Source organism: Cervus elaphus, chromosome 28 (genome assembly GCF_910594005.1).
Source record: "Cervus elaphus chromosome 28, mCerEla1.1, whole genome shotgun sequence".
NCBI lineage: Eukaryota > Metazoa > Chordata > Mammalia > Artiodactyla > Cervidae > Cervus > Cervus elaphus.
In genome coordinates this window covers 22871461-23448176 of record NC_057842.1, presented here as the reverse complement: position 1 = coordinate 23448176, position 576716 = coordinate 22871461, and the positions used below count along the sequence as shown (strand labels likewise).

Here is a 576716-nt window from a genome sequence, read left to right as displayed (position 1 = left end):
TTTATAAAATATTATTAAAAAGTATAATTACAAATAATTATAAAATACGCATCACATCATTTTGTTCTTTTCCTTTTTAAATTTTTATTTTATTATGGAGTATAGTTGATTTACTATGTTGTATTAGTTTCAAGTGTACTGCAAAGAGATTCAGTTGTACATATACATATATCTATTTTTCAGATTCTTTTCCCATATAGGTTATTACAAAATATTCAGTAGATTTCCCTGTGCTATACAGTAGGTCCTTGTCGATTATCTATTTTATATATAGTAGTGCATATATTGGAGAAGGCAATGGCACCCCAATCCAGTACTCTTGCCTGGAAAATCCCATGGATGGAGGAGCCTGGTGGGCTGCCGTCCATGGGGTCGCTAAGAGTCGGGCACGACTGAGCGACTTCACTTTCACTTTTCACTTTCATGCATTGAAGAAGGAAATGGCAACCCACTCCAGTGTTCTTGCCTGGAGAATTCCAGGGACGGGAGAGCCTGGTGGACTGCAGCCTATGGGATTGCACAGAGTCAGACACAACTGAAGCGACTTAGCAGCAGTGATTTATGTTAATCCCAACCTGCTAATTTATCCCTCCCCTTCACCTTTCCCCTTTAGTAATCATAAGTTTGTTTTCTAAGTCCATGAATCTTTTCCTGTTTTGCAAATAAGTTCTTTGCACAGGTTTTTTTTTTTTCAGATTCCACATATAAGTGATAGATGGAGCACAAATACACAAAAGAATACTACTCAGCCATAAAAATGAATGCAATAATGCCATTTGCAGCACAACATGGATGAATCTAGAGATTATCACACTGAGTGAAATAAATCAGGCAGAGACAGACAGGTACCATTTTGTTCTTAAAACATCCCTATGAGATGTCTGCAGTTTGTTTTAATGAATAAGGAAGACAGGGCGCAGCAGGTGGAGTTCCACCCCCAAGGCCATCCTAAATGCCAAGGTTGGGGTTCAAAGTCACAGCTACCTGAGACCAGACTGTTTCTCAATTTCAAAAGGAAAGCATGCACAAGCAACTAGTTCAATGCAATTCAGCTTTATTTTAGTTTAAAGAAATGGAAGAAGACAGCAAAATTGGGCAAAGGTCTTTGGGGATGCCTAATAAATCAGGATTCATCATGATGAAAAGTCTTATTTCACACTCTATAAAGTGGGCAGATAACATAATCCCCAAGAGACTCAAGTCTAGGACAATGCATTTGCAGTATTCAATAGTGGCATCTGTATAGGAGGCACTTATTCATAGTAAATATGCATGTATGAATGAATAAGTGAATGAATGCTGACTATTAGGGTGAGTTAGGAAGTACACACGTGAGGATCAGTTCAAATTAATTCTCTGAGTAGCCACGGGAGGCTCAGGTAGCCTGTAGTACGTCAACTGTATGTTGAATGAAGGAAGGGAGACAAGGAGAGAAAGAGAGGGAGGCAAGAAAGAAAGAGCCTAAGAGATGGCACTATCATAATTGAAAGGCAGCCATATACTAATGTTGAAGCTGGTCCAGCTCCCTCTCATCACTCTCACTGATTTTTAGGATCCCAGTTACCACATAGACAATACTTCAGTCCTACCTTCTCTGATGGTGGCTTTCCTGATCTTGGCTTCTGATCTCCTTGATCTCCAAAGGCTGGAGACATAACCCTACAATGAGGCCTCTTTGATGCCATTTGCTTCCATGTGAGCTTCCGCAGATGGTTACTATTTGGTCATGGACCTGTCTGCTCAGGCTTATATAAATTTTCTGATTCTTGAGTCTGTATTCACGACTTTAGTGTAATATACTCCTGTCCTTTTTACCTTTATCCTTTGATTTCTTTCTCCTGAGAGTTGTTTCTGCACCTGTGTCCCAGCATGTCCTCAGGTATTGTATCTCATTCCCATTTGCAAAGGTCTGTCCATCCTCCCAAAATTCACATGTTGGAGTCTTAATGCCTAATATGGCGTTATTAGAAGGTGAGGCCTTTGGGGATGATTAGATCATGAAGGTGGAGCCCTCATAAAATGTTAAGAGTGCTTTTATAAAAGAGGTCTCGCTGTATCCACTACTATAAGTATCTGGTGGCTCAGACTATAAAGAATCTGCCTACAATACAGGAGACAAGGGTTTGATTCCTGGGTCAAGAAGATCTCTTGAAGGGACTGGCTACCCACTGCAATATTTTTGCCTGGAGAATCCCTTGGGCAGAGGAGCCTGGCAGGATACAGTCCATGGGGAATCAAACTGTTGGACACAACTGAGCAACTAACACTTCACTTCATGTATAAAATAGATAACTAAGAAGGACCTACTGTATAGCAAGGGAGCTACACTCAATAGCATGTAATAACCTATAATGGAAAAAACCTTGAAAAGGAATACACACACATGTACATATGTGCGTGTGCGCGCTCAGTTGTGTCCAACTCTTTGCAGCCCCGTGGATTGTAGCCTGCCAGGCTCCTCTGCCCATGGAATTTTCCAGGGAAGAATACTGGAGTGTGGTGCCATTTCCTCCTCCAGGGGATCTTTCTGACCCAGGGATTGAACCCACATCTCTTGCATCTCCTGCATTAGCAGGTGGATTCTTTACCACTAGCTCAACATGGGAAACCCATACACACGTACATAACTGACTCACTCTGCTGTACACATAAAACTAACACAACATTGTAAATCAACTATGTTTCAAAAAAAAATATTTTAAGAGAGAGAGAGCCCACTGAATTCCCTAGCCCCTCCACAATGTAAGGATACAGTGAACAGTCTGCACCCTAGGAAAGGGATTTTATCTAATCATGCAGATATCCTGATCTTGGACTTGCAGCCTCTTGAACTGTGAAAAGTAAATTTCTGCCATTTATAAGCCACTATATCTGTGGTATTTTATTATAGCAGCCTGAATTGATGAAGACATCATTCATTTTCATTTAAGGTGTAGCTTGAACCTTAGGTATACTTAGCTAAAACACTCTAAGGCAATGGTTCTCAGGACTGTGGTCCCAGAAACAGCAGAATTAACATCACCTGGAAACTGGTTAGAAATCCATATTCTTCTTTGCAGCCAATTAAGCCGACTGTGCTCTTTTCCCCATGGGGGCCCAGTGTGCAATGGCTGCAAACAGCAGCCTCCTTGGTAGTGTATGCAACCTGTTGCCTGTACAGGTAGCCCTAAGGGACCTTGGAGACAACTCTTTCTAGTGGGCATTCATGACTGGCCTGCTGTTTCTCAATCTAGACTCCAGACAGGTATGCGCGGTGCCTTTGGAAAGCCCCAGGGCACAGTGGCCAGGGTCCACATTGGCCAGGTCATAATGTCCATCCGCACCAAGCTGCAGAACAAGGAGCATGTGATTGAAGCCCTCCGCTGGGCCAAGTTCAAGTTCCCTGGCCGTCAGAAGATCCACATCTCCAAGAAGTGGGGATTTACCAAGTTCAATGCGGATGAATTTGAGAACATGGTGGCAGAAAAGCGACTCATCCTGGACGGCTGTGGGGTCAAATACATCCCTAATTGTGGTTCCCTGGACAAATGGAGGGCCCTGCACTCATGAGCATCAGCTCTGTTCCCTCCTTAATCACGCTCACCAATAAATGCTATTTCCTGTCAAAAAAAAAAAAAAGAAATCCATATTCTTAAGCTCTACCTCAGATACCCCAAACCTACTGAATCATGGGAATAGGGCCCAGTAATCTGTGTTTTAACAAATCCTCCAACAGATTCTCATGAGTTCTAAAGCTGAAGAACCACAAATGATACTGACAGATATTTATTTTGAAAAAAACACATTTGTCACTATCTTTCAGGTTCAGAAACTATGAGAAACACTTTCATTCAGTTCAGTTCAGTCACTCAGTCATGTCCGACTCTTTGAGACCTCATGAACCACAGCATCCCAGGCCTCTTTGTCCATTACCAACTCCCGGAGTTCACCCAAACCCATGTCCATTGAGTCGGTGATTCCATCCAACCATCTCATCCTCTGTCGTCCCTTCTCCTCCAGCCCTTTATCTTTCCCAGCATTAGGGTCTTTTCAAATGAGTCAGCTCTTCCCATCAGTTGGCCAAAATATTGGAGTTTCAGCTTCAACATTAGTCCTTCCAATGAACACCCAGGGCTGATCTCCTTTAGGATGGACTGGTTGGATCTCCTTGCAGTCCAAGGGACTCTCAAGCGTCTTCTCCAACACCACAGTTCAAAAGCATCAATTCTTCAGCACTCAACTTTCTCTATAGTCCAACTCTCACATCCATACATGACCACTGGGAAAACCATAACCTTGACTAGATGGACCTTTGTTGACAAAGTAATCACTCTGCTTTTTAATATGCTATCTAGGTTGATCATAACTTTCCTTCCAAGGAGTAAGTGTCTTAATTTCATGGCTGCAATCACCATCTGCAGTGATTTTTGGAGCCCAGAAAAATATAGTCAGCCACTGTTTCCACTGTTTTCCCATCTATTTGCCATGAAGTGATGGGACCAGATGCCATGATCTTAGTTTTCTGAATGTTGAGCTTTAAGCCAACTTTTTCACTCTCCTCTTTCACTTTCATCAAGAGGCTCATTAGTTCTTCTTCATGTTCTGCCATAAAGGTGGTGTCATCTGCATATCTGAGGTTATTGATATTTCTCCTGGAAATCTTGATTCCAGCTTGTGCTTCACCCAGCCTGGCATTTCCCATGATGTACTCTGCATATAAGTTAAATAAGCAGGGTGACAATATACAGCCTTGACATACTACTTTCCTATTTGGAACCAGTCTATTGTTCCATGTCCAGTTCTAACTGTTGCTTCCTGACCTGCATACAGGTTTCTTAAGAGACAGGTCAGTTGGTCTGGTATGCCCATCTCTTTAAGAATTTTCCACAGTTTATAGTTATCCACACAGTCAAAGGCTTTGGCATAGTCAATAAAGCAGAAGCAGATGTTTTTCTGGAACTCTCTTGCTTCTTTGATGATCCAGAAGATGTTGGCAATTTGATCTCTGGTTCCTCTGCCTTTTCTAAAAACCAGCTTGAACATCTGGAAGTTCACGGTTCACATATTGCTGAAGCGTGGTGTGGAGAATTTTGAGCATTACTTTACTAACGTGTGAGATGAGTGCAATTGTGTGGTAGTTTGAGCATTCTTTGGCATTGCCTTTCTTTGGGATTGGGATGAAAACTGACCTTTTCCAGTCCTGTGGCTACTGCTGAGTTTTCCAAATTTGTTGGCATATTGAATGCAGCACTCTCACAGCATCATCTTCCAGGATTTGAAATAGATCAACTGGAATTCCATCACCTCCACTAGCTTTGTTCTTAGTAATGCTATGAAGGCCCACTTGACTTCACATTCCAGGATGCCTGGCTCTAGGTGAGTGATCATACCATCATGATTATCTGGGTCGTGAAGATCTTTTTTGTACAGTTCTTCTGTGTATTCTTGCCACCTCTTCTTTATTTTTATTTTTTTTTTAATTTTTTTTATTAGTTGGAGGCTAATTACTTCACAACATTTCAGTGGGTTTTGTCATACATTGATATGAATCAGCCACCTCTTCTTAGTATCTTCTGCTTCTGTTAGGTCCCTACCATTTCTGTCCTTTATTGAGCCCATCTTTGCATGAAATGTTCCCTTGGTATCTCTAATTATCTTGAAGAGATCTCTAATCATTCCCATTCTATTGTTTTCCTCTATTTCTTTGCATTGATCACTGAGGAAGGATCTCTTATCTCTCCTTGCTATTCTTTGGAACTCTGCATTCAAATGGGACTATCTTTCCTTTTCTCCTTTGCTTTTCGCTTCCCTTCTTTTCACTTTTTTAAAAATCTCCTTTGCTTTTGGCATCACTTCTTTTCACACTTTTATTAAATCACTGCAAAAGATTTATAATAGACTGAGTTACTGGGTTTAGTTTGGACTTGAAAGGAAAGCCTGAGATGAGAACGAAAATGCAGATAGTTTTTCTAGGAAGTAAGACCAGGAAGTAGGAATTGAGAAGAACTGAGGTCACTGTCATTAGCAGCAGAAATTCAGCTTTGCCAGGTCCTTTCAATAGAGGGAGGAAAAAAAGCACCATAAACAAAACAACCTACAGATTTGGAGAAAATATTTGAAAATGATGCATCTGGCAAGAGCTTAATTTCCAAAATGTACAAATACCTCATACAAATCAACACAATCAAAAAAATAAACAACACAAGCAAAAAATGAGCAGAAGACTTAAGCAGATATATCTCCTAAGAAGACATAAAGATGGCCAATAGGCACATGAAAAGATGTTCAACATTGCTAATTCAACAGTGTCTAATACAGTGTGTTAGTAGCTCAGTTGAGTCCAACTCTTTTGAAACCCCGTGGACTGTAACCTACCAGGCTCCTATGTCTATGGAATTCCCCAGGCAAGAATACTGGAGTGGGTTGCCATGTCCTTCTCCAGAGGATCTGCCTGACCCAGGAATTGAACCCAAGTCTCCTGCATTGTAGGCAGATGTTTTTCCCATCTGAGCCACCAAGGAAGCTAATTCTTAGAGAAATGCAAATCAAAACTACAATGATATATCACTTCAAACCAATCAGAATGGCCATCATTAAGAAGTCTATAAACAACAAATGCTAGAGAAAAGACAAACTTCCTGTACTGTTGGAAGGAATGTAAACTGGTTCAGCCACTCTGGAAAACAGGATAGAAGTTCCTCAAAAAAATTTAAAACAGAATTGCCATTTGATCCAGCAATCCTAGATATTAATATATCTGGACAAAACTATAATTCACAAAGATACATATACCCCTATGTTCATAACAGCACTACTCACAATAGCCAAGACATGGAAGCAAACTAAATGCCCATCAAGAGGTGGAATATAAAATGTGACAAAAATGTGCTTATCTATGAAACAGAAAACAGACACACTGACATACAGAACAGATGTGTGGTTGCCAAGAGGGTGTCAGGTTAGGGGAGGGATGGATTGGGAGTTTGGGATTAACAGATACAAACTACTCTGTGTACATAGAATTGAATCACTTTGCTGTATACCAGAAACTAACACAACACTGTAAATCAACAATACTTCAATAAAACAATTAAAAAAAAAATACAGTATTTCATCCAAAGTCTAGAATTGTGGAACATTCATCTACAGATTCCTATCCCCCAGTAATTTATAGTTTGCCCAAGGACTACTAATGCCTTGCATTATGACTGTACCTGTATGGACCTGAGGTTGACAGCTTTGATTGGAGGAAGTCCTGAGGCAGAAAGGTGGAATGAAGCTTGGGAAGCCCCTGAGGCAGGACCCTTGCTATACACAGATACGCCCAGCACAACTAGGACTCATTCCATGTGGGCTGAGAGGTTGGAACAAAGTGGGCATCAAATACTTCTGCTATTATTTCTGTCAAAAATTACCCTGAAGTGTTTTTAGGGCTGCAAAAGGGCAGGTTTTAGTAATAGAAAAGATTGATACATTGCTTTTGTTTGTTTTTAACTCATAGTAGTTTGATTTTTACTTTAGTTATATTTGACATGACTGATGAGAGGTACACCTCACGAACAATTAATATTTCCTACATGAGCCATGTTTTATAATCAACCACAGTTATCTGATACATGTTTCACAAACCTTGACAATCAAACAAACTTAGATGGGATTCAAGGTTTAAGAACCTGGCTTGGACAATGGTGGATAGTCACAAAACATGAGTAATAAGTCTATTGATTAAATTTTTTTTTACTACTTAAAAATTTCAAGTATTTTCCACTATTGTATATAAAATAGATAAACAAGGATCTACTGTAGAGTATAGGGGAGTATATTTAATACCTTATAATAACCTATAATGGAAAAGAATGTGAAAAAGAAAAGATATTCCTCTTTCCTATGATTTAAAAAAAAAAAGAATTCAGTGACAGAGTAATCATGTTCAATCATGTAGTAAGTACATGATTGTTTTTCTGCCTCTTCACCTCCACACTGTACACTAACCATCAGAGCCTGTTTGTTGTCCTGTAGTGTTATTTTCCCCTTCTGCCACAGAGAAAGAACCTCCAATTTTTACCAGGCATTTGACTTATCAGCATGAAGTCTGCTAATTCCAGCTTCCCTTGCAGCTATGTATGGCCATGTGATTAAATCTGGCCAATGAGATGCAAAGGGAAATATCACATGGCAGTTCTTGGCAACCTTTCCTAAAATTCAGCCTGAACATGCCCTTTGCTCCCTGTTTCTTCCTCCCTACCTTCCTGCTGACTGATAAATCTGTAATGCTTAATTAGCAACCATTCAATACTTTAGATGATCTGGGGCAGGGGTCAGCAAACTGCAGCCCTGGAGACAAATTCAATCAGGTGTCTATTTTTACATAGTAACAAGCAAAGAATGAATTTTACATTTTTAGATGTTGAAAAAAACTCAGAGAAGAATAGTGTTTCATAATACATGAAAATCTTTTGAAATTCAAATGCTAGCATCCATTTTAAAAAAAGTATCGGGATACAACCGTATTCATAAGTTTACTTACTATTTATGGCTGCTTTCACACTACAATGGCAGCATTGAGTGGTTACAATAGAGACCTTATGAGCCACAAAGCCTAAATATATTTGTATCTGGCCCTTTTTAGAAAAAGGTTGTTGACTCCTTACTTTTGGCAATGGAGGACATGCCAAGCAGAGTAATAAGACAGAAAATAGGAAGAGCCTGGGTCCTCCAGGACTTCATGGAGTAAAACCACCATGCAATCCTGAATCAGGTACCTCTATACTCTCTTGTGGTAGTGAAACAAACACCTATCTTTTTAAGCCACTGTTCCATAACTTAGTAGACTCAGTAGTGGCCCCAATTCCTCAACCCTTCTTGAATCCCACCTGTTATGCATCTTTATAGCTCCTCCCACAAAAGACAGAGGATTCTTCCCCAACCCTTACCTTTGGTCTTCATCAACATTAACATCAGAGACTTGAAATGTATTTGTGCAGTCGAGCTTGTTCTACTGTGCTTGTTATTGCCACGAGGAGAAACTGGTCTATTAACCTGCAGATTCCTGACTAATTGGGCTTCCTCGTGGCTCAGCCATAAAGAATCCATCTGCCAATGGAGAAGATGTGGGTTCAATCCCTGGGTAAGGAAGAATACCTCAGAGAAGGAAATAGCAACCCACTCTAGTATACTTGCCTGGGAAATCTCCTGGATAGAGGAGCCTGGTGGGCTAGAGTCCATGGAGTTGCAGAGTCAGACACAGCTGAGCAACTAACACTTTCACTTTCTTTTCAAGAGAAATCATCCTTTGCTATCTGATAAGCCAAATTCACCACCAAATGTTGACTCTGAAAGCAGAGAGTCGATCCCCACCTTTTTTAAGAGCAGACTCGGTAGCACCCAGGTATACCTCAAACTAATGGTATCCTGGTAAACATTTAACCACTAACTCACCTCCCCACTCCCCACCATTTATAGCAGTTATAGATGTCCATGGTGTAAATATCACCAGGAATGATTTCAAACTACCAAACTAAGGGTCCCTGATCATGGTTGAACAGAACGTGCACAATGGACTGTCATATTTGGTTGGCATACTGTTGCTTTCAAACCCACTGTTAAGAGACTATTCACATCTAGAAAGAGTCAAAGGAATGAGTGCAGGCAATTTAACTTTGTTTTGGATGCCAGAGGCAGAAATTAGCCTGATTGGACACAAGTTTGCAGATAAAAATGCTTCAAAATCTACACAATGAATATCATTGTATTGCAAAGCAAAAGTGTTAAGATAGGGAACTCCTTGGCAGTCCAGTGGTTGGCACTCTGCGCTTACACTGCAGGGGACCCAGGCTCAATCCCTAGTTAAAAAGCTAATCCTGCAAGTTGCGTGATGTAGCCAAAAAAAAAAAAAAGACGGGAGAAATGTATGGGGCCAGGGATGAGCCAAAGGATAATCTCAGTTCAGTTCAGTTCAGTTGCTCAGTCGTGTCTGACTCTTTGAGACCCCATGAATCGCAGCACACCAGGCCTCCCTGCCCATCACCAACTCCCTGAGTTTACTCAAACTCATGTCCATTGAGTCGGTGATGCCATCCAACCATCTCATCCTCTGTCGTCCCCTTGTCCTCCTGCCTCCAATCCCTCACAGCATCAGGGCTTTTTCCAATGAGTCAACTCTTTGCATGAGGTGACCAAAGTACTGGAGTTTCAGCTTCAGCATCAGTCCTTCCAATGAACACCAAGGGCTGATCTCCTTTAGGATGGACTGGTTGGATCTCCTTGCAGTCCAAGGGACTCTCAAGAGTCTTCTACAACACCATAGTTCAAAAGCATCAATTTTTCGGCACTCAGTTTTCTTTATAGTCCAACTCTCACATCCATACATGGCCACTGGAAAAACCATAGCCTTGACCAGATGGACCTTTGTTGGCAAAGTAATGTCTGGCTGGTCATAACTTTCCTTCCAAGGAGTAAGCGTCTTTTAATTTCATGGCTGCAGTCACCATCTGCAGTAATTTTGGAGCCCAAAAAAATATAATCAGCCACTGTTTCCACTGTCTCCCCATCTATTTCCCATGAAGTGATGGGACCAGATGCCATGATCTTAGTTTTCTGAATGTTAAGCTTTAAGCCAGCTTTCTCACTCTATCCTTTCACTTTCATCAAGAACTAGGCTACTACAAAAAAGGCTTCCAAAGTCATATTTTTTAAGACACATGATGACTGTATACACTCACACAAACACACACACACTAAAAATATATACAGGAATGAATAAGGTGTTTTCAAGTTCTGCTTCTCTGTGACTCAAAAACTGAGTAACTAGACTCTGTGTTTGAAGACTGTGTGTAAAACAATTATTCAGGAATCTTCAAAATTAATTCTGTCCATGTAGTCTTTATCATGAGCCTATGAAACAATATTATCTTCTCTGTAACAAAACAAACTCTTAAGTGACAAAATTCTACTGATGTCTGCATTCCCTGTTATCCTTAATTAACCCAATATAATAAGCCAAATGTCTGCTTTGAATTTCAAGTGTTTTGGTTTTTTTTTTGAAGATTCTATATTCCTTGCGAACAAAGGTGCCCTGCTTGAAAATGTTAATCTCCAAAGCAGTATTAGTTACTAAGCTACCAGCTCTATTTCCATGGTTTTTAAAAAATACCTCAGACAGATTTGGAATGAAGATTTCCAAAATCTGGGACCAATCAAGAAATCACTCCCTAAAAATCTTGTTAGCTCCATTAAGAGTTTCCATCTAAAAAAACGAGTTTTACTTTAGAACAATGCCAAATCCTCTGAATTAATTTTCCATTTTCCCTTTTCACTGTTCCAGGACTTCTTTTCATATATGCCTCTGTTTTTTCCAGCATGGCAGATGTTTAAAAATTTTAATGAGGAAATTCAAGTCCTTAAGTTAATTCAGAAGGACAGGACTATACCAATCTATTTTGGCTAGTAAATTATCAATTTAAATCACTAAGCAACCAGAATCCATATTACTATAAAAAAAAATCATCAAAATACATCAGAGACTGTCTAAACATTTCATAACGTGGGAGGAATTTGCTGTTGCCAGTTTTCAGAATCAATATAAACGCATGGAATTTTGCCAGTGAATACAATTTTGAATGGTCTGCTGTCCAAATCTTATCAAACTCCATGTGAAGGAGAGTGATACTTAATGGCATATGGTTTGAAGCATAGGCATAGGCAGGCACCTACCCCTCTAAATCAAGACCTTCCCCATTGTGTTCTAGAATTCTATGGTTGGGTTTCAAGAACACAGACAGGCCAAGGTGGTGGATTTCAAACTCACTCCCATGTCAATCAAGGGAGCTTGGTTTTATACATTGACATTCTGCTAAAGATTTCACTTGAAAAGAGAGGAGGGATTCTGATACTTTAATGAAATCTAGTGCTATTATAATGTCAGACTTTATACTTAAATCAATCCCAAGCATCATAAATCTGTACCACACTGATTTCAGGATAGTAATAATCTTGATTCTGTTATTAAGGAACACACCAAGAAACAAGGTTATGAAACCTTAATATAATTACTGAGATTAGTTACTGAGGTCTCTGTTCACTGCATATGTCATGGCAGTTTGTCATATGTCATGACATTTGTCATATGTTAACTAGCAACATCTGAAAAAATTGTGTTAGATTTAAGTCATAGCCGAGCTTTCCCTTATAATTGGAGAAAATACTTTTAACTATATATACCTTTTTACTTCTACTTCACAGAAACTTGGAACCAAGTGTGTGTCCTAGAGATAACGAGTTTGTATAAATAACTTTGTATAAATTACTTAATTTTTGTATAAATGACCAGTTTGTATAAATGACTTAAATGTTCTGGTTTCTATTCTGATTGTCATATATTAATTTATATTTTCACCAGACTACATGCTTTATTTTATTTTTTACAATTTTATTAAATGTTATGCTATTTAAATATAGCTTGATAGCATATGATAGAGATCTGAAATATAAGAACTGGATATAATGGCTCTTTCTCTCTCTTGTAAAAGGGCTCTAGAATATCCAGGGACTCAGACTCCCTCTATTTTGTCGCTCCCTCAAACAACGGTGTGGTCCTCATTTGCATGGTTCATGATGGTGCACCCACCATGTCTACATCCCATTCATGCAGCAAGATGAAGGCAGGGCCGGAAGAGTGGCTCAGTCTGTCTCTTCAAAGACAATACCAGGAAGTTGTACACATGACATTGGCCATATCTAGTCACACGAACAATTTTTATAACCATCTTCATCTGTAGGTTTCATTGATATAAAAAGGAAGCAGAGAACAGATACTGGAAAAAGAAAAGAAACATTCATTTTCATAATATTTTAACCTAAATCATTGATTCTTGAACACTAGCAGGCACCAGATTCACCAGGAGCTTGAAACACAAATTCCTGGGCAATTAACACTGGCTTTACAAACTAGGATTTCAAGGCAAGAGGCCTGGTAATCTGCATACTTAACAAATATTTCAGATGATTTTGATCATTTGAGAAACTGAAGAGTAAATTATCTTTCTTGCTTTCAGTAAAATATCTGTGCTGAACTAGGTAATTCAGGTATATTGTTATTCCTTTAAGTCATGTTGGAAGGGAAAAAATAACATGATAAATAATACCCCCACCCCCAGGCTGATCTGCAGCAACCAACACACACTCTTCAAAGGGTCTCTTCCCTTTAGTTTTTTTTTTTATGCATGACTGCCATTTCCTCTTATATTAGGCTTTCTCATTCAGTCCTACTTGAGTCCACCTCTTTACTTCCTAAAAGCAGCCCCACAGTTTCTTCAACATTACCCTTGACAGTATGTGGTATCTTGAGAAATTTAACAAATAATTACATTGCAACATGACAACTTCAATTTTGGAGGCAAGGGTAAATTGCCCAAGATAATGAATAAAGTGGTGGTATCATGAAAGCCTCAAAGTGGAAGTCCATATGAAGCATGGTTATAGGAACTGGAGAGAGGAGGAAAGAACAAAAAGCCCAGGCTATGTGGACAGCAGTCACAGAAGGCCAAAGGGGAACCAAGGCTTTTTGCAGCTCACAAGGCTACACCAAAATCCTGATCAGACACCTACAGGGAAAAATCAATATGCTCCTCTAATATCATTTTCCTGCTATTGTCAGGATGGCTCAGGGACTGACATCTCCCTAAAAAGCCTCTGCCTCAGCTCCCCATGGTGCTGACAAGGTCATCAGCAGAATGGATCATCTTTCTTGTCTGAGTTCTTAAGCCAGACCATTCAGAGAAGTCAAAGGAAAAGTTCCCACTGGCTCTTAGGAGCCTCCCAAATCCTGTGGGTTCTACACAAGCAGATGTCATGGCCAGAGCAAATAGTGCTCCCTCCCAGTGCCCCGTTAGCCAATTCCTGATTTGCTTCAGTAAGTTTGTACTTAATCACATTGATTGTGTTTAAAACTCCACAGTATTCTAAAGTTTACTTACATTTGAAAATTATGTCTCATTTCTAACTTTACAAAGAGATCATGAGAAATCTGAATAGTATTACAGAGATACATTTAATGTCACATTTTTAGGCTCATACACCCCAGAAAGATCAACTTATCCTTCTAACCTCAGACAAGAAACTGTGCAATGCACTCTCAAAACCACACTTCGTATAGAGGCTGATTTATGCATTGTATGTATGGAGTTAAGGTTGTGTTACTAAACAAGTGACAAAGGAAAAAAGATTCCCATTCTAGATGTCCTAATAGACCTTAGCATAAAAAAGAGTCATGAAAGAGGAAAATTTTATGAAAAATACAACCTTTTTAACCAATATAGACAGAAATGATAAAAAGGATTTGGGAGCTGATGCCCAGGGAAGTACATTCAAAATGCTGTCCCTAGTATTAAAAAACAATATTTGACTTGAGTCATTTCTTTTTTTTTTTTTTAATTAATTAATTTATTTTTTCAGTGGGTTTTGTCATACATTGACATGAATCAGCAATAGATTTACACGTATTCCCCATCCCGATCCCCCCTCCCACCTCCCTCTCCACCCGATTCCTCTGGGTCTTCCCAGTGCACCAGGTTCCAGCACTTGTCTCATGCATCCCACCTGGGCTGGTGACCTGTTTCACCATAGATAATATATACATGCTGTTCTTTCGCAACATCCCACCCTCACCTTCTCCCACAGAGTTCAAAAGTCTGTTCTGTACTTCTGTGTCTCTTTTTCTGTTTTGCATATAGGGTTGTCGTTACCATCTTTCTAAATTCCATATATATGTGTTAGTATGCTGTAATGTTCTTTATCTTTCTGGCTTCCTTCACTCTGTATAATGGGCTCCAGTTTCATCCATCTCATTAGAACTGGTTCAAATGAATTCTTTTTAACGGCTGAGTAATATTCCATGGTGTATATGTACCACAGCTTCTTTATCCATTCATCTGCTGATGGGCATCTAGGTTGCTTCCATGTCCTGGCTATTATAAACAGTGCTGCAATGAACATTGGGGTGCACGTGTCTCTTTCAGATCTGGTTTCCTCAGTGTGTATGCCCAGGAGTGGGATTGCTGGGTCATATGGCAGTTCTATTTCCAGTTTTTTAAGAAATCTCCACACTGTTCTCCATAGCGGCTGTATTAGTTTGCATTCCCACCAACAGTGTAAGAGGGTTCCCTTTTCTCCACACCCTCTCCAGCATTTATTGCTTGTAGACTTTTGGATAGCAGCCATCCTGACTGGCGTGTAATGGTACCTCATTGTGGTTTTGATTTGCATTTCTCTGATAATGAGTGATGTTGAGCATCTTTTCATGTGTTTGTTAGCCATCTGTATGTCTTCTTTGGAGAAATGTCTATTTAGTTCTTTGGCCCATTTTTTGATTGGGTCATTTATTTTTCTGGAATTGAGCTTCAGGAGTTGCTTGTATATTTTTGAGATTAATCCTTTGTCTGTTGCTTCATTTGCTATTATTTTCTCCCAATCTGAGGGCTGTCTTTTCACCTTACTTATAGTTTCCTTTGTTGTGCAAAAGCTTTTAAGTTTCATTAGGTCCCATTTGTTTAGTTTTGCTTTTATTTCCAATATTCTAGGAGGTGGGTCATAGAGGACCCTGCTGTGATTTATGTCAGAGAGTGTTTTGCCTATGTTCTCCTCTAGGAGTTTTATAGTTTCTGGTCTTACATTTAGATCTTTAATCCATTTTGAGTTTATTTTTGTGTATGGTGTTAGAAAGTGTTCTAGTTTCATTCTTTTACAAGTGGTTGACCAGCTTTCCCAGCACCACTTGTTAAAGAGGTTGTCTTTTTTCCATTGTGTATCCTTGCCTCCTTTGTCAAAGATAAGATGTCCATAAGTTCGTGGATTTATCTCTGGGCTTTCTATTCTGTTCCATTGATCTATATTTCTGTCTTTGTGCCAGTACCATACTGTCTTGATGACTGTGGCTTTGTAGTATAGTCTGAAGTCAGGCAGGTTGATTCCTCCAGTTCCATTCTTCTTTCTCAAGATTACTTTGGCTATTTCTTTATGTGCAATTGTAGCACCGAAGAAGGTGATACTTTATATATAAATATATGTGTAAGGTGACATTTATATACAACTGAAATTAGTTTGTGATACACAATTTAAAAACACACAGGTCTTTTAGTAATAAAGCTTCATCTCATTTTCCACTGTGAATTTGACATACAAGATACTCACTAGAGCTAAAATAATTCAAAAATATTTTGCCATTACTATTTCTCCAAAAATATACAATGATTCTTAATTAGGAATGAGTTAAAAGCATCATCTTTTTAAGATGATATAATTATTTAACAAAAATTTCATATAATCAACATAAAATTATTAGACAATAAGAAACGTGATTAAGTGATTGGATATCCAAAAAATGAACAAAAGTAAAGAATTTTGCTATCACTATTTAGAATATTGAGTATGAAATACTAACCTAAATATGAAGAAAATACAAAACAATTATATAAAACCCCTGGGATAAGAAACATATTAATTTTAAGGAATCTATAAAAATAAAAGTCTAATACTTTACTGATGATGTAAAAAAGATTTCAATAAGTATTGAACCAAACTATGTTGATAATTTGAACATTCAATGTTGTGAAAGTATTGATTCTCTATGTATTGGTTTTATATATATATAAAATATATATATATTCCAGTAAAAGTCAAGATGGGACTTTTGGCTTATATTGAGTTGATTCTGAAGTTTCTCAGGAAAAAAAGACAATATAAAGGAAAAAAATAGGTGGTAATGAGCAAGGAAATGTTAATTACCACTTTAAAAGATTTTAAAGTATAATATAAAATCAAAATATTATTACTATGGTCAATAATATACAATGAAATAAAGGAGATGCTGAAAATATAATATAAAAGCACATATTCAATAAATGTTATAATAAATAAGACTGGTGACAGATAACTGATTTTAATATAGAAAAATGTAGCCTTCATATTACTTATGTTTTTTAGTGTTGCCATATGTTATGGGGTTTTTTCTTCCCATTTTTATTGAGGTATAATTGACATACAGCACTATATAAATTTGGGGTTTCCCAAGTGGCACTAGTGGTAAGGAACCTGCCTGCCAATTCAGGAGATATAAGAGGTGCTGATTTGATTCCTGGGTCAGGAAGACCCCCCAGGAGGAGAGCATGGCAACCCACTCCAGTATTCTTGTCTGGAGGATCCCATGGACAGAAGAGCCTGGAGGGCTACAGTCCGTGGAGTTGCAAAGAGTCCGACATGGCTGAAGCGACTTAGCATGCACGCACATACTGTATAAGTTTAAGGTGTATAGCATAATGATTTGACTTGTGTACATCATGAAATAAGTTTAGTGAACATCCATCATCTCACATAGATACAAGTATTAATAGAAAAAACATTTTTTCTTGTGATGAGAAATTTTAGGCTTTACTTTCATAGCAAGTTTTACATATAATATAAAGCTATGTTAATTATATTTATCATGTTGTACATTACATCCCTAATACTTATTGATCTTGTAACTGGAAGTTTGTACCCTTTGACTGCCTTCATCCAATTCCCACATGCCAACCCCTGCTCTGATAACCATAGATCTCATTTCTTTTTCTATGAGTTTGTATTATTGTTTTTAAAGTATGATTGACCAACAACAGTTAGTTTCTATTATACAACAAGTGATTCAATATTTCTATACATTTCAAAATGATTGCTATGATAAGCCTAGTTATGATATGTCACCATAGAAAAGATTATTACACAATTATCATTACACAGTTATTACACTCTATATTCCCCATACTTGCCTCCATGACTGAGCTGCTACATCTCACTCATTTCTCCAGCACCTGCACTGGAATGTTCACCATTTACCACCCTGGTTCTCAGACCTTCAGATTTGAACTGACTCACACAATCAGCCTGCCAACTTTCCTGGTGGCTTTGTTTCCCTGAAGAACTTTGGTCCATACAACACCTATAAATCAATCTAAACACTGGAGGAGATGCATAGATTCCTGTGCTCCTAATTTAACCAAGGAAGTTTAAAAAATGGTTATTAAGCTTAAGCAATTAATCCAGACATTTAGCACCACTTAAAAATAAATATCTAAATAGCTGGCTGGGTTTTCCACTTGAAAATTGTTGGTCTGATATTATTTAGGCACAAGCTGACCTGGCAGTTCAGAATGTGTCCAAGTACCACTGACCATCTGACTAGATCCACGTATGAAACAACACAGTCCAACAGCTAACATTTTCCCCATCACTCTGTTGTGCTTAAAGAAATCACATAAATCATTTCAAATCAAAGTGGGAGCTATTCTCAGCAGGACTCTGCTACCAACAGGGGAGCCAAGGGAGGTGATGACTGAGTAAACAACTCAGCAACAAAAGTGCAAGAGTAACACCCATAGGATCAAGCGGAAAGTTTACATGTTATCAGTTCTGGAACTGTTGGAGATACACGCTCTGTGCTACAGCTGCACAGAGTTTCTTCTGCATTAGCTGATGCTTATGCCGAAGAGTGAGAAACTCTACAAATTTTATCTTCTATGTAACTCCACTTCCCCTGTTCTCATTCAGGAGATTTACTTTTTACCTACTTTCTGCCATTACCTTCTCATCCATCTCCCTTCCACACTCTATCACATCCCTAATCAAGGGGTCTCCAAAGTGAGGCCCATGTAGCCCATGGAGGATGAGGTGAATCTCCTAGAGTATCAGTAGAAATATAAAATCTTCTCTTTACATTTACTTTTTACCCTCCCCCCCAAATTTAACAAAAATAAAATTAAAATGATACATTACTTTATATATAATAGGAGGATAATATTAGTCCTTTTCTCATTAAAAGAAAGAAAAGCTGTGAGAACTGATTAATCAGTCCTGAATATCATTGGAAGGACTGATGCTGAAGCTGAAACTCCCAATACTTTGGCCACCTGATGTGAAGAACTGACTCATTTGAAAAGACCCTGATGCTGGGAAAGATTGAAGGTGGAAGGAGGATGAGATGGTTGGATGGCATCACCGACTCAATGGACATCAGTTTGGGTAAACTCCGGGAGTTGGTGATGGACAAGGAGGCCTGGCGTGTTGCAGTTCATGGGGTCACAAAGAGTCAGACATTACTGAGCGACTAAACGGAACTGAACTAAGATTATCTATAATTATGAATAGGTAGGGTTTCCCTGGTAACTCAGCTGGTAAAGAATCCACCTGCCATGCAGGAGACCCTGGTTCAATTCCTAGGTTGGGAAGATCCACTGGAGAAGAAATAGGCTATCCAATTCAGCATTCTTGGGCTTCCCTGGTGGCTCAGACAATAAAGAATCCACCTGCAATGTGGGAGACCTGGGTTAGATCCCTGGGTTGGGAAGATCCCCTGGAGGAGGGCATGGCAACCCACTCCAGTATTCTTGCTTGGAGAATTTCCATGGACAGAGGAGCTTGGTGGGCTAGAGTCCACGGGGTTGCAAAGAGTCAGACATGACTGAATAACTAAGCCCAACACAGCACAGCACATGAAAAGGTAAGTAATGCTAGTACCAGACACCACATTTGCCAGCTCTTTCCTCTGATGCGGTAATTCTCCTTCGGGAATAGAGGGTACTCAGGAGCAGAGAAGTTGACTAGTGATGGTCCCTTCAGCATATTGTTTTGCAAAGTACTTAAAGTAGGGTTTTGATAATATTCAGATTTTTTTAAAGATTTTTTTATGTAGATCATTTTTAAAGTCTTTATTGAATTTTTAGCAATACTGTTCCTGCTTTATGTTTTGGTGTTTTGGCCCCGAGTCATGAGGGGTCTTAGCTCCCTGACCAGGGATCAAACCCACAGCCCTTGGATTAGAAGGTATTAACCACAGGGCCATCAGGGCAGTCTCATGATGGCATTCAATTTTAATCACACTGTTTATCACGGAAGAGCAGTAAAAATATTTCCACATCAAAAATAAATAAAAAGAAAATTAAGCAGTAAACTGAAGAGAGCACTAAACTGTCAAATGCCAGGACCAGAGATGAAAATTAGAACATCAGTGTATTTAAGCAGCCACATTCTGAGATAGAAACACTATGAACTAAACAAATGTAGCAAGATTATATAATTTTCCCACAGATAGTAATACCAAAAACTATAAAAAACTTTTACCACACATTTAAAAATTCAAGATGAGTCTCACTTACTTATTAAGAATTTTTATAAATAGTATCAGTGGGTACAGAGCTATTTTATTAAAGCTTTAAAATCCTACAACTTCCAATTAGCTTGTAACAACTACCCAATACTAGGAAATATGGAAATGTCCTAGTCAAATTTTAATACAAAATTTTTCTTAATTGGAAGACAGAATTCAAAATTGAATGAATATGAAAAGTGAATAAATATAACAACTGTGACATCAGTGGAATTAAAGCATCAAGACAAACTAAGACGAGCACTTCATATCAGCTCTGTGACCAAGTGCAAACTGCAGAACTGTTGGGGTTTTATTTAAGAAATATATTCAATCACACTGATCGCAATATAAACACACATAAATTATATATAGTAGCAAAACTATATGACTATCTTAATTTTATATTAAGCAAAAATATTTTACTGTTAGTAATAAAATTTTAAAGAATTTAACATGTAATCCTTTTTATTTCTCTTGTATAATTTGTAATATTGTGAGGCTGTCACGGCTAATGCCATGACAGGCAGCCTAGATTAGGAGTAGGCCTGGTTTCCCGGGGTAACATAATTATCAGGCCTCCTGGAGCTAGCCAATCAACATATGCCTAGCAAGAAAAAGGGAACCTATCAGGGGAAAGCTGAAAGCCCCACGTTGGGCCAACAAAAATTGCCTTGCAACTGTGTAACCAATCCGCTTGCGCCAACTACCTGCTGTGTAACCAATCTGCTTGCGCCAACTACCTGCTGCTTTTTTTGACCTAATAAATACCGGAGAGAACTGGGGCTCGGGGCCTTTTCGTCCTCACACCCTTGGTGAGGGCGGGAGGCCCTGGCTCGAGTCAGTAATAAATTCCCCTATTGCAAGTTGCATTGTTTCGAGGAGTCTTCTTTCCTGACCAGGGACTCGGACTACGGGCAGAACAAATATACATAATTTTAATATTATAATATAGTAATATAATTTACAAACAGTAAATATGTAGTGGGCTCATGAGCAATCAAAACAGCCAGAAAAATAAACACTGTTCCAGTCTTTAATTCTCACAGCTGCTAAAGTTATTCTCTTAATACACAACTGAACCATGCCTTGTGCTTCTTTAAAAATCTGTTAATGGCTCCCTATGGCCTAATGAACAAAATGCAAACTTCTTAGCAAAATATATGAGTGACCAGGTCAAACGTTTTCAGCCTAATATCTATTTGGCCTTTCTCACTCCCTCAGACATGATTAATTCCCCATATTTCCATAGCTCTTCACCTGTAACTCCAGCAAAGAACTCATTTCACTTTGCAGTATTAAAAGAAGTCTGTGTGGAGTAGTGAATAGAACACAGGACAGAGTCAGGAAATCTCTGGGTGCACACAGTTCTACTATTGCTAAACCATGAGACCCTGACTTGGCATTTTATCTGACATTCAGTTCCTCATCTGTAAAAATGGGGTAATAAGAGATTGTTAGCAATAATATACATACATTTTCTAATTAAGTTGTCGGTTTCCAGAAGTCACTCAATAGATACTAGTTGAATCAATATATAAATGATTCAATAAATCATTCAAGAAATGATTACTCAGTAAATCAGTGATTCATTTTGAGAAATGGATTTATATACAGAATTTGACCCAAAGTAAATTACATTCTTATTTTTATAGATCTCTAAAGGAATTATGGATACCAATTAATTAAAATGTTTAATTTAATAGAAGTACTTACATGTTATGTGGGACAATAATTTTCAAGAAATGTAAATGTAACAAACTCACAGCATTTGCAACTTCATTTAATCATCTTTCATTATTTACAAATTGTGTTGGCATTTAGGGATTAAAGCATTTGATTCTACTTCCTATTTCTGATAAATACTTCCTGTTTCTGATAAATTTATTTTAGGATTAACAGAGAGGGATTAAAGCATTTGATTCTACTTCCTGTTTCTGATAAGTTTATCTCAGGATTAACAGAGGTTTTTACCAGTTTGGTTTTCCAGAACTTTTACCACTCCTCACCACATATCCAGAAAAAAAAGGGGGTGGGTGGGGGGAAGTGTGGGTTTTAAACCATCTAGAAGTCTGTCTACTATACAACTTCTCTCTAATGCTCCTCAATAAACAGCAGAAATCACTCTAGATGAAAGTAATCTTAGACCATTGCTAGGAAATTTAGCTAACAAAGCAGTCAAAATAAGTGTGACTAAATTTTTATAAATATATGACCATGTAGCCTGGCAGATGAAGTAAGGTTTTGGGAAATGATTAGCTCCTTTACTGATGCAAAGCACTAAAGATCCCACCTGTGGGCTAGGTTAATTGGTGATGCTTTGAACCTCTAAAAAGAGCAATGAAAGAGAGCTGTTTCTGACTTAAAATCACTGTGGCTTTTCTCTACACTCCATAAACTAAGAGGAGAAACCAATTTAACCACACCACTCTTCCCAAACGCATACATATATTAGAAATGAGGGAAAAAATACAATAAGCACATATATGACTTAAAGGACAAATAAAACTTTCAAACTTTTGGCTGGGCTTACGTTGATGACTAGAAACAATGTTTATGGCATGCCATGAAAGCCTCTGTTTATATATATTTATGTATTAAACAAATGCACGTGCTTAGCCACTCAGTCATGTCCGACTCTTTGTGACCCCATGGGCTGTAGCCTGCCAGGTTCCTCTGTCATGTAGTGTGATCCATATTTAGAGTAGGATAAAATATGAACATATGTCTGTAAATGTTACAGAATCATTTCTATAGGTGTATTGCATGGATGCATTTTGCAGAAAAATGTAACAGGAATTCATACATGGGTGGGGTGGATAGAAAGAGAAAAGCAGTAACTCAGTTTCTATAGAACACTGAATGGTTTTAAGGTGCCTGGTGGAATCCAAGCCAGGAATATAACTGAAATCCTCTGGCTAAAGACATTATTAAGAAAATTATTTGTTTTGAAATCCTTTCTTGTTTCTAAAAAATGCTACAATACTCCAGCAAGCCCACCATGAAACTTCACTAGCATCCTTCAGATTTAAGAGCACTCATCTTCATTTATCTACCCAGCAGAACAAACACAAATCCTGAAACTCATGGAGTTTGGAAACAGAGAAAAAAGATGTGGAGAAAGGAAAATAGACAATAAGATTTTGATATCATTTACAGATTTCAACTTTCACTTCAGTAAGTAGATAGAAAAATCTTTGACCACAGATTGAAGATGTACCCTTTGCTATTGGTCTTCCCTGGTGGCTTAGCTGTAAAGAATGCACTATCAATGCAAGAGTCACATTTTCGATCCCTTGGTCAGGAAGATCCCCTGGAGAAGGAAATAGCTACCCATGTCACTATTCTTGCCTGGAGAATTCCATGGACAGAGGATCCTGGCAGGCTACAGTCTGTGAGGTCACAAAGAGTCAGACATGACTGAGCACACAGCACGTGCGCACACACACACAAACACACACACACACACATTTATGTATATATATATATATATATATATATATATATATATATATAATAGAGAAATTTATTGATTTTCTAATGCTGCTGTAACAAATAGCCCCAAATTTGGCGACTTAACAACACACCTTTATTCTGGAGGTCAGAAATCCAACGCATGTCTTACTGAGCTAGAATCAAGGTATTAGGTGTGTTATATTCCTTCTGTGTGTTCTAGAGGAGAATTAATTTCCTTATTTTCTCCAAATTTCAGAAGCCATTTGAATTTCTTGGCTCATGGCTTCTTCAACATCTTAAAAGTCAGCAGCAAAGCATCTTCAAATGTTTCTCTTACTCTGAGTCTCCTGCATCCTTCATGGATGATAAGGGGCCCCTGTAATTACAGTGAGTACACTGGGATGATCCAGAATACTGTTCCCAACTCACAATCCTTACATTAATCACATCTGTAAATTCCCATTTCCCACATAAAACAGCATATTCATAGGTTTTGGAGATTAAGAGATTAAGGTGTGAATATATTTGAGATGGAAGCATTATTCTCCCCATCACAGATATACACGTATATATTTTTCTAGAGATATATTAAAACTGGCAATACTGGATTCATCTGGGGAGAAAGGCTATGGCACTGGTGATCTAAGATAGGAAAGATATTTGCTACTTGCTGTGTGTCATTTTGCCCTTTGAATCTTTTCCTCGTGTATGCATAATTTTAAAGCATTCTGTTTAAAAGATTCCCATTCAGATAATGTTTTAAGAAGTTGTATTTGTACCTGTCAAAAAACTCAAGTAAAAAGTTATAATTTTTAAAAAACTGCTTTCATACAAAGCAGACCCTTAAGAGATGGCTATTAATTTTAAATACTCCTTAAATTCTGAATATTTTATAGCCTTTGTCTCCATTTATTTAAAGATGATCACGGTCTCTTTAAGCTGTAATGGACATTTAGAAGATCTAGCCACAAGCTTAAAAATAATAACCCTGAGGTTAGGATGTACTTCTGAAGAAGTACCACCCACTAAATTATTTACTGCTTAATTAATTCAAATGAGTATTATTTTCTTGGAAGCACGACAAAGGAAAAGTTGAGTAATAGCACAAAGGAGTTTATTACAGTCTGATGGATAGGGGGGCCTGGCGTGCTGCAGTCCATGGGGTTGCAAAGAGTTGGACACGACTGAGTGACTGAACTGAACTAAACTGAACCCCAGATATTACCGCTACTCTCAGATATGCAAAGTGGTAGGTGCTAGGGTTGAAAGAGCAAAAATATGTTCTCATTGGCGGTGAAGACAATGAAGTGTTACTAACAGCTACTCTGGTTATGAAGATGGATGGCATATGTGGAAGTAGTCAGGGTAGCTGAGGAGAGAACTTCCTGGGTCAAGATTATAGGGAGAAGAGTCAGAACCATGAGCTGCAGTGGATGGACCATTGGCAATACTAACAGGGCATGTGCACAAGTGTGAGTTGCTAAGTCTTAATGGAAAAATAACCAGAAGTCATGTATTTTATTTAACTTCCTTTAATTCTTCAGTTCAGTTTAGTCACTCAGTCATGTCCGACTCTTTGTGACCCCATGGACTGCAGCACGCCAGGTTTCCTTGTCCATCACCAACTCCCAGAGCTCGCTCAAACTCATGCCCAGAGAGCCAGTGATGCCATACAACCATCTCCTCCTCTCTTGTCCTCTTCTCCTCCCACTTTCAATCTTTCCCAGCATCAGGGTCTTTTCCAATGAGTCAGTTCTTCACATCAGGTGGCCAGAGTATTGGAGTTTCAGCTTCAGCATCAGTCCTTCCAATAAATATTCAGGACTAATTTCCTTTAGGATGGACTGGTTGGATATCCTTGCAGTCCAAGGGACTCTCAAGAGCTTTTTGCAACACCACAGCTGAAAAGCATCAATTCTTCAGCTCTCAGCTTTCTTTATAGTCCAACTCTCACACCCATACGTGACTACTGGAAAAACCATAGCTTTGACTAGACAGATCTTTGTTGGCAAAGTAATATCTCTGATTTTTAATATGCTGTCTAGGTTGGTCATAGCTTTTCTTCCAAGGAGCAAGTGTCTTTTAATTTCACGGCTGCAGTCACCACCTGCAGTGATTTTGGAGCCCCAAAATATAAAGTCTCTCAGTTTCCATTGTTTCCCTGTCTATTTGCCATGAAATGAACTTAGTTTTCTGAATGTTGAGTTTTAAGCCAACTTTTTCACTCTCCTCTTTCACTTTCATCAAGAGGCTCTTTACTTCTTCTTCACTTTCTTCCTTTAATTCTTAGTACCTTTATTTTTTACAATGGCTAACGAATTGCCAAATCTTGTTTCTATTGCTTCACTCCCATTTCCCTAGATGTTGAATGATGCAATAAAAACATCCATTTTAAAGGTTGTTCTATTTCTGTTTTTGATCATTAACATTCTACACAGCATGTCTCAGGAAGCATAAAATGAGATGTTCAGATTCTAATTTGCATGAATGAATTAATGAGGGAGCCAGAAAAAGGTGGTAGCTTAGATACCAGATTCAGGAATGAAGAATGTCACATCTCAGTGTAAGGCTGATATCTCAGCTGCAATTGCTCTTGTTAACTTCATTCTTAAATCTTATTCAAATATTTCCCATGTTTTAGAAAAGATAAAAATTCATTCATGGATTTAAGTAAAGCTTGGACGGATGCCAATTTTGTATTCTAATGTGAAGATAAGCAAATCTTGTTCAGATTTTAAAATATCATCCAACATTTTTGAGATTTTATAAATAGTACTTAAATAAGTGAAAGCGAAGTGAAGTCACTCAGTCCTGTCCGACTCTTTGCGACCCCACGGACTGACTATAGCCTATCAGGTTCCTCCGTCCATGGGATTTTCCAGGCAAGAATACTGGAGTGGGTTGTCATTTCCTTCTCCAAAAGATCTTCCCGATGCAGGGACTGAACTCGGGTCTCCGTCATTGTAGGCAGACGCTTTACCGTCTGAGCCACCAGCTCCCTCATTAATAGTACTACTTAGATAAGTAGTATTTAAGTATTTAAAGTATATAAGTATTTAAATCTAAGCATAGTATAATCTAAGCATTTATTTGCATAAATCTAAGCATTCAATTGAAAATACTTTCATTTTGTTTCATCCTATGGGAAGATGGGCATATCTTAGTGGCATACAGTTATTTTTCATTAATACATTCTTTTCCCACTTATTAGTAAATTCAGTCTATAAGGGATTCTACCCTAGAGAATAAAATGGAAAATAATATTTTGAGCCCATGTTAGGTGCCAGTACTATGCTCTGCTATGAAATACTCATGAAAGCTTGATGAAGTTAGTGTCATCATCAATTTAAAAATGAACAGTACAAAACAAGGGAATTTACTTGAGAGTGCTCAGCTAGTGATTTAAACCCAATCTAAAGAAACTCAAGTCCTCACATGTGACATCTAAACACCATACAATCATCCCCATAATATTTTTCATGTGGAACCAGAAGTATGTCTACCAAGAATCATTTAATTTATTCAAGATTAAAACACACACCCATGCACCTATACAGGTAGTCAATAATTTTCTGCTCTATTAAAATTTTAGATCTTAATCATCTTTAAAGTTTTTATTAATAAAGAGAATAGGAACATAGTAATGATAATTCCATCTTGATATCACTTTAAAACATTAAAATAATCACTGTGATTTAAATTATACCTAGAGTGAGCATTATAGTATACAATAATCTAAACAAGAGACTGAAATTTAACAGCAGATGGCTAAGGTTGAAAATTTCAGTGAACTGATGTATTTTCTAGAGGTTCTTGGTTGAAGGCACAGAAATTGCTGACTTCTACCAGGATAAAACCACTGTCAGACAAGACCCTCTTATCTCTACAGAGGCCATTCGGACTTATTCCTTTTATCTATTTGGGCTATCTACTTGGGCTATTCCTTTTATCTATTTAATAATTTATCTATTATCTATTTGGGCTTTTCTGAGCCAAACAAGAACCACCCAGGCAGCACTTTCCTTAAGAAGTGAGCAAGTAACATTGTAAGATGATCCCTAGACTGCCAAAAACTTGTTTCAATTAATGGTTCCTTACTATTTCTATTGTGTTTGGATTATTAGCTTTTACTACTCCCTTTCGTATTGGTTTCCTATAGCCTTTGAGAAGACTTGCACTAAAAGCCTGCTGAGAGAGGCAGGCTGGGAAAACCACAAGCATTTCCCACAATCACTATGCCCAGAGAGCAGGGAGAATCTTCCAGCTGAGATCTGAGCTGAAGGGCCTAATGTGTCTGCTGGCAAACAGGCTTCAATGTTTTACCCTTTCTCATCCCTTCTCTCCTGGCCCCAACCATGCAGTGACATTCCAAAAGTGTCTCATCATACTCTTCAATTCTAAATCAGTCTTCATAAATCTCTTTCACAGCTTCATCTACTTTCATCGGCAATTTGGGACTGCCCTTTCAAAACCTCTTGACACAGTTCTTTCTCATTGCTGAGCTCAGAGTGATGAGATGAAACCCAGTGAACCTCTGAATGCCAGCCCTTCTACCAGATTTTGGTGTCATTAGAGGTAGACACTCATCTACCCAGTACATACTCTCTGTGGGCAGGCAAAGGAAATAATTTCCAAGCGGTATTTACGAGTTGCATGTGAAAGTGATATGCATGCCATTATTTGAGCTATATTTTTGTTCAAGCAAGCTTTCCATGAAAACTATGGTCGCCATTACATTTGGAAGAGATGGTCAACATGTAAGTAATCACACTGTGAGTGCAGGCATGCTAAGTCGCTTCAGTCATATCTGACTCTTTGTGAGTAGCCTGCAAGGCTCCTCTGTCCAGGGGATTCTCCAGGCAGGAATCCTGGAATGGAGTGCCACACGGGCATCTTCTGGACCAAGGGATCGAATCTGCTGTGTCTCTTATGTCACTTGCATTGGCAGGCAGGGTTTTTTTGTTTTTTGTTTTTTACCATGAATGCCACCTAGAAAGCCCAAGTAATCACACCAAAGAATGTGTAAATAACAGTAGTAAGAACTTGACCAAACTTATCTTCCAAGCATTATCTAATAAGTAGGTAGGGGCTAGTTCCCACAAATTGCCATCACCTAAGTAGCTTGAAATGTTCTGAACCATCCTTCCAGATACTCTTATAAAAGAGACATAGGGAGGAGATGAATTGAAAAGAGGTTCTTCTGCTATGTCCACATCAGACCAACCCAAAGCCTTGGTTCTTCTCACTACCAGTTCAAATCAGTGCTAATGAGCTTTGTTACTCAGTCAACTTCTCACACCAAGGATGAAGCTAGATAACCATGGATGAAGGAGAGTTGGCTTTTATTTTAAGGTCCATCTTGGATTAACTCTCACCTTTCCCCTCCATCCTACTTGGATGCCATTATTACCTTCAAGATTCATGATATTTTGCTCTTTGGGATGATTATAATGATAATGAAGGGTAACATTAAATTTTCCCATATAGAAAAATTTTTATTTATTTGAGCCTCCAAGTAACCTAGTTGGAATTTTCATCATCCATGTTAAGCTAAAGTCACTCAATCATTAAGTATAGAGTCAACTCAAGCCCATATTTTATTTCAAAATTCTCTACTGCTTCCACTATGCTATACAGCTTTCTTTAGTGGAAGGATGTGTGATCCACTCAGCTAGATTCTTATTGAAAACTGAATACCTTTTGATTCTGAATGTGAATCTCTATTTGAAATATATTTAGTTCAATAGTTCCTAAATATGGTAATAGTATTTTACTATATGTTAATATCCTTAATTAATGTTGATTTTAAAAAATCTGTTCAAAATGTTTAAATGACTTGTCAATGGACTAGAAAGCTACTGTGCTTTTCCTGTGCCTGTAATGCCTACAATACAATCTGCTAAATTTTTTTCTGAAGACTCATAACTCCTGAAGAGAAAATATATAGCAGATAAGCAGCTTAGTTTCCTCAAAGAACTTAGATATCACAGTTGAACTTGTTCACTGAGACACTGGGAAAACTTCTTATAAAAGCCAAGGTAAGAAAATAAATTTAGAACTTCACTGCTGCACTTTTATAAAGCCTTAATGACTCAAAGCTAACATTAAAAAAATTGTACTCTAGGAAACAAAGTAAGGACTTATGATACTACTGTGTCGTTAATGAAATGGAACAAACATCTATTAAATCCATATTAAATAGACATTCATAAACAACCCTAACAGATGGGGCTTCCCAATTTCAAAGGAGTTGAAGAATTTTCCAATGGCCTTATAAATCGTTAATGGCATATCTCTAATTAACACATAGCTCTAACAAGATTCTCTAGGGAAGGGAAAGGCTACCCATTCCAGTATTATGGCCTGGAGAATTCCATGGACTGTATAGTCCACAGGGTTGCTAAGAGTCAGACATAACTGAGTGACTTTCATTTTATTTCACTTCTTTTTTTTTTCCAGTTTAATATTCTAACTTTTATTAATGATTTAGCTTGATTCTTCTTTTCTACTTTTTCCAATTGAATTTCTGAGTTATATTTACTTTTATATTTATTTCTAACAAGATTAAAAACTATATGCTCTTTTAAAACTATGGCAAACCTAGACAACATATTAAAAAGCAGAGACATCATTTTGCCAACAGAAGTTTATATAGTTAAAGCTATGGTTTTTCCAGTAGTCACATATGGATGTGAAAGTTGGACCATAAACAAGGCTGAGCACCAAAGAATTGATGCTTTCAAACTGTGGTAATGGAGAAGACTCTTGAGAGTCCCTTGAACTGCGAGGAGACCAAACAAGTCAATCCTAAAGGAAATTAACCCTGATTATTTATTGGAAGGGCTGATGCTGAAGCTTAAGCTCCAATATTTGACCATCTGATGTGAAGAGCTGACTCATTGGGAAAGACCCTGATGCTGGGAAAATCGAAGACAAAAAGAAAAGTGAATGTTGAGGATGAGATGGTGAGATAGTGTCACCAACTCAATGGATATGAACTGAGCAAATTCCAGGAGATAGTTAAGGACAGGGAAGCCTGACATGCTGCAGTACATGGGATTGCAAAGAGCTGGACATGACTTAGCAACTGAATAACAAGATGCTCTTTTTTTAAGTGTCTTTAGCCATGGTGCTAACACTGTTTCCTCAAATATTAAGTGTTTTACACTCTGCAAGTGAAAATAAACAAGTTCCACAAAGTGGCAGACAAAATTTTTCTTTAGTTGGTCCCTTCTTTCTTCTGGTATGCTTCTGGCTACTGTCACCACACCTCCACGCCCTACTTTTGCCTTCCTGATGTCTATTTATGTTATCAACACAGTGACTCTTTTAGATACGGTCTGTTTGGTTTATTATTAGAGTTCAAGATCAAGTTTATCTTCCCAGAAACTTAGCGCATTAAAAACTTGCTCAAGCTAAGTGAGAGTTTAATGGTGGACATTTTATATGCCACAGCCATCTAAGTAGACAATTTGCTTTCAGAAAGCCTTCTGGAGAAGGGATGGTGCTATTCCAGCCTCTTCTTCACAAATATATGCATGATTAGTCACTCATGCTTGTGTCCAACTCTTTGTAATTCCATGGACTGTAGCCCGCCAGGCTCCTCTATCCGTGGGATTCTCCAGGCAAGAATACTGGAATGGGTTGCCATTTCCTTCTCCAGGGGATTTTCCCAACCCAGGAATCAAACCCCGGTCTCTTAAGTCTCTTGCATTGGCAGGTGGGTTCTTTACCTCTAGTGTCACCTGGAAAGCCTTTCCTTCACAAATACAGCCAAGCTGAATACAAAAACGAGGGGAACAGGGCCTGAGTTAGTGAGTTTCACAGACTACCATTTTCCAAAGTCATTTCTGGGTCATAGTCATGTTGGAAGCTAAGTGATGTTTTTATTTATCTACTTATCTTTAGAGAGGCAAGATGGAGTTACACATATTTGGGGTTAAATCTCAGCTTTAGCTCTTATCAGCCAGGTTATTAAAATAGTCATTAGTTTTCTCTCTGTCTGTCTGTCTCTATCTATCCCCATCTCTCTTTCTCTTTCCATCACTTTTTCTCTTTTTCTGAAATTCTATTTTGCTTTGATTTGTAGAAAGATGATTAAGACCACCTACCTTGCGTTGAAGCTTAAGCAAGGTCATGTATATAAAGTTTCTAGTACCTGATCCATAGAAGATGTTTTAAAATGGCCACTCTTCATATCTGAGTTTGCATATAAGTATTCTGACAACTCACTGACAAAATGTAGCATATTGTCTTATTTTCATGATGCCTATCCTACACATTGAAGGACATTCATTTTACTTTTTTATGATTTTTCCAACACCAAATTTATAATGATGATCATTAATAGAAACCCCTTAGATTTATAAAGCACCTTCACCCTAAGAATCTCTCTTCTAGAGACTGTCTTATTTATCCTCATGGATCCCAAGGGATCAAGGTGAGGCATTACTATCATTTTTACATTATGGATGGCCATGATCAAGAGGTTTTCATTGCAGTATCTATTTTTAGGTGAAATTCTGTTAGGTACCACAAAAAGAGATTCCACTAGTTCATCCAGTATTGTTTTGAGTGACTTTTATGTGCCAAAATAACCATGTGATACTGACATTATATTATCCCATGTTACAGATGAAGAAATAAAATCTCAGAGAGGTTAAACACCTTGCTTATCAGTATATACAGATAACTGAATAAAATGTGGTCTCTGCTCTCATGAAGAAGACAAGTCTTTGCTGAGCATTTACTATGTGCCAGGTGATATGCCAAGAAAACTATAGGAGTTATTTTGTACATTCTTTTAACAGCCCTACAAATTTGTTATACTTTAGTGATCTATGATTATTATCTCCATTTAGCAAGTGAGGCACAGAGAGGGTGAGGACCTTGCCCAAAGCTGCACAACTGGTAAGTGGCTGACCTTGAAGGGGAAAAGAGCAGAATGGAGCCAGGTTGACTGAATAGGATTCTAGCTCCAACAATTTCTGTGTGATCCTGAGCAAGCTGCTTAAACTTTCTATGTCCCAGCATCCTCACCTGGAAAATGAGAATATAAGTATCTAGTTGATAGGTTTGTTATGAGGATCAAATACAAGTATATGTATATATATACATATATATAATTCTGCCTTGCATGTGTTAACTGTAAGTATCTGGGATTCAAATCTAAGAACTCTGATTCTAGAACTATTATATTATTCTGCTCCAAAAAGAATTCTTCCAGGGGAAGAAGCAGTAACACTTGAGCTGACTTTCCAAAGAATACACAGTCAAAAGCTTGGTTCTAGGAGTCTAGCTCAAATTCAGTCAATGGAGAGCTGCCTGTAAAGACTCAGATGTCAGGAGGCAGAGGCATTTTTCTTTTTTCAACTTGTACTGGAGAATAGTTGACTGACAATGTTGTGTTACTTTTGGGTGTATCACAAAGTGATTCAGGTATTGTTGTTTCATTGTTCAGCCATGTCTGCCTCTTTGTGACCCCATGGACTTAGCCCGCCGGGCTCCTCTGTCCATGAGATTTCCCAGGCAAGAATACTTGAGTGGGTTGCCATTTCCTTCTCCTGGGGATCTTGTCTTTTTAAAATATTTTAGAATTTGGATGTGGGGATCTAAGTATCTGTATTTCCTCTGTCCGGGTTATTTACTTCCTTAGATACATGGAAATTCTGCCATCCATGAATGTTTTCATCTACCCTCTAGTTATTCAAAGATTTTTTTTTCCCTTGAGGAGATTCCAAAATTGTGCTTAACTGTGTGTTGACAAAATGATATTTCTTTGAAGATTCAGCATTACGAACATGAGCCAATCCCCTCATTACAAACAAACAAATTTTAAAACCCCCAGAAATTGCTGCATTACCTTCAGAGAAAATAACAGAACAACTTAAATATGGAGGCCTTAAGCTTTGTGGAGGGCATTCATTTTAAATGATTAGTTTAGCTTTAGGAATGAGTACTCATTTTTTTTTTCAACTCACTATGATAATTTAACTTCAGATACAGAAGTGGAAAGTAAAAAGAAAGCAATCTGGGAGAGAAGAAAATGTAGGATTGTGAAGATGGATTCATAGTATTGGCAATCAAAATGATTTTGGAAGTTACAGAATCAGTGAAGGAACATCGTCCTGTCTAAGCAAATATTCTCTAACTGAAAACTACTTGTGTATTTGCAGATCATATTTAAGCCATCATGGATTTCAAAACTGAAGACCTTAAAAGCAGAATAGTTGTTCAACTGCTATTATTTTAGTGTGAGATCTTACATATGAACCATAATGGAAAATTCATGTCTGATTATAATATAATTAAAAATGCTAGGAGATATCCATGCCCTTTGACATAAGACCCAGCAAAAATGCAAGAGCAACTATCAGTACATGCCCGTCAGTGTTCAGTTCAATTCAGTCGCTCAGTCATATCTGACTCTTTGGGACCCCATGGATGGCGGCACTCAAGGCCTCCCTGTCCATCAGCAACTCCCGGAGTTTACTCAAACTCATGACTATTGGGTAGGTGATGCCATCCAACCATCTCGTCCTCTGTCGTCCCCTTCTCCCACCTTCAATCTTTCCCAGCATCAGGGGCTTTTCCAAGCAGTCAATTATTCACATCAGGTGGCCAAAGTACTGGAGTTTCAGCTTCAGCCTCAGTCCTTCCAATGAATATTCAGGACTGATCTCCTTGAGGATGGACTGGTTTGATCTCTTTGCAGCCCAAGGGACTCTCAAGAGTCTTCTCCAACACCACAGTTCAAAAGCATCAATTCTTCCGTGCTCAGCTTTCTTTATAGTCCAACTCTCACATCCATACATGACTACTGGAAAAACCATAGCTTTGACTAGATGGACCTTTGACAGCAAAGTAATGTCTCTGCTTTTTAATATGCTGTCTAGGTTGGTCATGACTTTTCTTCCAAAGAGCAAGTGTCTTTTAATTTCATGGCTGCAGTCACCATCTGAAGTGGTTTTAGAGCCCCCAAAAAGTATCTCACTGTTTTCATTGTTTCCACATCTATTTGCTATGAAGTGATGGGACTGGATGCCATGATCTTAGTTTTCTGAATGTTGAGTTTTAAGCCAACTTTTTCACTCTTTTCTTTTACTTTTATCAAGAGGCTCTTTAGTTTCTCTTCACTTTTTGCCAAAAGGGTGGTGTCATCTGCATATCTGAAGTTATTGATATTTCTCCCGGCAGTCTTGATTCCAGCTTGTGCCTCATTCAGCCCAGCATTTCACATGATGTACTCTGCATATAAGTTAAATAAGCAGGGTGACAATGTACATCCTTTCCCGATTTGGAACCAGTCTGTTATGCCATGTCCAGTTGCTTCTTGACCTGCATACAGATTTCTCAGGAGGCAGGTAAGGTGGTCTGGTATTCCCATCTCTTGAAGAATTTTCCAGTTTGTTGTGATCCACATAGTCAAAGGCCTTGCCTTGGCATAGTCAATAAAGCAGCAGTAGATGTTTTTCTGTAACTCTTTTGCTTTTTCAATGATCTAGCAGATGTTGGCAATTTGATCTCTGGTTCCTCTGCCTTTTCTAAATCCAGTTTGAACATCTAGAAGTTCACGGTTCATGTATTGTTGAAGCCTGGCATGGAGTATTTTGAGCATTACTTTGCTAGCATGTGAGATGAGTGCAATTGCCCATCAGTGTGGAAACAGCCAATGAGGCATCATAGGTGATGAATTGCAAATACACCTCTTGGGACATTCAATTGCCATTTTTCTAGTCTCTAATAAAGAGAATAAGCAATCAAAGCCTTTAAGTTTTTCTGGGTGAGGGACTTCTCTTTTAGCCCAGTGGTTAAGAATCAGCCTTGCATATTCAGGAGACATGAGTTCCATTCCTGGTCAGGGAACTGAGATCCCACATGCTGTGGAGCAATGAAACCCGTGGGCTGAAACTACTTAACCCAAGCATCACAACTGGAGAGTGTATGCTTATTTGCTGCAACAAAAGATCTCACATGATGCAACAAATTTCCCACATGCCACAAGTAAGATCCAACACAGCCAAATAAATAAATTAAAAAAAAAAAAAAAACAGTAGTAACAAGAAAATAAGGTGATTCCCTGGTAAAGAATCCAACTGCCAATGCAGGAGATGTGGATTTGTTCCTTGAGTTGGGAAGATCCTCGGGAGAAGGAAATGGTCACCCACTCCAGTACTCTTGCCTGGGAAATTTCAAGGACAAAGGAGCCTAGTGGGCTGCAGTTCATGGGGTCACAGAAGAGCTGGATATGACTTAGCAACTAAAAAACAACAGCAAGAAAATAAATTGACAGAAATAATTATAAAAAATTGAGTTATGAAAAAAACTCATTTTTTTTTCTGAGTGAGTTTCATACATTAGGGAAGTGGAAAAAAATTATCCCTCTGCATAATAACTAGCAAATAACCCTTCTTAATGTCAGTGGAGGCTAATGGGCCAGGACCTAACAAAAGCATTCAAGTACATGAGAAAAGACAAGGAAAAGCAGAACTCTTGAGTTCACTATTCAAGCCCACAGAACAATTTAGCAGACTTCTCATAATGTTCTAGGTCACACCAGTATGCACGTACAGAGAAAATGACATCATGAAATTTCACACCACATCTGGATGTGCTAGATCCTCACAGCTGGATTTCAGGAGTTAGAACCACATTCTAGAAGATGTTGATGTTTCTGTTTGTTCACACCTTTCTCCTTCGTAATCCAAGAGCAGAAGAAGTGAACTTAGCAGGAGCACCTTTGAGGATACATAGGCCAAAGGAAGATCAATTAAGCCCTTAGTTTAAAACCAGAAGCTATAAAACTCCTAGAGGAGAACATAGGCAAAACACTCTCCGACATAAATCACAGCAGGATCCTCTATGACCCACCTCCCAGAATATTGGAAATAAAAGCAAAAATAAACAAATGGGACCTAATTAAACTTAAAAGCTTTTGCACAACAAATAAACAAATAGGACCTAATTAAACTTAAAAGCTTTTGCACAACAAAGGAAACTATACTCAAGGTGAAAAGACAGCCTTCTGAATGGGAGAAAATAATAGCAAATGAAGAAACAGACAAAGGATTAATCTCAAAAATATACAAGCAACTCCTGCAGCTCAATTCCAGAAAAATAAATGACCCAATCAAAAAATGGGCCAAAGATCTAAACAGACATTTCTCCGAAGAAGACATACAGATGGCTAACAAACACATGAAAAGATGCTCAACATCACTCATTATCAGAGAAATGCAAATCAAAACCACAATGAGGTACCATTATACGCCAGTCAGAATGGCTGCTATCCAATAGTCTATAAGCAATAAATGCTGGAGAAGGTGCAGAGAAAAGGGAACCCTCTTACGCTGTTGGTGGGAATGCAAACTAGTACAGCCGCTATGGAAAACAGTGTGGAGATTTCTTAAAAAACTGGAAATAGAACTGCCATATGACCCAGCAATACCACTTCTGGGCATACACACCGAGGAAACCAGATCTGAAAGAGATGTGTGCACCCCAATGTTCATCACAGCATTGTTTATAATAGCCAGGACATGGAAGCAACCTAGATGCCCATCAGCAGACGAATGGATAAGGAAGCTGTGGTACATATACACCATGGAATATTACTCAGCCATTAAAAAGAATTCATTTGAATCAGTTCTAATGAGATGGATGAAACTGGAGCCCATTATATAGAGTGAAGTAAGCCAGAAAGATAAAGACCAATACAGTATATTAATGCATATATATGGAATTTAAAAAGATGGTACTGATAACCTTATATGCAGGACAGAAAAAGAGACACATATGTACAGAACAGACTTTTAGACTCTGTGGGAGAAGGTGAGGGTGGGATGTTCTGAGAGAATAGCATTGAAACAAGTATACTATCAAGTGTGAAACAGATCACCAGCACAGGTTGGATGCATGAGACAAGCGCTCAGGGCTGGTGCACTGGGAATTCCCAGAAGGATGGGATGGGGAGGGAAGCGGGAGGGGGGATCGGGATGGGGAACACATGTAAATCCTTGGCTGATTCATGTCAATGTATGGCAAAAACCACTACAATATTGTAAAGTAATTAGCCTCCAACTAATAAAAATAAATGAAAAATAAAAACTAAAAACCTGCACTGGTCTCTCATAAGTGTGTTGTGATGACCTCACAGCAGAGAGTATGCTATTGTCAGAAACATCCACCAAGATACTGTTGCCAGAGCCTTCAATTGCCTTATTTACCAACCTTCACAAGACTTCACCTTTGGCAAATTTGGGTTAAGCAGAGTTGGCATCAAGAGTTAGCTGTAGGATAATCTGTAAAGCACGTGAAATTTGACTGCAAACACACTCAATTGTCTTTCCATCATTATCTTTCACATCTATATTTCGCAACCCCTGCCGAGCTTTTATGAGCCTTCTCTTTCTCCTTCCACATACCCAAAAAAATGCTAACTGTCCCGGGTTTCATTCAGTAAGCAATGGAGTACATTGGTTTAATCAACAACCTGTTTCTAAGCACTTATGTTCTGAACCCATAGGAAACAACAGGAATACAATGTTGTTAAGACCTCCCATCTACCCTAAATGACTTTTACAGTTAGTTTGGAGAAGAAGGTTACTCATGAAAGAATTAATGAGCAACAGTGTACAGTAAAATGTTAATGTCACTCATGTCCCAGGCACAAAAGGGCTTAGAGAAGCAAGAGATCGGTATGAGATTGTAAAGTGAAATAATTTTTTGGCAGAAGTGAGACAACAATTGAACTCGGAAGTATGAGGAAAATCACATGATATGTGAAGAAAGAATTGTCAGTGGGAAACAATTAAATCATGATACGAATATAATAGAAGCTAGTGGATTTGATGCTATTTTTGCTTGAGCAGAAAATGTGGCTTTATATTGAAGTTTCATTTCTTCAACTCACACGGATACTAAAGGCTAGCACAATATTTTGGAGGTGAGAGGTCTTGGAAATCTTTGAATTCATGCCTTGTTAAGGTTTGTCCAACTCTCTTGCCTATGCAAACAAGCCTGGAGAGCTTTGAAAACAGAGTCAACTTTTGAAAATGTCTGAAAATGTCTGAAAATTACCCCACAGAAGGTAATGTGTCTTCTTAGGATCAGATGTGTATCTAATCCTATCTGTTTTTGTTGCTTTGCCAGGAGACGGTGCTTTCTCTCTTAAACCAATGCATGCTCACTCACACACTCACACCACACACACGGACATATAACACACACCCATGTTTTATTAAAGATCATGTCCTAAAGTATCTGGACAGGGTGAAAAACAAAAACCTTTGAATAATATGACATTTTCACTTGCAAAAATATTAATGCCTTGCTATGTACTAGCCATATTTGCATGCATGCTAAGTGGCTTCAGTCGTGTCCGCCTCTTTGCGACCCTATGGACTGGAGCCCATCAGGTTCCTCTTGTCCATGGGATTCTCCAGGCAAGAATACTGGAATGGGCTGCCATCCCCTCCTCCAGGGGATCTTCCCGACCCAGAGATCAAACATGAGTCCCCTGTGTTTCCTTCATTGCAGGCGAATTCTTTACCGCTGAGTCACTGGGAAAGCCCCACTAGCCATGTTTATATGAGACTAAAACAATGAACTGAAAGGTGAAAATCAGAGTCAAAATAGCTGTTGACAGCAGTGGAGAGAAAAATGAAAAATGTAGTTGTTTTCTGCATTCAGAATCACTCCAGAGGTTGGTTTATTTTTAAAGCTGAATTCAATCAAACAGGTATTTGTGTGAAAACTCTTTCCCTATGGAATTACTTATAGGACCAAAGGACAGTTTTTTTATGAGGAACTTGGTGAAATGCAGAGGCCAGTGCAGCAGGTCTGAGAGTCTACAGATTTCACATGCTCCCAGGTGATCTATGCAGCTGGTTCATGGGCCATACCTTCAGCAAGGCTGGAGAATATGGAGCATGGGTTTATTTTCTTTCTTATTTATTTATTTAGCTGAGCTGGATCTTAGTTGCAGCACACAGGATCTTTGGCTGCAGCATGCAAATTCTGAGTTGCAGTATGTGGGATCTAGTTTGCTGACCAGGGTTCAAACCCAGGTCCCCTGCATTGGGACCACTGAGTCTTAGCCATTGGACCACCAGGGAAGTCTGTGAAGCATGCTTTTCAATCTTTTACACTGATGTTCACTTTACAAGTTGTTTATATTTCAGCATAGATAGATTTGTAATTATACAATCACAATAATAAGTGTTGTTCTTATTGTTCAGTTGCCAATTCGTGTCCGACTCTTTGCAACCCCGTGGACACCAGGCTTCCCTGTCCTTCACTATGTCTCACAGTTTGCTCAAATTCAGAATAAGCAATGCTATCTAACCATCTTATCCTCTGCTGCCATTTTCTTTTGCCTTCAATCTTTCCCAGCATCAGGGTCTTTTCCAATGAGTTGGTTCTTCACAACAGATGACCAGAGTATTGGAGCTTCAGCTTTAGCATCAGTCCTTCCAATGAATATTCAGGGTTGATTTCCTTTAGAATTGACTAGTCTGATGTCCTTTCAGTTCAAGAGACTCTCAGGAGTCTTCTCCAGAACCACACTTCTAAAGCATCAGTTCTCTGGCTCTCGGCTTTCTTTATGGTCCAGTAATGTGTATGCTTTGTCAAAGTACACTTCCTTCAAAATATTTCTACTGCATCTTAGTGTGTGAGGAACACAGAGAGATCCCCTAAGTAGATAATAGCCAAAAGCAGATGCCCCAAAGGTACCTTGAGGCCCAATTCAATACCACTCACCAGCTGAACCTCCAGAAAGCACTAAAGTAAATGTTATGAAATATTTCATTCTTGTCTCCCACTAACTCCATTTAATGTAAGCTCTGTGAAGCCAGAAACATTCTTGTTTGTGACTTTTTCTCAGCACAGAAAACACAGCTGAGTATATCACTGGTGATATGGACGGGTTGATTGAATGAAAAAATGGAAAGCAAAATTAATAACTCAGTGCCTTCACCTTGCTAAAATTTCTTTCATGTTAGTAATTATTATCCCTTTCTAAGACTGCATTTATTTTTTTTTCAATTATTTTTATTAGTTGGAAGCTAATTACTTCACAACATTGCAGTGGGTTTTGTCATACATGGATCGGGATGGGGAATACACGTAACTCCATGGCTGATTCATGTCTAAGACTGCATTTAAATCCAATTCTTCTGATAAAATCTACTGTAATGGAGGCAGCTTGTGTTCCTTTAAAGGTTGAAAATCAGTGGCGACCTCTCTTCATTTCTATCGGGCAAAGCAAAAACAGAAACATAATCTAGACTCTGTTTTTCCTTGAGTATCTCAGCACAGTGCCCTAAGCCGAACACACAACTCAATTTCCCTAACATTTCTTAACTAACTTATAAAAGTATGAAAACAAGTTAAGCAAGTTTAATTTATCAAGGAATTCAAGATCCACACATATCTAATATTGAGCGCAATTGTTTCATCTACACTTGATTGAACACTTTCTCTGCACTCTCCTACTTGACATGATGGAGGTTTTGTATTAAACTTCTTTTTTCCTTTTTGCCACAACTCCAACCCAACAATGAACCCATTTTCTCAGTTTAAAATATTTAGCCAAGTTTTAAGAGTTGGGTTTTTTTGTTTGTTTGTTTGTTTTTGTCACTCCATATTTTTAGATAGCAGAAATAAAAACGTGAAAAGACATTTGAACATTTTGGCCAGGGGCCATGTCTGACCCAGAAGAAAGCAGAAATGAAACCTACAGAACTGCATAAATACTTCTTTTCCCCCTAACTTAGTATCTTCTTTGCTATTAATAGTATGAGGTGATGCTGGTAAAAGCAGTAAAATGTCTTGGTTCAGAACATGAATTACAGTATCAGACAGACTTGAAACACTTTTGGTTCAATCCACTGACCAGTTAGTTGTGTGCCTTTGGGTTACCCCTTTATCCTCTCTTCCCCAGCTCAGCTGCCTCACATTTTAACATGAGACAGACACCAGCCCCACATTAGGGTGCTGTTGTGAAAATCAATATGATGGTACCTATAGAGCACTAAGCTTCACGCCAGGCATGTGATGGTGGTAAGCAGTCAATAAACACGAGCTTATGTTAGTAGTATCAGTAATAATATAATAAATAGCTCTATAAAAACAGGACAAACCAGCAAGGCAGTCACCAAATATTAAACCACACATCAAACTGGTAGGCAATTATAAGTGTGATGCTAGCGCTATTTGTTAGCATAAAGCTCCAGTGTGAAAATGATTATTGTCTTATTTAAAAGAAAAATGACTTGCTTGAAAATACTGGCTCCTATAAGTTTTAAAACCACAGTTCCAATTTCAAGGAAGAAATGCATCTTGACAGAGGCATTTACAGTCTATTCATAATGTTGACATCTAACTGTCCATGTTTCTTTTGTGCTCAAAACGTTGAGGCTTCAGAACCACCAAGTTCAGTGAGAGTCAATACAGGGTCCACTTCCTAAGGCAACAATTCCCTAGATTTGGGTAGGTACAGGTATTGACTGTGATCAAAAGACTCCAAGCTCAGTGCAGTACAGACAAGTTACAGGACTGCTCCCGCAGAAATCTGGATGTACCAACAGGGTCATAGATCTCAGCTACTCTCCCTGCCTTTTACCATAGATAGCCCATATGCCTGTACTTCTGATTGAACTGTTCATACACCAGTCAATAGAGCTAGCACAATCATTTTGATAACTTGATAATTAATTGCTTGCTTAGTCAATGAGTTTAAGTGATCCGTGTGAGAAATCCAACCAGGTGTTAGGAGAAACTCCATAGGAGAGACTCCCATGTAGAGTTCTTCATCCTAATGTTGGAGAGTCTAATGTGATCGTTTCACTTTACTGACTAGGAAACTGAGAGCCAGAGATGAGCAGTGACGGTTCAAGGTCACCCAGCTAGTAAGTGCATAGCTGAAATGATGTCTTGGTTTCCTGGTTTCTAGTCTCAGAGAAGTTTTTTTTTTTTTTTCACCCAGTTTCTATATCCTCTATATATCAAGTAAAATATGTCTATTTTACTTGCTAAGTAAAATATTCTTTTAGTAGACTATAACAAAACTGTGCAATGGTACAACAGTTGCAACTGCTTACTAATGAGTATTAAAGACTTCTCTGCCTTATTAAGGTATAATTGACAAAATTGTAAGATATTTAAAGTATGTATAGTAATGATTTGATATTCATATACACTGTGAAAGGATTATTTACATATAGTCTATTAAAACATCTGCCCTCTAAGCAAACTTCAATTATACAATACAATATTATCAACTACAGTCACCATGTTATACATTAGATACTCAAGACCTTTATATATACACACATTTGCTTTATCCATTCATCCACTGACAGACAACTGTTTCCATATCTTGGCTGTTGTGAATAATGTTGCTATGAACATGGGGACACAGATGTCTCTTCAATATCCTGATTTCATTTTCTTTGGATTTAAACCCAGAAGGGGACTGCTATATCACATCAAGTTCTAACTTTTTCTTCCAGATTTACTGAGCTATAATTGACAATATTGCACTGTATAAGTTTAAGGTATACAGCATAGAGATTTGATTTACATACATCATGAATGATTATCACAATAATGTTTAGTAAACATCTATCATCTCATATAGACACAAAATTAAATTTAAAAAAATACTTTCCTTGTGATGAGAACTCTTAGGATTTACTCTCTGAGGAACTTTCATGTATAAAACAGCAGTGTGAATTATATTTATCACATTGTGCATTGCATCCCTAGTACTTATTTATCATATGCAAGTTTGTACCTTCTGACTGCCTTCATCCAATTTCCCCACCTCCCACTCCTTTTGCCCGTAACCACAAATCTGATCTATTTTTCCATTTGTTTTTGAAGTGTTATTGACCTACAACACAATGCTAGTTCCTATTACTTGACATAATGATTCAATATTTCTATGCATTTCAAAAGGATCACAATAAGTCTAGATATGATCTGGTGCCATACAAAGCTATTGCACAATTATTAACTATATTCCCTGTACTGTGCATTTCATACTCGTGACTCATTTATTTTGTAACTTAAAGTTTGTGTCTCTTAATTTCCCTCACCTATTTCTTTCCCTGCCTGCATCCTGCTTCTTTTCTGACAACCGCCAGCTTGTTCTGGGCAGAGAGTCTGAATAGACATTTTCCAGGGAAAACATACAGATGGCCAACAGGTAGAAAAGATTCTCAATATCACTTATCACTGCTGCTGCTGCTGCCAAGTCACTTCAGTCACGCGGGACTCTGTGCAACCCCATAGACGGCAGCCCACCAGGCTCCCCCGTCCCTGGGATTCTCCAGGCAAGAACACTGGAGTGGGTTGCCATTTCCTTCTCCAATGCATGAAAGTGAAAAGTGAAAGTGAAGTCACTCAGTCGTGTCCGACTCTCCCGCGACCCCATGGGCTGCAGCCTACCAGGCTCCTCCGTCCATGGAATTTTCCAGGCAAGAGTACTGGAGTGGGGTGCCATTGCCTTCTCCAATCTCTTATCACTGCTGCTGCTGCTACCTCGCTTCAGTCGTGTCCGACTCTGTGCGACCCCATAGACGGCAGTCCACCAGGCTCCTCTGTCCCTGTGATTCTCCAGGCAAGAATACTGGAATGGTTTGCATTTCCTTCTCCAATGCATGCATGCACGCTAAGTCGCTTCAGCCGTGTCCGACTCTGTGTGAACCTATGGAGAGCAGCCCACCAGGCTCCTCCATCCACAGGATTCTCCAGGCAAGAATACTAGAATGTGTTGCCATTTCCTTCTCCAAGACTACCATATGATCCAGTAATTCCATGCCTAAGTATCTATCTGAAGAAAATGAAAACACTAATTAGAAAAAGTGCTTGCACCCTTATGTTTATTGCAGCTCTTTTTTTTCAATAGCCAAAATATGGAAGCAACCTAAGTGTCCATCAATGAAGGTTAGGTGTATATACATATCAGAATACTATTCAGCCATGAAGAATAATGAAATCTTGCCATTTGCTGCAACATGGATGTACCTTGATGGTATTATGCTAAAAGTGAAATAAGTTAGACAGAGAAAGACAAATAGTGTGTGATTTCACTTGTGTGTGGAATCTTAAATAAACATAAATAGAAATAAAGTTATAAAGAACAAACACGTAGTTCTATCTTTAGTTTCTTGAGGACACTTCATGGCTGCACTAAGTTACATTCTCACCAACAGCCTACAAGCGTTCCCTTTCTCCATGTCCTTTGTTACACTTCCTGTCTTTTTCAGGATAGCTGTTTTAAAGGTATGAAGTAACATTTCACTGTGGTCTTAAGTGATTTCCCCTGATGATTTCAGTGATGAGCACCTTTTCACATAGTATGGACACCAGTATGTCTTCTTTGGAAAAATATCTATTCAGGTTTTCTGTCCATTTTTTAATCATATTATTTGGGGTTTTGCTGCTGAGTTATGTTAAAGTTTTCAGTAACTGTTTCTGTGTTATTTGTTCAGATTGAACACAGATTGCATGAAAAACTCTATTATTCCATTTAATCTCTCTCTATTTGCCTTCCCTCCCAAGTGGAGGAGCAAAAACAGAAAGAGAGAAAAGAATCTTGGCTTAGACTGTGGAAGGAAGAGTCTGACTTCATTTTGGGGGTTTGCCGACAGTGGTCAAGAGCCCCCCACCCACTCGCCTCCTTCTCTTCTGCTCCCCAGTAGGCAAGCTGATACAAAAGCACATGTGTTTCCTTCTTTTGTGCCAACAGGAAGTTCAAACCACATAGGCCCCTATTCTCAAGGAAACCGCATCCCTGCTCCTCTCCCTAACCACAATGAAAACCCCAAACCACTCTCCTTTCTCTGCTCTCGTAAGTCATTTCTGGACATGCTTGGAGCTTCCTTGGCCTCTCTATAAAGCCTCATCACATTGAACTAAACTCCTGGTTCATGTGCAGAATCACCACTCTGGACATCTGAACCACACTTGGGGTGAGAGTCGTTTTGTCTCTGCAGAATGTTAACAGACTGCTTCCAGGCATTTGTGTAGCCAGTAGCAAAAAGGACTACAGTGAATGGATCCCTAAGATGCAAAAGTGATAAAAAAAAAAATTTATGAAATCTCATTATTTCACCAAAGGATTAGAAGCAAATAATTTACCAGTGCAAAGCTAGAAACAGGATTAGACAAATATATATATATATATTTTTTACTCCCTCTGGGCTGTGAATCCTCAATTAAAAAGTTATATTTATATTAGGAAGAAAATCAATTCCAGTCCAAGTGATTTGATGTGTATACTTTTAGTATGACAAGCACTCTGTGTAACTTAATAGTGTAAGAAACGTATCTGACAGACGATCTACATTTTCAGTCATACCAGAAGTATTATGCTTTTGAATAACATATCTCAACTAAAAAACCCATCCACAAATCAAGTTTTTCCAGAATTTTTAGGTTTTTCTTTATAAATCTATCATACTCCTCCGTTTGACCCTCACAATATATATATAAGCTATAAGAAGGAGTTTGTTGTCTTAACTTTCTAACTTATCCTGAAAACCTAATACAATTCTTGGAAAATAACATTCATTCAACTCAAATATTTATTGAGTGAAACACATCCAACCAGATGTATCAAATACCTAAGTGTCAGGCACTGTTCCAATTACATCTGCTAAATATTTTGGATTCTTTATAAACACAGAATATTATAAATAAAAATTAACTGGATACATTTGGTTACAGTGATTTTCCTTTTACTAAGAATGTTCCAGAAACACACAGAGATGTGGTGACCAGAATCAAGACTTATTCCATGACCCCAAATCCGTAGCCAAAATGTTGAAAGGGGGAGGTTTAGACTGATGGCCAAGTCAGCCCAGTCAGAAACATTTGGCAGAGATTTTTCTAGCAAGAATAAAAGGAAGATGGCCAGCCCAACTCTGATGTGGAGGCTACAGGATGTAAAGTTCAAGAGTTAATGATAGCCGTGTTTTTTATCCTGTGGAGGAAATCTCAAGTGAGAGAGGATAAAATCAGCTAAAGAGAAAAGAGCATCTAGACCACATTAGTAGCCTCCTTCTTTATCCATGTCAGTAATGATACCCTCTACTTTGTGACTCTGCAGTTCTCACTAAAGGGGCCAGAGTCTTCAGGGCCCATCCCCTGAATCTGAGCTTGACTATATGGTCAATAGTCAATAGTCCATACAATAAACAGCTTACCATGCACTAGTTCCAAAGCCTCATGTATTCTTATTCTCACTCTTGTGACTCTGTTCCTCCTGCAAGAAAAGTTTCAGACATGCCACAACCTAAATGTGCATCAACAGATGAATGGATAAAGAAGATGGTGTGTATATAGAAGAAGATGGTGTGTATATATATATATGTATATATATACACACAGATGTGATGTGTATGTATGTATATATATTATATATATATGGAATATATACTCCATATATTCCATATATGGAATATTATTCAGTCAATAAAGGAACAAAATTGGGTCATTTATAGTGATGGGGATGAACTTAGAATCTGTAATACAGAATGAAGTATTTCAGAAAGAGAAAATCAAGTATTATATACTAATGTATATATATATGTAGTATCTAGAAAAATAGGACTGATGAACCTATTTGCAGGGCAGGAAGAGAGATACCGACATAGAGAACGAACTTGTGGACATGGCAGGTGGGGAAGGAGAAGGGAGGAAGAACTGAGAGGAGCACTTACATACACACGCTACCAGGAGTAAGGTAGATAGTGGGAAGCAGATGTGTAGCACACAGGGAGCTCAGCCTGGTGCTCTGTGATGACCAGGGCGGTGAGATGGGTGGAGGGTGGGAGAGAGGCTCAAGAGGGAGATTTTATATATATATATATATAGCTGATTCATGGTGTTGTACAACAAAAACTAACACAGTTTGTAAAGTAGCTATAGTCCTATTAAAGTTTTATTTTTTAAAAAAAGAACAGGTTCAGGTTAATCAGCTATAGCAGAGTCAAGGGCCCCAGTATCCTCAGCTGACAGCCAGAAGCCCTCAGACACAGAAGTGAGCCCAGGCAAGGTGAGCAGAGCTTCCTTGCCGTCCTGTAGCTTATCCCAGACACAAAACCAATAAAATAAACTTATTGTTAAGGAATCCTCAATTGGTCTAGAACAACAATACTGCACAGTATTCTTGTGGGCATAACCATAACAATACTGCCCACATTCTTGTGAGCATAACCAATAAACTCTCCTTTCCCTATGTTTAGGGTCATTTGGATATCCTTTTGTATGAAGTGTCTATCCATTCAAGCTCTCTGATGGCTTCAAGAAAATCTATAGACGTGATTTGTCGGGCTTTTCATTATTGCAAGGATGGGAGCTAGGTTCTTGCTAGTCTCTCCCCTCCTGAATCAACTACAGACACCCTGATGTTTCATTCTCTCCTAAATTGAATATTTGGATGACTCTTGAGTCTGTCTGTATCACCTGTGCTTTTTTATCTTGATTATCAGCTATATGTTTTTGCCTTCTCATATGCCTGTGAATATTTATTAGATGCAGAACACAGCATAAATTTCAAAAAGGTATAGGCTCCAAATGGTATTATCTGTTATAATATTTGGGCTTCCTGGGTGGTGCCCAGTGGTAAAGAACCTGCCTGCCAATATAGAGACACAAAAGATGTGGGTTCTAACCCTGGGTCAGGAAGATCCCCTGGAGGAGAGCATGGCAACCCACTCCAGTATTCTTGCCTGGAGAATCCCACGGACAGAAGAACCTGGTGGGCTACCGTCCGTGGGGTAGCAAAGAGTCGGACATGACTGAAGTGATTAGAATACTACCAGACAGAATTCCCCCACTCCTTTCAGATACACAGAAGAAAAGGCTGAGGAACTGAAATCACATTAGACATTGAGCTTGCTGGGACTGAATTTCAGTTGTAACAAATCTCTGTCTATACCTAGCTTTCTCTCTTTCTAAGATGGAAACCTTCCTGGATTCTGATTAAGAGTGTGTTAGAGAGCCTTCTCCTCAGCACTGAGATTCTGAGGAAGATCCAGACCTAGATCATCCCTTCAAGGTCTCCCAGTTCAACATTCTGTCCTCCAACACCCAACCATCTTCAAAATCTAGTGTCTTTAAAAGGATATTGGCTAAGTCCCGATTCTCGACACCACTTGGGGTAAGTCTTGTTTCCTCCAAGCACTGTGAGCCTGGGAGCTTTCACTGCTCCTTGCAACGGTTCCAGCCTAGCTCCTCATGGTACGAGAACTCTGCAGAAAGGCCAGCTCTGCGGGCCTATTGTTTCCAGTTTATGACACCGGCCCTGCATGACCAATGAAAGCATGGCTGATTTCACTTCCTCCCAGCAAGTCCTAGGAGGAAAACCAATGGACATCGGCTCACCTCGGAAAATCCTATCACCTATTTAGTGTGGCTCATTTAGTCCTTACTGTTTTCCATGTTCTCTGCTGCCTGAAAAGTATCATGTTATTATTTACCTGGCCTTTTATAGTTGCTTCCATGAAAGCAATCAGTTCAGTTCAGTTGCTCAGTCTTGACCAACTCTTTGCAACCCCAGAAATCACAGCACTCCAGGCCTCCCTGTCCATCACCAACTCCCAAAGTTTACCCAAACCCATGTTCATTGAGTCGGTGGTGCCATCCAACCATCTCATCCTCTGTCATCCCCTTCTCCTCCTGCCTTCAATCTTTCCCAGCATCAGGCTCTTTTCAAATGAGTCAGCTATTCGCATGAGGTGGCCAAAGTATTGGAGTTTCAGCTTCAACATCAGTCCCTCCAGTGGACACCCAGGACTGATCTCCTTTAGGATGGACTGGTTGGATCTCCTTGCAGTTCAAGGGACTCTCAAGAGTCTTCTCCAACACCACAGTTCAAAGCATCAGTTTTTCAGCACTCAGCTTTCTTTATAGTCCAACTCTCATATCCACACACACAGGAAAAACCATAGCCTTGACTAGATGGAACTTTGTCGGCAAAATAATGTCTCTGCTTTTTAATATGCTATCTAGGTCGGTCATTACTTTCCTTCCAAGGAGTAAGCATCTTTTAATTTCATGGTTGCAATCACCATCTGCAGTGATTTTGGAGGCCCAAAAAACAAAGTCTGACACTGTTTCCACTGTTTCCCCATCTATTTCCCATGAAGTGATGGGACCCAATGCCGTGATCTTAGTTTTCTGAATGTTGAGCTTTAAGCCAACCTTTTCACTCTCCTCCTTCACTTTCATCAAGAGGCTTTTTAGTTCCTCTTCACTTTCTGCCATGAGGGTGGTGTCATCTGCATATCTGAGGTTACTGATATTTCTCCCGGCAATCTTGGTTCTATCTTGCGCTTCATCCAGCCCAGAGTTTCTCATGATGTACTCTGCATATAAGTTAAATAAGCACAGTGACAATATAAAGCCTTGACGTACTCCTTTTCCTATTTGGAACCAGTCTGTTGTTCCATGTCCAATTCTAACTGTTACTTCCTGACCTGCATACAGGTTTCTCAAGAGGCAGGTCAGGTGGTCTGGTATTCCCATCTCTTTCAGAATTTTCCACAGTTTTATTGTTATCCACATAGTCAAAGGCTTTGGCATAGTCAATAAAGCAGAAATAGATGTTTTTCTGGAACTCTCTTGTTTTTTCGATGATCCAGCAGATATTGGCAATTTGATTTCTGGTTCCTCTGCCTTTTCTAAAACCAGCTTGAACATCTGAAAGTTCACGGTTCACATATTGCTGAAACATGGCGTGGAGAATTTTGAGCATTACTTTACTAGCGTGTGAGCTGAGCGCAATTGTGCAGTAGTTTGAGCATTCTTTGGGATTGCCTTTTTTGGGGATTGGAATGAAAACGGACCTTTTCCAGTCCTGTGGCCACCGCTGAGTTTTCCAAATTTGTTGGCATATTGAGTGCAGCACTTTCACAGCATCATCTTTCAGGATTTGAAATAGCTCAACTGGAATTCCATCACCTCCACTAGCTTTGTTCGTAGTGATGCTTTCTAAGGCCCACCTGACTTCACATTCCAGGATATCTGGCTCTACGTGAGTGATCACACCATCGTGATTAACTGGGTCGTGAAGATCTTTTTTGTACAGTTCTTCTGTGTATTCTTGCCACCTCTTCTTAATATCGTCTGCTTCTGTTAGGTCCGTACTATTTCTGTCCATTATTTAACCCATCTTTGCATGAAATGTTCCCTTGGTATCTCTAATTTTCTTGTTGAGATCTCTAATCTTTCCCATTCTGTTGTTTTCCTCTATTTCTTTGCATTGATCGCTGAGGAAGGTTTCTTATCTCTTCTTGCTATTCTTGAAGAAGCGTGCTGGCTGCGACGGACCGCGCAGAAGCGCGGCCGGGAGGAGCTACCCTTTGCTCAAAGTCAGGGGCTGCGATGGCACAGGAGGGGCCGAGAGGAGCTACCCCACGCTCGAGGTCAGGGGCAGCTGCCGAGAGGAGCAACCAAACGTCCAAGGTAAGGAGCAGCGGCTGTGCTTTGTTGGATTAGCCGTAAAGTGATACCCCACGTCCAAGGTAAGAGAAACCCAAGTAAGACGGTAGGTGTTGCGAAAGTGAAAGTGAAGTCTCGCAGTCGTGTTCCGAGTCTTTGCGACCCCATGGACAGTAGCCTGCAGCAGGCTCCTCCATCCACGGGATTTTCTAGGCAAGAGTACTGGAGTGGGTTGCCATTTCCTTCTCCAGGGAATCTTCCCCACCCGGGGATGAACCCAGGTCTCCCACACTGTAGACAGACGCTTTACCGTCTGAGCCACCAGGGAAGTGGGCAGACACATTGAAACCATAATCACAGAAAACGAGCCAATCTGATCACAGGGACCACAGTCTTGTCTAACTCAATGAAACTAAGCCATGCCGTGTGGGGCCACCCCAGAGGGACGGCCATGGTGGAGAGGTCTGACAGAATCATAGGCTTATGAACAATTAAAACGATCTGCCTCGTTCTTAATTAAAAAAATGAAAACATCTTGTTTTCTGACAAAATTTTTTAAGCTTAATCATATCCACTCCAGATAAATTTAAGGGGAAAGGCACTCTTCCTCTTCAGGTTGGAATATGATTTAGATTAAACATTTTGGAGGAAATCTTTGATCAAAAATTTTTATATAACAGTCGTATTTCTATGACTTTACTATATATATTCTCAAAGTTCATCAAGACCCAGTACAAGGATATTCATTATATGGTCTCTTATAATAGAAAAAAATTTAAAACAATCTAAATTTATATCAGTAAAGCAATGGTTAAATGATGTTTAGTGTATCCAATTAATGTAATTATATACAGCCATTGAAAGAATGACCCAGGTATATATGCACTTTAGCATTGTAGAAAGAAGTCCAAGATTTGTTACTAAGTGAAAGAAAAAAAAGACACAAATAATATGGTGTACTTTATTGGTACTATTTTCAGGAAATAAAAGAGGAATAGAAACAGATATTGAATAAACAGGTGGAGGAGACAGATAAGCTTGGTATTTGGGATGCTGAAAAAGGGAGTGGCACCCCTTGGTGCAGCCACAATGGAAAAAAAAGTGTATGAAGATTCCTCAAATGCTAAAGATAGAACAGTGAATTTGTTCTCTATAATTCTTCTTCTGTTTTATGCCTGTTCATTTTTTTTTAGATTCTACGTATAAGTGAAATCACACAAAGATATTGTCTTTGTCTTTCTCTGACTGACTTATTTCACTAAGCAAAATACTGTCTAGGTCCATCCACTTTGTTGCAAACTCTTCCAATCCTCCTGCATAAAAAGAAAAGGTATCCCCTCTTGGATGAGGTCTACTTAACTCCCAACTGGTCATCATCATCATCAATGGCTCCTTTCCTAGCCCACACCCTTACTCGAGATGAACATTTCAGTTGAGTTCAGTCGCTCAGTCACGTCTGACTCTTTGTGACCCCATGGACTGCAGCACCCAGGCCTCCCTGTCCGTCACTAACTCACGGAGCTTGTTCAAACTCATGTCCATTGAGTTAGTGATGCCATCCAACCATCTCATTCTCTGTCGTCCCCTTCTCCTCCTGCCTTCAATCATTCCCAGCATCAGGGTCTTTTCCAAGGAGTCAGTTCTTCACATCAGGTGGAAGTATTGGAGTTTCGGCTTCAGCAACAGTCCTTCCAATGAATATTCAGGACTGATTTCCTTGAGGATTGACTGGTTTAATCGCTTTGCAGTCCAAGAGACTCTCAAGAGTTTTCTCCAGCACCACAGTTCAAGAGCATTAATACTTCAGTGCTCAGTTTTCTTTATAATCCAACTCTCACATTCATGCATGACTACTGGAAAAAACATAGCTTTGACTAGACAGACCTTTGATGGCAAAGTAATGTCTCTGCTTTTTAATATGCTGTCTAGGTTGGTCATATCTTTCCTTCCAAGAAGCATGTGTCTTTTAATTTCATGGCTGCAATCAGATGCCATGAAGTGATGGGAGTGGATGCCATGAGCTTCATTTTTTGAGTGTTGAGTTTTAAGCCAGCCTTTTCACTCTCCTCTTTCACTTTCATCAAGAGGCTCTTTAGTTCATTTTTGTTTTCTGACATAAGAATGGTGTCATCTGCATATCTGAGGTTATTGATATTTCTCCTGGCAATCTTGACTCCAGCTTGTGCTTCATCCAGACAGGCATTTTGCATGATGTACTATGCATATAAGTTAAATAAGCAGAGTGACACTATATAGCTTTGATGCACTCCTTTCCCAACTTGGAACCAGTCTGTTGTTCCATGTCTCATTCTGACCGTTGCTTCTTGACCTGCATACAGGTTTCTTAGGAAGCAGGTAAGGTGGTCTGGTATTCCAATCTCTTGAAGAATTTTCCAGTTTGTTGTGATCTACACAGTCAAAGGCTTTGGCATAGTCAATAAAGCAGAAGTAGATATTTTTCTGGAATTCTCTTGCTTTTTCTATGACCTAATGGATGTTGGCAATTTGATCTCTGGTTCCTCTGCCTTTTCTAAATCCAACTGGAACATCTGGAATTTCACAGTTCACATACTGTTGAAGCCTGGCGTGGAGAATTTTGAGCATTACTTTGCTCTCATGTGAGATGCATTACTTTGCTCGCATGTGAGATGAGTGCAATTGTGTGGTAGTTTGAACATTCTTTGGCATTGCCTTTCTTTGGGATTGGAATGAAAACTGACCTTTACCATAAAGAGATACTGTTATCATATTTTTATGGTCCTGTAGGTATGGTTGAATCCATCCTCCAGGTTGTTTTAAAGTCAGCTGAAGTGGCAAGATAAAAGTTGCATGCAGGATAAAATAAGAGAAAAATAAATGGCTGATTAAGCATCAGCGTTTATATGCACAGCTAGGTCCATGATGAGTTTCAGTCTAAAATGATTCTTGTACCCAAAAGAAAAAGAGAACGAATTGGCAGGGGTAAAGATAGAGTGCATGCAGGCTAAGTCACTTCAGTAATGTGACCCCATGGACTGTAGCCCACCAGGCTCCTCTGTCCATGGGGATTCTCCAGGTGAGAATATTGGAATGGGTTGCCATGCCCTCCTCCAGGGGATCTTCCTGAAATACAGAGATTGCCTCACAAATACTGAAGCAGCTCCTTTCAGTTTAGACTGAGAAGTTAAATAAGAAGAGTGAAAAGAGCTGTGGTTCAGGGTTGCTTTGCTTTGATTTCTCTGAGAGACCACAGTTATAACTGCCAGGGAGGCTTTGTATTCACAAAAGGCCTGCTTCTTAAGCCTACCCATCTTTGCAGTATTGAGTAATTTTACCACTGCTCAATTTAGATTGATATGTCATTTGTCATATGTCATTAAGTTTCCTTTCCATTAATGTTGCTAAATATTTTAAATGTTTTTAATACCACTGATATGTGGAATATAAAAAATAAAGCAAAATACAGCAAACTATATTCACGTATAACAAAAAAGAAGCAGACTCACAAATATAGATAACAAATTTGTAGTTACCATTGGTGGTGGGGAGCAATATAGGAATAAGAGGTACAAACTATTAGGTGTAAAATAAGCTATAAGGACATACTGTACAGCATGGGGAATATAGACAATATTTTATAATAACTATAAATGGAATAAAACCTTAAAAATTGTAAATCATTGTACACCTGTAACAAATAATATTGTACATACAGCAACTATACTTTAAAATAAAATTCCTTCCATTTAGATTTACTCCCATCTGGGAGTGGGCTACTTTGGTAGGCATATTTAAGAATAACTTTTGGCACTTTTAGGACTACAGTGTTAGTCATCACATTTTCAAAGTATGTTCTTCAAGAAATTAATTAGAGGTGATACCCATCAGGCTCAAATATTTATTAGTCAGTGTCCCTCCAAACTTGTAAATATTTATTAACCTTTCAGTCAAATTTTTCTTACTACACAGTGTAGAATAACAGTGCTTTGCCTAAGCAATGGGCTTGTTTTCATCCTACAGACACTGAAGGAATAACTCATCATGTTGTCCTAAAAGCTGAAGTCCTAAAAGCTCAAAGCCAATTCCATGGCCCCTCTTCTGTGCACATTAGGGCAACCTCAACTATGCAAAGTGAAAACTAGCCTCTTTCCATATTCATTATTTTTCCATCTTTCTCTTTTGCTCAACTGGCTCACTTAGTTGTATCACATCTTATTTCAAAAATTGGCTTAAATAACTCTGGAAACCAAGCAGAATATAAGTAAAAAAATTAGACTCCAGCATTGCAAGAACTCCCACAGAAGCAAAGTTCTTCCTTACGATGCTCAAACTCCTCCTGGTTGATAAATATCATTCTCCAAAATGAAAGTGTCCCTCGGTGAAGATTTAGCCATCCCTCAAGGCTTCAGCATCATTTGTTCAGTAACACAAACTTGAAATCACCATTTGTTTCCATTAATAGCCCAAGTACACAAAATATTTCACTGCCTTCCCGCAGGCTAATCAGAAAGCTTTGTACCAGCTGCTGCTTGCTGACTATTCAATGCTGTGGAGCTTTCCTAGGAAAGCCCTGGAGCCACAAATGTCTCCTTGCTTTCTGCCATTTGCAGCATCTGTGATTAGGAATGGACCAAACAAAAATAAATATACAAAATCCCACCGAGCAAAGCTCCCATGGGGCAGCATTTACTGATGTCCTACTCTTAGCTGTTCAGTGATTCCTGCCTTACCAGGCTCTCCAAGGCATGTTTCATTATATTTGTACCAAAAAAGCAGGCTTGTTCTCAATTCTATTTGTTTGGCTTTCTGTTATCAATCAAGCAATATCTTTAAAAGGGTCTGTGCTCTTAGTTTAATCTTATCATTGAAGAGCATTTCAACCTGGATGATCAAACCTCAATAGGAGGAGGTATGTGCGAGGATGATTTCAGGAGAACAAATCAGTGCATCCTTTTAATGGAGCACCTTCCGATCAGCTGTCTCCCAGCAGTGGACAACTGCCAACCATGACTTTTGCTCAGGCCAGGAAGGAACAAGTGTCAGTGCTGACGCAGGAGGCCAAGCAGGCTAAATGGACAAGTGACTCACATCCATTTGCGCACCAGCTCGCTTTCTGTTTGCTCATTAGCATCAGCTCTGGGGGCTAATGGATACTTGGGAGGAAGTCATTTTTCTCTGCAAATGCCTGGTGGAAAATGGAAACGAAAACCTGATGAGTGCTCTGTTCCTGACAAAGCTTTCCAAGGCTGATAGGGATTGCGTTTGGGGAGGGCCGGTTACAAGGTTCACCTGTGAATTTTGTGTTCTTAGGACAGTCTTCCTCCTGAGCTAGGCCTTGAATCACAAAAAAAAAATTGTATGAAAAATAATCATAGCTATCAAAGAGGATGCATTTATCTCAGTTTTCTGTTTGTTTTGCTTAAAATTATCAGAGGGAAATTTTTAACTGCTGGGTATTTGTTATGTATTCCAGCACCTAGTGGTGTGCTCATAAATATTGACAATTACTCTGGGGCAAAAGAAAAGGCCCTGATTTCCACTGTTTCCTGATTTCCGTGGTGTGAATACACTCACCATGGCCAATTTCAAGCTACAGCCATGAGTCACTAAATGTAAAATGGAAAAAATTGCAAACAGTCAGCAGTCTTGTGAGCTATAAGATCCAACCCCTCTGCCCCTCTAAATGCAAATGGGGGCTCATCTTCATGTAGAGTAAAAGATCATTATCCTTTTTTACAGAGGTACCCGAAAAATCAAACTATGATTCTCTCTGTCTAAAGGAGATAGATAGAGATATACAGAGAGATACATATAAAATAGAAACTTTTTCAAGTTATGTATATGTATATCGGGCTTCTCTGGTGGCTCGGTGGTAAAAGAATCCACCTGCCAATGCAGGAGACTTGGAGATGCAAGTTTGACTCCTGGCTGGGAAGATCCTCTGGAAAAGGAAATGGAACCCACTTCAGTACTCTTGCCTGGAGAATCTCATGGACAGAGGAGCCCAGCGGGCTACACTTCATAGCATAACAAACAGTCAGACATGACTGAGCAACTGAGAGCACACATATGTGTATACATATATAGGTATAGAACTTGAAAAAGTTTCTATTTTTTTATTCTCATTCTTGACTCATTCAGCTTTCTTGGGTCCTTCTAGTTGCCCTACAAGTAATACTTTAAAGGTTATAGAAACAGTCAATTCACTGAATATAAAAACTGAAGTGTCCTCTGATATTAGGATACTTTTTAAAATGTTTTTCTGCACAATTAAACTTATCATGGGAAAAAAACCATTGACATACTAACCATAGGAAGTAATGTACTGCCTGCCATTCCAAGTTTTTCTTCAATTTTTGGTTTTGTATCCAAATATTTAACTTTGGGGTGGTAATTATTTTCATGAAAGTTATAAGAGTTGCTGTTGTTTAGTTGCTAAGTCACGTCTAACTCTCTGCAACCCCATAGACCACAGCTTGCCAGGCCTCCCTGTCCTTCATTATTTCCCAGAGTTTGCTCAGACTCATGTTCACTGTCAGTGATGCTATCCAACCATCTCATCTTCTGTTGAAGAGATGATATAATTCTGGGGTATATCCCTGTGTTTCTAGAAACAGAGACTCTATGTCCTTATTTGCCTTTAGAAAGTGAAGTGAAAATATTGCTACTTGAATAAAATCTCACCTGATCAATTTGATATCATGGCTGTGAATCTATTGTGCAGAAACAAGTTGAGCTGCATGTAAAGTACTATCAACATACTCTATGTTAAAATTCTAGAAGGCAGAGGATTTTAAGATATAAGACAACTAACAAGATTCTGTATCAGTCTGACTGTTATGTTCCGCAAGGCTTAGAGCAGTGGCTTAGGGCTTGAACCCTGGAGTCAGACTACCTGGTCTAAATGCTAATTCTCTCGCTTGCTAGTTCTGTGATTGTAGGCAGGTTTCTCATCCTTTCTGTGCCTGTTTCCTCCACTGTTAAGTGGTGATCATGATAAAATTTAATTCATTGGGCTATAATTAAATTAAATCTGTCAATATTTTAATAAAAAGGCATTTTATAAATACCACATTGTGTTTTCTAAATAAACATAAGGAAGAATTTTCAAGGACTACAAAAAACACATGGAGATCTAACCTACATCTTTCAAGGGAGCTGATTTGTAGAAGAAAGTGCAGCTTAGTCTAACAAATTACATGACCACTCAGCATTGCTTCCATCCTTCTAACTATGCAAATTAATGCTAATGTCACACTCTGGGTTGTAAGTTTTTAACAGTCTAGGTGAAAGAAGTTCCCTCTCTCTTTCAATCAACCTGGAGAAATGTCTTCAATGTGAACATTCGGGCAGTCTACAGGGTACCATTCTGATGATCACGAAGACATTTACATAACCTTGAAACATTCCCATCTCCGCAGTGTGTAATGGCAGTAGTGGTGGGTAGGGGAGGGCATGGATAAGGCTCTAAGGAGTTCTGTGGTATTGCTATCATATCTGGAATGGTAGTCATATCTGGAATGGTCCTCGAAGTATTTCATGGAGCAATGATTCATAGTTCCTGTCAAATATCAGAGTCCTTGTGTTGGATTTAAGCCAATCATTCTTTCTACTCCATGAACCAACCCTAGGTGATAACAAAGTACTTAAGTGTTAGTATTGCACCTGAATGCACTGAAAGAAGAGATAAGCTATGACGTCTAGGTGTTTGACCTTTCTAATTATTATCTGCCCTCTTTTGTTTCCTCCTAATTGCTTCATACTGCTGACCTCCCCCTAAGTTTCAAATCTTCCTTTCTCCAACCAAACAAAATGGACTTTGTGTCTACTCAGGTCACAGCAATCTATTCACTATGGAACTGAGGAGGACCCTGTGCCTAAGGGGCCTTTCTGTTCAGCCTCCATGACCTTCCTTGAGCTCCAAAGGGAAGGTTCAAACAGTTGCTAATCAGGGAAGAGAGGGAATGGAAAGACAAGGAAGGAACAGCCAAGAAACAATAATGCAGCCTTGGGAAGGGTCCTGGTTTTACCTCAGTTCAGTTCAGTTCAGTCGCTCAGTCATGTCCGATTCTTTGCGACCCCTTGGACTGCAGCATGCCAGGCCTCCCTGTCCATCACCAACTCCCAGAGTTTAGTCAAACTCATGCCCATTGAGTCGGTGATGCCATCCAACCATCTCATCCTCTGTCATCCCCTTCTCCTCCTGCCTTCAATCTTTCCCAGCATCAGGGTCTTTTCAAATGAGTCAGCTCTTCACATCAGGTGGCCAAAGTATTGGAGTTTCAGCTTCAACATCAGTCCTTCCAATGAATATTCAGGACTGATTTCTTTTAGGATGGACTAGTTGGATCTCCTTGCAGTCCAAGGGACTCTCAAGAGTCTTCTCCAACACTGCAGTTCAAAAACATCACCTCTTTTGTGCTCAGCTTTCTTTATAGTCCAACTCTCACATCCATACATGATTACTGAAAAAACCATAGCCTTGACTAGACAGACCTTTGTTGACAAAGTAATGTCTCTGCTTTTTAATATGCTGTCTAGGTTGGTCATAACTTTTCTTCCAAGGAGTAAGTGTCTTTTAATTTCATGACTGCAGTCACCACCTGCAGTGATTTTGGAGCCCAAGAAAATAAAGTATGCCACTGTTTCCACTGTTTCTCCATCTATTTGTCATGAAGTGATGGGACTAGATGCAGTGATCTTAGTTTCCTGAATGTTGAGCTTTAAGCCAACCTTTTCGCTTTCTTATTTCACTTTCATCAAGAGGCTCTTTAGTTCTTTTTCACTTTCTGCCATAAGGGTGGTATCATCTGCATATCTGAGGTTATTGATATACCTCCCAGCAATCTTGATTCCAGCTTGTGCTTCTTCCAGCCCAGAGTTTCTCATGATGTACTCTGCATATAAGTTAAATAAGCAGGGTGACAATACACAGCCTTGACGTACTCCTTTTCCTATTTGGAACCAGTCCATGTCTAGTTCTAACTGTTGCTTCCTGACCTGCATACAGGTTTCTCATGAGGCAGGTGAGGTGGTCTGGTGTTCCCATCTCTTTCAGAATTTTCCACAGTTTATTGTGATCCACATAGTCAAAGGCTTTGGCATAGTCAATAAAGCAGAAATAGATGTTTTTCTGGAACTCTATTGCTTCTTTGATGATCCAGCAGATGTTGGCAATTTGATCTCTGGTTCCTCTGACTTTTCTAAAACCAGCTTGAACATCTGGAAGTTCACAGTTCAGGTATTGTTCAAGCCTGGCTTGGAGAATTTTGAGCATTACTTTGCTAGCATGTGAGCTGAGTGCAATTGTGCGGTAGTTTGAGCATTCTTTGGGATTGCCTTTCTTAGGGATTGGAATGAAAACTGACCTTTTCCAGTCCTGTAGCCACTGCTGAGTTTTTCAAATTTGGTAGTCTGAGCATTCTTTGACATCGCCTTTCTTTGGGATTGGAATGAAAACTGATCTTTTCCAGTCCTGTAGGCACTGCTGAGTTTTCCAAATGTGCTGGCATATTGAGTGCAGCACTTTCAAAGCATCATCTTCCAGGATTTGAAATAGCTCAACTGGAATTCCATCACCTCCACTAGCTTTGTTCATAGTGATGCTTCCTAAAGCCCACCTGACTTCACATTCCAGGATGTCTGGCTCTAGGTGAGTGATCACACCATCGTGATTATCTAGGTCGTGAAGATCTTTTTTGTATAGTTCTTCTGTGTATTCTTGCCACCTCTTCTTAATATCTTCTGCTTCTGTTAGGTCCATACTATTTTTATCCTTTATTGAGCCCATCTTTGCATGAAATATTCCCTTGGGAGAAGGAATTGCCAAATAAAGTACTAAGTAGTCACACATAACAATATCTTTACTTTTCATAGAACTAAAACTCAACAGATGGAAGATGTCAGCACTCTTCATACCAGAGAAGACAACCTGAGGCCATAATTAATGGAACTAGAGAAGCTCATCAAGAGGTTACTTGAGGCCAGATTAAAGGAGCATAGTCCCTACAAACACCCTAATCTTGTCAGCAGGCCCACCCTTGAACTACTGCTATGAAATTCTTCTTTACATCTTCTCAGGTTGGGACACACAGTTTTCCAGGGCAAGAGCCTGCTGTGTCCCACTTTGCCTGGCAAAGCACTGAAGCAGTTCTTTTCTACTTCACCCAAAACTCTGTCTCTGAAATTTGATTCAGGACTGGTGCTCGGAGGCTGAGTTTTCAGCATCAGCTATAATTGATAATATTTTTTAAACATGTGTTTGTGTGTGTGTGTGTGTGTGCTCAGTCATGTCTGGCTCTTTTATATATCCTTCCAGATAACACATTTTTAAAGGACACTTGTGGAAATATATTCTCATAATCATTTTAAACCAAGGGCATATCAGATATGCAGCAGACTAACAAAAGGACTAGGGGAAATCATCTTGGGTAAGGAGGCATTTCCAAAGAAAATATGCTCTCCAATTTCCTCTGAAACCGCACTACACAAGGGGTCACTCATTCTAACTGACAGGATTTTCTCCCATATTAAGACTCCCCAAAGTATTAAACATTTCCCCAAGTTAATTTGATTGTATTGTTCATTTAAATTTTTCACATTTGCAAATAATACATATTTTTGTAATCTATTTATTTCTTTTTATTTTTAATATATAACAGATTCAATGAAAATGAGATAGGTACCTGATTCTTGAACCACATTGGCTAACAAAACAGAACTGATGCAAAATAGCTGGGAAGCAGACATTTCTTACAATTTTTAGACATATAGATTTTCAATATAAAGTAATTAAATCACTCAAACACCATTTTCATGATCACTGCAAATAGTCACTTCAGCATAAAATAGTAATAACCACAAAATTGGAGTGGCCATTCTTTGAGTGCCCAATGTGTATTCTGTATCTCATACAATATGTATTCTGTATTTCACTTGTGTGGTTTCATATAACTTCACAACCAAAGGAAGTTAAGTTTTCCTGATTTCAGGCATCAGTGTTGCCTACACATTATCTATTCCCACCTTGTTTCTGACTAGCCAAACTCAGATTTTATCCAGGATGTCAATATGTTCAGAAAAGCTATAATGTCCTAGATTTGCTCATCGCTGAGGATAACATTGTGTCACAGTTCTGGCCAGTGAAGCAGAAGTGGAAGACTCTTGGGCTGTGAGATTTGTTTTCCCCATGAAAATTCACCTGAAATGCCCCTTTTGGGTTCCACCCTTCCCCTCTTCTTGTATAGAATGTGGATGCTGCACTTGGTGGTGCCGTCATAAAGATCAAAACCACACACTAAGGATGGTAGAGCAAACACATAGAAACAGCCTAGGATAATAACTACATGAAAGAGCAGATGCACTAACTCTAGACTGCCTATTTCCAGACACATCAATAAATGAGAAAAATAAACCCTTTGTTTGTCCTGTTCCATGTAACCAAACACAAAAACATCTCTATCCTCTTTTTACCCATAAAAAAATACAAGCTTGGAGAGTTCTGGTCCAACATGGCAACCTCAGAGGATGCTGAACACACCTCCTCCCACAGACACACCGAATCTACAGCTACACATGAAAAAATCCTCTCTAAAAGAATTCCCTCTGATGACTCCTGCACGTTGGGTGAACAAGAAAAAACCCACATGGAAATGGGTAGGAAAAGCTGAGACACAGGCTTGCCATAAACCCCACTCCTGGCACAGCAACATACAATTGAGAGGGAACTCACAGTTCCTAGTTTCTCCCTGAGGAGTGAAGGATTTGGACCCAACATCTAGCATCCCAATTTTTAAGACTTCCACCTCAAGAACTGAAGCCCAGAACGCCTAGCTCTGATAGCCAGCTGGGCTTGCATCCATAAGACCCAGAAGATGACAGCAAACAAACAGTTCATAACAGATTGTAGAAGATTTATCATGGCTATCACCCTGAGGCTCAGCACAGAGGGACAAGGAAAAAAAAAAAAAAATCCTACCTCCCAATCTTTCCCTGAAAATAGTCTGTTCATTTATGTTAAAAGCTGCTGCCTGAAGATGAGGTTTCTAGAGCACACATCTAGGAGCTGATTGCCATCCTTCTTGGAGACCAGAGCCTGGGGAGGCCAGCAGAAGTCATCTCTGTGATCTGTCTGCCCCATCCCATGTCACTGGTTTCTCCCTAAAAAGAGTTTGTGCCCAGGTCTGGTGCCCCAACTTTTGCTCCTGCCACCCAGAAGATGCACCTTTGATCACATGACCCTGGTGGCCAATGGGACTTGTGTTTCCAAGTCCCACAGGACTGCAGCAAACAAAGAATAAGTTCTTAACTGGTTATCTCCCCCAGGGCTCAGCACAGAGGGTGAAAACAGAAACTCCCCAACTCCTCTTCCTTTAAAAATATCTATTTGCATGCTTTTAAAAGCTGTTGCCTAAAGGTCCAGTTTCCAATCGGCCTTCATCTAGGTGTTGACTGAAATCCTTCCCCTTGGGATAATGACAGTCTTGACATACCCTCAAGTACTGGGAGCCACCAGGAAAGAAGAAGGTGGTTTGGACAATCACAAAGGTGTGAAAGACAAAAAAAAAACTAAGGTCAGGTTGAAAGATAAAGTTCATCTTCTATACAAGATCTCTCCATCAAAACTGGGAGGGGTGGCTCTTTCATCAAAGGCACCGAAACTAACAGAAGAGAATAAAAGAAAATGAAGAAACATAGGAATATGTTCCAAACAAAAGAACAAGATAAAACCCCAGAAATAGACCTTAATGAAATAGAAATCTATTATTTACCTAATAAGAAGCTCAAAATCAGGAGAATGCTCACTAAGGTCAGGAGAACAATGCATAAACAAAGTGAGAATTTCAACAAAGACATAGAAAATGTAAGAAAGTACCAAGCAGAAAACACGGAACTGAAGAAAAGAACTGAAAAATTCCAAAGAGGCATTCAACAGCAGACTAGATTAGGCAGAGAAAGGATCTGCAAACTCAAAGACAGGGCAGTGGAATGCATTCAACCAGAGGAGCAAAAAGAAAAATCAATGGAAAAAAAAAATTACACATTTGAAAACAGTAAGCAGCAAAGTTAGTCACGGAGCTCCAAGATTTGCACTCAGCTTTCTTTGATGCAAAGCCTGAATTCTTTCCATTCTTCCATACTGCTCTTACAGACATACAGGCATTCCATATTAGCTCTGGAAAAGGCCTTAGGGAAGATACAACCAAAATCATCCTTTTAATCATAAGGAAACTGATATCTAAAACAGTTGAGTGATCTGTCTTCTAAAGCATGATCAAAAATGAGATAGAACAACTCAGTACATCATCACTGAATATACTCAGAAATCATTGAGATAAAACAGATGGAAAGTTCAAATAAATGTTCAGGAAAAAGTCAGTGAGATTAAGAATCCTGAAGAACACTAAAAAAAAAAAAAAAATGCAAGTTCATTACAACAGATTATATTGGCACTGGTAAAGTGTGGTGTTGCAAGAAGCAGATATTTTGGTATCACAGAGGAGGATCTGAGGATTTCCAGGAAACAAAGAAAGCTGTGACTGAGGAGCACAGCCTCTGAATGACCCAGGTTGGGTCTTGCCAGGAAGGCCCTGTTAGTAATTCCACTTGTATGCTCTTACACAGACAAAGCCAAACAAAAATTAGTTTCTTAAAAAGTCAGCATTTATGATATATCTTTTGAACATGTTCACAGTCCAAGGCCCTTTCTTGCTTCATAATCACATCACTATACATACCCTGTGTATACCTGTGGATGATTCATGTTGATGTTTGGCAGAAACCAACAAAATTCTGTAAAGCAATTATCCTTCAATTAAAAAATAAGTTAATTAAGAAAATAATCAGTTACAGTATACTTATTCACCACGCTTTTTGATAAGAAGAGAAAAATCAGATATTGTTAAAGATTTTTTTTTTAAAAAATCAAATCATTATTGTTTTGTTTAATTTTTCAAGATTGTGAGCTAAAGTACAATCCTTTGTTATATTTAAACATTTATATGCCACACAAAAATTTAAAAGCCATCTACTCTCATATAAAATAAATTATCATTGATGTAATTTATTAAGCTTTAAAATCTTTATTAGTAATTGTTTAGAAAAGTGCATTTGACCTTAAAATCTCTAACCTAATATTAAGAAGGAAGTGATCATGGCATATTCTAAAGGAATCTTGTCTCAAAATATTGAAAGTAATCTTTTCATCTAAACAGCTTGAATGTTTATTATAGAAAATATTTACTATTGAGAAAATAACCAGGTGAATGTCAGTGAAAATACTATTTAAATCTAAAAAATTACATTCAATTCATAAACTCACAGATTCAGGAATATTTTATTTTCAAGAAAGTGGCATAAAGTATAAGGAAAAGGCAATAACAAACTTTTAAAAACCCTCTAAATATTGATGCAAGGAAAAATATGCTATGGTAGACATTTATCATTTTGGACTACCCAGATATCTTCCTATTTGAGGGCATCTCAAACAGACTAAAGGAGCAAAAGAAGGTAAAATATTCCCTTTTTCAACTCCTAGGTTTGACATGTCAGATGCTCAAACCTAATACTTTATTTTGCTCTAGGTGACTCACAGACTTGACACTGGCTGCATTATTTGTAGTGCCTGATGCTGAGTGCAAAACATTTTGCCATGATGCTGAATTTCTCTGGGGACCCAGGTCCAGAGGCTTCAGCAAGTGGTTATTAGTGATGGTACTAGTATTGGCATCAGAGACAGGTTACTCCTACATTTTTAGTTGATTTTGTGTTCATTCGTTCCTGACATTTTCCAAGTCTCAGTTAAGTTCAGTTCAGTTCATTTCAGTCGCTCAGTCATGTCCGACTCTTTGCGACCCCATGAATCGCAGCACGCCAGGACTCCCCGTCCATCACCAGCTCCCGGAGTTTACTCAAACTCATGTCCATCGAGTCAGTGAGGCCATCCAGCCATCTCATCCTCTGTCGTCCCCTTCTCCTCCTGCCCCCAATCCCTCCCAGCATCAGGGTCTTTTCCAATGAGTCAACTCTTCGCATGAGGTGACCAAAGTACTGGAGTTTCAGCTTCGGCATCAGTCCTTCCAATGAACACCAAGGGCTGATCTCCTTTAGGATGGACTGGTTGGATCACCTTGCTGTCCAAGGGACTCTCAAGAGTCTTCTCCAACACCACAGTTCAAAAGCATCAATTTTTCAGCTCTCAGCTTTCCTCACAGTCCAACTCTCACATCCATACATGACAAGTCTAGCTCCCATCAATTTTGTGAACTACTCAACAAATATTATTCTCCTATTAAGAAAATGCTCATGCACTTTTAACTGTCCTGGTCAAGACTAAATACTTAACCATGAGCTATCTAACCAAGTTGCTTCTGTCATTTCTGACTCTTTGTAACCCTATGGACTGTACCCTGCCAGGCTCCTCTGTCCATGGGGATAGTCCAAGAAAGAATACTGGAGTAGGTCGCTGTGCCCTCCTCCAGAGGATCTTCCTGACCCAGAGATCAAACTGCATCTCTCATGTATCCTGCATTGGCAGGCAGTTTCTTTACCACTAGTGCCACCATAAAACCCTGTAATCCAAATTGTGCCAGATTAGGCAAAAACCTTTGGATGCAGTGGAAGAGGTTATAAACAAAAAATGATGATGATTGGGGTAGCCAAGGCAGTGGACTGTGGTAAACACTTGTCATTTTGGAAGCCCAGCAAGCAACACCCTTTCTTTCTGGTGTCAATCCCAAAACAAATGGGAATCAGAGCCTCAGTTCCCTATAGTTAAGCCAGAGAGCCTACTTTCAGATTCCAGACAACCAGTACTTAGGCTCAGCCATTCAAATACTGCCAGCTAGGACTTGGAACATGGAAGTCATGACCCCAAGCCTCAAAAAAGTCATAGCTTACTGATTATGAGTTTGGCAGAGTTGAAAGTACATCCACAGAGGGGCAAGTATCCAGGAAGAGCAGAGTTGAGTCATGGCAGCTGCCCTTCAATGCAAAAGCGCAAGTGGTGGTGCCCTGAACATTGCTGTGGAACGATGATAAATTCTACTGGCCTCCCTTGGTGCTTGCTCGTTTTCTGAGCTTGGTACTCCTTGTCCTGTTGTTTTCATGAGTTACCCAAGTTTCTTACACAAAATTCCTCTCCATCTATTTAGATGGCTATTTCCATTGCTTGCAATCCTTATCCTTTACTTCTCATCCGATCACTGACCCATTAATGAGTTTCTTGCTCATTCTTTTCCATCTACCCAAAGTGCTCTTCCCTTTCTTTATCCTCTGATTAATGTTTATTCATTCTCTACTCTTAGCTCAATGTTTACATCTTAGGAAGATTTCCTGATATACCCAGACTAGGTCAAGTCTATCTAGTCTATCTATTTGTATACTAATAGCCCTAAATCCTCTTAAGCATAGAGCTTAATTATTCTTTCATTTAACAAGTATCTAATACATGCCAAACACTATTCTGGTCTACAAAATAACTAAAGTGTAATGGTCTACACAATAATCAACATCTCAGCTTCTGTATATTATGTATTCTAGAGAGTGACTGCCCATCAGTAAGGAAACAAATTTCACCTAGGAATAAATGATGTAAAGACATTTTAATAGAAGATGAGATTAAGAATGAACAAATCTTTATTTGGTATATGACTTTGCATATACCATGAGCATACACATGCTCATCTTAAAAGTGACTTTTGAGCTGAGACATGAAAAGTGGAAAGAAATAAGAGACGTTCTAAAGGAATAACATTTCAGGAAAGGGAAATAAAATATACAAAGACCCTGAGGCAGGCATGGGTCTGGCAAGTTCAAGGATCTCAAAGAAACAAGTGTGACTGGAATGTAGTGAACAAGGAGACCAGTTTGAGATAAAATCAGATAGAGAGAACATAGAATACCACTGCCCAACAGAAATACAATGGGAGCCAAAAATTCCAGTTATATTTGTAATTTTAAATGTTTTAGCAGTTATGTTTTAAAAGAAGTGAAAAGAATCAGGTGAAATTCATATTAATACTCTATTTCCACCATAATTCCAAGATATTATCCTTTCAGCCTGTAACCACAGTTCAAAAATTATTAATAACATATTTTACATTCTTATTTTGTTACCAAGATTTAAATCTGTGGTAGATTTTCTATAAACAACACATCTTGTTTTGGAGTAGCCTTATTCCAGGTGCTCAATAGCCATCTGTGGCTAGTAGCTACCCTGTTAGACAGCACAGGAGATCAAGTTGGCTTTCTAAGTCATTGGAAGCTTTGGAATTTAGTCTAAATAGAATGAGAACCCATTGGATGATTTTTCCATAAGAAGATAATGCAACTTATGGATTTTTTTTTCCTAAAATTCAAACATAACTAAAATAATATGCTAGAATGTATTTTGGTATGGTATATGAATCTAACTTTTTTTTTGGTTCAAAGTATGGTCAGTGCTAGTGTACCACTTATTTGGAATAATACAGTATATGAAGACACCCGCCAATTCTCACCACCCCCACCACTGCTATTCTGGGCCAATGCCCATCATCAAATCTTATTAAATATCTGAATCAGAGGCCTTCCTCCCTGCTCTATTACTCTCTGCAGTCTATTCCAAACTCAGGAGTCAGAATGATCTTATTAAAACCTAAATCAGATCCTAAAACCTTCAATGCCTCCCCATCTCCCTTCCTACCTGCCTTGGCATTGAGTTACATTCATGACTTCATCAGATACATGTTTCCTGCTTGCTCGCTCTTCTTTGGCCTCTCTGGCCTTCCTGGCGCGCTGTGAATCCACCAAGTGTCGCCTGCTCAGGACTTTGCCCTTTTCTCTTCCCTGGAAAATATGACTCTTGCCCTCACTTCCTTTTCTTCTTTGCTCAAATGTCACATTTTCCATGAAGCCTTACTGACTCCCTTATTAAAAACTGCAACCATATGTCCTACCACTTTCTATATCACCACCTGCTTTGTTTTTCTCCATTCTTTTATTATCACCTGACATCTTACCTTTTTTTTTCCCACTGTTTTTTAATTCTTTTTAGACGTTTGCCTCTCATAAGAATATAAGCTCAATGAGGCAATGGATTTTTTGTAGATCTTTTTTAATCTCTACATCCTCAGTGCCTGAAAAACTGCCTGGCACATAAATGTACTTGGTAAGTATTTGTTTAATAAATTATGATTTGACCAATGTCTATCATCCCACTACATTCTAAGCTTCCATGAGGAAAGGACCATAGCCTCTTTGGTTCACGATTCTCTCTAGGGACTAGTGTCCAATAAATATGTATTGATTTTGTAAAAATGTAATAAACAGCTATTAAACAAACAAAACAGTAACTCTTCTGTTATATATATATTATATACTATTATCAAAAATAATAATTCTTCAATGAGAGGTGGACAGAATGACTAAAAACATGTTGTAAATAGGAATTAAATCAGCTTTCAGTTATGGCACCTCGAAGATGTTGTTGTTCAGTCGCTAAGTTGTGTCCGGCTCTTTGCAATCTCATGGACTGCAGCATACCAGGCTTCCCTGTCCTTCACCATCTCCCAGAGTTTACTCAAACTCATGTCCATTGAGTCTATAATGCTATCTAACCACCTTATCCTCTGCCTCCCTCTTCTCCTTTTGCCTTCAATCTTTCTCAGCATCACAGTCTTTCCAATAAGTTGGCTCTTCCCATCAGGTGGCCAAAGGATTGGGGCTTCAGCTTCAGCATCAGTCCTTCCAATGAATATTCAGGACTGATTTCCTTTAGAATTTACTGGTTTGATCTTGCTCTCCAAGGTACTCTTAAGAGTGTTTCACAGTATCAAAATTCAAAAGCATCAAGTCTTCAGCATTCAACCTTCCTTATGGTCCAACTCTCACATCCATACATGACTACTGGAAAAACCATAGCTTTGACTATATGGACCTTTGTCAGGAAAGTCCCATCTCTTCAAGGATTTTCCACAGTTTGTTGTGATCCACACAGTCAAAGGCTTTTGCATAGTCAATGAAGCAGAAGTAGATGTTTTTCTGGAATTCCCTTGCTTTTTCCATGATCCAACAAATGTTGGCAATTTGATCTCTGGTTCCTCTGCCTTTTCTAAAATCCAATTTGTATATCTGGAAGTTCTTGGTTCACATACTGCTGAAGCCTAGCTTGGAGGATGTTGAGCATAACCTTACTAGCATGAGAAATGAGTGCAATTGTTCAGTAATTAGAACATTCTTTGGTACTGCCTTTCTTAGGCACTGGAATGAAAACTGACCTTTTCCAGTCTTGTGGCCACTACTGAGTTTTCTAAATTTGCTGGCATATTGAGGGCAGCACTTTAACAGCATCATGTTTTAGGATTTGAAATAGCTCAGCTCGAATTCCATCACCTCCACTAGATTTGTTCATAGTGATGCTTCCTAAGGTCCATTTGATTTCACATTCCAGGATGTCTGGCTCTAGGTGAGTGATCACACCATCGTGGTTATCTGGGTCATTAAGATCTTTTTGTATAGTTCTTCTGTTTATTCTTGCCACCTCTTCTTAATATCTTCTGCCTCTGTTATATCCTTATCATTTCTGTCCTTTATCATGCCCATCCTTGCATGAGTTGTTCCCTTCATGTCTCCAATTTTCTTGCAAAGAGAGCTAAATGCAGAGTTCCAGACAATAGCAAAGAGAGATAAGAAGGCCCTTCTTCAATGAACAATGCAAAGACATAGAGGAAAACAATATAGGTTGGGAAAGACTAGAGATCTCTTCAAGAATACTGGAGATATCAAGGGAACCTCAAAAATAGTGGTGGTTAATTTATGTGGACTATGTGTTATTTTGGCTGCAAAGGGGAAAAAAAGAGTCTGAAAAATATTAACCTGAGTTTCCTTATTTTCCTCTAATTACAGCAGCTGTACTTCAAGTATGTGAAAGTGAATCTACTATTATTCACCTCTGATTAAAAGAATTTTAAGAAACAGGAAGATGTGCACACTCTGAGTAAAAATACTCTAATAGCTGACTATTAACCATTCCAATCTAGATACATTATATTTTTCTTCATAAAACTGAAGCTATCAGTATAGTTCCTGTTCCATTTTCACCTAAACTTGTTCTCTCTCCTAATGTTTTATTTTTTTAAATTCAGTTAAAGCAATTTTATTAAGTGGATTGAAATCTGTATATGATTCATGGCATTTTGTCAAATAAGGATGTTTTCAGAAGAACTGAAAACAATCAAAGGTTTATTGACGACTTGCCCAGCTTCTCTGCCAGCGTCAATAGGACATATCTGTTGGGCAATTTCTTCCAAGTGTAAAGAGGGATTTGCTTTTTTCCATTCACATTGCACTTTGCCTTCAGCTAATAATATTCATTAGCAAGGATAGACTGAGGTCAAGGGTGCAGCATGACCAAATAAACTGGCCCACACAGGCACTGAACCCATAAATGTGACTTAATTCAACTGAATTAAGCAACCACAGTTCATTAAAGATCTAAACGTCTCTGTCACTCACATATGTCTGACCTACACATCAATCCATATGTTGTCTCTCTGCACCATTGAAATACTTGGTTTTGGGATAAGCTTAATTAACAGTCAATACCAGCAAGGAACCATAAAAAACTATGTCACATAGTTTTCCCTTACTGTTCTATGCAGTGGAACAAGAGTATTTTTTTTTTTTTTAAATTGCTACTTTCCCAAACTGACCATTTCATAAGTGACAGAAACATCACAATGAACACAAGTTGTAACATGATCTAATTAGATCTTGAAGAAGAAGTGGAGTGGAATAGAGAAGCAAACAGGGTTTCAGAGGTTGAGGGTTCAACTCTGTTTCTGCCTCTTCTTACTGTGTGAACTTTGGGCAACTTGGTTTCTCCTAGCTATACTTTCCTTATCTAACAAAATGGAATAATGATATCACCATGAGAATTAAAAGGACTGATGAATATTAAGTGCCTGGCATATAGTAACCAGTCAATGCATTTTGTTATTATAGACATTTACTCTGGAAGCTGTTTCAAGAACAGATTCAATAAATCAACGATGGAGGAAGAGGAATTAGAAAAGTGTTGTTGTAAGAATTCTGGTCTCAAAGACAGATTTGAGAGATGTTGAATGGACAGAATTGATCACTGTCTGGCATGTGGTGGCAGGGAGTGATAGAAACTGAAATTCAGGGAAGGGGTGAAAAAGAAAGAAGAGTCTGAAAAGGCTTTCCTAAAGAGGGTATTTTACAGAGTTCTGGAAGAGAAAGGTGATTCAGCCAGCAAAAGGAACAGTGTTGTCTTTATGCTAAAATCCAGTCTTTCCAGACTCAGCTCTGAATCCTTGGGAGCTAGATTCATCATAAGAGATATATATAAATCTATAAGAACTCCAAGCTATCTTTGTAAATGAATTAAATACTATTCTTTTCATATAATTTGCCATTATTTTTCTAATTCATGTCAATGCTGTAGTGATTAATAAATGATAATTTCTTACACAGATGTTTTAAAGTAAATTTTATCCTTATTTATACTTTTTAATTGTCAAATATGTCATATTTTGGTAAATGAGCCAGAATATAATTCTCTTATTTTCTTTAAGAAGAATCCTTATCTTAAAATATAATAGTAACTATGTATAGCCAGTTCTTGGGAACCACTTCTCAATCTCAGAATTTTTTTTCTGATTGAGATTTAATAAATACAATCATAAAGGAATTAAAAGAGAAGCCATGAAATATTCTGCTATATCCAAACAATGCCATTTTTGCTTCATAATTACTCCTATTTGCATCTATTCTGTGACTATTCCCAGAAATATTTGTATATCAGTTCAGTTCAGTCACTCAGTCATGTCTGACTCTTTGCGACCCCATGAATCGCAGCACACTAGGCCTCCCTGTCTGTCAGGAGTCCTCTAGCCCTTATTAATTCCTGAATAATCAGGAATTAAGAGGAGAGGCACGCCTTTCCCAGAGCTGAAGAATCCAGGCATTTCCTTTGTTAGTTTCTTATTGTGGTGATAAGTAACCTCTTCTCTCTTTAATAGGGATCACCTTGTGTTTTGTAAATCTGGAATTTTAATCTTTATCTTTGATGAGAATAACTACCTTGTAAAACAGTATGTATGCCCATGCCATGTTGATTAAAACACCTTTGCTCCATCAGAGCTTTGGTCCCCGTGTCTTTCTTTCTTTCTCTTCCTCTCTTTCTCTTTATCTCTCTATTTCTGGCTGATTCCCTGGAGCATGAAAACCGGCTGCATAACCCAGGGAATATTAGCCTCTTGCCTTCTTCACTCTCTCGTCAACTCCGGACAACCAGGTTCCAGTCCATTAAAGGATCAACACCTGTCCATCACCAACTCCTGGAGTTTACTCAAACTCATGTCCATCGAGTCGGTGATGCCATCCAGCCATCTCATCCTCTGTCGTCCCCTTCTCCTCCTGCCCCCTGTCCCTCCCAGCATCAGGGACTTTTCCAATGAGTCAGCTCTTTGCATGAGGTGGCCAAAGTATTGGAATTTCAGCTTCAGCATCAGTCCTTCCAATGAACACCCAGGACTGATCTCCTTTATGATGGACTGGTTGGATCACCTTGCAGTCCAAGGGACTCTCAAGAGTCTTCTCCAACACCATAGTTCAAAAGCATCAATTCTTCGGTGCTCAGCTTTCTTCACAGTCCAACTCTCACATCCATACATGACTACTGGAAAAACCATAGCCTTGACTAGATGGACCTTTGTTGGCAGAGTAATGTCTCTGCTTTTAAATATGCTATCTAGGTTCGTCATAACTTTCCTTCCAAGGAGTAAGCGTCTTTTAATTTCATGGCTGCAGTCACCATCTGCGGTGATTTTGGAGCCCAAAAAAATAAAGTCTGACACTGTATCCACTGTCTCCCCATCTATTTCCCATGAAGTGAAGGGACCAGATGCCATGATCTTAGTTTTCTGAATGTTGAGCTTTAAGCCAACTTTTTCACTCTCCTCCTTCACTTTCATCAAGAGGCTTTTTAGTTCCTCAATATTTGTACATAGCTAGATATAATTCTGCAGTGCTTAATTCTCTCTTAAAATCTCAATTTAACCCAAAGGGCTTCCAACAAATATTTGAGAGGCAATCCCTCCAGTTAATTGCAATAGAATATGTATCTGTCTGTGAAAGGACTTAGATTGATGAGTTAAGAGGACACTAACATTAATCTAGAAACAGAGGGAAATCTAGAAACAGAGTGATGAGTTATAAACGTTGCCTTCCTGCCATTTTTACACACCCAAGACATTAGTCATTGGATCTGCATTTTCAGTTAGGTTGTACACAAATAAGAAAAGCTAGTATTATCCACGTCAGTAAGGATATGAGGAAATAATTGCTACCAGCTCAACTTTCACCACCAACTTACTTCGCAGCCTATTTAAAGCTCTCTAGAAAAGGAAACGAGTATGAAAAAATACATAACAATTGTTCAAACAGGATGATATTTCTACTTATTTTATTCATTTTGTTCCTGAGGCACAGAACAAGTGTATTCTTAGTCTAAACTCAATTAGAGTGTGAATTTCCCTTTCTTGACCACCCCATCACCACCACCACCACCTACACATACACACACAGAGACAGCACACATATAGGACAAACAGACACTTTATGTTTAGAAATATTTTGGTGAAATTTGATATTTGGGGGAAAATGTTTACTACATGCTATGCATTGTCAGGGAGAAGACAATGGCAACCCACTCCAGTACTCTTGCCTGGAAAATCCCATGGACGGAGGAGCCTGGTAGACTGCAGTCCATGGGGTTGCTAGGAGTTGGACACAACTGAGCGATTTCATTTTCAATTTTCACTTTCATGCATTGGAGAAGGAAATGGCAACCCACTCCAGTATTCTTGCCTGGAGAATCCCAGGGACGGGGGAGCCTGGTGGGCTGCCGTCCATGGGGTTGCACAGAGTTGAACACAACTGAAGTGACTTAGCAGCAGCAGCATGCATTGTCAGCTCTACAGCTGTGCTTTTCAAAACCAAGGGCAACAGCTGTGGGCTCTTGTTTTTGGCAAGAATAGCAGAGGCGAATTTGCAATAAGGTACACTATACCACCAGAGATCTAAGAGGCCTCAAATTTAGCAGGAAAGTTAAAAGACTAAGAGTCAGGAGACCAAGCTTAAATCCAGCTCCATAATGACTGCAGCCTAAGCTGAGGTCAGTCACCTTGGTAACCTGGACCTCTGATTCCTGGCAAAAGATGGAACACTCAGCCTGGATGGCATCTAGTCTCTTGCAGTCACTGAGTTCATTGCTTCTCTGAGGTGCCTGTCTCACACATTTTGTATTTTGCCAACAAGAGACAGCCAGGCTCAGCACCATCCAGATCCTAAAATAATCCCCAGGCCTCACCCAAAATACACAAGTTCAAATCTTTTCTACGTTTGTCTTTTTGCCTTTTCATACAGTTTATGGGGTCCTTGAGGCAAAATCAATCCAAAGAAATAAAGAAAAACAATAGAATGGGAAAGACTAGAAATCTCTTCCAGACAATTGGAGATATCAAGGGAATATTTCATGCAAAGATGGGCACGATAAAGGACAGAAACAGTAAGGACCTAACATAACCAGAAGAGATTAAGAAGAGGTGGCAAGAATACATAGAACTATACAAAAAATGTTTTAATGACCCAGATAACCACGATCATGTGGCCACTCACCTAGAATCAGACATTCTGGAGTGTTAAGTCAAGTGGACCTTAGGAAGTATTGCTACAAAGAAAGTTAGTGGAGGTGTTGGAATTCCAGCTAAGTTATTTCAAATCCTAAAAGATGATGCTGCAAAAGTGCTGCACTCAATATGTCAGCACATTTGGAAAACTCAGCAATGGTCACAGGACTGGAAAAGGTCCGTTTTCACTGCAGTCCCAAAGAAAGGCAATGCCAAAGAATGTTCAAACTACCAAACAACTGTGCTCATTTCACATACTAGCAAGGTAATGCTCAAAATTCTTCAAGCTAGGCTTTAGAAGTACATGAATCAAGAACTTCCAGATGTACAATTTGATTTTAGAAAAGGCAGAAGAACCAGAGAACAAATCTCCAACATCTGCTGGATCACAGAGAAAGCAAAAGAATTCCAGAAATGCACCTACTTCTGCTTTATTGAGTACACTAAAGCCTTTGACTGTGTGGATCACAACAAACTGTGGAAAATCTTAAAGAAATGAAAATACCAGATCACCTTACCTGGCCCCTAAGAAATCAGTATGCAGGTCAAGAAGCAACAGTTGGAACCAGACATGGAAAAGTGGACTATAGTTCAAAATTAGGAAAGGAGTGTGTCAAGGTGTACACTGTCAGCTTGTTTAACTTATATGCAGAGTACATCATATGAAATGCCTGGCTGGATGAATCACAAGCTGGAATCAAGATTTCTGGGAGAAATAGCAACCACCTCAGATATGCAGATGATACCACTCTAATGGAAAAAAGCAAAGAGAAACTAAAGAGCCTCTTGATGAGGGTGAAAGAGGAGAGTGAAAGAACTGGCTTAAAACTCAACATTCAAAAAACTTAAGGTCATGGTATCTAGTCCCATCACTTCGTGGCAAATAGATGGGGGAAAAGTGGGAACAGTGGCAGATTTTATTTTCTTGGGCTCCAAAATCACTTCAGATGGTAACTGTAGCCACAAATTAAAAGACATTTGCTCCTTGGAAGGAAAGCTACAACAAACCTAGATAGTATATTAAAAAGCAGAGACATCACTTTGCTGACAAAGGTCCATGTAGTCAAAGCTATGTTTTTTCCAGTAGTCATGTATGGAGCTGGATGATAAAGAAGGCTGAGCACCAAAGAATCGATGCCTTCAAATTGTGGTGCTGGAGGAGACTCATGAAATTCTCCTTAGACAGCAAGGAGATCAAACCAGTCAATTCTAATGGAAATCAACCCTGAATATTCATTGGAAGGACTGATGTGGTGCTGGAGGAGACTCATGAAATTCTCCTTGGACAGCAAGGAGATCAAACCAGTCAATTCTAATGGAAATCAACCCTGAATATTCATTGGAAGGACTGACGCTGAAGCTGAAGCTCCAATCCTTTGGCCACTTGTTGCAAAGAGTTGACTTAATAACAAAAAGATCCTGATGCTGGGGAAGATTGAGGGCAAGAGGAGAAGGGGTTGAAAGAGGATGGGATGGTTGGATAGCACCACCGACTCAATGGACATGAGTTTGAGCAAACTCTGGGAGATGATTAAGGACAGGGAAGCCTGGCATGCTGCAGTCCATTGAGTCACAAAGAGTTGGCACAACTTAGCAGCTAACCAACATTTGTGTTACCCTGTGATGAGAACCTAAGTCTATTTTGCCATAGAAGGATGCATGAGAAATACATATTAGAATGTGAGTAGAATGAAGTTAGAATGAAGTAGAATGAAGTATAGACCATGCCAAGACCTTTGTTGACTCAATAGAAACAGTGAAATACCTGAAATACATAGGGAAGAGGAAATTGGAATAAATGACCCATTCTGTTCAAAGTTAGAGGTTACAACAGAGCAATAATTACCAAATGTGTTCCACAAGATGTTAAAAGTGTTCCTGTTAGAAAGATTGGGTGTGGTTATTACGATCAAGTTAGTTTGGGAGTAGATGGATTAAATGAGTTAAGCTGATTATTTTTGCTCTAGAACCTCTGAGAATATGGTATGAAGCCTTTCCCAAACTCACTGTCAATGGAACATTTCTTTCCCAGAGAATATCACAGGATAACTTTGAAAGAAAGACACTTTAGAATATACTGTCTAAGATAGATTAAGGAAAATAAAATGTATTGACAAAACCTGTCAATTTGCTTTCTGATACTCACTAATGTATTGACATATCATCTTTTAGAGATGCATCCAAATTTGATGTCTCCTTGAAATTTTACCCAGCCAGGAATAAAATCATTTGTTTCAGACTGACATTTGTCAAATGTCTGAATGGTTCTCAGAATCCCTGCTATTATAGTCCAATACAAATATGGTATGTGTACCTTTTGAAAGTGGGCTTTGATATTTATGGACTGAAGAGCCAAAAAGAATTGGGAGAAAAATGATTTTTAAAGTGATCTATGTTCATCTTCCATGGAATTTTTTCCATCTTTTTAAAAAGGAGCTCCTTGGCCAATTCTGGCTTCTCTCGGGAAACTACAAGCCAGGGTAAACCAGGAGCCTGCTATAACACTTCATTCTTATGCATCATTTAAAAGGCATGCACCCTTCCTGTGATTCCAATAACACGAGGAATCAGAGAGCGAGGGTTATGTTGGGACCCCATAAATAATGCTTCATCTCGCCTTTTAGGTTCCACGAACAAAGAAACCTTGCAGAAGAGAGTAGTTACATTTTAGAATAAGCCATCTTACTTTGTGAATACACTGAAGAAGTCTTCAAGCCTACAACCACAAAGATGCACAAAAGTCTATAAAACAACAACCTTACTGAAAAACGTTGAGATAGATGTTTTTGCCACGATGATCGCTGAAAGGGCTGTCCGGGACCCATACATGTACAAAGTATTGTATTAACATACACACGAGAGTCCTCTCTAAGAATCAAACTAAGGGAAAAACCTCGAAGTTGGCATGATCAAAAGATTTTAGGAGGGTAATCGGGTAAGAGTATCAGTTTTAGCTAGACAATATTCGCCTGTGTCTGGTAGGGCACTAGAGAGTGCTGGTGGGAAGTATTACATGGGCCATTAAAACCGCTCCTTGGATGAAACTCAAAGAGAAAAAGAACTGCAAACATGTTTGGTTCAAGGATGATGTGCCAGAATCAAAGGAGAGAGGTAATTAGGAGGACAACACAATGTCAGTCTCTCACACTTCCATCTCCCCAGAGCTTGCAGACTTGTATCCAAGTTCCAGACTGCAGACGCATCCACTGAAGAACAAGTGAAAACAAGAACATCTGGCACAGATGTGCAGCTCTCAAGCAACGGCAGCCCCGGGGCCAGCCTCACCCCCACAGTAGGAGACATTGGTGGCAGATGCTCTGACAGATCCATCAAGATACTCAGCAATAGACACTGGCAGCCTAGATGCAGACTCTATTGCTCCTAGAATCATCTCCATAGGGTGACGTTGGCAGCAAAGTTGCTGCTGTTAATACCGCAAGGCAATGAGCATCCTCTACAGAATCAGGGTAAGAGAGAAAGAAAACAGAACAGGGGATGCCACTAGGTGGTTAAAAGGATAAATTTGCTGATGGTATATGATGTACATCTTAAGAATGCTACAACTATTTAATACACATATAAGGGTGGTCTAGAGTTCTCATATAGGGAATAGAAGCAGAGCCAGAGAAATTCCATTGGCAACAATCCTAATATTCTATTTTTATCTTAATGCAAGTATGGCCTGAGAATCAAGAATTACATAAGGAAAGATTGCATAATATCGAAACTGCTTGTATTGGAATGGAGTCCTGGCTGACTGTGGTCATCTTTGTAAACAATGGAAAATCTCATTTAATTGAATTGGCTTAAACTTGGTTCATTGTGTGAGGTTGTGAATTTGATAGCCTTTTAAGGTCATCTCCCTAATCATTACAAAGGTTATGCTTTGTACAAATGAATGCTGCATTTTTTTCATCTTATTCTCAAAGATTAGAGCACTTTGGTATAGTCCTAGTTAAGTTTTATTATTTTCAAACAATAGATTGTATTTGAAAAAGCCATATGATCATCTTCTTGAGTGTTTTTAATAGCAACAAGTAATTTTTATAAAGGTAGCTCATATTTTTATAGGTATTTTCAAAGTTCCTCTGTCTGATCATGTTATCCTATAAAAAGAGGTAAGATATTTGGCAGGTAAGGAAACTAATGTGTTGAACTGGTCAAGGATGATCAATTATTCAGTGATAAAGCTGGGTATAGAACTGACACCTCTGGACTGTTAATCCAAGCCAACTCACTGAATCACACGAGACCACCTTTCTCTTCGTACTTTCTCTCAATCTTTGCATCACTTCAACAAGTTCAAATGTTATCCCTGCCGTGTCCTCCAAAAAACTTAAAACAATGGGCTTATCTAAGCTACATTTAGCCAAGAAATACCAGGCAGTTATATTTCCCGAGGGCTTTAAATTCTTTTCAAGGAAAAGACACTTTTTGACTTTGAGTTTTCAAACTTTGCTTTATTAGTGTCTTTCATGAAAAGAATGCCAACATTAGTTTATTTAATTCTGTTCTGGATGTTCTTACAAAACACTCTATGGAGTGTTCTCAAGCCATACGCTGTTCTTTCCATGAGCTGCACAACCCAGCTACTCCGCCAAAAGACAGACAAGGTATCACCCATAAAGTTTCAGTTACTCTGATTTTATGCCTCCAGCACAAGGAATGACCACATTCTAATAAAAACTAATTCACTACAGGATAGAAAGAAACAACAGAGGGAAAAAGACTCTCACAATAATTGTAAAGTTTGTTTCTTTCTTGAGGAAGCAAATATTAAACTTATTTCTGTTGATCAGTCACCCTGCGCGCGTGCACACACACTTATTCAATTTACTTCCTCATAAAAATAATCTCATTAGTATCAGTCAGGGGAACCTTTGTATGACTTGTTTTTTGAAGATCAACTTAAATAACTAAATCTAATCTAATTCTACTTAGAGTAAAAAAATGATAAGAGTGATGAAGATGTCCACTAGGCCAGGATATCTGGAAATTCCCAAGTTTATATTATATTTTGTTGGTATAAGACTTTATACATCCCCAACACAAAAGAAGCTACACAGACATTATTTATAATTATTTTCTCTTTAAAAATGAAACACTTCCTGTTTCTCATATCCTTCAGCAGATGAATAAAATGATTCATATTAAACTCACATTAGCTCTGCATTATCACAGATTTTTCTTCTTTATTTTTGCTTCTTCACTTCCCTGGTGGCTGTGCTTTAATATAACTTTATTAAATTCAAGGAACAGTTTGGGAAATTAGATCTTATATATCCAAGGAGTCTTCATGTTGAACTCCCCCAAAGAATTCAAGAAATGACATTGCTGAAGCTTTGCAAGGGATGCTGTAAGCCACACAGAAGTCTTTGGCCATCTTCATGATTATACATGACAATTATATAAACCAAAATGCTCAGGACAATGAGAAGCTCTTTTGGCCTATAATGTTTTGATAGACATTTTAAATGGGAATATAGACAACATATATAGTATAGGTACTATATGTGTATACATATAGTATAGGTACTACGTGTGTATACAATAGTATAGGTACTCTATGTGTATACAATAGTATAGGTTCTACATGTATATACAATAATATAGGTACTATATGTGTATACATAAAGTATAGGTACTACATGTGTATACATGTGTATATATACATACACACTTAAATACATCATTTGAAAGATTCTTTTCAGAATTACCTTCTCTATGTTATTTTCCTAATCACACATAAAGTGCAATTTTATCATGAACATAGTAAAATCCCCAATGCAGAGTTTGTGTGCAAATCTCTTCAAAAGTTTTAGACAACATGTGCGAGCGTGCTCAATCCCTTCAGTCATATCAGACACTTTGCAACCCCCTGGGCTACAGCCCTCCAGGCTCCCCTGTCCATGGATTCTCCAGGCAACAATACTGGAGTGGGTTGCCATGCCCTCCTCTAAGGAATCTTCCCAACCCAGGAAACAAACCAACATCTCCCATGTCTCCTGCATTGTAAGGGGATTTTTCAACCACTGAGCCATCTAGGAAGCCCTAGACAACATAGATCATAGCAAAAATTTATTAAAATCATTTATCCTAGGTAATAGCTAGAAAACTAATGTTTTTAATTCATTTAAAATCCCTCTGTCATCATTTCTAAACTACCTAGAATTTTGAAGGCCTAAAATGTTAGGCCTGAATTTTTACCTTGTACCTTCAGAGGTTTTCATGGGACTCAAAATTGTAGAAAGAAATCCTTTAGGTAGAATCTCTTAGAACTGACTTCACAGGTGCATGGTAATTATAAAGCAGCATTTCTGCCTTGGGATTAGGGGGAATATATATTTAAAACACAACCTAGCTCTAGACAGCAATCATCCTGGAAGGTCCGCAAGGACACTTAAACATCTCTTTTGCTCCCTCTGCTGGTTGCTTTCTGAAATAAAAAATGGGTGTTTTGACCTCTTTCCAGAAAGGCTGATGTATTTTAACTTTTCTAGACTTTGGGTGTCAAGACTTATCTATTTGGTCTATTATGACTAAGTATTCGTGACTGAGTTGCTATGATTGAGTTGAGGCTTTACTTGTCAAAGTAACAAATGAGTATGAAATATTACATAAAAAGAGATTATGAAAATGGAAGTTCCATTATATTAACAGCTCAAAGATTTTGAACATGGTACAAGAGAGAATATAAGATATCCTCATCTCAAAATAATATATCAAGGAAAATATAAGCACTTACATATAAAATTAGTTAAGAAAAAAGTATATAATTAAGGAATAAATTATTAGCTATAATAGTGTTATAGACTTCAGAGACTGGAAAAAATTTCATAAACAAGAGACAGTAGTTATACTGAGACTCAAAAATGACTGATATGGAACACAAGCTGGAGTGTGATAGGAGTGATTACTGTCACAGCACAATAATAAGTACCATCAATAATCCAGTCCAATATTCCAATAGAAACATAGCCTTCTTCCTATACATGTAATTGTAAGCACTAGTAATAAAAACAACAGCATGCTCATACCTGGCATAAAGAAAAAAATCTATGTTCCAAATTAAAGTATGTGCCTCTTCTCCCCAAAAGTGAATATCCACAATCATTCAGCCATCATAGCTTTCTAAACTGGAGGGTAGTCAGCCCTTCTTGATCAAATTCAATCACAAGCCCATTTTGACACTCAGCTACCTACAGCTTAAATAATAAGTTTAATCACTAGTAATACACTCTTTATAAAATGCTAAAAAATGACTAGAAGGGAGATATATTTGAGACTACTGCAGAGTTGTTCCTCAGTAAGACAGATCTTTCCCTTCATTCAAGGATCTCTGAGTCTATGATTTGTATCATGTCAGAGAAGTGCAGGGAGGACCACAAATGTCTATTGTTCTGAGTCACTCAGGTCACTGTCAAACCTAGAGATGTTTTAAGTAGGACCTTGGTAGGATATCATCAATTTCAGTCTTAGAATCCCTCATGATCCATTAGCTACTTCCAAAGTCTTCTGCATGTCAAACTTCATTATTATCACTCTCACCCTGGGGATTATTACAGGCACAACACCACTCTAATTGGCTGATGAAGTGCTGCTAATTTGTCCTCGATAGACATGAGCTACAATGTACCTGATAGTATTATCCTATTCTAGAGAGGCTAGCCACTGCAGTCTTTTTCAAAGGTGCTGCACTCTCTTCACCAATGAATTTCTTCACGTTTACAAGTATTTTCTTTAAGTTAATTTTTTTGAAGGATAATTTCTTTACAGAATTTTGCTGTTTTCTATCAAACATCCACATGAATCAACCATAGGTATACATATATTCCACTCCCCTTTGAACCTCCCTCCATCTCCCTTCCCATCCCCCCACCAGGTTGATACAGAGCCCCTGTTTGAGTTTCCTGAGCCATATAGAAAATTCCCATTGGCTATCTATTTTACGTATAGTCATGTAAGTTTCCATGTTACTCTTTCCATACATCTCACCCTCTCCTCCCCTCTCCCCATGTCCACAAGTCTATTCTCTATGTCTATTTCTCCACTGCTGCCCTGTAAGTAAATTCTTCAGTACCATTTTTCTAGATTCCATATATGTGCATTAATATGATATTTCTCTTTCTCTTTCTGAATACTTCACCCTGTATAATAGGTTCCAGGTTCATCCACCTCATTAGAACTGACTCAAATGTGTTCCTTTTTATGGCTGAGTAATATTCCACTGTGTATATGTACCACAGCTTCTTTATCCACTCATCTGTCGATGGACATCTAGGTTGCTTCCATGTTCTAGCTTTTGTAAAGAGTGCTGCAATGAACAATGGGATTACATGTGTCTTTTTCAATTTTGGTTTCCTTGGGCCATCTGCCTAGGAGTGGGATTTCTGGGTCATATGGTGGTTTTATTCCTAGCTTTTGAAGTAATCTCCATGCCATCTTCCATAGTGGCTGTATCAATTTACATTCCCACCAACAGTGCAAAAGCATTCCCTTTTCACCATACCCTCTCCAGCATTGATCGTTTGTAGAATTTTTGATGATGGCCATTCTCACTGGTGTTAGGTGATATCTCATTGTTGTTTTGATTTGCATTTCTCTAATAATAAGCAATGTTGAGCATCTTTTCATGTGTTTGTTAGACATCTGTATGTCTTCTTTGGAGAAATATCTGTTTAGGTCTTTTCCCCACTTTTTGAATGGGTTGTTTGCTTTTCTGGTATTGAGTTGTGTGAGCTGCTTATATATTTTGTAAATACATCCTTTGTCAGTTGTTTCATTTTCTATTATTTTCTTCCATTCAAAGGGTTATCTTTGCACCTTGCTTATAGGTTCCCTTGCTGTGCAAAATATTTTAAGTTTAATCAGGTCCCACTTGTTTACTTTTGTTTTTTCCATTACTCTAGGAGGTGGGTCATAGAGGATCTGGCTTTGATTTATGTCACCAACTGTTCTGCCTATGTTTTCCTCTAGGAGTTTTATAGTTTCTGGTCTTACATTTAGGTCTTTAATCCATTTTGAGTTTATCTTTGTGTATGGTGTTAGGAAGTGATCTAATTTCATTATTTTACATGTAGCTGTCCAATTTTCCCAGCACCATTTATTGAAGAGGCTGTCTTTGCCCCATTGTATATTTTCACCTCCTTTGTCAAAAATAAGGTACGCATAGGTGCATGGGTTTATTTCTGGGCTTTCTATCTTGTTCCATTGATCTATAGTTCTGTTTTTGTGCCATATCATACTGTCTTGATGACTGTAGCTTTGTAATATATTCTGAAGTCAGGAAGCTGATTCCTCCAGCTCCATTCTCCTTTCTCAAGAGTGCTTTGGCTATTCAGAGTCTTTGTGTTTCCATATGAATTGTGAATTTTTTTGTTCTAGTTCTGTGAAAAATGTCATTGGTAATTTGATAGGCATCACATTGAATCTGTAGATTGTGTTTGGTAGGATAGTCATTTTCACAGTATTGATTCTTCCTACCCAAGATCATGGAATATCTCTCCATCTGTTTATGTCATCTTTGATTTCTTTCATTAATGTCTTATAATTTTCTGTATACAGTTCTTTTGTCTCCTTAGGTAAGTTTATTCCTAGATATTTAATTCTTTTTGTTGCAATGATGAATTCCTTAATTGCTCTTTCTGATTTTTCATTGTTAGTATATAGAAATGCAATGATCTCTGTGTATTGATTTTTTATCCTGCAACTTTGGTAAATTCACTGATTAGCTCTAGTAATTTTCTGATACTGTCTTTAGGATTTTCTATGTACAGTATCATGTCACCTGCAAACAGTGAGAGCTTTACTTCTTTTCAAATCTGGATTCCTTTTATTTCTTTTTCTTCTCTGATTGCTGTAGCTAGGACTTCCAGAACTATGTTGAATAATAGTGGGGAAAGTGCACACCCTTGTCTTGTTCCTAATCTTAAGGGGAAATGCTTTCAGTTTTTCACCATTGAGAATAATGTTTGTGTGAGCTTATCATATATAGCCTTTACTATGTTGAGGTAGGTTCCTTCTATGCCCATTTTTTGAAAAGTTTTAAATATAAATAGGTGCTGAATTTTGTCAAAGGCTTTTTATGTATCTATTGAGATTATCATATGGTTTTTATCTTTCAATTTGTTAATATAGTGTATCATATTGATTAATTTGTGTATATTGAAGAATTCTTGCATCCCTGGAATAACCCAACTTGATCATGGTGTATGAGCTTTTTGATGTGTTGCTGAATTCTGTTCACTAAAATTTTGTTGAAGATTTTTGCATCTATGTTCATCAGTGATTTGGCCTGTAGTTTTCTCTTTTTTTGTTGTTGTTGTCTTTATCTGGTTTTGGTATTAGGGTGATGATGGCCTCGTAGAATGAGTTTGGAAGTGTTTCTTCCTCTGCAATTTTTTGAAAGAGTTTTAGAAGGATAGGCATTAGCTCTTCTCTAAATGTTTGATAGAATTCTGTGAAGCCATCTGGTCCTGGGCTTTTGTTTTTTGGAAGATTTTTGATCACAGCTTCAATTTCAGTGCTTGTAATTGGGTTGTTCATAATTTCTATTTCTTCCTGGTTCAGTCTTGGAAGACTGTACTTTTCTAAGAATCTGTCCATTTCTTCCAGGTTATCCATTTTATTGCTAATAGTTGTTCATAATACTCTCTTATAATCATTTGTATTTTTGTATTGTATTTTGTATTGTATTATTTTGTATTTGTATTTTTGCATTGTCTGTTGTAACCTCTCCTTTTTCATTTCTAATTTTCTTGATTTGATTCTTTTCCTTTTTTTCTAGATGAGTGTGGCCAAAGGTTTGTCAATTTTGTTTATCTTCTCAAAGAACCATCTTTTAGTTTTATTAATCTTCATTATTGTTTCTTTCATTTCTTTTTCATTTATTTCTGCTCAGATCTTTATGATATCTTTCCTTCTACTACTTTTGGGGCTTTTTGGTTCTTCTTTTTCCAGCTGTTTTAGGTGTAAAGTTAGGTTGTGTATTTGATGTTTTTTTTTTATTTCTTGAGGTAGGATGTATTGCTATAAACTTTCCTCTTAGAACTGTTTTTGCTGCATGCCATAGGTTTTGAGTTGTTATTTCTTCCCAGAAATTTTTTATTTATTCAGTAACCTGTTGGTTATTTAGAAACATATTGTTTAATCTCCATCTGTTTGCGTTTCCTACAGGTTTTTTTTTTCCTTGTAATTGATATCTAGTCTTATAGCATTGTGGTTGGAGAAGATGCTTGGTATGATTTCAGTATTCTTAAATTTACTGAGGTTTGATTTGTGACCCAAGATGTGGTCTATCTTGGAGAATGTTCCATGTGCACTTGAGAAGAAGGTGTATTCTTCTGGATTTGGAATGTCCTGAAGATATCAATGAGCTCCATCTCATCTAATGTATCATTTAAGACTTGTGTTTCCTTACTAATTTTCTGTTTTGATGATCTGTCCATTGGTGTGAGTGGGATGTTAAAGTCTCCTACTATTATTGTGTTACTGTCAATTTCTCCTTTTATGTCTGTTAATGTTTGTCTTATATATTGAGGTGCTCCTATGTTAGTGCATAGATACTTACAATTGTTATGTCTTCCTCTTGGATTGATCCCTTGATCATTATGTATTGTCCTTCCTTATTTCTTGTAATCTTCTTTATTTTAAGGTCTATTTTGTCTGATATGAGAATTGCTACTCCAGCTTTCTTTTGCTTCCCATATGCATGGAATATATTTTTCCATCCTCTCACTTTCAGTCTATATGTATCACAAGGTCTGAAGGGGGTTTCATGTAGACAGCATATATATGGGTCTTGTTTTTTTTTTTTTTTTTTTTTTTTTTTATCCATTCAGCCAGTCTGTGTCTTTTGGTTGGGACATTTAATGCATTTACATTTAAAGTAATTATTTATATATATGTTCCTATTGCAATTTTCCTAATTGTTTGGGGTCAATTTTGTAGATCTTTTATCTTCTTTTGTGTGTCTTGACTGTATTAGTCCATTTAACATTTGTTATAAAGCTGATTTAGTGGTACTGAATCCTCTTAACTTTTGCTTGTCTGAAAAGCTTTTGATTTCTATATCAATTTTGAATGAGATCCTTGCCAGGTATAGTAATCTTGGTTGTAGATTTTTCCCTTTCAGAACTTTAAATATATCCTGCCATTCCCTTCTGGCCTGAAGAGTTTCTGTTGAAAGATCAGCTGTTAAGTGTATGGGGTTTTCCCTTGTATGTTACTTGTTGCTTTTCCCTTGCTGCTTTTAATATTCTTTCTTTGTGTTTAGTCTTTGTTAGTTTGATTAGTATGTGTCTGGGCATGTTTCTCTTTGGGTTTATCCTGTATGCAACTCTTTGAGCCTCTTGGACTTGATTGACTATTTCCTTTTCCATGTTGGGGAAATTTTCAACTATAATCTCTTCAAAAATTTGCTCATACCCTTTCTTTTTCTCTTCTTCTAGGACTCCTATAATTCAAATGTTGGTGCCATTTGATATTGTACCAGAGGTCTCTGAGACTGTCCTCTGTTCTTTTCATTCTTTTTACTTTATTTTTGCTCTTCAGAAGTTATTTCCACCATTTTATCTTTCAGCTCACTGATTCGTTCTTCTGCTTCAGATATTCTGCTATTGATTCCTTCCAGACTATTTTTAATTTCAGTAATTGTGTTGTTTTCTCTGTATGTTTATTCTTCAATTCTTCTTGATGTTTGTTAATTGATTCTTGCATTTCTTCCATTTTGTTTTCAAGGTTTTTGATCATCTTTACTATCATTATTCTGAATTCTTTTTCAGGTAGTTTACCTGTTTCCTCTTCATTTATTTGGACTTCTGTGTTTCTAATTTTTCCCTTCATTTGTGTAGTATTTCTCTGCCTTTTCATCATTTTTTTTAACTTCTTGTGTTTGAGGTCTCCTATTCCCAGGCTTCAAGGTTGAATTCTTTCTTCCTTCTGTTTTCTGTTCTCCTAAGGTTGGTCCATTGGTTTGTGTAAGCTTCGTATAGGGTGAGATTTATGCTGAATTTTTGTTTGTTTGTTTTTCCTCTAATGGGCAAAGCTGAGTGAGTTCATAATCTTGTCTGCTGATGACTGGGTTTGTATTTTTGTTTTGTCTGTTGTTTAGATGAGGCATCCTGAACAGGGTGCTACTGGTGGTTGGGTGATGCTGAGTCTTGTATCCAAGTGGTTTCCTTTGTGTGAGTTCTCACTATCTGATACTCCCTGGGGTTAGTTCTCTGGTGGGCTAGGCTCTTGGAGTCAGTGCTCCAACTCCAAAGGCTCTGGGCTTGATTTCAGGGCCTGAATGACTCCACACAGCAACCATTCCCGTTTTTCAGCCAGTCTCTGCCAACAGGAACATCACACATGCAGTGCAAGTCAACATCTGTGCTTTACCTCCCATATGCCAGGCACTGGGTTTGGTTCTATTCAAAGGAAGTGCTCCCTCTACCTATGCAGGTCATGCTTTCAATGTCAGTGTTATTAGCCTTTGGTTTCATATATTTAAAACAAAAATAGCAAAAATAGGAATGGTACTATAATCCTGGTACCCACTATCTCACTTTAAACCTTCACTGTACCTGTGATGCATAATCACCCCAGGTGAGAAACAGAGGCTCAGAAAGGTGAAGTGACTTACTCAAGATCACCTAGCCAGCAACTGTCAATGTCTAGAAGTATTTTCTATATCTTCTTAAGGAACAAAGTTGGGATATACCAAACCTCCCTAAATTCTTTGGCTTTATCTTTCCACAAGACACCAATTTATTGAAATTCTCTGGTAGCCTAGTGGTTAGGACTTGGCATTTTTCACTGCCATGGTTCACTAGGTTCAATCCCCTGTGGGGGAGTTCCTGTAACCCACACCATGCAGCCAAGAAACAAACAACAACAACAAAAAAAAAAGATAGCAATTTATTTCTGGCACTTTAGTGGCATCAGGCACATTCCATTTGATAAGTCCAGGTTTGAGGCTATCAGCCAAATAATCAATTAGAACCATTTCCAGGTGTTCAAGCTAGTCCACTGAACCTATTTATTGAAGCATTTTGCATTCATTCAAAATATTTATTCAGTTTTCATTAGGTGTCTGGTATCTGACAATATTCTAGGCCTGGAAAGATGACAGCATTGAATAAAGCAAATAAAAGTAAATTAAATAAATAAAGTAAAAGTACCTGGCATTCTAGAGTTTACATTTGATGGGGATATTTGAGAGGAGAAACAAAAAACAGAAGTGTTTTTAAATGCACAGTGCTTTAAATGATGCTTAGATTGGGTCTCTAGAATGAAACAGAACAGACTAAGGGAAATTAGAAGCACTGGGGTGTCCAATTTTAAGTAGGGGGATCAGAGGAGGCAACTCAGAAAATGACCAAGAGCAAAGCCTTGAAGGACATGAAGAAATGGGTGGTGCTAATATGCGAGAGGAGGGCAGGCCAGGCAGAGGCCACAAGTACAAAGCCTCCAAGGCTTATTTAGGAACAGAGAGGAGTTTGTTCACTCTGTATAATGAGCTCTAGTTCATCCAACTCACTGGAACTGACTCAAATTCGTTCTTTTTCATGACTGAGTAATATGCCGTTGTGTATATGTACATCTTCTTTATCCATTCATGGACATGGGTGGACGGACATCTAGGTTGCTTCTATGTCCTGACTGTTGTAAACAGCGCTGCAGTGAAATTGGTGTACATGTGTCTTGTAGAACTGTGATTTCCTCAGGGTGTATGCCTAGTAGTGGGGTTTTTGTGTAACACAGGGGTCCAGTCTGGTGCTCTGTGGTGATCTAGAGAGATAGGATGAGGGTAAAGGAGGGAAGCTCCGTAGGAAAGGGATATATGCAAATTGCGGCTGATTCATGTCGTTGTATGGCAGAAAAGAACATTGTAAAAAAAAAAAAAAATCTTTTTAAAGAACAGAGTGCAGACCAGTCATGCCAGAACAGACTGAGCAGATGGAAAATGACTGTTAGCATGATAAACTGTTAGCATGATAACTTCAGATAAAATAGATTTGGAAACAAAGGTGACTAAAAGTCAAATTTTCCTCAGTCTCCCAACTCAGTTGCAGGTTTGTTAATAACAAGTGCAAAAACTTACAATTTTATATTAGCAATTACTTCATAGCAACCAGTATTTCTGGTTCTCTCAAGTATACGGCTTAAATTAACTAGACTAATTCAAAGTCATTTTTTTCCATCGTAGTCAACTCACAGCAAGTTTATAAACTGTCTACTACAAAGCCCCCTAAGCACCACAACTATGGGGGAATCATCAGTGAGAACTGGGTGTGTATTACTAAGTACGAATATAATGCTAAGACTTAGGCAGCCTTTTCAAGAGTAGTTGAAATTTCTTAAGTAAAGCAATGGTCTTCAGAGAGCTTATAAAAAAAACCTAGCAACATCTTCCAATTTGTCAATAAACAAACTTTTTATAGTCTGGCTTTTCTATTTTTAACTGGCATGCTTTAAGGGACACACCCAAGTCATAGCTTTTAAGTGGGTAAATTAATTATTGATCTCCCTCGAGGCAAATAATTAAATCTGTGTGCTAATTGACTAGTTAGTTTAAGAAACTGGATGCAGAAACTCACTTCTTTTTTTAAAAATTGTGTGATTCACCTCAATTATCAAAGCAGATTACATGTTATAAAAACAATGGAAAAAGCATGCACTAATAAGCAATAACAACAATAACTCCTTTTTTTTAACAGAGCAAAGCCTCATTCCCTAGAGAAGGGAAAGGCTATCCACTCCAGAATTCTGGCCTGGGGAATTCCATGGACTGTATAGTCCATAGGGTCACAAAGAGTCAGACACAACTGAGTGACTTTCCAAAGAAAAAGCCTCACTGGAAAGTCAGAACTGCAACTTCACATTAATGGATTAAAGAAATGACTCTGAAGTTTTCTGAAAATAAACTCATGATTTAGGTCTAGTCATTAATATAGAAAGACTAAGTAAATCAAGACAAAAATAACAGAACTTCTTATACTCCATTTCAGTGGAAAGGTTAATTTTCACTTTATTGGTTGACTCTAGTGTGTTTACCTGTCCCTGTTATTATATTAAACTATTTACAAATGCAATCTGATGCCATCATCATAACAGTTTGCAGGGGCAGGTATCATTATCCCCATTTTACAGATGAGGAAATTAGTTTCCAAGTTAGCTAGACAGTCCCAAGATCACACATATAGTAAGTAGCAGAACTTTTGATGCTGGTTGGATGACATCACCGACTCAATGGACATGAGTTGAGCAAGCTCCAGGAGTTGGTGATGGACAGGGAAGCCTGCCGTGTTGCAGTCCACGGGGTCACAAAGAGTCGGACATGACTGAGAGACTGAACTGAACCACACCTCAAGCCACCCCTGCCACTCTCTCTGCCTCCTGGAATCAAGTGCATTTCCCATAATGCCTTTATCAAACTATCACTTAACATCTTCCTGTAACATTTCCTACATATTTTTCAGGTTGATATTAAGTCATTGCTGCAGAAAACTATTCTGGCTTCTTGCAAGCACTATATTGGTCTAAGTTATAGTAAAGAATTTAACAATCAAACAAGCAAGCAGTCTTACTTGAAATTTAAACAATGGGAAGCAATCTTTTGCTCAAATACCAAAGAAAATACTCATTTATAAATGTTCATAAACAAAATATCATGAAATATTAAATTAATGTTTTGGCTACAATAATATCTAAGAGATTCTATTCTATATATTTTCTTGGGCTTATATGTCTCTGTATTGTTAATTATACTATAACTGGTGCCATTCCTAAAAAAACTATTGGTTTTTTAGTCTTTGAGTATCATCATTATTATTACTACCAGTATTATTATTAAAAGTTAGACCTATGATTTAGATATACTGTTTATGTAATTTTTAGTTAAACAGCTTCCTGACTGTATCAGGTCAAGAAGCAACAGTTAGAATCGGTTATGGAACAATGGACTGGTTCCAAATTGGGAAAGGAGTATGGCAAGGCTATATATTGTCACCTTGCTTATTTAACTTATATGCAGAGTACATCATGCCAAATGCTGGCCTGGATGAATCACCAGGTGAAATCAAGATTGTCAGGAGAAACATCAATAACCTCAGATATGCAGATGACACCACCCTTATGTAAGCAGAAAGTGAAGAGGAGCTAAAGAGTCTCTTGATGAAGGTGAAAGGAGAGTGAAAAAGCTAGCTTAAAACTCAAGACTCAAAAAACAAAGATCATGGCATCTGGTCCCATCACTTCATGGCAAATAAATGAGAAAACAATGGAAAAATGGAAACAGTGAGAGACTTTATTTTCTTGGGCTCCAAAATCACTGCAGATGGTGACTGCAGCCATGAAATTAAAAGACACTTGCACCTTGGAAGAAAACTGATGACAAACTTAGACAGCATATTAAAAAGCAGAGACATTACTTTGCTGACAAAGGTTCGTCTAGTCAAAGCTATGATTTTTCCAATAGTCGTGTATGGATGGGAGAGTTGGACTATAAGGAAAGCTGAGAGCCGAAAAATTGATGCTTTTGAACTGTGGTGTTGGAGAAGACTCTTGAGAGTCCCTTGGACTGCAAGGAGATCCAACCAGTCCATCCTAAAGGAGATCAGTCCTGAGTGTTCATTGCAAGGACTGATGCTGAAGCTGAAGCTGCAATACTTTGGCCACCTGATGCAAAGAGCCGACTCATTTGAAAAGACCCTGATGCTGGGAAATATTGAAGGCAGGAGGAGAAGGGGATGACAGAGGATGAGATGGTTGGATGGAATCACTGACTCAATGGACATGAGTTTGAGCAAGCTCCAGGAGATAGAGAAGGACAGGGAAGCCTGGCGTGCTGCAGCCCAAAGGGTCGCAGAATAGGACACGACTGAGCGACTGAACAACATACAGAGGAAATATGTATGCCCTACAAGCATTATGCGTGTGTGTGTGTTTGTATTACAAAGTAAGAAACAAAGGTTAAGGGAAACTAAGCAATGTGCCCAAAGTTACACAGATAGAGACTGAATCAGAATTTGAACTGAAGCCTCTCTGATACCAAGTATATGCTTCTACCACAGCAATGCACTGCTTTCCTCAAACTTTAATGAATCCTTATAGATATCTCCAGCTCTATAGATATCTCCAGTTACAATCAATGGTGTAGATTTAGAAGGCAATGTTACACATATCATTTTAGCAAAAATAAAGGGCCAGCTGATGTTTGGTACATGTATTTACACTGAATTTACAATATTAGATTATATGTTTATATTTGGAAAAAGCTATCGATTTGTCTAAGACACAGTCACAGTTTGCTTCATAATTTATTTTTTATTAACAACTAAACATTTAAGGAAAGTTTAGGAAAGGAAATATTGTTCCCAAAGATTTCAAGCTTCTATAAAGAAAACGCAAATGGAGAATAAATTTTAAAAAAGAAAAAGAAAAACTTAGGTCTAAATATCAAGGGGAAAAAAATCCCTTAAGAAGTCAACTGTCACTATTAATAACACCAAGAACCACTTTCGGTCGATGACCAGCAACTCATGTAAGAGAAACTCATTTTCTCTCCTTATCTTTCACCTACATCCACCCACACACAATAATTCTTTTGCATCCCACCCTTCTTTCAATTCTTTCTCTCTATGCATAGTAACAATATTTTGTTGGTCTGATGCCTTCTCCTCTTATCTATGCTTCATTTCAAGTATGACTTTATTATTCCAAAGTCTCCTCCAAGTCACACTTACTCCTTGTTCAGACCTTCAATCTCTGAGATGCCCATCAATCCCTGTGCCTGGCAATATGCAGCCTGTAAATCAAACGAGACTCGGTAACCATACACACTTTGAAACCTGTGCATGTGATCAGATGAACTTGAGAAAGAAACAGATGTGTAGAAATCTGGGAGGAGGTGTAACCCTTGGGAAAATAAAAATTGCCTGTGCCAATCTGTTACTCATAGCAACTTCTCCACACAACCTGTAAATTATTGCCAGAGGACTTCATTTTCCTTGGAGATAACACTTTCCAAATTGCTCAGACGTGATTTAGGCTACTTATATGTTTTTTATCTGACTTCATTAAATGAACGGCTAATGAGTCAAACCATCATTATCATTTCTTTCCATCATCATCAAAATAAAAGCTGGTAGTTTCCTGGACAAGAGGGTGGAGATTAGGAACAAAATATCAGACAGTATTAGCCTGACAACAGTGGAGGATAAAACAAAGTAGCCTTATACTAAGTGATGCTTAAACACAGCTCCCTTAAATCACTTATTAGCACCATTTTTCTTCAGAAAAAAAGCAACCTTCCCAAAATTGACTAAACAGACATCACAGACAATCCATAACAAAGAAGCAGTAAAACAAGATAATCAAGATAAACAGTAGAACTTACATGAGTGACTGGTTTACACATAAGTAGCGAAAAATAAAGGTGTTTGTATTGTTTTAATGTGGTAGTTATAAGTAAGTGCATAGATAGGAAAATGCATGTGTGTGTGTGTTAAGTCGCTTCAGTCGTATCTAACTCTTTGCGACCTCATGGAGTGTAGCCCGCCAGGCCCTTCTGTCCATGGGATCCTCCAGGGCAAAAATACTGGAGTGGATTGCCACGCATCACCCTAAACCCCAAGTAATATTTATCACAACTCAGATGCATCTTTGGGAGGAGTAGGGTGTGCAGGTGGTTAAAAGGTGAAAACAGCTCTTGTACAAGATCTGGCAAGGGTGCTGTTAATTTAAGTGCAACCAAGGACCTCTAATTGCTTCTGAAAAGGACAGGTAGCAATTGAGTACATTAACTGCCACCAAATATCTGCTACAAGTGGTAATTAACATCTTAAGGCTCATGGAACTCAAGACAGACACCAGCTCAGGCATGTAACAACACAGTAAATGTTTGCTGGGACATCAGACCGTCTTAGCCTGAAATTTTTTCTAATTAAATTCACCTGTTTAATAATCTAAACTGCTTGATTCAGAAAAGCATGACGTATCAAAAGTCCACACTATTGGGTGTTTTTAAAAACTAAGGTCACTGGAATATTTGCAGTCAAATACTAGGTGTCATGAAGAAGGAAACGGCAAAACACTTCAGTACTCTTGCCTGGAAAATCCCATGGACGGAAGAGCCTGGTAGGCTATAGTCCCTGAGGTCGCAAAGAGTCAGACACGACTGAGCAACTTCACTTTCACTTTTCACTTTCATGCATTGGAGAAGGAAATGGCAACCCACTCCAGTGTTCTTGCCTGGAGAATCCCAAGGACGGAGGAGCCTTGTGGGCTGCCGTCTATGGGGTCACACAGAGTCAGACACAACTGAAGCGACTTAGCAGCAGCAGCAGCAGCTAAGTGTCATGTTTCCAAAAATAACCTAATAACAAAAAGGGAGAAGTAACTAAACAGTCAAAATGGTCATCACATAATCCATCTTCTAAAGCCCTAATGTAATCTTATCAAGAAACCACTAAGCATCTATTACTATTATTTTAAACACCTTTTCAACAGATTGTCAGTAGAGAGCTTCAGGGCCCACATTTGAAAGTGGATTATTACACTCACAAGAGAAAGAAAAGTCAGGTGACAGCTTGTGTCTAGTCTGGAAGAGAAGAAAGAGAAAAACCATAATGACCATAATGAGCACTTAAAGAGTTATTGAAGGCAGTCACCATGACAGCTACTGAAAGACCCATGTTTTTTCAGAAAGTCACTCAGGTCTGTATCAATCAGCTGAAAGTTCCAACTTCCCAGATCCCTCTTCAACTTCCACACTGCTATTGTTGCAGCTTAGTCACACTAAATCGTTTCTGACTCTTGGCAATTCCATGGACTGTATCCCACCAGGCTCCTCTGTCCATGGGTTTCTCCAGGCAAGAATACTGGAGTGGGTTGCCATTTTCTCCTCCAGGGGATCTTCCCAACCCAGGGATCTAACCCATGTCTCCTGCGTCTCCTGTATTGCAGGTGGATTATTTACTGCTGAGCCACTTGGGAAGCCCTTAATTTCCATGAGACTATTTCATATATGCCTGTGAGTATAAGTAACTGGAATTTTATAGGAAATATACACATGAATGTTACAGACTAGAAATTGCATCTTATTGACATGGTGTTTGTATAATAATATTTGTTTACATACCCTGCTTGAGTTTTCTGTTCAATTACATTTGGTACTTCATTTAGCATAAAGGTGTAGATGAAAATTGGTATATACTCAACATCATTAGTCATTAGGAAAGTACTAATCAAAACTACAATGAGATAGTCTCCAGAATGGCTATAATTTAAATAAAACAAAATCAAATAAAACAGAAAATAAATGTAGGGGAGATGATGGAGAAATTGGAACATTCACCATCATATATTGCTGGTGAGGATGTAAAATGGTTTGGCGACTGTCCAACTGGACAGTTCCTCAAAAAGTTAAAAATAGAGTTACCATGTGACCCAGCAATTCTACTCCTATGTACATAACGAGGAGAACTGAAAACATATGCTCAGATGAAAACTTGTACAAGAATGTTCATGGCAATATTAACCATAATGTCAAAAAGCGGAAGCAACTCAAATATTCATCAATTGATGAATAAATAAATGAAATGTGGTGTATACAACAGATTATTATTCAGTCATAAAAAAGTAATAAAGTATTGATGCATGCTATAGCTTGGATAAATCTTGAAAATAGTATGCTAAGTTAAAAAGGCTACATATTACATGATCCCATTTATATGAAATGCCCAGATTGGGCAGATCCATAAAGACAGAAAGTAAATTTGTGGTTGCCAGGGGGTGGGGGAGCTTTGGGTATAGAATTTATTTTAAGAGTTCTGAATAAAAGAGTTCTAGAATTAGGGCAATAGATGCACGATATCACAGGAGAGTACATTTTAAAATGGTTAAAATGGTGAATTTTATGTCACATGAATTTTATGTCAATAAAAAAAGAGGAAAACAAAATATGTGCATTTTGTTTCCATGATATCATTTTCTAAGTCCACTGTGTATAAATGCTCCCACAGATAAATGCATTCAAAAAGTCAATCAATGTCCATCTCTCTGAACTGACAAGCAGGATTACTTCTAGATACTTCATAATGTTTCAACTTCCAAATGAATATACTTTACTGAACTTTATAAAACAGTTAAAGGGATACAATGTAGATATAAAACATTTAAAATAGAATGTGTTACCTACATAATAATCTACCATGATATTCCTATTCTTCTTGACAAAGGGCAAATTTCTCAAATATTCCATACTCTTAGAAACAGAGGAAAAAAGATAAAAATCATATATGATAAGATATATTAAAATGATATATTATTAGATATTAGACTTGTATAATATAGGTCTAATATAGGTCTAATACAGTTGGTCAGTATTGATCCTTCTATATGATATACTTTAAAGGATAGCAACTCAGAATGGAATTTTCTAAACAACACACTCCAGTTCCCCTTCTTTAGATAGGCAATTTGTTTCCTTTAAATTTCAAATTGTTTCCAAAAACATTTTTTTAAGGATTTTATTATTAGATGTTGTAAATCTTACTAAGACAAAGAATGAAGCACTACAACACATTACTGGGTTAATGGATATAGTTGTTTTGCTAACAGCTTGAATTTTAATAAAACAAGAATAGTGATTACTTAACAATTTATTAACAAAGGCCAAAACATTACCCTCCTTTGTGCTTTTAAAAATCATCAATGAATAGAGTTATTCAAGTAATCAAATAAATAGAAATCCCTGGTTACTACTGTATTGCATGCTGGTAGTATTTCTTTAGCTTCTTCAGGATCACCAAGCTCAGTCACTCAGCAAACCATCCCAATTTCTGGAGAGTACCCTGACCCATGGGTAAACTGGGACACACTATGCTCCCTTCACCTCAGTAACGTCCCTATTTGCCATATGCTTTCAGATCAAAATTGCTTCTCAACTCAAGTGGCAACAGAGTGACAAGAGAGTGCTTAGGTTTGACTCTCCATTTGCAGTTCGGAAAGAGGATCCATTTTATAGCCTCGGGATATGTCTTTTGTCTTACTTGGCTTAGTCTGAGTCACTTCCCTTTGCTCCTTGCAAAGAACTTAACTCGTGTCTCAGGACTCACATTCAGAGCATTCTGCAGCAGTGCAACTGGTAGGAATGGCTCTGGACTTGGTTGGGGTTGCGGGGGAGAGCACAGGTAAAAAAAAAAAAAAAACAATCCCAGTCTTGGCTGAACCCGATTCCTTATAACACTAAGCAATCGGGACACTTCTCTGAGGCCTGTGTCTCGCAGCTACCAAATAAGGAGCTGATCTTAGAGATGCTTTCTTCCAGCTCAAAAATTGGACAATTTTATGAATGAAAGGGAATCGAGTGACGGGACAGGGGGGTATGGTGTAACATAGACCTGCTTGACCAATACGACTTCAAAGGACTTGGAGGAAATTTTTTGAGGGTATTGTGGGGCACTTAGCACTAATGCCTTCTACCACCGAGAGGATTCAGCTATGAGCTAATCTGCTGAAAGCTGCTGCGAAAGGGCGCCTGGCCAACAGGGCCTGGTGCCCCAGGCAGAGGCCTTACCCACTGACCAAAGTTGCTGCCAGTAAGGGGCCGCCGCCTCAAAACCTTGCTGGGATCTTACCAACAGTTACCATTTCTAGAAGGGTGTCAGCCATGGTGACTTTAGCCAGCTCTGGCCACCTTAGTGTGAATCACTCTTAAAATCTGAAGGAGAAAAGTGACTGCTGGCTTTTGGCATACATTTCCTGAGGAGAATAACAGAAATTTCCTACCAGAAACACTTTGTGAGTTTGATTCGGGGACGATGTGTGCAACCATCTGTGGATCTCACCAGGCCCTAGGGTCCCAGTATGCTGTGCCCAGATTTTTTTTCTCAGGTGGCTCACGATGTGTGACCGTGGGACACCATACCACAGGAGCACAAGAGAAAAATCAGGGTTGGTAGAAGCTGTCACACCTTCTAAAGAAGAGCCTGGGGAAATGGAAGGAGAAGTCTGCCCAGAAACAATGAGCCAACTTGCTCCAACAAAGACTATTAGCCCCAAGGAACACTTAACTTCTAGAAAATGTGTATGTGTGTGTGTATGCTGGTTGCTCAGTGTTCTGACTCTGTGACCCCATGGACTGCAGCCCACCAGGCTCCTCCGTCCATGGAATTCTCCAGGCAAGAATACTGGAGTGGGTTGCCAACCCCTTCTCCAGGGGATCATCCCAACCCAGGGACTGAACCCCAGTCTCTTACATTGCAGGTGGATTCTTTACCATCTGAGTTATCAGAGAAGCCCCTAGAAACTGTGTAACAGAATGGAAATAAACAAATGGTTATTCAGGGCACCAACCAACTCAGGTTCTGCTGACCACTTGGTCGGAGAAATTCTGAAGAGTGAAAAGATGGTTTGGAAAGTAAGTCTTCTCAAGTTAACTGGGACCCCCAGAAAGCAAGAATCCAAGAAAAGGATATAGTACATTTTAGACATGTCTCCTGTACATTTCTCTCTTCCGTTGTTGTTCAGTCGCCAATAGAGTCCAACTCTTTTGTGACCCCGCTCCTCTGTCCATGGGATTTTGCAGGCAAGAATGCTGGAGTGGGTTGCCATTTCCTTCTTCAGGGGATCTTCCCCACCGAGGGATCAAACCCACATCTCCTGCTTGGCAGGCGAATTCTTAACCACTGAACCACCTGGGAAGCCCTATTCTGTTGTTAACTTATTCCAAAGCCCCATCGAGGTATAATCAATGAGCAGAAGGCTCATTTACAAGCCAAAGATAAAAGTGTTTGTTCAAAGCAAATTGTGATGTTACCTATGAGGCCAGAATAGCCCTACTTGAAACTCATCCATAACTTTTGAATCAGGTATAAAAGACAAAACTACACAAAGAAAGACAAGAAAGAGTTAAACAGCAAACAACAAAGAAGAAGATGGACAGATCTTTCTCTTCCTTAGTCCCAGCTACTGAAAATGAGTAAGAAGGGATAAAAGAGACATATATTTGTAAGTATAACCTACACATCAACACTAAGGGATTTCTAAATATTGGAAGGAAAGTTAAATGTCACTCACCCTGAATATTGTATTTTACCACCAAAATTCAAATTACAGGAGTTCCTTCAAATTGGGGCAGCACAGAAAAGAAAGTATTTTGCAGTAAGCAATAACCAGAGTGCATTCTCATGGAAGTATCATAAACTCCCTGCACTCTATGAACCTGGGTAGTATGCTCATAGGAAGTGAAATAACTAAAGCATCATTTCTAAAACTGTGCTCTATAAAAATTAGTTCATTGAAATATTACTAGGTGTTTCACAACAGTCTCTCCACTGATAAAAATAAGTTGAAAACATTCACCTCCTGCAGATGTTCAATGCACATTAGAATTATAAAGACTTTTAAGAAGCCCTGCATTCAAATAGCTTATTTATCTTCATATAACCTAGTGTTTCTAAAAATTATTTGGCCATGGGACCATTTTTTGTATAAAAATTGTTTAAAATGTTCTGGTATAGTTTTCCAAAGAATATAATTTAGAAAATATATATCTACAAAAATTAATGAAGCTGGTGTAAAGGCTAAATTTTTAACAACTGTAGACAAGGAGATTTCTTTTTCAGTTTGTACATGATACTAAATGCAAGAAAATTACAACTTCAGTCCAAGCTTTACTGAAGTTGTCTGCAATACGGCATCAGTCATGAAACAAAGTGCTAACTCTGTTTCGGTCACTCACTGGCTTGTACATTGGACAACCTAACCTCAATGACTTTCAGCCTTCAAAACTGAGAAAATCAGATGCCCAGCATTGCTAATTATTAGAGAAATGTAAATCAAAACTACAAAGAGGTATCACCTCACACTGGTCAGAAGGCCCATGATCAAAAAGTCTACGAACAGTAAATGCTGGAGAGGGTGTGGAGAAAAGGAAACTTCCTACACTGTTGGTAGGAATGTAAATTGGCACAATCACTATGAAGAACAGTGTGGAGATTGCTTTAAAAACTAAGAATAGCTACCATATGATCCAGCAATCCCACTCCTGGGCATATATGCAGAGAAAACATAATCCAAAAAGATACATGCCCCCAGTGTTCACTGCAGCGCTGTTTACAATAGCAAAGGCATGGAAGCAACCTAAACGTCCTTCAACACAGGAATGGATAAAGAGGATGTGGTATATATATACAATGAAATATTATTCAGCCATGAAAAATAATGAAATAATGCCTTTTGCAACAATATGGATAGACTTAGCAATTACCATGAGTGATGTAAGTCATACAGAGAAAAACAAATATCATATGATATCACATATCATGGAATCTAAAAAATGATACAAATGAAATCATTTCCAAAACAGAAAGAGACTCACAGGCAAGGAAAACAAGCTTATGGTTACCAAAGGGGAAAGGTAGGAGGGGAGGGAGGGATAAATTGGGAGTTTGGGATTAACATATATATACTACTATATATAAAATAGAGTGTCAACAAGGACCTACTGTATAGCACAGGGAACTCTACCCAACACTGTAATAATCTACATGAGAAGAGAAGCTGGAAAAGAATAGATATATGTATAACTGAGTCACTTTGCTGTACACTGAAACTCACACAGCATTGTAAATCAACTATACTCCAATATAAAATACAAATTAAATTAAGAAAATAATTTTTAAAATACTGATTTCTCAGCAAAAAAAAAAAAGACTGATAAAATCATTAAGTAAGATATGTGTGTACATGGAAATGTAAATTGGTACAGCCACTATGGAGAACAGTATGGAGGTTCCATAAAAAACTAAAAATAGAGCTGCCATGGGACCCTACAATCCCACTCCTGGGCATATATCCAGAGAAAAACACGGCCTGAAAAGATCCATGCACCCCAGTGTTCATTGCAGCACTATTTACAATGACCAAGATATGGAAACAATCTAAATGTCCATCAAGAGGAATGGATAAAGAAGATGTGGTGTATATATATACAATGGAATATTGCTCAGCCATTAAAAAGAATGAAACAAGACCATTTGCAAAGACATGGACGGACCTGCAGAGTGTCATGCTGAATGAGGTGAGTCAGATGGAGAAGGAGAAATATCATATGACATCCCTTATATGTGGAATCTAAAAAGAAATTATACAAATGAACTTACTTGCAAAACAAAGAGACTCACAGACTTAGAAAATGAACTCATGGTTGCTGAGGGGAATGGATGGTTGGGGATTTGGGGAAGGACATGTACACACTGCTATGTTTAGAGTGGATTAGAAACAGGAAGCTACTATATAGCACATGCAACTCTGCTCACTGTTACATGCCAGCCTGAATGAGAGTGGGGTTTGGGGGAGAGCAGATATATGTATATGTATGGCCGAGTCCCTTCACTGTTCACTTGAAACTATCACAACACTGCTAATCAGCTACACCCTGATACAAAATATTTTGCTGTTAAAAAATAAATAAAATAAAATAAATTTTTTAAAGATATGTGTGTACAGAATTTAGCACTATAGGCTTCCTTTGTGGCTCAGTGGTAAAGAATCCACCTGCCATTGCAAGAGATCTGAGTTCAATCTCTGGGTCGGGAAGATCCCCTGGAGGAGTAAATGGCAACCCACCCCAGTATTCTTGCCTGAAAAATCCCATGGACAGAGGAGTCTGGCAGGCTACAGTCCACGCAGTTGCAAAAGAGTTGGACACCACAGAGCGACTAAACAGAAGCAACAATTTAGCACTATATTCAGCACATACTAAGTACTCAAAAACAGTTTGTATTAAGGTAAGAAAATCAGTGGGTAGCAAAGAACTAGATCCATGAAAAAAGAATAAGTCCTACACAGAACTAGGACAATTTCTCTAAGAAAGCCCATTTCTCCAGTGCCCAATATAGAAGAATTCACACTTAACAACAGACCTAGAGGCAGGCATGCCTAGTTACTCTTTACACATGTTAACTAATTTATGTAACACTCCAGCAAACTTTTTGAAACAACTGTGTGTTCCTAAATCAGGCCAAGTTTTTTCTTGACTTAGAGTCTTCATACTCCAGCAACATCATGGATGGACCCTGAAAGCATTATGCTAAGTAAAATAAATCAGATAGGGAAAGACAAATATTGTATGATATCACTTACATGTGGAATCTAAAAAAACCAAACTCAGAGAGTAAAATGGTAGTCACCAGGGGAGGAAGGCCGGGGTTTGGGATGAAAGTGAAAGTGAAAGTCACTCAGTTATGTCTGACTCTTTGCGACCCCATGGACTTTACAGTCCATGGAATTCTCCAGGCCAGCATACTGGAGTGGGCAGCCGTTCCCTTCTCCAGGGGATCTTCCCAACCCAGGGATTGAACCCAGGTCTCCCGCATTGCAGGCAGATTCTTTACCAGCTGAGCCACCAGGGAAACCCAGGGGTTTGGAATCGAAGCTGTTTAAGGATACAAACTTGCCACGAGTAGTCAGTAAGTCCCAGATATCCAGTCCACAGTGTAGTGAATATGGACAACAGTATTGCCTTAAAATCACCAAATTGTGAAAAGACTGGAACTTAATTATTCCAACAACTAAAAAGAAATGATAATTGTGTAATGCATTAAAGCCTTAATTATACACTACAATGACAATCTTCTTATATAAATGGATCAATTTTTTAAAGTCTTGATCCTCACATGTATATATGGCCTGTACCCTCAGCTCAGAACCCTTATCTGTGAGTCACCTACCCTCTGAGGTTTTCCATGATAACTTAATATAAAATTAACAGTCCCTACCCTACCCATCCACCCAACCTAAAGAGTAATGTTGGCTATTGTTCTCCACAAGTATTTTCTGACACCGTCTGACATACTCCATATCAACTTGACGTTTGCCTATTGTCTGTTTCCCCTACAAAAACATAAGATCTATGAAGGCCTTGTCCATTTTGTTCATTTCTATGTCTTCATCTCCTTGAATGGCTCCCGACCCATAGTGAGAATTCATAAATATGTGAATAAACAGTATGAAGATAAGCATCTTCCCTTCACCTCCTTTCATTAGTCTTCCAGGGACAAAAGGAAACACTCGATGCCATTTCTTAAGTCATTATTATTATTCTTATGTTCCATTTTTTTCTAAGAATGTTTTAAACTGTCAAGATGCAATTTAGAGCCTTAAATTTAAAATACAAACCTATGACATTAATGTAGAATTTAGGCCTTATAAATCATGAAGTTATTCTTGATGCTTTTACTCCATGCAGTGCACAAAGCACCCACCATTAATTAACTCAAAAACAGTTTCCTGAATTAAATACACTTATTCTCATCAATCCCCTTACATTCCTTAAATTTGAAACAGAACAGTGATTTGGGGCTTTGTCCTGAAAATCATTAAGCTTCTCTTTATCCTATATAAACTCGTAACCCTGTGAGTTAAATCAATATTTATAAACAAACTGTCCCATGAACATGGTTTATTATCGCCTTACCTAGAGAACACTTTGGTCTTCAGTCAGGCTAATATCTCACCTGACCTTCTTCCAACCCTTCTAGTCAGCCATTCTTGGCATAGACTGGGTTCTGTCTAAGAGAGATTACCAAATTTTGCTTAATGTTGCAAATACTCTCCCCCTACCCAAATTAACACATCAACATTAAATATACATCTATATCATAAATAGATTTAAAATATCTAAATAAGGTCATTTCTCTTACACACTCACACAGAATATCTCTGTCTGGATCAAGAAGCATGCAGTTTTCACAATAAGTAGTTGGGTACTTCATGAAATGTCCATGAAGTTAAGTGTGAGTTACTGCTCTTATCCCATCAAATGATAGTTCTAGTCTCTGGCTTCAGGGGAAAAAAAAAAATGGAGAAGATATTTTGGAAACATTCCATGTGATAGAGAGAGAGAACTGCTAATATGTGAGGATCAAGGCTGCAGGGTGCCTGCCTCCCTGGTGTCCTGAAGCCTCAATAAAGATAGATTCTGGACCCTGTCAAATAAAACGGGCTGGCTTTTCTGTGGTATCAGCCTTATGTGCCAGCATCTGCAGGGTCCTCACTCCTTTCTGCTGCATCTCAGAGCCTGAATTTTCACAGAGCAAAGTCCAGTTTATACAATCACTGGCTTCACATTACAGAATATCAGAGAGACTAGCAAAGGGTCTGACTTCTAAAATGTATTACTGCCATTTTTGTAACAATTGAATAAGACTATTCAATATCCTACCCTGGGCATAATGAGCTAATTTACAGCACACACTAGTCTGGTGCAGTAATAGAGAAGAAAAAGTAAAGACAAAATTTCATTCTTTTAGCTGTCTGAGAATATTGCCATGCCAAATGAAAAATGCCTCTTAAGTTCAGGGCATTTTGTGTAATGCTTGTATTTTTTTATATGCTCAATTTCAACATGTAATTTAGAAATCTGAAAATCAGGCTCAGGTCTTTTGTTCTTACTCTTTTGTGCCCAGAGTAATTCATGTTGTTGAAGTCATATTTGCCATTACTTGGTGGATTTTTTTGTTGTTGTTGCTAAAGGCAGGTTATTTTTCCCTTCTCTACGATCTTCTGGTCCACAGTTAGTGTGCTAAGGAAATAAAAGCATCAGAAATAAAGCATCAGAATTTTTGCTAGAGAATATGCTCAAATCTAAATTCTAAATATGTAAATATGAAAGTATTAGATTGAAAGACAAATCCTGGTACATGACTACTAACCACATTCATAATAAATAGGATATATTGTAACCTGGTTTTATGCCAGGCACCTGCCAGGCCACTTCACATAAAATAAACTTACACTTCATACAGGGCCTTTCTCTCCAGACATTTCTGCAAATATTCACTTAGTTTGTATTTCCATGTGATAACTGGAAGGCAAGTACTATTTCTTTATCATTTACATAAAAAAAATTGTGACAAAGTTCATATTTTGCTTCTGATAAATTCAAGTAACAGCTTAACGTTTCAAGGAAGTCCAGTGTCTTTATATGCTTCTACTTTTCCCTCATAAAATATTTTCTATGAAATTATATTTACCAAGTATTAGACATCTCAAGTGTTTTCTTCTACAGTATCTCATTGGAACCTCACAATCCCTCTCCAGTTTGAACAGTAATATTTTGCCCATCTTCCAAAAGTAAGCATAACTCTATTTTGTGTGTGTGTGTTAAACTTTTTAATCCATTTGTTTGAAGTAGTCTTTCAAAGGTCCAGGTAAGCTGTAGTTTTCATATTTGTTTATAATAAACACATTTCTAAGGTATCCAGAACCCCCATGTTCCATCACATAGAAGATACTAGCACAGACTGGAAAATGAGCTCTATTTTGATAAATGAATATATTTGCAGGAACATGGAGTTACAAAGAGTCAGACATGACTTAGCGATTGAACAACAGGAATGCATGCAGATTAGCAGATGTTCTTCAAAATTGCCACACTTGAAAATCTGCTATTTATTAACATTTCATTTTTTGTTTTTCTTGTATTTGTCAGTTTTGTAAGATGTGATATATCATTAATTACAACTCCACTAGTCTTAAATTTATGTTATAGTGAAGAAAGAGTTGGCTGCTGCTTTCACCTACCTTTCCTTCCCTCCTTTTTCTTTCTTTTCTTCATTTTCTTTCTTCTTACATTTTCCCTCTCTTTACTTCCCTCCCTCTCTCTTTCTGCTTTCTTTTTTATAATTTTTAAAAGTTTTTCACTTTGACTTTTTTATTTCATCTTTATCTTTGGAGTATAACTGATTTACAATGTTGTATTAGAGTCAGTTGTATAGCAAAGTGAGTCAGTTACATATACACATCCATTCTTTTTCAGATTATTTTCCTATATAAGTTTATTACAGAATATTGAGTAGAGTTCCCTGTGCTATACAGTTAAATCCTTGTTGATTATCTGTTTTATAGATTCTGGTATGTATATGTTAATCCCAAACTTCTAATTTATCCCTCCCCAACCTTTTTTGTCAAAGTAACTGATCTGAGTTTCACATAGCCCCAGCTCTGGCCTTCCAATAGGTACCACACTCTTTCCTCTATATATACTACATCAAAAACTTGACTCTTTATTGTTCTATAAAAATTTAACTGTGTATTGCTCCATGTCTTAAAATCATCAAGAAATTTTCACTAGACATCAACACCCTCTACTTCTCTCTCTTTATAAGTTAAAACCATAAACACCATGAGACTGGCTCTCTAGCCAACATACTGGAACTTATACTAAATTTATCTTTCAAAGCCATCACCTTGAGAATCCTTCGTCCTGTAACAACCATACCTCACTGATCAAAGTATGTTTCAAATGCTTTGGGAATGACTTTGAAAACCAGATTACAAGCCACAAAAGAATGTCCCTTTCTTGACTTAATAGTTACACCCCGTTTTTTAAAAAATTAGTAACAGTTTAATCTCTCACTTTCTTTACCAGCTGAGACTCTGATTTCTTTGGATCTCTCCCAAATGTAATATTTGCACTCAAAGTATGAACATTTTTCTCTGTTAAATATAATTTTTGAAGCTTGCCATGGTCTTGTGGGACAATTCCACAAGAGAAATTCCAAGAATGACTTATCCAAAGGCAGGATCCCTGAAATGAATATAGAGGCTGCCAAACTGATGTCTCAGATGGGACTGTTTCCCTTAGCTTTGAAATTTTATTAAAAAATAAATTTTTGAACCTTATATCACACATCAAGTATAGTATGAGTCTGCCTATACACTCAGGGCTTACATCTATTCTACACTGATGTCTAGAAAGGAGAGACTGTTCTCATGGCTGCCTAAACAAAATCCTCTAGAGATAGACAGTGATTTTCTGAACTAGCAATGCTTCAGTTGACAAATGACATCTGTTTCTTCCCATTAAGCAAGTTTCAGTTCAATCTACCCATTTTCCCATTATGCCACTTTTAAGAGAAAGGATCGTTTTAACCCCAGTAAAGCATGTCAATAAATTGCCCACTATCAAAATGCAAAGGATGTATTATAACACCTCTTTCCTTCCTCAGAAATAATACCTTTCTGACATTTTGACAAGTTAATGAAGCATCTCTTTCCCATCTAAAAGAGTCAGTTGGCATTCTTTCATCAAATAAGTTTCCAAGTGTTTCTTCATTTGACCCTCAAAACACCTTTTAACACATTTTTATGAGTGATGTCAACTGGTATGCAAGCCACTTGGTATATTCCCAGACCCTTTAAAATAATTCCATCATATTGGCTAATCCTAGGGGGTCTCTCCAGAGCTAAGTGCACTTGTAAAACTATTCATAAAAAAGAGTCTCTTATTTCTGTCTCTACTTCCTTTAACACCCTGGTTTTATTTTACTTGGACCAAGAAATACATCAAATCGCAAAGCTTAGAATATTGGTCTATTTTTCAACTGCTTCAAGGAGCCTATTCTCTCTACCCTCATCCTTCTTACTAATAAATTTGATTAAAGCAAATTCCCCTTTGTGAAACCAGAAACCAAATTTTTCTGCTATACTCCCAATGCTTGCATTTGGCTTCAGTCTTCGTTAATTAACCACTTGAATCTTTAAAAGTCCTCACCTCTTTTTCCCATATGTATATATTCTTCAAAATTTTCTCAGCACTTGGTTGAAATGTTTAGTCTTGCTTGAAATTAATTTTCCACTTTTATTGTTCCAATTATTTGGCAGGTTTTAGGTCTTTATAATAAGTCCCCAGAACCCTTTGAACTTGTTATGCTTTTTATGTTTGTGCTTGATATGTTTCCTTAGCAACCCTTGAATTCTGCTAACCCTATTCCAAGAGATTTAAAGAGTGAACATGTCTGAGATATGAATATGAAGATGACTGTCATAGGTTTTGATGTTTTGATGAGCCTCAAAATAGTTTTTGAGTTATGGTTGCAATCAGAACATATACTTTTATTTCAATCCTATTTTTTTAAACCAATGTGCTTCCCATATTTCTTTGATTCATTTCTAATTCCTTTACTAAAACAAGTTTTTAAGATTTGGTTAATTAATAAGGTCATGGAAATATTACAATAGGAAGATTCTATCAATTCTAGAAAATACAATATTTTCCACAAATCTCACTATTTAGCTATTTTAAACACATCAATTAATCAAGAAGACTTAATTAAGACTTCAACAATAAATTAACTGAAGACTTCCCTGGTGGCTCAGACAGTAAAGCGTCTGCTTACAATGTGGGAGATCCGGGTTTGATCCCTGGGTCGGGAAGATCCTCTGGAGAAGGAAATGGCAACCCACTCCAGTATTTTTGCCTGGAAAATCCCATGGACAGAGGAGCCTGGTAGGCTACAGTCCATGGGGTCGCAGAGTCAGACACAACTAAGCGACTAAACTTTTCAAGCCCTGACAATATCGTTTGACAGGAGAAATAGCATCTATTCATTCATTTAGCAAATATTGTGCTGTACTGTGCTTAATCGCTAAGTCGTGTCCAACTCTTTGCAGCCCCATGGACTGTAGCCCGCCAGGTTCATCTGTCCACGGGATTCTCCAGGCAAGAATACTGCAGTGGGTTACCATACCCTCCTTCGGGGATCTTCCCAACTCAGGGATCAAACCCAGGTCTCCCGCATTGCAGGCAGATTCTTTACTGTCTGAGCCACCAGGAGAAACCCTGACAAATACTGGGTTCATCAAAATGTTCATTCAAGTTTTTTCAAACCATCTACTTACAACTATTTTAACAGCGTGGAAGAACTCTTAAACAAACTTTTTGGTCAACCCATTATTAATACGGTAGTATTCCATGTCCGGGCTATTATAAACAGTGCTGCAATGAACATTGGGGTACACATGTCTCTTTCAGTTCTGGTTTCCTCGAAGCAACCTAGATGCCCATCAGCAGACAAATGGTTAAGAAAGCTGTGGTACATATACACTATGGAATATTACTCAGCCATTAAAAAGAATACATTTGAATCAGTTCTAATGAGATGGATGAAACTGGAGCCCATTATACAGAGTGAAGTAAGCCAGAAAGATAAACACCAATATAGTGTACTAATGCATATATGTGGAATTTAGAAAGATGGTAATGATAACCTTATATGCATGACAGAAAAAGAGACATAGATGTATAGAACAGAATTTTGGACTCTATGGGAGAAGGCGAGGGTGTGATGATCTGAGAGAACAGCATCAAAACATGTATATTATCAAGTGTGAAACAGATCGCCAGTCCAGGTTGGATGCATGAGACAAGTGCTCGGGACTGGTGCACTGGGATGACCCAGAGGGATGGGATAGGGAGGGAGGTGGGAGGGTGGTTCAGGATGGGGAACACATGTAAATCCATGGCTGATTCGTGTCAATGTATGGCAAAAACCACTACAATATTGTAAAGTAATTAGCCTCCAGCTAATAAAAATAAATGAAAAAAAAAATACAGTAGTATTAAATATAGACTTTTAAAATCATAGTATGCTTTCTGGAAAATTTTTCATGGTTTCTTGTAGGTATTTAGACTCTGCTAGTTGGAGAAGGAAATGGCAACCCACTCCAGTGATCTTGCCTGGAGAATCCCAGGGATGGGGGAGCCTGGTGGGCTGCCGTCTATGGGGTCCCACAGAGTCGGACACGACTGAGCAACTGAACTGAACTGAACTGAACTGAATGTGAATTATTATGCTAATTAATATATATGAAGTGTTTGGTATGTAGTTGGCACATATTAAATATTTCTTGAGTAAATATTTTAATTAATACTCCTGAATGCATTAATGTTAGAAATTAGATTTTTATCTTCACAAAAATAGTACAAGTATTAATGGTTTAAATATTATATAGTAAATCCTTCTCATCCATGGAATTTAGATTTATGAACATTCCAGTAGTAAGAGAATCTCTGTTGAGAAACTTAAAAGCTTACAATAAAAAGTGTTCGGTTCTATCTATTTTTGCTGTATTTCGAAGCTGAGATGTTAGCTGCATAAACATTTTGGGTAGTTGGATTCTTTGGATAAATCAATTATCAAAATGTGATCTCTCTTTATTCCTGGTCATATTTCTTGTTCTAAAGTCTACTTTGACATTAAAATAAAGTTTTCTGGTTCCTTTTGACGTGTTTTCATGATGTGTCTTTTCCTATCCTTTTCCTTTAATGTATCTATGATCTTATATTTAAAATCAGTCTCTTGTAAACAGGACATAGCCGGGCCTTACTTTTTAGTCAATCTGCTTTTTACATGTGATACCATTACCTACATTTATATCTAATCATATAAATATAAATATGATTTGGTTAAAAGTCACCCATCCTTCTAAAGGTTTCTATGTCCCATCTGTTGTTTGCACCTTGTTTGTCTTAAATATTTTTTATTCCCTTTTATCTTTTCTACTGACTTACTAGCCATGCTTCTTTGTTTTCTCCTTCATAATGGTTGATCAGGGACTGCAACGTAACTCTGTAACCTATCACGTGCTGATCTTATGTCATTTACCATTATAAGTACTGTAAAAAAGTTCATGGCAGTATACTTGCATCTCCCTTTTCTAACTTTTATGCTGTTATTATCATGCATTTACTTCTATGTATGTCATAAATCCCATAATTCATCACTGTTGAATTTAAAAATAAATTATTCTTAAAGATTTTTTAAACAAAGAAAAATGTCTTTTGCTTTCACCACTTCTAGAATTCTCAATGCTATTGCCCTTCCTGCAATAAATGTACAATCCCATGAGCAAAAATTAAAGTTATAAAATTTGTATTCAGACTCAATATAGGTCCACATCTCATCAAATAATCAGATGTCCAAGATACAATATGGCATACATTGGTAGTTGTTTGAGATTTTCAGGATATTTCCAAACCTTTAAAATAAAATCACACCACAACAAGAAGTTTGCTCAAGTGAAGTCTAAATTAGTTTAAAACAAGCAAGCATTTATTAAACTAGGTCAAATCTACCATTACAGAATCACTGGTGTGTTTAACCTCTAAAAGAGCAGTGAGAAACAGGGTCCTTTTCATCTCCCAGGAAATCCAATTAGTTTCTCACTTTCTACTGTTTAGAACAGCAATATATGCCATCATTTCTGATTCTAAACTCCCAACTTGTTCATGATTTTTTTTAATTATCTTCATAGAGAGACAAGGATGAGTCTGACTTCCTGTATCCATCCCCTTTCTAAAACTTAAGAAGTCAAAAGCAAGAGAAAAATCTGTTTTCTTCTTTAGTTACCCAAACTATAAAACAAAAGCAATTCTTTCTATGAAATAATATCCTATCAGCCAAATAAACTGAGCAAATTAGCACCTGCTAATATGGTGGTCATGATAGTGTATATGGCACACTTTCATTCAAGTCTGGATATTATTTGAGACATTCAGTACCAAGATTAATTTTGTTTTCCACCCAGAGCTTTCTGTGTATTAAAAATAGTTATATAGATTTTGCTAAATGATCGATGAAATAATAGTGACTTTTAATTATATCCTGGTGAATTCTGATCATGTTATGGTAGAAAATAAGGTGGAGGCTGGGGCGAGGAGACTCAGGTGATAAGTATAGAAACATGGCACAATATTTCTAGCGCCTAATTCCATTGCAAAGATTAAGACATATGGTGAGGCTGTTTTCAGTCAATAATCACTGACTCAGAGCCCACAGTGCTCTGGGTGCTGACAAACACCAGTGAATAAGACAGACAAAAATCCCTTCCCTTAAGGAGATTTTAATTCTAATTTTTATGAAACACAAACACAAATCCTTCTCTAACATTTCACAGTACATAATGAAAAGTAACCAGGGTAACCATGTCCCAGTCTGAAATTTCATCCGGTGCCACTTAGGAATCTTGACATAATAAAGAGGAATAAATCTTTTCAGACCTGTGCTTGGATACGTGAACAAACTAGACGCACTCAAAATAGTAACCACCTTTTAAACCATTCACAAATCATAGATCTGATCAACGTATTTTTCTACTCCACTGTGCATGAAAATAATAGAACTGTTTCCATTACTGAAAGTCCAGGTACATGGACTGGTTTTAGGGCCAATGGTAGTGTGTAAGTGTGTCGAGATGTGTTGGAAGGTTGGTACCCAAACAGGTGGGCACCTAATATTTAGATGTGGTGAAATGGAAATGTCATGGTAATGGAAACCAGAAGATTTACCACATCTTAGGGAAGTCTTCAATTTGGGGTTTGCATGAACTCATTCCTTTAAAAAAAAGTTCTGAACTATCGTCATCTTCATCTCTAAAACTGTGACTCCAGATTCCCTGGGCAAAACCTAAACTTCCAACTCTTGAACTTTACCTACAGGGTTCAGAAGACAGTCCTGTACACTAAGAAAGGAGTAAACAATGAGGGTAAAGGATCAATAGTCCCAGACATACTCGTCTTTCCACCACTCAGTTCATTCCCAGAGTTTGTGTATCTGGCAAGTCTGATCAAAACACAAGTTGCAGGATTAGCATGTGCAGGAGATGATGAACTGAGGAAGGAAGGGGATTAATGAACAGGAGGGCATGGTAGGGAATCCTTAGCACTTTGATGAGGCAAGTGGAAGGCTGCAGGGTACTATGAGGAAGTGGGGTGGGCAGTGAAATTACGGCAATGACAGGCAAAGCAATGATATGAAATAAAAAATGACTGCTCTTGGGGACTTCCCTGGTAGTTCAGGGGTTAAGAATTTATCTTCCAGTGTAGGGGACAGGTTTGATTCCTGGTTGGGGAACTAAGATCCCACATGCCCTGGGGCCACAGTTCACCCCACATGAACTACAAGGGCAGCCACAAGAGTGACACATCTAGAGAAAACCCGTGTGCCACAAAACAGACCCCGGTAGAGTCAAAAAATTTTTTAATTAATCAAAAAAAAAAAAAAAAAGACAGCTCTTTATCATAGCACCCTCTTAAGGATCCATAGCACCCTCTTGAGGCTCTATGGCACCCCCCAGGTTCCATCAGACTTCCTCCCAGTGACTATTCATCAGTGTCATTCATCATAGTCTATATCCTTCTCTAATATATACACATATATATTAATATACATATTCTACCTGGGGAAGAATTTAATTAGTGAGTGCTCACTAGGTATTAGTGATTAATTTGATTATTAATCCCAGGAGGTCGTGCATTTTAACAGTCATTACTTTCCCTCAAAGAGTGTTAAAAGTGGGAAAGACTTTAATTTACAAAGAACTGAAGCCAAATTCATCTTCCTGCCTCTCCACCTTGTTGGCACACTACTGCCTGCCACACTGGTCCTGACGCTCTCTGAAATAGTCCTTCTTGTACTACACCGCCTCCAGTGGATGAGTTCCCAGCACCAGGAGAGGGTGTTAGGGATAATTTGGAAATAAGAAAGTCTTTCCAGTAGCCTTAAACACTCCCTGTAGGTCATCATCTTCTTGACTCACACATTAGGCTTCTCTGAAAAATCAGACTAAAGCACACTGAAGCAGGATCTTTAGCCCAGGATATAAAAACTTACCTGTAAAACCAAATCAGTCTGTCGTTGCTTTAAATATCTTGCTAAAATTTTGGATAAATGGTTTTGATTAAATTATCTACCCTTACATTGTTTACTACAGTCTAAGTTTGCAAAAGTCTTCCCATTCACCAACTTCTTTGTCTCTGAACACAATCACATGAGATAATTGGGGAATTACGAACATCAGACTTATCACTCTTCCATATAAATAGTGTGGGTTTCAAGAACAGTACTTAAACTAAAACACCTGGGGTTCAATCATACCTCTACCACTATTACTATGTGACCTCAAACACATTATTAATAATCTCTGTTTCTCAATCCATTTGTAAAAATAGGAGTAAAAATACCTACCTATTAGTGGTCCTTGGGGATCAAATGAATTAGTGCAAGAATAGGGCTTAGAACAATGCCTGATACCCAATAAGCACTTGATCAACGATACTTGGTGTTGATATTATTACCAGTATCACCATCACCGCCACCACCACCATCACAATCATCACCACCATCATTATCTTCTGAGGTGGTATTTACTCTGAGAAAATTAGTCATATGATCACCAGACTGTCACCTCACTTTCTGCCCCTGTAGATACAGTCATAATGTTGATTTTCATGGCTAGTATTTCCCTTTGTCAGCAATTATTTTCCTCTTTTTTTTGCACAACTGGTTTCAAGAAACGTTGAGCTGTTTCATGAAACTAAATGAATTCAGTCATCTTAATATTTGAAGTGGAAGCACATTCAAAAGGTGTGTAAAAACTCTACCATGAATGAAATACAATATTAAAATACTTCAGGACTGTACATAACTGTTATAGAACATACAAAAGTTTCTAAGTAGCCTTGTATTTGGGCTTTTATTCTTAGCCATAATATTCTTGTTATATGCTCTTTCATACTAGAATGAGTAATATATTTTTTAAGGTTTCAAGCAATTAGACCCAAAACAATAGAAAAATTCACTAAGTTTATGACTCTTGGACATTAAAACACCAATAACTCACCATTAGCTCCACTGTAACAATGGTACCAATAAAAATTGTCTTTATTTAACAAAACTAGAATTTGAAAAATAAAACTATATCAACTGATGTTTCCCATTAGGGCTGAAAGATTTTATGGGAACTGTTTGTTTGGTTTTTTCCTGATTTTTTGATGTTTAACACAGTTAAAAAAGATAGTTGCCAAAATATATTTTTCTTATGAAGGACAGGTAATATGATATCATATGATAATATGATGTTATTGATAATATGATAATATAATTGATATAATATGATAATATAATTGATAATATGACCTAGGAAAATCCATTCAATCAAACTACTCTTTATGGCCCATAATCTAAATACTTCTATTTTCATCAAAGACACACATCTGGTATTAGACCCTTTTCCATTCTTAACCAACAACCTTTATAAATTATCTAGGTAGTGATCATAATCCCAAGGTCAGATTATTTTGTCTGCATATAGTAATATTCTTTTGGAAAACCACCTTCTTATTTTAGGTTGGAAAATGCACATCTTCTCAGTTGAAGAGAGGGGACATCTTTCTTGACTGCTTTTATTTTCATTTGACAATGTGAATACAAAACCAGTGCCTCTTTCTATTAATGTAAATGCCTCTGACACCTATTTTCTGGGTACTTTTCAGAAAACCTAATCTTGAACATGGTGTCTTACAATAACTATCAAAAGCCAAGAAAAGCAATATTTATTAATGTTTGAGAGATGCCAGGAGTCAATGCCACCAAATGCTCTAAAACCTGTCCTTGGATTAAGACTAACCAGCAAGTAGTACATTGCCCACTTAGACTGAACTACTAATTTGCACATATTTCCCTTTCTCCTTCCTAACTTATTGGCTTCTACTGAGACATAGTTTAAGAAACAGCCTTATAAGAAGTATTTTTTACCATCAGAATGTTGAAGAGGTTATTGTTTAATGCATGACAATAAGCCTTCATGAGAAAGGTAGAGAATTTGATGCAAGCTGCTCAAAAAAACTAAAATCAGAGTAAATTCAAGACAGCACCACAGCTTTATATAGAGGGATTCATGTCCCCAAAGTCAGACCCTCTAGCTTCCCTGGGTGAGAAAAACATATCCATCCCAGACTTCCTCTCTGGTCTTAAGGTGCTACCACACTGGAATCCTCCTCTGGATTCATTCTTTACTTATAGTCTCCAGTCTGCCCCGTGGGCCTTCAGCCACCCTAAAGAATTATCTGGAGAAAGTTTTCTAATTTTTGTAAATTTCACTCTCTTCCCAGGCTCAATGTCTCATCAATTAAAGTAGGTTCTATCTTTAAATGAAGTGGATTTCTTACTATGATACTATAAATGTATTTCTGACCCAAATGCCAGTGACTATGGCCCCAAGGCAAATACCACATTCCTAGAAGTTTTACTGCCTTGTATATTATACTTGTAACTTTTCTCAGTCCAATGTTTTTTTTCTGGTTCACTATAACTTTTTCCTGGATGTCCCATAGTAATCAGAATGTTTCGATGAAAATAAAAGTGTGTGTGTGTGTATGTGTGAGTGTGTACGTGTGTCTATCAAGAAAGAGTTAACACAGTATTTTTGAGGTTGTTATCTTTGGGAAAGACTGAAGGCAAAAGGAAAAGAAGGTGGCAGAGGATGAGATGTTTGGATAGCATCACTGATTCAATGGACATGAACTTGGGTAAACTCTGCGAGATGGTGAGGGACAGCGAGGCCTGGGGTGCTACAGTCCGCGGAGGCGCAAAGAGTCAGTCATGAGTTAGCAACTGAACAAGAACAACAAATCTTTGAAAGGGTCTGTTTGCAGCATTGGCCTTTGGTTAGTATCTGGGGACTTGGCTTTTGGAATGTTCCCTACATTAATAAGGGCATTTTGCTCACCTTGGGCACTGTATGTACACTGTTGCACCAGGCTGCCACGACATACAAAAAATGTGATTGATGGTGACTACCTACTTTTCTTCTCAAATTTTGGTACTATGGCTGGTTATGTCAGCAAAGAGTAGCTATAAGACTGGCCCCATATGGAAACTGTGGACTCTGAGTCTCAAACAAGCTTCTCTGGACCAAAATGCTGCACATACACTGCTGCATCTCAGTACTGGTGAAAGGAATGTGTTGGGTGTAATCCCTCCTAAGAGGAAGCATTTTGGAACTCTGCATCAGGTTCCTCCAAACTACCTAGTACATCCTTTTCTATTGATGATCACTGTACTAAAACACACTCATGAGTACCTCTGACTCTGCATCCTGTGAGTATTCCCAGTGAATCACCAAACGTGTGGGCCTCTGAGTTACATACAGGAAAATTTTAAAAGAGTTTAACACATACTGTGTGAAATATATATGGCAATACAAATACCAGGAAATACAGGAAAAGGCAGGCAATACACATATAGGAAAAGATGTTCAATGTTATCAGTCATTAAGGAAGTACAATTAACACCACAATGAGATACCACTATTCAGCTATCAGACAGGCTAAAATTTTAAAAGCTGACCATACAAAGTGTGGTCAACTACCAGCAGTGAGCAAGTGGAATTTGAAATTAAAAGCACAACTTCATTTGCACTGGTACCCAAAAAATGAAACCTAAGGATAAAGTTAACAAAATAGGTACAAGATCTGTATGTGGAAAACTGCAAAACTCGGATAAAAGAAAGGAAAGCACTGAATAAATAGACTCCATGTTCATGGATAGGAAGGCTCAGTACTGTCAAAACATCAGTTCTTATCGATCTGATCTATAGATTCAGCACAATCCCTGGAAATGAAGAGAGAAGACAGCGGAAGGCAGGAAGGAGGTGCTGTCAAAAGACACAGGGCAGTCTCGAACATGATGAATATGCTCACTGTCTTCACTGTAGTGATGGTTTCCCAGGTGTACACATATTACAAAATGTTCAAATTTTACACTGTAAATGTGTGCAGCTAATTATACATCAACGATACAGAGGACCTTATCCAGAGGCCCAGTGGTTAGGCCTTTGCCTTCCAGTACATGGGATGCAGGTTCAATCCCTGGTCAGGGAGCTAAGATCCTATATGCCTTGTGGCCAAAAAAAACAAAACATAAAAAAAAGAAGCATTATTGTAACAAATTCAATAAAGACTTAAAAAAGAAAAAAGTGGCCCACATCAAAAGAAACAATCTTTAAAAAATACATAAATAAAACTTTTTAACTTACATAATTCATCCTTTCAGGCTCCAGTTAGAGGCTATTAGAAACATCATCCATCTTAGGTTTCCCATGATAATACATGCAATTTTATTAATAGTAATTTTAAACCAACAGGAAGTAATCTTTAGGAATTTTAGCAATAAGCATGATATAACTCCTATAAGAAAGTGGATCTGAAAATGGACTCTGAGAAAAAAGAGATTAAGGTTAGAAAGACAATGACTGGACACATTCCAAATTTCTAGTCAAAATCTTGCAAAATAATCCTTAGTTACTATGGGTTATATAAATTCAGAAGGTACCCTAAGTCACTGAAGTCTCAGAGCATAGAGCTTGTCTAGACATAAATCTCCAGGATCTATGATATGTATTATAGTGCCCATTGCAATTCTGTGATTGGGGAAAGCCATCGAAGTCATAGACATATTCAGAACTTTGAGGTCTTCAAAGCCCTCTCGGAAATTATTAATTACCAGGTATGTGAAAAAAATGCATCCTTAAATGAAATTCTTACTAAAATTTTTGAATTTAATTACACTGAAAAGTCACAAAAGTTAAAAAAAAAAAAAAGATAGCAATTTAATTCAAAAGCATACTTTTTATTTCATTGGTTTTACACCTACGAAGAAAGTTAGGATATCAGAACCAACTCCAAACACTGTCCACAAAACAGAATCTGCTATCTTAAGTGGCCATTTCTAGAAATTGACAGGCAAAGTCCTGAAGATTTTGTGATGGATACAGGCTTCCCAAGTGGCACAATGGTAAAGAATCTGCCCTCCAGTGCAGGAGACACAACGGACTCAGGTTCAGTCCCTGGGTCAGGAAGATACCCCGGAAGAGGAAATGCCAACCCACTGCAGTATTCTGGCCTGGAGACTCTCATGGACAGAGAAGCCTGGAGGGCTACAGTCCATGGGGTCACAAAGAGTCAGACACGACTGAGCACACGCATAGAGAGAAAGAGTTGGTTGATCTTGGTGATTTCTTACTCAAAACAGTAATTACTTTACATATTTCCAATTAATTGATAGGTTATATGAACATTTCTGAGCATATCAACATCTGGTAATTAACTTCTCTCCACTGAATCCATTAAGGGGACTTTTGTAAAATAGTTTACATTCCTAACTATGAAGCTGATTCTAGTGTCAAGCAAGTGCTCCATAATCATTTTCTGCATATACACAGGAAATAAAGCACATTCCCTGAAGTCATGGCAATCTTTGGAAGTACACTATTTTTAATTAACAAAATTCAGATGTGTAACATAATGTATCTCTCTCTAATGGAGCTCAGTTGCTGGATGACTGAAACTTAGCTAAATCCATTCCAAGTTTGTTTTTTTCTCAGCCACTTTAGAGTTTTCTTACTCAAGTGAGACACCAACTTAGTCAATTTACGCCACATGGGGTGTCTAGTTATGGGAAGGGGGGTGGAGTAGTCTAGAATGAGGTTGGCGTTCGGCCTCTTGCTTGATCGCCCTCCGCTTCAGCATTCCTCCCTGGCATCCCTTCATCCCCACTGAGAGAACTCTTCAGGGACCACTGGCTTCTAAGTAAACCTTGCCTCATTTTGAGGGCCAAATATTCAGGTATCTTGATTATATGACAAGGTTGCCAGGCAGGGCTCACAGTCATTTTCCCAGGCTCCATGAAAGAGGCAAATAATGTCCTCCAACCTCTCATGTTCCCAAACATCTTTTTATCTGGTGGGAGTTTAAAGGGCTGAGGGATTTTATTGTCCCTCTGAGATGCCTAGCCTCTGAGAACTTCGGAGATTTACTCTCTTGCTTTTGAAACTTTCCCCTCCTGCTCCCTTCCCCTGTCACTGAGAGTTCCCATCCAATCCCTTAAACGTGACTGATAACACAAGTCGTTTTTCTGACGTCACCTGTAAGAAAGACACTCAACAAACAATTCCTGAAAATGAAATAGCCACTGTTTGAATGATTAAAACCTTTATCAAAACACATTTTGAGCAAGTACTTGATGCATTTTGCCATCAGGTTTGAAAACCACTACTAAAAATGGTTAACTGCCTTTATATTTTTCTGAAAGTAAAATTTATCACGTCTAGCAGAAATTAACACAACACTATAAATCAACTATACTTCAATAAAATAAAGCTTTTTAAAAAGTCAACACCTCTCAGTAAATTCCACCAAATTTAACTTTTCTTGATAAAAAATGTAAACGCTATTTTTCTTTTTTTCATAGTGCCTCATACATGGTAACTCCTCCATAAAAGATTCTTAGCTGAATAGCTTTTCCTTAAAGACATTCTTTCCAAGTAATTTATCATAGTGTTCTATTTGGAACCTGAACAAATGATATATTAATTTCTGACAGTGTTACCATCACATCTAACAATTCTAGTTAGAGGTCATACTAGATCTAAAAAGCTTAGTCCTCTAAGTAAACAAAGTCTCTGGTGATTAGGTAGGCACTCCTTTTGTTTACACCTGGAATAAAAATGAAAGACTGGGCATTTTCAAATATTCCAGGTGTTTCCTAAAGAAGAAAAGATTCTGCTGTCATCCTAAAAATATAAATCCTTTAGGGAGCACTTTTTTTTATTTTACTGTAATACAAGCTATTTTGCCTTGTTGCTCACATAGCCAGAAATTATAGGCACCATGAATTGGAATCAACTGGATGCCAAATGAGGTAGTTATGCCCACATTCCTATTCACGGTGGCCTTAGGAACTACAGTCCTTTCATTAGCTGTTTAATTGTCCTGGGAACATCCCAAGTCAATATTTTTATTTCCTGTTTTCACCTGCCAGTGGTGAACATTTTTCTCCATTTTCTGAACATATGACTAAATTTAACATAGTAGTTATAACAAGACATGCAGGAAGCTGCCCAGGCCAAACGAACTGGAAAACCTGAACAATTTAAAATATGCTTTTCTATTTTGAAGAAAGTCTTGAAGTTCTGAAGATCCTTCCTCCTCATGCCCTAATTTCATTGTGATGCCACCATTTCTTTGAAAATCTTTCCAAACATGTGCAAAGTTAAAAGCTGTCATTTCAGTTCTTTAACCTCATTAAATAAATAAAGCAAAACATTTTATGGATTGATTTGGATGAACTAATTAGAAAACATCTGTGTTTTTTTCTAGATATTTTCTAGAAAGACAATCCCTTTTTATTTTAGCTTAATGAAAGCAATAACTAAACCTTTTTTTTCTCTTTTTTAAAAATTTTTACTAAAATACAGTTGACTTACAATGCTGTATTAGCTTCAAGTATACAGCAAGTGAATCAGTTGTACATATGTACCTGTTATACATATGTATAAATGCATTTTATATATTCTTTTTTATATTCTCCTCTATTACAGGTAATTATAAAATAGTAAGTCTACTTCCCTGTGCCTATACGGTAGTTGGTTATCTACTTCATATATAGTAGTGTATATATTTTTATTCCAAACTCCTAATTTACTCCTCTTCCCCTTTGGTAAGCATAACATATGGCAGATAAACTTTAAATGAAATCAAATTACACAATATTAAAATTTATTTTCAATAATCTTTGAAATGTTTACAGCTTGTTTTAGCATCTTTTTATGACCTAAAACCTAATTATATTCTGAAAGAGACATTAAGCCATCATACATGTATTATCTCTCAATAAACTATTGTTATCAATCCAACAACATGTGTTTCTTTTCATCTGAAAATAAAACTTTGCTAACATAAGACACAAAATACATTGATTTTCATAATCCGTTTTGCATTTCTTTGTTCTTTTCAAACAAATAGATTTCAAAAAATGCGTGAAGAAAAGTGACCAATGCTCTTCTTGTAAAACATCTCAAAATACCAACCAGCAAGTGTACCTGCAGTGGATTGAAGGCCCAAACTTGTCGGAACAGTGTAATAATAAATAGATCATCCTTTTAAGGCTTTTAAAAACATGCATGCTGTAAATGAGCTTGAGGTCTCAGTCGGAGTAATATAGAAGAAAACAATTAGAAATTAATAGCTAGTTTAAGAGGAGATGAACGAGTTCATAGGGTACCATGGGAACATACATATTACCATATGTAAAATAGATAACCAATAGGAATTGCTGAAAAGAAGCAGGGAGCTCAAACTGGGGCTCTGTGACAATCTAGAGGGGTGGGAGGGGGTGGGAAGGGGGAGGGAGGTTCAAGAGGGAGGCAACATATGTATACCTATGATTGATTCATGTTGATGTATGACAGAAATCAACACAACATTGTAAAGCAATTAGCCTCCAATTAAAAATACATACATTTTTTACAAATAAATGTAAAAAGTAGACTACATCAAAAAAAAGAGAGAGAGATAGGGATTTGGGAGGGATGGTCCGTGGGGGTTTTTCTGGGGGTGGACAAGGCCATGTGTAACTTGACATAGCTCCAGCATCAGGAGGGCAGAGTAGAAAGAACCAGAACTCACCTCCTCCCACGGGCATACCAAAATTACAGCTACTTACAGAGCAGCTGTCTATAAAAACAATCTATAAAACAAAGACTGTAAAAACAAAGTCTATCTATAAAAGTTTATCTACAAAAACAAAGACAAGCAGAAAAGCTTTTCCGTAGCTAAAGACATTAAGAAGGAACCACAATGAGATCAGTAGGAGGGGCGGAGATGCTGTATAAGCAGGATCCACACCCCTGGATTGATGACCCACAAATGAGAGGAATATCCTAATCATAATGTCCTCCCCAAGGAGCAAGGGGTAAAACCTTCACACTGGGTTCTCCAGCCCAGGGATCCTATACCGAAAACCAGCAGGGCTCATGTTGAGGAGAGCTGGAAGTTCTTTGGGAAACAAGACTCCACTCTTTTCGGGTATATACATTAGCTCACATGATCCAAGTCCCAGTGCAGAGGCAGTAGTTTGAAAGGGACCTGGGCCAGACCCACTTGCTGATCATGGAGTGCCTCACAGAGAGGCAGAAGGAAACTAGGATCCCCCCACCCTCATCCCGCTGAGGATAGAGACCCTGGCAGCAGCCATTTGGGGGAGCTCACATATGTTCAGACACTCAGTCATGTCCGACTCTTTGTAATCCGATGGGCTGTATCCCCCCAGGCTCCTCTGTCCATGGAATTTTCCCAGCAAGAATATTGGAGTAGTTTGCCATTTCCTCCTCCAGGGCATCTTCCTGACCCAGGGATCAAACCTGCATTGCCTGCATCTCCTGCTTCACAGGCAGATTCTTCCACCCCTGAGCCCCTGGGGAAGCCCTTGAGGGAGTTTATTCTACTACAATAACAACTTGCTGGCAAGTGTTATTTTGGAATTCCTTCTCCAGCCTATAGTGTCAGGATCTTACCCTTCCACCAGCGGGTCAGCTCCACACTTGCTAGGTCATTCAAACGGCTCTGTGGGGACCTGGCAGCATCCATCAGTGGGCCAGAACCAGCTCCACAGCCCCCAGGCTGCTCAGACAGCAGCTCCTCCAAACACTGGGCCATCATCAAACCTCAGGACCCCCAGGCTTTGCAGTTAGCAACTGGGACCTGGCCCTGCCCTCCAGCAGGCCCAGAGACACCTCACACAGCAGGGGCTCACAGCCAACTGCTAGAGAGACCAGACCTGCCTGCCGGTTGGTTGCCAGAAGGGAGTGGTGTAGAGGTAAGGGCAAAGTAGTAAAGGGGATTAAAAGATTCAGACCTCGGATTATACAATAAATAAGCTATGAGGATATAATACACAGTATAAGGAATATGGTCAATAATATTGTAATAATTGGGAATAGATGGTTACTATTGTGGTGATTATTTCATAGTATAGGCAAATGTTAAATTACTATGTAATCAGTTCAGTTCAGTTCAGTCACTCAGTCATGTCCGACTGTTTGCAACCCCATGAATCGCAGCACACCAGGCCTCCCTGTCCATCACCAACTCCCGGAGTTTACTCCAACTCATGTCCATCGAGTCAGTGATGCCATCTAGCCATCTCATCCTCTGTCGTCCCCTTCTCCTCCTGCCCCCAATCCTTCCCAGCATCAGGGTCTTTCCAATGAGTCAACTCTTCGCGTGAAGTGGCCAAAGTATTGGAGTTTCAGCTTCAGCATCAGTCCTTCCAATGAACACCCAGGACTGATCTCCTTTAGGATGGACTGGTTGGATCTCCTTGCAGTCCAAGGGACTCTCAAGAGTCTTCTCCAATGCCACAGTTCAAAAGCATCAATTCTTCAGTGCTCAGCTTTCTTTATAGTCCAACTCTCACATCCATACATGACCACTGGAAAAGTACATGACTATGTAACAGTACACCTGAAATTAACATGATATTGTACATGAACTGCATCTCAATTTAATTAATTCATTAATTCCAGTGTAACTTTCCAAATGTGCCTGCATGCTCAGTCTTTCAGTCATGCTGACTCTCTGTGACCTGTGGACTGTAGCCCATCAGGCTCCTCTGTCCATGGGATTCTCCAGGCCAGAATACTAGAGTGGATTGCCATGCCCTCCTCCAGGGGATCTTCCCAACCCAGGGATTGAAACTGCACTGCAGGTGGAATCTTTACAAACTGAGCCACCTGCTAATTGTAGAGCCGATCATTTAGAGTCATTGTAGAAAGGGAACTTCAGTTCCCAGGTGTATATATAACCAAGAGTTTCTGACATTCTTGAGCTGTGACAGTTTCTCTTCAATTACTTGATTTCATTAGACCCAATTCCTATCTACATACATCATAAAGCATGTGGGCAAGTTTGTATACACTTTTCTTGAACTTTACTCAGCTCAAAAACTAGACCAAACACATTGGTCTATTTTAATAAGTGACTGTTTATATATCTGAAATAATTTCTCAACATATGGAAAACAGAAATTACCCAGATCATGCAATAATTTAGGGCTTTTAAGAGTTTCTATATAGTATTGATGCATTTATAAATGCTGCACATGTATGGAATGAACACACAAAAAATTTCTCTGCTTATAAAAGTATTTTCACCCTCAAAATTATCGTTTAGCTAAGTAATTAAGTAATTGAAATTACTAATATCTAAGATACCCAACATTATTCTATGTGTTCTGCCCATATAGTCTCTCTCTTTTTTTAATTTAATTTTACTGGAATATAGTTGATGGGCAATATTGTGGTAGTTTCAGGCAAAGTTACTTTCACAACAAAATGATTCAGTCTCTTAATCCTGACAATAACTCTCTAAGTGGATTCTATTATTATCTCTGGTGGGCTACAGTCCACAGGGTCAGAAAGGGTTGGACACAACTGAAGCAACTTAGCATGCACTTAGCAGATCACAGAGGGAAAGCACTGTGTTCAAGACCAGCTAGACCAGCCAGCTAGAAAGTGGAAGAGCTAGAGAAGGAAATGGCAGCCCACTCCAGCATTCTTGCCTGCGAAATCCCATGGACAGAGGAGTCTGGCAGGCTACGGTCTATGAGGTCACAAAGATTCAGATAAGACAGAGCAACTAAACCACCACCAAGCAGAAGAGCCAGGGTTGAATCCCAAGCAGTCTGGCTCTAGAGAACCTACTCTTATATGCTTATACCTACACAATACAGTATCTAATCTCATCTAGTTAGGGAGGGACTATTCTATCCATTTTGAGATGAGAAAATTGAGACTCAATGGAGTTAGTAACTTTCAAGTTTATTCAGCTAACATGTGATAGATACTCTCTGATTCCAAAACCACTGACGAGCTCATAAAACCACTACATACTCCAAAACACAGGCCCACTGTGTAAAATGTGGAAGTTACCATGATCATGAACAACAGAAGCAAAAACAAGCAAATGATAGTAGTGGCCTGATTCACATCATCTCAGGAGGATGTTCACCCTTGATGGGATCAATGTACCCACTAATCACAGGGCCACAGTCCCAGGCTAAACCTACCCCCTGGCCCAGAGCTATAACTGTCAGCACCAGAGATGGCCTTGGTATTCCTGATCTTTACAGATCCAGAGAGTAACTTCTCTGCCTCCAGGAGCAGCCACAGGGTTAGCCAGAAGGAAATTCAACCCAGAGACCCAAAACTGGATTCAAAATGGGAACTTCCCACAAGGCTGAGTCAGGAATCGGGAGCCCAGTGACACAAAGAAAGAGAAAAGCAGATCACAGATGAAAAAACCTTTGCCACTGAAGGTGTTTTCCTCCTAGATGAGCATTTTGGATTTCCAAGTGGCTGCTTCCTGCTGAGCTTAAAAGGGCCTGGCCTCTGCTCTGTGCTAACAAGTAGGAGAATTTTGAACTCAAACATGAAAGCACAGCAGCAGGTCTCAGAGTCCACAGCTCAGGCCCACTGGGAGGCCCGCTCAGTTCACACAGCATATGTGCCCTGCTTATCATCCTGTTTAATGGACGAGGCCAAACCAAACAGCAAAAATAAATGGCGGAGCAGAGTCTTCAGCCCTCATCTCAAAGTGCATGCTGACCACACCTTGAAGTTTTTCTATAAGTCATTTGGGTTATACTAAAAGTATTAAAAAGCCCAAGTTATGCAAAACTTTAAAAGGGAAGGAAGTTTCAAAGTTATAGCTGATTAACAGACTCATCACTTTATTTCCATCTTCCCATTTTCCTCCAAGAAAATCCTGAAATTCAGTGAAACCATGGAGACATGTAGCTTAACCACATGTGAACCCGAACAAAAATAACCAGAATTTACATGACCACCACAAAAGCCTGGGCATTATTAACATACGTCTTAGGCTGAAGATTGGGTTCATTTATTTACACAAAACTCAAACCAGAACATTTAAGTATAATAAGAACCTGTGGCTTCCAGTTCAAGATGGCAGAGTAGAGGACGTGCGCTCATCTCTTGCAAGAGCACCAAAATTGCGACTAGCTATTGAACAGCCATTGTCAGGAGGATGCTGGAACCCACCAAAAAAAAAGACCCCATGTCCAAAAACAAAGAAGAAGGTCCAATGAGGCTGTAGGAGGGGCACAATCATGATAAAATCAAATCCTATACCCGCCAATGGGTGACCCACAGACTAAAGAAAAATAATACCAAAGACGTTCTCACACTGTTGTGAAGGTTCTGAACCCCATGTCAATCTTCCCAGCCTGGGGATCTGACAAAGGGACTGGGAATCCCCAGGGAATCTGGCCTTGAGGGGCAGTGGGATTTAGTTATCGAACTTCTAGAGATCTGAAGGAAACAGAGACTCCAGTCTTGGAGGGCACAAAAAAATGTTCTGCACACCAAGACCCAGACAAGAGGAGCAGTGACCCCACAGGAGACAGAACAAAAATGACCCATTAATTTTGGAGGGCCTCCTGTGGAGGTGTGGGTCAGCATGGGCTCACCACAAGGACAGGAGCACTGGAAGGTCCCCCTTGCCATAAACTCTCTTGGAGTTCACCATTAACCTTACCATAGAGCCCACAGACCCCAGGGTTGGGTCGCCTCAGGCCAAACAACTACCAGGGAGGGAGTGCAACCCCACCCATCAGCAGATAATTAGATTAAAACTTTACTGAGCAAGGCCCTGCCCACCAGAGCAAGACCCAGTTTTTCCCATTGCCAGTCCCTCTCATCAAGAAGCTTACGTAAGCCTCTTAGCCTCATCCATCAGAGAGCAGACAGAAGAAGCAAGAAGAAGCACAATCTTATAGTAGTTAACACAAAAACAATATTAAAGAAAGTTAATCACAATGAAAAAGCAGAAAGTTAAGTCCTAGATGAAGGGACAAGATAAAACCCCAGAAAAACAACTAAATTAAGTGAAGATAGGAAACCTTCCAGAAAAAGAATTCAGAATAATGATAGTGAAGATAGTCCAGGACCTCAGGAAAAGAATGAAGGCAAAGACTGAGAAGAAGCAGGAAATGATTACCAAAGACCTAGAAGTACTAAAGAACAAATAAACAGAGGTAAATAATACACTAGAAGAAATCAATAGCAGAATAACTGAGGCAGAAGAACAGATAAATGACCTGGAGGACAGAATGGTGGAAATCACTGCTGCAGAACAGAATATAGAAAAAAGAATGAAAAGAAATAAAGACAGCCTAATGGCAACCCACTCCAGTATTCTTGCCTGGAGAATTCCATGGACAGAGGAGCCTGGTGGGCTACAGTCCATGGGGTCACAAAGAGTCAGGCATGACTGTGGGACCTAAGAAAATGTTTGAAGAGATAATAGTTGAAAACTTCTCAAACATGGGGAAAGGAAAGAGCCAACCAAGTCCAGGAAGCACAGAGAGTCCCAGGAAGGATGAACCTAAGGAGGAACATGCCGAACAGTAATCAAGCTGACAAAAATTAAAGACAGAGATAAAATATTAAAAGCAACAAGGGAAAAATGACAAATAAGATACAAAGGAACACCCATCAGGCTATTTCTCAGCTGATTTCTCAATAGAAACTCTGCAAGTCAGAAGGGGATGGCATGATATACTCAAAGTGATGAAAGGGAAGAAACTACAACCAAGAAAACTCTTCCTAGTGAGACTCTTTATCAGATTTGATGGAGAAATCAAAAGCTTTCCAGATAAGCAAAAGTTAAGAGAATTCAGCACCAGCTTTAAAGCAAAGGCTAAAGGAACTTCTCTAAACAGGAAACACAAGGGAAGGGAAAGATCTACAGAAAATAAACCCCACAATATTAAGAAATGGTAATAGGATCATACATATTGATAATTACCTTAAATGTAAATGGACTAAATATACCAACCAAAAGACATAGACTGGCTGGCTGGATGAAAACATGTGCGTGTATGCACTTCCACTTACTCTGCTTGATTCCCACCCACCAAGTTGTATGTAATTATTTTATATTGTTAAGCTAATCATGTTCCCATTACGGCTTGAAATTATAATTATCTTTTATTTTTTGTCTGGTTATTGATTGTGAAAACTTATAAACATCTTTTACTATTGTGACTATGTAACTATTACTCACTTAATGCCATTGTATCATGATTGGTCAACAGAAAAATAACAGAACTCTATATTACCAAAACTAGGATCTAATAAAAAAACCTACTGTCACTTTTTGAAATCCAGATGTATATCAAAATTATCTTGAAATTTTTTGAAAAATACAAATGCTCAGGTATTGCTTTTTTTCTCCAGAGCCCCAGGTATGTTTCTAATGAGCAGTCATGTTTAAAAACAACCGGATCTTTACTTTCATCTAGTTTGTTTCACTTCTTCTATTTCATATGCAGTGCTCCCATTTCATTGTTTATGATCTCCAATTTCTCCATTTCTTCTCTCTTTTTTTTGATGTTCTTTCTCAAGTCTTTATCAAGTGTAGGAAAAGCTTTTGTACAAATATATAATATATATATATTAGAAAACTTATGAATTTTTGCCTAACTAAAAAATTTATGACATTTTGATTCCACTTTTTTGACTTAGTATGAATAGAATGGTAGATTTCTAATTAAAAAATAGATATGCAATAGGCAACAAAGGTTTTCTGTATAGCATAGAGAACTATAGTCAGTATCTTGTAATAACCTATGATGGAAAATAATTTCACAAATAATATATGTGTATCGTATAACTGAACCACCTTGCTGTGCACCTTAAACATTGTAAGTCAACCATACTTCAATAAAATATATATTAAAAAAGAATTTGCAGTCTCTGAAAGGTCATTATTCTACATCTTAATTACACTTTATGTAATGTGTACTTTGGTTAACTTTAGTTTACTTTCTGAAACTAATAAATCTCTATGGCTGATCATTTCATTTAAAAATATATATTATATACATCATATTGTATATATGTTATGTGCAATGTATGGATATTATATCATATTTATTGTATATATTTTATATTATATTTTTAAGTATTATATATATAAAGCATATATATAAAGTATTTTATATATATATATATATATATATATATATAAAGTTAATTTCAATAGACCAAACATTAGTCTTGGTCTATATCCAGTTTCTCAGCCTCAGCACCATTGACATTATGGACCAGATTAAGTCTTTGCTGTGGGGAACTGGCCTGTGCATTGCAGAACATTTAGCAGTACCTCTGGTCTCTCCCAACTAGATGCCAGTAACATCACCCACATTTTTGAAAGCCTAAAATTTTTCCAGACATTGTCAGATATACCTTAAAGGCAAGTCAAAATCATTCCTGGTTGAGAGCCACCGATCTCTATAAAACTAAGAATAAGTTCTGAATATTGATCAATCCCTTCTCATTCATAGGCAATCATCCGGTAATTGCTATCACTCTAAACTAATGGTTGACAGTAATGAGTACACCTATTGTTAAACATTTTAATCCAAGTTAATTGTTTGCCTTTTAAGTTCACAATAAATTATTTTTTCATGGTTTTGCCTCTTCTAAATATCATAAAAATCCAATCATACACAAAAGTCTTTGTATTACATAGCAGGATAAATATTCAGTTGACTCCAGAACAACATGAAGTTGAGCACCAACCCTCTGTACAGTTGAAAATCCACATATAACTTACAGTCAGCCCTCCATCTATGCAGTTCCTTTGTATCTGTAGTACCATATGCAGTGGTTCAACCAACCAAGCATCATGTAGTGCTTGGTTGGAATCTGTAGTAAATTCTACAGAATTTACTATTTTAAAATGTCCACATGTTCATGGACCTGCACTATTCAAACCTGTGCTGTTCAAGGGTCAGCTTTACAATATACATACAAATGATATGCAACTAAATATTAAAATTCTGAAAAATCTGAATTTTTCAAACTATTCTTGTCTACTGATAAGACATCAGAGTTCATTCAAAAAGTATATGGGGTTTTCTTCAAGTCCGGTAAAGTCTACAAAAACTCAAAATGTGTAAATGAATGTGACTTTGTAAAATAAAGATAATGTCAAAGAATAAAGTCAATAAATTTGGTCTTTAAAAACCTGTGTTTTTGTCTTTCCCACTATGTTGGGCTTCACGAGCAGCATTAAGATGAATCATACCAACATGAGGCTTTGCTTGAAAAGGCATGTCAATGGTACAGTCGTTAAAAAAAGAGAAAAAATAAATTACCGCTAACATTTGGTATTTAGGAATGGTTTCTACATAATGGGAAGACAAGAAGGAGAAGTTTTTGAAAAAAGCATCAAGCCGGTAAAGTATAGGGTGTGTTCAGACAAAGAAGAATATTTAACTAGTCTGGATTATGGAATTGTAGGCTATTGACAAAGCAAGTTGGGGGAAGAAGATATGATAAGGAAAAGTGAAAAATGAAATAATTGAAACCAGATTATAGAAGGCCTGAATTTCAGATTAATGAGACTGATTTATTCTATAACTGATAGGAAAAAAATTGAAGAAAATGGATCAGAAAGACCAGAGGTAGGTGTTAAGATGATGTGCTTTATCTGTATATCAGACATTGCATCCATCTTCTACCTACATCTAAAACGATTGACCATCATCACCTATAAGTAAAACATGGCCCCTTAAGGAACTCTGGTCTGTTTCTGAGACCTAGGAAAAAGTCATTTTTGTGACTGACCTGCCTCTCAGGTTTGTGCCTATTGGCTAATAATTGTTTGTCTTATTTTAAGACTACCTTCACCTTATTCTCAATTCTAGTAATTAAGCCTTGGCTTTTCCCTTTATCTATAGCCCTACAGACACCTTAGGACATGTGGGATAGAAGCTAACTTCTGAAACAACCCTCATCTACCCCCAGAAGTAAAATCCAACTGCTATGGCCATGGCCTGTCTGGGGTGTATCTTCCAGTCTTGCTGGATCTGGTTGCCACGTGGTCATGCTGTTCCAGCTTCCACGGATACCCAGTGGCTGCCATCAGATGGTTCCCTGTTGCCTTGCTCTGTAGACACTGGATTCACTGGATTTTGTGAGACTCTTCCTACTCCCTGTGCCACCCAAGTGGGCACATTCATTCCAGGTCCAGGGCCATGTGTGTCTTGTCTCACTGAGGTTAACCCTCCCTGCACAACCGGGGTAAGTGATGACAGACAACTGGTAGGCAGAAAGGATGGATGGGAGGAAAGAAAAAAACACCAAAAAGGTTAGCAAGGAATCTATGAGCAGTACTGAGGGTGGCCCAAACCATACTAATCATGTTCCTTAAGAAAGTTAGAAAAATATGTTTTAAAGCAAAAGCAAACTATTTTTATAATGTGTCTTGTACGAAAAAAAAGTTTTTATAATTAAATATGGTACATAAAATTCCCCCTTTTACTGCTCTACACTTACTATTTTAACCTAGAGCCATTTTCAGTCCAATCTCTTATAACATCCCTTTACTTTCCTCATTATAGTCTCTTTTTTTCCAGATGTTACACTTCTTTTAAATAACTGCAAAGATGTCAAATCAGATTAGCCCTTCCATTTCAAAAGTGAAAAGCTCCAGCAAGTAAAGACAAACTTTATGGCAAATTGGTTAATAAAGTGCTGTCTCATGAGAATTGGACCTTCAGCTAGAAAAGTGATTCTTAATGCTTAACATCTCCTTCTGCAATCTGAATTCTTCCTGCAGTCACTGAAAATTCTTTCTGGTCTAACCACAACTCATCACAAGTGTACACATTTGGATTGGATTGCTTTTTTACTCCCCTACTTAATTAAAAGCTAAAACAAACAAAAAATATAGACTCTGCTAACGTAACCCAGCTTAGTTCTATCATTCTGTGTCATTATTCTACTTCAACCTCAGTGATTATATTTTCTAGCCTTTTAGCCAGACTGTAGTGGTTCTCAACGTTGGCTTTCAAAGAAAAAATGCTTATAAATTAATGCAAATGAAGTGCTTAAAACGGTGCCTGAAATACTGCCTTATATAGTAAGAACTATGTAAGTGATTGCTATTATTATTAACAGTCTCTGGACTCCACTTAAAACCAACTAAATCCAAATCCATGAAGATTAGGTGTGGTCAATGTCCCTGGGCTCACACACCAGAAATTTTTCCAAAGCTCTCTGTGTTCCAGTGAGCAACCAGTGTTGAGAAACTCTGAGGTTTAACCAAGCGCCAATGAAACAAATCCTATGGCTTAAATCTCAAAAAAGCTGACCAGGTCCATTCTATTCCCCATTGATAAGAAAAAAATCAACATCTGCCAGGCACTGTGCATGTCAAAGAAGATGTAAAAAAATGAATAAGACAATCTCTACCCTTAAGCAACTAGCAAACTGTTAGGTCAAGTAGACCATAGCCAAATAAATCCAGAGTGATTCTTTAAGGTAAGAATAGTGATATTAACTAAAAATGTGAGTTGGACAAAGAAAGGATCAGCCAGTTCTACTTGGATAAAGCAAGAAAGGCTCCCAGAAAAAAAGAATCTTGAACTGACCCTTCAGGGATGAATGGGATTGTGTTGAACAGAAAGAAGGGATAGACATAGGTCTAAAATATACAGCAGAGGTGAAGGCCACAAAGTGTCCAGGGACCTATGAAGAAGTAAAAGAGTTAAAGCAGAAGATGTATGGAAGGAAAAGCTGGACAGAGTGGAAGAGCTTGTAAAATTTGGACAAACAATTGTGACTTTTCTCTTGTTTATCAAAGGGATCCAAGGAGGCATCTTAAGACTTACTCAGCCACAAAAAGGAATGAAATTGGGTCATTTGTAATGATGTGGATGGACCTAGAATCTGTCATACAGACTGAAGTAAATCAGAAAGAGAAAGAGTATTGATATTAACATCAAATATTGAATATTAACACATATAAGTGGAATCTAGAAAAATAAGAATAAGAACCTATTTGCAGGGTAGGAATAGAGACACAGATGTAGAGAATGGACAGGTGAACATGGTGGGGGGTGGTGAGGGGGAAAAACAGGGAGATTAGGACTGATGTATATACATCACCATGTATAAAATAGATAGCTAGTGGGAAGCTGCAGCATAGCACAGGGAACTCAGCTTGGTGCTCTGTGATGAACTAGAGGGGTGAGACGGGGTGGGTGGGTGGGAGGGAGGTCTAAGAAGGAGGAGATATGTATACATACAGCTAACTCACTTCTTTGTACAACAGAAATTAACACAACATTGGAAAACAATTATACTAAAAAAGAAAAATAAGACAATTATATCTACAATGTATGTCTCTCTCTTCTTCAAATATTGAAGGCAGCAATAAAGCTACATATTACATGTAGGCTCTCAGTGATCATGTTGATACGTTCAGATGAAACCACATTATCCATTGTGCCTTTACCCAGTTCTCTTGAGGAATAAAGACAAGATGTTTTAGAAGTTAAAATTTTAACCATAAGTCAAACTAAGCTAAGTAAATTATTCTACAAATCTCCTTTTACTCATTTCTTTCCATGGATACAAATAAAGGAAGTGTTTTTGGTTTTGGTTTTGAATGTAAGTTTCTACATTAGATCCATCCAAGATTTTACACAAAATTGTGCTGTGAAAACCTGAGAAAATAAAGTGTGAATCTCACAGATGAAAGAAATTGATTTCAAAAGTAACTATACTTGAGGAGGAATATCTTGAAGTTATACATTTCTTAACAGAATTTTGAACAGAAGTTTTCTTTCAAAATAAGACTACACATAAGAATTGATACATTTGAGGTAGAGGGTGAATGTATCACTTTAATAACAATGATAGTGAATATTTCTTGGGGGCTTCTTAGTATAAGATTGTGTGTGTGTGTGTGTGTGTGTGTGTGTGTGTGTGCACAGTCACTCAGTCCTGTCTGACTTTTTGCGACTCTATGGACTCTAGCCTGCCAGGCTCCTTTGTCCATGTGATTTTCCAGACAAGAATACTGGAATGATCTGCCATTTCTTACTCCAGGGTATCTTCCCAACCCAAGGATCGAACCCACATCTCAACATTTCCTGCGTTGGCTTATTTTCCTCACTACAAATATATCAGTACTGTTTAAATCTGTTTTACAGATGAGGAAACTGAGGGTTAATGTTTTAAAAAGGTGTCCAAAACTGTCCAGGGTCTGATATGTTACTATGTGTGAAAGCTAACAACTTAGACTAGTTTCATGGAAGCTTGCAGCAGGCAGGAGACTTCTGGGTCAAAGAACATTATTATGCACAGTAGACAGAATACCAGCATTTTCTTTTGCCAATTTTCTGAATCCCAGTCCCACAGAGCAACACAGAGTTGGGTGAAACCTGCACAGTGTAGATTGAGTTATAAGAATTGCATAACACGTTACAGAAATTTTTGTAAAATATGCCAGCTGTTTGTTCCAGAAGGAGCCATTGTCTCTTTCTTCAAAGGTTATTTACTAACAAACATATTTGAAACAAAGTCTAAAACAAAAACAGTCACTCCCTCTGCCTGAAAGATGTGAAGACACAGAGAACCAGGGAGAACTGTCTCCCAACAATAAGTTGCCCAGGTTCACACAATCAGGAATGGTAGAACCAACATTTGAACTTACACCCAAGTAATGTGAGCAGCAGAGCTCTATGCCAAAGCTATCAGGAAACAAAGTATACTGGACACCCTGAGTTTTATGGAACTTGAGAATCTAGATCTTCTAATCATTTCAGAAGACAATGAACCCAAAAGACTTCCAAGGAGCCTCAACTGTCAACATTGGTTAAGAATTTCTCCCTTTAAAGGTAGGGAAATGAAAGAAAAACAAAACAAAACATACCCTCTGGAGGATCTTAGATCTATTTATGCACTGAGACAAATTTTAAAGACAATCTTGCCGGGGGGGGTGGGGGGGGGAACCTAGGATGTTCTTGGATGTTGTCTGCAGATGCTATCTTTTATTCTAGCCTGACATAAAGAGTAGATGAACCATGTTTCAATACTAGGTTAATAGTGGAGCTAAATATGCTTTTTTTCCCCACCATAAACTATTTTAGACCTTTAGGTTCTCTGTTCAGGAGATCTCACAGAATGATTATGATTTTTGTCTTCCTTCAGTATAAGGACTCAGAGAACTTCTTATTTTGCTTTTCAGGGGAGAAAAAAACCACTGGCTTAAATACAACAAAAGCCCATGTCTACTCCTTCTGGCTGCATCAGGCTTGTGGATGTGTATGTAAAGCCACACCCTACCCTGAGTCAAACCCAACTGGCATGCATGTCTGTCTCATGCTGGCCCTCGCTGGCCACTCAGGAGTTCACTGTGGAGGAGACTGTGCTGCTGTAATCTGGGATCAAACTCAATGAAAACACTACTCCCTCATCCAGGTCTACTTGTGTGGATACTCAGCCTCCTAGAGGCTGCTAAATGAGTCTCCATCTGATCAGCACCCATACCCAATTTTTCGAGGGCTGCAACGTCCACTGCTAACAGTAAACACTGTTTACTGACTTCTTAGCACAGCAGTGCTGACTTGGAAAAGGGAAATAGTTTCATCTGGTCTTAACATGCAAACACTCAGAGTAAGTCTCAGCGGGAATGCCGGCTTTGAGAGATTTGAACAAGACCATACACCCAAGCCAAAGATTTGTTTCTGCACATTGCAAAGGCCAGTTTCCTGTTTTGTGCTCTGTACACAGCCATGCTCAACAAGTGAGACCTGCTGGAGATCCCTTTCTGTGTCAGAGAGACAAAGAGTTAAGTCGGCCATGGGTCAGTGAAATCACTGTTTGCTCTAGAGCATGCCCAAGAAGAGAGGGAGATTGAGTCTCTCTTCCAGGATTTCAAAGCTGTCCTGAATCCACAGCCCATGCAGATACTGGTATGCTGCTTGGTATTTGGGGATTTCTTGCTGATGAATATAATATGGCCAAAGCCTTGCTTGGCTGCAAAGAGAAACCAGAGAAAAATAAAGATGTGCTTTTGTTGGTAACATACTGTGGGGTCAGGATGTTGTTCTAGTGACTCACTTGAAAAAAAGATGTGGTAGGAAAACTAAACTCAACCCCATGACAAAGTGCTATGGCTTTTGTTTAATAAGAATTCCAGCCAACTCACTGGCCAGGATTTTTTTTTTTTTTTGTATAGGCTGGGTCTACATAATTCGAAAATATCCAGTACACTTAATTCTAAAATTTGTTTCAGTGACCTGGCTAATTTTGCTTGTGAAATGTTAAATCTGAATTTAACTGCTTTGAACAAATAATACAAACAGCATACACACTGAGTGTCTATTGGATTGACAGTGTCCTGAGATTTTTGGATGCTTTGGTGTTTTATTGACAGATTGATAGAGCTCAGAGTTCCTGGAACCCATGCCCCAATGACCATCTCTGCCTTTTGGCTTCTAGACTAGACAATGTATTTCTCAAGTAGAACAGTGCCATTGTCATTGGGGTAGAGGAGATGGTTGAGAAGGTGTAACTAACCATCTCAAATCCATGCTGTCCATCTTTGAGGTTTTCTGCCAAACACTTAGCTTTTTATTGTCTTTTTTTTAACCCCTTTATTAAAGTCTTTGTTATAGTCTGAGTTTTTATCTTTAATGATTCGTCCACAACCATAAATCATGACATATACATTTCTGTCTAAGCCATGTTATCCATCTTTCCTACCTTCATGTGGAACAGGGTGTCTTTCCATCATCACCTTTCAAATATGGTCTCTAATTTAAGGTCCAGTTCTAAACCATCTCTTCTATAAAACAAACATGCATTCCCTCCATACCATGGAATGAGACCACGAAACTATGTCTGTAGTTTTATTATAGCACGCTCTGCCCTGGGTTATAACTCTATGCATCTATGTCTGCATCAGCACTGACTTGTTAGCTCCTTGAGTTCTGCACTTCTGTTTACCCTCAGGATCCCACTTTTCTTCCACTTCATGGCTTCCTACCCAGCTCAGTTATTCACTTATAGCAGGTAATTTTTGAAATGAATGATGCCCACATCCTCCAAGTAAATAGGCCAGATGACAAAGTGATGTAAGGGATAGGTGATGGGGAGGTGGGCAGTGGGAGAAAGGAGGAGGGAACAATGTCAAATTGGAAATCCAACCTGACTTAGCATCTAACACATAATTAGTCATGTTGGCAAATACTATAAGGAAAAGACTCAAACACAATTGCTCTGCATTTTAAAATGCCTTATTTTTCCTTTAGTGTATTTATTCATACACAAACAATATTTACTTTTCTCCTGATTGAAACATGAATATTTCTACTTGGCTTCCTTTTGGATGAATTGCTTCAGAACAATCCAATTCTGGTAATAAAGAAAATCTTCTCACTGCCCCTGATCAACAACCCCATCCTTTGTTTTAAAACAATAATTTGATGCCTAAATACCACCTTTCCCTCAAGGCAGTGAAAAGAGAAGACAAAAGCTAGCAAAAGCTAATATAAAACAGCAACACCAGCTAAAATTCAATTCACATCAGGATGCCAGTGACTCTGAGTGGCTGGTTACAGCTACAAAAGAAAAGACATATTCAAAACAGAACTACCTAGAACATAGGAGCGAACCTTTTTCATATATTGAAAGTTGCAGCCCTCATCCCAAATGCACTTTTAATAAGAATCAGTATTCTTGGGGGATTCAGGAACCAGATTTCTTTAGAGTCAGTCATTGACCCACTGGGAATTTTATTTTCAATTTTGAGAATGTTCATGATTCATGCTTTGTCATCTATATTGACAGTTGACATCCTTTCAAATGTATCACCCTGGATGTCTGATGGTCCTGTTTTGTGTGTTTTTTTTTAATAGTGATTTAAATGGTCCCACCATCTTGATTCAGTTTGATTATTAAAAACAGAGTCTAGGGATTTTACACTATGTGTCACAAATTGTGAACCTCTGCACTCTGCCAGTACTGTACTTGGGATTTCTAACACTTGGCAATTTTCTACCATTGTGGTTGAGGTCATCTTAGGAAGACCTGCATTTATATTTTCCCTTTGTGATGCAAAATCAATACTTTGCTGTCTGAGAAAAAGTGAAGCACACCATTCATGTTAGCCTGCTGGGTGACAATATAAACATGTAAACAGCAATCTCTACGTGTTATATGAACACGAAAACTAAATAAGTCCTGCTGATTGCTGACTCTTGTTGAAAATATTAAATTTGTTCAGGTTTCAGTTTTTTAAAATCCCACCTTTCTGCACTCTTTTTTTTTTTTTTTTTTTTTTTTTTGAGGAGTTTCATGAAGAACATGCAGAATGACAAAATACACTATAACGTTCTTAGAACACTCCACATAAAAATTTCCATTTATCTTTCCACATGCTTTCTGCAAAGTCAAATCTCTTTCTTTCTTTCTTTCTTTCTTTTTCTTCCCTCCTTCTCGCTCCCTTCCTTCATTCCCTCTCTCCTCTCTTTCTTTCTTTTTTACCAGTGCTAAGACAATCAAATAACACTCAGCATAGATCAATGAAAATACTCATGATACATTAGAAAATCCATTCACTGAGAAAATGTGGCAAGGGAGACTAAAAATACAGTGAAATCTCTAGACTTTAGGATTCTCCTGAAAAGTTGCTCAGGAGGTCAAAACATTTAACAGTGGTTGATGTATAGAGGAAATTAGCTGCAGTTTTTCTAAGAGAGTTGGAAGATTTACTCCTGTGTTAGAGTGTGTATGTTTTTCATAAAGAACAGCTGTCCTCTGACCCCAGGGGACGCCTCCTTTTGCTCTCTGCCATGGGACACTTCATTCTTTGAGGGCTTCCTTTGCCAACAGAGGTTCTCAGACTCCAGCAAGCATGTGAGTTCCTTGGAGGGCTTGTAAAAATGCAGACAGTGAGGTTCCACCCACAGTCATCTGACTCACTGAGTCTAGGGTCTGGCCTGAGAGTTTGCATTTCTAACAAGTCCCCAGGGACTGCTGACCCTGCCGGTTTGATGAGCACACTTTGGACACCAGCCTTCCGAGGGAGTGTTTTAGAGCAGCTAAGGGGCCAGAGTTGTGGGCAGTGAGTAGAGGGACAAGAAGAGAGTGGCAGAAAGAAGGTGAGTCTGTGAGACAGAATCACGGGGCCTCACTGACAGCCCAACTATGAAGGAGAATTATGGTCTTAGAAATGCTCCCTGTGACCACACTGAACCAAGGCATCTGAGAATGAGGAAGACATCAGCAAAGGGAAAGGACTGCCAGAAAAATTTACAAAAGAACAGAGAAGTCACAGACCAAGTCCTTCAGCAAATGGCAGCAACTGAGACAGATTACAAGGGAAAATAGGATCATCTTCCAGTTTTCCATTCTTCTACTCTCATGGAACATGGTGGAAGCTTCCTTCTGCAAGAAAGTCAAACAAGTGGCAATCTCTGTCCACTGACTGACATGGACCTGAAACACCATTTTCCCGATTAGTCAGGACTCAGGGCGTGTGTGCATAAGTCACTACAGTCGTGTCTGACTCTGCAACTCCATGGGCTGTAGCCCACCAGGCACCTCTGTCCATGGAGATCCTCCAGGCAAGAATACTGGAGTGGGTTGCCATGCCCTCCTCCAAGGGATCTTCCCTACCCAGGGATCGAACCCGCGTCTCTAACATCTCCTGCATTGGCAGGCGGGTTCTTTCCCTAGTGCCACTTGAGAAGCCCCCAAGTATGCAGTGGAACTGCCAAATCCAAGTGCTATGCCAGCTGGCAAAACACACCCTCCCTGATATGCAACAGTATCTCCCTGACCTCAGGGTTATTGTACAGAAAAGTCTAGGATCACAGGCCAGGTCCAGGCATGGCCCACAGTGTAGTACTCTGTGATCTTCAAATATCAATCATCAGTCCTCCTGATAGTCATGCCATGGCCCCATCTGCTGTACTGCGCAGGGCTACATGGGGAGGATCTTCCATGACCTCCCTCTAGACCAGGCTGACTGATGGCCCCACGGGGCCATCTTCCTCCACATTCCTATGACTCCCTCCCCAGAAGCAGAGCTGCCCAAGCCTGTTCACTCCTCCCTCTCCGTCGGGCTGGAGGGGAACCTCTTTCCAGTCTATGCTTGGGAAACACATTCCTGACTTCCCCTATCCTTCTCTGGGATCCAAGAACCCTTCTCTCACTTGTCCTTCCTTCACAGCTTTGTAAATGCTCAGGATTTAAGTCCAAGCATCTGAGAGTCCAAAACCCCCAGGAGCCACAAGTGCCAAACAAGAGAAGCAGGTCAGGCATATATGATGAAGGAAGATGCAGAGGACCATGCTGGAAAGGGAGCAAAACTTGAAAAACAAGAATATTAATCTTTTCAACCATCGAGGCCAAACAATACATATTGAGGCCAATGGAGCAGCAGGCTTCTTGTTTGTGAACATGGCTCCATTTCATTGTTGTTTAGTCGCCAAGTCGTGTCTGACTTTTTGTGACCCCATGGATTGTAGCAAGCCAGGTTTCCCTGTCCCTCACCATCTCCCGGGGTTTGCCCAAGTTCACGTCCATTGCATCGGTGATGCCATCCAACCATCTCATCCTCTGTCTTATATGGCTCCATTTTACGGAAAACAAAAATATAATGCTTATTTTTTCTTCATTCCTCTTGGTTATTCCTGAGGCACTGAATATAGCGCAGACACTATTTTCTTGTAAGCAGGGATACTGGTCTGTCTTAATCAAGGCTGCATCCCCAGCAGATGGCACACCATAGAAGCGCCCAGTAAATATCTGAATGACTGATTAAATAAAGAAATACTTGCATGCATAACTGAAAGAAGTAAAGTGTTATCTTAAAAGGTTACCCAGCTCTATTGTCTTTAGCCTGCACAAGTTACACTGCTGAATAAATGCCACACTGCACTGAAAATCACATGGCAGAAGATCAAGAAAAAGGGACATTTACAAGTTCATATATTTCCATAAAGTGGGCTTCCCAGGTAGCATTAGTGGTAAAGAACCCACCTGCCAATGTAGGAGACATAAGAGATGTGAGTTCAATCCCTAGGTCAAGAAGATCCCCTGGAAGAGGGCATGGCAACCCACTCCAGTATTCTTGCCTGGAGAATCCAATGGACAGAGGAGCCTGGCGGCCTATGGTCCACAGGGTCACAAAGGGTCATAAGCACTAAGACCTTTTCTTTGCACTGTTCACCATACAACTGCCTGGACATGGTAAGAAATTAGAAACACCTCATGAAATGCTGAATGTATTGATCTGAAGCTGCTGTTGCTGTTTAATCGCTAAATTGTGTCCCACTCTGTGACTCCATGGACTGTAGCCTGCAAGGTTCCTGTCCATGGGATTCTCCAGATAAGAATACTGGAGTGGGTTGCCATTTCCTTCTCCAGGGGATCTTCCTGACTGAGGGATCAAACCCAGATCTCCTATTTTGCAGGTAGACTCTTCACTGCTGAGCCACTAGGGAAGCCTGAATTCCAGGCAAGGATACTGGAGTGGGTTGCCATTTCCTTCTCCAGGGGATCTTCCCTACCCAGGGATCGAACCCAGGTCTCCTACACTGCAGGCAGATTCTTTACTGACTGAACCACCAAAGAAGCCTGAATGGAAGCTAAATGAGGTAAAAAAAAAAAAAAAAATTCTATCTGACTATGGCCTGTGTAGTGGCTAAAATAAAAAGAAATCTGAATAATATGAAGTGTTATTATAGATACTTGTGATTTCAAAGGAAGTCAAGAAATAATCTAAGAAACCCAAGTTTAGAAGCTGAAAACTTGACCTGAACTACTCTGCGTGGTGCTTCTCACATTCTTTGAAAAGCTTTCAAACTTGAGTTTCCCTTGGGGAGAAAAAAAAAAAAGATAGTTGTATTGCTACCACCTATTTACCTTTCTGCCTCGGCCAACCTCCGGAGTTCATGGTTTTCTCCTTGCTGCTTCGTTCTTTATCTAAGGCCATTCTACAAGCCATTGACCCACTGGAAAGAAAGCTGATCATCTCTGATCTGCGAGGTTGCTTCCACCCACGGATTGCTTCCCTTGGTGAAGCATTTAGCACATGAGCTCTGACAGAATACTCCAGAGGAAGAAAAGGTTTGCTATGACAGCTGTGCATTATTCATGAACCCCTGAAATGTTTGTCCTTTTAATATTGTTCAGTTTGAAGAATAGTTTAGAAGAGAAAAGATTATTTTGGAGTCCATGTGTTTATAAGCATGAATATCTGGGGACCCTGGTTCATTCCTGCACTGTAGCAAGGATCCTCTTTACCGGTTTGGACCCCATGGTCTCTGTTTCAATTAGGTGCATATGATACACTCTCTTCCCATGGACCCACTAATCCAAGACTTTTCATCACTTGACTGCTACTGCTGAGAGGCAATGCATAAGAAGAGCTGCCACTTACAACATGGGTAGAAAGATCATGAGAAGTGGGGTTAGGAGAACTGGGTTGAAGTGAAAGGTCCACCCCTTGTCTACATGCATTTAGTCACTAACCTCTAAAACATATGCCTTAGCAAAGATTTAAGAGAAAAAAACTGCAGCATTGTCATGAGGTACCAATAAAGGAAAAGTTTGAGGAAGCACTTTCTGAGGGGTAAATAACAATAAAAATGCTAGTCATTGCTGTAGATGGTATGAAAGCTATTAATAGGGATGGAGTGGGAAGCCAGAAGGAAGATGTGATGGAGATTACCTATGACAGTAGCAGGAAAGAAGAGAGCAGGCATGTCAGGACCCTGTGATCAGAGACAGTAGGGGAAGAGGAGGATGTGAGATGAGGGAACTGGGGCTGACTAATCATGGTATGAATAATCTGCTAGTCACTGCCCCATAAGGAAGAGAATAAGCAACCTGGCCTTCAAAAGTGAGGAGGTGGAAAAATGAGTTCCACCTTAACTGTTCGTGCCATCTTTCTAATATAGCCGGCTCCAAGAAATCATCAGAAATGGAGGAGAAAACAAGTTTGAACATCATGTAAGAAGATAAATAAGCCTGAGAAGAAACAGTGAATTCCAGCTTTGGTTTATGGTGGCTAACAGAGAACATTTTTTAATCCCTTCTGCAGTTAGCTCCAACTCAAAGAGATCGAGGCTGTGACAAGGACTGCCAGGAGCCCACACAAACTTCTGTCCCCCCCATCCAGGCCCCCACCTGGCCTTCTCGGGACCCTGATGTTCCTGCTGAGTACATGGCGACTGAGAACAAAACTGTATTTCCAGTAACCTTGACACCTGGGTGTGAGGATGAGACTGACTTCTGTCAGCGACGTTCCTTAAACGGTGCTGACCCAGCAGAGACGTTTCCCTTGGCATCTTGTGTCACTTCCTTTCTCTGGCCAGCTCCCTGGGCATGATGCTGGACACCCAATCCTCCACCACGTGTGTTCCCTTTCTTACGTCAGCCATAGTTGAGTTCCTATCAATCCAGCTACCTTTGCTCAAACAGTGCCCTCCAGAAGTTCAGTTCAGCTCAGTCGCTCAGTCGTGTCCGACTCCTTGCGACCCCATGAATCGCAGCACACCAGGCCTCCCTGTCCATCACCAACTCCCGGAGTCCACCCAAACCCAAGTCCATCGAGTGATGGTGATGCCATCCAACCATCTCATCCTCTGTCATCTCCTTCTCCTCCCGCCCCCAATCCTTCCCAGCATCAGGATCTTTTCCAATGAGTCAGTTCTTCGCATGAGGTGGACTCCAGAAGATAAGAGGGCAATTATGATCATCTTCAGCGTGCTCAAACCAAACAAAAGACGGGCAGTGGGGGCTCTGATGGAAATATGTATTCCGTAAAATACAGCTCCTACAAGAATCGGGCTGTAAAGATAGAGAAGATGGAATCTACAGAACACAGATTATTCTAGGGGAGAGGAAGTTGATAGAGCAAAGAGAACAGATATGGAAAATAGAGACCGTGGTGCCAACATTCAAATACGAATTGTTACTCAGAAGGAAAGCAAATAAACTGAACCAAAATAATAATCAAAGATATTACAGGAGAAAACTTTTCTGAGCTGAAAAAAAAAAAAGACCATTAAAAAAAGAGCCGGTGATGACATAGTATTGGAAGTCCTAGCCACAGCAATCAGGCAAGAAAAATAAACTGGAAGGGAAGAAGTAAAACTGTCACTATTTGCAGACAACATGATACCATACAAAGAAAACTAAAGAATCCATCAAAAAACTATTAGAACTAATGAGTTAATTCAATAAAACTGTGGGATACAAGATTCATATACAGAATTCAGTTTCTTTTCTATACACTAATAATAAACTATCATAAAGAGAAAAGAGAAAGATGTCCTTTACCATCTCTGGGAGAAGGTAAAGGACAGGCAAGCTTGGTGTGCTGCAGTCCACGGGGTGGCAAAGAGTCGGACTGAGTGAACAGCAAAAAAGAAAGCAAGAAAATAATCCCATTTAAAATTGCACCAAAAGAATAAAATATCTAAGAATACACTTTAAAAAGAGGTAAAATACCTATACTCTGAAAATTACAAAACACTGATGAAGGAAATTAAAGAATTAAAAAACAAAGATATGGAAAGATATTCTGTTTCCTTGGGCTGGAAAAATCATTAATGTCAAATTGTCCATACTACCCCAAACAACTGAATACAATCCCTATCAAAACATCCATGACATTTTCCTCAGAACTAGAACAAGTAATCCTAAAATTTATGTGGAACCACAAAATATCCCAAGTTGCCAAAGCAATCTTGACAAAAAAGAACAAAGTTGGGGGTATCATACTCCCTGACTTCAGACTACCCTGAAAATCTACAGTAATCAAAACAGCATGGTACTAGCACAAAAACAGACACATAGGTCAATTCAACAGAATAGAGAGCTCAGAAATAAATCCATGCACTTATGATCAATTAACCTACCACAAAGGAGGCAAGAATATATAATGAAGAAAATATACTTTTCTCTCTTCAATGAGTGATACTGGGAAAACTGGAAAGACACATACTAAAGAATAAAATTAGAACATTTCCTCACACCATATACAAAAATAAACACAAAATGGATTAAAGACCTAAATGTAAGACTGGAAACCATAAAACTCCTAGACGAAAACATAGGCAGAAATTTCTTTGACATAAAACATTTAATATTTTTTAGATCTGTCTCTTAAGGTAAAAGAAACAAATGGGACCTAATTAAATTTAAAAGCTTTTGCACAGCAATGGAAATCATTAACAAAACAAAAAGACAATCTACTGAATCAGAAAAAAAAATTTGCTAATGATATGACCAGTAAGGGGTTAATATCCAAAGTACATGAACAGATCATACAATTCAATTTGCCAAAAATAATCTGATTTTAGACATGAGCAGAAGACTTGAATAATTTTTCCAAAGAAGATATACAGATGGCCAACAGGCACATGAAAAGATGCTCAACATCGCAAACCATCAGAGAAATGCAAATCAAAACCACAACGAGATTTCACCTCAGATCTGTCAAAATGGTTTTCATCAAAAAGTCTACAAATAACAAATGTTGTCAAGAATGTGGAGGAAAGGGAACCTAGTACTTTGTTTGGTGGGATTGTAAATTGGTCCAACCATGAGGGTAACAGTATGGAGTTTCCTCAAAAAGTTAAAAATAAGAACTACCATATGATCCAATAACCCTACCACTGGATATATATCTGAAGAAAATGAAAAGACACATGCACCCCATGTTCACAGCAGCATTATTCACTGTAGCCAAGATATGGAAGCAACCTAAACATCCAGCAATAGATAAATGGATAACAAAGATGTGGTACATACACACACACAATTGAGTATTACTCAGCTATAAAAAGAATGTAATTATCCCATTTCCAACCATGTGGATAGACCTAGAGGGTATTATTCTTAGTGAGATGTTAGATAAAGACAAATACTGTATGTTATCACTTAAAAATGGACTATAAAAAGCAAAACCAAACGCATATAACAATACAGAAACAGACTCACAGATACAGAAAATAAACTAGTGGTTACCAGTAGGGAGAGGTAAGGGGGAGGGGCATGATTAGGGGTATGAGAATAAGTGATACAAACTGCTGTGTATAAAATTGATTAGCAACAAGTATATATCATAGAGCACAGTGAAATAACTATTATAAAACATTATTTTGTAACAATTTTAAATGGAGTACTATCTATAAAAATATTGAATCACTAAGTTGTACACCTGAAATATATATAATATATAAAATAATATGATATTGCAAATCAACTATAATTTTAAAAAAGATGAGTAATGATACATCATACTGCTTTTCTTTTTTCCATTTTAGAAAAACAAGGGGATGTAAAAAAAAGATCTATTTATTTTACACATGATAATGTATACATGTCAATGCTACTTTCTGAATTTGTCCTATGCTTTTCCTCCCCCACTGTGTCCATGAGACTGTTCTCTATGTCTGCGTCTCCATTTCTTCTCTGTAAATAGGTTCATCAGAATGATATTTCTAGTTTTCCTATATATGTGTTAATAAATGATATTTGTTTTTCTCTTTCTGACTTACTTCACTCTGTATAACAGATACAGGGACCCCAGCTTGACACTCTGTGATGATCTAGAGGGGTGAGGGGGTAGGGTTCGGGAAGGGGGTATACAAATAATTATGAGTGACTCCCATTGATGTATGGCAGAGACCACCACAACATTGTAAAGCAACCATCCTCCAATAAAAGTAAATATTAAAAGATAAAAGACTAATAAAATAAATCTAGGTAGAAAATTTTCATGTCATATACAAAAGCACAAAATTGAGACTAGTTTCATATTTCCCTCTAAAATATCAAAAGCCAAAAGATGATAGTGAAAATCTATACGTTTGAGGAGGACAAAAAATATCCATAAAATACTTACCCAGCTAAAATGTGAGAAAGCTATTCTAATTTATACAAATTCAGTTCAGTTGCTCAGTCATGTCCAACTCATTGCGACCCCATGAACCGCAGCACACCAGGCCTCCCTGTCCATCACCAACTCCCGGAATCCACCCAAACCCAGGTCCACTGAGTGGGTGATGCCATCCAACCATCTCATCCTCTGTCATCCCCTTCTCCTCCTGCCCTCAATCTTTCCCAGCATCAGGGTCTTTTCAAATGAGTCAGCCCTTCTCAACAGGTGGCCAAAGTATTGGAGTTTCAGCTTCAGCATCAGTCCTTCCAATGAACACTCAGGACTGATCTCCTTTAGGATGGACTGGTTGAATCTCCTTGCAGTTCAAGGGACTCTCAAGAGTCTTCTCCAACACCACAGTTCAAAAGCATCAATTCTTTGGTACTCAGCTTTCTTTACAGTCCAACTCTCATATCCATAAAAATTTAAACCAATAAATAAAGAAGAAAATTAATATATTAGGAAACAGGGAGATTAAACTTAATATCAAAATCTAAACTTTTGTCTTTTGGAAAGGTCAGAAAAAAATAACAAAATTCTAAAAAATGTAATGATTTAAAAGATGCAATACAAATATGCATATGAGAAATGCCTATAAACACAGAAAGACCATAAAAATTTGAGAAGCCAAATATGGAAAACCTGAATGAAATATGCCATTTTCTAGGAAGTTACCAAAATTAATCCTAGAATCAAAACTATACTGATAACCATGGAAAATGATGAAACAGTTATCAAAATATACTCCTGAAGTGGCTACTGGGACCAGACAGATAATTGAGTGAATTGAACAAAACCTGTAAGAATAAATAATTTCTATGTTGTTTAAACTTTTTCAGAATGCATAAAAATATTTCAACTTCCATGTCTTTATATAAAACCAGCATAATTCTGATAGCAAAACTGACATCAGTATCTCAAAAAGAAACTGTGGTCTAATGTGTTAGAAAGATAATCATACAATCCTAAATAAATGATATAAAATCTATTTCAACATACTACTCAATTTTTAAAATAAATAACCAAATAGATATATGTCCATGGTAGAATAAATTTAAATAAATAAACATACATTGGCCTACATTTTTTTAAAAGGGAGAAGAAAAAGAAAGAAAAAATGGCAAAATAGTTCAGACTTCCAGTTAAAATAGACAATGAGGGAATCTGCCTGCTTCAACATTTAATGAACGGAACAAAAATACATGACATAGATTTTGAAAAGACACGGCCAAGCAAATAAATAAAAGATGCTTATTTGGTTCAGGAAGTCCTTTCATCTTATCTGCATCTCTCAGAAGAGATGGTAGGGAAAGCAGATGATTTCGGCCAAGTCCTCAAAAGTGTTACTAATATTCCTAAAAATAGATAGAAGCTGAGAAAACAGGCTGCTCATGGGAAAGTCAAGAGAACATCTTTGCAAGCATCTCCACCAAAGGAACTCATAAAGAAAAAACCTGCCAGGAAAGGCCATCTGCCTTCTTCCAGCCAAAGTAGAAAAAGAGGGCATGAAAGAGCTCCAGCAATAAGCTGCAGAATTGAATACAAATAAGAAAAAATAAAAACTGTCCACAAGAGCCAAATGTTTAAGAGATTAAGCAGAAGGTGAAACCCCTCTGGGCCCCCAGTTACCATAAGATGAGGCTAAATCCCACAGGAAATATTATTTTTTCCTATTCTGACTGGGGAGGAGGAGTGAATACACAGAAGATTATTGGGAGAAACATGTACAAGCAACAAGGAAAATCTAAAGGAATTCTCTCTACTGGAAGCATCCCACATTGAAGGGCTCAGGAAGAGAACACATCCCATTAAATGGAATGGATTGTAAAACAGGAAATTGACCCAAATCCAAGAAGAAAAAGCAGAGTCTGAACTTTCTACCTTCTCCACTCTCATGACTTGAGGCTAGAGAAAAATTGAATGATAATATCCAAACCCCAGACAATAGCTCAAAGAGAGAAAGACAAAGTGGCCAGATCTTGAAAATTCACATAGACAAGCTTCCAGAGCAAATCGAAGTTCTGGGTACTGCCCTTGTTAGGCATGAACAACATTTTTTTTAAATGGCATTACCATTATGTATGGGCTTCCCTGAGACTCAGTGGTAAAGAATCCCCCTGCCGATGAAGGAGATGGGAGTTCCATCCCTGGATCAGGAAGATCCCCTGGAGAAGGAAATGGCAACCTGTTCCATATTCTTGCCTGAGAAATCCCATGGAGAGAGGATCCTGTCAGGCTACAGTCCATGGAATTGCAAAACAGTTGGACACAACTGAGTGACTTAACAGCAACAATCATGCATAAACACAGCAAATATATAGGAAGAAAAAGTGGCATGGCCTACATGACTGATAGAAAAATCTCATTTAGAAGGCATACTGGACTTCCCTAGTAGTAAGTGAAAGTTGCTCAGTTGTGTCTGATTCTTTGCGACCCAATGGACTGTAGCCTGCCAGGTTCCTCTGTCCATGGTGACTCACCCAGGCAAGAAAACTGGAGCGGGTTGCCATTTCCTTCTCCAGGGGGTCGTCCCAACCCAGGGGTCAAACCCAGGTCTCCCGCATTGCAGGCGGATTCATGACTGTCTGAGCCACCAGGGAAGCCCTCCCTGGTGCCAGTGCAGGGGACACGAGTTCAATCCCTGGTCTAGAAGCTGCTACTTGCCATGGGGCAACCAAGCCCATGCACCAGAACTCCTGAGCTCATGTGCTGCAATGACTGAAGCCCACGCATCTAGAGCCTACAATCCACAACAAGAAGAGCCACCACAATGAGAAACCCATGCACCGCAACAAAGACCTAGTGCAGCCAAAAAGAAAATAAAAATGAATAAGTGAAAAAAAATTTAAAAGAAAGCATGTTCTAAGAGCATAACAGTTTCTCTGAATATGATTCATAATGTGCAAGAACTTCAAGAGATATGATGAAACAAAAGACACAAAACAACAGAAGTCGATAAAAAAAAAAAAGAAAGCCTGCAGAGATCAACTAGCAAGAGCACCATTAGAAACACTACACGTCTCCCGATAAATTAGAAAGAGCAAGAAAATAAGAGTTAAAAGTTGTATTAATTGAATGGAGGAAAGCCTTGAGATAAGAGGGGATTAGTTCAGCTCAGTCACTCAGTCGTGTCTTTGTGACCCAATGGACAGCAGCATGCCAGGGTTCCCTGTCCATCACCAACTCCTGAGGCTTGCTCAAATTCATGAACACAGAGTCAGCGATGCCATCCAACCATCTCATCCTCTGTCGTCCCCTTCTCCTCCTGCCTTCAATCTTTCCCAGCATCAGGGTCTTTTCCAATGAGCCAGTTCTTTGCATTGGGTGGCAAATGAATATTCAGGACTGATCTCCTTTAGGATTGACTGGTTTGCTCTCCTTGCAGTTCAAGGGACTCTCAAGAGTCTTCTCCAATGCCACAGTTCAAAAGCATCAATTCTTCAGTGCTCAGCTTTCTTTATAGTCCAACTCTCACATCCATACATGACCACTGGGAAAACAATAGCCTTCACTAGATGGACCTTTGTTGGCAAAGTAATGCCTCCGCTATTTAATATGCTGTCTAAGTCAGTCATAGTTTTTCTTCCAAGGAGCAAGCATCTTTTAATTTGATGGCTGCAGTCACCATACCCAGTGATTTTGGAGCCCGAGAAAATAAAGTCTGTCACTGCTTCCATTGTTTCCCCATCTCTTTGCCATACAGTGATGGGACTGGATGCCAAGATCTTCATATTTTTAATGTTGAGTTTTAAGCCAGTTTTTTCACTCTTCTCTTTCACTTTCATCAAGAGGCTCTTTAGTTCTTACTTTATGCCATAACGGTGGTGTCATCTGCATATGTGAGGTTATTGATATTTCTACCGGCAATCTTGATTCCAGCTTGTGCTTTATCCAGCCTGGCATTTTGCATGATGTACTCTGCAAATAATTTAAATAAGCAGGGTGACAATATATAGCCTTGACGCACTCCTTTCCCAATTTGGAACCAGTCATTCCATGTCCAGTTCTAATTGTTGCTTCTTGACTATGAACAAAGCTAGAGGAGTTGATGCAATTCCAGCTGAGCTATTTCAAATCCTAAAAGATGATGCTGTGAAAGTGTCACATTCAATATGCCAGCAAATTTGGAAAACTCAGCAGTGGCCACAGACTGGAAAAGGTCAGTTTTCATTCCAATCCCAAAGAAAGGCAATGCAAAAGAATGTTCAAACTACCACACAATTGCACTCATCTCACACACTAGCAAAGTAATGCTCAAAATACTCCAAGGAAGACTTCAACAGTATATGAACCCACAACTTCCAGATGTTCGAGCTGGATTTAGAAAAGGCAGAGGAACCAGAGATCAAATTGCCAACATCTGTTGGATCATTGAAAAAGCAAGCAAGTTCCAGAAAAACATCTACTTATACTTTATTGACTAAGAGAGGATATATGTATACATATAGCTGATTCATTTCATTGTACAGCAGAAATGAACACAATTTTGTAAAGCAAAGCAATTACACTCCAATTTAAAAAACAGCAGCTTATAGAGAAAGTTTTTAAAAGAATAAAAATGTAAATAAACCTGCCTCAAGAAGCACAGATGAAAGGACAGGCCTTCTCTATGAGGAAAAAGATAAAGATCAACATTGTAACATATCCTGGTGTTATTAAGATTTAAGAACATAGAAATATTTTTTTCAGCCATCCAGATAGAAAAAGCGAGTCAATTTAAAAGGAAGTGAATCAGGTTGGTTGCAGACTTAACATACTAAGCCTATGATACCCTGAAGGAAAAACAATTATAATATACAAAATATATTACAGCCAGACACATTGGTTTCAGAATATGGGCAACAGGCAGATGTTCTCAAACATGAAAGAATTTTGGAGATATAACACATGAGACCTTCTGAAGGACAATAAAAGCAAATAAATCAAGCCTCCCAAGAAATGAAGGAGGAAGTCGTAGTAAAATTAACTAGTTCAATACTTGGTGCCATGAAATAAGAGAGTAACGTCAAAAAAATTCTAGGACTGAATTTGCAAACTCTGATGCTGTCAAGAATGGGGCAGGACATGTAAGTGATCGGACCCAGTGACTGAGGAGCACACAAAGCTATCAAAACAAGACAGCTCCAGCCAGTTTTGCCTTAAGAGGACGAGAACACTGTAAGCAATTATCCTCCAATTACAATAAAAGAATAAAGGCTGACAAAGGGCAAACAGAAAATAGACACACACAAAAATACGGCAATTTGACATGAATGGGCATTTCTCAAATTTCCCTGTAAGATATACTACAAAAAATTCTTCTCAAGAAATGAATTCTATGGTAAAAAATGTTTGGGAAACATTGCTTATCCTGACATTGCTTATTCTATTTCTTGGCTACCTACGATACATTTTGAAAGCCTAAGAAATTCTGCAGTAGTCCATTAAGTTTTTAAACCCAGATTTTTCTAAATATGTTTGATCAATAGACACAATTCCAAACCCTCCCAAAAAAGAAAAACAATAAGAAACAGTTAAAAGGATGTTATATTATCAGATCTTTGGTATGTTCAAGAAAACCCAGAAATCCAAATTTTTGTTTTGATTCTCCCAACATTAAAATTTCAGCAACAAAATCAATTTTACTAAATATCACTGAGGGAGACAGAACATGTCTGTCAGTGTAGGTTTGTAAACTGGAGCCTGTACATGGAGGGCAAGGAAAGGCTGAATAAAGAGACAGATGGCTCCAGATGAGTAGGTGGCAGGTGTAATAAGCCAGGAAACTTACCTACAAGGCTTACCTTTGGCAGCTGCAAGATGAGTAGATTTCCATATCTGTCCCCCAGAATCTTGAAAGTTTACATGGAGGACTTAACTGGGGTCACTCACATATTCACTCCAGATGATCTGGCCATGTAGCATGTGAGATCTCAGTTCCTCGACTAGGGATCAAGCCCATGCCCTTTGCAGTGGAAATGAGGAGTGTTAACCTTTGAACTGCTAAGGAAGTCCTGGAGGATCTCAACCACACCTTACTCACAAGGCTGCTTCCTCCAAAGGACTGCTAGCACAGGGATAGTAGGTGGAACACACATTCTGGGACTGGGAGGGAGTTAGGAGTCTCAATTGCCTGGGTCTAACTTGACTCAGTGGTCACATCCTCTCAATAACCACCTTCAACAACTGGCCAGAATAGCCAGCAAGTAACCATCCTATCACCTATGGGCAAGAAATAAAATAAGCTCTAACAAGGTGTGCCCAGTCATTTTGATCTTGAGAAAGGCCAACAGTCTTCCCTGTGAAAGATTCACAAAATAGTAGTACTTGTCAACCCTCCTTGAAAATTCTACCTGGGCAACAGATAAAATAGCGAAACGAGGGGAAGACTAGTTTCTTACCCTATCTTACCTTATTCACGTCACTGACTCAAATGACATGAGTTTGAGCAAGCTCCAGCAGTTGGTGATGGACAGGGAAGCCTAGCGTGCTGCAGTCCACAGGGTCGCAAAGAGTCGGACACGACTGAGCAACTGAGCTGTCTGACAGTAAGACTGGTAATGGGCTTTGAACTAATTTAAATAAAAAGCACGAGAGTTCCAGAAAAACATCTGTTTCTGCTTTATTGACTATGCCAAAGACTTTGACTGTATGGATCACAATAAACCATGGGAAATTCTGAAAGAGATGGGGATACCAGACCACCTTACCTGCCTCTTGAGAAACTTGTATGCAGGTCAGGAAGCAACAGTTAGAACTGGACATGGAACAACAGACTGGTTCCAAATAGGAAAAGGAGTACATCAAGGCTGTATATTGTCACCCTGCTTATTTAATTTATATGCAGAGTACATCATGAGAAACGCTGCTGGAAGAAGCACAAGCTGGAATCAAGATTTCCGAGAAAAATATCAATGACCTCAGATATGCAGATGACATCACCCTATGGCAGAAAATGAAGAGGAACTAAAAAGCCTCTTGATGAAAGTGAAGGAGGAGAGTGAAAAAGTTGGCTTAAAGCTCAACATTCAGAAAACTAAGATCATGGCATCTGGTCCCATCACTTCATGGGAAATAGATGGGGAAACAGTGGAAACAGTGTCAGACTTTATTTTGGGGGGCTCCAAAATCACTGCAGATGGTGATTGGAGCCATGAAATTAAAAGACGCTTACTCCTTGGAAGGAAAGTTATGACCAACCTAGATAGCATATTAAAAAGCAGAGATGTTACTTTGCCAACAAAGGTCCATCTGGTCAAGGCTATGGTTTTTCCAGTGGTCATGTATGGATGTGAGAGTTTGGGTGGACTTCAGGAGTTGGTGATGGACAGGGAGGCCTGGCGTGCTGCGGTTCATGGGGTCGCAAAGAGTCAGACATGACTGAGCGACTGAACTGAACTGAACTGAGGAGATATCTTGAATGATGTTCATTTACTGCTAGCAATGATTGTTTCTGTGTTGGGATATTAATTGTACCTTTTGTTCAATTGGATAAATCTATAATGTCATTTTTTCTAATAATAAAACAAAAAATATAATCTCTATTCACCTGGAAAAATCTCATTGCTAAAATCCAGTATAGGTCATTCTCAGTATATACACACACAGATGGATACATACACGCAGACACATTTTTGGACACATTCATATACTCCCACACAAACACACTCACAGACTCAAACACTTACACATACATAACTTTAAAATGGTCCCATTCCATACTTGCAGCTTTTGTACCAAATAATATAGACATACTAAGACATACAGTTTTATAATATCTTTATGAAGTCTACTCAGTCTCAGTTGGAAATATATGCTTTAATTTATTTAACTAACATTCTAGTTGTGAACATTTACTTTGTTTATAGTTCTTTGCTTTCTTTTATACTGCTGCAATAAGCAGTCTGTAGTTACACCTCTGTCTACATTATTTTTTTGGGGAAAAAGTTCAGCACAATATTAAAAGAATAAAACACCAGGACCAAAAAATATTTATTCAGAACTATAATTATGATTTAATTAAAGAAACACTTTAATTAAATTCATCATGTAAGTAGATTTAAAGAATATGATTAAATATGATTATTTTTATGCAAGCCAAAAAACATTAACTTAATTTTCATATCCGAACCTCTAGTAAACAAAATAAAATACTTCCTCAAAGAATATCTATCCTAACTGAAGAACTATTATAGTTACCAAGTCAAAATAACTAAAAAATAAGTATACAAAAATAGTTTTTCTATATACCAGCAATGAAAGTTTAAACAAATTAAGAGAAAAAAGATATTCCTCACAATAGCAACAAAGTATGAAATATTTTAATAAGAATGCATGAACCATATAGAGAGAAAATGGTAAAATTTTGCTTAGACATACAGAGATTAACTGAATAATGAAAAAACATATACTATGATCCCAAATGGCAAAACTCAATATAGTAAAAATAAAAATTACTCCAAATGAATTTGCACAATGGTATTATTTTGGAACTCAAAGTGTGACATTTCTTTTAACTTTTCTTTTGTACTGGGGTATAGCAGATTAACAAACAATGTTGAGATACCTACAGGTGAACAGCAAAGGGACTCAGCCATATATATACATGTATCCATTTCCCCCAAAGTCCCCTGCCATCCAGATTGTCACATAATATTGCTACATATAGAATTCCATATGCTATACAGTAGGTCCTTGTGGTTGTCCGTTTTAAATATAGCAGTGTCTACATGTCCATCCCAAACTCCCTAACTATCCCTTCCTTCCATTCTTCCCCTCCTCTGGCAACCATAAGTCTGTGAGTCTGTTTCTGTTTTGTGAGTCAGTTCATTTGTATTATTTCTTTTTAGATTCCACATATAGTGGATGTCATATGATATTTTTCCTCTGACTTACTTCATTCAGTATGACAATCTCTAGGTCCCTCCATGTTGCTGCAAATGGCATTATTTTATTATTTTTAATGGCTGAGTAATATTCCAGTGTATATATGTACCATATCTTTTTTATCCATTCTTTCATATCCATTGCTTCCATGTCTTGGCTGTATAAACAGTGCTGTGTGAACACCAGTGTACAGGTATCCTTTTGGATCATGTTTTTCTCTGGAGATATGCCCACGAGTAGGATTGCAGTGTCATATGGTAGCTCTATTTTTAGTTTTTTAAGGAAACTCCATGCTGTTTTCCATCGTGGTTATATCAATTTACATTCCGACCAACAGTGTAAGAGGGTTCCCTTTTCTCTACAACCTCTCCAGCATTCATTGTTTGTGGATTTTCTGATGATAGACATTCTGGCTGGTGTGAGGTGATATCTTATTATAGTTTTAATTTTTATTTTTCTAATAATTAGTGATAGTGAACATCTTTTCATGTGCCTATTGGCCATCTGCATGTCTTCGTTGGAGAAATGCATGACAGTCATTTTTGGAGAATGTAATAAAACAACATATCTCTGGTAGGAAAGTTCACAAGGATAAACTTTTCTGAAGATAATTGTGAAAATTGTATCAAAAAGCCTTTAAAAATGTCCAAGCTTTGCCCATCAATGACAGATAAGTTTATATATATGTAGAATGATTTATCCACAAAGATTAATATTATATAGGAAGCAACTCTGAGATCAGTCTTGAAGAAGGAAGTAAATACATGTAGTTAATAAATATATATGAATGTGTATGTGTGTATACATATTTTTTTCACACTTAAATATTATAGACAAGACAGTGTAAGATAGGATGAATGCAACTGGAAGACAGGTGTTACCAAATGCAAGTTAATGTGCCTGAGGCACAGTGAGGTCAAACAAACTGAAATGTCAGAACATGGACCAGAGAAAGGTTTATTGCAGGGTCATAAAAGACTCTGAGAGATGGCAGATGGGTGGCTCATAGCTCCCAAAACCCCTCAACTCCACGAAGGGTTTCAACAAGGCATTTTTAAAAGCAAGGTGAGGGAGGGGCATGGTTAGCTTTTGCACACTTGTTGGTGCAGGAATCCTTTGTTCTTGTAGCTGTCCACCTAGGTCAGCTCACTATGCTCCTGTAAATCTCCAACAAGACAAATATTATTCTCTCTTCTGCAATGTTTTATCTCCATATGAATGAAAAGGCGTTACACCTTCAAAGGTTAAGAGCCTTGAGAATAGGCTATTCTGTATATTTCAGGCTATAGGCAACATTCTTTTACAAAAGGTACAAAGCCAGCATGGCTAAGCCCAGGCAATGGAGCACAAGGGTTAAAATAGAAGGAACAGATCTAATGTGAAGTCAGATTTGGTCTTCCCGATGACACAGGTTCAAGCAACATACTATGAAGGTCTATAAGACCATGTCAGTAGGAAAAAAGGGTAAAATCCAATGGTAGAAAAGTGATCCCCTTCACAGATCACTGCCTTGTCATGGAAAAGGGGCTTGTGTAACTCAGAGAAGCTATGAGCCATGACATTCAGGGCTACCCAAGACGGACTGGTCATAGCAGAGAGTTCTAACAAAACACGATCCACTGGAGGAGGGAATGGTAAACCACCCCAGTGTACTTTCCAAGAGAACCTCATGAGCTGTATAAAAGAAAAGTGAATTTACCATGAAGCTAATGAAACTTAAGCCTCAGGGTTCTTCACTTATACAAGACACTTCCAAGGCTCTGGGAGGAGGCTTAGGAGTGTGTTCATAGTCATACAATTTTTATAAATTGGAGTGGCCATGGGTCTTTGTGCTTCAGATAAGAAGAAATTAAGTTGGGGGCACATTTGTTGGGCTTAGTGATATACATTTCTGTGATCTGCAGTCACCTCTGTGTACTATTGTCACTACTCTCCTGCATAGCATAGGAACCGCTTCCAAAAATACTCCTCCCACCATTGTACTAACACTCTAACCCATCTCTAAGGACAGGCTTATAGAACATAAGCATGCTTACAGTTCACAACCTAGGAAACCTACGGATCCTGTAAGGAGAAACAAGTCTTGATATGTATAGATCCAGAAGCGAATCTGCAGAAAAATCTTCCAGTCATAAGACTTCTAACATTGTACACAGAGGAAATGAGACTTCAGTATGCCTCAAATGAAGTTCTTTCCTGACAGAAATATACTTGATGACATAGAGCAAACAGTTATAAGTACACTGAACTATTTTTTTTCCTTTTTTGGACGGCAATCATGAGACAGAATTTATCAGACCTTCTGTAGGACACAAACCTATAACACAGCTACTAGCAAGAAGTACATCTGCATATGAAATTACCTGTTTTATGCATCCTAACTCTCTTTGATAAGAAAAAAATTTTTCATTCGGTCATATAAGAGGAAAGACTTAATTACTCTCTCCAAAGAAAATGACATTATAAAATTGTTATCATATAAAGAAGCAAATGACGTTAGAAAATTGTTGTCATGTAAAGAAGCAATCAGATCTTAAAAAGCCAAATATACTCTTATCACATGATCCATCAATCACTGCTCATTAGTATTTTCCCCCAAAGTTGAAAATGTATATCCATAAAAATCCTGCATACAAATACTGATAGCAGTTTTATTCATAATTGCCAAATATTGGAAGCAACCAAGATGTCCTTCAGGAAATGAATGTAAAAATAAACTGTGATACATCCAAACAGGGAATACTATTAGTAGTTGAAAAGAAATGAGCTACTGAGATATGGAGGAACCTAAAACACATACTACCAAGTGAAAGAAGCCAATCTGAGAAAGCTAGGTTCTATATTATTCCAATTACATATGACTTTCTGGAAAAGGCAAAACTATGGAGACAGTGAAATGATCAGTGGTTGCCAGGGGATGAGGGAAAGAGGTGAATAGGCAGAGAACAGAGGATTTTTAGGACAGTGAAAAGAAACAGTATATTCTGATATTAGAATTATGGATATATGTTCTTATATTTTTGTCCAAACAAACAAAATATACAACACCAAGATTGAACCCTAAACTAAATTATGGACTTTGGGTGATTATAATGTGTCAGTGAGCTTCACTCTTGGTAAAAAAAATTTAAAAAGTGCCACTGATGAGTGATGTTGATAACGAAGGATATAAGAGAAACCTCTGTACCTTTCTCTAAATTTTGTTATAAACCGAAAACTGCTCTAAAACCTTGTCTTCAGGAAAAAAAAAAAAAAGGAAACCAGAGATCATAGAGCCAATAATAATAAAAAGAGGGAAAAAGCATAGTGGAAATGTGTCCGGCAGTTTATCAATACAAATATTGTGCTATTTTTCTGAATTTATTATGCTTTCAGTGATTGTCAGCTTTTTAAATTTTCTGATGCACTGTACTGTCTTTCTACCTTCTAAAGATTTAGTCACTATTACACTTTAGTCTGTATTTGTAATTTTGTGCTATTTTCTTAAAGAGGGCTCCAAAAATTATAAGCAGTGAGCACAGAAAACCTGCATCTGTCTCTGTTCAGGAGAGGTCATTTTTGGCAAAAAAAAAAAAAATGATTTTATTAAAACAATGAATAATATTATTGAGAACCATCATCAAACCATAAAGAGTGCTAAATAGCCTCAAATGTGCTTAACTTCAGTAACTTAGGATTACTCAAGACCCAAGTGTCAGCAGAAGCTTGCATCTGCATATCCTAGAGAGGGACTGAATCCCAGGTTTGGTCTTTTCCCCAAAATAGTTCATCAAATCCTCTTCTAGCCACCTACCCAACAGAGACAATCACCATCCTATGAAAGGCCTTCCTGAATAGTGTTTGTGCAGGTCTTTCTCAAGCTCTGAACAGGATCTGACATATCTTGTTTGCTGAACATCATGCATAATATATGGAGATATGTTCTTAAACATCCTATCCTCGTATCCTTATCCTCTTTCCCCCCAAAATACAGCAGAGCAACAGAGCACATGTCTTCCACATGCTACACCTGTGACTGACTCTTTATCTTTGCTCCCCCTTACACACCCCGCCCAGTTTTACAAACCTTTAAGAAAAGCCTAGAATGTCTGAGTAGGGAGACATTCTCTGTCGTTGGAGATGTACTTAGATGAAGTTAGAGGCAGAGCAAGCAGACTAAGCCATACACATTTGCCAGTACCCCACAGTCCGAAGCAACTATCAATGGACCCCTGGGTTTCAAGCTTTTTCCAGACCTTTAGAGTCACTCACAATATAACTTAGGCAGATCTAGCTCTAATTCCTGGTTTAGAACCCAATAAGCTCAACTTATGATACCCATTTCTGCCCTCTACCTCCTGAAATGACCACTTAAGTGAGACAGGCTTGGGACCTGAGATCCTTTGCTGCAGTGCTGCAATGCTTGCAGCTAGACACACCTCTTCTTAAGCAACAAAATACAAAGAAATTATATGGGACTAAAAATAGCTGCATGCATGTACAGTAAGAGCAAATTCTGGACAAAAGATACAAAGAGACCAAAAGATCCAACTGCCACTTCTGAAGAGTCCTGAGCAAAAGCAGTGTACGGCTCATGCCCCTGTATACACCACCACCTAAGAGGTGGACAAAGCATCTAAGCCACCCCTCCAGTGGGACTCCTGGGCACACCCCTAACCTCGCCCCACATAAGGGAAAAGTTCATCTCCTCCTCAGGGAGCAAGCAAGCAAGGGGGCCTGTTGTTTGTTCTCACTCTCCCCTGCTGCAGCAGGGACCCCAATAAAACCTTGTCTGAATTTCCTGTCTGGCCTCTGATCAATTCCTATTGATTAAGGAGACAAGAACCCCTTGTCAGTAACACAAGGGATCAATGATATGGAGACTACCACTATGAATCTTAAATAAAGATTAAAAACTCAATTGGCATTTTGTTCTCCATTGTATTTCTTACTGTTATTCCTTTCAACATCCAGGCAAGGATTTTGCCAAATTCATTTACTAAGGAACAGGAATTTAAAGAAAGAAACACAATTCAACAGGAAAAGAATTATGAAAAGTCTCTCACTTACAGTTTTTATTTCTGTTTTTGATCTTTTAATCCAGGCAGACAACCAACAACCAGGGTGAGAATGTGATCAAGGATTCAGTATGTTCAAGAATCCCAAGCCTGGAAACTTCCTTAGTGTAAGCTGCTATTTACATAAACACTAAAACATTTAAGAGACTTGATATGAACTAATAATAGAAATGAGCAATGATAAATAATCAAATTTTAAAAATAATTATAGCATTGTTGAAAGTTTTTTGGCTTCAAAACATAACAGGAAGCCATTCTAAAACTTTCTAATATAGATAGTATTATAAAATCAAGCTAGATATCAGATATAAGAATGTTACTTTGAATAGTCACTGATACATGAAAGCTGACTATAATTACTTGAATGTTTTCCAGGATTAAAAAATCACCATTAGTGGGAAAGAAGTATTAGTGTATTTCTAAAATGTCAACACATAATATTTCCTAAATTCTTCAAGATATTCTAGCAAAATATTCTTAGGATTATATTAAACCAACATATATAAATGGCTCAGTTACTCTTTAGTGTATTTTTTAAACTGTCTTCTGTTTCTTATAACTAAAAACAGAACTACCATATGACCTAGCAATCTCACTCTTGGACATATACCCAGAGAAAACTGTAATTCCAAAAGATTACATGCACCCCAATGTTAATTGCAATACTATTTACAGTAGAGAGGACATGGAAGCAAGCTAAATGTCCATCAACAGAGTAATGGATTAAAAAAGATGCGGTACATACATACAATGGAATATTACTCAGCCATGAAAAGGAGTGAAATTGTGCCATTTACAGAGATGTGGATGGACCTGGAGATTGTCATATAGACTGAAATAAGTTGGAAAGAGAAAGACAGATAACTTATGTTAACGCACTTATGTGGAACCTAGAAAAATGGTACAGATGAAACTATTTGAAAGCAGAAATAAAGACACAGATGTAGAAAACAAATGTATGGATACCAAGGGGGAAAAAGAGAGAATTGGGAGACTGGGATTGACATATATACACTACTATATACAAAACAGACAACTAATGAGAACCTACTGCATAGTACAGAGAATTCTACTCAATGCTCTGTGGTGACCTAAATGGGAAGGAAATCCAAAACATAGGGAATATGTATATACACATAGCTGATTCACTTTGCTCTACCGAAGAAACTAATACAGCAATGTAAAACAACTATACTCCAGATTTTTTTTTTAAAAACTATCTTCTATTATTTGACTAAAAGACATAGGTGTATTTCTTAAATCACTGCACCCACAACTTCAAAGAATGTTTATTAGTGAGGAAGTTATTCAATTTTATAGGTTTCAGGACATGAATTTCTAGCTGGAGTTGTCTAGTCCACCACTCTGCTTCCAAGAGCATGGAAACTGACTATCCAGTCCAGAGTGTAATAGAGAAGAACAAAACTGATTCCATATTAGACTTGTTACTTTTCCTTTAACCTTTTTATTCAATTGCTTATGTTACAGGTTAAGAATGTTGCCTATAGCCTAAAATATACAGGACCATCCATTCTCAAGGCTCTCACTTTTTAAGGTGCAACAATTTTCATTCATATAGATATAAAAAGTTTCAGGATACAGAATAATATTTATCTTCTTGGAGGCTTACAGGAACACTGTGGCTTGACCTAGGTGGACAGATGCAAGAACAAAGGGCTCCTGCACCAAGAAGTTTGCAACAACCAATGACACCCCATACACCCCCTTATTTTGGCTGCACCATGTAACATGCAGGATCATAGTTCCTCAATCAGGAAATGAACCCATTCCCCTGCAAAGGAAGCCCAGAGTCTTAACCACTGGACAGCCAGGGAAGTCACCCCCTCCCCCTTTTAATATAAAAGAAGCCTGAATTCAGACTAAATTATGATAGTTCCATCTTCTGGGCCTGCAGCTTTCTGAATAAAGTCGCTATTCCATGCCTCAACAGCTTGTCTCTTGATTTATTGGCCTGTCGTGAGGCAGACGGTACAAACTTGAACTCAGTAACAAGAGCAAAGGATGATGAATGGCAGGATGCTTGGCTAGATATCACATCAGGAAACTAATGCAATTTTGAAGGTAACTCTATCCTTCAAACAATATTCCCTAAATATTAATTGGGCATCTGGTATACCCCAGCTTGGAGTTGAAGCTAAAGATAGTTAAAGGGAATGTAGATGTGCAGTTAATTGGACCTGGCTCTGTCCTTACAACCTTAGTGGCTGGGGACAATTTGCTCAGCCCTTTAGGGTCCTGACTTACATTTCATAAAACACTATTAATAACATCTACCAGGGAATGTCACTGTAACAGGGAAATAAATGGGATACGCATTATCAAGAGAAACCCTTACAAATGGTTTCACTTATTTAAAGATTTTGCTCAGCAGCTCTGATCCTAATAAGAATCAGACTCAGCATTACTTTTAGGGTGCCCCAAGCATCCTCCAGCACCACACACTGAGTGAGACCCAGACTAAATTGTCTTCAGAAGTTGAGAAGAGAACGTGACCACAAGGAAACAGGAGAAAATAAAACATGGTTGGGGAAGAAAGAGGGGAGAGAGAACAAATACTTTATTTTGCTCTCTTCCATGTCATTCACAGCAAAATACACCTCCAAATATAGATTACTATGATGTGAAAAATCTGGAAGGGGAATTTTAGCCCCTCTCTGAAGTCTATTCACACGCTGCGGTAAAACGTATTTATCTGTGTGGAAATTACTGCAACTTTTTTTGAATGTGCTCAGATTTCTCCTTGGAGTAAATGGCTTATTAATACATAAAAACCTGTTGAAAGCTCGTAATTATCCACATATTCTGCATACACTTTGTAGGCCATCCGCAGCCTATTTTAAATTCAAGCTGGCTTTGCCCCAGCAACTCACCACAAATATGGCTAACCAACAACTCGTGTGTTCTCAAGAAGGCCAGATTTTAACATGAGCACAAAGGAAAAGAAGCCTTTACAAGACCAAAGAGAAACAATTTGAGAATCATCTATCATTTTGTTTTATCTGGGCCACTATGCTCTTCTCATACTTGGATACTCAGAGTTGTCACTATTTGCCCTAGTTCCCTCTAACACCACCATACAGACAACAAAGATAACTGCAAAGACCAAACGGAGAGACCACCTATTGGGACACAGAAAGGCCTGAAGTAGTTCTTTTGCTTTTGACTCTCTAGAGGCTGTGTCTAAGTGTGTGTGTATGCTAATGCTTATTGTAGTAAGAGGGTTTCCAAGGCTCTTCTCAGACTTTCTAAGTCTATAATTCAAAAAAGGTTAAAACTTCAACTTTTTATGAATCCTGTGGTTTTATCTCCTTTTTTTTATTCTTAATTACCATGACCAACTTCATGAAGCTTTTTAATTTTTACTATTTGTTGTGTAAGCCTATGGTATCCTCAAAACTAGATTTTTAGAAATGTAAAACAAGAACAAAAATATCATGTAATTCGAAATCATGCAGAAAGTGTTTCTTGTCTACAAAAGAAATCAATGTAATTTATCCTGGAAAACCTTGAGAAGTTATTTAAGTTTGAGCAGTTCAAGTATCTTATTCATAGTGCCAGCAGCCCTCAAACTTTTATTAAAGTAAAAGTTTACTTGTGTGATAACACAATATTGTAATAACTAAATAGCATCCAGAAATGTGGTATTATTTCTAACCAAGTCTGATTGGAAAGCAGAGGACAGAACTGAAGTGATACCTCTGCTTTGTTTGGGGTGTTCTTAGATCTGGAAAGTTAGCAAGTATCTAAGCAGACATTAAAATTTTCATCTTTGGTAAACCAAGGCCCCTACAATTTAAATAAATTTTCTTCCAATACATTATTTGTTAGTAACAAAATCATAATTGTAATTCACTTTCCTTTCTTCTAGCACAGTATTTGTAATTTAAAATATTAAAACAAAATATCATCAAATACAGTGCCTCATTTATTAATGCAAAGATTAATAATGTTAAATTCACTTCTAATCCAGTTTGCCAAAATCTGTGTTCTGAAATTATACTTGTAAGTACATACTCTACTCCAAACCACCCAACTTAGAAAACGTCATATCTGAACACCCATCTTAAGTTTTTCTAAACCAGGAAATTTAAGCCTACCAGCTACTGATTCTATTCTTGTGACCTACTGCATGGATTTTCTTTGGCAGCCCAGTGAAAACCTCACATGTTGAAATAATTTATTTCTGAACCTAATATCCCTCCACAAATTCTTCCATTTAATTAACTTTTTTTTCTCTTTATCATTTCATAGACATTCTAACAGAATAGGAAAATGGCTCACTTACCAATTACAAGAATAAATCAGATGAGGGAATTTGAGAAGGAAGGGTGGTGGGAGAGAGAGATGGAGAATGAACTTTCATAAATTTCTTGAACATTATACACAAAGCAAGTTTAAGACAGCTTCTTGGGGATTTTCCTGATAATCCAGTTACAATCTATTTAAGAATCTATTAAGTTTCATAAAGCTGTTTCTCAATCTATTTGTTTGAACCTTCAAAGTAACCCTCAACAAACAGCCCGTGACACCATCGGGGGTGGGGTGCTTATAGAGGTCAGGTTCCTTTTGCTGGGCTCTGTAGGACTTTTAATACCTGTGAAGTTTGCAGGTTAAACATTTGTAAGAGAGCAGCTTTTATTCTGAGTACAAACAAGGGACAGAGTATAAAGGCTGTTGGCACTGAAATTAAGGGAAATTTAACCAGGAACAGATACAGGCCTTGGCTCTCCCTCTCTCCTTGACTTTCAGAAGCACTTTTCCATCACTGGAGAAGCTGGCAATGCTTTGCACAGGGGTTACTGGTTTGTCTTATCTTCACTGTAGCCACTCCAGAAAGAGAAGAGAAAGGAAATTGTCTGCAAACTCTGCCCCCATTTCGCATCTCTCAACACCACCCATATGTGGGTAACGACAGACTAGCAATGGAGGTGTTGCTGAGACACAGATCAGAGCATCCTATCTCTCTCGGAGCACCGCCAGAAGAACCGGTAGTTAGCACAAAATGCCTGAGTATTGAATGGAACTAATTGACAGTTCTGCAAAGGGAGGAGGAGGATTATAAATATCTGATGACGTTAATGGGAAACTCCCAGAAAGAGAAGCAAACAGCGTCACCCTGGTAGACACACGTACCTCCTGGGACATTTTCCACTTAGTTTTGCCTTTTAGAACCTTGGGTGCTAGGCATCCATCCTTTTATTTTCTGATCACCATGGGTAGGAGGTCTGTTTCACTGTTCACATTCCTATCACCCATGGGCTTGCCAGTACCTTTTTGGGAGAAACCAAGACTACAAATTTTTGACCTCTGACCCAGGGTGTATCTACAGAGATGTCAAAATCCATGTTTACACACAAAGGTATGTTGTCTGCGTAGGATATCACCTAAGCGACTATCATGTCATTTGATCCTGGAAGGGAACAGAGGATGACTATTTACTCTGCTCCATCCCACTTGCATTTTTGAAAGTCCACGCAGGAAGCGCTTTCAAAGACAGCACTGAACCAGAGTAGGTGGCCTGCTGGTGATGATGACGTACTCAAGTGTTGTGCAAATTTAAGGAGACTTCAAAGTGTTTTAACACATTTCCTCTACACAAGAGAACTTTAAACTTTATAAAGTCAGCAACATTATTTTACATAATTCATCTGTCCAACTGCACCCATAAGAAACATTAAGCCGATGCAAGGCTCAGCATCCCTGTCGAACCTAAAACCCAGGATCTACTCCACAGAACGCATTCAAAGGGCAAAGCCAGGAGAAAGTACTACATGGGAGGCCTGTTCAGACATCCAAGTGCTGGGTGATATTGACAAGGCTCATAAATTTGGAGGGGAAACCCAGAATATTTCCTGAAAGAACTCTTTGGAAATCATTGAAAATGATTTTAGTACAAACTGCGATCTAAAATCAAGAATTAATCACCCAAAGAAAGAAGAAATTCAGCCAAAGTAATCAAACGAGCATGGTTTGAAACTCAGACCAGCCCATTTGCGAAGAAAATAAAGAAAACAGACCTAAGTTCAGGCCCAATCTCTCTGTCCAACTTCCATTTGTTATTTACACATTGAGAGCTCTTCAATCATAAAAGAGTAAGGACCTGGCAAAAAAAAAAAAAGAAATTGGCCCAAGAATGCTGGGAGGACGGGTCAGCAGGGGGTCTTTTGTACCCGTCATGGACAATTTGGAGTCCAAGAAAACCTACAGGTTCTGACCAAAGCTCAGTCTGTGAATCCTTTCGGCGCCTTGCTGACACTTCTTGAGGAACAAATCCAATTGTGTTACAGGGGGTCTTGCCAGAAGAACAACAGTCCCACATTAAGATCACATATGCTGCACTTAAGGGGCCAAGTTTCCTGGAGTTTTTATTAAGCATTTCAAATAGCCCAGAAATTGCTTTCAGTTGCCGCTGTCTCTAGCGGCACTGTGCTCTTTCTAAGCTACAACAAATGAAAAGGCCCAAGGGCCTTTCCAGATTCTCTGGAGAACATGCTGAAGGGTAAAAAGAAAGTCCATCAGTCCATCATTGATGCCTTCACCTAAGGAGTTCCAAGGTGAGAATGAAAGTGTCTGGTGGAAAATATTGGTAACTCCAGTGTTGATTTTATTTAGTGATTTCAGAGCAAACAATTCATTGCTAAAATAATGACAAACATCATTATCTTCTTTTCCCAGGAAGAGATACTGAAGCCATGAAAACATGGACAAATGCCCTTTTCTTTAGGACCTGATCAACAATGTGTCTGTTTTCTTTATTTTCTTCACAAATGGGCATGGTCATCCATGCTTCTTACCTGGGGGGTGAGCCGCTATCCTCCAAAAACCCCCTGCTCTGGCCCCCATCACATCACAAATTATGCCATGGGATCTTCCAAAATAATATAGTTGGGGAACAACCTCAAGTGTCTGGTGGACAGTAGAGATTTCCTCACCTCTTAGTTCCAGTCCAAAAATTTATAGTGTTATATATGACTATAAATTCACAAACATGCAAATGTCCACTATCAGAAAAACTATCTGCTGCCCCGTGTTCCATATCACTTTCAAGCCCCTTATTCTCACATTGACAAGGCTCATAAACTTGGAGAAACCCAGAATGTTCTCTGTAAGCTAAGAAGATTCCCTGAACGATCTCTTTGGAAATCATTAAAAATTATATTAGTACAAACTACCATCTAACATTAAGAATTAGTCAATGAAAGAAAGAAATGCAGCCAAATTAAGCAAATGAGCATGGTTTGAAATTCAGACAAGCCCATTGGAGAAGAAAATAAAGAAAAAGACCTAAGTTCAGGTCCAATATAGGCTTTATATTCCTATAGCAGTTTTTTCTTTCTTAATATTATAGATGTTTTTTATATCTGCTTATTATCATGGCAAAGACATTCACTGTTCAATGTGAATAAAAATACATCTAGAACCTAGTTATGCAAGGTGCATATTAGTTACTCAAAATAGTGCCTTGGAATAAATGAAAACAAGAAATTTATATCCTCATTCTTACTTCACAAGAAAACAAAGGAAAAATTAAAACCTGAGTCTCAGAGAGATAAAGTAATTTACTCAAGGATACCCAGCATTATGGCAGAACCATATGCTTTTCCTCAGCTGTGAAAACTTCAGCTACTGGTAGAAAAACCTATTCGTGCTCTCTTCTGGGAGAATACATAGCTTAGATATCTACTTTTCACTACATATTTTAAAACCATTGAGCATTTATTTCCTAGTTCATATAATCCATGATGTAAAAGAGGGAGGCCTCAACAGGAATGATCGGCAGGAACATTCTAGAACTGATTTTTAAACCTTTGTTTTGTGAGCTCCTTGAAATGAACAGTGATCTTGGGTTGCCACACAGGTTCAATACCAACATTATGACGGGCTCACCAATTGTTTAGTGAGGATGACGACGTGGATGACAGCAAACGCTTGGATAGCAGTGACTACAGACTCATTGCTCATTTCTAGGAATACACACTTGTTGCTAGCACATCTCATTCACACAGAAACCCGAGGAGGAATACACTACCATCTGCACTTTACTGATGAGCAAACTAAGGCACAGAGAAATTAAGTAACTTGCCCAAGGACACACAGCTAAAGTAGGTAGCTGAGCCCAGATTCAAACCCAGGTGGGTTGCTTGAAAGTCTGCGCTTCAGGAGCTCAGTTCTGTTCTCTGTGATGACTTAAAGGGCTGGGTCAGGGAAGTGGGGTGGGAAGGAGGCTCTGGAGGGAGGGGAAATATGTATAAATATGTATACTTAGAATTGATTCACCTTGCTGTACAGCAGAAATACCAAAAAAACATTATAAGGCAATTATCCTCCAAATAAAAAATAAATACCAAAAAAATTAAGAAAATAAAGTGGAAATCAATCATATGTGTGTGTGTGTGTGTGTGCGTGTGTATAAAGAAAGTCTGTTCTTTCATACTCTATTGCACTGCCTTGGGGAAAATGGCAAAATGTACCATTATTCAGCAAGTCACTTGGCAAGTCTTGGTCCCATAGATAACACACAAGAAATGCAAGTTGAATTAAAGCAATTAGCCAGACTTGTATTTTAACAACTATGTCAAAGAATACAGACTAATGACACAAGGTCCCCTCAGAGGAAGATTCCTTGATACATACCCATAGCTCCCTTTCTGTTCAATATTTACATCGCTTGAATGAATATACAGAAGGTGCACTCATCCAATTTACTGACAACAAGATGAGGGATCTTGCAAAGGTGCAGGATGAAATAACTTGAAAGGCATCTGTGGAGCACAAGTATTGAAAGGAGAGCAACTCGATAAAACATTCAGAGGGCAACATAGCCCTTCCTGCATTCTCCACCAGCATCACTGCTTTTCTCCTCCTCTCCCTCCATAAGCCCTGCTTCCTTTTCTTTATTTCAGGCTACCACCTGAATCATGGCATATTGACAACTTGCCATTTGCAATGTGTTTGCTATAATTCAGGAATACTGAAGACAGTGACCTTTGTGGTCCCTGCCACCTTCTGAATACTAAACAGTCCCCCTATTGCCCAGGGGGATAAAAATGAAACAGCTAGGACAAAATTATCTTTCTAATTCCCCACCGTCTCATGAGACTTTTGAAATCACTCTATTACAGTTATATAATATAGTGAATAATATACTTAATGCCAGTAAGCTGCCTTCTGCTCATCCTCTGAACACATTCAAATGTAACTGCTCGGTCATTTTAAATGCATGGAGTGGCAATCTGCACGTATGAATTCTCGGTAGTTCCTATTTAAAAACAGAAGATGACTCACCAGGCTTTCCTGTTTCTGTAAACACGGCTGAGTGCAAAACACTCGAGCCCTGTGTGTTTTCTCTGTCACTTCCAAATGGTCCCACCTGATGGGGCGGTTTATCGGTTTAAGCCAAAGAGCATCTCATTGAGACGAAGGCCAGCGTCTGGAAGAAGCTGTTTGTGCATTTCCGGTGGACCGATGCCCGCCTCGTTGCCTTCAGATTCAGGGAGGTGCCCGGTGCTGGTACTAGGCCTGCTCCGGCTCCTTTCACGGCATCCACAACTGAAGTTGGAGGGCACATATGTAGCAAATGAACGAGAGACAACAGTTAACAAATCCCCCAAGTTCTATCCTTTCCCTAACAGAGGTCAGCCTATATCATAGTGCTGTCTTCCCCTCTACGTCAGCCCTGCTCGCCTGCCTGACCCCCGAGTCCCGCACCGTTAGGAAAACACACCCGCAAATCCCCACGTGGACACTGCAGACAAATATGCTAGACTTGGTTTATCAATAGGTTTGAATTGACTTGGGGGTGGGGGTGGGGGTGGAGGAGGCGGAGCAGGTAAGATACCTTGAACAGACAGCATCACTTATTCATGCTCCTCCATGCCTAAAGCAGTGTGTTGGTTACAACGCCTGCGAACACTGCAGTTGAGCTCATTTCGAAAGAAAAAAAAAAAAAAAGGAAGGAGGCCACTGGAAAATGTTTCCTCCCGGACAGACACACTGATGAAAAGTTGTTTGGTGCACGTCCAGATTTCTGTCTCTGGTTGAATTTTTCGTCTTGTTTCTCTTGGATGAGCCCCACTCTCTGGGTTTGACCATTGATCCATGCGCGCGGCTCACTCTATTCCGAAGCTGTAGATTTTGTTTTGAGAGGGGCAGACGTTGCACCTGGAAAAACTGCCTAGGGAAACTGCGGGATTGTTTTATTAACTCCCTAAGCACAGTTTCTATCCTTTACAACTTGCTTGAGAGATTGTGCTAATCATCAAACACTTTTGCAGTGAGCAATTATAGTTCACAGACTTTTCCTTGCTTTGCTGCAAAGGCATTACAGCTCAAATTGATGCCAAAACGCAAGGCTAGGCATTCAAATGGGGAAGGGGAGTTAGGGATTTTAGAACTACCTCAATCACTCCTGTAATTTGCAATGCCAAGGAGGGAGCAAATGTCCTCATGTAAAATTCAAAAGAAGTACTGGAACAATATCTCCCATGGCAACAGCTGTTTTAGAAGTTCCAACATGATTAACAAGCATCTGTTTCATCTTTTCCTTTGTTTCAAAAGCACACCACAGCCTGTTCAATCTGCAGGTTGAAAGAGCTCAAAGACTAGTCACTAAAGCAAAATGTGATTACTATAGATTTGTTTTACTTTTCTGATGAGTTCAATTACTTGCCATATTATTTGTCAGCTATCCATGATGAAATGAAGAAGCTGATTGTTATAGAGAGTCCAAAAATATGAGCAAAATCAAGATGCTCTATCTTCATGAATATTGATATTGATTCAGTGACCAGAATAAGCGTCAGTGTAGTAATGGCTGCTAGAACTTGCTGTCAGTGTACAATTGCCATCAAGACCTTTGACTTCTGGGCAGATTCCACAGCTTGAGCTCCCAGGAAGCAACCTCTGAAAAGGAGGGTTTCTTTCGGCATGCTTTTGGCACCAACACCTGTGGAAATGAGTAGATAGCAGAGAAATTTATCTGCACTGCAATTCCAACCCCACAACAGCCTCAGCTGACCCCACAGGAGTTCTGGAGCTAGAAGATACTGGAGAGACCAGCTGGGTCTTTATACCCCATGGTGCTTAGCCAATGGCTGTGAGCTGCTCAGGGCAGGGAGTTTGATATAGTCCCTAAAGAAGGATGCTAACTGGTGCCTTCTTCCAACATCACTTGCAGCAGCTAAGAGAGTATTTCCTGTAATCCAGAAAAGGGATCTGAGTGGTACCTCACACAGTCCACCAAGCATGTAGGCAGAAAATGTAACACTCATGATCTTTTCACAGAGGGACACAGAATTGAAAGAATGTAACACCCAAACCAAGCTCAGTCCATCCATATAACACCAAAAATTATCAAATATATCTCAGCTGGGAGTAAATACAGCTCAGAGTTATAGTATCTACTAGTTACTTAATATATCTGGAAAAAGAACAGATTTAAATGTACTGAATTCTTATAAAAAAGTAAATGAAATAACTACTTCAGAGAAGAAAAAGATATTAAAATACAATTACTCAAAGCATATGGAAATGAAAATATTTCCCTGTGTCAGTGTCTAACATAAACTCTCATGCAAATGTTATTTTAATTAACCAGCAGCCACATGTGCTATAATTGTGCTTAACTTGATAAATGTACCTTCTATAAATGTCCTTTGTTAATGCAAATGCCAGCTATATTAATTATCATTTTAGAGTGAGCCCTTGATTAAAGTGTGTGTGTTTAAAGCACAATTTGGATATACAAGCATTCTGTCTCATTATGAATATTTATAGACAGTATTATTTAGCAATTATTTGTATCTTTACTTGACGGAAATAAAATGTAAACCTTCAAAGACACTGGGAATTAATGTACAGATTTCTTTTCAATAAAGAAACATTTCATAAAAGCTAAGCATAATATTTTGAATCACTGCACGCTTGAATAGGTCATCATTTATGTGATATAATTAATAACATACATATATACATACTATGTTGAAAGTAAATTATGTGCAATTATTCTGTAAATTGCACTGCAAGATTTAAAAAAGAGACATGAAGAAAATGTATGACTATCTTTTGTAAGCTATAGAAGGCCAGAGTAGGACCTGAATCTCTTCTCACCACTGGGTCTCTGGGTCTTAACAAAACATTGCACACCTTCAATACAGATTTGGTGAATGTTGAAAGGATTATAAATCTGCTTTTTAAAATGGCAAGTTGGCTTTCCCTGGAAAACACGAAGGAACCTGGTTATTGGCTGTTTTCCAATTTAGATTAAAAGGTGAAATAAACATTTTTAAGTGGCATATTTAAACTTACATATTCTGGTTGGTGTAGTCTTTCTTTCTGTCTTATTTTATAGACTGGGATGGATTCTTCTCTCCCTTAAATACAAAAGATTTGTTTCCATTGCAAGAATATCAAAATAAAGCCTAGTTCCAACTTTAATACCGTGTTACCTAGTGGACATGTAGACAGCAAGAGCTAAATGTTTTGAAGAAAGAAATATGGAAATGTTGTTAGCAAGGTTAACAAAAACAACACCTAGACGTTTAACATGCTTGCTCTACACCTGTTCATTCTCAAATTTCCCAGAATGTTTTTAGAAAACAAATGAATCTTTCCCCAAAAAAAGTAGGAAATATTTAAAGGAAAAAAAATACAAAATGCATATGTACACAGAATTGCCAAAGTCCAGCCATGTTCTGACAAGGCACCAAGATAAACACAGAATGAACATGATCTTAAAAAGTTGCAAATGAGTATGTTTTGCCAATTTGGAAGTACCAAAATCCAACCACCCCCAGGACCTCAGCACTATAGTTACTCTACTCTTCTCTAGAAATAGAAACATAGCCACTCTGTATTTATGTCCTATTAGTGGCTAAGTTTTGGAAGTCTTGCCAAGAGGATTCCAGAAATGAAAAGAAAAAGAAAAGAAAGAAAGATTTTGTATGAATCATCTGTTATAATCCTCTATAAATCTACATCATTACCAAAATATGACCAAAATTGCTATATAAATACCCAAGAATTGGAACTGAAGAAAAGAATGGGGTATTATGTCAGAATTCAATTAGTTCTAATATGGTAGGAAAACCACATTCATCTGAGAGTCCACCCAAAAATGAAAAGGGTTTCTGTTTTTATTTGTTTGTTTGTCTAATGGTACACTAGCTTGAGCATAAGACTGATTTAGGAAAAGATCCATTGCACAGGTTTACACCTCTTATTGTGACCACACCAGTGTGTGGAGATCTGCTTCCACTTTTCCTCAACCTGCATCTCAAGGTTCATTTTAAATGGTCAGGGGACTTCCCCGGTGGTCCAGTGGTTAAGACTCCATGTGGTTAAGACTTCCAATGCAGGGGATGAGGGTTTGATTCCTGGTTGGTGAGCTAAGATCCTGTAGTGCCTGTGACCAAAAAAATTTTTTAAATAAATACATCAATAAAATAAATAAAAGAGTCACTACTTTTAGAACATATATAGGCAAGACTATCATTCATCTCCATCATAATCCTCAAGAGAAAAATTGCATTTATTTGTAATATTTATGTTGGTCTAATTTTCCTCTGGGAAATTTTTCAGCCAAATTATATACTCTTTATTACAGTTTTGGATACAAATACACTTTTTATTTCTTTGAGTTTGAAAGTGACTAAAAGTCACTCAGGAAAAAACATAACTTGGTATTTTTTCTAAGATTTTACTTCTAATCTTATTAGTTTCACAGATTTTACTTTAAAAAAAAAAAAACTACTCTAGATATTTGGATAGTAACACTTTCTATCATACCCAGTAAGTTACCCAGGACCCAGGTGATCGAGTAAAATGTTAATATGGCACAAACACATCTATCACAGCACTAGCAACTATAAAGAGCCCAGTCAATGCTACATCAGAATTGTACATAAGCAATTCCTGCTAGTAGCATGGGTTAAAACCAATATGTCAGGCCCTGAGTAGGAAAGAAAGTTTTTTTAACTGATCATCTAAAAGATGTGACTCTGAAACAATTTTCTGAGGTATAAGTATATAAACACAATTCACTCACTCCATCCTAAAACCAGAACAATTAGTGAAAGTGTGATAGAATCACATATAAAGGATGGTTTTTCAAAAGATAGGACTGAACAAGATTGAAAATCCTAGTCAAGACAAAAGTGCTGTATATACATGTGCATATATATATTCACATATATATAAAAGTATATGCATGTGCAAATTCTGCCATGAACTCCGTTTTACAGACAGTAAAATCAAGTCTTAAAAGTAATGGCTCAAAAACCCATTCTCAGGCTGTCTGACCCCAGAGCTCACATTCTAAAACAGTGATTATGTAACAGCGAGAAAAACATACATGCATGGTGTCACTCATTTCTATTCAATGGTATTTATATTATTCCAGGTTTTAAAAAATAACAGATCAATCTGTCTTTCATTGGCACATGTAATTTTTTAGAAGGAAGACACTACAAATATGTGGAACAGCCAAATACTTAGAAGTACTGTATGATTAATGTCCTTGCTAAGTATTATAGACTAAGAGCTACGTGGAGGTCGGAAAACAAGGCAATAATATGAACTGGAATAGTTATGAAAAGGCTTCACAGAGACAGTGAACTTGAACTGGCTCCTCATATTGAGTGAAAATTGGACAGAAGAGAGGATATTCTCACTTGGAAGAAAATTACCCAAGTAGCTTTCAGCACAATAAATAAAATTACAGGAACCACCTTAGTTGTATAAAACACAAAGAGCACAAAATGTTGCATAACACTACACTACCATTTGGAATAATACTAATAACTAAGTTAAACAATACCATTTTTAATACTGTATGGTTCCATGTTGATGAGGTACAAAAATAGGCAAATCAAATCTACTGAAATAGATGTCAGATTAGAAGACGATCTTTAGGTAGGGGGGCATTGATTGGGAAGGGGCATAAAGAAACCTTCTGGGGTGCTAGTAATGTTCTTTGTCTTGATTTTGTAATTACAGATGTACACGAAAATTCACAGAACTTAACATAAGATTTGGGCATGTAAAAACTTACTATTTGTGAGTCACACTTCATTCAATACCTGAGTAAGGGTAGTATCTACGGTAGACCTCAGGGTTCTTAGTACAATGTCTATTTAACACTAGAAAAATCTTTCAAGGGACTTCCCTGGTAATCCAGTGGTTAAGACTCAGAGCTTCCAGTGCAGGGGAGGCAGATTTTGGATGTCTGGTTGGGGAACTAAGATCCTACATGTCGTATGGTATAGCCAAAAAAAAGGGGGGGGAGGAGAAAGAAAGAAAATGCAAAAAGAAAAAAAAAAGGAAGAAGAAAGAAAGAAAAATCCTGTCTCAACTCTGTTCCTCACAGACGAAGCAACTGGTATACCAAACAGATACAAGGACTTGCCCCAAATCACCAGGACATTCAGGGACTATGATGGTTCCTATTGTTAAAATTTTTTCCATTCTTTGGTAATGCATCCAAAATATATTTAATGTGTCAGGTATTCCTAAAAGAGAAGATCCAGATGTACCATTGAATTCTCAGTAATATTTGTTTACCATTTTCCATATTGCTTATCACATTGGTCACATTTATTTTTCCCCATTATTCTTGACATCTCTATACTAGATTATTCAAAATTTTCCTTTATTCTTCTTCTTAACTTTCATACCTATAATCAATCTAACATATTTTCCCAGAAGATGCTTTTTAACATGTACAAATCTAATCATATCCATTTCATAGAAATACCTAGTAACTATACCTGTCTTCAGATTTCAAAGAAATTTCCTCTATTCCTGAGGAAATTGTCTGGAGTCATTCTATATTTCTTATATTATTAATTAATAGATATAGCCTTTGCTCTTTCACTCTATAGATAGAGAAGGAAATGATGTAAGTAGCAAATACAAATACCTAGCTTTGTTTAGTTAAGAATCTTCTCTCTCATCCTTTCATCTAATTGACTTGCCACTGATCTTTTCCTGAAAAACTGTTCAGATAGCATTCCTCATTCTATCCCCCAACAAACACCCTCCCCCTATTGTCAAGGACTTCTGACACTGTGGCAACGAAATCTACCAATGAGAAAATTGCTAGGTGTTTTTCCTTTGCCTGTTTTTCCATTCAAGTAGCTCTCAGTTCAAAGCTACATTCTCTAAGTTCTATACATGATACACAAGTGTATCTTTTTGCAGGGGTCTTGATTTTACCTAGCTATGTTAAGGTTTACTGAAAATCTTTAGATCAATCCACATGCCATAACACAAGTGCATAACCTCAGAACAATCCTTTGGGATGTTCACAAACAACTGTAAAATGACCCAAGTACAAATGTTCCGAAGATAACTAGACAGAAGGTATGGGCATACTTGCGGTCATATTCACAGATGATTGCAATCTCAGTTTCTGTTAACACAGACTATTATTTTACCTGTAATTGGAAACATCATATTCTGGCAAAAAGCCACTTCAGTTATCTTCAGAAGGATAGTTTATGGTCAAAAGCAGCAGATGCCAGAACATTGCTAACCATGGCAGATTTTTCTCTGGTTGAATTTGGATCATGTTCCTCTGTGTTGGTGTAAGTATGACAATTCAGAGAAGGTAAATTCAGAGACCTCTTATGGGCTGTGTCAGATTTCTGCCACTGCCCCTTCAGGCCTACTTCCTTCCAGATCTTCCCTGTTCTTTGTCTCACAAGGCTGACTAAAACAGACCTTATCAAAGAGCTCCCTTGCCCTATACCTTCCTGAAGGGTTGACCAATGGGAACAGCAGTAAAATACTGGAGGACTAAAGGAGAATGAAGTCTGGACACCTTTTTTCTGGCCCCGTCAGAGGAAGATCACCCCAGCTTGCTCAGCACCTTGAATGAAGATCACTTCCACAGGTTGCCCTTCCCACATTGTCTCTAGATTCTACCAACATGCCACCACCTGACTCCTTCAGGCCTAAGAATCATTACAAAGTCTCCACCAGCCCCAGATCCTCAACTACCTAAATATTTACTTGTATGCTACCCACTTCTGGAGAGGGAGACACGCCATGTGGCTTGCAGGATCTCAGCTCCTCAACCAGGGATTGAACTCTCACACTCAGCAGTGAAAGTGAGGAGTCCTAACTACTGGACCACCAGGAAATTCCCTCCACATCTTTTAAAATGACCTCTTTAAATGAAACAATGCCATTTGCTGCAACATGGATATACTTGGTTACCATACTAGTTGAAGTAAGTCAGAGAAAGACAAATATCATATGATATCACTTATATGTGGAATCTAAAAAAATTATATAAATGAACTTATTTATACAACAGGAACAGATTCACAGACTTGGAAAACAAACCTATTGTTACCAAAGGGGAAAGGTACAGGGGCTTTGGGGGGATAAATTAGGTGTTTGGGGATGACGTATACACACTACTATATTTAAAATAGGTAACAAACAAGTACAAAGAACTCTACTCAATAGTCCATAAAACTTATATGGGAAAAGAATCTGAAAAAGAATAGATATACGTATATGTATAACTGAGTAACTTTTCCGTACACCTGAAACTAACAAAACATTGTAAATGAACTACATTCCAATATAAAATGAAAAAATTTAGAACAGACAATGAAGTGAGCGACTCCAAAAAATAAGCTCCCTATTACCCTTTCTTGAAACTACCCAATTTGGGTGTGTTATATGCTTTGTACAGGAACCTTTACTGATCATTGAGTTCCATTGAGTAAGTAAAGGTCATTGTTGGAAATCTGGTCCCTTGGAAGAAAAAACATTTGGTTGCTCTCTCTCCCTTCTTCCCACACTCCAAGCAAGCAAAGTAGTACCATGCCAAGTGAGACCAGGCTATTGCATCAACCAGATTGCCATTCCAACCCTATGCCCTAAATCTCTTGTTTCTACCCACTGAATAAAAAATTGGGGTGCTTTATCCACACCCAATAAAGTGACTGACATATTATAAGCTTATCTGTAACTCTATTTTAGGGGAAACTACTTTAACCCATAAATCCTTGAAATTAAGTACCAATACACTAGTTATTCAATTTTCCCTATGTAACAGGATTTATGGACTAACTCATGATGGTGATGATTAGTGAGAAAGTGAACACTGGCCCTGCTGATCATTAAACGGTGATGCTTCTAACAGAATATCAACAATGCTTCTGTTCAGACACAGACAAAGTCAACAGAGATTCACTCGCTTCCTTTCACGGCTGGAGCATCAGCTGTGGAGAGTGAGGGCCCACCCTGTGCCAGGCCAAGAAAGGCTTTTCGTACAACCTTAAGGGTTTGGACTTTATGCCATGACTGAGAGCAAAGTGATCGGATTTACATTTCAGACTCACCACTCTGGTAGTTATGCAGAGGATAGATCTAGTTATACATCTACTGCAAAAATTGCACACACAGAAATAATAATAATATCATGCAGTGAAGGGGGATACAGGTTAGAAGAGACATATTTAAGAAATAAATATGAAGTAAACTGTCAGATCTCAATGAAGGTGGATACTGAGGGAAGGAAGGAGCCACAGATAACTCCTGTTTGTCAGCCAGGTGATAGGTGGACAGAAATCATACTGAGAATCGACCAGAAGCAGGGGAAGGAGCTGAGTTAGTCCCATGAAGGTTTTACTTTGACACGGACTAAAAGTAAGAAGCCCATGAAACTCACAAGAAAATATAAACAGACAGTGGGAACTGTATGATCCAGTGATTCCAACCTGACTATATATCCAGAAAAAATCAGGAACACTAATTTGAAAAGAAACATGCTCCCCAATGTTCATAGCAACAATTTACAATGTCCAAGGTATGGAAGTAACCTACATATTCATCAACAGATGAACAGATAAAGAAAATTTGAGACTTATTGTAGATATACAGCTAGTAGTAAAAAACCCACCAGCCAATGCAGGAGACATAAGTGACATGGATTCAATCCCTGGGTCAGGAAGATCCCCTGGAGAAGGGCATGGCAACCCCCCCACCCCCCCAGTATTCTTGCCTGGAGAATCTCATGGACAGTGGAACCTGGTGGGCTACTGTCCATAGGGTCACAAAGAGCTAGATACGACTAAAGCAACTGAACACAGCACACACACACACACACACACGTGCGCGTGTGTGTGTGTAGATATATATATATAGCCTGGAGTACCACAGTCCATGAGATAGCAAAGAGTCAGACACAACTTAGCGACTGAACAATAATGGAATATTATGTATATATTGTCTGTAATGGAATATTAACTTCTATTTATCTATAATGGAACATTAAACATTTATATAATGAATATACTTATATATAATAGAATATCCTATGTTATATATTGAATATTACTCAGTCATAAGAGAATGAAATTTTGCCATTTGCGGCAATGTGGGTGGACTTGGAGGGCATTAGGCTAAGTGAAACAAGTCAGACAGAGAAAGACAAATAGTGTATGATGTCACTTATATGCAAAATCTCAAAAATACAATGAACTAGAAAATATAACAAAAAAAGCAGATACAGAGAAAAAACTAGGGGTTCCAGTGGAGGGGGAGAAATATAGGGGTGAGGGAGTGGGAGGTACAAACTATTGAGTATAAGATTGCCTCAAGGATGTACTGTACAATACAGGTAATATAGCCAATGTTTTGTAATAACTATAAATGAAAAGTAACCTTTAAAATTGTATAAAAATAAATTTTAAAATTAAATAAGTAAACAAAAAGATCCCAGACAGAGATGAAGTTGTTCCAGTGTGTGCAGTAAGAACAGCACTTGTGTGATCAAAGAGATCTGGAAACCCCAGTGTTTGAGATACAAGGGCCAAAACAGGACTGTAAGAGAGTTGGGGCCCTAACACCCAGAGAGGTCTGAGGAGAACCAGGAAAGACCTTCTGTCTACTTTTCCAGTCACCAATCTGCCCTTTATCACCCCTCACTCAATGTCCAGAAATTAATGGGACATTGACTTGGGATAATGGCAAAGTTTCTTTAATATAATTGTGCACTGAAATTTTCTCACGACCTGCAAACTGCTTCCCCTCAATTGGACAAAGTACTGTCCTCTGATCAAAGAATAGCTGGGTCCACCAACTGGGAGGACTTCCCAACAATTTCTGTACAGATGAATCCTAAGTGTGAGAGTAAGCAGTGTCATTTATGTTCCAGTATGCGGACACTACGGGCTTCCCTGGTGGTTCACTTGTAAAGAATCCACCTGTCAATGCAGGAGACATGGTGGGTTTGATTATCCCTGGGTCAGGAAGAGCCTCTGGAGGAGGAAATGGCAACCCACTCCAGTATTCTTGTCTGGGAAATCCCATGGGCAGAAGGGCCTGGTGGGCTACCATCCATGGGGTCACAAAAGAGTCCAACATGACTTAGCAACTAAACAACAAGCAGGCACACAACTAATTCATCTTCTAAAATCCTCATACTAGTTTGTCAAAGCCCAGCTTTCCCTTTAATATCCCTTTAAAACTAAGTGGGGACCAATTCTGCAGAAGACCCATATATTCTGGAAGGACTTAGAACCTGCCTTTGTCCCCAGCCATCATCAAATTAGTTCCCTGTCATACTGAGTTATGGAAGAAATACATCAGAAGCCTGAAGAAGTAAACTGAGAAAGGGAGAAGTTGGGCAGGGCTAGAGTGATTCTGACCACAACAGATGTCAATAATATAAATTAAAACAACATTGCCACTGAACCAGGTGGCAGTGAGCTATTCTATACTGAATAGAATAGTACTTGCTCTAGGCCAGTCATTATTCCCGGTGTTTTACTCATATTTCCTCGTTTCACATTCAAGAGAATACTTTGAGTAGGAAATTGTCTAATCCTATTTTTAAAAATAAGACTGCGGGTCAATAAGAATCAAAGAGTCACATAGCTAAGGAGCAAAAGAGCATGGATTTGAATTCATACTTTGTCCAGCACTACAACTTACCCCTTAACCACCAAGCTACACAGCTCTCTCCCCTTCTCCACCGTGCAGGTCTCAATGCCAGGGGAAGGTTGGAGACTGAGAAAACGAAAAGAGATCCCGACTCTAGAGCACTAAAGATGGACCTTTGCTGTTGTCTTGCACAAGCCCAAGAAATAACCATAAAGCACAAGAAGGTTATATGGGGAAGCTTCCTGTCTAGTTTTATTTTTCACCTTGCTGGACACAAATACTCACCTCTATGCCTTTACCGTGGGGCTTCCCTGATGGCTCAGATGGTAAAGCATCTGCCTGCAATGTGGGAAACCCGGGTTGGACGCCTGGGTCAGGAAGATCCCCTGGAGAAGGAAATGGCAACCCACTCCAGTACTCTTGCCTGGAAAATCCCATGAACGGAGGAGCCTGACAGGCTACAGTCCAGGGGGTTGCAAAGAGTCAGACACGACTGAGCGACTTCACTTTATGCCTCTACCGTCGTTCTGTGATAGAACTTAATACAATCCAGATATTTTAAAAATGAATGTATAAATTTTAAACATATGATGAAGTGTCAAGTTAAAACAACAAACAGCTATTACATCAGGAAGGAAATCCGGATTCGTGTTAAAGTTAACGGAGACAAGGAAATTTAAGCTTCATCATGATGATGAAAAAAAAAATTAATAATGTGAACTATATATAAAGGAGGTGTTTAATAAAGGATTACAAGAAAAAGGAAAGAGGAAAAATAATTCAGGGCATGGAAAAGACGATTTTTTTAAAGCAATTGGTCATGAGCTTTGGGCAAACCAATGATGAAAGAAAAATAAACCAACACTCTTAGTGCCCCATCAGACCAAGTGGAGTATAAGTTAATCCATTTGGAGACTAAAGTTCCAGCTTTCATGGTGAGCCCTATGCTTTCTTCCAGTGTTTTTGTCCAAACTACAAGCCTTTGCAAGACATATAAAGAACAATCACACTTTTATGGTCCAGGAAGATCCTTCATGTGAGAACACATGCTACACCCTCATTACCCTGGAAAGACTTCTGTTCTCATAAAACTGGAGGAAGCCTTTCGACAGCCTAAAATCCAAGCCCTTATGGGAGGAGAGGTGTTTTTTAAGGAACACATCAGCAGTCTGTTGTTAGCCTCTTGCACGCTGACCCTTCTTGGGTTTAAGATGACCATTTTCCGAGAATAGAAAATCTGGTCTAAATGAGAAATACTCTTTAAAATTGCTTTATTGCTGTGTGGGTTTTTCTTTGTAATTATGGTTAAGTTATTCCATAAAATTTCCTGCTATGATAGTCCTGTAATGGCAATACAGTCCAACCAATTTTTTTATTTCACAGGAGAAAATGGTAAATGGGCCACAGAATCTTAAACTTCTTTTGCTGGAGACACTGGTTAGGTTTTCCAGAAGCTTTTGGTTGGGTTTTCCATAGGAATTGGCCTAAAGGCAAAGCTGAATTTGAGGTGTCCTAGAAATAGCATGAGAAAATGCCTTTCTAGCCTTATTTCCATCTTAAATAATGAGCAGAATCGTGTGTTGAAAGGGAACCGTTTGTGTTGGACTTGAGCAGTGAAGGAGTGAAAAAGGGAAAAAAATGGAACGACCAGAACAAAAGTAGGCAGAGTGCCTGGAAATAAATATGAATATATATAAAATATTTTAAAAACTTTAAAGATTTGAAAACTACTGAGCTCCCAAACTCTGAAAACAGGCATAATTTTGCCTCTCAAGATGGTATTTTAGAAAACACAGTCCATTACTACTTAATTTGAATCTGAATTATAACATATTATCATATGAAGCATTCTAAAATTCTCCTTAGCTCATTAAAGAAAATTAATTAGTTCTCCATCTTCATGATCTTCTTAGTTCTTCATCTTCATCAATAACACTTTAATTGTGCCCATGTATCCATGCCCTACCATAGTCTCCTGATTTCTCTTTGTTCTCTTTACTGAAATCAGGTGAAATAGTGGGTTTAATATAGTGTCCAGCTTAAGTTATTTAATTAACATTAAATGAATGTTAATTCACTCTCACCCTTTAAATTTCAACTTTAAACGTTCAAATGCAACTTCAGCTTCAAGTCCAAGTCCATAGCTGGTAATAAAGAGAGTGTGGTAAAAAGTGAACAGGTGACAACAGGCAGGCCAAATACCACTGGATGTAAAGTAAGTAATAAAAATATCATCCACACCCTCTCTGAAACTCGGTTTCTGTCTGTTATTATACGTTTAAGACTTTTCCATCTCATGGCACAGTGTTTCATTCATGAATGAAGAATGAAAATGCCTGGGTCAGACATAAATATAGCACCTGCTGTATACAATGAAGGAAGTGCTGTGTAGACCAGAGATCCTCCTATTTCTAGACAAAATGTAACCTTTACTTCTTAATCCAGCTCTCTCATGCTCAACCATGCCAGTGTTCTGATTTTGTCTCAAATCTACCTCTTCTTCAACATTTTTCAACCTACTGTGTGTGTACAACACGCCAATCAGAATGGACATCATCAAAAAAACCTATAAATAATAGATATAATAGAATAGAATAGAAATAAATGCTGGAGAGGATATGGAGAAAAGAGAACCCTCTCGCACTGTTGATGGGAATGTAAATTGATATACCCACTGTGGAGAACGGTATGGAGGTTCCTTAAAAAATTAACGATAGAGCTGCCATATGATTCAACAATCTCTCTCCTGGGCATATATCAGGAGAAAACTATAATTCAAAAAGACACACGCACCCCAGTATTCACTGCAGCAACTATTTACAATAGCCAAGATATGGAAGCAACCTAAATGTCCATTAACAGAGGAATGGACAAAGGTGTGGTACATATATACAATAGAATATTACTCGTCCATAAAAAGGAATGAAATTGGGTTATTTGAGAGAAATGGATGGACTAGAGTCTGTCATCGGAGAAGGCAATGGCACCCCACTCCAGTACTCTTGTCTGGAAAATCCCATGGATGGAAGAGCCTGGCTCTAGTTCATGGGGTCACTAAGTGTCAGACACGACTGATCGACTTCACTTTCACTTTTCACTTTCATGCATTGGAGAAGGAAATGGCAACCCACTCCAGTGTTCCTGTCTGGAGAATCCCAGGGACGGGGGAGCCTGGTGGGCTGCCATCTATGGGGTTGCACAGAGTCGGACACGACTGAAACGACTTAGCAGCAGAGTCTGTCATACAGAGTGAAGTCAGAAAGAGAAAAATAAACACCGTATATTAAAGTATATATGTGAAATCTACAAAAATGGTATAGATGACCTTACTTGCAAAGCAGAAATGGAGACACAGAGATGGAGAACAAATGTATGAATACCTACAGGGAAAGGAGTGGGGAGGGAGGTATTGGGAGATTGGGATTGAAACATATACACTATTGATACCATATATAAAATAGACAAATAATGTAAACATACTGTATAAGACAGGGAACTCCACTTAATGCACTGTGGTGTCTTAAATGGGAAGGTAATCCAAAGGAGAGGGGCTTAAATGTATATGACTGATTCAGGGCTTTCCAAGTGGCTCAGTGGTAGAGAATCTACCTGCCAATGCAGGAGCCTCGGGTTCAATCCCTGGGTCTGGAATATTCCTTCCCTGGAGAAGGAAACAGCAACCCACTCCAGTATTCTTGCCTGGGAAATCCCAAGGACTGAGGAGCCTGGTGGGCTACAGTCCCTGGGATTGCAAGCAGTCAGACACAACATAGCAACTAACAGCAGCAGCAGCGTGACTGATTCATTTGTTGTGCAATAGACGCTGACATTGTAAATCAACTATACTGCGATAAAAATAAACAAATTAATAATAATAATAAAAGAAAATGCCTGGGTCAGACATCAATATAGCACCTGCTGTAGATAATGAAGGACTAAGAGGGGATTCCCAGAAACTGGTACCAGGACAGACAGAATTCCCTCTTGCTCTTTCTTGTTACATCATGTAGGTGAGCTTAGGTAACTACTCAATTCTCTGAGCTTCAGTGTGTACTAGTATCAAAAGAGAATAATAATATCCATTGCTCAGGGTTGTGGTGAGGATTAAATAACATCATGGATGGGGAACCCTACACTTACAGATCCAAGTGTGGTCCTGCATCAGCAGTTTCTACAACATCTTATTAGAAATGCAAGTTCTCAGGCCCCGCTCCAGACTTTTTGAATCAGAAACTCTGGCAAGGGGCAGTGCTGAGCAATCTGTGTTTGAAAAAGTCCTCCATGTGTAAAAAACACTTCCTTTTTTTTTTCTTGTTTTTAAATTTAACGCGATCCTGTTATTTCCAACACAATGAATTCATATGTGGAACATGTCGACATGGATATCCGGATAATTCAGTTATAAAGTGAAAATGAAAATGAAATCGCTCAGTCGTGTCCGACTCTTTGCGACCCCATGGACTGTAGCCCATGAGGCTCCTCCGTCCATGGGATTCTCCAGGCAAGAATACTGGAGTGGGTTGCCATTTCCTTCTCCAGGGGATCTTCCCGACCCAGGGATCAAACCCAGGTCTCCCGCATTGCAGGCAGATGCTTTAACCTCTGAGCCACCAGGGAAGTAATAAAACTTTTCAAATATTTGAAGGTTTGCATCACTTTATAAATGTGAGAACTAAAATGTTCAAGTGGGTTGCCCAAGTTTACACAACATTTTAAGATAGATAATATCATAAAATTATACACACATAAATAACTTTCTTATTCCTTGGCTTTGTAAACTTAGAGCTATAAGCCCAAAAGAAGTAAATAATACCTGAATCTACTAGGTTGAAAAGCTGTGGGCCAGTGTCATAGTCTTCTGGGCACTAGGATCCATAAGCTGTAGATCTTTCTAGTTGACAATTTGCTTTGCTGGGGTTTACAAACTTTAGAGTCTCGTCTCTCTCAAGTATCCCATTTTCCTCTCCATTGATTTTTTGGGGGGAGCCACACCTCAAGTCATGTGGGATCTTCGTTCCTGACTGGGGATCCAAACCGAACACCTGCAGTGGAAGTGCAGATTCTTAACCACTGGGCAAGTCCCTGATGTGATTTTTCCTGGTTCTCAGTGACCTCAGTATTTTACTTTTTGACCTCTATTTGCATGTCATTTTAGAAAGAAATGGGCTTCCCTGGCTCAGACAGTAAAAAATCTGCCTGCAGTGCTGGAGACCTGGGTTCCATCCCTGGGTCGGGAAGATCCCCTAGAGAAGAGATTGGCTACCCACTCCAGTACTCTTGCCTGGAGATTTCCATGGACAGAGGAGCCTAGTGGGCTACAGTCCATAGAGTCACAAAGAGTTGGACAGAACTGAATGACTAACACTTTCACTTTCTTTTTTGGAAAGAAACTAAAGAACCACAGAAAAGATGTCATTTTTTAATCTAGGCTGAAAAGAAAGCTTAATCTATTAAGCTTTAATATTAAAAGAAAGCTTTAATATACTACTGAAAAGAAAGCTTCAGGCAAAATAAATAACATCCATACTGCTCCGTGCTATAGGTTTATCAAACAAATTTATCATTCAGCAAAAATTTTTTCACTGAATGTTGAATAAATAAGTTATTTCCATATAATGACCCTTGCCATCAATTTTTCTCATTCCTTTTCAAAAAAAGTATATACAGAAAGTTAAAGGTTCTTTTTAATGTAATTTAGCAATTATAACACAGACTTGAAAAGAGTCATTTGAGTTTTAAATATAGGTATTGAAATTACATAACATAGAATGGAATTCTATCTCCAAAATCAGGCAAAGAGCAGGAAGAACGTGAAGAACAATGGGAAAAATCAGAATCTGGATTCATTGTCAAGTTTATGCTTTATTTTCTAATGTCAGAACAGAAAGAGCTAGCAAATGCCTATGGATACAAGTGCAAGGACTGTAGCCCACCAGGCTCCTCTGTCCATGGGATTCTCCAGGCAAGAATACTGGAGTGGATTGTCATGCCCTTCTCCCAGGGATCTTCCCAACCCAGGGATGGAACCTGAGTCTCTTACCCCTCCTGCATTGGCAGATGGGTTCTTTACCACTAGCACCACCTGGGAAATCCCAGAAGAAGGTTAAAAAAAAAAATAGGTAAACTAAGAATCACTCTATATCACCAGGGTTTCTTTTTTTTTTTTTTTGTCATACATTGATATGAATCAGCCATAGATTTACACTTATTCCCCATCCCGATCCCCCCTCCCATCTCCCTCTCCACCCGATTCCTCTGGGTCTTCCCAGTGCACCAGGCTCGAGCACTTGTCTCATGCATCCCACCTGGGCTGGTGACCTGTTTCACCATAGATAGTATACATGCTGTTCTTTCGCAACATCCCACCCTCACCTTCTCCCACAGAGTTCAAAAGTCTGTTCTGTACTTCTGTGTCTCTTTTTCTGTTTTGCATATAGGGTTGTCGTTACCATCTTTCTAAATTCCATATATATGTGTTAGTATGCTGTAATGTTCTTTATCTTTCTGGCTTACTTCACTCTGTATAATGGGCTCCAGTTTCATCCATCTCATTAGAACTGGTTCAAATGAATTCTTTTTAACGGCTGAGTAATATTCCATGATCACCAGGGTTTCTTTTTTTTTTTTATTAGTTGGAGGCTAATTACTTCACAACATTTCAGTGGGTTTTGTCATACATTGATATGAATCAGCCATAGATTTACACTTATTCCCCATCCCGATCCCCCCTCCCATCTCCCTCTCCACCCGATTCCTCTGGGTCTTCCCAGTGCACCAGGCCGGAGCACTTGTCTCATGCATCCCACCTGGACTGGTGATCTGTTTCACCATAGATAGTATACATGCTGTTCTTTTGAAACATCCCACCCTCACCTTCTCCCACAGAGTTCAAAAGTCTGTTCTGTACTTCTGTGTCTCTTTTTCTGTTTTGCATATAGGGTTATCATTACCATCTTTCTAAATTCCATATATATGTGTTAGTATGCTGTAATGTTCTTTATCTTTCTGGCTTACTTCACTCTGTATAATGGGCTCCAGTTTCATCCATCTCATTAGGACTGGTTCAAATGAATTCTTTTTGACGGCTGAGTAAAATTCCATGGTGTATATGTACCACAGCTTCCTTATCCATTCATCTGCTGATGGGCATCTAGGTTGCTTCCATGTCCTGGCTATTATAAACAGTGCTGCGATGAACATTGGGGTGCATGTGTCTCTTTCAGATCTGGTTTCCTCAGTGTGTATGCCCAGAAGTGGTATTGCTGGGTCATATGGCAGTTCTATTTCCAGTTTTTTAAGGAATCTCCACACTGTTTTCCATAGTGGCTGTACTAGTTTGCATTCCCACCAACAGTGTAAGAGGGTTCCCTTTTCTCCACACCCTCTCCAGCATTTATTGCTTGTAGACTTTTGGATAGCAGCCATCCTGACTGGCATGTAGTGGTACCTCATTGTGGTTTTGATTTGCATTTCTCTAATAATGAGTGATGTTGAGCATCTTTTCATGTGTTTGTTAGCCATCTGTATGTCTTCTTTGGAGAAATGTCTGTTTAGTTCTTTGGCCCATTTTTTGATTGGGTCATTTATTTTTCTGGAATTGAGCTGCAGGAGTTGCTTGTATATTTTTGAGATTAATCCTTTGTCTGTTTCTTCATTTGCTATTATTTTCTCCCAATCTGACGGCTGTCTTTTCACCTTACTTATAGTTTCTTTTGTAGTGCAAAAGCTTTTAAGTTTCATTAGATCCCATTTGTTTAGTTTTGCTTTTATTTCCAATATTCTGGGAGGTGGGTCATAGAGGATCTTGCTGTGATTTATGTAGGAGAGTGTTTTGCCTATGTTCTCCTCTAGGAGTTTTATAGTTTCTGGTCTTACATTTAGATCTTTAATCCATTTTGAGTTTATTTTTGTGTATGGTGTTAGAAAGTGTTCTAGTTTCATTCTTTTGCAAGTGGTTGACCAGTTTTCCCAGCACCACTTGTTAAAGAGGTTGTCTTTTTTCCATTGTATATCCTTGCCTCCTTTGTCAAAGATAAGGTGTCCATAGGTTCGTGGATTTATCTCTGGGCTTTCTATTCTGTTCCATTGGTCTATATTTCTGTCTTTGTGCCAGTACCACACTGTCTTGATGACTGTGGCTTTGTAGTAGAGTCTGAAGTCAGGCAGGTTGATTCCTCCAGTTCCATTCTTCTTTTTCAAGATTACTTTGGCTATTCGAGGTTTTTTGTATTTCCATACAAATTGTGAAATTCTTTGGTCTAGTTCTGTGAAAAATACCGTTGGTAGCTTGATAGGGATTGCATTGAATCTATAGATTGCTTTGGGTAGAATAGCCATTTTGACAATATTGATTCTTCCAATCCATGAACACGGTATGTTTCTCCATCTGTTTGTGTCCTCTTTGATTTCTTCCATCAGTGTTTTATAGTTTTATATGTATAGGTCTTTTGTTTCTTTAGGTAGATATACTCCTAAGTATTTTATTCTTTTTGTTGCAATGGTGAATGGTATTGTTTCCTTAATTTCTCTTTCTGTTTTTTCATTGTTAGTATATAGGAATGCAAGGGATTTCTGTGTGTTAATTTTATATCCTGCAACTTTACTATATTCATTGATTAGCTCTAGTAATTTTCTGGTAGAGTCTTTAGGGTTTTCTATATAGAGGATCATGTCATCTGCAAACAGTGAGAGTTTCACTACTTCTTTTCCTATCTGGATTCCTTTTACTTCTTTTTCTGCTCTGATTGCTGTGGCCAAAACTTCCAACACTATGTTGAACAGTAGTGGTGAGAGTGGGCACCCTTGTCTTGTTCCTGATTTCAGGGGAAATGCTTTCAATTTTTCACCATTGAGGGTAATGCTTGCTGTGGGTTTGTCATATATAGCTTTTATTATGTTGAGGTATGTTCCTTCTATTCCTGCTTTTTGGAGAGTTTTAATCATAAATGAGTGTTGAATTTTGTCAAAGGCTTTCTCTGCATCTATTGAGATAATCATATGGTTTTTATCTTTGAATTTGTTAATGTGGTGTATTACATTGATTGATTTGTGGATATTAAAGAATCCTTGCATTCCTGGGGATAAAGCCCACTTGGTCGTGGTGTATGATTTTTTTAATATGTTGTTGGATTCTGTTTGCTAGAATTTTGTTAAGGATTTTTGCATCTATGTTCATCAGTGATATTGGCCTGTAGTTTTCTTTTTTTGTGGCATCTTTGTCAGGTTTTGGAATTAGGGTGATGGTGGCCTCATAGAATGAGTTTGGAAGTTTACCTTCTTCTGCAATTTTCTGGAAGAGTTTGAGTAAGGTAGGTGTTAGCTCTTCTCTAAATTTTTGGTAGAATTCAGCTGTGAAGCCATCTGGTCCTGGGCTTTTGTTTGCTGGAAGATTTTTGATTACAGTTTCGATTTCCTTGCCTGTGATGGGTCTGTTAAGATCTTCTATTTCTTCCTGGTTCAGTTTTGGAAAGTTATACTTTTCTAAGAATTTGTCCATTTCATCCAAGTTGTCCATTTTATTGGCATAGAGCTGCTGGTAGTAGTCTCTTATGATCCTTTGTATTTCAGTGTTGTCTGTTGTGATCTCTCCATTTTCATTTCTAATTTTGTTAATTTGGTTCTTCTCTCTTTGTTTCTTAATGAGTCTTGCTAATGGTTTGTCAATTTTGTTTATTTTTTCAAAAAACCAGCTTTTAGCTTTGTTGATTTTTGCTATGGTCTCTTTAGTTTCTATTGCATTTATTTCTGCCTTAATTTTTAAGATTTCTTTCCTTCTGCTAACCCTGGGGTTCTTCATTTCTTCCTTCTCTAATTGCTTTAGGTGTAGAGTTAGGTTATTTATTTGGCTTTTTTCTTGTTTCTTGATGTAAGCCTGTAATGCTATGAACCTTCCCCTTAGCACTGCTTTTACAGTGTCCCATAGGTTTTGGGTTGTTGTGTTTTCATTTTCATTCATTTCTATACATATTTTGATTTCTTTTTTGATTTCTTCTATGATTTGTTGGTTATTCAGAAGCGTGTTATTTAGCCTCCAGGTGTTTGAATTTTTAACAATTTTTTTCCTGTAATTGAGATCTAATCTTACTGCACTGTGGTCAGAAAAGATGACTGGAATGATTTCAATTTTTTTGAATTTTCCAAGACTAGATTTATGGCCCAGGATGTGATCTATTCTGGAGAAGGTTCCGTGTGCACTTGAGAAAAAGGTGAAGTTGATTGTTTTGGGGTGAAATGTCCTATAGATATCAATTAGGTCTAGCTGGTCCATTGTGTCATTTAAAGTTTGTGTTTCCTTGTTAATTTTCTGTTTAGTTGATCTATCCATAGTTGTGAGTGGGGTATTAAAATCTCCCACTATTATTGTGTTACTATTAATTTCCTCTTTCATACTCGTTAGTGTTTGCCGTACATATTGCGGTGCTCCTATGTTGGGTGCATATATATTTATAATTGTTATATCTTCTTCTTGGATTGATCCTTTGATCATTATGTAGTGTCCTTCTTTGTCTCTTTTCACAGCTTTTATTTGAAAGTCTATTTTATCTGATATGAGTATTGCGACTCCTGCTTTCTTTTGGTCTCCATTTGCATGAAATATTTTTTTCCAGCCCTTCACTTTTAGTCTGTATGTATCTCTTGTTTTGAGGTGGGTCTCTTGTAGACAGCATATATGGGGGTCTTGTTTTTGTATCCATTCAGCCAATCTTTGTCTTTTGGTTGGGGCATTCAACCCATTTACATTTAAGGTAATTATTGATAGGTGTGGTCCCGTTGCCATTTACTTTGTTGTTTTGGGTTCACGTTTATACAACCTTTCTGCATTTCCTGTCTAGAGAAGATCCTTTAGCATTTGTTGAAGAGCTGGTTTGGTGGTGCTGAATTCTCTCAGCTTTTGCTTATCTGTAAAGCTTTTGAGTTCTCCTTCATATCTGAATGAGATCCTTGCTGGATACAGTAATCTAGGTTGTAGGTTATTCTCTTTCATTACTTTCAGGACGTCCTGCCATTCCCTTCTGGCCTGGAGGGTTTCTATTGATAGGTCAGCTGTTATCCTCATGGGAATCCCTTTGTGTGTTATTTGTTGTTTTTCCCTTGCTGCTTTTAATATTTGTTCTTTGTGTTTGATCTTTGTTAGTTTGATTAATATGTGTCTTGGGGTGTTTCGCCTTGGGTTTATCCTGTTTGGGACTCTCTGGGTTTCTTGGACTTGAGTGGCTATTTCCTTCCCCATTTTAGGGAAGTTTTCAGCTATCATCTCCTCGAGTATTTTCTCATGGCCTTTCTTTTTGTCTTCTTCTTCTGGAACTCCTATGATTCGAATGTTGGGGCATTTCACATTGTCCCAGAGGTCCCTGAGGTTGTCCTCATTTCTTTTGATCCTTTTTTCTTTTTTCCTCTCTGCTTCATTTATTTCCACCATTTTATCTTCTACCTCACTTATCCTATCTTCTGCCTCCGTTATTCTACTCTTGGTTCCCTCCAAAGTGTTTTTGATCTCATTCATTGCATTGTTCATTTTTAATTGACTCTTTTTTATTTCTTCTAGGTCTTTATTAAACAATTCTTGTATCTTTTCAATCTTTGTCTCCAGGCTATTTATCTGTAACTCCATTTTGTTTTCAAGATTTTGGATCATTTTTATTATCATTATTCTAAATTCTTTTTCAGGTAGATTCCCTATCTCCTCCTCTTTTGTTTGACTTGGTGGGCATTTTTCATGTTCCTTTACCTGTTGGGTATTTCTTTGCCTTTTCATCTTGTTTAGATTGCTGTGTCTGGAGTGGACTTTCTGTATTCTGGAGGTCTGTGGTTCCTTTTTATTGTGGAGGATTTACCCAGTGGGTGGGGTTAGACGATTGGCTTGTCAAGGATTCCCGGTTAGGGAAGCTTGCGTCAGTGTACTGGTGCGTGGAACTTGATTTCTTCTTTTTGGAGAGCAATGGAGTGCCCAGTAATGAGTTTTGAGATGGGTCTATGTGTTAGGTGTCACCTTGGGCAGCCTGTATGTTGACATTCGGGGCTATGTTCCTGTGTTGCTGGAGAATTTGCGTGGTATGTCTTGCTCTAAAACTTACTGGCTCTTGGGTGGTGGTTGGTTTCAGTGTAGGTATGGAGGCTTTTGGACAGTCACTTATTGCTTAAGGTTCCATGTAGTCAGGAGTTTTCTGGTGTTCTCAGGTTTTGGGCTTAAGTTTCCTGCCTCTGGATTTCAGTTTTATTCTTCCTGTAGTCTCAGGACTTCTCCAACTATACAGCACTGATAATAAAACTTCTAGGTTAATGGCGAAAAGATTCTCCCCTGTTAGGGACACCCAAAGAGGTTCACAGAGTTACATGAACAGGAGAAAAGGGAGGAGGGAGATAGAGATGAGCAGGAGGAGAAAAAGGGGGACTCAAGAGGAGAGAGACAGATCTACGCAGCTGTCTGTTCCCAGAGTGTTCTCCGTATCTCAGACACCTACAAGGATTCACAGAATTGGATTGGGAAGAGAAGGGGAAAGGAGGAAATAGAGGTGTTCTGAGGTAGAAAGCAGAGAGTCAAGATTGGGAGAGAATAATCTTTGGTTTAAAGATAGGGCTTCTCTTTTTTTTTTTTTTTTTTTTTTTGGTAAGGTTATAGTGTAGTGAAAATGAAAATGAAGAGCAGTAGAGGAGTACTAGAGGACTTTAAAAGAAATAAGAGAAAAAGAAAAATAGAAAATAAAAGAGAAAACGGAAAGGAAAAAAAAGAAGAAAAAAGAAAAAAAAAGAGAAAAAAAAGAAAAAAAAAAGAAAAAAAAAAAAATTTTTTTCCCCTAACTAAAAAAATCGTAAAAATCTATGAAAATGAAAGTTAAGGAGTAATGGGGGAGTAATAGGGAATTTTAAAGGAAAATAAAAGAGAAAAAATAAAAAAGAAAAAATATAAAAAGAAAAAAAAATTTTTTTTTTTTTCCTTACTTAGAAAAAAAAAAGTAAAAATATATCTAGGAGTTTCTCTGGAGCTGTTGCGGTCAGTGTGGGTTCGGCTCAGTTTCAGATAGCTCCTCGTTCCAGCTTACACTTCTCGATATCTACAGGGCCCTTCCGGTGAAGTCGGTGTTTTCTACAGGGATTTTAATCTGTTGCACCAGTCCCTTCTGAAGCGGTTCCCTTTGTTTACTTGGCTTCTGTTTGCCTGTCTCTTCAGAGCCTCATTTCCGCCCTGACACAGGCGGGCGGAGGTGGACTCTTATTCAGGTAGCTAGTTCCGTTGCGCTGCTGGGAGGGGCTGACGCTGCGGGGATGGGCTGGCGCTGCGGGGCGGGGCTGACGCTGCGGGGAGGGGCTGGCCCTGCCGGGGCGGGCTGGCGCTGCCGGGAGGGGCTGACGCTGCTTTCTCCGTCTGCGCTGCTCAGGCTCCCGGCTGTTCTATATGGAGCGCGCCCCGCGCTGCGCTAGGTTCCAGCCCTCGGGTGTTACACAAAAGCGCGGAAGGAAAAGCTGCGCCTGCTCTCTGTGCCTTCCCCGTCAGAGCGGTCCAGGCAGCGAGGGGCTTGATGGGCGCACTATCCCCAGGTGTGGCGCACTCACTCCCTTCCGCGGACCCAGTCTCAGTTTCCGCTGGCGCCAGTCAGGTGCGCGCGCCTTCCGCTCTCCGCATCCCCAGCCCCAGTCCCCGCCCGCGCCGGTCGGGTGCCTGCGCCCTGTGTCTCGCCGCGACCTTCCCCTACCCCCTGCCTCCTGCCTCCGGCGGGGCTGGGCGGGTCCGCAGCCTGCGACCTCTTCTTGGGACTTTCTCCGTCCCTTTGTTCTGCGAACGGCCGGCAGTGTGTTCCGGCCGGTTAATTTTCTCTTTTGGTCTCCCACAGTTCAAGTTGGCACCTCACAGAAGCTCCCTCCGATTGTCCTCAGGGCACTCAGGCCCGGACCCTAGCCCAAGCAAGGCCGCCTAAGACTCCCTTCCCGGGACGGGTCTCCGTCCTTAGCTCTTTTGTCTCACTTTTTATCTTTTATATTTTGTCCTACCTCCTTTCGAAGACAATGGTCTGCTTTTCTGGGCGCCTGATGACCTCAGCTAGCGATCAGAAGTTGTTTTGTGAGGTTTGCTCTGCATTCAGTTATTCTTTTGATGAATTTGTAGGAGAGAAAGTGGTCTCCCCATCCTACTCCTCCGCCATCTTGGCTCCTCCCCCACCAGGGTTTCTTAACCTCAGCACTATTGACATTTTGAACTAGCTAATTATTTGTTGCAGGCATTATTCTGTGTGTTCATTGTAGGATGTCTAGTAGCAGCTTTGATGGTGGTATCCTCCTCAGTTGTGAAAACCAGGAGTGTCTCCAGACATTGCCAAATGCCCCTTCAGGGAACAAGTGAGTAAAAGCCGCTCAGTCGTGTCTGACTCTTTGTGACCTCATGGACTGTCCATGGAATTCTCCAGGCAAGAATACTGGAGTGACTAGCCTTTCCCTTTCCAGGGGATCTTCCCAACCCAAGGATCAAACCAGGGTCTCCAGCATTGCAAGTGGATTCTTTTCCAGCTGAGCCACAAGAGAAGCAAAACTGCCCCCAATTCAGGACCACTCTATTATATTAAATAATTTTTTCTTCTCCTGGAAAATAAAGGTCAAGTTAGAGAGGACTTCCTGGTGGCCCAGGGGTTAAGACTCCATGCTTCCACTACAGGTGGTATGGGTTCTATGTCTGGCCCAGGAAGTTCTACATGCTCTGTGGTGCAGCCAAAATAAATAAAGAAATAAAAATAAGCTTTAAATAAGAGAAGTTAGAGAAAGCTTGCAAAAAGGTAACACAGAAAACATACCACACATTTTTACCTTGGTTCTATAAAACACAAATTTTGTGAACTGCATAAAAAACAAACAGTTGCATATAAATCTGCTGTTTCAACGGACTACTTGTAACCCAAATGGATAAAAAATGTGGTTTCAGTACTTGTTCTGTAATCAGTGTCTCAGAAGCACAGCTGAGGAATGTCTTCACCATATCTTTTTATTTCCTGTATTCTGATGCTTTGACATTTGGAGTCTTGCTGTCCCCAGAGGGGCTGTCCCATCCAGGGTTAGCCAATTCCTAGAGATGGTAAACAACTCGCCCACATGCGTGCTTTTCAAATACAAACCAATTCAGAGTTCACACTTACACCATCTCCTTTACACTTTAGTCTTTGCACTCTAGGCCACTGTCCATCGTTCCTAATCCCTAATCATCAGGGCCAGGTACCAGACACCTAGGGACATGCCCCAGACAGCAGAGCCTGCTGAACTTGTTCAGACTCACCAGCCGTAAGGTGGTTCACCATGCCTTGCCCATTCTTCCCACCACAATACAGGTCCTTGACGACAGTTCTGCTCCCTCCTGCTGCGTGGTAACCCGTCTGCTACTTCCCTGCGTGGCCCCCACTGGAACGGTAGTCCCCCTTCTCCTGAAAACTGAGTAAACAACCATCTTCTTCATAGGAATTGTCTACTGATTTGTTGGTCTTACTCTTCTTCAATTTGTTATTAATATACTCTATTTTGAATCAAGGAGCATAAGTCACATGATAGGGTCAAACTCCAATTCTGACAGTTCCAAAGGAACAAGAGTGATCTGATCCCCAAACAAAAATGATACCTTAAAAAAAAATCTTCTTCTTTTCTGCTCTGTCCATGTTTGTTTGTTTGTTTTTTAAATTGAGGTTAGTTGCTTTATAATCTCATGTTAGTTTCTGTTGTACAACAAAGTGAATCAGTATACATATATTATGTATACATATATACATATGCATACATATATTCCCTCCCTCTGGGAACTTCCTCCCTCTCCTCCATCCATATTTTAATTGATTCTTTTTTATCCTCTTTATTTGCTACTGTTATAGTTTATCAGCTTTGTTTCAAGGGTGTTTCTGAGCAGAGACTTAGTGTGCATATAGGAAAATGTATGAAGTTTGGGTAAAAATTAATCTAGTTTTGAATCCAAAGTGTGTTTGAATCCATAGTGTGCTTTGGGGTCTTCTTTTTTCATCCACCTGTTTCTATTTTCCTATTTGTAAAAAGAAAACAACACAAAAATAATAATTATGATATGTGGTTATTTTAAGAATTTTATGAAGTACTGTTAAACCCTTATTCATTTAATAAAATGTCACTTATTGTGAACCAGTCACTGCCCTGCTCTTATGTGATACACAGGATCATGTCAGGGAGACAAAAGTAAATCAGTAAATAAGTAAATAAAAGAGAATTTCAAATGAAGGACACAGAACATGTTAAAGTGTCATAGAGGGACAGGCCTGCTTGGGATGTGCTTTAGCTATGATGTCAGGTAGACCTCTCTGAGACCACCGATAGGCCACCTGACCCCAAACAAACTTCTTCTCCTTTTTAAGTTTTCAATTTGGTACCTGTACAGTGATTAGTAATTATGTACAGTTGTGAGAGTTCAACCATAAAGAAGGCTGTGCACCGAAGAATTGATGCCTTCAAATTTTGATGCTGGTAAAGACTCTTGAGACTCTACTGGACTATAAGGAGATTAAACAAGTCCATCGTAAAGGAAATCAACCCTGAATATTCATTGGAAGGACTGATGGTGAAGCCAAAGCTCCGATACTTTGGCCACCTGATATGAAGAGCTGACTCATTGGAAAGGACCCTGATCTTGGGAAAGACTGAAGGCAAAAGAAGGGATGGCAGAAGATGAGATGGTTAGATAGCATCACTGACTCAACAGACATGAATTTGAGCAAACTCCTGAAGATAATGAAAGACAAGGGAGCCTGGTATACTGCAATCCATGGAGTCACAAAGAGTCAGACATGACTTAGCGACTGAACAACAACAAAAAAGTGTAATAAATGTATAGAATTGTTTTTAGCACATAATAATTATAAGTACTTAGCACACAATAAAGTATTAGCTATTACGATGGCAATATTAAAGCTTATATAATTCTCAATGCAGAATGTGGGGTTTCTCTCTCTTAACAACTTCTTTTGCAGATTTTAGCAAGTTCTAATCTGAAGAATCCTTCTCTGGAATGAACCAATAAGTCTACCTTTAATTCTATCCTTAAGCAAGACATTTTTAAAATTTTTCTCTTATTTTGGAGTATAGTTGATTTTAAATGTTGGGTTATTTCCAGGTGTATAGCAAAGCGATTCAGTTATACATATACATGTATCTATTCTTTTTCAAAATTTTTCCCATTTAGGTTATTACAAAATAATGAGTAGAGTTTCCTGTGTTTTATAGTAGTTCCTGTTGGTTATCTGTTTTAAATATAGCAGTGTGTACATGTTAATCCAAAACTCTCGATCTCTCCATCCCCCTCTACCCTTCCTTCCTGGTAACCATAAACTCATCCTCTAAATCTGTGAGTCTGTCTCTATTTTGTAAATAAGTTCATAGCCTTTCCCTTCTCCAGGGGATCTTCCCAATCTAGGGATTGAACCCAGATCTCCTGCATTGCAGGCAGATTCTTTACTAGCTGAGCCATAAGGGAAGCAGAAAAATGGTATAGATGATCTTATTTCCAAAGCAGAAATAGAGACACAAAAGTAGAGAACAAATACCAAGGGGTGAATACCAAGGGGTAAAGGTGGTGGGAGGAATCTGGAAATTGGTATTGACACATATATACTGTTATTACCAAGTATAGAATAAATAACTTGTTTTAGCATACTGTATAGCTCACAGAACCCTACTTAATGCACTATGGTGACCTGAATAGTAAGGAAGTCCGAAAGGGAAGCGGTATATGTATATGCTTCTCTTGTGGCTCAGCTGGTAAAGAATCTGCCTGCAATGCGGGAGACCTGGGTTCGATCCCTGGGTTGGGAAGATCCACTGGAGAAGGGAAAGCCTGCCCAACCCAATACTCTGGCCTGGAGAATTCCATGGACTGTATAGTCCATGGGGTCACAGAGAGTCAGACACGACTTATTTTCACTTTCACTTTCATACGTGTATGCATGGCTGATTCATTTTTCTATACAGTAGAAACTAACACAACATGGTAAGGCACCTGTACTCCAACAAAAAGTAATTTAAAGAAACAGACACCTTGAAGACAGGAAGTAGCGTTTGCCACTCATTTCCTAAACAGTGTTTTAAAAACCACTGGTTGAACGAAGAAAAGATAGAACTACTGATGAAGAGATTTTTAGCTACGGTTTTTTAAGACTCACCTCCATCTCTCTCCAAATTTTTCTTCCTCTCTTGTTTTTTTCACTTGGCCAGTTCTTTTTTTTTTTTTCCATTTATTTTTATTAGTTGGAGGCTAATTACTTTACAATACTGTAGTGGTTTTTGCCATACATTGACATGAATCAGCCATGCCAGTTCTTGCAGGTGAAAACAGTCTCTATCCTTAAGTAGATTAAATAACTCTCTTAAATTTAAAAAAAACACACTTTAGTAACAAAATATTTATTTGCTAAGAGTTTCCAGATACTTCCAGCTAAGGTGCTATGTAATCAAAATAGGAAAAAGAAATTTAAACAGTGTAGAAATTGTTAAGTAGCTATATGCTTGAAGTAAACAATTTAATGTTTAATACCATTCTTATGAAAGAAGAGTAATCCTTTAGGTAATCCATCCTATTCACCTGTATATGGAATGACAGGCACTTTAGGAAAACCCTAATCTTAAAAATAATAACTTGGAAAGTAGTAATATTAAACACATACAACTTACCAAGTACCAGGAACTTCTCTAAATATTTATATTAATTGAGCATGTGTGTGTGCATGTGTGCTCAGTAGCTCAGTCGTGTCCAGCTCTTTGCAACTCCATGAATCATAGCCCAGACTATAAAAACCAGATTCCTCTGTCCATGGGATTCTCCAGGCAAGAATACTGGAGTGGGTTGCCATGTCCTCCTCCAGGGGATCATTCCAACCCAGAGATCGAACCCACGTCTCCTCCTTTGCAGAGGAAATCTCTTACCATTGAACCACTGGAGAAGTCCAATTAACCCATGAAGTAGATACTATTATTATCTTCACTTTATTAACTGAGGAGACAAACAGAATACTAAATACTTAGTTCAAGTTCCGATAGCTAGAAAGTGGCAGAAAAGAAATTGATTCAAACCTAGGCAGTTTGGCTCCTGAGTCCATTATTTAGCTCCTGTACTCTTCTACCTTCTAAAGCAAATAGCCTCAAAATTCATTTCAGGTCTCAGGGTTATACAAATCGCAGGACTTCTACAACCAGTAATGATATTTAGGATTTGGGTCTGAAAAAACTCTAAAAACAACAGGTATCAACTTTCATGCACAATAAAACAATCACTTAAAACTGAATGTTTCTAAACTCTCAAAAAGACCTCTGTATGCTATTTCAATTTTGCTTTTTGTTTTGTCTTAACATGTCATATGTGTAAATAAATTGCACAGGACCATAAGTAAATTGCTTTGGGATTATTTGAAGGGAGGCTTTATTGAAAGCATCAAGTAACTGCTGTACTTGGAAGTACTGGCTTGGAGAGGGAAGAAAAGATAATGAATGTGAGGGCAAGAGAAATACAAAAGAGGTGAAGTTTAACATTTACTCATGAAAGACAAAACCAGACACTTCCTTCAAGACACATAAAAAGGAGAATAAGACATTGATGGCAAAGATAGGATGAGGGAAGACATATAAAGAAGGAGTTCTACAGAAAAAAAAAAAAAAAGAAACTGAACTATTATTGAAAAAAAAGTTCAGAAAATACATTTTGCTTTTTATTCCAGAATTTTCTATGTTTAATCATCTATAGCTTCAATGCACTATAATATGCATAAAGGACTAAGCAATGCTGCAGACCTCCACACAGTCATTTTGTTTTACAAACGTTTGGGATATGAGGTAGGATTGGAATGACAGTTCATCGTTTTAACAGATCCTTTTCAGCCTTTCTGGGAAAAGCAGATAGGCTGGCATACTGTGTTCAAATGATAATTTCTTTATATAAGTATTTTAGGAAAAGGAATAAAAACTGGTCCACTGGACAAAATATTTCTGCATAAAACAGCAAATTTTTATGTTATGTAAATATCACTGAAAGGAAAGATTTCTGCTGCAAGGAGAGCAATTCTGATGATTTTGGAGAAATTACCTTTGAGAAAGTTACTCTGAAGTTAACTATTGGGAATCTCACTGTTATTGGAGATGTTAGCATCCAAATGGTTTGAAGAAATTGCAAGGTTGAAGGAAACTAAAGTAGAAGTTCCAATTCAATTAGAAAAAAAAAAGAAAGAAATGAAGCATGGAAGGGGAGAATAGCAAATATTCCAAAAAGAGAACGTTTTCTTCCAAAATTCATGGCCGAAGGGAACTTGGCTCCAAGGTTGTTCGGGCATGTGACCTGTGGCCTGTGGCCTGTCGCATCCCTATACAACTTGCACTTTTAATAGTTCAGTTTCAATGGTATGACCAGCTTAGGCAATCTATAGAACTCTTGTTGCCTAAAATTAACCCCAAATTAAGTTTGAAGATTTCAATCCCTACTATTCTCTACTTGTGCATTGCTGCCAAATTCTTAGGTTTATTGCAAAATATTTGTAAAGAAAGGAAAATAAGTGACAAAACAGATAAATATCCATCATCCTGTCAACTCAGACATAACTAAAATGAACTATTTCCCTCCAAGAAATGTTCAGTGTATTTGTCTCACATAAATGAGATCACACAAAATGAAAACTGTGAAATGACTTTTCTATATTATTTAATTCCTTTTTATATTAATCATTTTCATGACTGAATAACATCTCATGTTCTTCTAATAGAACCTTTGGTCATTTTCAATTTTTGCCTATAACATATAACACTGTCCAGTTCAGTTCAGTCGCTCAGTTGTGTCCGACTCTTTGCGACCCCATGAATCTCAGCACGCCAGGCCTCCCTGTCCATCACCAACTCCCGGAGTTTACTCAAACTCATGCCCATCGAGTCAGTGATACCATCCAGCCATCTCATCCTCTGTCTTCCCCTTCTCATCCTGCCCCCAATCCCTCCCAGCATCAGGGTCTTTTCCAATGAGTCAACTCTTCACATGAGGTGGCCAAAGTATTGGAGTTTCAGCTTCAGCCATTAGTCCTTCCAATGAACACCCAGGACTGATCTCCTTTAGGAGGGCCTGGTTGGATCTCCTTGCAGCCCAAGGGACTCACAAGAGTCTTCTCCAACACCACAGTTCAAAAGCATCAATTTTTCGGCGCTTAGCTTTCTTCACAGTCCAACTCTCACATCCATACATGACCACTGGAAAAACCATAGCCTTGACTAGACGGACCTTTGTTGGCAAAGTAACGTCTCTGCTTTTTAATATGCTATCTAGGTTGGTCATGACCTTCCTTCCAAGGAGTAAGCGTCTTTTAATTTCATGGCTGCAGTCACCATCTGCAGTGATTTTGGAGTCCAAAACAATAAAGTCTGACACTGTTTCCACTGTCTCCCCATCTATTTCCCATGAGGTGATGGGACCAGAGACCGTAATTTTCACATATATTACTTTGCGCATTGTCATTTATTTCCTTTGTGTAGAATTCTAAAAGGGAGGGGGAAATGCCTATGTATTCACTTGGTGACAGGACCCTTTTAAAATCTTACACTGATGAGTTAATGTTTGTCTTCAAGTAAATTTCAAGAGGGCGCAGTTAGTATATTTCTGGAGCCTCTGAGTATCTGACAGTGTTTTTCTGTTGCCTTCACACATGAATGACTCTGTGGATTGTTACATGGTTCTCTGATATTTACTGTTGGATGGGGTAAATTTTAATGTCAACCTGAGATGTTTTTTAAAATCTCTGTCAACTCAAAATTTTGCAAGGCTGGAATAGGTCTACCCTCAGGGTCGCAAAGAGTCGGAAACAACAGTGACTTCACTTTCACTTTTCACTTTCATGCATTGGAGAAGGAAATGACAACCCACTCCAGTGTTCTTGTCTGGAGAATCCCAGGGACGGGGGAGCCTGGTGGGCTGCTGTCTGTGGGGTCGCACTGAGTTGGACAGGATTACAGTGACTTAGAAGCAGCAGCATTGTATACCCACACACACACCCCACCTCTAACCTGGAATTCAGTAAGCCCTTCTGATTTGCATCTCTAGGGCTTTTCCACTTTGGGGGAAAAAAAAAGGAAGAATCTGCTCCAAGTAAATCTTTCATGACACACTCTCCTCTCTCGTGGCTACTTCCTCATAAGTTCATATAATTCTCAGGCTGTATCTCCATTCTCTGCCCACTGCAGCTGTCATCATGTCCCTTAATAGTTTTCTCTTTTTGTTTGTGGTAATAGTTTCAAGGAGTCTCCACATCACTGATTCAGATTTTTAATACTTTCAATTGTGCCTTTATTGCCTCCTTTGCAAGTGTTCATTCATATAAATTATTTCCACTTTCGCTTTTCAAAAAAAATTTTTATTGGAGTATAGTTGTTTTACTCTTGCTTTTTTATTAGTTTTTAGTTTTCTTGGACTCCTCCTTATATCACAAATTTCACTGGAATGTAGTAGATAAGCATGCAGGTTCTGTAACTCACTATATGTATTCTCATCTAAGTGCTACCACTTGCTGTAAGACCATGGAAAAGGCTTTCTTAGGTTTCTAAAATTCTAAAATTGCTACCTCCCTAGCAAATTTGTTGTAAAGATTACATGAAATAATAATCTATGGAAAGTGTTTAATCCGGTACATAATAAATAGTTAGCAAATACTAAGTCTTACCAGTCATTATCATCATCATCATCCCAAGGTGACTTTTCATCTCAGAAGATTCTCTCTGTAAGGATTTCTTCTATTTCTGCTCAAGAGTACACATCACAACACAGTGATTCCATATATGAAGTTTTTATTCCTCTTGTTTCAAGCCTATTCTGGTTACTAAATCTAAACAAAGAGATTAGTTTCAGTTCAGTCACTCAGTCGTGTCCGACTCTTTGCGGACGGCAGCACAACAGGCTTCCCTGTCCATCACCAACTCGCGGAACTTGCTCAAACTCCTGTCCATCGAGTCAGTGATACCATCCAACCGCTTCATCCTCTGTCATCCCCTTCTCCTCCTGCCTTCAATCTTTTCCAGCATCAGGGTCTTTTCTAATGAGTCAGTTCTTTGCATCAGGTGGCCAAAATATTGGAGCTTCAACTTCAGCATCAGTCCTTCCAATGAATATTTATGACTGATTTCCTTTAGGATTGACTGGCTTGACCTCCTTGCAGTCCAAGGGACTCTCAAGAGTCTTCTCCAACACCACAGTTCAAAAGCATCAACTCTTCTACAACTTTTTAAAGTTCATTTTGACACTTTCTTATCAGAGAGTGGATTTTTTAAACATACATAATGTGTGATTTTATTCAACTAGTACTTACTGAGTATTCACTATGTGCCAACCTGTTAAATGAGCTTCCTGCTTGCACCAATCTTTTTTGTTCTCAGTCCTTCCTAGAATATAAAATTCCTGAGAGGCTTTAAATCATGTGACTGGCCATCAGGATACAAAGTGAGTCAATTATGTTTTTCTAAACTTTGCTTCACCTGGTTCAATCAGTGATATGTACCTTTTCTTAGAGAAGGAAGAATCTCACCATTCAGATGGTTTATCAACAATAACACTTCAAAGGGGAGTGATAACCAGAGACTAATAAACTATGCTTCTGAAGTTAAGCAGGCATACATACCCTTACTTTTGAATGACAGAGAAACAGACTTGAATAGTGATGGGGTAAGGGAGAAATAGACAAAAAAGAAAGAATCCAGTCTTATAATGAGATTTAAGGACTTGACAAAGTAATGACTGTTCCAACAATGATAAAAACTAAAATAAACTAGAAGATGATAGTTAGTTCCAAGACTTTGAAAGCCTAAAGTTGCTCTAAATTGAATGAACATCTAGGATCCAAAAATATGTGAAGTTTACAATAATTTTGCTTTAAACATCATCAGGACCAAGGCAGAAAAATGTCTTGATTGCCTTATGAAACATTCTAAGGTCGTCTCAGATAGCATCTGTTTCCCTCAGTCCAGAGTCAAACTTGTAAATAAGTTTTCTCAGTGAGAGAAGTCCTCTGAGAAGCGTACATGAAGAACCATTTTTATCAGGAGTAAAGAAAATTCTTCTGAAAAAAATTCTGCTAGAAATATGCTCACAGTTTAAAATGTTCCACCTTAGAATCAAGGCAAATGTCATGTAAAAATGAAATTTGTGAACCAAACGTTCCCTTTTTAAAACCTAATCTTTTATTTTGCATGTGGAGAGCCTGAAGTAGCCAGGTATAATCACGTCCCTTACTTAAGTTTTCTCACATTTTGAATGGACCAGAGCACTACACAGCGTTTTCAAGACTGCAAAATATAGACTACAGCTCAAGCCACAACGTAAGCATACACAACACCAGCATGTACATCTAAATGGCCAGTGGTCAATGTCCTCAGTTAGATTATTAGAATCAGTTCTAGAAGAGGGGCTGGTAGAGAATGGGCTTCAGAATAAGCTGAAAATTTTACATTGTTCCAGAATATTCTGTAAATAAATGATTCATAAAAACAGAGAATACTCTAAATAAATTTATCTAAACATGTTTATGTCAGTTATCTCCAGCTCAGGCTTCTCCCCAGTAATTCAGACTTCCAAACCCCAATCACTTCTCCTCAACAACTGTTCTTACTATGCCCCTTCCTTCAGATGTTTGCTCACCTGGCACTTTCTCAGGCCTTCCCTGACCATCCTACAAAAGTTGCAACACACTACTTGACTCTCCAACTTCCTCCTCAAATTAACTTTCCTCCAAATTTCTCGTCATCATCTTACATATTGTATATTTTATTTACTTAATTTGTATATTATCTCTTCCCCAGCCTATATTTCTGCACCTAGTATTGGTTTCGCTATCAGTGTGAAATAAATGTTTTAAAAACATATGAGAAACTCTCAGATGTGTGCAGTTTCAAAAATATGAGAAACTCTTGAGAGGTTCATAGCTGAGAGCATATGGGAAGACCGGAATGAGGTCTGAGTGAAGCAAGTTGCAATCAGTTGTATGTGGATATGTATGATCTGTATTATGCTTCCCAGGTGGCGCTAGTGGTAAAGAATCTGTCTGCCAATGCAGGAGACATAAGAGATGTGGGTCTGATCCCTGGTCAGGAAGATCCCATGGAGAAGGTTATGCCAACCCACTTCAGTAATCTTGTCTGGAGAAACCCATGGACCGAGGAGCCTGGTGGGCTACAGTTCATGGGGTCACAGAACTGAAGGCAACAGCCTGTGCATGTGTCTACTAAAGAAAAAGATCCAAAACTGGCATAGAGACGTGGGCTGGAAAATTCGATCCAGAAAGCTAAGACTTAGTGATCAATTATTCCCCGGTGGCTCAAATAATAAAGAATCTTCCTACAATGTAGGAGACCCAGGTTTTGAGCCCTAGGTTGGGAAGATCCCCTGGAGAAGGGAACTGGCTACCCAGTCCAGTATTCTTGCCTGGAGAATTCCATGCACAGAGGAGCCTGTACACGGTGCATGAAGAGTGGGGCAGGCCTGTACAACTAACACTATTCTGGACCAGATAAGGCAAAGTTCTTTATATTCATGCTCTCATTCAATGCTCTCACTATATCTTTGATGGGTTGGTATTATTCATTTTACAGATGACATTTCTGTTAGTTTCTGGCTACTGTAACAAAGCATCACAAACTTGATGGATTAAAATAATAGATTTGTTCTTTCACAATTTCAGTGGCTACAAACCTGAATCAAGGAGTCTGCCGGTATGACTTGATATCCTAGTTGATTAAAGGATCTCAATAGTAAATTAGGAAATCACTGAAATTAACAGAACTGAAGACAAATGTAAAATATCAACAAAAAATATCATTGTCGGCTGCTGAGTTAGGTGTCCCATTTCAGATTCTCCCTCAGAACTTTCTGATAATGGAGGCTAGCCTGCTTCCTACATAATGTGTGCAGTAAAAAGCAGCTTTCATTTTATCCAGTTCTCTGTAAAAGGATTCTAGACTTTTGTCAAGCCTCTGAACTCAGAATACAAGTTCGTTAAGTATTCAGCTGGTACATATACGCTCAGTCTCTCAGTTGTGTTAGATATTTGCGACGCCATGGACTGTAGCCCACCAGACTCCTCTGTCCATGGAATTTTCCAGGCAAAACTACTGGAGTGGGTTGCTATTTCCTACTCCAGGGATTTTCCCTACCTAGGGATCAAACCTCCATCTCCTGCACTGGCAAGCAGATTCTTTACCACTGAGGTAGGCCCATTTAGGTAGTGAATGGGTAGAAATTTTGTTGAGAAAACATGGCCAAACAGGAATTGGTTCCTTATGACTTAGACTCTCATGGGAGTTGATCTTCTGGGTGGTTCCTCTGACTGGTGAGGTTCTTTTGAGTGCAGAATCTGCACCACTGACTTCAGTCCTCCACAGTTCTGAGGAGCCCTGATTTCACTTGCACTTGGAATCATCCGGTTAGAGAACATTAGAGATTGAGGCATCCTCAGTTGAGCTGCTTCACGTTTCCTCCATTATGGATCATCTTTCCTATCTTCCCTATATGTCCAATCATGCCCATCCTTCAAGGCCTAGAGCAAATACTCCCTCCTTCATGAAGACTAAGTCCCAGGCACATACATGAAGCTACTATATCTCTTGAATATCTACTATTCATTTTCTGCTCCTCACTCACAGCCTATTACTTTACATCAGGACTTACACTCAGCATTTGTAAGGAAGTGCACCATGTACCATTGCATCTTCAGAGACAACCTCAATAGGCAAAACATGCTCAGAAAGTGTTTGCTGAATGAATAGCTAAACCATGGGTGTGTCTTAGCATCCTTGAGAGCAGAATCCATGGCACAGTTACCTTTGTAACTATAGAGTTCATGAACTTGACTCAAGTATTATATAAACAGACTCCAGTTGCTCTCATTTTGATTCTAAAAGAACAACTTGGTTTACCCCAAAATCTCAGCATCAGATGTTGCAAGAATGGTTGCACTCAGGTCTAAAGTCAATAATTGCCATATTATTTTTTAATTCCTTTTACTCCCCCATCCCCAATTTTACTAGCAAGCCCTGCATAAGTAATGAGTCAGGCATCTTGCTACAAAAGGAAAAAATGAAGGCTTCAAGTCCACTTGATGACAGGTTCACTGGGAATATACATTTGGATGAGGTAATGCTCTTGCAAAGTGCAATTTCCATGAGAGATCAGAAGCCTAACACCTTCTTGTTAGAAAAAAAAATAGATTTTAATAGGAAGTGAATATGTTGCATAGAAAAATTATGGAGCAAACCTGACCCCAAAATGCCCTAACCTTTAAAGTTTGAGCAAGATGTATTTAAACACAGCCAAAAAAAAATTATTTCTTGGTTCATTAGTTGATAAGTCCATTTGAAGCACGTAAGTAAGCACATTTCTGAAGCTGACCCAAGATAGGAAATTAGAATTTCCATAGCTACAGTGAATTCATCAGAGAGATGAAAAGGCCATTAGAGAGGTTGCTGGCAAAATATCCTTCTGGATTCTAATTTTTCACTTTTACTCAAAGGGAGTTTTCTATAGAGGAGAGATTCAGTAACAACATGAAGGAATGATGACTCCCTCAGACTGGGTCTCTGATAAGTAGGTGTTGACAGTAGGAATGGAGAGTCTTTTTTTTTTCTTTTTTACTGTTTTCAAGAAGACAGCTTTCATTCACCATTTTTGTCAACGTGTCCAAAATTTTCAAACTCCCAAATCTGACAAGCTCTTTCTCTTAAAATCCCAGGTGCCTATGTATCTTTTCCCTCCATTCTTCCAAAATTCCTTCATTAATAATATATGTAAAGAGGAGAACCAGATGAGCTTTGTTAGAAATATACTTGACTTTCTCCTAGAATTCATCTCCTGCTTTATTGGAGAAGGCAGACATTACCCAGTAAGAACTTAAGAAATTTTACAAGACCTCAGCACTGGAATGAAGGTCTGAGGATGAGGTTCTTAACTTGAGATTCATCCATTAAAGCTTCCATTCATCCATCTTAACTCTGAGATTCATCCATCAAAGTAGGTGATTATGACAAGTAATATTTCTAGTATCCTTTCAATGTCCTCCTGGTTTATTACCAAATACACCTGCAGTTCTAATCACAGTGCCTGGTGATGGTGTAATGATATCAGGAAGCAACCAGGGACCTGAAGTGCCTAACCTATCTCTTAGCAAAAGTTTCTAACTGTGTGAGATGTGACTGTTTTGTGGCAAAAATCATACTTGGTTTTCTGATTTCTCTATTTCTCCTCCTCTTTCTTCAACAGTAAAAAATCTTCCCTGCACAAAGACAGCAGTAAACTGAAAAGCAAAGACATCCATTTATTTTACTCAAACTCTTGCTGAATGTGTGATTTGTGTCTTAGAGTGTTCTTGTTATACTGCTGGGGATTTGCAGATATGTTTACATAATGGAGCTTGCCTGGTGGCTCAGACGGTAAAGCATCTGCCTGCAATATGGGAGACCTGGGTTCGATCCCTGCATTGGGAAGATCCCCTGAAGAAGGCAATGGCAACCCACTCCAGTACTCTTGCCTGGAAAATTCCATGGATGGAGGAGCCTGGTAGGCTATAGTCGATAGGGTCACAAAGGGTAGGACACAACTGAGAGATTTCATTTCTTTCACTTTATATAATGAGTAGTCTTCCCTGGAGGCTCAGAGAGTAAAGGATCTGCCTGCAATGCAGGAGACCCGGGTTTGAACTCTGGGTCAAGAAGATCCCCTGGAGAAGGGAATGGCTACCCACTCCAGTATTCTTGCCTGGAGAAGTCCATGGACAGAAGAGCCTGGTGGACTACAGTCCAAGGGGTCACAAAGAGTCAGATATGACTGAAGCAACTTTCATCATCATCATCATCATCATCATCATTACATAATGGACCTTGCCTAGATGAGGAAAGAGGGATGGAATCAGAGATGACTCTGAAGTTTTGACCTGCATGACTGTAAGTGTTAATGTTTCCATGAAGAGAAATGGAGAAAACCAGGAAAGGGAAATGTTTGAATAGAAAAGTATGACATGAATTGGGGTTTAGACTTGTTGTGCTGTGTTTGACTTACCAGCATATCCTACAGGTCCAAGACATTTGGACCAGCTAAACCACAGTTTGGGAAAGTAATGGGATTCACGACAGAAAACAGTGCAAAGAGAGAAAAGAATTGGATGGACAAGGTGGAAATGACTGGATATGGCTACGTGCCTCTTCAGGGTCTGTCATCCTTACTGGTTTTGAGTTCTCAGCTGTTTATCCATCTTTCATCACTAATGCCACATATGTATCCACACAGGCCCCCTGAGTCAGCCTTTTAAAGAGTATCACTCCACGCTTAGAGTCTCCACTCCTTCCATCTCTTTTAGATTTGCAGAAGAGCCACCATATGGATTCCCAAGTTTCTGCCAAAGGAGCTCGATGACCCAACTTGTGAAAGTAAAAGTCTTAGTTGCTCAGTGGTGTCCAGCTCTTTGCAACAGCATGGGCTGTAGCCTGTCAGGCTCCTCTGTCCCTGGGATTCTCTAGGCAAGAATACTGGAGTGGGTTGCCATTCCCTTCTCCAGGGGATCTTTCCAACCCAGGGATCAAACCCAGGTCTCCCACATTGCAGGTGGATTCTTTACAATTTGAGACACCAGAAAAGCCCAAGAATGCTGGAGTGGGTAGCCTATCCCTTCTCCAGAAGGTCTTCCCAACCCAAGAATTGAACTGGGGTCTCCTGCATTGCAGGCAGATTCTTTACCAGCTGAGCTACCAGGGAAGCCCAATATCATATAATAGGTACTTATGGATAGTTGTTAGGTTTCCCTGGTGGCTCAGCAGTAAAGAATCTTCCTGCAATGCAGGAGCCACAGGAGACACAGGTTTGAACCCTGGGTCAGGAAGGTCCCCTGGAGGAGGGCATGGTAACCTTCTCCAGTATTCTTGCCTGGAGAATCCCATGGACAGAGGAGCCTGGGGGCTACAGTCCATGGGGTGGTGGAGAGTCAGACACAACTGAGCACACACACACAGGTAGTACTTATTTTTCTTCTAAGCCTTAAAGTATCCAAACCACTTTTATTCTACTATTTATGAAGAGGAATTTGACAACAAACTGCAAGGGATGAGAAAATCCAGTAAATTTTGCAATTCAAAAAACATTGAAAATCAAACTATAAAAAGCTTCACATCTCAAAGCCTTTGATTGGAAACAATTCCTCTCCTTGAAAATCATCATTGGTTTGCTTCATTTTAAGATAAATCTTGCCCTCATCTATAGATTCCCTCCAAAGCTCTGTATATCATAAGGACTACAAGCTTGCATGGGAACCTGCTTGAGATCTACCAAGTCATAAGAATTTAACATGCTTTTCCTTTCCAAAGGAAAATATATATATATGTTGCCAAACCCAAATACAGCTTGAATTCAGATGGAGTGTTCTTTAAATTCTGAGCAGTTTTTCAATTTGGCTAAAAAGCCTCATATCCCCTCAAAATCCAATACTTACTAAAGACAAATATCCAGCAAAGTAAGTCTCTTTTTACCTCACACATAAGGACAAAGTAAAATGAGCTATCTAATCCCAAAACTGTAGTTCATACCAGATCATTCAAAATATGTTTGCACATATTTAAGCTTACCAGATAAATCTAATTTAGAAAAATATGTGATTCGCAATTCCTCACTTACTCATCCTTCTTTTCTGCTTTAATTGTGGGTGTGTGTTGTTCCAAGCTTTCTGAACAGTCTTGTAGAATTCAGAGAATTCGGCTCTGCTGCATGTTTGATAAGTTCCATTTCTCACACAACAGCAGCATGATGGAGACCTGAGAGTATGTTCACGGTGGTTTGTTCCCAACGAATCACCGCCCCTGGCAGAACTATAGACAAATAACCCCAAGGTTCATTTGGAAGAAGAAAACTTGATGGAAATATCAAGCCCTCTTGGCAGTCTGAGCCACTGACAACCTTTATTTGATTCCCACAAACTCATGGAGTATCAGATCCAACATTCTGGATTTCACATGAGTTCCCAAAAGCCATGAATGTGGAGTTAAATATTTCTCTGGTTTCAGAAACCATGCGGCACATAATGGCTTCAAGAATAGTGAAACATTTTTCTTTTGTTTCCTTCGAAGGACATGGAGATGACTCCTAGAATTCAGGCTTTTGAAGCCATCACAGCCTCATCAGTTCATTTCAGTTCAGTCGCTCAGTCATGTCTGACTCTTTGCGACCCCATGAATCACAGCACGCCAGGCCTCCCTGTCCATCACAGCCTCATGTCGGTTGTCAATTATCTCTTTAATGCCCTCATGTCTAGAATGTGAGTGGAGGGTACAGAATTATAGAAAGTTGCCCAGAGAGCCTTATCTAATGCTTGGTGTTTCCAAAATAAAGCAAGATCTTTGAATCACATCCTTCTCCATGAGTTGTAATTCAGCAATTAAGTAGTTATTCTAAAGCATATGTATTGGGGACTTCCTTAGCAGTCCAGTGGTTAAGACTTCTCCTTCCAATCCAAGAGTTGCCTGTTCAATCCCTGGTTGGGGAGCTAAGATCTTATGTGCCTTGAGGCCAAAAAAAAAACAAAACATAAAACAGAAGCAATACTGCAACAAAGTTTTAAAGTCATTAAGACTTTTCAAAACCCTCTCTTTAAATAAATAAATAAAACATATGTATTGAGTGCCTTCTATGTACCTAGGACTGAGGAGAACATTAGGGATACAATGTAGCAAAGATATGTTTCCTGACCTCAAATAGATCTTGGAGAAGAAAGATAAGTAAATAAGCATTGACAATAATTTTTGATAAGGAGATCAAACCTGGTAAGGAGATCAAATCAACCCTGAACAGTCGTTGGAAGGACTGATGCTGAAGCTGAAGCTCCCATTCTCTGGCCACCTGATGCAAAGAGTCAACTCATTGTAAAAGACTCTGATGCTGGGAAAGATTGAAGGCAAGAGGAAAAGAGGGAAACAGAGGGTGAGACAGTTAGATAGCCTCACTGACTCAATGGATATGAATTTGAACAAACTCCGGGAGACAGTGAAGGACAGAGAAGCCCAAAGTGCTGCAGTCCTTGCGGTCGCAAAAAGTCAGACACAACTTAGTGACTGAAGAAAAACAAACCTCAGAATATAAATGCGTCGGGTGCTGTAAGAGGTGACAAGGAGGAACATCTAACTCAGATCTGGGATTGGAAAGAGGATCAGAGAAGGTTTCCCAGATGAAATGCCCTCTCAGCTGAAAGGATGGGTGGGTGTGAGCTGCACAAACAAGGGGAGCTTGTCCCAGGCAGAGAGGAAAACATAGTGAAGGCCCAGAGGAAAGGCAGAAAATGGTCCATTCAGTAACTTCAAGTACTTCAGCATGGCTGGAGGGTAAAGTTCAAGAGGAGAAATGTCAAGAGTTGAAGTTAAAGAAGTTTAAAAAAAAAAAAAAGGGAATCAGAGCATAGATGATATTTTATGCTAATACTTACCCATTTGAACTTTATCATAAGGATGATGGCAAATTTTATAAGGGTTTTAATTGGACAAGAGAAATGATCCAGTGTCTACTTTGTAATGCTTTATTACACTCTAGAGCATGAAGAAAGGAGTCAGGGAAAAACCAGGAAGGCCTCTGAGGTAGTGATCGAAGAGCCAAGTGATAAGAACCTGGACTCAGACACTGAGTTTGGACAGAAATGGATAATCGTGAGAGAGGAGTAGCGTGTGGATACATCAGGTCTTGCAGATCACTCTTTGTAGAGAACTAGGGAAATAGAGGAGTCAGAGATGACACCTAGGCTTTTTTAATTAGGCAGTTAAGTAATAGTATTCATTGAGAAAGGAAGACCAGGAGAAGTAGGACAGAAAATTATGGGTTCAGTTGGGACACGTTAAATTTGGGGTCCTAGAAGAACAGTCAAGAAAAAAAAATCTAATAAGAAGGTAGAAATATACATTTTTGATCCTTCCCGTCTGTGTGTAGTAGATGATGCCTTAAATGAATGACATCACCAGATGTGGAGTGTGAGATGTAACAAGATCATAAAAAATATTGCAGAAAGGCTAACAATTAAGGGATGAACCGAAAAAGAAGAGGTATCACCAGGCAGAGTGGAGAATCACAGAAGCCAAAGAAGAGAGATTCACAGAGGACAATCCAAATCAACGATGTCAAATGTTATAGAGCGGTCAAGTGAGATAAAGCCCGAAAAGTGTCCATCTGACTCAGAGCAAGTTTAAGCCAAGAAGACATGTCTTGGGCCAAAAGTAGTATCTCAGCAGAGTTTTGATTCACTCTGGACCAGAGCTAGCCAGCTTTTTACAACAGCAACCCATTTTTCATATTTCTTATTATTCATAGCTGAAATATACCACTCAGCCACAGAGCTCCAAGTCCCTTCAGCTTCAAAGTACTGAGGATAAACCTGAAAACTGAAATTTTCCTAAACAAAAGGGGCTTGGAGTATTTTTATTTTTCTTCCTCTATCAAGTAGTGAGCCAATACTTGTGTAGTCCATCCTTGGGATGTAATACATTCATTCTCTGTTTAGGGTGGGGTATTCTAGCTTTTCTGCTGTGTGTCCTTGAAGTAAAGTTCAAATAGAGTTCATGGGAAATATAAATTAAGAAGCAAGTGCTCCTACATTAGCATTTATTCTGTTCCAGAAATACCCATTTCTTATGAAAAAGCTTCTCTCCAAGCTGGCTTTTAAAGGATATTGTGAGCAATTTTAGTATTCATTAAAGTATGTGATCTTTGACTTAGCGTTATATAAGACACAGTCAGTATTATTTCTAAAAGCTCAACTGGAAAAATAAAATGTGATTTTCCCAGAAAGTTCAAAGCCTTTTGCTATAAATATCTCCCCATCATTTAGCTAATTTTGAAGACTTTAAATGTATAAGCAGTGAACATATTTCTCGCATCTATTTTCATTTGGAAGCCATCGGGGTAAAATCAATACCCAGATAGCTCAGTATGGACAGCCCTCAAAACCAAGGGACCACATGAAAAACTTATTTTCTCCCAATTTTTAAAACTTAAATCCCAGTTGTATTGACAGTAGATGATCTTTATCTATTTGGAATGGCTAGGGAAATGGCTTATAGATCCAAGTTGTCACAATGAATTGCAATCTCTCAAATCATCGAGTTATTCCATGTGGTTACATAAGCTTGAAATTCAACCTTTGAAAGAGTCTGTAAGAACACCAGTTACATATTTGGGAATAAAAGTGGTGGAACAATTCTGTCTTCCACCAAGTCCTTATGTAGCCCGCTTTCCAAAAGGTAAAGCATCAACAATAAGCCAAGGAGAGTGCAGTAGACACTTCTGTTTAGTTTACTGTAGCTTTGTTTTCCATGAGGGTTTGGTCATTTTTCCCTTTTCTCTCGGTTGGAAGTGCTCAGAAATTCAGGTTAACATTAGAAACAAACTAAAACCTGGATTATCAATCTTACTGTCTCATCCTTCAAATCCTGCATTTTTAGTCAAACATCATTAATAATATTAGCTACTGCTGATTGGGTATTTGTTGATTATATCAGCTACATGGCTAGGCACTTGGTGTTAATAATATCATTGATTTCTAATCAACTCTATGAGGGGATTGCTATGACACACACTTGATAAATGAAGCACCCAAGAACTAAAGAATAAAAGTGATGTCACACATATTCACTCAGCTAGAATGTGGCCTCACTAAGTTTCAGTCTCTGAATCCAGAGCCCAAGATCTTTTCTTTTTTCTGAGGTTCTTTCTTTTTTTCTTTTTAATTTATTTTTTTACTGAAGGATAATTGCTTTACAGAATTTTGCTGCTTTCTGTCAAACCTCAACATTATCTTATCCACTGTGTACACTGCCTGTATTTACAGAGACCCAGCTGCCTCTTCCATCTACTGAAGAATAACTGGAAAGTCTAAGTATTCATACCCAAGTACAAATTCACAGAAAATACCCAGCCTCTGCCATGTGCCCAGATGCCTACAAACACTTTTTCTTCAAAATTTCACTCTGGCTGTTGGCTTAACCCATGAGGTGAAATTAGGTTACTGCAGACTGACTTATTATGCATTTTCTCTCATCCAAGAATAAGAAATGCTTTCCTTTGATGGTGTAGAAAGTGTGTGGAAAAAATTAATATGACTGGCAAGCCAGCCCTTCCTTCAACACGCTTGGCTTTTCTATGGCAGTTTGTCCCATTCATTCTTTTGGGAAGCCTAGTTTCAAAGGCTTCATTAAACCCAACCCTAAACTAGGCTCTAGGGAAGGTACAAAAGACCCTGGAGACTGGAACCCTGCTCTTGATGAAGAAGGGAGTCTAGTTGGAAAGATCGGTAACTTACAAGAGATGTAGGCCCACCTACAACTTTCAGTTAATGATCTCCAAACTACACAAAAGTGCCAAGGACAGCAGAGCAGGGAAGAAAATTGCCCCTATTTCCAGACTCACAAGCCCTTCATTTCTAGAACACAGATGAAAGAGGACAATTTGCCTTTGATTTTCCAACCACTGGCACTCTCATGTCTTTGCCATTTGTGAGGTTTCTGAACACTGGGAAACCGGAAGAGGGCCACAAGGAGGATTAGTAAGTAGCAACAGGTAGAGAGCAGGAAGGATCCAGGTCTGAAGTTCCCACAGATGTGATGGCTCCCAGGCCGCATCCTCGTGATAAAGAGAGTCTTGCGCTTTTCGGCAGGCCTCTGCACAATTGCACATCAGTTCAAGCCGCTGCATTAGCACAGGAGTGCCAAGCTGTTCCAAAGAGAGAGGGAGCCAGCCAATAGCTACAGCTGGCAGCCAGGGAAGGGAAAATGTGCTCTGAACCCTCAGCGAGTCACCCGGACAGACAGGAGGGAGTATGTACAAGCTTAGCCTGGATGCCGAGCCAGAGCTCACACATTCCACCGGGTTAGGACTTGCCTTGGAGGTGAGTTCTCAGGAGTCAGACAGTGGCTGTAGGTGACTGGGTGGGTGGGATAGTCCTCAGGGGCACCAACATTAATTTCCCCTAGTTCTATAGGTCCAGGGACCTGCTTCCAAACAAGGCACAAAGCTGAAATCTAGCAGAGGTGGCTGGCCATTGGAGGCCCCAGCTGCAGGTCCCATGCTCATATCAGGGGGACCATAGTCAGTACTTCCGGTGGCAAGCCACATTCCAGGTGAGGTTCCATCCCCTGGCTCATTTCCTCCTGTGGTTTTGAATACCACCAAATGCATCCATGCACTTCATATCTGCTATCAAGCTACATATTTGAAAGCAGAGTATGTTAGATACATTTGTCAACCTCAGAGGAGGTTGTGCATGGTAATCTGTTGATGATGAATAGGTCTAATTGGATTATTCTCAAAGAAAAATAAAACCGTTGGTTGTAGCCAACACAGAAATAAAACAGGAAAGTGTATGACTGTCAGCACAGCATAATAAAGGCAACCTTTCCTCCATAAGAAAACAGGTGGTTCAAATTAACAAAATTAGAAATGAAAATGGAGAGATCACAACAGACAACACTGAAATACAAAGGTTCATAAGAGACTACTACCAGCAGCGCTATGTCAATAAAATGGACAACTTGGAAGAAATGGACAAATTCTTAGAAAAGTATAACTTTCTAAAACTGAACCAGAAAGAAATAGAAGATCTTAACAGACCCATCACAAGCAAGAAAATCAAAACTGCAATCAGAAATCTTCCAGCAAACAAAAGCCCAGGACCAGATGGCTTCACAGCTGAATTCTACCAAAAATTTAGAGAAGAGCTAACACCTATCTTACTCAAACTCTTCCAGAAAATTGAAGAAGGTAAACTTCCAAACTCATTCTATGAGGCCACCATCACCCTAATTCCAAAACCAGACAAAGATGCCACAAAAAAAGAAAATGACAGGCCAATATCACTGATGAACATAGATGCAAAAATCCTTAACAAAATTCTAGCAATCAGAATCCAACAACATATTAAAAAAATCATACACCATGACCAAGTGCGCTTTATTCCAGGAATGCAAGGATTCTTTAATATCCACAAATCAAACAATGTAATACACCACATTAACGAATTGAAAGATAAAAACCATATGATTATCTCAATAGATGCAGAGAAAGCCTTTGACAACATGCAACACCCATTTATGATTAAAACTCTCCAGAAAGCAGGAATAGAAGGAACATACCTCAACATAATAAAAGCTATATATGACAAACCCACAGCAAGCATTACCCTCAATGGTGAAAAATTGAAAGCATTTCCCCTAAAATCAGGAACAAGACAAGGGTGCCCACTTTCACCACTACTATTCAACATAGTTTTGGAAGTTTTAGCCACAGCATTCAGAGCATAAAAAGAAATAAAAGGAATCCAGATAGGAAAAGAAGAAGTGAAATTCTCACTGTTTGCAGATGACATGATCCTCTACATAGAAAACCCTAAAGACTCTACCAGAAAATTATTAGAGCTAATCAGTGAATACAGTAAAGTTGCAGGATATAAAATTAACACACAGAAATCCCTTGCATTCCTATACACTAACAATGAGAAAACAGAAAGAGAAATTAAGGAAACAATACCACTCACCATTGCAACAAAAAGAATAAAATACTTAGGAGTATATCAACCTAAAGAAACAAAAGACCTATATGTAGAAAACTGTAAAACACTGAGGAAAGAAATCAGAGAGGACACAAATAGATGGAGAAATATACTGTGTTCATGGATTGGAAGAATCAATATTGTGAAAATGAGTATACTTCCCAAAGCATCTATAGATTCAATGCACTCCCTATCAAGCTACCAAAGGTATTCTTCACAGAACTAGAACAAATAATTTCACAATTTGTATGGAAATACAAAAAAAACCTCAAATAGCCAAAGCAATCTTGAGAAAGAAGAATGGAACTGGAGGAATCCACCTGCCTGACTTCAGGCTCTACTACAAAGCCACAGTCATCAAGACAGTATGGTACTGGCGCAGAGACAGAAATATAGATCAATGGAACAGAATAGAAAGCCCAGAGATAAATCCACATACCTACAGACACCTTACCTTCGACAAAGGAGACAAGAATATACAATGGAAAAAAGACAACCTCTTTAACAAGTGGTGCTGGGAAAACTGGTCAACCACTTGTAAAAGAATGAAACTAGAACACTTTCTAACACCATACACAAAAATAAACTCAAAATGGATTAAAGATCTACATGTAAGACCAGAAACTATAAAACTCCTAGAGGAGAACATAGGCAAAACACTCTCCTACATAAATCACAGCAAGGTCCTCTATGACCCACCTCCCAGAATATTGGAAATAAAAGCAAAAATAAACAAATGGGACCTAATGAACCTTAAAAGCTCTTGCACAACAAAGGAAACTATAAGCAAGGTGAAAAGACAGCCCTCAGAATGGGAGAAAATAATAGCAAAGGAAACAACAGACAAAGGATTAATCTCAAAAATATACAAGCAACTCCTACAGCTCAATTCCAGAAAAATAAATGACCCAATCAAAAAATGGGCCAAAGATCTAAACAGACATTTCTCCAAAGAAGACATACAGATGGCTGACAAACACATGAAAAGATGTTCAACGTCACTCATTATCAGAGAAATGCAAATCAAAACCACAATGAGGTACCACTACATGCCAGTCAGGATGGCTGCTATCCAAAAGTCTACAAGCAATAAATGCTGGAGAGGGTGTGGAGAAATGGGAACCCTCTTACACTGTTGGTGGGAATGCAAACTAGTACAGCCACTATGGAAAACAGTGTGGAGATTCCTTAAAAAACTGGAAATAGAACTGCCAGATGACCCAGCAATACCACTTCTGGGCATACACACTGAGGAAACCAGATCTGAAAGAGACACGTGCACCCCAGTGTTCATCACAGCACTGTTTATAATAGCCAGGACATGGAAGCAACCTAGATGCCCATCCACAGACGAATGGATAAGGAAGCTGTGGTACATATACACCATGGAATATTACTCAGACATTAAAAAGAATTCATTTGAATCAGTTCTAATGGATGAAACTGGAGCCCATTATACAGAGTGAAGTAAGCCAGAAAGATAAACACCAATACAGTATACTAACACATATATCTGGAATTTAGAAAGATGGTAACAATAATCCTATATGCAAAACAGAAAAAGAGACAGAGATGTACAGAACAGACTTTTGGACTCTGGGAGAAGGCGAGGGTGGGATGTTTCGAGAGAACAGCATCGAAACATGTGTATTATCTATGGTGAAACAGATCACCAGCCCAGGTTGGATGCATGAGACAAGTGCTCGGGCCTGGTGCACTGGGAAGACCCAGAGGGATCAGGTAGAGAGGGAGGTGGGAGTGGGGATCGGGATGGGGAATACATGTAAATCCATGGCTGATTCATGTCAATGTATGACAAAACCCACTACAATATTGTAAAGTAATTAGCCTCCAACTAATAAAAATAAATGAAAAAAAAAAGAAAAAGAAAGAAAACAGGTGGTTCATGATAGAAAATGTGCTTGTCCTAAGAAGGGAAGAATTTGCTTCTCTTCAACACAGAGATGAAAAAAATGCATGCTTTTAACCATAAGAATCCCCCCACAGAATTTATTAAGAAAACAATAAGAATCTTCATAGATTCTGATGCAGTAAGAGTCTATTTTCAACAAATATGTAAAGTGATTTTGATACAGGCCTAAGAACCCACTTGGAAAAATACTGTTTTATGGTATTTGGGCCACTAAAGAAGTGGCATTTAAGGGACATTTGGCAGGAGCTTCTGCCCAACTATCATCTTCATAGTGAAGCACTTAGCTGCTTTGCTTTGGATCTTGAAGAACTTGCTGATTTCTGTTGAATGACTGAAGAAGAAGAGAGTGGTAGACATGCCATCAGCATTATAAGGCAGACTTTTATGTTTTAATATAAAAGATGAGGAACTTTCCAGGTGGTCCAGTGGTTAAGAATCCACCTTCCAATGCAGGGGATGAGACTTCAATCCCTGGTTGGGGAACTAAGATCCCACATGCTACAAGGAAAGAAAGCCCATGCACCACAACTAGAGAAAGCCCACGCACCTCAACAAGAAGCCTGAGCACAAGAGAGGCGCCAGCTCTGCGCAACTGGAGAAAGCCAAAACTGTTGAATTTCTTTGATTTCCCTCATAATATTGCTCACACAGAGCATTTGTAGTAGTAGAATACATTGAAGTAGCCCTTAGACTCCTTCTGGCAGCACATAGTAAAAATAGGATACTTGATACAGCCTTTCTTCAGGGTCATTTCAGCACCTTTGACAGGAATTTCTCACGAACTAAACTTTCTCCACAAGACCTGACCCGTGCCATGAGATGGGCCCTACACACCTATACCCCTTTCCTGTCCACATCTCCAAAAGCACATACATCCCCATTCCCCACATTCCTCTTAATTTCTTTTCAAACTAATTCAGCTGTGTCTTTTCTGACTAGTGCACCTCCAACCACAGGCTGGGCACCTCACTTGTCACACCCAAAGCAAAGTAGCAGGTCAAGGTAGCATGCTAAAGAGAAGCTCGTCAGCTACTCATGCAGCTCAAGTTAGTCCTTTAAGTAGCAAGCTTTCTATTCATTTCTATTCCATTCATTTCTATATTCATATCTATCTTTTTTTTCTTTCTCATATCACCAAGCATAATGCTTTCACAAAGCAGATAATCCTCATCAACTTCTACATGTTGAAAGAAAGAAGGACTGAGAAACAGCAAGGTCCTACTGGATAGCATGGGGAACTATATTCAATATCTTATAATAACCTATAATGGAAAAGAATCTGAAAAAGAATTTTATAGATATCCATGGGATTTTCCAGGAAAGAATACTGGAGTGGATTGCCATTTCCTTCTCCAAGAGATCTTTCTGAACCAGGGATTGATCCTATGTCTTCCATGTCTTATGCATTCTGCATTGCAGGTGGATTCTTTACCCTCTGAGCCATCAGGGAAGCCTGTGTGTGTGTGTGTGTGTGTGTGTGTGTGTGCTAAATTGCTTCAGCCGTGTCTGACTCTTTGTGACCCTATGAACCATAGCCCACCAGACTCTTTTGTCTGTCAGATTCTCCAGGCAAGAATACTGAAGTAGGTTGCAAGCCCTCCTCCAGGGGATCCTCCTGACCCAGGGATCTAATCACCATCTCTTACGTCTCCTGCATTGGCAGGTGGGTTCTTTACCACTAGGGCCACCTGGGAAGCCCATATATGTGTGGTTGGTGCAGAGTTGAGACAAAGTAAACTCTCTAGGAGATGGGTGAGATTCTGGCAAATAGGAAATGGAAATGAGGGTGAATAATTACAGGAATGAGACCTTAAAGAAAGGAAAGTGAACGTGTTGGTCATTCAGTCATATCTGACTCTGTGACCCCATGGACTGTAGCCTGCCAGGTTCCTCTTTCCATGGAATTCTCCAGGCAAGAATACTGGAGTGGGTTGCCATTTCCTTCTCCAGTATATGTATATATATGCCTTCTAGCAGGAGTGATTGAGGAGGATTCATGGGTGAAGTGAGATCTGAGCTCAATCCTAAAGAACAGGATCAGAATGAAACTGAAGGGATAATGCGTGAGGAAAGCTCAAACAACAGTGGCGGGTCATTAAGGACAAATTGGGCACAAATGAGGAAGGACAAACCAGAGCCAGACGACAGAATAGCTCACAAACACCTCTGAAAGGCATGGAACTTTGGAGGATCTGGCTGGGCAGGGCTAGAGATGTGTAGAGGGCGACCGCTGACATTGTGTGTGGTCTTGCAGACAGATCCGTGCTCACACTCCAGAGGTCTTCTGGGCCCTCATCTCCTGAGGACACATCTGGAAAGAGAGTTAGGCATCCGCGACCTTGCAGACAATGCTCAGCTCCATCCAGGTCTCTGTGGAAGAGCGGAGGCCGTGAGGTCAGCGGTCCTGGCTTCTATTATTTAAGAGACTTAACCAACACACAGCACATTCTCCCACAAGTGTTTCACACTGGAGATTCCCGCAGCCTCATTGCCTTATTAAACAGAAAGCAAAGCCCCCCAGGAGTGGAGTGGGCCAAATGTGTGAGAGCAGAGGTATCTTCCAGCTCTGTGAGTTCACTTATGGCAATGGTGTGCACCCAGCACCTCCATCAGGCCACCAAGGAAACGAGTGTGACTAATTGCAATCGGAAAGAACGATGATCCGGAAACACCCTTTGCGGGAGGACCAGAGCAGATGGTGAGGTTCTATTCTCAAGAGACAGAGCACATTTTCAGTTTCCTCACTGTGCGATCCTCCCAGGGAGCCGTGGCCTTTTTACCACGGGCTCTGCTTTATGAATTCTCCTCTGCGCTTGAAGTCCTACCTCTTCTGTGTTTCACAGTCTCGGCCTCTTGGACACCCCCTGAGCTCAATCCTGATCTCAAAGTCACATTTGCCAAAGTTAAATGGAAATTGGGCGGGTGGAGTGAAGGAAGCAGATTTGTTCAGGAGTTAAGGCTATATAAATTCATGATCCTCTAATAGGAGCCCAGATCCTCTCATCATTAAAAGTGAAAGTGAAGTCGCTCAGTCATGTCCGACTCTTTGCGATCCCATGGACAGTAGCCTACCAGGCTCCGCGGTCCATGGGATTTTCCAGGCAAGAATACTGGAGTGGGCTGCCATTTCCTTCTCCACCTCATCATTAAGCTCCCTGGAAAGAGAAGGTGGAATACTGAAGCGGAACATCACTCAGACTTGTGCTTGTGGAAAAACAAGGCAGTGGGGTGCAGCAGAGGGTGAGGAGCCAACTGACCCAGACACTGTTGGAGGAGAATGGAAATCGGGGGACAGGGGACTACTATGAGGAGCTCAATGAGTATCTGGGTAAAGCAGGAAGAGATTTGGAAAATGTTGAAATACACAAAAACGTTTGAAGCTTTGGGGACGTGCTCCCTCCCCAAGGGTGAGAATGTCTTTGTGTCATATATATAGAACCCATGTCTGTTACATCCGCTTCATTGGCAGGTGAGTTCTTTACCACTAGTGCCATCTGGGAATTATGAAAGATGAAAGTACTGTTAGTCGCTCAGTTGTGTCTGACTCTTTGTGACCCCATGGACTGTAGCCCAGGCCTTCCCTGATGGCTCAGACAGGAAAGAATCCACTTGCATTGCAGAAAACATAGATTTGATTCCTGGGTTGAAAAGACCCCCTGGAGAAGGGAATGGCAACCCACTCCAGTATTCTTGCCTGGAGAATTCCATGGACAAAGGAGCCTGGTGGGCTACAGTTGATAGGGTCACAAAGAGTCAGACACGACTGAGTGACTAACACTTTCACTTTCTGGATTGTAGCCCAGCATGCTCCTCTGTCCATGGAATTCTCCAGGCAAGAATATTGGAGTAAATACTAGAGTGGGTTGTCAATCCCTTCTCCAGAGAATCTTCCCGACCCAGGGACTGAACCCAGGTCTCCTGCATTATAGATTCTTCCCTGGTGACTCAGATTCTTTACCATCTGAGTCACCAGGGAAGCCTCTTTGTGTCATAGGGAAGAACAAATCTGACTCCATATTGGATCTGTTTCTTTTACTTTAATCTTTGTAGTCTATTGCTTTTGCTTCCAGTTGAGAATGTTGCCAGTAGCCTGAAACATACAGGATAGCCCATTCTCAAGGCTCTGACCATTAAAGGAATAACACTTTTTCATTCATATAAAGATGATAAGTAGCAGAACAGAGAATAACCTCTTGTCAGCAGTTTATAGAAAGATCCTGACCTGACCCACATGGACAGCTGCAAGGACAAAGGATTTTGACACTAAGAAGTTTGTAACAACCAGTCACATACCCTCCCCTTTTAGCATCATGACCAAGTGGGCTTTATCCCAGGAATGCAAGGATTCTTTAATATCCACAAATCAATGTAATACACCACATTAACGAATTGAAAGATAAAAACCATATGATTATCTCAATAGATGCAGAAAAAAGCCTTTGACAACATGCAACACCCATTTATGATTAAAACTCTCCAGAAAGCAGGAATAGAAGGAACATACCTCAACATAATAAAAGCTATATATGACAAACCCACAGCAAGCATTACCCTCAATGGTGAAAAATTGAAAGCATTTCCCCTAAAATCAGGAACAAGACAAGGGTGCCCACTTTCACCACTACTATTCAACATAGTTTTGGAAGTTTTAGCCACAGCAATCAAAGCAGAAAAAGAAATAAAAGGAATCCAGATAGGAAAAGAAGAAGTGAAATTCTCACTGTTTGCAGATGACATGATCCTCTACATAGAAAACCCTAAAGACTCTACCAGAAAATTATTAGAGCTAATCAGTGAATATAGTAAAGTTGCAGGATATAAAATTAACACACAGAAATCCCTTGCATTCCTATACACTAACAATGAGAAAACAGAAAGAGAAATTAAGGAAACAATACCACTCACCATTGCAACAAAAAGAATAAAATACTTAGGAGTATATCAACCTAAAGAAACAAAAGACCTATATGTAGAAAACTGTAAAACACTGAGGAAAGAAATCAGAGAGGACACAAATAGATGGAGAAATATACTGTGTTCATGGATTGGAAGAATCAATATTGTGAAAATGAGTATACTTCCCAAAGCAATCTATAGATTCAATGCACTCCCTATCAAGCTACCAAAGGTATTCTTCACAGAACTAGAACAAATAATTTCACAATTTGTATGGAAATACAAAAAAAACCTCAAATAGCCAAAGCAATCTTGAGAAAGAAGAATGGAACTGGAGGAATCCACCTGCCTGACTTCAGGCTCTACTACAAAGCCACAGTCATCAAGACAGTATGGTACTGGCACAAAGACAGAAATATAGATCAATGGAACAGAATAGAAAGCCCAGAGATAAATCCACATACCTACAGACACCTTATCTTCGACAAAGGAGACAAGAATATACAATGGAAAAAAGACAACTTCTTTAACAAGTGGTGCTGGGAAAACTGGTCAACCACTTGTAAAAGAATGAAACTAGAACACTTTCTAACACCATACACAAAAATAAACTCAAAATGGATTAAAGATCTACATGTAAGACCAGAAACTATAAAACTCCTAGAGGAGAACATAGGCAAAACACTCTCCTACATAAATCACAGCAAGGTCCTCTATGACCCACCTCCCAGAATATTGGAAATAAAAGCAAAAATAAACAAATGGGACCTAATGAACCTTAAAAGCTCTTGCACAACAAAGGAAACTATAAGCAAGGTGAAAAGACAGCCCTCAGAATGGGAGAAAATAATAGCAAAGGAAACAACAGACAAAGGATTAATCTCAAAAATATACAAGCAACTCCTACAGCTCAATTCCAGAAAAATAAATGACCCAATCAAAAAATGGGCCAAAGATCTAAACAGACATTTCTCCAAAGAAGACATACAGATGGCTAACAAACACATGAAAAGATGCTCAACGTCACTCATTATCAGAGAACTGCAAATCAAAACCACAATGAGGTACCACTACATGCCAGTCAGGATGGCTGCTATCCAAAAGTCTACAAGCAATAAATGCTGGAGAGGGTGTGGAGAAAAGGAAACCCTCTTACACTGTTGGTGGGAATGCAAACTAGTGCAGCCACTATGGAGAACAGTGGGGAGATTCCTTAAAAAACTGGAAATAGAACTGCCATATGACCCAGCAATCCTACTCCTGGGCATACACACTGAGGAAACGAGATCTGAAAGAGGCACGTGCACCCCAGTGTTCATCACAGCACTGTTTATAATAGCCAGGACATAGAAGCAACCTAGATGCCCATCAGCAGATGAATGGATAAGAAAGCTGTGGTACATATACACCATGGAATATTACTCAGCCATTAAAAAGAATTCATTTGAATCAGTTCTAATGAGATGGATGAAACTGGAGCCCATTAGACAGAGTGAAGTGAGCCAGAAAGATAAACACCAATACAGTATACTAACACATATATATGGAATTTAGAAAGATGGTAATGATAATCTTATATGCAAAACAGAAAAAGAGACACACATGCAGACTTTTAGACTCTGTGGGAGAAGGCGAGGGTGGGATGTTCTGAGAGAACAGCATTGAAACAAGTATACTATCAAGGGTGAAACAGATCACCAGCCCAGGTTGGATGCATGAGACAAGTGCTCAGGGCTGGTGCACTGGGAAGACCCAGAGGGATAGGATGGGGAGGAGGCGGGAGTGGGGATCGGGATGGGGAACACATGTAAATCCATGGCTGATTCATGTCAATATATGGCAAAAACCACTACAATATTGTAAAGTAATTAGCCTCCAACTAATAAAAATAAATGGAAAAAAAAATTCCTGAATTCTAACTAAGGTGAGATGGTTCTTTGGGACACTAGTTCACCATCTTCTCGCTTTGCTGGCTTTCGCAATAAAGGCGCTATTCTTTGCCCCTTGTCTCTCAATTTATTGGCCTGTCATGCAGCAAGCAGAATGAGCTTGGACTCAGTAATATTTGGGCTTCCTCTTTGTACCACTTGATACCACTCTTTTTATTTTGCCATGTCCCATCAAACCTCACCAACCAAGCAACCCAGGTTCTCAGGGCCTTGCATCTTTCTGACTGGCTATTCAGCTAAGTTGTTCTGTGTTTCCAGGAGGCCCAGACACATAGGTTTCATTGTGCTGGTCCTTAACACCTTTCACTAAATATTTCTAATTCTTCCCCTTGGACGTACAGCACAGTCACAGCTTTCTGCCCTTGAAGGGTCCTGTGTTTTCACATTGTTTCTTCCTTTGTTCTTGAAGTGGTCCCGTGAATTACTTTCGCCAAGAAATGTGAGGAAGTGGCATGTGGCCCTTCCACACAGAGTCTTCCACACTTGTGCCTGACGCACCGTCTGCCACTTTGCTTCTCCAATCACGGTAAAGCCAAATCAGGTAAAGGTAAATCAGATGCGACCTTCACCAGCCAAAAGCCCTGGGTAACTATGATGAGCAGCCCCTTCCCCCAAAACACACACTTAACCTTGTTGGAGATGAAGCAGGAAAAAGGAGTAAACCTCTGTTAGTTTTATTCACCAACGTTTTGGGAGTTGTTTGTGACCGCAGCACAACATCGTCTCTCCAAACTGATGTACATATGTACCCTAACAGTGACTTTTCTGAAAACAGGAGACAAATGCATGCGATTTTCATGTATGGGGGTCTATGGGTGCATGTTTGTGTGTATGTCTGTGTATGTGTCTTGTGGGGAAGGGAATGTACTTTGAAACACATGAAGAAGGGAGAGCCCGACAGTAAATGAGAGTTTCTTCATCTGCCATGGGGCATTTAGGTTATTTCCACATCCTGCCTCTTAATAATGCTGCAGTGAACCCTGGGGTACATGCATCCATTTGAATTATGATTTTCTCAGGGTAGAGCAGATGTGGAGAATGGATATGTGGACCTAGTGAGGGGAGGGGAGGGTGGGATGAATTGGGAGAGTGGGATTGGCATATATAACTACCATGTGTGAAACAGACAGCTAGTGGGGGTCTGCTACAAAGAATAGGCAGCTCAGCTTCCTGCTCTGTGACGACCTTGAGGGGTGGTGTGGGGGTGGGGTGGGAGGGAGGTCTGAAAGGGAGAGGATATATGTATGCATATAGCTGATGTACATTATACAGCAGAAGCTAACACAACACTGTGAAGCAAGGATTTCCCAATAAAATATATATATATGTGGCAAAAAAAAAAATTTTTAAGAGAGTTTCTTGTATGCTAAATGGTATTAAGTTGCACAAAATTGCTTGTTTCCAAGTCATCCCAAATAGCTCTGATTCCTGACAGTCTGTTTGTACTTGATTTAGTTACTCTTATGACTGACTTCCTTTGCTATCAGCTGTCCTGCCTTCTTTTTGTCACTGTTTGCCTTCAGAGTGCTCCCTGTCCGAAGGACCGACAACTTTCTACTTCTAACGTGCGTCTTAGAATTGTGGGTAAATGAAGAGCAATTAGATTTTGAATGGGGGACTGAAGGTACCTCTGTGAGAAAGAAGTTAAGGAGTCACATGTGCACATTCCAAACTAATAAAACTAACATTTCATAATCCTTTATGGCATATGAAGGATTGCATTGATTTTTACATTTGTGACCACTTTTCATTCTTACAGCTCTGCATCTATTTTGACCATTTGGAAAGCATGTTTGCATACTGCCATATTATATCTCTATTCCTCTTTTGAAAGATGTCACATAATGACAGTCTATGATAGACTGCAATCTTTTTCTCAAGTATTTGCACCAACCGCCTTCCCTGTAATAAAACTTTAATTTCCTGCCTTTGCCATATGATTTGCAGTGTCTCCTCTGTCAGAGAAATGTACATCATTACCCCCGCAAAATGGGGCTTGGATCTATGATACAGTTTCATCAATGGAATGTGAGCAAATGTGGTATAAACACCCCTGGAAGATTTAAGAGAAGTCCTCATTTCCTGCAGCTCTGCCGAGTTTTCAGCTTCACCACAAGACTGCACCAAATAGTGACCACTCCTACAGCCTGAATCCCAGAAGGGGAAGGCACTTGGAGTGGAGCTGAGCGGATGTCCACCAGCCATAGTCAACTCATAGCCAAAGACCATATTATGAGAAGGAACAGATTGTTGCTTCAGTCCACGGAGATTTGGGGATTGTTTGTTATCACAGCACAAACTGATTAGTATCCATGCTAAGCAGGATATTACTAAAGAGTAATGTACTTTTACATTTCCCTTGTAGAAAAAACTGGGCGTAATGGAAGGAGAGTGGGCGTTGGTATCAAGTAGACCTGCCACTTTATCAACTACTTCATCTTGGGAACTATGAAACACTCCCCCAGGAAGGATTTTGTTTTTCTGCAACTCTTTCTATCAAAGGCAATTTTCCCCTTCCACTCCACCCAGTCAACAAACTTGAACGCAAAAAGACTACTTGACTGCAACAGTTTGAAATATATTATTATATTAAAATCCATGAGTTCACTGTAGTACTCAAAAAAAAGGAAAGCCAAAAATAAACTTATTAGTCACCACTGAGATAGCCTGGGAACCAAATTTTATTGGAAACTAATGGGAAAAATTACACAGTTAAGTATTTCAATATGGACTACATAAATTCTTTTCCAGTAAAACAAATAGTACTGTTTGATGAGGGAAGGTTCTTCTTGACAGGAGAATTCCAGGTAAAGAATATGCAATAGATAATTATTTATTAATATTATTCAAGTGTAATCTTACAACCCCTAATAAAATAATATTTTCAGAAAATGATTAGCAACAAATTCTAAAACCACTTGGTATTTGCAATGTGACAAACTATTATTGTATGGGCTGATGCCTTGTTATAAAAAGTGAAATACAACTTTACACTGAAGGAGTCAGATTGTCCATAGCATCATCTCTAAAAATGTGACATAGGAAACTATGAAGGATTTTTGAAAGGAAAGTTGAACCTGCATCTAATCAAGACTTCAGATGTTACTCTGAGCTTATAGGTAATATGAGGATAGAGAGCAGGTAGAATCCATTTGATATAATCTTGTTTTATTTTTTAACTATCCATCTGCCCTTCTGAAATATAAACTCCAATAGCACAGGGACCTTTTATAGCTGATCCACAACTCTATTCCCAGGGTCTATTACCATGTTTGGCACATATTGGGTGTTCAATGGGATTCCCAGGTGACTCAGCAGTAAAGAATCTGCCTGCTAATGCAGAAGACAAAAGAGACACGGGTTCATTCCCTGGGTCAGGAAGATCCCCTGGAGTAGGAAATGGCAACATACTCTAGTATTCTTGCCTGGGAAAGCCCATGGACAGAGGAACCTGGCAGGCTACAGTCCTTGGAGTTGCAAAGAGTCAGAAACTACTCAGCAACTGAGCATGCACACGTGGGTGTTCAATGCAAATGTGTTAAATACACACATGAACTGGTGACTTTAACTTTGTCAAACTTGTTTCCACATCTGTGGAAGGGAGAAGACAATACTCGCCTTAAAGAGTTTATACAAGGGTTAAACAAAGTAATAAACAGAGTCCCTGGTCCAGTTGGTGGTGCACTATAGGTGTTTGATAAATGGCCTCTATTTCTTTCCTGATCTTCACAATAACATCTGATATGCAATATGTTATCAGGCAGGAATTATTGTTCCCATTTAGCAGATGAGAAAACTGAGGCACAGAAGACAGATCAGAAACATGACTCTCATCTGGACTTTTATCTGAACACAGCCAATCACGCCCAGAAAAACCTGACTTTTACTCTCCAACACCCGCTATGATCCTCACCCAAGTTTGCAAGCTTCACCACCGTCATCCGTCCCTCCCACTCTGGACCTGCTCGCTCTCCACATTCTGGGACCCAGCCAAGTGCTGCCTATCAGACCACCGAGCTCTCCTAGGCAGAGCAGGTCTGTTTTCCTGGCACCAACATGCTGTACACACACAGGAAACCATGTACAATGTGTTCTGAACCTTCTCAGGAAGGGCTGTGGTGGAGCAGCCCAATTATCCCACCACATCAGACAATGCCCAGGGGTCAGGCTGTGGAACTGGCAACCTTACACACACAAACACAGTGTCAAAGTTGAGCGACCAAGTCAACATCTCATACACAACTGTGCAGTCAATGATCCATCTAAGGTGCCTTCATCTATGGAGATCCTTTAACTTTAACTTATTTGGATTTGCGGGGAATGAGCCAATGTTTACTTGCTTTGACAGATTCACTTTTTATGCCACTGACTCCAGAGATTATTTTCACTCCTAGTGCTTTCTTAACTCTCTGGTGCAACCACAGCCAATAAACCCGGCAGTCACTCAAATTCTCCATAACCCATCTTTCCAAACAAATCTCATTCTTCAGCTCTTTGTGCATCTTACATTCTACTCAGTTTCCTGGACATTCCTTGGAGCATTCCCTTCTCCAAACCCTTGCTCTCTTGAATAATACAGCACAGAGATGGCCCATTGTATGCATTTTTTCACTTAAATGATTTACCTCAAACCTAAAAGTTTGATGAGGCTGGTTTGCAGAAAGAGGTAATAAAATAAACGTGTGCTGAATTTTAAAGAGCATATATTGTCAAAGGGAATGGAAATGTTGGGATGTTCCCTTTTGTTGGCCTCATCTCCAAGTTGCAGAAAGTGGGATCCTCAGGGCCAATTCTATAGTCTGATATCAAGACATGTATGCCACAAACCCTTATGGGCTTTTGATATATCAGATGTGGTCTCCTTAAAATCAGTTGCATCAGGTCCTACACTCCATGGAGTGTTGAAATACCCTTTGTTGACCTGAAATGAATAGACTATCAGGTATTTCTCCAACAAAGATGAGTTTATTTGGGAGCAACTGAGAATTGCAATTTGGGATCTGCCTCCCTGGTGAGCCACATGCAAGTCTCCACACAGAAAGGGAATGTGAACACTTCCATAGAGGGAAACAGAAGTGGGAGGGCAGGAGTAAACACGAGGTCGTAGCTTTTCACGGGCTGAGTCCTTCTTCATTTGGGGCTCTGCTGTTATCTCAGGGCATGAGAGCTCCCCCTTCTGGTTTCCCAACTCTATTTGGTTGAGGTTTCTATTTACTGGGGATTTTCTTACACTATTTTTTTTTTTTTAATATTTTACATCCTTGTTGGTTTTCTGTTTTAAATATAGCAGCATGTACATGTCAGTCCCAAACTCCCAATCCATCCCTCCATCTCACCCTTCTCCCCTGGTAACCAAAAGTTCATTCTCTAGGTCTCTGAGTCTATTCTGTTTTGTAAGTAAATTGATTTGAATCATTATTTTTAGATTCCATATATAAGCGACATCATATAGTATTTGTTTTTCACTGTCAAAATTTACTTCACTTAGTATGATAATCTCTAGGTCCATCCAGGTTCCTACAAATGGTATTATTACATCCTTTTTAATGGCTGAGTAATATTCCATTGTATATGTGTTACCACATCTTCTTTATCCATTCATCTGCCAATGGACTTTAGATTTCTTCCATGTCTTGGCTGTTATAAACAGTACTACAATGAACATTGGGCTGCAAGTATTCTTTTGAACCATGCTTTTCTCTGGACACATGCCCAGGAGTGGAATTATTAAAGTCTATGGTGGCTTTATTTTACACTTTAACATATGTATAGATGCAGATATGTTTATAACATGCTTGTTTCCTCTCCCCAGTGCTTTCTTTACATGCTGTCCCCTCCACTGGGGGAATCAGCACTCACCAACAGTCTTACTAGCTCTGTGAATGAATCGTCATAGGTCATGTCCTTTAGGAAAAAGGGGCAATCACAGCAACCAACACAGACTTACTTTAGGCAATAGTTTGATCAACTTTTTATGAACTACTTTAATCTTGGCAATTAGAGGAGATGTAAACAAGAGGCAAGGGGGTACATTTTGCACACTGAGGGTGATTACAGATTGAAAACGAAACCTTACCGGTTAGAAGGACTCAAGTGATTATTTTAGGATACTCATTTCTATATATATGTATACCTGTGACATAGAGAGTTGGAGGTAATTTTGTTTCATTTGTCTCTATGGCAAAAAGGCAAAGAAACTGTAAGCAATGTGATCATTTGGATAATTTCTTAAGTTTACTAAAATATAAGAATACAGACTAACATTTCTGAAACAAAAATTGAAACATAATTTGACAAGGATAAGTATGCTTCTGAGGATGATAGATCACAAAATTGAAAGCTTACATTTGCCTCAGAAAAGCTGGGTGTTATAATGGTCATATCTAGAGACAAGATGTTAGAAAAATTGTTTGCAAATACAATGAAGAGGTTGTTGAATTCAGTTCGGTCAGTCATTAAGCAGTTTTTGTGCACCTGCTGAGATGAAGACAATACCTACAAGTTCACATAAACTTTGATTTTAAAATTTAACAATCATGTGGTTTTATTTAGTCATGAAAAAGAAGTGCTAATAGCAAATATTTCTATTATATTAAAGTAATTTTAAACAAAGTGTTAAATTTTGAGTTTTTGTCATCTGTATCTGATATTTCATATGTTAGCAATGTTAAGCAAATTCAGAACTAAAGGTTAAATTCTTTCAAAAAGTATCAATGATCATATTTCAGGCATGAATTAACATGGAACTATGTTAACTTCTTTATAATTCTCACCATCCTTGTTCTGTTTCCCCTCCATTCTTCCTTCTGCAGTGTTACCAAAAAAATCCTCCTAAAACACAAATTTGGTATTAATCTCGTATTTCAAACTTCCCCATGGTTCTCAATGACTTATAAGTCAGATTTTATTTTTTATTTTAACTTCTAGTTATTTTTTAATATTGTTATTGAATTAGTTATTTACAATGTGTTAGTTTCAGGTTTATAGCAAAGTTATTCAGATAAATGATAGGTAGATATTCTCTTCAAAGTTCATTTTAAAATCAAGTTGCTCTTGAAAATATGTGGATTACTTTCAAATGTCTTTTGATATTGATTTCTAATATAACTCCACAGTGATAAAAGAACAGACTCTGTGTGATTTCAATACCTGTATACCATGAAGTTTTTGCACCTTTTTCTGTCCCTGGATATGTTCCAGTGTCTTCTGGTTTATGATCTATGAGAACTTGAATAGAATTTGTATCCCACTATTGTGTGAAAATTGTAGAAATCTTTATTATGTTGAATTGGTTTACAATGCTTTTCAGGTCCACTATATCCTTCTACTTTTCTGTCTGTTCATTCTATTAATTTATGAGTTTGATATTAAAACGCCAACTAAAAATCTTTAAAAATAGCTATAATACATAGTGGAACTATATGTAACTTTGTACTTTCCAAGTCTTTTGTAAATATGTTATCATACTTTCATAATTTAAACAAATAAAAAAGAAAGAAGATTCCCTTTTTAAAAAAAAAAAAGTCCACTTTTAAATTGCATAAAAATTTCTTCACAATCTAGATGGCACTTAACCTTACCTCCAATCCTAACCCCTCACACCAAAAAAGAAAATATTTTTCCAGCTCACTAAAACTCGTAATTCCTAAACATTTTATGATAGGACCATCAACTTACCCATATTATAATCTATAGAGTAGTGGAAAATATTATTTCTTTATTTTTGCTTTTAATACTACATAGAGAGAAAGCTTGCTTCAATCACTCTTAGAAAACCAAGTCTGGGCTTAGATGACTCTAGCAGAGACATCCGTGTTCTGCGTTATCTACATATATGAGATTAGGGGAGGATCTTGCATGCTGTTCATTAGACAGACTCTCAGTGTGCTTACATGGCTATCAGATAGTAAAGTTTTTGGTAAAATTTTGATGAAAAGGCTGAAAATGATAGATCAGATGATTACCTGTGACCTAAATAAAGAGGAGGGGCTTAGCAGGTGGTGCAGTGGTAAAGAATCTGCTTGCCAATGCAGGGGACACAAGAGACATTGGTTCAATTCCTGGGTTAGAAAGATCCCCTGGAGGAGGAAATGGCAACCTGCTCCAATATTCCTGCCTGGGAAATCCCATGGACAGAGGAACCTGGTGGGCTACAGTCCATAGGGTTGCAAAGAGTCCGACAGGATTGAATGACTGAACACATATCCACAAATAAATGGCAATTTGCTGTTATTGTTGTTGTTGTTCAATGACCCAGTCATGTCTGACTCTTTGTGACCCCATAGACTGCAGCAGGCCAGGCCTCCCTGCCTCTCACCATCTCCCAAAGTTTGCCCAAGTTCATGTCCATTGCATCAGTGATGCCATCCAGCCATCTCATCCTCTGACACCCTCATCTCCTTCTGCCCTCAGTCTTTCCCAGCATCAGGGACTTTTCCAGTGAGTCGGCTGTTTGCATCAGGTGACCAAAATACTTGATCTTCAGCTTCAGCATCAGTCCTTCCAATGAGTATTCAGCGTTGATTTCCCTTAAGATTGACTGGTTTGATCTCCTTGCTGACCAAGGAACTCTCAGGAGTCTTCTCCAGCACCACAGTCTGAAAGCATGAATTCTTTGGAGCTCTGATTTCTTTATGGTCCAGCTCTCACAACCATACATGACCACTGGGAAGACCATATAGCCTTGATTTCTGGACCTTTGTCACCAAGATAATGTCTCTGATTTTCAACACACTAAGTTTGTCATAGCTTTCCTGCCAAGGAGCAATCATCTTCTGACTTCATCGCTGCAGTCACCATCTACAGTGATTTTAGAGCCCAAGAAGAGGAAATCTGTCACTACTTCTACTTTTCCCTCTCTATTTGCCATGAAGTAATGGGGCCAGATGCCATGATCTTAGTTTCTTTAATATTAAGACTTAAGCTGACTCTTTCACTCTCCTCCTTTACCCTCACAGAGGCTTTTTAGTTCCTCTTCACTTTCAGCCATTAGAGTGGTACCATCTGCATATCTGAAGTTGTTGATGTTTCTCCCACCTATCTTAATTTCAGCTTGTTACTTATCCAACCCAGCATTTCTCAAGATGTGCTCACCATATAGGTTAAATAAACATTGTGACAGCAGACAGCCCTCTGATACTCCTTCCTCAATCAGTTGTTCCATACAGGGTTCTAACTGTTGCTTCTTGACCCGTGTACAGGTTTCTCAGGAGACACGTATGATGGTCTGGTATTCCAATCTTTTTAAGAGCTTCCCACAGTTTGCGGGAAGTTTATGATCCACAATCAAAGGCTTTAGCATAGTTGATGAAACAGAGGTAGATGTATTTCTGGAATTCCCTTGTTTTCTCTATGATCCAGAAAATCTTGGCAAATTGATCTCTGGTTCTTCTACCGTTTCTAAACCCAGCTTGGACCTATGTAAGTTCTTGGTTCACATAATGCTGAAGTCTAGCATGCAAGATATTAAGCATGACCTTACTGGCACGGGAGATGAGTGCAATTGTCCAACGGTTAGCACATTCTTTAGTACTACCCTTCTTGGGAATTGGGATGAGAATTGACCTTTTCCAGTCCTGGGGCCACTGCTGGGTCTTCCAGATTTGCTGACATACTGAATGCAACACTTTAATCGCATCATCTTTTAGGATTTTGAATAGAAGGAGGGGGGAATGGCCAACCACTCCAGTATACTTGCTAGAGAACCTCATGAACTGTATTAAAAAAATTTGTTTTTCCACACAAGAAAGCCAAAGTTTAGCAAGTGTTATTCTTAGTTTATCTGTTTAGTAATAACATGAATGAGAGGTTCTTTCTGGTTTTCACTCCACACCCTTAACATATTGGCTTTTTCCTCATGTATCTAGCTTCATGGACAAAAATGGAGGCTTCAGGCACATGTTCACAGTTGAAAAAATAAAACAGGGTGCTCCTCGCCATATCTCTATCTTATCTAGATAAACAATCATTATACAAAAGCCACCCCTCCCACCCCAGCAAATTCTGCTTACATCTTATTGATAAATACTTGGCCAAATATTCATGCAAATCTGTAAAAGAGGAGCCAGAAGAGATTATCTGGCTTTCTGACCCCATTAATGGCAAGGGAGGATGGGGTTGGCATTAGAAGTTGGTGTCTTTCTCAGTGCTTTTCAGGAGCTGGGAAAAGTGATACTTAAACCCCTAGTGTCTTTGCCAATGCTCTGTCTGCCTGCTCTCTGTTGACTTTATACATTTTCCAGGACAATTGGGGTCCTCTTAGCTCTGGTCTCTCTTTGGACCCCAACCATACAGAGGTCTGACTGAGGCAGGAAAGAGGCAGGGCACAAACTTTAAAAGAATGACACAGGCGGAGGACATGACATAAACTCATTAGAACCACATAGGTCCAAGATGGCAGATGAGTTGTCTTCCACTAGACCTTGATCCCCAGTACACGCTCATTGTAACACATCAGCGAGCTCCAGGACATGCTTACAGGTGCCACAAGAGTCCAAGGCTGACTATAAAGATCAAAAAGTGGGCAATGACGCAATTTCTGGAAACCCCTACTCTTCCTCCTAAATAGTTGGATTATTCCTCCCACTCATTAGCCTATGAAATTGCCCACCCCCCTAAAAACTGAAAACCCCATACCCTCCTGCCTCTCGAGATGGCCTGCACTCTCTCTGCAGTGTATTTCCTCCCTGAATAAACCTTCTTTCTCGTCACTATGGCTTGTTCCTGAATTCTTTCTTGCACAAAGCCAAGAACCCCCACTTGGCGGCCGTCCCGGGGTCTCGGACGCGACCTGGGAGGCGACCATCCTCTCGCACCCCACTGTTTCCTGCAACACGACTATGCTATCCCCCGGCCCCTTCCCAGATGGTACAGCCCAATCCATTTGCTGTAGAATTCCTCATTTCCATTGCAGCAACTTCTACCCACATAACACAGGAATCCAGAATGTTCGATACAGAAGAATAAAATAACCCCCTTCTGCTTAATCACCCTCTGCTATCATGTTTATCTACAATATGGAAATGCCCCTCAACTGATCTGGAGGCAACCTACAAGTTACCTCCTTCTAGAACAGATCTTCCCTCCCAGCTCAGTTGGTAAAGAATCTGCCTGCAAGGCAGGAGACCCTGGTTCAATTTCTGAGTCAGGAAGATCCTCTGGAGAAGGGGTAAGCTACCTACTACAGTATTCTTGAGCTTCCCTTGTGACTCAGCTGGTAAAGAATCCGCCTGCAATGAGGGAGACCTGGGTTTGATCCCTGGGTTGGGAAGATTTCCTGGAGAAGGGAAAGGCTACCCATTCCAGTATTCTGGCCTGGAGAATTCCATGGACTGTATAGTCTTATGGGGTCACAAAGAGCTGGACACAGCTGAGTGACTTTCACTTTCAGAACAGAGCTAAGTCTCCCTGGTTCTTGAAGTTCCATATCTTCTCCAGTATTCAAAGGCATTCTTTCCCCACTAGCTCAATTCCATTCTCACGGCTAAGCTTAACACTGGTTAAAGTAATCTCTTCTATACACTCAGAAAAACAGCTATGGTAGCCATCAGACTCAGTCTTTGATGTTAAATAATAACTAAAATTAAAAAAAAAAACTAAAATAATTTTTAAAGTCCTTATTATCTCGATCTATTGTCTACTGGCAAAATTCTATTTTGAATGCAACAGTCTAATTTTTCAAAATGGTACCCTGTTATAATTTTACATTTTTACCTACAAATATTTAACACATGCTATGTATACATGCCTATACTTCACATATCTCTTTCTATATTTGGAGATAATACTAGACAGATATTTAACACATGCTATGTATACATGCCTATACTTCACATGTCTCTTTCTATATTTGGAGATAATACTAGGCACCCTGAAAAACTCTTTTAAATTTCACCTCCTCTGTGAAACTATTAGCAACTCTGAGGGAGGTTTCTACCCTTACTTAAGATCCCAAAGAATTTTAACAGTGTTATTTACATGGTTTTCACCTTATAAGTATTGGATTAATACTCTCTTTCCTTTTGAGGTAAACCTACAGCTTATTAAAACTTTGTTTCCCTAAATCCATGCCAGGATTCAAGAATATGTGTTGAATAAATGTCTGATAGCAGGCTTGCTTTTTCTGACAATATATTTTACTCTTATACTAAGACAATCCAAACTGCAGGTTGATTGTTACTATTCTACTGAATGCTTTGGCAGAACAGTCCAGAACCACTCATGCCAAGCACTGGTATTTTCCAGAGCAGTCTGTGGAAATAACCTTTGGATGTAAGCTTCTTTTTAACTTATTTAAATGATTTTAACATACCCATCCCTAATATTACTAGATGAGGAAAGGAAGATTTGGGTATTGTTTTATTTTCCTTAGTGTTTAAGAGCATTTGAAATAATATTTGATTTGATATGAGTCTGAATTTCTAACCTTCTGAAAAATCCTACTGTCTCAGAAGTTGAGACCTATCCAGTGTTCACATTATAGCTGGCCCTGAATAAAATACTTAAAACCATCACAAAGTTTAGTTTTAAAAATATATATGTATACATTTGCTATATTTATATATGTATCATCTATTTATATCTATATATCTACTTATGGCACAGCAAACATGCTCACTCGTGTCCAACTCTTTCTGAACCTAAGGACTGTAGCCCGCCAGGCTTCTCTGCCCGTGAAATTTTCCAGGCAAGAATACTGGAGTGGGTAGCCATTCCCTTCTCCAAAGGAGCTTCCCAACCCAGGGATCAAACTTATGTCTCTCCCATCTTCTACATTGGTAGGCAGATTCTTTACCACCATGCCACCTGGGAAGACCATGTATATACTTATAGATGCATATATAAGTGTATCCCTAAGCAGTTAAAAATAATTGTCCAAGCTGTTGCTGCACTTCAATTTTTGTTTCTGAAAAGGAAGTTTCAAAGCAGTATTAATACTAAAGAATACTCATTTATGGATACTCATAATACTCATTTATGGAAGCCCATGGGATTCTCTTGCCTGGAGAATCCCGTGGGCAAAGGAGCCTGGTGGGATATGAGCCATGGGGTCACAAAGAGTCAGACGTGACTGAAGCCACTTCCCACACAATAGCACATGCTCGCTTATACACTTGGCTGTGCAGCAAAAATTAATGCAACATTGTAAATAAACTCTATTTCAATAGAATTTAAAAAACAGTAATATTCATTAATCTCTTCTTTGAAAACCTAACAAGGGATGTGTGTCTACCTCCATCTTTGCAAAGGGCCTGACTATTGAAAAGTCGCATTTAGCAGGCTCCTCTGCTTGTTAACCTGCTGTTTTCTTCAGCTCTCTTTGCAATAACAATCTCCCAGCTGCAGTGAAGCCTTTAGCTTAGAAACTCTCAGCCCGCAACACTTTCTCTATGATTCCCAAGTTTACCAACAGGAAAGCTGCAGTGTTCTCCCAGAAAAAAAGCCAAAAGTTGCTTGAAGAGTTACAATATAAGTCATATTTTCCATTTTTATTTTCTTTCTGATCTGGATCCTTAGATCAAGACTAATTTCTTTGAAGCTGGTGGTTTTTAGAACCACCACAGCATCTGACACTCTGGAAAAACTATAGTGCATACATTTTCACCAAACACTTTAAATGTTTTGTGGTTCTAAGCATTACGCTATACTTGAGTTGAGGAGCCCTGGGGCATAGTTTAAAAGTTAAAGGAGAGAGCAGTATATAGAATGGAAAAGTGATAGTTCCCCCTTTGTGTTCCAGTCTATGCCGCAAATCCCTTTCACCTCGACAGAAGGAAACTTGCTACGTCGCCTTCCTGTACTTTTCCCTATTGACTCACGCGGAAGCAGCTTTTCACACTTTGGCTGATGGGGGAGATGAAGCTCATTATATCTGGGTCAACATCTGGCTTCCATTATATGTGAGATACTACAGAAAACGAAGAAGCACAAAAGCACATTATCTCAGCCTTGATTTCTTCCTCTCATCATAAACACACTCGGAAACACACAAATGCACACATACATATGCATACACACAGAGAGGCATTTGTACTGAAGTGGGGTCATTTTACACACACAGTTCTGTGACACATTTATCTTATTATTTCCTAGTCCTCTCACCATGTCAGAACCTGTGACTGTGCCTCATCTCTCTTAATGACAATCTCAAAGCATAGCTTTTCCCATAACCTATTAATCACTTCTGTATTGATAGATGCTTGGGTTGTTTACAGCTTTCCTGTTACCAAAAAAAAAAAAAAAAAAAACTTCTCAATTCTTATCTTTTCACATGTGCAAACATTTCTGGAATGCGGGTTTCAAGAAGTAAAACCTAAAGGTATACACTCTTGTTTTTGATAGATAACCACAAAATAGCTTCTAAAAGACTGCGATAATTAATTACATCCCACACTGTATGAAAGTCCAAGATTCCTCATACTCTCATCAATACTGAATAATAAAGGAGAAAACTTTATATTATAGATATATGAAAAATAAATTATGAAACATGTATATTGTTGTTTGCATCTCCAATTCAAGAAGAAACATTTTTGAAGTCTATTCATTTCTTAAGTTTTAAAACCACAAACTTTGATATAAACAGACCACATCATTTCCCAATTAAATGAAGTTATAACTGTGTTAGTTATATTAAAGAGTTAGCTCCTCCAAGAAAGAGAACCCAAAATATAATGAGTTACAGAATATAGAAATTCCTTTCTTTTCTATTTAACAGAACTGAAATGAACAGCTCAGATGGACAGGACAGATCAACTACGTGCAATCATTCAGAGACCTTGTTGTTTCTCCATCCTCTAGAACACAAAAGAAGCTGGATCCCAACCATATCTAGAAAGAGTCTGGAGGAGGTTTGCCCATGTTTTCATTTCCACACCCTGACACATCACTTCTGCTCACGTTCTGTTGACAAGAACTTGGCCTTCTAACTACAGCAGGGTTGGGCAATGTGGTCCAGCTAAGAGGCCTGGAAAGTGAAAGTGCTTGTTGCTCAGTCATTTCTGACTCTTTGTGATCCCATGGACTGTAACCACCAGGCTCCTCTGTCCATTAAATTCTCCAGGCAAGAATACTGGAGTGGGTTGCTATGCCCTCCTCCAGAGGATCTTCCCAACCCAGGGATGGAACCTGGGTCTCCTGCACTGCAGGCAGATTCTATACCATCTGACCCACCAGTCCCAAAAGGCCTAGACTCAACCACAATTCCATTTTCATGACAGAAGGGGAGAATGGATTTGGTGGAGCTATCAGTCTTGCCTCACTTATTAAACCCCCAGATATCATAATAGTGATTCAAGCAACTAAACTAAATTAAGGAGAAAGCATTTCCTAAAGTCAAATCCAGGAAAAGATAGAATTGCTATATTCAAAAGGTAGTGTTTTTATATATATGTGCTTTAAATACACACAGACTTTGATATAAACAGAGCACATCATTTCAAATTACTCAGAAATTTTCTTCCAATGATTTTTGTGTTGAAATGTTTACTACTGTGTGGTTCATCTTATGCCATCTAAAGGTAAAGAATCCACCTGCCAATGCAAAAGATGCAAGTTCAATCGCTGGGTAAGGAAAATCCCCTGGAGAAGGAAATGGCAGCACACTCCAGTATTCTTGTCTGGCAAATCCCATGGACAGAGAAACCTAACAGGCTACAGTCCATGGGGTCCAAAAGAGTCAGACACAACTTAGTGACTAAACAACAACTATGTGGTCCATCCTATGCCATCTAAAGGTGATACTGACTAGGGTTCTTGACTTGCCCCAATCAATAGAAATTGAAAAGAGGTCAGACAAGAAACTCAGGCAGGTCTTTACTGGGGCTTCTGCACTGGCTGCAGGAAGGAGCAAAAACAAGTAACAGGTTCCCTTGCTCCTTCCCCAAGATGAGGCGCGTTCACTCCTTACACAGGGTGAGGGTAGGGGTGTGTCCAGGGCTCAAGACTGGAGCAGTGGGTTAGGTGGTTTGCCCTCACCTTTGTGGTGTTGAGTGGAGGGGGGCATGCACAGTACCCTATTTTATGCCCCTGACACCCATTTTGCTCCGGGCTCTTTAGAAATGGCAGTTGGGTTTTATATATATACATATATCTTTGGGTCCAGAATTTGCATGTGCAGTCAGTTATTTTTAGTTCTATACAGTTTCTTTGTATGTTGTAGCTTGAGAAGAGGTGTGTCCAAGTGCAAGCTTTGCAGCACTGCAACAAAAGGTCCAGGTCCCAGCCTGTCTCAAAAAAAACTAGTCATTTATCCTTATCTGCAGAAAAGTTCTCTAAAAATTGCAATGACTTAGAAGGGGAGTCCCAGGACATCCCGCTCGTCACTCGTTTTTCTTCAATCTGTGACAGTTTCTTCTCATGACTGTTCAATTCTGGGCCACATTTCAAAAACGAATTTGCAATAACTTATCATTTTGAAAAACAGACACAAACAGGCCTGAAAAGAATTTAGAGTCTAGAAGAAAAGCCACCAAAAGTTCGCTCTACTTATAGCAAGATGTCAGTTTCCAAGCAGGATCTGGGCTAGAGAAAGAATTGAGAAAACCGTAATCCTCTCTGGCTGGACTCAAGCCTGCCCTGGAAGACAGGCCTAACTCCAGTCTTGCTGGCGCACTGAACACATTTCACTAAAGGCATACAAAAGGTCCTTTATTGTTTTCTGGAACATGATAAGACCAGCTGAATTGTTTAATGCCTTTTTTGGCAGTGAGAGATGGAGTCAGGGAACTTTGGCAACTCGAAGGGAGCAATAAAATGGCCATGTGAAAAGGGCATTTTGGAAATATAGTAATGACAGTAATATCAGATGCATAAATGTGATCAAGATTTACTGCTGGAGATGTTACCAGAGCTTCTGATGTGCTGTCAGTCTCTACTGAGCCTGGCAGGCCTGTTTATTTTTAGAGGAAGAAGGACTCAGAAATAAGTACCAATCAAGGTAACTTCAGGACTTGAGCCTGCAGCCAGCTTCATTCTGACCTCATAAACAAGGGATTCTGTGGAATGCAGGTACGAGCCAAGGACCATATAAAAGGTGATACAATGACTAAGTTCTCAACATAGAACAGAGGAGTAGGTAGTTTACCATTAAATTTACCAGATGGCTTCTTTAAGCACGGCCATAAATAATAAGTGAATGTTATGTAAAAAGAATCAAAGGAAGAGAATGAATGGACAACTACTTCAGCATGTTTCTTTCTCCTATTTTTTTTTTAATAGGACTTCTAATGTTTTAAAGAAACTTTGCTCATTTTTTTTCTGGAGATGCTCACACCTCCATCCTCTGCCCCTTGTAGATTCCACTGATTAGTCTCTTTCATGCTCACAACCCTCCCACATGCCCAGGTGTGTTACCTAAAGATATATTTTACTCATGTGTTTGGCTTGGTCCATTTTCCTTTCCAAAAATGTGTCTCTGGGACTTCCCTTCACTAGTAATCATTCTCTTTCCAGTTGAATGCCACTCACCTGTGACAAGGACTCATTAGTTGCTTAATGGGGAGCATGATACAAAGAGAAAAGTATGTCCAAGCCAACTGCCTGCTCAAGGATCTGGCTTTAATTTTCTCACTATCCCAACTCCAGTCTTTCTCTAGGAGACCGATGACAGGGTTCTGAGTGGACCATTGGTCTGACGGCTTTCTAATAGGGGGACGGTTCCAAGAGAGTGCGGATGGAGAGGACCAATCTTCTGCACACGTGTGACCCACGCCAAACTACAGTCCAGAGGGTCAGTGATGAAAGACAACACATTAGCCTGCACTGACACCTGTTCATCTGACACACCCTTTTCTGACTCAAAAGGTCTGTTTCCTTTGAAATATTTATGGCACTGAAAGTAAAGGTCATGCCATTCTGGTCTTTCACTTCGCATGATGATTAAAACTGACGCTTTAAACAACGAAATCAGCTTCCAAGACCGAGAGTCAACACACAAAGACATGTCCTTTCTGCCAGAGGAGAAGTAAATAAAATGTACATATCGGGTCCTGAAAGGGACTTTTAAATGGGATTCTTATTCAAATATCCAAATGATCATTTCTCTGGAGCCTCTTCAATTAGTCCATAGTAACCATATTGAACATATTGCCTTATTCTATTATGCCATGTCCTCTTCACTGTCAAATTCTGGAGCATTCAAAACAAATGTGCAAGTAAAACTGAGAGAGATTAATATTACGACGGCACTTGCCACTTATTAAGAGCTTCTGTGTGCTGATTCTCAGAGACATGTTAATGATTAAATTAATAAAAATAATTTTGTGATTTTTTTTTACCTGACACTTTAGATTTAATTTTTGTAATTTAAAAGAAAAAAAATAATCAAGTGTAAAAGGAATCTGTCATTCTGAAATAAAGGTAGTAACGGATTTCTTTTCTGTTCTCAATGCTTTTTGCAATATGCACTCACCTGTGGTCCTATGTCTTTTCCCATCAATCTACTGAAATTGCTATAAACATGAGTGTTAATGACTTCTTTGTTATTAAATCCAAGTGACATTTCTCAGTCCTTACCCTATTTTACCTCTTACTCATACATCCAAACAATATTTACCAAATATCTACTAAGTGTCAGGCACTGCATTAAATGTCAGACATAAATGTTGAAGCAGAGTTTATTCTGGAATCGAGGAGCTGGCTACTAGTGAATTATAGAAAGTGTGTTAGCCACTCCGTCATGTTCAACTCTTTTGCAACCTCATGGACTGTAGCCCACCAGGCTCCTCTGTCCATGGAATTCTCCAGGTAAGGGTACTGGAGAAATCATTATTCTGTTGTTGGCTCAAAAAGAATATGTATGTTATGCAGTAAAAGAATATCTCTTTGTGACCCAGTGGACTGTAGCCTGCCAGGCTCCTTTGTCCATGGAGTTCTCTTGACAAGAATAATGGAGTGGGTTGCCATTCCCTTCTCCAGGGACTCTTCCCAACCCAGGGATCAAACCTGGGTCTCCTGCATTGTAGGCAGATTCTTTACTGTCTGAGCCACCAGGGAAGCCCCCCAAAAAATATAGTTGAAAAATATAACTTGTTAAGAAATGTCAACAACATTTCCCTGAGGAAATGACTTCTAAGCTGAAATTTAAAATCTATTTACTCAAAAATAACTGTGCACAACTATGTAGCCTACTTATCCTCCTTTTAGAAATCATTAATTAACCAATACATTCACAGATAACACATAATACTGCTCAATACATCTTAACTGGGATAACTTAAATTGATAAACTGAGGCTAGAACATAGCACTGTGCCTGCTACATAACAGATTAGTGGGTAGGCTGGGGCTGACTGGTTTACAATAGCTTAACTAGCATAGGTAGGACAACCAATGTGTCTTTCTCCTTCATCATTCTTTGGCATGCCAGCTCAGATCTATTCACTTGGCAGGCACAAGGCTTTAGGAAAGAAAAGGGAAACCTGCAAGGTCTCCTAAGGTCCAGGCTTAAGAACTCACACGCGTCACTTCGCCCACAGGATACAAACCCAAACAAGTTACAGGTGAGCCCAGATGTAATGAGTAAAGGAAATTTGTAGAAGAAGCTGCAAGTTCACATTACAAGATCACAAAGCAAAGTTGGAATAACTTGTGGCCATTTCTGCAATCTATCACAATGAAAGTGAAAGTGAAAGTCTCTCAGTTGTGTCTGACTCTTTGCGACCCCCACAGACTGTAGCCTGCAAGGCTCCTCTGTCTGTGGAATTCTCCAGGCAAAAATACTGGAGTGGGTAGCTGTTCCCTTTTTCAGGGGATCTTCCCAACCCAGGGATCAAACCCAGGTCTCCTGCATTGCATGTGGATTCTTTACTGACTGAGCCAGCAGGGAAGCCCCTACCACAATAAGGTAGGTGTTATTTCTCCCTGTGTTATAGATGACAATCTAAGGGTAGAACATAACCCAATGCCTGGCACAAAATAATACTCACTATTATAAAAACAAAAGAATACTGTCATGAATAAGTTGAATAATTAAATTAATGCATATTTAATGAGAGAGATGATTAAGGTCTGGATTGTCTGTTTCCATGGCCTGATTCTTTCTCATTACTCTATACTGGCTCCTGAATATAAGAAATCAAATGAGATATAATAGTTGAGAAATGACATGACGGTCTCCAGCTGCAGATTCCTGTTGTTAGCCATGAGACAGCTACATATGAAGCAGTGGTTTTAAAACACTGGACAATAAACAGCACAGAACTATGATCCCTAAGAGAAGGGAAACACATGAGGAAAACTGTACAAGTGCTCCAACTGGCTGCCTAGAAGTTTCCAGGCTGAAGTACAGGGTAGGGAAATCCAAATAGAGCCTGGCAGTCTTTCTAAATTTGAGATTAGCGTTCAAGAAAGTCAAAATAGATAGAAATTGTAGAAAAGAGTACTGGAGAGGAGAAAACTATAAAGAGAAAAAGCTCCAAAGAGCTACAGAAAAATACAATTGAGTCTATGACTAAGCACAGTTCTGGGAATGCAAAAGACAAAACTACCCAAAGCTGGGGGGGAAATCACTGAAAAGCAGAAGGTAAACAAGTTGTGGAGTTCAAATAGGTCTGGAAATAGTTCATATTCCTTCCAGCCAGAGTAGAAAAATTGTATAATATACAGGAAAATGAGTAGAGGCCCCTAAGGGTATTGCTTTCGTAGTAGGGCTAAGTTAGCTTGAGATAAGAGGCTTCTCTGGAACTCAGAAAGCCTCAAAAGAATTAAGCTGTTTTCAAATAACTACATATTAGAAGAAAACCAACACTCTTTAAATAAATTTTTAAAAAATCTAACAATGAAAAGAATAACAATATTCAAATGAGTAAAAAATTATCATCCTGCAAGGATCAGGAGAGGGAAATGGCAAGTCACTCCAGTATTCTTACCTAGAAAACTCCATGGACAGAGGAGCCTAGTGGACTATAGTCCATGGGGTCACAAAGAGTCAGACACAACTGAGCACACATGCAAGGATCAGGAAAATATTTGTCCCATAATCAAGAGAAAAAGCAATCAACAGAATCAGATCCATATACAAAAGAAGTGATGAAACTGCAAAGACTTTAGAACAGTTGTTATGAATGTTATAAATGTTTCATGTATTCACAAAGTAGAGAAACACATTAAAATGATAAAGAGGAAAATGGAAGACATAAAAAATCACCCAATAGAATTTAATTAAAGAAAATAAAAAAATAGAAGTTCATGAGATGAAAAAAGCAATATTTGAAATTGAAAAAATTATATTGGATGCGATTAACAACAGATTATAAAAAAGATCAGTGAATCCAAAACATGGGAATATTAACTATTCAAAAGGAAGCTAGAGAGGTAAAAAGACTGAAAATGATATTTCCCCCTCCCTGCAAATAGAGCATTAGTAACTTGTGAAACAATATCAAGTGGTCTCATGTATGTGCAATTGAAATCATAGATATGGGAATGCAGGGAGAAGAGAGAAAATATTTAAAGAAATAATGGCTGAAATGTTTCCAAATTTGATAAAACCAATTAACCCAAATAGCCAAGAAGTTTAATGAATCCAAAGCAAAGAAAGAAAAAAGAATCTCATACAACTACACATCATACAAAATTACTGAAAATCAGTGATAAAGAAAAAAAAAAAAAGAACTTAAAATTAGCCATGATGGAGAAAACACGTTTTTCCAAGCAAAGACAAGAATTACAGCAGAATTTTTGTCAAGAAGTATACAAGCCAGAACACAATGGTATAAGATCTTTGAAGAACTTAAGAATTCTGTAATGAGCAAAAATACCTGGCAAAAATGAGACATCATAAAGATTTTTTTTCAGATGAAAAGGAAAGAAAGAAAAAAGAAAGAAAGAAAAATAGCTGAAAAAATTCATTGTCACCAAACATGCATAAAAATAAATATTAAAGGAAGAGCTTAGACAGAAGGAAGATGGTAACCAATGGAAACTAAAATCCACAGAAAAGAATAAAGAATGCTGAAAATGAACTATGGTGCTGGAGAAGACTCTTGAGAGTCCCTGGGACTGCATGGAGATCAAACCAGTCAGTCCTAAAGGCAATCAACCTTGAATATACAATGCAAGGACTGATGCTGAAGTTGAAGCTCCAATACTTTGGCCACCTGATGCCAAGAGTTGACTCACTGGAAAAACCCTGATGCTGGGAAAGATTGAAGGTAGGAGGAGAAGGGAGTGACAGAGGATGAGAAGGTTGGATGGTATCACTGACTCAAAGGACATGAGTTTGAGCACACTCCAGGAGATAGTGAAAGACAGGGAAGCATGGCATGTTGCAGTCCATGGGGTCACAAAAAGTAGGACATGACTGAGTGAATGAACAATTTGTGTGTGTGTGTGTGTGTGTCTGTGTGTGTGTGTGTGTGTGTGTGTAGGTTTCTCACATGACGCAGTGATAAGAATCAGAAAATGATAAATACATGGCAAAAATATGGTAAATGTGAAATCCTTCTAAGATTATTTTTCTTATTTATAAATATATTCAAAAGATAATTATTTTAAGCAAAAATAAAAATGTATTTTGAGATTTAGAGCATGTAAAAGCATAGATCACTGCAGTAGAATGTCAGGAGGAGGGAAATGAAAGCATACGATAGTAATAAGCATGCCATAGTAATCACTAGGTGATTCCTACACTCTATGTAATGGTGCAACATTATTATTTGAAAGTAGACTATGATAAGTTAAAGATGTATACTCTAAAACTTAAAGCAATCACTAAGAAAAATAAAAGCCAATAAAAAATAAAATGAATGATAAAAATACTTAATTTAAATGAAGGCAGAAAATAGTAATTAAAGTATCAAGGAGTAGATGGGACAAATAAAAAATAAGAAACAGCCCTATGCAAATGGCTAAATGCTCCATTCAAAAGTCAGAGATCACCAAACTGAACTTAAAAGAACCACCCAATTTTATTCTGCTTATAAGAAAGCCAGTCTAAATATGAAGACACAAATAAGTTAAAAACAAGAAAATATAATAAAACATACTATGCAAATATTAAGCATAATAAAGTTGGAAGAGCTATGTTAATTTCAGATGAAGTTGATCTTAGAATAAGAGATGTCAAACAGGAATAATAGGGGATACTTCATAATTAATGTGGGATCAATTCATCTAGAGGATGTAATAATTCTAAATGTGTATGTAACGTATATACAAATACATTTTGAACTTTAAAATACATGGACCAAATATTGAAGAAACTGAAAAGAGAAATAGACAATCCAAAATTAAAGCTGAAATATTGCCAAAATGTTCTTGCAATAATATAGAGCAATTAGACAAAAAATCAATAGACTATAGAAAACACAAACAACACTATCAACTAACTTGATCTAATTGATAGTTATAGAATATTCTCCCCAATAACCATAGAATAAACATTTTTTTTCAAATGAATACAAAACATTTACTAAATAGAGTATATTCTGGGACATAAAAAAGGCTCAATAAATTTTTAAAAAGTAAAATTCTTATAAAATATGTTTTGTGACCATGAAATATTAAACTAGAAGTTAAAAACAATAAGATGTTTGAAGAATCCCCCAAATATTTGGAAATTTTTAAAAACACACTTCTAAACAACCCAAGAGACAAAGAAGCCTTCTCATGGAATATTTTAAAGCATCATGAACTTAATAAAAATTAAAATATGACTTTCTGAATGATGGAGAGCAGCTAAAGCAATCCTTAGAGGAAAATGTATAGCATTACATGATTATATAAGAGAAGAGATTCTTAACTCAGTGATTTAACTTTTCATTTTAATAAACCAGATGGAGAAGAGAAGTTAAACCCAAATTAAAAAGAAGGATGCAATTAATAAAGGTGAAATAAGAGGGATACAGTAAAATAATGAAGAAAACAAATGAAGCTAGCTCTAGTTTCTAGAAATGATTGTGCCCAGCCAAGGAGGCAAAATGAGTTCAACAGATTATCTGGTACAGTATCAAGTCACCTCATACAAACGTTATCATTAACCACAAAGAATTCCTCAGTCCCAGGCAGACACAGTCTTACTGTTTATCCTTGTTACTAGAAAACATTTTTCTTTCTGTTTTCCAGAAAATCCAGCACAGATATAAATAGCCCATCTTTACTTTGCCTGGTTGCAAAGCAGGGTGATTATGCATGTGGGAGCTGAATTCATAATGCGACTCTGCTAAAGTATATAACCCAGGAAGAAAACACCAGCCTGTTCCAGACCCGTGTCAGCAGTAAGTCTTTGCCAGGAAGGTCTGAAATGAAACAGAAAAATAGGTTCATTTTTCTTACATACAAAGTAGAAGAAAATGTTTCTGTCAGCATCTAAACTGAAAAAGAAATCCTCTTGCTTTCAAAACAGCAATATTATATTTGTCTCATTTGATTTTTCAAACCAAGAGAAAGAGGTTTCAACTCACAACAGTACCTAACCCTTTTCCACGTACAAAACACAGGACTATTGAAACCAAGCAGGACCCTGTGGGACCCTCTTGGGGTACAAAAGCCTTGCTATGTCCTCCATTCATAGTTCGTAGGAAAAAGGCTTCAGCCACCTATATCTTTTCTCCAAAGGACAGATTCAAACAGTGACTAATTAGGGGGAAAGGAAAAGTAGGCAAGAAACAACCACTTCAATTAAGTTCACTCACTGAATTGTGTCCAACTCTTTGCAATGCCATGGAATGCACCACGCCAGGCCTCCCTGTCCATCACCAACTCCCAGAGTTTACACAAACTCATGTCCATCAAATTGGTGATGCCATCCAACCATATCATCCTCGGTCATCCCCTTCTCCTCCTGCCTTCAATCTTTCCCAGCATCAGGGTCTTTTCAAACTAGTCAGCTCTTCGCATGAGGTGGCCAAAGTATTGGAGTTTCAGCTTCAGCATCAGCCCTTCCAATGAACACCCAGGACTGGTCTCCTTTAGGATTGACAGTTGGATCTCCTTGCAGTCCCAAGGACTCTCAAGAGTCTTCTCCAACACCACAGTTCAAAAGCATCAATTATTTGGCACTCAGCTTTCTTTATAGTCCAACTCTCACATCCATACATGACTACTGGAAAAACCATAGCTTGGAGTAGACGGACCTTTGTTGGCAAAGTAATATCTCTGCTTTTTAATATGCTGTCTAGGTTGGTCATAACTTTTCTTTCAAAGAGTAAGCATCTTTTAATTTCACAGCTGCAGTCACCATCTGTGGTGATTTTGGAGGCCAAGAAAATAAAGTCTGTCACTGTATTCATTGAATACGATGAAAAAGAAACAGTCAGTCAGTTCAGTCACTCAGTAGTGTCCAACTCTTTGCGACCCCATGGACTGCAACACCCCAGGCCTCCCTGTCCATCACCAACTCCCAGAATTTACTCAGACTCATGTCCATCCCATCGGTGATGCCATCCAACCATCTCATCCTCTGTTGTCCCCTTCTCCTCCTGCCTTCAATCTTTCCCAGCATCAGGGTCTTTTCAAACGAGTCAGCTCTTCACATCAGGTGGCCAAAGTATTGGAGTTTCAGCTTCAGCATCAGTCCTTCTAATGAATATTTGGGACAAATCTCCCTTATGATGGACTGGTTGGCTCTCCTTGCAGTCCAAGGGACTCCTAAGAGTCGTCTCCAACACCACAGTTCAAAAGCATCAATTCTTTAGTGCTCAGCTTTCTTTATAGTCCAACTCTCACATCCATACATGACTACTGGAAAAACCATAGCTTTGATTAGATGGACCTTTGTTGGCAAAGTAATGTCTCTGCATTTTAATATGCTGTTTAGGTTGGTCATAATTTTTCTTCCAAGGAGTAAACATCTTTTAATTTCATGACTGCAGTCACCATCTGCAGTGATTTTGGAGCCCAGAAAAATAAAGTCAGTCACTTTTTCCAGTGTTTCCCCATCTATTTTCCATGAAGTGATGGGACCAGATGCCATGATCTTAGTTTTCTGAATGTTGAGTTTAAGTCAACTTTTTCACTCTCCTCTTTCATGTTCATCAAGAGGCTCTTTAGTTCTTTGCTTTCTGCCGTAAGGGTGGTATCATCTGTGTAACTGAGGTTATTGATATTTCTCCCAGCAATCTTGATTCCAGCTTGTGCTTTATCCAGTCCAGCATTTCTCATGATGTTCTCTGCATATAAATTAAATAGGCAGGGTGACAATATACAGCCTTGACGTATTCCTTTCCCAATTTGGAACCAGTCTGTTGTTCCATGTCCAGTTCTAACTGTTGCTTCCTGACCTGCATATAGATTTCTCAAGAGGCAGGTCAGGTGGTCTGGTACTCCCATCTCTTTCAGAATATTCACAGTTTGTTGTGATCCACACAGTCAAAGGTTTTGGCAGAGTCAATAAAGCAGAAATAAATGTTTTTCTGGAACTCTCTTGCTTTTTTGATGATCCAAAGGATGTTGGCAATTTGATCTCTGGTTCCTCTGCCTTTTCTAAGTCCAACTTGAACATCTGGAAGTTCATGGTTTACGTACTGTTGAAGCCTGGCTTGGAGAATTTTGAGCATTACTTTACTAGTGTGTGAGATGAGTGCAATTGTGTGTTAGTTTGAGCATTCTTTGGCATTGCCTTTCTTTGGGATCGGAATGAAAACTTACCTTTTCCAGTCCTGTGGCCACTGCTAAGTTTTCCAAAATTGCTGACATATTGAGTGCAGCACTTTCACAGCATCGTCTTTTAGGATTTGAAGTAGCTCAACTGGAATTCCATCACCTCCACTAGAATTGTTCATAGTGATGCTTCCTAAGGCCCACTTGACTTGGCATTCCAGGATGTCCGGCTCTAGGTGAGTGATCATACCATTGTGATTATCTGGGTCCTGAAGATCTCTTTTGTACAGTTCTGCTCCTCCTCTTGGGTTATATATAACAATCTGATTCATATCTCTGAGTTCTTCTATAAGAACTAAGGGCCCCACCCAGGTGGAGATGGTAACTTCAGGCTGAGCATAAGCATATGGACTCCAGATGGTTGGTACCAGAGAAGTGAAAGTGTCAGTCTCTCAGTTGTGTCTGACTCTTTGCAAGCCCATGGACTGTAGCCCAGGCAATTTTCCAGGCAAGAATACTGAAGTGGATTACCATTTCCACCTCCAGGGGATCTTCCTGACCTAGGGATCATAGTTGGGTCTCCTGCATTGCAGGCAGATTCTCTACCCTCTGAGCCACCAGGGAAGCCCCTGGTTCTAATCAGAAGGCTAATGATTGGAACTCCTGCAAGCCACATTTTTACTTCCATAATAATTAATCAGAAGAAAGTCATATGCTTTGCACTGCTCACCCCAAAATTTGCCTTTACAAAACTCTTCCCTGAAAACCACAGGGGAGTTCAAATCCTTTTGTTGCTGAGAAAAACCAATTCTGACTCTGTGTTAGAACTGATTCTTTGACTTGCTTTTTTGCTGTTGTTATTATACTCATACATAATGGCAAGCCTCAGAGGACCCTGCCCCTCTGCCTGACTGTTGGACTAAAGTGCCTTTGTTCAGCTCACAGGGAGGTAATTGACCCCGCCCACCTGTGAATGGCTACAGGAAAGAAGAGATGAGCACATCCCTTCCCTGATGCTGGCCATTCCCAGAAATGTTTTGTAAGACTAAAGACCTTTTTCAATTTACTTCCTCATTGCTTCTCCCTCTCTAGTCTGCCTTTTGATTTTAGTTACTCATAGCTCTCTCTCCCTGGTTCTATAAAATAATCTGGCAACCAGACCCCAGGAAGATGGTTGAGACAGTAGTTTGCCATTTTCTCAGTCAACCGGCTTTCTGCATAAAGTCGTATTCCTTGCCTCCACACTTTGTCCTTTGGATTCATTGGGCTATCATGCAGAACATCTTGAGCAAGAGGTGCCCATTTTCCTTGCTTGATCCTTGCAATAAACCTTTCTCCAAACTCCAACGCTTTGTTTTGTTGGGCACATGAACTTGGGTTCGATAATACTGTGAACAAGAAGAAAATGAAATTCACTGATATGTGAATTCATGAGATAGGACTTTTAAGACCCTTGCAGAAGACCATGCTAAAGTGATTGGGTTTCTTAGGTTTCATTGTCATCACCTGCTGTGCTAAATGTCCAAAACTATCATGCCTTCCTGGGAATAAAATAACCTAACCCTATACATGATATTTTAAAATCCTTCCATTTCATCCTGCTTTTGCAATGACTTTTATTTTCAGGCACTCCAGATGTAATCCCTTCACTGACCACAAAGTGGTTTATTCTGAAAAATGCTGTAAAGAGCAAATTCTTTGAATCCATATTTTCTCAGTTGACATGACCAAGCTGTTACGATTTCTCATGACATGTGGCAATTGCATCTGTAACAAGTCATAACCAGAGGAAACTCTGGCAACGCAGTGGTTGCACAATTTATACTCAACCATTGGAGGAGTTAAGTATTTGGTCTTGATTCCAGTGTGGCCTAAGGAATGTTAGCAGTCTCTTTTTCCAAAGTTGTGGTGTACATATAACCCACTTAATTCCCTTACACAAGCCTTAGTCATTATCCCCTGTACATTTTGAGAATGTTTTGTGTGTGGCAAATTAATGTAAACTCATCTTTGTTTGGCTTCTTCCAAGCTGTAATTCATTAAATTCTCTATCAGTGAGTTGTTCCATTTCTTTAGTCTGGAAAAGTCTTTACCAGATAGTCATCTATAATGTTAGTCCTTTCTCTGCTTTCATAAGTATAACTTAATTAGTCATAAAAGACCACAGGGGATCCATCGAAGCTCCCTTGGAAGCTTTGAAGCCAGAAAGACACAAGGACAGGCTTTTCCTGAATTCCTTTCTACTCTCCACTGCAGATCACAGGGCTCTCCATGCTAGGGACCCAACCATGACTTCACCTCCTGAGTCCTCCTGTCAGCCTGAGAAATGGCCCTAGTTTCTTACAGTCTTAATTGTTTGTAACAGTCTAAGACTTTTATGGGACTCACTAGAGATGAGGTCAACCATATCTCTTGCAACTGAAGATACTTTCCTCTTTCAACAAGGGGACTGATGAAAGTCTCATTAGTTTCCAGTACAAACCTTCCATACCAGGAAAAAAGAGACACTTGATGCTTAAAATACAGTTTTCTGGTAAATACAGCCAAGACTTATAGCTTGTTCTATGTCTGTTTCTGCTGGGAGGGATTAGGGGCAGGAGGAGAAGGGGACGACAGAGGATGAGATGGCTGGATGGCATCACCGACTCAATGGGCATGCGTTTGAGTAAACTCCAGGAGTTGGTGATGGACTGGGAGGCCTGGCGTGCTGAGATTCATGGGGTCGCAAAGAGTCGGACACGACTGAGCGACTGAACTAAACTGAACTGATGTCTGTTTCTCACTTACTTGCTGGTCTTATGTAAAGCTCCTCATCTCTCAGGGTCTCACATCTCTAAGAGCTTTTGAGATCTCAAAGTCCTTGATTTCAAATGATATAAAATTCAAGGGTTAGAGTAAGGGGATCACTTAATTATTTCTACTTGTTTTATATTAAAAAATGGTAAAAGATAAAAGATACATAATAAGAAAGTGGCAAAAGTGGTAAAAGGTACATAATATAAAATTTGCCAACTGAGTCACTTCAAGTGCCTATTTCAGTGGTATGAAGTACATCTACATTGTGCAATCATCACCATGAACCATCTCTAGAAATGTTTCATCTTCCAAAACTAAAATTTTTCAGTCCTTAGTAATAACCCCGTTTCTCCCTGCCCTCAGCCCCTTGCAACCACAAATATACTTTCTGTTTCCATGATATATGCAAAGTAACACAATGTTGGTCCTTTTTGTGACTAGTTTATTTTACTAGCATAATATTCTCAAGTAACATAGAAATTTACACCATATGTAAAATAGATAGCCAATGGGAATTTTCTGTATGACTCAGGGAACTCAAACAGGGACTCTGTGACAGGTTGAAGAGTGGGATGGGGAGAGAGATGGGAGGGAGGGCACATGGGTGTACCTATGGCTGATTCTTGTTGATATATGACAAAAAACCACAAAATTCAGTAAACCAGTTACCCTTCAATTAAAAATTTTTTAAAAGATTCATCCATATTGTAGCATGTATCAGAAATCCCTTCCTTTTAAAATGTGAATAATATTTTTTATATAAATACTACTTATCTGTCAATGGAAACTTGTGTTGTGAGAAAATTGATTTTTTAAACAGATTATCTGCTATAGTGCTAAATTCCTTCCAAATCAGGTTGTTAGCTACATGTCAAAATCATGTAGTAGTTTTTAGTACAGATTACTGAGCTTAACCCTAGATTTGCTAAATCAAAATTTCCATAGCAGGGCTTAGGAATCTGTATTTTAAGAAAAACCAAAGGCCTAAGTTCATATCAAAAAGTAATTGTGTATCCGTCCCCTCTTAAAAAAAATTGTGTGGTGATCTGAGTACCAGTCTCTATACCACATCCAATATAGTCCTGGCAAGTTTTGGATACAATAATACATATGTGTGGAGGGAGTGGGTGGGTCACTAGTTCTGTCCTGAGGTAACGCCTTGGAGCTGCAGCAGAAACAAGAAAACCCTGGCAGCAGTGCATGCTGGGAGACTTTGCTTTTCAGTGCACTTTTTTGGCTCACAGATTTTAGGACCAAATCATGGGAGTAATATAGAATTGCACCTTGATGCGTTAAAGCAGCTCTATATGGATGTTAATGAGATACTGAAAAACCTTTCAACAGATAAAGATCCTAGAAAGAGATGCCTCCATAAAAGTAAGTATAAGGTTAGCATAGCCATGTAAAAACAACACTGTCTACTGACAATCTCCATTTTGCAAAAATTACTACCTTTTAAAGAATGAGTCAAGAGACAAAAATTAACACTGAACTTACAAATGAGACAATGCAAGGAAAAGAGAACAGAACAAGACTCAGATGACAGAAAATAAGAGAAATTTGGTCTTTCTCAAAATGATGTCAAAGATATATGACTTTTACAAGAAAAGCAGGGGAGAAAAAAAAGAAATGCATAATGAACAAACAGGCCTTGGATATTAGCTAAGATAATACTTACTGCTATGACAAATGAACCCCTACATTTCAGTGGGACAAGAAATAAAAGTTTATTGCTCTGGTATGTGAAATCCAAAACAGATGCTCCTGATTAGCAGATGGCTATCCTCCAACTGGCAATTCAGGGACTAGGCTCTTTCTACCATGTGGCTCCACCATCTCCAACACATGGCTTTTAAGGTTGCCGTGGAATGAGAACTAGCATAGGAGATCACACATGGGAGATTTTTATGGGCCAGGTGTGGAAGTGATTTTAAATCTGTTCTTCATTTTTTACTTCTTTGGTAAAATATGATCACATAACTTCAAGAGGGGCTGAGAAATGTTGTCTAGTGGGTGTGAGAAAGGAGAAGCAGGTTAGGCAAACAGCTAGTCTGTCTCTAGCACCATGACTACAAAAGGCCTACAAAACAAAATGCGCATACAACAACCTAGGGAGGATAAGGGGCTGAGGGAGATAAGGATAGAAATGAAAGAGCAACAACAAACAAAAGCCAATGCAGGAAGCAAAGAGGAAAACTGAAATGGCAGGATGGGGAACAAACTTCTGAAGCCTGCCCAGAATACAGGAGAAAAAGATCTGAAAATAGTAAAAGAAAATGACCGACATGGAAAGCAGAGATGTGAGAACAGAGATTTTAATTTCACTCTCTAAAAGAAGAAACCAGAACAAAGAATAGACAGGAAGTAGCAAAGATGCAACTGAAGAAAAAATTTAAAACAAGAGGCCCAGATAGGCAGAAGTGAGTAGCCAACCATGGTCCAGGTAAATGTAGCAAAAGATACTCATGCAAAATACATGTGGAGGAACTTTGGAATTAGAAGGCTAAGAAAAAAAAAACCCTACAAGCATACATGAAGGAAACAAATCAATAATAGATTATAAACAAAGCAACAAAATTAGATTAGCAACTATTTTCCTCTGCTTCTTGAGATGCCAGGAAGCAATGTTGCAACATCTTTTGATTTGGGGGAAGGAAAAAAGAAAAAAGAGTGAAAAAAGAAAAAAATTTTATATGAAGAATCAATGTTTCAATGCTAACACAGCAGAATAAAATTCTCAAAAATGTGAAATTCAGAAATATTTGACTCAAGTAATAATTTACAAAGTAAAGAAAGGAAATATAAAACAAAAACAAAATGTTTTCACTGAATAGCATATTCTAAATGAGTGCAAATCAAATTAAATGCCTCAAGAATGAGATTCTTATGGGTAAAACCTAATATTGAAAGTAAATATTAAAACACATGAAACATAGCTTAGAATTTTTAAACTGTGTCTTTACAAAACTGAATGCAAATGTCCAAGATGATTATTAAAAGGAAATATATAATATAAAAGAATGTAGTTACATGAATCTGGCCTATATTACCAAAAACTAGGAAGTGGTGATAGGAATGAGAGAGAGGTGAATTGCAGAGTGAAAATTTTCAATATTCTTTAAAATGCACCTTTCAGTCTTGGTGTTAGAAAGAATAGTAGGGAACTTTAGGCTAAAAAGATGCTTTTAAAGTTTAAAGTTAATGACAAGTATATTTTCAAATATGGTAAGAATTCTGGCTCAAAGAGAATCTGGGTGGCAACCCCCATCATCCTCTTTCAACTTCTAACTTAATAGCTGTTGAAAATAAAATTTGATGAAAATTCTCAATAACAATGAAAACAAAGACTGAAAGACATTTAGAATCTGGGAGGAATTAGCACTTGTTAAAAGACAGTTGGTGGAGCTGTAGTTTCTGACACATTCTAACTTGGCTTCACGGAACAGAATTCCAAAGAATGAGCTTCCTGCCTCTGCCACCATCCATGTGTTCAGAGGCCCAGGACCTATAACCACCAGGACACTGCAAATATCTCTCTACCCACTGAGAGATGGTCCCTAAACCAGAGTACCCTCTGCCTAACTCCAGATGCTGCAAACTCCTGCAAAAACTCAGACACAAAGTAAAAGCCAATCTCTGAGTGCATTTTATGAGACAGGTAGCCCCGATAGTAGACAAAGCACTTAGGGAGGAAAAACAAAAGTGCAGTGCATGCCTACAGTACAGTCCTTCAGACACTGTTATCAGTTCAAATGAACAATAAGTTAATTAGTGGGGATAGAAGGAAGAAAGGAGAGGGGGTGGGGAGGAAGAAAAAGGAAGCCCACTAGAACAGAGCAGAGATACACTCCATCAAGGCAAACAATATTAAAAACTGGGACAAATTCATGAGGTGTGGAGATGAACCTGCTATAAATCTATAGATCTGTGTGATGATGAGCAGAGTGAGATGATCGTGTAAGCCAGCTGGTGCCTGCAAGTTATAAAATATGGAAGGAGAGAAACTAAAAGGAAACTGACAACAAAGAGCTGATTTAAAAAGCGCTGCAGAAGAAAAAGAACAAAGTCACATTTGGGACTTCAAGGTAGATTGAAAACACAATTACCTCTGCTTTCTCTTGATACACCAATCAAATTATTTAAAGGAATTTGAAACATATACACACGTACACATGACATTAACTTAAATTCAAGAGGACAAAGGGAAAAAGAGAAGATAAGAGTAGGCAAGAAATAAGAATAAAAATTTGAAAACTGAAAAGCAGAGAAAGTATCTGACCCTCCAAGAGTGCAGATCATAGGGAGCAAGTAAATAAATACAAGCCAGTTGGCACCACGGGAACCAGGAAAGCCTTTAGGCTTCTATAAGTTAGAATTAAGAGCAGATATATTGCTTAAAAGTATAAAGGGAAGCAGATAGACCCCGAACTGTGTGAAGCCTAAGCCTGGCCAACACTCACCCCTGTTTGGCCAAGTAAGCTCTTTGGACAAGCTGAACTAGAAATTCTGGAATTGGAAATTTTAAGAGCGGAGCTAGAGTTCTGTACTATAAGACTTAGAAGATCAAACCAAGAGGTCCAGCGTACACAGCTGTGACACTCAGGCCCCCTCTTCCCACTTGGCTCTTGGCTCTAAACGTGGCAGCTGCATTTATGCCCTGTAGGCAGGGATTGGAGTCCTCACTGGGGAAACACACCTGCACCAGAGGCAAGGTGTGCAGGTACAGACAGTTCAGGATCCCTCCCAGAAAACTGTCTGAATCTCTGTCCACCCAAACTTCAATGAAGCTGTTACTTGAAAAGCCTCTCTCACACTGCACACAGCTACAATCAGCTTTAAGTGGCCTAGGATCACGGGAGGTTGTGGAGAATCTCAAATATCGAGACTGAAATACACAGACAGAAACAAAGATCCTCAGGAGAGCTAGAGACAACAGAAGTAAGATTTTTGGGAAAAAATGATTAATTTATATTCTCAGGAAAGATGAAAGAACTATTGACTCCAAAAGGAAAAAAAAAGTAGAATTCTATTTTTAAGACATGTTCAGGGAAACACGAAGAAACTTCTGGATATTAAGGATTTGATATGATAAATGCAAAATTCAATTAAAATGTTAAAAAAAAATCTGCCAGGAAAAAACAAAATGGTAGGGAAAACATAAGAATGTTAGAGATACTAACCATGATGGTAAATAGCCAAGTAAAAGAAGGACATGAAAGATTAAAGGAGACAAGAGAAAAAAATATCAAATTAAAATAGAAGTTTCTAGAACCAGATAGCATGATCTTCCAAGTTGAGGGCCTGCTTCACATATCTCAGTGAACAGACACTTCCCAAGTTATTTGGTTGTGACACTCAAGAAACCTCAGAGATATAGATCCCCAAAGCCTCCTCAAAGTAACATTAGACTCCACAAATAAACAGAAATGTCAAGTTATAAAAGAGAAATATTTAGAAACTGCAATTCTATATCCTGCCAAAGGAGCAAAAAAGTGTGAGAGTAGAATAACAGCAACAAAATTTTTTTAGACCTTCAAATTCTCCAAATTTTACTTCACTTATACCCTTTCTTAGACGTTCCTAGAAAATCAGCTTTACTGAAGCAAGGAAAGAAGCCAAGAAAGAGAGACACAAGAGTCCAGGAAAGAAAGGGTTTGACACAGGAAAGAAGTGAATTCTGATGAAGGGGATGAGGATGGTGATGATGGTAAAGGGGATTTTAATATAGTGGGGAAGCAGATCCTTCACAACTGTGCTGCTGGTCCAAAAGAAGAGAGTCCCAATCAAAGCAGAAAGGACACCTCCAAGAGACACATCAGACTGACAAATTAAGAGGAGATTGATCTTCAGTGAAAAAGTCGACGTATGAATTAATGGTAGATATATGAAAATGGGAGTAGGGAATGGCAACCCACTCCAGTATTCTTGCTTGGAAAATTTCATAGACAGAGGAGTCTCGTAGGCTACAGTTCATGGTGGTTGCAAAGAGTCAGACTTGACTGAGTGACTAAGTACACACACATATGAAAATTAATCAAACAATAAATAAGCATTAGGGAGAGCAAAACAGTTGTATTTATGCTATATTACATGGATAATAGGTTTCCTTGGTGGCTCAGTGGTAAAAGAATATGTCTATAATGCAGGAGACATGGGTTTGATTCCTGGGTCAGAAAGATCCCCTGGAGAAGGAAATGGCAGCCCACTCCAGTATTCTTGCCTGGAGAATCCCATGGACAGAAGAGAATGGAGGGCTACAGTCCATAGGATCAACAAAGAGTCAGACATAACTTAGCAACTAAATAACATGGTAATGAGGAAAGTTTACCTAATCAAAATAAGGTAAACATTAAATACTGATTAATGGAATAACTATGAAAATACACTTGTGGGATACCGAGGGAGGAGTGTATTAGAGAGATAATACTAAGGAGGTAACCCTTATATTCTAGTATGAAGATACAGGCAAACAGTAAAGAGATAACAATATAAGCATGCTATTTAAACTAAGAAGGTAATTAGAAGATACTAAAAGATGATGTTCAGAAGTGTTATCCTTGGACGGGGGAATGAAATGGTCAGAGTTAAGTGAATGTGAGGCAGATAATTGCTTTTCTTTGTGGTAAACTTGTTATAGGCTATCTGTCATTTTAACTAGAATATTAAGTATCATAGCTCAGTTGGTAAATCATCTGCCTGCAATTCAGGAAACCTGGGTTCGATTCCTGGGTCAGGAAGATCCCCTGGAGAAGGAAATGGCAACCCACTCCAGTATTCTTGCCTGGAGAATCCCATGGACAGAGGAGTCTGGCAGGCTACAGTCCACGGGATCACAAGAGTCAGAGACGACTTAGTGACTAAACAACCACCACCAATAAGAAAAAGGAAATAATTATATGATAAAAACATCTGAATTTTACAGAGGAAGATTCTAAGTCTGAAAACAATATACAGCAGGATTCAGAAGAATTTTTCAGGAAAATGCTCAGCATCATCAATTAAAAATAAGATAAAACCTCTATAAACAAGATTCCAAAAATCATACATAACAAACATGATAGAAACGAAAACTTGCAATTAGAAAAGACTGAAGCAGAGCTAACAACATGAATATAAAAATCAATATTGGAAACTGTAAGGAAGATAAGAACTGCTGCAGAAAATGGAAGCAATATTATGAAGGCCAAACCTAAACAGCCATCCAGGAAGATGGAGGAAAGGGATGATAGGATGAAAATGATGGGAAGATCATGGAGATGTAAGTCAGAGAAGAGGACCTATATAAGACACAATTCATAAAGAAAAGCTCAAAACAAAAGTAATGATCAGAGCCTGCATCAGGCTGAATGTTTATTTCCCCCTCAAGTTTCATATGCTGAAATTAAATCCCCAATGTCGTGATATGGAGGTAAAGGGCCTTTGGGAAGTGACTAGTGATTAATTTTGGGAATGAGATTAGTGCCCTTATAAAACAGGACTACAAGGAGATCCAACCAGTCCATCCTAAAGGACATCAGTCCTGGGTGTTCATTGGAAGGACTGATGCTGAAGCTGAAACTCCAATACTTTGGCCACCTAATGCAAAGAACTGACTCATTGGACAAGACTCTGATGCTGGGAAAGATTGAAGGCAGGAGGAGGAGGGGATGACAGAGGATGAGATGGTTGGATGGCATCACCAACTCGATGGACATGAGTCTGAGTAAGCTCCGGGAGCTGGTGATGGACAGGGAAGCCTGGCGTGCTGCAGTCCATGGGGTCGCAAAGAGTCAGACACGACTGAGAGGCTGAACTGAACTGAAAAGAGGTCTGGGAACACTCTGGACCCTTTCATTATGCAAGGTTTCAGCAATGCCATGGCTCCCTATGAACAAGAAAGCATAGAACCAGAAAGACATCTTTCTTCACCAGACACCAAATCTACCAGCTCCTAGATCCTGGACTTCCCAGCTTCCAGAACTGTGAAAAATAAATTTCTGTTGTTTATAAACCACTCAGTCTATGGTATTTTGTTACAGCAGCCTGGACAGACTAATACAAAACCCTCATAGAACAAAATATTCTGAGCTGAAGGAAACAATCTCTGTACATTGAGAAGCTCCATCTATTCTAGAAAGTTTATCAGTAAAAAGAAGTACAGCCTTGAAAAAGTTTTGACTCCCATCCCCCCCCCAAAAAAAGAAAGGCAGAAGAAAAAAAGATCTTACAAATAATCAGGAAGAAAATGTATGTTCCCTTAAAAAGAATGATGGTCAAGAATAATAGTCACTAAAGCAATGTCCAGAGAATATTAGCAGAATAAGGGTGTAACCTCTGAGTTTTATGTGAGTGTGTGCTCAGTTGCTCAGTCTTGCCTGTCTCTTTGAGACCCCATGGATTGGAGCCCACCAGGCTCCTCTGTCCATGGAATTTTCCAGGCAAGAATACCGGGTTGAGTTGCCATTTCTTACCCCAGAGGATCTTCCCAACCCAGGGATCGAACGCCTGTCTCTTGCAGCCCCTGCATTGGCAGGCTAATTCTTTACCACTGAGCCACCTGGGAAGCCCTCTCTCAATTTTATAACTTGCCAGTTTGTAGTTCATACATTAAAGCAGAAAAAGACATTGTCACTTCTTTTCTTTCTTTTTTTTTTTAATTGAAGTATGGTTGATTTACAACCTTGTTTTAGTTTCCAATGTATAACAAAATGATTCAGACACTTTCCATATTCTTTTCCATTCTTTTTCATATTCTTTTCCATCACAGCATATTACAGGATATTGAATATAGTTCCCTGTGCTATACAGTAGGAACTTATGGCTTATCTGTTTTATATGTGTGTATCTATTAAGCTCAAACTCTGAATTTATTCTTCCCACACCCCTTTTTGCCTCTGGTAACCATAAGTTTGTTTTCTAAAGACATTCTTATTTACTATACCCTTGCTTATATAACATTACCTTATTAGTTTCCTATTACTTCTGCAACAAATTACCACAACCTTGGTGGCTTAAAACACCAGGAATTTATTTCCTCAGCATTCTGGAAGCCAAAAGTTTAAAATCAAGGTGGCGGCTAGGCTATGCACCCTCTGGAGGCTCAGAGGAAGAATACGTTCCTTGCCTCGCCCAGCATCTGATGGCTTCCAGGCATCCCGGGTTTTCCTTGGCTCATAGTTTCGCCAGTCCAGTCTCTGCCTCTCTCTTCCTATTTTCTTCTATTCATGTCTGTTGAAACTCCCTCAGCCTCTCTCTAATAAGGACACATGTGATTGTACTAGTTCACCCAGATAATCCTAGATAACTTCTTCAAGTTCTTCATCACATCTTTTGCCATTCAAGGCAATATTTGATCTTTTGCCAAATAAGGTAATGATCACAGGTTCTGGGGATTAGAATATAGATATATCTTTGGAGCCACCATTCAGCTCACTGTATCACCTATATTAATTTCTTTAAAAAAATTACTTGTAAATATCTTCCAGCTGATTAAGAGAATAAAATCAAGTGCTCATGAATGAGGGAATTGTGGTTTAAAGTACTGGCGATAAAATATGATTTTCTAAATAATTATTCAAAGTCTTTCATCTTGTTCAACAAAATACAGAAAAATAATTCTCAAGATAGAATGTCTATAAAGAAAAGGCAACAAGTGTCTGTACATTAGGTCCATGTTATTTTACACATTTAAAATTTTGAACCCTATCAATGTACTCTTATCCAAAAATTAGTTTAAAAGAGATGAATATTTTGGAAAAAGAACTTAAATCCTCACCTCATATTATAAACACACATTTTAAGTTAATTGACTACTTCAACACAAAATGTGAAACTGTTAACACCCTTGAAAATTATTAGTGAACTTAATTTTATTATGCAAAGGGGCATTTAAACTATATAGTCATCTGAAGAATGAAGTTTTTATATAATTAGTTGCTTAAAAAAATTATTCTCTATGTGTTTAAAGCCAAATGGCAGACTGGAAAGCAAACAAAACAGGGAAATATTTATAAAAGTGATGGCATGTAATACAATTATTATAATTATATGTCAAAGAAAGAGAAGACTTCCAGGGTTGTGATGGAGAGAAGGGAGAATTGAGGAAGATGTAATACCCTGGAGAGCAGGATGGACATTTGAATAGATGGGAGGTGCAGGTCAGGGCAATAGTTTGGGTGCTGAACTAAAGCATCTACAGAGATTCTATGCAAACCCAAGGCAAGAACATATTTCACTGATGCCAAGTGAAAGTATTTTATATAGAGATTTTCAGTAAAATGTATCCATAGAGTAGATGTTAGTAACACAAAAAATATATATATATATTTCAAATCTAATGGAGACAGCCCCTGCATGCATGCATGCATGCTGCATGCTAAGTTGCTTCAGTCATCTCTCTTTGAGACCTCATAAATTGTAGCCCACCAGGCTCCTCTGTCCATGGGATTCTCCAGGCAAGAATACTGGAGTGGGTTGCCATGCCTTCCTTCAGGGGATCTTCGCGACCCAGGGATCCAACCCACCTCTTTCATGTCTCCTGCATTGGCAGGCAGGTTCCTTACCACTAGCGCCACCTAGGAAGTCAAGACAGTCCCAGGCTCCATATAATCAGAATCGTAGGCTCTCTAGATGAGAAGGGATTTCAAATACCAATTGTTATCTCAATGCTATTTCAATAGCTTTCTTACAGTTTTCTTTCTTACACAATTTTATCAAAGTCAGAAGTGATAAACCACAGTTTATGTCTTGATACCTCCAGAATCCTGAATATTATAAATTAATTTTGTATCTTTAAAATCTTATTAAATAGATTTGATGGTTGAAAGGAATACAAATGAGATTCTTTTCAGTCTGGAGTTCATGATTGTCAAAAATGCATCAAGGATGATGGTAAAGTTTTTCAACTTTTGCTTCCTCTTCCTGGAATACACTATCATTATCAAAAGAAATATATTGACCATTAATAGGCTTTTTACTAGATGGGCTGTAATTTACCACAAGTTAGACTGAATTTGAATATGAGGGCTCCCTCAAAGCTCAGTTGGTAAAGAATCCAGCTGCAATGCAGGAGACTCAGGTTTGATTCCTGGTCAGGAAGATCCCCTGGAGAAGGAAATGGCAACTCACTCCAGCATTCTTGCCTGGAGAATCCCATGGACAGAGGAGCCTTGTGGGCTACAGTCCATGGGGTTGCAAGAGTCGGACACAACTTAGCGACTAAAGAGAGAGAGACTGAATTTAATAAAAACATAGCAAATAATATGTAGAAAACATATGACATGTTTACCTTTTTAATCAGGTGTTAGAAATTTCCTCAAGCCTCAGAGGATTACACTGAATATGCAAAATATGAAACACCTTTTCTAAGAATATAGCCATTGCTAATAAAATAGATGCTATGGGAATTACAGAGCTCACCATTTTGCAACTCAGGAAAATGAAGAATAAACCTTATAAACCTTATAGCTGGTGGCTAGAAATGTTCTTTAACAGAGAAGTGATGCAGAATTTATTTTAAATATTTGGTTATCAAAAATAACCACAGAAGAATAATTTAGTGGGGTGTTTTTAGACATTAAAGCTGCTGAAAGCATGAAACACAAGATATATCTCAATGAAGATCAAGGAAAATGTTCTTGTTAGAAACCTGCTGACCTCATTAAGTGAGTTTAATATTTAAATATGATGGACTCGGGGGGAAATGAATAACAAACACTGTGTAACTGCTAAAAGTAACAGATGGTGAGAAAAAACATCATGCATAAAACTTTCCTCTGCTTGTGGCTGTACAGATCGTGAATGAAAGGCGAACTATATTTATCTGCAACACAAAGAGAAAGGGATCTAATATATTGAACACCTGGAATCATCCTAATTCTGGGTCCAGGGTTACGGACATACACTAGCATTTGGTAGTTCTATCCTCAGAGGTGTCATTGACCTTGATGAGATGGGGTCTATCCAGTGTAGGAGGTGATTCAAAAGAGATGTTAGAATAACAATGGATGTCACAAATGCAGGCATCTCTACAACAGGCCATATAAATAAGGTGAAATGAGACTAGAAAACACCTAAGAGATACAGGGCGGGAGAAAAAACAAAAATTTTGTATTCCTGGACTGTATACCTACCCTCCAGAACTAGGATATCAATCATATTTTCCTGATAGAGATTGAAAGGGAAAATGGAAAACTCTCTATTAGCAGATGACATTATCCTGTATGTTGAAAATCCTAAGGAATCCACTAAACAACTATCCGAACTAATCAATGTGTTCAGCAAGGTTGTAGGCTATATCAATAAGATCAATACACAAAAATCAGTTGTACTTCTACAGAATAAACAGTCCAGAATCACTTTGCTATGCACCTGAAATTAATATAATGTTGTAAACCAGTTATATTCAAGTATAAAATCAGAATTTTTAAAAAACAGTCCAAAAATAAAAGAAAACAATATTATTCACAATAGCATCAAAAAGAATAAAATGGGAATCAAAGTTATCAAAAGAAGTATAAACATATACTCTGAAAAGTACAAAACACTATAAAAATACTAAAGATCTAAATAAATGGGAAAATACCCATGTTCAAGGATCTAAAGATTTAATGTTGTTAAGATGGCAACAAAGAAATAAAAAAGATGACAATAACCCTTCAAAAAACTAATCTACAATCTTTATCAAGAATCCCAGCAGATTTCTTTGTAGAAATGGACAGATTCCAAAATTCACGTGTATTGTAAGTGACTTGAAATAGCCAAAACAATCTTGAAAAAAAAAAAAAGTAGGAGGAATCACACTTCTCCATTTCAAAACTTACTACATGAATAATCAAAACAATGTGGTGCTGGCATAAGGACAGACAGAGAGACCGATGGAATGGAATTGTGTCCAGAAATAAACCCATGCATCTACGGTCAACTGGTTTTTTGACAGTGGTGTCAGGGCCATCCAATGATGAAAGAATTATTTTCTCAACAAATTGCACTGTAACAAATGAATAACCACATGGGAAAGAATGAAGTGAAACTCCTCCTCACACCATATACAAAAATCAACTCAAAAATTGATAAAAGGCTTAAAAATAAGAAATAAAGCTACAGTTCTTAGGGAAAAAACAACATGGGAGTAAATCTTTAATGGCCTTGGGTTTCAAGTGACTTTTGGATATGATACCAAAAGCATGAACAACACAAGAAAAAAAATAGATAAATTAGATTTGAAAATGTAAAATGTTCATGATTCAAAGAATACTACACACACACACACAAAGTAAAAAAATAATCCACAGAATGGGAGAAATTTGCTTTGTGAATCATATATCTGATAGACTTATATCTAGAATATATAAAGGACTCTTCCAACTTAATATTTAAAAAGGAATCCAAATAAAAATAGAGTCTGAATAGACCTTTCTATGTCCCTCTGCCACCTTACTCCCATCAAGAAGCAGTTTTTTACTATATCAAGACAAGCTACACTTTCAAAATCTTCAATTCCTCTATAATCGGTCACATTCCAGCTCTTCGCTATTCCACACTGCTTAGTCTTTGAAAATGTCTTAGTCATTTACAGCTAAAGAAATGCAAAATATCTTGCAGCATCTATCAATGTCCAAAACCCTTGAGGTATTTTGTTTTTCACAAGTCCTCTGAAGATGCCTTCTCTGGTCTTTACAAACTTTGCAAGGAGTAAGACTATTTAAGCTTTACTTTTTCCTCCCCATAGGGACAGTTTCTTCCTCTTCTGACCCCATTTTAAATACTATGTTGTTCTGTGTTTTATACAATATAGAACTATACACTCTACTGTATTATCCTTTAATTATTCATCTACTGGGTTTCCCTGATGGCTCAGACAGTAAAGAATCCTCTTGCAATTCAGGAGACCCAGGTTTGATCCCTGAGTCAGGAAGATCCTCTGCAGAAGGGAATGACAACCCACTCCAGGACTCTTGCCTGGAGAATTCCACAGACAGAGGGGCCTGGCAGGCTACAGTACATGGTGTCACAGAGTTGGAAACTACAGAGCTACTAGCCCTTTCACTTTGTCATGTTTTTAAACCTCAAAAGGATTGACTTTTGTTTTTTTAAGGTAAGAGCTATTCATTTTACTGCTCTTTTATACCTGTGATAGATGCATCAAAAGTTCAATCAAGTTTACTGAACTGATTAATATCTTGCTTTATTGGCTTTGATGTTACATAATGAAATGTCACAGAATTGTTAAGACTGCCTAAAGGAGTAGTGTAAAGTAGTTTGGGATATCCTCAAACTAGAAGATTACCATAAATTAAATCTATCTTAGAGCAGCCTAAAAGTAAGTCTTATTTGAAATCTGACTTTCAAATTTCACAAATAGCTAGCACTTTTATTTTCGCCAGAATGCATATTTGGATGGAGTGGTTGATACTGGATTCAAAGTTGGCTTCCTATTTCTTGTGCCTAACAGCTCTCTGGGTCACTTTTGGAAGCCACATGTTATTTTGGCATTTCTTTGGATTTATTATACAAGTAGCACGTTGTTTCCAGTGCCTGAGCCATCTGAAATAAGTAAAAATTCTACCTCTGTGTTGCAGGCAGTTAATAACTGGATTAGCCCCAGTCAAGCAAGAAGGCAGTTTAGCCATTCCACTTGCCAAACCTAGAGCAAAGATGGCTAGGAATTGGCTTGAAGGGTCCTATAAAAACAGAAACTGACTTGAACTTCACTTAAATAGAAACCAAATACCAGCATAAGGTTTGAAATCATCCAAACCCCCATCTTACTTTATTCTGTTTGTCTTTTTGTTGTTATTGTTCTTTTTAATACCATTGAACCTTTTCTGGGTTTTAGCCTGAACTGGAAGTGCCAAAAAAACAACACCAAATACTGCCATTGTATTTCTGTCCTAACCAGAAGTGGAAAGCAATGGAAATATCAAGACCCCATAATTAAAATCCACCCAATTACAATTCATGCAGCAAAGAATACAAATAACAAAACAGTAGCCAATGTGGCTTTGAAAGGATTAAGTCTGAGGCCCACTGGCATTTTTTTTAAACTGCAAATATATATAAATCTGGAAATAGAAAAGAAGAAATGAAACTGCTTATTTGCGAATGATTGAAAGGCAAAGTTGTAAGCATATGTAAGTGAAATCCACTCCAAGCCCCAGGACCCATTTAACTATTAATATCAATGCTTTTTCTGTTAAAAGACTTCAGTGAGGGTTAAGTACAAATGGATAGTTAAATTTTACACTAATTCATCGTTTCTGTACAATGACTTGAAGATACAGTGTAAGAATACTTTTTAAAGTGGAAGAGAATAGAAATAGAGACATGGGTCATCTACCACCAGAACGATCAACTTCTGAGTGGTTGATACTGAATGCTGAAAATTGGTAACTAGGAGCAGATTTTCAAAATAAACAATAAACTGGTGTGTATTGGGCAGCCACTGCATTATCAGCATTGTGTACACTGAGAACCAAGTGACTGACAGTTTTGGTTTCAGTAGCAGAAGCAGGAAGGAACAGCTTTAGGAGGAACATGGTGGCTTTTACTTGAGATATGTTGTGTGTTGGGATGAATTGGCACTTGAATATTCAGAGCCTAGGGGAAAGCTGGGAGCTAGAGACAGTAGTGTAAATTGAATCTCTAAGTGTGAATAGAATCTACAAAGAAAAGATGATGATGATGATGACCTAAATGGGGAGGGAACCCAAGGAAGAGACAATATATGTATACCTTGATATAGGGATAAAGTGTGGCTGGTTCACTTTGCTGGACATCAGAAAATGACACATTGTAAAGCAACTATATTCCAAATAAACAAATACATGAGGAGGTGATGACAGATTACACATGACCCTTGTAGGTGGACAGGATGAAAGAGAGAAATCAGAGCGTCTAGGGCCAGCTTCATGGCTGTGACTTGAGGTGTCTCAAGGGCTCCAAGTCTAGTGAAAGGCTGTACTACACTACAGTCTCAAAATTCTTCATAATCTGATCTCTGAACTTGCTTTGTAAGGAAAGTTGGATGGGTCTATGGAGCACCTGAGTAAGCAGAGGAAATACACACCCTGTACATGTTCACCCCTCCTCGCCTTCCCATGGCATGCAGTGCTGTCCCCCAACACAGAATACCAATACCCAAGATGCACAGAAGGGAGTTCGGTAAGATGCAAAGTGAGGACCAGGTGGCCTTCAACTGGGGAAGGGGGCCATGGGGGAAGACTGAAAGCCCCAAGAGGCCGTGATTTCTGTTCAAACCAGAATTTGCTGGTTTGAAAGAAATTGATGCCTTTCTGAGAAACATGAATTACCATGAAACCTCCTTACATCTTTTCTTACTTGTGCTGCTTCCCTGAATTAGCCAGTTGCTTGCACTGACAATGACAGAGAAGGGAAGGGCTCAATCAGGTGACCCACAGTTCCTTGTCCTTTTAGTCCTTCCTTACTCACCGTGGGAGAGTGTCAATAGAATGCGTGCATATCAATAAGTGGACTTTAAAAAAATAGCAGTTTGCGTCAATAGAATGCGTGCCTATCAATAAGTAGACTTTTAAAAAATAGCAGTTTGCTTTGCACAGTGATTCCACTCTTCTGATAAAAATCAAATTAATATGTGTGTATCAGCTAAAAAAAATCCTAACTGTGCAATTTCAATGATTCTACATATAAGCTAAATGCTCTTAAATTTACATTTCAAATTGGTGTAGAAAAAAAAAAAAATGAATGGTAAAATTCACACTAAAAATTTTTATTTTTAATTTTTCTTTATATAGAATGACATTAAGTAGCAAATTAAAAGACACCATCACAAGTGAAGAAACTCCATGAGAAAAGAAAAGCCTTTTTTAGTATTTTTCACAGTACTTTTCCCTCTTTTCTGAACAAGGGAACTCATATTTCCATTTTGCACTCAGCCCCACAGATTTTGGAGCCGACTCTGAGACAGTCATTAGGTTGAAGAGGAACCAGCATCATCAGTCATGGAAGGAAAAGGAAATGTGTTTGAGAGAAAGAGAGCTTTGGGTCATTTGCTCAAATACAGCCCTGCAACAGATCTCTTGCTGGCAGTGGGTAGGACAAGACTTGTCATGCCTGCCCTCCTGCCAGCAGAGGGCTAGAGGTCAAGGAAGATGGCTCACCTCTGAAGTCCACCTCCCTTCCCTTCTGTCTCTGGGCTGGGGATTGAGAACAGACACAGGGCATGAGGTTAATCTGGTAATCTTTGAGAGAACAACACGGGGAGAGTAGTTGGATTGGAAGCCAGTTTCAAAACACTAAGGAGTCAGCAAAGAGAACATGAGTGCAGCAAGGATAAACTACACCCTCAGGAAGTGTATTGGAAATCTAGATAGATGGATAGGTAGAAGACTGAAATGGATGGCTGGATGAACAGATAGCTGGATGAACAGGTAGATGGGTGAAAAGGTGGATGGATAAACAGATGGATGGATAAATTGACTTAAATAATTTCCATTCTACTCTATAGATTTAGAACTAATATATTATGAAATGGGAAATGGGAGATTATTGTAATAAAATATTTGAAAGCCAAGAACATCACTGAAAATGAAGGAGGAAGCAGACAGAACAGGCTCCATCTTGAAAGCAGGACTCCATCTTGGGCCAGACTGTGGACTTTGAGCTATATGCCCAGTGTCTATGGAAACGACATACCAACTGGAAAACCAGACCCCCCGGATGGAAAGCCCCAGGGCTTGTCCCTAGACTCTCCATCACCTAAAGGATACCCTTATTACCTGTGTAACCAAACAGAATCATAAATTCTATTATGCTCATTGTGGTATGACCACAGGCCTATTGATAATTGTCCACTGTTAACTACCTAGGCTGAAGGCATATGAATCATGGGTTAAGTTTGATTGTATCTTCCTTTTCCTTTGCCCAGACTAGTTTCAGAGAATTTGGGGAGGTGGGTTTGGGCACGTACACTCTGGGTATATGTGGTTTTCACAAAAACTGGTCAGGTCCTTGGCTAAGAGGAGACTCTGCCTTGGGCCCCCTGGTGTAATAAACTGCACTCCACCATCTGCACTGTCATTCTGAGTGAGTTTGTTTCCCAGAACATGTGGCTATAATAAAAATATTGTGCAAAAACAATTCTATGTGGAACAAAATATCACTTTTAGGTCAACAGGACATTGGTTTATAAGTGAAAATTGGACTTTCATAAATAGGTAACTTAGTCAATTCCTTTCTGTTTGCTAGATTTTCCTCTCACCATGAAAGGGAAATGCTGCTGTCTATGCCTATGGACAAGCAGCAGAGCTGTTGTAGACAGCAGGCCATATTTGGTGCTTTTGGTCCAGTGGTAGGTACGGGCTACAGTAAACTCAACATCCATAGTCTTCCTCAGGATCAAATTGCATCCCATGATAGGAATCTGCCTGATGTTTGCCTAGAGATGGGAATTCAATCTGTGCCTTTGAAAGATGCTTCCTTCAACATAAAGCCAAGCAGCTCACATGGGACTTGGCCCTACAACTTCTGCCTCATTAACAGCTAATGAGTAGAGCTCAAGGCCAAACAACAGGGAAATTCCTGCTTTGATTATTCCAGGTTCAAGTTTATGGCACTGGCCTCCAGACTGAAACTGGCTTGCAGAAAACTGAATCACACTCTGTACTAATAAAAACACAAACTGCACATACCACAAGGCGTCTCTGAATGATTACACCTGAAGGACTAATACGAGTTGTAGTGAGATCATTTGCTTTTCAAATATTTCCAAGGGCGTCGTATTATAGCTTCCCATTCAGAACGAATTCCTGGCCCTAACTTTGCTTTCAACAGGTTCACTGATTATACAGGGAAAGCCACAGTAGGAACCAATCTGTCTTTCTCTGAATTGCCAACTCTTGGTCCTGTTATCACATCTGTTTTCACAGCGTGAACAAGTTTGGGTTTTAATCTCAGTTGAGAGCCACCGAGTTTGAGGCTCCTGACAAATGATGGGCTTTACCTATTGTGGTGTCTGGCTGTAACAAAGAGGCTTGAGGCGGGGGAAAAGGGAAGGAAAAGAGGTTCTACTTACTTTTGAAACAGAGAGCTTCTACTTCTTGTAGAATAATACTCATCTGACAATTATTTTGAACTATCAGCAGAAATGTCCTGTTTCCACCACTTCATGCCTCAGGACCTCCCCACGCCACATCAAGATAGATAGGACTTGGAGCTCCTTTGTCCCCCTATCCATCAAATACCCATTTCAGACCCAACAGTACTGCCCAGTTCAATGATCTGTGCATCTTTGCAAGCCAGCAGTCTATTTTAGACCCCTGGTTAGTTGAGGTGTGTCTTGAGGATGCTAGCTAGCTGTTCTTTCTTTCCTCAGTTGGTCCTGTTAGTTTCAGGTTTGAGTCATTGCATGTTTGAGTTCACAAAAAAAAAAAAGAATATGTCAATGATAAATACTTTCTAAATCCAAGTGCACATGACTCATACGCATTCAGATTTTAAAAAGGTGCATAACATCACTGTTGTACAGCTTTTAGTCATTCCAAACATCATAAGGAAGGCTGGGTGTATTCATGAATTCTTTGTAACTCTCACCTCACTGCCTCCAATGTGTGTCAACGGTAGAACTAACAGCCATACTGGAGTTCCCAGAAGTAGCTCCAGTGGTCTCTGTGAAGTCATATCTCTCTATCAAGCACAGGGTCCCCCAAATGTCAGCCACCTACAACATATTTGCCATACTAACATACTCTTTATACTCTTCATCTCAGTATTTTTATGTAGACCTTGAAGGAACGCTACATGGCTCGAAATAGCCTGGAGTTAAAACTCCCCTCCAGGTCCTCCCCACCATTCTATATAGAATAAAGAACTTTCTCCCCTGAAGAAAGGAACAGACATTAAGATTGATAATGTTCAGCTCCCAGCCGAGCCCAGTCTCCTGCCGGTCTCAGGAATTCCTTACCTCAGTTGTTGAAAGCTAACTAATCAAAAATAATCATGAGGAAAAACAGATCCCCTCAAAACGATGCATCTCTGCATATATAGGTTTTCTATACATACCTACTCTCTTCTTGACTTAGCGCTGCAGCTCACTAATCAGACTGCTGCCCCTTCTTGCCTCATTAAAGGTGATCTGTTCCTGTAAAGTGCCAGTCTCATTCTTTTTCTGAACCTCATCTTCTCTAACTCCCTTACCTTACAGATCTCCTCAGAGTTTTAGAAAGTCAAGTTTATTTATTTTAGAAGGAAACAATTTTTACTTAATTAAATTTTATCAGATTTTTTCTTTATTTTCAGATGGAGCTTTTAAAAAATTTCATTGAAGTATAGTTGATTTACAATATTGTGTTAGTTTTAGGTGTACATCAAAGTGGTTATATACATATATACACACACACACACACATACACACATATAGAGTCTTCTTAAAAGAAAACTTTAATAAGAGAAGGCTGTACTCCTGCTACTCTGGATTATATGTTCTGGAAGGCATGGACTTGATACTACATTCCTTTTGCAATCTCCTCGGCCACAGCCCTATGCTAGGCTTGCAATAATACAGTTTGTACGACAACGCTCAGAGAATGAGGTCAGCTTTTCTAACTTCAAGGAGATTAGTCCATGAAGAACATTCTACACCCAAAGCATAGAAAATTCAAAATATTAATTTTCATGTGTGATGGAAAGAAAATGAGAAAAAAATTGCATCCAAGACTCTGAGGACTTCAGAATTTCACATTCTGCATGATCTTTTATTTGAAGAGACAAGAAAATAAATGTTTCCCGAAGATAGGCTTTTGAAAACATAATTTCTGTAATCAAAACCATATTAGCCCTTGACATGGTATAGTAGTCTCAGCCTTTTGAGAAAGGCTCATGTCAATATGCTCAATCATGTCTCACCAGTGAAAAGCCAGAGAAGTGGGAAAGGCAGAATAGAGGCCGAAATAAAAGTAACCTTTTGAAACAACTCTTGCCTTCACGTTTGTGCTCAGATTTGAAGAGCAGTCATTATTTTCTTTGCTAAAAATTTTCCAAGTGTCATCAAACTGAAAACTTGGGGCATCTTGTCTGGTTTTGGGTAGAGAGTAATTACCATCTGCACCCTACAAATGTGGGTAAGCTTGCACTGAAATAAACCATCCAAATCCATGACGAACATCAAAATTGTAGACACAAGGAGCAAAGCGGAAAATTGTAGTATGACAAAATAGCTACAGTTAATTATGTAAAATTACATAGAATTGTAGTCTTCTTTAGAGGTGCTTTATTTAAACTTACATCTAAAAGGCACGTCTCTGGTTAATGCAACTTTCATTTCAAGTGAGAAAGTTAACAACATTTATTAAGTTTAAAATTAAAGCAGACTTCAATTTTGGAAAGTTTCAGGCTCTTTTTTTTTTTTTTTTTTTTTTTGGAGAAAAGTGTCATTTAACACTATGAGGCCAACTTGATCTCCTTATTTTCACATCAAGTTTCACCCGTGATCCTATCTACCTGCTCTCCCCCACTGTACACTCATGCTAAGTCACTTCAGTCATGTCCAACTCTTTGCGACCCCACTGACTGCAGCCTGCCAGATTCCTCTGTCCATGGGATTCTCTAGGCTAGAATATTGGAATAGGTTGCCATGCCCTCCTTCAGGGGATCTTCCCCACTCAGGGATAGAACCTACTTCTTTTATGTTTCCTGCCTCTGAGGCGGGTTCCTTACCACGAGCTCCACCTTTGGGTTGCAGAGTCTACTAAAGTTTTTGTCCTCTAGAAGAGTATCCCAAGAGATCATGTCCCTACCATACACGATTTGGCAGGTCCTATGACAGTCTTCCAGTGTCCTTATCCCCAGAGAATTTACAATAGCAACCCTGTGCTATTCTAACCCCGGGAGTGAGACTGTGGGAGGCTTACTGGCTGAAGGACTGAAAAATCAATGATAACAACCTTTGATTACATAGGGAACTCATTAAGCACTATCACACCTACCGCATACCCTGACTTCTTATGACTCCTTTTGGAGGAAAGCATTGATGTACCTTCTATAAAACCACTCCAATCCTCGCTACAGGAAACTGAAGAATTGGGGGGCTCAAGATTTCAGTTTGAGTCAAAATGAAATCAGATTCTCCTGATCTGAAGGACTGAAGGTAAGAGAGGAAGTAGGAGAGCATGAAAGGAAGAATTAAGCAGACCACCACAAAGAAGAAATAGGAAGTCAATTTCCTAGTGCTGCTTCAGAGCCCAGACAGGCTTCCTGTTTCAGTCATGCCTATCCTTGCAATTAATCATCATTTTTCAGAGACATCCTAGCACACAGAGTACAATCTAAGTAATGATACAATAAATAAATAACCAAAGGCTTTGGTTTGACTATGTCAAAGCCTTTGACTGTGTGGATCACAATAAACTGTGGAAAATTCTGAAAGAGATGGGAATACCAGCCCACCTGATCTGCCTCTTGAGAAACCTATATGCAGGTCAGGAAGCAACAGTTAGAACTGGACATGGAACAACAGACTGGTTCCAAATAGGAAAAGGAGTACGTCAAGGCTGTATATTGTCACCTTGTTTATTTAACTTATATGCAGAGTACATCATGAGAAATGCTGGGCTAGAAGAAGCACAAGCTGGAATCAAGATTGCTGGGAGAAATATTAATAACCTCAGATATGCAGATGACACCACCCGTATGGCAGAAAGTGAGAAAGAACTAAAGCACCTCTTGATGAAAGTGAAAGAAGGGAGTGGAAAAGTTGGCTTAAAGCTCAACATTCAGAAAACTAAGACCATGGCATCTGGTCCCATCACTTCATGGCAAATAGATGGGGAAACAGCGGAAACAGTGGCTGACTTTATTTTTCTGGGCTCCAAAATCACTGCAGATGGTAACTGCAGCCATGAAATTAAAAGACACTTACTCCTTGGAAGGAAAGTTATGACCAACCCAGACAGCATATTAAAAAGCAGAGATATTACTTTGCCAACAAAGGTCCGTATAGTCAAGGCTATGTCAAGGCTATGGATGTATGGTCATGTATGGATGTGAGAGTTGGACTATAAGGAAAGTTGAGCACAGAAGAATTGATGCTTTTGAACTGTGGTGTTGGAGAAGACTCTTGAGAGTCCCTTGAACTGCAAGGAGATCCAACCGGTCCATCCTAAAGGAGATCAGTCCTGGGTGTTCACTGGAAGGACTGAATTTGAAGCTGAAACTCCAATACAGTCACCATCTGATGCGAAGAGCTGACTCATTGGAAAAGACCCTGATGCTGAGAAAGATTGAGGGCAGGAGAAGAAGGGGACGACAGAGGATGAGATGGTTGGATGGCATCACCGACTCAATGGACATGGGTTTGGGTGGACTCCGGGAGTTGGTGATGGACAGGGAGGCCTGGCGTGCTGCGGTTCATGGGGTCACAAAGAGTCGGACACAACTGAGTGACTGAATTGAACTGAATTGAAATAAACAACCACTTTTTTTATATGTCACCACACAAAGATATTACATAGCTACTGACTATATTCTTCACATTGTACATTGTCTTAATTATGCAATATTCAGGACCACTGTTTCTTTACAAAAGGTGACCTTGCCTCCTTGGACCAGCTCTCCAGCTCGCCAACATGCCAGGTGCCTGCTTCTCTCTCAGAATCTACCTCCTATTCTAGTCCCTTTTCCAATCTATAGTGCATGCACCTCACACCAATCAGAAAGGCCATCATCAAAAAGTCCACAAACAATGAATTATGGAGAGGGTTGGATAAAACAGAACCCTCCTATTATATTGTCAGTGAATATGTAAATGGGTGCGGCCACTATGGAGAACAATATGGAGTTTCTTTTAAAAACTAAAAATAAAATTGTCATATCATGCAGCAATCTCACTTTTGGGTATACACGCAGAGAAAACTAATTTTAAAAGATACACGCACACAATTGTCATTGCAGCACTGTTTACCATAATCAAGACATGAAAGCAACCTCAATGTCCATTGACAGATGAATGGATAAAGATGATGTGGCTTACTTTTATACACAATAGACTATTACTCAGTCATAAAAAGAATGAAATAATGTCATTTACAGCAACATTGATGGACCTAGAGACTATCATAGTAAGTGAAGTAAGTCAAAGACAAATATCACTTACATGTAAGATCTTGAAAAATGACATAAATGAACTTATTTACAAAACCGAAGTAGACTCACAGACACAGAAAACAAACTTGTGGTTAACCAAAGGGGACGGCAGGGGAGGGTTAAATTGGAAGTTTGGGATTAATTTGTACATATATAAAAAATAGATAAACAACAAGGACTGTAAAGCACAGGGAACTCTACTCAGTAGCTTTTAATAACCTCTAATGGAAAAGAATCTGAAAAAAAATATGCATAGATAGTAGAAAACGGAATCACTTTGCCTGAAAACTAACAACATTGTAAAAATTCATTTCAATTTTAAAATGGTTCAAATATTCTAAAAATATCTATACATGTGACCTCTGTGCGCCAAGATGGCATTTAGAGAGTCACAGAGTCGGAAACTTGCTAATCCCTCTGTCCATGTGAGACTCCCAAAGCCTGGTGTAACAGAGGCTCCATTTTCCTAAGTTTTAGTTGCCAATTCCTTATTAGCTGCTAGAATCTGAATGACCCTTTCAGAAATCTAGCTGAAGCAGAGAACAAGCACTGCTTCTTGTGCGGTATGAGCTCCTATTTGACCACAGTATAAGCAGCACCAGGGGCTTCCCTAGTGACTCCGCTGGTAAAGAATCCGCCTGCAGTGCGGGAGGCCTGGGTTTGATTCCTGGGTTGGGAAGATCCCCTGGAGAAGGGAAAGGCTACCCACTCAAGTATTCTGGCCTGGAGAATTCCTTGGACTAAGTCCATGGGGTGGCAAAGAGTCGGACACGACTGAGCGACTTTCACTCACTAAGCAGCACCAGATGGGGCTTCAAAGAACCCCCACCCCCACCCCCACCCCTCAGGCGCCCCTCTAAAGGAGAATTTGTCATTCACCTGTCACCTAACTTTTATTCACCAAGTTCTGGATAAAATACTTACGAAGAAACCGGAACAAGGACAATAGTAACAGTCATGTCCTTCAGAGAGAGGGACCGGTCAAGCACACTCTCCTGGAGACGCCATCTTTCCCCGGCCTCCATATGCCGGGCGCGGCACACCCGTCCCCACTGCGGACCAGAAGACACCTGACCCCAGTTGGCCCACTTATTACTACTCCTGGGAACCTGGAATTAAAATGAACAAATATCAAGCGCATTAATTATGTGAAACCAAGCTAGAAAGCCAGGTAGAGGCTGCCATTTTAAGGCAGCCAAGCATAAGGTGCTGAGTGAATTGAGGAGGTCAACAAAGAGAAAAAAAAAAAAAAATGAAGCTGGCAAGTGGCAGAGAGGAAATACCCAAAGTCTCCATGGAAAGATAGAAAGGAGGGGAATTATTTTAAAATGTGTGTAATTTTCTAATTCTTCTAAGTCCTAGAGTTCTTCCTGCAATTAGATTCCTTAGTACAAATTCCCCTTTGCATAAATTAATGTGAGTAGATCTCCGGTCCCTGCAATGAAACATGCACGTATCAGTGGATTTCTTAAAACTAGTGCCACTAGATAGTGACCTGTGAACATACAGCTTTTAGTGTTCGTCACAGTTGATAAGAAGTTCTAAGACCATGTTACATTTACCAACTTATTTTCTTCCATTTAAATTGCTCCTATAGCAGGATTTCTTCCTGCTGGAGGCTGGGGGGGCGGTCGAAGGCGTAAACAGATCAGTGACAATGGCATGTGAGAAGCCTGTCCTGGAGGCATGGGCTGAGGTTCTGGGCCTCAGCAGACATTTCCTTATTTAATTTTCACCTACATCAAAGAGAGTTATGAGAATTGATACTTTGCAGGAACAATCACCCAAGACAGGCAAACATTAGTTTAATCTCACTAATTTTCACCTGAAGCCTGAGGAGGTACCATGCTGTCCTCTTGGCACAAAAGTGGCATTTAATAAACGTGGGCCTTTCCATATCCTGCCACTTCTTACCACCTTCCATGACCACTTTAACAGTAAAAACAATCGGCATAAGAAAAGATCAGCAAATCATTAACTTGGCTGAGAACCCAGTCTACTGCAGAGCTGACCATTCTTTTCATTCTAAGGTAAAATTTGCCCTGAAAAGTTTTGCCAAAAAAAAAGGTTTGAGTTAAACCAGCTTATTTAACAACAAACAGGTTTTTCACCTCTCCTTCCTGAGAGGGCATTAACATGATAATGAAGAAAATGTTTTTAAAAAGTATAAGCCCCAAGGACAAAGAAAACAGGAGAGGGGAGATGAGTGTTAGGTCAGAAGAATGAAATAAGAGGTGTTGCATCCAGGAAGGGCTTCCCTGGTAGCTCATCTGGTAAAGACTGCCTGCAATGCAGGAGATATCGGTTCGATTCCTGAATAAGGAAGATCCACTGGGGAAGGGATAGGCTACCCACTCCAGTATTCTTGGGCTTCCCTCTTGGTTCAGCTGGTAAAGAATCCACCTCAATGTGGGAGACCTGGGTTCGATGCCTGGGCTGGGAAGATCCCATGGAGAAGGGAACGGCTGCCCACTCCAGTATTCTGGCCTGGAGAATTCCATGGACTATATAGTCTATGGGGTTGCAAAGAGTTGGACATGACTGAGCAACTAAGGAAGCCTCAACCTGTAATGGGAAAGACAATGGAGAGCAGGACCAGTCACTGAAAGAGGCTGACCTTGGAGGGTCTTGGTGTGGTCCACAGCAGAGGGGAGGCCAAGGGAGAACCTGGAGGCATTCCCTTCCTTCACCCCTACAAAGAGAATCAGTGTCTGCCTGCCCTGTGGAAACCAGGGGTTATCCTCTGAACAGGTTGAGAGAGACAGCCTCTGGGATCAGGAAAATGTGGTCCAGAGTAAGAATGGAATGATGCCCAAGGTAGAAAACATGGAACTGAATGTGACATCCAGACTCCACGTCCAAGTGGTGCTTAGTGAACTAGGCTGTCACCCTTTAGGCGGGAGATTAGGACATGTTTTCTGGGAGAAAGCCCCAAGGACACCCTTTCCTATGCCAACAGTGTTAGGGTGCTCTCAAAGTGGGGGACTATCTGTCTTTGTTGTTGTTGTTCAGTCACTGAGTCATGTATGTCTCTATGCGACCCCATGGACTGCAGCACGCCAGGCCTCCCTATCCATCACCAACTCCCAGAGCTTACTCAAACTCATGTCCATTGAGTCAGTGATGCCATCCAACCATCTTGTCCTCTGTTGTCCCCTTCTCCTCCTGCCTTCAGTCTTTCCCAGCATCAGGGTCTTTTCCAATGAGTCAGCTCTTTGCATTGGAGAAGGAAATGGCAACTCACTCCGATGTTCTTGCCTGGAGAAACCCAGGGACGGCGGAGCCTGGTGGGCTGCTGTCTATGGGGTTGCACAGTGTCAGACACGACTGAAGCGACTTAGCAGCAGCAGCTTTTTGCATCAGGTGGCCGAAGCATTGAACTAATCATCTGGAAATGAAGGCCACTGCTCATCTTGCCACACACACATCCACAATTCTCCCAGTCAGCTTTAAAAAAGTAATTTATTGATGTGATAGTCACATGACAAAGTAAACAATCTGGTGGCAGTTAGCATGAACCCTCTTCTTCCACTTAATCCCACAACATGTTCATCGCTCCAAAGTAAGCCCCCTTACTTGTACTCATTAAGCACTTTCTTCCCATTCACTCCTTCCCCCAGCCCCTGGTAACCACTGATCTGCACTCTGTCTCCATGGGTTTACCTATTCTGGATCCTTCGTATGAATGGAATCACACGTGACCCTTTGTGTCCACAGTCTCTTACTCAGCATGCTTTGAAAGTTCATCCCTGTTGTCATGTGTATCAGAATTTCATTCATTTTTATGGTTGAATAATATTCTATCACAGGTATATGTCACAATCCAAGTTGACTTCAGCTGCTCAGTCTTAAAAAATATCAACCGGTAATCACCATACAGAAGACTAAAGAAAGAAACCCCAAAAAAAGTAGAAGAACGGAAACCAGAGGAAACAATACAATTCAGAGAACACAATAAAACTCATAAAAAGCAACAACTCACATATCCTGAGCAATTAAACATACACAAGAATGTTTAATACTTGCTAACAGTTTAGTAAAGTATGTATTCAGTACTTTTATTACTTTGCATAATCAACATGGTAAAAAAATACCTTTTTATTATGATATAATTAATGGCCCTCATTCCAACACTGCTGTTATAGTCTCTATTCCTACACAAGAAAAATCATAAGCTATAATGGTCATAATCATACAAGATAATAGTTGTAATTGTAATAAACATATAATTCCACATCCTGATTTTTTCACTTAAAAGTATACATTGAGCATGCTTCCATGTTGCTACATAATTTTAATATTCATTGCTTGCAAATTCTATATTGTACCTAATCATATAGATATACCATAAATCACAAACCACTGTTATTCCATTTTCCAAGCAATTTTTCTCATAATCTCTATGAAAATTGTTACTATGCACATAATAAGATCAAACAAATCTTAACACGCATGAGATCCTTCCTTGAAGAGTAAACCAAGTTAGGACTAAAGTACACTGCCCTGACTTTGATGGGTTTGCAGGATAGGAGGGCAAGTTGGCCAACGGTTTCCCTGTAAGAGAAAAGAGGAGCCCTGCAGAGGAGCCTGGTTTCAAAGAAGGAGCTGGGGAACCCAGAATGGGCTAATAATGCTTGAGCTCCGGAGAGGGACAGAGCTTCCAAGTACAATAGCTGGTGAATAGCGCATGGCCTGTTTCACCGAATATCCATGAGATGTTGGGGGCATGTGGCCACACTCTTTTGGGATCCATGTATCTCAGTGGGAGATGAGACTTTCCTGCTCCCAGGAAGAATGCAGAGCACCATCTCTGTTCTAGGGGCGCAAAGATGAACAGCATCCTCAGCATCCACACCTAGACCTCGTCCCTGGGGGAGGGGGGTCTCTGAGGGTTTCAGGGGAGGGCGCGCCAGCTGCAGGTGGCCCATCACAGCAGCAGCCCTGCGGTGCCTTTCGGAGCTGCTGGCAACAGACACCTCATCAGAGACCTGGAGCCAGAGACCTGTGGACACCACAGGGTGGCTCAAGCAATTCCAGCAATTCCCGCGAATAATTAGGGAAAAACCTTTAGGAGGCTGTCTCGCAGTTGGAATAGAATTAAAAAAAAAAAAAAAGATAACCACTGCTGCTATTAATGTTAATTTTTCCTCTGGTTAGAGTAGCCTTAGGGAAGATGAATTGTACTTTGCAATCTTTACATTTGGTGAAAGGTACACAAACAGTCACTATACGTATATCCTCTGAACTCCTTGAAACATTTCACATAAAGGATGAAATAAGGTGAAAGTAAACACATGATTCAATGGGAGGAGAAAAATATGGGGAATTTAGATAAAGTATTCTCCGAGACACATTGGCTATTAGAATGACCACAGGCATATTAAACTTCTTTAAAAAAGAAAATTCTCAAGGGCTGTTTGGGGCTATCTGGATACGTTTAAAAACAGTTCTAAGGTCTCATGACTTCAGTAAAGAATTTTATATGAAAAAGCCTCCAAAAAGTAAGGCTTCCCAAAGACAGATGCTCTGTAACTGCTGGTTTTCTTGGCCTAAGGGAAGGTTACCAGTGTTCAACTTTCAGGCTGGAAGCCTGAATTCATTTATTTTATGGCTAAGACACTTTATATTAACACAACAATATCTGCATCTAATTTGCATGTCGTAGATAAGAAAAAAATCAAGCATGATACACAGACTAGTCCCAAGGGTGGAAGGTTTTCCCCAAGTATATTGTATTAAAAACATGTGGACTTTCTTCTTTCAAATGGAATATATTCCAAAGCATTAGAATGACTGAATTAGGATGTTTCTACTTGCAAGCAACAGAAAGAGAATGTAGAAAAAATTAAGCGGAAGGATCCTGGGGTGGTTCCTCACAGAATGAAAGGGATTTGAGGCTGTGCACAGCAACTGTGGAGCTGGCCGATCGGCTGTGGGCATGACTGACCCCATCTTGAATAGCATCTTTGCTTGGTACATTGGTTCCTTTCTTTCTCAGATAAAGATGGCCTTCCTCCACAAGGAAGGCAGCAGTAGGTCCTTCCAGAATAACATCATCCCAGATCTGTTTGCTTGTTTGAAGAACCCTGAAAAGGGTTTGGATTGGTTGGTTTGGGTCATCTTCCTCCACCAGTCATTGTGGCTGAGGAGATGGTGTCCTACCCTTGACCCAGTCCTGAGTCTGCAGACCAACAAGAAAGGTGAACAGCACAGATGGGACCATTGAGACAATAACTCTGAACCAGGCTGTTTCTCCATTTGTGCCCACAAGAACAGAGATGAATAAAATTTCATCCCCCTCAAAGGAACAGTTTTGAATGAGCATTCTATTCTTGTTTGTCCATTCATAGATACATTTTAATATATGATATTATCCTAGAACCCCTTAAAAATGCACGCTTTTGAAATTTAGCTGAAGAAATGGACCTAAAAATATAGGAACAGTGCTCATCTCTTGGGGACTTTTGAGGTCTAGCCCTACACAAAAGAAAGCTTCTAATCCTGAAATGCCTTAAGAAATAAAACATAACCCTATGTCTCTGATGGTCTAGAATATCAACTGGCATAAAACATCAAACACTATCAATATATTACTTTAAATGTCTATACTCCTCAAAGAGGGCTCCACCTAAGTGCTTTTCAGGTACAAGCCTGATTCAGGTATAGGGCTGCATTTCCTTTCATTGGTTCATTCAGCAGCACATTGAGAGCCTCTGTAGATCAGGACTACTCCAGGCATTGCAGAATTGTAATAAACAGACCAGCGCTCCCTGCCTTGTGGAACCATTAAAACATGTGGAATCTAAAATATGACACAAATGAACCTATCTACAAAACAGAAACAGACTCATGGACAGAGAGAACAGGCTTGTGGTTGCCACTGGGGAGGGTGTTGGAGGAGGGGTGAAGTGGGAGGTTGGGGTTAGCAGATGTAAGCTTTTATATCTAGAAGGGATAAATAACAAAGTCCTACTGTATATAGCACAGGGAACTATATTCAATATCTTATGAGAAACCACAATGAAAAAAACATTAAAAAAGAATGTATATATTAAAATGTGTGTATATATATTAGAGGAAGAAATGGCAACCCACTCAGTATCTTTGCCTGGAGAATCCCATGAATAGAGGAGCATAGTGGACTAAAGTCCATGGGGTCGCAAAGAGTCAGACACGACTAAAGCGACTTAGCATGCATGTGCGCGTGTGTGCGCACACACACACACACACCTGAATCACTTTGCTCTACAGCAGAAATTAATACAACATTGTAAATTAACTATACTTCAATTTTTAAAAATTGGGAAAGCAACGGGAAAACCCCCAGGATAATAATTAGGTAGATAAAAAAAATAATTAGGTAGATGTTCCAAATGATCAAAAAAATTTTTTCAAGAATTATTCAAATTCTTTATAACATGAAATAAAATTCATATTGTATGGCAATATATGGCAAGAAAAATTTAAACATAAAAATGTTCTCTGCCTTTTGACGTTTCTCCCTCCACTGTGCATTATTAATTTGGGTTTTGAATCGATCAAACCTCTCCCATCAGGAGAAATGTTGCTCCTAGCATCAACAAGACAACTTCTTTTTTCAAAAACCATTACTTATGTGGCTGCATCAGGGCTTAACTGCAGCACTCAGGATCTTTATTGTGGTGCTCAGACTCTCTCCTTGTGGTGCACATGGGGCTCGGTAGCTCTGCAGCTTCTGAGACCTTATTTTCCCAACCAAGGATGGAACCCCCATCCCCTGCATTGCAAGGCAGGTTCTTAACCACCGGACCACTAGTGAAGTCGCTCAGACAATGTCTTAAAGACAGCATTACTTCTTGGTATTGTAAGGAGCAATAATGACACATAGATCTGAATTGTGTATCTTTCAACAATACATCATTTAATGTACAGCCCTCTGCCTCAAAAAACTGATACAACTGTGCTTTGACTTCTAATGGGCAGAACAGTGAAGACTCTTCTTGACCCCATGGATTGTAGCCCGCCAGTCTCTTCTGTCCATGGGATTTTCCATGCAAGAATACTGGAGTGGGTTGCCATTCCCTTCTCCAGGGGATCTTCCCGACCCAGGGATCGAACCCAGGCCTCCTGCATTGCAGGCAGATTCTTTACCATCTGAGTCACCAGGGAATCATCTCCACAACAGTTCTCAGAGATTTCTGAGATGCTCTTCCCAGTTATAAAATCCTCAAATTTGACTTGAATAAAATTTTCCAGTTCTTTCTTAAATTGACTGATCAAAAGTTCTTCGACAACAGTCACTGTATCTTATGAAAATTCATAGTTAACATAATATTTATAGTAGCCAAGTAGGCCACAGCAAGAAACTGAAGGACTTAGGAAAACAAGCTCTTAATAATTATTTTATTAAAATGATGGAGTAAAATATTGTAATAACAAAGATCTTTGCTTATCAATACTTTGGATAAACAATTAGGTTTGACCAAATTTTTTGCTATCCTCAAACAAAGGACCCTGGGAATTATTAACTGATATAGGAACAGCCATTATGTAGCCTTTATTTGCTTTCATTCATGCATGCATGCATGTTCAGTTGCTTCAGTAATATGCGACTCTTTGCAGTCCTATGGACTGTAGCCTACCTGGCTCCTTTGCCCATGGGATTCTCCAGGCAAGAATACTGGAGTGGGCTGCCATGCCCTCCTCTAGGGGATCTTCCCCACCCAGGGGTCAAACCCTTATTTCTTGTGGTTCCTGCATTGGCAGGCAGGTTCTTTACCACTAGTGCCACTGGAGAACACATAAAAACTTCCATCTTTGTAGGAAATAGACATTATAAAATGAAAGAAAAACTTTCATTTTTGCCAAAAACAAAAAAAAACTTTTATGATTTTATTTTTCTCATTTGGAATGTGCTGCTTTTAACTTTATTATTCTTTTCATTCTTGTTGTGCGTCTTTATTCTGCATCCCTGTATTTTCAGTTATTTTTTTTTTTAAGATTTAAAGTCTATGAATTTACCACTGAGTAAAATTTTGGCTGAAGCACATCAGTGATCTTACGTTTTAACTATGCCGTGACTGTTTTCCTTCTTGGTTTCACAGTTACTTGGCTAGGTGCTTTTTTATTTCTCAGTGGGATGTGGTACCTTTGGATCTTTTTTTTTTGAGGAACTTACTTTTATTTTTCTTTGTGCCTTAATACAGTATACGGTCAATTTTTTAAAGTGCTTTGCATAGGCTAAAAAGCAACATATTCTCTGTTTATGAAGATACAACTTTAAAATATATTTCTATTGACTTAACCCTATTATTTCTTCTTGTCTACCTCACCTATCAAATTGAAAGCAGAGTAAAAAGCCTTCTACAATCGTTCTGTTCACAGCTTTTGCATTTATAAGCTATTTTAATGGTATGCATTTAGAATGTAAAGAATTGTTATATTTTCACTGTGATATAGTCCTTTTGTCAAATATAGGACGTTTGTTACCCATAAAAAGTGCATTTATGGGAATTCCCTGGAAGTCCAGTGGTTAAGCTCTGCAATCTCACTGCTAAGGGCCTGCATTCAATCCCTGACTGGGAAACAAAAATCCCACAAGACATGTGGCTCAGCCAAGAAAAAAAAATGGTGTACTTATGACAATTATTGATGTGTATCTTTTCATCTAGCTTGTTTCCATTTTCACTTCTAGTCTTTTCTACCTATGACTTCCTCATTCTTGTCCTAATTTTATTTCTCATTATCCTGGCAAATATCTTTAATTACTATATTCAGGGAGGTATCAGGTGTCTTCCCTTGTGACTCAGCTGATAAAAGAATCTGCCTGATGCATCCAACCTGGGCTGGTGATCTGTTTCACCCTAGATAATATACATGTTAAATTTATGGGGAAAAAAAAAGAAGACAAAGATTAAAAACAAAACAACAAAAGAATCTGTCTGTAATGTGGGAGACCTGGGTTTGATCCCTGGGTTGGGAAGATACCCTGGAGAAGGGAACGGCTACTCACTCCTGTATTCTGGCCTGGAGAATTCCATGGACTGTATAGTCTATGGGGTTGCAAAGAGTTTGGACACGACTGAGCGATTTTCACTTTCACATCAGGTGTCAGGGTTTCCAAATTTTTGCCCCTATATGAATGTTTCCTATTTCTTTCCAAGTTCAATGGCCTAAGAATACATATCAGAGTCTCCAAACCTCATGTTTCTCTAGAAGTTCCAATTTGATGCTTTGAGGTCATGTTCCTCACCCCATCAGCCAAGCATCTCTGCTAAGGCAGGGGCTGTGTGCCTTACCTGGGTGTACACTCATCAGTTCTACCCCTAGTGTACAAGGAACAGGTTAAAGTGGGAGAACTTAGAATTTAGTGTCGTTGACAAGGCTAGGCTGAGACTCATCACGCTGTGCTTTTGCATGAGTAATCCGACTTTCTGATCTGTGGTACCCAGCGAGCCTGGGCCAGGGCCATCTCTGTGGCTGATCTGGATGCCCTGGGATTGGCAGCCCCCCCACAGCCACATGCATTGGGAGAGGGAGTTCTCTAAATAAACAGCAGTGCTGTAACTAGAAGTGGGGGCAGGGAGGCCAAGCAGCCAGAAGCCACATGAGCCCAACAGGGGCAGGCTGACGGGAAGGAGGCTTCACAAGACTGAGTGTGGATGCCCCGTGGGACATCTCAGGATCCCACAAGAGATTTCAGCTTCCGTGACTTAAATTTTAGGCACTGGAATGAGGTCACTGTCTTGCTCCTATGCCTCATTTTCTCCCCCTAATGTTTATTTAGCTTGGATGACATCTATTGATGGTATAGAACGCAAATGTGGTTTTTTTTCTTTAACTCTAAAGTGTTAGTTGCTCAGCCGTGTCCAACTCTGCGACCCCATGGACAGTAGCCTACCAGGCTCCTCTATCCATGGGGATTTGCCGGGCAAGAATACTGGCCTAGGTAGCCATTTCCTTCTCCAGGGGATCTTCCTGACCCAGGGATCAAACCCAGGTCTCTTTCACTGCAGGCAGATTCTTTCACCCCTGAGTCACCAGGGAAGCCCTGAAGGAACTGGATAATTGGAACTATAGAAGATTACATTGACTGTACATTCTTATTGTCACATGGAGCAGACTATCCTGAAGCTGGCAGTAGTGTGGAGTCTGGAATTCCTTTAACATTTTTTTAGTGTCTTCTCATTTCTATTTTCTTATTTTTACAATATGGAACAATTTGTTTCATGTTAAAAAAAAAAAGTGTATTTAAGACAATTATGTAGATGTATATGTACACCAAGTGCCATAGACTGAGTTTAAGGTGAACTGTGAGCTGTTTATTTTGGAGGGGAGGAGTCATTTACTGGTGGGCACTGCAGTGCTAGCTGGAGGAGGAAAGCAGAGTCAAAGAAAATAATTTTAAAATAGCTAAGGGAAAATTCTTACAATAACAAATGAATTTTAAAAATAGTATTTAAAAAGGATACCAATGGCAATAAAACAAGTAACTTCAACTGAAATCATAAATAATATCAACTAAAAGAATAAGTGCAACTAAAAGATGTTCTTAAAACATTATCGGCCAAGAGGTGGATGACCAGCTCACATTCTCTGTTCTGCTGGACTGGCCATGTGAGCGCAGAGCTCCCTGCAAAGAAGCTCGGAGACTCAGTGGAGCGTGAAGGACAAAGCCAAGGTTCATACTGAGTTCTGGCTCCCTCAACTCAGAACGTCCTGAACCTAAGTCAAATGGATTCCCTAAATCTTCCAAACTTCTCACTGACAAGTACATCTTTTCCTGTCTTATCCTGTACAGGTGTTTCTATTTTTAAACCAAGGACAGGGCCTTATTTTCACCCCTAACAAATGCTTTGCTTCTTTATTTCAGCCCCTGCTTTCTAGAATCTGTTCCAACGTGCCTTTACTTTCCTCCAAGTTTCTGGCAGTCTGCAAATGTCACTTTCCATATCCTCCTCCAAATATTTGATAAAAATAAACAGAAGACAACTTTTAAATTGCAGTTTTAAAGTAACATATACATTTGCAATCATAAAAAAACAGTCCATTTTCTTCCAGTGTTCATAGAGTAGGGAAAACACTACACAACGTTATTTCTCTGCTTTTTGGAGAAGGAAGGCAGGGATCTTTCCACTGGAATTGGTGAGGAGCAGCTCTTCTGGGGTAAATGGGAGGGAAGGCAGGCCCTTTGGGGACAGGGCTGGGGGTGAGGACTCTGCAAAGGGGCCCCGAAAGATACAGACGGAAACAAGGGGCCCTGAGAAAGCCCTCAGCAAGGAGGCTTCCTCCTTTCGTAGCTGTTAATGTTGTTTTTCTCTTTAGCTGCATCACAATATAAAGGACATGGAAAAAATATTTGCTTTGCAACACCAGGGCCAAAACCAAAAGAAAACAAAAGCTTGGTGATTTTGTAACGAAAGACAGGCTGAGGATGTCCATCTCCCGAAAAAGGAAGCGAGGCAGCAAAGACGATCCTGCCTCGCTACGCGCAGGACAAAAAGTGAGTTCCCCTTACTACACCACCTAGTTGGAATGAGACGGAAGAAAAATAAAAACATTCCAGAAGTTTCGCCAACATACAACCATCTTAGCCATAAAGAACGAAACCAAAACCAGTAAAGTTGAAAAATCAACATTTCTGAACATTTCACTTTCATTCAGATTTAATTAACAAGTTACTAGGACTCTTTCACTCTTCCACGAAAGTTCTTTTAACTAAATGGAAAAAAAAGAGACGCACGCTGAAGACAATCTGATTTTTGCTTTATTGAATAGTGTCCCACATCCAGTATTTACAGACATAATTGAATGAAATTTATAAGCCTACCATGGGGACTGTTTTTAAAAATGAATCTGAAACACTCAATGGAAATGATCAATTCATATGTGTGAATACAATAATTAATTCATGATTTTTCAGCCAATATCCAAGTTGGTTCATTTCATAAAAACTCTATTTTCAAGAAGAGGGAATATAAAAAATTCAGAAAAATATTTCCATATCTAGTCATAATCTTCCAGTTTTTCTGCAAAAGAAATCAATAACAATTATAGACATTCTGGCCACTGTGAATTAAACACAGATTTTCTCAATTACATGACTACTTTCTTTAAGGCCACTTTTAATTTTTAGCATTGAAGAGCAGTCTTATCATAATTTCATGAAAGGTCTAAACTTTTTTTTTTTAGATTTAAAAAGAAACACATACTCAAATTTAAAATCAGCACCTAAATATTACTTTAGAAGAACGAACAAGGCACAGAGGGGCACTTATTACCTGGACTGTCCATAATGGATGGTCCATAGAAGGAACAAGATGTACATAAAAGTGAGGAAGTCCTCCAACCAGACCCAAGCGAGACTGTTGATGCCAGGTGCGCTCACAGACATTGAGAGGACATCAGAAATACAGCCTCTACCTCTGCATGTCTGAGAGACTTCCGGGGCATGGAAACTAATCGCCCTACTAACAGCCCTGTGACAATATCCGCAGAATGTGTTAGTTGCTTAGTCATGTCCAACTCTTTGTGACCCCATGGACTGTAGCCCGCCGGGCTCCTCTGTCCATGGAATTCTCCAGGCAAGTATACTGGAGCGGGTAGCCATTCCCTTCTCCAGGATCCTCAGAACAGAACTACAAAAAAAGGTGGGGATCTCAGTGGCAGAGAAGGCATTATTTTCTCTATACGCCCAAATGTAAAGGTATCTCTCTGGTTTGAGGTGAGCTGATTTACTACCCACACACAGAATTTAAGAATCATAGTATTTTCTAATCTTTAAAACATATGGGCTTTATTATATGAAGCGCATTCTCACTTTTCCTTTCAAGGATCGTGGCTCTTCAAAATGTATTAATAATATTATTATTTGGATAATCTAGATATTAAAATGTAAAGCATTTAATCCCTAGCTACACATTTTGAACCATTTCAAAAATGCTAGAGATAAATAAATCAGTGTATCGTCAATAGCACCTTCTATATTAAAACCCTGAAAACTAACTTAATGGTTTTTCAGTTTTTGCTAGAATAACACTGTTGGAGGGACAGAAAAGCATGACCTAGAAAATCACAATGAATAAAATATCATGCATTATCCCCCATTTTAAAACATTCACTAGCCAAGAAAGGTTCTGGAAATGGTAGTGGTACTGGATTTTTCTCTCTTTTTTTTTAAAGTAGCAATTACACTTATACATAATAAATAGGTTTCCTGCTCAGCAAACCTATCTTTCAAGATAATATAAAGGCATATTTCAGAATGCTATGGATCACACCATATGGAGTCCAAATGAACGGTGCTTAATGTTATCTTTATATAACAGAAATTAGCTCTATTCACAAATGGTTTAAATTGCTGATAAAAATATACAGAAATGATGGTAAAAGTCAGAAAAACGAGGCAAGGTGTATTTAGAGTCATGGCAGATGGCATGTTCATCCTATAATTATTCAATGGTAACATATGAATATATGTTTTCTAGAAATCAGATAATGCATATGCTTGATATGTTTCTATTAAACATAAACATACTATCATAAGTTAATTTTTTTTTCTCTGAAATCCACACTTTGTTCTGGAAGTTGCCATTTATGAAAAGACAGCACTGATGACAGCTTCTTGGCCACCCGGACACTAGCGTCAGGGGTGCTCACTAGCTTTCTTAAAACACAGGGCTGGCTTACCCGTGGTCAATAGTTGATCATTTTGCGAAGGGCATCATAGCACTTCCACTTGTCTGGGATGTAGAACGGTTCAAAAATGTGAGGGAATGGTGTGTCATACCCACACACCCTTGATATAGGAGCTTCCAGGTTCAGGAAACATTCTTCCTGCAGAGAAGAAGCCAGATGGTTGACTTCAAGAACTTTTTATTCACAGAAATGAAACATTTCACTTCCAAATACAATGGCATTAAAATAGTTACGTATATTATAATGCAAAAAAAAACAGGTGAAAAAAGGAGGTAACACACAGTATGTTTAGCCTTATCCAAGTTTTACTGAGGATATGTTTTCATATATGTACGTGCACTTTATGCCTACATACATATCTGTGGCTTAAGAAAAAAGTGATCATACCTAACAGGTCAGTCTACAAATATAAATGTAATGTATGACAAAAGCCTGACAAATGCTCACAGTAAACTCTGCAGCTTGACATGAGTGATGGCATGTGTCTTCTCTTGCTTCTTGCATTTTTCAAATTTTATATACCACGAAGGTGTTACTTTCCTGAGTGTGCGTGTGTGCTAAGTTGCTTCAGTCACGTCCAACTCTTTGCAACCCAATGGGCTGTAGTGCACATCAATAAAAAGTAAATTAATTAACTGAAAAAAATGTCAGATCTCAACCACAGGAAACCTATAGAAAGTTATCTTCAAGGAAAAAAAAAGGCTATTAAAGTGACAAATTCAAACTTAAAAATAAAATTTTTAGTGTTAAAAAAAATCTAAAGAGAGATACATGATTAGACTATTCTTAGGAAAATGAAATTACCATTCACAGCTATTACCTGAAATCAAACCTTTGGTTGTTTTTTTTTTTTCCCCATTTATTTTTATTCGTTGCAGGCTAATTACTTTACAATACTGCAGTGGTTTTTGCCATACATTGACATGAGTCAGCCATACTATCAAGGGTGAAACCTTTGGTTTTTATGTATCCACTTTCTACATTGCTTTGTGTCACAAACGCTTTGAAAAGGTCCACATTTTCTTACATATTTCACTAACTGTATTTTGACATTTTCATTTGAGCAGAAAGTTTTAAATGAAGTAGTGCTGATGCGCTGTCCCTATCTTCTGTATATATTTCTTCCCGTGACAAGGGCATCCAGGCAGAAACAGTCAGCTCCCTTACACCGTCCCTGCCCCCCAAAACCACTGCGACTTAAAGCATCAAACACCATCATATGACATTCCTTATATGTAGAATCTAAAAAGAAGTAATACAAATGAACTTACAAAACAGAAAGAGACTCACAGACAGAAAATGAACTCACGGTTGCTGGGGAGAAAGGATACTTAAGGACTTTGGGACGGTTATGTACACACTGGTATGTTTAAAATGGAGAAGGAACCAAGCCCTACTGTATAGCACATGGAACTCTGCTCAATGTATGTGCCAGCCTAGATGGGAGGGGGTTTTGGGGGAGAATGGATACATGTATATGTATGGCTGAGTCCCTTCACTGTTCAGCTGAAACTGTCCCAACTTGTTAATCGGCTATACCCCAATACAAAGTGTTTTTGGTGTTAAAAAAATAAAAATAAATTTTTTTTAAAAAGCATCAAACAACAAATAGTGTTGCCTTTTCCAACAGAAAATCCTCATCAATAACTTGAGAATGTTGCAGACACAGGGTTTGAAGAGTGACCTAAGAAGTTCAATAAGCTCAAAAGAGACGACAGACTGGGTAGACTGCTCCTTGATTGAAATAAGTAATTTTAAAGGGATTTAATTGTCAACTTGGGATTAACTCAGTTTATTACTTTAGTTGACATAAGCTGTTTTTCTGCCTCCCCTGAATACTACCTTCTTCATAAACAAATTACCCATGGGTGCTGCAAATACAGAAAAGCAGAGGCAAAGCACTTCACTTAAATACCCTTGATTCTACACCTGTTATAAAATATTCTTCTTTCAAACTAGTTCCCTGGAAAGCCGGTTTATGAGAAAGTGATGTTCCAGTGTTTGTGAAAACCACTCCTTTTAGCAGAAAGACCAACATCACCAAACTAATTTTTTTTTTTTTTTTTCAAATAAGAATGCTTCTAATTCTGCAGGAATGTGAGAATCACTCCATAGGAATAAATCTACATGTTTTCAGGGGCATAGAAAAAGGTCTGTGAGGTCAGTCTTGAACTGTCAACAGTGGTCACCCTCTGAGTTTAGGAGTGACAAGGAGGGGACAACAGACTCCGTGTGTACATTATACGTATTGTTGAAGCTTTTATGACACAGTATTCCTTTTGTGGGCTTTCCAGGGACCACAGTGGTAAAGAATCCACATGCCAAGCAGGAGACACAGGTTTGATCCCTGGGTCAGGAAGATCCCCTGGAGAAGGGAATGGAAATCCACTCCAGTATTCTTGACTGAGAAATCCCATGGACAGAGGTGCCTGGTGGGCTATAGTCCATAGGGTTGCAAAGAGTTGGACACAATTTAGCAACTGAGTGATTACTTTTGTAATTAACTGGCACTGATATAAAAGAGTAAGAAGAAGAATCATTTTATGAGACTAAAAGTTCCCATTTTATGTTACACAAATTTGTGATTTTACACATAGCATTTTCTTAATTTGGAAGCAATTACTGTTAGGTATGCAGAATTAAGTGATTATAAAGTACTATATATAAATATATAAGATATAAAAATCACAGAAGATAAGTCAAGAATATATGATTCCATTTTATAAAGGTGTGTGTGTGTGTGCTAACTCACTTCAGTCATGTCCAACTCTTTGTGACCCTATGGACTGTAGCCCACCAGGCTCCTCTGTCCATGGGAGTCTCCAGGCAAGAGCACTGGAGTGGGTTGCCATGTCCTCCTCCAGGGGATCTTCCCTAATCCAGGGATCAAATCCAAGTCTCTTATATCTCCTGTATTGGCAAGAGGATTCTTTACCACTAGTGCCACCTTTATAAAGATATATCTTAACTGATGAAAACAGTATGAAATTTTAATGCTTTGCTAACTAAAGTACATTAAAGAGGCAAATCTCTTCTATAGACTTGTGTTAAAACTTCCTTTTAAAACGATTGGAAATAACATGTTTGGGTCAAGCTGCTATACAGTTACTTCCCACTGAACTGGCTCACATACAAATGATTTATATGTGACTGTATGTTTTTCTGGTCAATGATCAAAATGAGCATCCTTTTTCAAGCTCAGTTTATTTTCCATATTGAAGCTGTACACACATACACAGAAAAAGAATATTGGAAACTCACTAGCAGATTTGTAGATCAATGGGCCAGATTAATCCTGCACAAAGTATATCTCTCTTCATTAAATACATTATGATACCATTACTATAGCAACCATAAGCTCTGAATTCTCAAGATACTCTAAATTCATCATATTCTTCTTTTCCATAAGTACACTCATACTTTTCAAACTGTAATGATTTTTTGATTCCAAAATAGTAATCCGCATAATATTAGGAATAAATAATTACCTAACTCACGGGGCTGTCGAGAGGATTACAGGTAGTTTCCAACACTGGGGCTAAGATGAGCAGTACCAGTCTCTGGTCTCTCTTCCTGGAGAGCCTGTATGTGGACTGGCTCGATTGACGTAGAACAATGACAGATGGGATGGTGAGGTTCCAAAGCAGATCACGGTGGAACAGGTAACCAGGGGCAACAGAAGAGAACCCAGGCAGGTGCCAAGAGAAACTTTCCTCCAGCTATTCATGATCCAAAGTTTCACCTTGGATCCAGTGAAAAGAACTGAAAGTAAATCCTAATGCTAGCAGGTAGCTAACACTTACATATACTGTGCTTGTGGAATGTGCTTTCACATAAATACTCAGATGCTTTCAGAAAAACAGATATTCCTTCCAAAAGACACTTGCATGAAACTGCAGTACGTGGTATTTGAAAATGTCTTTCTGTAAGTATGAAAATTTTCTTTCCAAAATATGTTAACCATAACAATAGTAACAAGTACTTCTGATGTAAACGAGTTCTATTTTATCTCATTTAAACATTTCAACAAACCTATGAGGTAGGTATGATATCCCATTTCACAGATGAGGAAACTAGCTGAAGGAACCTGCCCAAGGTGGAAGAGCTGCATACAGACCCAAGACAAGATTCCGACCTGACTACCTTCATTCTGCAAAATTTGAGGCACAACTACTGCGAACAGCAACAACAGGAAAATAAAGCAAGAAATAAAACAGGAGGCAGGCTGGGATTCAAGTTTCACAACAGAGCCTCAAGAGGGTTAAATTCAGTCTGAGAAACTTTTCTCATACATAAGAGGAAGTTAGAGGTTAAGACATGTGAAAAAGCTAACAGCACACATCAGCGTAAGCGTGAAGGTAATACCCGGAGCAATAAACACATGGTCCTGGGTATCAGGAAACTCCGAGGCTATCCTAAATGATTTTAAAAAGCATAACTCAAATTATTTATATACTAGCCATCTGGGTTGCTATGCCTGTTATAACCAGAAAAGGAAGCAAACAATGTGAAATAACAGTTCCAAATCATAAAAGTCGTAGATGCAGGCAAGGGAATTTCTTTATCTGCCTATCTTCTGAACCAAAACGAAATAAAAATTTAAGTGTTTTGCAGAAATGGCAGAGGACAGAGATCCTGTAAATTTTTAAGGCAAATAAAAATGAATAAAATAGGATTCATGGTTGTCTTAAATTATTGATAGGTTTTAAAAATTAAATTACTTAATAGTAACTATATTAACACTGTATTGCATCTTTGCAAGTTGCTAAGAGAGTAGATCTTAATTAATAGTCCTCATCACACACAAAATAGAGTACTGCATTTATTCATATATTTTTCATAAATACAATACAGTTTATATATTATTATATGTGCATGTAAATACATATATGTTACGGCTTTCATGGGATCGCTCAAAATGTCTCAACACTAACCTCACTTCCCCATGAAAGTTTCATGGACATCCAGCCATAAATTTTCCTGTCACTGTGTCACAGGAGTTACATCACTGAAATCAGTCTCAGGCATTCCGCACTGTAGCTGTGGTCACTCCCAACAAATCTCTTTGTTGTTTTCATGGCAAGGCTGTATAATATAATTGATACAGCATGTAATTTGGAACTCTATCTGAAGGGAATCTTTGTTCTACTAGGATTTAATCTTTCCAAGGCTCTGTTTACTCAACAGCAAAAGTATTAAAAATTCTGTCCCTATTGTTTTTATACTCCACTGTTACCTTGCCTCTTTGCCTTTGCTGCTTGGGCAGCAGCCTATGAGAATTACCTGCTTTTCATGCCTGACACAGCACAGTGTTCAGTAATTGTAGGGTTTTTTTTTCCCTTCTAGTTTTACTGAGCTATGATAGACACACCGCACTGTATATGTTTAAGGTGTACTGCATGGTGATTTGACTTACATACATCATGAAATGATTATCCCAGTAAGTTTAGTGAATATCCATCATTTCATCTAGACACAAACTTGACAAAATAGGAAAAAAAAAAATCTTTTCCTTGTGAGAGAACTCTTAGGATTAATTCTTAACAGCTTTCATGTATAGCAAACAACAATGTTATTTATAGTTATATTTATCATGTTGGTCATGGCATCCCTAGTACGTAATTATTTTAAAACTGGAAGCTTGTGTCTTTTGACCATCTTCATTCAATTCCCCCTCCCCCATCTCCTGCCCCTGGTAACCACAAATCTGATCTCTTTTTCTGTGAGTTTGTTTTTGAAGTACAATTGACCTAATAATTGCTAGGTTTTGTTCTCCTCTTAAAAATTTTCGAGTGATAATAAACACAAGGTATCAGAAACAGCCCAAATCATCATTGAAGATAAAGATTTGGGTACACAGAACCGTCAAATAGACTGAGATGTAATAGCCATCATAGCTCAGTGACTGACAGCTACCATTTATTGGACACTTACTAAGCCTTAAAAAATGTAAGAAAATACCAAAACAAGTTCCAGTGCTCATGAGGAAGGAGGGTGGGGACCACTGAGGTTATTGAAGGAGCCAGGCTGCACCCAATGAAAGACAGGATCTGGTGCTGCCCCCTGGTGGGGAGCAGGGAGCCTACACCCTGTCAGTTTCTGGGCCTAGAAGCACAGATTAAGTGTGGCCAGATGACTGATTAAGTCAGAAACTCAGGAAATGGTTGAAAAATGCCCCCCGCACCGGGCAAAAGAACATAATTTCCAAGCATGATTACTGTAGAAAAGTAGCCTGTCAGTTAGGTACTGGAGGGTTCCACGTGAAAAAGTGCCCAACAGGTAAGTGAATGTAATCAAGGCACACACACTCAAAAATACAGTCAAGGATAAAGATCATATAATATCATTTGATTTATTTTTAAAGCAATCCTTTGGCTTTTTGTTTTTTTTTTTTAATTCAAGGCAATTTCAGACTCATATTGCTTTCTAAGAGCAACTTTGCAATAGTTTTTATTCAGTTCTTCTAATGACAGAAAGCTGGATATGGCCCACTGTGTAAGACTACAGAGTATCATGAGCTGGAATGTTGTGAAGTTTAAAGTCTGATAAGAAAAATTTAGGTCTTGCATACATGTTTCTAATTTCTTACAGTTGATTACAGGATGAAGAGTTCCTTTCACTTTCCTGAAAAACTATTCAATTAATTTTCCTAAACATTTAATGGGAAGGTAGACATGCAGGTCACTGCAAAGAGAAACATATCAAAGTCGAAGTACATTGCCTATAGGATTATCTTATAAATCTGGATATTATGTTCTTTCTTGGAACAATGAGAAGCATTATCCCACAATTTAATTTCAAGTAACCATTGAGAAAATTGATTTTTAAATGACTTTAAGGTCCAGGTTACATCACATAAACATTATGTCATCATAACACATTTAAACTAAGAGAACATTTTGTTTCTAAGAGTGGGATGGGGTGAGGGTAAAATAAGCTATACATGTGATAAGTACTAAACAAGACATATAGATCATAGAGTTATCATTTCTTCTCTAGGAGAAAACATTAAGAAATAGCTTTAAGTGTTTTGTGAAGTTCTAAACCTAAATTCCAATACCATTTAGTCCTTGTTAGTTATTATTAGCAATAATGTTTATGTGATGTAACCTGGATCTTAAAGTCATTTAAAAATCAATTTTCTCAATGGTTACTTGAAATTAAATTAAGGATACTTTCTTCTAAATGCAATACATTGTCTAGGGATCATAATGAGCAGCACAAGAGTTAAACTAAAAAAATATGAGAAAAACTAAATTAACATATCAAAATGAGGCATATTTGATAGCTTGGAAGTCCATGAATTTAGAGACTTACATGTTGGTTTTAGGTTGATTAGTTCTAGTTATTTATGTAAAATGAGACATCATCTGGCTTCCAAATACTATCAGAGAATATTTGTTATTAATAAATGTAAATTTAATCTACCATGAAAATGTGCCCATAGCCGAAACAGTTTCAGCAGCAAAGAAAAAAATGATGCTGGTGTCTTGAATGACAAATGTCACAGAAACCTGTGAAGGTACTATGCCAGCAACTGCAAATTAATTTCACTACTGGATTAAATAAATACAACTTTACTAATGCAAAATGAAGTAGATTTCATTTAAGTTAATGGTTTAAACAGAAAGTATCACATTTTTAAAATGGAGCTTAAAATATACATTTTACATCTATACCAATTTTCTGTACAGACCTATGAAATAGACCTTTGAAATTTATTCTTCACAGACAGCACAGTCCCTAATCTACCTCCAAACTAACAGGATGCTTCCCATTAATACAGCTTTTTATTTTACATTTCTAATACTATGCACATGAGATGCATTCAACAAACACTGGTTGATATGATGTCTCTCACCTTTAAAACACAGTTGAACCAATATAACTAAATAAAACAGTATATGAATAATATAATTCATCCAGATTTCTATAGCAGCTAAAACATTACACTCAATCTCAATTATTTCAGCAAAGCTTTCATTTAAAATCACAACCTTGACTATATTAAAAGCTAAGATCTAAGATCTCTATTACTTAACTTTATTAGAACACCTTCAATGTCTGCTGACTTTAATAATAACAAAGAATGGAACTGAATTCTAAATAGGATATTCACTGAAATTCAAACTCCATTTTTCCAATGGAAGCTTCTTTTTTGAAGTTAGACAGAAATATTATTTCTGATTTAAACTGGATACAGTCTAGCTACCTAACACAAGGTTGGAGAATGATATTAAGATATATATAGAAATGATTCATGGTTCAAATTCAATAGCTGTATTAGAATATAAAAATGTTAATATAAAATTATCTATGAATCTCACTGCATTAACTCTATATTATTGTAGAAACTGAGGTAGAGCAAATTTTAAAATCAAAATTTAACATTAAAATCAATAATTTGTTATATAATAGAAACTGCCTTTTTTCCCTCCAAATGATACTTTTGTAAATTTCACTATTTTAAAATAGGAAAGAAGTGAAAGCAAGTGAAAACTTTCTATAATTTATAATCTTATCTGAATTCACTTTTTAAAAAAGTACACAGTGCTCATTTTGGCCCAGGGGCTATACCAAATATTTCACAAATATTAACTCATTTTAATTTTTCATAAACACTAAATTAGCAATCACAAAGGTAAAACTTAGCATCCCATCCAAACCACTTTGGTTTGGTTCTGTTTTCAAACTTTCCCCCAGATATACTCTTGTGCTATGACCTGAAGCAGCTTCACCATTTATAATTTCTTCATTAAATCTCCCTGCAACACAGTCTATTGATTTGCTGCAATCCATCTTCAATGATGTTCTGAGGTTTAAAAAGTTAGAAGTCTAAATTCTTTTGAGATATACTATGGGCAAATTTGGACATTTACTATGTACTGTGGCTATAACGCTTTTGTTAAAACACTTTACATTCAATAGAGAGAGGGGAAAAAAAAGGCAATGCTCTCAAGTTTCCATAGACGCTAAAGCTTCTCAAATTTTATAGTTCAAAATTCTTCCTATAGAAGAAAGCATTCACACAGCAGCAAAGTTTGAAAGTGGAATTTCCCTAGAATGTGAATGCAGAATGATAAACATAAGCGACTAGCAGCACTGGGTCGTCTCATGAACAAATCGCCCTCTGTAAGGTAGGACTTTTGCTTTGCTTGGCACTAGGAAATTTAAATTACTCTTGTAAAGCAACTTTTGATGATCCTACAAAGCATTCAACTTTTCTGCTTGTTTTGCAACAAAATTCTTTGTATAGCATTCTCACTCCACCAAATGGTGCTCGGCAGGCAGAAATCAATTCTGGCTAAAGTGACTTGATGATTCTTTTGTTTCATGACGTAGAAAATATATTCTTTGCAAATCTGGGGGATCGAACCTGCACTCAGAAAATTTCCAGTAGGATCTGTCACTGTCCCAATTTTGCAACCTGTTTTTTAAGTTTCAACACTAATTATAAAACGAAACTACTAAAATAGAGTGATTTCTCCCTCTTTGGCACCTTCTTTCTAAAAAGTTTAAGAAGCTGGATTTAAAATTAAAAGGAGGGGTTCTAAAATATTTGCTATCTTACAAATGGTACTCTTTTGTTATAATATAATGCGTTCTTCTTTACTGCTTTTTCTTATTCTTCATGTTAAATTTCTAGTTTATGTTTTAGTTTATGTTTAAAAGAATGCTAAAACAACTTGCTAAATGTAAAGAAAAAGTTAAGGAAAAGGGGAAAATCAACTTTATCTACACAATGCCAAAAGAGATGTGTCAATGTTTCCAATGAAATTAAACCTACTTTTTTTTTAAAGTTAATCTTAGGTGTCACAGCAACACAGCCTTTAAGGTTGGTTTTGCTGAATGAATAAATCAGAGCAAGTTATTTTTCAGCAGTTTAATTCTGTTCACCAGATCACTGTGATTTTAATAAGAAAAGCACAGAAATAAATGTTTTAGGCTACCATCAATTATTAGGGAGATTTCTTCCCAAACTTGTTAATTGGATCCCAGTTGCAGTAGCATTCTCAAGCTTTAGTAATTGAATAAATTAACCAAGCAAACAAGTTTTGGGAGTCTCTGACCTGAGTAAAGAAAAAGGCTTGTAAGAGCGCTCATTATTGATATGCAGATAACTTTTGCTAACTGATGAGTTTAATCTATTCATAAAATAAATCTAGCCATTGTAATTATTGCCTGCAGCCAATAAAAATATACAGAATCCAAAATATATTTTCCTATTTACTGTGTTTACATATGTATGTTTCTACCTTTAAAGTTAGTTAATATTTCTTACAAAGAAGTTTTCCTGGTTGAAAGTCTATGCATTTGCATACAGTTAAAATTTCAAGAATCCAGAGAGATTTGAGAATTAAGGGGATAATACACATGTCCTCCTTTTCTACTTCAAATTTTGTATAAACGGTATGCTGAGTCTCACAAAATCTGTATTGCATGCTCAGAGTGGACAAATTTCTAATGAGCCTGATTAAACCATAGATACAACAGCGAAGGTGTGGTTAGTAGCAGAGACCTGGTTCTGGTTACTTTTAGAGTTAAGCGCAAAAATTTAATATTAGAACTGCCCAGAGACACTGTTCACTAATGCATTTTTGATGAACTACATTTATACATTTCCTATAAACAGGCAATGTTCACATATTTTATCTGAAATATAACCAGAGCATTTACTTGCCATTCTTTATCTCCTTATTTGAATCTGAGCTATATAAAACTTCAGTCAGGTCCCTCAATTAGGCACCACGCTAAAACACACAGCACTGATCCCCCAAAGAGATCACAGGAGATTCCCTATTTGTCACACAGCACAGATAACAATGCAGGCAAGCACACACAAACACAAAGAAATAATTTTGGCTTTAGTCAACACATGATGAATATCCTAAGAAACAACACGGAGGCTACAGGAAAAAAACATTGTCGATATGTCCTCTCGTTCAGGAAAAGGAGTATGTAACGTGTAGACAGAGCACAGAAAAAGCCAGAGACTCCCGAAATAGAAACCAAGAGATATTCTTCTTTAATAATAAACAAGTGTAATTATGTATATCGTCTCACTTAATCAACAGTCTAGGTGGCAGTTGCAAGTGAGGCGCTAAGCTGGCGAAGGTTAAGTGAGGTAAAGGAGGTCACGTAAGTGCATGCAAGCTCTGGTGGTATTTGAACCAGCTGGCATGGTTACCCTTGGGTGCAGCTGCAAAAGACTTTAAAAGTGGGCGAAAGAGTCTTGCTTGGATACAAGGAAAATGTGTAGCCAGTGCTACCATTATACCTGGGAAACAGAAACTGGTGGAATTGTCGGCTTGTTTATGTCAAATCTGATCAAGATTTTTTTTTTTCAATTTTAATAAAAAGCTTAGCAGTTTAGGGCCTTTGTGTGTGGGTGGGTGCGGGGGGTGATGTGAAATAGATGGATCTCTTCGAGTTACAGGAAGACAAGCTCAGATGTATATGTTTTGAATGTTTTAGAGACTCACTGGGGGAGACATCGAGGGGCAGTGGGGACTAGACTGGAACTTGTTTCTAGTTAATTGCCAGCAGCTTGCTTGAGTTTAGGGCATAAGCTGCCACTTTGGGGTTCTGAAGCTGATCCTACATTCTTAGGAAAAACTGAATGTTCAGTCCACGGTAGGCTATACGTCTAAAGTTTCTTCTTCGAAAAGTTCCAAAAAATACACGTATCATTAAAGTGCTTCACCAGGAAATTAAATTTGCTTGCTTTCATTTATTTCCTTATCGCTGACAGCGTCTAGATGAACTTAAGGCAACTAAGTCATTGGATAAAGAATGCGACGGCTTCTTGATAGATTGAGAAAGTTGTTTCAGTAAACATAGGCTACAAATTGTATCCTAGACTTAAGCTGGAATATGAAACGTAATCCTCTCCTCACAGTAAATACTTTATGGCTCTTCTCCATGATTAAGTCACTTTGTAGAACTCTAAAACTACAGAAGAAAATTTCTAGAGCATTTAAAGAAATGTCTGTTGAGAAGAAAAGTAAATTCTTTTCCTGCAGTGAAAACAACAGACCAGACATTGCAATGAAGTTCATCTTCAAGTTAAAAATGTAAATGTAAGTGTGGTAAGGGGTCTGCCGGCTTCAATTAGTGGTAATTGGCACAGTCTACACAGCTGGCCCTGGGATGTTGATTAAATAGCCAAGAGCTCTCACTCTAGGTGTAAAGCTTGTCACACACACATACGTGTCCTCAAGTGGAACTGGCCGTGTGCAGAGGGGTCCATCTCCTGTGTGGAAGCGGAGAGGTCCCCGTGGTCTGAGACAAGCAATTTGGGCATCCCTGGGAAAGTATCACTTTGACAGCTGGATTAAAAAATGATTTATGTAGAGAATAAAGCTGGGTTATGCTACATTAGAATGTCATCGTTTTCAATGAGCGTGCTTCTATGTGACCTTGCAAATCACCAACCCACAAGGATTTTCCTTAGGTTTCCTCAAATGCTAATGATGTAGCAAATCTAATTAAGTTCGTATGATTCACTTCAGCAGTAGGTATTTCAGGGACTCCAGAACTGCCAAAAGGAAATCTGAAGCGTCTATTCTTGCTCCAAAACAATCATGCCGCGCGCCAAACTGATAACCATTAAACACAGCTGCAGAGCAAATGTGGTGGGGTTTTGGTCCTGTAAATACAGTGTTCACACATCAATCTGCCCTGCGAGCAATTTCGGAGGCAGACCCAACGATTGCTGGTTTCTATTACAGTTATATGAAGATTATATGTGAGTATTAAGTCACTTGTTTCGCCCAGCACAGCTTGGGCAGATTGCGACATGCCGTGAGTTTCTTCTACCTGAGAACACTCACAGAAACGCCAGAAACCCCAAATAGTGATAAAAGCATCTGATCAGCATCTTGCTGAAATGGCTTTCCAGTTCTGCAGCTCAGGTGAAAAAGAGGAAAGGTCGCTTTGGGTGTTTGAGAGCCTATTTAGGGAATAAAGAACATGCCATAGATTGAAGTTCATGCCTCAAGAAAATCCCATATCCTGTGTTTATTATAAATGCTTTTTTTTAAAAAAAAAAAAAGGTCTTTAAAATAACACTTGCTTCTTAAAAATTAACATGGGTAAAACACAAGAAGCAAAACAATGAAGTCTTCCTTCATCACAAGCGGGTTACAGTTTGATATGTCCTTCTAGGTCTCATTTTTGCATTCACACAACTAATAAGCGCTTTTCTTTTTATCACAGTAAGTGTACAGCACAAGCCTATGGACACATCTGAGCTACAGAAATTCAACTCTTTTTATTTCAGTAACGCAATTTCCATGAAAGGAAATTCTTTTCAAAGGGGCTCTCTCCAAACTGGGTGGGATACCGGAAGTGTTAAGGCCATGACCACACTCCCTCCAGAGGCTGTCAGATTGCTATGGCAACCACTCTGATCCTATCAATAAGCAACAGCCCTGAACACTAATATTCTGAAAAACAAACACACACAAAAAAAACAGTTTCCTTTTCTGTGGAGATAACAACACGAACTAGTTTCAAATGACCACTCTTGATGCTTAAACGGTATTTTTGCTGACTGAATTATTTCCCCAGAATGCAGCTTTGTAAATAAATGCAAAAATAGTGAAGTCAGCCATTACACTCCAGTTCCGTTTTAAAACACGGTCAAATCTGTGGCGTAAGTAATCTCAGCAAGTTACAGCTGGAGTGGGTTATGTGTGGAGGTCTAGGCAGGAGAAGAAAATCAGATTTCCAGAGAGCAAATGCTGTGTCAAAAGCAACACTGGAAGCAAGGAAACAACACAGGCTTCCAAGCAGCTCTTGGAAGTTTCGGAAAAGAAGCACACATTTCAACAGTTCTGTTTCTTATCTGTGGTTGTCTCCAGACACACAATGATTATGGTATAAGGTAATTACCTAAATTGATCACATTTATGAAGTTACATACAACCCACTCCTATGTAAGGAGATAATTATTTGTCTTCACGGGCTCCAGCATCATAGCTAAATCTTTAAGATGTGAATCCTTTTATGTTGGTAAAACCACCACTGCAAAGCACCCTGTATGCTGGCTTTTACAGCCCACAGTCCTAGAGGTACAAAGCGTGACACAGGGTAGGCATCTGTAAACATCGGCTAACCCAACCCTTCCGGTTTTTACTTCCATTCTGTCTCACTCTGGGGTGTCAAGGAGCCTAGTCACGGAAGAGGCAGAAAAATCAACAAGACAGTAGGTGGGGTGTGGAGATTTTCACTCCTCAGAGATTCAAATGGAAGCTTCTTACTCACCCACCAGATGCCATACTGCTGCCACTGAAATTGGGTCCCTCCCTAGGTTCGAAGCTTTTCCTGGCTCCCCAGAGCTTATTCTTCTTTATCCTCATTTCCCTTCCAGCCCAAGGGCAGACATACACAGGCCCACCTCCATTCCAAAACTTTTTTTTTTTTCCTTTTGAGGCCAAGCTGCATGGCATGAGGGATACGAGATCTTAGCTCCCTGACTAGGGATCGAACCCATGTCTCCTGCAGTGGAAGCTCAGCATCCTAACCACTGTATCATCAGGGAAGTCCCCAGACCGACTACTTTATGACACTATCCCCTGCTATCTTCACACAGATCACTTTTCAAATTCAGTTCAGGTATCGATTTTCAAGGAGCTTTGGGGACTTTGATATTGATTTTTTTTTTTAATTCATGCATTTGGACTTGTTTGGTGGTCCAGTGCTTAAAACCCATCTGCCAATATAGGAGACATGGGTTCAATCCCTGGTCCGGGAACTAGGATCCCACATGCCGTGGAGCAACTAGGCCCATGCACCACAACTAGAGCCCCTGTGCCTAGAATCCAAGCTCTACAACAATAGAAGCCACTGCAACGAAAGCCTATGTATCACAGCCAGAGAGTGACCCCAGCCCACCACAATGAGAGAGTGACTGCGGGCAGCAAGACTGCACAGCCAAAAAAAGTTTTTTAAATTAATGTATTCCATCATTCATCAATCAAACATTTCAGAGCCTACCTCGAGAGAGCTTTGCATTCCAGTGGGAGAAACAGGTATGAGGAAGTGTTAGAAAGGGAGCAGGCACAGTGGTAAAGAATCCGCCTGCCAATGCAGGAGACACGGGTTTGATCCCAGATCCAGGAAGATCTACATGCTGTGGAGCAGCTAAGCCCTGCACCACAAAAAACTGAGCCTGAGCACTTGAGCCTGGGAGCCTCCACTACGGACGCCTCCGTGCCTAGAGCTGGTGCCCTGCAGCAGGAGAAGCCACGGCAATCAGAAGCCCACACACCGCAACTAGAGAGTGGCCCCCGTTCACTGCAACTAGAGAAAAGCCCAGGCAGCAGAGAAGACCCAGAACAGCCAAAAATAACTAAATTAATTTTTTTTAAATAAAGAAAGGGAGCAGGCAGAGGTCTGTAACAGTTAGCAAGCTGTTTGTGCTCAGGGAGGGGTTTCCTAAGGAGGACACGTTTGAAAACTATGGGGCACCAGGAGCATCCCCGCCAGCTCACAAAACAGGCCTGGAGGCAGGAAAGAGCTCGTGTGACCCAGAGATGGAAAGATGGCTGGTGGGAGTGTGGCCTGGGAGGAGGGGGGAGAGTACACACCCAAAGGGAGATGACGGAGCAATAAGGGAAGGGGGCCAGATGGTCGGATGGCCAACAGACCAGCCCTGGCAGGAAGACGGTGACAGCTGACCTATCTGTGTCCTTCAGAGAACATCGAAGAGCAGCTATGGAGACTTAGATTCTTCAGGTAGACTCAGGGCTCATTTACAGGAAATCAGAAGTATCGTTAGAGATGAATGCTAGGGCTGCTGATGACGTGAGTGAGACACAGTCAGACAGGGATGAGGGCAGTGAGTCAGAGTCCACAACAGGAACGGCGTTTCTTGTGTATAATTTGGAGGAAACTATCACTTCATTCGCTAAGACGACTTTTTAAGGATCTACACAGAAACGCTCACTTCTGAGGAAGTTTGGAAAATAAAAACCAAAGATTTTAAAATTGAAAATATTTGACTAGAGTTTGCAGCTACATGGAACCCCATCTTGGCTAGGATTCAAATATCTTTTCTAGGGACACATTTATTACCATATCCAGTGCCTTAGTGATAATATCAATTTCCCATTTATTCACCCTACTGACTTCCTCTCCCTGTCTCTTATCTCTACATCTCTCCCAGTGGCTTTTTATGATTATGTACTGTAAAGAAAAAAGACTCCAAATTGAGTAACCTAGCAACGTGTACAGAGATCATATTTTATAAACGTTATCTACTGTTCCTTTGGCAAGAGAAGTAGAAATCCACTGCAGATAGAAACAGATTTTTATATGCTTTATCTGCGGGCAGTAGAGAGAAAACTTTCCCCCTTATCACATCCCCCTCACCACAACCAGGACTTTCTGTGACCAAAGCTGATTATAATATAACAAATTCTGAGCTAGTCCCAAAATAATTTCATGACCTAGCCTCTTAAGATGTTAATAATTGTGGGGTAATCTAAAAATAAAGGTGAAATATGACTAGAAAGTTTTCTAGGCACCCATTACCCGATGTTTAGAAGGGTATATTTTTGCTTAGGGTTTATTTCTGATTGAAAATTCTGATTGTTTAAAAATTCTATTATTTGGGGCCTCTTAGAAAGTTAAATTCTAATTAGCTATCTTTTGTGTTGTGGAAAAAACATTCTCTGACAAAACATCTCAACTTCTTTGGGTTTCAAATTAATACTTTTCTAGAGAGAAGAAGACCTAGGTCCTTGTCCTGAACCTGGTAGCGGCGAGATAAGTGACAAGCCAGGGTGGCTCTAGTTTTTCCCCATCATTCATACTGCAGGTACACATTGATCAGAAAGATAATAAATGCAATCAAACTCCAGTTCTGAAAGAGAAAATGCCCTTCCTGAATCTTTTTAACAGAAGTCATCCTAGCATGCAATGTCTGGCACACTGCAGGCACTCACTAACCAGAAGTAGTTCACCTGAAAAATTTCAGTTTTTACTTATCTTCACATCTCTCCAGCTGGAGAGAGGCAAGGATTTCAGAGCTGCTAGCCTTTCAACACTGATAACGGAGGTAACAGATTTCAAACCAAAAGGACTTCACCCTGAATTTCTGACAGAGCTTAGAATGCTATCTCTGATGACCGTTTTGACACAGTGGCAAAAAGGGACAACAGAATGTAGTTGGCCACAGAGCAAAAACAAACAAGCAGAGAGGAAACCCGAGGACCTCACCAAGTCACAAATGGTTTTTGTTTAAGGTATTACTCTGATAAATACTGAAGAGGGCTAACTGCATAGTAACAAGATCAAAAAGTACATGAGAGCTGACCATCTTGGTCAAAGATAGTCCTATCACCATAAACAAAATGGGTGAGAAAGACATTTGCATAGGAAGCAGACAAATTTACTGAATAGAGAGTACAGAGAAACAGGAAACATCATCTCTTTTGTAATAAAACCCCAGAAAGTTTGACAAAATGTTCGCTAATGGTAAAATGCAAAAAAATAATTTCCTGGTTGAAAAGTAGGAGCTATCTCCTCAAGGGAAGATCAGAACCTCTAGAAAATCATCAAATGTAACATGTTTAGTCAATGTAGGTACAGGACAGGCTAGAAGCAAATATCAGCAAAGTACAATATCTGAGAGAGGTCTTATATACAGGAGATGTAAACAACTCTCAAAAATCAACAGTGAAAAAAGAAATGATTCAATCGGACAGTGGGCAAAAGACAGAAACAGCAGACATTTCATTAAAGGGGAGGTGGATAGATAAATAAATACATCAAAAGATGTTCAACATATTAGGTACTGGGGAAATGAAAATTATAACCACCATGATGTATCACTACACACTTATCTGAACAGAAAAAAGGGGGGGAGGCAACACCAAACCCTAGTGATGATATGGAATCTCAAAGATATCAGTAGTGGAAAGATAAAATAGCACAGCCACTCTGGAAGACAGTTTGGCAGTTTTTTATGAAACCAAACTTACCATCTAACCCAGCAATTGCACTCTTGAGCCTGTATCTCACAGAAGTGAAAACTTACCTCCAAACAAAAATGCGTACGCAAATATTCACAACAGTTTTTTCATAGTAGCAAAAACTGAAAAAAACTCAAGTGTTCTTCAGTGGAAGAATGGTTTAAAAACTGTGGTACAATCATACCTGTTTCCCTGATGGCTCAGAGGGTAAAGCGTCTGCCTGCAATGTGGGAGACCTGGGTTTGATCCCTGGGTCAGGAAGATTCCCTGGAGAAGGAAATGGCAACCCACTCCAGTACTCTTGCCTGGAAAATCCCATGGACGGAGGCTCCTGGTAGGCTACAGCCAATGGGATTGCAGAGTCTTACATGATCAAGCAACTTCACTTCACCATGAAAAACTAATCAGTCATAAATAGGAATGAACTATTGACATACACAACAACAGGGATGCAGGTCAAGGGCATGATAATAAACAAAAAAAGTCAGGTCTCAAACAATTCCGTTTAATATAAGCCTTGAACTGACAAAACTATATAGATGGAGAAAAGCTTGGTGGGTGCCAGTAAATTGGGGACGGGGAAAGGGTATCATGATGGATGTGGTGATGTCTATTCAAGTCTGCATATAGGATAAAACTGCACAGAACTACACACACACACACACAAACACAGGTTGGATAAATGGTGACAAGTTCTAGTTAACACTGTAGTATTTTCTGTATGCCATTCAAAATGTCCCCCCAAAAAACCATCAGTAATTTACGTAGATAAAGTAATTCATTATACTGAATCACCGTGACTTCTATGTCTGTAGTGGGCAGTACTGGTTGTCTAGGAGAATCCATTGCCATCTTTTCTTCTTCTCATAATTTCAGGGATTTCCCTGGTGATCCGGTGGCTAAGACTCCACGCTTCCAGTGCAGGGGGCCCAGGTTCCAACCTAGTCAAGGAGCTAGATTCCCACAGGCCGCAGCTAAGACCCAAGGTAGCTAAATAATTAAATAAACAAATACTTGTAAAAACTCAAAAACAACAACAACACACCTAGGATGGGTTCTACAGGTTCTGTTCTTAAATAATAAAAATAATATCTGGATTCCTAGTAGGGTTCCATTCTTCCTACACCCTCCCACGTATTTGGCAGGAAGCTGACATTTCCTCCAGCTAAAGGGAATCTCCACTGACTTAGCAAATGGGCATATTCCATTCCCTGACTTTCAGTCACTGGTTCAGGAAATGTGACCTCTTTGATCTAATAGGGCTGAATCTAGAACTCTTGCTTGGAATTGTTACAGATCTTTGACCACCAAGAGGGAAGCCGACTCTGAGATCATGCATCTGATACCCAGCCCCCTCCTATCTGATGTAAAAGAAAATGGAAAGATAGCCAAAGGCAGGAGGGGAGGCTGGAGAGAGAAGGAAGGGGAGAGAAAGGAGGGAAGTGAGGAAGGGGCAGGTGTATTAAAATTACCTAGAAGCTTTCACAAACTACTGGTGCACCTCCAACCCCTAAATGGTTGGCTCCCTGCCCTAGGGAAGTGGCTGAGCCTCACTGCTATATATGCAAGCACAGACAGGCTAGTGGGTTATCCCTGACACGAGCAATCAATTGCTCAGTCATGTCCGACTCTTTGTAACCCCATGGACTGTAGCCCACCAAGCTCCTCTGTCCATAGGACTTTTTCAGGCAAGAATACTGGAGTGGGTGGCCATGTTCTCCTCCAGGGGATCTTCCCAACCCAGGGATCGAACCTATGTCTCTTCCGTCTCCTGCATTGGCAGGCAGATTCTTGACCACTGCGCCCCCTGGGAAGCCCCATTCCTGGTATGAAGATGCTGTATTTCCTGCTGGAGATCCTTGAGGTACAGGCCCATCCCTCTTCTTCCCTTCCCCACCAAAACATATCAGCATGGCAGCCCACAGTTCTTGCCATGATTTCCTGACGGTTCACTTGCTCCTACGACAACTCCAACCTAATCGGGCCTCACAGAACCCTCTCCTGGAGCAGGTCTCACTGACTGAACACTAAAATCACTTGAAAAGCTATAAATACAGATGTCTCATTCCACTCCTGTCCCAAAGCTCTGATTTAATTATTCTGGGATAAGGCCAGGGTATTATGGGATCTCTCTCCATTTACATCAGGAATTTTTTTTTTTTTTAAACCCTGGAGATTCTAGTGTTTAGCTAGGATTGAGATTCAGCTCACTGCTAAACGGCTGGTACAAGTAACCTCTGAATCACTGAAATCAAGGGTTTTTCCTCTGCTGTCTCTACTTTAAGCTGACCTGGTGGGGAAAATAGTCACCAAATAAGAGAAATATTATGTTTCTCATGAATAAGATTTCGTAAAGTTGGAAACAGAGGAGTAGCAAAATCGACGTGCAGGAAAGAACTCTAGGCATGTAGAAGTGAGTATGGTGGCCAAAGTGTGAGAATTTAAAGATAAAAGACAGTTTTTGAGAAAGTATGTGTTAGGGGAATTCTGATGGGGAAAGAAGAAAAATAGCTGTGTACAAAACTATTGACAACTTTCTCTTTACTTTAAAACACTTTGCAATATGTCTCTATACTGGGGTATAAACCCACTTGTTAAATTCTGATTAAGAAAATCTCTTTAAGGTGTCTCAGTGCCTTAAAATTTGTGTTGGGAGGTGGTGTGTGTGTTAAAAGAAAATGTGAAGTAACAGAATTTATCACTTTTTTGTGCAACTTCAGAGAAAAAAGTGATCATTCTAAAAAAGGGAGATCAATTTGTATTATGTGTTTGCACATAACACAATAACTCAGAAAGCATTACTAGCAGAAGACAAAATAAGAAGTTGTGTTTCTATAGCTAAAATAACACTAATAATATTATGAGCACATAACAGGAGCAGAATTAAATATGTGACTTGCATTACCTCATTAATCCTCATGAACCCTATAAGTAGGAAGAGGCTTCATTATCTCATTTTAGAGATGAGAAAACTGAAGTTTAGAAAGGCAGGCGAGTGGTCCAAGTTTGCATGTGGCACAAACAATATTCGAAACCAACTTTTCTAATTCAAGAGCCTGAGGCCTTAATTGTTACGCTCGTCTATAAATTGTTATAGATTCACCAAAATTAGTTTAATTTTTTTAAAACCCACAGACACAATGGCCTATATTTTTTAAATGTCATTGGCAAATTAACAGAGAACATTTTGGGCAACTACAGGACAGCAAGAACAAAAGGCAAAGGCAAGTCTAGCCCAAGATGTAAAATCCAGAACAGTCACGCTGGGGAGCCCCCATAAAGGTTTATTGGTAATGATGGAGAAATTATGATTTTATACTCTTCTTGATTCATGCTATTTTTGCAATTTTAAAGTCCTCCCTTTGTGACTATATTTCCCAATAACTCTGGTTTTCATTTCCACACAAATACAAGTCACTAGGCCAAAGTCTTCTCTAGCTAAAGATGGTTAGGCAGATCCTAAAATCCTAATGGATCCACTTTTGTTCAGAACACATACACCACAGGCTGGCTTCCATGGCATTTGAGGACGATAGCTTTATAGTAAACAAAAGATAAATGATCATAGTATTCTACATAAGTACTTGCTTTGTAGGTGCTAATTAATGTATATATACCTGCTTTAATGTACCTGCTTTACAGTGATGATCCAAACTGGAAGATCTCTGATCTTTGTTCGCAAATAAATGCTCCCCAAGGCAGGTACCATTTTCTTTCCATCACCGGCTCCCTATTGCCCACCACACGTGGTCCACTTCATGTAAATATCCACTGAGTTTATTTAAAATTCAATGCTCACCAAAATACTATATAATATATATATATATATAAGGTGAGAAGATACATTTGATTCCATGACTGTTCTTTTCCTACTGGAAACCCCAGATGTAATTATTTATATTTTATAAAATGTTACTGGTAGTACAGAGGGACAGAAAATCAGGAGAGGTACACCTTATGTTTTAATTTCTACTGCATATTTTACATCTCCCAGGGATATTAGACACTAGTTTCCTATTTCTTGAGATACATTAAGGATGATACTCCATCAGAAAAAAGAACTATTCTTTAAGTGTGACCCCTTCTTTAAAATACAGGCAAGCTGGGTTCACAGAAAGTTTCAGAGGATTCAGTCAATTATGGACATGTTAATGAAAAATATAAACATTCTTAGGTTTGAAAAGAACATATTAGGAATCTAACATCATTCTCACAACCACAAGGATGGCAACTCATCTACTTCCTGGTAGATTAATTGTCATTGTCATTAATTGTCATGACAGTTCATTTCCCAGGGATCCTGTTCAGGGCATCTTCCTTGAGGAAGGCTGTGCCTACAGAAGCAGGGTTTTAAAGGAAAGGGCGTCATCCAGCAGAATTGGGGAAAGATCCCAAGTTATAAATCAGAAGATGAAGATGAAGGGACTACTGTTCTTTGCTTCCCTTCCCACCTACTCATTTAAGGATGGAAAACACGTGCTGCTCCCCATTCAGGGCTAACAGTCCACACCCACGGTGGATGTCACTAACGGATCCTCCCACCCTTCTTCTCTGAGCCCGGGAACCTTCTCAGCCCATACTCCAGGTAACTCCTACCAAGAGGCTGTACATGGTGCGGGAAAGGCTGTCTGCCCTAGCTTAGCTACAGACGACCCTCGAATAACAGAGGTTTGAACTGTTTGGGTCTACTTATACACAGTTTTAAATAATAAAAACAATGGAACTACACATACCCTGATGCGGAGCCACAGAGAGAGAGGAGAGCCACGGATATGGAGGGCCAGCTCTAAGTTATATGCAGAGGGGCAGCGCACCTAACCCCTGCATTGTTCAAGGATCAACTGTGTATTGTCTAATTTTTTATCTGTTAAAAATGTTGCCACTTTCACAATGTAAATTTACTTAGGTCACAATAGACTCTATCCTGTGGGTACTGTGTGCCTTGGTATTTTTACTAGATTTTTATAAATTACATACTTTTTGGGGGGATCCTATTCCAGGAACAATGAGAAAATATCTCATTTTTGGGAGTATAGAAGGTTTACTTGAATCAGTGGCCAAAGAAATGCTCTCTGAGAAGGCATTACATTTTGATTAATATTTCAAAAATATAGTCATTTTTGCATATGTATGTTATAAGAAAATATTTATAGACATTATGAAGGAAGAAGCTGGAAGAAAATTAGATAAAGACATATATGCCACTAGTCACAATATGATACTGTAATATTTAAATTTTAAAAGATTAACATACTCTATCAAATTTGGAAGAAACAAGGACTGACTCATTTATAATAGTTTTATAAAAGTTGAATTCAAGCTTTACCTATTAAAAAAACAAACGTGTTCACTTTGATATGACTTAGATTTCATTTTGTTCATTGAAGAGTATGGAGAAAGTATTCATATTTAGTACATCTTAAATTTGGCAATATCTACATTCAGCAACATTTATACAATGTTTTCTATTTCATTAAAGATTTATAAGCAAATACAACATATGGTTGATAACCCCCTCAAAACCTGATTCTACAACTTTGTCTATTAATATTTTAAAAGAAGTTACTTCAAAGATCACTTTTATTTAAGATGATAATTATATAGCTTAGAGTAAAACTCAGTGTCTTTTAAAAGATCATTCTCATTATCTCTTAAAAACAATAATTACATAATTTAAAGAAAAAAAATGTGAAGTCAACTTTCTAATATAAATTGAGCATTATAAATGATCTTAGAGAAAATTGACAATTTGTTCAGCTACTCAGTCATGTCTGACTCCTAAACAAACACAACCCCTCATTTGGAAGTGGTCTCCACATGGCTCCATTACACACCCACTTACGTAATATAACCAGAGGACGACAAGTTGCCTTAGACATCCTAGAGGATAACTCCTGAACCATAAATAAGAGAAAATCTGGCCTGAATCAAGACATTTCTTCCATATGATTACGGCAGGAAAGTGATTCAAAAGAGATCATGATGATAAATGGTGACAGCAATACTTTACAATAACATTACTGAATGTTTTCTGCATGCTGTATGCCATTCTAAAAGCTCAACATTATGAACTCATTCAAACGTAACAATGTGGTGGCCTGGGTACCGCCAGTGGGAAAACAGGAGGGAAAAGAAATGTGTGCAAGACCATACTCTTAGCAAGGTGTCAGCCAGTATTCTGATTTCCTAATGATTCCCCCTAAAAACAAGGGGTGAGAGAGAAGAAAAATACAGGTTGTGACTTGTAATTTTCTCCATAGCGAAAATTCCACAAGCAGAACTCTTTCCATAAGGACTCAGAGAAGAAGACTTCTCTGGTTAGGATGGTCATGCTATTGGCTGTCCGTTACTTGAATCCCCCAGGGGAACCTGAGGGCTTACCTTTCCTGAACTCCCATTATAACACACACATATGTATAAACTCATATGCACACATATCCATCCTGTACACAGCAATGATCACACGGCATATCTCACTCTTACACTGTTAGCTTCTTGAGGTCAGGGACCGCCTCTTTTCTCTGATTATCTCCAGTGGTAAAGAACCCACCTGCCAATTCAAGAGATATAAGAGACGCAGGTTCGACCCCTGGGTTGGGAAGATCCCCTGCAGAAGGGCATGGCAACCCACTCCAGTATTCTTGCCTGGACAATCCCATGGACAGAGGAGCCTGGCGGGCTATGGTCCATAGGGTTGCACAGAGTTGGACACAGCTGAAGTGACTGAGTACACAGCACATTTGAATGATGAACTGTTTAAATGCCTCATCTGGGTTTTAGGAACTCCAAACTGCCCTTTAAAAGAGCAAAGCTGCATTGGGAAGGAGCAGGGGCTGGTGGGGTTGTGGACTGCTGCCCAAAGCCCCCACTGCTGGGACACTACTGCCCTGTCCATGGAGGACAGAGTGTGTGCCCGGTGTGGGAAGGTGAGGAAAGCTGCAGGAAGAGCTCCAAGTAAGATCTAGAGCTGCCGGAGGAACGCAGAGGGGGAGAGCCAAAACTCCAGCCTCCTGTGGAACAGAAAGGAAACAGGCAGACCGAGACGCCCTGGTCTGGAGCCAGACGCACTGTTTGGGGCTTTGAGGGAGACTACATCCTGGCTTGCTGTGAGGAGGGGGAAGGGAGACAGGGAGTCTCTCCTTCAAGTCCCCGGCCTCGAGGGGCCCACTAACAAAAAGGAGGAGGTCAAGGCAGGAAGAATAACTGTTCTGACAAATGCCCACATCCTAGAACTCAGCAACTCTATGTTCCCTTAAACAGCACAAAGGACCTGGCAGAAGTGGTTCCAGACCTGAGATGGGAAGGAGTAATCCAGGGGCGGGGTCCCTTTGAATTACATAAATTGGGCTTCTATAGTGGCTCAGATGGTAAGGCATCTGTCTGCAAAGCAGGAGACCTGGGTTCGATCCCTGGGTTGGGAAGATCCCCTGGAGAGGAAAATGGCAACCCACTCCAGTATCTTGCCTGGAAAATCCCATGGACAGAGGAGCCTGATAGGCTACAGTCCACATCGCAAAGAGTCGGACATGACTGAGCGACTTCACTTTCACTTTCTTCAATTTGGAGAACCTTCCCCAACTGTGGTGAGTGAGGGGGCGATGTGATTCCAGAGGGAGACAGAGAGAGGCAGTGCCACAATCCAAGGAGTGCAAGCAGACTCCAGGAGCTGGGAAAACAAATGTGAGCCCTAAAGAATCCTCCAGAAAGGAATGAGGCCCTGCTGACACCTGTGGGCCTCCAGACCTTCAAGTGAAAAATAAGAAATTTCTGTTGTTTTAAGCTCCTAAATTTGGGGTCATTAGTCATGGCGGCAGTGGAAAAGCAAACAAGACTCTTCCAATTCTGGGTCACGTCTGCCCCCCTGGAGGGCGGAGGGAGAAGCCACAGAGACCCCCAGGCTGTGTGGGAGAAGGCCAGGCCCAGAGGGAAGGCCACTTCGGAGCCCGACAGCTCAAGGAAGGCTGAAAAGACCTGAAGGAAAATGTTTTAAAGAATTAGAGCAAGCCCAGAAAGAGGGCCTAAAGTCAAAGGGTGACAGGGTAAATCGTCTTCATCTTGGGAGAAATGCTGCTATAATTCTAAACCCCACTCCAAGCCTCTCTTCTGGGAAGCCTGATTTGATCCAACTGAGAACAGGGAAAAAACAAGCAGAATAAAAGCCACACTGTTACCTGCTCCTAAATGGTTTCTGCTGTCCCCTGTGATCCAAGGGCAGAGGGGTTTGTGCATGGCTTTCTGTAACCCAATCTGCACCCAGGAGGCAGAAAAACAACAGCTAGCCACTGAGGGATTAAAGCCAGTACAATCACTTTCCTGTCACTTCTGCCAGAACTTCTAGGCAAAGAAAGCAGAAATCACAAGACAAAAGTTGGTGCTATGAAGCAGCTTCAGAGCTCTTTGTGGAAAGTTATCTCGATTTCACGATTTTCTCCTTTAATGACAAGGAAAGTTGAACTGCATGAAGGATGGACATCATATACACATGTGCTTATGCTTTTACCCTGCATATAATTATATGACATGAACCTAGTGGTTGTTGGGAAGTTAAATTTTAATGGAAAGAAGTATATTTTTATTCCTGTAAAAAGTCAGAATAATGACTATGTAATGCGGAAAAAAAAAAACTAATGTAAAATGAGAAAAAAATAACTGGTTTATGTTTGAGTTTCATTGAATATTTTGTCTCCTAAGGATACAGAACCAGAATTACTTTTATAAACAAATTAAATTATTATGATTCAAGGAAACTCTAAGACAAGAATAGCTTAAGTTCTTAAGATGATTGGACTCTCAATTAAAAAAAAGCTCCTTGAGGTTTGTAAATGCTTTAACATCTGTTTTATGATTTAACTGTCAAACTAAATTATCCTCAACTGGGACTGTACTACCTAGTGAAGTTACTTTGACTGTTTCAGAACCTTGAAGTTACAGAATATGTAGGAAACCTTATTAGTCACTCTAGTCCAGCAACTTGCCTGATGGGAGCAACATCCTTGACAAATATTTTCAGTCTTTAAAAGGTTCCAATTGACAGAGCATTTTTCCTTATAGAATCTTCTCCAGTTTATGGTTTACCTTATACTACAGACAGAAAGGAAAGAGAATGAAGTGGTCACTTCTGCACCTACAATATGTCAGATATTGTGGTGGGAGCTTTACATATTTTTTTAAAAATATGCTCTTCACAGGCTTCCCAGGTGACTCAGTGGGTAAAGAATCTGCTGCAATACAGGAAATGCAAGAGACTCAGGTTTGATCCCTGGGTTGGTGAGATACCCTGGAAGAGGTCATGGAAACCCACTCTAGTGTTCTTGCCTGGAGACTCCCATGGACAAAGGAGTGGCAGGCTACAATCCGTGTTGTCACAAAGTCAAACATGACTGAAGTGATTGAGCACACATGCATGCCCTCTTCACTTCATTCCAATGAAACATTCTGAGCTGCGTCTTATAGATGAAAAAAATGACAGGATAAAATACAGAATAATTCTACTTCCTCGCTAAATAAAATAACTAAAAGCCAATGATAGATATATGACAAGTAAATATTTCAGAGAAATAATGTCATCAAATTAATGATGAGGCTACCGAAAACAGACAAAAATAGTAGGCCAAACATATTCTTACTTTTCAAATTTACTGTCAAAGATCCATATTTTTAATGAAGTGGAAGCCTCTCAGTTGTGTCCAACTCTTTGTGACCCCATGGACTGTATAGTTCATGGAATTCTCCAGGCTGGAATACTGGAGTGGGTAGCCTTTCCCTTCTCCAGCGGATCTTCCCAACCCAGGGATCAAAGCCAGGTCTCCCACATTGCAGGTGGATTCTTTACCAGCTGAGCCACAGGGAAGTCCAAAAGAACACTGGAGTGGGTAGCCTATCCCTTCTCTAGTGAATCTTCCCGACCCAGAAATCGAACCAGGGTGTCCTGCATTGCAGGCATATTCTTTACCAACTTAGCTCTCAGGGAAGCCCATATTTTTAATAATAGACCAAAACTAATCAATAGGAAATATTTTAATAATAATAAAATAAAATAATAAAAAACAAGTAATAAAATAATATTATAATAAATAATAGCAGGCATAAAACAAGTTATGTTATTTAGTTTGAGTAAAATTACAAAAGTCATGTGAGAGTATGGATATATATATATATATACACACATACATATATATACATGAATGGCAAGCTAAATTAGTAAATAAGAAAACCTAGCTATTTTTGTCATTTGATATGAACAGTACTGTTTAACTATTATATGTATAAGGTATTTAACTTTATTGTTGAAATACAATGTAATGATCAAAGGTAGGGAACTTTGATGTATATAGTAGAAAAGATATCTGAATATATTTTATGTCAAAAATAAACATTAGCAAAATTCTGCTTTCATTTTTGCTCAGGCTTGAAGTGATGGACAAAGTAAATGGTCAAACAGAAGGGTTACATTATTTTTATATAGTGGAACACCTTATAGTCATTAAACATTTTTGAACATAAGAATATAAGACATCATGATTTAATGCTAACGGGGCGGAGGGGCGGGGAACAATAGGAAACAAAAGACACACACAGGAAAATCCCAACAGCGTAAAACTAAAATGATACACATACATGGTTAGGTGCATAGGAACTAATATGATAAGGAATAGTCATTGCTTCGTGAACTTTAGAATTTAGTGTAATCTTTTTCAATTTTGATCATTTTATTCTATTTTATGTTATATAATTAATGTGTGTTTTATTTCTCATTAGACTGCAAACTTTTGTGGGGCTAGGAATCATCCTTTACATTGCAATTGTAGAGACCTTTTCAGTATTTGTCATTCACAAAGTTTTAAATTAAACTGAATGAAGTATAAGGTAGTCTATGATTTTACTTTAAGAAGGGTTTCTATATCTTTTAAAGTTTGTTTTTATTTGGAGGCACATTTATAGCAATAAGTGTGTCCAAAGCACACCTGGACACAATTCCATTTGGATAGACTGCCTACAATTTCAGTAAATTTCTTCCCTTTAAATGGGTTTACATCCTCATTTTTTAAAAAAATCTACTTCATTGTGGTGTGTAAAATTCACATTCTGCTAAAAAGAATAAGACAATATATAACAAATGTAAATTTAGACATTTAGGTCATGTTCCATATTAAAATTCAATATGGCTTCCCAGGTGGCGCAGTGGTAAAGAATCTGCCTGCCAATGCAGGAGACTTGGGGTTGGATCCCCTGGGTGGGGAAGATCCCCTGGAGTAGGAAATGGCAACCCACTCCAGTATTCTTGCCTGGAGAATTCCATTGACAGAGGAGCCTGGTGGGCTACAGTCCATGAGGAGTAAGTTTCAGAATAAGTTGCTAGTTACATCGTTTAAGGGCTTCTCTCATGACTCAGATGGCAAAGAATCTGCCTGCAGTGCAGGAGACCCGAGTTTGATCCCTGGGTCAGGAAGATCTCCTGGAGAAGGGAATGCCACCCATTCCAGTATTCGTGCCTGAAAAATTCCATGGACAGAGGAGCCTGGTGGGCTACAGTCCATGGGGTCGCAAAGAGCTGGACACATCTGAGAAACTAACATTTAACACCTAACTACATCATTTAAATGATAGGAGAGACTTGAGGACCAAGCTTCTGCTTCAAGGGTAGAGAAGGAGTTTTATGGACAGATCTAGATGGGGCTGATGAGGAATGCTTCTGGAAAGTGACCTTCACCTCACTCCGTCTCACAGTAAACAGCAGTCAGAAGTGTATCATGCTTTACTTATATAGCAAGTCCCCTACATATGAATGAGCATCATTCTGAGACTGTGTGTATAAGTCCAATTTGTTCGTAAGTCCAATAAAGTTAGCCTAGGTACCCGACTAACACAACCAGCTATATAGTGCTGTACTGTAATAACTGGTTTAAAACACTTTGCACACAAATAACACATAAAATAACACACAAAAAGAAAAGTATTTTAATCTTACAGTACAGCACCTTGAAAAGTCTAGCAGTAGAGTACAGTAGCTGGCATACAGGGGCTGGCATCGAGTAAATAGGCAAGAAGAGTTACTGTCTGGGGGAGAGAGAGGAGGTGGGAGATGGGAGAGCTGAAGGATCATCAGCAATAGGAGATGGAGGGCAAGCTGCCATTTCACTCATGCCTGATGTTGATGGAGTAGGTCCAGATTTCTTGCTAGATTCAATTCTATCTACCCTCTTGGAAAAATGATCCAGTGATATCTGGGTAGTAGTGTACCAGCTACATCACTGCTTTTACTCTTGCTTCCAGACATGCTGGGCTTCATGTAAAAATACACTACTGTACTCTATACGGCAAAGTACACAAAAGTACAACCCCTTGAAGAGGATGTACCCACAGGACAATGTCAGCCAGACACATGAACAAACTTACAGGGTTGGACATGTGAGCACAAGTTCGCATCTTTGAAAATTTGTAACTTGAAGGTTTGTCTGTAGGGGATTTACTGTACCAGCCACTAGTGGCTACTTGCAGACAGACCTGGAGCCAGTCTCCAGAGGGACCTCTAAGTGGGCAGGGAGCCAGCTCTCAGGAGGAAGCTGGGATCAGGAGGAAGGCAAAGGGCATACTCACACACCTGATGTCAATCCACAGCGGCATGACTTCAAGGGAAAATGCAAAACTATACCTCTATGTGACAGCCTGCTGTGTCATCACCTGACTTATTTGTGTCCATAAGTACCTGTATCATTTACCGTTAATGAAACTAAAGTCTTCACCTGTGTCTGATGGTGTCTTTCTATCAACACACATCCTATTGCCCCAACCTTGTAAAGGTCATCAAATACCTACTTCCTATGAATGGAATTCTGGTCATATCAGCCCTGGCTTCTCTGCTTACATGCCCAGGACACTTTTTCCTCATTCTTCAAATCTCAGAGAAAATCCTACATTGTTTATGAGTCTTCAGGCAGGACTGATTTTCTTAGGTTCCTTCAAGCACCTTGTCTCTGTATTTAGATTGTGTTGAGTACCTATTCCCACTGTACTGGTATCTCACTGACAAATATCTCCCCCCCACTAAACTGATCTTTGGACTGACAGTTCTGTAAACCCCCAGCTTTTAAAGAAGTTTCCATATTCATTTCTCAAATAAACCCACTAGCCATTGTTTTTAGCACTTAAGGAACATATTGTTTGAACACGAGCAATTTAACATTGAATTAAACCTGATGCAAAAGAGGGCCAAAAAAATGACACATTGATGAAAGCTTTTTACGCAAAAGAATAACGGTGTAAAGAAATAAAAACACAGAGTGGGGGAAGGGAAGAGTCGAGGAACAGAGAGAGTAGCATCGATATATATACACTACCATGTGTAAAAGAGAGGGAGTGAGACCCTGCTACATAACACAGGGAGCCCAGCCTGAGCCCAACACAACACTGTAAAACAATTATCTTCCAAATAAAAATTAAGTTTAAAAAAAGAAAGAAAAACAGAAATATTACTGTCTACCAGATAACGCTCTGCTAGTTTTATGCGTTTTAGTTCATTTGATCCTAACACTGACATTATGCAAAAAAGTAGTTATTGCCCCCATATCCCAGATGAAGAAACTGAAGCAGAGGAAGATGAAATTACCATGAGATCACCCAACTAATAAGGGGTGGAGCTGGGATTTAAATCCAGGCGGTGTGGCTCTAGAGTCCTTGCTCTGAGCTACTGACAGTTGGTCATGTATATACTCCTTCCCGTTTATATATCCCTGGAAGCAGACTGTAAGACAGGAGGAAGCTGCGAGGAGAAGTCAGGGGGAGCGTCCTCGATCCGGTCCCACGGCTCTGCAGGTGAGCGGAAGGGCACATCTATCAGGGCTGTGTCGTGTCTGAGTGCCTTGTGGCACAGACATGCGCAGTGCAGTGTTATCCTCACGTGGGCTGCTCTTCACATCAACAGGATATCACCCCTTGCCCCACTTGACCTGTTTGTAGTATTTGGGGCTCTAATTCTTCCATACTTGACAAGTTTCAAGGAAAACACCTACTTGGATTCTGTCTGAAGCTGAACTCAACCTACAGATCAATTAGACAATAATGAATGTATCTGTGAATATAATGTTTCTAAAAAATCACTTAAAATTGTTCTTCTAATGAGTTTAAGTTTTACAATTATTCCAAAAAGGTCTCAGATTACTTTTTTAAAGATTATTTCTACATATCTATAACTGCTAGTGTAAATACTGATTTTTTAAAATTATATTTTCAGTTGTGTTTGATGTTTATCTATAACATGTTGTTATTCCCTCCAATTAATTCTAATAAGCAATGTATAAATTTTCTATATAGAAACTCATACCCTTTGCGGGAGACCTGGGTTCGATCCCTGGATTGGGAAGATCCTCTGGAGAAGGGAAAGGCTACCCACTCCAGTATTCTGGCCTGGAGAATTCCATGGAGAAGTCCATGTGATTGCAAAGAGTTGGACACAACTGAGCAACTTTCACTTTCACCCTTTGTCAATATGACACTTCCTTTCTTTTCTCCTTATAGATTTTTAATTCTTATTCTCATCTTGCTATCTTGCCTTGGACAGCCAGTCCAACAATAAATATAATTAGTCACAGTGGATTTCTTGGTTTCTGATTTTAAAAGTAATGCTTCCAATACTTACCATTAAATATAATGTTTGTTGTAGGTTTTTGGTAGATAACCCTTATCAGGTAAAAGAAGTTACTAATTTGCTACAAAGTTTATTTTCTTCTTTTCATTAGTATCAGGTACTAAAAATTTTTGACTGTTCTTTCTGTATTCACTGAGATGATTATGTAGTTTTTCTTTTTTTAGGCAGCTAATGTAACAAATTATATTAATAGATTATCTAATGGTAAACCAATCTGCCATTCCTGGAATAAATTCAATCTGGTCTTGAATATTTCTGGCTTTAGTCTGCTATTAAAAAAAAAAAAAAAAAAACTGCCTCTAAGGTTATGAGTGAGAATGGCCTACAGTTTTCTCTTGTTGAATTGTCCTTGTCTGGCTTTAAAGTTACACTAACTCCATAAAATGAGAAGGACCATGTTCTTTCTTCTATCCTCTTGAAAAGAATTTGTCTGTAAAACTGAACACCAATAGAATTCACCTATAAAATCAATTAGGCCCAATGCTCTCTTTAAGGGAATATAAGCTATTGACTCAATTTCTTTCATACTAGAATATTTGAGTTTTCTCTTTTTTTCTTGTGTTAATTTTGACAGCTTTTTACTTTTCTGGGAAAATCAGAAATACAGTTAATTGACATTCACAAAAATCAAATTCAGAAGTTTGGGGGATAGTAAAGAAGAAATTAAAATGCATAGAAAATCCACTAAATCAGCTCCAGAAGTCCAAAGTCCAAAATGTGCCAATGGTAAAAGACGATCAACAGGTATCTATCCCACCAAAGATAACAGAGACAATCAGAGCTGCCAAAAGCCCCTTATAAGTAAAGAACCAATGAAACGACCATGACATTGATAACATCTCCACTTTCTTAGACTTCTTGACATTTTTATAAATGTATTCAGAGCATTTAGGATAGTAACTACTTTTCAATTTATCACTTATTATTATCATAGCCTTCCCTATCTTCTGCAAATTATAGATTATTTTCTAAACTTTACTTTTTTCCCAACATTCCTTTCTGTTTCCAGGAAACAATCTTTAGCTTGGTTCCATTTTTCACTTTTTTTCCCATTTCATTAGTATCCCAACTTAAGGAAGATGTGGGTCAAACTGCATAAAACTATGACACCAAGTGCTTCCCTGGCGGCTCAGCGGTAAGGAATCCACCTGCCAATGTAGGCACTGCAGGTTTGATCCCTGGGTCAGTAAGATCACCCGATGGAAGAAATGGTAACCTACTCCAGTATTTTTGCCTGGAGAATCCCATGGACAGAGGAGCCTGGCAGACTACAGTCCATGGAGTCGCAAAAGAGTTGGACACAACTTAGTGACTAAACAACAACTATAAAGAGCTAAGTAGAGTCATGCCTTGGTCTAAACTAAAGCTGAACATTAGGTCTCCACATATGTCAACCAGAGAAAAAGATTATAAATCCATACATGTACGTAACTGATGTGTGTCAGCAATCTACCTTTTCCTCCTTTGAATTTATGAAAAGAAAGATGAGGTACAACAAATAAATCTAAGGAATTTATAAGTTAAAAATGTACACAGTATTCCTTTATGACACCTCCAATTAACCCCCTCTCCATTCAAAGCTCGTGCTAGAGAACTGTTACCTTAAAGAGTCCTTTAGAATCTTGGAATAAAAAAATTACTTCTTGCTATGGTTTTCTAAAACACCATAAGTGACTTGGAATATAAAACTTATATTGTCTAAAAGCCTTATAAAAAGGACTCCAGTTAACATTTTCAGACAATAGCTGTCTTAAAAGAACTGACACCTTGTTCATCTTTAAGACCAAGGTAAAATCGATCAGTGGCAGACTGAGCTCCCAAACTGCTACCAAATAACTCAATCACCAACTCCACAACAGAAGGGAATTTTAAAGACAACTAAGAAGCCCCCAAAAGGATACTTAAATGGCCTATAAAATACTTTTAAGGCTTATGAAAGAAACAGTAAATGTCAAGAAGGTGTAACGTGAGGAAAGTGTGGTTTAGAGAGAAAGAGAAAAAAGTAGGGGAGGAATTCATTAACTGAGAAAAACAAGAAAGAATAGTAAAGAAAGAATATGTGACAGTCTCAAAAGCATTCACAGATGGTTTTTAATTGCATCCAATTTACCCTGAGCTGTTAAAGGATTATGTCCAATTTTTTCACTTTGACATCTTAGAGGTTCCTACAATCTCCACCAGGTGTAGGCTGAGATAGAGTTAGCCAATTTCCCTAAAATATCAGCCCAGGCAAACAAACTCATCTAAGAACCTCTGCGTCTACCCTTTCTTCTCCATTTAATAGAAAATATAAAGACGGTACAATAACAAGAAGGTTAGGGCAACAGGAAGTTGAAAACAAAAATGAGAGTAAAAACAGACCTGAAGTTAAGACCTTGCTCCTTTCTCCCTTTCCTAGAGGGAAGCTTCCAGCTTAAGGATGTACCCACATCCCCCTGTGAGGCCAAGTTATAAGCTCTGTCTAACCAGCAAACAAAGTGCCATCTCAAAGTGCTCTGAAGAAAGTAAGGTACACTTTCCCCAAAGGTTTTATGAGTACTTCCAAACTATTCACAATTAACTCAGATAAAATAATCACTAGTAAGACGAAAAACTGGGCACAAAATGAGTCCAAAGAAATCAGTTAGTGATTAGAAAGTACTTGGCACAGAAAAGTCAGTTGTGCTTTATCGATGCTGTTATTTTAACTGAGGACTTTGAACTGAGTAAACAATGTAACAAAAATAAAAAAACCTATAATTCTTTCCAAAGTATAAAGTAAAAATGTAGAGTATAAAGATTCACAATGAATCTTATTTATCTAGCTTCTTGTTCACATTTCTTGAGAGTGTAAAAGCAAGTTTTTAAAAAAAGAAAAAAGCATACAACAAACTCGCTGTGTATTTCACTTCTTTTATAGTGTAGATTTTAAATTACTGCTTTTCCATAAAAGCAAAAACAAACAAATGGGACCTAATTAAAATTAAAAGCTCCTGCACAACAAAGGAAACTATAAGCAAGGTGAAAAGACAGCTTTCAGAATGGGAGAAAATAATAGCAAATGAAGCAATGGACAAAGAATCAATCTCAAACATACACAAGCAACTCCTGCAGCTCAATTCCAGAAAAATAAAAGACCCAATAAAAAAAGTGGGCCAAAGAACTAAACAGACATTTCTCCAAAGAAGACATACAGATGGCTAACAAACACATGAAAAGATGCTCAACATCACTCATGAGAGAAATGCAAATCAAAACCACAATGAGGTACCATTACACGCCAGTCAGGATGGCTGCTATCCAAAAGTCTACAAGCAATAAATGCTGGAGAGGGTGTGGGGAAAAGGGAACCCTCTGACACTGCTGGTGGGAATGCAAACTAGTACAGCCTCTATGGAGAACAGTGTGGAGATTCCTTAAAAAACTGGAAATAGAACTGCCATATGACCCAGCAATCCCACTTCTGGGCATACACACCAAGGAAAGCAGATCTGAAAGAGACACGTGTACCCCAATGTTCATCGCGGCACTGTTATAATAGCTAAGACATGGAAGCAACCTAGATGCCCATCAGCAGACGAATGGATAAGAAGGCTGTGGTACATATACACCATGGAATATTACTCAGCCATTAAAAAGAATTCATTTGAATCAGTTCTAATGAGATGGATGAAACTGGAGCCCATTATACAGAGTGAAGTAAGCCAGAAAGATAAACACCAATACAGTATGCTAACACATATATATGGAATTTAGAAAGATGGTAATGATAACCCTATATGTGAGACAGCAAGAGAGACACAGATGTATTGAACACTCTTTTGGACTCTGGGGGAGAGGGCAAGGGAGGGATGATATGGGAGAATGGCATTGAAACATGTAAATTATCATATGTGAAACAAATCGCCAGTCCAGGTTCGATGCATGATACAGGATGCTTAGGGCTGGTGCACTGGGATGACCCAGAGGGATGGGATGGGGAGGGAGGTGGGAGGGGGGTTCAGGATGGGGGAACACATGTACACCCATGGTGGATTCAAGTCAATGTATGGCAAAGCCAATACAATGTTTTAAAGTAAAATAAATTAATTAATAAAAATAAAATTAAATAAATAAATAAAATTATTGCTTTTCCAGTCTTCTAGAACATAGAAAAATACAAATTTTATAGGATATTAAAATATAGAAAAGATTCCTTGAGTTATATTTCTATGTTTTAGGCGAGGATCTGGTCATCTAACAAAGAAGGTTATTAACCAATGGTGTGAAATAACAATACAAGGTGAACATGAAATTAATGGTCAAACTCTTCATACTCAGTACTCACAGCATACAGACAAACCATCTAACAATTAGTTAACTATACAGATCAGTGGGTAAAGAATCTGCCTGCAATGCAGAAAACGCCAGTTCAATTCCTGGGTTGGGAAGATCCATTGGAGAAGGGATAGGCTACCCACTCCAGTATTCTTGGGCTTCTTATGGCTTAGCTGGTAAAGAATCCGCCTGCAATGCGGGAGACCTGGGTTGGAAAGATCCCCTGGAGAAGGGAAAGGCTACCCACTCCAGTATTCTGGCCTGGAGAATTCCACGAACTGTATAATCCATGGAGTCACAAAGAGTTGGACACAACTGAGCAACTTTCACTCACTCACTGCCTTTGAAGAATTGTGAACAAAGCCAGACACTCTGCTAACCAAATTTCTCCTATCAGTAATACAAAAGTTTATTAAAACTTAGATTACCTACAACTTTTTAAAAAGATAATTATATCTGTTAGTTGTTAAAGAAAAAAAACAGTATCACAGACACGATGTTATACATAATGCCTCCTTGTGGAAAAAAAATTCACCAAAACTTGTGACAGTATCAACTGTTGCATAATATGATAATTTTTGTAATGCTTACTCTGACAAAAAAGGATTATTCAACTAGAGATTCTTTATAGTATACGTTTAACCAATAAAACTTGTATCAGACACATATTAAAACAAACTGAAAAGCCATTGTAAAACCAATTCCAGGGGTCCAAATGCTCCATAAAGATTCTCATAAATATTTAATACAAGCATTTTTTAACTTTTACCAAGGATACAGCCTCTGGTTTTCTGTTAAAGACAGATTTTAGGGAAATTCAGTAATATGGAATCAGGTGGCCAAAGTTCAGTGCTACCCACAGTCCAGGGGGTGGCAAAGAGTCAGATACAACTTAGAGGCAAACAACAAAACTCACTGTGTGACCTTGATCAAGGTGCTAAACTTCTTTGTGTTTTAGTCCCTTCATCTGTAAAATTGGAGATGACGGTGGTTCCTATTTTACAGTATTGGTTTTTGTTACAGTTTTGTGTTAACAGTATTTTAAATGAAATAACCCAAGTGAAGAGTTTAGAAAGGGGTTTGGCATAATAAATGTTGGCAAAACATTCTTTGCTATATTTTCACTTTTCATTGGTTGTCATTTGCCCTAAACAGACTACTGGTCAATGAACAACAAATGGTTAAAAAATGAATTTAAGGGGGAAAAACAAGACATTACTTTGCCAACAAAGGTCTGTATAGTCAAAACTATGGTTTTTCCAGTAGTCATGTAGGGTTGTGAGTATTGGACCATAAAGCATGCTGAGCGCCAAAGAATTGATGCTTTGAAACTGTGGTGTTGGAGAAGACTCTTCAGAGTCCCTTGGACAGAAAGGAGATCAAACCAGACAATCCTAAAGGAAATCAACCCTGAATACTCTTTGGAAGGACTGATGCTGAAGCTGAAGCTCCAATACTTTGGCAACCTGATGCAAACAACCAACTCATTGGAAAAAAAACCCTGATGCTGGGAAAGATTAAAAGCAAGAGGAGAAGGGGACGACAGAGGATGAGATGGTTGGATGGCATCACCGACTCAATGGACAGGAGTTTGAGTAAATTTCAGGAGATGCTAAAGGACAGGGAAACCTGGCGTGCTGCTGTCCATGGGGTCGCAAAGAGTCAAACACAACTGAGTGACTTACAACAACAAAGGGGGAAAATCCTTTAGAAAAGGAATGCATCTCTTTCAAATTAATTATCTAATTTGAACTTCAAAAACCCAATATTGTTACCTATAATTGAAAGCCTATGACTTAGCTCGAACATTTTATAACCTTGAAATATATAAGATTTTTAAGAAGTTATTAAAAATCTTGAACATTCCTGGAACACTTGTTAGGACAGGCTGTTTCTATTAATTATTTTCTTGGAACCCACCTAAGTGGACCTTTTAACTGCGCAAAAAAGCAAAGACGAAAGAGAGACATAGTTATGAAGAGTTAAAACAACTGCACAATGATGAAAAAAATTGGTCTACAGCATCACCATATGAATTGATACAATTTCCTAAACAAAAACAAAGAAATGGGCAATGTACATTTCATTGAATCATTGACAAAGACATTAAAACCAATTAACATAATCAGTTAATGAGGAAAATGTATATAACATGAATAACAGAAGATGAACAAAATTATAGAATAAAGGACTGACCTTCCAAAGGAAGTATTTAAGTATCTGAACGGTTTCTATTTCCATGAAATAAGAGAGAGGAGGCAGCCCAAAGTGGCGGGAGGGGACAGGGAGGCAGAGACAGCACTCATTATTCTCATTTTATCATGAACTGATTTTTTGAAAAAGAGATCCTGGTACAGGCAGAACTGACTCTGCAGAGCGTCTTCTTAACTTACTCTAGAGCTAAAGACCCTTGCTGATTTTTATGCAGATACCTGTCTGCCCCACAGGTAGTTTTCTGGGGGCAGACCTGTGGGTGTGCAAAGAAATTACAAGGGGATCAAGAGAGATTAGAGCAGAAGGGGAAGCTGAATTGAACATTCTCTAAGATTCTTTTTTTTTTTTAATATCATGTATTCTATCCTAATTGTCAGTTCCTTTTGCCTCTCATATATTTTTACCAGACAACTCAGTTACAACTCAGAAGCGGACTTGGCTAATTTTGAAAAGTACCTATTTTTCTCTATCTAGTGTGCTAGATTTATTACAGTAGCCCTACCTCAACACTAAAGGATCTTGATTTAGGATTATGTAAATACCACTAACTGAAGTCATAAAATATAACAGAACTATCCATTGAGTTCAGGCAATATCAGGCAATAGTAAAAACTTGTCCCTGTATAATTTTATTTTAAGGCCCTATCCACACTGGAAACACTACCTTCTTTTTTTAATTCCAGTCTTCTGCAAATATAATTGACATTTATCACTGTATAAGTTTAAGTGTATAGCATAGTGATTTGACTTACATATATCATGAAATGTTTATCATAGTTTAGTGAATAGCTCATATAGACACAAAATTAGAGAAATGGCAAGACTTATTTTCCTTATGATGAGAACTCTTTGGATTCACTCTCTTAACAACTTTCATATAAAACATATAACACTGTTAATTACATTTATCATGCTGTACATTATATTCCAAGGATTTATCTTTTAGCTGGAAGTACCTTTTAACTTCCTTCATCCAATTCCCCCTCCTCCCACTGTCCATCTCTAGTAACAATCAATCTGATATCTTTTCTGAGTTTGTTTTTGAAATATAATTGATCTACCACACTGTTAGTTCCTGCTATACAACACAATGATTTTGTATTTCTGTAGATTTCAAACTAATCACCACGATAAATCTAGTTAGCAAAATGTCACCATACAAAACTATTATATAGTTATTGATTATATTCCCCACACTGTATATTTCATTGTTGTTTTGTCAGTAAATCATGTCAGACTCTTTTGTGACCCCATGGACTGTAGCCCACCTGGCTCCTCTGTCCATGGAATTCTCTAGGCAAGAATACTAGAATAGGTTGCCATTTCCTTCTTCAGGGGTCTTCCTGACCAAAAGGGTCAAACCTGCATCTCCTGCACTGGTAGGCAGATTCTTTACCACTGAGCCACCTGAGAAGCCTGTATATTTCATACTTGTGACTAATTTACTTTGCAACTGGAAGTTTGTACCTCTTAATCTCCCTCACCTATTTCTTTCTTCTATCCATTCCTCTCCCCTCTGTTTATTTTTTGTATCTAAAACAGTTTCTATTTGATGTTTGTTCATTTATTTTGCTTTTTTTAGAGTCCACACAGAAGTGAAACCATACAGTATTTGTCTTTTCCTATCTGATTTTTCACTTAGCCTAGTACCCTCTAGGTCCCTCTATGTTGTCACAAATGGCAAGATTTCATTCTTTGTAAGAATGGCTAAGATTTTTCATTCTTTGTAAGCTGGGTAAGATTTCATTGTATATATAGATATACCAGATCTTCTTAGTCCATTCATCTATTGATAGGCACTTGGGTTGCTTGCTTATCTTGACTATTGTAAATAATGCTGCAATGAACATAGGGGTGCATATATCTTTTCTAATTATCGTTCTTGTTTTCTTTAGATAAATACCCAGGAGTGAAACTGCAAGATCATACAGTAGTTCTATTTTTAACTTGTTGAGGAATCTCCAAACTGTTTTTCATAGTGGCTGCACAAATTTATAGTCCCAGCAACAGTGCATGAAGGTTCCTTTTTCTCCACATTCTGCTCCTTTTCTTTTAAAGCATCATCTCATTTAAGCTAGCAATGCTATTTGCGAAATTTAAATATAAATACTGCTGTCACACCACAGATCCGAGTTTTCCAACAAACGCTACTTCATTCCATATGTGCACATTGCAATGTTTGTTTCACAGCAGAGCCCATATTTCATTTTATTCCAGAGCTTTGTTTCCACACAACTGCATATAATGTTTTTCCTATCAAACATAACTGAAGAAAACAATGAATCCAAAATATAGTTTATAGCAAAACAAAAACAAAAGCGCAATTAATGGTAGAATTGGAGGCTGTTTTCAAAGTCTGCCTAGCTAGAAAACTCAAATTCTTTTGGATTACAATGACATATAACAAACATAACTTGAGCTAGCTGTATTAGAAAATATGACAACATATGGCTTTGCTAGAGAAGTGAGCATTTCAAACATCCAGTCCTCCAATGTTTCGTGCTAATTATATCAAGATTACAGAAATACACATCTTACAAAATAAAAAGGTGTGTAACAAGCTTTCAGCATTCACAAGAGATCATTTACAATACTCGTAAGAAACACTCTATGGTTTATACTCAAAAATAATTTAGAATAATAGCTTTAATTATGTAATTAACATGAAATATAGTTCAATACATGCCAAGATACTGTTCTCCTAGAGTTTTCAACATGAGCTTTCCATGCATTTCTGGGATGGCTCATGGAAACACTATTAATTCATTTCCTAATAAATTCTTCAAAAGTATAAGCTTAAGCAGACTGTAAAAATAAAACCTACAAAAATGTATCCTACTTTACCTTTCATTATTTTAAAATATGTCCCAAAATATTTTACATTCAACTCGCCAGATTCAAAGGGGGGGGAAGAGCCTCCTTTTCCTAATGTATCAGAAAAAGAGTTGTAAAAAAGCTTAATTGCCACTTTTAAAAATAACAGTCCCTAGAAGAAGGCAAAATAAAATGTATTTTTCAGAGTGTTATTATTCCTCCTTTATAAGATCAACATTTAAATTACTAAAATGATGTTCATATCCATGGTGCAGGTGGGCAGTAGGGGGGCACTTGCATCTTTAAGGCAAAGTAAAAGTTTTCTTAACATTCAATATATTTTGTAACAACCATCAGCTTAATTTAAATGGATTTCATTGTACAAATAGAGAAAATGGGTATTCAGCATACTAAACTTGAACAATTGTGTTCTGGATTAAATAAACAAGAAGAAACAACGTGGTCATCAGAAAAAACACTGAGTAACACCCACACAGGAAATCCAGCTTCATGTGTTCCATGAGCTTTGTACTTTATTCCCTGAGATTAACTATTGCTATGTTCTCCACACATTAAAAGAGTCAGGGGAGCATACTGGGTCCTTCTCTGAGATAGACATGGGGCAGTTTTCAGTTCCTCTACTTTCCTGCTATCTAGCCCCGGGTAAATTAATTACCTTTCTTGAACCTCAATTTCCTATCTATCAAAATGAGCAGAACAGATACTGTATTAAGAAGCGGAAAGGATTAAATAACAGAAGGTGTGTAAATTCCCAGCAGAGCAAGGAACACACAGTAGATGTGAAGCGTTATCTCTCCTCCCCTGCTTCTGGCGCTCCCCCACTGTTAAGAGCACCAGGTAAAGGCATGCCCAGTACACAAAGTCATTCCTAGGACTCCCTTACATCATCTAGATGTTTGTGAGGTCTGTGATGATTTTCCTACTTTCACTGCCAATACCGGTGATTTATGTTTTCTCTCTCTTTTCAATGGTCAGTCTTACCAGCAAATTATTAATTTTATTAATCCTTCCTAAGAACCAATTTTCTTTTTCTGCTTTCTTTGCTTTTTTAATTCCTCTGTGGTCTTTTTTCTATTTTATTGATTTCTGTTCTTATCTTTCTTTTTTCTACTTACTATAAGCTGTATTTTGCTCTTCCTGAAGGTGGAAACTTTGAACGCTGATTTAAGGTTTGTTTCTTGTTGTTGTTCTTTCTAATATATATATATATATATAAAATACAATTTATGGTTATTTATATTCCTCTAAGCACTGTTTTAGCTGCTATGCACAGATTTTGTGTAACATGTTCACTATCATTCATCGACTCGATGGATGTGAGTTTGAGCAAGCTCCAGGAGTTGGTGATGGACATGGAAGTCTGGTGTGCTGCAGGCCATGGGGTCGCAAAGAATCGGACACAACTAAGTGACTGAACTGAACTGATCATTCATTTCATAAGAGTATAATTTCTTGTTACTTCTTCCTTGACCCATCATTATTTAGACTTGTATTTTTAATTTCCACATGCTTGTTTATTTTCTAGGCTTTTCATTGTTATTAATGTCTCATTTAATTTCATTGTAGTCAGACAACATTATGAACAATCTAAAATGCTTAGGCCTTATTGAAAGTTGTTTATGGTGTAACATATGGTCTATCTTGGCAAACATCCTATGTGCACTAAAAGAATGTACGTTCTGCAGTTTTTAGTTACAGATTTAACAACTGGTGTTCCTTTCAACATGAATTCAAAAGAATTTCCTTTTGTATTACATTTCTTGCAGTACAGGTCTGATGGCAGTGAATCTTATCATTTTCCATTTATCTGAATTTTTCTTTTTCCTCTGTTTTGAAGGACAGTTTGACTGAATGTAGATTTTCAGGTGATTAGGTTTTTTTTTAATTCCAGCCCTTTTAAAATGTCATATGTTGGCTTTCATTGTTTTTGATTAGAAATAAGTCACCACTTGTAGTGTAATTCCCTATACATGATATTTTAGGTTTTTTTCCTCTGGCTATACCGTATTTATCTACAGATTCTGTCTATGTTTTTGGATTTCCAATCTCTCTCCTTTCCCTCAATTACAACATGATCTTTGCAACAGTATTAATAGAATGTAATTGAGGACTACTCCTATCATCATTTGAAAGAAGTAATAGCTAATACAGAACTAAAAAGAAAATCATATACTAACTTTCTGTTCAATGATTACTGAGTTGGTGATTAAAATTACAGGAAAATCTGAATCACATGCGACCAAATGTAACATTTATCCAAGAAACTAAAAGAGAATTTGTTCCTAGTTACTTTCATAATTACATAATCAGCCTTGGCTATAGAAGTTCTAAATGTTATACAAAATATGGTGTCAAGAAAAAGGTAAAGAAAAATAATAATAGCATCACACCATAAGACACTGAAATCACTCATCAGGGCATTTTTGTCCTATCTGATCAATTTTTCTATTTTTGTCTGCTCAGTAAGATATTCTGAAGCTATGGTCAGAAGTACATGTTTTTAGACTGGTGTTTTTTGACCACAATTACATTCATTCAAGGAACAAGAAGATCCCTGAGGACAGAGAAGAATGAAGAGGGCAGAGAGGGCTAGAAAATAAGGAGTTAGAGTTTCACTGTGAGGGTGACGGGACACCACGGGGACAAGGGACTGCCATGATCTCATCTGCATTTTGAAAAGGCCATTCAAACTACTCTGTAGGAAGCACTTCTGAGAAGAAGGGTGGTGGTTTTCACTGATGTAACAAAGTGAAAGTGTTAGTTGCACAGTTGCCTCTGGCTCTGCGACCCCACGGACTGTAGCCCACCCAGCTCCTCTGTCCATGGGATTTTCCAGGCAAGAACACTGGAGTGGGTTGCCATTCTCTTCTGGAGGGGATCTTCCCGACCCAGGGATCAAACCAGGGTCTCCTGCATTGCAGGCAGGTTCCTTACCACCTGAGCCCCCAGGGAAGCCTGAGGTAACGGAGGTATTAAGTTAAATGGTTGGGTTAGAGACTTGTTTTTAAGAGTCCTGCTCCACCAGGTGGACTGAATGCAGGGTGTAAGGGAACGTCAGGCATTAATGAGGCATCCCAGGAGGCTCGGATGATAAAGAAGCCTCCTGAAATGCACTTTCTTCTCACTTTCCAGCTTCTGAGGGGAACACTGAGAAAATAGCAGGGTTGGGGTTTTTTTGACAGACTTAATAGACAGCCACATTGAGAAGGAAGTTAAGCAACTGGAAATTTTGGAAAATGGAGAAAAGGATAAAGGATAAAATTTAAATAATTCATAATATAAACCCTCTACCTAGAAAGAAATATCTGCTAATATTTTAGAATATTTCTTTTGAACCTCACTATATGAATTTGAAAAGTAACCTTCTTTAAATGATTTTATCAAAGAGTGACTATAAAAAGCAAATATAACTACAGTATACAGCAGAAATTCTCTTTGATGAGTTATTTTAGCACGATGGTTTCCCTGAAGAATCCAATAAGAATTATCCATCAATGAAAGTACTAACATGTGGGATAGTATCTGTCATCCCTAAAAACATTCAAGTAAGTTTTCTACTATAGCAAACCAAGATGCTATATGAACTGACCAACTATACCAAGAGACAAATTATTTGTTAGCTATTTATAACTTAAGATTACAAACGATCACTATTTTATAAAATTTATTATTATCACTACATGTTTATTCATTGGTCTTGTTTGCAATTAATCAGTGCAATTTGATAATTACTCCACCTGCTGATATAACTGGCAGGCTTACTATTTTAAAGAACAAAAAGAACAAATTCAACATTGTACTGTATATAACCCTTAAGGGACTCATGGAATCAATGAAAAGGTGACTGTTTTTAGCTTAAATTTTAGACTATGCAATGAAATGTTATATGCAACTCTATTATCTAAAAATGCCTTACTAGAATCATAAAAAATATCACTTCAAGAAACTTCCCTCCCTCACCAAAAAAAAAAAAAAGGAGGAGAGGATTGAAAGTGCTAAACATATACAGACTGGCCATTCAATAATCCATTAGCAATGAGGATTTCACCAACTCTTGTTTTGAGAAAACAACTTCATACTTGTTCACCTGAATTTTAAAACGTGAGATCTATTTATGACACACAGTTATATTCTGCCCCTTAAACAAAAGGACACTTAGCTACTCATGTTCCCTAAACCTCTACCCCGACCTTAGGCTCCCCAACACTATGTGTTACTTCAGCCACTCCATAAATGAACAAAGGCCAGGAAAGGAAAACCATAACCTTCAGTCCCAGAATAATTTGTAAAAAGGCTGGGCAGTTTCACAAATATTTTGCCTGGATTTAAGGAAAATAAATGTGTATATATATACCAAAAAAAAAGGTGCAACGCAATAAAAGTTGGTCTAACAAAATCCTTAAGATGAAGTATAGTCTGTACAACACAAAATGCAGGAGAATGTACTTAATGCCATGTACCTTTCAGCAGCACTTTATGAACTGAAGATCATTCAGGAGAGGTACTTACGCCATAGTCTTACACCCATGATTTCAGTGTCTTTTGGAAGCAGTATTCTCATTTACCTTATTTTAAATACATAAAGTATTTTATTCATTTACTCCTAAATTTCTGTTTTCTATGAGATCTTGATCTTGCCAACAGAGTTTCTCTCACCAAGGCATTTTTCAGAAACATACATCCCAAAGTCAGTGTGCCATTGAATAAATTATTATAGAATCATTTCAGTTTTTAATAATACAATTCAATGTAATGAAAATAAAATTTACTGAAAGACTAAACATACTGAAACAGTTAGTGGATCTCTCCGGATCCTTAATTTACTGTTAGGGAACAATGAAATTTTTTTCCCTTTGGCAACTATTGCAAAAAGCCAAACTTGCAAAAAACCAAAAGTTGTTATTGATATAAAAGGTCATTTATCATTCACTGATTGGTAGAGCAGCAAAAAAAATTTTTTTAAGGCACATAATTATATTTTCGGAGAAGGCAATGACACCCCACTCCAGTACTCTTGCCTGGAAAATCCCATGGACGGAGGAGCCTGGTAGGCTGCAGTCCATGGGGTAGTGAAGAGTCGGACACAACCGAGCGACTTCACTTTCACTTTTCACTTTCATGCATTGGAGAAGGAAATGGCAACCCACTCCAGTGTTCTTGCCTGGAGAATCCCAGGGACGGGAGCCTGGTGGGCTGCCGTCTATGGGGTCACACAGAGTTGGACATGACTGACATGACTTAGCAGCAGCAGCAATTATATTTTCATCTCCATTCTGTACATAACACAAAAAATTAAACACCTAGTTTGGGGGAATGAGACATGTTTTAAATTATTTTCAATATGTTTGGTACTTGTTGACATTTTCAAGCTATTAAAGATGACAATTTCCAACACAACAAATACCAAGTCATTTAATAATTTCCAGGTAGTTTGCCAATAACTAAAAATAAATTACATGTAAGAAAAAGCTGCAGCAGCCATTAGCAAAAATAACCCATCTTAAATTTTTCTTTAACATATTTAAAATAAATAATCACTGAACAATGAAATGGCATTTATGTTCTTGAGTTTCATTATGTTTTTTATCTCTTGGACATTTATGAGATCTAAATTTGATTTGATTTAATTTAATAAGAATCCTTCTTATATACTTCTAATTCCACTATCACTAATAATGTACTTAAGATTTAATTGTAAAATGTAGTAGGTAATGTAGTCCCATAAAGTAGCATAAATAGGTAACAACTTGGTTTTCTATCTTGGCTTGCATGAAATTAGTTGACTCCTGCTGTCCACGTTTGGAAGATAAAGTATACAGTAACCTTTATTCCACTACCAGCTCAAGTCTTGTCTGTTTCTATGACAGTCTTCCTATCCAGACAATGGGAAATGAGAACTGATAGAAACAAGAACAACTATTTTAAGAGCTGGCCCTAGTGGGCCAACAGAAGTGGATCTAATTTCCCAACTCTCTGTCAGTTCCTCTCTCTCCCTAGCCTGACACAGAAGCTGGAACTCTATGGTCACTTACTCTACATACTGAGCATTTCTTCAGATAAATATACCCTAATACAAACGCCAGCTCCATCTGATGTACAGATGACCAAGGGTTTCATGAAAATCAATGCAAATATGAAGTCACACTTAAAATGCTTGACTTGCAGATGGCACAGAAAGATCAACATTATTACAGGTCATCATACCCCACACCTGTGACCCCCCAAAACAAAAAAAATTTTCACTAACAAAATCTTCACTGATAACAAAGGTCTTTATATTTTATCTATGAAACAGTTATCATTTTTAAAATGCCAGAGACAATAGACTGTTGGCTTTACTGTTGTAAGGGAAAGGACTTTCAACAAACAAACTAGTATCCACCTGATAAGTCCATCTTTCCTTTCCAGTATCTCGAGGGAAGCATCTCTATTTGTGTAACCTGAAATTCTGTCCTCTCAAGAAACACTGTTTTAAGGGTATTTGTCTCCAAGGAAAGCAAATTTATTAGCCAGGTAGCAAATGAGCTAAGGCTTCCTTCTAAAAGAACTTTTTCAATAGAAGCAACACAATGATGATGCTAATTATAACTCTATTTTCCATTCTTAGCTAAATGCTGCTTCGGCAATGAACAAGTAATATTTTGTCTCAATTTTGAGTAATAAGGCAAGCAGTAAGAAAACTCATATTAAAGGAACTTTTCAACTACTTAGCAAATTTCTTCAAATGGCATAATCAACATTTCAAAGTGGGTTTTTTTTCTTTTTTGGAAGAGATTTGTTCTGAAGGAAAAAAAATCAGATTGGGCTTACTCTTTGGAGAAATCATTACAAAATGTTTTATGGGCTCTGCTTGTTTATGTTCTTCTCTTGATATTTGAAAAGGACTGTCTTTCTTAATTATGTGTCATAAAGATCCCCCTCATTTCAACTTTAGCAAATTATCCTCCAACAGTATCATTAAAACTACTGTTAGCTATGCTATCCTTGGAGGAAATTAACAATGTAGGCAGAAGTTTCACATATAACACCCTACTCCACGATACCATTTTAAGAAACCGTCGGTAAAAAGGTGAAATCAGATATTCTTTGGTGGGAAGCACATACACACACTTTGTATTGATAGATGATCAAATTTTAAAATGCTTTTCAGATGGTATTAAGTAATTCTATAATTTTTTTTAATATCATTTTTGATTAACCATGTGAAAAGAAAATTTATGCCTACATCCGACCTCAATCCTTTAACTTCCTCTAGTATTACAGGGCACTTCTGATTCTTGTCTAAAAGGATAGTGCAGAATTATAACTTTGCTGCAAAGATCCATGGGCTTGCTGAGACCAGCATGGAGAATACTGTCAAGAAAAGCAAAGAGGAAGAAAGGGAGGGAGGAAGGCAAGAAGGAAGAAAAGGAGAGAAAGAAGATACTGTAGTTCTCTGAAAGGCTAAGAAGATATCCAGGTAGCATTCAGACCAACAGGCGTCTTCCAGCTTCAACTGTACCTTCCATGACTCAATGTGAATATGGGTTAATCGATGTACTAGTTTTCTAAAGTATATGGATTTTATTAAAATGAACATTATTTATTAGGCAAATTGATAGCTGCATACATAATAAAACATTCCATCATCATAAAAGACTATTTTTACCTACATCTGTATAGTACTTCATTATTTTTAAGGTACCAGAATTATGTTTTTGGAACTGCCACAGGAAAGCTGGTTTTAATAAAGTATAGGATGGTGTGATGTTGAAATATTATTCACAAAATACATTCAACTGGGTCTGCCGTGCACACTGAGGTAGAAATCTATGCCCAGAAAAGTTCATGGTTAAAAAGCGAAAGCATAAATTTATTGTCAGAGTGCAGAGGCTGGAGATTCTTCCATAATGAGCTGCAAAGGTAAGACTAAATTTCAATTTTCTTAACTGTGAATACAAATTGGAATAACCATTGGTACTATTTTTAAAAGGCAAGTAGAATAAAGGAGAAAAGTGGTGCTAGAACATTTAAAATTACAAGTCATCTCAGGGAAAACAGATTGTCTGACTGGTCCAGAAAGCATTCAACAGTACAGGCATAGCAATTATTTCATATTACCTGCATTCTAAGCTGCATATTAAGAATTAGTTCAGGAAAGAAACACAAAAATGTAGTTATTTTGATGGTGAACTAGTCCTATCAAGAGACAGGAAATAGTCAGAACTTGCTTTAAACAATGGCATAACTATAATTGTGGATGTTATAAATGTAAATTTTGAAATGTTAGTCATCTCAGTGCACTTCTTAAAACACAAATAATTAGATGCTTTTAATGGTATACACATGAATTATCCTTTCACCTAGCAATTTTGCTAAAGACAAATTGATTCATGGTGCCATCTGCAGTATGAAACTATCTTTAATAGTAAACATCATTGTATGATCCTTTCAAGGATTAAAAACAGAAGGTAGATCTCTTCAAATGGATCAAGAATTAAAAATAAAATCCCTTCTTCAAAGTAATTTTAAAGAATATAATCAAATACTCAACACTTCCCCAATCAAATGTAATTTTTCAGACATTTCTGCAAATTAAAACAACCTCTTGAACGCTTTCATTAATATTGATAGATTTTTTTCAAATCAAAACAATTATAAATTACATGATTTCTGTTTATAGATTTCATTTTCAACTGCTTGCTTTGGCAGTTAAGTGTTGATTGTAACTTGCCTTAATTTTCATAAGTGTTTAGATGCAAATTGAGCAGAAAATTCATTAGCAGTAGTTAATCTCTATTTTCATGTCTATTTTCAACTCAACCATGTTTCGGCGAGCTGTGAACTCTTTCATGGAAAGAGATGACGGGCCTTGTAACAACAAGTAAACTAATTTGAACTATAAATTTAATTACTCAAATTACCAAAATAAAACGAACTTTCAACAGCAGCAACTTTACTGCCCACCAAGAGGCTGACAAAGTAGCTGAGAAATTTAGTTCTACCTCCAGAAGGCTGACCAGCCCTTGATGGTGAATACAGTGCAGATAAAACCTGCCTAAACTATCTTGCCTGACTTAATATGCTTCTCCATATTTGCCCAGGACATTGTACAAGGTGGCCAAGAAGATTGACCACATCGTGGATATATGCTCTGCTGTCTCTCATTTACAAATTTTAAATAACCTTATTGTAATTTGAAAAATATTAAGACAAGGCCATACATGACAAAATTATTTTTTTAATATGTGAGAAACTATTTGACACCAAATAAGAAAATGAAATATTTAAATCAGCTGTAATTCTTTTTGATAATACAACCAGATGTTCAATAATTACTGCTTCCGAAGGCAACTACAACTCTCTAGGTGCTGAAATACAATTTAAAGATATCAAATCACAGAAATCAGCAACTTTTAAAACATTTTTTTTTTGAGTATAGCTGAGTAACAATGTTATGTTAGTTTCTGGTGTACAGTAAAGTGATTCAGTTATACATATACATGTATCTTTTCTTTTATAAATTATTTTCCCATTTAGGTTATTGGAGTGTGTTGAGCAGAGCTGCTTGTGCTGTACCTGTAGGTCCTTATTGGTTATCTATTTTAAATATAGTAATGTATAAATGTCAATCTCAAAACTAAATTTTAAAAGAAAGTAATGCCTTAGGTTCTGAGAACCTATGTTACTCATTAAATAGTCTGTTCATTCTATGAAGCTTCATTGGTAACTATTTAAAAGTAAATGTTTCCTTTAGCCTCACCAGACAATTATGAGGAGGAAAAAAGCACCAGCAGATTATTCAAAAGAAGTAACTCTCTGCCAAAAGGACAGGAAGTAGAAATGTGAAATTCTACAGTGCAGAATATCAGTGCTCATTTCAGAGGTTAACTCAACAAACACAAAGCAAATCTTTTTTTTTTTTTTTTTTTTTGTGGAGGGGTAGGGAGCAGAGGACAACAAATTGGAGTGGAGATATACAAAAAGACAACATTTCAATCTAGCAGGCTTTGTAACTAGGATTTCTATATACAAGGCAGCAAGAATATCATTCTTCAAAGAAACTGTCAACAACAGTGATGCCTGGGGACAAACAATTTATTTAAATTATTTATTGAGCACCTGCTTAGTGTCAGGCAAGGTTCTCAGGCACCAGGCTTACGGGAGCAAACATGACGCTTGCCTTCTTTGGAGGTAAGAAAGACACTAAACAAATCAACAAGACACCTGCACACATTTCCCAGGCTACGAGGGCAGGAAGACAGAGCCGTGTGATGGAGGAAGACTCTGGGTTGTGGAGCTCCTGTTCACACGGCCCCAGGGACCCTCTGCGGAGATGCTATTTCCAAACTGAGGTTCCTGGAGAATCCATATATTCCTGTAAATAATGCCTACCTCGTGATTTAGGACTACATTTTTGTAACATAACCTTTCAGTTGAACACATTTATTTTCAAACATTCCAGCAGAATTAATTTTTCCCATCCAACTGGAAGATCTCTTGGTCTTAAGAGGGAGAGACAGGAGTGGTCTGGGACATCACCAAAAGGACACAACAAAATACCAACCGGAGTTTCCAAAGAAAGGGGTAAAAATGTGCAGGAAGTTTGTTGAAGATGCACCTCTGAATTCAAAGGGTACTACTTCTGACTGGAAAAATATTAAGGATTGTATGAGAGAAAGTGAGCACTTTATCATTGCCCAGAGAGATGGAATGTGGATAATTTTTTTTTTCTGACTGGCTTACGTCCAAAAAGATTTCAAAAAGAAAGATGGCAGTCCAACGTAAAGCTAATACCAAAGAAAGGAAAAAAAATCAGCAGGGGACCCAGTGTTGGTATCATTTACATACTATTAATGTTAGTTTCAGTATCATTGACTGTCTAGCCTGGGAAAATGAAATAATCTGAATGTCCCAATATTATGCTGCTTTCACTTTTATAATAAGAGTAATGAATCAAACATATCATGCATGTGGGGAAAGAACTAACCTGAATAATAACCAAATCTATGTGCTGGGGTTTCACTGGTTTTAAAACTATCCCACATCACAAACCTGAGTTAAGAATTACCACTATGAATGACAAGTCTCAAAACTCAAACGTACATGATGAAGAAACCACACCAACGTGAAATATGAAATTTTAAAAATCAACTCTATGAGCAAGCTCCGGGAGTTGGTGATGGACAGGGAAGCCTGGCATGCTGCAGTCCGTGGGGTCGCAAAGAGTCGGACACGACTGAGCAATTGAGCCGAACTGAACTGATGAAAGCAAAACAAGCTTTCTTATTTAAAACAATTTAGGAAGAATTAAAAGACTTACAATGTCTTGTGAGAGAGGTATCTAATTATAAGAAAGCTCTTAATTATCAATACTATAAATTATGATATATATACATAGAAAATAAAGAAATTATAAGGAAGAAACTAAAAGTAATGGAAATTTTTACTTTTATTTTTTTCCTAAGCCCAAAGGCTCAGTGGATAGAGAATGCACCAGCATTGCAGGAGACACAGGAGATGGGGGTTTGATCCCTGGATCAGGAAGATTCTCTGGAGTAGGAAATGGCAACCCACTCCAGTATTCTTGCCTGGAAAATCCCACGGACAGAGGAGCCTGGCCAGCTACAGTCCAAAGGGTTACAAAAGAGTCGGACATGACTGAGCAACTAAACATACATATATGTATATTTTTTTTCTTTTCACAGAATTGGGCAAGTAAAGCACCTGTAGGCTTGCCTAGTGAGTTGTTCATTATGCTACAATGTTTTAAACTATTCTTTCAACGGTTTTAGTAAATCCACAACGTCCGGTATAACTCATTCAACTAGGGCTTCCCTGGTGGCTCAGTAATAAAGAACCACCTGCCACTGCAGGAGATACAAGTTTGATCCCTGATCTGGGAAGACTCCACGTGCCTCAAGGCAACTAAGCCCGTGAGCCACAGCTACTGAACCTGTGTTCCAGAGCTTGGGAGTCGCAACTACCAAGCCCATGTGCTGCAACTACTGAAGTCGGTGGGCTCTAGGGCCCGGGCACTACAACAAGAGAAGCCACTTCAATAAGAAGCCAGTGCACTGCAAATAGAGAGTAGCCCTGCTCATCGCAGCTAGAGAAAAGCCTGCAAGCAATGAAGACCCAGCACAACCGAAATAAATAATTTATTCAGCTATATTCCTGTTGCAATTGATAACTGCTTCTAGTATTTTACTAATCAAATGCATAGCACAGAGAAGAATGCCCTCATCCATTTCTGTGTGTAACTATAACCTGAGGAGGCGTAGAATTCCCAAGTCAGTCTTGATACACATTACCAAACCGATTTCCTGGAAAGATGAATCGTCAGTTTCTACATTCACCCTGCACCATCTCAACAATAAAAATAATTTGTGTTTAAGTAGTGCCACTTTTATGGGTAACAAAGAATAGCAATATCCCATTTTGAAATTTGCATTTTTAACCATAAAAGTGGTGTATAGTTTCATGTTCTAAAAATAATCTGCCTCTGACCTTTAAATACAGGGCTATTAATTTCCTTATTGATATTTAAGAATGTTTAGCACAGTACACATATTTACCTTTTGCCATATGTTCCAACACTTCTTCAGATGTCATTCTCCTTTTAACTATGCTTGCTTTGGTCACACAAATATTTGTCACTTAATGCAAATACTTTAATCTCTGATAATATGATTGACCCTATGGCATTTTAATTTTTGCTCAAAAAATTTCTTGCCCACATCAAACAGTTATTTTCTACATTTTTCCTTTAAAGTCTGTAGTTTGGTTTCCTTTTCTTTTTCTTTTCCACTTTATTTATTTAATTAATGTTTTTATTGGAGTAAGCTGCTTTACAACAATATGTTAGTTTCTGCAGTACAGCAAAGTGAATCAACCACATGTATACAAATATCCCCTCTGCTTTGGATTTCCTTCCCATTTAGTACAGCTCCCATAGAGGAGAGCTCCCTGACCTATGCAGGAGATTCTCATTAGTTATCTATTTTATACACAATAACAATAGCATATACATGTCAATCCCAATCGCCCAATTCATCCCCCCACCCTACCTGGTGTCCATACATTTGTTCTCTGTGTCTGTGTCTCTATTGTGATTTGGAAATAAGATCATCTATACCATAGCAACCCACTTCGGTATTCTTGCTTGGAGAATCCCATGGACAGAGGAGCCTGAGGGCTACAGTCCATAGGGTCACAAAGAGTCAGACATGACTGAAGCGACTTGGCACGCATGCACGCATACCATTCTCCTAGATTGCACATGTATGCATTAATATAGGATATTTGTTTGATTCATTTATAGTTTTTCAGGGGAACAGAAAACAAAGGGCAGGTTTCAGACATTGAAAACCCAATTGCTAGCTGGATGGAGGTGGAGGGAGAGGATGTGGATGGGGAGAAGGGAGGTTAAGGAGAACACCAAGAAAGAATTCGAACTGAGAAAATGGCAACCCATGATCAGCAAATAACACTGCGAGAGTGAGCCCATTTCTAACAACTTTATTCCTCCTCTTACTATAAGTTATATTTCTTGAAATAGTCATCTCTATTTAATTCTTCACCATTCAATCACCAGACCAAATACAATGGGAGCTACATGTGCTTTTTTCAAAGTCACCAGTGTCTTCTGGTTGCCATACCCAAGGTATGGCCGTCAGTCTAGCTGACAAACTGGGAGGCAGTTAATATTGTTGGCACATGTTCCATGGTAAAAGTCTCCAAGCTGGTCTTCGGCAGTGGCTCTCCCCCTTCCCTTCCTTCTCTCCAGTCACTCCATCTTACCCTCCTCTGCAGCTCTCCCTCTCTGCTCATAAATGTTGGCAAGGACTGCTTTAGTAACTCCCCTTCTTAAGACTATCCTTTTCCTATGTGATCATACCATATCTATATGACCTCAGCCATCAACATAAGAAAATGATTACTTAGTCCTATCCTATATGTTAGAATCTCTTTGGAGCTTCCGAGACACACTTCCCTTCCTCATCCCAAATCATACAAGTCTAAAATGAATTCATCATCTTCCACAGGTGATATGCTTAAACCTGTTTTCCAATGATATTCCCTGACTCAGTAAAAGGGCACCTCCATTCAAAATTCACCCAAACTAGAAATCAAGCTAAGCCTTCCCTGCTCAACTCCTCCTTAATCAGTCAGCAAGACTTTCTTTCATACTCTCCTCCTCTCTCTAAAATTCACCTTTATCTCCAACCTCACTTCTCTGTCCTTGTTTTAGAAGACCCTTAAATCCCTCATCTAAATTACCCAAATAGGTTCCTAATCAATCTCTGTGACTTCCTGTCTCACCCCTCCCAATGCATCTTCAATATAAAATGCCGGAGGTTTTTCTAAATTGTAAATCTGTCTGTGTTAACCTCCTACTTAAAATCCCTTAGTTACACTCCTTTACCTTAACTAATGATAATTGTGACCATTGTTCTTTGAATTTGTATAACTTCCTTTTTGTCAGGAAATTTATAAGGTGTATTTTACATACATATATGATGTATTTAAACTGGAATTTATATCTATGTGGCTGGTTCTACTCTGTCATGTTTATTTCCTCTACACAAAAACAAGCTGCTTAGTATTACATGTAAGATTTTCCCACTTACCTATTGATCCTTACCTCATGCTACAAACATCACATACTACATTTCAGTCATATCAAAACCATTTTAATCTCCTTATCAAATATTTTTCCTGCCTCTTTATTTATATTGTTCCTTCTGCCTAAATCCTCACCCATGTTCACTTCTCCAAGTTAACTTAGCTATCACATCTGAATTAGGTGATCAAGTATTTTATAATCCCCGCATAGTCTTCTGAATATTTCTCTATCCTAATATGTACCACAGTATAATTATCTGTTTAGCGTCTATTTCTTCAACTGAATGTTAAGTGTCTATAAAATAAGGACTCTATTTCTTGAATGAAAGGTCCAAATTAAGGATATGCTCAGAGGATTCAGTAAAGGCGGGTTGCAAAAATTATCATTCAGGAAATGCCTAGCAGGCCACTGTGATTGAAATAGGAGGGAGGGGGATAGGGCACAACCTTTAAAAGAATGATATAGCGATAGGATATGACAAAGACCTAGCTGGTTAGAGTCAACAAGGTTCAAGATGGTGGAAGATTCGACTTCTAGTAAACCTTAGCCTCAGTGTATGCTCATTGTAATACAACTGCATAAGCTTACAATAGCATAAGCTTACAATAGCATAAGCTAAGTGACATACTCACCAGCACCATGCCAATTCTGAGACTAATCATAGAAGGCCAAAAATGGGCAGTGGCCCAATTCCTGGAAATCCCCGCCCTCATCCCCAAAATAATTGGGATAATCCTCCCTCTCACTAGCCTATGAAATTACCCAGCCCATAAAAACTAACCCACCACATTTCAGGCTCTCTCACCTTCTGAGAAGGCCCACATTCTGACTGTGGGGTGTGTTTTCCCCAAGATGTTTCACCTTCCAGATGGCCCACATTCTGTGGAGTATGTTCTCTCTAAATAAATCCACTTTTTACCTATGACTTTGTCTCTCACTAAATTCTTTCTGTGATGAGACATGACGAACTTCAAATTCACCAGCAACATGATCACTGTGGTACCAAAACCATAAAAGGATGTGAGAAATAACATTGCAAACGTTGGTTGGGGGCAGATAGGGATCGTGACCTAAAGATCTCATTCCTATAGCCACAGAACTTCTACTGGAGGTTTTCAAACAGATGAGGGACAACCTTTGATGTGTGTGTTAAGAAAATAATGCATAGTAAAGTGATACAATGTGAGAGGCATAGGCACAGCGATAAGAAGACAATTTAATAGGCCCAGAAAGAGTTGAGAGAAACAGAATTCATTTTGAGATAAGCTGATTTCCAGAAACTGGCAGATATCCATATGTCGATGTCTACCTTTTCACCTTGTCTCATGTTAAAATCTTTCCACATAAACCATTTTATCATACAAATTTCTTATCCTTAACAAAATCAGCATGAAGTTGGGATTTTCAGTCTAAGGCCCCACAGGCAGAGTCAATCATGACGGTTTCAGATTTGAAGCCTCACAAATGGTTGAGATTGCCCAGGGAAGAAAATGGGGAGAGGAAAAAGAGGGCTGACGGGAGAAGCCTGGCCACGTGGACACTAAGGAGCAAAGGAGAGACACCGAAGGAGACACGGTGTGGGCAGAGCAAGGGGGAAGACCAACAGAGCAAAACACGCGCTTAACCTCTAATGGTGATACAGCAGCTTCACCCATAATGCATCCCCAGAAAGACTGTCTTTGGTTTATATTTATGACCACAGAAGCTGTTTACTGAACATTCAACAGGCTTCAGGGCAAAGTTCCATTTTAAGAAGGTCATCGCATATCTGAGTACTCTATTCTGATGCTTTGGCTCCATCTAGATAGACGTTAGTACATAAGTACACTTTTCCTGATTGCTATTTTTGTTGTTGGCCAGTGCTTTGAATCACTCACAGAAAAAGAACAGTAATAAGATTATGAAATTGTAGTTAACTGTTCATCCGATTACTGCCTTGACAGTTTTCTCTGATGACTCTTTATCAACACAGTAATTTTATTTCAACATATTTTTCACAATGGTAAAAACTCAAGACCATTTAGGATGTTTTCCCTCTTCTTCAGATTGATGTTTTTAAGCCAGAGGGTTGGTAAATTTGATGGTAATAATAAGTTTGTAAGAAAAAAATCTTTCTGCATAATCCTTTCTAACATGAAACAGTGAGAAAGACAAAATTCTTTACTTGAAAATTATGAAAGATTCCTTTTACATGGGCTAATGTAAACCCTATGAAAGCCCTCTCAAACTTTCAGAATATGATTACCTTAAAAATATATGCCTGTATGCACAATTTCTGGGTTCTCATCCTAGGAACAGAGACTGAACAGAAAGGATGGAACAATGGTATGGAAATTCACCATCCTCTCCAACTGGACTCTTTATTGCAGACTTATTGCTTCCATGTGTTAAAAAAAAATAAAAATTCAAATCTTTAAGCCAGCCCCAATCCCTAAAATTTTTGGCATTCTTATTAAGCACTAAATCCAGAGAAGAAAAAAAAATGTATTATTATCCCAAGCTTATCTGAGTCAAGATTTAGTTGATCATTATGGGAATGTATTAGAAATTAATAATAAAGTTGGTTTCTACAAGGCTGAAAGAAAGTACACTATTTAAAACTACTAAAATACCAGAAATTATTTAGTCTTTAAATATTGATAAATAATCCCTATTCTGAATATTGTATTATAGGATATATGATACATATAAATTGGGGGAAATATTTAAATGGATTTGAAGTTAACATTTTCTGCACAGTAAAATTTGTGAGTGTTTTTTTTTAACCTGTGATTACATAAAGCTGAGGAATAGAAACATCACATCAAATTAAGTCATAATTTTCCAAAACAACACAATCTTCGCTCAGACTCCACAATGAGGTCAATGAATTAGCTAAACTCTGTTATCTCTGTGCTTTTCCACAAATCAGGGTACAGAATGGAACATGTAACTCCCTAAAAGAAGCTCTCCTCCAAGTTATGGTATGTGTCAAAGGAAAGAAGGGGAAAGTTCCCTCACCCCAAAGTGAGAACAGATGGGAATGTAAAGTTAGATGGGAAGAGACAATGAAGTTTTGGATGACCAACCCAGAAATTGTCCCCCGAGGGAGCCAGATAGACCAGACCTCACTCAGCTTGTTCTGCCCCTCAGTTAACTTTCAAATTAATCCAGTAGGAATGCAAAGGAGTGCTCAGCTTTGATGGATTGGTTTTGATTTTTCTAAGCATTTACATGAATTTTATGAAGAAACTACTGAGAGATATAAGGTTCAAATGTTAGATTTAATTAATACAAAGTAGTCTCCTAAACACTTTTGTGACTTTAACATTACTTCCAACTGAGACTGGTAACGATGAATATTTATTGAGATAATAAAATAAATGGCTTTAGGAAAAAGAGGCAATGGGCATAAGAAAATCTGTGTACACTGAACTCCTTATACGATAGAAGAACCATCTGCTATAAATTGAAAAGTTATGTAAATAAAATATGGACATATTTTATATTCATTCTTTTCATATTTTATCAGTCTAACTAAAAATCATCAGAAGGAAAGCCAGCAATACTTCCCATACTTGCAAAAAAGTTCCTTTACTTGACATTCAATATTATACGTGATATAATTTTTCCATCAAAAAATATCAATTAAAAACTTAAAGAAATATTGTCTAAAATGCTGTATTCTCTTCAAGATTTTTAACTTTTAATATGGGAAATAATTTAAAATTTGAGGAAAATAGAAGATGGTGATCTCAGTTTTGAATTTAAAACAATAGTTCTGTTGTTAATACTCGTTCTCTCAAAATATTACATTTTTAAGAGCAATTTTGTAAGATTAAGCATGAGAACTACCAAATATCTTCCACAAAACAACGCTTGGGGAGTACATTTTATTTGTGTTTGTTCACTTTCACATAAAATTTAAATTTTTTGATACAACGAGAATAACTCAGCATTTTAATCCTTAGTGCTCACATGTACAGATCACTCTCATCCCTAATTTCGAACTTCTTTTCTAGGACAACAATGAAAAGTTCTCTATGTACCTTTTCCCTGCGTCTCAGAAAATTGCTTTCAAAATCTTAACCCTGCTTTATCTTTTTTAACCTTACAAAGTATACACAACAAAAAGAAATAGAGAAGCATGAACCATTCCAAGTGGTGAAAGAAGCTGCACCTCACACTTAAGTGATTTCAGTTTAAACAAACCCAGGCACTGGGTAATGTGATACAGGCTTCACTTACAACAGGGAATGTGACAGATCTTCCGTAAAGATGCTCAATACGATAAGCTGCATTTATTTGAATATGTGCATGAAACAACTACTGAAAAGTAGATTATATTATTCAGATTACTCTACATTATATGCAGACATTATCACCAAAAGTTTTTTTAAAACCCTCTCAACGTGTTTAGCATTTCTTTTCTTCCTAGTCAATACACAAAAGCCACAACAGGTAGACTATTCAGAGATACTATGCTGATTATATTTTGCTAAAATTCACTTTCTACCCTTTGCATTTGTACAAGTAATATCTGAATTAGTCAAAAACAACTGTGAACATTTTCTAAATCTTTTTTGTATTAGTAAATTCAAATTTTAATTCCCCAAAACATCAAACAAAGATCCCTCTACAGATTTTACATTGTTGCCTTATATCATTTTGTGGTTAGTTGGTGGAAAGGTTCTCACATGGGAAACAGAGAACATTTTATAATGAATCCAAAACTTCTATCTTCCTCTATGGGTGGTGGGTACTCTGAATAAAGAATGAGCACTCAACATTTATTTACTCAAGATTCCTATCCTAGACCCAAATGTTCCACTTAATTTTAAAATTGGTCCAACCACTCATCTGCTAAAGGAATACAGTTGGTGTGGCTTCAAAATTTCTCAGACCTCAGACACTCAAGATCAGTGGGCATTTTGGGAGTCTGATTATTACAAGTCTTTGTTTTGGTGTCTTCATATTATGATAAAAAATATGACCATATTCTGGATCATCTCTCTCACAAACTTGATCCCTGATTATTATAACTTCAGGATCTGATTTTGATACAGTGTTTATGACCTTGGTGTTAACTTCTTACACTGATTGTATTTAGCTCATAATATGATACTCCTCAAACTAGAATTCACTGGTTTACTCTTGGAGCCCGAGAGACAATTTTCCTTCTATATAAGTCCACATATTTTTCAAGACCAGTAGACACTAGACTAGATAATCTTTCTAATTCTTTTCCACACTGAAACATATGCTACATTCTATTTCAGCTTATAACAACTAATGGAATTCAAATTTTAAAAGAATACTTAGAGAAACCAGATTTTAGTTATAATTTCTAAATTTTATGTTCTACTTATTTTCCTTTTACCTTTAAATGGTAGTGAAATTTTTGAGATAACAGTAAGATGATATTCAGTGGGCAAAATGAAACAAGGCTGTCAGATAGAGGTTCCATTAGTAACAGCTAATTCTTCTCATTCAAATGGGTTTAGTGGACCACATATTAAGTAGGAATCAGAAAATCCTAGTTTCTTTTTCCAGTTTGCCTTTGACTTGAAATGGAATCTTGGTGTTAGTGATTCATTCTTGCAAGCCCCATTTTTTTTTCTTTCCAAAGATAGTGCATTACATTACTCATGAATAAAATGTACAGTACATATCAGGTATTCATATTACATAATGATAAGCAATATGCTTCAAACTGTCATCTCTATAAAAAAGAAAAAAATCTACAAAACTCAAATATTTTCTTAAGTTTGTTAATGATAATATACACAATATGTAAAAATAACAGCATAATTTTTATAATTATGAATTATTTTGATCTAGTTTTAAAAATATTTATGCTTAAATTTGATTCATCTAATTTTAAAATATTTATAACATTGTCAATTCATATTTAAAGATATTTTATTGGTAGAAATGATCAAGGTTCATATCTCATAATTTCATATCAAGGTTTTAAAACTTATACTCTTAAAAGAATTTTCAATGTATATGTATCTCAACAATAGAATCATCTGACCACCAGTAAGGTAAAATGTTTGCCAGCTACAAAGATACTCTAACTTTAAAATTGATGCAAATTTCCACTTAAAATATAGTTATTTAATTTTTTATTTTAAAAAATTATAAAAGATGAAACATTTAGATAATCTTATTCATATCTGTAATATAAATGTGAATGAAAGTTTCAAATAAAAATCCTCTAAAGAGGTCTATAGAATTTTTTCCTGATAATCAGCATCTAAACAATACTTTTTAAAAAGAGATGCAAAAACAAAACAAAACAAACAAACAAAAATAAATAAATAAAAAGAGATGCTTTTAAACCATTTCAAAAGTGTTCAATAGCATAATGTAATGCAGTTAATCAAATTAATAAATTAATTATTGACTGTAAAATTATTTGCTGAATTTAAATTGCTGGCTTTTGACAGATTCATTTTTTTTTGTAAGGTGAAGGCTATTAAAACCAATCTTATAAACCATTTCCTGATTAGCTTTATCAAAAAAAAGTTCTATCAAAAAGTATCAAAAAGTTCTATCAAAAGAGAAACATCACATTCAAATTTAAGAGTTTGCTTTTCCTGTTATCCTAGCAAACATAGCTGACATGAGTTTCTTAAGATTATTTCAAACTTCCTTCTTCCTATTAAGGAATTTTTCAGCTTTTAAGATTTCTTTTTAAGAAGATGTAATCAGACCATTATCTGAAGGACAGTGAACTGGAGTCAAACACAAAAATGTACATTTCTAAACAGTGCATTCTTTTACATATTGTGATAAGTAATTTTGTTCTTGGAATAGACATATGCAATTGTACAAATGCTTACATCAGTGCCAAAAAGTTACTCTACCTGAACCGTTGAGCTGATCTCGGAGGCAAAGCCGCCGGTCAAAGGAGCCTCGTGACTTACTAGCAGTCGCCCTGTTTTGATCACAGACTGAAAGAGAAAAGGAAGTCTGAAACTGAGGAGAACACATATTTCAAGTATACAATGGTAGTTTTAAGTAATAAAAATAATTTGTATCCAATAAGCAATTTAAAATTAGCATTTCAATTTTATGCCAAATAACTTGTAACTCCCTTTCAACCAGACAGTTGTTTGATTTTTTGCACTGCTAAAACAGTTTTCAGTAGCTTTTAATCCTAGAGCAAAAGAAAAATGAGATTTGTAATTCTATGTATGTCATTAAAAATGTACTCCATCATATTTTTGTGTTATAAATTGAATTATTGTATTTCACATTTTCCTATCTGAGTATCATTTCTTTTCATAATGTGACTTTAAGAATGAAAGTGTCTTTATGTCCATTTGGGAATATATGTGCACATATATAAGTAGTCTTAGGACATTTTTGTGTGGGTGCTGAAAAGGAAAACATAAAAATAGCATGTGAAAACTGTAGTGAAGGAAAAGCTCAAGCCACTAGACATTAAAGAAAACCAAGCAAGAAGAAATCACCAGGAATGTAAAAGGCAATTACAACTCTCCTCGTTCAAGTGCACTGAAATTTGGTTAACGACCACAAGTCCATTTTAAAGTAGAAAATGTCACAGACCGTAAGGACATATTCTCAACACTGGCTTGGTGTGGTTGCTCCCACTGTGCATGACATACTCTGTACAATAATAAATCAAAAAGGAGAGCTATGATATCATAGCAGGAGGTCAGGGTGGCAGAAGGTTAAAAAATATTAAAATCAACAGCAAGTTACTGCTTAAAATATGTTACACAATTACCATATTACAAAGGAGAAGTTATAATTTCTCCTCTACATTTCCAATCATTTGATATCATCTTCTTTAAATTCTACATTACTATTTTAGGAACATGAAATAAAAATCTTCCAAACAAAAAAGCTTACAGGCAGAGCTCATTTGAGTGCCCTTCACTTTACTGCGCTTTGCGCGTAATTGCAGTTTTTACAAACTGAAGTCGGCATTGTCAGATGATGGTTAACATTATTTTTTTAGCATTAAAGTATTTTTTTAATTAAGACAACATACATTTTTTAGACATAATGCTATTACACACTTTATAGACTACAGTGTAGTGTAAACATAATTTTTATATGCATTAGGAAGCCAAAAAATTCATGTCACTCGCTTTATTGCAATATTCACTTTATTTCGGCCGTCTGGAACTGAATCCTCAATATCTCCAAGGTATGCCTGTGTATAAATTAAAAATATTTCCTTCATTCTAGGCAATTAAAGTTTAGAATTTCAAGAGCATGCAGCAGTTTCAGCCTGCAGATGTAAAATTCCAAGATATGGCCAGTAGCCGCGACAAAAATAAGTTACTATATCTACTATGTAAATAGTGACTGAAGAATGTAAAATTTTATGAACACTTTAAAGAACACCATCGCCTACTAATGAAATATTAACCTTGGACTATGTTGGTTTTTGAATTTTATGACTATGATTAATTATGCCAGTGTGAAAGGCACAAATTAAATTTTAAAGTACCTGGTTAGAAATATAAAGCCAAAAATATTTCACAATCAAGAAAAAAAAATGCATTCTCAAAGTATTTCCTAAAAAGATGTCCTGACTTTAAAGATTGCCTATTCAATAAACAGATTTGACAATCAGACCTTTCTTAAAGCTCTGAAACCCAGAACTCTGCCAACATAAGAGCGTCTAAGAATGATACTGTCAAAATCCATCTCAGCAAGATGGTGCAACCTAGCTAGAGGGTAGAAATGAGAAGCATCTATAAAAATTCTGGAATTATGTTCAAACCTCATACAACAGAGCTGGTATTTTTTTATGTGAACTGAGGCTTATCCAAGATCAAATGACAAACTTGAGGATGGTCTCAAAAGGCTAATAAGCAGCCAAGGCCAGTGGCCTACCCTTCCTCTAGCCTGCAGAGGGTAGTAGGGACGCTGAGTGCACACAGGTACTCAAGATAGAAGTTTCCAACCTGTGGCATCCATGCAACAGGATGTGTAAGCAGATAAAATCTGCCAACAGGAGAAAAGCTAAATAAACCGAGACACATCAATACAGCAGAGTATTATACAGTCATGAAAAAGACTGAGGACACGCACCAGTGCCTGTGACAAGTCAACTGATAAAACAAGCAAATTGCAGAAGAACATCATCGCATTTTTCTGAAGAACCACCACCTCAATAGTGGGGACACCAGTTAACATAGCTATACACATTGAGCCAACATGTATAAATAGTCTCGAAGAATTCATTTCAAACTATCAAAACTTGTTTTTCCTGCAAACTGACAGTGAAGGGATTGTGGGGAAAACACTTTTGTTTTTTTTTACTTTATGTGAAAAGTATATTTATGTTATTGAAAATATTCTCAATAAGTCTAAAATAAATAAAAACAAAAGGAAAGATCTTTTGAACTGATGCTGAAGGTAACAAATGCATGTGATGTTACAGTCATAATCTCAAAAAAATAATATTTTTATGTTATCTTAGGAGTACCTTCAGATACAAGGGAACCCTAAGACCCCAAACTCCACCAGCAAAGAGGAACAGTGAAAACATAGGGAGTCAGCCAGCCCCGTACCAGGCTCTGCATGACTAGCTGAATGCCAAGATCATAACCAGCCCATCTCTTGACCTTCAAGCTGGATCCCAGACAAAATGGGAAATCAGCTATTAGCATCAGAGAAGGTGAAGTTCTTCAACACCAATGCAAGTATGTTAGGTAAAAATGCAAGTTCTTGAATCAGGAGTTATGCTGACAGTTCTGAAAATAATTCTAGAAATTTTTAAAACACCAAGACTTAAAGGGTAGACACAAAATGAAATGCTAACAATGCTGCGAATCTATGGAAATTGTCAAAGCACCCAAACCAGTGAGAAAGTGAAGCTACAGCAACAAGAGAGGAGTCATAATAATAATAAAAATTCCTAAACCACTGATTGTCACAGGGGTTGCTCTGTGTTAGGCGCTGAGTTGAGTCTTTTAATTTATTTAATTGTGATAGCACCTAAATTTCATTTCTACCTCTTTAATTCATCTAGTACCTGAAAAGTACTAAAATGTATAAAATAAAATTACATCAAATTCTGAAAAATGCCGAAGTATAGACAAAACATTGATATTTTCAAAAAATTAACATCCATCATAAAAGCCTGAGTCTATAAACAGAATTCCAAGATTTTGTAAGGTCCATAAAGAAGGCTGAGTGCCAAAGAATTGATGCTTTCAAACTGTAGTGCTGGAGAAGGCTCTTGAGAGTCCCTTGGACAGCAAGGAGATCAAATCAGTCAATCCTAAAGGAAATCAACTGAATATTCATTGGAAGGACTGATGCTGAAGCCGAGGCTGTAATTGCTTGGCCACGTTATGTAAAGAGCCAGCTCACTGGAAAAGACCCTGATGCTGAGAAAGATAGAAGGCAAAAGGAGAAGGGGGCAGCAGAGGATAAGATGGTTAAACAGCATCACTGGCTCAGTGGACATGAATTTGAGCAAACTCTGGGGAATAGAGAAGGACAGAAGAGCTTGGAGTGCTGCAGTCCATGGGGTCACAAAGAGTCACACACGACTTAGTGAATGATCATTGAACAAATATAAATTCAACTTGGGATGTGCTTTTTATCATTCATAATTTTAATTTACTAAAATTTCTGAAGATAGCTTCTTTTCTATTTTAGAAACTATTAACACTGTTAGTATTACAATACTGAGATCATTGCAAATATACAAAGTAGAGTGTTACTCTTTCCACGTTTGGTGATTCAACTAAACATTCTGATTAAACTACATCTTCTGTCAACTTTAACAGGCATTTCATTTTCATACATGAAGGCACAATAATATCCAACTGCTGGGAATTTTCTAGCCAAATTTAGCATTCTGACCTACTTAGATAGTAAAAATATGGTGCCTTTCAACAGGGATAGCCAGTAACCTTTTAAAAATAAATCACTGTAGATATAAACACTAATAAGGGTTTAATATTCCTTTTCTTGACAAAAAAAAAGTGATATTTCAAGTTTCGAGTTTTCTTCTGAGATAAATGTAATGCTCCACTTGAAAAAAAAAATTTAAGAGTTTTTAAACAACTTTTCAATAGGAAAGCTAAACCTATCACAGCCAGGAAAGATCACGTAAGGCTGGATTTTCCAGTATCTGCTTCTGTAGCTTCTTGCCACTGAGACCTGTTCCAGGATCCCGGCCTCAGCCAGAGAGAGCAGTAATGAGTTGGAGACGCTAATGGCACCAGGAAAAACTGAGCCAATTCAAGATGAGGACCCCAAATAACATGTCAGTGTCCCCTAGTAGTCATACTTAAGTTGCTAAATCGTGTCCGACTCTTGCGACCCTGTCAGGCTCCGCTGTCCATGGGATTCTCCAGGCAAGAATGCTGGAGTGTGTTGCCATTTCCTTCACCATCAGTGCCCCCTACCACAAAACGAAAGAGCTTTCCCTGTGAGAGCTGGAGAAATTTGTCAAGAAAACTTAAAAACCAATTCTGAAAGGCAAGGAGTGAAACAACCTATGGCCGTCTAGCCTGCCCTGGGTTTCTCCCAGAGATTCTCACTCTTTCTGTCGTCCCCTCCCCCAGGGCATCAACAACAGGGGATCTAAGAGGAGCCACCAAAAGCTTAATGCTGAATGCGCAAGGACATTGCAGCTCAGACGGCAAAGAATCTGCCTGCAATGTGGGAGACCTGGGTTCGATCCCTGGGTCACGAAGATCCTCAGAAGGGAATGGCTACCCACCCACTCCAGTATTTTTGCCTGGAATATTCCATGGACAGAGGAGCCTGGCGGGCTACAGTTAAAGAGTCAGACACAACTCAGCAACTAACACACACACAACCAACAGATCACAGCAACCCTGCTCTGATAGAACCTTCAAGATACCTTGTTCTTAGTTTGGCTGCTCCATGACTTTTCCTCATCGTCCATCTTTTGCCCAGACATCACTACTAATGACCACAATGTCAAGTTATCTATGTGGGATACCTAGCCCAAGGCTCAGACTATGGGAGACACTCCAGGAAAGTCAACTAGCTAAAAATTCATTAAAATAATTAAACTATATTAAGCATGTCCTTTTTTAATGTCTTGAAGCTACTGCTTTCTTAGCAAAATTCACTTTTAAGACAGCACAATGGCATACTTCAGCACATCCCAGAACAGTGTCTATACAAAATAACAGACTCTAAATTGAGGACATTTTAATGGAGCTTTAACAATAAGATATCTGTAGTAATAGCAGAGTAGTGAAGTTAAACTCCATTAAAATGATCGCACAGATTTTGGCTTGCCCAAACACAGGACATATGTTTTAGTGAATGCAGCCTTTAAAGATTTTAACACAATCCAACCAGGAAAACTGTTAAGCTGTCATTCCAGGAGAAAATGATACAGAAAGGCAGACCATTAAGCTTGAATATGCCTGAAAGTGCAACACACATTCAAAAAGCAAAAGTGTATTTTTTTTTTTTAATCTCTGATTCAAAACCTATAGCAAGATCCTCTTCCTACAAAGTAAATCAACCGGAACCTACTGAATCTACACCAAGTTCAGTGGCCTATTCTGATGACTGACAAGATAAAGTAGGAATATTACACTGCATAGGCAATTTACAGCCCTTTCAACATTTTTTTATCTGAATATAAAGATAATGAAAAGCAAAAGAAACCTCAGAGCTGGCCTTTACTAGATCCTTTTGAAATAAAATCTGCTTATAAATACATATGAGCAGAAGTAAGAGACAAGTTGCATCTTTGTTTCATCAATCAAGAGCACGTCCATAACAACTATATAATCTAGGAGCATTAAGGACATGATTTTAATTAGCCCCAAATATCACTAAGATAAATTTTTGAGATGTTTTCTTGTTTAGTAGCCAAGTGCATTTGTCACATTAGCTAAAAAAAAACCTCACAATCAGTCACAGGCTAACAAATGCATTCATATATGCCTAGTAACTACGATTAATCTGCAAGAGTGTCACACACAATCAGACCACTGGCTGATATTCCTCTGGAGAAATACCAGTGCTGAAAGAGAAAGAGGAGTCATGAACTCCAGAGAAAGTTCGGAAAAGTCCATTTTGGCAAGGCTGTTAGTAATGGGGTTAGAAAGAGTTTGGTATCATAGGAAATTGGTGTAAACGGAGAAAAACTAAATCCTTAGAGCTTTCTCACCCATGTGGAAAAAGTAGGTAAGGGAGCAAGCGGGGCATAAAGAGAACTGAATAAAGTCAACAGAAGAAGAATGAGCAAATCACTCTGACAAAGGCATGAAGGGCTTGGGAAAATGTCAGACACCCTCACTGGTTCACTCTTGCCTGAGTTATTGGCATAATCGGAGCTGACAAGCCTAGGAAAAAAACACTTTTGCAAAAATTAAAAGCGGACGTCTTTCTGAAAGTTACTTCAAAGCATGTCAGACGAACGAGCTGCCGTCAGTCAACCTTACCTTCCCAGCTTGCGCCCTCATAGTCTCTCCAGGCTCCAGGCACGTCAGGCTCCTCACTAATCCATGACTGTGACCCATGCTTTCCTGCCTCTGACTTTGTTCCCCAAACTCTGGAGGCTAACCCTAACCTAACCCTCTTTCCAGCATCATCTCACACAACCCCTCCCTCCCTGATCCCCCCAGCTAGCTAGGCTTTTCCTTATTTTAAACCCTATGTTACCCTTTTGCTTTTTTTCTGATCATGTTATACACATATTGTATATTCTTGAAACTCCCCTGGACAGCAAGGGGATCAAACCAGTCAATTCTAAAGGAAATCAGTCCTGAATATTCATTGGAAGGACTGATGCTGAAGCTGAAGCTCCAATACTTTGGCCACCTGATGCCAAGAGTCGATGCATTGGAAGAGACCCTGAGGCCAGGAAAGAGTGAGGGCAAGAGGAGAAGGGAAGGACAGAGGATGAGATGGTGGGATGGCATCACCAACTCAATGGACATGAGTTTCAGCAAACTCCAGGAGTTGGTGAAGGACAGGGAAGCATGGAGTGCTGCAGTTCATGGGGTCGCAAAGAGTCAGAGGCGACCGAGCGACTCAACAACAACAACACTATTATACACCTCCTAGTAATCATTTCCTAACAGAACTTAAGGTGGCCAACAAGGCAAGGATACTCTGTGAGTCCGAAAACCAGGGTTCAAGGGCAAGAATCAAGCACTAGGTCAAGGCAGCACTCACTGCCATCCCTCTCTTAGAAGCATCAGCAATTTATCTTGTAGGAGAGCCCTGAGTCCATCTGTCCCATTACCCCTTCCAACCACACTCAAAACCATCAATTCAAAGATGGGGACTCATTTAAACCTGTGTCTACTACAGAACACAGCACATGACAAAATCTGCATTAAATTGAGAAAACTGTGCCCATTGTATTATTTGGGGACAAACGCATATGTTATTAAAATTAAAAGTTTAAAAAATTACCTAAGCATCTTTTTTGTTTCTTCGTGTGGGGCTTATTTATATATATAGAGAGAGAGGAGGTGTGTGTATCTCTATACTGTCTCCTCCAGCAGACTCCAAATCACTCAAGAGCACAAAGTTTAGAAGGTATTAAGTATTCTGGACCCAATCACAATATCTAATGTGTGATTATAAATGTGGATACTCAATAAATGTTCTTAATGTTGATTTTTTAAAGCATTACAGAGATTTAAATGAATCACTAACAAGTTCCAATTTTCAGTTGCCTTGAAGCTGTTAGGAGGGACTAACCATGCTATAAAAGGCATTGAAAGGGAAGTCCTAAAAACTAAGTTCTAATCATCACTCTAATTCTTATTAAAGACTACCCTGGGCTAGCTCTGCCTATTTCTCCTACTCTAGATTGGTTTTAGAATAAGAAGTTAGCAGTACTACATATATCTCTGCTTTTATATACATCTTTTGTAAATGCATGACTGGAAGAACACACAGAACATTTCCTTTCCTTGGTACTGAACATAAATTTTGAACATAAATTTTCTTTCCTGGTGACAAGAGCTCACATACCATGTGAGAAAGGTATTGGACTGGTGGATGTTTATTAGATATGTAGTGAAACATAGGTAAATTTAAGTAAGTGTGTCTTAAAAGTTCTTTTGCTTTTCCATTTTCCCCTTTAGCTTAAACAACCACCTATAGGGATCAACATAATTTTTGTGTGTGCCAAAACAAATTCTGAAAGGTTGAGGCAGCCATTTGCCATGTTGTTTTCTAATCTTCATTTTCATCACTGTCCTATCTTTTTTCAGTGAGACTTAAAATATTTCCATAAGCTTATACCCAATCTCCACTTCAACTCCATTTCTTTTTATGAAAAGGAGAAATTACAACATGTCACTGGAATATTTATTGACCTCCATGTTGTAGAATGTTAGAAAGTTGTTCACAAAGACAATTAAAAGGCCAAGCTGAAGGACTTCTCTGGTGGTGGTCCAGCAGTTAAGAACCCGCCTGCCAAGGTAGGGGACACGGGTTTGAGCCCTGGTCTGGGAAGATTCCACACACACTGGGACACCTAAGCCTGGACACCATAGCTACTGAAGCTGCCTTTAGAGCCCATGAGCTGTGACTGCTAAACTCACAGGTCATAGCTACGGAAGCTCATGCACTCTAGAGACTCTGCTCCAACAAGAAGCTCCCACAGTGAGAAGGGCCCACACCACAACTCGATAGTAGCCACCGCTCCCTGCAACCAGAAGTTCACGCACAGCAACGAAGACCCGGTGTAGCCAAAAACAAAATAAATTAATTTGTTTTAAAAAGCCAAGCTGTCCTTTGACACACAATCAGGGTGTCGTGTCTCCTACGGCTTCTATTCTTAGAGCATCCTTAGCTCTTCCAGGCTTCTCTGAAGTGTGCAATACGCGCGTGCTAAGTCACTTCAGTCGTGTCTGAGTCTTTGCAATCCTATGCACTCTAGCCCACGAGGCTCCTCTGTCCATGGGATCCTCCAAGAAAGAATACTGGAGTGGGTTGCCATGCCCTCCTCCAGGTGATCTTCCAGACCCGGGGATCGAACCTGCATCTCTTATGTCTCCTGCACTGGCAGATGGGTTCTTTACCACAAGAGCCACTCATCAAGCCCACTAGCAGGAAACATTCAGAAGTACCATGTAATTAAATCTTACTGTAAATTGCTTATATGCTTGTAATACATGAAAAAGTGGTAGTATGATTTCTGTACACACTACTTGGCAAATCAAGAACCTGACTCAGCAATAAAGACCATTGGTGAGGCCATTTCATTACATTTATTATTCACTAATTTAGGGAGCTTACTTTCATTCAAGTAATAACTTGTTACCATGCTATTATATACATATTGAGGGAAGAGGTTGATAATTCACAGACAGCTTATGTATCTAGTTTAGCCTCTAGGTTATGATTATGAGCTGAATGAAAATTCCATATACAGAATTCTATTTGCTTCACCATTTCCACCATTTTTAACTACAGTTCTGTGGCATTAAGCACATTCACAGTACAACCATCACCACCATACAACACCAGAATTTTTTTCAATTTTTTCCCAGTTGCAACTCTGTACCCATTAAACAATAACTCCTTATCCTTCCCTTCCCCCAGAACCTAGCAACCACCATGCTACTTTTGTCTGTATGAATTTGTCACTATTCTAGGAACCTCACATAAGTGGAATCACACAATATTGTCCTTTTGTGACGGGCTTATTTTCCTTAGCATTATGCCTTTAATGGTCATCCATGTTAAAACCTGTGTTAAAATTTCCTTCCTTAAGGCTGAATAGTATCCCATTAGAGTTATAAACTATATTTTGTTTATCCACTCAGCTCTCAGACTCTTTTGGCTATTGTAAATAATGCTTCTACAGACATGGGTGTACAAATATCTATTTGAGTCTCGGCTTTCAGTTCTTTGAGCTATATACCTGGAAGTGCAATTGCTGATCACATGGTAATACTATGTTTAATTTTTAAGGAACAGCCATACTGGTTTCCACAGCAGTTGAACCAATTTACATTCCCACCACCAAAGCACAGGGGTTCTGATTATTCTACATCCTCACCAACACTTGTTTTTGGTTTTTTACTTTTTTGATAGTAGCCATCCTAATGGGTATGGGGTGTTAGCTCACTGTGGTTTTGAATTGCATTTTCCTAATGGTAAGTGATATCTAATAATCAATCATTTTTTAAAATCTTTTTAATTGTTGAATCAGGCTGTTTGATTTTTATTGTTGATACAGATAGTGTTTTCTAAGTGCTTAATGCATCGAATTTCTTAAATTGGTCCCTTCTGGGGACCAGAAATAAAATCTTCTCAGAATATGATATACCCTATGGAAAAAAATATATAAGCAAACTCAATTGTTCACTATGTCTTTTTTGAAAAAGCATTACATCTGGTTTCCTCATCAACCTCTATTTTGAAACATACACAAGGACATCTTTTCCTAAGATGATTTATAAATCCTTTGCCCAGTTGATTATCTAAGATAGCACTCCTCTCCTGAAAAATCTTTAGTGGTAAGACAGCTAATTGGAATCACAAAGATAACTTGTAATCAGTAATGGGACCTTGGTAATCACCATCCAAGGGAACAACAGAGTCTAGTTACATATTATATAAGCTCAGAGTCCCATCTCTTTGCTCCATATTCTTCCAGCAACTAGAAGATAGAATAATGTCAACCGAGACAGTTTGAAACATTGGTACAAACCAGAAAATCACTATCATCATCATATTTGAGTATTACACACAATTTCCCAAATATCTTTTAATGTTGTATGAGTTCCAAAGGTCACTGGTTCATGTCAAAGACAATTTATTGAGCCACTCACATGTGCCAATACTAGGAAAACACAGACGAGTAAACACAGGTCCCTACAGGACTGTAAGACGGGTTGTCACAGTGTCCTAGAATAAAACATTCTCAATAAAGAAAGAAATTAATTTAAAGGTTGTTAAGGCAGAACATGAGAATTAATAATCAAGTTATCTTTGGTGAAAATAAATTTTTTTACATTTTAAATTTCAACCCCTAAGGTCTTTTTAAAAATAATACTGAAAAAATGAATTTTTCTCTCTTAATATAAACAATTACTAATACTCTTTCCCTTTCTATTCCTAAGTCTCCATTTGGCAAGCTTTGCTCAAGTGTTGACGACAGAGGGAAATACTATGTCTGGCCATCATAAGAGTCTTAAGGGTAGAGACTGACATCATCCCCTGAGTTCCCAGCATACCATGACTAAAAAAGTGGCCCTAACCAAAACCAAGATTGTCAGCCAGTTACATTTTACACTGCTGTTTTAGGCATGTATCAAGGGTACAATTTTCCCTGAATCCATCTGGTTGTCTACTAAGGTACTACTTCTCTAAGGAATGATCAAAAGTATAAACACTGCTACACTCTGCATCACCATGGATAAATGCTTTTATTTTCTAAAACCTGGCCCAAAGCTGTTGGACTAAATGGATTTTTAGTCCATTACGAAACAAAACTCATGTGTAGCTCATAATACATGGGCAAAGTTTAAAATCTTTTGGGTCTTTTTTATGACTCAAAAAGGTGATAAAGGAAAATTCATACAATATTTCAGCAAAAGTTATACATATATTTTGAGTATCTATAACTAAGATGGTGCAGAGAGATATAAAAGTACATAAATTTCATACTTTCCTTTTAACCAAGATGATAGGGAGAAATTATTTCTATGACAGGTGGATTCAGGAAAATAATTCTTTTAGCAGAAATAATAATATCTGTCTACAAAACATTCATTAATTACTCGATAGAGTAGCTGAGGGGCAGAGAGGCATAGAAATCTCCAGGTCAAGAATTATAGCATCAAATTTCAATACTGATGGAATATGCATAAGAAGCTAAGGTGCAATAATAATAGTTGTCCAGAAATATAATTCAATATCTAAAAATAAATTTACACCTGGACTTAAGCCTTTTTTTCAGGGAAATAATTCTGAAATTTTCTTTATTTTCTTTCCTTGTAAACTACAAAAATACTAATAATCCACTCCTGTTGGATTTACAAATCTCTATTCTGCAACTCTTTTATTGACAAGAACTAATAAAATAGAATAAGATGATCATGGCCATGATACCACACAAAGTGAGAAATACCTATTATAACTTAGGCTGTAAATGATTTTTCAAAAAAAAAAAAAGAAACATTTTTTGAAGAGTAATCCAAGATTTTATGCTTGGTAACTTACTTTATCATAAGTTCATCATTTTGCTTATCCTCCGACATCACCAATCATCAGGGAAATGCAAATCAAAATCACCATGAGATAGCACCCATACCTGTCAGAGTGGCTACTTATCAAAAAGAATACAAATAACAAACACTGGCAAGAATGAGGAGAAAAGGGAACCCTCTACCCTGGTGGTGGGAATGTAAATTGGTGCAGCCACTGTGGAAAACAGTATAGAGGGTCCTCAAAAACCCATAAATAGAACTGCCACGTGATTTAGCAACTCCACTCTTGGTATATGTCCAAAATACACAGAAACACTGATTTGGAAAGATACAGGAACCCCAATATGTATAGCAACATTATTAACAATTGCCAAGATACGGAAGCAACCTAAGTGTTTTCAACAGGTGAATGGATAAAAAAGCTATGGGGTGTGTGTGTGTGTGTGTGTGTGTATATATATATATAATGGAATACTACCTTGCCAAAAAAAAGAAAAATTTTTTTTTGCCATTTGCAGCAACCTGGATGGACTTGGAGGGCATTAAGCTAAGTTAAATCAGACAGACAAAGAAAGACAAATAATATATAATATCACTTATATGAAGAATCTAAAAAAATACAACAAACTAGTGAATATAACAAAAAAGAAGCAAGCGTGCAGATATAGAAAACAGATTAGTGGTTAGCAGGGGCATGGAAATACAGGGGCAGGGGAGTGGGGGGTACAAACTACTAATTGTAAGGCTACAAGGATGTATTGTACAATGTGGGGAACAGAGCTAATATTCTGTAGTAACTGTAAAAGGAGTACAACCTTTAAAAATGATATGTAAAAATAGAAATTTTTTAAAAAAGGAAAAATATTGAAACACAGTTGTATACCTGAAACTAATATAAATCAACTATATGTCAATCCACATAATTAAATACTACTCTGCAATTTTTAAAAAAAACTATTCATTGTAAAGCTATTATACTCCAATAAAAAATTTTTTAAAAAGAGTTATTGAGTTAAACAATAATTTGACTATATCTCAAAGGCATTAGGCTAAATGATAGAAACTAGTCTCAAAATATTAAATACTGCATGATAATGACATTCTCGGGAACTCAGAGTTATAGTGACCATGAACTTGGTCACTGCTTGGTCATGAAGTGTCACTGCTTCCAGAGGTTAGATGTAGAAGATGTGGTTACAAAGAGAAATGCCAAAGAAAATTTTTTGAAGTTATGTAAATATTATGTATCATAAAAATATTGGTGATTACAGGAATTAATACATGTGCTAAAACTCATAAAACTATATACTAAGACTATATTCACAAAATGCTTACATAACCAAAAATAAAAGGGAAAATGAACCAAAGAGAAATACGATTATTATTATAGAAGAGAAAATCATTACTAATGAAAATGTTCCAGTGCTATAATAATTTTTTAAAATAAGTTAAGAAAACAAAAATAAAATGTAAATTGGATTTTTTGTAAATGTAATAAAACACATGTAATTGGTAATAAAATAAAATGTAAATAAATGTAATAAAATAAAATGTAAATCATCCATTAAAATCACAAAATAATTTAAATTTTAATTCTGGAAAGCCTATCACAAAATCTTGCTTATATTGCCTGACATAAATCTTGTGAGGAAGACTGGGAATATATTTACCAAAAGCTAATAACGGTCCAGATTCCTAGATAAGCAACATCAGTTCTAAGATTTATCCTCAGAAAAGAATTTAAAAAGTTATAAAATATTGGACATCTTGGTTTTAAAATGACCATGTGCACAGCTATTAGATAAGCAAGGAATCCAAGTTGAAAAGAAAGTAGTAAAACTATTGCAGTTTGCAGATAACATGACATTGTATATAGAAAATCCCAAAGATGCCAACAAAAAAAACAATTAGAACTAATAAATGAGTCCAGTAAATTGCAGGATACAAACCTAATAGGGAGAAACCTGCTGAGCTTTCATACACTAACAGTAAACTACCAGGAAGAGAAACTCAGAAAACAACCCAATTTAGAATTGCATCAAAAATAACAACATATCTAAGAATAAATCTAACCAAGGAGGTAAAAGAACTATACTCAGAAAACTAGAAGACACTGATGAAGGAGACTGAAGACAGCACAAACGAAGGAAAGCTACACCATGCTCATGTTTGGGAAGGAGTCTATTGTTAAAATCACCACACTAACCAGGGCAATCTACAGGTTCAGTGCAATCACTAACAAAATAACAATGGCGCTTTTCACAGGACTGGAACAAGTAATTTTAAATTTGTATGAAAACACAAATGACCTTGAATAGACAAAATAATCTTGAGAAAAAACAACAAAGCCAGAGATATCAATGATATCAATGATATCATGATACTCCATGATTTCAAACTATACCACAAAACTCCACTAATCAAAACAACAGGTACTGGCAAAAACAAACAAACAAAATACACGTGAAAGAAACTGAACTACTGTCTCACACCACATACAAAACTAAACTCAAAATAGATTAAAGACTGAAATACATAAAACTCCTAGAAGAAAATATAGGTAGTATGCTCTTTGGCATCACTCCTAGCAATATTTTTTTTGGATATGTCTCCTTAGGCAAATGAAACAAAGCACAAATCAAAAAATGGTACTACATCCAACGAAAAAGCTTTTGCACAGCAAAGGAAACTATCAACAAAACAAAAAAGTCAGCCTACTGATTGGAAGAAGAAATTGACAAACAATACATCTGATAAGACGTTGACATTCAAAACAGACAAACAAATCATAAAAAAGTATGAAAAGTGTTGGTTGCTCGGTCATTTCTAACTCTTTGTGACCCCGTGAACTGTAGTCTGCCAGGCTCCTCTGTCCATGGAACTCTCCAGGCAAGAATACTGGAGTAGGTAGCCATTCCCTTCTCCAGGGGACCTTCCCAATCCAGGGATCAAACCCAGGTCTCCTGCATTGCATAAAACTCAACATCAGAAAACTCAACATCAAAAAAACAAAAGCTCAGTTTAATAAATGAAACTTGAATAGACAGTTTTCCAAACAAGACATACAGATAACCAAAAGACACACACACAAAAAATGCTCAGTATTACTAATCAACAGGAAAATGCAAATCAAAACCACAATGAGATATCACTTAACACCTGTCAGAATGACTGTTATCAAAAAGACAAGAAATAACAAGTGTTGGTGTGGATACGGAAGAAATCTGCAATCTCTTGCAGTGTCAGTGAGAATGGAAATTGGTACAGCCACTATTGAAAACAGTGTGGAGGTTCCTCAAAAAACTAAAAGTGGAAATACCATATGACGTAGTAATTCCACGTCTGGGTATTTTCCCAAAGAAAACAAGAATGTTAATTTAAAAATATATATGCACCCCTATGTCTGTCACAGCGTTATTTACAATAGCCAAGATATAGAAGCAACCCAAGTGTCCATCAATAAATAAGTGAGCAAAGAAGATGTGATATAGATAGATAGATAAAATGAAATATCCTCAGTCATAAAAAAAGAATAAAGTCTTGCCATTTGTGACAATATGGATGGACACAGATGTATTATGCTAAAGTGAAAACGTCAGAGAAAGACCATAGGGTTTCACTTATAAAGCCAGACAAACAAAGAGAGTTCCGGGTGCATGAGTCCATTTATATAAAATTCTAGGAAATGCAAACTAATCTTTAGTGACAATTTGCCTGGAAATGGGGGGATGGGCGGGGCAGGAAGTGAAGGGGACCCATGATGGACACGCTCACTATCTTGATTGTGGTGATTGGTTCACAGATGTCCACCTGTCAAAACTTATCAGATTGCACACTTTGACCTGTGCTAGTCATCATTTGCCAATAATCCTTTAGTAAAGCTGTGAGTTAAAAAAAAAAAAAAAAAACTAAATTAAATTAAATTTTAAAATAAAATAAATTTATACTAAAACAAAATACAAAATAATCTTATGAGGACTTCCCTGGCAGCCAGTGATTAACACTCTACATTTCCAGTGCAGGGGGCACAAATTCCATCCCTGGTTAGGAAACTAAGATCCCACATACCACGCAGTGTGGTGAAAAAAATATATTTTTAAATTAAAAAAAAATAACATAATCTTATATATCATGTGTATGTATTGGATCAACAAAGTTAATTTTGTTTAAAAGAACAAAGCACTTTAGAAATATTCCATTTAAATGCTTTCCACAGCTATTATACATTACACACCATCTAAAATCAGGGGCTTCAATAATTCAGGCCCTTGAGTTGGTGGGGCTGGCAGCATAAGAGAAGCTCTTCCCCATAAGCAGAGCTTATGTCTTGAATGACAAAGCTGGAAGCTGCAACAATTTACCCTCTGGCTTGAAAATTTGTGAAAGGGAATCTCCTAGCGACAGAAAGCAGAATCAAAGTAAAGCCTCACATTGCTTTTTGGCAGAGGAGTCTGGACAAAATGATATCACCCTATCTATTCAAAGGTGAATAAAGGAAGCAAAACATACAATAAACTATACAGCCTATTCAGGGAAAAAATGCTGGAAATTATCCTCATCACTCAAAGAAAAAGCATGCCTCTGAAAACCATCTACTGGAGATCTAGAAGAACATGTTATCTATTGTGCATTCAAGAGACTATAAGACCTAAAAAAAGAAAAAAAAATCTGGATATATGTATATGTATAACTGATTCACTCTGCTATACCCCTGAAACTAATACAACATTGTAAATGAATCATTCTGTTGTTGCTGTTATTGTTGTTTAGTCATTAAGTCATGTCCGACGCTTTGTGATCCATGGACTATAGCCCACCAGACTCCTCTGTTCATGAGATTCTCCAGGCAAGAATACTGAAGTGGGTTGCTATTTCCTCCTCCAGGGGATCTTCCTGACCAAGGGATCTAACCTGCATCTCCTGCCTTGGCAGGCAGATTCTTTACCACTGAGCCACCAAGAAAGCTCCAAATCAACTAGATTCCAATTAAAAGAGAGAGAGAGAGAGAGAGAAAACCCACAAGATCTAACCGCCAAGAGACAGGGAAACTACAGATAAGACCTGAATGTCTCTTTCGGGAACTAAAAGCACACTGTGTTTGTGTGTGTGCTAAGTCACTCCTGTCATGTCCTAACTCTGTGACCCCATGGTCTGTAGCCCACCAGGCTCCTCTGTCCATGGGATTCTCCAGGCAAGAATACTGGAGTGGGTTGCCATCCTTTCTCCAGAGTATCTTCCTGACCCAGGGACTGAACTTGCATCTCTTACATCTCCTGCATTGGCGGCCAGGTTCTTTTACCACAAGTGACACCTGGGAAGCCCACTGGAATAACTAAAAACCACACTGGAATAACTGACACATACAGTGGTGGTAGTTCTGGGTACCTGGGTCTCTGCCCTCTACTAGCCCAGTATCATGCTACCCACTCAGTGGAATTCAAACCTACCTGAAGAATAAATGAGTACAGATAAACTTGCTTCTTAAAAGTGTCAACAACAACAACAACAAAAATATAGGGGCAAGAGTTAAGACAGGATGGCAAGATGACGAAGCAGCACAACAGACAGGAGCCCTCCACGGGTTCCCCACGTCCCTGCAGACATCTGAGGACCACGACCAGAGAATCTGGGGCAAGCATCCTCCTCATCTCCATCCGCTGTCCCTTTTCCCAAGAGCCTGCTGTTGCTTGAACTGGAGCCAAGAGGAAATAAGCATGAGGCAGAAGTGATCCAAGTGTCTGAGTCTGACAGAAAATTAAAAGATAAGGCACAGAAATCACAGACTGCCAACAAAGCGATTTCCTTTAGCAAAAGACACAAAACCAATGTTTCAGAACCCCAGGAAGGAATGTGAGTAACAGTCAATAAAAAGTAAGGGGTACTATGGACAATCAGAGAACACCATCTCTGATTTAGGTGGTCAAACTCTTTTCTTGTTTGTTTTTAAATATGTGAAAGCCAAGCAAAATATGTCTCCAAGCTGGATTTTGCCCAAGAGCTTGCAACCTATACTTTAAGGAAACATCTTTCTGGCAAGACGACACTTCTTTTCAAATGTCAAGATGTTCTCTCTGCCATGTTATCTTTACCCACAAAATTATACACTGAATTAGGCAGCCTTCCATTCTGGTCTTTCCAAACATTTTGTGGATACTGACCCGTGTAAACATCCATTTCACTGAACGTAACATTTAGCAGAGCAGACCCAGTGTTTCAAAAGAAAGATATCTGAGCGTTTTCTTCATCACGTGTTTCCAAAACCCAGAAAAACAATAAGCTATCCAAGATGATGTGTAAGTTTCAGCTTTCAGACGTCCTGCTGTAGGTTCCAAAATGACATCATAAGTGGACAGTTGCAGCATCTGAAATTTTAAATGTACAGGAAGAGAGTACCTACTGCTCTGAAACTCTTCTGCACGATGCACTTGGTAACCCTGCACCTGAAGCATTCTTAGAATCCTTCAAGGCCTTCCCAGGCGACCTCCAAGGTGTGCACATTCTAGTGAAATCATAAATGCAGTTTGCTAACTAAATATAGTCCTCCACAGGAGAAACACTACACCAAGAAGTCTGCCATTGATGAGATGTATTTTTGTTTACAAAGTTTTAATAATTCTATCAGAATATAATTTTCTAGCACATTTTCTTACAGAAAAGGCGACCTATAGAATTCTTTTTTATTACCCCCACCTACACACTCACCCACTACCACCACTCTCACCAGCTCTGGGAAATGTAAATTGCTAACCTCAGCCATCAGTACTGGGAGCTGGGCCAGGCCAACAGCAGTGAAAAAAGCCCGGAGCTGGTGTGTCTGTCTCAGGCACAAGGAACAGGTAGGAAGGGGAAGCACAGATGTCATGGCCAACATTTTAAAGCAGAAGAAGAAAATGAAGGTGCCACCATGAAAATAATTGGGTTTCTCCCGGACCTACACAGAAAAAGGACTAGAAAATCCAAAGATCAAAATGATGAGGATAAGACTATGGGTTCCCTCAGAAGATCATGGTGTGGGCTCAGGAAAACAAATTTTTATCACTTTGGCCTCACTGTTACCATCTATCCTCCCAAAGGTTACCAATCCCCTAATTGGCACATCTTAACTAGACCAAGACATGATCAGATTGGATCTTGGTCTTCACTAATCATAAATTCATTCCTTAAGTAGATAAGCTGATGTTTTTAAATCTATGATACACTACTCCTTCAGTTCTGATGGTGACTCACATTATGATTACTTCTAATAAATTAAGGGAAATACACGAGAGTTCTGTTATTCTTGTGACTATCCATAATCCTAAATAACTTAAAAGAAACCACTTCTAAATCTCGGTCTCAAAGAAAAAACAAATCATTTCTCACATCTACTGTAAAAAAAAAAAAAAGTATGACCTTTAGAATATGCACACTTGTGTTTATATATGCACACCTTTTCCACATTTTTTTTTAATCTACACAATTTGAAGTTCATGTATTTTAAACCTCAGCCCAAGTGGAGCCAAGAAACCTCAACGAAGGTGGCATATTACCATAACCTTCTGCTCCCTGATCCTACAGTTTCAGGATGCCGGAGCAATCACCTTATGCCAGGACAGCCAACCACAATTCTGAAATCAGAACACAGCTGGCTCTGCATCACTGACACTGAAACCATAATATTGAAGCTGGCCTCCATCAGGGAGTTATACTGCTCACTAAGCAAGGCAGTGGGGCTGGGGAAAGGCATTCGAGACATAAATCTGCAAATTCTCAAAAAGCTGCAGTGATTCAGAGCCATTCAACATGAAAAAAATGTCAAAAGGCCATTCCTTTGAAATTAAATGTGGTGAGATCAGTAATATTAATAAACATATTGGTACTACCTTCGATACTGAACTGTTTCAGCACTACCTTTTCAAACCACAAGATAAGAAGTCAACCAGAAAATGAGATAAGGAAGCTGGCAACTATTCTGAAATCATCATTTTAAAATAAAACACTCTAAAGAGAAGTACAAGTCTCAAAGAGGAATCCCTAGCATACATCCCCATCTCTTAAGAAACATACATTTAGTTTTGAAACAGAGACACTGTAAACAGTGAAAAGCATACAGGTGGTAGGGGACTGAAGGTAGCTGTTGCCATTATTAACATTATTTTTTTTTCTTTGTTTTCTGGCCCTTCCACATAGCATGTGGGATCTTACTTCCCCGACCAGAGATCAAACACACATCCCCTGCATTGGAAGCATGGAGTCTTAACCACTGGACCACCAGGAAAGTCCGGAGTATTATCATCATCACCAAATTATCTGGGCTTCCCGGGTAGCTCAGTCGTTAAAGAATCCACCTGCAATGCAGGAGACCCAGGTTTGATCCTTGGGTTGGGAAAATGTCCTGGAGAAGGAAACAGCAACCCACTCCAGTATTCTTGCCTGGGAAAACCCATGAACAGAGGAAACTGGCTGGCTACAGTCCAAGGGGTCGCAAGAGTTGGACACAACTTAGCGACTAAACCACCACCATTACCCCCAAATTATCCTATCATAAACTTAAAGAATGTGAAGTTAGTCATAAGGCAGGATGGCCTGACCAATACAAACTTGGAGATTCAAATAAAAGCTACTATGCCTAATCAAATTTAACCTCATTTGAGTTAACTATTTCTAAGGTGACTTTTGGGCTCAAGTAGGTTCCAAGCCCTCACTGAGGGCAGAGGGTATACCTGCAGGCCCCAAATCACCATCTGGCTTCAAGAATGAGCAACAGTGGGGCCCCAGGAGATAGGAGTCATCAGACAGAGGTTTGCTTTCCCAGCGCCCATCCTCCAAGCCAGCATTGTGCAACCTGCACTCACAAAGGCCTGGTCCAGTGTTTTTCAACTTGAATAATGTTCTGAGAAAACCCTCCTCTAGAAGAAAATTTCTCAAAACTAGTTTATAAATTTAAACTATTCTTACGAGAGAGTGGGGAGGAATGTCCAGGAGGAAAGGGATACGTACATACATATGGCCAATTCACGGAGATGTACAGTAAAAAACCATCAAAAATTGTAATTATTCTCCAATTAAAACAAATAAATAATTTTTTTAATTTAGATTATTCTTACAAATGCATACAAAATAAAAATATGTTCTTTGTGCCTATAGCTCATAAAGAATCATAAGCCAAAGAAATTTCAAACAAACATTAAAAAAAAGTGATAAAATTTCTAACATCAATATTAATTTAATGTCACCTCCTGAGTCTTAGCTCCTGAGATAGCCTCAAAACAAGGATAAAATGGCATGTCTGTGTGCTTAGTCATGTCCAACTCTTTGCAACCCCCTGGACTGTAGCCCACCAGACTCCTCTGTCCATGAAATTTTCCAGGCAAGAATACTGGAGCAGGTTACCATTTCCTACTCCAGGGGATCTTCCCAACCCAGGAACTGAACCTGCATCTCTTTGTGTCTCCCTCACTGGCAGTTGGTTTCTTTACCACTGCACCACCTGGGAAGTCAAGTTTTTTTCACAGATATAGCATATTCAGTTCAGTTCAGTCGCTCAGTCATGTCCGAGTCTTTGGGACCCCATGAACCGCAGAACGCCAGGCCACCCTGTCCATCACCAACTCCCGGAGTCCACCCAAACCCATGTCCATTGAGTCAGTGATGCCATCCAACCATCTCATCCTCTGTCATCCCCTTCTCCTCCTGCCCTCAATCTTTCCCAGCATCAGGGTCTTTTCCAATGAGTCAGCATTTCGCATCAGGTGGCCAAGTATTGGAGCTTCAGCTTCAACATCAGACCTCCCAGTGAACACCCAGGACTGATCTCCTTTAGGATGGATACAGCATATCAAGCATATTCTTTATGCTCAAGAAGCCAAGAGAGAAACAGTGCCAAGAACATGGACAGGATCTGACCTAAAAGTGGTTAACAATCTTGGCCCATGTAATAATATAGGACATTCTCCATTCTTAGTGCCCTGGGCATAGGATACTACCCCAGGACTTCTTAAAGTAATGGCCCTCTATTAAGGAAAAAACATATGCAAATAAAGTAAACCATAATTAGAGGAGTAATGACATCTGCTCTAATTAGCTCCAGATTGAGAGAAAGTTTTAGGGATGAGTTCGGGAGAGCGGTACACCCAGAGACTTACAGCATGACTGTGAAGAGTGCGGTTTATGGCTTCATGTGTTAACCTGAGGTTCAGTGACAGAATGGTCCCAGTGCTGCCAAAATGTTGCTTTTTCTGCTAACTCTTGTCCTCATGGAATAAATGCTGATTGTCTACTGTATTCTTATCAGGTTCACGAGCCAGGAAACCTGGGCTGGGAAAACGTACATCTTTATTCTCCTAGTGCTTGGGTGAGATTGAGAGCCATATAGGCAGCTTGCCTCTTTTTTGTGTGTTGTTTTTTCTTTAACTTTTTATTATTAGTAGGAAGTCTCAGTTATGCAGCATTATCATTCAACATCTGTATACAGTACAGAATGATCATGACTAACAGCAGTTGACTCCCTTCACCCGTTTCACCCCCCACCCCTTCCCCTCTAGTAACTACTAATCAGTTCTCTATTTCTTTGAGTTTCGGTTTTGTTTTTGATTCCACATATGAGTGAAATCACAAGGTATTTGTCTTTCTCCAACTGATTGATTTCACTTAGCATAATACATTCAAGGTCCATCCATGTCATTGCAAACAGCAGGACTTCATGCTTTTTAAGGCTTGGTGATAGTCCGTTGGATATACATACCACATCTTTATCCATTCATTCATCAACAGACGCAGGTTATTTTCCTATCTTGGCTATTGTAAATAAAGCTGCAATGAAGGTAGGGGTGCATATATTTTTCTAATGAGCATTTTCATGTTCTTCAGAAAGAAAATTATCTTCAGACAAATACCCAGGAGTGGAATACCTGAATAATATGATAGTTCTATTTTTAACTTTTTGAGTAGCCTATACTATTCTCCATAGTGGCTGCACCAAGTTACATTCCCACCAGCAGTGTAGGAGGGTTTCCTTTTCTCCACATAATCTCCAACATTTGTTGTTTCTTGTCTTTTCAATATTAGCCATTCTGGCAGGTATGTGGTGACATCTCATTGTGGTTCTGCTTTGCATTTCCCTAATAATTAGTAATGTTGAACATCTTTTCATGTGCTTGTTGGCCATGAATACGTCTTCTTTGGAAAAATATCTATTCAGATCCTCTACCCATTTTTAACCAGCTTCCTTTTTTGCTATTGTTGAATTGTATGAATTTTTTACCTATTTTGGATATTAACCATTTGTCAGATATATCATTTACAAATATCTTCTCCCATTTACTAGGCTGCCTTCTTGTTTTGATGATAGGTTCCTTCATTGCACAGCTTTTTAGTTTGATGTAGGTCTATTTGTCCATTTTGGCTTTTGCTCCTCTCAGATCTACACAAACTTCACTAAGGCTGTCAATGAGGTTACTGCCTGGGTTTAGACTGCCCCCTCTCTGTAACCCCAATGCATCAATCCAACCACAGGAGGAAGGCAGAACAAGTTTCAACGTGCATAAGAGTCAGCAGTCACTGTTTGCTGCTTCAGAATTTTTGATCTCACAGAACTATAGGTCAATGATGAAAAGATAAAGTATGTCCACAAGGCAGAATTTTTAAAGTAAAGATAAAATTTGTTGAAGCTTTTCTCTTGTACCATTCTAAACAAAGAATGGAGTATCTTAACCCAATGCCATGGCCTCATTTTGCAATCAGAGTCCCACCTGTTTTTTTCCGAATTAGATTAAACAAATGCCAAAGTTCCTTCAAGCTCCAAAAGCTCTTGAAAACACGAATCCTTGGCTCAGTCTAGTGACCTCTTCTCAGCTGACCAGAAGCTGGGGAAAACAGACTCTGTCCCTGATCTTTGAACACTTGTGGACTTGCAGGGAGAGAGAATGCAGCTTTATTCTTGTAGCCACAAGGAAAACTACAAAGTCTATGAACAAAGAAATATGGAAAACAGACATACTATAGAGCCAAAATATTTACTGGAAAATTTGAGATACAAAAGAGGGAATATTTAAAGGCAGAATTCAAAGTCTTAAAATACACATTATAGTTACACATAATTAATTCTCTGATTATAGGTTTAAACACAAAAGCAGAAAAATATATGTATGGGATGTGCCACACAGGATATGTTGCTATATTATATGTTATCATATTCTTATATATTATCTTTCAGATTATATAATATGTAATAATTATATATCATATGTATAATAATACATAATATAACAGTATATATGTATATGTACATAGACACTATCATATGTATAATGTGTGCATACATATGCATACATTTGGGGGATGGGTATGAAGGTGTGATGCAGGCATCACCGATGCAATGGACATGAACTTGGGCAAACTCCAGGAGATGGTGAGGGACAGGGAGGCCTGGCATGCTGCAGTCCATGGGGTCACAAAGAGTCAGACACGACTGCACAACTACACAACAACAACGTGCAGGTGTGAGTGGAAAATGATGTTAAAGACAAGAGAAATCAGGATTTTAAATCAAAGGGAGTCAGTCAGCCCAATGTAAGAATATAAGCCCCATGACAGAAGAGACTCGTGCTGTGTCTTAGTGCCTTGGTACATAGCTGATCAATAAACATTTATTGAAGAGTTATACATTATAAATTTTTTTCATTTTAAAAGCAGTCTCATGAATAACATTAAAGAAGCTATAATTCTAAATTCCTACACTATTGTGGGAATGTAAATTGCTGCAGCCACTATGGACAACAGAATAGAGGATCCTTCAGCTCAGTTCAGTTCAGTCACTCAGTCGTGTCCGACTCTTTGCAACCCCATGGACTGCAGCACACCAGGCCTCCCTGTCCATCACCAAATCCCAGAGCATGCTCAAACTCATATCCATCAAGTCAGTCATGCCATCCAACCATCTCATCCTCTGTCATCCCCATCTCCTGCCTTCAATCTTTCCCAGCATCAGAGTCTTTTCCAGTGAGACAGTTCTTCGCAACAGGTGGCCAAAGTATTGGAGTTTCAGCTTCAGCATCAGCATCAGTCCTTCCAATGAATATTCAGGACTGATTTCCTTTAGGATAGACTAGTTGGATCTCCTTGCAGTCCAAGGGACTCTCAAGAGTCTTCTCCAACACCACAGTTCGAAAGTAACAGTTCTTTAGCACTCATCTTTCTTTATAGTCCAACTCTCACATCCATACCCAACTACTGAAAAAATCATAGCTTTGACTAGATGGACCTTTGTTGTCAAAGTAATGTCTCTGCTTTTTAATATGCTGTCTAGTCTGATTATGGCTTTTCTTCCAAGGAGCAAGTGTATTTTAATTTCATAGCTGCAGTCACCATCTGCAGTGATTTTGGAGACCAAGAAAATAAAATCTGTCACTGTTTCCACTGTTTCCCCATTTATTTGCCATGAATTGATGGGCCTGGATGACATGATCTTAGTTTTTTGAATGTTGAGTTTTAAGCCAGCTTTTTCACTCACCTCTTTCACTTTCATCAAGAGGCTCTTTAGTTCCTCTTCACTTTCTGTCATTAGAGTGGTATCAACTGAGTATCTGAGGTTATTGATCTTTCTCCCAGCAATCTTGATTCCAGCTTGTGCTTCCTCCAGCCCAGCATTTCTCATGATGTATTCTGCATATAAGTTAAATAAACAGGGTGACAATATACAGCCTTGACGTACTCAAGTACATACAGCCAAGACGTACTTGACTTTACCAATTTGGAACCAGTCTGTTGTTCCATGTCTGGTTCTAACTGTTGCTTCTTGACCCACAGATTTCTCAGGAGGCAAGTAAGGTAGTCTGGTATCCCCATCTCTTTAAGAATTGTCCACAGTTTGTTGTGATCCACACAGTGAAAGGCTTTGGTGTAATCAATAAAGCAGAAGTAGATGTTTTCTGGAATTCTCTTGCTTTTTTGATGATCCAGCAGATGTTGGCAATTTCATCTCTGGTTCCTCTGCTTTTTCTAAATCCAGCTTGAACATCTGGAAGTTCATGGTTCACATACTTTTGAATCCTGGCTTGGAGAATTTTGAGCATTATTTTGCTAGCATGTGAGATGAGTGCAATTGTGTCATAGTCTGAACATTCTTTGGCATTGCCTTTCTTTGGGATTGGAATAAAAACTGACCTTTTCCAGTCCTGTGGCCACTGCTGAGTTTTCCAAATTTGCTGGCATATTGAGTGCAGCACTTTCACAGCATCATCTTTTAGGATTTGAAACAGCTCAACTGGAATTCCATCACCTCCACTAGCTTTGTTCACAGTGATGCTTCCTAAGGCCCATTTGACTTCACATTCCAGGATGTCTGGCTCTAGATGAGTGATCATGCCATCATGGTTATCTGGGTCATGAAAATCTTTTTTGTATAGTTCTTCTGTGTATTCTTGCCACCTCTTCTTAATATCCTCTGCTTTTGTTAAGTCCATACCATTTCTGTCCTTTATTGTGCCCATCTTTGCATGAAGTGTTCCCTTGGTATCTCAAATTTCTTGAAGAGATCTCTAATCTTTCTCATTCTATTGTTTTCCTCTATTTCTTTGCACTGATCACTGAGGAAGGCTTTCTTATTTCTCCTTGCTATTCTTTGGAACTCTGCATTCACATGGAGGATCCTTAGCAAACTAAAAGTAGAGTTACCATAAGATCCAGCAACCCCACTCCTGGGCATATATCGAAAAAATATGAAAACTCTAATTCAAAAAAAGACAAAGGCTCCCCAGTGTTCATAGCAGCACTGTTTACAGTAGTCAAGACATGGAAGCAACCCAAGTACCCATGAACAAATGATTGGTTTATCACGTGTTATCCGAGGAAACCAGAATTGAAAGAGGCATGTGTACCCCAATGTTCATCGAAGCACTGTTGACGATACCTAGGACATGGAAGCAACCTAGATATCCATCAGCAGATGAATGGATAAGAAAGTTGTGGTACATATACACAATGGAATATTACTCAGCTATTAAAAAGAATGCATTTGAATCAGTTCTAATGAGGTGGATGAAACTGGAGCCTATTATGCAGAGTGAAGTAAGTCAGAAAGAAAAACACCAATACAGTATATTAACGCACACATACGGAATTTAGAAAGATGGTAATGATGACCCTATATGTGAGACAGCAAAACAGACAGAGATGTAAAGAACAGACTTTTGGACTCTGTGGGAGAAGGCAAGGATGGGATGATTTGAGAGAATAGCATTGAAACATGTATATTATCATATGTGAACTAGATCACCAGTCCAGGTTCGATGCATGAGACAGGGTGCTCAGGGCTGGTGCACTGGGATGACCTTGAAGGATGGGGAGGGAGGTGGGAGGGGGGTTCAGGATGGGGGACACATGTGTGCCCATGGCTGATTCATGTGAATGTATGGCAAAAACCACCACAATATTGTAATTAGCCTCCAATTAAAAATAAAAATAATAATAATAATTTTTTAAAATATGTGTTATATATACATACATACACCCATGGAATATAACTCAGCTCAGCTGTAAAATAAATAAGTAAAGTGTTGTCATTTCCATCAACATGAATGAACCTAGAGAATATCATACTAAGTGAATTAGATCAGGCAGAGAAAGAGAAATGTTATATATCACTTATATGTGAAATCAAAAATGTATACAAATTAATCTATATACGAAACAGAACAAACTCACAGACTAAAAAACAAATTTATGGTCACCAAAGGGGGAAGGCAGAGGTAGAAGGATAAATTAGGAGCCTGGGATTAACAAATACTCACTACCATACATAAAATATATAAGCCACAAAGATGAACTGTATACACAGGGAACTATATTCAATATCTTGTAACACTGTATAATGGAAAATAATCTGAAAAGATGCATATTGATATAAAACACTGAATCACTTTGCTGTACACCTAACCTAACACAATATTGTAAATCAATGACATGTCTATTTTTAAAAAGTTAAAAAAAAAAACAACTAAAACTCCAGTGGGTAGACTTATTCTGTTTCCCCCAGGTTCCTTGAGATAAAATTGACATATAATATTAAGATGTGTAACATAATGATTAGCAATTACCGCAAATAACTTAGTTAACACGTCCATCACCTCACATAGTAACAATTGTTTGTGCGTGTGTGTGTGTGTGTGTGTGTGCGTGTGTGTGTGGTGAGAACTTTGAAGATCTAGTCTCTTAGCAACTTTCATGTATACAATACAGTATTGTTAACTATAGTCACCACATTACATCACATCCCCAGAATTTATTCATCTTTTAACTAGAAGTTTGCACCCTTTGACCACCTTCACCTATTTCCCCCAACTCCTATTTCCCTCCGCCCTAGCAACCATCAATCTGTTCTCTCTCTATGAGTTTAAGATTTTTTAAATTTCATATAAAAATGAGATCTTTTTTTGTCTTTCGCTGTATGAAATCTATTGTTGATAATGTAGGTATTCACATTTGTAAGCAACTTTAGAAATTATCAGATTGGACTTCTCTGGTGGTCCAGTGATTAAGAAGCTGCCTGCCAACGCAGGGGGCACAGGTTTGCTCCCTGGTCCGGGAAGATTCCACATGCCGTGGGCAACTCGTGCCCATGTGCCACAACTACTGAGCCTGCACTCTCTGGAGCCTGTGCTCAGCAACAAGAGAAGCCGCCACAAAGAGAAGGCCATCCGCTGCAACTAGAGAGTAACTCCCAGCTGCCTGTCAGTAACTCCTCTTGCTTATTCGCCCAGTGCCAGCCCTTATATGCCAGCTGCTATATTGTACCCTGTAGTTTTCAAGGTGCGAAAGCAACAATACTTCGGCCACCTGATGCGAAGAGCTGACTCATTAGAAAAGATCCTGATGCTGGGAAAGATTGAGGGCAAGAGGAAAAGGGGACAATAGAGGATGAGATGGTTGGATGGCATCACCAACTCAATGGATATGAGCTTGAGTAAACTCTGGGAGATGGTGAAGGACAGGGAAGCCTGGCATGCTGCAGTCCATGGGGTCCCAAAGGGTCAGACACGACTGAGTTAGCTGCAGTCCATGGGGTCCCAAAGAGTCAGACACGACTGAGTTACTGAACAGCAACAATTTTTCAACAATGTTTCAATGTACTGTAAGATTAAAAATGTTTTAATTTTTTGTTTGGTTTTTTTGTGTGTATTATTTCTGTGAAAAGTACTAGAAACCCATTACAGTACAGAACTATATAGCCGATTGTATTAGTTGGGTTTAGTTTTAGGTTAACTTTGTTGGACTTAAAGTGGACTCGCGAATGTGTTCTCAGAACAGAACTTGATGGCACGTAAGGGGCTTACTGTAGTGAGAAAGTAAAGGAGACCCAGAAGAAGGAAAAATGAAGGTGCTTCCAATATGGGTGAAATGAACAAAGGCACACAGCATCAGGCACAGATCAGGTCCCTGACGGCAGAGTCACGCTACCAAAATCCAGAAGTCAAATTTCTGCATCTGGCTTATTGTCTTATTAGTTGGCCATAAATAATTTTAGTGACTAGGATAATATATTTAAGATTTTTACATCCTTTGTGCTTTCTCTAATAAGAACGAAAAACATTATGCACAGTACATGAGGCATTTCCTTTATGCTCAGGAGCTTAAGACATATCCCACAGGAAATTACACAACACAATTCAATTTGGAAAACTAAATTTCCATTGTTCTCTAATCACATGGAGCCAAACCCACGCCTTGCATCACTATATGTTGTAAGACAGGGGTAAAAGCCTTCTAGTTTTATGACCCTATAACATGGAAAATTGTTTTCTCCATAATGGAGATTTTCCCTGCTGCATACTATACAATAATGGCAGGTTCCTTAGTGAGAAACTGTCTGGGCTGATCTGAATTTTTATCCTTCTAATTTTTTGTAAATCAAAGTATTGGAGAAATTAATGCCAGAGCAGTTTTTAAATACAGAAAAATAAAGGCCACTATTAATAGCAAGATGGCACAGCTGGTAAAGAAGCCGCCTGCCAATGCTGGAGATACAAGAGATGTGAGTTCGATCCCTGGGTCGGGAAGATCCCCTGGAGGAGGGCATGGCAACCCACTCCAGTATTCTTGCCTGGAAAATTCCATGGACAGAGGAACCTGGTGGGTTACAGTCCATGGGGTCAAAAACAGTGAGACATGACTGAATGTGTGCGTGCATGCACACACACACACATACACACATGCACACACAAATGACAGGAAAGGAATAGGATATAAAAACCCTGACATGGAAGATTGATTTTTGGAAAATTGTAGAAGGATGGCTCTTTTAAACTGACCTTGAAAAAAATTACAATGGTTACTATGCTATAATTCTCACAAAGGATTGTATATGGCACTTGTCTCTTTTCATGCTGCAGTTAATGAAAGCACAATTCAAATTAGTGAAAACCAATAAGGTACAAAATCAATACAAATAATAATTGGGCTCCACCTTCAAGGAGCTGACAATCTAGAATTTTGCTGAATATATTCTTTAAAGTATATAGAAAAAACAAATATACCCTGGAAGGATAACATAATGCAACTCATTTTTTAAACAAACAATGAATATTGTTCTTCAAAAGACTTACCCAAAGACCCTGTTATTCTAATCATAAGGCTTTTGTAGAATATTTAGAAATTTTCTTTTGGCATTATTTTTAAAACTTAGTTCAGTTCAGGTCAGTCACTTAGTTGTGTCTGACTCTTTACAACCCCATGGACAGCAGGCTTCCCTGTCCATCACCAACTCCCAGAGCTTACTTAAACTCATGTCCATTGAGTCAGCGACGCCATCCAACCATCTCATCCTCTGTTGTCCCCTTCTCCTCCCACCTTTAATCTTTCCCATCATCAGGGTCTTTTCTAATGAGTCAGTTCTTCACATCAGGTGGCCAGAGTATTGGAGCTTCAGCTTCAGCATCAGTCCTTCCAATGAATATTCAGGACTGATTTCATTTAGAATTGACTGGTTTGATCTCCTTGCAGTCCAAGGGACTCTTGAGAGTCTTCTCCAACATCACAGTTCAATAGTATCAATTCTTCAGTGATCAGCTTTCTTTATGGTCCAACTCTCACATCCGTACATGACTACTGGAAAAACCACAGTTTTAACTATATGGACCTTCATCAGTATGGTAATGTCTCTGCTTTTTAATATTATTTTTCATATTATTTATAACATTTATGAACAATTAAAAAGATCACTAACACAACTTTATAATTGTACTTCATAATGCAGAAAGTGGAGAGGAAAATCACACCTCGAAAAGAATCTAATTTTTAAAAAAATGACATGTCAGAATGACTGTCTATAAACAATAAATGCTGGAGAGGATGTGAAGAAAATGGAATCCTCCTGCACTGTTGGTAGGAATGAAAACTGATATAGCCATTACAGAAAACGTGTGGAGATTACGTTAAAAACTAGGAATAAATCTACAGTATGACCCAGCAATCCCACTACTGGGCATATAATCTGAGAAAATCATAATTCTAAAAGACAATGTACCCCAATGTTCACTGCAAAATTTCTATAGTAGCTGAGACAGGGAGGCAACCTAGATATCCACCAGCAGATGAATGGCTACAGAAGCTGTGGCTCACATATACACTGGAATATTACTTGGCCGTAATAAGGGATGGATTTGAGTCAGTTGTAGCGAGGTGGATGAAATACAGAGTGAAGTGAACTGAAGTGAAAGTCATGTCCAACTCTTCACGACCCCATGGACTGTAGCCCGCCAGTTTCCTCTGTCTGTGGGATTCTTCAGGCAAGACTACTGGAGTGGGTGGCTATTTCCTCCTCCAGATGATCTTCCTGGGGCTGAACGACGACCTTCCTGAATGACCCAGGGACTGAACCCAGGTCTTCTGCATTACAGGCAGGCTCTTTACCATCTAAGCCATCAGGGAAGCCCTGACAGAGTGAAGTAAGTCAGAAGGAGAAAAGCAAGTATCATGCATTAATGCATATACATGGAATCTAGAAAAAAATGGTACTGATGAACCTAGTAGAGAACAGACTTGTGGACTCAGCGGGGGAAGGTGAGGGTGGGGCGCATTGAGAAAGTAGCATTGACATAGATACACTATCATGTGTTAAACATATAGTGAGTGGTAAGTTGCTCTATCACACAAAGCTCCCAGCCTGGTGCTCTGTGATGGCCTAAAAGGCTGGGGTGTGGGGAGGAGGTGAGGGAGGCCCAAGAGGGAAGGGATATAAATATATAATTATGGCCAATTTGAGTTGCCATACAGAAGAAACAAACACAGCTTTGCAAAGCAATTTTCCACCCAATTACAAAATTTAAAAAAGGAAAAAAATGACGTGAGGAAAAAAACAAGTTTACACTAAAAGAGATGAGGATAGGATTAGGAAAAAATAGACATAAACTACTAATATGTTAGGATACTAAGAAATCGGAGAAGAAATCAGAGCAGAAATTATTGCTTTTACAGATTTGATTCTGAAAAGAGAAAAGGCACTTCTGTGGCCCATCCTGCTGACCCTACACACACAGTATATAAGCCTGAATCAAACATAGGCAATGTCATTGATACAACAACCTAGACAGTTATTTTGTAATAACAAAGAACCACGATTATTTCAACAAAGAAATAATGACTTATGAAATGTTGCCTAAAGATAATTTGATTCAAGTTTTAAAGATTTTTACAAACATTTCTATTTTCATAATAATTTTAGGAAGCTTGACAGAAATCGATGATCTAAAAAAGCTAAAATTACCCTCTATTTTCTCATTTAGACTTAAAAACAAGATATGGTTGAAAATCTTCTTTCCCCAAGGTTTATTATGAAAACTACATAATATTCATAAAAAATTATATATGTAGTCACGAATTCTAGGCCAAAGGTCATCTGTGATTAACATGTTAGGAGCGATATTTTTACATATGATAAAGTAAGACAGCGCATGACGTGGGACCAGTTCCCTGTCTGCCATCCATGCCCTCTCTCCCTCAGGTGACATTCCTTTTGGAAGTTTATCCTCCTCCATAAGATGACAGATTTGAACGGACTCTAAACCAAAGCACCCAACATTCTCTGGACCAAGGAATGGACATATAGCCCATTCTAGCTTCTGTCCTATCTATCTGCTATATCTTCTGTCCTAAGATACTTTTCAGGCATTCTTAAGTCTTAGTGTATGTAAAAATCTCACATCTGCATGGAACACTGCGGTTAGAGGGCTAGACTGCTCACAGGCCAGAAGTGATGGCCCAGGGACCCACCCAGCCGACCTCAGACTGAGGAATCAACATGTACTCTGTCCTAACCTATTCTAAGCACATTGATGTGCCTTGGCACGCTCCAAGAGGACTGAGTGTTCAGTCTGTACTCAAACTACAGACTACAAGGTGTCCTTCCAAACAGACTACTCCTTGCTTAACTGAGCCTGAGTAGGTTTTGGTCACTTGGAACTGAAGTACTGATGTAGATGTTAGGATGCAGTTGATGGAGAGGATGCTGGTGACAATGATGCTGGTAAGAGGAAAGGGTGGGGAAGGAGAAGAGGAAGAGGAGGAAAGTCAAGTCCACAGCGTAAGGAACTTTACCAACAAATATATTTAAATGACTCTGGTTTAAATTGTGTGATATTAGGTTTTAGTTGCCTAATTACATTTTTAATGCCTAATATTTATGTTACTTTTAGTATTTGTTCTTCTCTTGGTATCTCTTAGATTTATCAATATATGTAATCATTCTCTGCATAAAATTCAATAATAAGAAATTCAATTTAGATTGTTTTAAATTATTAGATATTACATTTTCATGGATAAGTAACCATCGAGGATGGCGGCCATACAACACCCTAGTTTTATACAAAGTACATCACTCATACTGGCTTCAGCTCATCTGATGCTTTTATAAAACAAATTTTAAAAACTGTCTCAGTTTCTATCAAGTTCAGAAGATTTGGAAAAATTGTTAAAATAACGTCTGGCCAATAACCTTGTCAAACTGTGGTTTCACAATTGAGACGCCAGTGAGTGGAAGACTAATGTACTTTCCTAATTCTTCTATAACCACGTCCAGTTCGTGACACTGTCTCATTCATCAAACACTAGTGACAAAAATAATCTGAATGATCTCAGCAATAATGTTGTTTGGACCTGAACTTCTCCAGAAACCACTCAATTTGCCTCTTCACTTGATACAAACAAAAATAAGTCTCAATGTTGCATGAAGGAAATTTGGGAAATTAGATTTTAAAAACAGCTTCATCATGAACTTTGGACTTGGACTTGGGCAGCTGGGATCAACCCCTAGCCCTGCTGCTCACTAGTTGTGTGAACACGGGCAAGTTTCTTACTCTGAGCCTGTTTCTTCATCTATAAAATGAATGAGATAATAACACCTACTTAGAGGCATTGTTGAGACATTTAAAGCTCTTATGTTTTAAAAAATTTTATTATAGAGTATAGTTGCTTTACAATGCTGTGTTAGATTCTACTATATAGCAAAGTGAACCAGCTACATGTACACATATAGCCCATCTTTTTCAGATTTCCTTCCCACTTACGTCACCACAGTGTATTGACTAGAGTTCCCTGAGCTATACAGTAGGTTCTCATTAGTTCTAATACCTATTTTATACATAAGATCAATAGTGTATATATGTCAACCCCAATCTCCCAATTCATCCCACCCCCATCCTTTCCCCTTTTGTCCATACACATGTTCTCTACATCTGAGATGTTTAAAGCTCTTTAAGAAATGCCCAGAACCACAGCAAGCATTCTAGAAACATGAGCTATTGTGAGGGCACAGAACTGAGTTTTTGTTCTGTGTTTATTTTCTTTGTTTTTTAAATTCTTACATGATAAAATCCCTACTTTTCGTTAGTAGCAGCAAAGTCCAATAAGCTAATGCTGAAAGTATTTTTGTGGCTTAGATTTGAGACTTAATAACTTAACTCCCTATCATTATCTTTAAAAATATTATATTTAAGGGAATCCACCATCTGTTGATGTTGGTTGCTGCACACACTATAAACAAACAGAAATACATAAAAAGACAAGTCAGTCATTTCAGACGGTAAGAGTAGCCATGAGCATAGACAGAATGAGAGATCCTCAAAACTCCAGGCCTGGAGTGAGAGCTGCTGTCTCTTACTGGCACTTACTCTCCTTGGATTTACAATACACATATGGCAGAGGAGGGGAATCTAAACACACGAGGGACACATGATATCCCCTCCCAACCCGCCCCACAGCAACAGAGCAACAGAGTGCTTGGAAATTAAGAGCATTTGGTTACAAATGTCTCTCAGTAGAATTTTCCCTTTGTCACATATTCTTGAGACAGGCTGAGTGTTCTGGATACATTTTAACTAAGTTTATACCATACTGTAACCTTAAATAGGATTCTTTAATATATAATTAAGTGGTAAAATACCAGAAAAACCATTTATTCTATTTGTGAGTACTTACCTAGAAAATGATAGGATTATTTGTCAAAGGCTACTTAACCTAGCAGATAGTCAAACTCCAGTTAGTTAATAGGTGTATCTTTTTTAGGTTTTTAAACAGCTGAACCAAATAGAATTTCAGAGCTTATAAAATGAAAGGTCATCAATTTTAATGGTTTTTGAACACTACAAGCAGGACAGGGGCCACAAAATGAACTGACTTCACCAAGGATATTACCTAGTTAGCGGTGAAGCCAAAATAGGAATCTTGAACAATCAGAGAACAATTCTTAAATAGTTATTATATGATTCCTAAGCGAGCAATTTATACATTCACCATTTAAACTATAAAAACTGTGGCTACAACTACAAAGTACTTTATGTAATAATTACATTAGATCCACAGAATCTTGAATAGGATTTATAGACAAGGAATCAGGACCAGGTATACACAGGGAGAAAGTAATAAGTTTGGATAAGCTTGGATAAGCACACTCTCTCCATTGGTTCAGTCATACTATCTCCCCCACTCCACATAAGGATGAAAGTGAAAGTGAAAGTCGCTCAGTCATGTCCGACTCTTTGTGACTCCATGGACTGCAGCCCCGCAGGCTCCTCGGTCCATGGGATTTTCCAGGCATGAATACTGGAGTGGGTTGCTATTTCCTTCTCCAGGGCCATATCACACTAGATGAGCCCAAACCTAATTTTGCCTTAAATGATAAAATATTGCTCTGGTTTCAAAGTGACCTTTGTCATTCCAATTAATGACAGCAGAAGTAGCACACAGAAAAGACCTTCACTTCCTCTAACTGTCTAGATCCCACTCTTCCTGTCTTTTAAGACGAAAAGCAGCAGAAAGACCTCCAAATTCTGGTATTCCCTCTCTTTCCCCCCTTCCCTCTTGTTTCTACTAATCAAGGAACATGATCAGATTTTGAGAAGGCAGTTATGGGGCTCTGAGTGTAAGCTCAATACATGCTGCAAATAAGATTAAGAGGGGAGCTAGAAGTCTATAAACACAATCCAATAGAACAATGGACTGGTTCAAAATAGGAAAAGGAGTACGTCAGGGCTGTATATTGTCACCCTGCTTATTTAACATATATGCAGAGTACATCATGTGAAATTGGGCTGGATGAAGCACAAGCTGGAATCAAGATTGCCGGGAGAAGTATCAATAAATTCAGATATACAGAAGATACCACCCTTATGGCAGAAAGTGAAAAGGAACTAAAGAGCCTCTTGATGAAAGTGAAAGAGAAGAAAGCTGGCTTAAAACTCAACATTCAGAAAACAAAGATCACGGCATCCAGTCCCATTACTTCATGGTAAATAGATGGGGAAACAGTGGAAAGAGTGACAGACTTTTTTTTTTTTTTTGGGGGGGGGGGGGCTCCAAAATCACTGCAGATAATGACTGCAGCCATGAAATTAAAAGATGCTTGCCCCTTGGAAGTAAAGCTATGACAAACCTAGACAGCATACTAAAAAGCAGAGACATTATCAACAAAGGTCTGTATAGTTAAAGCAATGGTTTTTCCGGTAGTCATGTATGGACGGACATGAGAGTTGGACCATAAAGAAAACTGAGCACTAAAGAATTGGTGCTTTTGAACAGTGATGTTGAAGAAGACTCTTGAGAGTCCCCTGGACTGCAAGGAGATCAAACCAGTCAGTCCTCAAGGAAATCAGTCCTGAATATTCATTGGAAGGACTGATGCTAAAACTGAAACTCCAATACTTTGGCCACCTGATACGAAGAGCTGACTCATTAGAAAAGACCCTGATGCTGGGAAAGATTAAAGGCAGGAGGAGAAGGGGACGACAAAGGATGAGATGGTTGGATGGCATCACCAACTTGAGGGACATGCGTTTGAGCAAGCTCCAGGAGGTGGTGAAGGACAGGGAAGCATGGCGGGCTGCAATCCACGGGCTCGCAAAGAGTGGGACATGACTGAGTGGCTAAACAACAATGAGGTATATAAAATGTACAGCCACCACCATTTTACAAGAGCTTAGGAAGAAACGCCAGGAGATCTATGATAAGAGGTGATGCCCCATGATCTTAACCCCATGCCTCAGCTCCTTCCCCAAGTGGAGTGTCAGGAATAACAGTCCGTGATGCATCGGCCAGTAGTCAGGGAAGAAACAAAAGTGGAACAGATGCTAACTGCTTTCAGAGGCTGCCAAGTATTAATAACACCATTTCGCATGCCTGCAGTCAACCATACCCTATGTTTCTGTAAACTTGAGTTTAGATAAGCTGATTTAGCTACTAAGATAGGTAATTTATTAAATGACTTTCTTATACTCTTTTTCTTGATGAACTAGAGACGAATGTAACTTTAAAAATATTAAGTACTAGTCCTTGTTTCTAAAAACTTTTTACATTCAAATTACTGGAACGCAGTTCAGTTCGCTTGAACCACCAACGCTCTTACCTCCATCCTCAAGCATCCTCTCAGGTAACCCTTTTAGACAGTCTGCCTCGAAATGCTTGAGACACAGAGGGATGACCATGTCTGTGAAACGGCTGAGTCTACACCACAGCTACTGCACTATTTGGAATACAGCATCACCTTCGTTTATACAATGACACGCACATACAGAAAGATGAGCTTTGATTTGAGAATAGCACTGTGAGTGCTTTTCCGTGCAGCACATGATTTTAAAAGAAAAAAAAAAAAAAACACTATAAAATGATTCCATTGATCCTCTAGGATGAAGGAGCTGCTTCCTAATGGGGTCAGAATAGTTATAGAAGTGAATGCCTTTTGCAGTAATTTGGGAACAGAAGAGCTCCTCCCCAAATGCTTGAGGTGAACTCAGAAGAACCTGCTCACGTGGCACCATCTAGCCCCTGGGACGGTTAGCAATGACTGCAGACACTGAGGGTTGTCACAACAGTTGGGGGTGGGGGGTTTGGGGGCAGTGGGAGGAGGTGGAAGGCTACCACCATCCCGCAGGTAGGGCCCACCTACAGTGTACACCACAGCGCCCCCACAAGGCCTCATCGGAAATACCATGCACACAGCACGGAGGCTGAGAAGCTCTGTTGTCACTGATTTTCAAAATTGTAGTTTCCAGAAAGCTGATCAGTGACACTCAACACATAATGTATGTCAACTTCACTCTTGCTATTTTTGACGCACTCTCCCCCACCAGGATATCTGCTTACAGAAGAATAACCACGGAAAGCCTGGTAGTTATTCAACAGGCAATTCATCTTCATTTTCTTTCATTCATTCCCTTGGCTTCAACCACAGTCTTTATGCTAATAATTCCCAGCTCTGTCACTTGGAGTCAGAGCCTCTCCCAGGCTTCACGCACAGGTCAGGGCGCCTCCAGCCTTCGCCACATCCAAAGGTAACAGCAAACTCTCTTCACTCCCTCACTCCCCAGTTTGGTCCAAAGCCTACCTGCCTTCTCCATTTCACCTCTCATATTCTCAGCCTTGGGGAGCAGCACCACCACTGACCAAGTAGGAAGACTTGGTCATTCCCCTCCCCAGAACAATCACTAAATTTTGCACATAACTGCCATTTGACTCACATGTTGAATACAAATTAATCTTCTTTCAAACCAGTTGGTAAGTGATAAGCCCAAAGAAGACTAGACAAAAAAAATAATAATAATAATAATAAAACCAGGCAGGAAAGAGTGTAGTTCCTGTTCAAAGAGCAGCACATTTGGAAATGTATTCCATGCTCAAAAAATAGCATAATAGACCCAATAAGAAGCAAAGAAGTCCCAGGGCATTGCTTAAAGGGTAGAAAAAATACAGATGGCTCTGACTAGCTTAGCTTAGGCTTCCCTTGTAGCTCACATGGTAAATAATCTGCCTACTATGCAGGAGATCTGGGTTCGATTCATGGCTCGGGAAGATCCCTGGAGAAGGGAATGGCAACCTACTCCAGTATTCCTGCCTGGAGAATCCCATGGACTATAATTCCATGGACTGTAGACTGCCAGGCTCCTCTGTCCATGGGTTGCAAGAGTTGGACACAATTTAGCAAATAAACCACCACCTGACCAGCTAGGGTGCTGACTCTGAGAAAAGAGGACCTTCTTTAAAATTCAAGCTTAATAGGTATGACTATCCCAAAACACTGAAAAGAAAGGGAAATAGATGAAGGGAAAACATTGGGTTGGCCAAAAGATTCATTCAGGTTTTTCTTTAAGATCTTATGGGGAAACCCAAACAAACTTTTTGGCTAAGCAGAGTACATTAGTATAGTGAAAATCACAACAATCACCTAACATTTGCATGGTGCTGAAGTTTGCAGCATTCACATACAGTTTGCAGAATTCACATTATTCTTTGAAAAACTCTGAGGCAGGCAAGCAGGTCTTATAACTATTGGGCAATGATACTTAGATTCCCACTGATAAGATCCTGAGGTTTTGAATTGCAATTTAGAAAGAATCATGGATCATTCTGAATGTTAAGTAGCAGAAAGCCTCAAACCACCCTGACAGAGCCAGTGCTCAAGTGGTCCTCATCACCCCACAGACTTCCAGTAATAGCCATCAGCAGCAAGTCACAATGGTGATTATCCAAGAAGCTATTTCAGGAACTACAGAGGGGCCATTTCAAGAATCATTTCTATTCATTTTTCGTCTCTGATAATAGAATTTGGTCGGCTGGTGACATTCTTCCACCATCTCCAGAAGCAACAACAGTATGCGCTATCGTCATAAGTGAGTCATTAAGTCTGTCTTAGAGATAAGAGCCCGGAAGGTGTCAATAAATTGTAAAGACATGCAACTGAATCAGAGAGGAATCAGAATTTAAACTTTGACCAACAATTTCCCCTCTGTATCTAACATTAGCTCATTTTAACACATCTTTGACAAAATAACACTTCAGTTTATAAATATGCATGGATTGCAGCCTGACTCATCCTCACAAAGTTAGGGCTATAAATGACTGAGCATTCCTCTTGTGTGGTGTAACAACTCAGACAGAGGAAATAAGATCTGACAGGTAAGGTGGGTTTGGTGGGTTGTTTGTTTTTTTTTTTTTTTTAATATCATCTGATTTGTTTTTCATTCTTACTGATCTTTTTGTTAGGCCCAGTAAAGCTGAGACAGCTTCAGTTTAGAGGGACAGGCATGTCGACACAGCCAAGAACAAAGACAAAGCTGTTCAATTCTAACTTTCAAGATAGGATTGTTTAAATGAGATCAGCAGACGTAACTGTCTTGAACCCACACTTTCTACTGTGAGAGCTTCAAAGAAAAACAGTATGTTTGATGTTCCAACAGCGTTTGTCTTGGAACATGTAGAATTGAGAGTTTATAAGAAAGATATCGAGAGAGCATGGCAGTAGCACAACATATGAGAGCAGTTTTCTTGACTCTAGGAAGAGAGACAGAAGTTTGATGGGTCGCAAGAAGAGGTAAGGACCAAAGTCCTTCACTAAATTTAAACATCATCTAGGTCTTCAAAGATGTGTGTATGCAAGCATGTGTCTGGGTGAGAGATGAACAGGAGATGGCATGGTAAGATGGTTTAAAAAATTCCGATGGACTGAGCGTATCGACAAACATCAAGGGCTTTGCCCAACTTCCAATCTGAATCCTTTTTACTCAATCTCTAAGTCATGTCCGACCCTTTGCGACCCCATGAACCGCAGCACACCAGGCTTCCCTGTCCTTCACTATTTGATGGGCCCTCCGAGTCAGTGTAGGTGGATATCACAGAGCACAGTGGTGGTGAAGTATGGCGGGCGGAATGGGAGTGAGAACGCAGAGCCTTCCTGTCTTCCTGGCTCCGGTGGGCTGTCGGCGAACCCAAGTCATTCCCACAGCCCCTTCAAGGGAAGCCTGGCGGAGCTTTCGTTGCTACACTGCAGGTAGGGGGTGAAGACGAGTGTGTATGCGTGAGTGTGCACTCAGTGGTGTCCGACTCTTTGCAACCCCATAGACTGTAGCCTGCCAAGCTCCTCTGTCCATGGAATTTTCCAGTCAAGAATACTGGAATGGGTTGCCATTTCCTACCCCCAGGGGATCTTCCCAAACCAGGGATCAAACTGTGTCTCTTACATCTGCTGCATTGGCAGCTGAGTTCTTTACCACGAGTGTCCCCTGGGAAATCCCAGGGAGGTAAGGATAGTGAACATGAGGACTATAGAGCCAGTCAATGAATCAGCAAGCAGTCATCGTGGGTTTGTCTTAACTAAAACATCAACCAGAAGATGCCCTCACTTTTGACACAGCAACAAGGAATAACATGAAGACAGAGGCCAAAGTCCAAGCAAAATGAGACACACAAGAAAGGCCATGGGACCATGAACTGGATGGACACCTCCCTTCTCCCAGTGCTTTCCCACCCCTGAGACTCCATCTGGAGCACGCTGGGGTGGGGGTGAAGGCGGGGGTGAAAGAACAACCACAGAATGGGAACAGCAGCCCTAAGAATGACCAAAAATTTTTACAGACTGTATCACATCTTAAAGTTGGCCAACTAGTTACCCTCAAGTGCTTTATAGAGAGATACTAACTTGAAGTAGTAACATGACATGCTTTCTTACTACTGGCAGAAAAAAGTTTCCAGAACAACACTGATTTCAGTTCCAGGGAAATAAAGTCACACTTCTGCACATCCACAAATGTATAATAAAATGAAACACTTTTTTATTTCAGCTTAACAGTTTACAGTTTTCACAGGTTAGAGAATCACAAATTATGTCAACATCCAGAGTATCCTAAAGCATGACTCCCACACATTGGTCTTAAAAATGTCATCCTCTCTCTCTCATTTATAACAATATTCACCTCTTTTCTCCTTCATTCATTAGAGCTGACAGAGAGTAGAAGAGAAGAACCAAGACATGAAATTGCTGACCATTCTTCATGGCATTATTCTAACCCAGCAGTCAATACTTTACCCAACAGTACAGAGAACTAGGCTGCGTGCATATGTGCTAAGTTACTTCAGCCTTATCTGACTCTTTGCGACCCTGTGGACTGTAGCCCAACAGGCTCCTCCGTCCATGGGATTCTCCAGGCAGGAATAATGGTGTGGGTTGCCATTTCCTCCTCCAGGGGATCTTTCCAGCCCAGGGATCAGACCTGCGTCTCACGTCTCCTGCATTGGCAGGTGGGTTCTTTACCACCCGTGCCACCTGGGAAGTCCTGAAGACCAGGCTGAGGAATGGTCATTTGCAATTCTAGTTATCACAATGCCATTAGATTCAGCTAGACTATTGTGGGCACAAATGAAAGGCCTACCAGAACTTAAAACCATCTCAGTCATGCTTTTACCAAGTGTCTAAACAGTGGCCACAGTGGCCAGATGCAATATTTACCGAGGAAGGAAGCTCAAAAAGCTGCAAATGAATGTCTCCCAGCCTCTGGCTTCATCTACTTTTTGTTTCTGGGACTTCTTGGAGGGATATTCTTCCTTTCCTGTAGAAAACTTGCCTTGAGTTTTACTCCATAAAACCATCCCCCTAAGACTGTTAACTGTTCCCCCTTTACTTCCCACAGCAACTTCTGACCACGTTTTCTTGTCACCATCAGAAAATACTGAAATTGCTGGGTCACTTACTGGGCTTTCCTGTCTCTCTCACAAGACAACATGAGCATCTTTAAATTCCCAGTCTCTAATCAGTTCAGTTTTGAATCAAAGTGGTAAGCACAGGCCTGAATACACATATTAAAATTCATTTCCTCCTTAAAATAATTACAGAGGGTAAGGACTACAGTCATCCTCTCCATTTTACAGATGAGGAAACAGATGCACAGAGAGGTAAAATAATACAGCCAAGAATCAAACTCGGGCTGTCTGGCTTCAGAGTAGATGCTCAATAAAAGTTTGTTGAATTCTATTAAACCCAAACTGGAAAAGCTGTGATTCAAAAATCCACAGTTCCTTTCTTCCAGACACTGCCTTTGGTCAGCATGTTTTAAAGCCATAGGCCATGAGAATCCAATTAAAGAAACACTGTATCTTTTGTTTTAATAATTTGTCTGTTACATTACAGATGTCTTTCTTTCATTGCCACACTCCTTCACTTTTTCCAAGATATCATTAGTTTCTTGAGCCAAAAAACATAATAATATAATGACTTTTGTCAGGTCCCACAAGGTTAGCTTTTTGGTAGAGAAGAAACGAATTCTTTCCATGAGTTGTAAAAAGACATTATCTGTTACTACTATAGTAGACACACACACCAAAGTACACACCACACAAACAAAAGGATGGCTACTCATTTTTCCTGTGAAACAAAGACATTTCTGGTCTCTATTTAGATAATAACAACAAAACAAAAAGATGTCTGCCTAATTCTTTTAATGGTAATTTTAACAGAGCTAATTTTTTTTAATATAATTATGTTGGAACCCTCCAAGATTTGACTTATGAGCAATGCCTTTCAGCGTCTCTATGGGACACTATTTCAAAAGGACACTTCATTTTCTAACAGGTTTTTTAAACCACCTCTTAGTTCAACTACAACACGTACCTCTAGATTACACTATTTTGGGGTTCCAGATTCACAACTACACACAAGAGAGTAATCTCAAGAACTCTCTCTCCATACCTCACCAGCCCTCAACTCCATCTGTCATCAGACACCTCAGCCTTTCCCAAATATCACTACTTAACATGTGTTTCCCAGTGACAGTTTCCCAGCATAAAAGCCCAGTAGCTTTTGTCATTTTATAGACTCATGTTTATAGAATGAGGCAGCAGGAAATAGTTTATTTTTTTCAAAGACATATTGCTTACATTTAGAGCTGTGACACAGAATTGACTGAAAGAAAAAGTGAGCTGTTCATTTATCTTTATATAAATTTATTCAAATGGGCAAATATAACCTCCATAATTCTAACGGCCTACATGAACACTGAGATCCACCTACAGAAAGACTTTTAAAATTATAGATAACCTGAAGTCTTTTCTCACTAATTCTTAGCTGCTGATAAAATCAAATAAATAAAAAACCAAATCAAATCAAATTTGATTTTATCCAGACATGACTTTAGAATGTTCTTTCTATTCGCCCTGAATCTTCCTGTATCAGACATATACTAATTTCGACTCATCAAGGATCATCATCTGTCACAAAGCTCAGCGCTCCCCACTCCTTATTGTTTTCCATCATTAGGATATTCCTACCTTTGGATTTATCCTCACTGACATCCCTGCCTTCACTTTGCTGCTGAAGAATAAAGCATAATAATAAGTAAGCTATTACAGATGGAATGGATAAACAAGGTCCTACCATATAGCACATAGAACTATACTCAGTATCCTCTGATAAACCATAACAGGAAGAATATTTTTAAAAAGAATATTAAAAGCCCTATAGACAGTAAAGAGTCCACATACAATGCAGGAGACTGGGGTTCGATTCCTGTGTCAGGAAGATCCCCTGGAGAATGGAATGGCTACCCACTCCAGTATTCTTTCCTGGAGAACTCCATGGACAAACAAGGTACTACCATATAGTATGGACAACTATATTCAGTATTCTATGATAAACCATTATGGAAAAGAGTATTTTAAAAAAGAATATATATGTGTGTGTGTTAATATGTATAACTGAATCAGTTTGTTATACAGTAGAAATTAACACAACATTATAAATCAACTATACTTCAAATAAATAAATAAAGCATAATAATCCTTGTTTTCAGGGGATAATCCAGCTCAGTATCATTTTCCAAATATACCTGTATTTGAGTCTCACTGCTAAGTCATGGTTCCTTCTCTGCCTTTTCACAGCTAAATTTGATCCTGTTGTCTAGTCTTTTAATGACTAGATCCAGCCCAGTCACTCTGGGACTGGAACGTGGTACAACAGCTCTGGTGTTCCATGCCTCAGTCTTCTCCCCTTAACCCTTGATCAAGAGGGAAAAACACTTTGCTTGATAAAGATGCACCAGTTTTAACCACATCCCAAATCATTCTCTCCTCTGATCCATATCTGAATAGTCAGACTACAGACCTACCTTTACACCGATTGACTTGGGTCTCTGGACCTAACTAAATGCCACACTTTATCTGTCCTCTTCCAGTAACATAACCCCATTGCCAATGGAGCGTCTCTGGACATCTCACAGATGCTTCGCTGCTCCCCCATTACTGTACCCAACACATAGCAGAGATGTTACTCAGTACCACCCTCCCTGGCCTAGTTCCCAACCAGCACCACACTCCTGTCCCACAATCCCTGTTTTGGGAATAAGTAGTCATGTTTTGAAGCCCCAGAGACTAGTGAGTAATACAACCAAATAATGCACTGTTTGAACTAAGAGAGTTTCGAAGGCATTATTATTAATTGTTCTTGTCATATCAACTAGATAATCAATAAGGACCTACTGTATAGCACATGGAACTATACTCAATATTCTGTAATAACCGTAAGGGAAAAGAATCTGAAATACACATATTAGTTTAGCCAAAAAATTCATTCAAGTTTTTCCATACCATCCATACCATAAATATAACACATAACAATATATAATACATTGTAATATATGTACATATAACTGAATCATCTTGCTATAACCTGAAGCTAAGACACACTGTAAATAAACTATACTTCAAATTTTTAAAAAAGCTGAGAAAAAATAGTAATTGTTCTGAAACAATAATTATGCTTGGGCAAACTGGGATGTTTTGTCATCCTACAAAGGACTAAACCAATGGTGAGCGCTAGACCAAAAACAAACAAACAAAAATGAAATACAGCCAATCTGTGGGCTAGCAGGCAATCTAGGAGACTGGTTAAAAAGATGATTGGGCCAACATCACAGTTTGGAATTTAAAATAAGATGTGGGGACTCCCCTGGTGGTCCAGTGGCTAAGACTCCATGCTCCCACGGCAGGGGGCCTGGGTTCAATCCTGGTCAGGGAACAAGACCCCCATGGGCCACAACAAAAGCTGAAGATCCTGCATGCTGCCATTAAGACCTGGCAGAGCCAAACAAAAAAACTGAAAAATTAATTAATTTAAAAAGATGCATAGGAAACCTGCTCGTGGGAGCAGGTGCTACAGTTGAAAGGTTGAATCAGAGCTGAAGAAGTCAGGATGATGAAGATGTTGGCACATGGAAAGTGGGGAATCAAAACCTGACAAAGAGCCCCGAGACCTGGTTGGACAGCCAGTTCCTACAGCTGGACCCCCCCCAGACCCCATTTGAGGCACACAATGCTGCCCATGCCATTCCTGAGCTAACGCTCATGAATTCTAGTTCTTACAATCAGAGTGGCTTGACTAAAGTGCATCCTCAAATGAACCTTCAGCTATCCCTCTTCAATACTTGCTCTCGTGCACCCAATCTCGTCTAGCAGGATCATCCCTCATTCCCTTATTCTATTTCCCGGTCTCTCTTTCTTTACTTTCTTGTTCACCATGTTTGCTTGCCCCAGACAGCTAGGGGACCCCCTTCTTTCTGATGCTACGTGGTTCATATCTCAGTATGATCCCTCTATTTTAGGAGCTGCTGCCTCCTCCAAAGTGCCCTTTCCATGACTAATCCACTCAACATCCATATAACTCAGTCCTCAGTGATAAGTAATGTTCCATAGAACCAGTAATAGGAAAAGAGAATGTAATAGGAACAAACAGATCCCATTCATCACAGCAATTAAATCTCTAAGGTATCTAGAAATAAATCTAACCAAACATGAGCAAGAAGTGTGTGGGAAAACAGACAAAAGATTAAAAGGCTGGAATAAATAAAGAAAGAATATTCATAGAAAGGAAAAATCAATGTGTGTCAAAATGTTGTAGCCCCTATACTATATATAAATTAAATGCAATTCCCATCAAAATTCCAAAAAGGTGTGTCTGTGTGTGTGTGTGTGTGAGAGAGAGAGAGAGAGAGAGAGACTTGACAAATTATCTTCAAATTTCTACAGAAAACTTAAGGACCAAAACTAGTCAAGACAAAGTAGGGAGAATAAGTTGGGGAAACATGCTCTACCAGATATCTACATTTATTATAAAGCAATGCTGTTATGTCAGTGATGTGTTGGTGGAAGGCTCTGAAAAGAAGCAGAGAAACACACCAGAACCAACAAACAAACCCGTGCATATATGATAATGAGGTGATGACAGATGCTGCCTTACAAATCATGGAAAAGGACAGACTAGTCAACACACGGAAGAGTCAAAAGCAAACCACGATTCCTACCTTAAACCATACTAAAAACATCACATGTGATTAAAGGTGATTGAAGACCTAAGTTTGAAAGGCAAAACTCTAAAACTACTCAAAGAAATATAAAAGAATATATAATCTTGGGATGAGGAAAGATTTAAGTGAGACAGAAAAGGCACAAACTATAAATGCAAAGATGAACATAACCATGACAAACTATAATACTTGGACAGACTGAGAAAGTATACATGAGGGATAGATAGGTGGAAAGAAATAGATATAGGTAGATACCATCATATGCACTGGCAGAAAATATAAAGAACTCCATAAATTATTAAGAAATTTTCTCCCCAGTAGAAAAATGGGAGGGAATTTATAAGGAGAAACTAGAATGGCCAATACACTTATGAAAAGACATTCAATCGTGGGATGTATAATAGTTACAAAATGCAGAACTGAGCCCGGCAAGTTACCCTTTTCACACAACTGAATTTATCACAGCAAGACATCTCGTACGCTGCTGGTGAGCATAGAAATGTTGCAACCACAGTATATTAATAGAACAATTTGACAATATCTACTAAAGTGGAAAATACAGATAAAGTATGACCTAAAAGTTTTATTTGCAGGTATTTACAAGAGAAAAATATTGTGTATACCCACTTCCCTGAAGCATTATATATAATAGAGAAAACTAGAAAACAACTTCAATCTCCATTAAGGAGAGGATAAATAAATCAAGGTTAAGATAGTTATCAATAGAACACTAGCAGTTAGAATAAATTAGAAAAAAATATATGCATACATATAAGTAAATAATTCAAAATTGTGCTCTTACTGGACCATTCCCATCATGCTCTTATTTACCCCACCTTTTAAAAATAAAGAAAACAACACCATTCTCCTGAGCCTATTTCTACTATCCTACATCATCCTCCTCTGCTTACCCTCTGCCAAAAAACTCCCTGCATTGATTTTCTGCATTAGCAGTTCTCAATTCTCTCCTTTTATTTCTCCTAAACACACCACAGTCAGATTTTTCCCCCTAACCATTCACTAAAATTTTTCTCATTAAGTTCACCAGCCACTTCAGTGCTGATAAACCAATTGCTCAGTTCTCAGTACTCATCCTAGCAGCACCATATGGCACAGCTGACCACACCCTTCTCCTTGACCCTTACTCCATTGGCTTCCAGGATTTCATACAACATGGGTATCCTACTTTACTCATCAGCCCTCCTCAGTCTCCTTGCCTGGTGTCTTCCCTTCTGCCCTATCTCCAAAGGCTGGAGTGGCCCAAGGCTGCCTCCCTGCATGCATTTTGTCAATGCTTGTTTTCCTGGCAATCTTATCCAGCCTCATGGACTGTACCATCTATACATTGATGACTCCCAGTTCAGACCTCCTTCCCAAACTTCCAACTCATAGGAGCCAGAGGAAATACAACACAGTCCAAACCTCATTCCGGATTTTTCTTCCTCAAAGCATATTCTTGCCATCAGTTCATTCAGTCAGCAGCAACTCTGCCCTTCCAAAAGCTCTGGTCAAAACTTTTGAGTCATCTTTGACTCCTCTTTCCCATTTCCTACACCCAATCTGTCCATAAATCCACTGTCTCTGTCTTAAAGAAACATTCAGATCCTGACCACTTCTTTCACCACTTGTACTGTTACCCATCTTGGTCCAAACCACCACCATCTCTCTTCCAAATTACTACAACAGTCCCCTAATTCATCCCCCAGATTCTACTCAGTGTATTCCAACACAGTAGCCAGATCAAGTTTTTTGCAATATATTACAGCATTTCACTCCACAGCAGCATGAATTTTTTTGAGTAGAATCCTGCCTAAATTTTCATTTTTTTTTAATTTTTTAATTGGAGGATATTGCTTTCCAATGTTGTGTTGGTTTCTGCCATACAACATGAATCAGCCATAGGTATACACATGTCCTCTCTCTCTCTGAACCTCCCCAAAGCTGAAGTACTAACACGCCAGCCTCTCTCACTTCACCCCATATTTGGAGTCACTCTTAATGTTACAGCCACACAAACTTCCTTGGTGGTTCCGAAGTACACTAGGCACACTTCTGCTTTTTGGCTCCCCTCTGCCTGGAACATTCTTACCCCAGAAAGCTGTACGGCTAATTCCCTCAACTGCTTCAAAATTCACCCAATTGCTTGCCCAATGAGGCCTATCCTTACCAATTATTTAAAATTATAATCAGATACCCCTACAATATTTCTAATCCTTTATCCTAATCTACTTTCTTTTTCCTTATAATGTCTCATTCTAACATACACATAATTAACTTTTTTAAATGTCTATTACATATATTACATATATTGCCTTTCTCCTTTAGCTAGAATATTAATGCCAAAAGAAAAAGGATCTTTCTTTTGTTCACCTGATGTACCCTAAGCACCTAGAACAATGTCTAGCACAAAGCAGGTGTTCCATAAATATCTGCTGAATTAAAACTTCTAAAAAGTATAATAGAGATTTTTTTAAAATTATAGAAAATGTATATAGTAAGAAACCATACTTTTTATGAAAGGATAATTGATTTATAATATTATATCAGTTTCAGATGTACAATATGGTGATTCAAAATTTCTAAAGATTATACTCTGTTTATAGTTATTATAAAATATTGGCTACATTCCCTGTGCTCATGATATATCCTTGAGGCTAATTTACCTTATACCTAGTAGTTTGTATCTCTTAATTCCCTAATCCTATCCTACCTCTCTCTGTTTCCCTCTCCCCATTAGTAACCAATAGAGTTTGTTCTCTGTATTGGTGAATCCATTTTGATTTTCTTATAATCATTTTTATTTTTTAGATTCCACAAATAAGTGATAATGTACACTATTTGTCTTTCTCCTTCTGACTTCTTTCACACAGCACAATACCATCTAGGTTGCAAATGGCAGAATTTCATTTTTAAAACCTAACATTCCATGTGACTATATATATACATACACATATATACTTACACACACATCATATCACATTTTCTTTTTCCATACATCTGTTAATGGACAGTTAGTTTGTTTCCTTATCTTGACTATTGTAAATAATGTTGCTATGAAAATTGGGGTAGTGGGGTGCAAGTACCTTTTGAATCAGTGTTTTCATTTTCTTTGGATATGTATCCAGGAGTGGAATTGCTGGATCATATGGTAATTCTAGTTTTAACTTTTGAGGACCCTCTATACTGCTTTCCATAGTAACTGCACCAATTTACATTTTCAACAACAGTGTACTAGGTTTCCCTTTCCTCCACATCCTATCATTTGTTGTTTGTACACTTTTTGATGATGGTCATTTAAACCATATTTTAAAAAGATAAAACAGCCAAAGCAATGTTACACATATAAATGTAGTAAAACTATAAAAACTTAAGGCTAAAAATCATGTGATCATCTCAGTGGATGCTAAAAATGCATTTGACTAAACATAACATCTACCATGATAAAAACTCTTCTAACAAATTGAGTCTAGAAGGAATGAACCTCAACATGTTAAAAGTCATATATGATAAGCCCACAGCCAACATCATACTCAATGGTGAAAGTCTGAAAGCTTTTCCTCTAAAATCAGAAACCAAAAAAGGGTGCCCTCTCTCACCACTCCTGCTCAACTAGAAATTCTCACCAGAGCAATTAGGAAATAAAAGGAAATAAAAGATATCCAAATCAGAAAGAAGTAGAACTATTTCTGTTTGCATATGATATAATCTACATATAGAAAATCCTAAAGACTCCACAAAAAACTGTTAGAACTAAATAAAATCAGTAAAGATGCAGAACACAAAATCAATGTACAGAAATCAGGTGGGTTAATATAAACCAAAAATGAAAAAAAAAAGAAGGAGAAACAAAGAAAATAATAAAATAGTCAAAGAGAATACTTGGGAATAAATTTAATCAACAAGCTAAAAGATCTGTACATTGAAAACTATAAGACATTGATGGAAGAAACTGAAGGAGACACAAATAAATGGAAGGAATCCCATGTTCTTGGATCAGAAAAAGTAATACTGTTAAATTACCTATACTACCTCAAGACATTTACAGGTTCAATATGATCCCTGTAAGAATCTGCATGGGGCTTCCCTGGTGACTCAGACAGTAAAGAATCCGCCTGCAGTGCGGGAGACCTGGGTTCAATCCCTGAGTTGGGAAGATGCCCTGGAGGAGGGCATGGCAACCCACTCCAGTATGCTTGCTTGCAGAATCCCCACGGACAGAGGAGCCTGGTGGGCTACTGTCCATGGGGTTGCAAAGAGTTGGACATGACTGAATGAGTAAGCACAAGAATCTTCATGGAATGCAGGAGACCTGGGTTTGATCCCTTGGTCAGGAACATTCCCTGGAAAAGAACATGGTTACCCCCACTCCCCGGGATTCTTGCCTGGAAAATTCCATGGAGAGAGGAGCCTGGTGGGCCATATTCTATAGGTCGCAAAGAGTCAGACACAATTGAGTGACTAACACACACTTAAAAATTCCAATGGCTTTTTTCCACAGCAAGAGAAAAAACAACCCTAAAATCTGCACAGAATCACAAAAGACTCCAAGTGCCCAAAGCAATCCTAAGAACGGAGAACAAGCTGGAGGCATTATACTTCCTGATTTCAAGCTACACTACAAACCTACAGTAATCAAAACAGTATGGAACTGGCATAAAAATAGACACATAAGTCAATGCAACAGAATTGGGGGCCCAGACATAGACCCTCACATATATGTTCAACTAATATTTGACAAGGGAACCAAGAATACTCAATGGGGAAAGGATATTCTCTCCAGTAAAGGCACTGGAAAAGCTGGACAATCACATGTAGGAAAATGACATTAGACCCCTATATTACACCATTCACAAAAACCATGCTAGTTGTGGAAACAGACCAAGGACTTAAACAAAAGAAGTATAACCAAAAAAACTCCTATTAGAAAACAAGGGAAAAGCTCTTTTGACATTGGTCTTGGCGATGACTTTGTGATAGGCATTTTTTTTCCTGTAACTAATGGATTGAGTGAACATAAGTTTCACTGGAAATCACTTACATAGAACTTTTCCAGGGGGTGCAGTGTATACTATGAGTAAAATAATAACAAATATTAGAATAAATAATAATAATAGAGCAGAATCCCTTCCGTGTAGGGTGTTAGAATCACTGAATTGCAGGTTTAGGAGGAATTTCATGTCTGGTCACCAAGTTCCACTATTCAAAAAGCTAAACACTTGATTATTCTCAGTGGCTTCCCTGTTTCCATCTTATTTTTGATCATTTTGGAAAGAAAAACCTCATCATTTTCTAAGTTCATCAGTACAGAAGTTTCCACCTTTCACTGAGCAAAAAACTATTTCTCTAAAGCATCCACCAGTTGGTCCTAAATTTACCTACCCAAACTATAAAGAACTGACCTAAACTCTTCACCAGCTTCTATCTTTACATATTTGAAAAACACTTTCAATTCCTTCATAAAACATCCTTAAGATGAAATCTTTACAATATTTTCTATGATAACATGGCTTAAATTTTCTTACTCTTCTGTTGGTTCCCTTCCAAACTCTTCCCAAATTACCTACATTACTCTTACAGTAAATCTATATGAACAAATTTTATTTTACATCCTATTAAAAGTAGACCTTAGAAAACCAGATTTTTCTGCAAAATATTATATATTTTCCAAAGATGTGATAATGAAGTCCATTACAAAGTATCAAAGAACATCTCTTTCGATCTCTTTTTCTTTCTGGGTATAAGACTCACATACATGAATTCACCACATATAGATCAATGAGGCAGCATAGAGCACTGGTTAAGAGCACAGACACTGAAGTTGGACTCCCAAGGTTCAAATCCTGGCTCAACCCCTTTTGGTATATGGCTTCGGGCTAGTCATCTGACCTCTCCTCCTTACATTAGCATTTTCCCTGCAGATAACTCATGCTGAGGTGGTATGGGATAAATGAGCTACTACATGTGAAAAGCTTGAAACAGTTAAAGAGTAAGGGCTTTAATTTCTTCCATGTAAATTATAGACAGCCTTAGGCTATACACGGAAATATATGACCATATATGAGACCTAAAATTATATTTTCAGTAAGTCCCCTACATACAAATGAGTTCCATTCTGAGAGTGCACTGGTAAGTCCAGTTTGTTCATAAGTACAAAAAAGTCAGCCTAGGCACCTAAGACAATCAGCTCGATAGCACTGCTTTTACACTTGCTTCCATACATCCTAGGCTTGAGATAAAGACACTGTACTGCTGAACTCCATGCAGTGTGGTACAGTAGACAAAAGCACAACCATCTGCAGAGGATCCATGCACACACAGTGTATGACAGACACGTGAACTAACATGTGACTGAACATGCAAATGCACGTTCACATATTTAAAAGTTCGCAACTTGAAAGTTCAGATGCAGGGGACTTATTGTATATTCATAGACAAAATTTTCATTTTTCCAGCTAAACTGAGACCTGTGGTCTCGGTTAAATTTAAGTGAATGCATATATACATTTTGAACAACAAAGGCCAAACTGATTGTGACCTTACCGTCAAAATCAGTTCAACAGTAACTGATCACTTAAAAGTCTGCCACTCATTATAGCCCAAAATTGTATAAGACAGCTCTTATTTCAAACAGTCCTTGGCTAAGCTGGAAATGTGCATGCAAACAAATTACCATAATATGGCTAATGCATTAGCTGTAGGTATAAAGTGCTTGGGCAACACCAAAACACAACAATAAAGATACTGGACATGAACATAGATGCAAAAATCCTTAAGAAAATTCTAGCAAACAGAATCCAACAACATATTAAAAAATCATACACCATGACCAAGTGGGATTTATTCCAGGAATGCAAGGATTCTTTAATATCCGCAAATCAATCAATGTAATACACCACATTAACAAATTGAAAGATAAAAACCATATGATTATCTCAATAGATGCAGAAAAAGCCTTTGACAAAATTCAACATCCTTTTATGATTAAAACTCTCCAGAAAGCAGGAATAGAAGGAACATACCTCAACATAATAAAAGCTATATATGACAAACCCACAATGGTGAAAAATTGAAAGCATTTCCCCTGAAATCAGGAACAAGACAAGGGTGCCTACTCTCACCACTACTATTTAACATAGTTTTGGAAGTTTTGGCCACAGCAATCAGAGCAGAAAAAGAAGTAAAAGGAATCCAGATAGGAAAAGAAGAAGTGAAACTCTCTCTGTTTGCAGATGACATGATCCTCTACGTAGAAAACCCTAAAGACTCTACCAGAAAATTACTAGAGCTAATCAGTGAATATAGTAAAGTGGCAGGATATAAATTAACACACAGAAATCCCTTGCATTCCTATACACTAACAATGAGAAAACAGAAAGAGAAATTAAGGAAACAATACCATTCACCATTGCAACGAAAAGAATAAAATACTTAGGAGTATATCTACCTAAAGAAACAAAAGACCTATACATAGAAAACTATAAAACACTGATGAAAGAAATCAAAGAGGACACAAATAGATGGAGAAATATACTGTGTTCATGGATTGGAAGAATCAATATTGTCAAAATGGCTATACTACCTAAAGCAATCTATAGATTTAATGCAATCCCTATCAAGCTACCAACGGTATTTTTCACAGAACTAGAACAAATAATTTCACAATTTGTATGGAAATACAAAAAAACCTCAAATAGCCAAAGCAATCTTGAGAAAGAAGAATGGAACTGGAGGAATCAACCTGCCTGACTTCAAACTCTACTACAAAGCCACAGTCATCAAGACAGTATGGTACTGGCACAAAGACAGAAATATAGATCAATGGAACAGAATAGAAAGCCCAGAGACAAATCCATGTACCTATGGACACCTTATCTTCGACAAAGGAGGCAAGGATATACAACGGAAAAAAGACAACCTCTTTAACAAGTGGTGCTGGGAAAACTGGTCAACCACTTGTAAAAGAATGAAACTAGAACACTTTCTAACACCATACACAAAAATAAACTCAAAATGGATTAAAGATCTAAATGTAAGACCAGAAACTATAAAACTCCTAGAGGAGAACATAGGCAAAACACTCTCCGACATAAATCACAGCAGGATCCTCTATGACCCACCTCCCAGAATATTGGAAATAAAAGCAAAAATAAACAAATGGGACCTAATGAAACTTAAAAGCTTTTGCACAACAAAGGAAACTATAAGCATGGTGAAAAGACAGCCCTCAGATTGGGAGAAAATAATAGCAAATGAAGAAACAGACAAAGGATTAATCTCAAAAATATACAAGCAACTCCTGAAGCTCAATTCCAAAAAAATAAATGACCCAATCAAAAAATGGGCCAAAGAATTAAACAGACATTTCTCCAAAGAAGACATACAGATGGCTAACAAACACATAAAAAAGATGCTCACCATCACTCATTATCAGAGAAATGCAAATCAAAACCACAATGAGGTACCATTACACACCAGTCAGGATAGCTGCTATCCAAAAGTCTACAAGCAATAAATGCTGGAGAGGGTGTGGAGAAAAGGGAACCCTCTTACACTGTTGGTGGGAATGCAAACTAGTACAGCCACTATGGGGAACAGTGTGGAGATTCCTTAAAAAACTGGAAATAGAACTGCCATATGACCCAGCAATCCCACTTCTGGGCATACACACTGAGGAAACCAGATCTGAAAGAGACCCGTGCACCCCAATGTTCATCGCAGCACTGTTTATAATAGCCAGGACATGGAAGCAACCTAGATGCCCATCAGCAGATGAATGGATAAGAAAGCTGTGGTACATATACACCATGGAATATTACTCAGCCATTAAAAAGAATTCATTTGAATCAGTTCTAATGAGATGGATGAAACTGGAGCCCATTATACAGAGTGAAGTAAGCCAGAATGATAAAGACCAATACAGTATACTAACGCATATATATGGAATTTAGAAAGATGGTAACGATAACCCTATATGCAAAACAGAAAAAGAGACAGAGATGTACAGAACAGACTTTTGGACTCTGGGAGAAGGCGAGGGTGGGATGTTTCGAGAGAACAGCATCAAAACATGTATATTATCTAGGGTGAAACAGATCACCAGCCCAGACTGGATGCATGAGACAAGTGCTCGGGCCTGGTGCACTGGGAAGACCCAGAGGAATTGGGTGGAGAGGGAGGTGGGAGGGGGGATCGGGATGGGGAATATATGTAAATCCATGGCCGATTCATGTCAATGTATGACAAAAACCACTACAATACTGTAAAGTAATTAGCCTCCAACTAATAAAAATAAATGGGAAAAAAAAGATACTAGACAACAATTAATTTGTGGCCTTATATTTTATTAGAAATAATAAGACATCTAAATGGCTGGTCTTTGGGCAGAATTAATGTGGTAATCAATAAGAAGAAATAGACCTTGAAGATCAACAACATACATAGAATTTGGTATTAATAGTAACCCAAGTTCAAAACTCAGCTCAGACACTGATTCAAAAATAAGCTCTTCTACTTGGTAGAAACATAGTCTAGGAATTGGCTTTTGTGTTTTCAACAAGTAACCAAAGGTTAGTTACTCAGTTCATCTAAGCGTGTATCCCTCAAAGTAAAAAGAAAATGAATATATATATACATATACAAGAAAACATATATACATAAATATAGTTATAGGTAATAATATATAATATATTTAATTATAACCTATAAGTATATAATATATATTGAATATATATATATATAACTGAATCACTGTGCTATATAGCTGAAACCAACATGATATTATAAATCAACATACTTCAATAAAAAATAAATGTTTTTAAAAGGAAATAGTAACAGCATCTATCCCTTTAAAGTTGGAAGGATTAAAAGAGGAGCAAGTGTAATGTCTCAGCCAATGCTCAACACTGGAAGTACTGGGCTTCTCTAGTGGCTCAGTGGTAAAGAATCCTCCTGCAATGCAGAAGACGTGGGTTTGATCCTTGGGTCAGCAAGATCCTCTGAAGGAGAAAATGGCAACCCACTCCACCATTCTTGCCTGGAAAATCCCACGGACAGAGGAGCCTAAAGGGCTATAGTCCATGAAGTTGCAAAAAGTCAGACACAGTATTCACTAGTATTATTGCTGTTGCTAAAATCTGTTCTAAAAACTAAGGAACAATATAATTTTAAGATATCATTTATTATCAAGCTACTAACCTACCCAAACCTTTGCCCAAGTGCTGAATTCACATACAGATGTAAATTCTTGCCCCTCTAGCTGCAGTGAACTATTCCATCTCTGATAATAGCCAATGGAAAGTTAGGTCCCCAACTACCAATAACCAACTAAATACCAACAATGCTCTTTGAAAACTACGCCCTTGGTCTCTTCATGGAATAATAAATAAGACAAGGTGGTGGTGACTGACTCCACGTGTGCCATACAACTGCTGCTCTTTAGGTTCTGTTTGACTTACTTGAGTTTAGAATTTCAGGAAATACAAGGTATAACTTCTAGAGCCCTCTGAATAAAACTCGATATACATTTACAACCTAGTGAAGGAAAAGGAGGTCTAACATGAGATCCAATATTGAAAGTGTATTGGAAGGAAGCAGTGAACTGTATAGTCTGCTTTTAGAATATTCTTAATTAAAACAATGATTTTGAAACATAGAAGTTGAATGTTTCAGCATCATATAAAAACATGTCAATGATTTTTGTCATATTATTCTATAAAACTGAAGCCATAGTGTCTGTATTTCTCTAAAATCTGCATTTCTCCTAAACAATACATCATAATGCTTTCTAAACTTATGGAATACATTTAAAGTAGTCATTTTAAATAATTTCATAAAATTCCATAGCAATTATACATAATTTATTAAAATAATCTAAATGGAAAAGAATCTGAAAAAGACTATATATATATATATATATATGTATGTATAACTGAATCCTTTTGCTATACACCTGAGGCTAACATAATGTTGCAAATTAACGATACTTCAGTTAATTTCCATTAGTGTATTTCCAGCTATTCCCAACTACAAACAAAACACCATAACATCCTTTATCAGCAGTCCTTGCCTACTCATCCTTACAGGGTAATAAACTAACACTTGTGGAACACAGCCAATGTGCCAAGCACTTTAGTGCCTTACTTGTATTATTTGATTTAACTCTTCCAACAACACTATAAGGTGGGCACTATAATTATCTCATTTTACAGAAGAAGAGTACAGCTTCTGGTGACATTGAGCATCTTTTCTTTCAGCCACTGGCCACTAGTTTTCAAGAACCACTCTCTTTGTACTTTTTGTTGTTTTTTTTTTTTTTACTGAGCTAGGTGCAGAGGCACTTTGCATATTATGGACATTAGCCCTTTTCTTCACTATGTTACAAATATTTTTCATAGGTTTTCATTTTATTTCTTTGTTAATAGATTATATGCTATCATATTTTGTTTATAAGTCATCAAAGTTTATAACTTTGCCGTAAACAAATTTTCATTTATATGTAGTCAATGTTTCTCTTTTTTCCTTACAGCTTCTCTATTTGTTGTCTTGTTTAAAAATATAGCCTCCACTCACAGATTATACAATGTTCTCTTACATTTTCTTATATGATTATATTGTTTCCCTTTTATATTTAAATCTTATATATCAAGAATTTATTTTTACATTTTAGGAATATTAATTTTTTCAGATGAATATAAACTTTGCCAGCATAACTTATTAAACTCTCTTTTTCAAATGACTTGAAATACCACCTTTGTCACAAATTTTCCTATCTGCTTGTGAGCACTATTTTGTTGTAAGGTCTATACCATGAATTGGCAAACCGCAGTTTAAAAACTAAATCCAGTCAAACCCATATAACTGCCTGCATGCTATGATAGCAAATATTTTGAACTTTGAGCCACAAAGTTCAAAATATTTGCTATCTTATCTTCCCTGTGGCTCAGACGGTAAAGCGTCTGCCTACAATGCAGGAGACCTGGATTTGATCCCTGAGTCGGGAAGATCTCCTGGAGAAGGAAATGGCAACCCACTCCAGTACTCTTGCCTGAAAAATCCCATGGACAGAGGAGCCTCTTAGGCTGCAATCCATAAGGGTTGCAAAGAGTCAGACATGACAGACCAACTTCACTTTCACTTTCCCTTACACAAAAAGTTTGCTAACCCCTGATTTATATAAGCCATAGATTGTTCACATGGCTTTGTTGTTCACTTTAATTTCAGCTAATGGAAAATCCCCTTCACTCTTCTTTCTTGGCTATTTTGAGGCATTTATTCTTCTATATAAAATATCATGTATTCTTAGGCAGTTTTAAAAAAACTAAAAACTCCCATTAGAATTTGAATTGGGGTTGTATTAAATGGTGTTTACATACTTGGTCATCCAAAAACACCGTACATTCAAGTCTTGTTTTAAGGCCTTTTTAAGGTTTTATTTTCTGCATACATTCACTTCTTTCATAAAATGTATTTGTACTATAGTTTGTATTGGTTATGAATAGGATCTTTTGGCCATTCTCCCTTTTTAGCTATTTATCCCAAATTTTCCTGTAGGAGGTCACTTTAAATGTACTCATTTCCTATTGAAAATTACATCTGGCTGGGGAAGACGTCCTACATACCTCATTTATTGTAAGTTATTTGGAAGGCTGCTGCTGTTTGTTCAGGGAGGACCCTAATGTCCTTCCGAAGAGCCTCATCACCACATGTGGTGGTTGGAAGGTGGTTGGAAAAAGCAACCACTCTGTCATGCCACAACCCTAAAAAAGAACATTTCCAACCCCCTACAGTGGTTCTTTCTCCAGTTCATGGGGAATAAAAAGCCAAGGAAATACAGTGAGTCCAGACTTACACTTATTTGATAACAGTTCTACCATTTTTAGAAGGCTTCCCTGGTAGCTCAGAGGATAAAGAATCCTCCTGCAATGCAGGAGACCAGGTTCGTTCCTGGGTCGGGAAGATGCCCTGGAGAAGGGATGGACTATCCACTCCAGTATTCTTGGGCTTCCCTGGTGGCTCAGATGGTAAAGAATCTTCCTGCAATGCAGGAGACCAGGGTTCAATCCCTGTGTTGGAGGAATCCCCTGGAGAAGGGAATGGTTATCCAGTCTAGTAGTCTTGCCTAGGAGAACTCCATGAACAGAGGAGCCTGGCGGGCTACAGTCAATGGGGTTGCAAAGAGTCAGACATGACTAAACAACACTAACACTTTAGAATTTTCAAAACCTTCTCACATTAGACTTTAGCCTCACTGTTACCTCAAGTACAACACTTTTAGAGCCACAAACAGAGGATTCCCATAAAGGAACTTTATGGTCATAAATCTCAGAGCAGAATGCATTATTAAACTGAAGATTGCAGTTCTGGTTACTGAAGTCTATGGGTTCACAGGGCACCCAAATATAAGAAATGGAGTGCTAATGAGCTAATAGGATTATAAAGGCAAAATAGACTTTTGGGACACAAAAATTGGAATTAAGCTTACCTTTCCCAAGCTAACCATAAGTCATTTTCTGTGTGTGTGTGTGTTTTTTTTAAAGAACATAAAATTAAATTAAAAGTGAAAGCCCTAAAGAGATGCAGTAATCCTAATGCAATTTTCAAATCTGGTTAACTAATGATTCTGGAGGGTCCACATGAATCCACTGGTCTCCCTGAAGGGAGTTTAAGGTTTTAAGTGACTAAACACTCCTTCAGGGTTCCCTGAAGTTCTTTAATGTTGTAATATAATTTACACAAATGACAAAAATAACTACACTGCTTTTGCTCAAAAAAGACTGAAATGGTTGTTACAAATTAAACCAGACTCACATCTCTTATTTAAGATAGACAATCTGGAATATATATTGAACCGATGTGGGGGTATTTTGTCTATTTATCCTAGTAATCTGAAAAGTTGCCGCATCTATATACATCTAAAGGATCCAGATAGATGTTAACTCACTCAAGAAACTTATCTTTTATTTAGTTGTTGTAAACTTTTTTTTTTTAAGACTAGTAGAAAAAGAAAGTCTCACTTTCATAAAGTAGGAGAGAAAATCATTGCCTTGACTCATTCGCCCAAGGCAAGAGCAACCAGCTGAACACCAGGGCCTGAGCTCCTTCTCCCATGAGAAGCACTCAGAGCTTGGTGAACTACCCAGACCATGCAGACTGGTGACCTACAGAAACCAGGACAGGATGTTTCATGGAAGCAAAGAGGGTATCAGAGTATCCTCACAAAAGGCTAAAGGCAGGTGCTTGCTGCAGAAAAGGGAAAAAAAAAAAAAAGCAACTTCAGTTGGAAGCTCCTTCTCATCCACTCTCCAAAATGAGTAAAGCAATCCAAGCAAATTCACTTCTTACTATTCATTTCTGGGGAGTGACTCTGGGGAGACTATTGGTAAAATCAAGAAATGGGAAGAATTCATGAAACACACCCTATACTTACTTGTCAAAGGACCCATCATGCTGTTCACATATTCCTACCATTTTCATAGTGGTTAATGGGCCCAAAAAGGGTGCCAATTGACCCTACTTTTACAGACCTGGCTTGATAAGATGGCTAGAGGATTCAGTCCAACTAGACCGTGTATGTTCTTCCTCAAGATTAATAGTCATGGAAGCTTCGAGGAGCCTCCCTTTCCCAAGGGTGGAATTATTACAGACCACAATTTGCTTGGGAGATTTTGGGTTTCCAGCATCCATTCCTTTTAACCCAAAAATCCTCTTATTGAGTGTCCTTATATGCAATATTATTGGACTGAATATCTCACAACAGCCACACATTTTAAAAATCACCTCATGGGGAAAAAAAATAAGACTCTATACACTAGAATTGAAAGTTGCTAACACAGTCACTAAGAAATCACTTGTCCTAAAAAAGACACCACTAAAGCTCTCATTGCCATCATGTGGCAAAATCTATCAGCTACCCAGGCTTCCAAGTGGCTCAGTGGGTAAAAAATCCATTGACAATGCAAGAGACGCAGGTTCAATCCCTGCATTGGATCCCCTGGAGGAACCCACTCCAGTATTCTTGCCTGGAGAATCCCATGAACAGAGGAGCCTGGCGGGCTCCTCTATATAGTCCATAGGGTTGCAAAAAGTCAGACATGACTAAAATAACTAAGTAGGCACGCCTCATCTACCTAGCCCCAAATTTGTAGTAAGGTCAATAGATATTTCAACAACTTGATATTAATAGTTAACAATATTCCATTTACAAACATATTACTGATAAACGGTTCTGATGATCTATTATAAGAAAGCACAATTAACATAACTCTCATAAAAGAAATGGGTATTTGGTAATAAACAAAACAATGCTATAAAAATGCTAATTGAGGTTTTTTTTTAAAAGATTGTAATAACCTATTTGTACTTCCCTAAATGTTGACTTTATAAAGAATAAGTAAATAATGTGGACAAATGTGAAGAAAACTAAAGTGCTATATGTTGACATGAAGGGGAAATGTCAACAAAATTTTTATGAACTAAAGGTTTTTGGCAAAAGATGCAGTCTTTCACAGAAGCAAAATATCCTTCCAAGCTGATTCAGGGATAGAACAAAAGCATCTAAGTGATATAATGTTATCACTTCTAAGAGAAGAACATTTTCAAGTATTAATTCCAATACTACATACGCTAATATGCTTTTTTTTTTTGTTTTGGTGGAAAAAAGTGCTTTATTCAGGAAACCTTCAGCCTGAGAAAATAGCAAACTAGCATCCCCAAGACCATCTCCTAACATGCTCTATATTTTATAGCTGATATTTCACAAAAGGATGTATAAATAGACATTTTCACTTATTTTAGTAAGGATGCTGCACACTCAATATGCTTTCTATTTTTTTTTTAATCTCTAATATCCCTGACATTACATGCATCTGCTTAACATATCCAATGACATAGAACTCACTCCTTTTCAGGTATTCTGAAACAGAAGCATCAAAAGCATAAGTCTCCTTCTAGGTTATGATAAACGTCAGGTCTCAGGATAAAAACAAGTCCTTCTAGGCATTCAGCTAGACAAAACCATATCTCCAGTATTATTTTTAAGCAATCTGAAGTTAATAGGGTCATAGGACATTGACACTATGTCCAGAGAAGAGCAGTCACTACCATGAGGAATCGCGGAACCAAAAGGTGTAAATAATAGTAGAAAGGGATGAATAGAATATTTAGTCTAGAGATGAGAAGACTATGAGGCGGCTTGGGAAGCTGCCCAAATATTTTAAAACAAGTCAGCAGAAGTAGGTGCACACATAATCTTATGAGAGAGACAAATAAGAATCAATAGGCAGAAGTCAGAGGAAAGCAAATGTCAGCTAAAGTCTTTATAACCAATAGAGCTGCCTGACAAGAAAACTAGGGGCTTCCTTGTATGGAAAGAGTCTAGTCTGAGATTGAAGACTGTCATTGGGGTGTTATGCTGCACAGGGAGCTGGGATGTTCATTTTGGGTTACTTCTCTATTTTTCCTCCAACATCTTGAGCAAAACAACCCATCTCTGTGCCTCTCAGGTTGTAAAACTATGGTAATATAGAAGTATTATCATTTTATGAGGGCTTCCCTGGTAGCACAGATGGTAAAGAATCTACCTGCAATGCAGGAAACCCAGGTTTGACCCTTCAGTCAGGAAGATCCCCTGGAGAAGGGAATGGCTACCCACTCCAGTATTCTTGCCTGGAGAATCCCATGGACAGAGGAGCCCGGAGGGCTACAGCTCATGGCATCACAAAGAGTCAGACATAACTAAACAGCTAATACAACAACATCATTTTATGGCAGTATAAGAGAGGAGGAAAATACCTTTCTTGAAGAGACAATGAAGCACTAGGCAGCCCTGTGTCTGTGGGAGATATCAGCTGACCCAATTAAAACACAAAAATATCGAATAGAGAAGTGAAGGTATTTATAAATGCACAAGATGGCAAGTGAAACCCCATGAGAGCCTTTGGAATCATTAGGGAGGAAGAAGCACAAAAGTCTCAAGGGATTAACATACACATACTACTATATAGGACCTCCCTGGTGGTCCAGTGGTTAAGGCTCCAAGCTCCCAGTGCAGAGGGCATGAGTTCAATTCCCTAGTCAGGGAACTCAGATTCCACATGCCTTGCTTTGTGGTCAAAAAACCCCAGGCTCAGACAGTAAAGCATCTGCCTACAATACGGGAAACCTGGGTTCAGTCCCTGGGTTGGGAAGATCCCCTGGAGAAGGCAATAGCAACCCACTCCAGTACTCTTGCTTGGAAAATCTCACGGATGGAGGAGTGGTAGGCTACAGTCCATGGGGTCGCAAAGAGTTGGACACACCTGAGTGAGTTCACTTTCACTACTATATATAAAACAGATACCCCAACAAGGACCCACTGTATAGCACAGGGAATTCTTCTCAATGCCCTGTAATAACCTACATGGGGAAAGAATCTGAAAAAGAATGAATATATGTATACGTATAACTGACTCACTTTCCTGTACACCTAAAACTAACACAACATTGTAAATCCACTATACGCCAATAAATTTAAAAAGAAAAGCAAAGTCCCAAGGGAACTGCTGTAACCCCAGAGCAGAGGGACAGCTTCCACGTGAATCTCACTCCCAGTGGAAAGTCTGCCTCTCGCTCCTACTTGTGAAAGCTTTTTCAGCTGCCAAAATGCTTCAGTCACATGGAAACTGGGGTTGTCAGGCTTCCTTAAAATTCCATTCTTCCAAAATAAGCCTCTCATCCCTAGAGAGACTAATTAAAAACAAAAAAAATCCATATTTCCAACCATCAACCCTTTTGGTCAGAAGTATTAATGAGAAACTAGCGTCTCAGATAAAAGGCTACTTAACAGATTAGTCAACCCCCCTCCACCCTTTGGCATCACCTCCCCTGGAGGAGTTTAACCACACCAAGAGACAGAAGAATCACGTCTCCAGTGAGTCACACCAAGAAGATTAATAGCCCCAGCCCCAGCACAGGGACTTGAAGTACTGTAACTACACATGGTATGTGTCACACGTCAATATCCCAATCTATGAACATTGAGACTTAATCTCCCCCTTTTTCCTCCCCACCAATCTTATTAAAGCAAAGCTTGGAAAATGCTGGAGAAAATGAATACAAAGTAGTATCAGAATTAATAACATACTGAAGTTTCTGCCACCAAAAATTCATAAACAGTTCCTTGTCTGAAAGAACTTAAAAAAGAAAAAAGGAAGAGCCAAGAGAAAGGGGTCATTTTATTATTTTCTAAGTGTGATATGAGAAATTAGAAATTAATAGAAAAAAGCCCTAACAGAATATCACTACATAACATTATTAGTAATGTGAATATAACCGAAGGGAAATTAATGATTAGAAGCAAAGCACCAGTCATCCTGCAGCTTTTAGAAAGAGACTCAGCAAGAACTCATTTATCCAGCACTATAGGGAGTTGAGTTATTCAACACATTTGAGAGTTCACCTGACTCATACCTTGAAGCAGTCAGATTGTATTTCAAACACAGAATGGAAAACAAAAATTAATCTCTTCATGACGACGGGTAGAATTTGGGACATCAATTATAATACTATGCAGTCAAGGTAGATGTCTACCTTGTTTCTAAATTAAATGACTACAAACTACTATAACTTTTTTAAAAAAGATATTCTAGGTACTTTTCACTGTTTGTTTTTTTTTTCTTTTCTAAAGAGTGCCTTGTTTTCAGACTCTGAGTATGTCAGCTTTAGTCTTGTCAACATACCTGTCAGCTTTTCCTGACCTCATGTGTTGCTTCTGATGGAATGTGAGCTACGACACTCAGTAAACGTTTGTTAGAATTCTATGTAAAGTAAAAGCTGAAGGGATGTGATTAAAGGCCTCAATAGAATCAATGTGTGTGCTTTTCTGGATAGGTTTTATGACAACAAACTATAAGCACTTAGAAGTCTTTTTCTACCTACTTCAAGAGTCTTAGAAAACAGAGTCTAAGAAAGCTAACCTCTGGATAAGTAGAGAGTTCAGGGGACAAGAGAGGAATTTTGATCTCACACATCCAATAAGATGAACTAGAACTACATGGGCTTCCCATCAGTGGTAACATGGAAGACATAGGTTCGAACCCTGGATCGGAAAAATCCCCTGGAGGAGGAGATGGCTACCCACTCCAATATTCTTGCCTGGAGAATCCTATGGACAGAGGAGCCTGGCAGGCTACTGTCCCCGGGGTTGCAAAGAACCAGACATGACTGAGCACACACACATGCACTAGTATTACATACACACACTAGTAGCTGTGAAAGATACAGAGATAAGAGGAAGAGTCTAACGGGAATAAGACGAGGAAAGGGAAATCTGCTCTCAGAGATGCAAGGAAAGTGCTGCATGAACACAGAGAATGACTCCAATGCAGACAATGGGAAAACAGGTTCAGAAAAGCTTCCTGGAGGACAGTAAATGTAACTGAGTGTTGAAAGACGCATTAGACCTCAGATCCATCCAGGGGAAGGAGATACAGAGGAAAACAACAGGTGCCAAGGGGCTGCGGCAATAGAGAACATGATGTTTTCAGGGAACTACAGTCAATTTGATGGAGCTAGACTAGCACATGTGTGTGAAAAGAATGGCAGAAGATGATATGAGATAGCACACCAGGGACAGAGACTGGAGGCTGCTGCTGCTAAGTCACGTCAGTCGTGTCCGACTCTGAGACCCCATAGACAGCAGCCCACCAGGCTCCCCCGTCCCTGGGATTCTCCAGGCAAGAACACTGGAGTGGGTTGCCATTTCCTTCTCCAGTGCATGAAAGTGAAAAGTGAAAGTGAAGTCACTCAGTCGTGTCCGACTCTTCGAGACCCCATGGGCTGCAGCCTACCAGGCTCCTCCATCCATGGGATTTCCCAGGCAAGAGTACTGGAGTGGGCTGCCATTGCCTTCTCTGAGACTGGAGGACCCATGTCATAATACATTGTCTTGAGGCCAACCCACATCCACTGACAGAACTGAACTATAGGATTAGGGACTCGTGGATCTTCAGTTTGGAAAAATTACCTTGGCAAGAAGGATGGGCTTCAAAAGAGCAAGAGGACACTATGTCCTAGAGAGAAATCATGATGGCTTACGTAAGATATGGAAAATGCAAGGAGCAAACAGTTCAAGAGGTACCACAGGTGATCCAGTCTAAATCAAAGTGGGTAACCCTGGTGAGGCGGGTGGTAAGCAGCTGGGAAGGGTGGAGAGAGAGTAGCTGGGGAAAGTTTAAAAGGCAACTGTCAGAGATTTATCATAAAATCACTATATCCATTCATCTGTAGATGGACATCTAGATTACTTCCATGTTCTAGCTATTGTAAATGGTGCTGCAGTGACCATTGGGGTATATACATGTGTCTTTCTCAATTTTGGTTTTCCTCAGGAGATGTAAGTCAGAAAGAGAAATATAAATACCGTATACTGACACATATATGTGGAATCTGAAAAGATGAAACTGATGAATTTATTTTCAGGGCAGCAATGGAGAAACAGACATAAGGAACAGACCTGTGGACATGGTGGGAGGGGAGAAGGGAGAAGGGAGATGTATAGATAGAGTAACACGGAAATTCACAATACCATACGTAAATAGACAGCCAATAGGAATTTGCCGTATGACTCAGGGAACTCAAAAAGGGGCTGTGTGACAGGCTGAACGGTGGGATGGGGAGATGGGAGAGAGGTCCGGGAGGGAGGAGACATTGGTGTACCTATGGCTGATTCTTGTTGATGTATGACTGAAAACCACAAAATTCAGTAAACCAATTACGCCTCAATTTAAAAATACACACACACACACAAAATCACTATAAAACTAGTGGGTCTCTGTTCTACTCACAAAACTGGAGAAATAATTGACCACTCAATTATGATAAAAGGAAGATTAAGTTAGGAAAAGTCTGAGCTCATAGGTATTTTACTAGAAATATGAGAAAGAAATTCTACATAAAAAATAAATGGTAAACTCTTATAATATCTATATTATTTTATTACAGTATTTTATACTGAGAGATAATATTTATTACTTCCCAAAATGCTAAAGGATGATTTTCCTTTAGTTTGCACAACCTTTGACACAGAAGGCTGTTTAGGCCACCCTCTCCAATTCTTCTCTTAACATCTCTGCCAGATGATTATCAAGTTTCTCCCATCAGTGAGGGTCTCACAACCACAAGAGGCAACTCATTTCATTTTTTGACAATTCCAAATGATTTCTAGTCCCTCTGTGGATAATACTGATACACAGTCTCTTTGACATAAGATTGCTTCCCAGCAACTCCCACCAAGCATTTCCAAATACTATACTCTGGATTTTCATATCATGAATTGGTTTTAATAGCTACAAGGCAATTTCTAAAGCACTTTTAAAAAATGAAAATAAATCAAGTGGTTCCTTTCTTCTACATGATAATCAATAACCAGATTTTTTTGTCCTTGCAATGACCTGTTGTTTAACTGCCATATTTATCACATGCAGGCATCTTTCCACTTCAATTTGTTTCCCTGGGTCTTTATTGGCTTTTAGGGCTTCCCTGATGGCTCAGATGGTAAAGAATCTGCCTAAAATGCAAGAGAATCGGGTTTGATCCCTGGGTCAGGAAGATCTCCTAAGGAAGAGAATGGCTACCCACACCAGTATTCTTGCTGGAGAATCACATGGACAGAGCAGCCTGGCAGGCTACAGTCCATGGGATTGCAAGCAGTCGAATACAACTGAGCAACTAATCCTTAATGCTTTATTGACTTTAGGGTAGAAGATCCATTACAGCTGCTAGTTAAGTGACTTATCTTGCTTGCTTTACTGTCAAGAAATAATATTCATTTTGCTGCCCAATGATAATTTACCATCTTTGCCATCTAAAATCTGACAAAACTCAACTGGAAAGATTTATTGTTTTATAAAGCTAACTTTCTGTTCTTACCCATCACCTAGTCTGCAATTGTGGTTACTGGTTAAAGAAGTATTAAGAAGTACTCAGGCAATAAGTGCCAAATCCATTCACTCAAAAACACTACCTGTGCAGGAGATTTCTAACACCTTTCTCAATAAGCAAGAAATCAATATATAATGCAGTTAACACTTTTCATGCTAAACTTAACAATTCAATCAGTTCAAGATCAGACTTGAAAACATCACATTCATATATGTGTCATCATGGCTGATACTCCATATTGTTCAGCAGCTCCGGCCAAATGAGAAAGGAAAAAAAGCAATATATATTATACATATGTGTGTGTGTGTGTGTGTGTGTATGTGTGTGTGTAGATTTAAAAAGAGGAAACAAAATTGGCCTCACTTGCAGAATAAGATTACAAACTAAGAAAATCAGACAAAAATCACCTAAGAAACTACTGAAGTGAGTAAGATTTGGGTGAAATAACATATAGATTAAGATACACAAATCATCAGGCTTCCTGTTTAAAAAACAAGCAAACAAACAAACACAGCAGAGAAGCATTCCAACTCGAGATAACTGACTGAATATATGCTTTTGTCTTCCTTCTCTCCCAAAGCAGGAAATGAATACAAAGAGGAAAAAAACCTGTTAATAGCCAAAACAACAAAGTGGAGGAGGGGGTAGTGATTATGAGGCAAAAGAGACTGAAACTAGCCTCTGAGGAGTGTGGGATGGAGCGCAGACTAAGGGCAGAGGAAGCTGAAGCCCAGACCCAGGGGTGTGGAGCGGGGTGGACAGGGAAAGAGGAAGCCAATGTCCTCAGAGACCCCGATGGGCTCATGAGCAGGTGTGGAAGGTGGGTGTAAGAACTGGGAGTGAAAACAGGGGAATTAAATAAAGCAGCTGTACCAACTGCCCCACAGCCCCAATAAAACACATCTTTCCAATCCTGACTCCAGAGACAATCCAAAGAAACGAGTCTCTGACAAAACCATTCAAACTGCCTATAAAGACAGGCCTCTACTGTGGAGGTTGATGTCCAAGAATCAATCCTAGCTCTGTTACACATCTAGAGGCACCCCCTTCTGCCCATTCACTCACCCTAAATAGCAGAGTCTCACCCATGCACACAGATCTACACTTCACCATGGATGAGACACCAACAGAGGAAAGAGATAGGAGAACTGCATGTGCTCTCCCAAACAGTCAACAGAAAGGAAAAATAAATATTACTGAAGAAACCAAACTACCGAAGAAACAGAGATAATGTAATAGAAGAGAACTGTAAAAAAAAAAAAAAAAATTGTTATTTTATAATATACATAAATGTAATTTATATAGTATACCCAGAACAAGAGAAGAAGATATGGCATAAAACAACACAAACAGGATGCTTCAAAAACAACAGAGCATAAGGAAAAAAGTTCTGGTTGCTGAAATTAAAATAGACAAAGTAAGAATTAAAAGACAAAATAGAGGAAATGTCCCAAATAATGCAAGAACCCAATGGGACAAAACTAGGACAGAAAAGATAAGAGACACAGAGAATCAGTCTGGAAGGTCTGCTCACTAACTAGTAAGAGTCTTTTTAAAAGAAAATATACAAAAGAGAAAGGATGTAATTATTTTTAAGTAAGTAATAAGTCTCCAGAGGAAAGTCATGAGAGGCAAATTAAGGTAAGTGAAACAGATAGGCATTTAAACACAGACCTATGGCATTTCAGCATAAAAGAAAAAAAAATCATAAAAATTTCCAGAAAAACAAACACACACAGAGATCACTTACAAAAGAAAGAGAATCAGACCGGCATGAAACTTTTTTACCCCAATAGAATACAAGTACATAATGAAGCATCCTCTTCAAAGTTCTAAGTGAAAGTGACTGTGAGTGCAGAATTCTTTGCACAGCCAACTATCAACCAAAGTGTGGGTGTAAAAAAATACAAGTCTCCCTCATCCCAATACCTTTTGCTTGAAGAAGTTAATTACGTACTTACCTAGGAAAAATGAGGGAGAAAGCCATGAAATAGGGAAGACTCATAAAACGATGTCTATAAGAGTGGAATGAAGAAATATCCCTGAAGATTTACAAAATGGTCATAAAGCCTAGTCAAGCCTGGAACCAGAGACCAGAAGACTCCCTTGAGAAGCAGAAAGGAGAGTAGATTCCAAGAGACAGTATTGCTCCTCAAGGTATATCAAAGGCTGGTTATGCTTTCTCAAAGAGAAAACAAACAGTAGTCTGAAACTAAAAAATCCAAAATGATCTAGAAGAATGCCAATGGCCTTGTTTGAAGTGTCTAAAACATGGCAAGATTTTATATAATTTATGCACTCTAAGAAAAGGCAAACCACTTGATCTGGATGCCAAGAATATATCTTTTGAGGGGCTCAGGGGCAGAGAACACTTGGCCTGAATTAAAAAAATAGAATCTTATCCCCTTAGTCAGCTCAGTGGTGAAAAATATTTATGCTATCAGAATAACAGCAACCAGTATTTACTGGTTTTTAACTTTTAGAATCAACATACAGACAAAGATAAGAAAATTTATTGCAGTTACAGAACAGAATTTAATGTTACCAGTTTGGGCAACATAAAAATAAGTAACTGATAAAAAGTGGGAATTGGAAAGGAAGAAAGAGGTGGAGAGGTGAGAAAGAGGACTTTACTGTCACCTTCTTACACAGTGAAAGGTCCATATATGATGAGAAGAGTTATTAGAACACTATCACAGAGATTTAAAGAAATAATCACAAATCAAAACAAATAATAGAAAAAATAAAATATTATAACTCAAAATTGAGGAAATGATGAGGTGAAACTAAGAGATAATGTAAGAACACTGAATCTTCATGTATCAGAGTAGGGAGGAAATAATGTTTAAAGCTGATGAATGAAGATCTTTCCTCATGGATATATGTGTGTGTGTGTGTGTGAATATACATATGTACATATATGTGTTTCGGACCTTATTTCTGATAACCCAAAACTTTTGAACACACTCTCCACTTTTGACAGCTTCCCTACTACCCCCACTTTCTCAAGGTAGAATGTAAGAAATGAGTTTCCAGTCTCCATCACAGCTAAGATAAAGATGTGACTGAGGCTCTGTCACTCAAGACTAATTCACCAGTGAGCCACCTGAGGGACTGGGGGAGAGGAGCCCACGTTTGGGGCACAAAGTGTGGAGTGTGTTTGGGACCAAAGGCAGCAGCAACTGACAGAGGCATGCTGGCACACAAGCAATTTGCCCGAACACGTGAATGTTTCATGCCACAAAGAAACACGGGAAAGGGCAAAGCCTGACTTCGGAGCTGAGCGCCTCAGAGAAAGACCATCCCACACAATACACCTCTTGGCTCAGGTTGGCCTATCTGTTCTGTCTTAGAAGTATTTATTACATGGTTCTCCCCAACTTAAATGCATTGTGACCTTAACTCCATAACTCAGCAAGTTCAATTCTTCCTGACTCTAGTCATAAGTTCTTTCTTGATTCAGTTACCAAGTGACAAATTTAAGTAGTCTGTCCAACCTATTTTTTCCATTAACCATGTCATTTTTAGTGAGTATTTCTGCAGAATTCAGGGCTTTTCAGAAATACATAAATTGCCTTACAGCAGAAATACCTGTACAATATATTACTTAGAGATACAGAAGTAGCTATCAAAAGAACAAAAGAGAAATGGTTAAAAGTAGCTGTGTTTACAATCTCACTCCTGGGTATATATCCAAACAAAGCTAATTCAAAAAGATACATGCACCCCTGGGTTTATAGCAGTACTAATCACAACAGCCAAGACACGGAAACAACCTAAACGACCATCAACAGATGAATGGATAAAGAAGATGTAATACATATACGCAACGGAATACTACTCAGCCATTAAAAAAAAGAAAACAAGATAACGCCCTTAGAGGCACCACGGATGCAACTACAGATCATCATACTAAGTGAAGTCAAACAGAGAAAGACAAATACTCTATGATATCACTTATATGTGGGAATGAACCTATCTACAAGACAGAAACAGACTCACGGTCATAGAGAACAGACTTGTAGTTGCCAAGGGCAAGGGTGGTGGTGGAGGGATGGGGTGGGAAGTTGGGATTAGCATATGTAAGCTACTATATATATAGGATGACTGGACAACAGGGACCTACTGTATAGCACAAAGAACTATATTTAGTATCCTATGATAAACCATAATGGAAAAGGATATAACTGAATGTTATATGTATTCAATCACCTTACTGTACAGCAAAAATTAACAGCCTTGTAAATCAACTAACTTTAATTAAAAAAAAAAAAAAGTGCCTGGGTTCACAGGTTGGGCCTAGGGACAGAGACAGAAAACATTATTTTGCATTACAAGCTCTGCTATACTATGGTTTGGTCACCATGCTAATGTATTACTTTATTTTAATCTCTTCTACTGTCACACTCAAAAAAAGAAAAACAAGGGCAAAAAGGGGGAAAAAAAATTACATTATTCACAATATCAACAAAGTACTACAAAATAAACTTAAAATGTCAAACAGCTACATAAGAAATTATATATATTTAATTAAAGATATAAAAGAAAATATAAACAAGTAGAGAGCAAAAACAAGCTTTCGGAAGAAAAGTCAAGTTAAACATGTGACAGAAAGTGTACATATTTGGAAGGGTTGACTATCCTGACTGATAACAGTAGCCTCAATTCTGGATTAAATAAATTAAACAGGTAAATGGCATACATTCTAATTTTAGTTTTTAAAACCTTTATAGATCATGATTTCAGTATTTTTTAAGTTAAATTTTAATAGCAAAATACTACAAAACCACTGTGTTTAGAAAAGGCAAAAAAACCTTACAGATTGTAGCATAAGTGCTACAATTTCCCTAAGTGTGAATACCAATTTAATGGGAAAGTATGTTAAAGAGTCACCAGAGAGAAACACAAAAATTCAATAAATGTAGATTTCTTACATAATATCTCAAATGTTAAACTCTGAACACAATGTACCTATGATCTTTGTTCACCATAAATGAAGTGATAAATTTCTTTCTTTTCCTGCTGTTCCTAAAAGCAAAAGCAGAGAATTTAAACAAAATGAAAATATGGAGTGAAACTCAAATAATGTAAGTGTACAGGCAGACCTGGGAGATAATGTGGGTTGGGTTCCAGACCCCTGCAAAAAAGCGACTGTCACCATACCATGATTCACAAGAAAGTTTTTGGTTTCTCAGTGCATATAAAAGTTAGGCTTTCTCTACATTCTAGTCTACCAAGTGTGCAGTAGCAGATGTCTTACAAAACAATGTATGGAGCTAAATTTAAAAAGACTTTATTGCTTAAAAAATGTTAACCATCGACAAAAGTCAGCAAGTCAAAATCTTTTTGCTGGTGGACGGTCTTGCCTTGTTGTTGATGGCTGCTGACAGATCAGAGTGGTGGTTGCTGAAGGCTGGGGTCACTGTGGTAATTTCTTAAAATAAGACAATGAAGTTTACCTCATCAGTTGACTCCTCCTTTCACAAGTGATTTCTCTGTAGCATGCAATGCTGTTTGATAGCATTTTACATAGAAATCCTTTCAGCCTCCTCAAACCCTACAGTTGCTTTATCAAGTAAGTTTATAGTGTATTCTAAACCTTGTTTTGTCATTTCAATAATCTTCACAGTATCCTTACCAGGAGTAGATTCTATCTCAAGAAACCACTTTCTATGCTCATCCATAAGAAGCAACCCCCTCGTCTCTTCAAGTTTTATCATGAAATTGCAATTCAGTCACATCCTTAGGCTCCATTTTGAATTCCAGTTCTCTTGTTATGTGCATCCCATCTACAATTATTTCCTCCACTGAAGGCTTAAACCTCTCAAAGTCATCCATGAGGGTTGAAATCAACTTCTTCCAAACTCTTGTTAATGTTAATAGTTGCACCTCTTCCCATGAATCACAAATGCTCTTAATGGTATCTAGAAGGGTGAAACTTTTTCAGAAGGTTTTCCATTGACTTTGACCAGATATATCAGAGGAATCACTATCTATGGCAGCTATAACTTTATGAAGTGTATTTCTCAAAGACCTGAAAGTCAAAATTACTCTTTGATCCATAGGCTGCCAAATGGATGTTATATTACCAGGCATGAATATATCGTTAATCTTGTTGTACATCTCCAACAGAGCTCTTGGGTGACTGGGTGCATTGTCAATGAGCAGTAAATACTTTGAAGAAAATCTTTGTTCTTCCTTTTTTCCCTTTTTTTTTTTTTTTAAGCAGTATTTCTGAACAGTGGGCTAAAAATACTCAGTAAACCATGTTGTCAACAGATGTGCTGTCATCCAGGCTTTCTTCTTCCATTTACGGAGCACAGGCAGAGTAGATTTGGCGTGACTCTTAAGGGCCCTGGGATTTTCAGAATGATAAATGAGCATTGGCTTCAACTTCAAGTCACCAGCTGCATCAGCCCCAACAAGACAGTCAGTCTGTCCTTTGCAGCTTTGAAGTCAGGCGCTGGCTTCTCCTCTCTAGCTATGGAAGCCCTAGATGGCATCTTCTTTTTTGTCTACACTGAAAACCTGTCATTTGGTGCAGCCACCCTCATTCATTTCCTCCGCTAGATCTTCTGGGTGACTTGCTGCAGCTCCTACACCAGCACTTGCTGCTTTATCTTCCCACTTTGTTGTTAGGGAAATAGCTTTTTTAAAAAACCTCACACACCAACCTCGGCTAGATTGAAACTTCTCTTCTGGACCTTCCTCACCTTTCTGAAGCCTCATAGAATTGAAGACAGTTAGAGTCTTGCTCTGGATTCAGTTCAGTTCAATTCAGTCACTCAGTCGTGTCTGACTCTTTGCGACCCCATGAACCACAGCACACCAGGCCTCCCCGTCCATCACCAACTCCTGGAGTTTACTCAAACCCATGTCCGTCGAGTCAGTGATGCCATCCAACCATATCATCCTCTGTCGTCCCCTTCTCCACCTGCCCTCAATCTTTCCCAGCATCAGGGTCTTTTCAAATGAGTCAGCTCTTCCCATCAGGTGGCCAAAGTACTGGAGTTTCAGCTTCAACATCAGTCCTTCCAATGAACATCCAGGACTGATCTCCATTAGGATGGACTGGTTGGATCTCCTTGGAGTCCAAGGGACTCTCAACAGTCTTCTCCAACACCACAGTTCAAAAGCATCAATTCTTTGGTGCTCAGCTTTCTTTATAGTCCAACTCTCACATTCATACAATATTGCATAGGAACCTGGAATGTTAGGCCCATGAATCAAGGCAAATTGGAAGTGGTCAAACAGGAGACGACAAGAGTGAACATCAACGTTCTAGGAATCAGTGAACTAACATGCTCTGGATTAGGATTTGACTTAAGGGAATGTTGTGGCTGGTTTGACCTTTTATCGAGAGCATGAAAACTTTCTCCATTTTAGCAACAAGGCCACTTTGCCTTATGACTCATGTTTTTACTGGAGTAGCTCTTTTAATTTCCTTCAAGAACTTCTCTTCTGTGGGAACTCCCTGGCAGTCCGGCTGGTTAGGGCTCTGCACTTTCACTGCCAAGGGCCCAAGTTCAATTCCCGGTCAGGGAACTAAGATCCTACAAGCTGCTCAACCAAGAGGAAAAAAAAGAAAAAGAACCTCTCTGCATACACAGCTTGGGTAACTGTTTGGCCCAAGGGGACTAGCTTTATGCCTGTCTCAGCCTTGGACATGCCCTCCTCACAAAGCTACAATATTTCTAGCTTTTGATTTAAAGTGTGAGACATGCAACCTTTTCTTTTACTTGGACACTTAGAGGCCTTGTAAAGTTATTACTTGGACTGGTTTTGATATTTTTGTGTCTCAGGGAATATGGAGACTGGAGGAGATGGTGAGTGACAGGAATAGCTGATCAGTGAACAGTCAGAATACACACCATATTTATCATTTAACTTCATTGTCTTCCACCCTGTTGTCCCCACAAGATCACAATAATAACATCAAAGATCACTAATCACAGACCACCATCTCAAATATAATAATAATGAAAAAGTTTGAAATACTGCAAGAATTACCAAAATGAGACTCAAAGTGAGCAGACGCTGCTGGAAAAATGGCACAACAGACTTGGTTGACACAGGGTTGCCACAAACCTTCCATTTTTAAAAACGTAATATACTCTGAAGCATAATAAAATGAGGTATGCCAGTATAAAGGGACCCATCAAATAGGATTAGAAATAGAAAAATATAATTAGTATTTCAATCTTGCTCTCTCCAGTTCTACATGGAAGGAAAATAACAATGCCAAATGAAACAAAATAAGATAGTATGATTTATAAGGTTATGCTGTATTAAGAATGTTACATACTTTTTAAAGTGTTATACCGGTGGGCAAATGTGAAAGAAAATTACTGAGATGTTGCAAGCTCAAATTTAGAAGCATTTCATCAGCAAAACTCAAATGATAATTTTTAAAGCATGAAGTTAGTTAACTTTAAAATAACTACTCTAACAGGAGGCACTGTTGTACTGCAAAAATAGCAGGGTTCAGGAAGAACTGAGACTGAACTACTGTAATTCTGCCACTTATTAGCCAAAAGGCTTAGGGACATTGCTAATTTTTCTGAGACTCAATTACCTCATCTCTAAAACAGGAGTCCTAATTCTTAGCATATAGGATAACTGAAAGGATTAAATCAGAATATCGAGAGTTCTGACAGAAAGCCCACATGAAATAAATATGGACAAAAAGGACTACCCCTCTCTGGAAATACATTTCTATGGCCAGTATCTTTTATACTTTCAAGTTACATCACAAATCAGTTACTTCATTACATCTTGAAAGATACTTAAAAGATTCTGCTCAAACCCTGCTTGAGAAACTGCATGGTGTAAAAAAGAAAAAGGAAAGACTCTGAGTTCAGTAATCTGGGCAGAGCCCAGCTCTGCCTCTCATCAGCTGTGTGGGACTGGAGCAAGATACTCTCCCTTTTCTGAACCTGAGTTTTCTCACCTCTGAAATAACGATGCTGGTGTCTAATTAGAACTGTCATGCATACTAAAGGAGATACGCGTAAAACATGTCCCTTGAACTTCTTTTATTTACCAATTACCAGACACTACTTTAAGTCTTGTTATAAAAAAATATATAGCACAAAATTAGGGAAGGCCAGGTGGCACTAGTGGTAAAGAACCTGCCTGCCAATGCAGGAGATGTAAGAGTTGTGGGTTCGATCCCTGGGTCGGGAAGATCCCCTGGAGGAGAGCACGGCAACCCACTCAAGTATTCTTGCCTGGAAGAAGTCTATGGACAGAGGAGCCTGGCGAGCTACAGTCCATGGGGTTGCAAAGAGTCAGACACAACTGAAGCGGCTTAGCACGTCCGCAACACAAAATTAGATCAGAACCCAGTTTTTATTTTAATCTTCCTCAAAACATATCTAAATCTTAAGTTATACCAAAAATTTGCCAGGGGACAAGAGTGATACTTGAATTACCAGTTTCTTCTTTAACTTCTTTCACTGAAAAAGCAAATTACTATTACAAATTACATGTTATTTTTGCAATTCGATAAGATCATTCAAGAAAAACTTACTGCAGATCTTCTATATACTAGACACTCTTGAAGATTCTTAGGGATACACACAGCAATATGCAAGATCTACAAAACTCCCTGCCTTCATGGAACTCAGAGGAATTGGCCAAAGGCCACCACACAGGGCCATAAATGTACTTAGTTACCTTCCAGATATAGCATCCAACAACCTCGAACTTGTTCCATTTAGTACAACAACTAACTAGCTGTGGTCACAACAAAGAAAATCCGATAGGAACAATGACATGGAAGGTGGAATAAAGTTCCAACTCGTCAGCTTTCTACTTTGGAACAGAACAACCATTCTCACCACATGGAATGATCTTGCCCCACCTGCTTGCTTTCTCGCCAAGGTCAACCTACATCCAAAATAATTCCAAACTAAAAATTAGACTTATTTTCATTACTACTAAAGGAAAGCACTTAATTTTACCCCAGATAACATGAAGTCTAGAAAAATTTTCAAATCATTCCTTAAACAGGTTTTTAATATTAGAAGCTTCTTATAATCACAAAAGAATACATGCAATTTTTAGTATGTAACTTAATTTTATAGTCTGCTGCTGCTTGCTGCTAAGTCGCTTCAGTCGTGTCCAACTCTGTGCAACCCCATAGATGGCAGCCCACCAGGCTCCGCCGTCCCTGGGATTCTCCAGGCAAGAACACTGGAGTGCCGACCGCAAAATATAAACTGCCCTCAAAGATTAAACGCATGTTAAATCAGTAATAATTTGCAGCCTAACATCCTTGCACAGTCAGGGAGACATATAATTTTCATCTGGCCATAGTCTTTGATTACATGTTTTCACTAAAAAGCTTATTTAGAGAGTGAAAGTGGAGAGCAGAAAAAGATCCCTCATTTGTTTTCAGACTAATAGATCCTAGATGTTCAGATACATACTTTATAGAAAACATTTGGGTTACATTATAACACATGTTCTAAAATAAAAGCTCTATCATACTATTTATTCAGAATCATAACAGAAAATATGCTTAATTTACAATGATGGAACCAGGCCCCTCTACCAAAACCTGGTGATATCAAGCATGAAATTTGGTTTAAGAGAGGCCTCTAGTGGTGATAGAAGTTACTAGCTCCTCTTCCCCCTCAACCCCCACTCCTGGGTCAAGTCTAATTCTCACTGAATTTCATAGTCTCCCTTCTCCCTCACAAATATAAAGCCTCAAGCAAAATAGCTAGTATTCAATCACTGAATTACTCAATGAAGTCCAGAAATCAACTAAAAAGAAGACTATAACTGGTAGTACTGCACCATTATGGATTCTCTAAGGGCAAATTCTCCAACTTTGTCATAAAACCAATTTAGAACCATTCAGTGCTCAGCACAGACCTTAGTATTACCTTGCTAGGCTAGAACTCTTAATAAAAATGAGATCTATGGTAGTCTAAGCCAACCCTATCACAATAAAAACAAACACAACAAAGTAAGAATTAAAAGTCCTAAAATACAACCCACACTATCTTCAGTGGTAGGTACTATGGGTCTTCTAAAAATGTTCTGCACTATTCACACTTAACACTAATTAACACCAGGTGCAAATACAAAGACCAAGCAAACTTGGTTCTTCATATATAAATTATATTCAGATGACCATTTAATGCCTTCCCAGTTTCACTCCTACAATATCCCTTGGATTGAGTATAGAAGCACCCTCTGTTCCCAAACCTTCCACACCCTCCCCTCCCTGCCAGCCTGAGAACCTGCCTTACCTTAATCTAGGGTCCCAGTGAAGTCTTTTGAAGCAGGAATAGAAACAGCTAGGGTGATTGGGTAGGATGATAGGATGGTAAATCTAGGAACACTGAGCCCTCCCTCCTACCTGTGGTCCCTCCCTCAGCCCAGCTGAATTACTTCCAGTTTCTGTCCCATACTCTAGTAACGCTGAGGCCCTGACCTGCTCCTTTGGTAGCTTAAACTCAAAATACTGAGACTACAACTGCCTGAAAACTAAAATGTTAGTCACTCAGTCATGTCTGACTCTTTGTGACCCCATGGACTGTAACCCACCAGGCTCCTCTGCCCATGGGATTCTGCAGGCAAGAATACTGGAGTGGGTTGCCATTTCCTTCTCCAGGGGATCTTTCCAATCCGGGGATAGAATCTGAGTCTCCTGCATTTCAGGCAGATTCTTTACCATCTGAGCTATGAGGGAAGCCCAGAACTGCCTCAGGATGTAGCCAAAGAACAACCATTTGCATTTATGGACACATCATCATCTTTTGTTACCTCACTTAGGTTTAAGAGAGAAAGGAGAGGGAAAGCAAAAGAGAGAGGTGGAGAGAAAAGTGAAGGAGGTAGAGAAGAAGATTCTTTTTATGTCACATCCTAACTTTGTTTAAAACACAAAAACACCTCCCATATAGATTACACTCCAAAAAAAGTAGATTATAGTTGGGGGTGAGAGTAAGATTTCAACACAGTATTTTGTACCCACAGTGCCCTTGAATAGTGAAAACCCCTGGTCAGAGCAGTGCCTAAGAGCTGTGATGGATGCAGGAGTCACAGGCCTCTCCTGGGACCAGCAGGAAGGCCCAAGGGAACAGGCCCAGACCAACCTCTTCCAGCTCTAAATTCCATGATCATGACCCACCTGCAATGCAGACAAGGAAATAACAAGAGAAAGGTTCTGAAAAGCCTAAATTGATATCATAAGGTTTGAAGAGTAAAGCATGTGTTCTCAGTTCATGAGGAAACACTACAGGCCTGCCCTGGCCAACGTACGTCTTTCGGTTACAAAGTTTGGTCATCTGGATCCCATGTACAGCTGCTGACAACGTGACAGCAAAGAATAGGATAAAAGAAAATTTAAATTTAAAAAGACCTAAAACCATAAAATTTAAGCACAAAAACATATCAATGAAGCAAACAGCTAAATACCTCAACAAATGTTAACTGTCAATACATTATGACAATCTGAGTTCATTGGACTTGGTTTTTCTTGGTTTTGGGGGGCTTCTTTTTCTCAGTTTTAATAGTTTTATTGAAGCATAGTTGATTTATAATGTTGTATTCATTTCTGTTGTGCAGCAAAGTGATTCAGTTATACATACACATACATTTTTATATTATTTTCCATTATGGTTTCTCATTGGACATTGAATATAGTTCCCTGTGCTATACAGTAGGACCTTGTCGCTTATCCACTCTATATATAAAAGCTTACATCTGCGAACCCCAACCTCTCACTCCATCTCCGCCAAACTCCTCCCTCTTGGTAACCAGCAGTCTATTCTCTTTAGGACTGTTATTTTTAAGAGATGAGGTTATATACATCATATTTTCTTTGCGAAAATGTTTAAAAAATTTTGACATCCAAAAGGTTCAGTTCAGTTCAGTCGCTCAGTCGTGTCCAACTCTTCTTTAAAAGTTGCTACAAAGAATATATAGTGATTGAGTGTTGAGTGAAAGTCACTCAGTCTTGTCCGAATCTGCAACTGCATGGACTATACTGTCCTTGGAATTCTCTAGGCCAGAATACTGGAGTAGGCAGCGTTTCCCTTCTCCAGGGGATCTTCCCAACCCAGGGGTCGAACCCATGTCTCCCTCATTGCAGGCAGATTCTTTATCAGCTGAGCCACAAGGGAAGCCCAAGAGTACTGCAGTGGATAGCCTATCCCTTCTCCAGCAGATCTTCCTGACTCAGAAATTGAACCAGGCTCTCCTGCATTGCAGGCAGATTATTTACCAATTGAGCTATCATGAAAGCCCACAAAGAATATATAGTTGTTATCTACATAAAAAACTATCCTAAGAAGTCATTTCTCAGAAATTACAGATGGCTGATTTTTAGTCAATTTCACTTTGCTTTTCAGAATAGATATATTGGTCCTATTTTAAAACAATTCAAATCAGTAAATTCTATACATCATTATGAAAAATGTATTTTTAAAAAAGGTCAACTTAACAAAGGACTGAGCAATATCATAGACCTAGCCGGCTGCAGACTGGCCCATACCCCACCGGAGGCAGATGGGAGGCAAGCCCCAGCCAGAGCAGGAAAGGGGCAAACTCGCCCCAGAGATGGCATCCCCTACCAAACTGCAAACAGGCTTCCAGTCTCTAACCAAAGACTTCCTGAGATTCTGGATGGTTGACATCCGCCGGGAGGGTCACAGCCAGAGATGGGCTCCCCAGAAGCGATACAAGGCGTACGGGACCGGGCACGCCCGGAAACTGAGGCGGGACAGGGAGGGGAGAAGTCACGCTGCACCTGAAGAGAGTGCGCTTGTCAAGCTCCTGGTTCCCTGAGCTGCTTGGACCAGGGAAGGCACAAAACGCAGACCCAACCGAGTCTGCGCCTTTGTGGAGTACCCAAGAATTTGAACCTGAGCAGTTTAGGCCTGGGAAGTGCACGCAAGAGCAGCCTGGAGCCTGAGCAGTGTAGACAGGAAAAGCACACACACCTTGAGCGGGGCAAACCCAGTGTGGCCGGAACACTGCGAGTGCTCCCCACACACGCCAGTGAGATTTGTCTACAGCGCCCCTCCCTCCCCACAGCACGACTGAACAAGCAAACCTAAACAAGAGACCCCACCTCCACCTCCTTGTGTCAGGGTGGATATTAGACACTGAAGAGACCTGCAAACAGAAGCCAAATAAACAAAGGGAACCGCTTTAGAAGTGACAAGTGCAACAGCTTAAAATCCCTGTAGTTAACACCGACTACACCGGAAGGGGCCTATAGATATTGAGAAGTATAAGCTGGAACAAGGAACTGTCTGAAACTGAACTGAACCCACACTGCCAACAACAGCTCCAGAGAAATTCCTAGATATATTTTTACTATTATTACTATTTTTTTAATTAAAAAAATTTTTTCTTCTTCTTTTTTAAGTTCTCTATTACTCCTTTAATTTTCATTTTTATAACCCACTATTACCTTGCAAAAAAAAAAAAAAAAAAGACCCTATTTTTAAAGCGGACTTCATATATATTGCTTATACTTTTTGTGTTTTTTTTTAATATTGTATTTTTAAGAGTCTAACCTCTACTCTAGATTTTTAATCTTTGTTTTTTAGTATTTGATATCAATTTTGTACATTTAAGAATCCAATCTTCAGTGCCCATTTTACTCAGGAGTGTGATTACTGGCTTGATTACTCTCTCCCCCTTTTGACTCTCCTTTTTCTTCCCTAGATCACCTCTATTTCCTCCCTCCCCCCTTCTCTTCTCAACCCAATTCTGTGAATCTCTGTGGGTGTTCTGGGCTGCGGAGAACACTTAGAGAACAGAGTACTGCCTAGATCTGTCTCTCTCCTCTTGATTTCCCCTTTTTTCTCCTCCTGCTCACATCTACCTCTTTCCTCCCTCTCCTCTTCTTCATGTAACTCTGTGAACCTCTCTGGGTGTCCCTCACAGTGGAGAATCTTTTCACCATTAACCTAGAAGTTTTATTATCAGTGCTGTATGGATGGAGAAGTCTTGAGGCTACTGGAAGAATAAGACTGAAATCCAGAGGCAGGAGACTTAAGCCCAAAACCTGAGAACACCAAAGAACTCCTGACTCCTGGGAATATTAATTAATAAGAGATCATCTAAAAGCCTCCATACCTACACTGAAACCAACCACCACCCAAGAACCAATAAGTTCCAGAGCAAGACATAACATGCAAATTCTCCAGCAACGCAGGAACATAGCTCTGAGTGTCAATATACAGACTGCCCAAAGTCACACCAACCCCACAGACATCTCAAAATTCACTACTGAACACTCCATTGCACTCCAGAGAGAAGAAATCCAGCTCCACCCACCAGAATACCGAGGCAAGTTTCCCTAACCAGGAAACCTTGACAAGCCAATCGTCCAACCCCACGCACTGGGAGGAACCTCCACAATAAAGAGGAACCACAAACTACCAGAATACAGAAAGGCCACTCCAAACACAGCAATCTAAACAAGATGAAAAGGCAGAGAAATACTCAGCAGGTAAAGGAACATGAAAAATGCCCACCAAACCTAACAAAAGAGGAGGAGATAGGGAATCTACCTGAAAAATAACTTAGAATAATGATAATAAAAATGATCCAAAATCTTGAAAATGAAATGAAGTTACAGATAAATAGCCTGGAGACAAGGATTGAGAAGACGCAAGAAATGTTTAACAAGGACCTAGAAGAAATAAAAAAGAGTCAATTAATAATGAATAATGCAATAAATGAGATCAAAAACACTCTGGAGGGAACCAACAGTAGAATAACGGAGGCAGAAGATAGGATAAGTGAGGTAGAAGATAAAATGGTGAGAATAAATGAAGCAGAGAGGAAAACAGAATCAAAAGAAATGAGGACAACTTCAGGGACCTCTGGGACAATGTGAAACACCCCAACATTCGAATCATAGGACTCCCAGAAGAAGAAGACAAAAAGAAGGGTCATGAGAAAATACTCGAGGAGACAGTAGTAGAAAACTTCCCTAAAATGGGGAAGGAAATAGTCACACAAGTCCAAGAAACCCAGAGAGTCCCAAACAGGATAAATCCAAGGCAAAATACCCCAAGACACATATTAGTCAAATTAACAAAGATCAAACACAAAGAACAAATATTAAAAGCAGCAAGGGAGAAACAACAAATAACACACAAGGGGATTCCCATAAAGGTAACAGCTGATCTTTCAATAGAAACTCTTCAGGCCAGAAGGGAATGGCAGGACATACTTAAAGTAATGAAAGAGAATAACCTACAACCCAGATTACTGTACCCAGCAAGGATCTCATTCAGATATGAAGGAGAAATCAAAAGCTTTACAGACAAGCAAAAGCTGAGAGAATTCAGCACCACCAAACCAGCTCTTCAACAAATGCTAAAGGATCTTCTCTAGACAGGAAACACAGAAAAGATGTATAAACTCGAACCCAAAACAACAAAGTAAATGGAAACAGGACCATACTTATCAATAATTACCTTAAATGTAAATGGGTTGAATGCCCCAACCAAAAGACAAAGACTGGCTGAATGGATACAAAAACAAGACCTCTATATATGCTGTCTACAAGAGACCTACCTCAAAACAAGGGACACATACAGACTGAAAGTGAAGGGCTGGAAAAAAATTTCACGCAAACAGAGACCAATAGAAAGCAGGAGTCGCAATACTCACATCAGATAAAATAGACTTTAAAGTAAAGGCTGTGAAAAGAGACAAAGAAGGACACTACATAATGATCAAAGGATCAATCCAATAAGAAGATAAAACAATTATAAATATATATGCACCCAACATAGGAGTACCGCAATATGTAAGGCAAATGTTAAAAAGTATGAAAGGGGAAATTTAAAATAACACAATAATAGTGGGAGACTTTAATACCCCCACTCACACCTATGGATAGATCAACTAGACAGAAAATTAACAAGGAAACACAAACTTTAAATGACACAATGGACCAGCTAGACATAATTGATATCTATAGGACATTTCACCCCAAAACAATCAATTTCACCTTTTTCTCAAGTGCATATGGAACCTTCTCCAGAATAGATCACATCCTGGGCCATAAGTCTAGCCTTGGTAAATTCAAAAATATTGAAATCATTCCAGTCATCTTTTCTGACCACAATGCAATAAGATTAGATCTCAATTACAGGAAAAAAAAAACTATTAAAATTCCAACATATGGAGGCTAAATAACATGCTTCTGAATAGCCAACAAATCATAGAAGAAATCAAAAAAGAAATCAAAATATGCATAGAAATGAATGAAAATGAAAACACAACAACCCAAAACCTATGGGACACTTTAAAAGCAGTCCTAAAGGGAAGGTTCATAGCAATACAGGCTTACCTTAAGAAACAAGAAAAAAGTCAAATAAATAACCTAACTCTTCACCTAAAGCAACTAGAGAAGGAAGAAATGAAGAACCCCAGGGTTAGTGGAAGGAAAGAAATCTTAAAAATTACAGCAGAAATAAATACAAAAGAAACAAAAGAGACCACAGCAAAAATCAATAAAACCAAAAGCTGGTTCTTTGAAAAGGTAAATAAAATTGACAAACCGTTAGCCAGACTCATCAAGAAACAAAGGGAGAAGAATCAAATCAACAAAATTAGAAATTAAAATGGAGAGATCACAACAGACAACACAGAAATACAAAGGATCATAAGAGACTACTACCAGCAGCACCAATAAAATGGACAACTTGAAAGAAATGGACAAATTCTTAGAAAAGGGTAACTTTCCAAAACTGAACCAGGAAGAAATAGAAGATCTTAACAGACCCATCACAAGCAAGGAAATCGAAACTGTAATCAGAAATCTTCCAGCAAACAAAAGTCCAGGTCCAGATGGCTTCACAGCTGAATTCTACCAAAAATTTAGAGAAGAGCTAACACCTACCTTACTCAAACTCTTCCAGAAAATTGCAGAAGAAGGTAAACTTCCAAACTCATTCTATGAGGCCACCATCACCCTAATACCAAAATCAGACAAAGATGCTACAAAAAAAGAAAACTACAGGCCAATATCACTGATGAACACAGATGCAAAAATCCTTAGCAAAATTCTAGCAAACAGAATCCAACAACATATTAAAAAAAAAAAAAATCATACATCATGACCAAGTGGGCTTTATCCCAGGAATGCAAGGATTCTTTAATATCCACAAATCAATCAATGTAATACACCACATTAACAAATTGAAAGATAAAAATCATATGATTATCTCAATAGATGCAGAAAAAAGCCTTTGACAACATTCAACATCCTTTTATGATAAAAAACTCTCCAGAAAGCAGGAATAGAAGGAACATACCTCAACACAATAAAAGCTATATATGACAAACCCACAGCAAACATTATCCTCAATGGTGAAAAACTGAAAGCATTTCCCCCAAAGTCAGGAACAAGGCAAGGGTGCCCACTCTCACCACTACTATTCAACATAGTTTTGGAAGTTTTGGCCACAGCAATCAGAGCAGAAAAAGAAATAAAAGGAATCCAGATAAGAAAAGAAGTAAAACTCTCACTGTTTGCAGATAACATGATCCTATACATAGAAAACCTTAAAGACTCCAACAGAAAATTACTAGAGCTAATCAGTGAATATAGTAAAGTTGCAGGATACAAAATTAACACACGGAAATCTCTTACATTCCTATACACTAACAATTAGAAAACAGAAATTAAGGAAACAATACCATTCACCATTGTGAAGAAAAGAATAAAATACTTAGGAATATATCTACCTAAAGAAACAAAAGACCTATACACAGAAAACTATAAAACACTGACGAAAGAAATCAAAGAGGACACAAACAGATGGGGAAACAAACCGTGTTCATGGATTGGAAGAATCAATATTGTCAAAATGACTATACTACTCAAAGCAATCTATAGATTCAATGCAATCCCTATCAAGCTACCAAAGGTATTCTTCACAGAACTAGAACAAATAATTCCACAATTTGTATGGAAATACAAAAAACCTTGAATAGCCAAAGCAATCTTGAGAAAGAAGAATGGAACTGGAGGAATCCACCTGCCTGACTTCAGACTCTACTACAAAGCCACTGTCATCAAGACAGTATGGTACTGGCACAAAGACAGAAATATAGATCAATGGAACAGAATAGAAAGCCCAGAGATAAATCCACGAACCTATGGACACCTTATCTTCGACAAAGGAGGCAAGGATATACAATGGAGAAAAGACAACCTCTTTAACAAGTGGTGCTGGGAAAACTGGTCAACCACTTGTAAAAGAATGAAACTAGAACACTTTTTAACACCATACACAAAAATAAACTCAAAATGGATTAAAGATCTAAATGTAAGACCAGAAACTACAGAACTCTTAGAGGAGAACATAGGCAAAACACTCTCTGACATAAATCACAGCAAGATCCTCTATGACCCACCTCCCAGAATATTGGAAATAAAAGCAAAAATAAACAAATAGGACCTAATTAAACTTAAAAGCTTTTGCACAACAAAGGAAACTATAAGCAAGGTGAAAAGACAGCCTTCAGAATGGGAGAAAATAATAGCAAATGAAGAAACAGACAAAGGATTAATCTCAAAAATATACAAGCAACTCCTGCAGCTCAATTCCAGAAAAATAAACGACCCAATCAAAAAATGGGCCAGAGAACTAAACAGACATTTCTCCAAAGAAGACATACAAATGGCTAACAAACACATGAAAAGATGCTCAACGTCACTCATTATCAAAGAAATGCAAATCAAAACCACAATGAGGTACCATTTCACGCCAGTCAGGATGGCTGCTATCCAAAAGTCTACAAGCAATAAATGCTGGAGAGGGTGTGGAGAAAAGGGAACCCTCTCACACTTTTGGTGGGAATGCAAACTAGTACAGCTGCTATGGAGAACAGTGTGGAGATTCCTTAAAAAACTGGAAATAGAACTGCCATATGACCCAGCAACCCCACTCCTGGGCATACACACCGAGGAAACCAGAACTGAAAGAGACACATGCACCCCAATGTTCATCGCAGCACTGTTTATAATAGCCAGGACATGGAAGCAACCTAGATGCCCTTTAGCAGATGAATGGATAAGACAGCTATGGTACATATACACAATGGACTATTACTCAGCCATTAAAAAGAATACATTTGAATCAGTTCTAATGAGGTGGATGAAACTGGAGCCCATTAAACAGAGTGAAGTAAGCCAGAAAGAAAAACACCAATACAGTATACTAACGCATATATATGGAATTTAGAAAGATGGTAACAATAACCCTATATGCAAGACAGAAAAAGAGTCACAGATGTATAGAACAGACTTTTGGACTCTGTGGGAGAAGGCGAGGGGGGGATCATCTGAGAGAATAGCATTGAAACATGTATATTATGAAGTATGAAACAGATCCCCAGTCCAGGTTGGATGCATGAGACAAGTGCTCAGGGCTGGGGCACTAGGATGACCCAGAGGGATGGGATGGAGAGAGAGGTGGGAGGGGGGTTCAGGATGGGGAACACATGTAAATCCATGGCTGATTCACGTCAATGTATGGCAAAAACCACTACAATATTGTAAAGTAACTAGCCTCCAACTAATATGAATAAATGAAAAAATAAAGAAAGAAAAAAAAGAAAAACAAGCAAAAAAAATGTTTAAAGGTCAACTTAAGACTTAAATGTTCTGACTTAGAATAAATTTGAGGATTTATTCATAGAGCAATATTATAGAGTCACTTTTCAAACTTTTGTATAAAGCACCAAGAGTAAGAAAAAGTACCAAATTCAAAACATTTCAATACTACAGTGGTTTTCATAGCATATTGTCAAACTTTCTCTTGCTATTATTCCTAATAATTTTTCAATAATTTTTTATCAAACACCAAACATCCAGCCAGGCATTGTTTCAGATACTGAGAGTTCAGCATTGAGCCAACAGATAAAATCCCTGACCTCACAAAATTTACCTTCCAAGGCAAGAAGATCAACAATACAAAAGTTATATAATATAAGTAAGATAATAAGTTAGATCACGTTCACCTTTCTAGAGGAAAAGAAAGAGATGAAAGGGAGTCTTGGCAGGAACAATGGGATTCACTATTTATTAAAGAAGCTGGTCAGGGAAGACTTTCATGAGAAAATGATATTTGAGTGGTGACCTAACAGAGTCCCTTGTTTGAGAGTGTCAACTTTAAAAACAAACAAACAAAAAAAGCATAATTTGAGAGTTGTAAGTTAAGCTTTATTTGGGGCAAAATGAGGACTATAGCCCAGGAGACAGCACCTCAGATAGCTCTAAGAAACTGCTCCAAAGAGGCAGTAGGAGACAGTCAATATATATGTGATTTTGGTGAAGGGGGAGTACACACAATCAAGCACATAATTTTTCAGATTTCTGCTAGTCACAATGAGCAGTCACCACCATGAAGGATCTTAGTGCTTCACAGATACAAGGAGATACAAGGGCTCATAAAATCAGCTCCTGAAAATATCCAACTATATGAACTCCTGTTCTTCCAGTTATTCTCAAGCACAGAGTGCTTCCCTTCTGCTTTCCACCCTGAACTTCTTTCAGGAGATAGTGAAAATCAGCAGCTAAAGCAGCAGATGATTTAATCCTTGTAGAGGTATATGGCAAGTGTGAATTTGTAGTTGACAAGAATCAACCAGGAGCATTTCCTGAAGAGTGGATGGGCAGTGAGGTGTGGAGTGCAGTGAGATCAGGTGAATCCCTGTAGACCTTGATTAGGAATTTGACTTTTCCACTGAATTGAATAGGAAACACTGATGTCTTTTGAGACTAGAAGAGATATTATATGACTCACGTTTCAAAAGATCACCCCTGCCTATGGCAAGGATAGGACAGAAGCAGGGACAGTGGTTAGGAGGCTGTGGCCAAAATCCAGGTGAGAAACGTTAGTGCTTTGGACTAGGATCAAGCGTAATAGCAGTAGAAGTGGTGGTCAGATTTTGTACATATTGTGTAGACAAAGTCAGAAGAGTCTGCTTTGGAATTAAATGTGGGAAAGCAGAGAAGGAGAAAGAGAAATCAAAGACTCCCAAGATACAAAGGAAAACCCTTATTTATTTCAATAATCAGCATTATTTAATCTTCAATGCTGAGAAATTCTGAAGGCAAAAGGAGAAGAGGGCAGCAGAAGATAAGATGATTAGGTAGCATCACTGACTCAATGGACACGAACTTGGCAAACTCCAAGGGACACTGAAGCACAGGGAAACCTGGCGTGTTGCAGTCCATGGAGTCGCAAAGAGTCAGATACGACTTAGCAACTGAACAACAAAAAATCTTCAATTAAAGTGTAAGCATATCAAAATTAGGTGTCAATTTTCTCTATAAACAGGTGGAAATCACCTACACTTTGTGAATGGTTATTTCTTATTCCTTTTTGCAGTGTTGAATGTTGTATTCTAAGTTGAATGACAATGAAAGTAAAAGTGAAAGTCACTCAGAGATGTCTGACTCTTTGTGACCCCATGAAGTCCATGGAATTCTCCAGGCCAGAATACTAGAGTGGGTAGCCATTCCCTTCTCCAGGGGATCTTCCTGACCAGGAATCAAACCAGGGTCTCCGGCATTGTACATGGATTCTTTACCAGCTGAGCTACCAGGGAAGCCCATATGATTCTTGAAATCTAGAGTTTCTTTCAAAGGCATCATTCTCCTGCCAAAATCAAATTCTTGTTTTTCATGGACAATTACTCTGAATTTCTACTCATTAAAAATGAATCTTAAAAAAAAAAAAAAAAAATGAATCTTCATTTCAAGCTGGACAGTACCTCAAGGGCTAACTCTGCACTTGTCCACTGCTTTGTTAGCTTGCAGTTCACTTCTAAATGCCTTTGAATGAGGTCTGTATCTCAGCAGGGAAGACTATTCCAGCCCTTAGCTTAGTGTTAAGGCACAGCACTTAGCCATTGTTCTCACTCTTGGGAAGAGCAGAGCTTCCACTCTTGGGATGAGAGCTCCTGTTCTCATCAGCGTGACAGCTGAGCTGGGTTAGAACAACATTTAATGACAAGAGAAACTTAGCCTGACCAGAGCACACCACAGCTTTCCCTGAGTCTACACAAACTCCACTACAACCCAAACTCGAAGAAACTAACCAGTGGGAACACAGGGCTTTTTCTGTGTTTTCATGTTTTTCTTCTTTTACCTTCTTTCGAAGGATAACATACACACACAAAAAGCACATAAATGGGTGTTATGCTCAGAACACTAAGTTCAATATATAATTGAACTTATACAACCAGCACTCAGAACAAGAAACTGTTACAGCATCCCATACTTCTCAGGCCCCCTCCTGATTAACCACCACATGACACTTACTGACTCCTAACACCTCAGATGAGTTGTATCTGTCTTTGCACATTATATAAATGGAATCATACAGTATGTACTCATTCAAATATAGCTTTTTTAGGTCAAACTGTTTGTGAGGTGAATACACATTGTTCCATTAAATTTGCTGGTAATCCATTTTCACTACAGAACAATATCCTATGATAATGTTTCCATCCTCTGGCTGGTGTGCATCTAATAGTGTGAAGCACTATGAACATTCTTGAACTTATCTTTTGTAAATTTCTGTTGATAGATACATAGGAGTAGATTGCTGGGTCATAGCAATCAGCTGGATAATGCCCAACTACTTTTTAAATGATTGTAACAATTTAATATTCCCAACAGCAATATATGAGAGATAGATTACTCTATATCCCTTGGCCCCACTTGGTTCTGAGGAGTACGTTTCATTTTAGCCAGAATGGTGTGTTTAATGGTGTCACATTGTATTTGTAATGAGATGGCTGGATGGCATCGCTAATGCAATGGACACGAACTTGGGCAAACTCTGGCAGATGGTGAGAGACAGGGAAGCCTAGCGCTGTAGTCCATGGGGTCACAAAGAGTCGGACATGACTGGGCAACTAAACAACAACAATATTGTGTTTTTAATTTGCGTGTCCTGATGACTAAAGAAATTGAGCAAGTTACCCTATGTTTTTCAGTCATTTGGATATATTCTTTTATGAAGTGACTTATCAAGACTTTCACCCATATTCCTATTGGAATATTTCTTTTGATTGTAACAGTACTCTATATTTCTGAACATAAATTTCCATTAAGTTTCTCCAAGTGTGTCAAAGTACTTTTGAAGCCTTTTGATGAATAAATTCTTTTTTAGTTGTTTGTTTGTGTTTTTTTGGCCACACCGCATAGCTTGTGGGACCTTAGATCCCGGCCCAGGGACTGAACCCACACCCTTGTCAGTGAAAGCATGGAGTCCTAACTACTGGACCACCAGAGAATTCCCAATAAATTCTTAATGAAATTAAACTAATGAAATTCATTTTCAACAACTTATTTTAATGTTAGCGTTTCTGAGTTTTTGTTTTGTTTTGTTCTAGTTAAGAAATCTTTGTACAAGATCATAAAGACATTCATCTGTTCTCCCAAGAGCTTTATCATATTCTCTCTCACAATTAGATTTGCAATTTTCTGAAACTGACATTTGTGTTTTACAAGTTAACATAATTATTTTCTGTGGTATCCAAAACAGCATCATTTACTAAAAAGTCCATCTGTCCTCTCTGAACTGCAATCACCTTTGTCCTGAATCAAATAATCAACAGGTCTGTTTCTTTACTTTTTATTCTGTTCCATTTGTCTATATGTCCACCTACACCAATACACTGTTGTAATTCCTACAACCTTGTAACACAGTTTGCCTATCACATATGTGACTATTAATTCCTCTAGCTTTATTCTTCTTCCAAGATTGTAAGGCCAAGAATAGCCTAGGCAATAATTAAAATACTATGCTCTTCTGTTTGGGTGGGTCTCCTTTAATTTCTCTAAATATTCTGTGGCTTTTCTGCGTAGTTTTTATACACACATCACTCCATTTCACCCTAGGTGTTTGATTTTTGATGTTTTTAAAAATATTACCAACTTCTGAATTAATTACATTTCAAATTAATTTCAAACATTTCCATTATTATCAAATTTTAAGTATCAATTTCTGTGGCTGGAATACAAAAATACAATCGATTGTATTGACAATCAATATACAAAAATACAGTTGTATATTGACCTTGTTTCCAGAGACCTTGGTAAATTCATTTAATTCTAATAATCTTCCTGTAGATTCTACTGATCTTTCTTATAAACAAGTCATGTTATCTATGGATAAGTTTTATTTCTTCCTTTTCAATCCATGTAACTGTCATGTCTCTTGCCTTTAAATATGAGTATCCTATTGCAGTCTTAATCTCAAGGGGAAAATTGTCAAAATTTCACTTGGAAATTTTATCCACAGGCTTTTTATAGCTATTTTTGTAGATATAAGATAAACCTATTTTTTATCAAATTAAATACTGTTTATAAAACAAAGATAAAGTTACTCTTTACCAAGTTAATATAGTTGAATTCCCTTTCACATTTGTAGGTTGCTAAGATATTTGAACCATGAATGAATATTGACTTTTAATAAATCAATTTTTCTGTATTAGCAAGACAATAAGATTATTTTTGCCATTTTCTGTTCAGGTGGGGAATTGCATCAACCCTCTGTGAATGTGGTCTCAAACACTCCTTGCTCGTTTGAAATAAACCCTCACATTGGCCTTTTCAATTACTGGATTTGATTTTCCAGTGTTCTGTTTCTCATTTTCCCATCTTTGTTCACAAGAAAAATGTGTCTATATTTTTGTTTTATATACAGCCCTAAATAGGTATGATACAAAGATCAAGCTGGTTATATAAACGGAATCTGTAAGTTTTCCCTCTTGTTCTACTGTCTGCAAAACTTTGCTTAAATTGTGTTTTACAACACTGTAAATCAACTATACTTCAATTTAAAGAAAAAAAAAAGTGCTGTGTCTTAATGAATTCCCCAGTAAAGCCATGTGGGCCTAGGGCTTGCTTGCATTTGCTTGATAAAAATGGATTCAATTTCTTTGATACCTGACTATTCTGGATTTCTAATTCCTCTTTGATTAATTTTGAAAAATTTGTATTTTCCCAGGTGTTTGTCCATTACACCCAAAATTTATTTGTAAAATTATTCACAATATCTTTTCATTGCCTTTCTAATGTCTGTAGACTCTGCCATCATTTTTAATTATACCTAGCATTTGTCACTTTGTTTGAGCCATTTTTTTCATTAGTCTTGTTAAAGATTTATCAAGTGTATTACTCAAACAGTCTTGTTAAAAGTTTATCAAGTATATTAGTCTCTTCAAAGATCTGAAGTTTATTAAATACATCTATTGCACATTTTCTGTTTCATTGATTTCCATTCTTTATTATTTAATTTCTTCTGACTTTCTCTAGGTTTGATCTTTCTTTTGGAGATGGAAACTGAAATTAATTTTTTTGTTATTATTTTTGTTTCCTAAATAAATGTATCTACAACTATAAAGTTCCCACTGAGCATGAGCTTAGCTGAATCATTAAACTTTTGATAGGTAGTATCTTCATAACCATTCAGTTCAGTGTCTTCTCTAATTTTTGTTGCAATTTTTCTTTTACAACCCATGGCTATTTAAATATAAATTATTTAATTTGCAGGAAGTTGGGGCTTTTCTGGATGTCTTTTTTTCCCCCTCAAGTTCTAACTGAATATTACTATTGTCAGAGAACACATTCTAAATGAGTTCAAACTCTGAAATTTGTTAAGGTTATATTTATGTCCTAGCATCTGGTCACTTTTGACAAATGTTCTATATTCAGTTGAAAAGAACGATTTCTTGCATAGTTGGGTGCACAATGAGCACAATTTTACTAACTGTTCAGACCTTCCATACTACTGATGTTGTCTCCTTGCCTGATCAGCCTTTAAGAGAGGGGCCAAAGTCTCCCCCTGTGATTGTGGATATGTCTATTTCCTTTTAACTTTGTTTCCTTTGCTTTATGTATTTTGAAGCTATGCTATTAAGGACATGACAGATTTAAGAATGTGACATCTTCTGGTCAATGAATCCCTTTAGCATTATGAAATATTCCTCTTTATTTTTAGTAACACTTCTTGCCTTAAAATTTTATTCAAAATTAGTATAACTATAGCAGCTTTCTTTTTCCATACTTTTCTAATTTTTGTGTCCTCATACTTACACGTTTCTCTTTATTTAATTTGTTATACTCTTTTTTTTTTACTATTTATTTGCTCCAGGTCTTAGCTGTGTCACGTGAGATTGTTGACCCTGTGTGTGGCATGCAGGATTTTAGTTGCAGCATATGGGATCCAGTTCCCTGACCAAGGATTGAACCTGGGCTCCCTGCAACAGGAGCACATAGTCCTAGCCACTGGACCACCAGGGAAGTCCCTAAAGCATATCTCGTTTAAGCTGCACATTTATCACTGTCATTTTTTAATGAAGTTTGAAAATCTCAGTCTTTTACTGGAATTATTTAGTTCATCTGCATTTAATCTTTACAAAAATATCCAGACTTTTATCTGTCATCTTACTGTTTTCTATTGAGACAACTGTTTTTTGTACATGTATTCCTCTCTTTCTTGTGGTCTAATCAATATTTTTATTAATCTACACTTCCCTTTTTAATTTGCTGGATATATACTTTCACTATTATTTCAGTTGTTACTCTATAGAGATTACAACATGTATCATTATATCTTTTAGTGAAAATGCACTGCTGATAAATTCTCTCAAATTCTATTTGTTTAAACTATTTATTTCACTTTAATTTTAAAGGAATGTTTTCACTGAGTAGAGAATTCTAGGTTGGCATCTCCAGCAATCTGAGAAGTCAATCCATCATGTATATGGGTGTAATTTTCTTTGAATATATCCCTCTTAGCGGTTCATGAAGCATCTTGAATTTGTGGGCTGATATTACAAAAGTTTCATAAGAAATACTTTTAGATATTGTATCTGAGCAACTCATTCTCTCTTCTCCTTTATTAATCTTATGACAGATCTTTTGACCACATTGCAAATGTCTTTTATGCTCCTTTCTATTTTAGTCTATTTTTTTCTCCCTGTCCTTCAGTTTAGACATTTTCTATTAACTTGCCTTCTAGTTCATTAATCGTATCATCTGCTAAGTTCAATATGCTTTTAAATACATCCATTGAGTTCTGTCAAAAAAATCTTTTTTGGTTCTACAATGCTTGATACAGACACACACACACACATACACTTTCACTCCAATTTTCTATAATAATTCTATGCCTTCTTGCCTCTTTTGTTTCTTTTTTCTCTATGTTTCTAAACATGATAATCATAACATCCTCATCTGCTAACTCCAATATCTGGATCACCTGTGTTTCTGCTTTCTATCGCTTTATTTTTCTCTTGGTTTTTGCTCAGTTGGTCCTGTCTCTTCATATACTTTGCAAAATTTTTTTTATTGAATGCTGATTGTTAAGAAGTTAAAAGATGGTTGCTCCTTCAAAGAAAATCTATGACAAACCTAGACAGCATATTAAAAAGCAGAGATATTACTTTGCCAACAAAAGTCTGTCCAGTCAAAGCTGTGGTATTTCCAGTAGTCATGTACGAAAGTGAGAGTTGGATCATAAAGAAGGCTGAGCGCACCAAAGAAGTGATGCTTTCCAACTGCGGTGCTGGAGAAGACTCTTGAAAGTCCCTTGGACTGCAAGGAGATCCAACCAGTCCATCCTAAAGGAAATCTACCCTCAATATTCATTGGAAGGACTGATGCTAAAGCTGGAGTTCCAATACTTTGGCCACCTGATGCCAAGAGCTGACTCACTGGAAAAGACCCTGATGCTGGGAAAGATTGAAGGTAAGAGGAGATGAGGGCAACAGAGGATGAGTTGGTTGGATGACATCACTGACTCAATGGACATGAGTTTGAGCAAGATCTGGGAGACGGTGAAGGACAGGGAAGCCTGGAGTGCTGCAGTCCATGGGGTCATGAAGAGTCAGACAGGGGTAAGCAGCTGAACAGCAACAAGAGGTTCCAAGAGATGAGAAGATGCCTCCCTGCTCTAGGCAGATAGAGCATAAGGTAAAGTACATTAATTCAATAAGGAACTGAGAGGGGCAGAGGTGCATGAAGGTTGGGAAGATATGATCTATTTCTGACTGCCTCTAAACAAAGACCTGACGCCACAGCTTTCAATGGAAAGTATGATGGGCCTTTGTCACTTCAGCATCAAGTGACAGCTTCGCATTTCAGATCATTCTGCTTAGGTGCTATCATACAGAGCGTGAGAATTTGGCTCTGTATGTATCTTAAGACAGAGACTATGTGTTTAAGACCCTTCAAGTTTCCAATTCTGTCCTTAAGTGAATGAGTGAAAGTCGCTCAGTCATGTCCAGCTCTTTGCAACCCCATGGACTACACAGTCCATGGAATTCTCCAGGCCAGAATACTGGAGTGGGTAAGCCCTTCCCTTCTCCAGGGGATCTTCCCAACCCAGGGATTGAACCCAGGCCTCCCACATTGCAGGCAGATTCTTTACCAGTTGAGCCATAAGGGAAGCCCAAGAATACTGGAGTGGGTAGCCTATCCCTTCTCCAGCAGATCTTCCCAATCCAGGAATCGAACTGGGGTCTCCTGCATTGCACTGGAGAAGGAAATGGCAACCCACTCCAGTGTTCTTGCCTGGAGAATCCCAGGGATGGGGGATCCTAGTGGGCTGCACCGTCTCTGGGGTCACACAGAGTCAGACACAACTGAAGCGACTTAGCAGCTGCAGCAGCAGCATTGCAGGCAGATTCTTTACCAACTGAGCTATTTACAACCCCATGAAACAAAGTTTCTACACACCTGGATTCTCAGCTTCTAATTGAGACAAACTGGTGTCCGCAGGTAAAGAGCAGCTGCAGGTCAGTGTCCTTTTACCCCTCATTTCAGGTCTTGCCACTCTCATCACTGTTCCTAGACCACTCTGCCCCTACTGAAACCCCCAGGCCTTAGGGTGGGTCTCTGTCTCCTAAGTACTTCAAAACTCAAGGATTTCTATTCTGCTTTCCAGTGGCTTCCAGCTTAACTGTTTAATATGAGGTTCAGAATTGAGTAGATAAACTGACTATGATTCTTAGTCCCACTACAGTCTCCAACTTCATGGCTTCTCTGAGCAACAATCAGAAACTCTGCTGTTCGGATGGACCCGGAGCACATCATGCTCAGTGAAATAATTCAGACAGAGAAAGACAAATACTTACACGTGGAATCTAAAAAATACAACAAGCTAGTGAATATAGCAAAAAAGGAACAGACTCATAGATACAGAGAATGAGCTAGTGGTTACCAGAGGGGAGGGAACAGGAGAAGGGTAAGAGAGGAGTAAAGAGGTACAAACTACTATGTATAAAATAAATAAGCTACGAGGATATATTGTACAGCACAGGGAATATAGCCAATATTTTATAATTTCAAATGGCATATAATCTATAAAAATTTTGAATCATTGTGTTGTACACCTGAAGCTAATATTGTAAATCAACTACACCTCAATAAAAAATTAATTTAAAAAAACCTCTGTTGTTCTGTCGCCAAGCAACTATTCCAGTTTATAACTTTCAAACAATGCTTTAAAGCTTAAGTAGAAAGTATGACTACATTTTAAAAACATAGTCAAATTCAGATCACAATAACCAATGTTCCAGAGCCCTTTTACTATGCACAGTATGGTAATGCTTATGTTCAATAAATTATGTTTACCTTTAATAGGCTTTTCTTGACTAGGTATTCCAAGCGATGTATTTTGGTATTGAGTTTAACATGTAATGAATAAAGCTGAGAGATTTAATGTTGTCATAAGACAAAAACAACCAATAAAACACAGCACTAACTGAAAGAGAAAAACATAAATCTTGATTACTATAGAATTCCTAAAGATAAACAAAAGTTGAATTATTATTAAACAAACAAAAAAATCTCATTTTTAAAATCAGTTTAATTATAGGGCCCTCTTTCTTAAAATCATCTTTGATTCCTAGAAGATGCCAAGTACCAAAAATTTTCTCTTTTGTGCATGAAAAGAAAACTGAAGATGTACCATGATCAACAATGAAGAGAGGCACAAATACACTCAAAGTCATCAAGAAATGATAAGCTGGTTTTCACTACTGTAACTGGAGGGTCATCAGCTAGAAAAATAACATGATGAAAGCATCAGTCAGAGGTTTGCTGCATCTCTTCCTTGTTCAGTAGAGGCTTTTAGTCTCCTCTTTCATCATCTCCAGTCATGCAGAGTCCTAAGGAACAGGGTCTACATTCCAGGATCATACAAAGATGAGACTGCTAGATTTAATAAAGGGTAGGGATGGGAACAATACCAGCTCATGCGAAGAGCTGACTCATTGAAAAAGACCTTGATGCTGGGAGGGACTGGGGGCAGGGGGAGAAGGGGACGACAGAGGATGAGATGGCTGGATGGCATCACCGACTCGATGGACATGAGTTTGAGTAAACTCTAGGAGTTGGTGATGGACAGGGAGGCCTGGCGTGCTGCGGTTCATGGGGTCGCAGAGTCAGACATGACTGAGCGACTGAACTGAACTGAACTGAACTGAGGGATGGGGATGGGGTTAGTGCTCACACTATATCAGTGGGAAACTGATATAAATATAATTTCCCACCTCTTTTTTCCTCTACTTCTTCTCACTTTACTTTCATGGTTATCAACTAGAGTGTTAGTTCATTTGTGTTTACCATAAGCTGCTTCAATTTTTTTGAATATATAATGTATATAAATATTTAAATAAGGTTTACACATGTAAATATATGTTCCAACCATACATCAGTTCTCTCCACTGCACCATGACATAGCATCACATGCTCATGCACAAGCTCCATTCACATTATAAATATAAACCCGCAAGTGAGGGAGACACCCTGCAAACAAGAAGTGCACTCTGGGGCAAAGGCTATCGGCCCCTGTTTAACCACAGTTTGGAACACTGGCTATTTGAAAGGAAACAATGTCTGACATGACCTGAAAATGCTTGCAAAAAGCACTATTTTCATGTAGTTACAAGTAGCTCAACCTAAAACACTGCCCTTTATTATGAAAACTATAAATATAAGGACTTAGAATGTTATTGAAGCCATTTGTAACCATCTCAAGTGTCTCCATAGTGTCCAGTGAGTCTACAGAACATTTACTGGAACAAACCTTAAATCTTCCTCTAAATTATGAAACAATCACTACACCTTATACTATTAAACATAAAAACACCTTATGCTATTAGAGAAGGAAAAGGCAACCCAGTCCAGTATTCTCGCCTGGAAAATCCCATGGACAGAGGAGCCTGGCAGGCTACAGTCTATGCAGTTGCAAAGAGTTGGACATGACTTAGTGACTAAGCATGAACAAACACCCTAAACTATACTTTTATAGCAGCAGTAACTGCAGATTATTTTTATGTAATAACCTAAGAAACAGCCTATAAAAGCTACAAGAATGCCAAAACTCTTGAATATAATAAACGTAGAATACTCTCAGTCTTATGACTCATTTGCTATAAAAGTAGATCAAGAAAAATTACACGCAATGTGACCTAAACTTTAGTAGATAAGACCATCACATACACAAAAAAGAACTTAACCTTCCTTATATACCAATTTGGTAACAGATCCACTTCAATTTATCTAGACATTATATGAAAGATATCAGTTACAGCCAATAAATGAGAACTAAACTATATTCTTGAGAGGGGACTACATGAATCCTATTAACAGTAAGAACAAGATCAATCTCAACAAGCCAAAGTTCTTGAGACTACTTAGATAGAAAACTGTAAATCAGAGCAGCCAGAATCCCATTACATAATATGAAACTGTGATCCACATTATTAAAGTTATATAAAGAAGTTGCTTTAAAAAAAAAAACTCCACCTCACTTCTTTTTTGGAGAAGTAACAAAATGAGAATTCAGCTAAACCATTCAGCTGGCTATATTAAACCTGGCTTACTGAACCATAACCAATAAGAAGTTTAAACACCCAGGTGACTCCAACAGCCCTGATATGCTCTCATTTGCCCTGGTCCGTTACTCACACAAGTCAATCCGAGCTAGCGGCATGCAGAACAGGAGTTGTAATATTTTAAACACAGAACCGTGGGAGGGAAAAATCCTGAAGCAATTTGTTTCCTTGAGCAGCAAGCTCATACGTTTCATTCAGGGTGTAAATTTTGAAGTTTTAAAATTGGTTGAAAAGGCTCAGGAAGCTCACAATTTTAAAATAATTATTTACAGGGGCCCAACAAATTTGGGAAAGGGTTTTTGGTAAACAGATTTTGAGGAAAGGACACTATCAACACTCTATTCATACCTTGCAAACTGTATCCACATCCCAAGGGAGTATAGTCCTCAGATCGATGACCTCACAAGACACCCCAAGCTTCTCCTGAGCCATGGCAGCCACCTCTCGGATCACATGAACCTGAAAAAGAGAGGAAAACAGGCAGAGGATGACTACAGAGAAAAGCTAGGTGAATTCTGACATTCTTAATAGAGACAGTGTTTAAGGTCAGAGGACTTGATTTGCAAGGAGAATTTCTTTTAGATGTAGAAGCCCAGTACTCCAACAAAATAATCAGATATAGACGTCCAGAAAACAGATGGAAAGTGATTCTTGGAGAAAAGGAAAGCAGTCAGTGCCAAAGATACTGATTCCAAAGATACCAACACAGAGAAGGTTAATAAAGTCATAGCAGTAGGTTGAGTTTCTAGAAAACGCATGTAGGAGAAGTAAAGGGCAAAAATCAAAGGACCCTGTAGGTGACCCACACTAAAGAGCAAAGTAGAGGAGTAGGAGCTGAAGAATAGGAAGAGGAGGAGGAAAAGGAGGAAGGAGGAGAAAAACAAAAACAAGCAAAAAAAAATAGTTAAACAGAAAGAAAACCAGAAGACAATATATCCCAGAAACTAAAGAAAGGTTTCATAAAGACAGTAGCCAGTTGGTGTCCCATACTATAGTAATATGAGATAAGGGCTGGATTTAGCAATTAGAAAGATTAGCAATATTAGCAAAAATAGTTTTAACTAGTGGAAACAGAACTCATAGGTAAATGAGTTAAAAAAAATAATGAGGGAATTAAATATAGGGAATAGAAAGTAGCTGCTCAAGTTTAATGATAAAAGAGGAAGATACACTGATATTTAAAGGAAAGGTGGCATAGAAAAAAGTATTTTTTTAAATAGAAAAGAGAGACACATTTTGTTTTTAATAAGAAGGACATGGAAAGGAGAAACTGACGATGCAGGAGAGAGGGACCAGCTGATGAATAGCAAGCAGTCCTGGAGAAGGAGAAACAGAATATATTCTGAAACAGATTTGGAAAGGTAGCTGTGAAAACCAGACACTTCTCGGAAAACAAAAGGAAAAGAGGTAAGAACTGGCAGCACAGGTGATGGTGTGAGGGAAAGGCAAGGTGCAGTTCCAACCCAACACACTCTAACTGATCTGTTAAAAGGAGAGGCAAGGACACACGCTGAGGGTGAGTTTTTTAAAGGGGGACTCAAGGAGAGCAGAAGAGGTTTACAAAGCCCACGATGGGCACCATCATCAGATGTGACACAACAAGCAGCCTGGTTATCCCTCAGGAGGTGAGAAACCATGAGGGCCGCAGCTCTCCCAGCCAAAAGTCAAGTGCAGAAGAGAGAAGGAAGCTGTGGGACTGCAAATGATTTTCATAGTCTTCTTTGTATTTTACAGTATTAAATTTTCTAAAATAAGAGGCACCTCCTTTTCACAGAAAAAATAAAAGCTGATCATTTCTTTTTTTTTTTAATTTTTATTAGAGAATAGTTGATTTGCAATGTTGTGTTATTTCAGGTATACAGCAAAGTGAATCAGTTACACATACACATAGATCCCCTTTTTTAGATTCTTTTTCATGTAGACCATTACAGAGTAAAGAATACAGTTCCCTGTGCTATAACAGTAGGTCCTTGTTGATTATCTATTTTATATACAGTAGTGTATACTTGTCAGTCCCAAAGAGAGATAGAAGGTTATGGGCAGAGAATGAGTCCTGAGCTTAAAAGTTTGGAAATAGAGCAATATGATAATAAGCTCTGAGGAAAACTAAGACAGATCAGCTCACTAGGGGAAGGTATGAAATAATGAGGCTGAACCAGTGGATGGGTCCAGATAGCCAGCAAAGTAATCACGAGAGATGGAAACAGATGGGATGAAAACATCACTAATCATCAGGGAAATGCAAATCATAGCCACATGATATCACCTCTCACTTGTCAGCATAGTGAAAGTTAAGGAAAGTGAAGTCGCTCAGTCGTGTCCGACTCTTTGCGACCCCAAGGACTGTAGCCTACCAGGCTCCCCTGTCCATGGGATTTTCCAGGCAATAGTCCTGGAGTGGATTGCCATTTCCTTCTCCAGGGGATCTTCCCAACCCAGGGATCGAACCTGGGTCTCCCGCATTGTAGATAGACGCTTTACCATCTGAGCCACCAAGGAAGTCTACATAGCTATCATCAGAAAGAACGTAAATAACAAATGTTGGCAAGGAAAAGGAGAAAAGGGAACCCTTGTACACTATTGGAATGTAAATTGGTGCACCCGCTCTGGAATAGTACAGAGGTTTCTCAAAAGACTAAAACTAGAACTACCATATGACCTGGCAATTCCACTCTTGGGTATACATACAAAAAAGAAAAAGAAAAACATTAATTTTAAAGATACATACACCTCACTGGTCATAGCAACATTATCTACAATTGCCAAGGTATGAAAGCAACCTAAGTATCTATCAATAGAATGGATAAAGAAGCTGTGAGATATATATACATAGATAGATAGATAGATAGATAAGATAGATAGATAGACAGACACACTACTTAGCCATAAAAAAAAAAAGAATGAAATTTTGCCATTTGCAGCAACATGGATGGACTTGGAGGGCATTATGCTAAGTGAAAAAGATCAGACAGAGAAAGACAAATACTGCAGGATATCACTTACATGTGGAATCTAAAAAATACAACAAACTAGTAAATAAAGAAGAAGAAGCAGACTCACAGACACAGAGAACAAACTAATGGTTACCTGTGGGGAGAGAGAAGCAAGGAGGGGAACTGTAGGGATGGAGGATAAAAAAAGGAGGGGGTTATCATGGGATTACATGAAGTCCTGTGCGTGACTTTTGAAAATTCTAAAGTACTACAGAATTTTTAAATCTTTAATTCAATAACGTAATAAGAATAATGGCAAAAAAAAGAAGATGGTATGTCAAAAGCAGCAACAAGTAGTGAGGATACCTAATGTGTGCTTCAAAAGAGAGTGTCTACTGAATACATTTTTGTAAACTATCAATGTATTTTTAAAGGCTTCATCATATGCATATGAATGGAAAGGCATCTTACCTTCAACCAGAAATCAGTACCAGATACAGACATAGCATCAAACAAGATTTAAATTTGAGAAATAAGGGAGACATTTTTAATGCTTCAGAGAATCAGCATTAAAAATGAGAGCTTCCAATTTGCAGAGCAGCAATAGTGACAGATATTGAGAACAGGCTTACAGACACAGCTGGGGATGGCGGGGTGCAGGGGGGAGGAAGGAGAGGGTGAGATGTATGGAAAGAGAAACATGGAAACATACATTACCATATATAAAATAGATAGCCAATGGGAATTTGCTGTATTAGTCAGGGAACTCGGAACCAGGGCTCGGTAACAACCTAGAGGGGTGGGATGGGAGGGAGGTGCAAGGATGTTCAAGTCAGAGGGGACTTGGGTAAACCTATGACTGATTCATGTTAATGTTTCGTAAAAACCAACACAATACTGTAAAGCAATTATCCTTTGATTAAAAATAAATATATACTTTTTAAATGAGAGCTTCCACACACAAGATGGCATTACCAGCTGCTGTAGTGGTTACTGACCTGAGTGCCCCAGGCAACTAGAGTAACATCACTCCCTTCCTGGATGACTTCAGCTTGGGAAAGGGGGATGTTGTATGGCTCTACAGGAACCTGCTCCACTGAATATAAAACGAAGGGGAAAAAAATGTAAGGTTAATTATTCTTATGCAACTTTGTGCAAAAAGAATATAAGAACTTCATTGTGGCAAAGCTTTATTTATTCTTCCTCCAAATTCCAGAAGTTATTTATAACTGAAATAGAATTACTATATGACAGCACTACACAGATGAAAATGTACAATCAAATCAGCTATAGGGAAAAACTAAAAAAATTTTAATAAAATCTGTTATTTAGTCAATAATAATGTTTCATCAATATTGGTTCATTAATTATACCAAGTGTATCATACATAAGATGTAAATAAAGGGGTATATGGGAACTCTGTAGTATCTTCATACTTTTTCTGTAAACATAAAACAATACAAAAATAAAGTTTAAAAAGATTTTAATATGCCTGCTAAAACTTCATTGGACTGAATTAAGTTCTCAGAAAACTTTTCTATCAAAGAGTAAAGAAATTTATGAGTGCTTGAAAAACAGAAAAAAAAAACACGTAATATGGCCTACTTTCTAAGTATATTTTATTTTTGCATCTTGCAACTATGGACACTTTCACCAACCATGGCAGGTGACAACACCTCAATTTTCAAATCTGAATTCTATAGACCTCAAAGAGACAAACTAAATCAGCTCCACCAAGCCAAAGGAAGAATACATCACTGGCATCCCAAAGAAAACCATTTCATGATATCTCTGCCCAACAAAGTGCAAGTAACCGAGAGTTGATCAAACTCAAGAGGAAATGGCATAATGAATTTTTAGGTGAAACTGAGTAAACAAAATTGCCCCCATGATGATGGGAAGTCTTCTTGAATTACCACATGAAGCAGGATAACAATGGAAGAGATAAGGAGAAAAGGTCACTCCCTTTTCTTCATTTTCCCCCAGAGTCCTTTTATTATCAGTGTTATGTGAATTTGCCTTATTTTGTTTTGTTTTAATTTTATTCTAGTTGATTTACAATGTTCTGTTAATTTCTGCTGTACAAATTATATGAGATTTTTTTTTTTAATTCTAGGAGCACAGAAGAGTAAAATAAAAGGTTCCCTCTGCTCTCCAGTCAGCCCTTCCAACTCTACTGTCCAAAAGTCATCAATGCCAACAATTTCCTGGGTGCCTGCAGTGGACAGCTCTCACTCTTGCTGTTGTCCAGCAAGATAACAAGATCTGAAATATCTTTAAGACAAGATCTTAAATATCTTCCTATGATCCTTCTGAAGCAGGGTCCCTTGCCCACTACATAAGTCAGGTCTACATATTCACTTTCGCAGCTTCCCATGCAGCAAGGGCGTAAAACGTGGGTTCTGCCCATCAAATGCACCCACCCATGACAGACTGTGAATTGGAAGCCAATGACACAAGAGACCAGCAAGTATTCCAGAATACTGGCAACTGTGGAGGCAGATCCAGCATCCAAGCTCAGTGGTATCAGTGATTCAGACATTTATACAGCCCCATGTCCACTGCCACCTGCTGGAATATCTTTACAACACCAGTTATGCAATGAAATTTGGGGTATTAAAATATAGATATATTGGGTTTCCCTGGTAGCTCAGGGGTAAAGAATCCTGCCAATGCAAGAGACACGGGTTCAATCCCTGGGTAGGGAAATTCCCTGGAGAAGGAAATGGCTACATACACCAGTATTCTTGCCTGGGAAATCTCATGGACAGAGGAGTTGGAGGGCTACAATCCTTGGAGTTGCAAAGAGTCAGACACGACTGAGTACACAGAGACACACACAACCCTGGTTCTTAGGTACTCCAGGGATCTCCGAGCTACTTGTTATCCTTTAATGAATCTTTTCTACTTATATTGGACAAAGTTGATCTCACCACTAAAAAATTAAGAACCCTGGCTGATTCACTATGTTTTCAGATATTTACAGTATGTAAGTATGCATACACAGTTAACTCTTGAACAACATGGTGGCTAAGGGCAAGGACGCTCCATGCAGTCAAATATCTGCATACAACTTAGAGCTGATCCTCCACATCCTCAGAGTCAACCAACTCTAGTCCTGTAGTAACACAGTAATGGGTAGTCAAAAAATTTGCATATAGATTGACCTGCACAGTTTAAAGACATATATAAATCTTGTTTTCTTTCCACAAACATAATCACACTGTACATGCTATTTAGAACCCTTTCATAATCTCCTTTTCCACTCAACAGTATATCTTGGTCATATTTTCACATCTGAAGTATAGTTTTGAAATCATATTTGTAAGTTAAAAATTATAAAATTTAATGGTGCTGCTATCAGTGATACAGTAGAAAATTTTATCACTTGTATTTTTTTATATTTCCAATCCAATGACTTGTCTTTAACCAGTGCCAGAGAGAAATGAATGTTTTAAATCATAAGTATGTTTAATGAAATAAATGAACAAATAAAATAGTAAAACTTATAAAACTACTTCTGGGGGTAAACCTCAACACAGATGACAATTAAGCCAAGAAACCTGACACATAGCTGTTAGAAGAGCATCAAAAACACTTTTTAAGGCTTTTTTTCTTTGTGTGTGTGTGTGTGTAGCACACAAACTATGTTCATTCAGTCAGATACTTCCAAATGTCTAAACCAAGAGTAGGCAAGTCCACTTTTGTAAACAATGTTTTCTTGGCACACAACCTCATCCGTTTATTTACATATTACCTATGGCTGTTCTCGCCCTTCCTCAACAAAGCTGAGTAGTTCCAAGAGACATCATGGCCTATACACCTAAAATATTTATTGTCTATCCCTTTGCAGAAAATGTTTCCCAGCCTCAATTCCAAACAGTGCTTCCAGAGGTCAATTACAGCCCATTCATTGATGGCTTAAATCCAGTATCAGATGAATGGATGGACCAATGGAAATATGGAGGGATGGATGGACAAAGAAACAGTCAAGTAGGAAAACAGACATATTCAACCGGAGTAATACATTTTACTCAGCAATTCTCAGCTGCTCAACTAAAGTGACGGTTAAGAACAATGTTGATAACATCTGGCAAGTATGCCAAAGGTAGCATACAGGCTCCTCGCCATCCTCAAGTCTTCTTTCCCCAAGCAGCAAGGTCTTCCTGCCAAAAGTCAAGGCTGGAAGCCAGTACACGCTCTGCCTTGCCTGTGAGTCCATGGCCACCATTCAAGAGCTCAGCCTTTCCCACCTTGTAAATCAGTTGCCGGCTAGTAATTAGCAAATCCCTGGAACACACAACTCTAAGGGCTGGAGCACCAAAAGAAGTGGGTTGGCATCTTGGCCCACCTCCTTTGAAAACTTGCCAGTGGGTGACTAACTGCTTCATTGTATTCAATAAATTACCCAGAATAATAAGGCCTCATTACTTTAACAATTAATTAAGGGACAACATGGCAAACAAGGCTTAATCTTCCATTGAAAAAAATAAAAGCATGCCAAGAACGAGATTCAAGAAGAGACATATTAAAAAGAACCAAAAAAACTCTCTCTTTAGATTTGCATAAATTTAATCCTGAGAGGATAAAAATAAGATTACAATTTTATGGATTAAAGACCTAAATGTGGTGGCACTCTCCATGCCCCTTCTGATGTCTATGTCAGAACCTTTCTCTGTCCCTTTTTCACTTTAATAAAACTCTACTACACAAAAGCTCTTGAGTGATCAAGCCTGGTCCCGAAGCTAAATCGTCTACTTCGGAGATCACAAATCCAACAACGTTCACTGTAAGCTATCATCTTGGGGGCTCGTCCGGGATCTTCAGGACAAGGTAAGAACACTCAGAGCTTTAGCCTCTCTCCTTTCTCAGTATACACGTTTTCTGCTTTACTAACTCTTCAGTATGCCTGTGTGAATGAATGACATTCCCTGCACAAAGCAAGTGATGAGCTCTTCTCTGTGGTTTCGTGGTGCCTCATAATGACCGAAGGCAGTCCCAGAAAAGGGAGCCTTGTCAGGGGTTTATACTGACCTGCCAACGCCAAGAAACACCCAATTTCCCTGCAAGGGGAGCAGACAAAATGGGTGAAGTTTGTGGACCGAACTTCCCTTCCTCGGTCAGCTTTTCCTGGTCTCTTTGACCATATGGTGATTGCCCGGGAATTAGAAATACTAACCTAACCTGTTAGATCATGGACTTTCAAGGGACTTGTGATCCATGCTGTTACTATGTACTTTTACTTAGACCCCGTGTATGGAAGCGCCTAGCCTTGCTGGGAGCCGAACATTACAGGAGCACATTTGGGAGCGAGGCGGAGCTCTAGCTCCAGGAACATCTCTCAGGCTAGAGGTCACCTCTTGGCTGCCTGCCTCAGGGGCCAGCGGCCTGAAAGGGAGTCTTTGTCACGGCTCTGCCTCCCATCTACATGGATAGAAGCATTGCTGGTGACCATGAGGTTTTTGAGGACACAGATCAGGAATTGCAGGATCTGGTCAGATTGGAAGTACAATGGGCTTCTTCCTTCGGTAGCGCCAGCTCTTAGTGGATCAGAGGCGGCTCTCTGATGGCTCTTGTCTCAACTCCTTAGATATTCTTTTTGTGGAATCTGTGGGAATGAACTGGAAGGACTGGCCCTAGTAGCTCGAGGACAAAAATCACTTTTTCCTCACTGGCCAACCCCCTATCACCTCTTTTGCTCTACTGGTGTGGCGACACTCAGAAGGGACAGCTTGGTTGTTGTTCGTCCCTTTATGACTCACCATTTCTACTGCGGTCAGGAATGTAACCCAGGAATGTGCACAGACACATGTAAGACGGATGCTTCCCCTAGTGGTCCTAGCTTGGGAAACACTCCAGGAAAGCTGCTCTGTTACCCTCTGGGTGGTGTCAGAGAAAAGGACAAATCAAACAAAGGTCTTAGTGGTACGGAACTCAAAATCAGTTTGGGATGCCATCAGGTCCACCCCTGGTGCATTTCCACTTTGCCTTGGTGGTAGAACCGGGAGGGACGAATAAGATGCCTGCGTCAGTAAGGGACAGGCTAAGTCCGACCAGGGAAGGAAAGCTTCGGTGGAAAGTTTGTCTACACTCCCATCTAGAGCAGAGAGGGATGTCCCCAGTGGAAAGAAGCCAAGGCTTTGGATGCCGCTTTTTTCTTAGATCTGGTTATCTCCAGTTCCATAACCACTCCTTTAAAATGTATTTTTTAAAAACTGGGAGAAGTTTGATCCCCAGAGTTTAAAAAAAAAAAAGACACATCTGAATTTCTGTGATACTGAATGGCCACAGTATCCTTTGGAAGATGGGGAACACTGACTGGTTGAAAGGTCTCAATTATTACTGTTTTACAACTAGAATGGTTCTGTAGAAAATAAGAGAAATGAGTAGATGTGCCATATGTGTTGCTCTTTATCCCTCTTCAAGACATGCCAGACTCATGTCCGAAGGGTGCAGATTTGGGTGTGAAACCGTCAGCTCCCTCCTGTCTTCTAACTTTGCCTCTGTACCTGGGACTCCCAGCTGAACAGGCTGAGAGTCAGGGCACCCTTCCAAGGAGGGGTTGCTTCAGTCTCAGTAGAAATTCCAACAGTCCCAATTGTGGTCGGGCCTATTTAGAGGATCCAAAAAAGTACATAGAGGCCTTTATAGAACTAACTTTGCTTTATGACCTTACTTGGAGAGATGTAATGTATGTCTTGGAATAGACACTGACCCCTCAAAAACTAGAGTTTTGGAAGAAGCTACTACTTTTGGAGATGAATGGCTTGAACATGAGACAAGGGGAAAGAGGGAACAAGAAATAGCCCTCCTTCCTACTGGGAGCCAAGAAGTTCCCATAACAGAGCCACTTTGTCAGATGTATTCTTGAAGGACTCAAGCAATCACACGCTAAGACTTTAGACTATGCTCAGCTGGCTGACATAGAACAGGGAGAGAAAGAAACTCCTGGTAAATTCCTAGACAGACTACAGGAGGCTCTCCTCAAGTTTACTGACATTAATTCCAAAAGTTCAGAGAGACAAATAATCTTAAAAGATAGATTTCTCACTCAGTCGGCTCCAGATATCCACAGTAAGCTACTAAAACAGGCGTATGGACCAGATCAGTCTTTAGATAAATCTGTTGCAACTGGCTCAGACAATCTATTATGGTAGAGAATATGAGGAGGAATGGTGAAAAAAATGAACCAGGCAAAAGACTGAAGCCCCAAAATGACTGTTAGACCAGCTCTGAAACAGCCTGAGGGGAAATGCCAAGAGGGACCCAGGTGAAAAGGGACGGACTTGCTATTACTGTGGATAGGAGGGGGCACCTCAAGTGGGATTGTCCTCGGGCATCTCAGCCATCCCCAGCTCCATATCTGGTCTGCAAAGGACCATTCTGGAGAAAAGACTGCCCTCTGAGGGGTAGGCCCCAGGGGTCAGACTCTCAAGGCAATCAGGACTGAAGGTGCCCAGGGGCCCCCACACAAGCTCCCATCCTAATTACACCTGAGGAACCCTGGGTATTAATAACTGTGGGGGGGACAATCAGTGGATTTTCTTTTGGACACCAGGGCAACTTCCTCTGTGCTCACTGTAGCCCCTGGTCCACTTTCCTCCTGATCCACTACTGTAATGGGACTGTCAGAACGAGCCAAACGCTCTTATTTCAGTCATTCTTTAAGCTGCAAATGGGACTCTGTGCTGTTTCCTCATGAGTTTCTGATCATGCCAGAGTCTCCCAGACTCTCACAGAGTCTACTGTGCACAAAACAGATAAGCAACAAGAATATATTGTACAGCACAGGGAATTACAGCCATTATGTTGTCATAGCTTTAAATGAAGTGTGAACTATAAAATTACTGAATTTCTATGTTGTACACCTAAAACTAATATAGCATTGTAAATCAATTACATTTCAACAAAAAAGAATACAATTTTAAATGTTCATTTATTTAAACTTGGCAAACAGGTCATCTAAGAAAGCACACTGTAATTCACAGGTACTTTTTTGTTTTATTAACTTAAGAAGACATTTATTTCACAAGAAGGTTATTATTTCCAATCATCATTCCTATACCATGGATAATGCTTTATGAAAAAGAGCAGGTAAGAGGAGTTTGAGCGTGAAACTTCAGGAACTGAAGGGCCCCTCTGCAATCACAATACAGATTCCTATCTTCACAGCAGTGGGACTAACTGAGCCCCTCCATTTCACCACATGCTGATTACATTCTAGTCTTGGCACAAATGAGCATCCCACAGAGAAACCCTTCAGCACCAGAGACTGACAAAAATGTGTGACTTTAAAGACAGACAGAGCTTTCCAAGACCAAATAAAAGATGAAATTTTTTGCTCAAAAATCAGACAAGATGGATTTTTAAATGTATACTGTAAGTTCCACAGATATTCTCCCTTTGTAGTTGCAAATACACATATCAAATTACATATACACTGACAGGCTCATGGCATGAATTAGCTTACGCTTGGCCCCTTTTATTTCCCATTCTCTTCCTTCTTTCCTCTCAATTTTCTTCTAATTTGTTGTAATGCTTACAGGTCTTCTTAAATGTATTTTTAAAATATGGAAGAGTGTATAAATTATAGACATATTACACGATGTAGAATATAAATATATGCTTATTTCTTTAACAGTCACTCTGTACCCAACAGATGCAGACATCATGCAAGATGCTAGATCGTGAAACTGAAAAAGCAAAGATCTTAGAGATAAAGAAGTACTTAAGAGAAAATAAAGGAGGCTTTTCGCATAGAAAGAGGAGGTGTGTGCAAAGAAATGGAGCTGTGAGATGTGTCTAAGTGTTCATGTCCAGACATGTGTATACATGTGTAAACACAGATATACATGACGTTTCAGGTCAAGCTGAAGAGTGAAACTTTTGAGTTATATTCCAAAGCTCTTTGAAAAACTTTGCAATGCTTTTTGATTTAATATATTAACAACCTGTGGAGAGTCAGCAAGAGAATAACAGCTCACTCTTAATGATGCAAGTTTCCCTGGGAGGCACAGTATTACCGTTACAGAGATAATAGGGTCATTTCTCTGCCCTGGCACTAATCTACAGTAATGCTCGTTTCCCCACAGATGTCAAGCTCAGTGGGGTTTTATCATGTTGCATTATACATGATGCTGTGATAAAACATTAAATGTTGTTTTTAAAAAGAAAGTGTATTTCTGAATTACTTCACTCAGCTTGATTACTATCAGCAGATTCAAAGTCTCCACACCTGAGGAAGCCTCTCTCATTTGCCAGGATTTACAGTCTGAAGGGGGAGGGCAGGCACCCACCTAAGAGCCATTCCCAGCCCTGTGTCTGCATCTAATCCGCCGATCTCTGACGAAGCATCCTATTACTTCTGTGCCCCAGGCTCTCACCTGGAAACCATGAAAAGCAGCCTGTGTCTACCTGCCACATCACAGAAGCAGAATGAGGACACATTAAGTTAATTGCTATAGGTGTTCTTTCAGTCCTTAGGAAGAAAACAGGTTTACAGTTTAAAATAATTCATTGGTACAGTCACTAAGACTATAAAGTTTTCACTCCAAGAACACTATTCTTATTTCTATTACCATTTGCTGTACAAAACTGATCTGTAACCATAAATTAATCCCTATATTACATTGTTACTTTCTTGAATGCTCCTTTTAAATTTGAGGGTATTAATCATGGTCATATTTCTTGGTAATTTTCACTTCTACACAAAAAACTACTTTTAACACTGATGTTACAGATAAGAATACATGAAGAAGAAAACTAAATGCAGTTTCTTCTACCAATCAAATACTGTTGTACACAATCTCCCCAGTCCTCTGCCCCTCAAATTACTGAAGATTTAAAGATTAATAGTTCACATTAGAAAGTCAATGTACTATTGACTGGTCTATCATATTTGTCAATATATTTGTTATAATATTAATAAATGTGTGCGTGCTAATTTGCTTTAGTCACGTCTGACTCTTTACAATCCTATAAACTGTAGTCTGCCAGGCTCCTCTGTCCATGGGAGTCTCCAGGCAAGAATACTGGAGTGGGTTGCTATGCCCTCCTCCAGGGGATCTTCCCAAACCAGGGATGAAACCCACAGCTCCTGAGGCTCCTGCATTGCAGGCAGATTCTTAACCACTGAGCCACGGGGGAAGCCCCTAATATTACTTGCTACTATCTAATTAGAAAGTAAAATTAACTTTCCATAAATAAAATTACTAGGTGCTAAACTTTGATATTACTGAAACCATGTTATCATTGGGAACATGTGTGGACAGCACAAAATGGGTAATAATAAGCCTCAATACCACAAGGGAGTAAGCAGAGATGCATCCTGGGGGCCATATTGGTTACAGGTCACAGCCACGTGACAAGCTCAGCCTTAAGGCAAAAAGGAAAGCAGAAAAGTGAGAAAGCACATGAACTGGAGCAAATAGAGAAAACCACAAGGAAAGGTAGGTCCTGAGAAGTGGATAGATGCACCAAGGCAAAAAGTTGGCATTCTAAGCAGCGCAGTACCATACACGACTAATGGAAATGCCAAAACGAGTAAACAAAGAAGGCCATGTCATCTTACAGGATGCACTGAGAGGGTACAGCGTCTCTCGTACGGATTCTTGACCAAAAACAGGCATAACCTGAACCTAATCATGAAGAAAGACATTCTACAAGAAAGCAAACTAAATGCAGAGATCAGGACAGACCAAAAAGAAAAACTCTGTCCCCCAAAAAAGGAGACTATGGAAAAGTAACAATAAGGAGAGATTCTAGATCAGTTCCTGATCCATAAAAGAATGTAAGTGGGGACTCCCCGGGCAGTCCAGTGGTTAACACTTGATGCTTTCACTGCAGAGGGCACGGGTTCAATCCCTGGTTGGAGAACTAAGATCCTGCACAGTGCACAGCACAGCCAATGGTAAATAAATAAAAAACACAGTGGAACTATTAGTGAAATTTGAATTATGTGTGTAGTAGAGTTAACAGTGTTATATCATTGCTAATTTCCTGGTTTTGATCATTACTATTGTGGTTACACACGAGGTTAATAACCAGGGAAGCTGAGAGAGGGATATATAGGAATCCTTTGCACAATTTCTGAAACCTTTCTATTTGAAGTTTTAATTGAAACACTTAATTAAATGTTTATGAAATTTACATTTGAAAATTCAAATGAAATGAATTTTTAACTACTGGATCTGAAACATTTAATGAAGTTTTTAATGTTAAGTTTTTTAAAAGGAGTTGACCCACCTTAGCAAGCCTCACACACATTTGAGGAAATTAACGTATGATATGATGGGCAGGTACATAAAATTAGAAATGTCTTTGAAAACCAACTATGGGAAACTGAGCTTATGAGAGCCGTGATAGAGGTACTGTAGACTGACCTTGTAAAATAAGCTCTGTGTTTGGAAATGCTAGTACAAATAGAGAAAATGAGGATTTAAGACACCTATCCAGCTATAAAAGAAGTGGGGTCACATTTGGTGTTGTATTTGTGAACTCCTAATCTATCTGGATGAATTGAAATGAGTTCTGATGATCTAAAGACAAGAAGGTAGAAAGACATAAATTTAGTATCTGTGTGTGCACTCCCATCAACTTTTAGCTAGAGACTCTCAACTGCTAAATAAAGACCAATAACCCATCAAACTGTCTAAATGTAAACACAACATCAAGCTAGAATCAGCAAATATCTTATATATAGCCAGGAAACTTCTCACACTAACTTTTACAGATATGATTTTAAGACTTCAAATGTTTTACAAGTGTTACTGTTTCAGGAGGTCATGTCACTTACCACTGAAATTTGTTTTCTAATTTACCCATTATTTTTAACTGAATAATATTTTTACGAACTTGAAACAAAAAGTCCTGGGTCTATTGAAACTCAAATGCATGCTAATTCTTTTTCTTTGATAATTAGTTATTTTGAAAACCCCACATTTCTAGTACTTTGGCGCAATGAGACAAACAAGATCTCCTCTCAAAATAATTTGCAAAAAATATATCACAAAAGCAAAGATGTGATAAAGCAGCCATTGTACGCCTTACCACAATCTCAAAGCTAGCCTCATCACATTTTCCTGTCTCACGTATTTAACAGAAAAGCTTTTATGAGATGGATGTTATTCCACAGTGTGCATCGGTGTACTTGGTGTATATGCCAAAATTCACCCAGACTCGTAACACACCCTGTTCAATCTTTGCCATTACTCTTCGGGGTTTTTTTCCTCATGTACTGTATGGCACAGCATCGAATAACTTAGTGTAAGTTCACCCACCAACCATTTTAGTAGCAATTGTCCATTTTTCATATTTAAGACCCGAATTCCTTTAGTAACTAGTTTCCTATACATTTGCTATAGTGAGGAGCTACATATGAATGAAATTCATTCATACAGATTCTTACAAGAAAAACTGGCAAAATAATAAAGAAAATAATGCAATGCTGAATTGGAGGGGCGGCACTATTTTAAAGCCATTCTCCATCAGCATGTCAAGAGTTTAAAAGCAAAAAAAAAAAAAAAAAAAATTGCCTAACAAAAAGAATTATGTGGACATAGAAAAAGAACATTTTAATTTTCACAGTCAATTGCAAAATCTCCATTATTTTATGAACCTCTAAGAAAGAAAATTAAACTGTTTTGGTTTTTTTTTTTTTGAAAATTAAACTTAAATTTAGTTGAACAGTGAGTTAAACCTACACAACATTTGGAATTCTTATTCCTTGTTGAAAGAAAAAAACTTTAGACTTAATTTGATGCAAATATTACAGACCACCTCTATATATTACATAACAAAATATAAGCAAAATAAGTTAGTTAAGCCATTTGTCAGGCTCTACTTTCAGAATCTAATTCTTCACACTCATTTTTTGACAAATAATCATTAGTGCACATGTTCTCTACAGAATACCACTTTCTGTGTCACCAAGCAGATCAGTGATGCAGCACTTTTTCAATGAATCCATTAAGAAATTTAAAAATAGGGGCTTCCCTGGTGGCTCGGTGGTAAAGAATCCACCTGTCAGTGCAGGAGACATGGGTTCGATACCTGGTCTGGAATGATCCCACATGCCATGGAACAACTAAGCCTGTGCACCGCAACTATTGAACCTATGCTCTAGAGACCAAGAATTGCAACCACTGAGCCCATATGCCACAACTACTGAAGCCCGCACGCCCTAGAGCCCATGCTCCACAACAAGGGAAGCCCTGCAATGAGAAGCCTGCACACCATGACTGGAGAGTACCCCCACTAGCCATAACCAGAGAAAAGCCCAGGCAGCAACAAAAACTCAGTACAGCCAAAATAATAAACAAAACAAGCCACAAGGATATAATGTACAACGCAGGTGATACAGCCCATATTTTATAACTTTAAGTGAAGTATAAACTTTAGAGACTGTAAATCAGTATATTGTATACCTGTAACTTATATAATATCGTATATCAAATATACTTCAATAAAAAATTTTTTAAAGGATGAGACAGTTCTAATAAAGAAAAAAGAACTATCTCATCAATTATTGGAGGAAAAAAGAGGTAAAATTATCATTAGCTATGGAGAATAAGACCTTTTACCTAGAACATCTAAGATAATTAATATTACTAACATTATTATCTGCAATATTATTAGAGAATCAAGTAAGGTCTCCAAACACAATGTTAACATACAAAATCAATAGCTTTTCCATATACCAATAATAACCAATTAGAAATACGTAGTGGAAAAAATATCTAACCCATAACGGCAACAACAACAAAATGAAACACCTAGTAATAACCCTAACAAAAAAGTGTGCCAAACATAATGGTAATACCTACAAAATTTATTCACGAACATTAAAAGTTTTAATAAATGGAAACAACCACATTCTTGGAGAAGAAGAATCATTACAGGCAAGCTGCAAAGAACAGAAGAAAAAAGTTCTAATTTTTTTGCCAACTTTAAAAAAAAAACCCTTAGAAACTGTATATTTTCCAAATAATACACTTTTGGAAATAAATATATATTTCCAAATAATAGGATAGAAGCTGCTCTCAATAACAACCAGCCCGTGGGTATAGCCCATATAGATATAATGGTGACATTTCCCAGGAGGTAACATTAAACTATTGAGATCTACTTCTTACAAAATGAACTTCTAATAAACAGACTAAAAAGACACTTTTTCTAACAGAACACAGAAAGTTTTAAAAATACAAGAACAGGCTAAATTCTGATACACAGGAGAATAAAAATGTAAGCATTTTATTCTTAGTATTTCCAAGTTAAATGTCTTACAAACATTTTCAGTTTTCAATTTTTAGTTCAGGCTATAAATAGTTATATATTGAATATTGTCTCCCCATAGTATCTTTGTCAGTAATACCTGATCCTTCCAATTTTTCATTAGTTGCCATTTGGAGATTCACAGTTTCTGCCTTCATCAATTATTTATTACTCAGGGCTTAATGAAAGACTGTAAGAAGTTTATAGAAAACAAGAATAAAATTTAAAAATATAAATTAAAAGTTTATACTACAAAAAAATCAGGCTTATAATTTTCTCCTTCCATATGCCTAAATATATATAAGTAGGAATGTTTAGTTCAGCACTGTTTAGAATGGGCAGAATTTACAGACAATTCAAAGCTCCATAATAGGAGAAAAAATAAATTATAGTATGTTCCAAGAAACTTTACAAGCAAAAAATCAGCTAAATTTTTGTGAACTGACACTAAAAATGTATCCAAAATAAATTGGGAAGACAAGCAAATTACAGAATAGTTACACATAACACATTTTATTATTTGTATATGTATGTTCTGTATAACACATATTCGTATAAATGTAAATGTATGGGAAAAGATTTGCAAAGTACCGAACAATGTTTATAGTATGATCTTATATATATAGTGTAAGCTCAGGCATTGACAATGTACCCAGTTGGATTAAGCCAATCATCAAAAATAGACATCTGTTTAATATCCAAAATTAGCCCCACAAGTGAATGAATAGTATAAAGAATGTGCCAGAGTATTAGGAAAATTCTACTGGGCCCTAGTCCATGAATATTTCATCTTCCCAGCTCAATCACAGAATATATACAAACAAATTCAAGATAATTTTGTACTTCAAGTTGCAAACCTTCTGATTCTTCTTGCTTTTCAATACTAGTTCAAGGCCTTTTCACACAAAATAGGATAATGATCTATTCGCTAAATTTCCTGCTCATCTTAGGTTTACAATAAATGCTACTTCACAAGGTTAAGACTGAAGTCTATGTGAACAGTTCATACAAAATAAACAAATATGAAACTAAAAACATCAAAAGTAAAAAGTCACTTGCAATCAAACAAATGAGAACAAATACACGGACAGCAATAAAATGTTTAAAGCTATAGATACAAGTCTAGCAGTGTGTACAACAAAAATCAACAGGAGTCAGGGGGTGGATTTATAAGCTCCTTTTATCATGGCTCTTGTACTTTTCAGAAGCTTCAACAAACATACAAGAGATTAAAAACTAGTCATAATCCTTTAACATCTATCCACACCCTTTGCTATGTGACTTTGCAGTTGTTCCCACGGAGATGTGGAAATCTCTTTGCCCCCATCCTGAACTTGGGCCTGGCCTTGTGACTTGCTCTGGCCAACACGCTCTTGCAGAAGAGATGGTGTACCAGTTCCTAGCCTAGGACTCAAAAGCCTCGCATGTTTCTGCTTGCTCTCTGTGACAGCTGCTTCCAGCATGTGAACAAGTCTGAGCTAGCGTGCTGGAAAATGAGACAGGTAGACCAAGGCGCACCAACCACAGCTCCAGATACGTGAGATAGCCCAACTACCATCAAAAAATTCAACCCACACTTGACTTACAACTGATGACAGACCTATTATAGAGCCCACCTGAAACCTGACCTGTTCAGGTGAGTTCAGCCTACATTGCTGGCCTGTACACAAGTGGTACAGAAAGTTGATTTAGGCCCCTCAGTGGTTTGTTAAGCATCAAGCTTGCCAGTCGACCATGAGGTACCTCTATAATAAGAAAAAACTAATCCTTTTAAGAAAACAATGTGAGGCATTGCTAACCACATAACTATAATGTTGTCTGCACTGAAATATTAAAACATGTTATTTTCAATAGGCATATTTTTTTTAATTGAAAAAAAAAGAGAAAACTAAAGTAGCTTAGATGGGGTAATTGAACTTTCTTGGACTTCCAAGTTGCATTGAGCAAATTTTATCACTGCCCTCACATGTATAGATAAAGCAGCTGATATAAAAATAGATTTTTTAAAATCACATATTGAGACTAAGGATAGAACTGAGTTATCCTTGGGAGTCACATCAGCTACAAGCAGCACTGAGAACTCTCATTGTGTTGGTATCTTCAAATCTATTCATTTCATCTTTAAATCAACTTGATGAGGTAGGTACTGTCATTATCCTCATTGCATAACTGAGACAACTAAAACAGAGAGGTTGAACAGCTTGCCAAAAGTCCCTGACTGGTAAGCAGTGGAGTCAGTACTTCAAACTCAGGCAGTCTGGTTCAAAAACCTACAATCTTAACTACATTAATCGATGGCCCCCAAAAAAGAGAGTTGCCTACGGGGTAAAGAAGAACCCGACTGACCACCTAATGTGTCTGAACATAATTAAAAAACAAGAGTACATTGAGGATCGTAGGAATTATATTAGTCATAGAAACATGAGAAATCAAGCAAATGAAAAGAGAAGAGAAAAAAACATTTCAGAGAAGACAAAGTGCTGTATACCGAAGAGGAAATAAAACCATACCGTTTTTTGGCTCAGTTGTGAATCAGACCAATATAGTCATAGCAATGTGAACACTAAATAATGACCTGACCAAAAATTATACACTATAATTATACACTAAAAAGTTATACACTATAATTCTATAGAGAGATTTTTTTAAAGTTTGGATATTCTGAAGAGGAGCAATGGCACAGCTGGGGGAAAGAAGGGGGCTCAATTCTTTGCTGTTGCTGTTGTTCAGTCATTAAGTCACATCTCACTCTTGGTGACCCCACGGTCTGCAGCACACCAGGCTCCTCTGTCCTCCCCTATCTCCTGAAGTTTGCTCAAATTCACTGAGTCAGTGACACTCTCTAACCATCTCATCCTCTATTGCCCACTTCTTTTGCCTTCAATCTTTCCCAGATGGAAAGATTAGGGTCTTTTTCAATGAGTCGGCTCTTTGCATCAGGTGGTGAAACTATTGGAGCTTCAGTAACAGTCCTTCCGATGAATATCCAGGATTGATTTCCTTTAGGATTGACTGGTTTGATCTCCTTGCAGTCCAAGAGACTCTCAAGAGTCTTCTCCAGTATTGTAATTTGAAAACATCAATTCTTCGGCACTTATCCTTCTTTATGGTCCAATTCTCACATCCATACCTGAGTACTAGAAAAACTCTACTTTTGATTATACAGACCTTTGTTGGCAAAGTGATGTTTCTGCTTTTTAATATGCTGTCTAGATTTGTCATAGCTTTCCTTCCAAGAAGCAAGCATCTTTAAATTTCATTGATGCAGTCACCATCCATAGTGATTTTGGAGTCCAAGAAAATAAAATCTATCACTGCTTCCACTTTCTCCCCTTCTATTTGCCATGAACAGATGGGCTAAATTCTAGTAGAAAGTTAAATTATAATGCCTAAAATTTTAAAAAGCTGTGTAAGCATATTATTTATTAATACAAATCTGATGATATGAAATATTACAAGAAACTACTAGAAATGATTGCCTGTGGGGAAAGAAACATGAATTTGCTAAAGGCTGAAGTAAGGAACTACTATTTTTGATAACATTATTTGCTTTTTTAAATCCTATGCATCATTTTAGTTTAAAAACTAACATCTAACATGAATTTTCTCTCATTACCAGATGGAACTTAATTCTTATCAGTGAGCATGCTTAGGATTAAATGTTCTAGTCTGCACAAAAATAATGTGCTTAATGATGCCAACCAAAACAAATTTATAACAAAAAATACAAATTCTTTTTTGTGTACACTGGTATTTGGCAGAAATATTTTTGAAGTCTACTACCATCCAAAAACTACTTAAAACAATTTTCTTCTCTTCAGAATGTGTGAATTCATATATAATCTGTGTATTTGCTTACAAGAGAAGAAAAGAAAATCCTCGCTATCATTATGATCTATTTTTGTCTGAAAGGATAGCATGATTTCAGGAAATAAGGTAGCAAAAGCTTTTAGTCTTATTTCTCCACACTAGGAAGAATCAGAGATGAAAGTCATATTTACTTCAGTATCACTAATGTCTTGAATTACTCAATTAAATAAAACCAAAAAGTTCAAAAGACATACTAAGAACAGCTTCTCCACAAGATGCTTACATGTGATAATGTCACTGACCCATTTTTCTTTTTGAATTGAAACTACTTTGTATATTTTTTACACTGTCTAGATGGCTCTTCCTTATCTACCTCTTCTAAATGTCCCTCTGCCATTTTCTAAAAGTTTAAATGTCATAATCAGAATATGTGTTCCCAAGCACTATTTCCTTTTTCCTTCCAGATTTAGAAGGTACAAGTTTTATATCTATTGTATATTCAAAACAAGTAGAAATAAAATTCAAGAAAATTGCTGCCTAAGGAATGGATGACCGATCTCTTTTTCATCTTGGTACTATAAAAAGTGAGTGACTGAACTGCAAGAAATTCTTTCTAAATGTTGTGGACCAGACATACAGGAGAGTCACCACAGTACAGATATTTGAATATAGAACAGTGTTTGGGGACTAGGTCCAAAAATGAGGGATCGAAGAGTCTCAGAGGAGCTGTGACAGGCACAAACAGTTCCACCCCTTCTCCCTGAAATACAGGAAAACTACATTTGTCAGCTGCCTTTGCATCTAGTTCGGAACATGAGACCAAGTCCCTAAATGACAGCACAGAGCACCTGTGCCTACAATGGACTGTGTCATGTAATTTTTATAACTTTCAGAGAAGCAAATTCATCCTATGCCAATAGAGAAGTTAAAGCAGTCAGTATACAGTCAAACCTTGGACCATACACTATAGGAAGGATTGTTTCAATGATACCCTCCACTCAATGGTGTTTAAATGGGATGCAATAGGGTAAGGTTTTCGACAAAAAGCCACCTCTGGGGTCAGAACATCTTGGTTTAAAACCTAACTCTAAAAATAAAATATAACCTAACTCTATCACTCATTCCTCTGTGAGCAAGTTTCTTAAACTCTCTCAACTTCAGTTTCTGGATAATACCACCTGGCAGAGCTTTTGTGGCAATTAAATAGAACCATCTGTGAATATATGCCCAGTACTCGAGAGATGGACTGTCTGGATTTGAATCCTGTTTGTGTGGATTTGGGCAGTTGTTTCATCCTCAGGTTCCTCATGGATAAAGTAGTAATAGCAACAATTTCTGTCAAGGTTATTATGAGGATTAACAACTGGCCTACACAATACTGCATTGTGTCTAGCATATAAGTATTTTAAAAGTACATAAACAGTGAGTAAATACACACATGGATTATCTCAACCTTATGAAGTAATAAGTACTATTATAAACAGATGAGCATCCTGCTTTAGCATGAGGACAAAAGTAGCATTTACATCAAGCTGTGAAAGGCCACGGCTTATCTTGGTAATCCAACTGGGGATATTTTCATTTTAAAAGAGAATATCTTTTCTCTATCAGGTTAGATGAGTCAGGTTACCAATTTTTATCAGCAAAGTTTATGGAAGACTGAAACACAAAGGCAGTTTGACTTACAATGAGATTAAATAGAAGGACCTAGGGGACATAGCCATTAGTCAAGTTAAGATTCAAGAAATAAAGAACTCAGGGGACTTCCCTGGTGGTCCAGTAGTTAAGACTGTGCTTTCATTGCAGGGGGTACAGGTTCAATCCCTGATCAGGGAACTAAGATTCCACAGTCCATGCAGCACAGCCAATAAATAAATAAATATAAATAATTTTTTAAAAAAAGAAAGAAGGAGCTCAGGGAAGTCTAGGGACTAACCTAAAGAATAGGAATGGCGAGGATTTTCACTCTGGGTTCCTATTTCTCTCCACCCACAGCGAACACATGTGTTTGACCTCACAGTCTTCTGCTAGAGACCATCATTTATCATTTACCAAGTGACATGGCTGGCAGTCCCAGGTCACCCCAGGCAAACTGCCCACAGAAAGTGCAGCTTCGTCTCCACACAGAAAGTCCCAGGAAAGTCAGAATAGCTGGACTGAAGCCACATACCCATTCCCTGAGATGATGGAGTTCAGCTCCTTCAGAACCAAATACAATGCACTAAAAGCAGTGCCCATGGGAAGATGTCCCACAGAAAAATAAAGGACCAATAGACACCGAAAAATTAACTACTGGGAGACAGCTGTGAGCACAAGCTAAAGCCTTGAATAACTATTATGTTCTATAACTGAACCATTTCTGAATAGGATTTAGTGATATATAGATAAAAATTCTCCATTAAGGGAAAATTCATCTTTGAGTTAGCAAGTTATATTTTTTTAGATGCTTAATACTTTAGCTTCCTAAGGAAATCTTGACCTAGTATCTTTTAAATACTTCAAGAATCACAGAGAAAATGACTCCACATTTGGGAAAATAAATGCTAGAGGGGAAAATAAGTAATAGCTGAGGCCCCCCTGAAATATTTCCTATTGTACCAATCTAGTTCTGATTACAATCAGAGTGGCAAAAACACGCCAGGGAACTTCTTTGTCAGCAAAATTCTATTAATGAACATTATCAGGAATCTCACTGATCGCTGTTCCTTAGACATATTCAGATTTCCTCATTCTCCCTTCATACTCAATATCTTTCCTATTCTCCTCTTTGCTTCTCTAGATGACCTTCTGGTAAATTTTTTTTTTTTACCTTATCTTCTAGTTTACTAATTTTTCCTTTATCTGTTTGTAATTTCTGGTTAAATCAGAAGGGATTTTTTTTCTTTCATTTTTTTATTTCTCTTTTCTAGACATTTTAGACATTTAAATTTGCTTGTCTACTATTTCTAATTTCAAGTGTCTCCTTTTTAAAATATAAAATCTACTTTTTTTTGCATTCTTTATATGATATTCTAATATCTGAAGTCTCAAAGGGGTTATCACTGTCTATTCTTGTTCCTCCTCAAAGAGACTCTATCTTCTTTTAGGGACGTTATCCGTGGGTCTATTGTGAGGCCTGACCAGACCCTGACTGACACAGCAGTATACAGAGATCTGAAGTATAATCCATCAGATGGATACAGTTTAATTTACTCAACCAACCCCAAGCCCCCTAGTAATGGACAAGTAAGGTGTTTCCAGTTCTTGTTCTTATAAATGGTGCTGTGATGAACCATTTGTACCAATGTATCATTTTCTCAGACTTGTATTAGTATACTCTGAAATAAATCCCTAGAAGTAGACAACAAGTCAAACCATATTATTTTTCCTAAAAGTTCTACCCCCTCCTTAAAATGTAGTTAACTTCTTTGGGAAACCATGCAAGCAACTGTGGCAGGGATTGGTAGTTGTCGATATCTGTCTCCCATCACTATGTAACAACAACATTCTTAGTCTTCAGCCCAGCAATCAACTACCTTGTCGGTTTCCCCGGTGGCTCAGTGGGAAAGAATCCACAGGACATGCAGGTTCGATCCCTGGGTCGGGAAGATCCCCTGGAGGAGGGCATGGCAATCCACTCCAGTGTTCTTGCCAGGAAAATCTCATGGACAGAGGAGCCTGGCAAGCTTTGCTTTTGGCCAGTGGGGTTGCAAACAGTTGGACACAACTAAGGTGACTGAGCACACACATGCAACTACACTGTCAGCCTCTCTTGCGGTGAGCTGTGGCCCTGTGATTAAGTTCTGATCAATGGGATAGGAGTAGATTTAATATGTGCAACTTCCATGTCATTCTTCAAAGAGAAGACTCCCTCTCCCCTTCCTGGTGGCTGGAATGGATCTGTGATGTTGGGAATGGAGCACCCACCTGGGACCATGTTGAAGACAACAGAGAAGCCAGACAGAAGTGCCCTGGTACCTGGATGCCTGAGGTGCCACTTCACTGCCCAGTGGAATGTTCATGTGAGGGGTTCATTTCCATCAGGCTTAAGGTCTTATTATGGGTTTTATTGTCAGCCTAATTTTTTGAAATTGGATAATTCATGAATATATCTATGTATTTAAGATATCATCCATATCCAAAATCAAGACTTACCTGTATAGATTTTATTGACATTGGCTCAGACTACTCAACAGTTAGCTTCTGTGTTCTTCTTTATACTTGACCATGTCCCATTGAGTTAAGATTGTGCTGTGCTGTGGTAAGTCACTTCATTTGTGTCCGACTCTGCAACCCTATGGACTGTAGCCCACCAGGCTCCTCTTCCCATTGGATTTTCCAGGCAAGAATACCGAGGTAAGTTGCCATGCCCTCCTCCAGGGGATCTTACTGACCCAAGGATTGGAACCTGCATCCCTTAAGTCTCCTGCACTAATAGGCAGGCACTGAAGCCCTGTGTTAAGATCACTGGATAATTAACTTAAATGAGTGATTATATAATGAACACAACTCCCAAACAACTCCCAGTTTTACAAAGAATTGTCAGAATAGTATTTGTAATATAATAATATATATCTATATTTATTACTCTATGAACTTTCCCAATGTAAACTCTTTAAAAATATTTAAATGTAAAGGCTCATATCTTTAGTCCCCTTTGTTTTAACTATTCCCAAATGTATGCTGAAAATTCAAGAAGAATGAATGTAGGGGAAAAATTCAATCTATTAAGTTAGTGCTTATGAATACTACAAGTCTTCCTATTATCACCACTTAGAAATTATCAGGCTATTCTGATCTTTCAAATAAATCTGAAGCACCTTCTTTTATCTATTAGACTCTGTCAGAACTGTCTTCCACCCAGCATGATAATCCAGATTATTGAATCAAAATAATCCATTTTGATAGCTTTTTTATATCATTCCAAACAACTTTAATTTTAGAGTTTCCTCCGCAGGTATAAAGCAGACCTGAGAATTAACTGATAGAGCTAGAGAACTTTGGGCTGCGTGCAGGCAGCAATTGAAGAATCAATGTCAGAACATTCAGAGCCCCGATTCCCCAACCAAAAAGCAGAAACCAAACTATGCTCAGCTACAAGACACAGATTTGAACCAGAGGTCGAATCTAAGATAACTATGGGTTAAAGGCATCCTGAATTCTACATAAGAACCACTGGTGATAAATAAATGGGGATAACTATTACTTCCAAACTGACAGTATACTCTGATTCTCAAAAGTTACTCATGAAGAATTGGCAAAACAAAGGAGTTTGGGTTTGGGGTAACAAATTAGTGGGAAAGTGACAAGATGTGCTTATCCAGCCTTCTTGGCCCAAAAGTCCCTATATCTGGTGATAAGGACACATTGTAACCTCCTGACACAGCGAGGGTAGTTTCACATGGAAGATTTATTTCCTGCTTTCATGGGACAATGGAGGGTCAGAGTGTCCTGGCACCTGCTGTTTTTTTAGTAACTTGAATTCAAAATAATCAATATTCCAAAGTGGTGTATTCGGGGGTGAACATATTTTGCTCTCCTTCATCCTAAATTTATGGACTTTTGAGAAGCTGATTTCTATAGACAATACTGTGGTTATGGCTTTCTCTCTTTCCAATAAAGTAAATGAAATGCAAAAAAAAAGAAAAAAGTTAGCATGAGTCAGAAGAACCTGAAAGACTGTGAAGATGGAGCAAGCTGGGCAGTCCCCAGCAGTTCTGATTCAGCAGGCCCTTGAATTGAAGCCTGACAACCTGGATTACTCAGAAGCTCCCACAAAGCTTCTGTGGCTGGCCCTGGGGATCAACCTTAATAACCACTCATATAAAGATTTATATAAAGACTCTGGTAGCTAACTCATTTCCAAGCCTACTTTCATCTATGGAGAAGTTCTCTAGCCATAAAAGAACTAACACTTCTTTAGTCTTTACCGAGACATTGGGGATCAAGGAACTTCCCTGGCGGCTCACACGGTAAAAAATCTGCCTGCAATGCAGAAGACCAGGGTTCAGTCCCTGGGTTGGGAAGATCTCCTGGAGAAGGGAACGGCAACCCACTCCAGTATTCTTGCCTAGAGAATTCATGGACAAAGGAGCCTGGTAGGCTAAAGTCCATGGGGTCACAAAGAGTCGGCCCTGACTGAGGGACTAACACACAAGATTGGGATCAAGAAAAGATTCAGTTATGAGTCCCTGAAGGAATTCCCTGGCAGTCAAGTGGTCAGGTCTCAGGGCTAGCACTGCCAAGGAATCAGGTTCAATTCCTCATCAAGGAACTAAGACCCTGCAAGTCACGGGGAGTGGACAGAAAAACCAAACCACAACACAACAACAAAAACAAGTCCCTGAAATGGCACATAATCACAGGGAAACTGAAGAAAAACTTTTGAGTCCCAATCCTCATCTGGCTCTTTCATAATTGCTCTCAGTGCCAAACCTAAAACAAATTTCTCAAGCTCATTCTCTTAGCTGGAATCCTGTAACATTAAACGTTTCCCTCACCAATCCCAATTTCAAAATCTGTAACAAAGGGAATATTTTGTAAATGTTTCTTACTCAGTCTCTATTTATTAAATACTGAAAAAAAAACCTGTATTAATTGATTAGCCTGAATTGGTTAGCCTGACAAATACAATACTCATAGAGTATTCAAATTAATTAGAAATCAAACAGCTACTCTGTATAACACTGATGTTTTCCTATTCACCTAAGATTAGAAATTGTTTTGTTAGTCACTTTTCATTCTATAATGGGATAGATAATAGTAGAGCTCTTAAAAAGTATGCAGATTCAATTTAAAGTATGCTTAAGAGCAACTGAAAATCTGACAAATTTCCAAGGGAAATATAAAATGGCAAAACCACTCTGAAAAACTCTTCAGTAGATTCTTAGAACATTCAATCTACATCTACTCTGTGGCACACCAATTCTATTCCTAGATGTTTATTTCCCCACCACCACCTCTAAAAAAGAAAGAAACATGTTCACAAAAACACTTGTGCAAGAATGTCCAGAGCAGCCTTGTACAAAATAGACAAAAACTAAAAACAATGATGGTCATTTGTTTGTCAGCAAAGAAAGGGATAAACTGTGAAATATTCATACAATGGAAATGCTACTCAGCAATAAGGAATAAAGCCCTGATACAAGTAACATTATGAATGAATCTCAAAACTATCCTGCTGAGCTAAAGAAGGCAAACACAAAAGAATATATACAGCACTGATTTGTGTATATGAAGCCCAAAACTGTGTGCAACAATCAGTGCTAAAAGCAATTAGAAAGTGGCTAAGTTTGGGATAGGGAGAAGGGATTGGCAGGGAGAAGGAATTGGCAGGGAGAAGGAATTGGCAGGGAGAAGGCAGGAAGGAGCTTCCTGGAGCCATGAAAATTTTTCAGTCTTATTTTACATAGTGGTTATGTAGACACATAAGACTGCCAAATCTATACAACTGAACACTTAATATCTTTACACCTGCATTTAAATGTACATAATTCACATCACCATAAAACAAAATGTTTCTCAGCTTAACTATTCAAGGAAAAGAATGATTTGCCAAAGCAATGTTTCTCAAATTCAAAATCAAAATACACATTAGGCAGAATAAACAGTTTGATGATCAAATGTACATTATGGCTGAAAAAGTAGCTATCATGGATTAGTGTTTACAGAATGATGATTCTGAGCTAGAAGGAGGGTGATCAAACACATCGTCTGCCTCAGATGCCCATCCCAGTGTAGACCTTATGTTACAGCTTAATTGTGGCCCCTTCACTCTCTTTCAAACTGGGGTGCTAGAGAAGACTCTTTAGAGTCCCTTGGACAGCAAGGAGACCAAAACAGTCAATCCTAATGGAAATCAACTCTGAATATTCATTTTGAAGGACCAATGCTGAAACTGAAGCTCCAATACTTTGGCCACCTGATGTGAAGAGCTGACTCACTGGAAAAGACTCTGATGCTGGGAAAGACTGAAGGCAGGAGGAGAAGGGGACAGCAGAGGACGAGATGGTTGGATGGCATCACTGACTCAATGGACATGAGTTTGAGCAAGCTCTGGGAGATGGTAAAGGACAGGGAAGCCTGGTGTGCTGCAGTCCATGAGGTCACATGACTGAGTGACTGAACAACGATTTCACTCTCAAAGGAATCCTAATTTAGATGAAGACCTATGGACACACTTTGGCTAAAAGGGCATTTATTATTTAGTACAATGAGTTCATTCACCTTTTCATTCAACTCACATCCACTTAACATCTACTGTGTAGCCAAACATAATCCCTACATTCTTGCTACCACTTCATATTGCTTCTTTGTTTCCAAAATTAAGATTTAAATAGCTAGAGGATTTCCCCTAAAGTTAACTTAAAATATACAGATGAGGACAAACTAAGTATAGAAGAAATCAGAAACTTTTTCCAAAATGGAAATACAAATCAAGCTTATTAAAGAAAAATTCTAATTTTGAGCTGTGCCAAAAAAAAATGCATAAAGATGTTTATAAATATAAAATAAAGGAAATATTTACCTGCTGCCCTGTAAAGTATTTTAGGTTCAAAAAATATACAAGGATTTTTATCCTCTATGCATGATAAAAGAAGTCCTTTGGCCTGGAAAGGGCTTCTGGGTACAACCACCTGCAAAAACAGATTATTTTTAAAGACAATTCTAGTGAAAATGTCTCCCAGTAAACTCATTCATAAGGGTCAAAATTTAAATAACCAATTGTTACTAATATAGAAATCTTATATTTTTAGACTAATTACTATTAATCATAAAATTTACATATTGTCCAAAACAATTCCATTTGTTCCACAAATATTTATTGCAAGCCCACCATATTCTGGTAATTAAGATACTGTTATTTTCTCAAGGAGCTAAACTTGCACATACATTAAAAAATAAAAGGAAACCACAAAGAGCACTCACCAAAACAAAAGAGTAAATTTATTAATATCTTCCTGTATTGACCTCCAAGTCTTTTCTGCTAATATGTTACTGCTGCTTTCAAAGGTTTGCAAGTTTCTTCCCCAGATTTAACATCTCTTATTTCCCCAGAAATAAAATCTCTTTTCCCATGATAAATCTGGCCTTCACTTCTTAAGTGGAAAAATAATCCACTGAACTTTATGATCGAGGTGATATAACGTGTAGTTACAGCAAAAGTTCCTGGTGGCTCAGACAGTTAAGAATCTGACTGCAATGCAGGAGTCCCAGGTTCAATCCCTGGGTCAGGAAGATCCCCTGGAGAATGGAATGGCAATCCACTCCAGTATTCTTGCCTGGAAAATTCCATGGACAGAGGAGCCTGGTGGGGTACAGTTCATGAGGTCAAAAGAGTCAGACACAACTGAGGGATTAACACTTTCATGTCTTTTTTTCACTTCACTGCAAAACTAAAAGCAAAGTGTGGATCCTGTACACTTCCAGCTGGAGAAAGGGCTCAGGACCTTCTTGAGATTGAGGTTGATAAGGAGGAAAGTAACAGTAAAGACAGGAGGTAGCAAGTGTGTTAACTGGGCTAAACTCACAATGTGGATTAATTCACCTACTGTTCGTAGCAATTCCATGAAGTAGCAATTATTATTTTCCCCAATTTAGAAATTAAAAGAATGAGGTCTAAGCAGGAACCAAGTAACTTGCCCAAGGTTACATCACTTGCTACATCAGGGATTTTCACCTCTTCTGACTCGTCAGGTTCTTAACTTCTACACCACTTTGGCTCAAATCACAAGCTGTTGTCCAGTTTAATCATTTTTAAACAACTGCATCCACCTAAGTGTTACACAGGAAGAGTTATCATCGAAATATAGCTGAATTTATCACAAAGACTCAAATAAGATCGCTTGAAGCAAACTGTATTTGACTTTCAAAATCGTTTTTATACAATTTTAGTGAAGGATTTTTATGTAAAAAATAAAATAGCACAAATCTCACTATTTTCTGAAAATAGACTGCTAAATGAATAGCTCATTGTAACACACCATGTCTTTATCTTATGTTCCTATTTTAGTTTTTCTTCATCGGCCTTCTTCATGTTTATTTTTAGCCCTTTGTACTATATGTATATTCTCATTTAGGATAAAACAAAAGAGAAAATGTGGAGGGGAGCAAGGTCTTAAAAATAGACATTAAACGTGAATTGATCTTCAGCTCAAGCACAAAAATAACTGTTGACTGAAATGTTTCTGGCCCAAACTACCACTTGCAGCTTGTATTGAAAAATTATGCAAACCATTACTTAATTTTACAACTTTGATCTGGTTGAAAAAAATAATAAAACATACACACACATCCACAAATGACTTCTGTTATCAAAAAACAGGCATAATCGAAACATGTAAATTATCAAGTGTGAAACAGATCACCAGCCCAGGTTGGATGCATGAGACAAGTGCCACTGGGAAGACCCAGAGGGATCGGGTGGAGAGGGAGGTGGGAGGGGGCATCGGGATGGGGAATACATGTAAATCCATGGCTGATTCATGTCAATGTATGGCAAAAACCACTACAATATTGTAAAGTAATTAGCCTCCAACTAATAAAAATAAAATAAAAACAAAAATAAGTTTAAAAAAAGAAAAACAGGCATAAAGTCCTGGGTAGACATATCTATAAGTTTCTATAATGACTCACTGGAAAGCTTTTCAGAAAATAAAAAAGAAAATATTATTAAAAATTAGGACATAAAATAAGCAAAAATATATATTTTTTTTAATCAAAAGACCTAAGATTATTCTGGAAGGCTATAAAAGAGAGAGAGGCTGCAAAATTAATGACTTGAGGAAGCATTTACCTTACCCTGGACTAGAGATTACACCAAGGTAACAAAGTTTTTTGTCACGGTATTGAAAACGTAGGAAACAGACTAAGAGCTTTACTCCTCTGACTGCGAGGTAAATATGGTCTAAGCAGTAGATTTATTAAAATTACGCCAGAATCAAATTTTAAGTGAGAAAGCTCCATTAGAAAGAAACGGAGCTTTATACACTGCTAAATTTTTAATGGATAACCAGCAAGAATTCATTGTATAGCACATGGAACTCTGTTCAATGTTATATGGCAGCATGGATGGGAGGGGAGTTTGGGGTAGAGTTGATACATGTATATCTAGAGCCAAGTCCCTTTGCCGTTCACCTGAAGCTATCAAAATATTAATTGGCTGTACCCCAATACAAAATAAAAAGCTTTTCTTAAGAAAATAGATAACCATTAAGAACCTGCTGTATATAGCACAGGGAGCTCTACTCAATTCTCTGTAATGCTCTGTACATATGGGAAAAGAATCTAAAAAAAAGAGTGGATATATGTATGTGTGTAACTAATTAACTTTGTTGTACACCTGAAACTAATAACATTGTAAAGCACCTATACTCCAAGAAAAATATTTTAAAAACACAAAAGAAAGAAAGAGACAGTGCTTTCTGCTCAAATGGAATTTGCAAGTATGGCCTTTCTATTGAACAAATTCGTGAAACGTGCCAAAGATAGACAGGAATGTATATCTTACTTTGTCATTTTCATTTTTCATGTCTTGGTAAAATATGCTATTTTGATAAATAAATATGATTTTTATTGCAAAAAAATAGAGAGCTTTGAATGAGGTTGAAGATAAACTATGTTTTCAGTCTTATTATCTGAAGTGTATGAAATCAACATCAGGGTCAAGCCAGTGTCACTTCAAGAAGAACAGTCTATAAACCTGGGCCGGGTGCTTAACCTAAAAGAAATAAAAGTTCTCTTTCTTAAAAACAATTAAATTCACATAAATTCCAAAATTTCTGATTGCTTTTCTCTAGATAAGCATATTAGTTAATATGAATAGAATGAACCAAAATGGAAACATCAAATGGAGAGCAAGCAAAGTACGTAAGTGAGAATACCTTGATTCCTGGGCAGTGGGCAAAGAAAGCTTCAGGACTCTGGGAATGATAGAGAGCCCCGTGGCCCACACAGCCCCAAGGGGACCGGATGGTGAGGCTTCCACAATTAAAAAGGTCCCCAGACCGGTAGCGATACTTGGCAGCTTCATTAACAATCTGAAAGGAAAAGAGAAAAGGGACATCTCATGATCGGTCCTTTTATTCCCATCGATTTTCTTAAGACATCTTATCTAATCTTTAAATATATGCCCATAACAAAATAGCTCAAAGGTAACAAAAAGTTCCTAAGATAGGGGGCGGGAGACTGGAAGTAAAAGTTGTAAACTTCACGGACTTGCCTTAGAGATGCTCCTTTAGGGCAAAATGCAATCTTCTCACCTGATCAAAAGCAGGGAAAATATAATCTGCAAACTGAATTTCTGCAATGGCGGTAGCACCAGTGACTGCGATTCCAATTCCAAATCCAACGATTCCTTGTTCACACAGTGGGGTATTAAAAACTCTATCTTTACCTACAAAAGACAAGAAAGTCACCTTCATATGACAAATGAGAGTAATGTGATGCATGATACAATGGAAAATTCACAGAGTTAATAACCATGAGGTAGAGGAAAACAAGCAACATGTGAATGAAACAGTAAAGAAATAGTACAGTGGTTGGTTTCAAGGTAAATATAGTAATTATATTAATCAAGTAACCTGAATGTCCTAAATTGAAAGATTGTCACACTAGGATAAAAGAAAGTAAAACCCAGATGCTTAAAAAAATAAATAAAATAAATGTAAGGAAAAGGAAAAAAAATACACACACACAATGAAAAACCTAAACCAAAAGAAATTGATGTCACTACATTAAAAGCAAACAAAGTAGACTTTAAGGGAAAAGGTACTATCAGAGATAAAGAGGGAAAATTCATACTGTTAAAGGATTCAATTCATAAGGATGACATAATTCTAAATTTATACTCATATAAGCAGCATGCATGCTCAGTCTGAGTCATGTCTGACTCTTTTCAACCCCATTAACTGTAGCCTGCCAGGCTCCTCTGTCCATGGGATCTTCCCAGCAAGAATACTGGAGTGGGATGCCACTTCCTCCTCTAGATCTTCCCAATCCAGGGATCAAACTCCAAGTCTCCTGCTTAGCATGCAGATTCTTTACTACCGAGCCACCTGGGAAGTCCCATATAACAACACAAACTGCACATAAATAGAAAAAACTAACAGAATTAAAAGGATAATTAGATAAAATTCCCAATACAGTGGGAGATGTTCACGTACAAGTCTCACTGACAGAAAAAGCACATCAAAATAAAAAGGTAAAAACTATTGAATATTTGAACATGGTTAACAAATATAACTGACGTAGAGCACCCAAGAGCTAAGAATACAAATTCTTTTCAAGTGAACACAGAATATAGACACCAATTGTCCACAGACTGAGCTATATATTCAATCAACAGCCAAAAGATTAAAATCATACAGAGTCAGTCTCAGACCGTGGTGGGATTAAGCTAGAAGCCAAAAGCAAATTTTTTAAAAGATATATGCATCGGCACCCTCATGATCACTGCTATAATATTTACAATAGCCAAGCTACGGAAGTAACTTGAGGGTCCAATGATTGATGAATGGATAAAGAAGATTTTACACATATAGATAAATAGATAGATATAGATACACAGACACACACACACATACACATACATACACAATGGAATATTACTCAGCCATAACAAAGAATGAAATCTTGCCATTCTTTGGATGAACCTAGAGGGTATTTTGCTAAGTAAAATACATCAGACAGAGAAAGAAAAACACTGTGTGATTTTATTCATATGTATAAATCTGAAGGGGAAAAAAGAAGAAAAAACAAAAACTCAGGCTGATAAGCACAGAGAACAGGGTGGTGGTTGCCAGAAGTAGGGGTGAGGGTTAATAAGAATGAGTGAAGGTGGTCAAAAGTTACAAACTTCCAGTTACAAAATAAATAAGTCATGTAATGTACAGCCTTTTCATACTGCTCATGGGATTCTGAAGGCAATAATGCTGAAGTGGTTTGCCATTCCCTTCTCCAGTGGACCATGTTTTGTCAGAACTCTCCACCATGACCCGTCCATCTTAGGTGGTCCTACAAAGCATGGCTCATAGTTTCACTGAGTTAGGCAAGGCTGTGATCCATGTGATCACTTTGGTTGGTTTTCTGTGATTGATGCTTTTGAACTGTGGTGTTGGAGAAGACTCTTGAGAGTCCCTTGGACAGCAAGGAGATCAAACCAGTCAATCCTAAAGGTAAACAATCCTGAATATTCATTGGAAGGACTGATGATGAAGCTGAAGTTCCAATACTTTGGGCCACCTGATGCAAAGAGCCAACTCATTAGAAAAGATCCTAATGCTGGGAAAGATTTAAGGCAAGAGGAGAAGGGGACAACAGAGGACAATGCCTCAAAAAAATTTTAAGCCTAAAAAAAAGCATTAAATACATGACTAAATATCCCATGTCCCAGAGAAGACATTATAATGGAAACCAAAAAGTATTTTGAACTGAATGATGAAAAAACTATGCATTAGTACTTATTGGAGAAGGAAATGGCAACCCACTCCAGTACTCTTGCCTGGAAAATCCCATGGATGGAGGGGTGTGGTAGGCTACAGCCCATGGGGTTGCAGAGTCGGACACGACTGAGCAACTTCACATTCACTTTCACTTAGTACTTACTAAAATTCCAATCTCGGTCATGGCAGAATAGTTTTCTTCACACTAACACTCCCACATCAAATGATTACAAATCTGGAGAGAATATAACCAACAACTACTTAAAGGCACAGAAGAACCAAAAAGCAGGCCTGAACAGAAGAAGAATTGACCCTTGAAGGAAAGGAAATGCGGGCGGGACGGGCTCCCCTGGGAGACCTCCCCAGGCTATATGACTTGGGACAGCTAAGACGAAGACACACAGACTCAGTACTATTTTTTTTTTCATATTTATTTATTTGGCTGTGCCAGGTCTTAGTTGCAGCACACAAGATCTTTGATCTTCATTTCAGGATGCAGGCTCTTAGTTGCAGTATGTGGGATCTAGTTCCATGACCAGGGATTGAGCCCTGGCCCCCTGCATTGGAAGCTCTGATTTCTATTGATCTGCAGGATACATTATCTGCATCATACAACTCAATTGTCACCTGAAATTTCACCACCTCTTGGCCAGGATCAGGATTTTCGTGAAAAATTCTCATTTCAGAGAGCTAGTCAGACACAAGCAATGGCCTAGCCGATGATCTAGCCAGACATAAGCAATGGCCTCGCCAACAATCTAGCCAGGGGACCAAAAGCCTAGGATTCATGTTTCATGAATCTAGGATTGATCAGGATTCATGTTTCATGTCCATAACCCAAGGATACCCATTCCTCTTGGTGCACAGAACTCACTTTCAGTTCAATCATTCCTTTGACAGTGAACCACACAGAGGGGAAGTGTTGGGAAACACCCAGTAGACACATCCTACAGTTTGTACCCTCAAAGCAGCTGCAGAAACTTACAGTATGATTCATACTTATTGGGATCTGGGACTATCTGCTAAAATCATGATCTCCATCCTTCATCAGTTCTCCATCTGACTGCAAGTAGCTTGGTAACTGCTGAAGAGCTAGGCTTCCATCGACCAACTGCAATTCATTAATTGAAAAAGAACACAGAGTCTAGCTGCCAAGTGCAGAATCCTGAACCCTGACATACTGGGAGCACCATCACCAGATGAGCAGGGTTCCTATCTATTCTCTGCTGCTTCAAGCACCCAGATTCAGATATTTTTCATCTCAATTAGTATAGCCCTTTTTACTGCTAGAAGGCAAAAGCTGAGTTTCCTACAGCTCTTACTTCAAAATGGTTTGAGGAAACTGTTTAATAACTCTCTCCAACAACTTCCTATGATCTAACAGAAACTGCTTCAACAAGAACTAAGTCTTAAAAATCTGTTTTGAGAAAAAAAAATCTGTTTTGAAAAGAAAAGAAAAATATAAATTTTTTAAAAATCTGTTTCTATTATCTCCCAAAGAGGTCATGATGGAGGGTAAGAGCATAAATAAAATGCACAGTACTGGTAACTTCCTTAGAATGCAGTTCAGTTCAGTTCAGTTGCTCAGTCGTGTCCGACTCTTTGCGACCCCATGAATCACAGCACGCCAGGCCTCCCTGTCCATCACCAGCTCCCAGAGCCTGCCCAAACCCATGTCCATTGAGTCGGTGATGCCATCCAACCATCTCACCCTCTGTCGTCCCCTTCTCCTCCTGCCCCCAATCCCTCCCAGCATCAGGGTCTTTTCCAATGAGCCAACTCTTTGCATGAGGTGGCCAAAGCATTGGAGTTTCAGCTTCAGCATAACCTAACATGAAGTTCGTACACATCATATGGGTGAATTGATGCATAGAGGGATCGCACTCTCAGTCAAGCCTGTTCTGGGTTTAAGTGCCATCACCACAAATTACTACACTTTCTAAGCCTCAGTTCCACTATCTACAACAAGTTGCTCACAATACTGAAAAGATTAAAACAATTCACACACTTGTTCAAATGTTTATAAAGTACCTAATATTGTCTAGACTCTATTCTCGACACAGAGGACACAGCAACAAACAAAACCAAAAAAAAAAAAAAAATCCTATCCTCCTGGAACTTACTAGTCAGGAGAAACAGACAATAAAAACAAAATAAATGACAAAGGACTTCCGTGGTAGTCCAATGGTTAAGAATCCACCTGCCAATGCAGGGGACACGGGTTCGATTCCAGATCCAGGAAGATTCCACACGCCATGGGGCAGCTAAGCTCGTGCACCACAACTACTCAACCTTCATGTTCTACAGCCTGTGCTCCACAAGAAAAACCACTGCGATAACCCTATATGCAAGGCAGAAAAAGAGACACAGATGTATAGGACAGACTTTTGGACTCTGTGGGAGAAGGCAAGGGTGGGATGATCTGAGAGAATAGCATTGAAACATGTATATTATCAAGTGTGAAACAGATCTGCAGCCCAGGTTGGATGCATGAGACAAGTGCTCAGGGCTGGTGCAATGGGCAGACCCAGAGGGATGGGATGGGGAGGGAGGCAGGAGGGGGGATTGGGATGGGGAACACATGTAAATCCATGGCTGATTCACGTCAATGTATGGCAAAACCCACTACAATATTGTAAAGTAATTAGCCTCCAACTAATAAAAATAAATGAAAAAAAAAAAAAAAAAGAATCCACCTGCCAATGCAGGGGACATGGGTTCAATTCCCGATCCAGGAAGATCCCACACGCCATGGGGCAGCTAAGCTCGTGCACCACAACTACTCAACCTTCATGTTCTAGAGCCTGTGCTCCACAAGAAAAACCACTGTGATGAGATGCCCCTGCACTACAACTACAAAGTAGCCCATGACTCATGGCAACGAGAGAGCCCACATGTATCAATGAAGACTCAGCACAGCCAAAAATAAATAAATAAATAAATTTAATTAACCAAAATAAATAAATGGGTAAAATACATAGTGCATGAGAGAATGACAAGAGCTAGAGAGAACAGGAAAGCACGGAGCGTTTAGGGGTGAGGACGCGAGACTCCAGTGGTCTTAGCCAGGAAGATCAGGGAGGCACCACTGTCTGATGACATTTAAAGGAAGGGCTGAAGAAAGTGAGGAAACGTACTGTGCATACATCCCAGGACATAAATGTTCTGAACAGAGGGATCCATGAGTGCAGAGGTCCTGGGGTATGAACCTGTTCAGCATATTAGAGGCAAGTTATCAAGTCCAGAGGGCCTGGTGTGGAGTAACAGAAATTGTGGGAAGACATGAAGTTGAAGAGTGAAGGGGATGGGGCTGGGGAGGTGGGAGAAGTCAGACAGGGCCTTGTTGGGGGGAGGTCACTGTAAACATTCTGACTTTGCCTGTGAGAATGAGTCAGTAAGCACATGAGCAAGAAGGGAAGTCAGGGAGCAAAGTCACCCCATCCTCCAAATCGCATTCCAGCAGGAGCCCTCCGGCTGGTCCTTGGTGATCAGCCTGTAAATAGGCAGATATGGACCCAGCAAGACTGGTAACACGAGGCTGCAATCACCCCAGCAAGAGATGATGACACAGAAGAGCAGCAAAGGTGTGCATCCAGATAGACAGCCTAAAGATAGTGTCAGAAGGAGGTACTGAGGAAACGGGTGTGAAGCCTGAGTCAGAGAAGTGCTCAGGATTTAGAGGCTTTTTGACTCAGATAGCCGGAGGACAGTTACCACCTCTCAAGGAAGGGAAATTATGAAGCAGGAGGTGAGAGATCAGCAGCCCCGCTGTGGAGATGTTATGTCTGAGCTGTGCCTTCAGACACAGAGGGAATGCGGTTCATTGGACTGTTAGGTGAGTTGGAAGTCATCAGCATGAAGATTAAAAAACATGGGACTGGATGGGACTCCCAGGTACATCTAAATGGGTACATAGAGAGGAGAAACCCAGTGCTAAAAAGACAAGGTCTGAAGACTTCCCTGATGGCCCAGTGGCTAAGAATTCACCTTGCAATGCAAGGGACACAGGTTGGATCCCTGGTTGGGAAGCTAAGACCCCACATGCCCACGTACAGCGGTACTGAAGCCTGAGTACTCGAGAGCCTGTGCCGCCACAACTAGAAAGTCCATGTGCCGCCAACTAAAGAGTCCACGTGACGCAACTAGAGAGTCCACGTGACGCAACTAGAGAGTCCGCGTGACGCAACTAAAGAGTCCACGTGACGCAACTAGAGCGTCCACACACCGCAACTAAAGAGTCCACGCGCCGCAACTAGAGAGTCCGCGTGACGCAACTAAAGAGTCCGCGTGACGCAACTAAACAGTCCAGTGCCACAACTAAAGAGTCCACGTGACACAACTAAAGAGTCCACGTGACGCAACTAAAGAGTCCAGGCGCTGCAACTAAAGTCCACGTGATGCAACAAAGGTCCCACTTGCCTCAACTGAACGCCGACACAGCCAATTAATCAATTCATTTTTAAAAGGCAAGATGTGAAAAATAACTAGCAACCTTGGCAAGGAAAAAACAGCCAGAATTTGGAGGCAAACTAGCAGAACGTGCTGGCCTAGAAGTCAGACGAAGTGATCCTAAGAGACTGCAGTGACCTGAGCCAAGTGCTGTCAGCTGAAAAGTAAAATAGAGAGCCAACAGGAATTGCTGTATGGTGCAGGAAACTCAAACAGGGGCTCTGTATCAACCAACCTAGATGAGTCGGGTGGGGAGGGGGATGGGAGGGAGGTTCAAAAGGGAGGGGATGTATGTATTCCTACAGCTGATTCAGGTTGAGGTTTGACCAAAAACAGCAAAATTCTGTAAAGCAATTATACTTCAATAAAAAATAAATTGGTTAAAAAAAAGTGAGATGAGGGCTGACCATTTTCTAACTGGTGACCCGGATATAACAGGTGGGAGAAAGGGAGAAAACAAAGGCCTAATTCAAGGGGGACCGGAGAACAGAAATTGGAGACAAGGAATAATAACAATTGTACTTGGAGAAATTCTGCTGTGGAGGAAAGAAGAGAAAATGAGCAACAGCTAGCTGGAGAAGAATATGGAATCAGTAGAGGGATTAAGATGGAAGAAACAGAAGGATATTTGCAGGCTGGTAGAAATGATGAGGGGGCGGGGGGACTGATGACTGAGAAAACTAAGGACATGGAGAGAAGGAAGAATGAGTGGAACCATGTGTTTGAGATGGTGACCGAGGAGGAAGGGGTCTCGTGTGCCGAGTGACAGGAGCCCTTATGTGCATTCAGAGGGAAAGCACGTGTGAGCACTGATGCTGGAACACAGAGAGATGCAGTGGAGAGTTTGCTGAAGTTCTCCATTCGCTCCATCTATCTTAGTAAAATGTAAATTAGACTATTAGCTAAGAGAAGGATGGGGGAGCCTGGTGGGCTACAGCCCATGGGGTCTCAAAGACACGACTGAGCAACTAACATACACACACACACACACACACACACACACACAGATGGGGGAGGCAGTGGTTTTTTGTTTTTTTGTTTTTTGTCACACTGTGGCATGCAGGATCTTAGTTCCCAGATCATGGCTCAAATCCGTGCCTCCTGTGGTGGAAGTGTGGAATCCTAACCACTGGACCACTAGGGAATTCTGGGGAGGCAGTGTTGAGAGAAAAGCATATGAAATAGTCATACGGGAACATGTAGCCTGGGTGGGCCCTGAAGGTCACCAGTATTGAGCTGAAAGTGAGTTCACTTGACAAGATATGTTTTGCTCCAACAATATTCAGCTCAGGATTGAGGATATAGACAAAGATGGATTTAACCAGCATTGAATTTTGCCAAGCAAATCGTGGCATGGAATTTAAAGTGGGTATAAAGGGAAGAAAGGTCATCAGGGGAGTGAGAGTCAGTGATGGGGTGGCAGGATTCATGACTTCAAGGATCAAGACAGTCAAAGGGTTGTCAGAGTGGAGGCATGAGAGGCAGTGAGCTGGGGAGATTCGAGGTGGAGGTCAGAGTTGAGAAGGTTTCAAATTGAGAGGATGGAGGGACTAGGAATGACAGTCTGGGGTAGGTAGACCATACCTGGGGGGTAGACCATAAAAGTGAAAAGCTAAGGTAGGATGGAACACAAGATCCCTAGAGCAAAAGATAAACAATCAAGAAGAGCATCCAGGTGGATACTGACAGGAGTGCTGGTGAGGCTGGCGGTGAGCCACGCTAGGAACAGAGAGGACTGGCCCGGAGTCAGCAGGCAACAAGGAAGGACAGCATTAGCACTTGACCGTCAATACATTATTGAATTATTTACTGCAAACATTCAATAAATGTTTATTTTGAAAGACTAAATTAGATAATAAGAGTTAAGCTTCTTTGGATTTAGAATTCAACTCTAGGGACTTCCCTGATAGTCCAGTGGTTAAGACTTCACCTTTCAATGCAGAGGATATGGGTTCAATCGCTGATCGGGGAACTAAGATCCCACATGCTTTGAGGCCAAAAAACCAAAACATAAAACAGAATCAATATTATAACAAAGTCAATGAAGACTTTAAAAATAGTTCACATCCATAAAAAAAAAAACTTAAGAAAAAAAAAATCAATTCTATATAAATGTTTCTTTACTTTCTGAGATAACCAAACTCAACTTTTTGCTATTTGGAACCAAACTTCTGGAATTCAGTACATTTAAGTAGTGATTATATATACGCATTAAGGATGTGATTACATAATCTCACAGAGACCACAGCCTTTAGGCCAGGTGGTACAAAAACTGGATATTCCTGAAACACATGACAATTTAAAACATTCAACCAAGTGATAAATAAAATCTAAAATCAGCTGCAATTCCTATGTTTCAAAGGCAGCTAAAGGCTATAAGGACAAATCTATTTCTAAGGCTCCAAGAGTGTTGTAAGAGGGACTCATACAAAGTACTGTAAACAAACTCAACTAATGTTTATTTAGGGGGTTAGTGGCTGTGAGTTCACATGAAGGAAAAACGTATGCCTACTCTGAAAGCTCTTCAATGCCCAAGAGCCTTGAACTGAGTCAGAAAAGAATAATTAACATCCAAATTACTTCTTACTGAACTTAAGATAATTAAGATTAATATTTCAGGTAAACTTATGGTTACTGATAATACAGTAACAGGAAAAGAAGATAATCATTTGCAGCAACATGGATGGAACTAGAGGTTATCATACTAAGTGATGGAAGTCAGAAAGAGAAAGACAAATATGACATCACTTATATGTGGAATCTAAAAAGCAACACAAATGAACTTATCTACGAAACAGAAACAGACTCACAGACATAGAAAATAGACTTGTTGTTCCCGGGGTTGGTGGGGGCGGGCATGGGGAGCGGGTAGGAATGGATTGGGAGTTTGGGATTAGCAGATGCAAACTATTATATATAGGATGGATAAAACAAGGTCCTACTGTATAGCACAGGGAACGATATTCAATATCCTATGATAAACCATGATGGAAAAGAATATGAAAAAGAATATATATCTATATGTATAACTAAATCACTCTGCAGTACACCAAAAACTAATGCAACATTATAAGTCAACTATACTTCAATAAAAAATAAATTTTAAAAATTAAAAAATGAAGAAAAGATATTCATACAGCATACCATTTTCTTATATTTTGCTACCTTTGCTTAAGTTCTAGGCTAATATCTTTGTGTAGCTCCATGATCCCCTGAGTCTATGAAAATGTGAAGAATGCTTAAGTACAGATGGTTGACCATTTAAATAAATGACTTCAACTTCTCATTTGTTGAAGACTAAGTATAAAGTCATACCACCACTTTCTAACTTTTCTTTTTTGTAAAGGGAATGTGATTAAGAAGTTGGACATCTCCGGCAGCATACTCTCTGTTGAAGTTATCATCCACTAAATGACTCCAAACATCAAAACAACAGCAGCTGACTTCTCTGTCCAAAGAATCACAAGTGGGCAAACCGAGTCCACCAGTGAACCCCGTCCCCTGTGACAACATCTCAGCCACAAAGAAAGGCTGGAAACAGTGAGAAGAGTGCAAAGAAACAATTAGGAAAAAGAAGTAGCCGTGGTTTAAGGTGACAACCAACTGCCTCCTGGTAGGTTAAAAAAAACTGAAGACCTCAGTACCTTTGGAACCCATAGCTAGTTCTAAATTAGTTTTCCTTGTGAATAAAGTGGTCCTGCGCGCTATTAAATCTACCCAGGGTAAAAATGAAATATTTTCCAATAAAATTTTCTGAAAAAGCTGAACCCTGGAAGCAAGGCGGCGGGCTCCGGGGCCGGTACAACGGGGGACTGCGGCTCGAGCATCCGGTAACAGCAGAGGCAGCAGTGATTCACTCCTTCAGAAAGCCTCCGGAATCTAAATAGCCATCGGTACCTGAGACAGAAGGATTTGTCCTTTCAGGAGATATGGCACGTGAACAAAGAGTGGCAGCAAGAGGCAACACTTCAGACGTAGAAGACAAGCAGCCTTGGGAGGAGCCTGGTCATTCACAGCTCAGGGGGATAAACCCACAGATGAATAAGGGAACTGGTTTTGAATTTTTGTCACGATTCACCTCTGCAAGGAATTAACAACGTAAACTGGCAAAGAAACACTCATCCAGTGTGACTGTGGCAGGGCCTGAGACGGAAAATAAGGCAGGCCAGACCCTGGAGAACAGCTCACTAAAGGCTGAGCTTCTGAGCGAGGTACCCTGCACCTTGGCCCCACACGTGCGCCGGGCAGGGCACCATCAGTGACTTTCCCCAACACTTACTCTCCTATGAGGTCAGCGAAACCTTACCAAGGTTTTGGTATGATTTCACTCTTGAAAACTCAGTACTCTGTGGTTCGTAATCATTTTGTCTGCGTGCACCTTAACAAACTAAAAGTTTGCAGATTTAATTTCACTCCTCTGATGTTTTTTGTAAAGGCCCTTAGAGGTCATCAGAAAGCAAGGATCGTGAAGCAAATAATAATATATTATTCATTGCTCTATTTTTTTTTAGAATAAAGCATATTTGTATAAAAATTAAACCTAAGATCTACTTCCTTTTCCTCTAGTAATAAATACAAAGATTAATTTATCAAGGCTTTTTGAAAGGAGATTTTGTCAACCAGTCTCTCAAAATATAGCACCTCACATTTCTCTTGGAAAAACTGTGTAAAAGAACTGAGACTTTTTTTTAGCACAACTCTGAAATCTCTACTCAGAGTGTCACTTCTCTGGTTTGGAGGAAAACTTAATGTTATCCCCTTTCTCCTTTCACTGTGTTTATGAATGAATTCAGACCAAAAAAAAAAAAAAAATTGCCAGTTAGCTTAATTTCTTCAGTCTTAATTTAGACATTGATGTGGAAATTTACAACTTTTCCTAGAAAGCAATAGTAGTTTGCTGAGACAAGAATGCTCTATGAAGAATGCTCTGGATGCTGTCTCTTTTGAATGGCAGATTTCCCTTAAGCCCATGGCAGTCTTCTCCACCTTGATGGAGACCCAGGTTCCTGTCTTTATTTTTCACTACTTCATGGTTTGCTATCACCAGCTTTACAAGAACATCCCCTGCTTCTGCTTCAGTTGGCATTTTCTCTCTTTCCCTCTTGTATTTCCAGTCCATAAACTCTTCATAAAGAGACCCGCATTTCCTTCCAACCTCTCTGCCTCCCAGAGAAAAGAAGCTTATGATATGCATTGTTGGTGATAAAGCCCTTATTTAGACATTTGTTGGCCACAATACAGAAGAAAATGTTTAACTACCAGAAAAACTACAGCTGATTCATTTCTAGCTAGAATGTAGGCAAAACACCTAGATAGGGCTTTTAATTTGTGAATAGCCATTGTCTATTCTGACTAAAATAGAAAACTGCCATTGGTCCATAAACTATAAAGGGAAGAGATAAATTGTGATAGAGTATTTTCTATGCCATGGAAAATTTAAATCACATTTGTTCTGATTAGTGCCAATACAATTTATTGATTCTGTGCCAAATCTTAAATATATTCTTCATGAAGACAGAGTGCCATAGCAAAACTAAACACTGTGCACAAAAGTACATGGATTAAGTTTTGATGTGGCATGCATGTTTGTTTAATAAATGTGGCATGGTCTTGATAAACTGTTACAAGATTAAGAGTTAAATGTACATTTCTATTGACAAAAATGTGCTTTATTTACAAATAATGGTACCATAGGAGGTGAATGACTAAATTATATCTTTACATAATTTTCATAAAACATCAGTGTAGGAAATCTAACTTATCATAAGACAAATGTGAAAACATTTTTTTCAATATTCATGTAAATATACCTTAACACCAAATGTAAGCAAGTTATCCGTTTGTCTAATATGTATTAAATTTTGTCTGAAGTATTTATACATTTCATTTATATGTATGTCTACCATGTTATAACTATGCTTATAAGTATTTCAATTTGTCTATAAAAATATTTAAATAAAGATGAATTTTTTAAAACTGAAAAAAAAAATCTGAAAAAGCAGCTGTAAAACTGCCTATCTCTAAGTAACCAGTATTTCCTCAGGACACAAATCTGAATAAGTCAGACTATCCTTCCAGAAAAAAAGATCAACTTCATCAGAGAAATAGCTCAAGTCCCAGATTCCTTGAACAGAAAGATAAATAAGTACATAAACATTTGTGACTCAGATACAAAATATACCACAGGAAATAAATGTCATTATACATGTTCAATACAATTTTAATGGGGCAAGGGATAGGGAGACACAGTAAATATATTTCAGTCATTTTAATCACAATAGACTTCTTGGTGGCTCAGTGGTAAAAAATCTGCTTGCCAATTCAGGAGACTCGAGTTCGATCCCTGGGTCAGGAAGGTCCCCTGGAGAAGGAAATGGCAACCCAATCCAGTACTCTCACCTGGAAAATCCCATGGACAGAGGAACCTGGCAGGCTATAGTCCATGGGGTTGCAAAAGAGTTGGACACAACTTAGCACCTAATGACAAGAAGTTTTAATCACACACTTTTTGGAATATGCTGTGATTTCACAGTTTAAAGTTTGCTGATGAAGAATTTAATCAAGATGAAAGGCATTTGTTTGTGGGTCAAATAAAGTAAAAACACAAAGTTAATCCAGATCACTTTTGCCTCTTTAAAATAAGAGGTAGAAAGGAGCAGAATGTTGCATTCATTAGATAAACAGACCAGAGAGACTTAGAGGATAAATATGCAAACAAATTTTTGTAAACATACTAAGCAAGATGAGCATACAAGTTATCATCCAAATGGAAATATGTCTAGGAGTGTTAGGATACCAAAGATAATTAACAGATGCTAATCGATCAACAGTCCTAACCTGAGTAGTCCCGGGAAAACGGGACTGTCCTTGGTATGCCAAAACATTTTATTAGAGTAAGGAATATTATGGAAACTTAGGCTTCCCTGGTGGCCCAGATGGTAAAGAATCTGCCTGCAGTGCGGGAGACCCAGGTTCGATCCCTGGGTTGGGAAGATCCCCCGGAGAAGGGAATGGCAACCCACTCCAATTACTGATCAGAGAATTCCATGGACAGAGAAGCCTGTAGAGTTACGGTTCAGGGGTTGCAAAGAGTTGGACACAACTGAACAACTAATACACACAAGTGGAAACTTATAGGGGAAATATAAACCAAGTATTCACCTTAGCCATAACTAATCTGCCATAGATTAGCATCCTAAATTAGGTTACTCATGATCCATAACTAGAAAATGGAAGAGTTGACTTAGCACTCATCATCAAGGTAGTAGTCATGGTGTACTACCCGGAGGGGGCACTCTGATGTGTGCGGCCCAGCTCCCCCGTGTGAAGAACTTGTTGCTCCGGTTCCTAAGAGTGCTCTCAGCAACCAACACCAGCTGTCACCCCTTCAGAGACTGCCTCAACTACACCAAACCTCCAAGTTCAAGGTCATACTTGGTGGCCACTATCCAACAATCTATCAGTGTGAGTATAAAGGACTGATCATTTTAGCTCAACTAGGGACAGCTCAAAAGGGTCATCATGGCTCCAGAGATCCACAAGTTGGCCAAGGCCATCCTTGGAACTGCATCCCTTCTGGACAGCTCCTTTCTGCTTTCAGAAGGTGCCAGGTTCCAAGGTTTCAGATTTAGTAAGCTTGCCTCTATTTACAATGATCTTATGGCAACATTCTCCAATCTGTAGCCTCTAGGCAACAATAGCTAGAAAGCGCTGTTTGTGTGTCTTGTCCTATAGAGTCTACCTCTATTATATTCTGAATACTCCTGGGAAATAGATCTGGGTTATTACAATTGATAAGACAGGAAAATTAAAGGAGATAAAAGTCAACCAGGAGCAAATGTGCTTAGTAAAGGTTTACTCAATGAATGGGTAGATAAAATGCAGAAGTTTCACTGTAACTAATGAGTCTACGACTCTAGGCGCAGAACCAACAATGTCCAGATTCAGCAAAGTCCAAATCAGTTCCAAGGATTTAATGATCAGATTAGAATCCATGAGCTCCTGTACTGAGAATACAGCCTACATCCCACTCATCTTTGAATACTCAGTAGTACCTAGCACAATGTTTAAACTTAGTAGTCATTCAATAGTTTTGCTTGAGTGACCAGATTTAAAACACCCATCGTGCCTGGGCTAAAAGGCACTTAGTCTGTGACAATGAGGATGTGGTAACCCAGGTTTGATCCCTGAGGGAAGATGCCCTGGAGAAGGGAATGGCAACTCACTCCAGTATTCTTGCCTAGAAAATCCCAAGGACAGGGAGTCTGGTGGGCTATAATCCATGGGGTCACAAAGAGTCAGACACGACTGAACAACTAACACTTTCAGTACAACTTTTCAACAAGGATCCACCAAGCATTCTAAACACAGAGATATGCCAGGAAGGCAGATAATAGTTTAGTTGAAATCAATATATAATAACACATACATGAGATTTTTCATTTAAATAATGGGAAAATCTGACAGTGAAGAGACTACAGGCTCACCCAGGCATAAAGAAGAGAACTATCCTCAGTCATCTCTAGTGCCTTAAATAGTCTTCAACATATAACATTTTTAAATATGTTATAAATGAAAAAACTGAATGACCAAAATAATATTAAAATAAGAAATAATAGCCAAAATTTGGGGAAATTATAAAATCAACGAATAGAAACTGAAATAGGGAACATTTGGTTGGGATGAGCCACTATGTTTGAGATATAATAACATTCAATATCAGAGACCACAATTTCTCAAACGAAGTACTAGATGGATAACTTTTAAGGGAAAGATATTCTCTTGTACTTCTAATGTTAACTTAAATCAATTTCAATATATTTTAATACATACAAAATTAAATTCAGTATTTATTACCCTTATTAAAAGAAAAAGGCAAAAATCTTAAACACACACAAAAAAACACCTGAAAACCAATTAAATTCAAGTTAACAGAAAAACTGAAGTATAACAAATAATGGTTTTCTGCTATAGCAATGTAGCATCAGATCTGATTCTATATATAATCTTAATTTTTTTTTAATTATTCTAATGAAAAAATGCCTTTTCACTTAAATTCACTACATATAATAATATATGTAACCTCATGGCTTTCTTTGACAACTGATAATCAGACCTCATACTAAAAAAAACACCCACGGCATTCCTTGAATGCTAATTTTAAGGAAGGTACTTTGAGATAAAGTTGGTATCACAACCACATGAAATCCTTATCAAATGTGTAAATATTCAATTACTGCTGGAATCAGGTATAGAAAATTCTTCAGTGTTCACTTATCGATGTACTAACTACTAATGAACTGTTGAAAGTTAAATGGAATCTGTGAAATTCATCTGTCTGGGACTTGAATGTGTTATTGCTATAATGCTGGTTCCTCTGGGTATGGCACACAGGGATGCTATTAATATTAGCACAGTTTGTTATCTGAATCTCAGTGAACACTTCATATATTTCAGACACTGTGAAGTAGACAAACACAGTCAACACAAACACCAGTTTTATCACACGGCAATATCTGATTACATAGCAGGCGATTCAGATGATATGTTTATATTATTTTTTAAGATTATCACTGATACTAAAACTTCTAAATTTTTTTTTCCTATCTTAACTGCAATCACTTTTATTCTATTTTTAGACCTCTTATTGGAGTATAGTTGCCTGCCAATGCAGGAGACACAGGTTCAATCCCTGGATTGGGAAGATCCCCTGGAGAAGGGAATGGCTACCCACTCCCATATTCTTGCCTAGAAAATCCCATGGGCAGAAGCCTGGTAGGCTACAGTCTATGGGGTTGCAAAAGAGTCAGACACAACTTAGTGACTAAAGAATAACAACAAATGGAAGGGGCAGAGAGCAGGAAAATGAATTATAGAATCATCAAATCCTACCACTGCTGAATATCTTCTCACTAGCTCCACATCTTCAAAAAGGGAAACTGAGTCTTGTAATCATGATGGATTTATTCAAAAATTTTAATTAAATTCAACATTTCCTGCTTGCTATGCTCTTGGAAGCTCAGCATAAATCTTAAAATGATTTTATACTTTTTAATGAATGATAATGAAATCTTAAAGGGTAAAATAAAAATGACTTTGGGACTCAGATGTTGGATTTTTTGTTTGCCAAGAAATGCCTTGGTTCCTTTATGAAGATTTGCTCCATTCTATTAGAGAAGTTTCTTTCCTAAATTTGCTGTTGCAAATTACTCAACTCATCAATGCTAAAATATATCAAATTATCTGGCACCACAGTCACAGAGGCAAAATAATTCTGAACATTTAATCTGAATTTAAAAATTCTTTATAAACAATGTCCTCAAATTCCCTGATGTTTCTCCAAAAGGCAAAGCAAATAAAATAGCAGGTTTGAGCCATCACAGCATGTAATCTACTTACCTACAACAAAGTAAAATAAAAAGCATCTTTAAAGCAGGGATTTTAAAAATGATCAAGAAACCATATGAGAATATCTTTACAAGAACCTTTAAAAGAGGTGCTTCAAACTTTGAGTCAATAATTAATTGCATTGCAATATAGCACAGTTACTCTGCATAAATTTCTATATGTTTCTATCCTGAAAAGGCAGTATGAAATCTACAAACTTGTGCATAAAACTAAAATGTTACTGACAGTAAAGTTATAGTTATATCTACATTAAATTAGATATAATTTCCATGTACTTAGATACAAGGGAGATTTCAGGGAAAGTCCTCATATCAGTTTAGATTCAACTGAGTATCTCCAACTGAGTATGTCCATCACAGTTCACATGATCTTAATCACGATGGAGTTATTCAAAAATTTTAATTAAATTCAACATTCCCTGCTTGCTATGCTCTTGGAAGCTCAGCATAAATCTTAAAATGATTTTTTACTTTTTAATGAATGATAATGAAATCTTAAAGGGTAAAATAAAAATGACCTTGGGACTCAGAAGTTGGATTTTTTTGTTTGCCAAGAAATGCAATAATATTAGCAATAACCAGTTGGAGGCTGCTAAAAATATGGAACATTGAAATGAAATTTTAAGATAAATAATAATGGAAAAGAATATTTTTAAAAAAGAAGGGTGTGTGTGTGTGTGTGTATACATATATGTGTGTATATATATATATATATATATGTATAATTGAATCACTTTGCTGTACAGCGATAATTAACCCAACACTGGGAATCAACTATTCTTCAATTTTAAAAAAATTTTTTAAAGATGAACAATGTGCTCGATTTGTTGCAAGTTTAATAAGTTCTTCAGTAAATGAGCTTAGGATACCTAAGAAATAGGATAAACTGAGGATATACTCTAACAAAGGGAGAGACTTCAAGTTTAACTTTCTAAGTTATCAGATAGATGTGGCAAGGTGTAATATCAAGCCCTGCATCCTTCTGACACCATCAGAACTTTAACTCTGACCCAGTGAATGTATTACTTGACATAATGTGTTTTTCCCCAACAGAATAAACATTCACACAACATGAACTTGGCCATATACAAGGTACTATAAATGATAGAGATAAGATACCATTTAAGGCATGTTAAACATTTAAATATTCAAACAACTTACAAGGTAAAAAGGATATAGAACAAATATAAATAACTATGATACAGGAAAGAGATACAAAAATAAAATGTTATTAGAGGAGGGGGAAGAAGAGATTCTTTCAGGCCTGGAGGAATCATGCCAAGTTTCATGAAAGAGAATGCGCTAGAACTGGGCACTGAAAAATGGGCAGAATTTCACTAGGCACAGGTAGAAGGAACAGCGACCAAAGCCACAGAGGCAAGAAATAAAGTGCAAATTCAGAGTTGGGAAGTGACTCAAGGCAGATGAAGTACAAAGAGATTAGAAAGAGTAACGGCAGCTAAAGATGAGAAGTGCTCAGGAGCTTAGTCGTGTCCAACTCTTTGCAACCCCACCAACTGTAGCCTGCCAGGCTTCTCTATCCAAGGGATTTCTCAGGCAAGAATACTGGAATGCATGGCCATTTCCATCTCCAAAGGATCTTCCTGACCCATAAGTACTAGTGAGTAGGGTGGTCAAAAATGTGGGCTTCGGGTCAGAACTCACAGGTTTAGATGTGGTTCAATCACTTTCTGAGTGTGTGATCTTAGACTGGGCTTCCGTCTCTTCATTCATAAAATTAGGAGAAAAATCACTAACTTGCCTACCAATCAGGATCAAACACAATAGGCATGGACAAGTGCTTTGGAAACCATAAGTATTTTAAGCATGTAAAGTATTATCAGGACAGTGGTAATGAGAATAAAACGGAGAAAATGTCTGTGCAACACTAGGAAATCAACGGGATTTAAGTGTTGTGAGTGGAGAGGCATGAGTGAGCGGAGAAATCCTAAGGGCTGAAACTGAGAGGCACAGGGGCCCATAAGCAGGCTTCAAGACCCCCAGGCCACCAGCTGGAGGAGCCTACTCAGCATGGTAGGCGAAGTCAAGAGCATTTGGAGTCACTCTACAGTGAGTAATCTCTCCATCTGCGGTGATGGCTGGGGTGGGGTAGGGAAGGAAGGTCAGTCATGGTGGCAGAGTTGTGACAAGCAACTGTAACCCAGAAATCACAATCTTGTTCCATTAGCAAGTGCTCCATTAGCTGTGCCCATGAACGGGCACAGCAGGAGGCCGGCACCCACTTTCATCAAAGAGAGAGGTTTACCATTGGGCAGAGGAGGGCTACACACAACTCTTTGCTACCCCATGGACTGTAGCCCACCAGGCTCTCTGTCCCTGGGATTCTCCAGGCAAGAACACTGGAGGGGGTTGCCATGGCCTCCTCCAGAGGATCTTCCCAACCCAGGGATTGAACCCACGTCTCCTGCATCTCCTGAACTGCAGGTGGGTTCTTTACCACTGAGCCACCTCAGAAGCCCTACACACAAGAAGCCCAGCCACTGCTAACAAGTGATATATATCCCAGGAGTACAGATGGTCACAAGACAATCAAAATGGTCACAAGACGATCAAAATGGTCACAGTGATCAAAGTGATGGTGGTGATCATTTCATAAAACTCACATAATATAGCACATCATCTATATTTCAATTAAAAAATAACACTAACAACAAATAAAAAGATATCCTAGGAGTGGGAATGAAGGGCTGACCATCAAGGGTAGCTCCTGGATTGAGGGACAAAAATGCCCTGCAGCGGCAGCTATGTACGTGTAGAGGCCTGGAGACCACGCAAGTTAAGGACTAAGCCCCAGGCGACCTTCTAAGACACTGCCTGGAAATGAGGGCCAGCTGATTCTGAGAGACTGCAGTTCTATTCAAGCAGCTGTCCACTTGGAAGCCAGAGTTCTGCACCACCATCCTGACTGGGCGTGAGCAAACCAATGTTTGGTCCTGAACTCTGTGCTGTTCACCTAGCATTTGAGTAACACCCTTATATGATCCACAAAGTTAACCGCGTGACCCTGGCTGAACAGGACCACCTCGGTACCCCAGAGCCCTGGGCATCTGCAGGAATCGCCCAACACTGACCTAGATGAGGGCTACAGGCCCATGGGGGACCAAGGATAAGTGGTATATCAACCACTGGCATTTTAACACTTATGCGTAAGCTGAAACTTTGTTTCTGAGCATGATCAGTGTGATTTAAGGAGACCGATTTCCCACTAACAAAATCACCTTGGCTTGCATGAAACTAAATCTAAACAAATGCAAGCTGAATGCCTGGGTTTTAGGGGATAGGTACTATACAACTCTCTAAGGTGAAGGAAGACTCTTCTTTAAGTGAAACATGGAAAGAAAAACACAAAAACTCATTTTAGTCGAACTGATGTTTTATTATGTCTCAGAAGAAGAATCAGAGTTCCACCATGTAAGAAAGAAGACGACCTATTTGGTTCTTCCTTTTCTCATAATCAAATGGACATACTTATTGATGAAACTATACAAACTTATTAAGTGAAGCTATCTAAAACTTATTGAGAGCCTAGAGTATTGTTTAGAGAAATGCATACAAAAACACATATTTTTTTCAAATAAATGTACACATAGCTGATGCTGGAAAAAAAGATTCCAATGAATGAATACAAAATGTATTTCTGAATAAACCCATAATGACTTCACTGTGCATGAATAATAACTAAAGTTGTTTATCCAGAAAGTCAAAAGAAATATTTTCATCATCCTTGTGATAGCAGCTGGAATTTCAGGGCAAACCATCTAAAACAAAAAAAAGCTTTTTTTAATCTTCCTTCATTTATATGGAAATGAGATGTTTCCTAAAACATATCCATACCCAGCATCTACGTCAAAACCAGAGCTCAAGGCACACACATTCCTCCAGCAGATTCCTGACTAGAAGGCCACACAGAACACCAACATCATCCATGTGCGTCATTCACCAAGGAGGACATTACCAAGCTGTCAATTTCAATTAACCTGCTTCACTTTATAAATAGCCAAAATGTCCCTGTCTAAATAGGCTGGTGCCCTTTTCTCAGAAGCAGAGGGAACAACACGACAAAGAAGCATGAAAAATAAACGAGCTTTCCCCTTTGTAAACAGGAGAAAGTTGACATTAAACCAATTCTAAGTCCGAACTGAAGAGCTATTAATAAAATAAAGCTCAAGAGAATGAAGGCCCCTTTTTAACCAGAAAATAAACAACATTCACTAACTCTATCAGCCCTTTTTAAAGTATCTATGAGTCACAGGGCTAGAGATATAACTCAAGGTCCATATTCAGGGAGAGCTAAACACAGACACCATAAATTATAATACATAACATGGTCCCCAAAGTAAAACAGTTTAAAAGGCCCAAGTGATTGATGCTCAGTCAAAAAGAAGTTAGTTTTGAAGATTTAATGATATCATTCTCTTCTAAATCTGAAATGTTTCATAATTTTTATAACCTATAGCATTATCATTTCCTTTGCTAGCTGTATTTTTTTCTCTAAAATCAAGGATAACAAAAAAATCCTACATGGCACGTCTACAATCTAAGTACTGGTGTACAGCACTTTTCCAGTTCACACTTCAATGAGAAAATAAAAGCAGAATCAGAAAACATCAACGGAATTTATCAAAAGTACAACAGCCACTATGGGGAACTGCATGGAGGTTCCTTAAAAAAAACTAAAAATAGAACTACCATATGCCCCAGAAATTCCAGTCCTGGGCACACACCCAGAGAAAGCCACAAATCAAAAAGACAAATGCACCCCACTATTCATTACAGCACCGTTTACAATAGTCAGGACATGGAAGCAACCTAAATGCTCATCAACAGAGGAATAAAGATGAAGTACATATATACAAGGGAATATTACTCAGCCATAAAAGGGAACAAAACTGGGCCATTTGCAAAGGCATGGATGGGCCTAGACAGTGTGAAGTAAGTCAGAAAGAGGAAAACAAATATCATATATTAATGCATACACACAGAGTCTAGAAAACTGTAAAGATTTCTCTCATCTGCAAAGCAGTAATAGAGACACAGACAAAGAGAACAAATATATGGATACCAAGGTTAGAAGACGGTGCGGGATGAATTGGGAGATTGGGATTGACATGTATACACTACTGACCCTATGTGTGGAGAAAGCAATGGCACCCCACTCCAGCACTCCTGCCTGGACAATCCCACGGACGGAGCGGCCTGGTGGGCTGCAGTCCACGGGGTCTCTAAGAGCCAGACACGACTGAGCAACTTCACTTTCACTTTTCACTTTCCTGCATTGGAGAAGGAAATGGCAACCCACTCCAGTGTTCTTGCCTGGAGAATCCCAGGGACGGGGGAGCCTGGTGGGCCGCCGTCTACGGGGTCGCACAGAGTCGGACACGACTGAAGTGACTCAGCAGCAGCAGCAGACACTATGTTTAAGATAGAAAACACGAGAACGTACAGTATCACACAGGGAACTGTCCTCAGTGCTCCGTGGTGACCTAAATTGGAAGGAAATCCCAAAAGGGGGGATGTGCAGACACACAGCTGATTCACTTGGCTGTAGAGCAGAAACTAACACAACAGTGTAATGTAACTATACTCCAATAAAAATTAATTTTTCAAAAAAGGAGGACATTCCCAGTGATCATTACAGAGGCTAGTGAGCCCATTAATTCACCTAATTAATAACCACTGTGTGGAAAACCACAGCTGGTCACCAAACTAATTTCCGATAAAATAAATATACATGTACATGTGTCACATATACATGAATATGGGTCACCCAGGCAATACTTAATAAGCATGCCATAAATGGCATGATAACAGAGGGACAACCCACATGCACCAGAATAGTATTCAGCTCACTGAAATACCTGGGACACAATCAGAAAGTAAGAATTAAGTTAAATAAATATAGAGCTCTGATGGAAAAAAAGATCTGACGAAGTTGACAAACTGTCCTTAAGGAAGTCCCTTAAGCCCTCACTCACAGCAGCTATAAAAATAAAATCCTAAAAAATAAAAAAAATAAAAATAATAAAATCCTGTTAGAAGTCATTCCTGATAGGTCATTCTCTTGCTGTGGCAGTTCAATGAATCATCACTTTATTTGCACTAAGTCTTGACAATTAGCTGCCCACTCTTACATTTGTTCAACGAATTTCCATGCTTGGCACAATTCTGGGCTTCATGGGAGATAAGAAGATGAACTGTAAATATAACTATAACATGGGACAAAATAAGCATATGAGTTATGGATGCGATGTTGAATGGAAATAGAAGAATCAAGAGAAGTTACTTTGAGATGGCAAAGGCTGAGGAAGAAGAGTTGGGTCAGGTGTAGGGTCAGATTTGAAACAGGGGAGGACTTTCTGAGGTTGCAGAAACAACATCATATATTCAGAAGGGCAACTGGAAACAGCGGGAATGCAGCCAAAACTGTGGAGGGTGAGGGGGCAACCAAAGCTGGAAAGAAAAGTCAAAGCCAGGCCACCTTACAGTCTTAAACACAGGCTAAGGAAACTGGACTTTACCATTCAACAGGGGGAAGATTTTAAGCAAGAAAGTATCATGATCAGAGCTATATTCTGGAAAAATTGGTCTCACAGATGTATATAACACGAAATAGAGTAGGGAGGAGAGTTGAGAACAGACTCAAGACAAAGACTGCAATCATTCAGATCAGATGGAAGGAGACTGTATAAAAAAGAATGAAATAACACCATTTGCAGCAACATGGATGGCGCTAGAGATGATCATACTAAGTGAAGTAAATCAGACAAAGACAAATACCATATGATATTACTTATATGTGGAATCTAAAATATGATACAAATGAACTTATCTACAAAATAGAAACAGACTCACAGACATAGAGAAGAGACTTATGGTTGCCAAGGGGTGGGGGAAGGGGGTAGGGATGGACTCGGAGTTTGGGGTTGGGAGATGCAAACCAGTATATATAGAATGAATAAACAACAAGGTCCTACTATACAGCATAGGGAACACGTTCAAGGTCCTGTGATAAACCATATGGAAAAGAATATATATAAATATATATGAAACACTGAATCACTTTGCTGTAAACCAGAAACTAACACATTATAAATCAACTTGTGCTCAGTCATGTCCAACTCTTTGCAACCTCCTGGACTGAAGCCCACTGGCTCCTCTGTCCATGGAATTTTCAGGGTTGTCATTTCCTACTCCAGAGGATCACCCCAACCCAGGGACCAAACCCGAGTCTCTTGCTTCTCCTGCATTGGCAAGCAGATTCTTTACCACTCTGCCACCTGGGAAACCCAATAAATCAACTACACTTCAATTTTTTAAATTTTTATAAAAGGAAAAAGAAGTAAGGAGGGAGTGGATTCTAACAGTCACAGTACAGACAGTAGTGAAAGAAACCCCAACATAGAACCATCAGGACTCCATAACTCTGAAACTAACACAAAATTGTAAATCAACTGTACTCCAATAAAAATTAATTAGAAAAGAAAAAAGAACTCCATGGCTGAAGTTTTCAATTTGGCTTATTTCGAGAATTCACAAGCAGGATCCAAGAGGCAGCCTGAAAGTCACTACACGTAACGAAATGAGAGAAAAATAGTTGCTACACTGATTAAAAACCAGTACACATACATTCAGAAGGATGAGTTTCACTTGAAATAAACTGGTTTATTTGAAATAAACCTTTTAAACGTCAGATCCATTTTTAAACAAAAGGTCAGGGGGAAAGCTAGCAAGTATCATAATGTGCAACTTGATGAAGCCTTTAGTTTGGTCCAAACCAGATGGCCAGCTAAAATAAGCATGGTACAGAGGACAATCCAATGTTTCAGAATTAAAGAAATCTATATTCTATACACTCTTACAGAATAACCATATCTCCTCAAAGCTTTAGCCATCTAATCTGTTTCTGACCCCACTCTCCCATGAAAATTATTTTATTTTGTAGGTCACAAGTCACTGAGGGCCTCCTAACTGCATACCCAATGGAAACTTCATGGTCAATATTTCAATATTTAAGCCCTGACAACTGCTCTAAATCCTTTACTTTCCATCTGCCTCCACCTGCAAAGAATCACGCGCCCTGTTGCTTCTGCCCGACTGATTCTTCACTGACCCCTTCCTGGCTCCCCCTTCCCTCCACTGCCACAGGTCAGACGGACGCTCATTACCTCTCAGATAGACTCCGTGGTTCTCAAACTACAGTTCCTGGACCACTAGCAGCCGCATCTGCAGACTTGCTGGAAGTAAAAACTGCTTGGGCCCCACGGAAGACCTACTGAATCAGAGACTCTGGGGGTAGCATCCAGTAATCTGTGACGGAGCAAGCCTTCCAGGTGACTCTGATGTGCTGCAAAATTTAAGAACCTCTGTAATCAGGACTCATCCTGCCACTGGTCTTCCCACCATTATGTCTCAGGGTCCCCAAGCCTGTGGCCAGCATTCGATCCTAAAGGATCAATTTAACTATGTCATCCACCATCTTTTACGACAGGATTCAAAATATATGAACACTTTTTAAACAAAAAAGAGACATCAAATGTTAACTTAAATTTGCATTCTAATGTTACTTGAATTTGTACAGACATAGTTTTATAAAACTAGCAATATCCCTTCGATTTTTCAAGCATAGATAATTTCTTACAGAGAGAACACAAAACCAATACTTTCAACAACATTCATTTGAAATCAAGTTTTTCTGAAGCTGTGCTGCTCAGTTAGCTGGTCACTCATGTCTGACTCTCTGCAGCCTCACGGACTGTAGCCCGCCAGGCTCCTCTGTCCATGGGATTCTCAGGCAAGAATACTGGAGTGGGCTGCCATTCATGCTGGCTCCAGTCCCACTGTCCCCCATCCTTATGAATTTAGCCCCTTACAAAAGAAGATCCCTTGACATATTAGTGGGAATTCAGAAGGGAATGAATGTCAATGTCTATATCCCGCTCTTGTTCCAGAAGTCTCAGCTGCCATTTTCTACCAAAATTCTCAGCACACAATTTCATTCACCCTCTGTCACGTACATTCTGGACTAAAAGGAAAGTTGCCAGGCATGTCTTCCATCATTTCATACTGTTATTTCATTCTTGCACTGTTATTTTACTCAACCATGGGGGCGATGCTTTGGCAGACCAAGTTTACTGGATGTCCTAAAAGGCAGAGACTACATGTTGAAAATTTTTAGTACCTTTTGGAACAGGAGTTCTCAAACTTGGCTGCACATATGAATCACCTGGGGACCTTTGAAAACTCCCAACACCCTGGCCACACCCCAGACCAGGGCCCCGCAATCTCTGGGGTGAAACGGAAGTATCAGAATTGCAACCTACGGGCACAGCTGAACATCAGCTATCAGAATGGTATGGTCACCTGGGGACCTATGTCTGACACTTATCCCACATAAGCACCATGCCACTGAAACACATCGACCCTCCTAAGATGTATCTCCAACAAGCTCATGGACCTAGTGCATTGGTCTCTGTACCCAGGAAAATAACCTGAGTAATCCAAGGAAATCCGAAAGAAGTGCCTCACCTAAGACAAAGTTTGAGGATGTGTTTTCTAGCTGTCAGATGACACATTAATATTAACCATCCATTTCCTGTGCCCATTAGTCAATGTGGCAATGGTAATAGTCAGGGCCAGTCTTTCTCCATTAAGTGTAATTCAGCCGGTCGCTGCCTTCATTATCCGTTACTTGGCCTAACAAGGCTATCACATGCTTGAACTGACCTGGGGCTATTTTAAGTGGCAACCTTTCAGTTCTGCAGAAATTATAAAACTGACCTAAACAAAGAAATTGATGGAGTTGCCAGGCAGCAGAGGCTCCAGAATATCTATACGAGAGGAGCATAGAAGAAGCATTCTAGTTAGAGACTAAAGGCAGGCGGCTTGTCTTGGTCTTACACTCCCATAGCTAGCGCATCATTTTTACTTAGATTCTATGTAGGCAGGAGATGATTTGGGGGAAGTGATGAAGATCAAAGTCGCCTTGAGCACCCCTGAGACCCCCATGTTAGCAAAGTCAGGGACCAGAGATCCACATCACTGCAACCATCGACAGAGGCCTCTTCATTTCCTTCCTTTGGCTGTTCTCCAGAGGCTGGACACTGGTCCACTTACAGCTGCATACACAGAAGGCGTGAGAAGGGGACAGGCAAGGCAAGACAGTGACCAACTGCTGAAGCCTCCACCAGAGAGAGTCCCCCAGAGGAAAAGAGAAACCACATCAACGCCTAACAACTGGGCCTGAACCCTTAGCAGTCCTGCTGAAACTAGGGAGGAAAGGGTCCTGCAGTTGAACAAAGACCCCCATGAGAATCCACAAAGAGACACAGATCAAACCAGAAGAGGACTTGCAGCAAGGGAAAACTGGTATGTTAAACCCCTCTCCCACTGAAAGCCATCTACAGCTCATCTAAAGAACCACGTCTGTTCTCTGATCCTATAAATTTGGACCACAGAGACCTTTCTGAGACAATGGGAAGTGGATGGACATAGCTGACAACAGTAGCACTCCATAGCCACCAGGAAGTGTAAACTGTGAAAGATATTTCAGTCACTTGGCTATTGCTCCCTTAGTAAAAATGAATCACCTAAGAAAGGCTGAGCGCTAAAGAATTGATGCTTTTGAACTGTGGTATTGGAGAAGACTCTTCAGAGTCCCTTGGACTGCAAGGAGATCAAACCAGTCCATCCTAAAGGAAGTCAATCCTGAATATTCATTGGAAGGACTGATGCTGAAGCTCCAACACTTTGGGCCACCTGATGTGAAGACCTGCCTCATGGGAAAAGACCCTGATGCTGGGAAACATTGAAGGCAGGAGAAGGGGACGACAGAAGATGAGATGGTTGGATGGCATCACTGACTCGGTGGACATGAGTCTGAGAGTCCAGGAGATAATGAAGGAGAGGGAAGCCTGGTGCGCTGCAGTCCATGTGGTCATAAAGAGTCAGACACGACTTAGTGACTGAGTAACAACAATACAGGATCTCCCAGCCTGGAAACACTGGGAACAAATTTTACCAAAATTTTACTTTACTGAAATCCTTAAGTGTTAATGGGAGCTAAAGCTGAGTAGTGAGCTGCCTTCTGCCTGCAGAAATTAGGGACTTCCCTGGTGGTCCAGTGGTTAAGAATCTGCACTCCCAATGCTGGGGGCCCGGGTTCAATCCCTGGTCAGGGAATTAAGATCCACTAGTCACAGCTGAGCCCACATGCCACAACTACTGGGCCCATGCATTCTAGAACCCACTCACGGCAACTAGAGAAGCCCGTGCACTGCAGAGAAGATGAGGTACAGCCAAAATAAATAATAAAATTTTTAAAAAAGAAAGAAAGAAACAACAGGAACTAAGGAATAAAAGTAATCTGGCGAGAACTGAGTGAGGGCGATGCTTCATTGAGACTATCTGGCTTTAATCCGGCTTCTAACGATCTGAGAGAAGTCAGGAGAGGCTGGGTAGGTGAGAAGTTCCCGGTTCCCCACATGAGTCCCTATCAGCAGACTATGTATGGGATGAAGAAAGGCCATTTAAAAGAACACAGCTAGTGCAATAATTGGATGCCACCACATTCAACTTTTCTTTTTTTGTATAAAGGTTAGACCCTGTAAGCACAGTCATAGCCTTGAGATACATATATACACACATACATACACAGAATAATCAAAAACTAGAGGGTCCCTGTGCAGAAACTCTGCAGAACATTTAACAAAGAAAAAGGTACCTTCTTTGGGCAAATGACTAAGTTGCCCTATTGGACTCGGGAATTTGTTCAGAAGGCTGTGGAACTTTTCCCTTTAATGTCTATTGGTGTTCAATTTAGATTTGAGTAGATAGAATGGGTTTATGCCATTTCACATGTTCCTCTCTCTCTCTCTCTCTGATGAATGAACTAACATGTTACTATAGTGATATAAAGGTTTTCCTCTTGAGTTTTGGGGAAACTTTCCATTTTCAAAAAACAAACTGCTCAAGTTCAGCATCTAGAGGATCTTGATTAATTAAGCACATAGTACTGTGTTTGTGTGTGTTCCCTTTTGGCTGAGAAATAAGTTTCTTTGTTTCTGCTGCACTCCAAGCCAGCCACGACCAGAAGAGAAAAAAGAGGAGGGTGAAAAGGAGCAGCCTGCCCAGAAACAGAGATGAGGAGAAATCCCTTATTACCAACAGTGCTTAAGTGTCCAGAAGCCAAAACTACAGAAAAAGAACCTTTTGGCTAATTTTAAGATTGCCCCAATGCCACCACTCTGGCTGGTGGTCAGAGGCCCTCGGGGGCGAGAGGGCTGGCAGGATGCCCCTGCAGAAGGTCAGGCATTTCACTGCAGAAGCTGCCTTTGGGTTCAGCTGCTCAGTCGGAAACCAAAAGCTTTTTGTCCAACAGGTTTCCCAAGTGATTCCTTAGCACGTGACACTCGCCAACCCTTACCTAACTGATCCCTCATCCTCTCTGCCAATCGAAGCCATGGAGACACTCACTAGGAACAGAAAACAGAACACGGGGCTCCCATTATCTCTGACTTGCCACAGAAGGTCTCACTCTGCAAGGATCTTGCAGATGACACGAATACTGTTCTCCATGCGGGGCTGCTTTTACAGGCTACTCCCAACTTGACTAGAAAGTTGGGATTTAATTATTCCATGACTTTGTAACTGCATGGAAGGTGCTAACCAGTGGAATTTCGAATTAGAATTGAAGCACAGACTGTCTAGCCATGTAACCACCTACACATTTAGATTCAAACCTCCTGAGACAGGTAAGTGACAATAGCTTCCTTCACATGGGAGCGTGTCAAAGTTAAGCTGCCACGGCTGCCGGGCACGCTACTTTTAGAAGAAAGAGCATTCTCAGTTATACTTTAATGGGTCTGTGATCTGTTTCCTTAAGGTGAACAAAAGAGGTGGGAAAAGCCAAGGATTCCCAGATACAGAGCAATCTGAACTACCCATATAAAAATCATTATATTGGTCCTCTTTCATTCCCTGGGAATAAAATGAACCTGGGATTCATATCTGGGATCTAAAATGAAGCCTTATAATTCAAAAATTAGACTTGAGTCAAATGAGCAGCAATTCTGAAACCATGAAAAATGAAGTTAAAAAAAATTGCTGGTTGTAATGTGTAAAAATTGGGAAGTAAGCCGTCCCAACTAAAACAATTAAAAATACCAAGTGCTTCCTAATCCAGGAAATATGACATGCTGAAGAAAGAAGTTTGTGTTTTTCCCTCTGTTCAAAGTACCAGCCTCAGGGCTTCTCTGCTGGCCCAGTGGTTAAGACTGCACGGTTCCAATGCGGGGGCCTCGGGTTCAATCCCTGGTCAGGAGACTAAGAGCCCACATGCCTTGCAGTATAGCCAAAAAGCAAAATTTAAAAAAAAAAAAAAAAAAGTGCCAGTCTAGAAGAGGATTTTCATAAGATCGAGCACCAGATTTAGGAAGCTAACGTAGCAACATCATCCCTGATAATAAATGGACAAACGAGATATGTCATACTTGACAGTGAAAATATAAAACAAGACTTTTTACTGTCTTTTAATCTAAGTTGTTCTTGATATACTTCCATTTTTCAAAATTTTTAATGATGATGTTAAAAAAGATATATGAATCAAGCTTATCCTTTCTGACAATAATGATCTCTATTCCCATTTTTCCTGGTCTCCTTTCGTCTAAGCCCATCTCTTAAGCCCCTATTGGTGCTCACATCTGATCATTTTAAAAGCCTGCCATTGTCAAATAATGTTGAGAAAAACTGGCTTAAGGGCATTACACTTGATGCTGAAAATGTCAAAGAGAACACCTGCTGGCAGTTCTAACATTTATTGTTTAATCAACTAAGATAAAAAAAAAAAGTCAAAGCACCAGCTGCCACCTCAGAACAGCTTAATGCATTAAAAAAATTTGTCCACAAAAGCATCACAAAAAATGTCATTAAAAACTATTTAATACAGATTACCGATGACTAGCTGCTTCTGATCCCAGGAACAATCCAAACCCTTAAGCTTTGTTTATTAAAATTTCTTATCAATTCCTTATATTTCTCATGCTTTTCTATATCAGTGAGTTGCTCATTTATAAATAAAAACAAAAAACAATGTAGAGCCAAGAGCTCAGAACTGCGTTCTGGCTCTGGTTCCCCCACTTGCCCCTGGGCAACTTGGTAACAGCATCTAACCTCTCAGAACTTCAGTCTCTGTATTATGTGAAGAAGGACTGGATCAAGGTTTCTCAACCTCAGAGCTTTTCCATTTGGCGTCAAATCACTCTGTTTAGACAGCTGCCTTCTGCCCCAAGAGATGGTTATCGGCATTCCTGACCCCTACCCGCTGCATACCAGTGGCAATCCCCAGATGGGACAACCAGAAATGTCTCTAGATGTGGCCAAATGCTCCCAGGAGGGCAAAGCCACCCTAACTGAGAATCCCTGAGCTGGATATATACTCAATTTCTCTCCAGTTCTAATACCCCATAGCCTTTCCTGGTGGCTCAGTGGTAAACAATCTGCCCGCAATGTAGGATAGAGTCCAATCCCTGGGTCAGGACGATCCCCTGGAGAAGGAAATGGCAACCATTCCCAGTGTTCTTGCCTGGGAAATCCAACGGACAGAGGAGCCTGGTGGGCTACAGTCCATGGGGTTGCAAAAGAGCCAGACACAACTTAGCGACTGAGCACATACACACACTAATACCCTACGAAATAGATTAAATATCTAAATCTCTTAAATGTTATTTGTTAAGTCACTGGTCATCATGATGACTGTGATGATATTCAGTTTGATCTTTAGAGAAGTTGAAATACAGTGACTGTACCAATTCTAATATATTTTTCTTTAGTGAAAATTCACAAAAGGACATTAAAGAAATATGTAAAGGAAACTAATACAAATTAAGTATATGCTAATAATACATTCATCCCATTTTTGAGGATAACTCCTTCAACTGGATAAAAAGAAAGGCATTTTGACATGTTCTTTAACTAATTTGTCTACATGTGTGCTTTCAGTAAACAAAGGGGTCTTATAATAGCAGGAGCAATGTGAAGTGCCTGACTTTTAGGAAGAGAACACCTGTTGGCAGTTCTAACATTTATTGTTTAATCAACTAAGATAAAAAAAAGTCAAAGCACCAGCTGCCACCTCAGAACAGTTAAATGCATTAAAAAATTTGTCCACAAAAGAGTCACAAAAAATGTCATTAAAAACTATTTAATACAGATTACTGATGACTAGCTGCTTCTGATCCCATGAACAATCCAAACAACTACTATCAATCCTTTTAAAATAGTTTTTTAAGCATATTAGAAAAAAAAAAGTTTACATATTCTTATGAATTCTTGTTTTTGCTCCAAATTCATGGACACTTAGATACAATCTAAATCTGGTATTCAGTCTGTCCTGAAGTTTTGTTTTATTTTGTTTTTTTCATTTATTTTTATTAGTTGGAGGCTAACTACTCTACAATATTGTAGTGGTTTTTGCCATACATTGACATGAATCAGCCATGGATTTACATGAGTTCCCCATCCCGATCCCCCCTCCCACCTCCCTCCCCATCCCATCCCTCTGGGTCTTCCCAGTGCACCAGCCCTGAGCACTTGTCTCATGCATCCAACCTGGGCCGGCGATCTGTTTCACACTTGATAGTATACTTGTTTTTCTAGTTATACTTGTTATTCTCTCAGATCATCCCACCCTCACCTTCTCCCACAGAGTCCAAAAGTCTGTTCTGTACATCTGTGTCTCTTTTTCTGTCTTGCATATAGGTTTATCATTACCATCTTTCTAAATTCCATATATATGCGTTAGTATACTGTATTGGTGTTTATCTTTCTGGCTTACTTCGCTCTGTATAATGGGCTCCAGTTTCATCCATCTCATTAGAACTGATTCAAATATATACTTTTTGATGGCTGAGTAATAGTCCATTGTATATATGTACCATAGCTGTCTTATCCATTCATCTGCTGAAGGGCGTCTAGGTTGCTTCCATGTCCTGGCTATTATAAACAGTGCTGCAATGAACACTGGGGTACACGTGTCTCTTTCAGATCTGGTTTCTTCGGTGTGTATGCCCAGGAGTGGGATTGCTGGGTCATATGGCAGTTCTATTTCCAGTTTTTTAAGGAATCTCCACACTGTTCTCCATAGCAGCTGTACTAGTTTGCATTCCCACCAACAGTGTGAGAGGGTTCCCTTTTCTCCACACCCTCTCCAGCATTTACTGCTTGTAGACTTTTGGATAACAGCCATCCTGACTGGCGTGTAATGGTACCTCATTGCGGTTTTGATTTGCATTTCTCTGATAATGAGTGATGTTGAGCATCTTTTCATGTGTTTGTCAGCCACCTCTATGTCTTCTTTGGAGAAATGTCTGTTTAGTTCTTTGGTCCATTTTTTGATTGGGTCATTTATTTTTCTGGAATTGAGCTGCAGGAGTTGCTTATATATTTTTGAGATTAATCCTTTGTCTGTTGCTTCATTTGCTATTATTTTCTTCCATTCTAAAGGCTGTCTTTCACCTTGCTTATAGTTTCCTTTGTTGTGCAAAAGCTTTTAAGTTTAATTAGGTCCCATTTGTTTATTTTTGCTTTTATTTCCAATATTCTGGGAGGTGGGTCATAGAGGATCTTGCTGTGATCTATGTCAGAGAATGTTTTGCCTATGTTCTCCTCTAGGAGTTTTATAGTTTCTGGTCTTACATTTAGATCTTTAATTCATTTTGAGTTCATTTTTGTGTGTGGTGTTAGAAAGTGTTCTAGTTTCATGTATATACTTTAATAGGGGAGATAAACCAGGTAGTCCATATTTCCAAAGAATTGTCATTAGTTTACCAAATTATTTTTTCACCCAGCAAAATTAGTTTTAACTGCCCAGAGGCCAAACCCCATCTCACAGATCCCCTTTCTTCAGTGGAACCTGACACGTCATCCAAGAGAATGGTTATCATTCGAGTAACCCTCTCTTCGCAAGAGGAACTTATAATGTAAGCTCACTTTTTCCTGTTGAAGATGTTAATTTCCCATTTCAGGTACAAGTATGAGACATGTCAAAAGACTTTGCCTTCAGCCTCCACATTTAAAACAAATACTGGAAAGGGGACTCTTTAAGAGAAAATTAAGAAATACATAACTACTCTCTATTAAAATAGATAATTAACAAGGTATTGTATAGCACAGGAAACTCTATCCAATATTGTGTAATACTAACATGGGGAAAGAATCTGAAAATCAATGGAATATATGTGTGTGTGTAACTGAATCACTTTGCTGTGCAGCTGAAACTAACACAACACTGTGGATCAACAATCCTCCAACAATGTTAGAGAGAGAGAGAATTAAGTGCCCAAAGCAGACCACAGTTCTAAGACGGCATAATTATTACACTCATAAAACCTCTTAATGGAAAAGAAATCAAAGCCTAAAGCAACTGTGTTCCTCTTTCTAAAAAAGATAAAAGCATAAAGAATACCTAAATGTATGCTCTCCTTTCACTTTACTGACGACTATGCTGGAGCTCAAAGTCAATTCCCAAATGTTGGCAGATGACAGAAAAAAACGCGCCTTCTCCCCAGGCCTGCCCTAGTTTTCCTTCCCGAATTCAGTGTCTTAAAGCATCTGGTTATACAATTTCTCTGAAGTTTACATAAGAAAACAAGTGAGTGATTATATTCCTTTTCCCAAGCTGCTACAAGCCACAGTCGAGGTGGACAGAAATGAATAGTCATGGAAAAACATCAAATCCCATGAAAAGGCAGATGTTTAGGCCTGTAAACTAATTCCGCCCAAGTCCTCTGCTGCTCCTCTTCTCACCTCCCTGCACGCATGCTCCGACACCCAGTTGTGTCTGACTCTGAGACTCCACGGAGTGTAGCCCACCAGGCTCCTCTGTCCGTGGGATTTCCCAGGCAAGGATCCTGGAGTGGGTTGCCATTTCCTTCTCCAGGGGATCTTCCTGACCTAGGGATCGAACTCGAGATCAAGGAGTTATCTCACATAAAAAGGTTAAACCTGCCGTGTGTTAATGAGGTTATGCTCTTCTATTTTCAGTTTCCAAGCACTCTTTTTCTGTTCTGTCAAAGGACAAGGAAGCAGAAATGCAGTTTGGTGATGCTAAACTCGCACTTATCTGGGTTATCTGGGGTACAAAACAGCTCTCTTGGGATTTCCCTGGTGGTTCCGGGGTTAAGACTCCGCCCTTCTAATGCAAGGGGCACAGACTCTATCCTTGATAAGGGACATCAGATCCCACATGGCATGCCAAAAAAAATTTTTTTAAGTTCCATCTCCCTTCGTTTGTTTTTTTTTTTTAATAGGATTGCCCCTAATGAGCCAATTTCTTATTTTTAATATTAAGTAGTATTCAGCTTCACAATATTTATTATGTCATGAACCCTCAATCCAAACTCTCTTCTGGCCGAATTTAAAACCCTCAATAGGGACAGTCTCATTTCAAAGTGTAGGCTGCCACCTACTGGCCGATCCCTTCTCAACACCCAGCTCTCCCCAGAAAGTGAATCAATTCCCCCCAAGAGGTTTGCCTGCTCTGTCATTCAAAGCATTCAGCTACATCAACATAATCTTTGTAATTCTTTTCAATACAAAATCTTTAAACAACAATGATTTACTGTGTATCACAGGGAACTATATTCAATATCTTGTAATAAACTATAATGGAAAAGAATCTCTAAAAATATAGAGATTCAATACATATAAATATGTATAACTGAACCACTTTGTTGTACACCTGAAACAAATACAATATTGTACATCAATTATATTTCAATTAAAATTTTTTAATTAAATAAATACAAAATCTTTTAACTTCAAAAAAAGAGACTACCAAGCAAGTATGTTTCTGTATAGCTTAAAATTCCAAGCATATACTCAAAGGGGTAGAACAGTATTTTTAAAAGATGTGCTATTTCTTAAATATACAAAAAGTTCTGTTTGGATAGATTTCTCTTCCCCATTTCCTTTATTCCTCACTCCTGAAAACTGAAGCTCATTTCCTCTTAGAGTGATGGTGATTTAATTGTTCATATTGATCTGGAATTATTCAAAATTTGAATTCATAGTCCTAAAGCTAGTGTAAAAATTCACAACATCTGCTTACAGTAAAGCTAAGAATTAAACAGCTGTTAATTAGCTCAACTCGTCGTCATGTAAACATAAGTCTGCCAGCGCCTTCTACAAGCGGTGGATTTTTCAAGTGACAGCTGGTTTCTCCCTGGTTTAAGCTATCTTTAAGGAAAAATGTGACCAACTAAAATCATTAAAGGGAAATAAGGAAACCCCTTTCTGAGGCAGCAGGCCCCTGTCTTGGTGAAAGAGTGAAGGGTAACTATATTCAGCAACATTCACTCCATAAATACTGTCTGATAGTATTAGAATATATATTTTAGAATATATATTCAGAATATATATAGAATATATTTAGAATATATATGTATCAGATATATATATAATAGATAGATAGAAGATAGATAGAATTATATATTCTATCTAGAATATAGATAGAATTATTATAGATATATCTATAGAGAGAGATAGAATATAGATAGAATTCTATATATATAGAATATATATAGAATATATATAGAACATATTGTAAATATATATTTAGAATATATATATCATTAGAAGCTAATGATGCAAGATGATTTAAATGCCTATTGCCTTGGAGAGGTTGTCTGATGTAGAAATCTCTTGGGAAGATGATTACAACATGTAATTGTAATTTTGCAATATGCAAAAGATGTAAACATCTGGACAGTGATAAGCAGTGACTGGATAAGCTCAGAGAGTCAGGAAGAATGCTTTTCTCTCTTCTTGGCAACAGTAGTTTCAGGTGTTCAGCTCAGCAATTCATATATTCATATATAATGTATATACATGAAGAAGAATTTGAGAGTCTGAAGAAGAAAAAATATGTATACATTTTTCCTTCTTCAGATTCTCTTCCCTTATGTTAATAGGTTATTACAAAACATTGAGTATAGTTCCCTGTGCTATACTGAATGTCCTTGTTGGTTATCTGTTTTATATGTAGGAGTGTGTATATGTTAATCCCACACTCCTAGCTTATCTCTCTCCCATCCTTTTCCCTTCGGTAACCATAAGTTTGTTTTCTATGTCTTTGAGTCTCTTTCTGTTTTGGAAATGAGTTCATTTATATCTTTTTTTCTTTTAGATTCCACATATAAGTGATATCACATGCTATTAATCTTTCTGTCTGATTTATTTCACTTAGCATGATAATCTCTAAGTCCATCCATGTTGCTACAAATGGCATTATTTCATTCTTTTTTTATGGCCAAGTTTCCATCACATGTATGTACTGAATCTTCCTTATCCATTCATCTGCTGATGGACATTTAGGTTGCTTCCATGTCTTGGCTATTGTAAACTGTGCTGCAAAGAACATTGGGATCCATGTATCTTTTAAAATTATGGTATTCTCTGGATGTATGGCCAGAAGTGGGATTGCAGGATCATATGGCAACTTCATCTTTAGTTTTGCTTGCTTTTTATTTTTTATTTTTGGCTGCACTGAGTCTTCATTGCTACACGCAGGCTTTCTCTAGTTGCAGCAAGCAGGCGTTACTCTCTACTTGCAGTGCACAGCTTTTCATTGCCGTGACTTCTCTTGTTGCAGGACACAGGCTCCAGGGCGCGTGAGCTTCAGGAGTTACGGCATACAGGCTTTCTCTAGTTGTGCGTGAGCACAGGCTCAGTAGTTGTGGCCCACGGGCTTAGCTGCCCCGTTCCCAGACCAGGGATTGAACCCATGTCCCCTGCATTGGCAGGCAGATTCTTAACCACTGAATCACCGGGGAAATACCAGTGATCAAAGTAAAAAATACTTTTTAGTTGTTTAAGGAAACTTCATATTCTTCATAGTAACTGTACCAGTTTACATTCCCACCAGTAGTGTAGGAGGGTTCCCTTTTCTCCCCACTCTCTCCAGCATTTATTATTCGTAGACTTTTTGATGTTGGCCATTTGGACCATGTGAGGTAGGTGATATCTCAGTGTAGTTTTGATTTGCATTTCTCTAAGAATTAGTGACATTGAGCATATTTCCATGTACCATTTGGCCACTTGTATGTCTTCCTTGGAGAAATGTCTGTTGAAGTCTTTTGCCCATTTTTTGATTAGGTTGTTTTGTTTTAGGAAGAGCCTTAAAAAGAAGATCTGTGAAGGTAAAAGAGGAGTTTCCCCAGGGAACTGGGGGGGGGGGGGGGGGGGCGCGGGGAATCCAAACCACAAGTGCAAAGGAAGAGAGATGAGAAACACACAGACTTAAGGGGAAATAATTCAGTTTTAATAAAGGAAATGAGGCCAGGTGAGTGGGGAAAAGGGCAGATCTCAAAATCTCCTGCATATTCTGCCAAGAAATGCACATTTTAGCTTGATCACACTGACATCAAGGTTGGGACAGGAGGGAGGGTGATTACTAAGAAAGGCAAGGCAACTATCCAAGCAGAGACGATCCGGATCCAAAGCGAGCCTCCAGGGCGGTGAGGATGGAAAGGAGAGGCCACAGTAAAGACAAACCCTGCAGATAAAATCGGAGGACCTAATGAATGTGGCGAATGAGACAGAGGGAAGAGACTAGGACCTCCTCAGTCTTCCGGCCTGAGTAACCAAGCAGACGATGGTATATTCGCTAAGAAATGTAGGAGGAGGCGTGGATTTTCTGGGAGAACATAATAAATTCAGCCGAGTTTGAAAACATGAGCGTGGAAATGCTGAGCCTGAAGTGACGGGAACACCACGGTGAAGACTGCAGTGAGCTGAGGGGCAGGACACAGAAGGGACACTCAGGCCCAAGGTCCAGACTGGTGATGGAAATTGGGAAGAAGCTTGGAAGTCGCCAAGCCGTCCTCACAAGAAGTAAAAAGTGGGGCACACTGTAAAATCAACAACTTTTCTCGGACCCAATAGAGAAGCAAGGCCACAGAGCAAACGGCCAACCCCGAGAATGGAGAAGCAGACGGGAGAACGCAGGGTCTCTCGGCTGTGCAGAGCAGAGACCGGAAGCGGGGCAGGAAACCTGGGCTGTAGCTGAGGAATAGTTGGAGCTTCCGTGAGGACAAGTCTGAGAGTTAAAAACTCAGAAGACCCAGTCATAGGGGCCCCCATACCGTTTTGTGAAGTTTCCCTTCGGGAGCTCGATCAGGTTTCCACAGTAAGTGTCAGAGAAAATCCCCTCTTGCCTCCAACAAGGGAAGTAAATGAGGAACCATTCTGAAACAAGCTGAGCACTCCCTCCTCAAGGAAAACCCGCTAGCTAACCAGAGCCCAGCCTCCTGTGTAGCATCGGAACCCAGCTGACCTCGGGACAGGAAAAGACCCAACTCCAGCTCTCTCTAGCCACCCAGTTCTAACGGAGGTGGAGAGAAAAAGCTGAGAAACATTTGGGAAGTTCATGGTCCAGGGGCACAGGCTCACTTAAAAGACAGACCGACTCAGAGGATCATAGAACACTGTCCCTTACCCCACAAACACCTCACCACCACATTCCGAAAGGCCTACTTACAGCAGTTCCTTTTACCCAATGCATCACGTCTGGCTAACAAGGAAAGAATAACAAGGCACACCAAAAGGCAAAAAGCACAATTTGAAGAGATAGCACAAGCATCAGAACCAGATGTGGCAAGGATGCGGGAATTATCAGACTGGGAATTTAAAACAACTATGGTTAATATGCTAGGCTTCCCTGGTGGTGCAGCAGTAAAGAATCCGCCTGCAATGCAGGAGATACAGGAGACGCCAGTTCAATCCCTGGGTCTGGAAAATCCCCTGGAGAAGAAAATGGCAACCCACTCCAGTATTCTTGCCTGGAGAATCCCACGGACAGAAAAACCTAGAGGGCTACAGTCCACAGGGTTGCAAAGAGTCGCGACTGAGCAGGCACACACACACACACTACTGGACAAAATAGACACCAGGCAACAACAAATGGGCAATGTAAACAGAGATAAAAACCCTAAAGGAAAAAAAAAGTCTAATTCTATGTTTTAAATATTAATACATATAAATATATTCAAATATGGCCTTGAAGTGTATATAATATCAAGATATGTCTAGTGGTTTTCTCAAGTTTATCTCTGCTGGCTTGGGCAATTTTTATTTTCTTCTTTATGCTTTTCTACATCTTCCAAATGTTCCACAATGCATACGCATTTAGAAATCAAATGCATAAAGGTTTCAAATTTTTTTTTTTTTTGGCTGCACTGGGTCTTCATTGCACTGGGTCTTCACTCCTCTAGTCGCAGGACACAGGTTTCCCCTGTTGCAGAGCACAGACTCTAGAGCTTGCAGGCTTCAGCAGTCGCAGGGCACAGGGCTGAGTTGCCCCACAGCCTGTGGACTCTTAGCTCCCCAACCAGGGACAGAACCCACATCCTCTGAGTGGGAGGCAAATTTCCAAGCATTGGACCAGCAGGAAAGCCCCTTTGATTTCTTTTTGAAGATCTAAAGTTTCTAGGAGTCAGAATAAGCTGGGGCTAACTGAGATAGTTTGAGATGGCTGAGATGGAGCCAACAATCTCACCTCTGTTAAAATAGACAGTGAGGAGAAAGCAGACGGACAGGACCCAAATGAAACTGCTGCAAAAGGGAAGGGGGAAGAACAACCTGAGCGCTCCTGACAAGTGGGAGGGAACACGTGATTTCCTGGACTCAGCTAGGGTTTCAGATGCAAGCATAACATCAGAGGAAGAGAGGAACAAGGAGGAAAAAATGGGAGGAAAAAAAAAATTCTTAAGGCCCCTCACTGCTTTTTCCACCCACATGAGCTTTACAGGGCAGTGGTAAAGCCCAGAAGAAAGGCAAGTGTCAACTCCTACCCCAACTCAACTGCTTTGATTTTCAGATTAGATAAGGCTGAGGAAACAAAAGGTCAAAGCACCTCCAAGGAAGGCAGTGCACCAGCAAGGCAGTGGGACACATTCCTTACAGAGCAAATCCATAGTGAGGATGCTGGAATAGGCCAGCATGTTTCCTCTGATGGCTTTAAGTCTGAGCTGAATGAAGCAAGTGATAGCAATGGGCAGAAATGGATCACGTGCCAGGCAGAAGGCACCGATCGGCGGGGATGAAACATGGAAGGATGCTGTGATGGTTAATGACAGATGCCCAATTGGCTAGGTGATGTGGCCCGGCTGTCAGATACCAGTCTAGATACTCTGAGAAGGTATTTTTAGATGTGATTAACATCTAAGTAAAGCAGATTATCCTTCTTAATGTGGATGGGCTTCATCCAATCACTTGAAGGCCTTAAACAGAAAGACTGCTGCTGCTGCTAAGTCGCTTCAGTCGTGTCTGACTCTGGGCGACCCCATGGGCCGCAGCCCACCAGGCTCCTCCGTCCAGGGGGTTCTCCAGGCAAGAACCCTGGAGTGGGTTGCCATTGCCTTCTCCAAAGGGAAAGACTAAGGTTTCCCAAACCAGAAGAAATTTGTCCTGAAGACTGCCTGGTTTTCTCGTCGGCTGGCTTGCCCTACAGATTTCCGACTTGTGAGCCCCTCAATGGTGGGAGCCAATTCCTTAAAATATAAATCTCTGATTCTCGCTCTCTCAATACAGATTGTATTATGCTAAGTCACCTCAGTCATGTCTGACTCTTTGAGACCCTATGGACTGTAACCCGCAACTCTTCTGTCCATGGGATTCTCCAGGCAAAAATACTGGAATGGGTTGCCATTTCCTCCTCCAAGGCATCTTCCCAACCCAGGGATCGAACCCGTATCTCTCATGTCTCCTGCATTGGCAGGCGGGTTCTTTACCACTAGCACCATCTGGAAAGTATGTACAGGTATAAACATAGATATAGATGGGGCATCCCCAGAGGCTCAGAGGCAAAAAAAAAAAAATCCACCTGCATTGCAGAAGATACAGGAGATGCTGGTTTGATCTCTGAGTCCTGAAGGTCCCCTGGAGGAAGGCATGGAAACCCACTCCAATATTCTTGCTCTGAAAATCCCATGGACAGAGGAGCCTGGCGGGCTAAGGTCCATGAGGTCACAGAGTTGGACATGACTGAAGCGACTAAGCATACTACAGCACATATAGATATAAAAACATATACATATACAGGTATATTTTATACACACACACATACATCTACTCACACATAGGTATATCCTAATAGTTCGATTTCTCTGGAGAATCCTAATGCAGATAATAAAAGATGAACAGTGACCAATAGGGCAGAACCTTGAGTGGGATTGAAATTGGCAAAAGTAGGGCAGCAAAAAGAGACTGAAGATCCCCAGATGTAGGAATGACATGACGAACAATACATTTAATGAAGAATACTTTGAATCTGTAATACGTACAATATGAACTAGATCAGAGGGAAGCTACAGTTAGAACACATTCAGTGAAATCTAGGCCAAAGCATTCTGGGGGTGGCTGTGGAAACAAAAGGAATCTGATGATGCAATAAGGACACAGCAAACATCTTAACAGGCATACTTTGTACTGCCAAGACGTGTAAACTCTACCGGAACGCTGTTCATGTATAAAGATACTGACTCACCATACTTGTCTCGCAAGCCAACAGTACACCTGAAGACTCCACCAAAGGCAACGTCTTCACCAAATATTACTGAAAAAAATAAGGAACACGTTGTATCTAATCATTCGTAACAGTGAGAAATAAGTAATGTAAATGTCTACATATGAAATTAGAAAACAGAAATGGACTCCGAGATCTAAATCAAGGTTTCCCAATTTCCACACGAGTGGCACTTTGGACTGGATGATTCTTCTGTCCTGTGTGTTGCAGACACAGAGCAACATGCCTGGTCTTCGTCCAGTGGGTGGGCTGCTGACCGCACAAGCGGTAACAGCCGACAGGGTCTCCAGACAGTGTGACATGTAAGGGGAGGAGCCTCCGTTGAGAAAGAAACACTAATCTGGAACCTCGAAAAGTAGTCAAGTAACTTAACAAGACAGAAATCAAGAGGCAGAGCTGTGACTCACACTCTAGGTATATGTGTCCCTTGGGCAGTGGCTTTTGAGGGGTGTTTCTGTTGGCTTGGGGGTGGGGGGCGTTAATGATTCCTCCCTTTTTTAAGGAATCCTGTGGATCCTTTTTAAAGTCTTTAATTGAATTTGTTACAATATTGCTTCTGTTTTTATGTTTCTGGTTCTTTGGTTGCAAGGCATGTGGAATCTCAGCTCTCCAATCGGGGATCTAACCCACACCCTCTGCATCGAAAGGCGAAGTCTTAACCACTGGACCACCAGGGAAGTCCCCTGATTTTCTTTTTTTTTTTTTTTTTTTAATATACAGTGAGAGTCAGCAATTTGAAGAAGCTGAAGGAACAGCATTTCAAGCTGACAGAATAGTCACAAGTAGGAGAGTGACATAGACAGCAAGTATAATGGAATGTAAAGAGCAAGGCAAAGAATAGTTCTGGTGAAAACTCAGGGGTGCTACATAGGCAAGGCAAATTAAACTGACTAAGGGGATGTTCACAAAGCTGAATTCTAGTCCCATTAATGCACCTCACCAGCTTCAAAGACCTCGAGAAAATAACTCACCCTTATCTACGTGACTATATCAGTCATTCTCTTTCAAAACAAAGCAAGTCCAGCTCTCACTTCTCCTGAAAACTAACCTGCTTTCCTCTTGACCTTTAAACCAGAGATTCTCAAGGGGAAACCCAAGGTATACTAAATACACATATAAAGTCGAGTCAATCTAATTTAGAAAATGCACAGCAATACAACCCTTTTTATATCAATAATTCAATTTAATAAGATAAGGTACTTATAAAGTTAATTATCAATATTAAAGTTATTTTCCAAAAAAATCTTACAAGTTGAATGATAATGTATCCCAAATGAAAGCACAGAACTAAACTCTCATTTTGTATCAATAAATAAATAGCTGAACAAAGTGATATTTTCCATTTTTTCTATATGCTAGAGAAACAGTAGCACATATTGTAAAAGGTATTATGTTAATGTATTATCAGGACCACACATACCATGGAAGAAAGTTAATTTAATGATGTCAGTGTCAGATATACATGAGAACTAATTCATAATAAGAGGATAAAAATGTGTTTAATATCATGATTTGATTATTTAGCCTTAAGCATCTGTTCAGATCTTGTAAAAATTTCAAGTAGATATAATGCTATTCATTGAGCTCCAGACAAATATTTCCAGCAAATCTTTGATTCTGAATTAACACAACTACCACAGTCAAGCGAGGCTTCCCTGGTGGCTCAGCAGTAACGAATCTGCCTGCCAATGCAGGAGACGAGGGTTCGATCCCTGGGTCGGAAAGATCCCCTGGAGAAAGAGATGGCAACCCACACCAGTATTCTTCACTGGAAAATCCCATGGACAGGGGAGTCTGGTGGGCTACAGTCCATAGGTTGCAAAACAGCTGGACATGACTTAGCAACTAAACAACAACAACCACAGTCAAGCACAAAGGAAGTTTACCTGCCGTAGGATCTTTGGCCAATGAGTTATCTAAGGCACTTGTTACTGCCTGGAAGAGATTCATTTTCTGAGTTTGCCCTGTGAAAATTAAAAAAAAAAATTATGTATTATAATGAATTATATAATGAATCACATATTACAATCAGTTTTTTAATAGTCAATTAAACTTTGATTAAAGCCAAGGTAGAAAGGAAAGCATAGAATATATTACACAAATTTACTGGATTATTTACCATGGTAAGGTCTCTGTGGAAGATATAAAAGCAATACAACTTTAAGATGCTTGTTGAGGAGGCAAAATTGAAACATATTAAACAATTTAAAAACAACTATTTAAAAAAAAAAAAGGAAGAAAGAATTCAGTGAAGTTGAACAAATATGTGTCCATATAAATAAAAGCTATAGAAAGTCAGTAAAGAGAAGCAAGCAGAGTGGGAGGGGTCTGGGAAGATGCCCTGGATGGGTTTTAGGAACATAGCTCATAACAAACACACATGACCAATGGCATGTGTTAAATGTGCCAATAAAAGCAAATAGCCATGGGCCATAAACAATGAGAAAGGCTAAAAGAACTTCAGTGAGAGAACTGCTAGTGTTTGGAAAGTGAAAGTCACTCAGTCGTGTCTGACTCTTTACGACCCCATGTACTATACAGTCCATGGAATTCTCTAGGCCAGAATACTGGAGTGGGTAGCCTTTCCCTTCTCCAGGGGATCTTCCCAACCCAGGGATTGAACCCAGGTCTCCCGCTTTGCAGGCAGATTCTTTACAGCTGAGCCCGCTAGTGTTTGGAGAACTCCACAATCCCATGCCTTAACACGACAGCTTGGTCCTTCCTATTATCTTATTGCTTAAGTAGACTCTCTGCCAGCCAATCTCTATCTCCCGAAATGGGCTGTTAAGAGGATTAAATGGAGCAATAAATGCACAGAACAGTGAAGAGTGCATGACCAGTGAGCGCTGAATAAATATTAGCTAATTTTTGTTAGACTCTGGACTGTGTCTGTGTCCTTCATCTTGACCTCGGCATTATTCTGAATGGTATGAAGCTTTATTTGATAAAGTTCCAAATGTCAGAATTCAGAAATAATCATGATTTCAGGGCTTTGATTTAAGCCTCAGTGCTGCCCAGTGCCCATGGTCTTCCTAGAAATTTAGGGTCAAATCATCTGTGAAAACACAACTCAGAGCAAAAAAAGGCTCCTTTCTGCCTGTGTCTTCTCTGATGTTCAGGCTCTGTCTTTGTAGCTCAGTTGGTAAATAATCTGCCTGCAATGAAGGAGACCCAGGTTCGATTCCTGGGTCAGGAAGATCCCCTGGAGAAGGAAATGGCAACCCACTCCAGTATTCTTGCCTAGAGAATCCCCATGTTCAGAGGAAGGAACCTGGCAGGCTACAGCCCACAGGGTGGCAAGGGTCGGACACAACTTAGCAATTAAACCACCACTGTCTTCATGTCAGCACCTGATCCATGCACTTTGACCCACAGCCATGCAGCTATCAAATCCCTCCAACGCCTGCTGCTTATTCCCCTACCACTGGCCCACCTAAACTCTGTAAACCTCAGCTGCCTGTGTATCCTCAAAGCCAAGGTCTAATTCCCAGGTTGGATCACAACAGCAACTGCTGTTGCCTTCAACCTGCAGCCATGAGACCGTGGTCACCTGTCCTTTTCCTGGAGACCCATACCCAGAACAGCCCGGCTCTACAGCAGGCTCTGACTCAGGATACCTCCAATCTGCCATCTTCCATCGACACCCAGCCTTCTGATCCTCTGTCCAGCTCTGGGCTCACATGTCTTTCTGATCCCTTCCACCACTGCTGAATGACAGTCTGTATCATCACTGGCTCAATGCACATAAGTTTGAGCAACCTCCAAGAGATAGTGAAGGACAGGGAAGCCTGGTGTGCTGCAGTCCACAGGGTCATGAAGAGTCGGACACAACTTAGCGACTGAACAACAAATATTCAATCAGATCTGCCCTGCTGCCTTCTGAACCCATAATAAAGCCTGTTTCTACTCATATTTCTGGTGAGGAGAATAGGAATTTATTCAAGAAATTGTTGTCATATCACCATCACACTCCATGTCCATAATTACCTCACAATTTATTTTTCTTCAGGCTAAGCCTATATCATTTAATAGGTACTTTGTTTAAATACTTTTCTCCATTCTAGAAAAATTCTTGGAAGAGTTGACTGGTGCCGGTACTCAACTACCATGACATTCCCACTCCTTCTCCTCTTTCAAACATTTCCTAAAGTAAGATTTTTATCTATGAAAATCTGTGAGGATTTTCACAGCTAAGACCCTAGGGAAGATGAAAATGCCTAAACATCTATGCTAGTATTTGTTTCAAGTCTGTTGATCATTTGAATTAATACTGAATGCTCCTAAGATATCTCATTGAACTGCAGCTTGGCAAGTTTCCAGTACAAGAATAAAGTAAAGACTCTAATAATAAAAATCATACAGAGTGAATCTGGACAGTATTGCTTGATAACCACAAAGAATTTGCTCATCTTATATGAAAACAATTTACAAGTAAGGGTATTTAAAGGTTATATTTCCATATGAACACATAATCTTTCATTCCTGAATACTTATTTTTCTGAACAGAATCAGAATTTGGGGGTTTTGGATTAACTACTATTCTATTAGATGGTTTTAAAAGCTTTAAATGACAATTTTTAATAGAACAATATTTACTTTTGATTCTTTTTAAATATGCAGTATGATTTCAGGACGAGTCAGGAAGAAATCATAAGTTATTCAGAGGTAATATCATTTAAATATTTATTTTCCTTAGAATTACTTATTTTCCTGGAGGTGACAGCAAAAACTATTGATAAAAGTATGCCTAATCTTCCCTCCTGATAAGATAAGCATACATTGAGCATATCTAATCAGAGCTGTGCCACTGGGAAGACTTTAAAAAAAAAAAAGAAAAGAAAAAGGTTTCTGAACACCACTACAAAATTATTAAATCCAGTTGCCAAATCACACAATTACCAGTATCATTAACTGGCTGCAAAATTTCAAAGCTGGACTGATGACTCTTCTTTCCTAAGACAGAAAGTTATAACAAAAAAACTTAAATACACACAGCAGTGCAGTTTCCCAAGCCAAGAATGAAAGCTAAAGGGCATCCTCTGGTAAAATGGTGTGTCTCGGTTAGATCAGAGCTGCTCCCCTGTGGCTTAGCTGGTAAAGAATCCGCCTGCAGTGCAGGAGACCTGGGTTCTGTCCCTGGGTTGGGAAGATCCCCTGGAGAAGGGAAAGGCTACCCATTCCAGTATTCTGGTCTGGAGAATTCCATGGACTGTATAGTCCATGGGGTCGCAGAGTCGGATATGACTGAGTGACTTTCACTCACTCACTCAGAGCTGCTTACTCAAAACTGTCCTAAGTAGAACATCATGAACAAACAGGTCATCATCTGGCCAAGAGGCAAAAGAAAAAATGATCAGTTTTGCTAATTATTAAAGAAATGCACATCAAAATTACAATGAAGTATTACCTCACACTGGTCAGAATGGCCATCATTAAAACATCTACAAATAAATGCAGGAGAAGGTGTGGAGAAAAGGAACCCCCCGCACCAACACTGATGGTGGGGATGTAACCCACACTGGAAAACAGCATCAAGTCCCTTAAAAAACTAAAATTAGAGCTACCATATGATCCCACAATCCCATTCCTTGTCATATATCCAGAGAAAACTCTAATTCGAAAAGATACTTGCAGTCCAATGTTCACTGCAGCACTATTTACAATAGCCAAGACATGGAAGCAATCTAAATGTCCATCAACAGACAAGTGGATAAAGAAGATACAGTACATATACACAATGGAATAGTACTCATCCATAAAAAAAAGGAATGAAATAATGCCATTTTCAGAAACATGGATCAACCTAGAGATTATAATACTAAGTGAATTAAGTCAGAGTTCAAAGCTCAGTCTTGTCCGACTCTTTGTAACCCCATGGACTGTAGCCCGCCAGGTTCCTCTGTCCATGGGATTTTCCAGGCAAGAATACTGGGTGGGTTGCAATTTCTTTCTATAGGGGATCTTCCTGACCCAGGGATTGAACCTGGTTCTCCCTCACTGCAGGAAGAATCTTTACCATCTGAGCCACCAGGGAAGCCCAATTAAGTCAGAAAAAAAAGACAAATATCATGTTATCAGTTATATGTGGAATCTAAAATATGCTACAAATGAACTTATTTACAAAGTAGAAACAGACTCACAGACATAGAAAACAAAACTTATGGTTACCAAAGAAGGAGGAGCCAATAAATCAAGAGTTTGAGATTAGCAGATCAAACTACTATATATAAAATAGACTGTATAGCACAGGGAACTATATTTAATATCCTGTAATAGAATAAAAAATATTTTAATTTTAAATAAAAAATAAGCCAGGTCATTATCATTGCTGCAAAAATAAAGTGGCATGCTGGCAGGATGTAAGGGACATAATAGAACATAAAATCCAAGAGGGCAGAGGTTCTTAAGTGCCTTTGATCAGAGCAATGTGCTCAGACCTTACAACAGTATCTAACATGTAATAGGTGCTCAGTAAATATCTGCTGAGTGAATGGCTGAGCAAATAAACTCATGAGGCCGTTTCTTAAAAATTAAAAAATACACAGAGCAAATTGTTCATCAACCACTTAAAAACAGAGGAATGGAGCAGGGAAAAAACTTCTACCAATGTCACAATCAATGACAATTCCAGGCAAAGGGGAGTGAGGGAAGGTGATCCTGCAGAACCAGTCTGATGAGCAGTCCTCAGTTATTCTCAGCAACTGTTCCCTTTGCAGCCCGGGGCAGCAAGGAAGGGAGACAGAGACAGTCCACACAGCTAAAGCACCTGAGACCACGGTATGCCAGTCACTCCCTGTGTGACTTTGGGAAAGCTACTTTACTGACATTCAGCTTCCTTTGCTACAAAGCATGGATAATACTATCTAATAATGTAGGATGACTGTGAGAATTCAGTGAGATAACTACTATCAAATGTCCAATATTTATGGAGCATCTACTCTGCACTGGTTAACCTTCCCTCCCCCACTCAATAAGATAATCTATGCAATTACTGGTGCCTGGTACCCACTGGGCCAGTAATTGCAGGGATTATCTTACTGAGTGACCACAGTGACCCTCTGAGACAGTACAGACAAGGCAACAAAAGCTTAAGACTAATGCACACGGCCAGTGTCACAATGCTAAGTTACAAGGTGCGGGCTAACACTCTCTTACAGTCACGTAAGGGCTAAAGGACTCAGTACATGTGAGGCACCCATGTGTGTCTGGCAGATGGTGAGCACTGATCAAGCGTCTGCTCTCATCCTGATCTTCACTCTATGGGGTACCATGAAGGGCTTGGATGAGCAACAATGATGTCAGTCAGAAGAGGAAGCGTGGAGTAGAAGCAGAAATGAGGAAGGACACACAATGGAGCAATCCTGAGTAAGATGAGCAGAGACACGGAGAGAACGATCTGCTCCCAAAGGTTGCCACCTTTGACATCGGTGTTTTGGTGCCAGATTAGAATCAGACCAACCCACCTCATAGTGCTGTCTTCTGCCCACACTGCCAATGCTAGAGACACAACATTTGTGTCCCCCCAAATGCTGATGTTGAAACTTAATTCCCAATGTGATGGTATTTGGAGGTAGGCCCTGTGGGTGGCGATTAGCTCATGAGGGTTGAGCTCTCAAGAGTGGGATTAGTGCCCTTATGAAAGAGACCCCAGAGAGCTCTCTCACCCCCTCCACTATGTGAGGAGATGGCTAGAAGATGGCTAAGAACCAAGAAGCAGATCCTCGCCAGACACCAAATCATCTACCAGTGCTGCGACCTTGGACTTACAGAACTCTAAGAAATAAATTTCTGTTGTTTATAAGCCACTCAGTCTACTGGTATTTTTCCTATAGCAGCCCAAAAGGACTAAGCCCTCTCAACACATCCAAAATTTAAGTCATCTCTCTCTCTCTCTCCAAAAACATGCCTCTCCTCTGGCAGCCCTCATTTCTATCAGTGAGACCACCACTTGACCATCCTTTTGGGCTCCCATGCTGAAAATGTCAAGCCACCTTGGCTACACCTTCCCCTGACTGACCCCCCAACATGCAAAACAGCAACAAATTTGGTCAATGCCTCCCAAACGCACAACCATTCCCATGGACACTCCCCAAGTTCAAGCAATTATATCCTCTACATGACAATTACTGTCTCTCGATCTATGACTCACCTCTCGATCTCCTTACTTTCCCTTCAGCAATCCATTCTATAAACTTGCCTAAGAATATAACATGAGTACATCTCGGGCCACTTTCTTGCCAAACAGTCAATGGCCCTCCATCACCCACAGAACACTATCTGAACCTGCACTTAATACATCAGCGCAGTGAAAAGCACATTGCAGATATTCAATCTTTTCTCCTCCCTAACTTTTGTTCTAGTTTTCAAGGCCTCCATTTACTTTTCCAAACTTATTTCCTACCCCTTCCCATTTTCCTCCAGATAAACTAATTCCTATTCCTCATATAAACTTCATGCTTTCTAACCTCTTGTTACTTATGTTGTTCCTGACACTAAAAATTCTAATACAGTAAGTCCCCTACATGTTAACCTTCAAGTTGTGAACTTTCGAAGATGTGAACATATTATAAACCTATTACAGTACAGTACTATATCACAGATTGAGTTAGTTGGGTACCTAGGCTAACTTTGTCGGACTTACCAGCAAACTGAACTTCACACATGCTCTCGGAACAGAACTCATTGGTACCTTGGGGATTTACTCTGCCGGAAAGAACACCCTCATCCCCACAATACAAGGACTCTTCCTTCTACACTTGGCCTTTGAGAGCTGCCTACCATCCCCTGCTCAGAACATCCCAACCACAGTGGCTTTCTCGGGTCCTACATCACAAACTCACCCCACCCCAGGGACTTCACCCTTGCTTGCCCTTGTTTCTTCCTGAAAAACAAACTTGCCCTCTGGTCCTTGCAGAAGTGAGTCCTTTACCTTTTTTTTTTATAGTACGGTTTAAATGTCACCTCCTCAGAGTCCACTGTGCCCACTACTCTATTTAGGGAGGCCCTTTCATGTGTCCATGTGTCAAAATAATCAAAATAAAAGAATAAAAATTCTTTGCAGCACAAATAAAAGCAGAGAGATAACAATATATTAAGACAGAGAGAGAATAAATATATTCATTAGTATCTTTACCACACAAAACATTAGTACATTTGTATAGGAGGCTTTGGAATTAGACACGTCTGGGTTCAAATTCTTGTCCTGCTACTTATCAGACTTGGTCGAGCCACCAACATCTCTAAGCCTCAATTTTCTCATCTGTAAAATGAGCATCAGTTCAGTTCAGTTGCTCACTTGTGCCTGATTCTTTGAGACCCCATGAACTGCAGCACGCCAGGCCTCCCTGTCCATCACCAACTCCCGGAGTTCACCCAAATCCATTGAGTCAGTGATGCCATCCAACCATCTTATCCTCTGTTATCCCCTTCTCCTCCTGCCCTCAATCTTTCCCAGCATCAGGGTCTTTTCAAATGAGTCAGCTCTTCACATCAAGTGGCCAAAGTATTGGAGTTTCAGCTTCAACATCAGTCCTTCCAATGAACACCCAGGACTGATTCCCTTTAGGATGAACTGGTTGGATCTCCTTGCTGTCCAAGGGACTCTCAAGAGTCTTCTCCAACACCACAGTTCAAACACATCAATTCTTCAGCACTCAGCTTTCTTTATAGTCCAACTCTCACAGCCATACATGACTACTGGAAAAACCATAGCCTTGACTAGACGGACCTTTGTTGACAAAGTAATGTCTCTACTTTTTAATATGCTGTCTAGGTTGGTCATAACTTTTCTTCCAAGGAGTAAGCGTCTTTTAATTTCATGGCTGCAATCACCATCTGCAGTGATGGTGCAGTGATGGTGCCCAGAAAAATAAAATGAGCATAATGCTGTTTAATTCAACAAGGTTCCTGGGAGGATTATAGACTGATGTCTATAACACCACCTGGAATAGAGCAGCTGCTCAAAAATGGTAGGTAGCATTAGTACTGACAGAAAAAAGTACACCGTGTACAAACTTCTAAAGTACACAAAGACAAGGAACATTCAATTCACACAAGTGCAAAGAAATCTAGCAAACAAATATATGGGAACACATTCAATAGAAATGAAATAAAGGCATATTAAAACAAAAGTGCAGTTAGCACAAAATACCCCATAGTGAGTGAGTGAGTGAGTGAGTGTGAGTGTGTGTGCGTGCATGCACGCACATGAGCACATACAATTCTGACAACCAATTCCAAAGTGTGGGTGTTTTAACATATCCCCGAGCAAGTCTCCAACCAGTTGTCAACTCAATTCTGATACGATCTCCCATAATGTCAGATCCTACAAGTTAAGGGCTCAGTCCTACAAGACTGCCCCTCCCCTGATTCAGGTACCAACCCCACGTGCAGGTTGTCACCTCTGCTTCTGACCAATGGACATAAGATCGGAGGCTCCCACAACTCCTCTTTGGGTTCAATTAATCTGCTAGAGCACCTCACAGAACTCAGAAACATTTAACTTACTAGATCACCAGTTTATTACAAAATATATATAACTCAGGAACAGCCAGATGGAAGAGCTGCAAACAGCAAGGTGTGTGGAAAGATGTGAGATGTTCTCTGAGAGCGCCACTCCTTCGGAAGCTCTCAGAACCCTGTCCTTTGGGGTTTCAGGGAGGTGTCACTGGATAGGCATGGCTGATTAAATCACTGGCCATTGGCAATCCGCTGACCTGGAGGTCCCCCTACCCTTTCCAGAGGTGAGCGGGGTGGGACTGCAAGTTCCAACTCGCTAAGCACATCTGGTGATAATCCGCATCCTTAGGTAACTTTGTGTGCTGTATGCTAAGTCGCTTCAGTCGTGTCCAGCTCTGTGACTCCATGGACAGAAGCCCCCCAGGCGCCTCTGTCCCTGGGATTCTCCAGGCAAGAGCACTGGAGCGGGGTGCCACTCCTCTTCCAGGGGATCTTCTTGACCCAGGGATCAAACCCATATCTCTTGCATTGGCAGGTGGTTTCTTTACCACTAGCACACCTGGGAAGCCCCTTCAGTAACGTCAGGGCTTACCAAACAGTAATACAACTAAAGACATTTTTATTGCTCTCATCATGGGAATTTTCAAAGGTTCTGTGCCAGGAACAGAACAAACACCAGATATGTATTTCACCACAAATCACAGGGTCACAGCACACCTGTGATTTTAGCATGATACCCAGGACTCACATTCATACTGCAAATAGGAGTATCAACTGGTAATCTGAATTATGCATTAAAAATCCAATGAAGTGTTCATATCTTCAAGTACCAAATCTCACCCCTGGACTTATTCTTTATCCTAAAGAAATAATCTCAGATACATAAAAGATACAAGAAAGGTTTCCATCTGCATTATTTATAACATTGCAAAACTGTAACAACAAAAGTATAAAGGTAATTATTAAGTTTCCATTTACTTTCTGAGTGATTGCTTCTTAGCAGTCAGAGACTGTGTTAAGTACATTACACACATTATCCTTATTTAGTCCTCATAAAAACCTTCCAAAGTAGATATGAAGTCCTCATAAACTGAGGCTTACAGAGGGTTAAGTGATAAGTTTATTAAAGTTATAGGTAAGGATAAAGATGAACCTAGGCCAATCTGATTCTATAGCCAAGATTTTAACCACTGACCTATATAGTGTTTCTGTTCAACAGAACAGGTTTTTTTGTTTGGTTGGGTTTTTTTTTTTTTTTTTCGGGGGGTGGGGGGGTTATGTCACACAGCTTGCAGGATCTTAGTCCCTCAACCAGGGATTGGACCCAGGACCTCCACTGTGAAAGCATGAAGTCCTAACCACTGGACTGCCAGGGAATTCCCAAAACATGCCTTCTTCTAAAGAAGGCTATAAAAAACTATATAAAACTATGGGGAAAGGCTTCTGATTAAATAATGCAGATTGTATTTATATTAAAACTACAATTATGGGAAATTTTTATTCCATTCATTTTAGTGTGTGTGTGCTCAGTCACTCAGTTGTATCCAACTCTTTACGACTCTATGGACTGTAGCCCACTAGGCTCCTGTGTCCCTGGGATTATCCCAGCAAGAATACTGGAGTGGGTTGCCATTTCCCCCTCCAGGGGATCTTCCCAACCCAGGAATCCAACCCATGTCTCCTGCATTGGCAGGCAGATTCTTTACCAGCTGAGCCATTTAGGAAGCCCCATTTTATTAGTGAAATTCTTTAATTCCACTAAACTGGAATGAAATCCCTAAAAGGATACATCCAGAAATATTAGCAATATTTACAGTAGTGGGTGTTGAGATTATCTTTTTTGTTTTTTCTATTATCCAAATTATCTGTAATATTCTTTTGTTATTTTTATAAGAACAAGCATTTTATTATCATTTTACTCAAGCTTTAGTAATTCCATAATTATGGAAGGAGGTTAAGAAGACCTATGCTCTATTTCTCAAGTATTGGGCTAGTTTCTTTGAAGACAGAATTCAAGGTTCATTTTGTTGGTGACAAAAAATTGTGTTCACCTTTACAGTGTCTACTATTTCACAAAACCAGAACACCTCTTAGTAAATAGTTTCCACATGCAGTTTAGCACATTGTTTAGAATAGAAGCTCTGGAATCTGAATAATTAGATTCCAAAGCTGTGTGCACACTAAGTTGCTTCAGTGGTCTGCCACTCTGCAACACTACACCACTAACTTCTCTGTGTAATCCAGGACAAACTATCTCAAGATCTCAGCTACCCAACTAAAAAACTGAGGGGAAAAAAAAAAAAGATTACCAACCTCTTAAGATTGTCCTAACCATCAAATAAGAGAATGAATGTAAATTTCTCAGTCCAGGGCCTGCCTGAGGCTAGCGCTCAGTAAATATTCATTTTTATTACTCACAAGTAAATACTGACACACTTTCCCAAACCTCAGCTCTAGCATGGGAGAAGTGATTAGCCAGCCAAGGAAAAGTTAACTGTTTTCCTATTGTTCCCAACGTTGCGATGATAGCCACTGGATCTTTCGGAGGTTACAGAAAACTCAGCTGTAACAGTCATGCAACTGTCATACGGCGAGGTCTGCGAGTCTTTGCCGCAGCTGGAAGCATTCGATGGCTTCCTCCGCCCATTACCCACACCGCTTACCCTTCCTTGGCTAAGTGGCAGCCTTGCCCAGCACAAGCTCAGTGCTAGGCTCAGATAGAAAGGAAGATGGCTGTTTCGCATCTCTAGGAAGAAGCTGCTCTGTGACCTTGGGAAAACCAATTCAGTTGCTTTAGTCCCTCTGTTTTCTCTTACCTAATAAAACAAACAAAAATAAAAACGGGAGGGGGGACTGCTTTTTTCTTTAAACATACCTCTCTGCCTGTAGTTTGTGGCCCCTCCGTGGGCAAGCTGGGACAACTCTGGGGTGAAGGGGGAGAGGGGACGTACATGGAAACGCAAGGATAAGAGAGCGGAGAAAAGGAGGCGTTCCCCAGCACCGCCCCTCCACTCTGGGGCCCTAGCACACCCCGCGCGCCCTCTCACCCATCTCGAGGGTGCCGAGGGGCTGCCTCTAGAAAGCGCGACCATAGAACTAAGGAGGAAATCACAGACCCACAGGTAGCGGACTCTCGAGAGGAGGGCAGGGACTCTGCTGGGGTGCAAGGAGGTCAGCCTGCCGGCCCCCGCCGAGGACGGGCAGGGCGCACCCTCAGTGAGCTCCCACCGGCCTGCGAGACTGGTCTGCAGCGGAGCGGACAGGGCAGCCCCTCGCTCACCGTACTCCACGGGCTCCCGGTCAGGCTGGAAAGTGAAGTGAGCCACCTGCCGCCTCTGGGCCGCAGCCCCGTAGGCCGAGGCGGACTGCAGGAAGCCCCGCGGCAGCCCCGCGCCACGCAGCCAACGCCAGGGTCCCTCGGCCCCGGCCGCGCGGAGCCGCAGTAGCCGGCCCGCGGACGCCGCCACCGCCGCCATCCCCGCTCACCACCCGGGTTTGCAGGCTACCGGGCCGCCCGCTGCCGGCCGGGAGGGCGGAGCGCCGAGGCGGCTTTCCCATTGGCTGGGCCGAAGGGGCGGACCTGCCAGGAGGACCAATCAGAACCCGGAATTCGGGGGGTGGGGCGGGCTGCGAGAAGACCCTGCCGCGTTGGCCCGTGGTGCGCATGCGGAAAGGGGGCTGGGGCGGATGCTAGCTGACAGGTGAGCTCCAATGAGATGGTTCCTAGAGGTGGAGTCTTGCTGGGGTCAGCTGCAAAGTCAGGGGTCCCGCACGCCTGTCCGCCAATTTCCCACTCGGCCTGGGTTCCTGCTTTTTCCAGTGTCATCTGCGTCGTGAGGTTCTGATGGCTTTTTCACCTTAAGATTTCTGTTTTCTTTTGAAATGGAACCCTTTCTTACCTCTCCCATTCTTTACCTCAGTTATCCTCCAAGAGATGGAAAGGGTTGTGGATTGGCATTTGGTTATTAGTTTGGGGTTTCAGAACATTGCGGGAATCAGTGCTGTAAGCCTCCGTTGTTTATTCAAACTCTCCCTGTGTACTTAAGTATGTATTGATTTTCTTTTATTAATTTTGTTTTTCTGGGTTTAAACGCGAGGGAAAGAGGTAAAACTTCTATTTTACCTGCAAATACACTTCATAGCAATTCAGGTGCATTTTTGCCCAGGTGCAGTGAAAATGACCTGATTAGCTTAGAGACCTGGAGAATTTAAAAATTTCTTAATTTACATTTAAAATAATAAACTTTGTAAATTTTCCCTCTTAAAAATGCAAATGTTTCAAAGTATACTTTCAAAATGAAAATAAAAGGATACCTTCTCTATAGATAAATTTTCGCATTACAGCAAAATATGGTAGAGAGAAGAATGAAAGTGTTTCCATCCGATGAAAGTGGAAAAGTACAGGTCCCAAGCAGAATTTGAAGAAGAAAGGGAAAGAATTAAAGGGAAGGAGCAGGGGAAAGGATGTTCCCCTTCTGCTATTCCTGACCTCCCGGCTCATCTTTGGTTTTGCAAGGAGACTTTGGCCACCTGATGCAAAGACCTGACTCATTGGGAAAGACCCTGATGCTGGGGAAAATTGAGGGCAGGAGGAGAAGGGGGCAACAGAGGATGAGGTGGTTGGATGGCATCACTGACCCAATGGACATGAGTTTGAACAAACTCAGGGAGATAGTAATGGACAGAGAAGTCTGGCATGCTACAGTTCATGGGGTCTGGACACGACTTAGCAACTGAACAACAGCAAAGAAGAGAAGAAATGGGGAAAGGAGAGGCAAAGAGAGGCACCAGCTGTCTGTTTTCTGATTGGGGTTAAGAGACGGGATTTTTTTTTTCCCCATTCATAGATCACTCAGCTTATTGCAAATAGTACACGACACAGATGAGTCTCCAAGGAGAAGTCCTGGAAGGAGGCATCACAGCACAAGCAGCAGTCTGGCAACAGGTCTCTTGACAAGCATGAGTGGGCAGCAGCCCTCTGCTCAAACAAGGACCCCCGCAGCAACATCAGGAACAGCTCTGACAGCGTGGAGATGAGTCCTCCAGTGATGAGACTTCCAGTCACTCAGCACAGTGGTCTCTTTCAAAGAAGTAGCAGTTATTCCAGGGGAGGGGGTCGGAGACAGGAATTCAAAACTGCTCAAACGAGCACCAGAATTATGTCTCCATTATTCCTGTCAAGCCTCCCAGATTCAACTTTTGGGGCATTTTTCATCCTGTTTTTGTTGTTGTTGTTGTTATGGTCACCTCTTCTGTTTCATGGTGTGTGTGTGTGGGTGGGTGTGCGCGTGCATGTGCACACTATACTGTGTATTTTTCTGTGAGTGAGGGTATTTTTTATTTTATTTGAAAGAAGGGAGGGGGCAACAAAATAAAATTACATGTTTATAGTCAAATTTTAATTTTTAAAAAAGAGGGCAAAAAGCAAGGATAAAAAGCAATCAAGTTGCGTTTTCTCAGTTTGCTGATAGTCCACACTCACACAAAGGCAGACTCCCCTACTATCAACATTTCACACTAGAGTGGTACATTTGCTATGATCAATGAATGTATACACATTGTAATCACACAAACTTCACAGTTTACACTAAGCTTCCACTCAGTTCAATGAGTTTCAGAGGAAAGAACAAGAAAAAAAAGAAGCAAATGCCAGCTGAATAAAAACAGCTTACTAAGTAGACTCTCTTCATTGTCTTAGGAAGTACAATTGTTTTTCAGTATCCCCCTGGGATTGATTCCAGAATCCCTCAAGGATACCAAAATCCAAGGATGTTCAAGCCCCTCGTATAAAATGATACAGTGTTTGCATATAATTAATGCACATCCTCTCTTATACTTTGTCATCTCTAGATTATTTATAATACCTAGTGCAAGGTAAATGTTATATAAATAATTGCTGGTGTACAGCAAATTCAAGTTTTGCTTTTTGGAATTTTTTTCCCAAATACTTTTGATCTGTATTGGGTTGCATCCATGGATGCAGAACTCACAGATGTGGAGAACCAACTGTAATAAATTCCATATCATTGGAGATCGTCAAGTACAGGATGGACGAACACCATTAAAGGAGTCTCTTTATGCAGACTATACTAACGAATAAAGACTAAAATAATGACATGATTTATGCTTCATTTCATTCATGCCTCATTCCCTGGTGGCTCCAATGGTAAAGAATCTGTCTGCAAGGCAGGAGATCTGGGTTCGATCCCTGGGTTGAGAAGATCCCCTGAAGAAGGGAATGGCTACCCACTCCAGTGTTCTTCCTTGGAGAAATCCATGAACAGAGGAGCTTGGCAGGCTACAGTCCATGGGGTCACAAAGAGTCAGATATGACTGAGTGATTAACACTTTAACATTTAGGGTCTTTCTAGTTGTTAATTTTCTGATTCTACTATTCATGAGTGTGTATTGAAAGCCTTCCATGCACCAGGCCCTGTGTTTTAATGAAACTTACTTTAAGCCAAACCTTGGATCTAACCCACCTGTACACCCAGTGTGTGAGTTACCCCTCTGTCCACCCTTCCTAAGTATCTAGACAATTTCTCTCTGGCTTCTTATCTCCTGCAGGGGCATGCGATGCCCTGTGATCGGTCCTTCAGGAACCTGAACCAGCCTGCATGGATGAAACGTGGTGAGCAGATACTGCAGAAAGGGCATCCTTCAAAGTGACATATCTGGCATTTGTGATCAGCCAGGTGGAAGAACTTAGATACACATGATGCCTCAGATTACCGCTCCAAATATTAATACCTGCCTGTATGCATAACCAAGTTTCAGAGATGGTCACTTATCTGTAAACAAACTAACAAACAAAACACACGCCAGCCTGGCAGTAGTGAGTTTTTTGGATTCCCAGGATAATTTGTGAGTATTGCCAAGTTTCCAAAAGCCTTATTAGTTATGGTTGACAGAATGAGTAGGGACTGCAAGAAAGTTTTGAGACCCATATTTTACCTTCCCTCCATTTTCTGTTGTGACTTCATAAAAAGATTTTTATATGGACCATTTTTAAAGTCTTTATTAAATTGGTTACAATATTGCTTCTGTTTGGTGGTGGTGTTCAGTCACTAAGTCATGTCCCACTGTTTGCAACCTCATGGATTACAGCAGGCCAGGCTTCCCTGTCCTTCACTATCTCCTGGAGTTTGCTCAAACTCATGTCCATTGAGGTGGTGCTGCTTCTGTTTTATGTTTTGTTTTTTTGGCCAAGAGGCATGTGGGATCTTAGATCCCCAACCAGGGATCGAATCCGTACCCCTTGCATTGGAAGGTGAAGTCTTAACCACTGGGCCACCAGGGAAGTCCCCTGTTGTGACTTTTACCCATTTATATTATTTCAAAACCTTGAATACCTGCACCCCTGGTGTCATCAGAGACTTTATGAGGCTGTTAGATTTTCCTGGTGGCGACCAGTGTGAAAAAGGAGGGGAGACAGCAGAGGCAGATGAGCAGTGATCACCGCCTATGACCCTCAGTAATTTGTCCCCCCGTCATGTAAAGCCACCCATAGACATAAGTAATGTAGAAGTCCACCCATATCACTTCACGTGCACATTGAACCTGCCCGTGTTCATTTGAGGCTTTAAGTAGAGCAGGTTATTTTTACCTCCCTTCCTGTCAGAGCGTGCAAGCCTGAGACCAGGTCCTTAACTTTCACATTAGAATCCCTCGGGGAGATTTCAGAACACACCCATGCCCAGGCCCCGTGGCGTAAGCATCAGTGATACTCTCATGTATTTTGCTTGACATGCTAGAGCAGCTGTCAGCCTGTTCCTGGAGTGACATTACCGGGAGCATCACTTGCCCCCGTCCACCTCGTTTGACATGGAGCATGAGAAACAATTTGAGAATGTAAAGTGTGGGTTGTTTTCTGAAATAATAGAACATGACTTCTAAGTACAAGCCAACTATTTTGCATGCATACCCAGTACTCTTGTATGGAAAATCCCATGCACGGAGAAGCCTGGTAGGCTACAGTCCATGGGGTCGTGAAGAGTAAGACACAACTGAGTGACTTCATTTTCACTTTTCACTTTCATGCATTGGAGAAGGAAATGGCAACCCACTGCAGTGTTCTTGCCTGGAGAATCCCAGGGACGGAGGAGCCTGGTACGCTGCCATCTATGGGGTCACACAGAGTCGGACACGACTGAAGCGACTTAGCAGCAGCAGCAGGTAGCTCAATGTTAAAGAATCTGCCTGCCAATGCAGGAAACACAAGTTCAATCCCTGGGTTGGGGAGACCCTCTGGAGGAGGAAATAGCAAGCTCCTCCAGTATTCCTGCCTGGAGAATCCCGTGGACAGAGGGGCCTGGCAGGCTACAGTCCATAGGATCTCAAAGAGTCAGATTCGACTGAGCATGCATGCAACCTATTCTAATTCTTCAGGAAAATTCTCCCTAAGTCACGACTTAGAGGAAGACTATACATTTGTTCACAACATGATGCATACAAGTAGCCAGTTGTTGCCACTGTGGATGTACATGATTTTCATCCATAATATTGGCTACTCACAATTTTACCTAGACGTATTAGATTTGGGAATCTAAGCACCCAAGAATGATGCAACTCTCCTCTGTTGAGGTAATATGAAAGTCCTTTATATACTTTTCAGTCTCTTAAAACAACTTAATGAATAAAAGTCTTAACTGTTCTCATTTTACAGATGACAAAACAGAATCAGAGAGCTAATAGACCAACCACAGCTTAAACAGCTTAAATCATTCCAATCCATGCTTTTCAAATTTCAAAATCTGTGCCCTTTTGTGTTTCTCAAACATATTTTGCAGAATAATCCCCAAGAACTTTGTTCAAATTTCAGACTCCCTGGACCTCACAATGGGAAACTCTTATCCATTAAGCACAGAATAAAGCATCTGAGCTTTTCTGAAATACAGCTGATTCACATAGTATCTGCATTTCTTATAAGCTTCTCCTCCCCAGTGTGTTGGATATGGCCAGTCCACACACTTTGCAGACAAACCCTATAAATTCAATATAGCCCTCCATACACTGTGTTCCCTATCTAGAGAAGAGCAGCCATTGTCTTACCCTGCTCACTCTTTCATCAGTTAGGGTTATTTGACTAATTTAAGCAGAACTATAATCAGAAGGGGGCTTTCCTGGTAGCTCAGTGGTAAAGAATCTGCCTGCCATTGCAGAAGACACAGGTTCAGTTCCAGAGTTGGAAAGATCCTCTGGAGAAGGGAATGGCTACACACTCCAGTATTCTTGCCTGGGAAATCCCATGGAGAGAGCAGCCTGGCAGGCTACAGTTCATGGGGTCACAAAGAGTCAGACGTGACTTAGCAACGAAACAACAATGACAACAGTAATCAGAAGATATGGGATAACCCACCAAAATGGAAGCAGCAAACAGCTCAGAAAGAGCATCAAACAAGGTAGCCCCAAAGATCCAGGTAATCGGAGGCAATTTAGAGACTCACAAGGATATTAAAACTCTAAAGGATGAATTGACTCCAACTATTACTGTCTTTGACTGACTTTGTTCAAGATTCAGTTCTCAAGCGAGAGATTCTGATAAGCCCAGATTAGTTGATTGCTGTTTGTTGACTAAGGAGGAGAAAGGTATCTTATTGACCAAGACTGTATGCAAAGTAAAAAGGAGGATTACCCAAACATAAATCAAGGAGCTGCTATCAACCAAAAGTGGACGTTGTGTTTAGAATAAAAGAAACCTGCCTGGAGGTGCCTGTGTAGTCCCTCCAGCTGTAAACATCTCACCATGAAAATCCTTCCCCTGAATTCTTCAAACTAGAGTGAAACCAGACTATAAGCCTATTTTAATGTGTTTCTGAATTTCTGCAGAACAAATTTGAATTCCTCTACATCTTCTAAAAAAGAAACGGAGAGAAGGGAAAGCAAATTAAAAACAAGCAATCTATTTCTCCAGCAGAGTTAGAACACAGAAGTCTAAACACTCCAAATTCACTTGTTCTTACTGTCAGCATGAGGTGGATTGACATTGAGTCTAAGCAGATGGTGACAAAGTTTGATTGATAAGGTTGTTATATTGGAGTCATCATCATCCCGTGAAATAAAAATTGCTACATCAATAAACTGGAGTAGATTAACCACCATATATTATAAAGGCAGTGAGAAAAATAATTGGTTTAAATCCCAGTTCCTTCCTCTCCTGCTGTATGACCTTGGAGGGTATATCACTTATTCCTTCTAAGTCTCATAGGGAGAATGTGAAACTTACCTAAAAGGATGTCATGATAATAAAACCACATAATACATTAAAGTTGCTGATACATATCTGTACTCAATAAGTGGTTGTTGAATTCATTGATTAGCTAATTTATGTAGGTTTGATACAGTGACTACCCCAGAAAAATATCTAAATAATATTTACTAAATTATTTTAATAATAATAATATTTTAATAATAGCCTTTTATTATTACTCACACTTATGGGATGTAGTAACTTGGTCAAGGCACCAGGTGGCAGAAGATAATAAAAATTGCCACTTTGGAGTAGAGAAGAAAAATGCAAGTATTACAAAGATTTTCATATTACATGTTTTCATGAAAATTTGTGATTCAAATTTCCTAAGTCAACGCACAATTTTTTAAATATATATTTTTATTTATTTGGCTGTGCTGGGTCTTAGTTGCAGCATGTGAACCCATGCTGAGACACGTGTGATTTTAGTTCCCCAACAAGGGATCAAACCCAAGCCCAGTGCATTGGGAGCACAGTCTTAGCCACTGGACCACAAGGGAAATCCCAGCACACAAATTTTGAAATGCCTTTATTACTTCACTTTCTGGCAGCAATCTCATTTTAGCATTTCAGTGTATCTGCCTTTGCCTCCATCAAGTAATGACAAGCCAATCCCAAACATTATAGACATGATTTTATTTTATCCTCATCTCTCCTAGGAGGTATGTATTAACTCCTACCTAGACAGCGTGCTAACCTAGACAGCATGCTAACCTAGACAGCATGCTAAAAAGCAAAGACATTACTTTGCCAACAAAGGTCCGTCTAGTCAAAGCTATGGGTTTTCCAGTAGTCGTGTATGGATGTGAGAGTTGGACTATAAAGAAAGCTGAGCACTGAAGAACTGATGCTTTTGAACTGTGGTGTTTGAGAAGACTCTTGAGAGTCCCTTGGACTGCAAGGATATCCAACCAGTCCATCCTAAAGGAGATCAGTCCTGAGTGTTCATTGGAAGGACTGACACTGAAGCTGAAACTCCAATACTTTGGCCACCTGATGGGAAGAACTGACTCATCTGAAAAGACCCTGATGCTGGGGAAGATTGAAGGCAGGAGGAGAAGGGGACGACAGAGGATGAGATGGTTGGATGGCATCACCGATGCGATGGACATGAGTTTGAGTAAGCTCCGGGAGTTAGTGATGGACAGGAAAGCCTGGTGTGCTGCAGTCCATGGGGTCTCAAAGAGTCGGACACAACTGAGCAACTGAACTGAGGTATTAACTCTACTTAACAGAGGAGAAAACTGAAGCTAGGGCAAAAATGAAATTCAAACCAAAGTTTGACAGAAATGCCTTGAAAAATGTCTATTGCCTGCTCTCCCATGGTCCTTATTTTCTCTTAAGAAGTGTGAATCAAGAAATAACTAAAGTAACTCTTTTCAAGGAAAATATAAGAAGAAATCTCCAAGCTTATTATGCTTCATAAGTTTGCATATGAATGTACAGTATTAAATTTAACAGGCATATTATGAAAAATTTTAAATTGAAAACTGTTAATAATGCAAAATATATACATAACACTCATATCCAAGAGTTTTAAAATACTTCGTGGTTTTAAAGTAAGTAATATATAGCGAACAGGCATCACAATTTTCCATTTACAACTGAAGGAGCACAGAATATATGAGGATAAGTCATTTAATCAAAGTTGCTCCCTCCAAACCCATCTCAAAATTGGTTTTAGAATGCTCATGTGCTAAGTTCCCTAGACCAAAGTAATGTTTATTCATTTGTCTTTTCATTCAACAAATATTTATTGAATATTAGTTTTTAGTGTTGAGATGATGCCATGACCTAACTCTGTAGCTCCAGAGCTGTCCCAACATCTGTTCTCCTGAAGGAGAAGCACTCCAGACCTTCATGAGGTCCTGTCCTGGGGCCATGGAATGGGAGGACAGAGAGATTAATTGTCACCACTCTTTTCCCAACCAACATCGACCTCCTTCCCAATCATAAAAAACTTGGTGCAGAGATGTCCATTCATTGGAAACAAGTGTAAGCTAGGACAGATACAGTGTATGCATACATGCTAAGTTGCTTCAGTCATGTCTGACTCTTTGCGACCCTATGGACCATAGCCCTCCAGCCTCCTCTGTCCATGGGATTTTCCAGGCAAGAATACTGGAGTGGGTTGCCATTTCCTTCTCCAGGGGAATCTTCCCCACCCGGGGTTCAAACCTTATGTCTCCTGCACTGGCAGGAAGGTTCTTTACCACTAGCCCCACTTGGGAAGCCTGAGCATAGATACAGTAAGTCCCCTAAAACAAACCTTCACGTTCCAAGCTTTCAAAGATGCAAATGTGCGTTGACATATCCGATCGTGTGAGTTAGCTCATGAGTTGCTTGTACATTGTCACATGCGTGCTTTCTCTACAAGTGGTTGTGGGTTTTGTATTTTACTGCACAGTACTGTATAGAGTGGAGCAGTAAAGTGTCTTCATTTCAAGCCCAGGATGTCCAGACACAAGTGTAAAAGCAGCAGTGATGTAGCTGGTACAGTACTACCCAGACATCACTGCATTGTTTTTTCAAGAGGGGACCAAAACCTGTGCCATCAACATCCAGTGTGCATGAAATTGCAGCTTGCCCTCCGTCTCCTATTGCTGACAATCTTTCAGCTCTCCCATCACTCCCCTCCTCTCCCTCCTCCAGTAACACATCTTGCCTGTTCACTCGATGCCAGCCCCTGTGTGCCAGCTATTGTACTTTACTGCTGTACATTTCAAGGTACTGCACTGTGAGATCGAAAAGGTTTCCTTTATTTTGTGTGTGTTTATTTTTTATTTGTGTGAAAAGTATTATAAACCTCTGTCCATGGAATTCTCCAGTCAAGAATACTGGAGTGGGTTGCCATTTCTTACTCCAGGGCATCTTCCCAACCTAGGGATCGAACCCACATCTCTGGCATCTCCTGCATTGGTAGGCAGATTCTTTACCACTAGTGCCACCTGGGAAACCCGACAGTACCATAAAGCTGATTGTACTTGTTGGGTACCTATGCTAACTTTGTTGGCCTTATAAACAAACTGGGTTTACGAACGCACTCTCCAAATGAAACTCATTTGTATATAAGGGACTTACCATACAGCTAAGCCATTCCAGAGACCATTTTGCAACCCATGTAGTATGTGAAACAAACTATAAAGTAATAACATCCTTAAAGAATACAGCAGTGTTCCTCAGTGTGGTCCCTGATGACTGTATCATCATCAGCTAGAATGTAAGTCAAGTATGGAGTCCTGGACTCTACTCCAGACCTACCAAGTTAGTAGCCCCTGGGATAGGGCCAGGGAATTCACATCACATTTTTAACAGGTTCATTAGGTGACTGTGGTTTAAAAACAAGTTTGAAAATGAAATATTGGGGAATTTATTTTAGCCAAGAGAATCAAGGAGGGGAGTGTCACTGGAGTAAGGCTGTGAATATAGGGAAAGAACATTCACCATAGGAAAACAGTAGCTTGACCAAAGGCAAAGCAGAGTGTAAGAACAGGTCCTTTGGAATGGGCCAAAGGATGCATGACAGTCTTTAGTAAGAAATAAAGTTGGAATGGTCCACAGGCTCAGGTCAGAAGTGTTGTATGTGTCATGCCAGGAGTGTGAACTTCACTCTTTAGAGTTGGGGAATGAGTTAAGATACAATACTGATTCCAGCCAGGCTTAATGTGGTCCTACACCAACCCAACCCACTGGCTTATTTTCCATCTTCACAATCCCCTCAAGCTCGAATAAACTCAAAGGGGGGATTTCTTTGGTTCAAAAAAACCATAAAATATCAGAGGGGACAAAGATTGAGTATGGTGATCTTCAAACTAAGATTGCAAAATCTGGCAGCACACGAGAGGCCAGTCAACTCCGTGTCTCCCTGCCTTGTTTAACTGGGTTTAACCTCTCGTTTGAAGAAACTGTTTGAAATATGCTAGACTCCAAAGGGAAAGGGGCATGAGACACGTCAGTAAAAGATGGGATCTTTAATTGTTTCTTTAGTCAGTGACCCTGTAAGTCTCCTTGTCATGGAAAAATTCTCCTGTCTCTTGAAGAAGGACTCAACGACCCTCTTAAAGCCTGTCTCATACTGAAAACATCTCCATAAATTTTTAACTTTGTCTCAAATCTCATTCCATGAAAGACTCTCTCACCATGGCAGATCCTCCAACCTCACTTCTATGCTCAGTACCCTTAACTCACAGGTGAAAGAGCCCATGGGATGATCAAAGTGTGAATGAGGGCTGATCAGTTACCATCAATGGCTTTGCAGTGTCAGCAGCCTATAGAAGGCTTGCTGGTGGACTCCTTCTAGGGAGGTATCTTTTCCTTTAAAGTTCAGTTCAGCTCAGTTCAGTCGCTCAGTCGTGTCCGACTCTTTGCGACCCCATGAATCGCAGTACGCCAGGCCTCCCTGTCCATCACCAACTCCCAGAGTCAACTCAAACCCATGTCCATCAAGTCGGCGATGCCATCGGAGTTAAAACAGGTAAGTAAACAAAGAAACATTCTGGCAAAAATAGTGAGGTGGCTGCAAACCGAACTCTTTCAGAAATGGTAGAGCTAAATTGGTGGTATTAACATTTTAAATAATATTAAGCATTTCTACACAAAAAGTTACACAGTTATATTTACAATCATGTATCTTTTTAAAACATAGGTATAATTTGGGTGTCCCTGGTGGCTCATGGGTAAAGAACCTGCCTGCCAGTGCAGGAGATGCATTCTTCCCTGGGAAATCCCATGGATGGAGGAGCCTGGCGAGCTACAGTCTGCGGGGAGCCGGCCTGACTGCTCAGGCCCCTTCTCGGCCCTGAGAGAGATCAAAAGGTCCCTCTCTGTCCCGCCACCCCTGATTTGTTAAAGTGCAAATTGGCCTTTCTCACCTCCCTCAAGGAAATCGCTGCAGCCACCATTTGCCTATTTTCCTGACTCTGATAAGATTATCGGGCTCCTGTGAATGGCTTATGTCTAGGTAGTCTTTACCTGATTGTAAGATGCTGGTGCCATGCTCTGCTGGAGTTAAGATAAACTCCTAAAACTAGTATCTGCAGTTCTGCACGTATACAAGTCTTTGATCTAAAATTTGGTGAATCCTGTTAGTATATATATGTATGTTACGCCTCAATAAAGTCGTCGGAATCAGTCAGAAGCTGACTCCGTCCCTCTCAACCCCATCTTTCTTAGTCTTTTATTTCTCAGGTGCACTGGTGATTGCGTCCTTGACCTGTTCATCTAGCCGGCAGGCCCGGCAAGTGGCGCCAGAACGAGGAACGTGGGCGGACCCCAGAGCACAGCCACCCAAAAATATTGAAAGTGATCCCGGGAGAAAGCCTCACCTATTCAGGTATCGTTGGAAAACTGTGGGTGGAGAGGGTATAGTTGAGAGTAAAAATTATGGGGCAAAGTAATAGTAGACAGTTCTTTGTTTCTATGTTAAAAACTATGCTAAAAGCCAGAGGAATTTCTGTCTCTAAACAGAAACTAGAAAGATTTCTTGTCTTTGTGGAGGAAACTTGTCCTTGGTTCCCAGAGCAAGGAACTATTAGCCTTGAAACTTGGATAAAGGTGGGAGAACAAATTCAAACAGTTTATACCCTCTGTGGACCAGACAAAGTTCCTCTTGATGCTTATTCTCTATGGACTCTAATAAGAGATTGTTTAAACCCAGAACACGAGAGTAGGAAACTTAAAACAGCCTTGAAATTTATAACACCCAAGTGTTCAGGTGCCCCCCAACGGGTAGCGGAGCACATATATGACTCCCCAATTGTTTCAGGTTCCAGAAAAAATGATAATGAGACTACTGCTCTAGAACAAGACTCAGATTCAGAACTTTCTCCTGATGAGGAAGACGATTTAAAAGAGCAGGCTTTTGAGCATGACAAAGAAGGATGGGATGCCTTTATAGTAACTCAACAAAAGAATAAAGACCAAGGCTCCCCTTTTTCTGAACTTAGAGAGATGCTAACATCCATATCTCAGAGAATGGAACAACTAGACTTATCGCCCATAAATACAACTAAGCCGTTGCATTCTAAAACGCCATCTGTTATAGCCGGTTTAGATCCTGACCCGCTGCCGCCGCCGGTCCCGCTCCCTCCCCCTCCTCTCGCAGAAGCGCCTTTGATTCCAACAGCGCCAGTATATGTTCCATCTAGCCTAAAAAGGCCAGTACTTTCACCACTACAAATGGCTGTGAAAACAGCCCGAGAACAGGGTGAAAATCTTGAGGGATATTCTATGATTTTCCCTGTTTTTCAAGATGCTAATCATCGGAGGTATCATGAGCCTCTGCCTTTTAAACAACTGAAACAAGCTTGCGCTCAATACGGGCCTACTGCGCCGTTTACTCTAGCCATAATTGAAAGTCTTTCATCTCAATACTTGCCTCCTAATCTCTTGTGGTGCTCAAAATACGGCGAGGTCTGTAACATCATTGAAGACCGTAACCGCCTTAATGGGCTGCAGGTTACTTTTGACATGCTAATAGAGGAAGGACAATTTCGAAACCTTAATCAACAACTGACCCTTCCTCCCCTAGAATACTAAACGAAGAGGGGCGAGCTGCTCTGGCATTGGTTGAAGAGGCCCTCTCTCAGCATTTTGCTACCTACTGTGATTTTTCTCAACCGTGGGGACTATATGTGTTTCCCTCTAAACATACCCCGACGGCAGTGTTATATCAAAATGCTCCCTTACAATGGATCCATTTACCTGTATCGCCTTCAAAAGTTCTTACTCCTTTTTTTGATTTCATTAGCCTCCTCGTTGCCAAAGGAAGGCGTCTTTCCAGAGAAATGTTGGGAGCCGATCCTGCTTACATTTATGTGCCCTATACCAAAGAACAGCAGGAATGGCTTTTTCAGTTTAATGACTCGTGGGCTTTGGCCTTTTCCTCCTTTACAGGTCAAATTATTAATCATTTACCTTCTGATAAACTTTTGCATTTTGCCAGCCAGCATTCATTTATTTTTCCAAAGAATGTTTCTAATGTTCCTATTCAAGATGCTCTTACGATCTTTACTGATGGATCCTCCAATGGAACTGCTGCCTTTGTGGTTAATGATACCCCTTTCTCCTGGCAGACGAACTATACATCGGCTCAAGAAGTAGAACTTTCAGCCGTTCATAAAGTATGCTCACAATATTCCTCACAGTCTTTTAATTTGTTTACTGATAGCAAATACATTGCTCATGCTTTGCAATATATAGAAACTGTTCCCTTTATTTCTACTGTGAATTCTAACATTCAACATTTGTTACGTTCAATTCAGTCTCTGCTGCAACAGCGCACCTTACCCTGCTTCTTTGGACATTTACGTGCCCACACTGGGCTTCCTGGACCTCTATCTATGGGAAATCAGATGGCTGATTCTCACACTAGAGTTTTTCTTTCACAGGTGGAAGCAGCACAGCAATCACATGCGCTACATCACCAGAATAGTAATACTCTTCGTTTGCAGTTTCAAATCCCTCGAGAAACTGCACGACAAATTGTTAAATCTTGTCCTGTTTGCCCTAAGTTTCTTCCAGTTCCACATCTTGGCGTTAATCCTCGCGGGCTTCTACCGAATCATCTTTGGCAAATGGATGTCACTCATGTCCCTTCCTTTGGTCGTTTAAAGTACGTTCACGTATCTATTGACACCTTTTCAGGATATATTGTGGCATCCTTACAGACTGGTGAAGCCGCAAAACATTCTATCTCACATTGTCTTTATGCTTTTTCCATTTTAGGCACGCCAAAGATTATAAAAACTGATAATGGCCCCGGCTATGTCTCCTCTGCCTTCAAAAATTTTTGTTCCTCTTTTTCTATCACCCTAAAAACAGGCATTCCTTATAATCCACAGGGTCAAGGCATCGTGGAACGTGCTAATCAAACTTTAAAACTACAGCTTCAAAAAATACAGAGGGGGGAGCTCTACCCCCTTCTACCCAGAAATTACCTTAATCACGCTTTATATATTTTAAATTTTTAAATTTTAGATAAAGAAGGACATTCAGCTGCGCAGAGATTTTGGGACCCTCAGATTTCCAGCAGAAAGCCGATGGTCTTGTGGAAAGACCCGCTGGATAATAACTGGCATGGCCCAGATCCTGTGTTAATTTGGGGGAGGGGTCATGTATGTGTTTTTCCACAGGATGCCGAAGCACCGCGCTGGCTCCCGGAAAGGCTGGTACGCCAGACGGAGGAGATCACTGAATCAGCAATTAGGTCGGCTGACTTTACAGCAGAGGAATCTTCTCCCAACAAATCAGCAGATGCATGAGTGTTAATGCATACTTATATTACGAAAATAGATCTGTTTCTTCTCCTAATGATTTTAATCGATTTGAGGGTGACTACTACCAAGTTTGGGATGAATATTTCTGGATGACCCCTGAAAAAGGACAGCTACTGACCCCTGCTGACATTTGCTGGGAGCAAAAGACTCATGTACCAACATTTGGAGGCCGAGAATTTCCAGGATATCACATGAAACATATGGGACTATTGCCTACCCACAAATGTAAGACTGTAATGGATGTAACGTTTATTGTCAACAAGTCTGTTATTTGGCCAGGGACAGATTGGGAAAATAGCCCTGGTATAAGATGGGTAGCCCCAAATAACACTCGATGGATTTGTGGATACAACCTTTGGCCCTGGCTCCCTGTAGGATGGGTGGGGAGATGTACCCTAGGGTTTGTGTTTGCCCCTGGGAGAATTCATAAGCAAAAAATTAGTCAACCTGTTAATTTACCTTATGTTAAAGCCCGGTGGTCACGCTCTGTTTTTCATTGGTATGATTATTTAGCCTCAATTTTTGTGCCCTCTTTAGGAGCCACTGATATTATGCTCAGGGTAGAGGCTTTGAACAATTTTACAAAACAAGCTTTGACAGATACTAGAAGAGCTTTAGAGGCTCTTAATGAAGAACAAAAACAGATGAGAAAAGCAGTTCTACAAAATCGTATGGCTCTGGATATTCTAACAGCCTCTCAAGGGGGAACATGTGCCTTAATAAAAATGGAGTGTTGTGTATATATTCCTGATTATTCCTCAAATGTTTCTGATGCTTTAGAAGATATGAAACAACAAGTAGCCGCTATGGATTTTTCTGACTCCAGCATTTGGAGTCAGATATCTGCCTGGTTTCATAGTGGTTGGTGGAAATCTATAATTTTCATCATTATATGCATATTGTTATTGCTGTGTTTTGGCCCTTGCATTTGTCAATGCTTATCTGAGATGATAAATAAAAGATTGCTGATGTTTTCCCGTTTGCAAACGCGGCCATTTCCTTCAAGGGAGATATAATGGCCATTAGTCAAAAGAAAAGGGGGAGATGCGGGGAGCCGGCCTGACTGCTCAGGCCCCTTCTCGGCCCTGAGAGAGATCAAAAGGTCCCTCTCTGTCCCGCCACCCCTGATTTGTTAAAGTGCAAATTGGCCTTTCTCACCTCCCTCAAGGAAATCGCTGCAGCCACCATTTGCCTATTTTCCTGACTCTGATAAGATTATCGGGCTCCTGTGAATGGCTTATGTCTAGGTAGTCTTTACCTGATTGTAAGATGCTGGTGCCATGCTCTGCTGGAGTTAAGATAAACTCCTAAAACTAGTATCTGCAGTTCTGCACGTATACAAGTCTTTGATCTAAAATTTGGTGAATCCTGTTAGTATATATATGTATGTTACGCCTCAATAAAGTCGTCGGAATCAGTCAGAAGCTGACTCCGTCCCTCTCAACCCCATCTTTCTTAGTCTTTTATTTCTCAGGTGCACTGGTGATTGCGTCCTTGACCTGTTCATCTAGCCGGCAGGCCCGGCAACAGTCCACAGGGTCACAAAGAGTCTGACATTACTTGGTGAGGAAACAACAACAACAAATAAAGCAGTTTATTTAGACCACAGGACATCAAACCACTCTAGTTAAACAAGGCAGGAAGACTCAAACTGATGACTGCTGACCTTGGATTGACATTGTCTTCTTACAAGTAGTCACAGCAGATCGAGATGTCACATGCAATTAGCTAAAAGAAGTAAGTCAATAAGAACCAGCAAATAGGATCGCCGCCGTGACACTCTTCCTCAGATCTAGTTGGCTTCTGCCAAGACATACCCGCCAGTGAAACTGTCATTGTAAGGAAGCAAGAAGTGACATTCACCGACCCCTTCCCAGCACTCATCTCTCTAGACTGATGGCAAACATTAGATGCTACTACCAGCTTTTTTCCCCACTTTTCGCCTGCCACTTCTCCTTCCTACCACTCTGTTGCTTCCTTCAGGAGTTCCTCTTCCTCCTTTCATCCTTCTGAACGGAAGCATCCATCCCAGCCCTGTCCTTGGGTTGCTACTTCTGTCTCTCACAGATCTCACCTCTGTCCACAATCACTCAGAAGTCATTGGAATGGTAGCTCTTCCGCAAGTCTGTTGTTGTTGCTCATTGTTCAGTCTCTAAGTTGCGTCCAACTCTTTGGGACCCCGTGGACTGCAGCAGCACGCCTGTCTTCCCTTACTTTATCTCTCTGAGGGTGCTCAAACTCATGTCCATTGAGTCGATGATGCCATCCAACCATCTCATCCTCTGTTACGCCTTCTCCTCCTGCCTTCAATCTTTCTCAGCATCAGCGTCTTTTCCTGCGAATCAGCTCCTCTGACTCGCGGGAAAAGACTCTGCTGTGTTCTATATTGACTTGTATTTTCTAGGTTACATTTGTATAACATAGAGGATGGGGAAGGACTTTCAATACATGCCACTAAAGGGGGAAAGCATCTATAAATTAGTGACAGACTTGGTTACCCAAAACATCAAACTTCCACAGGGGGGCAAAAAAAAATATCTTACATCGATAGCTCCAGGCCTATATTTCCACCTCCCTCCCTTCCATGCTACTGGCTTGCTTCCTAGGTCTGTTTATAGTTTGCTCTCCTCCCATCACCATCTGACCCATAATCAAGTAGGACAAAGATCTCTGAACTATTATTCAACACTTAACCCAAGAGCATACCTGTCATCTCTGGTAGGCCAAACTTTTCAGAACTCAATTCCTTTTCTTACAAATGGAGAGAGTTGACCCATAAATTTTCTGAAGTCTTCATTCCGAAATTATGATTCTGTCTCTGTCTCTCTTATTAAAGCCTTTATTCCTTCTGTTGCAGTTTGAGTGGGGATAATAAATAACCGCCTTTCTCTCCCTGAGTTTAGAACAAATTAAGAAATAAAACACATTCAGTCCAGTTGAGTTCAGTCACTCAGCTGTGTCCGACCCTTTGTGACCCCATGGACCACAGCACACCAGGCCTCCCTGTCCATCACCAACTCCCGGAGTTTACTCAAACCCATGTTCATTGTTGAGTCAGTGATGCCATCCAACCATCTCATCCTCTGTCCTCCCTCCTTCAATCTTTCCCAGCATCAGGGTCTTTTCCAATGATTGAGCTCTTCACATCAGGTGGCCAAAGTATTGGAGTTTCAGTTTCAACATCAGTAAAACACACTAGAGAGAAACAAATGGTAACCAAGGGAAGGATGTTCTTACTGATAATGTTGAGTTTGGAAAATATAAGTTGAACGCATGGCCACATGAATATGCTAACACTCTCCCTCCCAACACAGAATTAAATTCAATTAAGCTCAAGGCTGAACTTTACCACCACGGTCCCATATCTCCTGCCCCTAATCCATGGCAGAGGAAAAACAAAAGAGAGAATGTGAGACTGAGCCACACGAGTTCATCTGTTCCTCACCTTACGCAGAGGTAGGTGTATAAACCTAGTGGAAGTGCCCACATGTGAAGCGGAAGGAATAAGAAAGTCTCTCACGCTCCAGTGGGGAGTTAATCCTCTCACTCTACCTCCAACCACGACTTGTTTCCTATCTCTTGATTACTGGCCTAGTTCAGGGTCCTGTCACCCTCACTAAGAAAATACTATCATCTCTAAATTGGTTTTCCCATCTCTGGCCTTCCCACCATCTTATCTGTTCTGAGCATCACTTCCAGATTAGCCTTCCAAATCAGGCCATGGTCATAGGGTTGCTACACAAAACCTGAAGTGGAAGTCAGGAAAACATGGACTTTAATCCTGGTTCTCTTACTAATGAGCTATATGACCGTGTGCATGTCATTTAATCTTCTTGGGTGTGGGGCCATCTTCTCTACAGTGAGGCAAGGTTAGACTATCTCTTCCTACTGCATAACATCCATTCAAAGTTCAAAATGTTCAGTAAATTTGTCTAGATACTAGCTAATTAGCCCATTAGCATGGTATATATGGCTCTATACAATTGACTAATGACTTCCAGACTATGTTCCCAGATTTTTCTTATATTTATTTATTTACATTTTCATTACTATATTTAAAATTTTATTTTTATTTTAAAATTTATTTTTTAATTGGAGGAAAACTGCTTTATAATGTTGTGTTGGTTTCTGCCATACAACAGCACAAATCAGTCATAATTAGATACATAATTTATTTATTTACATTGGCCACGTAATGCAAAGAGCCAACTTACTAGAAAAGACCCTGATGCTGGGAAAGGCTGAGGGCAGGAGAAGGGGGTGGCAGAGGATGAGATGGTTGGATGGCATCATTGACTAAATGGATATGAGTTTGAGCAAACTCCAGGAGATAGTAAAGGGCAGGGAAGCCTGGCGTGCTATAGTCCATGGGGTTGCAAAGAGTCAGACAATGACTTAGCAACTGAACAACATTTATTAGAGTGTGCCAGGTTTTCACTGCAACATGCGGGATCTAGTTCCCTGACCAAGGATCAAACCCAGGCCCCCTGGATGGGGAGCACTGAATCTTGGCCACAGGGCCACCAGGAAATTCCCTGTTCCCACACTTCTTCAGGGGCCTGTCTTTTCTAGCAAAATAGATCTCTAAAACACACAATATTTTATTATTCTGTGCTGTTCCTTTATCTGCAACTCCCACTCTGCTTCTCCAAAGACTGTATGTTCTAGAAGACCCCGTGCTTCGTTCCCAAGCCTTTTCGTAGGCAGAAGTGCTTCTTAGATCTTCAGATCTAGGTTGGAGCTATGTCTGTCATACATCCACCTGTATCAGGGAAATGCACTGCCCCCTGAATGGCCACACCCCTCTCTCCCACTCTCTTTCCAGGTAGATGGAGCTTTGTAACTAGTTCTAGAACATGGACTGATATGTAAAAGGGATGAATCCTACTTCTGGACCAATTGACCCTCCAGTCTTCTCTTTCTCAGCTGTGGCAATCTGGCAAAGGTATTTAGATGTCTGTTTCACAAGATCTCATGACATGAGTGGGGAGGACAATTTGATTAGGCAAGTGGGATATGTTACAACAGCTTGTTCTAACTCACTGCCTGAAAGCTGGGGTCACATTGCCTCCTACTATCTCCTCAGCTATACACAGAGGTATCCAGAGCACTGTTGGGGTACCAATATCTATCATACACTTTTGCTCTTAATTAATCAGCATAATCTATGAAAATAATAATAGATATAATACTGTGGGCTTCCCTAGTGGCTCAGCAGTAAAGAATTCACATGCAATGCAGAAGATACAGGAGATACAACATACAGGTCCAATCCCTGGGTCAGAAACATCCCCTGGAAGAGGAAATGGCAACCCAATCCAGTATTCTTGCCTGGAAAATTCCATAGACAGACGATCCTGGCGGGCTACAGTCCATAGGGTCACAAAGAGTCAGACAGGATTGAAGCAACTGAGAAGGCATTGCAACACTATACTCAGTTCAGTTCAGTGGCTCAGTTGTGTCCAACTCTCCGCGACGCCACGGACTGTGGCACGCCAGGCTTCCCTGTCCATCACCAACTCCCAGAGCTTGCTAAAACTCACGTCCATCAAGTCGGTGATGCCATCCAACCATCTCATCCTCTGTCATCCCTTCTCCACCTGCCTTCAATCTTTCCCATCTATCAGGGTCTTTTCCAATGAGTCAGTTCTTTGCATCAGGTGGCTAAAGTATTGGAGTTTCAGTGTCAACATCAGTCCTTCCAATGAATATTCAGGACTGATTTTCTTTAGGATGGACTGGTTGGATCTCCTTGCAGTCCAAGGGACTCTCAAGAGTCTTCTCCAATACCACAGTTCAAAAGCATCGATTCTTTGGTGCTCAGCTTTCTTATGTTTATCGTGTAAATTATGTATTGTATTGTATGACATATTATGTCACTGTTATTATCTTGTTTAACATAAATACAAGTGTTTCTTATATTTTACATTGTTTTTACCTAAAAATCAGCTTTTCATTTAATGCTTTAAATATAGAATTGAATTTCTGCTCTAAGCAATATGGCAGAGACTCAAGCAGAGAGTGCCAGTGTTTTAGAAATTGAACTCTTCTCCCTTATTTGTTGGATTTTATGACATTTTTTGCCACTTCCTAAAAATACAATGACTTTAAAACCAAGAGACTCCGATATGACTAAAACGAAGCCTCAGCGACATTAGGTGACCTACCTAAGTTCACACAGGTGCAGCAAGGTGCTACACGGTTTGAGTATAAAACAGCCTCCACGACTAGCCTGCTGGTCCAGTGGCTGAGACTCATTGCTTCCAATATAGGGGGCACGGGTTCAATCCCTGGTCAGGGAACGAAGCTCCCACATGCCACATAGTGTGGCCAAAAATTTTTTTAATTTTTAAAAATTAAATACAATTAAAAAATAAGACAACCTCCAAAGGAATCTGGGGAAGCTTGAAAATGATGCTCTTCTTTCTCCTTCTGTACACATCTTCAAGGATCATCCCTTTTCATTTTCTTTTAAATTGTTATTACAAAAAATTTCAGGAACACAGTGAAAAGTAGAGCTAATGGCCCAATGAGCTTCCATTTATCCATGACCCAGATCCGACAGATATCAAGATTTTGCCCACTTGCCTCATTTATTTTTAATTTTTCAAAATATTAATATTTTCTTACATAACCATATTGCTGTTGTCACACAACAACTTTTTAAATTCTTACAGTGATTTTTTTTTTAATTAAAATCAAGGGAAAAATTAATTTTGCTGAAGACATTTTTAAAACACAGCACCATACCCCCTTGTGAAATCTTGAGATGCCCTCAGATTCAACAAAGGACAAACAACCACTGTGGGCTGTCTCTGATAGTCTCCAGGGCTCGCAGGTGGTATCATCAGGTGACAGTGGACACAGGACAGCCAGCCTGTGTTCTCCTTCCAAACGTAAACGCCCACTCCCAGGATGAAAGGTTATCTCTGCTCCTTTCCACCAAAAGCCTCTTCCCTTAGCCATTTGGCAGGAGGTTTTTGTTCCAACGATGCCCTTAAGGTAAGTGAGGCTTGAATGGGGGAAGGTGTGTAGGAAGGGGGTGTGTTCCAAGGGGCTGCTGAGATTCAAGGGAAGATAGTCGAGAAACCTAATTACGGAGGAGCTGTGTTGGTGTCACTTACTGTTAATAGGCGTTTGATGTTGTAAATGTCTGTTGCGATAGGGTGTGTGTTTGTATATATGTATTGCTCTAAATGTTGATTTGTGTGGAAATGGACTCAGAAAACAGCAGGGGGTGATTGGAAAGACTTCCATCAGCCGATTGAAACTGTGAAAGTGGGGGACCTTGTTTGGTATCCATTACAAATCTCCTGGAGAGGAACTCCCCAGGTCAGTAGGTGCCCAATATGCTTCTGGAGATCAGTGGAGAAATAACTCTAGAAAGAATGAAGAGACACAGTCAAAAGCAGTTGTGGATGGGACTGGTGATGGAAGTAAAGTCCGA

The 576716-nt window shown here is 38.9% G+C and overlaps 3 protein-coding genes, 1 long non-coding RNA gene, 1 other non-coding gene and 1 pseudogene across 6 annotated transcripts; 4 read left to right on the top strand and 2 right to left on the bottom strand.

Moving 5' to 3' along the window:
• Positions 1-3053: 3053 nt before the first annotated feature.
• LOC122685677 lies at positions 3054-3188 on the top strand. The gene has a single exon (XR_006338523.1). It is a non-coding gene; the product is annotated as a small nucleolar RNA SNORA70 (small nucleolar RNA).
• On the top strand, positions 3139-3618 carry LOC122685249 (60S ribosomal protein L10-like). Its single transcript, XM_043889837.1, has one exon. The coding sequence runs from the start codon at positions 3139-3141 to the stop codon at positions 3547-3549; it is 411 nt and encodes a 136-aa protein (XP_043745772.1). The 3' UTR covers positions 3550-3618.
• A 101929-nt stretch (positions 3619-105547) lies between these two features.
• On the bottom strand, positions 105548-173855 carry LOC122685523. 2 transcript variants are annotated; one of them, XR_006338424.1, is made up of 4 exons: positions 172754-173855; positions 172201-172464; positions 171550-171677; positions 105548-106309 (listed from the first exon to the last, which is right to left on the bottom strand). It is a non-coding gene; the product is annotated as an uncharacterized LOC122685523 (long non-coding RNA). The 2 variants fall into 2 exon arrangements; XR_006338423.1 differs by lacking the exon at positions 105548-106309 and having other exon boundaries at positions 171298-171677.
• Positions 173856-298237: 124382 nt separating this feature from the next.
• BCKDHB (branched chain keto acid dehydrogenase E1 subunit beta) lies at positions 298238-554274 on the bottom strand. Its single transcript, XM_043889865.1, has 10 exons — positions 554025-554274; positions 542173-542250; positions 540248-540316; positions 497654-497787; positions 497276-497431; positions 493921-494029; positions 468332-468429; positions 464749-464859; positions 361676-361762; positions 298238-298384 (listed from the first exon to the last, which is right to left on the bottom strand). The coding sequence occupies exons 1-10, from the start codon at positions 554218-554220 to the stop codon at positions 298244-298246; spliced, it is 1179 nt and encodes a 392-aa protein (XP_043745800.1). The 5' UTR covers positions 554221-554274; the 3' UTR covers positions 298238-298243.
• LOC122685498 lies at positions 508012-508642 on the top strand (annotated as a pseudogene).
• A 3046-nt stretch (positions 554275-557320) lies between the features above and the next one.
• Positions 557321-570422, top strand: LOC122685248. Its single transcript, XM_043889836.1, is given in 5 exon segments — positions 557321-557375; positions 566218-566325; positions 566758-567449; positions 567497-569199; positions 569247-570422. Coding segments are annotated over 5 exon segments (3597 nt in total). The 3' UTR covers positions 570286-570422.
• Positions 570423-576716: the final 6294 nt, after the last annotated feature.

Coding starts and splice junctions, on each gene's coding strand:
- BCKDHB (XM_043889865.1), bottom strand. CDS start 554,220: ATGGCGGCGGTGGCGGCGTCCGCGGGCCGGCTACTGCGGCTCCGCGCG. Junction 542,251..554,024: donor CCGGGAGCCCGTGGAGTACG/GTGAGCGAGGGG, acceptor TAATTTTCACAG/GGCAAACTCAGAAAATGAAT. Junction 468,430..493,920: donor AATACTTTACAGGGCAGCAG/GTAAATATTTCC, acceptor TTTTATATTCAG/TGGAGCAGGTTCCTGTAGAG.
- LOC122685249 (XM_043889837.1), top strand. CDS start 3,139: ATGCAACCTGTTGCCTGTACAGGTAGCCCTAAGGGACCTTGGAGACAA.